This window comes from Pseudonaja textilis, chromosome 2 (assembly GCF_049901715.1).
Source record: "Pseudonaja textilis isolate UNSWEBS1 chromosome 2, rPseTex1.2, whole genome shotgun sequence".
In the NCBI taxonomy this organism is placed as follows: Eukaryota; Metazoa; Chordata; class Lepidosauria; order Squamata; family Elapidae; genus Pseudonaja; species Pseudonaja textilis.
Genome location: NC_141991.1, coordinates 108,574,821 through 109,120,383, shown reverse-complemented (window position 1 = coordinate 109,120,383; position 545,563 = coordinate 108,574,821). Strand labels below are relative to the sequence as shown.

The following is a 545,563-nucleotide window of genomic DNA, read 5'->3' as shown; positions in this document are numbered from 1 at the left end:
TCACCATCCCTCCAGAGCATCCTCCCATCACAGCGGTGCATCTAAGGTCTCCAAAGCAGCTAGTTACGCTGACCAAGCTGTAGAAGCTCAAATTGAAGCTGCTGTAGCAGAGGCAGATTTATGTATTATGACAGAGGTGATACGGCAGAAGGCAAAAATGGCCCAAGCTCAGGCCCAAGCTCAGGCCCAAGTGGAGTTGTTCGAATGTCAAAGAGACACAGCAGCAAAAACAGCATGAGCCGCAGCGTTGCGGAAGGCGGCTGACAACACCTCCTTCAACTTCGACCTTGAAGAGTTGGGAGAAGAGAGCCCAGATAACAGATCAAGGGCCTACGTGGATGATCAGCACTCGCTACAAAATGAGCAGATGGAACTGCCTCAGTTGCCTACCAGTCTCCCACAACCAGGGGAGTACAGGGAAAAATCTCAACCACAGACTTGAAACGTCAGTTGCACAACTGACGTTGTAAGACCTAAAATACGAAATTCACTTCCCACCAACAGCAAACCTTCCCCAACTGATGTTGTACAACCTAAAGTCTGAAATTCTCTTCCCAGAATCAGCAACTCTACCCCAACATCTTACTGCCTGCTGAGCAAGCAACTTAACCCACCAGTGATCACAACGATTTCTCAACAAGTTGACATGCAACCAACCACAATTGCTACACTCAATCCACAGACAAAAGAGTTCTCGCCCAAACCGCAAGACAACTCTAATGAACAGCGTGGAATCTACACCCGACCAGAAGCGGTACTACCTACATATGTGGGGATGGATTACAACCTCCTCATAAATACTCTGAGGTGAACCACGTACCATCCACAACACATGCCCTCGAGCCAGAACGCTACGCCTATGAGGATGTCATGAGAAGCCCTCACAGAGAAGTAACAGAGAACCACCACTAAGGTGTGGAAGGTTAGACTTAGAAGCTACTAGTGTGTACAAATTCAGTGACAAGCCAGGCTACTGTGGAAGAACATTTTAACAAGTACCATTCAATGTGAACAGCTGCTTCCTGGTGAAGAACTTAAATTTCTGTTGGCATGGCTAGGACCACGGTCTAGTTACATGGTGAAACACATTTACACAGGCATACTTAACAACCCAGGCACTGCTCTAAAATGAGCGTGGGATGCTTTGGACCGGAAATATGGCGAGGACACATTGTGGAATACTCGCTCCTAGAATGACTTAACAGTTTCCCGTGTATCACCATCCACGAAACCCAAAGGCTAGAGGAATTTTCCAACATCCTTACAGAGCTGCGAACAGCCAAAGAATGTTTTGACTTACCAGGACTGGCTTGCCTTGATCTCTTCATAACGCAAGAAGCAATCATCGCCAAACTCCCAAAAGAAATATTAGAACAATGGATTGTTTTGTCTGATGCCTTTCTGGCCACAAACCGCAAAAGAGAACCACCCTTTGCCCTTCTCCAAGAATCTGTTCTCCGGCAAACAGAGTCCTGCAACAGCTTTAGAAACCTTCACCTCAGACGCAGATTTTACTCAACTAACAGTGACCACAACCGAAACTCTGCAGCTCTCCAGATTCTACTACACATCTGTACAGATCATCACCACATGACAACACATAGCACAGGGGTCGTGACCTCCTCCATAAGGACTTCAGGAGAGGACTCACCAGAAGCAACCCAACTTGAGTCTCCTACAACAAAAAGAGTTGAATTTTGTCCTTTACACAACACTCGACACTCACTGAACAATTGTTGAGCATTTGCGACAAAATCCCTGGAACAAAGGAAAGATTTGTTATGGCAGTTCAGATTCTTCTACAAGTGCTGTGAATCTTCTAAACATGTGCCCAAAGACTGCACAGCCAAGGTGCAATGCCATCTGTGCAACAGCAACGAGCACCCAACCGCTCTGCATCCAGACTCTGAACCACCACAGCAGACAACTCCTCACCCTCCTTTGAACAAGGACCCTCCTTTGAACAAGGAACCTCAGCGTGCTGTGGAAGTACACTATATGCCTCAGCGTACCACGAAAGCACAATCAGAGCCAATGGTGAGTGTCAATTGCATGACAGTGTGCAATAACACACCAGCCCCTCACTCGTGTCATCAGATCTGCTTAGCCAAAATCTATCCCAATGGACACCCAGAAGAAGCAGTGAAGGGGTATGTAATACTGGATCCTCAGAGCGATCGCTCACTAGCCAGGTCTGCATTCTTTGACCTCTTTGATGTTCAGAAGGAAGAAGTGCACTTCACGATATCAATGTGCACCACACCAAGATGCACAATGGGGAGGGAAGCTACTGGACTCTGTATAGAGTCATTAGATGAAAGTTTCAAGTTCCTACTGCCGCCCGTGTTGGAATGGGATGGGATACCAGATGAACACAGCCACATTGCAACACTAGAGGTAGCTAGCAACATACCTCACCTGAAGCATATGGTTCATCAATTTCCCGCCCTAAATCCTGAAGCCAAGATTTCGCTCTTGCTGGGACCACATGCCCCTGATGCTTTAGCGTACACTGAAGTAGTAAGAGGCCCGAAATACTCACCCTATGCCTTCAAAACAGACCTGGGTTGGGGAATTTCAGGAATTGTCTGTGTCGATTGGATGCAGGCCCCAACCCAGGCAGATGCCTTCACACCATCCATTCTGACAGCCTTCCGACGCCCTTTAGCACGATCGAAAACAAGAATGCAAGTCCATCCTAAAAGGATGCTGGTGACCAGGAGACTTTCACACAGAAACCCTAAATGGCCACCAGAGACCACCGACTTTCACGAATATGCTCTGCAAGGGCAGATGTCTTCGCAACATCCAGTTCAACTGCTTGTCAACCCCCCTTTGAACAGATGGAAGCAAGAGTACCTGTCCACCCTAAATGGCCACCAAAGGCGACCAGCAGACTTTTACCAAGAAGCTCTACACCAGACTGGTCACTGACCTAGTGCTACTGCGGAGAGAGGCTGAACTTGAAGATTGAACCTCAAGCTTTGCATGCTTTGCTTTGTTTGATGCTATATTACTATTTACTGTTTCTCTTAGTTATATAGCTAACTGTTCATTTTAGTTATATAGTTATCTGTTATTCAGTTAGTATTACTCTTTACTGTTTATCTTAGTTATCCAGTTACTTTAGTTAGTGGAATTTACAATTCCAGGCGGGGATTGTGCTGTCCGGACAGTTTAGAGTTAATTAGGAATTGAGAGCTCTCCCCTTAAGGGAATGCATCATGGTAAATGTAGTTAAGGTATCCTGGGAAATGTAGTATATGTCATGTGGCCACATCTGTAATCCTGATTGGTCACTGAATTGATTCTTGGTGGGTTGGGCGAGGTTTCTTCACTCTTGCCTGAATCCTTTACCGTGTAGCCACTTCAATCATCATGGGGATGAGAGTTTATTATCTTTCTACACCATAATGCAGATATGTAAAGGATTGGACATTAAGAAGAACCTCATCATAACTGTGAGTTGATACAGATGCCTGATGAACCAATAAAAAAAGGCTTTGTATGGATGCTTTGTGGAGTTGTTCTGACTGCTTTATACCCATCCAGAGAGTAATAAGCAGAACAATAATCAAGAAACAGATCTGCACACAACTAGAAGCAAATAAAGTTATAAGTAGTAGCCAGCATGAGTTTGTTAAAAACAGATCATGCCAAACCAATCTTACCTCATTCTTTGATAAAGTGATGAAATTAGTAGGTCAGTGAAATGCTGTGTATATAGTATACTTAGATTTCAGTAAGGCATTCAATGAAGTAGACCATAACCTACTACTTGGTAAGCTAGAAAAATGTGAAATAGACAACATCACTACCATATGGATTTGTAGCTGGCTGACAAACCATACTCAATGAATAGTCCTTAATGGTATTACATTCACATGGAGAGAAGTAAGTATTGGGTATCACAAGGTTCCGTCTTAGGCCCAGTACTCTTCAATAACTTCATAAATGACTTAGATGAGGGAATAGAAGGGAAACTCATCAAATTTGCAGATGATACTAAACTGGTAGGAATAGACCCCAGAAGACAAGTTCAGGATCCCAAAAGATCTTGGCAAACTTGAACAATGAGCCCTAACCAACAAAATGATATTTAATGTGGAGAAAACTAAAGTTTTACATTTAGGCAGGAAAAATTAAAGGTATAAGTATAATTTGGCAAGACCTGGCTCAAAAACAGTAACTGTGAGAGTGACCTTGGAGTCCAAGTGGATGATCACTTGAATATGAGCCAGGAGTTTGTGGCAGCAGCCAAAAAAGCTAATGCAACCCTGGGTTGTATAAAGAGAGGCATAGAATCAAGATCATTTGAAGCATTAGTACTGCTTTGTAAAACCCTGCTTTGTAAGACCACACCTGAAATACTGCAATCAATTTTGGTCACTATACTACAAAAAAGATGTTGAGACATTGGAAAAAGTGCAGAGAAGAGCAATGAAGATAATCAAAGGCTGGAGACTAAAACATATGAAGGACAGCTGCAGGATTTGGGTTTGGCTAGTCTAAAGAAAAGAAGAATTAGGGGTGACATGATAGCACTATTCCAGTATTTGAGGGGCTGCCACCAAGAAGAGGGGTCAAATTATTCTACAAAGCACCAGAGGGCAGGACATGAAACAATGGTTGGAAACTATCCAAAGAGAGAAGCAACCTGGAATTAAGGAGAAACTTCCTAACAGTGAGGACAATTAACCAATGGACCAGCTTGCCTTCAGAAATTGTGGGCGCTCCATCACTGGAGGCTTTTAATAAGAAGAGACTGGATAGCCACTTAATTGAAATAGTATAGGTTCTCCTGCTTGACCAGGGGCTGGACGAGAAGACATCCAAGCTCTGTTCTATTCTAAGGACACAGAGACCTGATTGTCAAATGAAGATTCAAAATTAGTGGAATTGCAAGATTCTTCACATATGCAAGTTTTCCTCACCCCTCTGAAATACATACTTCCTCTTCATTTTTTGTACATTATTTGTTGTCACTACTGGTAATATCTGGGTATCAATACAGAAAACATGCTGGTTCTTATAGTGTTATAAATATACAATTTATTGGTAATACAATTATTTTATTTCAAATTATAGAGAATGTTAAATGCCCAGTGTGTGGTGGGTTTTTGTTTTCATTTTTCAAGTCCTTTAGTATTAGGCAGCAGAGACTGCCTTATCCATCTTCTCCAAGTAAAGAGTACCATCTGCTGGTAAATGGGTAATATTTCACCCAAGTCTCCAGTGATTCAACTAATTACATAGGGACTATTATTACCTTAATACTATGCAGACAATAGAAGATACTTCTGTAAACAACAAACAATTTGCCTACAATGCATGTGATTCCCCTGTTTTTAGAGTACAATTTATGTTATAAAATAGAACTTAAAATAGTAGGATTTCTTTAAACACTTTATTATGATATAACTCCTTACAGAAAGAATATTGAGGCTTTATTTATTTATTGATTTGATTTGATTTGTCAATTGCTTATAAGATAATAGGTATAGGTATAAACATGAGTTTATATAGGATATACAGGATATATACAAGATATATATGATATACAGAAAATAGGTACGAATAAATGGGGACAATAGGACATTAGGCACAATGGTGCACTTATGCATGCCCCTTACAGAACTCTTAGGAATGGGGTGAGGTCAATAGTGGATAATTTAAGGTTAAAGGAGTGGGGTTAGAGGGTGTAACAACAGAGTCAGGTAGTGCATTCCAGGCATTGACCACTCTGTTGCTGAAGTCGTACTTTCTGCAATCAAGTTTGGAGCAGTTTACCATTGAGTTTGTATCTGTTGTGTGCTCTTGTATTGTTGCGGTTGAAGCTGAAGTAGTCATTGACTTGTAGGACATTGTAGCAGATAATTTGTGTACTTTGGTAGGTAGTTGTTGTGGTTAGCCGGCAGCAAGTGTGGACAGCTGAGGAGAGCGAGGACTCAGATGAGGAGACAGGACCATTAGGGGGGCTTCTGTTAACCACCATCTTTTTATGAGTTTCTACTCAGTTTATACATTTATTTATTGGAATCCATGCACACACAAAAAAAGAAAGTCACTTGCATTTGCTATTTCCTTGATTCCCAGGCTGATTTTCTCACCCTCTTCAATAATTCCCCCTCCCCCTCTTAATGCATTGAATAATCCCCTTGATTTCATAGAAGAAAGTACAGATAGTTCTCGACTTGCAAGAGTTCACTTGGTGATCATTTGAAGTTATGACAGCACTGGGGGAAAAATGACTTATGAGCATTTTTCACACTTACGATCTTTGCAGCATCCCCATGTCACACGATCAAAGTTCAGTTGCTTGGCGGCTGATTGGTATTTATGGCCGTTGCAGTGTCCTGGAGTCATGTGATCCCTTTTCATGACCTTCTGACAAGCAAAGTCAACGGGGAAGCCATTTTTCACTTACCAACTGCATTATTAACTAAACAACTGCAGTGATACAATTAACCGTGGCAAGAAAGGTTATAACATGAGGTAAAATTCTCTTCATAAATGTCTCAACAACAGGAATTTGGTGCTAAATTGTGGTGTGTAACAGCGGTAGGATTCAAAAAAATTTACTACCAGTTCTGTGGGCGTGGCTTGGTGGGCGTGGCAGGGCAAGATACTGATAAAATCTCCAGTCAGAGGTGGTATGATGACTGAGAATTGCTACAGACTTCATCTGGATTGCTGTCTGCCTCTCCTCATCATGCCGACAACTGTGGGATTTCTAGGAATGAGATTTTCTGGATTTAGAAGGTATTGGGAGGGATAATCTGATGCTGTAAGTAATCCTTGACTTACATACCAGAGATGGTATTCAGCAGGTTCTGACCAGTTCTAGAGAACCGGTAGTGGAAATTTTGAGTAGTTTGGAGAACCGGCAAATACCATTTTTTTTTAAAAAAAATGCAGAGCTAACTATTCCAGGCATTTTTATCATTAAATTATAGTAAGGAATCTGCAAGTTCCAAGAAGCAGTTTTCTTTTTTCAAAAATAATATTTTATTAAATTTTTAAATACAAAGATAAAACCTACTACAGTACAAACTAATAAAAGTATTAAAAAGAAAAAGTAGAAAGTGGTAAAAGAAAAAAGGTAAAAAAGGGTGGAAAGGGGAGGAAAATATTATAAGGGAAGGATATAGAAAGAAATGACTTTCCCCCTTCACCGAGTACAAACATTTACAGCAATTTAACACTTCTCTAAAATTTCAGCCCAAAATCTTTTCATCCCATATACCTCATCTTTTCTTTATCTAGTAAACCTCAGCTTTTAATATTAGTCAGCAAAAGTCTATTAAGCGCTATCAAAATAATTATATGTGTTAACTTTAAACAAGTAAATCAAATTTTCCTTCACTATCTTGTTATTTTCACAAAAAATACAAAGAAAAAAAATCTTCTTCCCATGTCTTCTCTCTATATAAATAAATCTTTAAAATCTCATAATTAAAATCTAATCAAGAAAAATTCTATTACATGCTATTAGACAGAACAACTAATTTTCCAGGCATGTAGTAGAAAATCTTTTTTTCTGAGGCCTTTAGGCCCATCTTTCTCTCTCTTTAGAAAATAAGTTTATACTTTTCCTCTTGACTTCTTTTGAAAGAATTATTTAAACATATCATATGAATGGCATTTATCTTCAAAATTAATCATTGGTTAAATATGATTAATTATATTATAATTGTAATAATTAATTATAATAATACAATATGATTGTATTATATTAAAGAAAATATTTTATTTTTATACAGTTTAGCAAGAAAGGAGGGTGTTAATTAATTAAATTAATTGATTGATTAGATTTGGTGGAATATCACCTGGATTCCCAGGAGGGAAGGGCTGCTTCCCATGGACAAAGAAGCAACTGAGCTTGGGAAGTTTGGTCAGGAGAAAGAGAATTAAAATGGCTCCTCTCTAGCTTTTCCTAGAATATATGCAAACAATAGCTTGAGTCTGGCAAGTTTCTGGTGTTAACTTCCAACATTATCTAGAGGTGAGAAACAATAAAGGAAACTACTCTTGAGTAACTCCACATGCCATTCTGGTTTTCTTGACAATTAAAAATTATCACAAATGTTATTCTAATTAACTAATGCTGTAATTAATTATAATTAAGATTTATTTAATAGTCAAATAATATGATTAATTCTTAATTTTATACTAATCATAACATTTTATTTTTATTGTCATTGCCAGCTATGATGGTTACGCAATTCAGAGGGAAAGAGAGAATGCTAATTCAGTAGTTCTCAACCTTTTCTTCACCACGGACTCCCTTTAAATACCTTTTGTGGCCATGGATCATGGTCATGGACCCCTCGAGACTTAACTCATAACATTTTTCAAGCCTTCATGGACCCTCTGTAATGACATTGCAGGCCCCTCCAGTGGTCTGTGGAGAATCATTGTGCTAATTAATAATACTTTTAATTAATAATGAAATAATTTATATTATAAATGATGTTGTGAAAAAGTATAATAATTAATTCTTTTAAATGTAACATTTTACTTTTATTCTTCAGAGGGAATTGTATTTTTGCAGCTTGTAATCCCACAATAAACCTGAATGAGAAATTGGTTTCTTTCTTCTCTCAGAATTGTTTCTCTCCATTACTGTAACAACTGGTCATTCTAATGTATGTGTAAGAATTAGTACCCAAATTTACTTATATTTCTTTTCCCTCCAGATTTGCTTGTTCACAGTAGATGTCATAATTTGGACTTCTATTTTGCCTTGATTGCCTTGGTGGAAAAGCTTTATACAGAAAACAAATTAATTGATTAAAACAAGATTTAAAACTCAGGATCAATTCACCACATTGAGATGATATGCGTGGTAAATAAACGTGTCATGTCAAAATGAGGTGAGATGATTGTGCATCATTACTTTGCCACTTGAAGATCCACAACCTGACCGGATGTGTTATGCCACCACAAAGCCACAAATGGGCAATGCGGTAGACAATGTGCAGCATTAGTATATTGATTGGGATGAAACACTCATGGAATTGTTGGTATACACCACTAAATTGTGAAGTCTGAGCCAAGGGATCCATGGACATCCCATGAAATTGTAGCCATTGCTATCTGCATCAGAAGAAAAATATTAGGATAAACATAGGCCTCCATCACTTACAGAAGATATAAAAATATCTTTCAGTTTAACTTTTAAAAAATTAAATGAAAAGTCATGTTAGCTCCTTGATACTACACAAAAATATTGTGCATGAATAAATGAGATGATACCTCCTGCCTACCAGCCATTTGGAAACCCGCCCTCATTAACAAACAAGTACCTAACATGAAGAATGACACCAGACCCACACCCACGAGGGCCACACAAGATGCTACCACCACACTTCCATGTAGAAAGCAGACTCACACCCACACAGAAGATAAGACATGACCACAGACCAGAAGCTGTACCACAGCTGCATCACTACCCGCTTCAAACCCCTCCGACCCATACATGAAGCGAACTGACGCCCACTATGAAGATGTGGCACGACCACGAACGTGAAGCCAAATAACAGGATCACAGCTCACCAGCTCAAATCCCCCAGCAACTAAGACTAACCTGAGCACAACCAAGCCCCCACCTGAACAGAACACACCCCCAGCCAATCAGAACACAGCCAAACCCCCAACCAATGAGAACACACCCCCACCTAATCAGAACATAGCCAAGCCTCCACCCAATCAAGTCACACCCCCACTAGCAGTTAAAAGGAAGAAGCAGCTGCAAGCTCACATTACTCCGAGAAGCACAAAGCCGAAGACACAAGCCTGAAGATGATGAATGAGACTTCATCGAAACGTCGCCTAGATAATTCCAATTTTACGCAGGAGAAAACCCGAATAACTAAAGATCCACATACAAATACCCATGAAAACCTCAGAAAACAAATATATATATATATATGTTTTCTTAAGTTTTCGCAGGTATTTATATGTATGGTATTGAACAGACAAACAGACGAACACTATACAGAAGCCTGATGATGGCAGATGAGATTCTGCTGAAACGTTGCTACAACTTTAAAAGCACAACTATAATGACGTGGAAAAATACCCGAACAAAGATGAATACCATACATTAAATACCCATGAAAACTTAAGAAAACAAATATATATATATTGTTTTCTGAGGTTCTCACGGGTATTTGTATATGGATCTTTGGTTGTTCGGGTTTTCTCCGTGTAAGATTCGAAGTATCTAGGCAGCGTTGATGAAGTCTCATTCATCATCTTCAGGCTTCTGTCTCCGGCTCTGTGCTTCTCAGAGTGAGCACAGAGCCGGAGACAGAAGCCTGAAGATGATGAATGAGACTTCATCGAAACGTTTTCGCTGTTACTTACATGTATGGCATTCAGCTTTGTTCGGGTATTTTCCCACGTCATTGTAATTGTGCTTTTAAAGTTGTAGCAATGTTTCAGCAGAATCTCATCTGCCATCATCAGGCTTCTGTATAGTGTTCATCAACTACAAATACCCAAACAAAGCTGAATGCCATATATACATACATACATACATACATACATACATACATATAATTTATTGCATTTCTAGATCGTCTCATAGCTGTAGTTCTCTTCACCAAGTATAATTGAATTATATTTTAATTATAAAAAACATAAAGATAAACAAAAGACAGAACAAAAAAACAAATATCTGCAGCACCAATAATAATAGCAGCAATACAAGCAACATGCAGATTTGTAATATGCAGCAGTAAAACAGCACTAATCCAAGAACTCTAAAATAGATTTAAAATGCCTGGATAAGTAAAATATAGACAAATCTTCTTAATTTACTCATCACTCCACACAGTAATTGATATTAGTCTTAATGTTATGAAAACTATGGTAAGCCTTAGTTTCCTAGGACATTCTGTACTGGAATAATAGCCAGTCTATCAAGTTTTTTTGCAGTGAAGTTTATTTAATTCTTCCACCATGAATTATGTTTCATTCTATATTTTAAATTTAGTCCATTGCTTACAGGTAAATGTGCAAAGCAAGTATCTCAGTCATCCAGGTCAGGGTTGTCTCAACGTACTTTTTTTCAAAAGGCAACTGGACTTCCTTTGTTTTTTCTTGAAGATATTTCACTTCTTATCCAAGAAGATACTTCAATTTTGACTGAAGTGTGGGGGATGGAAGGATGGACTCTGATTTAGGTGACTCTGTGGATGCAAGCGGCCTCAACAAACTTTCAGAGAAAGTGCTAATGACCAGATGACTGCAAGGAATATAAATCCCTCCATTGCCCCATACTCCACCATTCAGTCAGAACTGAACAAGCTTCTCTTTCAAAAGTGGTCCTTTGTGCAAAGAAAATCTTTCTTGAAGATGAACAAAATGAACAAAATGTATAGACAAAAGTAGACAAAAAAGCATTCACTGATGCTCCAATTTCCTTGAAGTAAATCACTCTGTGCTTAAACTCCAACATCCAATTATTTCCATAGTTGAATTCATTCATATTTCCCCATATATAGGTTCTGGTGTAGATCAGCCACTCCTAAGCTACTAATATCCAACAATAGAGTGTTGTTTCTTTTCTTGTTGTAAGCTTCCCAGAGTCACTTATTAGCAAGATGTGTTGCATATAAATTTAATAAAATAAATAAAGGTAATGCCAACCACTAGCATTGCTTATTCTAGTTAAGTTGGCTAGGCTGAGAAATTTTTGTTTGGAGAAGGAACATAAAATCCACCCTCCTCAAGACCATTATTCTCAGGAAAATATGTGGAAACAGAACTGATTTTATGCCCATTTCTACTGCATTGGTTCCGCCCTGATCTTGAAATGCTAAATAAAATTCAATCTGATTAGTACATGGATGAAAAAGATTGAAAAAAAATTCAGGGTTGTAGGCTAGACTGAAAATAAGAACAGGTCTAACACCAACAAATGACATCTGCCTATCCCACAGCCTTGGGAAAGTGGATAAAAATGCCAAATGTAGTGTAAATTGTACAGCTGACTGTACGGCCAACCACAATTCTTCTAGAAGGTAGTTGTGGCAAACCATTTGCCTACTGTTGCTAAGAAGACTACCTGGAGGCATCCATGAAGTTCACGAGTTGAGCTCAGCTCAAAGAAATCTATCTTGATCTCCAGTGACAAAACTTCTTTCAGTATTATCTATAAAAGGAAATGCCTCTTCATTGATCATGGAGGTGTACAAGCAATCTAACTGAATGCTTTGCTTATCCATTGTATGTTCACTTGAATCAGAAAACCAGAGGAAGAACTTAATGAAGATACCAGTACCATTGTTCATGATGTTTGTATCCCATTGAATTCCAAAAGACAAAGCAATCAGTCATACCTACTGTATCATTCAATACATCTCAGAGCTGTGGTAGTTTTCTTATACAAATCTATGGTATCATATGTTTTAATCAACAATCTTTTCAGCTACTGCTAGGTCCTTGTTACTTTATCTGTTACATGTTGTCTATAGGCAAGATAAACATTTTAATGAGAAAATATAATATGATGAGTTCTAGTTTGGAGCAAAATATCAACTCATTTCATAAATCTTTGGTTTGGGCAAGATGAAGATTTTTGCCCATTGTTTCTCTAGAACCATGATAGTGAGTGAACCTATGGCACGCGAGCTACATGCAAACTTACCTCACTGCGCATATACATGCCTCACAGCTGATTTTTGGCCAGTTTGAGGCCTTCTTCGGCCTCCCAGAGGCTTGAGGAAGACTTCTGCAGGCTTCTGCAAGCTTTGCAGGCCGAAAACTAGGCCTGTTTTGTCACTTCCTGTTTTTCTGAAAATATTGGAAGTGATGAAACGGGCCTAGCTTTTGGCCTGCAAAGCCCGCAGAAGCCTTCCTCAAGCCTCTTGGAGGCCAAAAAAGGCCTCAAACTGTCCGAAAATCAGCTGTGAGGCTCAGTGCAGGTAAGGGGGCGGCAGGGTGGGTGGGCATTGCGCGCACATGCATATGGGGTGGGGGGTGGGGGCGTGCATTGCCTTCTGAGTGCTGGCACACAAGCACAAGTGTGCAAGCACATGCACAATTTTTGGCACAGGAGCCCAAAATGGTTAGCCACCACTGCTCTAGAATCTATCCATAAAATTAATGTTTCATTAATTTTGCTAGGTGCTCCAGCATTAATAGCATCCCCTCTCCCACTACTATTGAGATAGATTATGCCATGATTTTGACAGTATAGTTTTCAACAATATTTTAATCATTTTGATTTGCTAGACTATTATAATCACTATTGCATAAGTCAAGTTGACTTTTTAAAACAGGTTTTTTTAATCATTAGCTGATTCACATCATTTTAGGCAGAAGTTCTCCACGTTTTCCTTATCAGTCCAAACAATTACATAGTTTAATTATTGATTGTAAAATGTCAAATGGTAAATCATTTTATATTAACTGTGAAACCTATTACAAATTTGCAAGTGTGTGTTACAACAAAGATTAACTTCTGACATTTACTAAGAATAGATACAGTGGCTTATGAGTGCCTTTTTTCATATGTAACAAAATAAAGGCCTAGATTACTGACCTATAGAAATTATTAGTGCTTGCCAGATGATTTGAACTCCATAGGAGATAGAGCAGGACAAGCAGTCAAAGAATAAATCCTGCAACATATTTTAGACTAGCAGTAAGCCTTTTTTCACCCTATCAAAATATTTTATAGATCTTATAATATATAATATATTTATATATTATAAATATATAAATATTTCATATTTTAGACCAATTATCTCCCTCAAGAATAGTTATAATCAGTAGTTTGATTATAAAAAACTGGGGATATACATACATTGTACACTTTCTACTCTCCAATTTAAAGTCCTTCTGGCATTTGTCCTCATTCCAGTGGTGGGATTCAAATAGGTTTGCCACCTGTTCGGTGGGCGTGGCTTGGTGGACATGCTTTGTGTGCGTGTAGAGGCTTTCCTACTGACCTCCTCCTGCACTCCTGCACTCTTTCTGTCTCTTCAACAGCTGATGCGAGGCACTCTGATGTGCCACGCGATGCAGCTGAGTGTCAAAAGCAGGAAATAAAGGCCAGTATGGAGCCTGGGGTGGGTGGGTAGCCCAGCAGCTGATCGTTGGAGCGAACCTGTTCGCTCTCAGATGATCTTCAGAGCTACCGGTTCAGCCAAACCAGGCTGAACTGGAGAATCCCACCCCTGCCTCACTCCCACTAATCCCAGAATGCTGAGAACAAAGCATTCTGCAACACTGTGAGCCAATCAAAAAGAGAATGCAAAGTTTCTAGGGGAACCAACAATTCCGTTATCCCATATAGCACAGAAATGGGGGGGGGGAGATAAGTACAACACACACACACAATCTCTCAATTTTCAGTACAAACTGTGTACATTAGTCTGTTTTCCAAAATACCTTAGTTATTTGTACAAGGAGAAAAGTGATGGTTGCAAATATTTTCAGTGTCTAAATCCTATTGAAAGTTCTGGAGGTGGCATTACACCTTAGTTCTATATACCCAGTAGTTGTAGCCATAGATGTTGGTTTCTGAATAGAGCCTTTATATGTGTATGTGAAAAATGAAGAGAGTGATCATTTGTTTGAGGCCAGGCAATATGAGTAAAAAATACGTACTACTTACCTAAATAGGGAAATCAAGGTTTTATAGGAGTTGCAAAACTGATTAGACATACTACTTGGTTTGTTGTATCTTAATTATTAACTTTAGGGGATATATAGTTTTTATTTTTATTTTATACCTATTTTATTTTATACATATTAATGTATCAGATTTATCACCTGGGTAAATAACAGTATTGATAGAGTAATAGAGGAGTGTTATATTAGGTGATTTATTTTATTTTGCTAGTTGTTAGTATTTTATTGTATTTATTTATTTCATCCCATTTTGTTCTATTTTTAACATTTTTGCTAGCCTGACTGAGTAAACATTAATGATTGATTGATTGATTGATTGATTGATTGACTAGATATCGACTAGAATGGTTAAGATTTGGCTTATTGCTTATCAAATTTATTAGGAAACTCCAGGTTCAAATCATAGGAATTCGGAGGAATCAAGAGTTGCCATGTATTGAAAAACACTTAATTCTTAGTTTTACGTACATTCAGTGTCTCAGATCAGAAGCCAGAAATTTTGCCTTTATTTTTGCTGAGCTGCAGCAGAGTGGAAAAAAAATGAGTTATCCTGTCCAAGGAAGACCACTGAGAACAAGGGTAACTGGTGATGTAAGAGTGAAATAAATCCATACTACAAACATATCCTACATCAGAATCCTCTTAAAATCTGTTGATATCTAGATAATAATAACAATATTCCCAAACATTTGGAGCACCACTTGAACACCACTGGCATTGACAAAAGCACCATCAGTCAACTACAATGATACCTTTAACTAACATCATCGATAAATAACATCTGTTTATGCTAGGTCCTTGGGAGGGACTCCATAGATGGATAAAAATGCCAAATCCAGGACTTCTGGTTTGAAGGGCTTCGGTGACAGACAGAAATCCGCAATCGTGCACAGTTTCTGTCTGGGCTTGCCGCTGGAGCTCCCCAAGCCGGCTGGTTTCAGGGCTAAGCCACCCTGTAGATGTGGTGAAGATGGGGGAGACCGCCAGAAGGGTTGAGGAGAGCTGCATCTCTCCTCCTCAGCTGGCCATTACTCCCTTTCCCGAAGGCGGTTGCAGCGGTGGTCAGAAATGGCCACCACAAAGAAGAACTTGACTGGAAAAGAATGTGCAGCAGGAAGATAAGAAGTGAAAGTTTTGGCTGACCGGGTTAAATTGTAAAAGCAACAACTAAGGTACCCTGGAATTTAAACTTACAAAAAATAATATCACTCCCAAAGAAGAGTCAGAAGCAGCAAAGGAAAGTGAAAAGGGAAACGTCTGGCTTTTTTTCCCTTTTCTATCCCTCCCTGTACTGACAACTAAGAGACTTAAATAAGAAATCGGAAAAATTCGCTTTGACATCAATAGGCAATTAAGTTGAAAATAAAATAAAATGCCAAAGGGATAATAAAGATTTCTGGACATTAAAAATTTTCTTTTTCATAAGCAGGAAGGGAGAGAAAAAGAATAAGGGCAGGATCTGGAAGAGGGAGGAGATTGCCTGGAATTAAAAAGAATCTACAGTAAAACTTCAACAAGACTTCTAAAAGATACATTCTAACTGAAACTTTGCAACTAAATAGTAAACCCAGGAAGAGAAAGTGGAAAAAAAAGAGCAAAAAAGAAACAGCTTGTGTGTATTTGGATTATTTGGTGATCTTTGGATTCTTGGTTATTATATTTGAATGACTAAAATCAATCGGGTGGTTGTTTAAAAATTTATACAATGGCACCACTTCTGGATGAATTGAAAATGGTACTTAAAAAGTACAAAGAAGATGCACAAGAAGGGAAGGGTTCTTTTGGCTTCGTTTTTCAATACTTAGAAATGGAGATTTGGAACTATGAGAAACAACAAGAAACGACTGCAAAACAAGAAGACTGGGACAAAGAAGAAGCCATCTTTAATGAACAAGCAATTTTATGTGGGGAAGAAAAAGGAAAGGGGGGGAAAGAGAATGGAGAATTTAAGACTTAAAAAAACAACCAAAGAAAAGAAAAATAATTTGAAAAATAAGTATAATACTGGAAAGCAACAGAAAAGGGTAGAGAGACAAGGGCATAAAAAGGGGAGAGAGAAGAAGAGAGGGAAGAAGGAAAGGAAAAGAAGTTACAAAGGACCGGAGCAAGATATAGACAAACAGGACCTATTTAGAGATAATGGGTGAAAATCTAACTGAAAAAGGGATTCTGTAAAGGTACATAAGATTGTATTGTTATATTAGTAATAGAAATAACTTTAGAAAATTGGAAACAACATATGATTAAAATGAGGGATAAAATAGTGTAATTTAGTGAAATGTTTGTGAATAAAATAAGTGAAATAAAATAAATGAGAAAATTGAATTAGGAAGGAAAGGGAATATTTTAATTAGTTAATGTTTTATAAAATATAAGTGAAGGGGGGGGATTAACTATGGAAAGCTTATAATTGTTCCCATAGAAGTATGGTATTTAATTAAAAAAAGATGAAAAAAGATGTTAAGACTTTAATGAATATTAATATTAATGATAGAATTGAATTGGAATGGAATGTTGTTTTAATTATATACATTTATAATTTTTTCTTTTTTTAAGAATACAGCGTGTATTTTAAAAATGTACCAAGCAGAATCCGAATGGAAGTTATGTATTATATTGAATGTTACAACTTTAGGGAAAAGATATAAAGGCGTCATACTCAAATCAGTAACTAAAGGAGAAATTTTTTTTAATGAGAAAAGATAATAGATAATTGAAACAGGACAGACAAAAAATATAAATACAATGATTTGAATTGAGATGAGATAATTAAAATAAAATTGAGAAAATTAAAAGAGGGGAGAAGCTATGCAGAAAATATAAAATAGTAATAAGATATGGAATAGAATATAAAAATGAGCATGAACCTGAATTGTGTCTGTACGAAGAAATGTAACCCGGGATTACGCTACTTTCAAAAAAGATGTTTTATTTGTATTTTTTTTTCTCTTTGTGAAAACTCAAACAAAATTTACAAAAAAAAGCCAAATCCAGTCAAAACATCTGAATGAGTGTGCAACTAGCCATACTATATTAAATGTATATGCAGCCCAAATCTCAGTGACTCTGGGTGGTTTACAATTTGTAAAAAAATGTAAGAACCAAAATCAATATAAAAAAACCACAGATGCAAAAAACAGCACAAAATATAACAGCAATGATAAAAAAACAAAACAAAAGGAGGAGAACAAAAAGAAGAAAGGAGTATCAGTCATCCTTGCAAAAGGCCTGGGTGAAATCTTTTGAACCTGTATTTCTGACATAATGTGATTCCATTACAATTTAAAATGATTTTTCAAGTTAAGAAGAATTAAAAAAAAATCTATGGAGTTTCTTAATCATTCAGATCATGATTGTCCCAAATGTGTTTTTCAAAAGGCAACTGGACTTTATTGAGGTTTTTTCCCTTTGAAAATGTTTTACTTCTCATCCAAGAAGTTTTTTCAGTTCTGAAGGGCGGGGAAAGCAACTTATGGGGGTTTGGGAGATTTAGAAGACAAAGTGATATGGGCAGGAGCACCTACCCTTGGGTAAAAAACTTCCATTCCATGTGAGATCTTTTTAGTGGAATAAAGAAAAGGGAAAGACATGTGAACATAAATTGCAAAAATAATTTGTTTTGCAATGTTTAAATTGCAAAATACACTGTCTTCAAAGATAGCAATCAGACAGAGCATATTTAAAAATATAATAAATATTTTGTTGTTTTCATTCCCCAGTCTCAAGTTAAACGTCATTACAGGACAGGTAAAAAGGGCATCTCTGAGCATCTCAAAACAATCTCTTGCTGGGTTTTTCCAACCTACTTAGAAAAAAAGAATTAAGAACTAAGGGTATATACTCTATATACTGTCCTCTGTAAAGTTAGGATGCTCACAATGTCCTCTCTTACATGTCATAGTATTGATTCCAACCTAATACTTGTTTTTGGTGGAACACATTTCATGTTCAAAACATGGGGAGTATATACTCTCCTGCTTTTAATTACCTTTGGCTTTTATTCAGCTGCATTGCGCAGTCAAATCATTTTGTTCCAGAGAATTAAGGCAAAGGTTATTAACATCAATAGGTTGTTAAAGCTCATTAATGATGCACATGATTAAGTCTTATTCGTTTTCTTCATGCTTATTGTGCTGGTATATAGAGACCTACTGTATGTTAATAAGCCATATGTATACTTATTTCAAAAGCCCATTTATGAAAAAAAAGAAAAGGACAAAAATGAGTTCTAACCCGAGCATATTATTACAATGAGTTTCCTAGTAATAGACATATTATTATGTGATTAGTTATCTAGTTTTCAGTCATTTCTAATAATAACTGGAATCAACTGCATCTGGATAAATATATAATCTATTACATGATCTCTCTTCTATTGGCCTGATTGCTCTACTAGAAAGCATTAAGATTATTTGATTGGACTCTATGGGATTGCAAAGTCCAGTTAGGTCTGATGTATTGCAAAGCTGGAAGTTGGAAGAAGCTTAGGCTGCATAAAGGTCATCTCCCCAAAATGAGATCCAAGCTCTTTGTTAAAAATTGTTTTGTTGCTGAGGGGTAGATTCACAGAATAGTCAAAAGAATCCATAATTCGTGAACACCTGGAAATAGATGAACTTTGAAATATTCAGATGAGCATAAAAAAATTAATAGGTTAAGACGGAGAAGGAAGGAAGAAAGGGAGGGAGGGAGGGAGGAAGGAAGAGAGGAAGGAAGGAAGGAAGGAAGGAAGGAAGGAAGGAAGGAAGGAAGGAAGGAAGGAAGAAAGAAAGAAAGAAAGAAAGAAAGAAAGAAAGAAAGAAAGAAAGAAAGAAAGAAAGAAAGAAAGAAAGAAAGAAAGAAGAAAGCATCAAATCCAATGACTAGCACCAGGAAAAGATACATGATCAACGAATTAATCTGTTATATCTCTGCCCATCATGTGACAAACAGCATTCTCATACTCAGAGAATTATGACATTTTTAATGAACCATGATTTTTCTTGAAACCATCACAAGGTGAACTATCTCTGCAAATTGCATTGTAGTCTGTTCTTAAACATCCAAATTGCAGGAACCACAAAATCATTTTTAAAGGGAGCATATTCAGAAAATCCCTCTTCCTATTTCTGTAAAAATTGGCACATTTTTGTTAGCTCATAAAATGCCAGGCTTGCTTACAAATGTTATCCCATCCTGCTAAAAAAAGAAAATTTATAGCTATGTGGATTTTCCCCATGCTAGGCTACCAAAGAATAGAGTTTAGTGTTCGGTTGGTTTGGATTTTACATTTTGTTCCTGATTTGTCTATAAAACTGGAACATATGATCTCTGGGCTCATCTGAATCAAATCAACCTATTCTGAAGCTCCAAAATCCTCCCCTAATTTATAAGCTGGTCTTTTCAGTCTTCTAGGAGTATTCACTTCAAAATATTTCTTTGAATGAGGGAAGATGGGATGGATTCAAGGAAGGTACACAGCTTTTTTGAATTGCTCATTGATCCATCGAAGATGGCAGCAAGAACCCACCAAAGTCTCCATGAGAAGCCCTGTTGTTCTTGTCAAAGACCCTCTAGTGAGTTCACAGACAACTTAAGAAATGAACGGAGGCATTCCAGATAAGTTGCTCTGCCTTTTAGCCACCCTACCACTAGACTTAGAGCTGCATGAGCCACTTCCCATTCCATCTGTGATCTTGGAAAATCATGGTGATGTTATAATAGACATGCATCCTGCCAATTCACGTGATGTACTAACATAAAATGTAATGAGACATCCAATTTAACAGGCAACTACTCACTGCAAGTCACATTTTGTGAACTTGCTCCAGGGTATGTGTTATATGTAATTTGCTATTTTAATAAATCACTGCTTCAAATGCATGAATATCCCATGTACATAGTAGCTGAAGCATTCTTCTGTTGGAATAAATTTCCTGAGTTCGTTCCCAGCTGGGAAAAACCATGGACGCTGAAAAGAAATGAATTCCAAAGCAGTTGCCAGAAAGTGGGGTTCTTTAATGAAGGAAGGCAAAAAGCAGGTGTGACACAGCTCAAGAATTTCTGGATTGCAATGCAGCTTGGGGTGTGTGAATTTGAGCCTTTTATGCTTAATTCCCCCTTTCAAGTTCCTGCAGCTTGATGGGTTTATTTGGGTTCCTCTAGTTAAAGTGATTGTCCTGGATCCTGTCTTCCTGCCTTAATGAGTTAATCCTGTCCCAGGACCTTTGTCTTTCCAATCCTGGGGTTTGATCTTGTCAGGGAGCAGGAAAAAGAACTTTCGGTTCTGCCTTGGAGAGTTTATTTGTAGCCTGATTCCCCTTATCTTAATGGCTCTAATTAAATATTTCTGTGGTCAGCTTTTGTTAGCAGAGCTGCTGACTTTTTATTTCAGCTGGTGATTCTTGGTTTTCTTAAAGGGGAATGACTGGCTTGAATTTCTTGGCACTGTTTTCTGAGGTTTCTGGTGCTGTGAGGTTTCTGGCACTGTCCTTTTGGGGTATACTTCCCACACTTCCGAAAGCTACATGCTACTGTAGTGGTAAGAAAAACACTTTGTCATACTTAAAACCAGCAAGACGGCAGTTTATCTATCAAAAAGAAACTCACCATTAGGGGGAGACATCCACATACTGTATTTTTATCAAAGAGGAGATGGGGGGGGGAGATTGGGGTGGAGAGGGGGGGGAGAGAGAGATGTCAGACTCTACTAAAACATACCACATTTGATTTCCAAGAATATCTAGATATAAATATTATTTCACATAACTAATATCCAACTAAATTCTGAGCATGCTGTTGGCAAACTCATCAATGTCTTCTGGATAGCTTCTAAAACTATACAATTTCAATAAGAACTAGGATCAATTTTGCTGTATTTGTTTAACTGAGATGTTTTTTTTAAAAATCAAATTAGTAATAGAACATATTCCTGCTCCTCTAACATTAAATGATTCAAAAATTCATTGGGTCAACTGAAGTCTTACAAATTGGTTTCAAGTGTTCATGGAAACTTTTTGTGCTGTCCCAGCCAGTCTATGGGAATTGGATAGTTACTTAGGAATTATGAGCTGTCTCCTTAAGGGAATGCATAATGGTAAATGTAGTTAAAGGTATCCTGGGAAATCTAGTCCATGTCACGTGGCCACATCTGTAATCCCGATTGGTCACTAATTTGACCCTCGATGGATTGGGGGAATTTCCCTCACTTTTGCCTGAACGCTCTAACTCATGGCAGCTTCTTTCTATCGCTATGAGATGGGTTAGGAGATAAGCATCTTTCACTACAAGGCAGATATACAAAGGATTGGTCATTAAAGAAGAACTTCATCACAAACGTGAGTTATGAGGATACCTGATGAACCAATAAATGTAATTTGTTATGGACGTCTTGTTGAGTTATCGATCTGCATCTGTACAGTTTACAAATCCACCTCTGTGCAGAAGTCAGAAAACTTTTCATAAGGCAAAAAAATATTTAGATGCATAAAAAAATTTAAATTTGTCCATTTAGTAGAGTGATATGCATGATCTTTTTACTGAAGAGAGAAGGATGATTCATTCTATAATAGGGATGCCCCATACCAATTTTCTCTTTCCTATAGTCTTGTATCTCTTTAAGTGCAAATTGAAGAGAAGAAGGAACCTTTCTGTTAGCTGAATTTTGCACACATTGCATGGTGTGCCATGCCCTTATGTGCAAACCTGGCAGTTGTTGATCTGCACATGTGGAAACCTGTTTGCCTTCATTTTTGCATGTACAAACATGGTGTGGCAGCCGTTCTTATGCTGCATTCTCTAAAGTCAGATTTACATTACTCAGAATTTTTGCAACTCCAGGATGGAAAATATATACTTCTAATTTCTCATAATTGCAGAAATTGTATCTAAGGCCACATGCATCTATTAGCAATGAGTCAAAAGCATCAATTTCTAGGCATTGTTATATTATTTTCCCAATCAGTAGCACAGTCTCTCCCTTCTTTGCTCATTTGAACCTTTACAGCTTCCTATTTCTCTATCTTTCCTGCTTATTTTGTTTAACAGAAGTTTGGAACTTCTGAACCAACCATTTCATGACGTTACTTCAAGATCCTCTCTCTTGTAGAAGGGAAAAGGAAGCCTTGCCCTTTAAGGAAAAGGCAAAGCTCTTTCCTTTGTGAATTCAAATTTCCTGGCTGGGAGATTTTACTGCAAAATGATTGGTCAACTGCATTGGAAGTCAGAATCAGTTTATTAATAGAGTGAATCGTAAGTTCCGACACTCTCCGTCACCATATTTTATATGATGTTTGTGACATACTGTAGCAAATGTTTGATCTGCACTGTAAGAATCTGATGACACACAAAGATGATAGAAGAAACAAAAAGATGATTGAATCATTTATTAATTACCCTCTTAAAATAATCCACAATATAATAAAACACAAAACATCAAATCCTAATGTAAAACACAAGCCATGTAATTGTATAATGGCTTGAATCCAGAGTTAGTCAGTTTTAGGATAAAGAGTCTGAAATCAATGAAGGTTAACAGGTCTGCACTGATTTCAATATGTTAGCTCTAAGTTGTAGTAGGTGTAGTAGCAGGTGAAACAGAAATATTAAGTGATAGAACAAAGAGAGCCTGGATGTATCCTATTACTCTGTGAAATAAACCATGACCATGTATAGTTGATGGCCACTTACTGGAGTCCATTCAAAGTCCTGAAGAAATCATTACTCTAGTGCACAGACCACGATGAACTGTTCAGATAATGTGATTAATTCAGCTTCCATCATTGTTTCACTTGCTTCTGCAGGGTGTTAATCAATTTTCAGAAAACCATTTCACTTTGATGTCTTTTTCCACTTCGGTCTAACAACAGTCAAACATATATTCTAAGATTGTATCTTAATGAGATGAATAAAACTTGTGGTAACAATATAGAAATAAAGGGATAAGCTGTCCAATCTTGACCTTGAAAAGCCTAGATTCCCTGGAAGAGCTTTTAATCAATTGTTATCTTGTTTACATCTTGTTGTTGCGTTACAGATTTCTTCCTTTGATGTAAGAATATATGGGCCAGAATTTCCTTACTCCAAAAGGGGAAAAGAATAACAAAAAAAATAAAAAACCTTAGGCTTTATGAAGTTTGGTGAATACCACACCCTATCTGCACCTATGTTCTATTTTTAAACTATTTTAAAATGCCTCATAAATCCTGCAAAGTATGGGCCCTTTAGTCTTACTTCCTGAATTCTTATAGAACAACAATTAGGCTGCTGCAACTATGCTACACACAGCATGCATCAAGTCTGAAGACTTCAAGGACAATATTAATGTTCCACTAACTATGAGCTGGCTAAAACACAGCCTTCCCCAAAGACCCACAAAGCTACTAATTTATCTGGGGTGTAGGCTGGTTTTTAATCACCCAAATGAAGGAGTGAGATCACAGATTAAGAAAAATGAGATTTTTGGTTGATTCAAATGTTCACAACAATATTCTATTCACGGGCTTATCTTTCTTTTTTTTTTTTTTTAAGAAGGACACTTCCACATAACTGTTTTTATTTTGCTTCCATCCACAAGTAAAGCATGGCTAAGCTTTTGCAAACAGTTCAAATTCTGTAGCTGTCTTCATGTTGCAGAGTGCAATCTATGCATCTATAAACGTATAGGAGGGCTAAGTGTGGGAATAGAATCATGATGTCCACATTGGTCAACTCTGGAATTGCACAAGCAGAGATTTCACAAGCAGGATGGTGCATTTTCCTTATAGCTGCACCCCACCCACCCCCCAAAAAATCTAGCCGGGCATTTTTCACAGAGGTGCAATTGGTTCAGATCTGAGCACACTAGATTAAAATGAAGTTGGCTGCTGCAATTGCTTGCATTTCTTCCCTTGCATAGTTAAATCACAGCAAGTATCACCATGCAAGAGTCTGTTGGCATCCAGGACCCAGGAGGGATGATGGAGCAAGAGCAAATCCAAAACAAAAGCCAAATGGCCCAAAGCACCAGTATTGCAAAAAGAAAACCTGGCTTTCCTCTAGTTTCAGAAAAACCTGTACAAGGCCAGAGTCAATCTGACTCACTCCTCAAAACAAGCTGTCATCATATGAAGAAGCAGATCCAGTGGGGATCCAGGACCAGCATAGGGCATATGGAGAGATTCTGAGAGTCTGGAAGAGAAGTTGATCTAATATTTCCAAAATATGATTGTGTATTTTAGGTTCAAACATAACCTTCACTTTCCACATAGAGGTAGCCCAACTGGGCCCAAAATTTCTGTGGTTAAGTGAGTTTTGCCCCATTCGGCGACCTTTCTTGCCACTGTTGTTAAGTGAATCTGACTTCCCCATTGAATTTGCTCGTCAGAAGTTCACAAAAATTCGGGAATCTTTATGGTTGAACTGGGAGAAAATTAAGAGACAATGTTATTTGAAAATCCCAGTTTGGTTATCAACTATTGAAGCTTTTTGTTATCCTATAACATATAAGAAGGAACAAACAGATATGGGGAAATATTGGATGAAAAGGGTGAACTTAAAACGATGCAAAATCTAGAAGAACGAGGTATAAAGATGAATTGGTTTTCATATGCGCAAATACATTCAAGGTATCTTAAAGATTCTAAAACAGAGGGATTTTATGATAAATTGACTGACCTAGATAGGATTTTGACAGGTATTGATGAAAAAGTGATTAAAAAATTATATAGTTCTTCTTCTTCTTTTTCTTCAGCGTTTGTCTCGCGCTCGGACGAGGTCCGCTAATGTCCTTGAGAAAAAAAATTATATAGTTATTTGCTGGAAATTAAACTAGAAGAAGAAAAAGTTAAAGAAACGATGATTGCTTGGGGGAAGAATTTTGGATATGGGATTGATTTAGAGAAATGGCAAAAATTGTGGTCTCAAAATTACAAAATGACAATGTCAACAGCATATAAAGAAAATTTGTATAAGATGTTTTACAGGTGGCATTTCCCCCCAACAAGAATAGCAAGAACGTTCAAGAATAAATCTGAAAAGTGCTGGAAATGTCATCAGATACCTGGCTCATATTACCATATGTGGTGGACTTGTGAGGACGCTAGAAAATATTGGACTAGAATTTGCATATGGTTGGAAAAAATGACAAAGAAACATATAGATTTGAAACCAGAGATTTTTTTATTGGGAATCTTACCTGATACATATAATAAAAATTTGAAGTATTTGATTGTAAATGTATTAACAGCGGCTAGGATTGTATTTGCTAAAAATTGGAAGAGTGAGAAAATACCATCAGAGGAAGAAATTATTAAGAAAATATTGGAATGTGCTGAAATGAGTAGATTGACATTTGAAATTAGAGAACAGAGGATAAACAATTCTATGAAGTTTGGGACCTTTTCTATCAATGGCTAGATAATAAAATATAATAATAGAATATTTAGAAACTTAGGAAATAATGAATATATATTTCTTTTTTTCTCTTTTTTTTTGATACTATCCTTATAAAATTTTATTAAGATAGACTTGGCAAGACTTTATGATTTGTTATAAAATAAATTAAGTTAATTATAGTTATCTCGTTAAAGTATGAATTGATAAAATTATAGTCAAATAATTGTTTAAAAATGATAGCAGGCTATATAATTGTTGATTGATAATATGAGCTATTATGTAATATAACTACAATGGAGACTACGAAATGGATGCATAAAAAAAAGTGGTAAACCAACCGATACACTGTCTGTAAATTCATGAAGGAGGATGAGGTTTTTATGTTTTATGTGTTTTTGTTTGTTGTTAAAATCAATAAAACTTTAAAAAAAAAGAAGTTCACAAAAATTGATCACATGATCCTGGGACACTGCAAACCATCCTAAACGGGGTGGGATTCTACCAGTTTGCACCTATTCGGTAGAACCTGTTGTTAACATCCTAAGCAATTCGGAGAACTGGTTTTTAGAAGAAATTATTGCCCTAATCCTGTAAGGAAGGCAGGAAGGAAACATTGCTTACAGAAACTGCCTCTCCGTTAACCCTTATTACATTCTTGGCAGGACTAGACTTCCTGTCTCAGGAACTTCTCTGGAGTTTTTTTCCCCTCCTTTGCTGGTACTTTGCTTGTGTGGAGTGACCATTGAAAAAGTGACTTATGATCATTTTTCACACTTATGACTGTTGCAGCATCCCCATAGTCATGAGAGGCCAGGCGAGGAGATGCATGCCTCGATGTGAGTGATATTGAGTTGGCCACACCCAGCCAATAACAGGACCACCACGCCACGTCCACCCAATCACATGACCACCAAGCCACGTCCACCAACTAAGCCACGCCCACAGAACCGGTTGTTAAAATTTTGAATCCCACCCCGGCCCTAAATATGAGTCAATTGCCAAGTGCCTGAATTTTGATCACGTGACCATGCAATGGTCATAAGTGTGAAAAACAGCCACAAGTCACTTTTTCAGTGCTGTTGTAACTTCAAACTGTTGTAAGTTGAGGGCTACTGTACTCGTAGTGGGAGAAAAGGACCGTTAACTATATTGTGTGATGGCCGGTTCTTTATAAAATCTCCCATAAATGCAAATCAGTGAAATCTGATAGGTAGGTTTACAAGAACTTCTTTATCTGAAGTTTTAAATGTAAACTGAATTCAGGGAGTTGTAAAGAAAAAGCAAAATATATGGTAATGTGCAATTAAAATGCTTTATTAATAATAGTTGTATTATGCTTTTTATAGCTACAATAGTTTTTAAGAATCATTTGAATATTAAATGTTAATGTGATTTTTTTTTCCCATAAGGAAAAAAAACACAAAATACAGCATGGTAAGGTGCTAGAAAGGTTACATTATGCTTTTATATTCACAATATCTAACAACCACCACCACATGTACCTGCCTGCCTGGAGTTTAACCCCTCCTGTGGGAACAGGGAAACAATTATAGCCTGCTGCAGTAAAACCCTGAAAGATTGCTTTATCAAACTAAACAAGTCTTTTGGCACCACCTTTCATGTCCAGGCCAAACTTTGTCAAAGATACTATGGAGAAGTCTTTTCAATATGTGTATTTATACAGTTTGCTATGTACAGCATGCAGGGCACTGCAAAGTAGGTATTGTTGGAAGAAATATCCTTCTGGGTTCAGTTCCAAGTGGGGAAAAAGACACTGGAAACATGGAGGCTATTTGGGAGGCTTAACGGTGGACAGAACCACATGGCCTGGAGCTCCAGAGTGAAAAGAAAGGATGATCACATGCTTCATGGTGAAGGAAGAAAGGGAGTGATATGCTGAGAGTGCCTGGGTTTTATAACCTTTGTTGGGATTTGAATTGAAGCTTGTTTTTAATTGGTTGTCAGACTCCCATGAGGCTGTGCAGGGGCAAATCTGTAGGCTGTCCTGAGTTCCAGGCTTGGTTGAGCCTTGCTGGATGATAATACACTGAAAGGGCTTTGGCTAATTGCTATAGTTTTACCTGGAGATCTTTGTTATGTAAAGTATTCTGGCCCAGGGCTTAATGGCCCACCCATTAACAAAGGTGGGGGTGAGCTTCTACTTCTGAGGTGAGTTTCTGCTTCTGAGTTTCTACTCTTCTTTTTAGGGGAAATATTCTGCCTTTTTAATATTTCCTAGGATATTTCAATTTTCTAGGAGAGGGATGGGTGCTAACTTCCTACAGTATTGAATAAGCAGCTTACTCAGGACAAAGCCTCCGTGCTTTAACAAAATAAAACAAAACAAAACAAAAAGTATCCTACCACAATCCAAACCATCCCCAAAACTATCTGAATCATGGTAGCAACAGTAGAGAAATACGATCACAGAATCGTTTGATATCTTTACTCTTTTTTTTACTTCAAACATTGGCATTTGAAGAAAACAGATATTTCAAAGGAGATAGCAAAAGATCATTTCAAACTGAGGATGGGTTGCTTTCCCTCTGTTTGTCACTGTGTGGATATCAGAGGAATTTGCATTGCGAATGCTTGGGCAAGGAAGAGACACAAGTCAGTGACTGGCATCACAGCGTCCTTCACGAACACAAGTATTTGATCTGCTCAGTCAAAGAAATCAGATTGCCTCTAGATTTAGATTCACATCTCTGAAGTAGCCAAATTGCCTTTTGAAATCTGTACCTAATGGCAACAACTGAGTTTTTATGCAGTAGGATTTGGATAGAAATGCATAATGCTATCAGATGCTCTTGTTTACATTCATTAAATAGCACAAGGGTGTCGGAGGGATCAGGACTCGTGAAATGCAGCACAAAAGTTTAATGTTAAATTGCATGATATTTCCCACATCTAACTGCTCTACATATATCCACCCCTGATTTTTTCTAGCTCAAATTTATTTGAGAAATCAATTTGAAAGAGCAAAGTTTGCTTTTGTGCTCCAGATGTCTTGCATTAAAATAGGTTAGGGCTTGACCTGACCCAGCGATATGAATAAATCCCTTTAGATCTCATAGAACTACATAGCAGGGACAGGTTTTGACCCAGATCTTAGCATCATTCTGACTATGTGGGTTAAAGCCCATAAAGTTGCATCAGAGGCACTTAATACATAATCTGGCCCTATTGTGTCCTAATGCTTTGGACAACTCCTTATTTCAAGATGTTCAAAAAATATGGTCTTGTTTATCAGGAAGGGAGGGAGCGAGGGAAGGAAGGAAGGAAGATCTGCAGATACTGGCGTATGTATGTGTCCTTTAGAATAAATTGTTCTCTGCCATAACACTAGACCATATTCTGGAAAGGATAAACATGCAGATAACTGGAAAGTGCATGAAGGTGTATTGGAGATTTCAGAAATTTGATAGGATGGATAACACAGTAAATTCCCTTCTTTTTCATGACTTGCTGCACCTCCCTGAAATACAAGAACTTTGCAAAAATATTATATTATGTGTGAAATCGAAAAGGAACATACAATGCTGTCCTCAAAGCTACCTTAGCTAAAATGAATTCATTGCAACATTCATTTTACATATTCAGGAGGTGTTCATTTGATTCAGATATATCAATAATTGCCCAAGAGGACAGACAATTTTCATAAAATTACTGAGCTTGGTAGTCTCCATATATATTGGACTACAGCTCCTAGAATTCCAAACCCAACACATCTAGAAGGGATCAGGCTGAGAGAAGTTGCTGCATACAGGCTCATTGCACATCTAGTTTGAATTTGCTTTTTTTCCCCCCTTTACTGTAGAAATGAGTAACCTTCTGTGATTATGAGTTGCTCTGGCTTTTCTTCTTTTCATACCACCTGGTATGAAGACTGCAAGAGACAATAATGTAGGATAGTGTCTGAGAAATTGGAAATTAATAATTAGTAGAATAATAGGAATGATAACAAACTATGTTTGGAAGAAAGAAAAAGAAAGAGGGGAAAAGAAGTTGGTAGGTTAAGTTGGACTTGAAAGATAACCTTGGTGGTGCAGTGGTTGGAGTGCAGTACTGCAGGCTACTTCTGCTGACTGCCGACTGCCTGCAATTTGGCAGATTGAATCCCACCAGGCTCAAGGTTGACTCAGCCTTCCATCCTTCCGAGGTGGGTAAAATGAGGACCCAGATTGTTGGGGGCAAAAGACTGACTCTGTAAATCGCTAGGAGAGGGCTATAAAGCACTGTGAAGCGATGTATAAGTCTAAATGCTATCGCTATTGCTATTGATCAAAGCAAAGGAAGAAAAAGGAAGGGAAAGGAGTCAGGTTTTACATTGTGAAGTTTGTTTAAACAGTGACCTAAGATCCTACGTTTTACCAAGAAAACCAACAACAAAACTATAGTCTCATCTGGGCTCAAAGACTGATGCTGAGTGGTTGCTGAAGTTCACTTAAGGGAAAAGGTAGGAACTTCAGAATCCATGGCCTCCTGCACACCCCGTGCTAATGAGAGTATATGGAAAAACACCAACAGCTAGAGTAGCTATTTGCCAGATCTGGGCCCCAAAAGTGCGAAAAGAGGAAGAAAAAGAGAGAAAAGGATACTTGGAAGTGTCTTAGTATGAGCAAAAGTGGTGGGGTAGAGGGAGAATAAAAGATGGTGTGCAATAAACCTGTATCCCTGGTTTATGTTCTTATAAATAAGAACAAGGAACTTCTAGTTTATGGAAGATGTTTTGTAAATGTGAATGGATGAAGAATGCTGGCTTGATTCAGGATTGCCCAGAGTGAAATTTATAAAGCCATGAACAAGAGAGTGGGTAAACTCTTACTTTCTTAAAACATGAGAGTGGGTAAACAGTCACAGAAAATAAGATGCAATTAACTTTTATCCTTAATAAGGTACAGAAAATTGGAGAAAAGCCCCCCCCCCGAATTGAAAGAACAACTGGGCTGGGGGGGGGGATACTCTGCCCATGCTCACAGAGTCCCTAGATCAGGTGACAGCCCAAGGGGGAGCAGGAAGGAGAGAAAAGGGGGGTGCAGATGCAGGAAGGTTCAGAATGGGAAGGCTGGGTTTCGATTCGGTTTCAATGAATATGACTCTCAAAGGCAGGGATATTGCTGAAATCTGTGGTTGTCCAATAGGGAGAAGGAATCAGGGTGGCAGTGGGGATAATGCATGATGAAAAGAGGGAGGTATGTTGGTGAAGTAGGTGTTGGCTCCTTCTAGGAAAAGCAAGATTGGAAATCTGTGTCAGTCCTCTCATCCCACGCCATCGTAAGTTATTTTCAATGCCAGATCTGTCTCTTATAAATTCAACCTCATCCTCCATGAAATGAGGGCCGGAACCTCCAGGGAACACTGAAACCTGATTGGATAAGAAGCAGAGAGTATCTTTCCTTGAGATTTTTTTTCATCCAGTTTTTGGGTTTTGCATCAGTTACCAAGAGACCCGTTTTGTAGGTAGCTGGGTATGAGTTTGTAGTTGTGGGGTGAGGCCTGAGGTTGTGGATTCTTGCATTTTCCTCTCAGCTGTATTGCAGTAGCCCTTCCAAGCTATTTGATCTTATTGCAGGGGTGTTTCTATAGTCACTCAAGCTGTTAGTCTTTGATGATTTTAATCTTTCCCTCCAGGGTTGAGGTGGCTTAAGAATTTGTGGCCACCAGTCACCACGATTCCAATCTACAGAGCTGGCCATACATTGCCCATGGGGCAGGTACAGCATGCTCTGATAGAGAATATTTCCATCAATTCCTTTTCATAGACAAATCAGTTTCTTCTGATTTGATCATAGAACCACTGATAACCTTCAAAGGGCAGATAGACCAATTTGAATGGCCTGCAGCAGGCATACAACTTGGTAATTTTCTCAGTGAGCTACAGGGTAGTTCTGAACTCCTAATTATCATTTAGATTAGAATATACAGTATCTTCTCTGCACCCATTAATCCTGGGTGGTTCTGTGACAAGTTCCAGGAAAGGCAGTGGGTGAAGAAACACCAGGAATGACAAGAAGTACATATGATTGGATATGAGTATAGGATCAAATTCAAATCTACTCTGGGGCAATAAGGGTGGTGAAGAGGAATTATTTCTCCACCCTTGTTGCACCTGCAGACTGTCATTCAAGAGTATCGGTTAAAGTGATCTGTTCACTTCTTGGGAAAAGTAGAAGAGAAAATAAGTGTGATTGCCTGGCTGATCAAAATTGCTCACATTTGTTCTGAGTTTGAAGAGTGGACAGGTTCTGATGACATGACAGGGATAATGTCTCATGATGTATGTTAACTGGGAAGCTTTTGAGTCTCTGAAATGTATAGAATTCTCTGTATTTTTAGATTTACCACCTGTAGGTTTCATCTCTGTCCCTCCTGGTGATTACAATGGCCAGGGAAGGAGCAATCTAGGCAAGAGTCAATGCCTTGTTGTAGGAGAGGGTGATACCAGCAGGTTTGAAAACTGTAGAGGCTTGCTTTAGATCCACTTGTATTGGACAAAAGTCATCCTATACCAGTGGTGGAATTCAATTTTTTTTACTACCAATTCTGTGGGCGTGGCTTATTTAGTGGGTGTGGCTTAGGGTCACATGACTTGTGGGCACGGCTTATTTGGTGGGTGTGGCTTGTGGCCATGTGACTAGGGTGGTCATGTGACTGGGTGGGTGTGGCCAACTCAATGTCACTCATGTCAAGGGGTGCCTCGCCTGGCCCCTCTCCTCCCAGCCATTCCTTGTCACACCCAGCCTCAATGTATCTATAGTTCTGTAAAAATGTTGTTCATTTTTTTTAAACTTTATTATCTATCTATAGATGTACTTTCATGGACCACTGAAAGGAGGAAATGGCTCACATGCTTTGCCCAAGAGGATGATAGGCAACAGGCTTTTAAGGGGCTGCCAGAAAGAGGGGGGCAATGTATTTTGCAAAGCACCAGAAGGTTGGAAACTGAACAGGCATGGAAGGGCCCCGCACAGAGGGTGAGGGCCTAGCATGACTCGCAAGCTTACCTGTGAGCAGGGCAGGCAGATCAGGGCTGCTCAGTTGGGGGTAGGCGGGCAAGCTGCGTGAGTGGGTGGGTGGGGCAATTAAGCGACCAGCAACCAGAGAACCAGTTTGGGAGCGTGGCCAGTAAGAAATTACTAACGGTTCCATGACCCACACCTAATCACCGCTACAGGTTCTCCAGAACCGGTGAGAACTGGTTGAATACCACCTCTGTCCTATATCCAACCTCTCCTCTGTAGCAAGGTTGAGGAGAATGCAGTTACACGGGATGTTAAAGAAACAATTACCTGGATTCAGGGCAATCAGAAGTGGAATTGAAACTACCCTACTTGCCTCACAAATGACTTGCAGCAAGACTTAGTGGGAAGGAGCATAACCATCCTTATCCTATTTAGATGCCTGTTGACCCTAGCAATTTTCTAAGGCAATGATTAGGAATTGGTGGCACCTTAATACAAAGGTTCTGTTATTTTTTGAATGGGAGAATCCAGCTGGTGGTCACCCAAGGGAGGACAATTGGCCCTCAGGTGTTTCCTTACAGGGTGCCCAGGGCTCAGTCCTCTCCTGTTTAACTTCTATATGTCATCCATCCATTTAGGATAAAGTATCATCAATATACTCATGATACCTAGTTGTAAATTGAGGAAGAACTTGAAGTCCTAATCCAGTGTCTGGAGATTGCCAGGATCTGGATAGGGAGAAAAAGTCTGACATTCAAACTTAGCAAGACAGTAGTTGTTTCTTTGAAAGCCCTCTGATTCTGGATTTATACTTTGTTTGACATTTCATGGGCTGGGGTTCAGGCATGGAAAACAGGCTCACAATTTGGGAATCATAGCTCCTATTCAAATATCAGGTGAAAACTGTATCCTCTTCCTGGCTCTAGCTGGTACACCAATTATAGCCTTAACTAAAATACAAGGCAATGAAGTTGATCTCCCTCATCTAATACTGTATGGATTAAAATTTGTTCTTCGTAGAAGTGCCCTTGGAGACTATTTAGAAAGTGCCCCTTTACCAAAGTCTCTGGTTTGGGACTTCTTGCACCATAGAAAAAGTAATAGAAGGTAATCTCAGATATCAATCTTTTCTTCTTAACAATACAGTAGAATCTTGGGTCACAACCGTAATCCATTCCAGGACTATGGTCACAACCCGATTTGGTCATGACCGAAAGCACTGCGATCTGTGTATGCACGAACCCCCCCAAAAAAAAAATGGCAGCGAAGGGGAAATCACCACAGCAGGGAAAATCGCTGTGGTGATTTTTGGGTTTTCTTGGTCACCACCTGAAGATCTGTTTGCGACCGGAAGCAAAACTTCTGAAAATTCGCGACCTGAGGTTCCACTGTATTAGTTTTGGAATGGCTTGTTTGAACTTTTTTAGGAGAATATTATACTATCACCCTGCAAGAACAATAGATATGTGTGACAGGTCACCAAAATTTAATTTTTGATTGCCAGGACTTTTTGTTACTGACACTCAGAGCCAAAAGAGATTTGATATATAATAGCCGTGCTTGTTCATGCAGTTCTTTCGCCTCATATACAGCTGGAGGTAGAGAGATTTACCTTGCACACACTGAACTATGAAGTGCACGATCACCGAATCAGTTGTTATACCAGTGGAATCCCACCCCTGCTTAAGGACCATCATATATATCATTGTTTCTCATCTTGGCAACTTTAAGATGCATAGACTCCAATTCCCCAGGATATATAGCTATGATGCCACACATGCTGGAAGTGGCACGCAGAGCCATCTCTCTGGGCAAGCCAGCTGTCGCCTGTTGCTCTTCCAGGTCCAGCTGGTCTTTGTGTGCACAAGAGTGCTGGAAACCAAAAGACCAGCTCCCCAGAGCGCATATGCACACGGCCCAGCTGATCTTCACCAGTGCATGTGTGTTAGAAACTGGAAGACCAAGTGGCCAGCACGTGCATGCGCACCTGGAAAGCTAAGCTTCTAATTTCTGGCGCTCCCGCGCATCATGGACCTGCTCTTCTGGTTTCTGACATGCGGCAGATTTCAGTGCCGAAAAGGTTAGCACCACTGGTATATAGTATAGATAATTTGTGGTGTAAATAATTTGTACATCTACCAGTATTCCTGTCCTAATAAAACTAAGACTTTTCTAATGCCTTCTTCCTGGGTGTCATCACTTTCACTGAATAAAATTATTTTGGATGCTAAATAAAGTTCTACTGCTGTGATGCTACACATTGTTGTCTTTTTCAATGATCAACTCTCCTGTAAGCTTTTCACTTACCTCTGCATCTTACTCTGCTGATAATTTTGTTTTAAATGCAAAAAATGTCTGTTACAATTGTGTTACACCTAGTGTCTGTTTGAAATGCCAAACTGTTCGTAAAATGATTCTGTTCATTCTGTTCATGATTCTGTTCATTCTGAGCCCACAGATGTCATAAAGTGTGGCCACCACTCTTATCAACTGAGAAAAAAAACCAAGAAGAGAATTATGTCATATTATTGGTAATAACCAGAAAGAACAGATCCAACATCTCTTACCATCTTGTTGAAACAGCTTTGATTAAATACTGGCCCAAGGAGTCCTCCTTCTCTGAGGATATGTGCAACACGATTAAGTTTTCAAAACTACGCCCTCTTCCTTCAACAAAGCTGTTGCCTTCATCAATCTCCTTCATAAGCACTAGCTACATGTCCTTGGCAAGGATCCCAAATGTTTTTCAATCTTAACAATTTTAAGATGCGTGGTGTTGTAGAGCGATGGTAAGGAAGAGGCATGAGACCAGAGCGTACAACTAACAAGGCTTTATTGCAGAGAATAAAGGGTTGTCGCGTCTGCTTGCTAACTTGCAGACTAGCGGGCGACAACGAGCTGGCTCTGCTTGACAGCCGGCTTTTATAGCCGACTGTCAAACGGAGCCAACCAATGGGAGCGGTTGGTGTTCCTGCTCAAACAGCGGACCCGGTTGGGAACTCCAACCAGTTCCACAGACATAACACTCCTTTCCCCCAGCTGGGAACATGCGTAGTCCTGTAGGTAAATTGGTTGTCTGCGCTGGCGACCAGAACGTCACAGTTCGGGTGAACTGTTGGCTGGTGACAAGTCCAGGCTCTCGGGACATGCCTCGACGGTCGTTGGGACATGGGCTTGCCCTGGCGTGGTGTTCTGCGAAGTCGGCAAATCCCTTTGCTCGGGCTGACCGGGGCGAGTCTCGAGGTCCGGTTGGCAAACTGGAATGCTCGGCTGCTGAGTCGGTGATCCTAGCCGGAGATTCGGGTTCTCCAGTAGACCTTCCTGCTCGTCGGGGAAGACCGGGTTCCGCAGGGGGCTTCCGTCTGGCACCGGCAGGGAGACATTGGCGCTGGCAGGTCGGGTTGGGTTGGTATCCGCCGCACGTCGCCTTCTGAGTTGGTCCACGTGCCTCCGCCACAAGCGTCCATCTTCCAGGAGGACCCTGTAGGATCTTGGACCTGTGACTGACACGATTTGACCTGGTACCCACAAAGGATCCCCTGCATAGTTCCTGGCGTACACCAGGTCTTGCAAGGCAAAGTCTCTGACCAGACTGTCAGACCCTAAAGGGGTGTCTGGGCAGTAGTGGGGGTGTAGCCTGTCCAGGGTGGTTCTAAGGCGTCTCCCCATTAAAAGTTCAGCAGGAGATTTGTTAGTAGTGGTGCAAGGCGTCGTATGTTGGCTGAGCAGAAAACGAGACAGTTTAGAGTGCCAGTTTTCCTGGCCAAACCTGGCGAGTGCCTCCTTGGCTGACCTAACTTCTCTCTCTGCCATCCTGTTGCTAGCGGGGTGAAAGGGAGCTATAAGGACATGTCTGATGCCCAAATTAGCTACGTACATACTGAACTCACATGATGTGAACTGCGGGCCATTGTCAGACACCAGCGTGTCTGGAAGTCCATGGGTGACAAATAAACGGGTCAGGGCTTTGACTACTGCTTGGGTGGTGGTCGTGGGAAGCAAGGCCACATCAATCCACTTGGAGTAGGAGTCCACGACCACCAAGAAGGTCCTGCCATGCACTGGTCCAGCCAGGTCGATGTGCAGGGGAGACCAAGGGGCACTAGCACTTTCCCACCTGGTGGGTGTGGCAGCTGGCGGGGCAGCCCTGGTTTCTTGGCAAGGTTGGCAAGAGCTTACCCAGTTGGCGATTTGAGCATCCATGCCGGGCCACCAAACGTAGCTGCGGGCCAACGCCTTCATCCTTACGATGCCCGGATGGCCCTCGTGTAGCACCTTCAGGATGGGTACTCGAAGGGTGGCTGGGATGACTACTCTTGTACCCCACAATAGGCATCCCTGTAGCCTCAACAGTTCCTGCTGACGGGTTTTAAAGGGAACAAAGTCAACTGTACATTGAGTTTCTGGCCACCCCCTTCCCACCCAGTCCAGAACCTGGGCGATTATTTTGTCTTTCTTTGAGTGCGCCGCAATGTCTTCAGCTGTCACTGGAAGTTTGAGTTCGTTGACCTCGAAAATGGCGTGAATCATTGCTGGGTCCTCGACTGGGACTGGCAGGGGGCAGCGACTGAGGGCATCGGCATGACTCAAGTTCTTGCCTGGGCGATGCACCAACTTGAATGAGTAGGCGGCCAGAAACAAAGTCCATCTGGTCATTCTGGGTGAAAGTACCTGCGGGGTTTGCTTATCTCCAGATAAGAGTCCTAGGAGAGGTTTATGGTCAGTCACAAGTTCAAAATGGTGGCCAAATAAGAATTCGTGGAACTTTTTAACTGCAGCAACCACAGCCAGGGCCTCTTTATCGATTTGGCTGTAGTTCCTTTCTGCCGTGGAGAAGGTCCTAGAAAAGAAGGCAATTGGTGCCTCGGAGCCGTTGGGGAGTCTGTGGCTTAGGACAGCCCCAATTCCAAAAGGGGATGCGTCAGCAGCCAGGACTAGAGGAAGGCGTTGATCGAACTGGACTAAAACTGCTTCCGTGTCTACCTCCATCCTGCAGGGTTTACCTTCTAGGAAAACAGAAATTTTAATTTTATCAGGGGTTTGGGAGGTATGGTTAGCGTGGTAGCAGGTATAGCAGTCCTCCACTTGCCTTTGGGAAATAGAAGGTGGTGGAGGTCTTTGAGGCAAGGAGCGCCCTGCTTGGCAGACTCTAGCGAGGTGACCCTTCTTTTGGCAGTTCAGGCAGATGGCGTTTCTAAACCTGCAGGATGCCCTAGAGTGGGAGCCTCCGCAGGTTAGGCACAAGGGAGGTTGTTTGGGGGTGAAGCTGTTTCTCTGTCCCGCTCCTACCTGTGAAGGCTTTTGATGTTTAAGGCGGTTAATGTCTGATGAGTCTGTGGGGTCTTCTTCACTGAGCACTTCTTCAGAATGGACGGTTGGACTGCTGGGCTTTAATGGAGTGCCCTGAATCTCAGCTGCTGACTGGGCAGAGAGCTCAGCAGCCAGGGCTTCCTCCATGGCTAGGGACAGATTCAAGTCCTTTTTTGCCAGCAGACATCTCTGGAGTCTCAGGTCTCTAACCCCACAGACGATCTGGTCCAGCAGCATGTCTTCCAGATGGTCTTTGAAACCGCACTGTAAGGCAGCTGTCCTCAGGGCAGCCATGTACTCGTTGATCGACTCCCCCTCTGCCTGTTTTCTGATTCTGAAGGCATACCTTCTGGCAATCTGGGATGGTTTGGGCGCGTAGTGATTGGAGAGTATTTCTTGTAGTTCATCCCATGGGATGCTTCTGATAGCGCGTGGTGCGACTAACACTGTGGCGGTGTCAAAAACGGCGGCCCCACAATAGCTGAGGAAATAAGACTTCTTTCTATGTTCTGCGGCGTCAGCTAACCCGATGGCATCGAGGAAATGGCTGAAATGATTCTTGTAGGAATCCCACGTCTCCTCGTTTGGCTTGAATGGCGGAAATGCTGGATTAGCATTCATCGTGGGTAGCGCCGGGTTCGTCTTCTCCAATCGTTTCGAAATCGCGCTCTTAAAAGAGCGCCGGCTGTGACTGTCTCTCTGGGCTACGTAGCTCTTTTTGAATTTCGCGCTCTTGGTGAGCATTGGCGGCCGCGGCAACGGTGCCTGCGGCTCGCTTCAGTGACTATAGCTCGAGTAATGGCGGTTTGAATTTCGCGCTCTTTGTGAGCGTTGCGCGGCTGCGGCTACAGCGCTAGTGGCTTCACTCTCAGTGATTTACAGCTCTTTGAACAGACACGTCTGGTTAGCCTTCGACCATCCCACCTTCGTCGCCAGTGTTGTAGAGCGATGGTAAGGAAGAGGCATGAGACCAGAGCGTACAACTAACAAGGCTTTATTGCAGAGAATAAAGGGTTGTCGCATCTGCTTGCTAAGTTGCAGACTAGTGAGCGACAACGAGCTGGCTCTGCTCGACAGCCGGCTTTTATAGCCGACTGTCAAATGGAGCCAACCAATGGGAGCGGTTGGTGTTCCCGCTCAAACAGCAGACCTGGTTGGGAACTCCAACCAGTTCCACAGACATAACACGTGGACTTATGCTAGTTGAGGAATTCTGGGAGCTTAAAGTCCACACATCTTAAAATTGCTAAGTTTGAAAACATTATGTAAGCTTCCTAGGCATGGGGAACAGCAAAACCATCCTTGGAATAAATAAGAACAAGGAACTATGATAAACCCTTGACATTAGCAGCAGAGAAAATGTCAGGCTTCACAAAGTGAGATGAGGTGGGAAATTCCACCTGAGTAAAACCACTTGCCCTGAAGCTCCAGAGGGATTGCTGTAAAACTGGTTTGTGGTAGTTCCTGTAGCGCAGGACCTTTGTCTATAGTTAATTCTCTGGATTTCCTAAACCCTTGAAGGCCCATAATTTCATCAGGCTACCGAGGGTACCAAAGAATCTTTTCTCAAAGCCTTTAGTGAAGGCCTCAGGGATAGCTCCAAAGTTGATGAGAACTGTAACTGCAAAGGTGACAGAGTGGAACAATGATTAAAACCCTATTCAATAATCATATGGTCAATAAACAAGTAGTAATTGTCCTGAACTGAACCTCTTTTTGATGGGCCAATTCGATAGGCCTCTCAAAATTTAAGTGAGGCTCACTGCCTCTGTCAGAAAAGCATATTGAATTGGAAAAGCATATTCTTGTCTTTAGAGCAGGGCCGTCAAACTTGTGGCCCACGGGCCAGATGAGTCATGCACTGGCCATGCCCACGCCCAGTTTAGCGTAGGGAAACATAGTCATGTTACGTCACGTGACGCCACCATGACGACGCGAGTTTGATACCCCTGCTTTAGAGAATCCTCTAGGCCCCACCAAAAGGAGAGGGAAAAAAGAAACCAATTTGCAGAAAATATGACAGATGTTAAGTCATTGGCAGTAATTGGAATAAAGGCAAACTGAGAAATAGCTCTATCCATATTCAAGTAGACATATTCCTGATTTAATGACCAGCTAAGCAACCTTGATCTTGCTCTGGATGTTAATTCAGTGGCTTGCTTCTGAGGGGGAATTTCCAGGCCTAGGACTCTTCTTACTGTAGCTGTTTAGCTTTAAACAGGCAGGGCTGCAACACAAAAAAGAAGCCTCTGAAAAATAATATCCCCCCCCCCCATTTTTTTTTTTTTGAAGGAGTCTTTGGTGCTCTCTGAGCTTGCTTGTTTTCTTGCAGATGTTTTATTACCCAAACTAGATAACATCATCAGTGCTGGTAAGAAGTGGGGTTTGCTCTAGGGTTTATATTCTAGTGGCTTGCCCTGTCAATACTGGTGTGGATGGTCTTAGAGGTTCTTTGGGTGGGCTGTTTACTATTGGTTTGTTTAGCAGTTCCCTGACTGGGGTGTTGTTTACTTCTTGATTGTTGGTCTGATGTTAATCTCATAGTTAACCTATGCTCATCTGGGTGCTGATTGCTGATTGTTTATGTCTCTGTGTCTACTGATGGATAATTTGTCAGAGTGTCAGGCTTCTAGAAATTTCTTGGCATTTTTGGACTTGGTTCATGATAGTCACGGCTTCCCAATTGAAACTATTTTAAGTCTGTTCATGTGTTGTGAAATTAGAGAGTTTTCATCATGTCCGCTGACTCCTAGTTGGTGTTCATGGATGCATTCTGCCAGTCTTCTGCCTGTTTGTCCTATGTATGGTGGTTGTAGTCATTACACTTTATACTGTAGATGGCTCCTGTTGTTCTTTTTTCCCCTGGGGCTGCTGGGTCTTTCGGTTTATTTAGGAAACCAACATATTGAGTCTTTTGGTTTACTTAGCCCTTAGAAGCCCTTTACTTCTTAGAAAGCCTTTAGTTGGCTTGTGTGCTCTGCAGATTCCATGTGGTTGTAGTAATCTGTTGGTGGTTTTTAAGATGTTTTTAATGTATGGCAGTATTATTCTTTTTAGCGCTTGTTTGGTTGTACTGTATTGGGTGGAATAGTGAGGCACCTTTTGATAAAATTGCATCAATATCTATTTTGGTGGAATATGTTGTAGAGATGCTCTGTTTCCTTTTTTTGCTGTTCAGGGTTGCTGCAGTGAATTTGTGCTCATGTAAACAAAGTTCTTACACAACTTCTCTTGGGGAAGATTAGGTTATTGCTTTGGTAGTGGAGCACTTGGTTGGTGTGAGTGGTTTTTCTGTACACTTGTGTTTCTAGTTTGCTACTGTGGTCTCTGCTGACTAGGATATCCAGGAAGAGTAGTGAGCTGTTTTCTTCTTCTCTAGTAAACTGGATTCCTTTGAAGATGTTGTTGATGTTTCTGTGGGCATTCTCTAATTGGTCCTTTTTTATTATGGTGAAGGTTTCATCTACATATCTGATCCATAGTTTTGTTTGTATTTGTGGAAGTGCTATGGTTTTTAGACATTGCATAATAATCTCCGCTATAAGTCCAAAAAGTGATAACATGATAGGTGTGCCTTTAATTTGTTGGTAAGTTTGTCTATCAAATTGAAAGTATCTAGTCAGGCAATGGTTTATGACAAGCGTCTTCAAACTTGCCAAGTTTAAGACTTGTGGACTTCAACTCCCAAAATTCCTGAGCGAACATGACTGAAGGAGGAATTCTGGGAGTTGAAGTCCACAAGTCTTAAAGCTGTCAAGTTTGAAGACCCCTGGTTTATGAGATCCATAATCCTGGGTGTTTTCATCTTCATCTATTTGGTTAAGTCAAGGGTGCTTTGGAGCAACGTGGTCATAGATGCTTTGGCTAATTCCGGATCTATAGACATGAACAGGGCTGTGATATCAAATAAAACCATGATAGTGTCCTCATCTTTGATGAAAACTCTTTAATTTTACAACATATGGACACGTTTAACCATAGTTTCTTTTTTTTGAAAAAGTTTTTTATTTTTAAAACAAAAACAAACAAATAAAACCATCTTTCAGTTTTCCAGTGTGTCGGTCGGGTACATATATCTTGTGCACATAAAAGTATCATACATTTCTTACTTATTTATATTTGTAACCATTCTAATTGATATTTTATATCACATTGATCAATCATTGTATTATCATTTACATTATAATTATTATCTTTCAAAAGTATATTCCATCCTTACCTAAGTTATGTTCATTCTCTTATACAATCCTCAATCAGTTATAATATATTATTACTATTATCACATATTTAGTTTCTTCCTCTTCTATCTAGCCATTCATAGAATAAATTCCAAATCTTATAATAATCTTTTTCTTCCTGTTCTCTAATTTCCATTGTCAATCTACTCATTTCTGCACATTCCATTATTTTCTTAATTGTTTCCTCTTCTGTCAGAATTTTCTCATTTTTCCAATTTTGTGCAAATACAATTCTCGCTGCTGTGAATACATTGATAATTAAATATGTCATCTCTCTGTTATAACCTTCAGGCAAAATTCCCAATAAAAATATCTCTGGTTTTAAATCTATATGTTGTTTTGTCATTTTTTTTCCAACCACATGTGTATTCTGGTCCAATATTTTTTAGCATCAGTGCATGTCCACCACATATGATAGTGACATTTCCAACACTTCGCCAATTTGTCTGTGAACATCTTGGCTATTCTCACTGTTGGTAAGTGCCACCTCTAAAACATCTTATACAAATTCTCTTTGTAGGCCGTTGACATAGTTAACTTATAGTTTCTAATCCATAGTGTCTGCCATTTATCCAGATCTATCCCATATCCAAAATTCCACCCCCCATGCAATCATTGTTTCTTTAACTTGTTCTTCCTCTAAGCTCACTCCTAATAGATAACCATATAATTTTTTAATCATCTTTTCTTCAGTGCCTGTCTAATGCAGTCAATTCCTTGTAAAACCCAGCCATCTTAGTGTCTTTTTTCATACCTTTCATATTTGCAAATATGAATACCAACCTATATTTATCCCTTGTTCCTCTAGTTCCTGCTTTGTTTTGAGTTCACCCTTTCCATTTAAAATTTTCTCATATCTAATAATGTGTTTCCTTTTTAAAATGTGGATATGCAAATGCCTCTACTGTTGATGACCATACTGGTGTTTTCATTTTATCCCTTATTTTCTCCCATACTGTCAATAAAGCGTCCCTGATGTAATGTCTCCTAAAATATCCATGTGCCCTACTTTCTTTATACCATAGGAATGTGTGCCACCCCAACTGCAAATCATGCCCTTCCAATATTAACAATATAACATTTTTCAATACAATCCATTCTTTCATCCACATCAATATTGCTGCCTGATAATATAATTCCTAATTGGGTAGTCCAAAACCTCCTCTCACTCTTGCATCCTGCAACAATTTTATCTCAATTCTTGTCTTTTTCCCTTGCCAGATAAATTTCAACATCATTTTATTTAAGTCTTCAAAATATTTTTTCCTCAGTCTTATTGGAATCATCTGGAATAAATATAGTACATTTAACCATAGTTTCAATTGGGATGCTATGACCATTCTAGACCAAGTCAAGTCCAAAAGTGCTAGGGAATTAATGATTCCTTCATTTCCCAGAACATTCTTATATTTAAATGTAAATATACATTTACCTGGGACTCTGTTAACTTAGCCATCAATAGAAAGATAGACATAATGTCTATATATTATGTGAAAGAGACAATCAACAAGTCAAAAAGGGAATAAAAAGATCAAAACACCTCCCCACCAGCAATTGGAACCCAGATGAGCATAGATTAACACCAAGATTAACACCAGACCAACAATCAAGTAAACAATATCCCTATTAAGAAACTGACAAATAAGCCAACAGTAAATAGCCCAACCAAAGAACTTATAAGACCATCCCTACCAACGCTGACAGGGCAAGTCACTAGAGTAGAATATAAACTGACAGCAAACAGCACTCCTTACTAGCACTGAAGATGTTACCTAGTTTGGATAATGAAACATCTGCAAAAAAACAAGCAAGCTCAGAGAGCACCTAGGACCCCTTATTTCAATCCTTAGCTACAAATATTATCCTTTGTCGTTATTTTTTTTGACTATTTGCACAATACATTTCTATCTCAAAAAAAAAAAACCCTGCATGTGCGCAAAATTAAAATAAAAGAGAAGATGAATATTAAAATGCAAAAAGTACACGTGGCTTGCTCTGCTTAAGCTCTTCAGTTCCCCAACAGGATAAACATGAAGAGAGAGTTTTCCAAAAAGTTGAAGCAACTGATGGTGTCATTAGCTGGAGGCCATTTAGTTCTCTCTGTAAAAGTACAATCTTCTTAATCTCTGACTATTTTTATTTCTTTTTTTAAAGTTTGAAAAGCATTTCTTAAGAGTGACCAAATGTCACGTGACTTTCCAATCTTGTACTTTAAAAAGAAAAGCCTGGGAAAAAGATGAATGTTTTTCTTTCCAATAACCTCTAGTTCCTCTTAAAAGTGTGTTGTTGTCACTCTGGTAATTTTCCCTACCTAGTCTTACAGTTTGCCAATTATGCCATAGCCTCTAGGCTATCAAGATTTAAGCCATACAGGTAATGTACTTCCGCTTGGTATTAAAGCCAAGTCAGAAGATTCAGAATTTTTGTTAACTTTTTTCTTAAACAATCAGTTGATTGCCAGTAACTATGGATATCTACATTTAAATATAAGAATGTTCTAGGAAATTAAGGAATCATTAAACCATTCCCAAACACTGCTGAACAAGATTATTTAATGAACAAATTTTGCATTGCTTCCCCCCACCCCCGCAACTGAATTGAAGGGTACTTTCTAGAGTGTGTTTACCTTAACATTTTCAATATTTAAAATTGGCATAGTGCTTTTAATATTTGCTTTATGGATGTCTGTTCTCATTTTTTGAAGAAAAAAAAAATCCATGGGATTTGAGCACAATGCCTTGCAGATGCCTTGAGATCGCAACTTTTCAGATTTTCTAGGCAAGAAGGCTAAATGAATACTAGCCAGGAATTGGGGAAGTAGCAGTTCCACAACCCCCAAAGGTGATGGCTTGGAGAATGCTGTTCCAAAACATCGGTCTTTGTCACCTAATAAATCTGTTTCCAAACTAATTTTTGAGCAGTGTTCAGTCACTCATTCTCCCCCCTGATACACCTTTGCCTTCCCCCAGGCTTAGAGCACATACCTTCTGACAGGTTTGAAAAGGATTCCTATAAATTCATAGGTGGTCCAGTGCAGGGGTCTCCAACCTTGGCAACTTTAAGACTTGTGAACTTCAACTCCCAGAATTCCTCAGCCAGCTTTGAGTTGAAGTCCACAAGTCTTAAAGTTGCCAAGGTTGGAGACCCCTGGTCCTGTGGTTCATATCTGTGCTCGATGTGCCTTATTTCATGTCAATGTATTTAAAGTTACAGGGTGAAACCAGCCTCCAGGAAGAACATGCGATAAACTCTCTCGCTTCTCTTGACTCTTATATAACCAAATTATATAACCTGCCTTGGACCAAATACACCTTAACACTTAATGGTAATTATGAGTGCTGAATGATTGCTTGTGAAAGAGTCCTGGTGGGATGAATGCTCAAGTGATGATTGATGGTCTTTTGACCTACCTGTCATGAGTCACACTGAATCTTTAGAAAAGCTAAACTTTCCTATTCCAATGTGCTTTGAGCGATATGGCGATAGTTGTCCTTCTGGTGAAAGGTGTCAAAATGCCTTTCTTTCGAGGATTCGATTTTCCCACTGGGAGAGCTCCAGCGCAAGGATATGGACAACTGCTTGAAAGCTGGATCTTTTTATTTTTCAGGAAGGTGGGGAACAGCAAGAAGTCTGTGTTCCTGGGCTAGCTAGCTTCTTATGGTAAGTCCCTGGGTTTTTATACCCTATTCTCCCTTTGTAACTTGATTTTGTGTGAGTGTTTCAAATCCTGTTTGAGTTTGTCTTTATTCCCGCTGAAGGGCAAACTCTGTGGGGTGTGGAAGGCAAACTCCGCGGGGTGGCCAGATTGTATTATTGGTTTTCTGTAATCTCTTTTAGCTTTAAGATAGTTTTTCATATTTGTTCTGCGGCAATCTCCTGTCTGTCCCTTTTGTAATTTATATTTTGTGTCTTTTGTCTGTTTGTTTTGCTTATTTGGTATGTCCTGTGTTTGTAAAGGTTTTCTAAATTATCTTTTGTTTCCTTTTCCTATTTGTCTAGTTTTCTTAATTACTTAGGCTTTTGTCTATAGGGATTCTTTAATACTCTTTATTTGATTCCTTTTTCTATGTAAGTTTGTTTTTCTGGCTGACCTGATGTTCCCCTTGGGGTTTTCCTGGTTTGTTTGTTTTTTTGTGACACTACTGTCTTTGAAAAGTTCCCTTTCCACACTTCGAAACTTCAGAATTGGGTGTATCATAGCTGCAGCTCACACAATGTGATTGAATCCTGTTACACATATAATAATGACTTATAATCATTCATTTAGTGATCGTTCGAAGTTACAACAGCATTGAAAGAAGTGGCTTGTGATTGTTTTTCATACTTATGACTGTTTCAGCTTTCCTGTGCTGGCATGATCAAAATTTGGACATTTGGCAACTGGCTCATATTTATGATGATTCACCGTGTTCCTGTGGGGTCCTGTGATCCCCTTTTGTGACCTTGTGACAAGCAAAGTCAATGGGGAACCCAGATTCACTTAACAACTGGGTTACTAATTTAACAACTGCAGCGATTCACTTAACCATGGTAGAAAGAAAGGTTGCAAAATGGGGGTGGGGAAATCATTTAACAACTATCTCTCTTAGCAACCCTACCTGTAAGTGACTTGAGGTATACAGGTAGTCCTTGACTTACAACAGTTCATTTAGTGACCATTCAAAGTTACAACATAACTGAAAAAAGTGACTTAGGACCATTTTTCACTCTTACAATCATTGCAGTATCCCCATAGTCCTATGATCAAAATTCACAGAGTTGGAAACTGTCTCATATTTATCATGGTTGCAGTGTCCCAGGATCATGTGATCCCCTTTTGCAAACCTTCTGACAATCAAACTGTCAATGGGGAAGTCAGATTCACTTAATCGTGTCACTAACTTAACAACAGCAGCAAAAAAGGCATAAAATGGGGCAAAACTCACTTAACAAATGTCTTGGTTAGCAACATAAATTTTAGGCTCAATTGTTGTCATAAGTTGAGGACTTCCTGTAAAGACTCATCAATAAAATATATAAGTATAAGCAGAAAATTTCTTTACCCAAATTTAAATCTAGTGGCAATGAGATGGTGCCATTGTGGAAAATTACTGTAATGGTGAGGAAATCTAGATGGCATACCACATTTTCCTCTGTTCTTCCGTTGGGATTTTATTTCTTTATTAAATTTATATGCCACCCATCTCACTGTCAAGTAATTTGGACTGTATTACACATTTGCCAAAACAAACTCAGGGGAATGAAATGTTACTCTTGACTTTGGAAAGGATAGAATTTCTAACTGCAGAAAAAAGTGAGATTGTGTTTTGGATTTACCTTCTTCTACTGAATTTTAATGTCCTGTCTGTGACCATGTGTGTGGATTTTACTTCACTGTTAAGATCGTTGTTCTTCAGCTTCACTGCATTCAATCAACCTATTCGGCCTCTCCCTCGTTTGTGTGTTCACTGCCTTTGAATCTACAAAGTTACACACGGGCTTTGCTGTGGCAAAATGTTTGGCAAAATCAGCCAATCGAACAGGTATAGATGCTCGAGACGTTATGTGTGTTAGGTTGGAGAAGAGACAGTAGCCAAGTATGTTGACAAAGCTAGAGTCCTTTTAGATGAGCCCTCCTCCCAAGGCCTTTCCAAACCAGTGGAACAGGGGTGTCAAAATCATGGTGTCACGTTGTGGTGTCACTTTTTCCCCCCTTCACTGAACCAAACCCCACAGGCCACGAGTTTGATGCCTTTGCAGTGGAACAAAAACTACAGGAAGTCTTCCTGTGATGACCACTCATTCAGCTACCATTTAAAGTTACAATGACATTGAGCAAGGGGGGGATGCCCAGTTCTTGGAGTTCCATCCATCACTGCATCCCCACAGCCATGATTTAAACACTTGGCAACCAGCTTACAATGGCAACCGCTGCAGCATCACAATGTGACCACCAAATTTGACCTTCCCCAACTGTCTGCCCTTCAACATCCTCCACAGTGCTTGTGTGGCACCCACTGCCTGCATTCTGCAACACCCAACATTTGCACTTAGTAGTGTACTCACTTGTGGTACACCCTGTTCGTAGCAGTCAACCACAACCATGGTTGCCTGGATTCCTGCATCTTCTCACCAGTCTTTGCTTAATGATCCACATTCTTGCTTAACAAAAGCAATGAGAACTACAGAAATTGCCATCACTAAGCAATGCAGTAACGTAACATCAGACTGTACAACTCGGGAAATTACAGTCCCAATTGCCATCATCACACAAGGTCAACCTATAGATTGCAGAAAGTTCAGGATCCAGTCTGAGAATGTGCAAACTAGACAGAGGTGTTTTCAAATGTGCAATTCACTCATTCCTAAGAAGCTCACTGCTCTTTGTTTAAAAAACAACCAGCAGATGAAAGAATGAAATAACAGAGGCAGATGACTAAGATAGGAAGAGGAACAGTAAACTCTTTCCCCTTTTCCGTACAAATTCTCTACCCGAAAACCACAACTCATTCAGTAGCGGTTTCGAACCTAGTGTTATAAGCCATGATTCAGAGTCTGACTCTGACCTGGAATCTGACAATGTTGTTCCAGTTGAGCCTGTGCTTCAGGATGGTTCAGCCTCAAGAATCAAGAAACCAGGATTCAATGTAGGCTGATCAGCCACAAGCACACACATACCCTGATTCAGCTGGAGCAGTTAGATGAAGAGGTACAACACTAAAGCCCCAAGTCTAGGCAAATCCAGAGGTGAGCAGAGCAACGTTCCTCAATGAGACTCTTCACTACGCAAAAGAGGAGGCATGTGTAGTTGCAGCCAGCTGACTACAGAAAATTAGCCCTCTCTTGCTTGCAGTTTTTGCTAGAAACAACCAATTGACTTCTTAGCCCTTGCCTCTTGTTCATGATTCTTGGCCATTGGACCAGCTGACTACCCCGTTTACATCCTGCCACTCTTAGAATTTATTTGGACTACACTTTTGTTTGTTGGCCTGTATTTGACTCCCTTCTGGCAAGCTATCTTGCTAAGCATGTAACTCAAAACATGTCTGCTGTTATCTGCCTAAAACTGTAGTAAATCTGTCAGTTTTGAATACTTGTGTGTGGATCAGCAACCTTGAAACAAAACACCTAGGGCAAATAGTATCTTTGGGTAATAACTGTACGCATATAACTTTTTTTAAAATTTTAAGCAATAACTTCAGGTATATTTATTTATTGGAACATTAATCTCACTTTAATCAGATCAAATGTAATGTAAGAATGTAAGATGTATGATGTAAGATGTATAAAATGTAAGATATCAGGATTATACTGAACTAATCTCATAATCATGTTGTGATATTTATACATAAATACGTATTTACTCACCTTGCTATTCTCTTTTGGGGTAGGCAATGTTATAGAAACTACAGAAAAGAAGCAAGAAATAGCCAAAGAAATTAAAGGTAGAACATTTTAAAACTAAAATATTGTCATCTCCATTTCTCTTGCAACTTTGCCACCATCTCATTCTTGCCAAGTTACCACTGAAACAGAGAGAAGCTGGTCTAGACTAGAACATCACACAATGAAAGTAGCGTTTTCAGTGATAACGCAACTCAGGATGTTCTACATGGACCTTCTAGGCCAGCAATGGAAACCTACAGCATGAATGTCAAATGTGACACAGCAGAATCTTTGGGGTAACACATCAGCATTCACCAATACCCGGCAACAACTGTTCTCAAAAACATGCCTGGTTCTCACATGATTTTCAAAGACTGCAGAGGCCACACGTGAATGGAGTATGCTGTTGCATGGCCTCAGAGCCTTCAAAAATCATATGAGAATGGGGGCATGCTTTTGTGTGGCTTTCAGAGGCTGCAAAGATCAGGAAAGAGTATTCTTCAAAACTTCTTCAAGAAGAAAGACTTCACGCAACCCAGAGCTACCTTGGGTAGGCTGCAGAAGCCAGTCAACATAAGAAGAACATTGTAAGGGGCATGCAGCAAATCTTGGGATCACACACATGATTGGGCTGTATTTTTTTAAAAAATAAATGAACATAAGTTTTTGGGAGGGTTGTAGGAGGTGACACATCAACAAAGCCAAGTTAGGCATTTTTCAAATTTTTGATATGGTGAGGAGAAGCCTTCAAAAGTCAGGTGTCAACTGAATGCCAATTGGCCTTGTAGTTGAGGGACTAACCCTCCCATCTGGCTGCTGGGCTCTGTGCCTGATTGGCCACTTTAGCTATAGAGCTGGAGAGGAACAGATTCATTTACCTAATTTGTACAGTCTTTTGGATGTGGGTTGGAGATGGGAATATCAACCAATTGCAAGTCTAGGTGATGGGCAATATTCTCACTGCTAAACGGAAGGCAGAACTTCACCTAATAACCTTTTTCTCTCTCTTCTTCTATTCCTTTCACACATGAAATAGGGAAACAAAGGGTGGGAAGAAGCTGCAGAGCACAATCAACCACTTTTACCTTTGACAATCCATTTCTTTGGTCTTTGAGGAAGAGCTAACATTAATATTGGGTGCTTTTCCTTCAGTCCTCTTATGTGTCCTCTTATGTCTTCCTCTCCAAACCGATTAAGTCCCAAGGTATAAAGAACAGAATGGGAAAATTGCAGAGGTCATTACTCCCACAGCTAGATCTGTTCAAAAACATCTGTGATTCTGTATGTACTTGACCTTTTTTGCTATGATAAGCACACATGTAAGACAAAATATCTATGAAATAACAAAAAATAACAGCTCAGATTTTGAAAGCTGCCCTATGACAGTAGTTAGTTGCTGGATTTCCTACCAGATGACCCTGGTTAGATGGAAGAAAGATAGCTGGCATCTGTCAATCATCTTCCTGTATGTAACTATCACCACATCCAATTAGGGCAGCATCAATGTAGGCATCATTGTTTTTTTATTGGTTTTTTTATTTTTATTTTCAATCAAATATTAAATACATTAATATCATTATTAATCAATCATTTGACTATACTTTTATTCATTCATGTTTTACGAAATAATCATATTTTACTTAATTTGTTTTATGACAGTTCATATTATCATCCCAAATCTATCCTAGAATCATTTTGTAGATATAATAAAAAAAGAATACATCTTTATATATTTATTATTTTCTAAAAGTCTACATAATTCATTACTGTACTTTATTGTCTAACCATTGATAGAAAAGATCCCAAATTTTATAAAATTGTTTATCCTCTTGTTCTCTAATTTCAAATGTCAATCTACTCATTTCAGCACATTCCAGTATTTCCTTAATGATTCCCTCCTATGATGGGGTTTTCTCATTTTTCCAGTTTTTAACAATACAATCCTAGCCGCTGTTAATACATTTACAATCAGGTATTTCAAGTCTTTACTATATATTTCAGGTAAAATTCCCAATAAAAATATTTCTGGTTTCAAGTCTATATGCTTTTTGTTATTTTTTCCAACCATGTGTGGATTTTAGTCCAATATTTTTTGGCATCCGCACAAGTCCACCGCATATGGTAATATGACCCAGGTACCTGATGACATTTCCAACATTTTTCAGATGTGTTCTTGAACATTCTTGCTATTCTTGTTGGGGGAAAATGCCACCTGTAAAACATCTTATACAAATTTTCTTTATATGCTGTTGACAATGTCATTTTATAATTTTGAGACCACAATTTTTGCCATTTCTCTAGATCAATCCCATATCCAAAATTCTTCCCCCAAGCAATCATTGTTTCTTTAACTTGTTCTTCTAGTTTAATTTCTAATAGATATCCATATAATTTTTTAATCACCTTTTCATCAGTACCTGTCAAAATCTTATCTAAATTAGTCAATTTATCATAGAAACCTTCTGTTTTAGAATCTTTATTATACCTTGAATGTATTTGCGCATATGAAAACCAATTCATCTTTATACTTTGTTCCTCTAATTTTTGCATAGATTTAAGTTCACCCTTTTCATTCAATATTTCACCATATCTAACTGTTTGTTCCTTTTTGTATATTATAGAATAGGAAAAAGCTTCAATACTCGATAGCCAGACTGGAATTTTCAAATAACATTGCCATTTAGTCTTCTCCCAGTTTAACACAGAGACTCCCGTATATAATATCTTCTAAAATACCAGGGGGGGTTAGTTCCTTTATACCATAAAAAAGCATGTCACCCCAACAACAGATCATGTCCTTCTAATGTCAACAGTCTAGCATTTCTTAATGTTATCCATTCCTTAACCCACATCAGATTTGTAGCTTGGTAGTACAACTCCCAATTAAGCAAACCAAATCCTCCTCTTATTCTAGCATCTTGCAAAAGTTTAAACTTTATTCTTGCTTTCTTAACTTGCCATATATATTTCAACACAATTTTATTTAAATCTTCAAAATAATCTTTTCCAAGCCTAATTGGAATTGTTTGAAACAAATATAAAATTCTGGGTAATATATTTATCCTGATTGTTGATATTCTCCCTATTAATGACAGTTGTAAATTTTCCCATTTCGCCAAATCTAGCGCTATCTGCTGCTTAAGTTTAATATAGTTATTCTCTTTTAGTGTACTACATGTTGCTGTCAAATGTATCCCCAAGTACTTGATCTTATTTGTGACCAGGATTTTTAATACATCCTCCAGTTCTTCCTTTTGTCTTGATAACATATTCTTTGTCAAGATCTTTGTCTTATCTTTATTTATTTTCAAATCAGCCACCTTTCCATATGTCTCTATCTTTTCTATCAATTTTGATACTGTTTCTAGTGGGTCTTCTAAGATGAAAACCAGATCATCTGCAAATGCTTGCAACTTAAATTCTTCCTTTTTAATTTTTATCCCTTTTATATTCTTTTCATCTCTAATATTTCTATTTAGCACTTCCAAAGTTAACACAAACAACAGAGGTGATAGTGGGCACCCTTGTCTTGTTCCTTTTCTTATATCAATAGAGTCTGTCAGTTCTCCCTCTATCATTACCTCTGTCGTTTGCTTATGATATATAGCTTCTATTGCTTGAATAAATTTTCTAGCAAAGCCCATCTGTTCCAGCAGTAATAACATGAATCGCCAATTCACATTATCAAATGCCTTCTGTGCATCTAGAAATATCAGAGCCATTTGTTTTTCAGGATGTGCCTCGTAGTATTCCAAAGTGTCCAAGATTATTCTCATATTGTCTTTAATTTGTCTCTTTGGCAGAAATCCATTTTGATCAGGATGGATAAAATTATTTAAACATTTTTTAAGTCTTTCTGCCAATATTGAAGCAAACATTTTATAATCTGTGTTTGGTAGGGAAATAGGTCTATAGTTCTTGATTTGTAATGGGTCGGCCTCCTCTTTTAGGATAAGTGTAATATAAGCTTCTGACCATGATTTAGGTATCTTCTTCTTTGAGATAACTTCATTCATAACTTCTAGCAATGGAAGATTCTATGATTCTTGTAATGTTTTATAAAATTCTGCCGGAAGTCCTTGCAATATTTGCATTTTAATGGCTTTCTTTGTAAATCTGATGTGAACTTCTCTTGGTAAGCTATTTCTCATTGCATATCTTGTGAAGACTCGATAGACCTCATCTATTCCATCCATCATCTTCTCTTCAGTCATTTCCAAAGCTTCAGCCAATATTTCTATCATCTCAGCTAGAGTTTGTCCTTTTTCTTTCTCTATGTTTTGGAATCTAAGATAAAATTCTGATCTGTCCATCTCCCATCTAAGCATACCACTTTTATCTTGTTCAACCACAGTTAATCTGTTATCGATGTCTCCAATCTTCTTGTCTCTTTGGTTATCTTCTTCTTCAATTTTTTGGAGTCTCTCATCATACTTCATCATCATTTGTTGGATGTTCTCAACTTTTTCATCAGTTTTCCCTGTTCTTTGGCCAATGTTCTCTATTCTCTTTTCAATATTTTCTGATCTTGTTTGGATATTTTGAATTCCTTGCATAATCATCTGCAGGGTCACTTTTTCTTGTTCTTTTTCTTGCCATAACATTGTCTGTATTGAACGTTGTCCTCCAGATGGTGGAGAGGAAGAAGTAGAAGTTGAGGAACCAGGAGCTGTTAATTTCCTATTCATTTTGAGCAATTCAAAATCTTCAGGTTCTTCTAGACCTTAATCCAACTGTGAAATAACCAATTGCAGTTCCAAATAAAAATAGTAGGAAAAAAGAAGCCAAACAGTAATAATAATAAAAAAAGAAAAAAAATACTTCAGGTTCTTGTATACCTTAATCCAATCAATTGGTTAGATAACAGTAAAAATTCAAAAATGAAGGAAAAGACCATAAACACACACAAAAAAAAGTTCTCACCAAACCGGCACAATCTCTCTTTCCGTTCTCTTTCATTTCGGAGCTGTCCCAACTTAGGCAGCTTTAATGTCTGCCTCTTTGTCGCTGGCAAAAAGAGCTTCTCCTGGATCAACCAGGGACTTTGCGGTATTCCTGAGATCGACAGGATGCACTCTTTACATTCACCATCTCTTTGGGACGGTTTAGATCCACTTGGACCATCCAGGAGCAAAGATATCGGCAGCGATCTCAGACCTCCAAGATCGCATGCTGTATTGTCACGATGCCAGCTCCGCCCTCCCCAATGTAGGCATCATTGTTGAGGTAACACAAAAGATAGGCTGTGGAGCAGTGTTTTTCTTTCAACATATTTTTCTCCCATCCTTGCAATGTGTATGAACTTCATTCATATCTTTTGTCCTTGCAAACTGTCCTTGCTTCAATCATGTATACTGCCTTTAAAAAAAAAAAAAACCTCCTCTCCTGAGAGGAGAGGCCAAAAAGGCTGCTTTTGCCAGATACACCATGATGAAAAACTGCAGATAATTTTAACACTTTCTCTTCTTTCCCCTACTATCCTTTATCTGATCTTGCAAGTAATTAATGCCGCAGTTACTTCAATCCAGATGTTTTTGACAAAAGGTCAAGAAGAGTGACATTGAAAACTGATAGTCAAAGTACGTTCTTTATGTGGATATTTTAATTTGTCATGGGTTCAGACAAATGGAATGTTAGACAATCACAACACTAAATTGACTTGGCTGTATATGAAGAATTGGTATGAGTAGACCAATTAGAAGGAGAAACTCTTGAGATGATATTGCATTGTCAGATATCTTGAGCTTTAAAAAAAAATTATCCTTGAGCTTCACCGAATTTCCCCATTGTCTCCTTTCTCCCTCTAATTCTTTAGGATGCTAAATTTCATAATTATGCCTTGGGTTTAATCCATAATCATAATCTCCCATTTAACCAATTAAAAAGAGCTTAACTTAGTCTTAAAGGGATGTTCAGAATTTACTTGAAGAAACATTAACAGGGAAAAAAAAGACATGTTTTGCATAGTTGTAACTAGAGGTTTCATTAAGGATTCAGAGTTTTGTGTGAACCTGCTAATCCAATAAGTCCTGGAAAAAGTGATGAAAAGAAGGGTGCTTAGCCAAATTCTAATATGCTTGTGAGTCTATCCTTCCCCATAGGCTGTATTGTGTTAATCCTTACCCAACCTCAAATGTTGTACGGTGCCCTACAAGATAAGGAAAGGGAGAAGCAGAGTGGCTGAAAAAGCAAGGGTTTCTATTAAAAAAACAAGATTCAGAACACTGATAATCTGTGCAAAGTTTCTCAACCTCAGCAGTTTTAAGAAATATGGACTTTAACTCCCAGAATTCCCCAACGAAGCTTGAGAAACATTGATGTAAAGTACCCAAGGCACGCCTAATAGGGCTTAACTGACTGATAGGCCAATGGAGAAAGTGGCCATGATTGAAATGGGTGATTGTTATAAAGGCATGCATGATACCTGGGAGGAAATATTCCTGGAGTTAACAATTGATTGACAAGTCTAGCAGCTAAACACAAGTGGTAAAGGGGCAATCTCTGAGTGTAGTGCAGTAACAGACCTCAGTAGCAAATGTGGATAGGCCAAGTAGTGATCTCCAAATATAAAACTTTGGCAAATTGAATTACTTAAATGTAGGAAGGTGTTCCCAGAGCAAGACATTGGGGGTGGGGGGTGGGGGAATCATCAGTATTGGATTTCTGGGGGTAAAGCAACAGACGTTATCCCAGGATAAGGTCCTACAGGTGCTTTCTTTCAAAAGGCCTTTTAAAACAAAGCGCCTTTGGAAACTCAGTGACCTAGACAACTGAAAATCTCCATAGGCACAGGATAAGGCTGGAATAAGGAAAGTGAGATTGTGTGAAAAGACACATCTCACTCCTAGGTGGGGATAACAAAGTACATCACTCTAGTTTAGTGGTTCCCAAAGTGGGCAGTACTGCCCCCTGGGGGTGGTGGGATGCCTTAGGGGATGGTAAGAGGCATGGGGGGCGCTAAGACACAGCAGGTGGGCGTTCGAGGTGCCAGCCCCGCAGGCTCACTGACTGCAGGCCACACAGCCCATTGACTGTTTCATCGCTCCGTAGCCGGCACCTCGAATGCGGAACCCGCGCGTGGCGAGCCTTGCCAAGCCTGGTGGTGGGGAGAGGTGGGAGGTGGTGGAAAGGAGGCACCTTAGCTTGCAGGCTGCCCTCTCTGATGGAAAGGGCAGAGGCACGCCAGAAGGCCCAAAAGCAGAACCCTCCCAAGGCATGCAGTGGAAGGGGTGGTGGTCCGGCATTAAGACCCCTTCCCCAGAGGAGAACAAGGGAGCATACAGTGCCTGCCCTCCGCCTCTCCAGCCAGCTGGGCTTGCATGCAGGATGCCGGTGGGTGCAGCTGCAGCTCTCAGGCGGGTGGCTCGGTTCGGTTCAGTTCGGCTCTACTGGCTGGCCCGGACCTAGAACCTAGCCTCCCTCTGCAGCCCAGTTCTTCCAACCTTGCTTTCCAAGTGATCGTTCCCTCCACCTTCGCCGGTCTGGGCTGCTTCCACACGCCTTCCTCCTCCCAGGCAGAGCATTGCAAAATTGGATGCCAAAGAAAGAACTGGAGCAGGGGGCTGGAGAAGGGGCAGAGGGGCAGCTGCATTAAGGAGCAGGAAGATCTTAGCCATGGTTTATTGACAAAGCCGGAATCAAACAGCATGCTAAACTCTAACCCAAATGGCTGGGTTGATATATTCAGCCCATGTTTCTCAACCTTGGCAACTTGTGTGGACTTCAATTCCCACTCTGGCTTTGCTCTACTTTCCCAAAGTAATGCTGCTGTCGCATTCTGTCTGTCTGTCTGTCTGTATGTATGTATATCCATCCATCCATCCAAAAGGTCTGTCTGCCTGCCTGTCTGCCTTCCTGCCTATCTACCTACCTACCTGCCTGCCTGTCTTTCTGTCTACCTACCTACCTATCTACCTATCCATCTATCTATCTGCGTACCTACCTACCTAGCTCTCTCTCTCTCCATCCATCCACCCATCCATCCATCCATGTTTGAAGCGCCAGCCCCGCAGGCACATCAGGAAAGTAGAGCAAAGCCAGTCTGGGAAGGAGGAAGGGAGGGAGGGAGAGGGAGAGAGAGAAAGAGAGAGAGAGACCCCTGATGCATCAGATTGAAATGAGGCCTAGTTTAGACCCTTTTCCGCATTGAAATATCTTTGCCAGCACATTGAAACCTCTTTGGCTTCTATTAAAGGTTTTGTGGATGAAACATGGTCAAGACTATCAGGAAGCACTCACATTTTGTTGAGGCTTTAAACAGGATCTGTTGGACCAGTTCTCCACCCTAAAAATTACTTTTCCCCAATGTATTACAGTCAGGGGTGGGATTCAAATTTTTTAACAACCAGCTCTGTGGGTGTGGCTTAGTTGGTGGGTGTGGCTTGGTGGTCACGTGACTGGCTGGGCGTGGACAACTCAATATCACTCACATCGAGGCACGTATCTCCTCGCCTGGCTTCTCAAGACTATGGGAATGCTGCAACAGTCGTGTGAAAAATGGCCATAAGTCACTTTTTTCAGTGCCATTGTAACTTTATTTTTTTTAAACAAATTTTATTAATTTTCAAAAGACCAACAAAACATAAAACATAGAAACATAAAACCTCCTTTCTGAAAGCTACTTATAAGTTTTGAGAAAGCAAATAAACATTGTTTTATACAACATAGTTCCAAATTACCATTTAAACATATACATATCTTTTCCAAATTTCTCGTTGTTTCTCCCTTTAATGATATTCCTCCTAGGTTTTATTAATTCTCAGTTGAACATAAATACCCAAAACACAAAACATAAAACATCCTTTTGGAAAGTGGCTTAGCCCTGGGTTACATCTTTTTTTAACAGACCTAAATCAAATTCATGCTCACCTTATATACCATTACTTATCTTATTTACCATTCTATATTTTCTATATAGCTTCTCCCCTCTTTTCACTCTCTTAATTATATTTTGTTTATTTAATCTTAATTTAGATCATTATACTTATATCTTTTGTCCGTTCTTTTTCAATTATCCATTTATCTCTTCTCTTTAACAGAAAATTTCCCCTGTAATCACTAATTGAAGTATGACGCCTTTCTATCTTTCCCCTAAATTTGAGACTTTAAATAATGCATAATTTCCATTCTGATTCTGCTTAGTACATTCTACATATTACGTTTTAATATAAGAAAATAATAAGTTTATAATATAGTTAAGTATATAATTTCCATTCTAATTCTGCTTAATACATTATTTTAAAATAGGAAAATAAAGTAATAGATTTATAATAACATTTAAACAATAGCAAATTAAACTCTATAGCCAAACCTTAAATGTTTTACACATTCCCTTATATTTTATTAAATGTTAAAGTCTATCATTATTAAGCATTTTAATGTTTAAATATTTTTAAATCTTATAATATTCCAATTTACGATTTCAAATACAAATACTACAATACTATCTTGTGTACTTTTGCAGGATCTTTTTTTTTTTAATTGTACATTACCCTTTATCTCTGAAAAAACTCTGCTTTTTTGCATCTTGTTTCAAGCCTTTGTGGCCTTTTTTCCCTTTTTCCCTTCCTTTCTTCTCTGATCTGGCCTTTTTAACCCCCATCTCCTAACCTTCGCCTTTTTAGCTTCTCTTCTTTGTTGTATTCCTCTTTTCTGTTGCATTCTGACATTATATCGATTTTTCACCTTATTTTTCTCTTTCTTGGTTGTTTTCTTAAATTTTAAATTCTCCATTTTCCTTCCCCTCTTATTTTCTTTCTTAATTAAAACTTTTTGTCCATTAAAAATGTCTTCTTCTTCTTCTTCTTCCCCTTCCTTTTCCTCTTCCTCTTTCTCCCAAACCTCTTGTTGTTGTATTTGCTGGTAGGTAGAAATCGCCATTTCTAAAAAATGAAAAACAGCTCCCAGAGAGCCCTTGCCTTCTTGTTCTTCTTCCTTTAATTTTTCAAATTCCATTTTTAATTCATCCACAGATAATGCCATTTTTCTTTTTTTAAAAAAAACAACCCAAATGTTTTTAATCTTAGAATAATTTCCAAACGTCCCAAAGTCATCAAGCAATCCAAACAGACACGAAATATTTCATCTTCTTCCCTTTGCACTTTCTCCTCCTGGGGCAGTATCAATCACAAGTCTCAAAATGTATTTTAAAGCCTTATTACAATTAGTTTCTGATCTTATAATCTTCAAGGCGTCTCCTCCAACAAAGTCTTAATAAAAAAAAAATTTTTTTTAATCCTCTCTCTTCCCACTTATAACAAAGAGCTTTGGTTTTACCTTCTGTAGAAAAGCAGGTTTTTCAGTGTCCATTTGCTATCTCCGTAAGGAAGGAGAGTGAACTTTCCCTTTTAGAACTTTCATTCGCCACTTGACAGCCTCCTTTGGAAACAATGTATCATTGAAAAAGTCAGATTTCCAGGGTATTTAAATGAGTCTTAATGTCCCGGTTCAGCCAACAAACTTTCACTTTCTGGTTCTTCCTCCTGCACAAATCTTGTCCGGATGTAGATTTCTTTGTGGCGGCCATTACTGACCGCTGCTCCACCGCCTCTGGAAAAAGGAGTCTAGCCGGCTGGGGAAAGGGGTTGCGATGTCCCCAGACCCCTATCCGGATCTCCTCTATCTTCCGTTACCTCTCCGGGGTAACAACAACCCCCAAATCCAATCGGATCGGGGGTACTTTAGCAGCGAGCGCAGCAGGGACCCACAGAGTCACGGATTCCTGCCACCACCGAAGCCTTGCAACCGGAAGTCTGACAGTGCCATTTTTCACTTTTTGACAGTGCCAAGTCACTTTTTTCAGTGCCATTGTAACTTTAAATGGTTACTCCACACAAGCAAAGTACCAGCAAAGGAGGGGAAAAATACTCCAGAGATGTTCCTGAGACAGGAAGTCTAGTCCTGCCAAGAATGTAATAAAGGTTAACAGAGAGGCAGTTTCTGTAAGCAACACCAGAATGCTTCCTTCCTGCCTTCCTTACAGGATTAGGCCAGTCATTTCTTCTAACAACCAGTTCTCTGAACTGCTTAGAATATTAACAACTGGTTCTAGCGAATAGGTGTGAACCTGTAGAATCCCACCCCCGATTACAGTGCCAATTCTGAAGAAGGCAAAACCAAAATTACTGGTGAATTACAAGGAGAACACACACACACACTCCCTTCTAACCCTGTTGGAGCAGGTGATTGGACTAGAATAGATACCTCATTATCTTTCTCCTTCCTCCCTCCCTCCTTCTTTATTTCTTTTTCTTTCTGCCCCTTCCTTCCATTCCCCCCCTTTCTTTGTCCCCTTTTCTTTCTTTCCCTTTTCTCTTTCTTTTCTTCCTTCTCTCTTTCTCTCTCTCTCTCTTTCCCTCTCTCAGGCTCACCCCATTGACTTGACTTTCTTGGGCAGGTCCCTCCAGTGCAGTGGGCTCAATGGGGTGGACCTGCGGGGCCGGTACCTAGAATGCAGCAGTGGCAGCATGTTTGAAAAGTAGAGCAAAGCCAGAGGTCGGTAATTTTTGCTACAAAGAATCACAAAAGCTTCTGGATTGTGCACAAGAAGGGACACACATGTCAGTGCAATTCAGCAACATAAAATAAAGAGATACAAATAAAACAAATCAACAAGAATCGGCAAAGCATCTCTGATTAGATTTTATTCACTACTAGAATCTAATCAGAGATGCTTTGCCGATTCTAACCTGCTCCAGCAGGGTTAGAAGGGAGTGTGCATGGCTGTCAAAACTCCAAAAACAGGTCAATTATCTCTGGGGAGGCCAGTCATAAATTAGAACACTTGCTAAACAACCAGCCATTAAGTGAGGACCACTTGTTTGCCAGTCACCTGGCCATGCCCACCCAGTCACATGACCACCAAACCACACCTACCCGATCATGTGACCAGCAAGCCATGCCCAGCCAGCAAGCCATGCCAGCCAGTCACGTGACCAGAAAGCCACGCCCACCCAGTCACATGACCAGCAAGCCATGACTACCCAGTCACATGACCAAAAAGCCACATCCTCAAATTAGGCCATGCCCACAGAAATTTGAATCCCACCCTTGGGTGGGGGGCACCGAGGATGAGTTTGTAGCACCAAGGGGGCAGTGGACTGAAAAGGTTTGGGAACCACTGCTCTAGTTCTTTCAATTCACACTTATGAACTTGCTTTATCACACACATTTCAAGTATCCTCTTCCCACTGCCTTCATCTTAGCTTTCTGTTTCTCTTGATGTAGTCAACTCCCACTTCCATATAATAAAGTGGACATAAGCATATTTTTATACGCATCTATTTTTTAAAAAAAACATTAATTCCTTACAGTACATTACACACGACCAACAGCATTTGCAATATCTTAAAGTTACTCCCTCCGTATTCCTGTATTTCATAAATATCTTACCAAGGTATAAAGACTGAAGCTGCAAAGGTCAGAAGCAAAGAGTCCAATGCAAGACCGGACTCGCATCAGAAATGTAGTAACATCCACACCCAGGGCCAAAGGAGCAGCAGCAAGAAGTTGATTACCATATAAGAGCAGAAGAAAAAGTTAGTTATATCCACGCCTACCATTTAAGGTGTCGCTCTCCTGTGCTCAAGCCAAACTTGCCTTGAGGCCAATTTAAGAAAATCTCATCAAGACTGAGACACTTTGAGAACAGTTGAAAGATTTTCTATCTCAAGTGAAGGCTTTCATTGGAAATTTCTCTGTTGCTATGTCATCCTACCTTTTCGTTTCGAAAAAGTAGTTACTTTCCTTCTTGTGTATAGGTCTTTCTGGATATACAGTATATGCTTTTGTGTGTGTGTGTGTGTATGCATGTAAGTGCATCTATATATACATGCAGCCACAAGCAGATTTTAAACAATGCCTTGGTTCCAGCCTGTGTTCATATATTGCTTTACTTCTTTTGAATCAGGATTGCTGAAATAGCAGAGTAGTTAAGAACGTCGCTTAGCATGCAGAAGATCTTTAATTAGCATGGAGAAACACAACGGAAGGATTTCTTTAATTAGGATTTTTTCTTTGACTGTAGTAGGTAACTTTTTCCCTCTCTGTTTTTCCTTGTTTAAAAAGTCCAAGATTATGCCATTTCTTTAGTCAGTTGAGGTAGAAGACACTCCCAGTTCACAACTACTCCAAAGGAGTGGGAAGTGAAAGTCTTCTCATTTTCCCTTCCTTCTCTCTTACATCCTCGGAAGGGGGAAGCAGTCTGTCCCTCTTTTTAAAACTTTCCCTTCACCCTTGGTTCAAAGTATGATTAGGCACCTGTTGTTGTTAACGGTTTTTGGATAGGTTATCCCATAGCTTCCTACGCCTCAAGTAATAAGGGATAAAAAGAAAAACCTTGGACTGATTACCTATTCAGGAAAAGAAAAATCAATTTTTTTTTCTCTTTGATTTCAAACAAGAAACTATCTCTATGATAAATGAAGAACTTAATCACCATGTCATGTTAGTTGTGCTGGTAAAGGAGACAAACATTTGAAAGCATTAAGAGATGGTGGTACCTCTACAAAGTTTTCAATGACCTACTGAGGTTAGCCAATAGCAAATGAAAGCTTTCTAGCTCATGGAAACAAGAGCATTAGAGATGACATAAGAGGAAAATGGATCAAAGTAATATGCCTCGAGAAGATTGCTTTGAAAGTGAATGTGGGATTAATAGAGAAATATCATTCATTTCTGCTCTTTAGAAATGGTAGCCTGCTTGTTTTGATGACAGGGTAACCAGGTAGTGTAGACTAAGCCCTAGGATTTAAGCCTTGAGGCTGTTACTTACAGCAATCCAGACTGTTCATTTTTACGGTAATGTACACTCATGTGTACTGATGATGTAACTTAGCTTGGTAATGAAACATCTGCAAGAAAGCACCCAAGTTCATGTAGGAAGAATTATCCTTCTGGGTTCAGTTCCAAGAGGGGAAAAAGACACTGGGAACATGGAGGCTGTTTGGGAAGATGGTTTAATGGTGGACAGGGCCACATGGCTTGAAGCTCCAAAGTGAAAAAGATGATCACATGCTTCAAGGTGAAAGAGAGGATCAAGAAGGGCTGATATGCTGAGAGTGCCTGGGTTGTATAACCTTTGTTGGGATTTGTATTGAAGCTTGTTTCTAATTGATTGTCAGACTCCCATGGGGCCATGCAGGGGCAACTCTGTAGGCTGTCCTGAGTTCCAGGCTTGGTTGAGCCTTGCTGGATGATGATGCACTAAAAAGGGCTTTTCGCAATTGCTATAGTTTTACCTGGAGATCTTTGTTATGTAAAGTATTCTGGCCCAGGCCTTAATGGCCCACCCATTAACAAAGGTGGGGGTGAGATTCTGCTTCTGAGTTTCTGCTCTTGAGTTTCTATTCTTTTTAGGGGAAATATTCTGCCTTTTTAAATATTTCTTAGGATATTTCAATTTTCTAGAAGAGGGGTGGATGCTAACTTCATACACTCAGAGAGCAACAAGGACTCTACAGTTCAGTGGTGGAATTCAAATTTTTTTACTACCAGTTCTGTGGGCATGGCTTATTTTGTGGGTGTGGCTTGTGGTCATGTGACTGGGTGGGTGTGGCTTAGTGGTCATGTGACTGGGTGGGCATGCTTGGTGGCCATGTGATTGGGTGGGTGTGGCCAACTCAATGTCACTCACATCAAGGGGTGCCTCACCTGCCCCCCCCAGCCATTCCTTGTCACCCAGCCTCAACTTATCTATAGTTCTGTAAAAATGTTCACCTTTTTTGACTTTACTATCTGCATACTATAGATGTACTTTCATGGACCACTGAAAGGAGGAAATGGCTCACATGCTTTCCTCAAGAGTGTGATAGGCAACAAGCTTTTAAGGGGCTGCCACAAAGAAAGGAGGACAAAGTATTTTCCAAAGAAGCAGAATGTAAACAAGAAGCAATGGATGGAAACTGAACAGAGAAGCAACCTAAAACTAAGGAGAAACTTCCTGACAGAACAATTAACCAGTGGAACTGCCTGTCTCCAGAAGTTCTGGGTGCTCAATCACTGGAAGTTTTAAGAAAAGATTGGACAGCCATTTCTCTGAAATGGTTCACCCCAAGGTCCCTTCTAAGTGTTATTCTGACACCTTTCCCAGTATTTCTACTCAGAGTTTGGCATCCTCAGTTTTCTTGCCTGAGCTGGGGGTTGGACTAGAAGACCTCCAAGGTCCCTTTCAACTCTTGTTAAACACATGTGTATTTTATGCTCTGGACTATTGACATTGAATGCATGTAAACCCTGAAAAATATGTGGTAGTCCTGGGTAAAAAAAGGCAGAAAAATCACTCTAGGTGTAGGGACAGTGTAAAATATTAACACATGATAAATAATGGAACAATTAAAAATAATAGCACAGAGTTTTATCTCTCTCTTTTCCTATTTTTTTCTTTCTTTCTCTACCTTCCCCTTCCTTCCTTCCTTCCTTCCTTCCTTCCTTCCTTCCTTCCTTCCCTCCCTCCTTCCTTCCTTTCTTTCTCTCTCATACACACACACACACACACACACACACACACACACACACACAGCACTTAACAGACAAGCATTTGGGAAATAGCTCCTTTAAATTTCTCCAAGGCTCGATTCACCCCTACCCCGTCAGACTGCACTCCTTCTCACTCCAGCACTTTAACTCACAAGGGGAAAGCGATACTTGTAGCATCCATGGGGAATCCTTGGAGAAGTTTTTAAAAGACCTGCTTCCAAAATGCATTTCTTTTACGTTGCAAAAGTGCTCCAAGGCTCGATTCACCCCCACCCCCTCTGTCAGACAGCACTCTTTCTCACTCCAGACACTTTAACTCACAAGGGGAAAGCGATACTTGTAGCATCCATGGGGAATCCTTGGAGAAGTTTTTAAAAGACCTGCTTCCAAAATGCATTTCTTTTACGTTGCAAAAGTGCTCCAAGGCTCGATTCACCCCCACCCCCTCTGTCAGACAGCACTCTTTCTCACTCCAGACACTTTAACTCACACGGGGGAAAGCGATACTTGCACTTCTTTTATTGTTGTGCTTTAGTTGAAGCTCTGAAACAAATTACACCAGATGTGCTGTTTGTGATTGAAAACTGGATTGAAAACTGGAATATCAAAGTTGAAAATGTTAAGGATGAAAATGTAGTTGAACTAATATGACCAAGGAAATCAAAATGAAGCAAAATATAAAGAGTTAGTCAAATAATGTGTAAGAACTATTAGATAAGCAAAGAGAATGGCATCACTTTTTAAAGTCTGTGCAACAAAATAACACAAAGCGACTTAGGTAAACATCTCCATGATTCAATGTGGTCTAAGGAGGGCGAGGTGAATGATGATATACAGCACAATCCTATTTGCAAGATTCTGGTATTCTAGCCTATTTCAATAAAATGTAGGCCTATCAAGTCCTTCCCAAGGATCTGCGATAGTTCTTATTATCATTCTGTTCTGGTCCCCCTAGTGAGAATGATGCAGGAAAATAAGTTATCAGTTTGCACAGTCTTCCCATAATTAAAAATAATTAAAATTATCCACACACACGCATACACATTAATCAAGAATCACTTTGAAAACTACAGTCCATAGTCTCATTGATAGGGAATAAAAAAAATGAAATGAAATCAAACTGTTATGCATAAATATGATAATAGACTGCCAAAGAACAAGAAATAGAAGAAAGCATATTGGATGTCAGAAGAAATGGTAGACAAGTTAAAATGGAGTAGATGAATATATAGAGAAATAAGTTAATATTACAAAGATAATAGACATAAGAGATAATGGCTGTAAAGAAAATGTGATTATTGTTATATTGGTAAGAAAAGTATTAATAATTATTAGCATAAGACATATGTACCCAGTTGACACACTGTTGAAATGAAAGATGGGATTATTGTAAATATAAAATAAGAAACTTTACCAAAAGGAAAAAAAGAAATGGTAGAAATTGCCAAGAAGAGAAGAGGGAAAAAACAGAAATCAAAGCCAAGATCTCAGGAGGGAAATTCACACAGAATTTCTGAGAGAAGAAACATGAAGCAGCATTACAACATCTCTAAAGATATTGAACATGGAAAGAGATATGGAAAAACAATAAAATTTTTCAAAAAATTTCATGGACTCAGAAAAAAAAAGTCTTAACCTCGAATTATTATGCAAAAGGACACATAGCAATGTATTCCAAAGAAGATTAAACAACAATGGAGGAATGGAAGGAGTATGCTGAAATTCTGTATAGAACCTAGTCAGCATCCAAGATACTTAGATGCAGGAATTCATAAAATGTCTACAGAAATACGGCAAGCAACAGAAGAAACATCAGTGTAGATTTTAACCAAACTGTGCCAGCAAATCTGGCCAAATCATTTTTAGATACTCTCCTATCAAATCCCACCGATCTAGAATTATTTTATCCAGTGGATTGCATTCATTCAGTGCATCGTACAGCTTTTCTGAAAACTCTTCCTTGGTTTTTCTACTCTTACAATTTACTGGCATGCAATATGTAATTAACATCCATCTATAAATACATCTACCTTAAAAACATCACTGGCTTCAGCAAACCTCCTTCCCAGGCAGAAGGAAATCAACAACTAGCAGATGAGCTGAATGTGTTTTACTGAAGGTTTGAAAAGAAACTATAGTCACCTCTCTCCACAACCCACATCTCAAACACACCAACAACAGCCAAGCCTCCTACAACTGGCCCCAATCCATTGGGCTCACAACCTCTGGTGATCACAGAAAAAGAAGTGCAAGATCTATTACACAGACAAAAGCCAGGAAAAGCACCAGGGCCAGACAAGATATCTCCTTCTTGCTTAAAGGTCTGTGCTGACCAATTGGCCCCCATCTTCACCCAAATCTTCAGTAGATCACTAGAGATGTGCTATGTTCCTTCCTGCTTCAAACGTTCTATCATCATCCCAGTGCCAAAGAAGCCCTCCATCAAGAAACTGAATGACTACAGACCAGTTGCTCTAACATCTGTAATTATGAAAATCTTTGAAAGGCTTGCGCTGTCCCACCTGAAAACTATCACGAATCCGCTGTTAGATCCCATGCAGTTTGCATACCAAGCAAATAGATCGACAGATGATGCTGTTAACATGGCACTGCATTACATCCTACAACACCTTGAATCTCCCAATACCTACGCAAGGGTCCTCTTTGTAGACTTCAGTTTAACATTCAATACCATCATTCCAGACACTCTTCTAAGTAAATTAAACCAAGTAGCGGTACCTGAACACACTTGTAAGTGGATCATAAGCTTCCTAACAGACAGGAAGCAGCAGGTGAACCTCGGCAGAATCACATCCAATACCTGTACAATCAGCACAGCCCCCCCACCCCCAAGGCTGTGTGCTATCTTCATTTCTTTTCTCCCTATATATCGAAGACTGTATCTCAAACTGTTAAAATATTGAAGTTTGCTGATAACACAACAGTGATTGGTCTCATTCAAGACAACAATGAATCTGCATACAGACTGGAGGTTATCCAACTTGCCTCATGGTGTAACCAGAACAATCTGGAACTGAACACACTCAAAACCATAGAAATGGTGGTAGACTTTAGAAGAAACCCTCCCATACTACCACCTCTTACAATACTAGACAACACAGTATCAACAGTAGAGAGCTTCAAATTTCTAGATTCTACTATATCACATGACCTAAAATGGACACCTAACATCAAAAACGTCATCAAAAAAGCATAACAAAGAATGTTCTTTCTGCGCCAACTCAGAAAGCTCAGACTGCCCAAGGAGCTGCTGATACAGTTCTACAGAGAAATTACTGACTCTATCATCTGCACCTCTATAACTGTCTGGTTTGGTTCTGCAACCCAACAGGACAGACACAGACTTCAGAGGATAATTAGGACTGCAGAAAAAACAATGGCTACCAACCTGTCTTCAGTTGAGGACCTGTATACTGCACGAGTCAAAAAGAGGGTGTGAAAATATTTACAGACCCCTCACATCCTGGACATAAACTGTTTCAACTCCTTCCCTCAAAATGACGCTATAGAGCACTGCACACCAGAACAACTAGACAAAAGAACAGTTTTCTCCTGAAAGCTAAACAAATAATTGCTAAACAAATAATTCCCTCAACACTGTTCAACTATTTACAAAGTGTGCACTACTATTACTGTTAATCTTCTCATCACTCATTATCACCCATCCCCTCCCACTTGTGATTGTGGGACTGTAACTTTGTCGCTTGTATCCTTACGATTTATACTGACTGTTTCCTAGTATGATTTGATTATTGATTGTACCCTATAACTATCATTAAGTGTTGTACGTTATGATTCATGATTCTTAACAAATGTATCTTTTCTTTATATATACTGAAAGTATTTACACCAAGACAAATTCCTTGTGTGTCCAATCACACTTGGCCAATAAAAGTATTCTATTCTACCTTTAAATGAACCCACAAAAATCTTGATGACACAAATTGATATTTTCTGACATACATTTTATACATTCATAATTCATCCTTTACTTTCATCGCCCTTCATGCATTCATCACTTCCATTCCATATAGACAAACTCTCTTTATTCAGTCTATTACACCAGAAACATATTATATCCATTTTCCAATATGTCATTGCATGTGCTTTATTATTAATTTTTTGTACATTCCAGATCACAGTCTTCTTCTCAATATTATATTACCCTTACCAAATAGGCCCACAGACCTTTGCCATTCATCATGGCCTTGATCAATTAAGGCTTTGACCTAATAAATGTTAATAAAAGAGAAAATGATTATAGCAAGGCTGTCAAACTCCCAGCCGGTAGACCGGATGAGTCACACACTGGCCACGCCCATGCCTGGTTTAGTGAAGGGGGAAAAAGTCCTGATATGTCACATGATGATATGAGTTTGACACCCCTGGACTATAATAAGCTATCAGTCTTAGTAATAACCATTACACATGCAGTATTCCCACCATATTTTAACATAGACATTACTAATAAAGGAGAATATTTATAGCTTGGGGTTGAAATGAGTGATCCTTGGTGCTTTCTGAGCTTGCTTGTTTTCTTGCAAACGTTTCATTACCCTTACTAGGTAACATCATCAGTGCTAGTAAGGAGTGCTGCGTCTTGTCTGTCTGTGTGGGTGTGGGTGATCTTAGTGATACTTTGGTTGGGCTGTTTACTGATGGCTCTTTGGCAGTTTCTTGACTGGGGTATTGCTTACTTGATTTCTTTAGACACATAGACATTAACAATACCTATAGACTATGCAAAAGGGATAATCTATCAGCCTAAAAGAAAAAAGGCTATAAACTGACAGAATACAAACTGACCAAAGTTACTCCTCCAATGGTAAAGTTTAATTTTTTCCACACGAGGGATCCTTAGCAAAACCCAGAGTTTATTATGGTAGGACAAAAAGCATCAGAATAATGAATTCATGTCTTGAATCTTCTTTATAGAGAAAAGAGCAAATTGGGAACAGGGAGCAAAATTGGAATTGTTAGGCTATTTCAGTAAATAAATGATGAACATCCACCAAAGATCTATATGAAGCTGTACAATAAAGCCACCATGGTCCATATTCTAGTGTTTTAAAAGAAAGAGAAAACCTGTGTCCACATTAAGTATAATTAGGATAATATCATTTGATCATTTTCTCTATATACTTATCATTTTTCTAAGCTAGGGAACTCCTAGCTTTATACTCTTTTCTATGCTTATTTTACAGAGAGGTTTGTCAAGCACAAGAAATCAGAAGTCCAGGCAGTTCTATTGAATATATAGGGAATCTACAAGAATCTGAGCTACTAATGGTCAAAGCGAGTTGGTGGTCAATAGAATTCAAGGTGGGCAGGACTTAGATCTCTTGTGGACATGAAGGGACTCGAAATTGATGACATGTTTGACTCCTCCCTCAGGCTCAGCCTGGTCATCTCCTAAAAGTTTCTCTTGCTTCTTGCTCATCATGTTTGCTTTCATCTATTCTACATGCTTGTTTCTGGATAATGATGAACAGATGCAAAGGTTGTCACATGAAATATAGAGATAGTGACACACAAGCAACAGTGTGCGTAGGCAGCATCAGATCTGTTCATATTAATGAGTTTACACACCTCTTCCCTGACGGGTTTTCCTACACTATGAAGGTGGCTGGATGGAGTCACTGAAGCAGTCGGTATGAGCTTAAATGAACTCCAGGGGATGGTAGAGGACAGGAAGGCCTGGAGGAATGTTGTCCATGGGATCACAATGGGTTGGACACGACTTTGTGACTAATAACAACACCCTATGAAGGGAGTAAAAAAATCAAGATGGAGGCCCACAGCCATATAATCAAGTCCTCATGTTGACTGGTGACTGCAAGCGCAGAGAAAAATTCTTATGACATCTACAAATTTATTGTGGCAATAATGGCTACACTCTGCTTAAACTTTAGGGTTTATCTTGGACTTCTTCATGAAGTTTGCTGCATTGGCACACTGCCAATGGTTTATTATGTGAAAGACCTGCTTAATCCTTCATTCCTTTCCAGATATCTAGCCGAATAGCTTAGATGTTTGTTGGTTTACCCATCAATAAATACTATGATCAGCTTTGTCAGTTTGAGCCACCCCTGAAAAAAAAAAAACTTTAATCATTTGAACATGTAATTGTCACTACTAAATCAAGAGAGGTGGCATCACAGACTTTCTGGCTACATGTACATATTCCTCCTGCAGAAAGAAAAGAAAAGATCATTTCAGTAAAATGAATAAGTCATTAGGGAAGACATCCACTGAAGTGGATAATGACCCCTCTCCCAGTGTTTGATAATGCTAAGCAGAGACTGGATGGGTGGACCATTTCTCATTTGCTTATTTAGAACATTTATATCTTGCCTTCTCCTTCCTTTGTTTTTTCTAAAAGCTACAAACTTATCTAACAAATGTCCATGTAAAAAAGGTCTTCATCAACTTGCAAAAAGTTGCCAGTGAATAATATTTTGATTGATTGATTGATTGTGCTGATATATCCTCCTGTCTCACAATTGCAACTCTGGTTAGATAGATAGATAGATAGATAGATAGATAGATAGATAGATAGATAGATAGATAGATAGATAGATAGATAGATAGATAGATAGATAGATAGACGGACAGATAGACAGACAGACAGACAGACAGACAAATAAACAAACATAAATATAATCAGCAGTGGCACAGAAGGGAGTTTTGGTGTAGAAACCCAGCCATGGAAATGGCCTAATTTGAACCAAATCAATTTCAGAATCTATTGGTATGTGCAAGAAACCTCTGCACCTTGTTTCAGTAAAATGTGTAGGTTCTTGTAGAAGTCTTTTGTAGATCTATATCTTAAACTATTCAGGGCTTTTCAGATATAATAAGAGGAATTCTTAGCACCAAACTGATTGTTCAGTGAGAAGGTTAATACTGTATAGGGCTTCCTGGTTAATGGTGGCAACCTTACTCTCACGTGAGATGCTGGGTGACCATGTTGGAGCTGTAACATGTACAGCATGCACTGTGATCACTCCACAAAGCAGGTCCACATTTGACTCACAAGGATCCCCTGTCACCAAGCCTTTGATTTAATCTCCTTGGATCTTGTCTACACTTCAGTCTTTTGGCCCTTCCAAATCTGCAAAGGGTTTTATTTCCTTTTTGATGAATGTAAAAGAGGATCCAGGGAAGGACTGGAACCTTTTGAAGCTGGTTTTGAGCGTAGGAGGAGTTGGGCGGAAGAGTTTCTCCGTGCCTATATAATCAGCATGTATGGATGGTTATTGCACAGAAATGCACTATGTATAGCCCATGTAGCCCACACAGTATGTTGCACAGGGCAAGCTGTAAATATACTTGACCTTGCTAACACAGACTGGCAGCTCTCTTGCACATCCTCAAATGAAGCAAGAAGCCAGCTGTGTTTTAAAGTATCAAGTCACAAAGCTTTGGTATTCTCAGACACTCCTATCTTGAAAGGCTGGGCAAGCGCTTGATGGTACTTCCCAGTAAAGAGAAACCTGACCATATTCTGGTGCTTCCGTTTCCTTGACAAAAACAAGAGATCATGCATTTAAAATGGGTTTCTCTCAGATTACTCATCTCTCATATTTTCTAAATATACTTTTTTTAAAAAGTGCATGCAAATACATGATGTGTTTCCTTTGGAGAATGCCAGCTTCTTCTATGAGAAGTGGTAAGGATTTTTTTTTTCTGTTTTCTATTTCCTCCCAACTCCTCAGTTTTTCCTGGTATGTCCTTTTGAGATAGGAAGCTGTGGCAACTGTTTTAAACTGCAAACATACATCTGACAGCAGATGGCAGCAAAGGTATACAGAAAATCCTCACTCTCTGCTGCTATTTAGTGGTCAGATGGATATTTGCAATCTAGCTATCCTGCAGGTAGATCTGGTTGAGTGAGCACCTCATTCAGTGATCATTTGCAGTTACAGCGATGATGAAAAAGTAACTTTATGTTGCACCTAGGACTTCCGCAGGTGAATAAAGCAAAGGCAAGCTGATGTAGGTTCAAAAGCATACTTATGGTTTCAATTAGAAACCACCTAGCTTAATGACCAAGTTGCTGGTCCCAATTGTCACTAAATGAGAACTACCTGTAGCCCTCACAGGAGGTCACATGCCAGAAGATTTTCTCCATAATTCACATGCATAAAATGAGATAGAAAGAAGCTATGCTCTTACAGAATCCCAGCCCTTTTGTGATGGCAACCACATCTTACTTGCAACTTTGTTAGCTGGGCAAAGCCACTCAGAAAGCTTCTGTGGCTCTGATTGGGCTTGATTTGGCTTCAGGCTCCTTCTGTGAAACTGTGCCATTTGGTGAGTTCCAGGAAGCGTATCTTCCTTTTCATGGCCACAGTGGAATTGAACACTTTCTTCCTGGAGATTCAAATGGCCCTGAGCTTGTCAGTCTTCTGACAGGCTGTGAAGACCTAGCTTTTCCCCCAAGTACCTGAGTATAATCTAGTATATGTGCTGTGCTGGCTGGAGAATTCTGGGAGTTGAAGTCCACAAGTCTTAAAGTTGCCAAGTTTGGAGACCTCTGGTCTAGTACAAAACTATTAATGGAGCCCAGGAAAGTTGTCTGAGATATATGGACACAATTTTTGTTGTAATGTTTGATATTTTTAAATATGTATATATTCATTGCCCAGAGTCCATTGGTAAATGGGCAGCCGTTTACATTTGTCGAAGTGTAAATTGCCTTGGAATTATAATCCTGAGCACACTTCAGGACCCTCAAATTTCCCACTAGGCTTGCCAGTAATATGTTGGGATTTTTCTCTCCACTTTCTTTTGAGCTCCTCTCAGCAAGCCAACCTTTGGAGAAGAGTGACTGTTCTCTTGACCTCCTGCTTTGTCCTGGATTTGTTTCTGGGTGGTTGATGTTGAGCAAAATAAATAGCCAAAGTAGCACAAGCAGTAGGAGTTGGTGAGAGGGCAGACGGGAAGGGTGCTATTGAGCCTGGAGACGGCTTAGACACTATATTTGTGTCTCCCACACTGCCCTGCTTGCCTGATTCCAGCACAAGGGAGCCACAACAAGGCAAAGTGTAACAACCTTTTATCCAGGACACCCAGTGCTTGAAGTCTTCAGCTGAGACCGATAAAAGAAAAAAAAACAAGAAAGAAAAGAGGAGCATTTGGTACATTTCACTTGACTCAGTTCAAAATGGCCGAGCTGTTTTGTGAGATTTCCCAGACAGTGTTCAGAAATGGGGAGGAATGTGCCAGTGGGCCAAGAATTCTCTTCCAGCATGTAAAAATAGTGCATGGATGTAATGTTCTAAACATTTCCTAAAAATTATATTTTGTTTCGCTTCCCGTAGCTGGCAAATGCGGTAACCAGAGGTAGTATTCAGCAGGTTCTGACCAATTCTGGAGAACCAGTAGTGGAAATTTTGAGTAGTTCAGAGAATCGGTAAATACCACCTCTGGTATTTGTCATCCTCATCTATTCTCTGCCTCCCGAGTCCCAGCTGATCGGCTGGGTTTTCTTTTGTTGCCCTACAGAGGAGAACGGAGCTGGAAAGAAGGTTAGTGGGGTGGGGAGGGAAGGCGGATTATCCTTCCCCTGGAGTGGGGTGGAAATGGAGATTTTGCAATATCCTTCCCCTGCCACGCTCACCAAGCCATGCCCACCAAGCCCTACCACACCCACCAAGCCACACCAAGCCCACCAAGTCATGCCCACAGAACCAGTAGTAAAAAAAATTGAATACCACCATTGGCGGTCACCCCTACAAACAGCCAATTACAAGATGGAGGTTTATATATCAGTGGAACAATGGAACCATTATTATTATTTTTATAGACAATGCAAATTTTTCAATTAAATGCAGAAATCACCCAAAGAGGGGACGAAATGTTCCCCAATCAAAAAGTGGCTCTTTTCAATGTATTGGTCAGAAAATTCGTAGTGCTCAGTGAGAGTTGCATCAGGTAAAGGAGGAACGGGTAGCTCCTTCTCAAAACAGAACATTTAAACATGGCTTGACTGTGACAAGCAAAGAAACTGAATTAATGCCAGGACTTGGAGAAAGAGAGTAAGAATGCCATAAGGTGAGCAAACACCATGACCTCTAATGCTGAGCCCTATGAGGTCAATATCATGAATCAGTCAAATTCCTGTGTCCTCCTTCTGTCATAACCTCAGGCTCAATAAAGAAAAAGCAGATTAACATCAGAAAGGATTTATTTACAAGTTCTCTCTTATTCTTTGTCTTTGTATATCTGGTCTAAGCAATAAATGCTACTATTGGACTTTTCTCAGCTCTGTGTTTGAGGTGGGGATAGCATTGTCATTTCAGTATTGCGCCATTCTGCTCCTTCCATTAAACTTTAGAACAGGGGTCTTCAAACTTGACAGCTTTAAGACTTGTGGACTTCAACTCCCTGAATTCCTCCTCCAGTCATGTTAGCTCGGGAATTCTGGGAGATAAAGTCCACAAGTCTTAAAGCTGTCAAGTTTGAAGACCCTTGCTTTAGAAAGACAATAACAGACTGGAGGCTGACCAAAAATTGGAAAGCAGAGGAGTTCCAGTATCGAATAGTCAACAGTGGTCAACTGCTCTGATCCCATCCACTACTGGTTATGTCATTTCATGTATACTGAGTGACGTGAAACAGATTTTATACATCTTGTGACTGACTCAAACCTATGTGGTTTAAAAGGGAAAACACTCCCTTAATATCAATGTGGCTAAAACGTGGGCTGGGAATGTGTAGTTGTAGGCAAGCGACCCGGCAGAAAAAATGAGATGGCCAGATTATACTTGTTTTTTTTAAAAAAAAAATCAGAATAAATAATATCCACAAGGAATGGATAATTATCTGGCTAGGTAAGAGTAGGGAAAAATACTGTGTGAAATGTAATATCGGATTGCTATAGCAAGAAAGAGAAGAGAAGATAACCATGAGAAAGTGAATAAAGCGGTGGTAGAAATAAAATACTTCTAGGAAGACACTAGTAAAAAAAAACTAGATGAGGTCAAAAATAGAAACAAAATAAATCACATCTTGGCCCATAACAGCATTGGAAATAGTTGAACAGTTAACAGTAGAAACTGAACTGGAGACAAAGTTTTCTCTGAAACATAGATACCAGGCTCCCAGAGCAAATAAAAATATATTTATAGGTCTTCTGCTATCAAACAAGTTGGTATTTGGGACCAGAACATCAGAGTTAGATCATTATGACCAGGATTCTCAAACTCTGAGATTCTGAGCCAGTCATGTAGGCATGTGAGGTAATATCATCAGTGTTTCCATCCATGAATCTTGACAAAGCAGTTCAAACATGTCCTGCAGCCTCTTTATTCTTGGCTATCTCAAAATACAAACACCATGCGATCTACCATGAACCAACCCATATCCATCATTGGAAATTATAGAGGGGAAGGCCAACTATTGAAAAAAGAAGATGAAAGAAATCAGAAGTGGCCACTTGGAAGCTATCCCTCAGTTGTATTTTATAATTCCCGTGAAGGTGGAATACAGACAAATGTTGCAATTATGGCTTGACCATGTTGCCATGCGATAGAGTGGTATAACACTTGAGTGGTATAACGCAAGAATTTCTCTCATGGGAACAACAGCTGTACAAAATGTCTGTAGAGTCACTATGATTTAAATCAAATTTGAGCTTGGCTGCAATTCATTGTGGACCAGATCAGGATCAGAAATATATCAATTTAGCTCTAATCAATCCCTTTAAGATTACATACAATATGGTGCTGGCAAAGAAGATGCAAAAATATTCTTGTATGTCAAACAGTGCCCTAACTAGTAAGAAAAAACAAACAAACTGGTGTAACCTTCTCCAACAAAATTCTGGTTTAAAGACTCAATTTCCAAGGAGGTGTTTCTCAAAATGCCAATGGAAAGGAAGAATTGAAGGGATGCTGTATAAAGTGAATGTTTCCCTTCCAGGAAAATTGATTGCTAAATAACTAAATAGGCTGAATATTGTTTACTGGCTATTTTTATTCCAATTACTTCCTGCATGGTGCTTTCCCTCTTTAGGGCTTTCAAAAGATAATTGATAGGTGTGCCAAGCCTCTGAGTGGAGGGAGGGCACTGCAATTCATTTTAGTTAGTATGCTTATTGTTTTTCTGTCTTGGGTGACCAAGATTTTACTTAATAAGCTCTAAGATGCTCAATGGATGTTTTAAAAGAAACATCTCAAGGAATAATTAAAGTCATAGCAAGGGACATGGCCTTAGTAGTACAAAACAATTGTATATACCATCATCTTGCAACAGGGTATAGCTGGGTTCGTTGAATTTACCTCCACACTATAAGGAAGCTCTTGGCATGGTGCTATTTCTACTGCCTTTCCTCTCTAAAACTTATTGAAGTTGGAGATGTGATTGTCTTCACTCTTGTCAATCCAGAATGCCAAGAACAAACAGGAGTATTATGAGTAATTAGTGTTCTTCTAGATGACCAACAAAAGGGTGACGGAATTATAGCTCTGCCAGTACTGCCCCCCCCCCCCGCCTAATTTCAGCAAACTCCTAGAGTTAAAAATAAGTCAGCACTACCTGGCCTTTATACCTATTCTATTTAAAATTTTATGCCCTAATCTACCAGCTTTTGCCTATGGGCGTTTGTCTGAATGATGGAAAAGAGGGCAAAATTTCCTTACTGTCAAGACATTGTTATTCCTGCATACAAATTCCCACTGAAAGTTATGCTAATGACCCAATATTCTCATTTGGCAGCCGGTTGATTTTCCCAGTAGTAGCTGTAGGTCACACTATGGAATCTCTCAACTTCTCCTCCCCCACACCGCCCCCAGTTGAAGGAAAGCCATCTAACCACCCATTTTGAAGACAATCACTGATTGTTCTGACATGAAACATCCTAACTCCATGTGAATCATTATCCTTCTGCTACGGTTTAACTGAGTGCTGTTCAGATTTTGGACGTTCACCATGTGACAGATAAAGTCATTCACTGATTCTTCCAGTATTGCTGTCTTTCCTTTTCCCATCTTATTAGCTGGCAGGAAAAACATCCTCCATTCACAGCACCAAAGCCGGAATAAAACAGGTCTGCAACAGCATTCCATTCTTTGTCTCTAAGCTCTTCTTCTTACACCCTATTTTCTCTCAATAAACCTTTCAGAAGCCGACCCTGGCTTCCCCTTCAACATAATGGTAACACTTTCAACATTGGTACCCCTGAAGATTATTTAAACCCACCTCACTCAGAAGCTGGGAATGAGATGCAGGGACTATCATGGGATGCAGCAGGAAAAAAAATATATGTACCTCTTTGGACCATGGTTAAGTGCAGATGGTGAGAGGCTGTACATGGGATCGAAGCAAGTGGGGAGTGGGGGCGGTGAAAAGGCTTGCTTGAACCTGAGGATGGGGGCAGGAGTGGGTAAGGCAAGATTTTGCTACAGGTTGGTTATGTAAATGGGGAAACACAGTTGTTTTCCAGGATTGCGAATACGTAGAACCTGTCTAGAAGATTAAGATCTGGTTGGTTGATAAGACTGCCTATGAAATCTTCTGGAGGGCTCAGACTTCTGACCAGGAAGATAGAGTGAAGCAAGTGTTCCTAGGATAGTATAATGGCTTAAACTCACACCCCACAAAATGCCAGAATGACAAAATGCCAAATACTCATTTGCATTGGGTACACCCCAGCTCAAAGAAATCAGACTTCACTATACCGGGAGAACGGAGTGGTGGCAGTACTAGATTACTGTATTTCAGTTCCTTCTATGAAGGAATTAAAAAAAAATCTTTTGCTCTATTTCACTATCATCCAGCTCTTATGAGGCATCTGGCAATTTGTTTTAATAACCTGATTAAAAATTAATCTGGGGGGTTCTACATGTTGAAGGCAGACATCGTTTTATCTCAGAGGGTACAGGAAACATGTATTCCCCCTCTAGCCCCATCCTTATGGGTCTTGAAGCTCTCCATGATCACACCAGTGAAATTCAGTAGCCAATTTTCAGTGGAGGAACTTTGGTTCAATTTTTGGTTTTCTCTCTCGTCTGCTCTCTCTGTGCATTTTTCTGGGTGTGTGTCTGTGTCTGTGTGTAAATCATTAAGAAACTAAGCAGGTTATGCCTGTTTTACCCCGGACACCCCACTGCCCAATTACCCTGCTCATTCCAGCCATGTCATTGTGTGACTTTCCCCACTGCTGAACTGAGAGGCACTCAAATCTTATTTTTTTTAAACAATGGAAATGTATTGCTAATCTCTATTTGATTTCTGTTATCTGCCATTTCCACCACCTGACTTCCTTCCAAAAGTAATGGAGATAAAGCCTCACAGTATTTGCAGAGCTCAAGGCTCCCTCTAATATTGTTTCCTATAATTTCCTTACTTAATTAAAGTTTATGTCCAAGAAATCCATCAAAAGCCACGATACGTTGCCCCATTGTAATGGAGAAGTATGTTCCTGAGATGGATGAGCAAAACGTTCTGGGTGTGTATTGCAAGAATGTATACTTCCAGTAGATGAATGGGATCAACTGGGAGCATATACTAGCACGCAGTAAGTGTGAAAGCCATCCCAGCTGCCCAGCAGGCATCTATATCAAGCAGCAGTGCTATGGAGGCAAATGATCACTTTAGTAATAATGGCAATGGCAAGGAGTTGCCTTGCGGTGAGAGGGGTGGTAAACAAATTTAATAATAAATAAATATTTTATATTGAGTGGGAGAAGGCAGTGGGCAATTACTCCTCTGCTATAACAAACAGACAAACATGGATAGATAATATAAAGTGAGTCAGAATACGGTGTCAGATGATGGCTGCTCAGATCAGATGGAAACATGGTGTCAGATGGAAACATGCTACTGAAGAAGACCTAAGATCATGTGGTGTACAACTACTGTAATGGTGTTTATAAAGTGGCTAATTCAGAGGCTTCAAAACCTAGCACTGATGAAGTTACCTAGTCAGGTATTGAAATATCTGCAAGCAAACAACCAAGCTCAGAGAGCACCAAGGACCCCACAGTTCAAATCCAACCCTGGGCTACATATACTACATTAAATGGATTTCTTTAGTACTATGCACGACAGATTTATTTTACTTAGCTGCTTGTTAAGAGTTGTTGATTATTATTATAAATAAATAAATAACCCCACAAACCTCAAGAAGGACAGTATCCAAAAGACTGGAAGAAGGCAGTCTATATATCAGCAGCAAGGAAAGGAGAGTTGGTGCAAACAATTGGTACAATATCTTTAATTTCACACGCTAACAAAATAGTGCTTAGGAACATCCAGTGCAGATTAGGTCTTTCCACAGAAAAGGAGATTCCAGATGCTCAGCTGACTTTTAAAAAGGCTGAGGAACATGACACGTTATCACTGAAAAACACTGAATAGTTGAAAAAACCAAAGAATACCAAAAAAGAAGTGAGTTTGTGCTGAATTATAAAAAAGCCTTTGACTGTATCAAGCTGTAGGTGTGCTTATGAAAACTGGGAATTTCAGAACATCTCCTTGTCCTCATGTGAAACCGTACACAGGACAGAAAGCCAACGTTTGTAAGGAACATAGCAAAACACCCACTTTAGGATGGCAAGGCTGAATCTTTTTCCCCTATTTATTCAGCCTATATGCTAAATAAGTTCTAAGAGAAGCTAGACTAGAAGAGTGTAGTTTTAAAACTGTGGGAAGAAATAGCATAATCTCCACTATTAATTACACTGCTCTTTAAGCTGAAAAGACAGGTGATCTGTAGGTTTTAGTAATTAATAAAAGGAGCAGAATAAAAATGGGTCTAAAATTAAAGGACATCAAACTAATGGCAACAAGTCCAACAACCAGCATGAGAATCGACAATGGACAAGGAAGAAACATTACTTTAGCACTGATACAACTAAGGGTGAGTTAAGTCTTAAATGTGTCTTGGAGACCAGATGAAGGTGCCAGTTTAAAACAGATTCGTTACAGCTAAGCATTAGATCCTGTTGCTGCTGCTTTCCTCCACACTTGCAGGCAGTGATGGCTGCTACTGCTTATTCCACAGACATTACAGCATCCCTTGTCTTGGCCTCTTATGGAGGCTCAACAAACTCTTGGTTTCTCTCTGGCTTAAAAGCCAAACTGGAGGACTTTTTCCTTCAGGCTTAATCAGCTATGAGCTTTCTCTTCTTGTCTCGCTAAATATAATTATCACTCCTTGTTCTCAATCCTGCTTCTTCATTGTCCCTTTCCAGTGAAACCGTTCATCACAATTGCCTACCCACAACCCAAGATGATCAATAGAAATTCAGAAAGCCTATTACTCATCACCATGTGGACCTTTTGTGCACCACCAGTGGAGAAGAATTCCCATAACAGACCATCTTTTGAACCCTACTGAAACGATGGGGTCATGGAAGTGAGCTTAACGTCAAGTGAAACCTGGGCTGTTAGTAGAAGGAAAGTATCTGATGTATTATAGCCTCAGCCACTCCCTTTGCAGCAGTTTGGCTTCATTGTAATGGCACAGGATTTTATGTAGGGAAGTTGCCTTTTAATATAACCACTGTAAACAATAAGGCCACTCTGACTATGTTCATTATGCCCTCTTTGGCATTCCAGACAACCATTCTTATACTCTAGGACCTGCAAGAATGGGCTGTCAGCTTTAGTTGGGCATTATTTTGTTTGTGAGCAGCTGTAAAGGTATCTAAATATAACTTTAAGGAAGGAATGTGTAAGCCATTAGGAGAAGAAAAACAATTACGCAGTCCTGGGAAAGGGGAAAGTGTGAGAAGGAAACTCAATATAGTCCTGCCTTGATTCGGTTTAATATAAGATGAGGAAGAGAAACTCTGACAAGCTTGCAAGATGTTGTGTTCTACAATAATAAAATAGCATTCCTGGAATCCTTGTAGTGTCTATTTCCTGACCTAGCCTACCTCGAAGGGCTAAAAAGAGCAGGCTTATTAATATTTTCTCACTTGCTTTTGTGAGCCCTATTTTTTTTGTCTTTTTTATACTAGCCATTATGCATAATAAGGATGTACTAAGCCACTACTAAACAAAATATAACTTTGCAATCGTTGTATCTGACCAAATATGGCCAAGGAGTGGAGTCAGCTAACAGACTCCACTCATTGGCTCAACCACTGGCAGGAGAAATGAAGTCCCATCAGTGGCTGAAGCCTTGCCTGCTGCAACTGAGTGGCTTTTTGGATTAAGACTGATCCTGCTGTGTCCTGCTTCTCAATTACGCGCGGACCCATCTAACACTGGCAACGAGGATGGGATCCTGAACTGCAGAGAGAACAAAGGATACCTCGTGGGTTTCAGATGCCATTTCTACCCATCCGAGGAATGATTGTGACTGCCAACCGACATGGCACAATGCTCAATCAGCCTGGCTCACTGTCCGATGGCAATCCCTTACGACCTGGCATAGGGGAAATGGTCATCCTACATGGGCCACTTCAACCTGCACCTGGAAGTCAATGGACTTCAGGCAGCCCCCGATGCGCAGAAGAAAGCACTATTCTTAACATATTGTGACATCGAAATCTATGAAATGGCTGACGTCTTGGTCACGGACTATCTACAGACTGTGTCCTGGGATGAACTCCAGCATGGCCTCCGGGGACACTATGGCCCTTCTCCCTCCTACTTGGCCAGCTGCTACGATTTCTATACACAGAGCCAGAGAGAGGGAGAGACGATCAACTTGTTTGTGGCACACCTGAGGAGAATTGTGAAAAACTGCAGATTCCCAGATACCGAGGGGATGATCCGGGACCGGATCATCTTGGGGACCAAGGACCCTGTGTTGCAAAAGAAACTTCTGGCCCATGAGGACATTTTGTTCAAAGAAGCTGTCAATGAGTCAAGAGCCGCAGAGTCGTCTGACAATTTGGTGGCATGGATCCGAGGGACGGGAAAGGTCCAAGTAACTGTGACTGATTGCCACCTGCACCCAAGTGAATCCACCTCTGAGACCAATGACGACGATGACAGAGATGTGCATAAGCTGAAATCCGGTAAGCCAGATGGGAAACCGGGAAATAGAGAGTGCAACAGCTGCAGTGGAAACCACGACCACTCAGCATGCTGATTCAGAGACAGTGTGTGCCAGAGATTTGAGCGCAGAGGCCACATCACAGAAGTATGCCTCGCAGCACAACCGACCAGCAAGCAAGGCAGACGAGCAGCATCACCAGCGAAACAATATGGCCACCAAGGAGGAGGGAGGAAGAACCCTGGTGGGAAATTCAAAAAGAGGGAAGACGCCAGGGAAGAAGAAGCCCATTTCACGTTCGTGGGCTATGTGCAGACCAGGGTGAGATGCACCAATGTCTTTGAGTCCAACAAAATAATGGCTATGGTCACAATAGAGGGCAAGCCCTGCCACATGGAGATGGACTCAGGTTCCTATATTTCCATGATATCATGGGACACCCTTAAAAAACTCCAACCCAAGCAGCAGCGTGACCAGTTGTAACTGCAGACCATCACCTTGAGAGACTACCAGGGCTGCCGCATACTAGTCCTGGGAAAGAAGACAGACAATATGAAGTATGGCACAGTCCGGGGAGACCTGCCACTCACAATAGTAGACCAGAACCTGCCCAGTCTGCTTGGAAGAGAATGGTTCCAACCACTCCAAATAAACATCACCGGTATCCACGCGACAGAGAACACCCCCCCAGCCCAACAGCAGACATCGCGGAATTGGAGAGAGAATTCAGTGACATTTTCAACGACAAACTGGGCAAGTACGCAGGGACCCCCATATCATTTAACCTAGACCCCAATATTGCTCTGGTCCACCTCAAACCGCAGCTAGTCCCACTTGCCTTCCAACCAAAAGTCGAAGAGCAACTAGATAAATTGATAGCCCAAGGGGTTCTAGAACTGGTGGACCATGCCAAATGGGAGACCCCAATCATGATCCCAATTAAACCAGACAGGTCTATAAGAATCTGTGCTGACTATAAAACGACCCTGAACAAAGCCCTCCAACAAAGTGCCTACTCAGTGCCCGTAGTTCAGCACCTCCTGCACTTCCTGGGCTGAGGGACTATATTCGCCAAATTAGACTTGGCCCAGGCCTATCAACAACTGCCTGTCAATGAGGCAACCGCTGAGGTGCAAACCATCATCACACATCGGGGGGCATTCAGGTGCAAGAGACTCCAATTTGGAGTAAGCATAGCACCGGGCCTGTTCCAGAGCATCATGGAAAGGCTGCTGCACAATATCCCAGTTCGATGATGTAATCGTCTCGGCCAGTAGGAGGGGCCAACTAATGGAGCGGTTAAGGGCAGTTCTCATAAGATTCCAAGAAACGAGGTTGAAACTGAAGAGGAATAAATGCCACATAGCAGTCCCACAAGTGGAATTTTTGGGGTTCCCAATCAACACTGCAGGCATCTGACCCACAAACAGAAATCTTAAGGCAATACGGGAAGTCCCCACACCAACAAAACAAAACAGAACTGCAAGCGTTCCTAGGATTGATTAACTTTTACAATGTCTTTCTGCTACAGAAAGCAACCATCATGGAACCACTCCACAGGCTGCTCAATAAGTTGACGAGCTGGACTTGGGGACAACACGAGGCTGACACATTCACAAAAATAAAGAACATTTTAACATTGAACAGTGTCCTCATCCAATACAGAGAGACGCTGCCACTAACACTAACATGCAATGCCTCCCCCTACAGCATCGGAGTGGTCCTCAGCCACAGAAGCCCCCATCACATACTTCTCAAAGACACTATCAAAAATACAAAGAAATTACAGCCAGATCAACAAGGAAGTGCTTGCCACAGTCTCGGGGGTCAAGCGTTTCCACAAACACCTGTATGGCAGGTGATTCGACCTCATCATCGACCACAAACCCTTACTGGGAATCCTTGCCGGTGATAAACCCACACCGAACATCCTGTCACCCCGGATGTTAAGATGGACAGTATTCCTGGCAGCATACAGTTTCCGCATAATCCACAGGCCAGGAAAAGACATTGCCCATGCCAATGCTCTCAGCCGTTGCCCCCTCCCAGACCCAGCTGAAGACCTAGCACCATCCACAACAACACTACTCATAGAGAACATAATGCCTGGACTGAGGATGTCGTCAGAAATTGTGAGACTCACAGCCCACGACAAAATCATGGCACAGATTTCAAACTGGATGTGGAGGGGATGGCTGGAGAAAGCCCAAGGGGAGGAATACCAGCCATATAAAAATAGGCAAGCTGAACTGTCAGTGCTAAAGGGCTGTATACTGGGGGGGGGGGACAGGGAAGTTAAAGAATAAAATACTGGACATACTGCATGAGAGTCACCCCGGAATGGTCTGAATAAAAGCCCTGGCCAGAAGTTATGTGTGGTGGCCAGGGCTAGACAAGGAGATAGAAACCTGAGTCACCAAATGCACCCCCTGCCAAGAAACCAGACTGGCACCTCACCAGCGAGACCCTGGAAGTGGGAGTCACCTATAGCCCCATGGGCCAGAATACACATCGACTTCACAGGACCCTGCCAGGGACAGACATTCCTCATAGTTGTCAATATGTACTCCAAGTGTCTGGAAGTAACCCTAATGAAATCCACCACATTGGAGGCAACCATAAGGGCAATCCAATGGCTATTTGCCACCCACAAGTTACCAGACATCATCATCTCAGACAACAGGCCACAGTTCACCTCGCAGCCATTCGAAGCCTTCCTGGCCAGACTGGGGGTCAGACATGCACTGTCAGCACCTGCTCACCCGGCCGTGAACAGACAAGTGGAGATAATGGTCCAGTCAACCAAAGAGACACTACAGCGGATGGGCCGAGGGAACTGGCAGGAAAGGATCAACAAAATGCTCCTAGTCCAACACATCACACCCCATACAACAACACACCGCAGCCCAGCAGAACTATTAATGTGCCGGAGGCTATGGTCTATGCTTGACCGAGTCCACCCCAACTATAGCACAGAAACGCCCCCAGATTCCACGGGAAAGTGCAGGCAATTTGCTATAGGGGACCTGGTCTATGCACATAACTACACTGGGGGACCAACATGGGTGCCAGCCAGGGCCCAGGTCCTACAGAGTGGAGACAGAAGAAGGGAAACTATGGGAGCTGCACACTGATCAATTACGAGTCTGGGTCTTGAACTCAGAAAACCAGCCAGGCACCTGACATGCAATAGCAGAACAACCCAGGGTGCAGACACCAACCCCGGTATAACAACGGCGGAGACACTTGCGAAGAGGAAGACCCGTAGTGTCCTTCTGAGGTCTCAGGCTCCGGTCCCTGCTGTGCCACAAGTGGGCTTTGAGACTGTTCCACAAGCAGGAACCAGAGAGGCGGCAGACCTGTCCACTTGGGCCGCCGCCCCAGGAACTAGTGAGGTGCGCAGGTCCAGTCGCACCCATCGAAGCCCCACCTACCTATGCGATTACGTATGGTAGGCAAGTGCTGATTGGAGGAACACTAACTAGAAGGGGAGGGGTGTTGTATCGGACCAAATATGGCCAAGGAGTGGAGTCGTCTAACAGACTCCATTCATTGGCTTAGCCACTGGTGGGAGAAATGAAGTCCCATCAATGGCTGAAGCTTTGGACAGTACCAGCTTAAAAGCCGGCGCCTGTCACAACTGAGCGGCTTTTTGGATTAAGACTGAAATAAAGACTGCTTACCATTCCTGCTGTGTCCTGCCTCTCAATTACGTGTGGACCCATCTAACAGCAATTATGTTTCTAGTAATTGGTCCGAAAAATCAACGGATTAAAACATATGTCAGCTGTATTGGAAGAAGTACCAAATAACACAGAGCAAGAGGCTCCTTAACTTCAGAAACCTCAGTATTCAGGCAAATGTTTTTATAGAATAGGTCAGCCTTAGGTCACACTTCAGCAGCTAAAGGCGTTGCCTCTACAATAGGTGGAACAGAATGCTATATCTATATCCCTTAATCATGCCAAAGAAATTCAAACTATGCTTGCAAAAATTCCAAAATCTGTTGCAAAGCTATCTGGATTCTACGATTTCATGGAGAATATTTTCCTGGTTGGGAATTTTGGAAAAATATACTATAAATGGACAACTACTTTCAGTTTTCATTCATAATGTAGTTTGTTTTCTATTTTTGTAATACAGTGTGCTTTCAATTTTGCTTTAAAAATACTGAAGAAAGCATCGCAATTCCCCCTGGCAACAACTAATTATGGATCATGTTCAAAATAAAGAATTCCATGATTCAGGAATGTGGAATATGATTTAAGAGTAGAATGCAAAATAACAGAGTTGAAAGAGATCTTAGAGATCTTTTAGTACAATACCCTGCTCAAGCAGGAGACCCTATACCAGGGGTCTACAACCTTAAACACTCAAGGAGCCATTTGGACCCGTTTCCCACAGAAAAGAAAACACCGGGAGCCAATAATTTAACAACTGATGTGACTGGGTGGACGTGGCCAACTCAACATCACTCAACTCCCACTCAGCCACCTCCTGCTCAGGAATATGGAGCGAGTTTCCATCCCCTACCATCACCCTTTCCTTCACAGGCCAGGGGAGGAGTGATGGGAAGGGAGGGGAGGGCCCAGCTGGTGGTGGGATCAGCCAACAGGGAGCTGCAGCAGAGAGCCAAAAGAGCCACATGTGGCTCCAGAGCCGCAGATTGCAGACCCCTGCCCTAAACCATTTCAGACAAATGGCTGGCCAATCTCTTTTTTAAAACATCTAGTAATAAAGTACTCACAACCCTGGGATAAAGCTGTTCCATTGGTGAATTGTTTTCACTGTCAGGAAATTTCTCCTTAGTTCTAGATTAGATCTCTCCTTGATAAGTTTCCATCCAATACTTCTTGTTCTGCCCTCAAGTGCTTTGGAGAATAGGCTGAGCCCCCCCCCTTCTCTGTGAAAGACTCTTAAATATTGGAAGACTGCTATCAAGTCACCCCTAGTCCTTCTCTCCATTAGACTAGACACACCCAGTTCCTGCAACCATTCATCATGTTTTGGCCTGCCACCGCCAATTATCTTTGTTGCTTTCTTCTGCATTCTTTCTAGACTCTCAACATCCTTTTTGTATTGTAGTGACCAAAACTGGACACGGTATTCTAAGTGTGCTCTTACCAAAAAAGTATAAAATGGTCTAACAATTTACATAACCTCAATCATATCCTCTGTTGATGCAGCTTTCGACTGCATTGGCTCTTTTAGTGGCTAAAACAAACTGCTGGCTTATATTTAAATGGTTGTCCACTAGGATTCCTACATCCCTCTCACAATTGCTGTTGTTGAGTCACATACCTCCAATTCTATACCTGTGCATTTGGCTTTTCTTGACTAAGTGTAAACCTTATTTTTCTCACTATTAAATTGCATTTTATTGGAGAGGGCTCAAAGTTCAAGTCTATCAAGATCCTATCTTCTAAATTCCCCCCAGCTTGGTGTCATCTGAAAATTTGATGAATTTCCCCTCATCTAAATTGTTTAAAGGAGATGTTACAGAATATTGCTCCTGAGACAGAACCAATACAGTACAGTTGGTCAGCCAATTACAAATCCATCTAGTGGTGATGCTATCTATCCCATACTTTTCTATCTTACCAAGAAGTAGGTTATGGTGTACTTTGTCAAATGCCTTCAGTGTACTATGTTCACAGCATTTTGCTGGTCCACTAATTTAGTCACTTTGTCTAATAATACAAGGAAGGTTTGTTTGGCATGATCTGTTTTTGACAAATTCATGTTGGCTTCTAGTAATAGTTTTGCTTGTTCCTAGATATTCGCACATCTGTTATTTGATTTTTTTTCCAGGATCTTCCCAGGCATTGATGTCTATAGATTGATGTTAGGCTGATTGGTCTATAGTTTCCTGGATTCACTTTTTTCCCTTTTTTGAAGATGGGAACCACATCAACTCTTTTCCAGTTTTCTGGTACTTCCTTAGTACTCCAGCATTTTTGAAAGATATTGTTCAGTGGTTTCTGGATCATGTCTGCCAGCTCCTTCAAAAGTTCTTTCTGAGTCTTTGCTTTCCTAACTTCATCATCAAATGCTCATATTATGCTTTGGTTATATGCCTCTCTTTCCATTTTTTTTATACTTGCCCTTTTTGTCTTTCAGTTTATCAGAGTTATTTATGTAAACATCCTGGTTTCTTCTGGGATCTCTTATTTTTCTTTTTCAGTAGTATTGTTGTAAACTGAACTTCTATAATCTCATTTTTCAGAGTTTCCCAATCTCCTTGAATTGTTTTCCCTAAAATCTCCTAATAATCATCCTAACAATCATCCTAATAATTATCCTAGTAATCATCCTAGTAATATTCTAATTGTGTAAGAAGATTTAAACTTCTATATAAGGGGGAATAATTACGATGTATATCCTATGATTCTATGATGTTACTATATATTATTATTATATTTTATGGTACTGTAGCTTTAAGAAGGAAAGCCTTGTCTTTATTCCTTACTCATGGCCATCTTGGGTTTTGTCAGGTATAAACCTGCCTCCACATTTTCTTCCTTCCTGGCTTTTCTCTCATTATTCCAAAACATCCTCAGCATTACTGGATCTTCTCCCCATCACTGAAGCTCAGCTAAGTCTGACCTGTATCTGACCACAAACACATGTTCTTTAAAATTCATCCACTTTACTAAGACTTTAGTAGTTAGTGACTAAATATCTATTAGTGTTATAAGTCCTTGCATCTAAAACTGTTCCTAACTAGCTCAACAAACATTAAAACTCATCAGATTCTTCCCTTTGTCATTGTTCTGAGCTTCTGTTCTTTGCATTTTCTTATTGAATTAAAGTTTATGTCCAAGGCATTTATAAAAGCTGGCAGTAAAATACTGAAAGTGGAGAGAGAGAGGTCTGTCAGGCTCAAGCACCAGATTCACACTTGCAGAATTCAAGCTAGCTACTTTATTGAATTCTGTCTATAATACAAGAATCACCTACAATGCTTGTCTTCCCTTAGGAGTAGACAGATAAAGATTCATTCTGTTTAATAGGGATCAGCCCTGGAACTCTTGTGGCTGCATAGCAATTCATGGCTAATTCCCCCCTTAATTCTTCTCCCTGTCTGGCTAGGCAATTCCTAACAAATTCACACTTCGGTGAATCTATGGGTTATAAATCAGCAGTGATATCAAAGCTGAAAACATTATCTGAAGACAGAAAGTTGCAAGCTGCAGATATAATTGACCTTCTTGCTAGTTTTAACCAGATTAATTTAAGCTTTAAACTTACATGACTCTTCCCTGCAACAATCTGGGAAGGTTTCTTTTTTTTCCACATTTTAATCAGAAACAAGAAATAAAGGATGGAAACTAAACAAGGAGAAATTTTCTGACAGTGAGAACGATCAACCAATGGGACAGCTTGCCTTTAGAAGTTGTGGGAGCTTCATCACTGGAAGCTTTCAAGAAGACACTGGGCTTCCATCTGTCAGAAATAGTGTGGGGTCTGCTTGGGCAGGAGCGGGGTTGGACTAGATAATCTACAAGGTCCCTTCCAACTCTGTTAATCTGTATCAGATGTTATTGTTTAAATGTTCTTTAGAATGAGAGAACCAAAATCCATTCCCTACCAAGGAATTCACAGATTGATTGGTTTTATTTTATTTTATTTTATTTATTTATTTGATTTACCAATCACTTACAAGATAATAGGTATAAGTATAAACATGAATAAGAATACAGAAAATAGGTATGAATAAATGGGGACAATAGAACAGGGATGGGAGGCAAGATGATGCACTTATGCACGCCCCTTATTTTGAGCCACTGGTTCTCCCTCTATACAATCTGCCTCAAGGTGGTGGCTTGTTGTTTTAGGGGGTGGAAATCACAGGTAGGAGTGCTGCATTTGGTAACTAGGCAGACAGAAATGACAGAAATTAATTAACAGATGAAAATTTGTATTTGCTATCCACTTCAGAAGACTCAATGGCTGACAATACAAAAGAAACAAAATGCAATAATATGGTATAAGTTAAACAAAAATGCTAAAGCAGTCCTAGCCTTTGGAATAAACCCATATACCCTGTGGAATAAAAGGCTAATAAAAGACTAAACTGTTAGAGGCCCAAGAGACAAGTTACTCCAGAACAGGGGGACAACTACAGAGTGGGCCTATAATCACTTCCTCTAGCATAGGTTGTGACCCATGCATCTGCTTGCTGAAAAGATACACAAGAAGGGTTGAACTCTCTGGGGAAAGATAGCCTTACATGTACCCTCAAACCAATACATGCAGAGAATAATAGGTAATTGTCAATGCTATGACTGAGCTTGGGGGCAAATCAGTAGCCAGTGCAGCTATTGAAGGATCATGGTTATGCTGCTCAATGTTGTTTAGCAGACAGACCATTGCACATTTTAGACCAATTCAGACCAATTTAGACTAATTTGCTAAATCTTGGTTAGCGGACAGACTTGCACCAATTTTAGCTTTTAAGTCATCTTCAACGACAGCTGTACCACCTCTGACTGTGAGGGAGTGAGTCACTATCATTAGGGCCTCTAGATCCTCAAATATGCACAGTTGGCCAACCAACTTTAAGCAGGAAGTCTGAGTCCAGAAGCATTCCCAAATCATAGGTCTGCTCCTTCTGGTGGGGAGGAGCGGGGAGGCCCCACCCAGAGACAAAGATGGAACCACAATGGAGACAGTCACCAAATTCTGCTTCAGAGCCTGTTAGGAAAAGAACAGCAAGGGAAGGACTACGCTGCACTTCCCCTTCCTGTTCTTTGGTCTTGTCTTCTCCTCTTCTCCGAGGCTTTTCCTCTTGAGGGGAAAAGCAGGAATGGGTGGGCCTGAGCATATTAACAACAGAAAGAAAAGGCAGCCACACAATTTCCTGTTCCTGTCATCATTTCATTTCTCTGCTGCTATCTGCAAGGATATTTCAGATTAAAAGAAACCAAAACTTGTGAGGACAAACAGAAAGTCACATATGAAAGCATTTTGAACCTGCAGGCTGAAATTATTAAACAAGAAGAGAGGATTACCACAGTTGGAGCAGAACTCAGGAGCATGATATACAGATTATACAGTATAATACTATATCTTTGAAGGTGTTTACTTCAGTTCTATATCATTAGTATTTATCTCTTCATCCATCGTAATGACAAGAATAAAGCAACCATGATAAAATAATAAATAGATTTTATTATTTAAATAGCCATGGCCATAAACCTCAATGGGGCAGATAATAAATTGGCTGTTGGCTTTCTTTCAGTATCTTAAAAATAAATATAAATTATTTATTTATCATATTTATATGGGTAAAAGTTCTCTTCGCACATACATGCTAGTCATTTCTGGCTCTAGGGGCCGGTGCTCATCTCCTTTACAAAGCCGAAGAGCCAGCACTGTCCGAAGACATCTCCATGGTCATGTCGCCAGCATGACTAAACGCCGAAGGTGCACAGAACACTGCTACCTTCCCACCAAAGTGGTCCCTATTTTTCTACTTGCATTTTTACATGATTTCGAACTGCTAGGTTGGCAGAAGTTGGGACAAGTAACGGGAGCTTACTCCATTATGCGGTGCTAGGGATTTGAACCGCTGAACAAGCTTAGTGTTTTATCTACTGAGCCACCACTTCCCTCTTTATATTTATATAGCAGCCTCTATATAAGAAAATATATATATCTGGGTGTCATACAGCAACCATTATATGTAACATTACATGGATAATCTAAATTTAGATTCACAGAGACTGATAGAAACTTAATAATTCAAGGCCTAACCAAGTTTCTAAGAATTAAGCAGCATCTGAGCATATAGCAGTTCCATGCAGGGTATTTTTTGTGTGTAAAAAAAATAATTTTATTATATTATATTATACACAACCATGTGAGATCACAGGTGCCAGTTCTTTAGCTGGTGTTGGCCTTCATTTGCATCACATTCTTCCCCAAAGATGTTGTAATATATCAGTAAAGTATGTATGCAGATCCAAAATGTGTGGTCTTATATAATTGACAGATGGAAATTTTGTCAATGCACAGATAAGTGCTATCCAAGACTTTTTATTATGGCACCCACTGTTTCAATAATCACTGGAATTATTCAGTTTTCAGATCTTACCCATTTTCGCCTCAATCTTTCGTAGAAATTGACTGTATAACGCTTTTCCTTACCAGGAGTCTGTTTGTGTTTTGTATTACTTTATTTCGATATTCATGTTTTGTTTCCTGTACCTTCAGGAAGTTCCAATTTTTAATTTGTATGAATGCTTGTTCTTGACTGTCTTTTACATAATCAGCCAATTCATGCTTTTCTTTTTTGACAGTGAGTTTGACGTGAAGTCAAACTCTGCCTCCATTTCTATGGGACGAGGATAATCTATCAATATCGCTAAGGGAATACAGTAGAACCTCTACTGTACGCTTCTGACCATGATCAAATCGGGTTCCAACCAAAAAATTCACAATTTTTTCCCCCCTTCTACGCCATTTTTTTTGTAAGTGCCAAATTTCCAAAATTAGGTTCAGGTTATGACCAAATCAGGTTGTGACCAAAGTTATGGAATGAATTATGGTCGTGACCAGAGGTTCTACTGTATAATGCATAATAAATGCAGGTAGACCTCTCTTCATGACCAGTTGCTTATTGATTGTTCAAAGTTACAATGGTACTTACAACCTGGTTCCAGAGTTCTGACAACAGCAACCCCACCACAGTAACAAGACAGCATTTCAGGTGCTTGGCAACCGGCTCTCCTTTACAGTTGGTTGTGCTGTTCCACTGTCATGTGATGCAATTTGCAACACTTTTGCTGGAAATCAGCCTTTTGATTGATTTCCAGCAAAAAAAAAACTGCCCATAGTAATGTATTGACTCTCAGGTCAGTCATTTGACTTACAACCATCTTAGGATGGAAATTCTGAGCTATGCTACAGTTGTAAATTGGGGATTACCCAAAAATTGGAAACAAGGATTAATTGTTAAAGGAATAAAGAAGGGAAACTTTAGTGATTGAAACAAGTGGAGAGGCATAGCATTGCTATTAGTCCCTGAAAGAATTCTATGCCTTGTGTTGCTCAGGAGACAGCAGCATCAAGTGGACGCATACCTGTGGGAAGACCAAGTAGTCTTCTAATGTGAATGAGGTTGGACCGCCTATAATAGAATAGATATTTTTTATTGGCCAAGTGTGATTGGACACATAAGGAATTTGTCTTTGGTGCATATGCTTTCAGTGTACATTAAAAAAATACATACATCAGAAATCATAAAATACAACACTTAGTGATAGTCATAGGATACTAAATCAGCAATCAAACCATACTAGGAAACTAAATAAAAAAATATAAATCATAAAGATACAAGCAACAAGGTTAAGTTGTCTGTGTTGCAAGCATGAGTCCATCTGTTTCAGCTACACCATAAGCATGCCTTATGTGGCTCAGTAGGATGCTCTAGGCCAGGGGTGTCAAACTCAAGGTTCATGTGCCAGATCCAGCCCATTGGGTGCTTAGATCTGGCCCATGGGGCCACCCTGGAAACAGTGAAGGACCAGCCTTTGGTGCCTCTGACAGCAAAAACAGATCTCAGAGGGCCACATGGCATCCTGCAGCCCTCTACCAGTGAAAACAGAACTCGGAGGGGAGTGCAGTCCCCCCACAGGGCCCATTTTCACTGGCAGAGGTCTAGCAAAACAAACTAAAAGCAAAACAAATGGAGAAATGTTTCCCCTTTTACATTTGAGTATCCAAGGAAGGATAGGAAAGAAGAAAGGGAAAGAGGAAAGACAAAGAAAAAGATGGGATGATGGGAAGAGAGCAAAGAAGGAAAAGGAAGAAAAGGAAGAAAAGAAGGAAGGAAGGAAGGAAGGAAGGAAGGAAGGAAGGAAGGAAGGAAGGAAGGAAGGAAGGAAGGAAGGAAGGAAGGAAGATTATAATGAGATGGAGGGAGGGTCTGAGGGAAATCCTACCTTAGCACTTGGCCACCACAGGTACCCACACACAAGTGATGTTGAGCTGGCCACACCCACCCTGATCATGCCCCCCCCCCAGCCCCTCCCGGTCAAACACAGATCGAGCACAATCCTGATGTGGCCCTCAATGGAATCAAGTTTGACACTCCTGCTCAGTTTGCCCACTGCTAGAACCAATGACTGTTTCCTCTTCGCCATCTCCTTTTCCAGTAAATGCCCTTGAGGCATTAATTACAGGATATAGCAAGCCTTTGGCCCTAGCAGTTTTAAGGAAAGCATACATTTTGTGTACTTAAATTCTGACTTTGTAGCTATTCAGTTGATTTTATTTTATTGCTCTATGTGGCCCAGGATAATGGGGTGGGTTTTAGCTATTTTAAATAAAAAAAAATCAATGTCAGTGTGAATAGAAAGCTCCTAGATTCAAAAAAGGGTGCCACCCATTCACATCCAACAAACATTTGTTTGTGGAGGGATGAGATGGTCCTGTATGTTCTTTGAAAGTGCGAAAATGGTTCGTGTAAACTGTTGGAAGAGTTAATTACTGATAATTCTGGTGATCCATCCATCTGTTCTCAGTCTGTGATGCATTTCCCTTTGGCAATCATCCATTTTAATCTACGTAAGATTCTCTGTTCTAAATTGGATTATATTACTGTGATGTAATATCAACATCAATTACAATTATCAATCAATTCTTTAAGATGCCATCATATCCTTTCAGACTGGTTCCCATGAAAGAAATTGATTTGTTAAACCAAAGTTACAGCTGAGGAAATCTTCAAGCAACCAGTCATCCTCTCTTCTTTGCATAACATTTCCCTCTTTTTTCCCAACACATTTTTATGGGTACCAGAAAGAAAATTCCCCATTGAGGCTGTTATCTTTTCCTCATTCCATTTTTTTTTAAAACTCCCACACTTTCAGTAAAGTAAATCTGCATTTCTTTCCTTCTTTCCCTTTTAAACTTTTAATCTTTAGTTTAAGTGATTTCAGTGTTAATGTGTGAATACCTTGAGTTTATTACTCATTCTGGCTGGGCATTCTCAAAAACAAAAGAGATTCTTAGTCCAGACACTCCACATACAAAGAGGCAGAATGCTACAACAGAGACAGGATGGTAGCACTTCAGACTGTGAATTGGGCAGTTCTGCCCCTTTTAAGATCCATCTCGCAAATCAGACTGAAACATCACTCATTGCTATGCTGTCTAGTTTAAAAGGTGCTTTGTTTCCTTTGTTTTCTATTGATCCTTGTCTGTTATCTCTGTTTTTCAAGAAAGGGAATGTTTGAGGGGGCTCTTCCTATCCAAAACATCCATTCCAGGAAATCCTGTTTGTTTATTAGTTTAACAGCAGAGAAGGAAGAAATAAAACCCAAAGAACAATTTTCCATCTTGGTGTTTCTGCAGCCACCGCTATGCTAATATAGGTAGTAAGTGAGCTTTGCCCCATTTTATGATCTTTCATGCAACAGTTGTTAAGTGAATCATCGCAGTTATTAAATTAGTAACACAGTTGCTAAATGAATCTGGCATTTCCCATTGACTTTGCTTGACGGAAGGTCTCAAAAGGGGATCACAGGACCCCAGGACGTTGCAACCATCGTAAATATGAACCAGTTGCCAAGCAACTGAATTTTGATCACGTGACCAAAAGGGGATGCTGCAACGGTCATAAATATGACAAGCGGCCATAAGTCACTTTTTTCAGTGCCGTTGTATCTTTGAACAGTCGCTAAGCGAACTATTGTAGGTCAAGGACTCTCTGGGTGTGCTGTTCTTTTTCTGGCGTACCTTTGATTCAGTGTTGGCTGCTTGTGACTGCTCTGACGAGATCCCGGAGGATCTTTTTGACAAGATTTTGGAAGTCGTTTGCCATTGCCTCCTTCCTAGGGCTAAGTGAGAGGAACTGGCCCAAGATCACCCAGCTGGCTTTGCGCACAGGTGGGACTAGAACTCATGATCCCCTGCTTCCTGGCTTGGTGCCTTAACTACTACACAACACACTGACTTTCTTTCTTTCTCTTATTACAGGGTATGCAATGCAGCCATAGCAACAAAGTGAGTATCTAGCAGGTGAACAAGACGTGCACACCAGTAGTAGGATTCAAATTTTTTTACTACCAGTTCTGTGGGTGTGGCTTGGTGGGCTTGGCAGGGGAAGGATACTGTAAAATCCCCTTTTCCACCCCACCCCACTAACCTGCTTTCCAGCTCCGTTCTCCTGTGCAAGGCAACAAAAGGAGACCCAGCCAATCAGCTGGGATTCAGGAGGCAGAGCATAGATGAGTTACGAATACATAGATACATATTAGAAAAAAATTTAAAAAATAAAAGAAACAACAGGACAGGGATGGTAGGCATGTTGGTGCACTTATGCACGCCCCCTACAGACCTCTTAGGAAAGAGGTGAGGTCAATAGTAGACAGTCTAAGGTTAAAGTTTTTGGGGTTTGGGGAAGAAACCACAGAGTCAGGTAGAGTATTCCAGACATTGACCACTCTGTTGCTGAAGTTGTATTTCCTGCAATCAAGTTTGGTGCGATTAACCTTGAGTTTGAATCTATTGTTTGCTCTTGTGTTGTTATGGTTGAAGCTGAAGTATTCATTGACAGGTAGGACATTGCAATGTATGATTTTATATACTATGCTTAGATCGGACTGAAGACGGCGTAATTCAAGGTTTTCTAGGTCTAGAATTTCGAATCTGGTGGCATAAGGTATTCTGCAACGAGCAGAGGAGTGGAGAACTCTTCTTGTGAAATATTTCTGGACTTTCTCAACTGTGTTAATATCAGATATGTAATGTGGGTTCCAGACTGATGAGCTGTATTCGAGTATTGGTCTAGCAAATGTTTTGTACGCTCTAGTTTTTAGTGTGATATTACCAGAGAAAAAGCTATGTAAGATTAGGTTAACAACTCTTAACACCTTTTTGGCTATGTAGTTACAGTGGGCTCTAGCATTTAGGTCATTAGAGATGAGTACTCCAAGATCCTTGACAGAGTTTGGATCATCAACAAGGTCTTTACTATTCAGCCTGTATTTTATTTTCTGATTTTTTTTGCCAATATGTAGGACAGAGCATTTATTTGTTGAGATTTGAAGTTGCCATTTGTTTGACCATTCTGATACATAGTCATGGTCTTTTTGAAGGGTAGCAGTATTGTCTGTGGTGTTGAATAGCTTTACATCATCAGCGAAGAGAATGCAGTTGCTCTTGAGATGATCACAGAGGTCATTTATGTAGAGTATGAAAAGAGATAGTCCTAGAACACTGCCTTGGGGTGTTGATGCCCATATTCATTCTAAAATATGATTCTGCCTTTGTTGTTTAAAATGGTGCAATCAATATCACCAGGCCCAGTCTACTTGATAATGTGTTAGCATGAGAATGTAATGATGTGGCGGCTGACAAACAATTAAAAGCTATTTCTCACAAACCAGTCTGGGAATTGCATCAAGTCAAAATAAAAATGGAGACTCAAATGATTGACTGCTGGTCCACACTAAGACAGATACAATTCAGTTCAGATCTCCTAAATACCCACAGATTATATTGCCAAAATTCAATGGCAAATGCTGTAATTCTGAAGGGTGAGATAGATGGTATGTTGGATGGGAACTATTCCCACCCACCCAAAGTTTTCCACCCAATTTCCATTTACAATAAAACATAGGTTGGGGGGAGGGGATGGGCTGAAAAATTCACTCCTGGCAATATCCAGAATATTTCCTGCAACTCTTTTGACTTCAGATGGTCAAGTTACAACCCCCTGACTCCTCAAATATTGCCCATCTTGCTGTAAAGGAGGCATAGCAGCTTTATAGTTAAAAACCCACACAAAATAGCAAGGGAGTACTTTAAGGCTCTGCTCTTCCCAAGGCAAAATCAGCTCTAGATTTCTCATTTAAGAAGTGAATACATTGTGTGGTAAGCCCTATGAAATGTCAAAAGGGGTCAATTCACTCTCATCAAGCTCTCTACCTAAAACTTGGGAAGTGGTCACAATGTAAAATTTTCCCTCATCTTTATTTACCTACAGTGGGCCATCTTAGAAAATAAAATGGTGGATGGCTGCAGTCCAGTGCTATGAATAACGATACTGTCACATTATTCTGTTCCAGGATAATCAACCATAATGCAGAGTGCAGAAACTGATTAAGAAATGGTAAGCAAAGGAATCAAAAAGTATGAGATAAGAGAAAAGGAAACACAGATAAAACCATTTTATCCCAATACCATTCAGAACTGAAGAAGCTTCTTGGGTGAGAAGCAAAATGTTTTCAAGGAAATACAAAGCCTAATTGCCTTTTTAAAAAGCACCTTTGGGACAACTATGACCTGGATGACTGAGAATCTCCATAGACATTAAACATTCAATGGTCAACCAGTCTTGTTTCCTCCACATCCATACACCATTTCTGACAGATGGCAGTCCAATCTCTTCTTGAAAGTCTCAAGTGATGGCACTCTCACAACTTCCAAGTGCAATCTGTTCCATTGGTTGATTGTTCTCACTGTCAGAAAGTTTCTCCTTATTTCCAGGTTAAATCTTTCCTTACTCAGTTTCCATCCATTAATCCTTGTCTGGCCTACAGGCATTTTAGAAAATAGCTTGACCCCTTCCTCTCTGTAACAGCCCCTCAAATATTGGAAGACTGCTACCATGTCTGGTCCTTCTCTTCACTAAACTAGCCATGCCCAGTTCCTGTAACCTTTCTTCATATATTTTAGTCTCCAGTCCCCTCATCATCTTGGTTGCTCTTCTCTGTACTTCTTCTAGAGTCTCAACATCTTTTTTATAGTGTGGTGACCAAAACTGGATGCAGTACTCTAGGTGTGGTCTTACAATCGATCATTAAATGAATTGTTGTAAGTCGAGGACTACCTGTATTGTGATTTGTTCATTCTCTCTCTTTGACCAACCCATCTCAAAATGTTGCTTCCATCCTGATCAGTCACTTAGTTTGGAAATATATTCATGTCTCAAGAAGGAAAGCCAAACTTTAAACTAGGGTGAAATTTCAAATTTGTTCCTTGGACCAGAAAAGGTGAGAACCTGAATAAGGCATAGTAGTGTCACAGAAATCTTTGTCATCTCTCCCAGGCTGCTCCCTTAAAAATGAGAAATCAAGGATTTCTCATTGCCTATGTACAGATATCTCCTGCAATTTCAAATATGTATAAGTAGTCCTCAATGTATGACCATAATTGAGCCCACAATTACAATGGTAAATCATGATGGTCATTAAGCAGGTCATCACATGACCGTGACCAATTTTACAACCTTTTTTGTGGCGGTCGTTAAGGAAACTCACTGTTTACTATGGGATGTTTTTTGCTGGAAACAGGAAGTAAATGCCAGTTCCCACCAAAAATATCTTAAATTGCAGTGACATGACCACAGGATACCACAAACAGCTGTAAATGTAGGCAATTTGCCAAGCACCCAAAATGCAATCACACAACCAGGAGGGAGGGGCTGTCAGAATTTCAAATCCAGGTGATAAATACCTTTTTCAGGGTCCCTGAATGGTCACTAAACATATATGTAAATCTTTAGCTAAGCCAAGAACATGGGCTAGTTCCAAAAGTGAGCAAGGCTGAACATTAAAAATTAAATTAAAAAAGGCCTACCCTGACATGTTGTCTTTCTACAGAACATCCAGATCTTTAGAAACTGGCTTCATCAGTTCTTGTCTCTTTGGTTTCTCCCCACCTGCACCAACATGACCTGAATAAAAACTAAAAGGACAACCTTGCTGTCAAGCAAAACCAAGTATTTAATAGTGAGCACCATACCATGTGCACTAATCAAGCAGGTGGCAAGAAAATAGTCAGGCACAACACAGGTTATGTACACAGTAAACACAACATCAGACATAAAGATCTCAAGTGCCTACATACAAATGCACAAAGTCTTGGAAACATCAGGGTGAACTTGAACTACGAATACATGAAGGTAGATATGATTTAGTTGGAATAACAGAAACTTGGTGGGATGAAACCCATGATTGGAACATACTGGTAGTAGGATACAAACTGTTAAAAAAACCCAGACTCCATAAAAGAGGAGGTGGAGTTGCACTGTATGTAAAGGACCACTATATTGCTACAGAAATGCATGAAACCAAAGATGAAAACCTCCTAGAATGCATATGGGTCATAAAAGAAAAAAAGAATGACATGGCCATAGGTGTATATTATAGGCCACCCAACCAAGCAGAAAAAATAGATGACCTTTTTGCCAACCAACTAACAAACCTATACAGGAAACACACTACAATATTAATGGGGGACTGCAATTATCCTGATATCAATTAGAAAACTAATTCTTCACCAAGTGAGAAATCAAATAGGTTCCTAACCAACCTAGCTAAGAACTTTGTTGTCCAAAAGGTAGAGGATGGAACTGGAGGGACAGCCATACTGGAGTTAATTCTTACAAACAGAGAAAAAATGATAGAGGGAGTTGAAACTGCAAGAACCTTGAGTGAGAGTGACCATGTCATACTAGAATTCAACATAACACAGACACAAGCAACAGAACATAATGACACCAGAGTCTTGGATTTTAAAAGATCTGATTTCAATAAACTCAGAGAGAATTTGGGAAAGATTCCATGGATGAAAATCCTAAAGGGGAAAACAACTCAAGAATCTTGGGAAACTCTAAAAAGTATGATCATAGAAGCTCAGACCAGCACAATATCACTGAGAAAGAAAAACAAGAAATCCAAGAAGAAACCAGCATGGCTGCACAAAGATCTCTCTGGCAAATTGAAAGAAAAAAAGACAAGTACAAAAAATGGAAAGGACATACAACTAAGGCAGAATATCAGCAGATAGCCAGAATCTGCAAAGACAAAGTCAGGATAGCAAAGGCTCAGAACGAACAAAGACTTGCAACAAAAGTCAAAGATAATAAAAAAAAGTTTCTTCCATCATATAAAAAACAAGAAAAAAATCAAGGAAACAGTCAGTCCACTAAGGAGAGAAGACGGCAAGTGAGTAACAGGAAACAGAGAGAAAGCAGAACTGCTTAACTCATTCTTTGCATCTGTCTTCACGCAAAAACAAACTATAGCTCAACCCAACAAAAATATAACTGCAAAAGACAGAAATAAAAGTTAAAATAAGCAAAAAAATAGTAAGGGAACACCTGTCTGATCTTGATGAAAACAAATCACCGGGGCCTGATGGATTACATCCCAGAGTTTTAAAGGAGCTGGCCGAGGTCATCTCAGAACCACTGAACCACATCTTTCAAAAATTCTGGAGCACCGGGGAACTACCAGAGGACTGGAAAAGAGCTGATGTGGTTCCCATCTTCAAAAAGGAAAAAAAACAGATTCAGGAAACTACAAAGCAATCAGTCTAACATCAATACCCAGAAAGATACCAATCAGCCTAACATCAATACCCAGGAAGATACTGAAAAAGATAATTAAAAAACAGATCTGCCAACATCTAGAAACAAAGAAAGTAATAACTAATAGTCAGCACGGGTTTGTTAAAAACAGATCATGCCAAACCAATTTTATTTCATTCTTCAACATAGTGACTAAATTAGTAGACCAGCGAAATACTGTGGACATAATATACTTAGATTTCAGCAACACATTCGACAAAGTATACCATTACCTACTTTATTGTAAACTAGAAAAAAGTGGGATAGATAGCACCACCACCAGATGGATTTGCAACTGGCTGACAAACTGTACTCAATGAGTAGTCCTTAATGAGTCTAAGTCTACATGGAGGGAAGTAAGCAGTGGGGTGCCACAAGGTTCCGTCTTAGGCCCAGTACTCTTCAATATCTTCATTAACAACATAGATGAGGGAACAGAAAGGGAACTTACCAAATTTGCAGATGATACTAAGCTGGCAGGAATAGCTAACACCCAAGAAGATAGGCTCAAGATCCAGATAGATCTTGACAGAATAGAACACTGGGCCCTATTTAATAAAATGAAATTCAATGTAGAGAAAAGTAAAGTCCTACACTTAGGCAAGAAAAACCAAAAATACATATATAAACTGGGTGAAACCAGCTTTAATAGCAGTAACTGTGTGAGAGATCTTGAAGTTTTAGTGGACAACCAGCTAAATATGAGCCAGCAGTGTGCAGCAGCAGCCAAAAAAGCTAATGCAATCCTAAACTGCAGCAACAGAGGGATATAATCAAAATCAAGTGAGGTACTAATACCACTCTATAAAGCCTTAGTAAGGCCACACTATAAAAAAAGATGTTGAGACACTAGAAAAAGTACAGAGAAGAGCAACCAGGATGATTAGGGGACTGGAGACTAAAACATATGAAGAACAGTTACAGGAACTGGGCATGACTATCCAGTGAAGAGAAGGACCAGAGGAGACATGATAGGGTTAGGGTAAGGGTTAGGGTCTTCCAATATTTGAGGGGCTGCCACAGAGAGAAAGGGGTCAAGCTATTTTCTAAAGTACTCGAAGGCCAGACAAAAGTATAATGGATGGAAATTGAACAAGGAGAGATTTAACCTGGAAATAAAGAGAAACTTTCTGACAGTGAGAACAATCAACCAATGGAACAGCTTGCCCTCAGAAGTTGTGGGAGTGCTATCACTTGAGACTTTCAAGAAAAGATTGGGCCGCCATCTGTCAGAAATGGTGTAGGGTCTCCTGCTTGGGTAGGGGGTTAGACTAGATGACGTACAAGGTCCCTTCCAACTCTGTTACTGTATCTGTTATCTGACTTCCTGTGGGTTTTACTCTGCTAAGTCATAGCCAACTTTAGGCGATGATGCTCATCTCCATTTCTAGGCCATTGAGCCAGACATTTCCTCAGTCATGTGGCCAGTATGACACCATGCCACAGCACAGACTGTGCGGTGAAACATGAAGCGCTAAATTGGTATGTATTTATCTCCTCCTATTTACATGCTTTTGAATTGCTAGGCGGGCAGGAGCTAAGGCAAGTGACAGGAGCTCACTCCATCACACATGGTAGGGCTCCAACTGCCAGAGCCCAGACCTTCTCCAGTGTGTTATAAGCCACTGAGCCACCGGGCCTCTCAACATGACCTGATCACATTTATTTTTTCTGCTATGCCCTCATGAAATCACCTTCTTCTCATCCACCACCCTTGAGTGAGACTGGATCAAGTCCTTGGCTGCTCCAGTGTTAAAGCAGGTTTTGCCCCTTTATTCTGATACTGTCGGAGGAAGCCTCAAATTGTGTAAAATTTGTTAGGTTTTAAGATCTATTATCTTGGAGGGAAGAGGTAGGCATGGCTTTTTGCAAGGTGCAAAGGGGGCAAATGACATGTCAGTGATGGCGTGACATGCAGACTTGTGTGAGCCACAATGTCATTACACATAATCTGGCCGCTTGCATGCTGACATCATAATGCACATGTGTCATCGTTTTGAAATCCTCTCGGCTTCTTATGGGTACCATTGGAATCAGATGAGCGCAACGACTCGGAACAGAGGCAATAGAGACAGGATAAGGATCGGGAATGGAAGAGCCAATTACATGCTGGTGTTGTTTTCTCTTGAATTAAGGATGGGTGGAGAGGAGTTCAGCTCAGAAGTGGGAAAGGCCCTCCAGTGGCATGGTGCCTGAGGGCCCCCGTACCTATTCCAATAAACTGTTAAAACACAGAGAAGAAAGATACAGCATCCTGGCAGGTTTTTGTCTAATCATTATGTCCCATTTTATGGCTCCATTTTATTTTGATCTCATGAGCAGATTCAGTCTTACTACCCCTGAAAACTGTCAAAGTTCAGTCCCCCTACTGACCCCTAGTGGCACAATGCAAACCAAAAGGAATTTATTCCTAAGTGGTATTAAATGAGCACTTTGGAGAGAAAGTAAAGATTTAAGAGCAATGCGGCTTCTCCTGTACATTGTGAAGGCAGAGGACAAGACTGGGCAGATCTGTGGTTTGAGTTATATAGATATTTCAGATATGCAGCTTTTTATTTTGAGGTTTGCCTAGTTAAAAATTAAGAAAGGCTAGTTTGGTTCCTTATCAGCAATTGGTTCCTTATTTTCTCATAGTAGACAATCAGATTAATGAAGATATTGTTTTTCATCTACTGTATGTAGGCAATATTGAAGAGCCATCTCCCCAGCAAGCAAGTTCCCCTAAAACCATGGGAGCAGCAAATAATCCACATTGGATTTACTTACATGGAGCCCGACAATATAGCCTGCACCTTATGTGGCTGTTATTATTGAGCATGTTTTCTTGAAGAAGAGCTTAGTGTAGTTTAAAATTTATTGGGATGTTAAAATTTATTATACTTCATTTTTAAATGAAGCTTATATCCAAAATGGCTTAAAGGAAAAATTCGGCATATGTTTAGACCTCAAATATGTTCAAATGTTGCATGGTATGCATGTATGTGTATGCATACAAATATATGCACACTTATCATAAGTAGTCATTTTATATTGTAAGCAGCACAGTGAGTGGTAGCATTCCCACGATAAGGAAATGCTTTGCCCTCCATGACAAACAACCAGCTTTGCTTTCCTGTAATCCTGGAATACCTTATTTTCTTTTGAAGTGCTTCTTATTCTAAATTATCTGTATTTGAAAAGAGGAGGAGGAGGAGGAGGAGGAGGAGGAGGAGGAGGAGGAGGAGGAGGAGAAGAAGAAGAAGAAGAAGAAGAAGAAGAAGAAGAAGAAGAAGAAGAAGAAGAAGAAGAAGAAGAAGAAGAAGAAGAAGAAGAAGAAGAAGAAGAAGAAGAAGAAGAAGAAGAAGAAGAAGAAGAAGAAGAAGAAGAAGAAGAGACTGCAGCAAGTCTTGCCCAATTACTACGAAAATAATTGAGAGGCAGAGTTTAGGAGTGGAGCTTTAGGCGGATCTGACAAGGGGCGGGGCAGTAGCTGAGGAGGCAGGGAATCTAATGAGGACCAAGAGTGTATAGAAACACCTGTTGGAGTCACTGGCTTCTGAGTGTCTCTGCTTAACCTGCCAGGTGTTTCATCATCAAACAGAAGAACCTGGCTCTTCTAGTCAGCCTGGAATGAAGACAGTCACTTGGGCTTCCTTCTTCTTCTTCCCACTGAGAGCCTGAAACAAGCCTGCATCATTTCTCAGCATCCACACCTACCATCCACAAGAGAAACAAGTGATGGAGCAAGGTCAGTGAAACACGATGCTTCTTTGTGTTCTCCTTTCTCTTTATTCTTTTGAAAGCAATCTTCCGGAGGTTGATTTGGCTGAAAAGAGTGCTTTAATGTAACTGCTTGTGCTTCAGGAGCTTTTCCTGGTTTTACCTTTTCTGGTTGATGAGGACTGAGTATCAGTAAGAATCATGAGGGGCTGAGTTACATGCCACAGTTACAGCAGCCTTGCTGTCTGCTGGATGGCGCTACAGTAGGTTCCTCTTCCTAGCTGTAGCTCCTGTCTCATCTGAAGGCTCTCCTTGCCTTTTGCTTTGAACTGGATGATTCACATCACCTAAATTCTGCCTAACCACGCAGGAAGATTACTGAACATTAGTGGTGGCCCGAGCAAAGCAGAGTCATCCAGCTACTTCATCACATGGTCAAATCCTGCAATAATGGTTTTGAAGCATTTCTATCTGCAAGTTACAACTTGATAGAAGCCCACTGTAGAGCCTCTGGACTCACATCCTAAATGTTCTTTTTTTTTCTTTTTACTTAGAAACGATGAAATCAAATCCTTAGGCAGGCATTTATGTGGGGATGTACAGAGACTGGGTGGAGTGATAAGTATATCGTGGGTGACGTACATAGAAAGACCTCAGGAATTTGATCTTCTCAATCAGCATTCTAAGAAAATTCAGTATGAGCTCACCTGATTTGCATCTCTCAAACAAACAAAATTACAATATTCTTTCAATTTTATATCTCTGAATTTGCAATGTTATTGCAAAAGCCTGCTAATGTATATATTTAAAGAGGTGTATATTAGGATAATGTACAGTTAAAAATCCACTTATGTTGATGAAACAAGTTTATAAACCTACATTTCTTGTGAAAATATGTTCAACCATTTTATAGATGGCCAAATGTTAACTTTTGTGCAGATTTCACACAGAACTATAGAATCAGGATGGGATAGATTTGAACAAACCGTAACACTGGCATGGACAGAGTTTGAGTGATTTGTTCTTTCTGCAGTGCATGCATTCAAACGTATATTTAATGGCCTTTAAGTCTTCCCTGACAAGATATATTGCAGTTGAGTCCAAGTTGACTTAAGATGTAGATGTTGAGAAGAATGCGTTGGCACTGAAAGGGCGCAAGATAACGTTTGTGAAACTGCATTGCTTTGGGGTTGGAAGAAAACTTGAACAAAACTATTTTCAGTTGGCATCCCCATTCTTTTTCTCTCTGGGCCTCAAGTAGATACCTGCCCAAATGGTGAGAGAAAAACAAAGTGGCCTAACTCCTGGTACTAATTAAATAGTTGGACAAGGTATTTCAACAGCAGGAGACTGAAAGGTGGAGCAATAGAACCAGAATCTCCATGTGGTAGAAATGGGCTCTTTTAAAGAACTTTATAGGTTTTAACTATTCCAGCACTGACAGTTGCAGGGGAAAATGAAAAAGTTTGCAGCTTTATGATTAAAACTATTGATAGGTTTTATTGATCATCAGGAATGGGAAAGAGGGGAATCTCTTTGTTATCACCATTTCTGAAAGGGCCAGGATTCAATCGGAAAGAGTATGCTACTCCCGGAATCAATGATTTGGTCACTTGTGTTTCTGCCTCCACTCCAAATGATATGAAAGATGTCAGTTGGTATTTAGACATTAATTCTGTTCCACGTTGTTTGATGGGTCTTTCAGGCAGGAAGGCTTATTCCTTGTCCCTTTCACTGCCTTTTACAAACAGCATCACAATTGTTCTTTCATTCTGAAGAACTTCCATTCTGGAGACCGGTGGAGGACTCGTGTCAGCAGTACAGCCTGCTTAATCTAGTGTATGCATGTATCATGGATTTCTTTGTCTTGTTGCTAGTAAATATTAACATTTTAAATTACATGCTAGAACTGCAGTCAGTATGTATCTTATAGAGTTTCCTTTCATCTCCTATTTTGTCTTGTAAATCAGATGGCCAAGTAGCAAGGATCATTCTGGAAGAAGACTTTTTAATATAAAGGTCATACAATCCTTAAGTTCTACATAGGTGGTCTAGGATTGCAATCATAGTCGCTTCTAGTGAGGTTTATTTAAGAGCAGCATTTGCTGTGTATGCTATCTTATAGGTTTTAGCAGTAGTCTACTTAATGCAGAATTCTAGGAGTGGAAATCCATACAACTAGAAGTCACCCAGGTTTAGGAAAGCTGATGTAATGTACATTTTGTTCACATATGGTGTGCCCACAGGAAGATGAGAACTCAACAGTACCTTCTTGCTCATGCTCTTTAGCAACATGAGATAATTGGTTACTAATGATTCGTTGTCATTGTTAGCCCTATCCTCCATGAATTTTTCCAATCTCATTCTAATGCCTTGGAGGTTGGTGCCAATATTGTAGGCATGACGCTAAATTAAAATTAAACTACCTCATATTCACATGATGTGAGAACCCAGCAGTATGAAATTCAAAGCTGTTCTTCTAAGCAGAAAGCAGTTTACAGGCAGACATGGATGCGTGAACTCAATTATTTAGACTTAACCAATAAACAATAGATAAAATAAGTAAGTCTTGAAGTGATAACAGCTTAATAGAAGTGATGTATGAATCCAGCCATTAAGTCACCATCTAAATCAACCAGATCCATATTTTCTTTTCTTTTTTTTAAAGGCTTAAAACACCATGACAAGGTTTGTATTTTAGGCTATGGGCAAACCTTATGGTAAGGCTGAGAAACTAGTAGACTCATCAGTATATGAAGAATCCTGTTCTGGGAGCAGATTGATTGCTGAAACATGCAAATCTATCAGGACTTTGCAGTTTTACAGTAGGACGATGGGGATTAACAGCTGTTGGATTGAAAGAAGATGCTATAGTATAATTTTAGTCATAGAATATTTTATCAAAACCAGGTTATTTCTAAAGATATAGAAAAATTAAGGATGTAAGCAGCTATGTACCTGTCATGCCCCTGTTGGAATCTGATTCCGAGGGACAGGTGTAACAGTTGACAGGGAGTGCGAGTGTGGCTCCGGTGGCTGTGGAGGAAACTGGGGAAGGGCACAGTCCAGTTGGGCATTCAGAGGAAGACCCAGGCCCACCCCCTCATCATCCTAGGGCATGCAGGGAGGAACAGATAAGGGAGCAATGTGGGTTACGGGGGAGAAAAAGGCCTTGATTCCCTTAATTAGCTGCAGCTGGGAGAACAGAATAAAGGGGTGTTTGCACACAACTCCTTGTGGAAGCAAAGCATGAATTATTTTGGTTTGTCAAGTCTTATCTGAGTTCAGGCATCCTCCCAACTGTGTGTGTTTCGGTATCTTTTGAAGTCTTCAATTCCTTATCCTGCCCTGTCTCACTAATTGCTGCAGTGTGGTTTGTTTTGGTTTTTATTTATAATTTATATGTACTTTGGGTTCCAATGGAATTTCTTCCCTTTGGGAGAGTTTTTTCTGCAGCCAATAATAACTGGACATTGGGGGCCAAGTTAGAGGTATTAAAGGGACTTTACTTATTTTTGTGACTTTGTTGCTTTTGTGCCACGCCCAGGGTCATCACAGTACCTATGTATTTATCTTACAATCATGGCACACTGGTTTCATCATGTGTGTGTGTGTTTGTGTGTGTTTGCACAAGAAAAAAAACAAGTTCTATGCAAGAACAAGAAGAAATGTATCTTGCAAAGTGTCCATAATATATTTTCAGGTTCCAGCGTGGAACTATAACACCGACAAGAAGTTTGGGAGAATTATAATTTCCAGGGGTCAGCATTAATGTGGTTTGGCTTGTTTTCAGACCCAATTTATAATTTCTTACCATTCTCCGGTGCATGGGGAATCCCGGATTTAACTGTTATCTGTGGTTTAACTGGCTATTAAAGAGTCGGGTAAAGGACAGACGAATGAACTCCACTGCCATTTCTAGATGACCGAAAGATCTCTTGCAGCATCGCCAGCGTGCTGCAGATACTTTTTGTGGTAATGTGTGTAATTAATTTAGTAGTGCTCTCTGTTGCTAGATCTCTTTGAGGGCTGAGTCAGAGGGAGGGAACATTGAAATGACTAGAGAAGCACATGGAGTGACACTCACTGGGATGCCAAGAACATTTTACAGTACACTTCTTTGAAGAGCAAAAGAACACAATTTTGGCATACTTCTACCCCTTCATGCTATATAATTCCTTGTTTGTGGCTAGGTTTTACATGTTTATTATCTATGCCAGTGGCCCCCAACCTTTTTTTGTGCCACGGCCCAGTACCGGCATCACAAAATGATCCACGGCCCGGTACCGGCATCAGCATGCGTGGCAAGGCGAGCCGAGTGACCGGCCAGCCAGCCGTCCCCCACTTCTCCCTGCCACCTTCAACTCCTCCTTTGTACCTTTGTCGATGGGCTTTGGGACGGTCGCTCAGCTCGCCTTGCCTTGGGTGCTGAAAGAATCCTTGCGCCTTAGTTTTGTTTGAAGCCGCCCCCCACCTTCGATGAAACTAAGGCGCGAGGATTCCTTCAGGACCCAAATGCCGCTTTCCAACCGGAAAAGCTCACCGGAAGCACTTTCTCATCAAAACAAGATGGCGGCACCCAGCAAACTGGCGGCCCAGTAGAAAATGTTCCACGGACTGGTACCGGTCCAGGGCCCGGTGGTTGGGGACCCCTGATCTATGCCATTCTACAGGAATAGGCAACATGGTATCTGTCAAGTCCATTACACAATCCTTAGGCCGAGATGTCAAAGCCAAATCCCATTAAATTCAGCAAGTCTTCCATCTGAATAAATGTCTGGCACTGCCCTGCACAAAGGCAAGACAAAAGCAATGGATAGATTTCCCAAACCCTTTCCATTTGTGTTGAGGGTGGTTTACAATCTGGAAGTATCTATTTGCTTTGTCCTTAATGTCAAAAATCTCCTCCCCAAAAATATTTCCATCCTTTGCCCAGAAAAAACTTATTCTTTCCTTGGCAGACATCACCAAGGTAGTGATGAGAGCATCAGAAAGATAAGAAATAAATGGGATATCACAAATAGAAAGGAGGAAAGGTGAACAGTCCTATTTAATCCTAGATCCCTTGTCTTAATCCCATGCATTCGTTGGCTCACAATCTCCAACAGCTAAGAATACAGCTGCAAAGGCTACCCATCTCTGCTGCAGTATTTATACCAGGGGCATCAAACTCACGCCGTCAAGCCAGCATCACGTGATGGGACTTTTTCCCCCTTCGCTAAATCAGGTGTGGGCATGGCCAGTGTGTGATGCATCCAGCCCACGGGCTGGGAGTTTGACAGCCCTGATTTATACAGAGCTGGATACAACAGTTTATACATTCTGACTTCAGCTGGTGGGCTAAAAACATCTGACCTCAAAGGACTTCTATGCTGCCACCATTTCCACTTCTTTGCAGTTGACTTCATGGTTGCTGATTTTGAAATGTAGATTGAGGTATGAGAGTATAGGGGGAATCCCATGGTCTTGAAACCCTGCAGAGCTGGAAAATGGGAAGACAGATTTTGCTGCCACAGATCTTAAAGGAGCTAGTGATACATTAATTCAGGTGACATGATGAGAATGGGCTGGCCCAAGCAGATGCCAAATTGCCACATAGATCCCCATGGAAATACCTTTCTCTCCAGATTTGGGCAATTTATTCCATTTTTTAAAAAATCTATGAAAAGTCCATTCCATAATCCAGATTTGGGGCTAGCAATATTTGGCAAGTGAAAAAGTCATCATAGGAGGCCAACCAAAACTGTGTCGAATATCCTGACTGATGCAATTGGATGTTCTTAACATGGTTTGATCTGCTTGTCACAGATAACTGGAAACTGGAAAGCAGGAGGAAAACAAGATTTTAAAATCTTCCAATTACATCAAATTCTGGGGTGCTTCTCTCCAAGACTGATATCGTATGAGATCCTAAAGCTTTATATTTGGCCTCTAAGCAATCTAATTCCCTTATCAAAGGATCTTTCGAATACTGTTGGCCCATAAACTGAATGTAACAATATCTAAGGCAAACTTTTTTTTACTATATATGAGGTTCATGATTATTTAGGTGAAAGGCAGTATTATGGAAGTATTTCACTCACCCTATTAGAAACAATTTCTTGTTTCATGCTCCCAAATTGCTCTCTTGTTTTAATGCATTTATTTACTCTTGAGTCTGTGATATTCCTTAATTCCACAGAACCGAGTAGCACATACGGTCAAACCCGATTTTATCATCTGTTCATTAAAAGAAGGAAAACAAAACAAAAAAAAATGCACAGCTTTTATGACTGCCAATAAAATCTAAAAATGAGGAAGTATAGATCTGGTGAAATTTCAGAAATCCCAGTGGAGTGAGCAAGATTTTCAGTGGCAAAATCTGATGCTTCTACTTAGGAGTGTCCATTGAGTAAAGCAAAGTAAGAAAATACACGCAAGCAATATAATTTGCATAAAATCATAGAGAAAGAGAGCACCATCTGTTGTCACACAAGATTATGACAGCATTTGGGAAGGTAGATGCCAAATCTCATAGAACTAACTATACACATCTGTTTAAACCCTTCCTTTCAGAAAGGAAATACCTTTTTCTCACTGAAAGCCAATTTTATAACCATTTCCCCAAAGATGTTGGCTTTTGTAGACTTTGGAGCCAATGGAATTCCATAGTTTTGATCGATTTCCAAAAACATAAAGTACTGTCCTTTCAACTGACCTATGAGATATGTCAGAGGTTGCAGGTGGAGGATAGAAAACATATAAGCCTCGGCTGATTTGTGTATTTAATAATAATGCCATAAGCCTTTTGGTATCCAAGGGATGGGCACTGGCTAATTGTTGCTCCACTACATACTAAGGCAACTGTGTCCTACTAACTGAGAAATGGTAGAGAATGTTTATGAACTGCCAAAGGCATGACATCACCTCCGTTGATTCCTTGGGAAGAGAAAAGCAAATGTCAACCTGCGCTGCTGGAATGTATAACTAACTGTATGGGAAAGGTGCATCCACTGAGACCCCAAACTAGTCTGTTAGGGCTACTCTAAACTCTTCACTCTTTGCTGCCATCTGGTGGTTATCCAGATTTTGGAGCCTATTTATGGTGCTCCAATTCTACAATGCTTCTCAAAGTTTTACTACACTTTCACAGACATTCCAAATGTTGCCACCACACTGGAGGTGTTTTGTTTTTTTTCATATGACAGAGAAAATCATTATGGGGAGTAGTTATATTCATTGTAGCATTTCATTCAATCTGTAATTCAGATCCAAATTTAGATTCTGTCTTGGCACTTAGGTTTGTTCTGGCCTTACCCACATTTTGTAGAATTTCTCTTGATGTGCTATTCAGAAGTGGAATTATAGTCCCACATTTTTAATTCTCATACCAACCAATCCTCCATATTATATTCTAGAAACAGCTGTAGTTCAAAAACAATATAGACTGAGGTGATTGGGTTCAAGCCCCATACCCTTTTGTTTTGAGTCGTATTCTCTGCCTAACTTCCTCTTTACTTTCTCTTAACTTCAAGTTGATAAGATAATAGCAGAGTTGCTACCACACCTTGTTGATGACAAGCAAATCATAAAGATGATATGAATTGTCATCTCAACATAGATCATGTTCTTCCCACACTTTCCTTCCAAAACAACCTAGATCCCTTCCAACTTAAGCATTAATCCTTCTATTGATATTTTAGATGGGGCACTTTTTTTTTTCTGTGCAAACCACTTTCCAATAGTTCACTGATGGTAACCACATTGATCTCATGACTGCAATATCTCAACCACGGATAGACACACCAGATAATTAATCATCAGCATTCCATCTCTGCAATTTTTCATTCTATAAGTGAGGAAACAACAAGAGGCAATTCAGTGCTTTGCCCAAAGTCACAAAGAAATTAATGCAGGGAGTTGAGAAATGCAGGCAAGCTCCCTGAGTTCCACTTCCATTTTGCTTGAGCCATCCAGCACTCAGACAAGTTGCAAGCTCCAAGGAAGTGGCACAATGTGCTAACTTTTCCAGTCTTTCTAAACAATATGCCTTGACTTAGGCTAGCTAAAGGATTAAAGGTGCATTGGGGGAGGGATTTTTTGCTGTAAGAAAGGCTTGCCATTCCAAAAACCAGCCCCTCCACACACACACACACACACACACAAAACCGTTTGGGCACCAGGGACCAGTTTGTGAGAGGTTTTTCCATGGACCAGAGGGGTTTGGATTCGTGTACTGCTAGCATCCTGTGGATGGGGTTTCGCTTGTTTGTGCAGACGGGTTTTTGGCATGCCACGTACCAGTGCCAGTCCACGGACCGGAGGTTGGGGACCTTGCCATAAACCTGACTTGTACTTTTGCTCTATATATATCTGATGCATTTGGCTTTTGGAAGGTATCGTGCTTCGTGCCAGACCCAGGCATGTGATTTCTCACTTACTAGTTATTACATAAAATGATTCATGGTATCACTAAACATGCAACCAGCTTTCAAGTCTGTCAGCTATGGCATTAGGGTTCAGCCATCTCTAGTTGGCTGGGCTCCAAAATGTACCGGGAAGGTAATTCTCAGGATCTGCTGCAAGAATGCTGGCTGGGATTTTATGGGATGTGCAACCACTTCCTATCTGGAGGGTTGTACATGGGGAGAGGCTAACTTCTGGCATGAATTGAACCACTCTATTTGCCACTTCCTCTATCCAATTCACAAAGAGCCAGGTTGGGTGAGATGTCAGGAAAAGGTGGGGGGGAGAGAATCTTCATAAATTCTTCTGGGATCTATAGTGATCAAAGTACAACCAACAACAAAAGAATGAAAGAAAGAACAAGGGCCATGTGTTCAGTAGATGAATCAGGCCTTCATTATCAATGATACCTATCAGAAACCTCTCAATCGATATAAAGTACTGCAGCTTAGGAAACTGATCTGATGAATTCTTCTCTGGCAAGCCCTGCCTCAGTATAATAGGCAGTAAAACATCATAGACTTCGCATCCCTAGGGCCACATGTATCTCCCCCATAAGTGCATTTTGGAAACATGGGGCCAGGACTGAAGAGAGAAGGAGGGTTGAAGGAGAACCTAACTTCAAAGGAAGAGATGCTCCAGATATCCTGGTTTCAGGACACGTTCTACCACTGGATGAAGTCTGAATGACCGGTCAGATGGCAGCTGCCAGGGACAGCATCAGTAAATCTTCAAATGGGAAGGCCCTGCCCCCCTAAAAAGTTGCCCCAATACAATACCAGTGAATGGTTAAGCCTTTGGCAAGCACTCTAGTTCTGTAAGTAGAACAAGTGGAGAGGATTTTGATTTTGTTATATTTATTTTTCTGCCACGGAGATCAACCTTCTTAGCCTGTCCTTACTGGCCTCCACCGATTCCATTGCATATGGCAGTCACCAGTGAAGTTGGAACAATAGGACTACTGGGTGCAGCCTATAAAAGGCTCCCATTACTTGCTGGCTGGATATTGAAGGCGATATCAAAGGTGCACATGCATGTGCGTGCCCACGCTCACCCACACAGGCTCAGAGGAGTGAACTGAAACTCATCCCGGCAGTCCTGTAGTTCAGACCAGCCTTCATCTGAGTGTTTCTGCTTCATTGATCTGAAAAGGTTCCTGTTAGAACAACAGTTATGCAACGAAGAGCTAAATGGCCCACTTAAAAAATGCATCTGTGTGTCTCCTAAGGAAGCTAATCCCCTGGATGAAATACTTGTTTTGACCCTCCCTTGTTGGAGATGCCCAAAGCCATTTTTCCTGACAATAAAAGTTATTCAAACAGCACAACTTTATGTAATGAAGCCAAAGATAAACAAAGTCAGGTGGGTCTTGAACTGATTGGATATGGGAAGAAAAGGAAAGATGCTTCTCAGCTGCTGCTGAATGTGAGGTGTGTGTAATAGTTGGTGTCACCTCCACTCAGCATCCAAGAGCGATCAAATGGAATAGAGAGGTGCGTGATTGTTCAGTTGGCAAGCTTATAGCATGTGTGCATACAGCATGTGTGGAGGAAGGATATGCAGGTAGGAAGAGGGAAGGACCAGCCCAGAGGATAACTTCCCCCCACCCATCACAGGTGTTGGTTTAGAGAAATGTTTCCCAAACTCAGCCACTCTCACTTGTGTGGAATTCAGCTCCCAGGCTGCACTGGGATTGCAGAAAACTTTGGGAGTTGAAATTTGTACCCTTGGAAATTTTCAGGTGAGAATTACTGGGCAGGTGTTGTATGACATATGGATACATTTTAATAGACCGTTTTTAACGGGTCATGGTTTCACATAATTTTCAGGCCGGCCAATTGAATGTAGGGAAATTCTGTATGGCAGATTTAAACCACTTATCTTTCCTGCTTGATGCCAGCTGAAAATGCCTTTTAAAAATTGCTGTCTGGATTTCTAGCTTTGACAATGATCCTGGCCAAGTGGGTATTTAGCTAGAAGTGAGTCTTGTGTAGTCTCCCTGGTTCTTGACCTCTACAAGCCATGTCGGGAAAACAAGTAACGACCATTTTCCTATGCAAGGGGAGTCTTTGAGATGTGTGGTTTTCATTTGCATCAAAGAATCATGTTATTGGAAGGTACATTAAAGGCCATCTAATCCAACCCTTTTGGTAAGTGCAGGAGTTGCTCATTCATGGGACCATTTCACAGTAGAGTACAGAGGCAGGTCCTCAACTTACAACCACAATTAAGCCCAAAATTTCCACTGCTAAGCAAGAGAGTTGTTAAGGGTCTTTTGCCCCATTTTATGACCTTCCTTGCCACAGCGGTTAAGTGAATCACCGCAGTTATTAATGACACAGTTGCTTCCCCATTGACTTTGCTTGTCAGAAGGTTGCAAAAGGGGATCACACTGGGGCCCTGCAACCATCATAAATATATATATATATATATACGCCAGTTGCCAAGGGTGGCCATGGGGATGCCACAATGGTCGTAGATGTGCAAAAAGGGTCATGAGGCTTTTTTTTTTCAGTGCAGTTGTAATCTGGAACATTCGCTAAATGGATAGTTGTAAAACAAGGACTGTACATCATCACTTCACTGATCCTGCAGTTCCTTGAGTTAGAAAGGCACCCTGGTATAACCTTGTCAATGTCACCCCAGCCTTTGCGAGAGATGTTTTCTCCTAAGCCTTGGCTTTACAAGCCCCTTGGGAAAAGTTCAACAGACCCAAAACATTCCTCAGGAGTTCTGGTCCAGGGGAACTGGAAGATCATCTGTACTCTTCCCAATTTTCCTGGAGGAAAAGGCGGAATTGGAGCGGGGTGTGTATGTTTCTCTTCTTTATAATTGTCAATTATAGGTTTAGGGGGGGGTCCTTTGCTTCACTCACCTGCAAGAGTGCACCTGCACACTCACACCCAAACACACATACACAGAAGCTTTTCCTTCCTCCTTGTTTCTGCCCTCCTACTGGCCAGCCTTACCTTCCTATCCCTCCACTCTTGTCCTGTTTTAATGGAATTTCTGCAAGAGGAGGAAAAGAAAGGAAAGGAAGGGAAGGAAAGGAAAGGAAGGGAAGGGAAGGGAAGGGAAGGGAAGGGAAGGGAAGGAAGGAAGGAAGGGAAAGGGAAGGGAAGGGAAGGGAAGGGAGAGGAGAGAACAGGGAAAGGGGAAAGGAAAGGGGAAAGGAAAGGGAGAGGAAAAGGAATGGATAAACTGACTAATAAGTTGATTTCCCATGTTACCCTAAGCAGCAACCATTGATCAAAATGCAAAGAGCAAAAACAGCACCTTCCCTGCCTCCCCAGTTGGGACAGAGGCCTTGCTTATTAGGAAGGAGAGCACGGGTTTGGGAGCAGGGAGATGGATAGCTCAACCCCACATGTGCTGGCAGAGCTTGGAGAACAGGCCTTTTGCAGAACAGCAAAGAGAGATGGGTGGTGGTTGCCTTTGTGACAGGCTAGGAGTGGGTTGAAGATGCCATTGGGTGTCATGTCCTCCAGAATCCAGCCACCTCCTGCTACCTTATGGGTTCAGGTGGTGCCTTATAGCAAAGTAGGTCAGGAAAAACAATCCCTTTATGGGTGATTGGGTTTCAAGAAAATTCAAAATAAGCAGATGCTAAAGAAAGACTTTCTCAAATGGAAGCATTTAGCCTACTTTCAGAGCCCAGGAATGTTTGTTATTTCTGCGCGTTTGTTTTTAAGCCTCTGTGGCCCACTTGGCCCCAGAGTGAACAAACCCAGCTTCCCTTACCCATGTTTGGGCTACCAATTGTCTGAATCCCAGCCAGCCACATCAGCCTTAGAGAAATACATGCAGTGTCCCATTTCTTTAACAAACATTTTATGACAGCCAGTACTAGGCGAGAAATCAGGAGGCACTGAGCTCCAGTCTTGCCTTGGGCATGAAAGCTTTTGGGTTGACTTTGGGCCAGTCACTCTCTTTCAGCCCTACCCACCTCACAAGGTTGATGTTGTGAGAAAAATAGGAGGAAGACGTATTAGATTTATTGCCACCTTGCACTATTTATAAAAAGAATAAAGGTGGGATATAAAATAACTTAGTTAATTTAAATGTGTTGTGTCGGTAGGGAGGATAATTGGTTTTACTTTATTATTATTATTATTATTATTATTATTATTATTATTATTATTATTATTATTATTATTATTATTATTATGTCTGACCAGAGAGCCATACCTCCCTTACATGTAAAGAGCCCTTGTGGAGGCAACAATGTTAGTGATGGCTATCAAGTCTATCATTCTAATTTAGCATCCTTAGTGGCAGCTGAACTGCCTCTAATTCAGAAACTCTAGTGAAGAGAGGATCTCATCCAAAGAATGAGAATTGGAATTTTTCAGGGCCTTTCCAAAATCCAGCACATATTTTTCCTTGGCTTACTTAGCATTATATCAAGGTGAGGCAAATTGAGAAGCTGCCAACATCGACGTTCCCATGTCCCTCCTAGAACTTGTTGGTCTGGTTTGGATGTGAAGAAAAAAAAAAAGTGAGCTGAAGCCATTCCTTTTACAGTTATTACACTTGCATTGCCTGGCACCATGTTTCTAACATCTGGCTATTTCTTCTTAAAGCTTTCGTGGGCTGCTCTTTCCTGACAGTGAAAATTAGTTGTAGAGATCATAAATGGATTTTCCTAGTGGGATTTTTATTTATTTATTTATGCGTCTACAGAGATCATGCAATTACTGATATACAACACTAATAAAGCACATTATATCCACAAACACAAATATAACTTTAAAGCATCAATACATACAATACATACACACACACACACACACGCACGCACACACACACACACACCCTATAGTACAATATATGAGTTGAAATATTAAATTAAGATACATCTATAATAAAATCACAATTCTTAGTAGGATGTCTGATCTCAGTCATTACAACTAGTTCAACAAACCATTGTTAAAACAAACCATGGCTTTATTTGATGAGATCTGTGCAGCTGAATTCTAAATCCAATGTCTCTCACGGCAGGGGTGTCTATTTTTTTCTACAGATTTTGCTGCCCATACATAATCCTTTCCCTAAGTGTTTCACAATGGCTATTCACTCCTCCTATCCAAGTCCCTAGTCTTAGTATAGTTGTGGTTGGGAAGTGGCTCAAAAATGTTTCATGTATTTTAGAGTTACTCTTGAATTGCAATAAGAATCCTCTGGGAGTGGATTCTCTGCAGTCTTGTTATACGCCTATAAAGTTGCACAATATTGGAGAAAGGAACAAATCATTTATTGAAGCTGCCGAGGCTTCCATGGTAAACCGAAATTGCTCAGTTTCAGAAAAGTATAGGTAGTCCTCCCCAACTTACAACAATTTAGTTTAGTGACTGTTTGACGCTACAACAGCACTGGGGAGGGGGGAAAGTGAGTTGTGACTATTTTCCACACTTCAGTTTAGTTTACTTTATTGTCATTGCACCTCGTTCAACGAAATCAAACACTGATGATGTAAAGCTATTCAACACCACAGACAATACTGCTACCCTTTAAAAAGACCTTGCCTATGTATCAGAATAGTCAAACAAATGGCAACTTCAAATCTCAACAAATAAATTCTCTGTCCTACGTATTGGCAAAAAAAATCAGAAAATAAACTACAGGCTGAATAGTCAAGACCTTGTTGATGATCCAAACTCTGTCAAGGATCTTGGAGTACTCATCTCTAATGATCTAAGTGCTGGAGCCCACTGTAACTACATAGCCAAAAAGGCATTAAGAATTGTTACCCTAACCTTACGTAGCTTTTTCTCTGGTAATATTACACTAATAACTAGAGCAAACAAAACATTTGCTAGACCAATACTCGAATACAGCTCATCAGTGTGGAACCCACATTACGTATCTGATATTAACACAGTTGAGAAAGTTCAGAAATATTTCACAAGAAGAGTTCTCCACTCCTCTACTCTCGTTGCAGAATACCTTATGCCACCAGATTCGAAATTCTAGACCTAGAAAAACTTGAATTACGCCGTCTTCGGTTTGATCTTAGTATATAAAATCATACATTGCAATGTCCTACCTGTCAATGAGTACTTCAGCTTCAACCATAAAAACACAAGAGCAAACAATAGATTCAAACTCAAGGTTAATCGCACCAAACTTGATTGCAGGAAATACGACTTCAGCAATGGAGTGATCAATGTCTGGAACACTCTACCTGACTCTGTGGTTTTTTTCCCAAACCCCCAAAACTTTAATCTTAGACTGTCTACTATTGACCTTTCCTAAGAGGTCTGTAGGGGGCGTGCATAAGTGCATCAACGTTCCTACCATCCCTGTCCTATTGTTTCTTTTATTTTTTTATTTTTCTTATACGTATCCATGTATTCATAACTATGTTTTTACTTATACTTATTATCTTGTAAGCAATTGACAAAAATAAATAAATAAACCATCTTCAGTGCATATCATGACCATGAAAGTAAACACAAACACACATTCTTCACACTCCACACATTGAACCGGAAATCACCACCACCAGACCAACACTGCACTATACAGCAGAATTCAAAACAGCTACTGTCCTGGGATAGAAGCTGTTTTTCAGCCTATTTGTCCTTGTTTTTATTATTCTGTACTGTCTGCCAGATGGTAATAGTTCAAATAAAGGGTTCCCAGGATGAGATGGATCTTTGAGAATATTTTGAGTTTTCTTAAGGCAGCGGGAGCTATAAAGCTCTTCCAAAGAGGGGAGAGGGCAACCAATGATCTTCTGGGCAATGGCATTAACCTTGCTGCAGCATCCCCATGGTCCTCTAATCATAATTCAGACTCTTGGCAACTGAGTCACATTCATGATGGCGGCAGTGTCATGTGGTCATTTTTTGAGACCTTCTGACAAATGAAGTCAATGCGGAAGCCAGATGCACTTAACAACCATGTTACTAACTTAACTATAGGGATTTACTTAACAAGGTTAAGAAAGGTCATAAAATGGGGCAAAGCACTCATTTAACAACTGTCTTACTTAGCAACAAGAATTTTGGGTTCAGTTGTGATCATAAGGACTACCTGTATAAGCGTCTTGAGTTGCCAGAATTGGGGTTTTTTCCCTTTATGATGTGGTTTCTTCCCAACTTGCTTGACATAGTACAGCAGGGGTGTCAAACTCACACCGTCATGGTGGTGTCATGTCAGGTATCAGGACTTTTTTTTCCCCTTTGCTAAACGGGGCGGCGGCCTGGCCAGCAAATGATACATCTGGGCCATGAGCCAGGAGTTTGACAGCCCCGTAATAGAGGATCTAGCAATTTTATACATGTTATTATTTAAAGAAGCCAGCAAGACTTGGGTTTAGCTAGCATGTCAATTTGATATAGAGCATTAATTTAATATACCAATCCTCACTCCAAGACCAACACATTACATATAGGTTTTCAACAGTTTTGGCAGGTATAAAGATTCATAATACTAAAATAGAAAGAATGTGGTTATTTATACCAGTGGTATGAATTAGCAAAAAAAGGGACTGTTTTTACTTATTAAAATCAAAAGCAGTCTGAAACAATTAAATAGGAAATGACAGTAGAAGGCTTATTTTCATGGAGCAAATTGCACTGCCAATAGAATAAAAATTCAGCTTCTTCATAGCACTTAGGCAAATATCTGATGTTGACATGAGTGGAAATAATGAATTGCTCTATTTGGGCACCCCTTGACATTGATCACGTTGTGTAACATTCTGATTTAAGAGAGGTGAAGGAAAGAAATGATCAAAGCAAAACTAATGGACACAAACAAATGATGGAAAAGCCACCATTCAAATTTTTGTTCCTGTATTTTGCAAATACTTCCTCTGAAAATTGAATCAGTATTTAAATGACGTTCTGGTGGAGTTTTCCCCATCTTATTCAACAGCTGTTCACACCAAACTAAGATAGAATGTCACTTTTTTATACATTCAAAAGTCCTTGAATGGAATACTTTCTTGAGGTTGTGCAACTGTTAAGAAATCTTCTGTGGAGTGGGCTGAAGAAAGTTGAAATCAAATAGCATATTCTTTTCTAAATCTAGGTATCAATTAGCCTGTCTGAAGAAAAAAAAAGATTGCAATGTTGAGAAACCTGGGAGTCAGCTAAGAATCGTGTTCCCGGTATTGCACTTTCTATCATTTACCTTCTGCTATGTCCATGCCCTGGAGTTATGCACTGGGGTTTCAGAAGGAAGCATCTATCAACTAACCTTCAAACACAATCAAAACTAGTTTTTTGGGTGAACCCAAATCTACTTACAGATGAAAGGCTTCTAAGACTATCCATGAAAAAGCCTTGTGGTCTTTACTTCTTAACGGCTGTTCTTTGATAAAGAAAGTGCCCTGAAGCAGCAGGTGAATTGCAACTAGAACACAATCACTTAAGTCCCTATGCAATCTATGAACAAAGCAAGACATTTTCATGATAAACGTCTTGTCTCAAAGCAGCACTTCAGCTGTCAAACCACATCAGAGAAGGGGAAGAGAATATAGGGATTGTAAAGCATACCCAACCATAGCCTTGGGTGCCCTCTTTTCCCTTTTCCAGTAAAATCAATCCGTCTGTTGAATAACCATTGTTGTCAAGATGAAGCTACAAGACAACTTTTTTTTTTAAGTGATCAGGATGAAAGAGAAGCAGACTTGCAAGACAAAAGAGCTATTTCCCAATGCTTAGAAGGAGAACTGAGGAAAAGAAGCTTTGCATCAGCTGCAGTAGTTTCTGCCCTAAGGGCTGAATATTGACAAACATTGGAAGGGGTAAAACCGGCAATGGTTTCACAACAGTCTTTCCCAAAGGAATCTCATCTGGCTATGAGGTCTAGGCATGTAATTAGTATAATCCAACTGATCCAATTCTGTTGAGTCAAGAGAAATTGTTGCTTTTAACAATCTAGTCCAAGAAATATAGAACATGGGGGCTCTCAACTATGCAGAATTTCGATCAAAGGTGCACCAGTTCCAACAAATCTCTTTCCACCAATAACAGCAAATGCCAACAGCTTCTCTCTGAGAGTCTTAAGAATGGCCTCCATGAGAAAAACCAGCCATTTTTGCCCCCAGAATCTTATCTACCATACTTACACATACACAAAATAAAAGTTCAAAATTTGTGGACAATTTTGAATATGTCTTGATTTGCAGTTTGTTTTTGGTTGATTGATGAATTGCTTTGATCAGTTTTGGTACCTACTTCTAAAATAAACTGAAGCTAATGTATTGCACATTCAATAATATAAGTGTTCTTGAGATCCCCTTTGGACTAAAATTAACACCTGATTTTACTGTATGACCTCTAAATTCTTCAGACAGAGGGCCTTTAACACTACAATCAAAAGTCTTTAATTTTTCGGTTGCATTGTGCTTCATATGAGGGTAGCAGTGGACAGAAAAGATATATTTACATCTTAACAATACCCGGTTGCCCAGGAAAATTCTACAAATAATATCACCAGGGCAATTGCAAGACAAGGGCCTCCTCTGAGTTAACCATAAAGAAAAGAAAGATAAAGGCAGAAAATACAAAAGAGCAATGGTATCATAAATTTTACTAACTAAAAGATTTCCCAGGTGATCTTAGTTTGCTGATTGTAGTAACAGTTTCACCCGAACATCAGATGGATGACCAAGCGGGCAGGGCTTTCATTAGTTCATCTGATTGAGTCAGGCCAGGAGGTTATCTTCTAAAATAAGAAATTCAAGAGGGCAGTCAAGACCTCCTGGAAAAATGACCACAAATATTCTGAACATGAGCTGCAACAGAAAGAAATTCTTCTGCGGCTTCAAAGCTCCTCAGCTGTGAAAATTAGGTCCCCTGGATGAAGGAGCTGAGCTGGCTTGTCAGTAGATGGTTGAAGAGGAGAACATTTCCACTTTTCTAGCATTGTGGTCTACCACACATGTGGACAATCCAGCTCATAGCACTGGAAACCTGTCCAAAGATGGTACAGACACATAGCAAAACAAAATAATACAATGGGCAAAGGATAAGGATCCTCCATTTTCTTCCTTTCTGAAAACAACCACATTTTTTCCCCATCAAGCAGATCAGTTTTCAGTTCTAGCCAACAGAGGTCAGCTTTTATTTGTTTATTTGTTCATTTATTCAATTCATACAGCATAAAGCACACAATGTAAAAATAAAAACACATATAGCAGCCAAGCATAATATAATCAATCATCCACACAACCAGGTGACAGGCTCAAACCAGAGCCACAGGCTCAGCTACAAAACAAGGTTTTCGAGGCCTTAGCCAAACAGGGAGGTGTGGGCCCTAATCCAATTAAAGGGAGAGAGGAAGAATGGCATTTTGCAATTGCTTTATTTATTTATTTCTCAAATTTATGTGCTGCCCATCCCTCAAATCCATTACTAGGGGGCCTTCACTTTCACCCAACCTAGAAAAAAAGCCATGGCTCTAACCTGCAAAAATCACAGGAGTTGTTCTGCATGTGTTTGTTGTTAACAACTTATGGGGTTTTTGTTTTTGAGATGTGTTGGGGGAACACATGGTTTAGCATGCCCTAGAGCAGGATCAGCACAAAAGAACAGTAGTTAGCAAGTTTTATGTTCTTGGTCCTCAAATATTGGTTAGCTCAAGCTGGAGACTGATTGACTGAGAGCTATAAGGGGAGGTACCTGCAGATCACATCCACAGATAGTAAGGTTGACAGTGATGGGAAAGAATTGGGGAGTGGACTAGAAGGTGTCCAATAAATGTGTACTATTCATGGACAAGACCTGGCCATAAACAGAACAAAATTCAGTTCACTGGAACTATATGAACTAATTATATGACCTAATAGCTCATCTTTTTAATTGCTGTTTTAAAATTATGTCCTCTTCTTCATGAACCTAAGCAAGCTATACCAAGAGAAGTGGGAAGAAAGAGCCCCGCTAAATGTCCTATATTTATGCAACTGTATCTGTTAATTGTGGAAGCTTTGAACCAAATCAGATGTTCAGATGTTCTTCAGTTATGGAGAAGAGAATCTATACCAGGTAGTCCTTTAGTCCTGCTAAGCAAGGCTATTATTGAGTGAGCCACAACCAATATTATGTCCTTTTTTTGCCATGGTTGTTAAGGAAATCTCTGTAGTTGTTAAGTGAATCACATGGTTGTTAAGAGAATCCAGCTTCCCCCATTGAGTTTGCTTGTCAGAAGCCAGCTGGGAAGCTGCAAATAGCAACCACAAGATACTAAGACATTGCGACTGTTGTAAATGCATGCCGGTGGCCAAGTACCTGAAATTTGATCACATGACTGTGGGGATGCTGCGACAGTCATAAGCGCAAAGGCCAGTTATGGGTCACTTTTTTTCAGTGCCATTGTAACTTTGGTCATTAAACGAACAGTTGCTAAGCTGAGGACTCTGTATCTATTTTCCAAAGCACCTGAAGGCCAGACAAGGAATAATGGATGGGAACTGAACAAGGAGAGATTCAACCTGGAAATAAGGAGAAATTTTCTGACAGTAGGAACAATCAACCAATGGAACAGCTTGCCCTCGGAAGTGGTGGGAGCGCCATCACTGGAGGCTTTCAAGAAGAGACACCTGTCAGAAATGGTATAGGGACTCCTGCTTGGAGAACGGGTGGACTAGATGACCTAAAAGGTCCCTTCCAACTCTGTTAATCTGTGTGTTATAATATCTTGATTCAGAATCACGTGCTCCAACACACAAATGCACAACCCTCTTTCCGGTGAATGTCAGGTAGACAGACCGTCAGATGACCAGATGAAGACCTCAAATATAAAATGTTAGCATGCTAATGTTGCTAGACTTTCCTCCTGGCAGGAGCGGTCTGGAAGCCACGGTTGATAAACTCCGCTCTTCTTTTTGAAATGTGCCATTACCAGGGGTGGGCTGCTGGGGGTTCGCAGGGTTTCAGAAGATCATCTAGCTAAGATTCTGCACAGTTTGGAAAACCCCCAAATCCCACTCCTGGCTGGCCCTGCCCATCCCATCCCACCCCTCCCAGGAGCCCCCACGTGGCCCGTTTTAGATGCGGGCAAGTGCAGGGTGCGCACAGAGGCTTGAGGACGGCAAAAACAAAAAAAAGGCCCTCCCACAAGTTTGGAAAGGTCGGAAACGGGCCTATTTCTGGCTTCCAGAGAGCCTCCGGAGCCTGGGGAGGCCGTTTTCAACCTCCTGGAGGCTTTTGCCTCAGGGAGGGCAAAAACGCCCCACTCCCCCGCCATGGTGCAGGAGGCCAACTAGGCCACGCCCACCCAGCAACCCGGCAAACAACCCCTTGCTAAGATTTTTGAAGCCCACCCTTGTCTATTATGGGTGGTCCGTCAGGTCCCAAGTAGCAGAGTTGCACATATTTTGAATTATGCAGGAATGCCTGCTTCCCTCAGGTGGCAAGAATTGACTCATGGTGCATGCATACACCTCCAAAGCTTTCTAAATGCTGCGTTTGATGGGCGCAGCTTCCTTTTGCATGACACCACGTCATTATGCTGTTTATTATCTTACCCTGTCAGATGAGATTTCAAATACTTCCTTAATTCAAGAGGATCCTGCTGGGTGGAAGTAACTGCTCAGTTTTGGTTTCAGCTCATTGTGTTTGGGAGGAAGGCACAGACGTCAGTCGTGTCACAGAATCAATTATGGAATGGCACAGAGAAAGCTCAACAGGAGGCTTCCATCAGTCATGTGACCTTCAGAGGCGATAATCCCACAAACCTTCAACCATAATTCTTTCTCTTTATGGTATCTGGGGAATATGAACATTGTAGTCCCAGCATTCCTGGAGGGTGCCAGCTATAGCTATACAGAAATAACCTTGAGCTTTCCCTTTTCTGAAAATGACCAGAATTTTGGGGAAATCTCATATCTTTTTTTTTAGTCATTACCAATATCATATTTTAATTCATCCAAATGTAACTATAGAATAGTAAGTTGCTCAATATGGCACAGGGAGGGAAAATATTTTCTTGATATATCTGTGGGGCTGACCAGTCTGGTGAGCAATTCTTCTGAAATAGCCAGGGAGTCAAAAATATTTTTGATGGAAGTCTTCTTGTACTTTGAGTATAGTTGGGGGTGGACTCACTTTCAACCTGGCACAAAGAAGATAAATTGCAGAAGAAGGAGAGGGAATGGGGATAGGGTTCTAGTCAGGAATTTTTTGCACGTCGCTGAAGTACAGGTAGCTCTTGATTTACAACAATTGAGCCCCAAATTTATGTTGTTAAGTGAGGCATTTGTTAAGCGAGTTTTGCCCCCATTTTACCACCTTTCTTGCCACAGTTGTTAAGTGAATCGCTGCAGTTGGTAAGTTTGATTGTTCCCCATTGACTTTGCTTGTCAGAAGATTGCAAAACTCCCGTTTCACATGATCACATGATCTTGGGACACTGGATTTATGACCATGGGGATGCTACAAAGGTTGTCAGTGTGCAAAACAGTCATAAGCACATATTTCAGTGCTGTTGTAATTTTGCATGGTCACTAAATGAACTGTTGGATGCAGCCCTAACCGGGATGTGGTCTCTTATTAGTCATTGCTTTACCAGTAGAGGGAGCAATTGCATCACTAATCCTAGCCCCTTAGTGAGGCTTGAAGACCAATGAAATTTATGCTATGCCAACAGAGCATGGGGATGAGAAGCACAGAGCTGCTGAGCCATAAACCGTGATTTAACTAAAGTTGCTGTCAGTATTTATATCTATTAAGCAAAAATAATAAACCATATTACGACATAGCAGAAGATGAATGCAATCATCCCGTGAGCCATGGGATAGAAAAACCAAGAACGAAAAACACTTTTGTGGTTTTAATACGCCTGATTACTTTACATGCATATTGCATTTTATGGCTATTTGATGCCAATGTTGTCATGCTATTCTCTAAATCTGTGCATTTACCAACTGAGAATCAGGGTTCAGGTAGTTGTTCATGCTAACTCTGTGAGCCTGGAAGTTTATGCTGTAAAGTTTCTCTGCAAGCATATCAAAAACTCTTGGTCACTTTTTCTTCTAAGGTATTAACTGAGATCAGAACTACTGCAGTGTTGAGGACATGCTCCTATACAGAAGATGGCTTTTCTCTCTCTTCTCAAAAAAGCTTCCCCAACTTGTCATTTTTAAGATGGGCAGCCTTTACAATGACACTGGGGACTGTGGGAATTGTCGTTCCCATCCTTCTAGATGGTGTCTAGTAGAGTGTAATTTGCACTAGGGTTTTAGGCTTTCATTTTCTCCCCACATATCTGCTGTGGCATTTATCCCATTGTCATATAAAAAGACCGTATATCCCATTTCCTTTACTATACCAATAGGAACATTCAGGAGCATTGTTGTATTTTGTATATTTTTTTTCTCTAAACTGACCATGCCATTTGAAATGAATTGAGAATGGATGGTTAGCTGCATCCAAAATTTCAGCAGCTGCCATCTTATGCCTTCATCGTCCTTTTAAAAAAATCCATAATTTTCACTTTAATATTATGCTGGGGAAGAGTAATTAACTTAGCAATGATTTAATGGAAATAATTGATTACAAAGCAGGTACAGTCATGAGATGGTCATTTGTGGGCACGTGGACTAACCTTGTGATTATACCTGCAGTGGCTAGACCCTATTACTGTAGCTATAATCACAAGGTTAATCCATGTGCCCACAAATGTCATTTCATGACTGTACCTGCTATATAATCAATTATTGGCCTTGCTACCATTTGGGAAATTTTTAGAATGGTACAGGTCAGCAGCAATGTCCAAACTTGAAAACGTTTGTAAGAACAAGTCCTGGGCTGCCAACATTGAATAGCTTTAGCACAAAACCCGGTATTACCACCACGTGACTACATAGATGGTTCAACAAAACCCAACCATATAGCAGGTAATTCATCTACAGGCCAGTCCTAAGCTAGGATAAATGGGGAGGAATGGAGAAAGTGTTGGCAACTTACTCAGTACTCAGTCAGAAAGCTCTAATGGAAAAGTTTGCAAAGAAAAGGTCAAAGACAATACCAGAAAGTGAACACGCAGGAAAGAAAATATTAAACATGCTAAAAGGGAGAGCAATGACCTGCTATAGATAGGCTAAGAAATTAAAATGTGGGAAAGAAAGAAACCCCATTGGAGATCCTGAAAACTGATGAAATATGTGAGAAAAGGAATGGGCTCCACTGGAAGAAATGGACGAGATTGGCATGTGAAAGGTAAGAAGAACAAATCATCTAGAACAGAGGTATCAAATTCAAGGCCCACAGGCCACATCCAGCCCGCAATGTGGTCAGATCTAGCTTGTGGGGTCATCCTAGAAAATGTAAGGGGTTACCCAATGCGAAAGAGGAAACAGGCCAGCAGTTTGGGGAGTGGCGTCAAGCTGGCCACCCCCACCCAGTCAGCCATGCGTGCCCAATCCCCCAAGATCAACCACAGCCCTGATGTGTAATTGAGTTTGGCACCCCTGATCTAGAAGGAAATGAGAAGAACAAAATAGATGAACTGGACTCGAGATGGCTACTTTCAATCAGATTAATTGACAACATGGCTAGGACAATATCAGAAAGAATGGACTAGAATTGATCACAGACAAGAAAGCCAGCAAATCAAGTGAAAGCTGCCATTATGACAGAATAATGGCTATTCAAATCCAAGTTCAACCTCTGAATGTCACAATTCTCCTAATGTATGCACCAATCACAGATCCATCTGAACGAGGAATGAAACTCTTTTACATTGCCATTTAAGAAAGGTTACAACAACCACCCAAAATGTAACAGCCATCATAGAAGGTTTGAAAGGCCAAATTGAAGACAAAGAAGAAGCAGGAATAACTGATAGATTTGGTTTGGAAGAAAGCTTGTTGTAGTTCTGTCAAGAAAATCAGCTGAGGATCACCAATGCGGGATTTATTTATCCTAAAAGACATTGTGGATATGACATCTCCAAATGGACTATGCAACAACCAAAGTAGCCAAAATCTGTTTTAGATTCAATTTCTGTAAGATCAAAAAAAAAAACATTGCTCCAAGGAAATAAAATATTGACAAAATTTTACCTCCACATGCAATCCTAGTGAAGAACATTCAGCTTATTTAATTTCACTAGAAAATATTTGGATGAACTATGGGAAGAAATGAAAAGCATGGTCAGCAAAAGAGACCAGAGTCACAGTTTGTGCAAAAAATATATGCATACAAATAAGCAAATGGCTATCAGAAGATCCATCCAAACTCTGGAGTAGAGAAAAGGAAGGGTAAAGCCTTGGTGACAGAGATGAAACAAGCCAGCTAAATGCAGAATTTCAACATAAATTTAAAAATGACAAAATTCTAGAATGAGCGTTGCAAAGAAATGGAGGAAAGAAACTGAAAAGAGGACACTAGGGGTGGATTTTTGTCTTCAGCAGGAAAACCCATAAACTATTCACTGCATGCAAAGGACCAATAGCAGCAGAGATGGGAAAGGAATGAAAGAAGCAGATGGCAGGAGGACACTGAGGAATTGTATACAACTAGTCTTTTTAAAAAACAATAACAACCATGTAACAAATAATAATCTGAAGAACTATATATATTAGAAAAGAACGTAGCACTGAAACTACTGCCCAAAGGAAAATCCTCTGGACCATCAGAACAATACTAACAGGAGCAATTATAAAGATATGTCAAAAAACATGGGACACCAATGAATGGCTAAAAGACTGAGAAAGATCAGGGTTCATCCCAATCAAAATGAAGAATGACTACTCCAAATATGGCTCTATAACCCTGATTCATATGCCAGCAAAATTTGGTTGGACTTCATATAACAATTGGAAAAAGAACTTGCTTGATATACAATACAGACTGGTTTTAGAAGAGGAAGACCAAGTGCCTTGCCACTGGATCATGGAATAATTATATTCAAATTTTATATGCCATGGCAAAGTTTTAAACTGCACTGAACATGACCATATTATGGAAGTACCCAAAGGAAATGTACCTTCCAAAGCATTTAAATTAACCCACTGCCAAACATTTTATGGAGATATGGACTAGTTCAGGACTGGAAAAGGTGTATAGCAGGACTGTATTTTAGAGCTTTTCTATTCAGTTTATACATAGAGACAATTTAGATTAATTGGCAATTGAAATAAAAAAGAGGGAGCAGAATCATTAACATGGCACCACTCTACTGGCAGAAAATAGTAAGCTATAGAAGTCCTTATCTTAAAACTCAAGGTAGAAAGTGGAAAAAACACAGATTGCATGGTGATATTAAGGTAAAAACTAGCAATGAAGAAACCGAATCAATTCACACACACTTATACACCATTTGATATATTTGGTGAAATGTGCATAAGGAAGTAAAATTATAAAAATTGAATGTGGCAAGTATTATTAGCTATTATGTATTTCCTACACATATGCTCCTAGCTAAACTATAATACTGTAATTTGCAAAGACACACACGGATGAATCGTCACTCATTGTTTCTGCATAATGGGTGAGGTTAAAGGGATTAGTTAAGAGGAATTATATCTGGGCAGCATGCCACTCTTCCCTCCCCTGAAGAAGGTTGGCATATATTCTCATGCTGTACATCTGTACTGTAGCATGTTCCCAACGCTATTGTTCATAAACACAGAAGAAACTCCTGCTGGTTTGGGTGTGTGGGTGGTTGAAAGAAATGACTTTGGCAAATAGGCAGGGCACCTATATGTTTGCTATTAATGTAGCACACCTATGTCATCATGTCTTCCAGAATGACATCTTACGTAAGAGTTAAGGGTGAGGGCTTATGTAGATCTCACATCAGGCATGTCCAACTCGTGATTCACAGGCCACATGCGACCCCAAAGATAATAAAAAATATTTTTTAAAAGGACATTTGTTATTTATATACATTAACTATATCATATATTTTACATGTGGATCAAGACAATTCCTCTTCGTTCAATGCATCTCAGGCAAACCAAAAGATTAGACAAAATGTCTTATTATATAATAGAAGACACAACTTGTAGCTTCTTAAAAAAGCTTTCCTCTGCCATTGCAGAACCCCTAAGCATTATATATGACATATCATTCAGAACCAGCTCCTTACCAAACCTATGGTCCTTAGCTACAGTCATCCCTATCTTCAAAAACAGTTACCCCAGCCTGGTTGAAAACTACAGACTAATTTCACTGTGTTGTGTCATGTGCAAAGTCATGGAATCAATCATTAACCAATTCATCACCCTCCACTTAGAGTCAAACAACCTACTCTCCAAAAAACAATTTGGTTTCAGGAAAAAATTGTCCTGTAACCTACAACTCCTACACTGCAAAAAACATACTCTACTCTACTGGACCGGGATAAAGCAATAGACACAATCTACATAGACTTCTGCAAAGTCTTTGATTCAGTGGTACATGACAAACTACTGTTGAAACTAAACTCTTAGAGCATTTCTGGATCCCTTCATAAGTGGATTATTGCATTCCTTTCAAACAGGCAACAAATAGTAAAAATAGGGAGCGCTATGTCAAACCCTGCTCCAGTTAACAGCAGTGTCCCCCAAGGCAGCGTTCTAAGACCTACACTCTTTATACTCTATATAAATGACCTTTGCGATCACCTTATAAGCAATCGCGTCCTCTTCACAGATGATGGAGAACTATTCAACACCACCGACAATGCTACTGTTCTTCAAAGTGACCTTCATTATGTGTCTGAATGGTCAAACAATTGGCAACTCCAAATTTTGACAAATAAATGCTCTGTCCTACACATTGGTAAAAAGAAAAATATCAGTACACCAAATACAAACTAGGCGGAAATGACCTCGTTGATGACCCTCACTCTGTCAAGGACCTGGGAGTACTCATATCCAATGATCTAAATGCCAGAGCTCACTGTAACAGCATTGCCAAAAAGGCATTAAGAGTTGTAAATCTAATCTTATGAAGCTTCTCTTCTGGAAATATTGAATTGCTAACTAGGGCATATAAAACCTTTGCTAGACCAATACTTGAATACAACTCATCTGTCTGGAATCCGCACTGTACATCAGACATTAATACAATTGAGCGAGTTCAGAAGGCCAGATCAACATTGTAGTTCTCTGCGGGCTGGCCAGGGGGGTAGACAGGACGGACGCCTCCTGCAACACCCGACCAGCTAAAATGGGGTGCAGGGCCAAGGGATGGGGGTTAGGGTTTTGGCTGGCAGGGTGTTTTCAGGAAGCCATCCAGACCCCCCTGTGCCCCCTTTTGGCTGCCAGAGGCACCAAGGACCAGTTCTTTGCTATTTCCAGGCCGGCCCTGTGGGCCAGATTTAAGCACCCCATGGGACGGATCTGGCCCACGGGCCTTGAGTTTGACACCTCTGATCTATATTGATGTCAAGGATTCCAGGGTGTGAGTAGTAATCATTAATTCTGGCTACTTTTGAACTTGGCAAACAGATGTAAACGGAGGAGTAATTATTTCTGTATTGCGCTAGTTGTGCTGGAAGAGCTTCAGAGATGTCCTTCTTCAAGTGTCATCACCGTGGGAAGACAATGCCCAAGAGAGAAGACAAGATAGCACCAATTTAGGGCGTCCTCCCAGGAAATAAAGTATGAGGTTAATGACAATCTTGCTTTCTGTTTGATGCAAATCACAATGTTTCCTTTTGCATGGCACTTTGAAATATAAAACATTATTGCTTTTATTGAACTGATGTATTATTAAGAAAGGGACCAGACAGCCTAAGGATCTTGCTAAATATAAAACAGCAAAATATGATGGTTGTAAAGGGGATTATCATGTGATTGACCTGATATTTTTATTATTATTATTATTTGACAATCTTAAGTCCAGCTTTATTTTATGCCTGTTTATTCCCAAAATATTTTAGTCCAATTTAATTAAATCTTTAGAGTACTGCAATGTTGATCTGGCCCTTCTGGACTCACTCAGTTGTATTAATGTCTGATATACAGTGCAGATTCCAGACAGATGAGTTGTATTCAAGCTTCTTCCTTTCCTGGTTCGAAGCAATGCTTAGCTGTCAAAAATATTTTCTTTTTTTTTTTCCTGTCCCTTTGTAATTTCGCTGCTCACTTTTCTTTTCTTAAAAATTCCATGTTACCTTAATCCCGGGGTACTTTTGTTTAGTTGTATTGCCCAGTTGTCCCGGTTCAGATGTTATCCACCTCTTTCTTCCTTCCTGCACAAATCTTAATCCAGCTGAGTCCTCCTTTTCAGGGTGGCCATTTTAAACCACCGCTGAAGTCGTCTTTGGGGGGAAAAAGACCAAGCCCAGGGGGGGAGATGCGGCTCCCCTCAACCTGGCTTGTGGCTTCCCCTTACTCCGCCACCCCTCCAAGGCAGCTTCAGCCCCTAATCGTAATGATCGGAGCTCTCCAAGGAAAGAGCACAGACCATAGCCACAGAAAGTCTGTCAGTGAGGAGGCTTCGCCTTCTTCCGTGATTGACCTGATTTTTTGATGTTTTATCTTGGAGTGGTCATTAAGAGAACCCATTGTTTGTTATGGGGCATTTTTGCCAAAAACTGGAAGTAAATACTAATTTTTAGAAAAAACATCACGAATCATGTTTCTGTTGTAAATTGCAGTCACGTGATCACAGGATGCTGCAAACAGCTGTAAAAGGTTAACAAGCATCTTAAATAAGGTCACATGATGGGGGCAGCTGTTGAAACCACGTTTTGAGGGAATCCATCATAAGTTGAGGATTACCAGTGTGCATTAATTGTTGCCTTTCCCATAAATCGTTTCTCTTCTCATTGCTTATTCTTCATACACCCGTGACTCAACTCCACAAAAACGTCTCGAATTTCTACCCTGCTAAGTTTCTACTATTTTACTAAGCACTTAGAACATATGCAATAAGAAATCATCTTTATTAGATCATCTTTACTTTGCACATTAGCTCTCCCAGTAGATTATATATTTTAGTGTAATGCAATTGCGTTCCTCCCCCCCTCACACTTTAAAAAAAAGCTCTTTAGCACCAGACATGCTTCTGCAGACAGTAAAGCAGAAAAAGGAAGCTGAGAAAGAATTGAGGCGTTTTGTTGTGGCATTCATGTTTCCTACTGATCAGATCTCTAGGAGATAAATTCTGGCAACTTAGAAGTGGTTTTCCCCTGCATTCATGGCTATCTGAAATGGAGAAAATAGATTTTGTTAATGAACAGTGATATTACTATTGCATTAATGAACAGAAACCAATCACTACGACAACAGCATAAAATGGTGGGGAAAGGAAACCATTGTAAAATCAACAGTTAACGCACCAACTGTATTTCAGGGCTGCCCTGGTAACTTGGCAGCCCTGCTTTATAACAATAGGGATGCTATGCTGTAGCAAAATGAGCAATTTGAAAACATAACCTGAGAATGAAATAAACATTCTTTTACGAAAGGCATTTGCTTTAAAGAAGAAAGAGATCATGCCAATAGCAAGCTTAATTGATAGCTCCTGGGTTGCCAGCATCTGCTAATAGAATAGAATAGAATAGAATAGAATAGAATAGAATAGAATAGAATAGAATAGAATAGAATAGAATAGAACAGAACAGAACAGAACAGAACAGAATAGAATTCTTTATTGGCCAAGTGTGATTGGACACACGAGAAATTTGTCTTGGTGCAAATTACTCAGTGGAGATTGGAAGCATTCCTCTTGGCAATTCCTCTAGATTTCCAAGCTGCTTAGATCTCCATACAAAAGTTCAAAGCTCTGGGCAGGCTTGGTAAAGAGGATGCAGGAGTAAATAAGTGATAGTGAATCATTTCATGCAAGGTGGGCAGCTGTATAAATGTAGGTGAGAAAGAGAAGAGAGAGAAAGAGAGAGAGAGATCATAGAGGGATAAAATAAGTTACATGGCCAGAGGGGAAGATGGGAGACGTGGGTTTTACTATCAAAAATAGGTAGTTAAAAAAAAAAAAGCTGGGGTAGAAAATGTGCCCATGATCTTATTATCCCCAGACAGGCGTGTGTTTACTGATGGCCACTTGTCTCCAGTATAGAAGCACCTAAAAGGTTCCATAAAAGCCACTGCACCCCTTCAACTCAAAATGGTTGTCCATTTAGAAGGGTAACCAATATATTTCCAATAGGTTTAGTGGGGAAAATAAAATAATACTGATTTGGGACAATAAAAATTCAGAACTGAGAAAGCTGCAGAATATTACATTACATTAATATAGTGAGCACCTCTATTCTTACTTATTCATCGCATAGCTACTGAAACATTTATACAGACTCCTTTTTATCATTCAAATTCTATCAATTAGGCTGGCAAGCTCCCATCAAGTTTTAGGCAGAGTTTCTTCTAACACCATGATCTACTAAAACATTCCAATACTTAGATGAGGTGCGTGTAACATCTCATCATATGTTGAAGACCTGAGGGCAATTAAACAGTTAAATTAAGTTAAGCAGTTCTATTGCTTACAGATCCGTGTCTTCTATGACATCGGGGTTGTCCAAAGTCTGTTTCCTTCTTTGAACAGCATCCAGAATCTTTTTCCTGGGCCCCAGCGGAATGTTGATACTTTTCAGATCATTGTCTGAACATAACATCAGAGCTTCCAGATCTATCTTCTCCTTCTTAAGGATAGAAATAAACTCAAACATGTTCAGAGAAGCCAGGAAGGTCTCCAGAGGGCTAGTGTCAGGTTCAATATCATCATCCAGACCCAGTTCCATTTCATCCCAGGGCAAGTCCTCCAGATTCCTCTCCTGCAGGCTGTTGGCACTGCCAATGCTGTCGTTAAGACTTGGCGAACGTTGAAGGTGGCTGTGAAGCTTAACATTCATCCTGTCTGTATTGCCTTCCCCCAAAATACTGGAATCACTTTGACCAATCCCAAATAGTCCACTACTGACATAGTTCCTCCGAAAAACCATGGTACCAAGTCCAGGCCGATTGAATAAAGAGTCATGGCCAGAATCGGTACTGACCTCAGACTGAGTGGAGTCCAGGTGCAAACCTGGGTCGCTTATGGCACGGGAGACAGTATCTTCGTCAGACAGAAACATATCCCTAACATTTCGCCGGGTCCATTCCTTTGGGCTAACATATGTGCCTTGTTTCACAAACATGATATCGTTGCCCAGCTGTAAACCAGACAAGGACCTCACACTTTTCCTCCCATCCTCATAAATTTTGAATGTCCCATCCACCTGTTTCTTTTTCTCTAGTTTCTTCTGGATCTTTGTCTTGCCCTTGGCTGTGCCCTGTATGGTAGCCTGAGAGTATGGCAAGGAATTCATCAGGGACATGTGTTGAAGTCTTCTGCTCAACGTGCTACTGGAGTAGCTGGAGAAACTCATTGTGTCTGAGCGGTCAGACATCTCTTTCTTGTACCGCTTCTCCATCCTTTCGTGGTGCTTTTTCTGCATCTTTACACAGTCCTTAATACGTTTCTCTGCATCCTTAAAGGCTTTGTCCTTCAACTTGCTCACCAGTTTAGGGTTGAGGCTGCTCTGCTTAGCAGCAATGGAGTCCAAGTAACGCACACACTCCATGTGACCCTTCATGGCTGCCATGTCCAGTGGTGTGTGGTAGTCATTGTCCAGACACCAGATATTGGCTCCAAAAGATACCAGGAAGGAGAGGCAATTCAGGTGACCGTTGGCTGCTGCCAGATGAAGAGGTGTGTTCCCCCATATATCACATTTGTCTGGATCACCCCTAAAATGGTGTGAAGAAACAGATAGTAAGTTCTCAAAGAGGTCCATAATCTCATTGGCAGATATTGTTTTAGACTTACAGAAATACAAAATCAATTTTCCATAAGTTGGTTAACTTTCCAGTTGCATGAACTTCAATTCCCATTCTCAACAAGAGAAGTTATGATGGCTGGAGAATTGGGGGAGTTAAAGTCCATAGCTCTAGAGAACACCCAGTTTGGGGAAGGCTGGCATAGACTAGCCTTTCCCTACTTCGTGCCATCTGAGTGCATTAGAATATCAGGTCTCAGAATATTTAACCAGCTGCCATCCTGGCAGGGAATTCTGAGTTTTTGTCCCATCTGAAGAACATGTTGAAGAAGGCTAACAAATACAAATAATTAGTACTATTTTTATCATATTTATGCTGTTAAACTGTTAAGAGTATTTTTCTAGCATTCTTTGAAGGAGGAAAGCCTAGCTTGTTTAAGTGGTGCCCAACAGTAACATTTGTAACATAGCTTTATAAGCTGAGAAGTATATACAGTATGTGAGAAAAGAGAAACACCTTATGTGTCTCACATTTAAATAGACAATTGAGCCCATATAGTATACATATCAAGCCTCATAGTTATGTATTCTGCCCTGCAAAAATAACACTTGACAATGTTCACATTTATTTCATTTATTTTATTTTATATTCTGCTCATTCAGAAGCTTAAGGAACATTCTTGGCCCATTTCAATTACCTATCTTATGCTCCTTCATTAAGATGAGAGAGATTAACTCCAAGGTCTCCTTCAACCTTAAATTAAACATCTTTTCCACACAGCCTGCCTGAAAAGATTGCTGTGCGGGTAAAATAGGAAAGAGAAAAAGAACTTAGATGCTTTTGTAGAAAAACATGGTAATAGTAGAGTCAGAACGAGACTTTTGCAATAGTTCTTAGCCTCTTTGAAATGTATAGGACAAGACAAGAGGCATAGTACTCTTTCTTAGCGTGGATATTTGGGCAGCTTCCCAATGTTAACAAGTGCTAAAGGAACCGTGCCATGAATTTTGACACAAATCTTGACATTTGAAACACATTTGTGACATTTCTGAGTTACAGATCATGTGAGGAAAGTAAAGACCCACAAGAAGTGAAGTTGCCAGACAACAGATTGTTGAAGCAGTTTCTTTTGGTTCCGGCTGCTCTGTTGAGCACTAAGGACATGCAAGAAATTCATTTAGGCTACTTGCTTAGCCCACCCTCCCTCTCTTGCCTTGATACTGACCTATCAGTAGTGGGAAATTGAGGGAAAATATCAATATTTGATGAATGGCAGGCCAAGAATAAATTATTGATGGTATGTGGTTAAAGAGACCGTGAAACTGAAAATGCCAGAGCTACTACACTTTGGATACAGGGCACACGAGGCTTTATGTTCTGAATAAATTACTGTGTATTAGAATGAGCATAAATGTCTCTGTTCAAGAAGAAAAACAGAATCAGATTATACTCATTTTTCTTCTCTCTTCCCTTTTCCTGTTGCACTGTAACCTTTAGTATATTTCTTAGAAATAATACATTGTACCACAATTATCCCAAATAGTGCTGGGTTGAAAAAACTTGTCTGTGTTTTCTTTAATGCTTCATATTCAGTTTGGTGGAAAATAAATGTTTTTCACGCTACTTATGGAGAATATTTTGATAAAAATCTTCCTGTGTGAGGTACTAGGTTACAAAGATGTGTGTGCGGGATAGTGGTCTGACTTGCTGTAGATTATTATCTTCCATTAATCTGCAGCCTCCATGATTTTCCAGCCATCAATTAACTCACAAGGAAAAGTCATGATGGAATTCTTCCTATGTTATTTTTTTTTCCCCCAGAAGCATAGGTGGTTAAAGGAAGTTGCAGACTTCTGGAGGAAAAGTAACCTACGCCAGCACTCACAACATCACAATAAGCACCACAAAACATGAAAGCACAGTAAGAATGAGATTGAAAAATAGAAGCTCCTTTTGAAGAAAAAGACAACTTTTGTTGGTTTTGGTAGCATTGATCCTTATAGTTTTGTTCTTCGATGTAGAAGGAAAAAAAGCAACAAAAATTATTGTTCCTCTGCAGCCTTTAGCATATTATATTAAGCATGTTATGTCATGATAGTCTTTTGAACTTGGGATTCACTATTATTAAGTAGGAAAATTATCAGCCACATGACCATTTAATTCATGCATCACTATTAGCTCACTAAGTGAGGTCATCTGTGCAGAGGAACAACTTGAGTTTACCATAGTCAGTGAAGTACAGGGCAGTTGTTTACTGACCTCTTGACCTGTCTGCTCAAATATCCTATGAGGTACCTTAGAGTCATGTGGTAGGCAATAAATGCAAATAAAATTAAAAGAAACACATATATATTTGTGCCATGTACCTGAAGTGATAGTGTTTGGATGCTGATTTTGTTTAGGTACCTCTTAATTCTAATCAATTCTTAAAACAAAAAAGGATTTGTTTTAAACCACGTTTTCCATATGTGGTGGCAATGTATAGTGATTAAAAAATATTGGAAGAAGATACAGAGATGGCTCTTTGAAATAACAAATTACAGATTGAAATTGGAACCAGAAACATAACTATTAGGCATGATTAAAGGGAATTTGAGTAAAGATAAAAGATACCTTATCATACACATCTTAACGGCAGCAAGAATTACCTTTGCACAAAGCTGGAAGAGCGGTAAAATACCACCAGATGAAGTTTTAATTAAAAAAATAATAGACTGTGCAGAACTAGACAAATTCACTATGGAATTAAAAGGCAAGGATGATTGAGATTATTATGCGATATGGGATAGGTGGTATGAATGGGTGAAGAATAAAGATAGAATTTGATGTATGGTTACAAAATGAGAAATATGTATATATAATGACACAAATACTGTTAATGGAAATGAGAGCTTTGTATTTTTGGTTTTTAAAAGAATAAGAATTATTTTTAAAAAAATTCTTAAACTTGCCAGTCTTGAAATGCTAAGAATAGGCTGGGAATACCCAGAGCCAATTAGTGTTCCCACAGTCCAAACCAGGAGGAAATGGAGAAACTATCATTCAGTCGGTGCCCCAAACCTTGAATTATGACAGTTCCTGGAGTTAGGAAAATTTTGTCATCCCTGCTGTGGCAGGATTTGGGCAGGGAAAAAATACAAATTGCTAACCAATCGTCACATCTACTGACTTCTGTATCTGCTGCATGCATTTGCCAACTCATTGTTTTTTTAAAAAATCTGATACTAGTACTAAGGAAAGCTGCCTGCCAAAAGGCATCATTTTTCCTAAGTAGAAATTCCCATGAAATCTGGGATAATGGCATAGCCTCGTTCTTCTGCAGTTAGATGCTTTTCCCAATAGCTAAAAACCTGGGCATAGGTTGCTATACAATGTCTACTGTATGTTTGTGGTGTAGATGAAGGGAGGCTTCAGCCAGGGAGCTAAGCATTATATAAATATACTGTACATTATAAATAGCTGGGTGCTCCTGGCCTAAAACAGCAGATAAATTCAAGCTGAGGATTTTTAAACAGTAGATTGACATATTTACCAGAAAGTAACTAGAGGAGTTCAGATAGGACTAGTCTAGACTTCACGGTAACCCTATCTCTGAAGCTGCTCTGAAGTCTATAGAGGGCTCTGGGGGCAGGATGAGAAAATGGCAGAACAGCCCAACTCCCCTTTGGACTCCAGCTGCTGAAAGAGAATGACACAGAGATTCAGTGATGGGCTGCCGGTGCTTCTTTTGCAAAAATACTGCATCTGGAGAGGCCCTTTCTTGAGATCATATTCTGTTCTGCATTACTTATTACTTAACTCTATGAAATCATGCAGTCAAAAATCATGCACTACAAAAGATTACACGTACAATGTCATTCCATATTACAGATGTAATATTCCTGTGGACCCCTCTCCCCTATTTTATGGGACTATAACTCGTTCCCCCCCCCATACTCCTTGCTACTGACCAATTGGTCAGAATCAGAATAACAAAGTTGGAAGGGACTTAGAAGGTCTTCTAGTCCAACCTCAAGCAGGAGGCCCAGGGGTGGGATTCTACCAGTTTGCAACTATTTGCTAGAACCGGTTGTTAACATTCTAAGCAGTTTGGAGAATCAGTTGTTAGAAGAAATTACTGGCCTAATCCTGTAAGGAAGGCAGGAAGGAAACATTCTGGTGTTGCTTACAGAAACTGCCTCTCCATTAACCCTTATTACATTCTTGGCAGGACTAGACTTCCTGTCTCAGGAACAGCTCTGGAGTTTTTTTCCTCTCCTTTGCTGGTACTTTGCTTGTGTGGAGTGACCAATGAAAAAAATGACATGACCATTTTTCACACTTATGACTGTTGCAGCATCCCCACAGTCACGAGAGGCCAGGCAAGGAGATGCATACCTCGATGTGAGTGATGTTGAGTTGGCCATGCCCAGCCAATAACATGATCACCAAGCCATGGCCACCCAGTCACATGACCACCAAGCCACGCCCCACCAACTAAGCCACACCCACAGAACCAGTTGTTAAAAATTTTGAATCCCACCCCTGAGGAGGCCCTATGCCAGGGGTGTCAAACTCGTGTCATCATGGCGGCATCACGTGACTATCAGGACTTCTTTCCTCTTCGCTAAACTGGGCAGGGGCGGGGCCAGCACGTGACATGAGTTTGACACCCCTGCCCTATACCATTTCAGATCAGAAATGGAGTTATAGTGCATTGATGACCTCTTGTGCTTCATAATCCACTCAGAGTTATCCAAACAACTGTAGCATTTATGCCAGAATATCCAAATAGCAACATATGTAAGTAGTATGAAAATGAAAGTATTTGCCACTCTTTAATAAAACCTCAACATCTAGTGCCTAAGCATGAAGACTACCTCACTTATTTGAAAAAAAAAAAAAAAAAGATTTTCTCTGCTTCTTTGAAATGTTGCCAAGCCCCTTAGACCCCTCAATCTTTGGGAGAAATCACACTTCAGTGAGCTCAGCAGAAAGTTAATTAATATTTGCTTTTGAATTAGAAGCTGAGGCTTGGAGTGATGAAGGAGAGAGAGCTTATTGGTTTCTTCCCATCCAAAGAATTTTCAAATGCGAGGCAACACACCATAAATGGGACAAGTTTCAGTGTTACAGGGCAGATCACAATATCTTCCATTCTGACCTAGGACAAGGTTGGTATCATCCACTTATACAACCTCCATTACTGTCTGGTATGATGATATGCAGCATTTAAACGTTGCCCCATATGCGTGGGCAAGGGGAATACGGAAAACAGAGAGGAAATTAGTCCCATACGGTTAAGGGAGTGGTAGAAGAAGCAACCTTCAGATCAACTTCCCACTTATTTCAGATGCTCATTTCTAGAGAATCTCTAATAGACTCAACTAGTACATCAGGTTAAGGAAAATATAATTATATGCAATTATTACATTGCAAAACAAACCGAAGCAGGAATCAAAAAGTATTGGGAAACAATGGGAAAATACTGTTGTAAGAAAGTCCTGTACTGTACTGGCTTATTGTATATTCCAGTCAATGAGAACATCTGTTTAATAGAATAATAAGAGTATTATAGCAATACAGTGTATGCTACTATGTTTAGGTCATTTCTTACCACAGATAATATGATACAATCCAATAAATTAGGCTGCGGTTATTTCTATAAATGGAATCTACATAGCAACATGTAAACAGATGACACAATTCCCCAATTTTCAAAGAAATGGGTTACACAGTTCTTCACATTCAATCACAAAAGTTACTTTGGAGTGTACATTGGTGAAAATATGGCACTTGTTACAATTTGGAAAGAATATGTACTGTATTTGAATCTCATTTGCTCTCTTTGTAGGAGGATACATAAACTTATGATGAAATCCGTTATATGTTTATATTGTAGGCAAAGGAAAAATAAACACCAATGGGAGGAAATGATTGAAAGGACAAAGGGATACCGGTGTATAGATAATATGACAGCCATCTTGTTTCCCAGGTGGCAGCAAAAAATAGTCAAGTCAACCTGAAAAAAGATGCAGCTGCTTCAAGGAGTTGCAAAGCAGGGTTATGTTCATATCCTCACAACCCCAAAGCATTTTCTCCAACTTATTTCTTAATTGCCACACAGTCCTAAAAAAAACCCCCAAATTCTTCTGTGATTCTCAGGTATCACTGTTTCCCTTTTTCCTTCTTACATAGAGGAAGTGGTACTCCAAATTTATTAACACCCACTCCTATCAGTATCAGGGTGTGTCCTACATCTGGATTGTCTATTCCATATTATTTATACATCAGTATCACTTTTGTCCTCTGAATCATTTCTTTCCATCCGTGTTTAATTTTCCTTTGCCTGCAATGTAAACATACCACAGATTTTATCATAAGTTTTTGCATCCTCCTACAAAGAGAGCAAATGAGACTCAAATCCAATACATATTCTTTCCTAATTGTGTCCCCTGCCAGGTTTGACAGATTATATCTGAAGCACTGAATGTTCCTACTTTCATTCAGGAATAACTCAAGAGGAGCTGAAGCGCTCTCTATCTAAGAGAGAATGAGGTTACCCACAAAGCAGGTTGTCTTTTCTCTGTCTCATCTCTTGAAGCTCTTCCTGGCTGACCTCCACTAATCATCATCTTTGGTATCTCCCATCACAAATACCCCACTGAAGAGGCTGTCAAAGGCCTACAGTGAAAAGCAGAGATCTTGCCCAGCAAATGCTGACTCACCTCCCTTTTACCAGCCATCTCATTAATTCTACTTTTGCCCCTAATTAGAGCACCGACAGGAGGAGGAGAAATGCTTTTTGTGAAGCTAATGAATTAGGTAGAATCCTGCCTCCCCTTTAGTGCCTGTGCTGGATGAAAAACAACTGTGGATCTTACCTATGCAAACCATCCATCTGTTATGTAATGTAGGGTAGGAATATTGCATCCTATTTCTTACCCATAGGGCAAGGGTTTTGAACATTCAATTCAGCCACCATGATTAATGTACAGAACAAGAGAGATACCAGCTGAGGCCCTGATGCACAGTTCACCGATTCCTGACAGGGTGTCTCCCAGCATGAAATTTGTTGCCCTTGTTGCCAGTCCCTATCCTCTCTACTACTTTGCTTCAGCTCACTGGTGAAGGGTAGTAAAACCTGGCATATTTTACACATCTTGTGGCTGCACTTGGATGGTGTCAGAGCAGAGGTGGTATTCAGCAGGTTCTGACCAGTTCTGGAGAACTTGTAGCAGAAATTTTGAGTAGTTTGGAGAACCGGCAAATACCACCTCTGACTGGCCCTGCCCCCATCTATTATCTGCCTCCCAAGTCCCAGTTGATCGGCTGGGTCTTCTTTTGTTGCCTTACACAGGAGAATGGAGCTGGAAAGCAGGTTAGTGGGGTGGGGAGAGAATGGGGATTTTGCAGTAACCTTCCCCCAGGAGTGAGTTGGGAATGGGGATTTTACACTATACTTCCCCTGCCATGCCCACCAAGCCATGCCCACAGAACTGGTAGTAAAAAAAATTGAATCCCACCACTGTGTCAGAGTACCAGTGAACACATTATTTCAATAATGCTAAAGTTAAAGATGACTTAAGTCTATCTCGCTTATAAGCTGGGTATGAAATAGAATCAAGATCATGGGAGCTATGGAAGAAAAATGATGTTGCCAGAATATATGTGTGCTATGGTTAGGTACAAGCGGAGACTGGGCCTTGGAGAAGAAACCAGATTGATAGATCCATGTAGTGTCTCGGTAGCTCTGTACCCTCAGTACAACAGCTGATTTTGACTCAGAAAAATCCCCAGAAATTTTGCAAAGTGCTAAAGCACTCTATAAACTATCTAGTCTATAGCTCTCTGAATGGCAGGCCATATTCTCTTCAAATTAATTAGAAAGGGGAACATTGAACTTTGGCTTTTCTTAAGATAGTAAAACTCTCTCTCCCTCTCTTTGCAAATTCTTTGCTTATTTCAACATAAATATTTATTTTCCCCCAATCAAACACAGCCAATGAGAGAAGTTTCTTTTAAAACATCAGGACTATCTATCATTTCCTAATAAGATTCTTCGCCAAAAGGGCAGGAGCATTTTTAGTACTATATTCTTCAACAGACAGCAAGCATTTTTTTTCAGTTCATTAAACACTAGCCAGGCATGAGGAAGATTCTTTGCTGGGAATATTTATTCCACTTTGTATGTTCTGAAGAAACCAACTTCTATGCCTTTAACATCAGAGCAGAATTATATGGATTTCTAGGTTTTCAACTCATCCTACGGCTTTTGGATGTGTTTTTAAAGCAAGAGATATGAATTCCAGCAAGAAAGGAAAACAATTACCCACTTGTGGCACTTAAAGAGAATTCACTTATCTGATTTGGTCCAGTACATGCATATTTAAAAACTAGGGGTTCTGAATCCAGCCAAATTTAGAAATACAAGAACACAAGAAAATGCATAAATGGAAAAACAAGGGAGGTGGGGCCTGCACATCAGAGATAGTTTCATACTTGGCAGTCAGGAGAACCATCAATTTCTTATAAGCATGTATGTTATAATATCAATCATGAAACTAATATTTTTTTAAAACCTCAGTGTGAGGATCCTTACAGTTTCCATTTATTATTTTATTTGTGAAATCATGAATTTGAAAGGCCTCGTGAAGATCTTATTTTGTCCCCCAAATCTGGGGGCCAGTGATGCCACTGCAATATATTTTAGACATGAAAGTCAGCGCAAAAAGATGCCACTACTCGCTGGTTTGCCTTAGGCAAGCCCTGATTTGTTACCACTAGTTCAACTACAAAATGGGAAGACAACCAGTTGTATCACACAGTGGTATTATAGGTGAACCTCAGGCTACAATGGCAGTTAGGACTGGGATTGCCATTGCTAAGCAAAGCAGTCATAAAATGCAACATCACATGTCTGCATCACTTAGCAACAGCAATTTTGGCAGTCCTGGTAACTGTTGTAACCCCAAGACATGTGGGTCATTAAGTGAGAGAAGTGGGAGCAGGGGTGGGATTCTACAGGCTCGCACCTATTCGCTAGAACCTGTTAACATTTTAAGCAGTTTGGAGAACCAGTTGTTAGAAGAAATTACTGGCCTAATCCTGTAAGGAAGGCAGGAAGGAAACATTCTGGTGTTGCTTATACAAACTGCCTCTCCGTTAACCCTTATTACATTCTTGGCAGGACTAGACTTCCTGTCTCAGGAACTTCTCTGGAGTTTTTTTCCCTTCCTTTGCTGGTACTTTGCTTGTGTGGAGTGACCATTCAAAGTTACAATGGCACTGAAAAAAGTGACTTATGACCATTTTTCACACTTACGACTGTTGCAGCATCCCCACAGTCACGAGAGGCCAGGCAAGGAGAAGCGTGCCTCGATGTGAGTGATGCTGAGTTGGCCACGCCCAGCCAGTCACATGACCATCAAGGCACGCCCACCAACTAAGCCATGCCCACAGAACCAGTTGTTAAAAAAAATGAATCCCACCCCTGAGTGGGGCTCCCAGATAAGGAGTCTGGATGTAATGCCGTGGGCGGGGACGCACTATGGAGGACAGGTGCTGCAGAATACAGGATTCCTGGGAATCTTTTATTCTGTACTGGGACTCCTTGGGGAAAATGCAGTGGAAGCAATTTACAGGAGCTACATGCGACCTTCCATGCCAGCTTCCTCACTCACTCTGCTTGTGGGAAGCCAGCAAGGAAGGTTGCAAAGGGTGATGCTGTGACTATGGCTTGCTCTGATTTGTAATTGCAAGCCAGGTGCCAAGCACCCAGATCACAATCATATGATCATGGGGATGCTGCAAAGACCATAACTTCAGACTGTTCATAAATCACCCTTATTCGGTTGCTGAAAAAGTGGCCATAACTCGAGGACTATCGATACCATAATAAGTAACCCAGTTCTTTTACCTCTTGTAAAGCTTAGCTTTTGGGTCCTACCTCAAGAAGAACAACCTAAGAAGTGCCTCCAATAATTCTGTACCTTTCTCAGAATTTTTCTCCTCCCTTCTTTACTCTTTCTATAGTTAATATAAATACTGATTATATCAAAGAAAATAAATGCATACAATACATTCAAAAAGTATTTAGACCTTCACTTTTGTCAAATTCATTATGCTGCAGCCTGATTCTATAGTTGTTGAAATTCATTTTTTCTCATTAATCTATACTCAGTGTACCCCATAATGACAAAGTGAAAACAGAATTTTAGAAATGTCTCAATTTATTAAAAAGAAAAAACTGAAATATCACATTGGTATGAGTATTCAAGACCCTTTGCAGCAACACTTGAAATTTAGCTTAGGTGCCTCCCATTTCTCTTGATTGTTGTTGACATGTTTTTACAGCTTGATTGGAGTACACCTGTGGTAAATTAAATAGATTGGACATGATTCTTCAGTGCAAAACACATGAAAGCCCACTTGGAGTTTGAAAAAAAAAACAAAAAAGCACCTGAAGGACTCTCAGACTGTGTGGAATAAGATTCTTTGGTCTGACGAAACCAAGATTGAACTGCTAGGCCTCAATTCTAAATGTTATGACTGTTATGACAGGCATCACTCGTCACCTGCCCAATATCATCCCAACAGTGAGGCATCATGCTGTGCGGGTGTTTTACAGACATTTCTCAAATTCTATTTTCACTTTATCATTATGGGGTACTGAGTGTAGATTAAAGAGAGAGAGAAATGAATTTCAACAACTGTAGAAAGGCTGCAGCAAAATTGACAAAAGTGAAGAGGTTCTGAATACTTTCAGATATGCACTGTATATGCAAACTGGCTTTGATCACAACTCTGTGACAATCCTAATCAGCCCACTTCAATGGATGTTAGAAAGGAGATGCTTAAGATGCTAAACAGAGTCCTGCATTGGGCACGGAATTGGAATAGATGCTGTTTAAAATCCTTTCCAGCCTTGACTTTCAGCTTATGAAAGATTTCTTCAGATTGTAATGAAAATGAAGGCTCAGAACAGTTTCTTCCCTTCAGTTAAGATATGCATCTCTTCAGCCAATCCATGAACAGCAAAAAAGAGTACCTCGTCCAAATTTTTAGTAAAACCCAAGGGAAGACTGGAGTTTATTGCAAAAAAAAAAATTGAGTGTTATGGAGACCATTCTAGACCAATGTAAGCAAAACATTCAGCTGTTTGATGGGTTGAGAAGGAGAAATAACGAAGAAACTGATATTAAGTCAGAGCTTTTCTGCTTTCCAAGAGTCTCGAGACACATACTGTCAATACATCTAGAACTTCATAGATGGGCACATCCTGAAGCCCTGCCCTTCCTGAACAACAATGAACTCAGGGCATCTCACCTGCCACCAGGTACAAATGAAAGCTGCTGTCACTTCAGTGGCCTGCAAAGTTCGGTGGATTTGATATCCAGAAAGAAGGGACAAAACTTTCCCCCAAGGCCTGGACGAAAACAAAAACAGAACGGTGCAAAACATCAGACTTACCCTCTGCTAACTATCAGCCTTAAGGCATCCAAGTTGCCATGGTAGGCAGCCCACAGGGTTGGGGTCATGCCATCTTCATCAGGAGAATTTAAGTCCTTCTTGGTGGCTTCTTTCAGCAGATCCAGATAGCCATCTCTGGCTGCACGGTGGTACTGGTCATTCATGGTGTAGCCTTAAAGCTTGCCCATGCCACTGGGAGGGTGAACAGCACACAGATGGCAACAGAGTTCTAGGAAAGCAGCTGTCAGAGAGGAGGGAGCTCCGTTGCCAAGATACCTGAGATTCCCTGCCCGGAGAGGGCAGGAACTCCTCACATTGAAGGCATATTATTTGCTGCGGATTCCCCTGGGTCCTAAAAATTCCCGTCTTTGCTTTAGCTAGCCCCTCTCAGAAGACACTTCTCCTTTGGGAATATCCTGGTGGGAATATCTGCTTGGGGATATGTTTTCGGAAACCTTGGCCTGCCAAATCTAAAGTGCAGTACGTCAGAATACTTAGACTCATCCAGGCTCAGGATTCAAGTTTTATTCCAGAGTTACTCTGCGCCACCAAAGATTTTTGGCGGAAAGAGTGAAAATGTTCAGAAATTATCTCCTTCTACATGGAACCTCCCCAGGCTTGTTCACCAATTCTTCCATTCTTTTTCCCCTTTTAAGGGGAATTCGTGAAAAGAGTGATATACAATTATTGCACAATCATTTTAGACTTTAAACTCTTATCCCTTATGGAGTACCCACTGCTGGCCGGTGGGGGAGTAGGTGCATGTACAGGCCTTCAAGTCAGTGTTGACTCCTGGTCAAATCCCTACAGTTTTCTTGGCAAGAATTTCCAGAAGTGTTTTTCCACTGCCTCATTTCTAGGCCTCAGAAAGAGGAACTGGCCCAAAGTCACCCAGTTGGTTTGGTGTCTAAGGCAAGACTAAAACTCAGAGTTGGCAGGTTTCTACTCTGATGCACCTTAACCACTATACTATACTGACTCTTTGCCCAGCAAAAGATTAATTATATGCCAGGCCAACGTTGTGAAGTCATTTAGAAAATGGATCCGGGTGACAGTCTGACACTGGGCACCCCGCTAGAACAGCAGGCATGAACTCATCTCCAACAGATGCATGGCAGGCCGCCATCTTTGCACACGGGTTATTAAAGGCAGTCTAATCTCTAGTAGCATGTCAGTGCATTGATGATAGAGTAGAAAAGAATGGGAACATTACACATACATCTGCATGGAGCTATAATTGATGTTTCATGTGTATGCTCAGAAATGCGAAAAGTAGATAAATAAACGTGTGGAACACAGATCCTTTATTGGTCACAGCTTTGTAGTGGGTTCAGATAAAGTAAGACACAAAAGTGTATCAGCTCTAAATTAACTAAATTTCTCTTCCCTTACGCCAATATAAATCAATCAGCCTATCAGATAGGTCATTTATTAAGCAATAACAAATCTGGACTTGGCATTAAAGGAAAAACATACTACTAAGCCAAATTTGACTCCTGTTGATCCTGTTGTTACCTTGGACTTCTGCCTTTTAAAGAACATGGCATGCAGATGTGTCACATGGGAGACTTTTTTTTTTTGGACTGACAGGTAGTTTCTAAATTAAGAACAATTTCCCATGTGGCTTTTTATAATTTTTGCACTTCTGCTTTTGTTGGCAGGATTTTTATGATGATTTCTTCCCATTTTCATATCAAGTAACCTTGATCCCCATATCTCTTACATGTTCTTTTTCTCCCCAAACCTAGTTCAGGCACAAAATGGGTCCTATAAGCCTTTCTGAGACATTTATGAAGCAGTCCTGTCAACTCAATAATGGTGTAAATCAAAAGACATCGGACAAATATAAATTTCAGGGCTGTTGTGAACTGGGGCAAAAAGGAAGCTTGTGCAAAAGTGGTGAGAACAACAAGCCGACTTGAAGGCAGAAAGGTTGGTGGAATAATGCTTGGCTAAAACCATGGTTCTTGTTCTGTCTGCCTAGTTATATAGATGCTGAACTTAATATTAGTAAAGGGTCTAACTTTTACACTTTTTATTTTCATTTTGTGTCCCTCTCATCCCATGGGGCTCATGTTTTATACAGCCCTAATTTTAAACATAGTGATTTGGCACTAGTAAGCCATGTGGCTGCAGTAGGATTTACTTCTGAATGGACATGCATCGACTGGTGATGTAAGAAGAGCAAATGAGTGGTTCAGACGTTTGAGTGGTTCCAGAGTAGAGGAAGATATTATCTACCTTTAAAGGGGAATATTTGTAGCTCAGGGTTGAAATGAGGGGTCCTTAGTGCTCTCTCAGCTTGTTTACTTGTAGGCGTTTCATTACCCTAACTAGGTAACATAATCAGTGCTAGTACAGATGATGTTACCTAGTTAGGATAATGAAATGTCTTCAAGCCAACAAGCTCAGAGAGCACCAAGGACCTCTTATTATCTAGCTTATTGGCTTGAATTGGAATTCATTTTTCCTCGATGCAAGGATGAGAAGTTTTGCTTTTGATTCAGAGTAAAGAAGTGTTTGCAATATGGCATTTTGTCTGTGGTGATTTCTGTTCTTCTGGGAGCCATAGTGTCCAGTACAAAACATCTTGCCCCAATTCTTGCAGACCAGAATTAAGGGAGTTTGCTGCCTAAGCACTTGGTGGATTTGTTCTGTGTTAATAATGAGCCCAACTGAACAGCTGAGAAATAATCCAGGCTTGGTCTACAAGCTGCGGAAGAGATTGTGGAAGCTCAGAGTTTGTTCCATCTTCTCACTGATGGATCATGATATGGTTTGAATCGGATTCAAAAACTGGAGACCTCAATTTCAAAAATTAATCTAGATTGTTGATCAACAAATAGGGTATCAAAAGGGAAATCGATTTGTAAAATATATTTAAAGAGAGAATGTCCACTCAGCAGGTAAGAAAACATATATGTTTGCAGGGTTTTTAAATGTATATATATTTAAAAGAAACCTCACCAAAATACCGTAAGTCATTACATCTATTATCATAACCAGATATGATTAACAAAATGGGCTTTCATTCAAATTGAAAGGGTTAAATAAGAAATTCTATCCAAATGTTATTGAGAAATCCTGCTCAAGTCATATTTAAAATACTGTAGACTTACATTTTGAAATTCAGTTTTTCGTTCCATCTACCCAATATCTAACCATTTTTATCACCATTAGCCTAAAGTTGAAGGAACTGGACTCTGGTATAAAAGAATATATTTTGTCATGAAGTGTTCTCACGTTCTCTCTTTCTCTGTTTTCCTTTATGCTGGCAGCTCTATATTAGTGTCGGTTAAACCATGACCAACGTGTCTGTGAGGAAAGACAGTGGTATCAAACGTGAAGATTCCATCATGGGCTCCGGCCAGAAAGATGACAAAAGCAGCTTTAGTTCTGATCATTTACCACCTGTTGGCCAACATATACATAGGTTCTCCTCTATCTCTTTGCCGCACAGCCCCAAAGAAGTTTGGAAAAAAGGCGGGCGTGTTTTCTCTGTCCTGCTAGCCATCAACCTGATCCTACTAGCATGCACTCTTGTCAGTGGTGGGGCATTCAAAAACGTCAAACTGCATGATTATGATGCCTTTTTCATGCTCACCGTTGTGATGTTGATTGCCATCATTTGGATGTTGTTCTATATCTTCAGTACCTCCAAGCGCCAGGCTGCCATCCCTTACAAAGACAATCATGCAGGACCTATCTGGCTAAGAGGTAAAGAGATGCTGATAAAAGCATACAGTTGATTTGATAAGAGAAGAGGTAAAGCAAAGCACAGCCAATATTTCATTGTTGGAGGAGTGCTGGGTTCATCAGGGCATCAGTCCTATCTGTGTTTAAAAAAAACATCTCAGTGCCCATCACATTTATAACATTCAAAATGAGTAAATGAGTACTGGGAGGGAAGCTGTGAATTGAATTGATCACAGCTCTGCAGAGTTAGGCCCTAATTAGAGCTTACTAATGTTCAGGCAGCTCCTAAGCTAAGTCTTGGATCTAGTTCAAGCTTGATTGTGTGTATCTAAGTTATGATTAAGTATGGTATTCTGGACAAGCATATGAAGAATGTGGATTGAAAATTATAAAAGTGAGTGGGCAGCTCAGATATCCTGTCCAAGCAAAATGATAAAAAGTGTACCTTAAATCTCTTGGGGCTCAGTGAAAACTTGGAAATGGTGCCACTACTACTTCTGGAATAAATTAGTCCTAAGGATTTGATAGACTTCTGCTGCTCCTAAACATTATTTGTAGAAAAGAAGGTTTAACCCTAGCATTGAAGTTGGACACTACACTTGCTCAAGGCAAGATTTATAGTTTAATCAATCGGCTTTACAAGTTTGATAGTGCAATAAAATAGGGCTCTGGTTTTGACAGAATTGGGACATCCCTTGTCTTCTTTCCTGGGCTGAGGAAGATTTGTCATGGCTGTGAGATCATAGAACTAAATTAAAGAGTTTGGATTGTGTATTTGTTATGGGAAGATAATGATATTTGTTTTCCAAAACAGGTGGCTTAGTCTTATTTGGAATCCTCACACTGGTCATGGATATATTCAAGACAGGCTACTTCAGTTACTACGAGTGCTTATCAGTCATCAAAATCATGTATCCAATTGTACAGGCTGTGTTTGTAATTGTCCAAGTGAGTTTATGTATTTAAACATATTTATATGCAACCAAGTGCCAATTGGTTTGGGAGGGGACATATAAAAGGGAGAAAATAAAAGCTAGATAAAGCTCTAATCATCTAAATGACAGGAAGCTGCTGTTCAGTTTAAGAGGGTAGCTTGAATTGCAGTAATATTTTGTTCCTTAGAAGAAGAATAGCAAAACAGTTGGTTTGTGTGCACCAGTATTTCAAATATAATTAAATGTCAGGCACAAATAACTAGACCCATATGTGCAGGATTTAAGCTAGCTACTTTATTAGATTCGGTATATAATAGAAATCTACCCAGTCTGGCAGCCTGTTCCTGGGAACAATTAGATAAGGCTTGAAGGATCTCGGAGGGTGGGAGGGCTTCAGTCACAACCCTTTTGCAGTTGCACAGTGACTTCAGGCTAGCTCCATGCTTAATCCCTCTCCCCTGCCAAGCTGAGTGCTTCCCAACATTAAATTATCTATAATCTGTTTGTGCATTGTGGGAGCTAACTAAAATGTAACAGATCTTGAAATATATCAAAACGGCTGTAATGCATGTTGTAATTAGTAGCAATAAGTGTTTTAGAACTTGAACAGCAAAATCTTGCAAAATGTGTACCAATAAGTCTAGGAAACTCTACCCTGCTCATACCCAGGACAACAAGATGCTATAGGAAGCAAATTTACAGTTGCATTTCTTTCTTTCTAGACTTATTTTCTGTGGGTCTCTGCCAAAGACTGTGTTCATGTACATTTGGATCTTACCAGGTGAGTATCAAGATCATTCAATAAAATGTCTTTCAGTCAGGTGTCACTGACTGAATGAAAAATAGGATGGGTTTGGGCAGACAGAATCCCAGTGCATTATTTGTAATAATATTAGTATTCAACAATGAAGGTCAAAGACCTTTTCCAAGGGTCATGTTGGATCTGGGAATGATTTCTGGAGGACTTGTCTTTATTCACTTTTCTGAAGCTTTTTACATTGGGTAGTATGATGTAAAAAGATTAAATATCAAAACAAGTGATAATTCTGAATAGAGTATTTTTGTCAGGGTTCCAGCAAACACTCTTAATGGAATCAAGACGCCAAGGCAGGCATATTCCTAAAAGTATAGATTTATTAGGCATATGTCATATTGGCACATCTGGGGAAAGCCCAACTCTGAAGGACCTGAGGTTTTCCTCACCCAAATCAAACTCCGAAGTTCTTTCCCCCTCCCAAGGTCACACGTCTGTCACATGGTCCAACCAGGTCACATCTGTTCTATATTAACATTCTTGAAACATCACATTCTGATTGGTCCACATGGACCGCTATGTGATTGACTAACTGAACTCCTGTGATTGGTGTGCTAAGAGTCTACCGCGATTGGCCGAGCCGATCGCGGGAGATACAAAGCGCTGCCATTGGCCACCGAGCTGCCGGCCGGCTGAATAAAGCCAAGCAGCTCACAGGTCTTGAACTGTTCTATACATGCAATAAAGAGCTGAATGTACACTTTGGAGTCTCGCCTCTCAATGCGACCCGATCTACCCAGAACCGATCTACCAGACATAACACTGGCGACGAGGGTGGGATAGTGAAGCGAAGAACCACCCAGCACATGGCAAACAGTGCGAAACGACCAGCAAGATGGCCAGCAGCACCCCGCCACCCGTTCCCTTCGACCCAACCGATCTACCAGACATAACAACATCCTCCGTCCTGTCTTGCATTGGTCCATGCCTCTCCCAACACCTGGCAAAATATCCTTGGCTCCCACTGGAAAGAATGTTGTTTTGGCTACACATCCCTAGCTATCTCTACCTCCTCCCTTATGTTCCCACAGCTCCAATGAGTTTTGCGGTGGCAGCCCTGAAGATGCTTCCAAAATGGCTTCTGCCCAAAATGGCTTCAGAGCTGACATTTTCTTGCTTTAGAGTAAAAGTGGACAAACTTGGAGAGCCAAGTTTACCAAATTTGAGAGCCCCCAAATCCTTAATCCATGGGATAGTCATTTCAAAACAGGATGGGCAGCAAATAATTTTAATAAATAAATAATAATAAATAATAACACAGCTAGGATTTTCCTTTTCATTTCTGGTAGTGAAATAGTTTTAAGATGGGTTTTTAAAATTATATCAAACCTACTTTATAGTTTAGTCTACTACGTTCGTTTACAACAATGAACAATCACTTGGCAATTGCTACTCTGTAATCTGTCATGGTGCACAGAGGCCCTAAGGATGCTATATTAGCCAACTGAAAAGAATTTCTATCAAAAGGAAAAAGCTGTATGAGAAATATCTGCAAGCAGAAGAGTTAGACTCATTTTGGAATGTACCATAATTAAATTACTCTTATCCTTAAAGTATTTCAGTTAAAGTTGATCACTACTGTTTATTTGCTCTGTCTCTGGAGGTGAGTTTGGGTGTTTGGAATGAACAGAGCTTATTCATTAAACCAAAATTCTCTATTCTTCTATGATAGATGTGGACTGATGCTCATCTTAACCACCAATCTAGCAGTGTGGATGTCAGCTGTAACAGATGAATCAGTGCATAAGGCTGAATCAAAAAAACCAGATGTAAATATGTCACACAGGATGGGTAAGTTGACTGGGAAACATAAGAAATATGATCAAATGAACCTAGAGGGCATTACTTTAAGGCAGAGCTCCACAACCTTTCCACCTTGTCAACCAGGCCCGGCATGTGAGTGGCAGGAGCACATGTGTACAACTCCATCCACAGCTCCATCCACACAGCATATGAGCACAATGGAATTTCGCACGCTGCTCACCACTCACCCACCACTTATGCAAGTGGAGCCTTGCTTGCGCATGCACATTCTCACTTGCCTATCACTCGTGCAGCCATTTGGCTCCAGAGTGGATGGCTAACATGTCAATAAATTCGTAACAGAATAAGATAAATATTATAAACTAATAAAATATAATCAGCTGGTCCAAATACACTTGAAGTCTCCAGACAATCTACATTACTGTACTAAAACTGTAAAACCACTTTCTTAAAAAAAAATGTTGTTCTGAAGAGAGGTGGGGGAATGTGTGGATCATACAGATTATTGATGGGGTAGAAAAGATCTATTTCCAGGTCCATTCCTCCTTGATCTATTAAAGAAAAAGAATGCAGGATATCTCTTTATGACTGAATTGAATCAGGCAGATAGATAACCTCTGTTTTGGTAAAAGATATAGTTGTGAGCATAATGCATATCACAAGAATAATATGGGAAGAAACATAGGTCAGGTTAATCCTCCTTGAAGGATAGGAGGTATTAAAAGGTAATTTAAAAATCTCCTTCCATTGAGTTTTGAAAGATCATAGAGTTGGCTCTGAGAGTAAACCTCTTATTTCAGTACCATTCAAACTTTTTGATCAATGTCAATCAAAAGTAAAAAAAGAAAAAGAAAAACTTCCTGAGCTAGTCTTGACCAGCTTTTCCTTCTCTCTCTGCAGCTGAACTAAAAGAAGACACCTCTGACAACTGTGGCTGCAAAAGTAATGTCTGCCAAATCTTCAAAAATGGTTATTTTTGGCTGTATCCTTTCAATATCGAGTACAGCCTTTTTGCTTCTGCCATGATCTATGTAATGTGGAAGAACGTTGGCCGCATCATGGACCACCATTCCCACCATATCCATCACCTCAAGTTTAAGCTTTTCAAGAGGACTTACTTTTTAGGTTTCATAATGGGACTCTTGATCATGGCGTCTGGCATAGCAATCCTGATCGTGTATGAAATCCAGATCAATTCGAAAAACAAGGCTAAAGTGAAGAATCAGGTGCTCACCATGTACTACACTTTCAATATTGTCTGCCTGAGCCTGATGTCCCTCATCTCTGTGGGTGGCTCCATTGTTTACAGATTTGACAAGAGAGACATGGACCGTGAGAAGAATCCAACTAGAACGCTTGACGTGGCCTTATTAATGGGTGCAGCCTTAGGGCAATATGCCATTTCCTATTATTCTATTGTGGCCACTGTGGCCAGTTCACCAAGGGATACTATCAATGCCCTCAACTTGACCTATTCCTTGCTGATGATTGCCCAACACACTTTCCAGAACATTTTCATAATTGAAGGCCTCCATCGACAGCCCTTAAAAAGGGAAAGCAAAGTGGACCATCAGGAGAAGGACATTTATGGCCTCACTTTTGTCAACTTGAATGCTGTATCGCTTCGCGTCCCTGAAAATGGAAACGCTTTATCACCAGTATCTCCAGGACTAGCTATCCAGGCTCCTCATGAAGTAACACGGTCCATCAGTATCTCCAAGAAAGTGAGCTGGCGGAGGAGATTCTTAAAAGAAAGCTCATTATTCCTGCTCCTGTGTAATGTAATTGTAAGTAGGATGGTTTTATTTGAGCCAAAATTGGATTAGTCGTCAGTAGTTAAGTATGTAAATAAGTAGGATTCCTTTGTTCTTATCAAATAGCGAAAGCTAGAGCTAGCTTCTGTTATTTAACCAAAATACCTTTACATCAAAATATGAAGTTTTGCTGATCTTGTTGAATTGTCTCAACTATAACTTCATCAAACATACACACGTCCAATTCCTAGCAAACATGCCCAAGAGTTGCAGCCAAGCTAGTTAGGGATGTTGGGGGTAGTAGTGTAAAAAAGCAAAAGGAGGACTAGACTGAAGAAAAACAAATTAGAAAATACAAAAGACATGGAGCTGCTATTGCTACTTGAGGTCTCTTTTTTTTCCTCTTGGAATCCATTTTTTTACTATGCTTCACATCACTGGCAGATAACAAAGAGGAAGAGAAGTATGAAACATAACATGTGTTAGGTGATGCCTATGTCCAAAAAAAGGCCAAGGATCAACTGAGCCATCCATTTCTTCCTGGACTTCTTAAAAGTAGCATTTTAAAGAGAGTAGCAGTTGTGAATAACTTGACCGATATGTTATAGTAAATTGATATTCTCTAGATTCTGTTTGATGGTGTTCAGTTTCCCAGAGTTTATTTTAAGAGAAACTTGTTCTCTGAGTGTTGGTGGAAAGCAGAGTAAGTGCAAAGCCATCTCCCTCTCCTTCTCAAGCTGTTTTTCAACCATTTCAAAGCTGTACAAATAAATATAAATGCGGCACCTTTTTAAAATAAAAAGAGCCGCAGAAGCAGCAAGAGGAAAGGCAGGACTGAGTAATAAACAACAGTTAGGTGTGTTATTCGGCACACATTGCAAAGGAAGGGGAAAGGTGAATTTGTCTTGTGGAAAATTGCCTTGCAATTCTTGCTGCTTTTCATACATATTTGACTGCACCAAAGTAGTTTGAATAAATTAATGATTTTTACATTTTGTGCGGTAGTATTCCACCTTTTCTCTAGAGAGCTCAAGACACGTTATAATGGATCACCCCTCATTTTTATCCTGACAGGATTGTAACACCTTTTCTGGGGATGGAAAAGGAACTGGAAATATGCACCTAACACACGTGAAAAATACTGGGAAACTGGCATGAAGGAGGGAGAACAGATTGTGGCACCGCACAAGAAGATTTATGGCTCTTGTCTGTTAGGCATAGATACTTGGGGTAAATCAAAATTAACAAAATTCTAGGGCAGTGCTTCTCAATCTTGCTGTTATTCTGAGCCACCCAAGGTTGCTCACGAATTCAGTTCCCAGAATTCCGGAACCAGCAGTCCATACATCTTAAAGCTGCCAAGGTTGAGAAACCCTGTTCTAGGGTACTCCACGTTTCTTTAGATCAGGGTCATTGCCTTAAAGAATTCGGTGATGCAGAGGCATGTTAGTTAAATGTTTATGCTTAAATGTCATAGTTTCTGGTGCTCTTAAAATCAGGCTGTCCTGTGTTCAATCTTGCATCAAGGTATCTTCTGCATCAAGAACCGTGCCTCGTTAGTCTCATTCTTCTTTGTTTTTACTTGCTGACGGTGCTATTATCTTTGTCTCTTTCCCAAACAGCTCTGGATTATGCCTGCATTTGGAGCCCGGCCGCAATTTGATAATACCACAGAGCTTGAATTCTATGGTTACCCCATGTGGGCTGCTATTGTGGACATCTGTCTACCCTTCGGCATCTTCTACCGGATGCATGCTGTTGCTAGCTTAATGGAGGTCTACGTCATGTCCTAATGGACAAATGAAGAACTTTTTAGAAGAGCCCACATTTTTCATACCACCCTGGACTTGAAAGCCTAAAGAGCTGCACTGAGGGGGTTGAGTTCCTTTGGGCCCCAGGCCCAGTGATTTGATGGGCATTATCAAGAGAAGTGAATAGCTGAAACCAAAATCCCCTTTTTCCTATTTAAATGACTCCTTTTCTCGATAATCATCTTCAGTTATTTTTTTTTCTACCAGATATGCAGACATCAAGGACCCTATATAGGCTCCTGGTCACTTTACCACCTTTACCTTATTCACTCCTGGTCACTTTAAAGGACATTTTGACTTCAGTAGAGCAGCCTGAGGAGTCACAGCTTGAAAGAAGAATTTAGTGAATGTTGAAGACTGTTGAAAGTAATTGTGCCTTCGTGTCATTTGGATGGCTTCATAAAATTCCTTCCTGACTCTTCAATCCCTTTTCCAGTGATTTATGAAGGCCTCAGGAGTAAGACCCTGTTAAAGCTCATACATGATAAGAAGAATCCTGGAGCCGTTCTGGGTTTCGATGGGACTTCCTTGCTGTCCTGAATCAGGGCCTGAAGACTGTATGAGTCCATCTAAAGGGTTATTCTGTCAAGAGCATAATAAGAAATGTTAGTTTTTAACAAGAATTTGATTTTTTTTAATGAGCCTATTTTTATAAAATGTACATATTTATTGATTCTCATTGTGATGATTTAAAGGGAAATGAAGCCCCAGAGAACCACTGTAAGGAAAACACTTCCCCGCATGCCCAATCTTAATCCTCTAGCAGTGCTTAACCAGCAGCCTGCCAAAGGTGGTAGTTCCTCTGCTGCTTCGGCTCAGAGTTTGGAGCAAGGGGGATATTGTTCTCCTTCATATCCCATTGGAGGATCTCTTTTAGGATGATGATATGAAGTATCTACATCTCTGTGTAGAGCTAGATTAGTTAGATAGTGCTTCCTTCACAAACTCTTACACACAAACACACACGCACCTTTTAGTATAGTTCACATCTTAGGATAATGGTCATAAAAATAATTAATAGGTATTCTGCATTGGCTTTAGATCATCATTGTGTTACTAAGCCCCCCAAGCACTAAAAAGAGAAAATGGCCATCAGTGAGAACCTATGGAGTATATTCCTTTATTAATTTAGTTGTCCCTTCACATGCATCAAAACTGTCACCTTCTATCTTCATGTTAAGAGTTTTGGGCATGTTGCTGGAACTATGGGAACTTTGGCAATCAGATTGGAGAGGATTGCTTTAGAAAATTCTCTCTTTTTTTGGCCACTGTTGAGGCATCTCTTTTAGGCTTGTATTTGGATGTACTGGTAGAGCAAATTCTCTTCATCTTTGTATTAAATTTAAATCATCTAGTGTAATTCTAGATGACCATCAACCGCAGCTGATAAGAGGAGAAATTAACAGAATACATGTTTCCATTCCAAAAAAGTAAATAAATTTTGTTGGTCCTAATTTTCAAGATTGGAGTTCCCTATTCCAGCTTCAATAACAGATTATGCAGATCTTATTTGATTAATGTGGTGATTAATTGAATAGGACTAGGAGACTCTCGCAATGTTAGACTTTCTGAATTCAGTCTTTGACATGCACAGCAAGATAATAGCACTATCTTTGTCTTTATGCATATATAAAGCCAATCTGGTGGAAAATCCTCCTTTGATACTGGATTCTATCTAGAAGTATTCTGACATGTTTTAATGATAGCCCAAAACTGAGCTTATCTAATTCTTTCCAGTGTACAAGGTAACAGCTGTGCTAATGATAGGAATTTTTGACATATTTCAAACTGGAAGAATTTGACAAGAGCTGTAGTTGATCATCACAATAGTTATTTAATTGCACTGTTTAAGGGTCCCATTTTTTTCTTATGAAATTGTATTTACAATGGAAAGAAATGTGATTTTGGAAAATGACTTGAGGGAGAGCAAAGATGACAGGCTCCGCAGAAGTTAAAATATCTCAGATGATAGAATAAAAGGAAATTGTTCCACTTTGTCCTACATATCTTATTTGCTTCTGAAAATTATTATTTGCCTGTTTCATTAACGTGCTTTCAATAATTTTTTTTCCACGGAGCAGCTTCGGAACTTTAAGAAAAAAAATCTTGCTGCAGTCAGTATGGCATAATGATGACAGAAGGTGGATATCAGAATAGGAAAGTCAAAAGAAAGGCAAAGGTAGTCCCTTAAACAGGACTAGAATCAGGTTATTTACTTGTGAATTCATGGTTTGCTTGATTTTCCTTCAAACATCCTGTTCAGGAACGGTGTTTGTGATTAACGGTGCTATTTCCACCATGGAGATTGGGAAAGGACTGATTTCAGAAATGAAGCTAAACAACGACAGACTTTATTGTGGTCATTAACCAGCACAGTCGGGGTGACATGGAATTCCAATACAGCCATGAATATATTTAAGTCCTGCCTAGTCCCTGAGCCAAAAAGTTCAAAAAACTGGATCAGAAAAGACAAGAGTGGGGCTGCATAATTAAGCAGAAGAGAGCCGAATGGCTTTTACTACTTGGTGAGTTTTTCAGGGTTTCTTTTGATCATAGATTTAGAGTTCTTCTGGGTCAGTGCTGAACCCATGTCAAAAAGGAGCATATCAACTGATTTCAGATGTTTTTGAACACATCCTCATGCAACACTTGCTCAAGGCCAGCTTAATCACCTGTCAAAACTAATTTCCTTTCCTCTCCATCCCACGTTAACAAGAGTGATTGGTGAATTTTTTCTTACTGGTTGGTGATGTTGATGGGAATGGAATGAAATAAAGTTGGAGGAATCTACCAATTCCTCTCCTTAATATACCATAAATAAAAGAGAATCATAAGGACCACTATAGCAATTTTTACACCAATCTTCTGCTGGTTCAAGGATTGGTAGGTAGCATTTTAATTCAGTATAAATAATGACAAAGATTTTTTTTTTTAATCTGTACGGTAACATCTTTTTAGATTACAGATCTGACTACCTGTTAACAGGAAGTGAATCATCTATTAATAGTTGGATGTTATATTATTAACAAATTCTCCACTTTGATCAATACTATTAACTTTCAGTCATTGAAATATAGCAAGATATTTTCCATTTTGAGCCAGGGAATGTGAGATTGATAATGAACTGCTTAAAACAAGCTGTGTAGATGAAAATTTCTAAACAGTCCCCTGAAAACACAGCAAGATAGCCATCTTAAAGTGTTTCACATCAGTCAGAAATGTGAAGAAAGCGGAAAGTCCTTTGCCCTGATTGTCACATGTTACCTTGTCACAGTAATGAAGCCAACAACCAGGCCTGCCTCTGCTGTTTTAGTTTGAGGCAAGTTAAAGTGATTGATCAATCCTTTTTCTCTTCTACCAAGTGATATCTCTGATTGAAAAATAACCTTCATTCTCCCTAATGAGGAGTGATGTGGGATTGGGTAAATGTTGGTGAGTTCAGCTTGCTTAACTACCAGATTGGTAGTTAACTACGAGTTAGGTTGTCCAACTAATAGGACAACTGATTGGATACAGATACAGATAAAGATAATCAGAGTTGGAAGGGACCTTGTACGTCATCTGGTCCAACTCCCTGCCCAAGCAGGAGATTCTACACCATTTCTGACAAATGGCAATCCAATCTCTTCTTGAAAGTCTCAAGTGATGGCACTCCCACAACTTCTGAGGGCAAGCTATTCCATTGGTTGATTGTTCTCACTGTCAGAAAGTTTCTCCTTGTTTCCAGGTTAAATCTCTCCTTGTTCAGTTTCCATCCATTATTTCTTGTCTGGCCTACAGGCACTTTAGAAAATAGCTTGACCCCTTCCTCCCTGTGGCAGCCCCTCAAATATTGGAAGACTGCTATCATGTCTCCCCTGGTCCTTCTCTTTACTAGACTAGCCAAGCCCAGTTCCTGCAATCGTTCATTGTATGTTTTAGCCTCCGGTCTCCTAATCATCCTGGTTGCTCTTCTCTGTACTTTTTCTAGAGTCTCAACATCTTTTTTATAATGTGGTGACCAAAACTGGTTGCAGTACTCTAGGTGTGGTCTTACTAAGGCTTTATAGAGTAGCATTAGTACTTCCCTTGATTTTGACTGTATCCCTCTGTTAACGCAATTTAGGATTGCATTAGCTTTTTTGGCTGCTGCTGCACACTGCTGGCTCATATTTAGCTGGTTGTCCACTAAGACTCCAAGATCCCTCTCACAGTTACTGCTATTGAGCCTGGTTTCACCCAGTCTATATGTGTACTTTTGGTTTTTCTTGTCTAAGTGTAGGACTTTACTTTTCTTCTTCCCTCTATCTAATCAAGTTCCAGTGTCCTTGAGAAAGGATTCCTTCACAGCTCTTTCAACTTCCAATAAAGTATCTTCAAGCCTCTAGTTGGCAGTGTTACAAAGTTTCTTTAATCCACTCCCCCTTCCTTCCCAAAAAAGCCTAATAAAAAAAAGGGAAATATACATGTATATATATGTATTTAAGAAAAAAAAATTACTAAAGGGAGCCTCTATTCTAAAAAAAAACTATTAACAGTCAAAAGGGGGAAAAAAGAAAGAAAAATTAGGTGAATATAAAAGGAAAAACCAGTCTAGTTACAGTTACTAGATCACAATGGAAGTTCAATGAAAGCAAAAGTAAAAGTAAAAAGCCAAGCCTCAATTTGACATTCTCTTTAAGAAATCGCCGCTAAATCAGTTTCATCAGTTTTTGTCCAAAGTCTTACAGGATTCTTCTCATTTTAGAGTGTCCTTGAGTCCCCGAGAAAAAAAAATTCTCACCAGCCGATGCACTCTCTTTCAGCCTCTTCCTTCCGGAGCTGTCACAGCTTCAGCAGCTTAAAGGCTGCCTCTCCGCCGATGGTAAAAGGGCTTCTTCTGGATCAGCCAGGGACTTTGCGATGTCCCTGGGATCAGCAGAACGCGCCCCTTACTATCACTGTCTCTACGGGACGGTTTAGGTCCATTAGGACCGACCAGGGGCGAAGATATCAGCTGCAATCTCAGAGCCCCAAGATTGCAGCTGTATCGCAGTGACGTGGCTCCGCCTTCTCCAGGACTTTACTTTTCTCTACATTGAATTTCATTTTTTTAGATATGGCCCAGTGTTCTAGTCTGTCAAGATCCATCTGGATCTTGAGCCTATCTTCTTGGGTGTTAGCTATTCCTGCCAGCTTAGTATCATCTGCAAATTTGGTAAGTTCCCATTCTATTCCCTCATCTAAGTCGTTAATGAAGATATTGAAGAGTACTGGGCCTAAGACGGAACCTTGTGGCACCCCACTGCTTACTTCCCTCCATGTAGACTTAGACCCATTAAGGACTACTCGTTGAGTATGGTTTGCCAGCCAGTTGCGAATCCTTCTAGTGGTGGTGCTATCTATTTCACTTTTTTCTAGTTTACTAAGAAGTAGGTTGTGGTCTACTTTGTAGTAGGTTGTGTCTACTTTGTAGTAGGTTGTGGTCTTCGTAGTAGGTTGTGGAATCTAACTCCAATCCTAATGGATTGCTCCAATCCTATGGCTATTAAGCTATTTCTAAGCATGGGCCTAATACTCTTTTCAAAGAATGCTAAACTCATGTTTTAAAATAATAGCCCAGCCAGGTAGCCGGTCACAGGTGCAGAGATGGGGTGTGCAGTGAAGAAAGAAGGGGTGGTTGATAATGAGCAAACACCAGCTTTGACAAATACTACTGGTACAAAGTAGTGCTGGCAATAAGCCACATTCCACCCTCAGGGCTGCCACATTCAGAAGCAGGCTGCAGACAGCCAAGAATCTGGAATGGAGGCAGGAGAATGGTGAGCCCTCCCCAAGTAATAAAATCAGTAAAAACAATAGCTACCTGACACTTCTTAGCAGAAGCCGTAGAGATCTAACCATGCACCCAGTGGTGGCTCTACCAGGAACACCTAGCTGGCAGAGCCCAGGTCTCTCTCCCAGTTTCAGTGGAATTTTGTGCAGCACAGGATGGTGCTTGAAAACCTGTCTGTAGAAGAAACCCACATGAAAACCTCAAAATGCTTGGAAAAGTGTCAGAGATTGCAGGGGCAGAGATCTCTGGGGAAGCCAGGTGTCTGGTTCAAACCCGTGATTCTCAACAACCGCAGGGGAGAGCTTGTGCCTACCGCAGCCCTAATAGATGCTGGCAGATCTTACTTCTAGTGGTAATGACCGCATTACCAACTACCTCACCAATAAAGCATGTTGTGGCAAATACTGTATCGGGAGGACAGGGGAAACGCCTCTTTAAAATTGAATGGTCTTTACGGGTTCTCAGTTGTAAGTGGGGGATGAGACAAAGGCAACATCAGGAGGATGCAACATGGAAACTGTTACCAGGTATCTTTATGGTAAAGTTATGGGAATGTGAGAATGAGCCCTAAATCTCTCGCTAAAGAAATCCTGTCTTGGTCATGTACACTGACAGGAGGAGCCTGGCCATTCCTTCAGATTTACCCATGACCAACAGTGTCAGCGTCAGGTGTGATGCCAAGGCGGTTCAGCTGGCTTAGACAGCAAGTAATGAGTCTGGGTGGAGTAATGACAGGGCATTCAGGAAAAAGCAGGCAGGACTAAGCAGGCTCAAGGGAAATCATAGGGTAGGGAGACTGAACAGATAGAATAGCACAAGAGAAGAAGAAAGACAGACCATCTGAGAAATACAGGGAAGAAATCAATAAGGGGTTTCAAATAAACGGCTGCTTCCATGTGACCTTCAAATCTAAGGCAACACAACCCATTAATTTTAATTGGCCAGACTGAGTGGTAGACAAAGGAGAAAGGGGAGATTTCAAACACTTTACAGCATCTTTGGAAATTCTCAGTCATCCTGGTCATGGTTGTCACAAGATGCTTTTTCAAGAGGAGAGAGGTTTTTCCATGGACCGGAAGGGGCATGGTTTTGTGTGCTGCCTGCAACCCACGGATGGGGCTTCGCTTATTTACATGGCCCTGTTTCTGGCATGCCACAGACCGGTGCCGGTCCATGGACCAGGGGATAGGGTGGGGTGGGGGACCCCTGCTTTACAACATTAGTATCCCTAATCCAAAGAAACACTTTCTGACTGGACATTTCTTAAGATGTGTTTCCTGCAGGAAGAAAAGAGTTAGCCAAATCTGTACAGCACTACAAAAAATTCCTGGGTGGGAGGACACAGAGAAAAAGAGAGAAAGATGGGGGAGCTGTACACCTCAAACATTTGATATTCCCAGCCTAAGGAAGAAGGACCACAGTACTTATGTGCAGTATTTGGAAATATCAGCCAGAAACTTTAAAGAAAAAATGACTTGAATCTGTTCATTTGTGGACCGAGGATAAATTCAGTAGCAACAATTGCTGAAGAGTATGGGTGGAATAGTATGCAGAATTTCCCTCAGGTTGCAACAACCTATTCCAGATTTGTTTTTTATGAGCAGAACATTCAAAATTGGCATTGCCTGAATTGCCCAATCATAATAAAATTTTAGCAAGTCATCATCAGGGCATAAAGCATGTCATCCTTGGTCCAGGAGTTGCAGGCAGCTCTGACTTTCTTATTAAAGTTAAAGATTTCCCTATTAGTTGTGTCTGACTCTAGGGCACAGAGTTCATCTCCGTTTCTTGGCCAGCATTGTCTGAAGGCAATCTTGATGGTCATGTGGCCAGCATGGTTATACACCAAAGTGTATACAACCATATCCACTGATATCTTCCCACCAAAATGGTATCTATTTATCTACTTTCATTTGCATGCTTTCAAACTGCTAGGTGGGCAGGAGCTGAGGCAAGTAACGGGAGCTCATCCCATCATGCAAAGCTCGGGTCTCAAACCTGGGTTATCAGCTCTCCAGCTGACAAGCTCAGTGTGAGCCATTGCAAACCCTTTATTAGCGACCCCTTCATTCCCTCTGAGAACAATTGATTCCACCCATGTGTCTTCATATCAGTACCCTGCCTCCTTGCAGTTGAAGAAAAGTAAAACTAAAATGTTTAAAGTGTGAGCTCTGCCACAGAGAAATTTTCGAGTTCTGTTGGCATCAGTAGGATTAATGTATATTCAGCTTGCAAGGAAGAAGGCAGGAGTTCCTTTCCCCCGGACATGCCTTTTATGATTTTGCACCATCAGGGTAGTAATTGTCCTTGTAGCAATTATGATCTGTTCAGTAAAACTACATGATTTCATTATCTTGCTTCCTCTTATCACCACACACCTTATGCTCACCAACTTCTTTGTCCTTGAAGCTGTTACAACTGGATGATTTATCATGTTCTCACATTCTTTCCCAGGAGTATCATGTAGATATGAGAAAATCAGACAATCCAGCATAGCTATTTTGATACATAGATCAAAATGGCTTTACTTAAACATAAGATAACTTCCTTCACACAACATTTTTACACCTGTGATCTTTGCGCAAGACAGGTGTGTGTTGGAGGAAAGCATTCAAGTATATAAGGAAGACTCTCTGATTAATTGCATTGCTTTGTGCAACTTCCTGTTCATTTACCTTTCTATTGACATTTAGCCTACTTATTAGCATGTTGAGAAATCCAGTTACATTCTTAGGTGAGAGCATGCAACCAGATATTCCTCCAAAGGCAGCTAATCAGCAGGAGGAACCGATGATGAATTGCAAGATTAATGCTCTTTCAGCCACCATACCCAATTTCTGTAAGAGGATTGCATCATGGTGAAATTGGAAAAAATAGCTGCTTCATTTCTATTTTTCCTTACTTGGAAAAATCTGGGTGACAGGATTTGCTAACTACTCAAAGCCAAAAATGACTGGATTTCATCTGAGGTATAACTAGGCTTGGCACCTAATATATTGCCAATCCCAGTCTGACATTGTAGGAGGACAGTCTTGTTAATCTTTGGTGGCAAGATCAGGAATCTAATAGTCTCAACGTTACTTTCTTTCTTTCTTTTTTTCCCAGAAGGCAACTGGACTGTTTTCTTCTTTGGGGAAAAAGAACAAAACACTTTGCTTCTCATCCAAGAAGCTTTATCCAGGAATCTGGTAGCATCTTTTCCAATTATCCAATTGATACAAGGCATAGATCCAGCTTTCAGATGTCTTATATCTACCTGCCATTAAGACTGGTTGTCGTCTTTCAACAAACAAAAAATGTTTATTATTATGCCTAACTCTGTAACAGCCAGATGAACATGCTGTTATTAGCACTGGGGGCGGGGGGGGATATAGATGATCCATCCAAAAACAGCTGAACCACAATCTTGAACTGGTAATAGACTGGAAGATGGACCCAAAATCAAAATTCAATTTTGACACATTAAAGGAGCTAATAGTCTGTGGTTTATCTATTTAAGGTGGCTAGAACAGCCTTCTTCTTCTTCTCCTTTCAGAAGAATTGGTTTCATGGGCTGGGACTGTTCCTGACACCAGCTTTGTCCAAGACTAATCGGCATGTGCAGAATAAGCTCCAGCACGGTGTTTCTTTTACTCAGCAAAGTGTGTGGACTTCAACTCCCAGAATTCCCCAGTGAGACATAAACACTGCTCTAGCATTGCTAGCTGAAGCTGCTACATCCGTTGCCTTCTTTTTAAATAAGGTAGCAGACAAAACCATGCTTTTTTGATGTCCAGAACTGACTGGTATATTGCAGAATATGTTATCTTTGGAAGCAACTTAGAAATTGTATCTGCTAAACTATTAATTGGCTCTTGGACATGATCTTGATATTCTAAAGTAGGGGTGTCAAACTCACTGTGGCATCACATGACATATTGGGACTTTTTTCCCCTTCACTAAACCGGGCGGAGGTGGGGCCAGCACGTGACGCATCTGGCCCACGGGCCATAGTTTGACACCCCTGTTCTAAAAGGAAGTTCATACTGCAAAGGTGACCCAAAAATTTGAGCTGGGGATGCTGGGAATTGTAGTTCAACATCTCTGCATAGTACTCAGGGAAAATTGCCTCAGACTTTTTACATTTTTTATGTTCCGAGTTTGAAATTGCTTCACTGTGTTAATTTGATGTTGGTGTTATAAGTGTTGTAATATACATTTCAAACTACATTTTTGGCCCTGAAATACCTCAAATGAAACAAAACAGTGTCTCCCAAATTTAATCTAGAACTTTAGTAAGCTCTGTTCTTACGGTATTATGTACCCAGAATCACCCTCATCTCCCAATCTCCATTCTTGGTGGGACTGAGAAAACTTCCACTATTTTGATCAATCTCTCTGGGTTTGGGGTTACAGAAAATGACATGCTGGAGAAATGAAGAAACTGACAAAAAGCAAGGAAACAGGTGTGTTGGAAGAAATATCCTTCTGGGTTCAGTTCCAAATGGGAAAAAGACACTGGATTCATGGAAGTTGCTTGAAAAGAAGGTTTAATGGTGGACAGGACCACATGCCTTGGAGCTCCTGAATGAAAAGGGGCAAGATGCTGAGGGACCCTTAGTGTTATACCCTCTGTTGGGGCCCATCTTAGTGTTTCCTGTTCCTGTGTAGGAAATGTATCCCATTGGCTGTCAGGCTCCCAGGGGCGGGGGTCTTAGCTAACTTTGTATACTTTGTCTGGACCACATGGCTTCACCTGGGTACTGGCTGATGCAATCTTCCCAGGCCAGGTGGTGAGATGAGTAGAGGGCTTTGTTATGTAGAATACTCTGTCCCAGGCCTTAATAGCCCGCCCATTAACAAAGATGGGGTTGAGCTTCTGCTTCTGAGGTGAGTTTCTGCTTCTGAGTTTCTATTTCTCTTTTTGGGGAAAAATTCTGTCTTTTTAGTATATCCTAAAATATTTCATTTTCCTAGGAGGGGTGGGTGCTAACTTCCTACAGGTGTGACAGGCCATAACAGGTTTAGAGTATTTTATCCAGTTTGCCAAAGTATGGCCATTTCTGGAGCCTTGGATGGCTATAAAATTGCAGCTTTGGCGCCTTTTGTCAAGAAAGCCTATGGCTTTGTGCTCAGCATGTTCTGAACTGTGTCCACAGCCTGTTGACCGGAATTGACCAGGAAGTGCAAAGGAAAGCACTTGATTCCCATTGGTTGGGCTCTCCCTGGCTAATGAATCTCTCCGCCTAGTAATTAATATAATGACAAGACTATCCCGTAAGTCAACAGACGGGGAAGAAAAATCAATGCAAACTACACTTTTCATTGGCAACTCTGCATGCCAGTGACAACTTCTCCATTCTTCTGAGAAGAGAAAACATTTCCAACCTATAGAAGAAATAGCATTTCAAAAAAGGGGGGAAATCCCTTTTGTTAATTCAGTTTCTCCGGAAGATTCATCTCTGGTCCCTTTTCCACAGAGGCTGCAGCTAAGCCACCAGTCCTGAGGTAAGAGGAGCAAATATAGAGTCCTTGCTTTTTCTGCTCTCCACCATTTGCTGAAGGCTGTAGACCCCACAAAATATGACAAATGGCAAAAAGAAAAATGCCTTGAAATGATTGTTTGGGACTTTGATCTGAGGATTTCTGATCAGTATATAGGAATCCTAAAAATCCTTCGACAGAACACTGAAACAAACGTGTACTCTAGCTACTCAGGCAATTTGGGATCTCTAGTGACTCTTGCAAGAAACAATAGCTTAAAGCAACCCAACACACATGAGTGTTGTTAGCAATGGAAATATACCTTAAATGGATCTGGGCCTTTGGCCAGAAGGTGTGGTTTAAGGTCTTAAACAAAAGGCTTAAAGCGGTGATCTGGATAGACTGCCTTATTTTTTAAATACTATTTATCTATTGCCTCAATCCTCATGGGCTCAAGGCCATGTGTATCCTCAGGCTAAGGCCATGTGTATCCTCAGGCTAAGTCTAGTCAAAGTTAAAATAACATATGCAGATTGTGATGAAACTTCAGCATGTAAAGTAACTCTGTGGTTGAAGTATGTTTAAAGATGCATAGATTTGGAAACAGAGGGGTCATTCATAGCTTCTTAAGTAAGTATGGCATGATGGGCTGTATAAGGTCAAAGCTGCCTGTGTCATTTTCTTTTTTCTTTTTTTGGTTTTTGGATTAGCTGGTTTACACCTCCATTTGTATGCAGTGTTAATGGTTATTAGATGGTTATTAATGGTTATTAAAGAAGAAAAACTGGCAGAGCTGCCATCTAACATTGATATTTTGATGGTGCCATTTGTTGCTTGTTTTTGTTGTTATTCAAGCGCAAAAACCAAACCCAGAATAGCTGGAGCCTATCCTCTGCATAATTACAATACTGTGGCTTCAGGAGCTCTCCCGTCTCTTATATGTCCTCATCAATCAGCCTACCCTGAGCAAAATGGAAGTAGAAGTGTTTTCTTTTTAAAGAGTAAATGTCATTTTACATGTTTGAATGACCTAAAAGATAGAAGAAAAACATGGAAGAGTCGTGATTCAGACTTCGCTAGCCATTCCTTCATTGTGCGTAGTGCCAAATCTTTCCATCTTTGTGCATACAATAATCTTGAAGCAGTTTATTCTCTTTTTTTCTATTTTTCTTTTACCTTTATCTTGAACCCTTAGCTTTTCTTTGACTGTTTTTCCTTTTCCTTTTCTTATTTTATAGCAATTTGTATTAGTTTTATCTTCCTTTAAAAATATTTAATGAAAGAAAGGTGAATCTGAACACATGATGGTGGTTATCATATCCAAATTGAAGTGTTTGGCAGCAGAGTTCTTTTAAAAAATTTTAAAAGTACAGCAACAAATTGCAAAATGTCTTTAATTAAAAAAAGAGTCTTTTTACAAAAAAAATTAGCATAGCAATTGTTGACCTTTATGTTGGCATTCAAAAATATCCTTTAATTTTAAAATACAAAGCAGTATATTAAGCTTTTAAAAATAGGTAGACTTTTGATTTAATGCGAATAGAAGATTATGGAGTGGACTGAGATGTCTTGGCACCAACTCTCATCTCAAGTAAAAGATCTTGAAAGATCTTGGAAGGAAGGAAGGAAGGAAGGAAGGAAGGAAGGAAGGAAGGAAGGAAGGAAGGAAGGAAGGAAGGAAGGAAGGAAGGAAGGAAGGAAATCAAAGAGCTAAAATGTTCCAAACAAATCACTTTGTTGTATTAATAAAGTCTGATTCAAATACCCCTGAAAAACTACCCCTCCAAAATGTGTCTGGCCTGTTTAATAATTATTTTTCTTTGTTGCCATTTAGGACTCTTTTCTGTCCCTTATTTTTAATTTGCCAAGATTTATGTTATGATAGCACACCAATGCATCAATTCTTAATCCTGGGAATCTGCAAATCATTTACCAGGGTGCTTTTCCTTTTATTGCCCCAGCCCTAATCCTCTGTATTTGCTTTCAGGCTTCGGTGACTTAGTCTGCAATCACATACCCCTTTTCCCCAGAAACAAGCTTCTCACAGAACCCAGTAGCATTTCAATTAATCAATCAATCAATCAGAATAGAGAGGAAGGGACCTTGGAAGCTTAAGCAGGAGACCTATGCCATTTCAGACAAGTGGCTGCCCAGTCTCTTCTTAAAAACCTCTGGTGATGGAGCACCCACAACTTCTAAAGGCAACTTCTGTTCCACTGGTTATTTCTCCTCACTGTTAGAAAGTTTCTCCTTAATTCCAGGTTGCTTCTCTCCTTGATTAGTTTCCATCTGTTGTTTCTTGTCTTGCCTTCTGGTGCTTTGGAAAGTAAGTTGATCCCCTCTTCTTTGTAGCAGCCCCTTAAATAGATAGATAGATAGATAGATAGATAGATAGATAGATAGATAGATAGATAGATAGATAGATAGATAGAATACTTTATTGGCCAAGTGTGATTGGACACACAAGGAATTTGTCTTGGTGTAAATATTCTCAGTATACATAAAACATACATTAGTCAAGAGTCAAGAATCATAAGGTACGACACTTAATGGTAGTCTTAGGGTACAATAAGCAATACTGGAATACTGCTATCATGTCATCCTTAGTCTTTCATTTCACTAGACTACTAGCCAAACCCAATTCTTGCTACCGTTCTTCATATGTTTTTGTCTTCAGGCCCTTAATCATCTTAGTTATTTAGCTGATTTACATCAGAGGAGGCCTCTAGCAGATTGCATGGACAGGCTACAATGCTACTGGCATTTTTATGGGGCCAGAGTGTTTGTCTGAATACATGTTACAGAGAGTGTTCAGGACTCTTTCGGAAGGCAAACCAAAGTATTATCATTCAGTGTTTTTTGTTCTGCTGCAACCACTTAACAAAGAGAGCAGAAAACAAATGAAAAGTTTGGAATGAAAAAAAGGGAACCTAAAGATGGTGGGAAATGGTTAAGGAGAAGTGGTAAGGCAAAATAGTCTGAAGGTAAAAGGCAACACTGGATGGCTGGATATTTATAACCGCTTTGCTCTATTGAGAAGCATTAAAGCAGTGTTTTTTCACTGCTGCTTGTAACTCTTTCCAACTACGTTGGCACTGCTTGCAATAAAAAGGAATATGATTCCTGCATTTGTCTAGGTACTTTCCAATCGATTATTGATAAAAGGATAAAATGTAAATGGGAATGGCTTTATATAAAGACTGGTTCAAAGACCAGATTATGTTTAGCCTTTAAAAAACGGCTATGGAGAGACACAGTAATAGACTTCCAATATTTGAAGGGCTCTCACAGAGAAGGTTCAGATTTATTCTTCATAGTACTGAAGGTAGGAGAGAGAGAGAGAGAGAGAGAGAGAGAGAGAGAGAGAGAGAGAGAGAGAGAGAGAATGAAAATAATGAATTTCCTGACCGTAAATGCTGTGAAGAAGTGGAACAACCTGTCTTCTCAACTCATGGAGGTTTTCAAGCATGACTGGAAGATTTCAAGCAAGGATGGATAGCTAGTTGTTTGGGAAGGTCTGAGGAGTCCTTCTTTGGACAAGAAATTGGCCTAGAAAAGTGATGGGCTGCAGCTGGTTTAACAACCGGTTCGGTGAGCATGCGCTTTGCGAACCAGTAGTTCCGGTGAGCAGTTGGCCCCACCCACCCACCCCTGTCCTTTCCTGTCCTATATTTCCCTGTTTTTTAGTTCAGCTGATTCACGTGGCATAGTGGATTGCCGTGCCTCAGCTGTTTTACTCACCAGCACTGACACAGAAGGTAAGATTTTGAAGTTTAAAATGGTTGGTTTTTTAACGCTGCACATGCACGCAATGCAAACATTTTATTTTATTTATTTTTATTTGCCAATTGCTTAGAAGATAATAGGTATAAGTAAAAACATAGTTATGAATACATGGATACATATAAGAAAAATAAAAAATATATAAAAGAAACAATAGGACAGGGACGGTAGGTTGTTGGTGCGCTTATGCATGCCCACTTTGCACATGTCTGTGCAAATTGCACAGTCACCAAACCGGTTGTCAAACCAATTGCAGCCCACCACTGCATTAATCTTATAATTTAGAATATGTTTATGGAACAGAAACGTTTTGATGTTTAAACAAAACAACAGGGGAACAGAGAAAACTAATACTTTAGCAAATGTATTAGACAGAGATAAAAGTTCTATCATTTGATAATCCTGTATTAAATGTTGTATTTTTTATTTACATTTTAATATGTTATTATAAATTATTGAGAATATGATATAAAAAGTTATAAAATATACTTAAGTAGTCAGTAGTGTAGCTAACGTGGGAAATGAAAAACTTCAAACCCTTTTTCTCTTTGATAGACTTAGTTCAGGGATTTTGCTAATTTATGGTCATTTTTTTTCATGATTTCTTGTTCAACAAGCAAAATAGAATCAAAAGTCATAATTCATATTGTTTGGGTTCATACACGTTGTTCACCGATAATGTGCAATTTATTTGTGTGCAATGAATAATATTTAGCTAGTGTGATCTATAGTTCAACCTGAGCTACACATACTGTCTTCTATTGGTATTAAATCATAGTTTGTGTTTAATATCATGTAGGAAGTCATCTGCTGTGACTTATTTAAAAACTACGGTTATAACAAATGATTTAATGATGTTTGAATTCAGCCTATCAAACTTTGACTGAGAAAGTTCTCACATATTCTATTTTTTACAAAGTCAAAAGTTCCAAAATTGGGCAAGCAGACGGGTCTGGAGGCAACTTTTTTCCTTCACATAAAGACACATAATAGCTTGAGGTGATTATGAAATGGTTGACCTTGTACACATTCAAGCATTCTTACTATTTCTTCACACGTATATGAGTAATTCAAGTTGTTGTTCCTGGGGGGGGGAAGCTTTTTGATCACAATGACCGTGACAGTGACTTCCTAATCCTGTCTCAGTGTGGGCACTTGAGGAAATTTGCAAACAGGTTTTGAACTCCCTTGAGGTTCATAGCTCGTTTCTACAAAACACCACCTTACTTGGAAACAAATTAGTGCTGTTGCTCTACAACCTGACATGTTGGAGTGCTATCTACCACTTCACCTTACCTGTATGTGTTTTCTAGACAGGTGGGCATAGAACTCTAAGCAGAGCTCTGGGGTTCACCTCCCTATCATGTCGATTTTCTCTCAGACTGCTGCCTTCCAATTAACCAGTCTGTCTAATTCTTTCTCACCCCACACCCTTCCAATTCCAGTTCAAAACATTCAGTGATCAATCAGTATTGTTTCAACCACTTCAACTTTACTATTCCCTCTTGGTTTTCTCCCTATAACACACATCTCTTCCCCATCTTAAAAAAATATTAGAATGTTTGTGTTCTCCATGTTTGCATTCCTCCTTTCCATTCCAAACTACTATTGACATGGCAGCTGTTTTGTATCCGGCCCTTTTTATGTAAAAATGTTGTGGTAACAGAAAAAAGGACCTGGAAGGCAGAACTGTCACCTCTAATGAGACGACATCAGAGACCACATGAAATGATTCAAATGATTCATACTGATTCAATGCTGCTTCTGCAGCAAAAGACAGAAATGATCCTCATTGGAGAATAGATCAAGATATTATACCAGGAATTACTAAAATGTTCAGTATGTATTTATTATCTAGCTAGCCAACTATGTAGATACAATGCCATCTTTTCAATGAAACACCTATTTGTTTTAATTAAACAAATTTACATATATCCCACCTCCCAAAAAATTGATGAAGGATCCTCACCAGTAGCAAGAGAGGTCCACTGATGCCATGTTGAGTATTCAGGACCTACACCTAAGTCTTCAGTAATCTTAACTTTGTTTAATACCATAGATTTTAAAAAATCCAGCAGCAGTTAATCAAGGAATTGTGATGGACAGCAAAAAGATAATGGGGGAGGAACACCAACTTCAAGAAGCTGGAAATGAATCGGTGACTACACAACCAGAGTCATGGAAGATCCATTATGAGAAGTCATGGCTCCACCAAAATTGCTCTTCATTGTTACACTGTGACAAGCAGGCCCAGAAAACTGGGCAGCTCTTCTCTGGACTTCTAGCCATGAATGTAGTGTTTCTTGGCAGTGCATTCATATGTAGTATGATTTTCAACAAAGTAGCCATTACCATGAGAGAAGTCTCGATTTTCCTATGCATCCTCAAGATCCTATCCTTGAGCTGGATAACATATTATGTATTGTTCACTAGAAGGAAACCATCTGCCATCTTGTATCAGGATGCCCATGCAGGGGCTATTTGGATTAGAGGTAAATATTGCGGGCCTATATTTTTTTCATAATACCGTATCTGATTAATTGTAAACATTCAGGCAATCTTTGAAGGCTACCCTTTATGGCCTCCAAACACTACCAGAAAGGTATCTGATGACACAGAAGCATGGTGTACATCACTTTTTGTATAGATACTGCAGACTCTGGAAAAACTGAAAAATTAATTTGCTTTATTTGATCTACTTCACTTTCTAAATATGCTGCACTCTCTGTGCATGTAATAAATATTGATAAATATAACTAGTTCTTTGTTAACAAAACCTTTGGGGGGCGTCTTTTATGTCTATATAGGGTCTTTAATATTGTTCGGAGCATGCAGCGTTGCCTTGCCTAGTTTCCTGATTGGGTATGACCTTGTCCATATTCAGAGCAAATCGCAAATGGAAATCTTGTTCCCATCCATAGAAATACTCTTCATCTGCATTCAGGTAATAGACCACCTTTACTATAGATTCTTAAATAGTATGTATAGAAAGGACAGCCATTGGGGAAAAGGCATCTACTCCAAACAGCAAACTAACTCAGAGATTAACTGAGCCTAATAGCTACTATGTGTATAGAGCATATGCTAGCATTGCCAGTAACTAGCTTCCCATGAGATTGCAATGCTTTCATTTATGCTTCCAGAACATATTTTCAAAGAAGGAAATGGGCAGCCCCTCAGGCATTGCTTCCTTAGTCCTTTTGCTTCCTGCTACTCTAAGAAAGATGCTCAATAGACATGGAGAGGAGGAGAAGTTAGGATAAGTTGGAGATAAAGGGTATAAAGCATATTTCTTAATAGTCAGAGTAACCAGTACAACTCTTGAGTACCCATATGTGTTGTAGCTCTGGCCTCAAAAGCTCTTTGGAGAACAAACGGAGAACAGGAGAAGTATCTTATTGCTTCAGCCATGGTTGTAGCAGACTGAGAAATAACTTTTCATCTCTGCAATGTTTTTTCTTGACCAAGCATGTAAGACACTGAACCCTTTCCCTTACAAACCACTGTATAAGTTGTTGCATAGATGTGTTTCCATGTTTTACACCCAAGTTTACTCTCTGCATTGCTTTTAGACCTACTTTATATGGTGTCATGCGAAAGACTGTATCCAGGTTCAGCACAACCTCACCAGGTAGGAAAATGGAAACAGCAAACAATACACTGCTTTTGAGCAGATGGAAGCAATGCCCCGTTATGTTATTTTTTGCAGCAACTAATAAAAATATATTTTATCTGTATTCATACAAATTTTCTGAAGAAGAATATATATATTGCAAAACCAGTTTCCAATGTTCAGTTCTGTTATCGTCTTCAGGATGCTTCTATTCTATCCTGACAATTTACCTTAAATGAATGAAAGGACTAAATAAATGTAACATAGATATAAAATTGATTAAAAATCTCAAAATTACATAAGAGAAAATTACAGGTGAAACAGAAATCCAGATAGAGCAAAAAATGATTCTTTGTGTTACTATAGATTTCCATTGCTTTGCATCATTTTTGATGTGGGGCTGTTGCTAATTTTCTGTCCTTTATCAAGATTACTGGGGCCGGGGAGTTTACAAGGTAACACATAATTCTTATACCTATTGGAACTGAAAGTGTCATTCTAACTTTTTAATGAAATCTGACATCTGAAAGTGTCATTCTAACTTTTTAATGAAATCTGACATAAGCCAAATATGTGTAGATCTGTGTTTTTCAAACTTGGAAACTTTTAAAGATGTACAGACTTCACTTCCCAGAATTCAACAGCCAACATGGGAATTCTGGGAGCTGAAGTCCACATATCTTAAACTAGTCAAGTTTGAAAAACACTGCTTTTGATTTTCTTCTTTTGCCGTTCATACTCGTACCTCAGTAGAACACATGAATTAAAACAGAAAAGAGATGTCTTTTTAGCTTGAGCACTGCCCTTCAAAATTTCTTCCATAACACAGTTTTAAATCTTTATATTCTTTCCAATGCAGCAAAATGTTGGAAAGAAATTATGTAAAGGGATCCAGGGACTCTGCCATCAGAATCTGAAAACTGAATTGTTTGGAGCCAATTTTTCCACGAGGGAGAAGTGGCAAAAATAGAACTGAATATGAATCAGATCAGGCCAGGGACTAAGGAGAATAAAATCCAGGGAAGAAAAATCCCCCCTCACTATCTGCGCCATTCTAAGACCCCTTCTCTCTGCCTTGTGACCCAGAGTGGAACTGCTCTTGAGGGATGACAAAAAATTCCATAAACCTGGCACAGACAAACACATAAACCCACACTGATTCTTCTTATCAAGATTACCTGCAGTTCTCAGGTGTGACTCCGTATTAAAAGGCCAATTTTTAGAATGGGATGGTATTTTTTTTAAGGTAAAACTGTATTTTCATTCTAACTCAGTTCCTTAATTCTTATATTGCTGTCATTTGGAAGTCTCCAATTCAATTACTGATGTGCTGATTTTCACACCGCACAAAGTGTTCTGGAAAAAGAGAATGTTCTTTAAAACAGTGCAACATGACTTGTTTCATAAAGATCAATGGCGAAGATTATTTAAAGAATGTGTTTTCCTTTTTTGACAGGTGTGGGCTAATGCTGACCTTGGCCACTAATCTCCTGCTATGGTTTTTAGCAGTGACCAATGATACAGTTCACAGACAAATTGAATCAGAATTTAACCAGTCTCTGCAAAAAGATGAAGGCAAGAGTCATTTTCTGTTTTAAATTAACTCCAATGAATTTGACATTTTCTTCCCATAAGTATCCTAGAGCAAAGAATTCCATCCCACATATTTCAATAACTGTCTTTATGTTTTAAGTCACAATATGGGTTGGTTTTCTCATAAGAGGCTCTTTCTATGGTTGATAAATCCTGGTGTTTTCCTTAGTGATGCATCAAGTTTAAGCAGGCTAACCTTTTTGTGGCTAATTATGTGCGTGTGAGAGAGTGGAGGGAGGGGGGGAGAGAGAGCCCAAATCAGGAAGATGAAGAATTGAGATAGAAGTTCCACCTCTTTTGAACATGAATGCATAATAAATCCAGCCATTAGTATGTAGAAAAAATAATAATCTAAAGCTTCCTGATACTGATTCAAATTGGTAGCACGATAAATCAATGGATTACCTGGTATATGCTGGACCTTCATGTTCAGCATTTCACTACTCAACAGAGAAGACAACATTCACTTGTTGGTTGAAACAAAATTCATAATCATTGCCAAGGATATATTCTTCTGTCTTCTATGGTAGTAGCACCAATGTCTGAGAAAATTTCTTGTTCAGCCTAGATGTTAACATATTAAACCTTCAGTATAATCCTTCATTTTCCCTATTTGCCCAGGTAATATGACGTATTCCTGCAAGGACTCAAACGCGACCATCTGCAAAATCTTCCAAAAAGGATATATTTTGTTATACCCCTTCAACACAGAATATTGTTTGATCTGTTGCGCCATGCTCTATGTCATGTGGAAGAATGTGGGCCGGCGCATAACTCAGAACCACACCTCTGGAACCCAGCCTAGATTCAAACTCCATGGCATCATTTGGGGACCTTTGCTTGGTATCGCTGCAATAATTATAGGTATTTGCATTTTCATGATCTATCAAATTCAAGTTACCAGTTCTTTCCCTAGTCGTATGTCATTCATACTTTATTATTCCTACTACATTTGTTTATTGCCTGTAATGACTGTGGGGGCTTTGGTTGGAACTGTTATCCATGCCTTAGAAGAAAGAGAGATGGATACTCTGAAAAATCCAACCAGAAGCCTTGATGTCATCTTGCTCATGGGAACAGCCTTAGGCCAAATTGCCATCTCATATTTTTCCATTGTAGCCATTGTGGCCAGCCATCCAATAAGCATGTTGAACAGTATCATTTTAGCCTATTCAATAAGCCTCATCATTCAATACATTTCCCAGAATATCTTCATCATTGAGGGGCTTCACAGGCAACCACTACTGATGAGTGAGGACTCTCAACTTGCTGCACATTCCACCCAAGGGCCTCCCTCCACCCAAATTCTGCCTAATGAAGATAGGGTTCTGTCTCATCTCTGTGAAGAGCCTGCCCCATCCCCTGCCAATCAGGAGACAAGCAAAAGTGAAAGAGAGAAATGTGAAGGCAGCTCCCCAAACATGGATAACCTAGAGACAAGACAGGAAAATCAGAGTGTTTCGTGGACTTACATCAAGGCCTACAGGCATCTGAACTGGAAAAGAAGAGCTCTGAAGGAGATCTCCAGCTTCCTGATCATGTGCAATATCATTGTAAGTACTAATATAAATAACATAATAATTGAAAGTATAGCCTGCTGTATACAAGGTACTAGAGATGTCCTACTAAGTATCTTCCAAGTGTTTTGAATTACTATTCTATTGAAATCTCTTGACCAAAGGCATTGTGACCAAGTTTGGTTAAAAAATTTAATCCAAAATATTTGGAGAACTCCAACTTTCTAATCCTGTCACATTTTCAAGTGCTATTGTCAACAAAGGACAAATGACTAGACACTAATATAAAGTGTGGGATCAGCATCCACCAAAAAATCAAATGACGATTTTTTTTAAAAATTGAGATAAAAATAACCTAGCACAGAAAGACTGCGAAAGACTTCTGGCATTATCAGTTTAAATTATGCAGGATTTCTAACTTTCTCTCCATAATGGATTTTCTGAGGCAACAAAAATGACTAAAGACACAGAACAAAAGTATGAGGAACAGGAAAATTGCTAAGGGAAATGCCTGAATCATGGATTAGACATGGAAATTGCAGAGTGAAAGCAAATGAATAAAAACTTGTTCAGATTTTGTGTAGTACAAAAACCAAGGTTGTGAAGATTTTCACTCATTGGAAATGGGGAAACAAGAAAATATTACCAAAAATTAAGATAAAATTACCATGGTGTTTTTATAGTAAATGCACATACCTACACCCCACCAATCAGAGTACCTGATCCTGCTCTACTTTTGTATCTCCTTTCCAGCTGTGGATTATGCCATCATTTGGAGCACATCCAGAGTTTGAGAATGGAATAGAGAAGTCATTTTATGGCTACTCCACCTGGTTTGCCATTGTCAACTTTGGGCTTCCATTGGGTGTGTTCTACAGAATGCATTCTGTTGGAGATCTTCTGGAGGTGTATCGCTCTGCCTGAAGCAAATCTAAGTTTTCTCATATTGCTGTTTTTATTCTGCTAGAAATGCAATGACGAAAAGTGCATTTTACGACCAGTAATAAAATGAGTAAAATTATGAAAATTTCACATTAGAGAAATTTGTGATATCATCTTGAATAATATTTTAATCAGAAAGAATAATCTGATCTTTTCAGTAAGTAGTCCATTAACCACTGAAAGGTCATTTCTCCATAATAGCTCTTAATAGGATTGACTTGTTCTGTACACATTACTTAGAAAACCTAATTACAGTGATGCTGAACAATTATTAACCTTAAGAATATATGACTAATGTCAAGTTTGAACGAGAGGTAAACTAGGTTTAGCATGGCAATCCCTTGGGTGAAACGGAAACTTTGTATGACTGCATCAATCCTTGGATGTGGCTGAATCATTGAGAAGAGTCTGAGAAATGGATCACTTTTAAGTGAAGGACATTTCTATCAATGCCTTTTGAAATGGCATGAAAACATCGCAGGGTGGCATCTATTTACATCTATAATCAAAACATAGAAGATTGTATCCGTCATGCATATGTGACAATACAAGGCCATTCAAGATATGTTTGTGACAATCAGTCTTATATTTTGCATCAATGGAGGAAATAAAGCACAAAAAGAGAAAATGTAATATTTAGAAAGACTGAAACATAATTTTGATATTAAGCAGATAATAAAATGTCTCAGAATGCTGATATACTTTGGAACAATTGAAATTTAATAATTTGATTTTTGATTAAATGATAAAAAGTGTGGAAAAGGACAAGGACCTCTTCTTATAAATCAACAAGCAACTTTGTTCAGGATACTACACTATGCCAGCAGACTCATCTACACTTGGATAATTGTACCCTGCATTGGACAGCCTTTCTCAGATGATCCCCACACACCATGATAAAATGATTGCTTCTTCCAAGGCTGCCTTGTTAGACCAGGATCATAAAAATTTTAAGTTAAGATAGATCAGACATAGTCCTGTTTTCATTATTTATCTTGCACACCAAATATCTAAATAATAAAAAACTGGAACAGGAATAAATATATTAAAGCAGAGTAAAATATCAAGTTCAGGATCTGATCAGAACTACTAATTATTGAAAAATGCAAAAACAGAACAGTGGGGAATTCTGAAAAGCTTCCAGTCTCTTAAAAATGATAAGTAGCTAAATTTCCTAAGTTTATTACGCATGCTCTAGTTGTTTTGCCCAGAGTTCAGGATACAAAAAAAAAAAGACTGCATTGAAGAACCGCCTGTAAGTTATTATACATATTTGATTATATAAGGAATTAAAACTGATCCAAGCTTTGTGATCAATCTACCTTTTAGTAATAACTAAACCGTTCTCTTTGATAAAGGGTAACAGGTGGAAGTGTAAACATTTCTTATTTTATTGCTCTCCTGCAAAATAAATCATTTAAGAATTACTGAGATAGAGTTGAGGGCTTGGCTTTCTCACAACTCTAACTTCAGAAAACCAAGTCAAAATAGGCTGCAAGAAGTTTATTCAGGTTCCATTCAGAAAACTTCTGCTCCAAAGAGGAACCTAGTCCAAACCCCAAAGAACAAACATTCTTAGCCATTGGAATGTTTCATTTTGACTAGTTTTATTCTGTTCTGTGTTAAAGTCACCAGAAGATATAAGAATTTAGTAAATTAGCCTTCTTAAAAATTGTCCCATTCTTCACAGGTTGAAACTCAAGGTCCTATCAAAGTAACTTACTGAAAGTTGGTGGTTTTTGAGGAAAAAGCAGGGAAAAGTTTAGAGCTCTGCAGTAAAGATTAGTGCAGTCTGGAGCAGATGCATGAACCACGGCCCTCAGACCAACTGGTTACCCAGAATCTAAATATATCTTTCGAATTCTGAAAAAAAAGAAGTCTGACATTCCTCAGTCACAACAGCTGGCAAATTAATGCTAATTTCCTTAAATTTCATGTTGCTTCGAAGGTATGTTTATTTTGTACATTTTAATTCTACAAAGTCATCTAAAATCTGAGGTACAGTCCACCTATCCCCTTCTCACCAGCAAATGTGCTAGTGTAAAATGTGCCACACCAATGTTCTTTCAGATACTGAACAGTAAAATATCGATCCAAGAGCTCCTCTGCAGCCATGCCTTTAATGGAAAGGTACATGTTGCAAAGAATGCCACAGCATCATAAATCAAACAGTAACACAAATAAGCTAATAAACCTCTTGTGATATAGATAAAGCCAGCTACAGCATTTAAGATAATTTTATCTCCATACGCAAAGTAAATAGTTTATAGTGCAATTTTGATTCTTCAGGGAACAAAGAGCAGAGATGCCATTCTAAAGAAAGAAAAAGTCAAGATAAATTCACAAAAAATCCCTACACATACAATAAAATGTCGGAGCATCACAGAAATGTGCATACATACATATATGAGAGTGTTTGTGTATATAGGTGAAAGACATGGATGAGTGTTTACTTACAAGAATCTTTACTCTGTAGTGAGATAGAAATATGGTGCAATTCATCAGAACCTTAATTGGGCAGGAAAATATAATCTTTCTATAGGCATGTAATAAGAATTAAATAGCAGGTTTTTGTTAATGAGGAGGACATGAAATGATAAATGTCAAAGGGAGAAATGTCAAAAAGGAATAACAATGATCTTCTTATTTATCCAGTCTAATCTCCAACTGAACCTACAATTTGCTCACTTTATTGTAATAAAAAAACCTGAAAAAAAAATTCTTGAGCAGAAAAAACGAACTGTATTTAGAATTAATTTTACAAGTTTAAGTTGCACTTTCCTATGCCACAAGGTGACAATATTTGTTTAACGTCAGGTATGAAAAAAGACAAGTTTTTATAAAAAGGGCTATGTCAAAACAGCCTCTCATATTTCAGATTTTCTGGCTAGGGCTCAAATAAAAACTGGCAAGGAGGAGATAACATACTTGCCATCCTTAGTATTGAGCAAAGCACACTTATATTAATATGATGCTATTGGATCCTGCAAAGCCATGCTGAAACTTTATAAGCAGGAGAATTTGTTTTACTTTAGATCAATTATAGTTTAATTAATCAACTTAGAATACAAGCCACACTATGTGACTTTTTAGAGAATAAAACTCCATTCCAGCAGTCTGACTGCTCGTTTCAATACATTAAAAAAAAAAAATCCCACACAATAATTTTTAAATCCCTGAAAATAGCATGTGCCCAAGCCGTTTCCTCATCTCTCAAGATGTCCAATAATATTTTTCCCAGAAACAATTCTTGCAATAAACAGCAATTTTAAAATGTGAAATATATTTAAGATACATATCCATACTTAAAAGGAGTTCCTACAAGGTTAGGAAAACAAACAAAAACGGAATTTGAATGTTCTGTAACAACATCAGGACAAAGAAATTAAGCACATTTTCATTGACAGGGGAGAGTGAACAAAACCAATTTGTTTCCCTGAAGTAACATAAATAAGTAGACTGTTGGGTCAACAGTCACTTCCTAAAGGAAACTCCTTTTTGTCCCTCATACGATACAATAAAACAGTTGGGGGGCCCTGGGAACAGAGGATTGGAAAAAGGGCTGAGAGCCTACATTCTTTGGAAAAGAACCACAAAGCTACTTCTTGCAGTTGAGCTTCCTTCACTGGTCCACTTTCTAATTCTTTACATTCACAGTCTTTCTACATAAAGGCTGAGTCTGACCAGGGAGGGAAAAGATGGTTTCTCTCGCTAGTCAGATTCAAAATTGCACCAAAAAGCATGGGGGAAGGTTTGATTAAACTCTTGTTTGGTTTTCAGTATGATTCTTAGCAATGACCATTCCTTCAACAACTTTCCATCACACCTTTTCTTGGGGGGGTGGGCAAAGTTAGGAAGGGCTACTGAATTTTAAAAGTGGAACGGAAATGGCTGTGATTGTCCTCTGGAACATGCACGAGGCAGTGAAATGAAGAAAGAGCTGTGATGAAACAAGCGCACAGCAAGATCCTTGTTTCCAGTGTTTCTACTCAACCGGAGGCAAGTTCCGTTCCTCAAACGCGCTGAATTTCAAACAGCTTTACATCCGTGTCATACCAGATAGGTGGATCCACATTCCTAAAGAGAAACAGATATTCATTCCCTTGTACATAACATAAACTTCAGGGTGGGACTAGGAAAACCAGTATGTTTCCAGCACTTTTCTACATGTGCAAACAAGCAAAATCAATAGACCCAGCAGTACAGAAAAGGAAGCTATTTTAACAGACAGCCATTTCTAATGACATTTTTAGGCTACATGAATTCTTCAAAATCATTTGTAATCTGTAAGTCTTAGCACTAATGTGGTCTTTAAAATGTATAATGTCCATGAAAGTAACCAGGCTTGAGTTCTAGTTCCGCCTTAGGCATAAAAGCCAGCTGGGTGACTATGGGTCAGTCATTCCCTCTCAACATAACCCACCTCACAGGGTGGTTGTTGTGGGGAAAATGGAAGGAAGTTTGTTGGGATATATTCACTTCTTTGAATTATTTGGATGTAAATATAAATATAAGACAAATGTCCTGGATCAGAAAAAGCCCACCTTAATCCAGCATTCTATTCTCACCCTCTCTTTCTTTCCAGGGCTATACAGATGGTTATGTAACCGTTCTTACAAGCCTTCTTCAAGTTTATCTCCATATTCCACCACAACAGGGGTTTCAAACTCATGTCATCACGTTGCTATCACATGACGTATCGTGACTTTCCCTCCCTTCACTAAAACGGGGTGGGCGTGGCCAGTGTGCCAGGCATCCGGGCTGCGGCCCACGAGTTTCACACCCCTACTCTACAACATGTAACTAATACTGTAAATATTATCCTCCCATTACCTGAATCTAATTTACACGGGAGTTGACGTTTAAGTTGGAAGAGAACAAAGATACCGTACATGATTTTATAACTAAGAAATCACATCTGATGGTATTCTAAAGTTCAATTTTGTTTTTCAATTTAAATTTTGTGCAGATTTCAGCAAATACTACAAAGGTAAATTAAATCAAAAACCAGATGGCAAAACAACCTAAGGTTCAGGTTGAAAGCCAGCTGAAATAAATTAAGAACAAGTTGCATATTAATTGAATAGCACACTTCTGCATTTCAATGAACATCCTCTAATTAAATTCCAGTATGGATTGAGACCTTAGCTCAGATGAGAGAGGAATTAACAAGCATATAATTTCTCTTTCAGTTTAAATGTAGCATTTAAATCTAATATTACAGGGCCTAGTGAAAAACGGTTACCCTTTTTTATTTTCACTATCTAATAGTAACTTTGAAACCTGCTTTTCATAGGTAGTTCTCAACTTGCAATCACTTCTTTAGTGACAGTTTGAAGCTACAACTGCACTGAAGAAAGTGACTTATGGCCATTTTTCACACTTACAACTGTTGCAGCATCCCCATGGTCACAAGATCAAAATTCAGCTGCTTGGCCACTAGCATGTATTTATGGCGGTTATAGTGTCTTGGGATCATGTGACCGTTTGCGGCCTTCTGACCAGCAAAGTCAATTGGGGAAGCCAGATGCACTTAACAACTGTGTTACTAACTTCATAACTGCAGTGATTCTCTTAACAACTGTGACAAGAAAGGTCATAAATGGAGGCAATACTTGTTTAACAACAATCTTGCTTAGCAATGGAAACTTTGGACTTAACTGTGGTCGTAAATTGAGCACTATTTTTATTTTATTTTTTTCAAGTGTTCAGACCCTAACTCATTACAGCACCAATTGCAACTTACTTTCAGTGAGTAAAAAAAGTTTGGTCCTTTTTTTATTAAACATCAAATAGTTGATTAAAAAATAAAATGTCCAGAGGTGGCATTCAGCAGGTTCTGACCAGTTCTGGAGAACCGGTAGCGGAAATTTTGAGTAGTTCGGAGAACCGACGAATACCACCTCTGACTGGAGATTTTACAGTATCCTTCCCCCGCCAGGCCCACCAAGCCACACCCACAGAACCGGTAGTAAAACAATTTGAATCCAACCACTGGAAATGTCATTCCGTATGTACAATCTGGAAACCTTAGAATCACAGAGTTTGAAGAAAGAGTAATGTATGTTGTATACTATATAAATCAGCAGCACAAAAGTAATGCAAATTACAGTCAGTGAACTAACTGCATCCTTCTAGATCAGTGGTAGTCAACCTGGTCCCTACCGCCCACTAGTGGGCATTCCAGCTTTCATGGTGGGCGGTAGGGGTTTTGTCTCCTACTTTATAAATCACCATTACTGTGGGCAGTTAGAGAAAATTTTACTACTAACAGATACAAAAGTGGGCGGTAGGTATAAAAAGGTTGACTACCCCTGTTCTAGATGATACTGTAAGGGTATTCTGTGATTCTAACCACTAAATTTAAAGACCATGCTAAATCTCCAGCTGATACTTCTAACTCCAATGATGTTCTCATTCAGCATGCTAATGATAAGTAAGAGGAAATTGGATAGTAGCTTCTAGCTTACCTCAGATATATAACTCCCCACATGTAAGTGCGGAACCACATAGCGGTGCCAGAATTAGCCTGGTATTTGCGGATCAGGATGGGATGAGGGACGGGAAGGAGCCCCACCAATGTCCCATGTTGCAAGAATTTCAGAATCTCGGATTCATCTGTAAGGCCCCTGCAGACAATGGGAACACATTTTTCTATGCAATGCACTGCATTCTCTCTAATACAAATTACAGATAATTGGACATGCAGGTTTATGGAAACATAGAAAACTGACATCAAACAAGACTTAGTGAGCCATCGAATCTACCCTTTTGACACTATTTTTTTATTATTATTTTACCTTAATTTTTGATAGACGTGTGTTTATCTCAAGTGTATTTAAACATAGCTACTGTTGTTACTGACCCACTATGTCCACTGAATGTTGGTTCAAAATGTCCACTACTCCGTCTGTGAAGTGATACCTTCCAAATCCTTCTAAACTTCCCTCTGTCAGTTTGAGGCTATGTCCCCCTGTTCTTATTTTTGCTTAATATTTATATTATATGATATTATATAATAAAATTTATTATAGTTTAGAAACTTAGATTAAATTAGAAGCGCTGTGGTGGGGCAGTGGTTAGAGTGCAGTACTGCAGGCTACTTCTGCTGACTGCCGGCTGCCAGCAGTTTGGCAGATCGAATCTCACCAGACTCAAGGATGACTCAGCCTTCCATCCCTCTGAGGTGGGTAAAATGAGGACCCAAATTGTTGGCAGCAATATGCTGACTCTGTAAACCGCTTAGAGAGGCTATAAAAGCACTGTGAAATGGTATATAAGTCTAAGTGCTATTGCTAGATTAAGTGTCCAACCTTGGCAACTTTAAAACTTGCGGACTTCAACTTCCCCAATCAGCCATACGATTAGATTCTTCCATAACAAATGCAAAGGATGATTATGAAAAAGCACAAATATTCTCTAGCATTTTCAGGAAATCTTATCAAAAGTTATCCATAAATATTCACCCATTCTTTCTCCCGAGCACTCAAAAGCATTATGGAGTCCTTGGCACTCTTAGATAACACCAACACAGGGAGAACCAAGGACTCCATAGTTCAACCCCAAGCTACATATATATTGTCTTCTATTCGTACAAGAGCATTAGTCTGATTTAGCAACTAATTGTTGATCCTTCTATATAACAATGGGGATGTCAAACTACATTTATTCATGTAAAACACATCACAGAATCCCCACTGTTTAGATCACAGGTATGGCACAGGAAAGGATGTTCCAACCTATTAAATGAAGCAAGGCTCCAATTCATTTAGGTTATAAATTTAAAAAAAAAACACGCTGCAATCATTCCAACTTCTGACTATTTCCAAAGAAATAAAAGAGCTTCCTCTCTCCAACTCACACACCCATGAAACATCCATATATACAGATTCCAAGCCTTCTGAAAATGTTACATCTGTTGTTTGCTTCCATGAACAATTTCGTTTTTCAGAATGCTTACTATTAGTCAGGGCAAAGTAAGCTTTTCCTATTTATTACTAAGATAACAGAGCTGTGTCCATTAGAAAATCAATTCAATATATAGTTTTAAATACCAAGGGGTCCATATAGCTCTTCTTTATTAGCTCATTTGTTTTGGTGATATATGATCTCCTTGGTTAAGAAATATTGCACTGTTACATTATGTAGTATGTGTAACAGGTGTCACCAGGAGATGTTTCCATCGATCTGTGTAATCATTAAATGTGTTTTACGCTGATCTCACTTAAGACATTATTTTAATCATCACCATGCTGGAAATGGTAAATGACTTTCACTGGGGCTTGAATGGGAGAAGTCTTTTTATGCCTCTCACTAGCATGCAATATCATCAACCGCAATATTCATCTAGACCACCTGCAAAGACATGAATCAGGATTATTCCTTGAGTGGGCATTTCTAGTCTACAGTCAAGGGAGAAATAGTTGAGCATATAGATGATCCAATAGGACCCAACGCCTTTTCTCCATGCCATTTAACTAACACACACATGCATACAATATATAGTATATAGTGTAAAGCATACAGTGTATAATGTATAGCATATGATAATCGGGTACAGTTGCCAGTTGGTTTGGGATGAGGTACCATGTTGATAATATTCAGCTGTATATTGCCTTCCAAGCTTGGCCAGCAATGTTATGGAGATCTGGATGTTATTAAGAGAAATATGTGTTCAAATTAACTACTAGCAAGATAGATGCACCATTATATAGATTTGGACTGTCCAGAAACAATGTTACCAGTAATAGTATGACTTGGAAGTTCTCTTCAATGTTTGAATCCTGCTAAAAGAGAAAAATGGTGTCCTCTTGCCAAGCTTAAGATGCAGCACCAGTTCCGATGGATAAGCAAGCCCCAACAACAAAAACTCATCCACTCATCACTGCATTTGTCAGCTGCGGCAATGTGCTCTCCACGAGATCCTTTGAAAATAAGTTTCAATTGTAAAGGATGGATCAGCCTGTACTGCAGAATGCTGATAGGTGACTCAACACTGCAGTATGCCTACTCTTGGCCCACTACACTGGTTACTGGCAACCTTCCAGGCATAATGTAGAGTGCTATAAAACCCTTTGCAGTATAACTCTGAGTTATATCAGGGACCAGGTTCTTCACATTGCTTTTGCCCATTCTGTGAGAACATCTAAAGAGGTCCTGCTCCAAGATCCACACTATCCAGAAATAAGGAAGCTATGGATTAGAAGTTACGTTAATCGATGATTTTGAAGACCCTACCTCCAATAAATCCTATTGGGGAGGGAATGCCTGGCCCTATTCTCTCCCGAATATGCACTGGATTTATATGCATTGAAATGTGATTTTAAAATACTAAGACAGGGTGGGCAACTATGGCCCTTTTATGAATTATGGACTTCAACTCCCAGAATTCCTGAGCAAGCCATGCTAGCTCAGGAATTTTGGGAGTTGAAGTCCACAAGTCATAAAGGGGCCATAGTTGCCCACCTCTGTACTAAGAGTACTAATCAAAAATATTGAGAATCAGAGTAATGTAGTGATTAAGATGCTGGATCCAAGTTCTAGGCCTTCACTGGGCACAGAACTGGCTGGACGATTTCAGATCAGTCCCTCTTTCTAAGCCATAGGCTGGAAAGAATCAGCCACCCATGCTGATTAATGGCCCTTAATCTTCAGCAAAGAAGACTTTATCTTACAGGTTGTTTGAGGTTGAGGAAGAGCACCAGGAGGAATGATTCTAAGTTGTTTGTTTCCTTTTTTTATTTCATTTGTTTTGCCTAGTACTATTATGGTTGGCAGTTGTCACTGGATGTCTTATTTTGAATCATGTTAATGGATTAAAAGAACAAGTACAAAGACGTCCTATGTAAAATCTTTGACTTGATTCCATTAGTCATTAAAGCTGCCTTGAGGTACCATAAAATTGTAGTGCCAGAATTTGGTAGCAAAATATCCAATTTTTAACTTAGTGGCAGTTGCAAACATTTTGTTGCTATCGCTTTGAGAATCTGGAAGATACTCTTAACATGAGAAAAGTTACATTTGTTCTCTGGAAAGAATGCTATCTAATGGTCAGAAATAATTATTCATCAAATACCAATAGCTGAAAGGTGTAATGGCCAAGATCTCAAGTAGATGCTGCCATCCAGTGGTCAGAAGCAGCAATGAACCAAATAGTCTGTCTAAAGTTTTAAAGATTTCCCCTGTCCAGTTGTGACCAACTCAAGGGAGCAGTGCTCATCTCCAATTCTTAGCCTAGGGAGCCTGCACTGTTTGAGAGATGTTTCCATCATCATGCAGCCATGGAAGGCTGTTACCTTCCCACTGAAGTGGTACCTATTTATCTACTAGCATTTGCATGCTTTCGAACTGATAGGTTGGCAGGAGCTGTGGTAAGTAACTAGAGCTCACCGTTCACACAGTGTTCAGGTCTTGAATCCAGGCTGCTGGCTTTACAATTGACAAGCTCAGTGTCTTAACCACTGAGCCATCCCACCCTTATCCTGTCCTATAATGGGGCATAATTTCACTAGGAATGTGAAGGAGCCAAGAATCAAGATTCTGGGTGGCACCTGTGGTGTATGTTCCCACCAGTGTATTTCCAAAGAGGGATCCTAAGGATAGAATTAATCTCTAAGCCTTTGTAGTTCTGCAACTGCCATTTTTATAGAGCTCAGAAACTTGGGCATTCTTCGACAGTCCTCCATGACAGGAAAGACTTGCAGGACAACTACAGTTGGGATATACAGGTCACACAAGGCAAGTAGAAGATATGGTTCCTAGGGCAGTTGCTGCAATCTCAGTTTCTATGGAAGATCATGATTTGCTAATGAAACCTTTAGGGCAAGCTACAGCTTCAAACCAAGAAATCATTTCCTCACTGTCGCTCTCATTAATCTGATAGTGTAGTGCGCTGAGCCTTCATATGTATGAAAGTCGTTCTTTTTCCAACAGAAAAACTGAGGAAAACAAAGTTTGGTGAAATAAAGAAATAATGAAGTAGAGAAATATTAGGCTGCATATAGTTAAGAAGTGTGATGGAATGTGCACCTGCCACAGCAACAGCAGGCGAAGGTTTTGTCCACTGAGAGTGTTCCCAGGAAGAGATCAAGATCAAAAGACGGAGAGGTTCCAAGGTGAAGGAGAAAACAATTCAGGGTAGCCACACCTTAGAATCTTCAAGATATATCTAGTAGCTTAGAAGTTATAGGCTTTAGTTTGGCAAGATTCTGTCTATTAGGTATAAGCAAACAAAGGATTGGATTCAATTAGATGTCACTGCCACATTTCTGGGCTTTGGGCTGACAAGAAGAGAGAGATGGCTCTGTTTGAGGTAAAGAAAGGGAATGGAAGTGGGTTGAATTAAAGGTCTTGGTTATATGATCCCCACTTTCCTGAATCAGCAGAGTGATTAATCTGTTATCTGAATGCTTTCTCACACTAAAACGGAAACAACACTGTTCCTAGCAAGCTGTTTAAAAATAAAACCTTGATGTTTGGGGGACTCCTGCTTGAACACCCATATTGTGCTTGTGCATATGCAGACAGCCATAAGGATAACAATCATAAAGAACATCAACCAGAGGTGGGATTCCAATTTCTTAACAACTGGTTCTGTGGGTGTGGCCTAATTTGTGGGTGTGGCTTGGTGGTCATGTGACTGGCTGGGCGTGGCTTGCTGACTGGGCGTGGCTTGGTGGTCGTGTGACTGGCTGGGCATGGCTTGTAGGTAAATATTATAAGTATTTATGTAAATATTGAATTTTTTATTAAAAAAGAGCAACTTTTACCCAAAATCAGGCAAAGTAGGCAGGCAGATTGAGTTGCTCACAGAATCACAGATTCATTCAGAGATCTATCTTTCTGCAATAGGCCACCTGAGTCTGTCACATAAAATTTGTTTGCTAGCAAACTCACAAAATTAACTCACAACACACTATGTATGTAAATATTGATTTCTTTATAAAAAAGAGCAACTTTTACCCAAAATCAGGCAGAGCAGGCAGGCTGATTGAGTTGCTCACAGAATCACAGATTCACTTGGAGATCTGTGTTTCTGCCGTCTGCTACCTGGGTCTGCACTGAATAATAGAATCTTCAGGTTCAGCTCTGCTTTTAGATTAGCTAGAAAGTAAGAAATCTGATGATTTTCTAATTTCTAGATAATCTAAATCTCCCGGCACAGCAGAACAGCTGATGGTCGGGGGGAAAAAGGGAAAAATAGCAACTTAGCAGGCAAGTTTGATGGCGCACATGCCAGGTAAGGAGTGAATGGGTGGCACGTTCTTTGCCTGTTCTCTGGCAGGTAAAATCCCAACCCTGGTGAGAGTGCATTTTCTAAAAACCTCAGCTGTGCCACCGGAGAGCTGAAAAGCACTGCGCACAGGTGCATAGCGTTTGAAAATCCTCTTCTTTCCAGCTTTTTCAACCTCAGCAGTGCCGCACAAAGCAGCTGAGGTTGAAAAAGCAGGAAATAAAGGACAGCCAAGAGCCCGGGAGGGTGGCTGGGCCAAACAGAGTAGCAGACACCGAACCCGTTCAGTGTCTGCTGCTCTTCAGAGCTACCAGTTCTATAGAACCAGGCTGAAATGGTAGCATTCCACCCCTGACATCAACTAATTTTAAGATCATATGTATGACCTATGATCCTAAGCCCTGAATGTCTTAATTGGCAGGATGTAAGCAACAGTATGTTAACTTGCAAGGTAGATACTGATTAGATATTATAGCTTGCTTTGAATAGCATAAGTGTCTTTGAAGTTCAAACTGGGTTTTGGTTTTGCTTGTAATACAATATCAAAATGTACCCAAACAAACCAACACTATCCTTAGAAATAGAATATAATTCTGCATGGAGGACAGGTGCAACAAAGCCTAGTAACGCAATCTGTATTTTTTCTATCTTACAAAAAAGCATTATGTGAAAGCGACAATTGACCAAAGCCATGATGGGCAGCATGTATGCCATATCCAGTGGTGTTTATGGCCCATGAAAATCATAACAAGTATTACATACTTGCCTGAAAGTATGAATTGGCATCATCAACGTAACTATGGGAAAGTATCAAAGTACAAGTCAATAGTTGGTGATAATTGGATGTTACACTCCAGTGAATGGTGACAATGGAACAACTAGAGATTAGTTTGGGGAACAATTTTGCAACCTTCCCAGTAAATTAGACCTAAAGGAAAAACATTCTGTTAGGTGGGAGAAAATCCAGAAAAGGTGAATGGGCCATTCAAAAAAAACCCATTAAAAATAAGAAAAATATCTGTGTGCTTTATGTACAAGGTTTAAGCACAAGTCTTCTCAGATTTGTACATGGCAAAGGAATGAATAGAAACCAACAAGTGTGATGCCTCCTGTGAAAGACTGAGAGAATTAGTGAAGAATGTAAATGTAAGGAGAGGTTTTGAATGTGGAACCATCTAGTTTTGGGATTAGGGTCACAGAAAGGGAAGGGCAGGATACTGACTATTGTGAGAAATGAGCATTTGTTTAAAAAAGGTAAAAATGGCTCCTTATAACAGCATGTTCCTGTCCACTTTTGTTGTGGTTAGCCAGCAGCAAGTATGGATGGCTGAGGAGAGCGAGGACTCAGATGAGGGACCAGGACCATTAGGGAGTGGACTGTTGCCTTCAGAGATTGTGGGGGCTGGCAGCAGCGATGAGGAGGTTCCCGAGGAGCCTGTGCCAATTGCACATGTACGCAGGGCTGCTCATCGGAAAGAACATCTACAGCAGCACGGGCAACTCAGGATAAGGCTGCAAAGTAACGGCCCCTCCTTCAAGAAGATAAAAGCCAGCTGTGAATCAGGCATTCTGTGTAGGAAGCAAAAACGTTTTGAAATTCCAGCCTCGTGTCTTAAGTTGGTATTTGAAGACTCTTGTGAAATATTTATCTGTGATTCTTGGCAGCCTCGCAGAGTTTTGGCGAGGCTTGTGTTTATCAAACTTAATTAGTTTGCAGCAGCCTTTTAACCGGGGATCCCTAAGAATCTTTAAAAGGTTTCTGTTCCCTTTGGTTCATGTTTGTTTTATTGGAAAAGAGTTTGGGTCAGAACAACTTTAGGGAAGTAAAGATACATACATATAAGTAGAATAAAGGAGATGAAGTACTTAAAATCTGTGGAGTAAAACAGGATATGATAGGATCAAGTTTGACTGATCAGGAAGATAAACGTTATCTTTAAACTCACTACAAAAGTTAGTGAGTGTAGAAACAATATTCATTAAGGGTGGTCATATGCAGAGTGAATGAGATCAAGGTGCAAAACAAACATGAAGGAAAAAAAATAAATGGATGGTGACAAAGGAAGAAAAGGTCAAGAGAATCATGTATAGACAGAGTTAATATCCGCAAAAAGAGTAATATGAAAAATTTAGAGAACAAAATACAATACGTAGCAGTATATACATAAAATGGAGGCCAGTACAGTTTACAAGGCTGGATAGGTATGGAGATGTATAGTGAATGGTATTAGTGTAAACTGTTTCATTTTATTTTTCTTATGCATTTAATGACTTTGGCTCATGAGTTCTTACTCCTTTTATGTGCTCTGCATAAAGTAGCTTATTATTATTAAAGGAGACAAATTCCAAATAAATTCTTACTCCTTTTATGTGCTCTGCATAAAGTAGCTTATTATTATTAAAGAAGACAAATGTCCAATCGCACTTAACCAATAAAGAATATTCTATTCTATTCTATTCTATTCTATTCTATTCTATTCTATTCTATTCTATTCTATTCTATTCCATTCCATTCCATTCCACTCCTTATCCCAAAATAGAATGCTGTGATTGGTATGTCCATATGCATGATTCAATCAACCCAATTCTATAATAATAGTCTTTGTTTAATTTATCTGTAGAAATGTGAAAAGAGGATAAGACTAATTTCATTATAGGAATTACGTTTAGTTCTCAATAAGAAAATTCATATCACTTTACAATCCCTGCCCCCCCAATAGCTTTATCTGCAAGATCTGTGGCACTTACTTGTCAATACAAATCTTCTCTACCTGGGGAACCAGGACCTGCAACAGCCTCATGATTGTCTGCAGGGGCAATTTTGATTTCCAAGACACCACCTGCAAAGGAAAAGGGTAGCAGTGAAGAGCTAAGAGTTTCAGCCAACTTAGCAAATCAATACTTGACAGGAATGCTTTCATTCAGTTGAAAAAATGCGTCCAAATCTGTCTTTGTTCACATAAAGCAGCATGTAGACTTATATACCGCTTCATAGTGCTCTACAACCCTTTCTAAGTGGTTTTACAGAGTCAGCACATTGCCCCCAACAATCTGGATCCTCATTTTACTGACCTCAGAAGGATGGAAGGTTGAGTCAACTCTGAGCTGGTGAGAATCGAACTGCTGACAATCAGCAGAATTAGCCTGGAATATTACATTCTAAGCACTGCAGCACCACGGCTCTACTTACTAACTAATTACTAACAATCCCAGAAATAGTTCTACAAATAGACAACCTTTCAATCTAAAAAGAAAGGCACCTACCAACAGTCTGAGTCTAAGACCACTTCTCTATCTCTGACCTTTCCTTTTACTTTTACAAGCATTTTTGTGCACATGAATGCATGAACTCATGGTTGCTACTTGAGCTTTAGAAGATGAAGAAAAAGGACAGAGAATGACCATTTAGAGAGCAAAAATTCGGTGCTTTTCTTTCAGATGAAAATAAACAATAACTACATAGGTGCAGTTGCATAACCTTCTGATTATTCTTAACATTGGGGAAGGAAAGGGTTTAGGGAAAGCAGTCTCCTATTTCAGGAGATGTTTCACTAATGGGTTCCCCTGCCACAGGGAGGCTAACTTATTAATATGCCCAGGCTTTTTAAAGAGTTCTTCATTTTTTTACAGGAAACCTCTACCTCAGAGCATACTTTACACACTTCAACCCTAAAGTTTTCTGAAAGAAAACAGCTATAGAAAATGAGAATGTTTGAGAAGTAGAGCAGCCTATTTATTATGCAGGGAAGAAAAGTTGTAGATGATAACAGGGATAACTATTCCATAATTTAAATTATTAATAGTGATCCTGCTATTCAGGAAGATAATCATCTGGGCTTTTATGAATAAGAGTTTCAACATTCCTCCTCTTTCTACTCTTAATAGTTCAATAGCAGCTGAGATGACCCGGTTTCTGGTCAGATAAAATTCAGCCCATAAATAAAGTGAAAATACTTCTGGGAAGATATATTCTCTAGCATTTTTTAAGCGTAAATGACAAAATGGGGTAAGGCATGTTCTAAATCAGAGGTGAGGAACTATGGCCATTTTATGACATGAGATGGTATTCAGCAGGTTCGACCAGTTCTGGAGAATCAGTAACACAAATTTTGAGCAGTTCAGAGAACCGGCAAATAGCACCTCTGACTGGAGATTTTACAGTATCCTCCCCCTGCCAGGCCCACCAAGCCATGCCCACAGAACCGGTAGTAAAAGAAATTGAATCCCAACTCCCAGAATTCCCGAGCCAGCCATGAAGTTGAAGTCCACAAAGTCATAAAAGGGCCACAGTTCCCCACCCCTGTTCTAAATGAAAGCAGCAGACCATTATCATGTTGACTAAAGAGAGAAGTACTCCAGAGACTAATAAACAGATACTGTTATCACCCTCTGTGGATGATTCAACTTTTCACATCATGAAATGTCGCTCATGTGATTAAAATGCAAGTTATATCTCTATATGACTTGTTAATAAGAGTTGCCAGCATCTCTCACCCATTCGGGAGTTGGATTCCACTGCCCAACTGAGGATGTGCTGGACAGACGTCTTCGATCCCGTCTGGACTCTGACGACTCCTAATGACAGAATGCAAATTGTTTTGTTTATCCAAGGGCTACGATTTCCTTCTGTTGTACACTGCTACACATAAAATCAAATATTATTTAGCAAGAATCTGCTTTTCAGCGTCCCAGTGCAAGAATGAGAGAGGGGGACTGACTCAAAGTCACCCAGCTCCCTTTCTGTGTCAAAAGAAGGATTCCCATTTCTAGTCCAGCACTTTAATCACCACGCCACGTACTGGATCATGTGTGCGTGTGTATGTGTGCATGTGTTTCACACATATAGTTCTCAGGATGGCCACTGGGACCAGAATTGCCACTGATAAGCAATACAATCACAAAGCGAAACCTCACATGACAGCATTGCTTAGTGACGGCAGTTCTAGCAGTTCCATCGTCAAGCAAGGATCATGCAGGTCCTTAAGTGAGGGTCTTCCAATTTGCCATCTTCTCCACTGACTTTGTGTGAAGCTGGCAGGGATACTGGAAATCACAGTCAAGTGACCGTGCCTGACTATGACTTTGTAATCACCAGCCAGTTGCAAAAGCATCCGGCTTGCAATCATGTGACTGCAGAGACACTGCAAAATCCAGTACTCCAGAACCGGTCCTAAATCCTCCTTGTTCAACATCATCACAAGTTTGAACAATCACTGAACAAGCAGTCATAAGCCAAGGATCACCTACATACATACAAACCCACATCCGTACCACATATTATTATTATTATTACTCATCCTTATGCTCATTAATTATCAGGAGCAAATATAGATACAATATGTCCAACAACAGCATTTGAGGCAGGAGAAAGCTATAGTATATTATCCCCAGCCAAATACTTCAAGCTGAGCAGAATCAGAATCCTTTAGAGATATAATTTATCTTCAGAGCTGATCTCTAAAACAAGCAAAGCGTAGGATGTCCTGAACTGTTAGCTTTGCTGTCTCTGGGATTTACAGTTGCATAAAACAATCCATCAAACCTTCATTATTTACAATTACTGTAACTTTGTTGTCATAGGCTCAGAGTTGGTATCACTTCCAATAAATTTTCTTTAAAATAAATTTATAAAAACACTTGCTTTGGGCACAACTTGTACTGTCCTGTTCCCCAATCATGAGAACCTATCCAATAGGTTAGGAGTTTATTGCAGGATAATTTGAGCAATGAGTCAAATAAATATACTCCCTAGATTGTTCCCATTGATAGGAAGGAATGAACTGAGTTTAACCACTATATCTGAAATTTCCTAGGCTTCCTGTAAAAAAAATGCAGGCATCAAATTGGAATAAATAAAATGTGCCCCAAACATTTTATTAAATTATTTTCTGCACAGAAAATATTTTCTTCAGTTTTGGGGGATCTACTGTCAAGGATAACGAAACCCTTGATTACCCATCTATAAAGCAGCACCAAACATTATATTAAGATGCTATTCTGAATTGCTCAATCGTTGTGTTGTTCAACTGCTAGCTACCCAAAAGCAGTTTGCAAACTTACCGCATTCCAAGTTTCAGTATCACTGGCCATGCCGGGTGGGCTTTCTTCTGCTGGAGACTGAGAGGACTCTGGCTCTAGGGAACGCATGGTCCCATCCTCTGACACCTGAGATTTCTCTGTGAGTTTGTCAATGCCTGGTTTTTGAGAGGCCACATTAAGAGAAGAAAAACAAAATGGGGCAAGACCTAGAGGGTTTAGCAACATACTCCATATTTCTAGTCAAGACCAGAATACAATTCTACCTACAGCAAGTTTCCCTAGCTCTTTGATAGGGAAACACACAAAAAATTTAAACCAAGTAGCTGGCAAAACAGACCATGTCAGATGATTTTTAACATTTTACAATAGTTTAAAATAATGTATTTTGCATTTTGATGACATGACTACTGTTTATTTTTACTTGTTCTAGACCAGGCCTGTCAAACTCATGTCATCACGGCAGCATCACATGACATATCAGGACTTTTTTCCCCTTCACTAAACTGGGCATGGGTGTGGCCATTGTGTGACGCGTCCGGCCCATGGGCCGGGAGTTTAACAGCCCTGTTCTAGACATCCAAATAGCTTTTAAGAAAGGAGAATCTTAAATTAACAAAATTAAAAGTTAAATTATATAAAAATGAAAGACAGAAATAAATAATAACGTCCTACAGATCACGGAATAAAAATTCTTTACTATCAGAAACCTACAGTAGATCCAAGTCTTAAAGCATCAAAGTCTACCTTCACCAGTCTACCAGTCTACCTTCTGGACTAAATAAAAATTTTCCATGAGCTTCAGTGTTCTCTGGACTGACCTGGGGTTGCTACTAGGCTGGCCTTTAGTGTTCCAGGTTCTGCAGGTGCAGCAGGTCGGGACCCTTCCATGGACATCCCCTCCTGGGAGTTGGTACGAGAGATGGGCTCAGGAGCTTTCTTTTTGCGTTGCAAAGCTTTCTGGATAGACTGCAAGTCAGTAGGTAGGTTGGCCAGCTGATGAAATACATTTCGCTTGCGAATAATGGCATATACCAAATTGGAATTGCCTAGGAAATCACAACAGGAGGAGGAGAAAAAATAACATCTTTAACTTTCCGTAATTGGGAAACACAAATTGAAAAGTATCATGGGGAGGTGAGCAAAAAAAAACAAGTAATCAATGGTTTCCTGCCATTTAATGGCTGTCTGAATTTTTGCAGCTTAGATCTGATAACCCTAATCATGAGGTGATGAACTATAGCTAGTAGAACTATATGCTCAGTTTCATGCTCAGGAAGTAGAGGATTAGCATTGTTCCATTCCCCCTACTTTAGCTCCTTTCTTCATGTTAGTCAAATTATAGCCTGAAGTTTTTGAACGGTTCCTTCAGATGGTGACTTCTACCTTTTAGCTCATCACTAGATTATTGTGCCACAAAAGAATAAACTGATGTGATTTATTACAAAACTGATAACTTATCTGCTACAGATAACTCCAGCAGTATCAGCATTGTATCAAGAAATGTTTCTAAACATTATCCCAGCTGATGTTTCCCAGAAATTATTTAACAACACAATGAAATAAAGTGATTGATTATGTTACATTGACCAGCATGGAAGATTTAGGATTTCAGGCATACTTGGCTTTCTAACTGGCTATCATATAATTGAATGTCTTTTTTATTCATGATCTCTCAGGCTTAATTATCAACTTATAAATGAAGTTTATATTACAGAAGTATATATTTGAAAAGATTTTACCAACAAATGAAAAATCAAAGGAGGGCTAAATCGCACTTTGTAGTTTAAAAATGCCATAAAGTAATGAGCGAGAAGTATTGAAGGCAAAAATATCATGTTGGTTATCATGTAAAAGGAACTTCCTTTTCTAATTAAAAATAACAATAAAGGAACAAACTTACATAATAATAAATACTAGTAGCCTCCAAAAACAAAACCATCACAAATAGTTCACCCCAAATGTGAGAATTATATTTTATTAATCAGAAATAGCACATCTAAGAAAGAAAGAAAGGAAGAAAAAGAAAGGATACTTGCACGTTTGATGAAGAAGCTTCGTACTTTAAACCTAGATGAATATTTATTCTTGGATTGATTAAGCTATCAGAGAGGGATTGATATATATTGACATATATATATTGTTCAGCCACTCACCATCAAACTGGTACTGGATGATATTGTTGAAGACTTCCAGCAAAAAGAAGACAAGGTGATGGTTTTGGACCATGGAGAAAAGGAACCAAGTAGTTGAAAATGCTTCCAATAGATGCAGCAATTTGTTAGCTGCTACCATGGAAAGAGACTTCAAGTATGGAGATACTAAGAGACAGAAAAATTTTAAAAGGAAGAAAAAGTCATTTGTGGGAGATCAAACATCCATTATAATTATGTGTTAGTGTACAATCAGTTAAGATCCCTATTAGTTAAGATCCAAGAGTAACATCCATATCTTAACACTTGCTATGGGAAGGCACTACAAATTAATGTTATAAAGGGAAATAGCAGTAGTGTACTCCTCTACTTGTTGCAGAATACCTTATGCCACTAGACTCAAAATTCTAGACCTAGAAAACCTACAACTACGCTGCCTTCGGTCCTATCTAAGTATAGTATATAAAATCATACATTGCAATGCCCTACCTGTCAATGAATACTTCAGCTTCAACCATAACAACACAAGAGCAAACAATAGATACAAACTCAAGGCTAATCGCACCAAACTTGATTGCAGGAAATACAACTTCAGCAACAGAGCAGTCAATGTCTAGAATGCTCTACCTGACTCTGTGGTTTCTTCCCCAAACCCCCAAAACTTTAACCTTAGACTGTCTACTATTGACCTCATCTCTTTCCTAAGAGGTCTGTAGGGGGCGTGCATAAGTGCACCAACATGCCTACTGTCCCTGTCCTATTGTTTCTTTTATTTTTATTTTTTATTTTTCTTATATGTATCTATGTGTTCATAACTATGTTTTTACTTATACCTATTATCTTGTAAGCAACTGACAAAAATAAATAAATAAATAAACTGAACTGACTGAACTCTTAAACAGCTATATCACAATGGTAAAAGAAAACAAACGCCATCTACTGAGAAGAAGCCAATATGACAGCAACTCTTCAACCATTTTTAAAATTATGTCCATTCTGAATGATAATATCCCTCAAATAAAACCAAGAGAGGTTCAAAGCTACACATATATCTCCTAATTTTTTCAACAGCTATCTCCAAAAAGAGTTTTGGGTACTAAAATTAAATTTGTAGACGTGGTAAGGCCTGCATGCATGATTATGCTGGTTTCAATTCTGAAGGGAAACCACACCACACTATTTGTTCCCAAGAATTTAAATTAAAAATATATTTTAGATATATATTAAGATTTTCAGTTTTGGCTGTCATTGTAGAGTAAGCAACTTACCATTCACTATGATGGTAAGGAGGCAGTCAAATAGGGGCTGCAACCGCTGATGTCCACTAGTGATGATTTTATGAAAAACCTGCAGGGTAGAATAGAAAGTAACAACATAAACGAAATATTGCAGAGTTGCTGTACTATTTTTATAGCAGCTAGATGCTCTGCTGTGAGCAAAGACTCTGCTAGCAAATTCTAGACTCACAATGATGAGAAGATCTGCATGTGTCCCCGTAAAGACAGGAATATCCATCGGTACTCGTACAGAATATGGCTTGTTGAGGCGGACACCAAAATTCCTTTCCCCGCTCAGCAGCAATAAGATGAAGACACCAATATGCATAAGACCAACTCGAGCTGTAAAAGTATGGTGCTAAAATTAAATCTGTCAGTGGCCGGTGGGAAAGCCAGCCATTAACAACAGCAGATCAAAAACAAAATGTAATGCTTCTTAACATAAATACCTCACTCTCATTCGGTAGTATTCTAATATATATATATATATATATATGAAATATATTTGTTTTTCTGAGGTTCTCGCGGTATTTGTATGTGGATCTTGTTGTTCTGGTTTTCTCCAGTAGATTGGTATCTGGCAACGCTGATGAAGTCTCATTCATCATCTTCAGGCTTCTGCCTCATCCTGTGCAAGCCAGAGTGATGGCAGATTGAGCTGCTTCTTCCTTTTAACTGCTAGTGAGGTGGGGATAGTCCACCCCCACTAGCACCCACTGAGGTGGGGATAGTCCACCCACTAGCAGTTAAATATAAGAAGCAGCTGCAATCTCACATCACTCTGAGAAGCATAGAGCCGAGACAGAAGCCTGAAGATGATGAATGAGACTTCATCGAAACGTATAGATATCAATGTTACGCGAGAAACTTTGAACAAAAGATCCACATTGAAATATATATATATATATATTTCAATGTCACCCATGCTGCTGTCCAGCAGACAGTTTAACATCAAGAAGCAGCAGGCATCCGATGTTATGCAATTTAAGCAGAACTCCAAATGTAACCCATATGACTCAATATATGGATAAATACATGTAGTTGCTTTTGGTTCCAACTCAGCACTGGCCCTTCTCCAACTAGAATCTCAGAAATCACTCCAATCTTAATCTGTCCCACAAAGTGACATGGAAATAGCTTGCTGAATTTATTCACTTGACCTTTAAAGCCTATAAACAAATATATTTCTCTGGCATGTTCTAATATTACCATCCAATATGGCTGGTTACACAGCCAGCCAAATGTTAGACTAGGTTTGGGGTATTTTATCCACCTTCCTTTATTATTATTAAGAGATACATGGAGGTGTGGAAGTGTGTGTGTGGGGGGGGGCAACATTTTAATGACAGAGAGCTACACTTTTGGATACTACGCTGTGAAGAAAGCTACAAGGGGACAGCATGATGCAAAATTGGTGAGTCACATTCTGTGCATCATAAACCAGACAGTTTCTTCAATTTCCTAGTGTTTCACAGTTAACCTCAGGCTTACATTACAGATTCTATTTTTTCCTATCTCTAAATTGTGGAAAAGATGAAATCTGTTGATGAAGCCAAGTTCTCAAGGTCACAAAAAAATGGAGCCACAGGATGCCCAATACTATCCCACCATGCCTATGGGATGACAAAGACCACAGACATCAGTTGGGAGCATTGGAATGGGGCCTATATTAAGGCAGGAACTAGAGAGGCTGTTTGCCTCTCTGGTTCCTGCCTTAATATATAGATTGTATTTTGCTATATAGATTAGAAATGCCGGATTTGTCATTCTATAAATAAGCACCAATCACCCAGGGTCTTGGATCCAAATACAATTATATTTATGGAATTAGTCTCAGGACTAGGGAATCAGTTGGAAAGATTCGGAATCAATTTTTTCCAGCATAAATTCTGAGAATAGATAAAACCAAACTTACATTGATCTGCTCTAGCATCATTAAGAAAGTAGAGGATTGGCACCAGGATATCTAAAACATCACTGCTTTTCAGAACAAAGAAGAGAAATTTCTGAAAAAGGAAACAAACAATTAAACACCAAGTTTGTGGGGGGAGTCTCTATAAGTGTTATGAAAATTGGACAAAATAAAACTGCATCAACCGGGGAGAGGAACTACAAGTTTCAGCATGTTTATTAATGTTTTCTAGCAGGCTTGTAAAAATATTGCATTTTGAAACGTTTTCCTTATTTGTTCATTTTCCAATGGCTTCAACTTTTAAAACTGGTTTAGGAAGGGCAAAACTTAAGATTTTGTGGAAGAAGAAAGTTCGGCTTACTCAAAGTGATTATTTCTCAGCAGACTTGAGAAAATTGTACTGTTGGCATTAAAAATGTCTTAAACAAAAATCATGCTTTTTCCCAATTTATTTTTGATTTGAAGGCATCAAAAGCAGGTAACGTCATAATTTTCCTATGCAGGTTGCTTTCAAGAAGAGGTTTCTCGGGAATACTGATTCAATAGGCCTGATATCTGAACACAAAGGCAGAGTTTGAGACTTATTAGGTATGCAGCATCAGCAATGGGTCATTGACTCCAAACAACTACCACTACTGTATCCTAACCCAATCTTTTAATCATTTGTTTCTCTTCTGATCCAAAATTGTTATTGTTGACCAGCTCACCATCACTAAGATTCTCCCATGTGTTCATTTAACAGGCCCTGATCCTGGTCTCCTACCCCAATTCTTTAATAATACCAGCTATAGAAGACAGAACCTTGTTGAAATCACAGAGTTTCCAGAAGAGAACCAGGAGCTCTTGATGGAACTGGATCTTTTTAGTAGAATTTGGCAGGTAAGTTTGGACCAGAGGGTTGGAGAGCAGACGAGCCACTCCTTTCAAAACAAACTGGAAATCCTGACAACATAAAAAAACATAAATATGTTGAGATATGGAAACCTAAGGTTAAGCCAAACAAAATAAACACAAATCTGATACTTTACCTCTTCTCTGTGTATCCTAGACAGGTAATTGACAAACAGGTTGTCTGGTCCTGGAGGCTACATTGAAAGAAATCAAGTAAATGTTTCTTAGATTTAAAACACCCTTGGGATGCATATGTTTGTCTCTGAATTCATTGGCAAATGACATTTTCATTAAATTAGTCAAATAATCCTGATACAATGTGAAGTATTAAACTACAACTATACCTGTGGTCCCAGATATTGGTGAATTAAAATTCCCAGGAGCCTCAATCAAGGTGATCAAGGGTAGGGTACTGGGAGTTATAATTCAGCAACATCTAGAGAGCCGTCCCTATGCTAAGCACTAGGATATAATGGTTGCTTATCATTTTATGAAATAAATGAAAAATTAGGCATAATATTTCATAGTTTAAAAATATACAGTGTAGAATAGATTAATTAGTTCATTTTCATCAGAAACCAAATGCCTAAAGAGCTCACGTCTCTATCCATTCAAGGGTATTATGAATACCTCTCCAGTATGCAGTACAGTGAGGAAAGACAAGAAAATGTATATATTTATGCTAGTAATGCAGTGAATGAAAAGATCTGAATTAATAAATCTGTTCGTGGAAAAAGAATTCAAATTAGTTAGTTTGGTATTAAGAAGGCAAATGTACATCTTTAAGCATTTAAAGAGACAATGTTTCAGATCCATCACGTTACTTTAAGATACAGATAGTCCTCAACTCGCAACAGATTGTTTAGTGACCAAAGTTAAAATGGCATTGAAAAAAGTGACTTATGACCATTTTTCACACTTACAATCATTGGAGTGTTCCTGAGGTCAAGTGGTCAAAATGCAGGCACTTGGCAACTGGTTTATATTTGTGATGGTTGCAGTGTCCCTGGGGTTATGCAAAAGGGATGATGTGGCCAACTTTTGCAACCTTCTGACAAGCAAAGTCAATGAGGAAGCCAGATTCACTTAACAACTCCGCCACTATCTTAACAACAGCAGTGATTCACTTAACTGAGGCAAGAAAGGTCATAAAATGGAGCAAAATTCACTTAGCAAATGTCTCCCTTAGCTACAGAAATGTTGGTCTCAGTTGGTTGTAAGTCGAGGACTATCTGTACCTGATAAAATGAAATCAGAAAGATGGTTAAAATCCATTTTCAGGTTTGAGCCCAAACATCTTCAAATATTTCAGGCCAATTAGGTGGATTCTTGGGTGCCACGGAAGGCTACCATTTCAGAGAAGAATTTAGCACTATCTTTCCAGGGTTGCTTATGTACTCTAAAAGCTTCCATTCAAAGCTGTTTTGCTTTAAGAAAGCCGGCTGAAGCTTTATATGCATATCTCTGCTCCTCCACATTATAAACACAGCTAAATTTGGGAGCAACTCACATCAGTATCATCCATGACTGTTCCAGTGGTAGTGCCATCTACTGTGGGACTGGAGCTGGTAGAAGTGTCATAGTCCAATGTGACTATAAGGACTTGAGCGGCCTGCTCCACCAGTGGTTCACGATAGTCGGAGAAGAGCAAGTGGTTATAGGGGATCCCATAACCCACTGGATCATAAGCACAGACGATATTCAAGAGGGAAGTAAAGAGTGGAAGGGCATGCCTAGAAGAAGATCCAACATGCTCAAAACAATGCATCAGAAACTTGAAGTGTTAAAAGCTTTTCCACAAAGAATAAGCTTTCATTTTATTATATAGTGATTAATAAATAGTGTTTTTATTCTCAGAAACATTCATTAGTGAAAAGAAAAAATGCATTGGAGGTCATTATTCTGAGTTATTTTAATAAATGAAGTAATATACTGTATGAATGACAATATAGATTAAAACATCCTGTTTTGCTCTCCAGTATGGCTGAGTGGCTGCAAAAGAATGTCACATGTTTAAAAAAAAAACCCAACTCTTTCTAAAAATTGTCTTCAATTTATAATAAAAAGAACCTATTCATGCTGCACAATTTGCTAATTATTGCAAACTGCTTATTTTACAGTGCCTCCTGTCTTAAGGGCAAATGTTTAGTATACGACTAGGGTGAGTTGGGGGCAGTAAAATCTGGGGTTGCATGCTTTCCTGCTGATTCTATGATGAGAGGGTTAGAAGTTGTGTGGATGTTGTCTAGTATTCCAAAACTATCTACTATTTGGATCAAGCATTGATTGGCTCCAATTAGGCAAACATAGCCCTAAAGACATATCTTCTTTTAACAACCCCATAATTCCTTACGGGGTGGAGTCTGGGAAACTGAATGGAGGGAGTGTTTTAATGGCCAGATGCCCTGCCTATCGCCAATGTGGTGTTTTGTCCAGAAGATATACTCTCAGTGTTCCCAGAGAGAGAAATAGCTGCCTCTACCTAGGATTGAACTCACATCCTCTTGGTTGTGAGGCAAGAGCTCCACTTCTAGGCCACCGTACCAGTCCATAACCCTAAGGATATATGCACTTAAGTAATAAGGAAAAAGAAATAACCCGAAGGCATAAGGTGGGGAGAAATGGATAACGCCTATCATATATACACAATCCTTTTAATAAAAGGTTTAGATTAAACAAAAGTGTTTCAAAGCATCCATCTCATGCAATTTGCTATCTCTCACCTGTTCTCTGTAGAACAGAAGAACTGGACCCAGGGATTAGTGTTGCTGCTATCAGAAGAGGGAGGCAAGTACATGACCTCTGAGAAACAGGTCAGCAGAAGTTTCAGTAGCTCTGTCCTGAAAAATGTATGAATAGCAAGTTTCGGTCAGAGGGAGTATTAATTATTATTCACAGAGTTTGTGTTACAGTTTTATTTGCACTATATTCGTTATTTTGTAGGAGCAAGTAAAACACTTTTTGTGAAAGTGTTTTAAAAGAATTGTTTTAAAACTACAACAAAGCTTTCCTACAGTAGGATTTCTTTAAAAAAAAATTGTATAATTCAAAACTTTTAAGCCATCAGGAGCCACAAAGACATTTCCTTATTCACTGCAAGCATGTTTACTACAATACTGTAGTATTGGAGAGGGACTGGCCAAGCAGCGGGTGGGGGAGAGGTAGGAGGTAGCGGGGGGAGTCAAAGAGGGAATTAGTCTGAAATTTCTCAGTGAGGAAAAAAGGCCATTGAAAGCCACTGAACCTTATCTAGTCTTAATCCAGGTGCAAACCACCAATCTGAGAAGATTCCTGTATATAGGCTTGAGTAATAAATAATTGAAGTCTTCACCTATGGAGCTAGCTGTTCAGACCTCACAGTAGAGGTGGTATTCAGCAGGTTCTGACCAGTTCTGGAGAACCAGCAAATACCACCTCTGACTGGAGATTTTACAGTATTCTTCCCCTGCCACACCCACCAAGCCACGCCCTGGTAGTAGAAAATTTTGAATCCCACCACTGCCTCACAGTCAGTTTATTCAACTGGATATTCTGCTTAGCGCCATCCAGAGTTTATGTACAGTGGCTACAGAAAACTAACAATGAAGATAATGAACTATGCAGTCATTTATAAGGCACTTTTAACAGTACTGGCAATTTCTGCACTTTAATAAATTAAGAGTGTCTCAGTTTTCATATTCTATGATGCTTATCCAGAAGATGGACTTTAAGCCTAGTGATTAAGGCACTAGGATAAATAGCAGGAGACCATGAGTTCTAGTCTAGCCTTAGGCATGAAAGCTGGCTGGGTGACCTTGGTCCAATCACTCTCTCTCATAGCCTGATCTGTAATTTGCTGATGTCCTCACCTATTTAAATCATGGCTGAAGTTAGGTGATGGTGAATGAGCAAATCCAACACCAGCCTCCCAGATGTATTCACAACTATCAATTGCATGGATATCCTCAGCCGTGTCCTGGAAAAGAAAAAGAAGTTAGCACATCAAATACACGGGCGAGATTCAACCTGTGTTACTACCGGTTCAGTGAGAGTGATTTGCTGTGCGCGCATGTACAGCTTTTCATAAAAACCATCAGCTGTGCCACCCAGACAGCTGACAAGTGCTGTGCATGGGTGCGCGGCGTTTGAAAATCCTCTTCTTTCCTGCTTTTTCAACCTCAGCTGTATCACGGAAAGCAGCTGTGGTTGAAAAAGCAGGAAATAAAGGGCAGCCAAGAGGCCAGGCAGGTGGGTGTACCAAATTGACAAGCAAAAGGTCGTAGCAGCGAACCGGTTTGGTGTCTGCTGCTCTTCAGAGCTACCGGTTCCATAGAACCGGGCTGAACCAGTAGCATCCCACCCGTGATCAAATAGTGCCAAACCTTCCAGGTAAAAGTATGATTAGGACTATGAAGATTTAGACAAAATCTCTCAATTCTCTTGCAGATGGAAAAAAACAATGACCAATGCCACAGAACTGGAGGGTACTTTCAGCATTACTAATTCAAATCATGTGAGGTGGCTTTTCCCACCTAATGGATTTTCTACAAGAAGAAGAAAGGTGGAAGAAATGCAGAAAGACATGAGAAGTTTACAGGGTTGTGTGAATGAGGCATACTGGTTGCACATTAAAAGTCGTATATGGAGAAACTCAGAGCATCATATTATATCACAGTAAATGTCAAAAATCCAAAATGATAGAGTGAGAATGACTCCACTAACAGCAGAGTGATGGAATACGGAGGTATATGGCTGTCAATCTCACAAAAAGTGACTCTGGACAGGGTACAAAAATTAAATAAATCAATAAACATATTAAAAACAGTTAAATGAAAATAGTTCAACAAACATCCACCTGTATTATTCATACTTCTGATGATGCAAACTTGCAAAAACTAAGCTATAATAAGTTTCCACTGGTCTTTTCAATATTTCTGGCTAATCTTAATGAAAACTGACATATTCAGGAAGGTCCTATCATCAAACGCAGCCCAAATATAAAGGTGGGGGTTGCTGTTTCAGAATTAGTCATAATGGGGCCTAGAGATATATGAGTCATTATTTTGCAGAGTCCAGTTCTACAGGCTTGCTAGAGGTCTGCTATAGAAGAGTTTTCTATACTTCTGAACAGAAATCTTACAAGTAAATTTCCTTGCAAAGACCAAGACATTAAGCACTGAACTCACAATCTTCTTATCCATAGGATACATAGACAGTAATAGCTATCCTTTTAAAAAAATCTTCCTTAGGATTGCATTTGCATGTAGGCAATGCAATGCAATGCAAAGAAGATTTTAAAAATCTATTCCATTGCATTAATATCTCTTCTAAAAACCCCTCAAGATTATTGACAAAATTCAGAGTAAGTCAGAATTTTGAAGAGTTCTGGTTTGTTGTTATTAAGTAATACGCTGTTCCACAGATTAACTGGTTTTTCTGTTATCAAATAGTTATTTCACTTGTGATTTGATTTTAGTGTTACATGCAAACCAGATTCCGATACTTGTTCTTGCTATGACAAGCAAGAAGTTCTACAAATCAATTCTTGATTTAAAATCCTAGGTGGTTAGAAAAGCAACATGAACCTAATTTCAGTGTGTTTAAAAAAAAAAATGAGCAATGATTCCCAGTCAGTATAGCAACCTCAGTTGAGAGATAGGCCATCAGGACTCCAGAATTCTCTCAGCCAGCCGTGCCCTGATCATCTCCCATGTGGACTACTGCAAAGTGATCTACATGGGGTTACCCTTAAAAGGTGCCTGCAGAATTCAGCAGCAAAACCAGTCTGGGGCTCTTCTAGTGGCACATATGAAAGATCTTTGCTGCATAAGCTTCATTGGGTGTTGGTTTACTTCGAGGTCTAATTTAACATGTTGATCATCTGAAAAACCTTTCATGGCATGGGACCAAGTTACCTTCGGAACAACCTCATCCCAATTGTATCAGCTTTTCCCACCAGGTCAGGCAGGAAGGGCAAGTTTCAAACCCTGACAGCTAAAGACTTGCAACTGGCAGGGACCAGGAAGAGCCTTCTCTACCACTGTCCCTGTCCTATGGAACATCCTGCCCACTGAGGCAAGTGTGGCTCCCATCTTTCTGGCCTTCTGGGAGAGAGTTAAAAACTAGCTCTGTCAGTTGTCAAGGGTATCCAAGAGCAGTGTGCAACCCTGGGATATCTGGTGGCTTGAAATCATTCAATTTTTTAAAAAAAAAAAACTCCTGTCTTTTTAGGTTTGATTTTTAACTCTTTAAACTTTGTCTTTTGTATGGATTTTATAGTTTTTTAATCTGTAAATTGCCCAGAAGACACTTTGATAATAGCAATAGCAGTTAGATTTTTATGCTGGTTCACGTTTTACAGCCCTCTCTGAGCGGTTTATAGAGTCGGCATATTGCCTGCAACAATCTGGGTTCTCGTTTTACCAACTTGAGCCGGTGAGACCCAAACTGCCAAACGTCAGCAGAATTATTTTGCAATACTGCAGTCTTAACATATACTGAATTTTAACCACTGCACCACCACGGCTCATAATGACACGAGGAGTATATAAATTTGAGGACTATATAAATAAAATAGCATTAAATGAATCAAGTGTCAGAATTCTCCATTCCTCCATTTTCCATAGTAGCTTGTTTCCATCTTTGACAAACATTGATAGCTCAGGGCAATCACTATTTCACTTACTGAAAGTCTGACTTACCACATTGTTTTTCCGATGGCTCTGGACAGTGAATTCTGGACAGAAGAGCAGATCTGCAACAGCTAGAAGCAGTGACTCAGCCAGTGGTCTAGCATTTTCATCATCTTCATCTCCCTATAAATCAGCAATAAGTTACAATATTTACAATACTTCATATCTGATCTTATACCATTGCCAACCCCAATGGAGCGGAGGGGGGGTTATGGAAATCTGGATGATAATTCTTCAGCCATTTATTGATACTTTATAATATACAGGTAGTCCTCGACTTACAACCACAATTGAGCCCAAAATTGTTGTTAGGTGAGACTCATCTGGCTTTTGTGCCTAAGGTGACACTAGAACTTAGTCTCCTGTTTAAGGGAGTTTTGCCCCATTTTATCTCCTTTTTTTGCCACCGTTGTTAAGTGAATCACTGCAGTTGATAAGTTAGTAACCCAGTTATTAAATGAATCTGGCTTCCCCACTGACGTTGTCTGTCAGAAGGTCTCAAAAGGTGACCACATGACTCTGGGGCACAGCTACAGTCACAAATAGGAATCAGTCGCCAGGCACCTCAATTTTAATCACATGATCATGGGGATGTTGCAAAGGTCAGAACTGTAAAAAAACGGCCATAAGTCACATTTTTCAGTGTCACTGTAACTTTGCACAGTCATTAAACTGTTATAAGTCAAGGACCACCTGTATTATTAGACATGGAGAAATGGCATTTACACAAGCCAGAAGTTTCATTTCAGTATAGATACTGTAAGATTTATCCCCATATGCACTACCCCAGGCAAAATTCAAGCAGACTGAACTACCATAACTATGAACTACTGTAGTCTGATACTTCCAAGTACAATTTAGATGGGCTTCAATTCATCATCTTTCGTATGAACAGAATTTCAGTGAGGGACATAACTTCATTTGCTGTGGTGCAGCCTGTGACCAATATAAAATAGAAGTAGAGATTACTTATAGAAGAGATGCTCTCGGCTTGCTGAGACCAAAATATCCTCCTACGGCACTCTCTGAGTGCTTCAAGGTTTTCAAATCAAGCTCTGTCTTTTTGTCTCAGTGCTGACGCTTCATTCCACATTTACAACAGTTTCCAAGGGAACCACAGATCCTCGTCAGCAGGTCTCTAGTTCATTTCCTCCCCCCTTCAATACTCATCCCGGATTCTCATATTCCTGCCCCTACCCCACGCTGGAAAAAAAAATGACAGGCTCTTATCTGTGACAGCCAGGGTGTATCAGCTTGTCCATGACATAGACACAAAGCCTTTCACTCACAGCAAGCAGACTGGATTATAATAATAACCTGTATTGATCTGACATTATCTAGTGCCACATCAGAACATCTAATAAAGTGTGTCAAATGCAGAAACAGTCGCAAGACATTAAAAAAAAAGTCAACTGCACATATTTTCATTTAGCTTTGAAATTAGAGAAGGAAAAAGGAGCCTTAGAATCTTAAAGGTTAAAAGCATGAATCAGTTAACTAAAGAGATAATTTTATGACTCCATCAAGCCCATAATAATGAGTTATTTAAAACAAAGCAATACCACACAAAAATAAACGCTATACAGCACTGATTAATTACTAGTTACAATTCTACATGAGATTCTCCAGCTCAGTAAAATGAACAGACAACACTACCATTTTTGCATACTTTTAACTTTTGCTCAGCTCAATAGAACTATTTATTTATTTGATTTGTCCATCACTTACAAGATAATAGATGCAAGTATAAACATGAGTAAGAATATAGAAAATAGGTACAAATAAATGGGGACAATAAGACAGGGACGGTAGGCACGATTGTGCACTTATACACACCGCTTACAGACCTCTTAGGAATGGGGTGAGGTCAACAGTGGATAGTTTGAGGTTAAAGGAGTGGGGGTTAGAGGATGTAACAACAGAGTCAGGTAGTGCATTCCAGGCATTGACCACTCTGTTGCTGAAGTCGTACTTTCTGCAATCAAGTTTGGAGCGGTTTACATTGAGTTTGTATCTGTTGTGTGCTCTTGTATTGTTGTGATTGAAGCTGAAGTAGTCATTGACTGGTAGGACACTGTAGCAGATAATTTTGTGTGCTACGCTTAAGTCCAACCATAGGTGGTGTAGTTTAAGGTTGTCCAAGCCCAAAATCTCAAACCTGGTGATGTAGGGTATTCTGTTGCGAGCAGAGGAGTGTAGTACTCTATACTCTTCTCATGAAATACTTCTGTATTCAATTAATATCCGATATACAGTGCAGATTCCAGACTGATGAGCTGTATTCGTGTATTGATCTAGCAAAAGTTTTGAATGCTCTAGTTGGAAATTCAATATTTCCGAAGGAGAAGCTTCGTAAGACATATGTACAACTCTTAATGCCTTTTTGGCAATGCTGTTACAGTGAGCTCTGGCACTTAGGTCATTTGATATGAGTACTCCAAGGTCCTTGACAGAGTGAGGAACGTCAACAAGGTCATATCTGCCTAGTTTGCATTTGGTGTACTGATTTTTTTTAACCAATGTGTAGGACAGAGCATTTGTTGGTCGAGATTTGGAGTTGCCAATTGTTTGACCATTCACACAATCAAGGTTGCTTTGAAACTAGAAGTACTGTATTTATAAAATTTACTGAGTAAAGATTAATCAGTTATTTTACAAATAAGGGGATGTCACAGAGAGGAGGAGGTCAACCTATTTTCCAAAGCACCTAAAGGCCAGACATGGAATAATGGGTGGAAAGTAAAGAGAGATTCAACCTGGAAATAAGGAGAAATTTTCTGACAGTGAGAGCAATTAACCAATGGAACAGCTTGCCTTCAGAAGTTGTGGGAGCTTCATCACTGGAAGCTTTCAAGAAGAGACTGGACTGCCATCTGTCAGAAATGGTTTAGGGTCTCCTGCTTGAGCAGCGGGTTGGAATAGAGGATCTACAAGGTCCATTCCAGGTCTGTTATTCTATTCTAAATATCAAGCATTTTCATGTGTTCCCAGAATTATAATATTTAGTAAAATAATAAAAATGCCCTCAAGTTGAACTTAGCATATTAATTGGATTTTCTATGCAAGAGGATATAATAGCATCATGGAAATGTTTTATCACTGTCATGGGGGTGGTGGTCATATTTTCCAAACTGTCTACAGTTCTGAGATTCCCAAGCTATCCCCTCTCTATCAAGGGTTTGATCTTGCTTAGCTTCTGAGATCAGCAAGGACAGCTGTAGGTTGCCATCTGGTAGATTGATTATTTAAAATGTTTTACAAAGTAACACACTTAAATCAGCTGCATAGGTTTGAGTGATTGCTAGGTAGAATAGTATGGAGGAAAAATCCAGTGAGCTGGTAGCCAATAAGGTACATAAGTCATAGCTGCAGTCAGGACCAATTGCCAGTGAACAAGGCACAATGTTCTGTTCTTCTTTTCAAATTAATTAATGATTGTTTGCTTTTTTTAAAAAAGACCTGGTCCCCTCACATTTTCTGTATCAATACAAAATTATGAAGATTAAGATAAGAACTTGTGTTACATCCTCATAAGGGGAATTTGACAAGAATGGCTGCTTTGATAAAACTATTTCAAAATTAAGAAAAAAATCTGAGAAATCATAGTACAAGTATAAATGGCTGTATGGCATATGCCTATCAGCACATATTGAACGTGTCTGAATGATTATATTTGAACCAAGATTTTAATTCTGGTCACATTCTTTGACAGGAACTGGGAGAAACATGGAACTCGGAGAAAAAAAAATCAAACAGGTGTTTCCAGATGATAGCAAAACATTTTTAGTATTACTATAGAACTAAAGCTGCTCAATCCTAATTGCACACTTAATTACTGCCAGGAACAATCAAAAGAGTATATATATTTGTGTTTATTTAGTAACTAAATGATCCAAAGATGAGTAAAAAAATGGATTAAAACATCTTTGAAAAATAATTAAATTATTGCTGGTGGGGAGCAGTGAAACAAGAATTCAGTCTTTTTGCATCTGACAAGAGCAGTTTTTGAAACAGTCCTCACTCCTCAGGCATATTCTTTTGGAGTTATAATAGCAATAGCACTCAGACTTACATACCACTTTATAGTGCATTACAGTTCTCTCTAAGCCTGTGATGGCGAACCTATGGCATGTATGCCGGAAGTGGCATGCAGAGCCACTTCTGCTGGCACACGAGAGGTTACCCGGAAGAGCCCCGCTGCACATGCATGTGCACTGCCCACTAGACAGCTGATTGTTGGGTATCTGGTGCACATGCTTGGGGAGCACGGGGAACGTGGGGGGCACAAACATGCACAGAGATGCAGGGGGCGTGAGGGGGGTCTCATGCGTAAGTGCAGAGACTCGTGGCACATGGGGGGATCGTGCACGCATGCGCAGGGGGCATGGAGGGGTGCACGCATTGCCTTCTGGGTGCTGGCATGGGAGCCCACAAAGGTTAGTCACCACAGCTCTACGTGGTTTAGAGAGTCAGCAATTTGCCCCCAACAATCTGGGTCCTCATTTTATCCACCTTGGAAGGATGGAAGGCTGAGTCAACCTAGAGCCTGGTAAAATTCGAACTGCCAAATTGCAGGCAATTGGCAGTCAGCAGAAGTACTTGCTATGTGAATGTGCATACCTTGTGTATTTTGTTCACAAAACTCTACACAGGCATTAATATCAGTGCTCACTCAATTCACACAAGATACTACTATGTGAATTTTAAGGATAGGACTCAGGATAGAAGGCAAGCAGAGAAATACAGTAGGGATACATAGCCACCACATAAAAACAATGCTTCCACATTAGAAAAGCCAATTATGGGATACATGCCAAGCCTGTACTGCAACTATGACCAAAGTTATTAAAATTCATGTATAGTAAAACAGCTCTTTCAATTGCTGCATTGGGAACAACAATTAAAGGCACTGGTTTAGAATGAATATATTCTGGACATTCAGGAATAAATATAAAAGCATGCAGTGAAACATACACAAAAGGTTAGTACATGTACACAATGTTAGACCTTGCTTCCACAAAATATCCCAGTTCCAGAGATAGGCAGAATCATGAAAGAATGAAGATCATACAGTTCAGTAAATGAACATATGATACAAATATTTTTATATACTGTGAAAAAAAAATTCATCTCACAGTATATGTAAATTGACTGAACCACTAGAACTGCTGACTCCTTGATTCTTTGGTCCTATATATGATTTAGAAAATATTAAAAGTATTGACTATTTGCCACTGTTACTGAAAATCAAAACAACTGAATAATTAAATGTTTGATTATATGTTTACACAGTTTTTCTAATGGAAAACCTATATTTGTTCATTTCACTTTCTTCCCTCTTAGTCCTGTTTGAAGAATTAACTTTAAAATAGTCCAGGCTTCATTTGAATTTTGGTTGCTTTTTGCTACTGTTCAAAACTTTCTCTTGAAATTCCCATAGGTGGAAATACAATTTTAATAATACTATCAAAATTCTGCAATAAAAATAGACTGTTCATTCATCAACCTTCCATTCATGAGTCTCAATCCATCTCCCAGGCAAGGATGTGACAGCATTTTTTCAAAAGACAGAAATCTAAAAGGATCAAGGCATGACAAATTACACAGTGCAAAATATGCCCAAGCCTGATAAGAGTTCCTTCACTGTGAATAAACATAATCCAGCAAGTAAGAAATTTAGATTCCCATTAACAGCCTCTGATTAAAGAACAGCTCTGGCTTCTGCATCTTTCTCTACTCTCCAGAAAAGGAATAATGCAATTGAATAAATACATACCCCTCCTCGTCCCGCCCCTGGAACAGTTGACCAGAAGAAACCTCTCCAATCGGGATCTTCAAATATATATGGTAGGATACGGGTCAAGAGGCGGCTGCAATTCAGGACAATCTGCTTTTCCTTCTCAGAGTGACAGCCACTCTCAGCTCCCTGCACTAGTTTTTCCACAGCCTGGAGTGAATCAGAATAAAGCAAAGGACATTGGTATGCAGGTAAAAATTTTAACCCAATGCCTCAGGTTTCTGAATTACCGACTAAAGACTTAATACCATTTTACATTACCGTTTTACATTGTTGCTAATGCCTTTTGGACATACTCTGGAAATCTATCATAAAAAGACAATCCTTCAGAATGTGATAACTCGATTCATGTGAGATTGCATATATGTTTCCTATAATGCTTAAATATGTGTGAGAGATAGAATTCTAAGATTTAAGCTATAACATCAAAACCTCTTTTTCTAGCCTGTTCTAGGAAAATTATTCTGAAGATTCTTTAAAGAGTTGAATCTCTATAACAGAGGAGCTCTTATGACTTTGTAGATGAAACACATTAGTCCACATATAATTTAAATATTGAAGAAAGAAGCAAAGTGGATCTTTTAGAAATTGGAGATACTCTTGTCAGCATACATATCTGTTTAGTGATATGTGACAGAGATGCTTTTAATGTCAGTGCTTTTCAGAAAGAAGGATTCTAAGTGCAATATCTTTCCCCCACAACTATTCAAAAATAATTTGTTCTCTAAGAAATACTGCTTCTGTAGAATGCAAAATGTTTGTAGGAATATAATTCTGCGGGTAGGTACAAAAACTCTAAATTTCCACCCAGGCATATAAAGTTAGTCCAATCAATTGATTCCCCAGTTCAATTTATGGTAAATATGAAAGAAAATATACTTTCCTGTAACATGCACTTTGTATACATTGTTTGGAAACTGTACTACCATGTTTGGTAGCTGAATATTGAAATATTATTGAAGCTAGTTACCTCTGAGAAATGCAAAAAATATGAAATATAAAATCTGAAGAAACTGAAGGCATATGTGAAGAAAAAAATACAGTTTAATCTAATTTACATTAACAACTATTAATTTTTAAATTCCCATTTTTTTTCTTAAGCAATCTGCATTAAATTAACTAAACGCTTAGGCCACTCAATCTGGATTTGAAACATGGCGCAAGAAAACGGAGATTAGCATTTTTCATTGTACTATTTTTCAACTGAAAATATACCCTCCTCCTTCTCCCAAATAAAAATAACAAGCTTCAGCAATAAAAAGGTTGGGAATGAGTTTCTACTGGAAAATAGCAATGGGGGACAAGAACTTAACAACTACTGTCCTTCATTGTGGTCCCAGTTGAAATCAGGAGCACTATATGGCTTCTGTGCATTGCTGAATAGGAAAGAAAAAATTCTAAGCATAGGATTTAGACATAAAATTGAAATTTAATTTGGTTAAAAGTGTACCAGGAATTTAATCTTGGTTGAATTTGTTTTTGCTAAATAAACCATACTGAATTAAGCAAGCAATTCTTATATCTCAGGTAAGGTGTAGGCAATTAATTTTTCCAAGGGACCAAATGTGAAACTGGGATTGTTGTGGAGGGCCGAACCAATGGGATCATCACCCTGATCCCTGCTGTCGCCACCACTGTGGTCTAGACAGGGACACCCACGGACCATAGAAGGCCCAGGGTTGCAATGGCTGAATTTCAACAGGAAAAAAAATATATGCTCAATCTTACCTTGTAACACAAAGTAGCCAAATTTGAAGGAGATTCTTCCCTCACAGCTCTGATTTCTGCAGCTGGAACTAGAGCAAAGACATCTTGGACTGAAGTAGCCGTATCTGCCCAGAACTGGTCCCAGAAGGCATCGTCTGTGGCCTCTACAGGCTGAAAAATAAATAAAAATCAATTTAGGAAGACAAAAGCTATAAAATATATTGATATTCATTTATTATCAATATTCATACTGTTTAATTTTTGATCTGATAAGTATGTCAAGATACCTCAAGATAACTTCTGCAAATCTCTACTAAAATATAAGGCTGAAAAATATTATACTGTAGCACGAAAGCAATCCAACATTCCAGACAGAATAAACATGAATGCATCATTAATACAATAAGCTACAATTGACCAGGAAAAAGTGGAAGAAAAATAATGCAAGGGTGTTAGTAAAAAACTAAAAACAAGACAAGTTAAAAATATCAGCTGTAATTTTTTTAAAGAATAGATTTTCTATTAAAATGGCCCCTTGGGAAAATTATTGGGATATAACTCTATATGCATAGTTAGAGCAATATACAACTTTCTGCAAATTCACACTCAACTATGACTCAGGGACCACAAAATACTTTCAATTACTTTACAATTATACAAAAGGTTGTCATTCTTTATCATAAAACTATGTAGAAGTCATTTTATTACATTGAACAGATCTAGCACTCTAGTCATTATGGTTTAATGGAATGCATCCAATAATCCAAAATATGAAACATATATTCTTCAGTTGATCTCTTTTCCCAGCATGACACTATAAACATGCAACAGCTCTTGACTAACTGCAGTTATTTGAAACAAGCATGTCTCTGAATTGCATTTAGGGAAGATAAGTGAGAAGGAAATATATTTGTTTAATTTCCTGGCTTACATTTTTCTGAAGTTACATTGCTATAAAGATGGAAGATTGTTTAAAAGGCAAAACTTGTTTAAGAATTGGCTCTGATAAAGGAAACTACTTTATCAAATAGGCAATATGTCATTAAAATAGAAATGGCAAAAGTAAAAGGAGGTAATCAAAGTATAAACTAGTTGAGCAGGTTTTGTTGCTCTACCAAGTCTGGACCTGGCCAAGAGGATAATTTTACATACTGAAAAGAAATATATCCTCCTGATTTTAAGGAGTGGATTCAAGATTTTTGATAAGTATTTAATACTAAAAATGGGGAAATGAAGCAATATATGATCTAGATTTAATCTAGACTCAATCCCATATTGATACTAAATAGTAATTAGATGTATATAACTCTTCATAGTGCCTTATAGCATGCTCTAAGAAGTTTACAGAGTCAGCATATTGCCCCCAACAATCTGGGTCCTCATTTTACCAAACTTGGAAGGATGGAAGGCTGAGTCAACCTTGAGTGGATTAGGATCAAACTCTTGGCAATGGGCAGAATTAGCCTGCAATACTTGAATTCTAACCAGTTGTTTCACTTTTCAATTACTTTTAACCTATTTTAATTACTGTAAATATGAGGGTTTTTCCCCCTTCTATAAGCCCCACTATTAATTTTTTTAGTTGGTATTACAGTTGCTTGCATTTCATGGCTCCCCTTACTTGCATTTAATGCCTCCTCTTCAAAAGTTTTAAAATAGAAAAGCAGGCTTGTGCTGCAATGGCTTTGTTTTTCTGCATATTTCCAGTCATTAAGCCAAGGACTGACTGCTCTGCCACCACCCTCAAACTATAAAATAAGTCCCTTTAAATTCCTTACCAGTAGACACTTAGTCACAGGTGATTGCTTTAATACAGGAAGTATTTGCACATTTAGCCAATGGATAACACAACAAATCTGCATTCAGTACTTCTCATGAAAAAGGAGAGGAAGGGTGAGACATTTGACATAAGTTAAGAACAAAAGCACACTTATAAACGGATCAAATATTTGTATAGAACATCTGTGAAAGCTACAGTATATGACGGTGCAGGAGAACAGAATGGAATCGAATTCCACAGAATTCAAATTAGTGGAAGTGGCTCTCAACTTGGCCAAAATAACCACCGTACAGTAAGTATTATTACTATAATTGGAGAAAACTATGCTGTTTAAATATATCCATTTCTTGACATACATATTAGCTAACACGTTTTCAAATGATTGTGTTCAGTACAACCTTGAACCAAATTGCAAATGATAATTTAGTAAGGACAATCTCAAATCATTTTTGAGATTGCAGTGATCTGTAAGTAACAAAATCATAAACTTTAGGTTTATCCAACTTTATTTTCCAAATCTCGATGCAGAAGAAATGGCTGATTAGTTTTTTGATCAAATTCAATTGGAAATCAACAAGATATGCTATTAGAAGGCCAAAATCTAAGAGTAAGAAAGAAAATGTAGTTGGATTATATGGCCTAGAAAACAGAAATGAAGCAGAAGAACAATTCATTAATTTCTGCCAATACAACAATTTCTTCATTGCTAACACAATCTTCAGATAACCAAATTGACACCTACTTACATCAACTATATTATTGGCAGGTGATGGGTGATGGAATAGCTCAGTTATAACAGCAAAAATATGGCTGGGGCCTGATTATACAATGGATTATAAGCTGATTTTGTGCAACTTCCAAGTTAAGCTAACCTGGAAGAACAAAAACAATAAATTTCCAGCAAGAATATCAGAAATAGTTTTGAAGTCCTGGACTATATTGACAAGGAACTAGAGGAACTACAGCATAGAATTTAACAAGTAGTTGTTGAAGGATGAATATGAAATGAGACTACCAAAAATCAAGAAACAGAAGAAACCAAACTGGATGTTAGAACAGATAACAGAGATTGAACAGGAGGAATAGAAAAGAATTAAAACTTTAGATAAGAACTTTTTAAAAGGCAGAAAGCTATTGGAAGAGATAAGCAGTACAATAACATCTGTCAAGGCAACAAAAATAGAAACAGACATGGAAAAATAAGCATATCTTCCAAAAGTTCTCCAAATTCAAGAGATTTCAATCAGAAATTGGTACAATAAGCTAAAACATCCCAAGGATCAGACATTAATTCATTCAAAGACACTACAGAAGTCAACACTCATTAAACCTTAGAAGATTATACCAAAAGTTGACTGAAATCATTATGAAGAACTTTTAATATTCTACTTTACATAGAAAACAATACCATAGTCTAAGAACTCTCAGGGAGACAATCAATCAAGCAGATAAACAATCAAACAGAAAATAATATCCTAATCAAGGAATTGCCAAGGAGAAAACCACATTGCTACCAATACTGGTAGGGAAAAGTACTGAATATAAATCTGTGGGAACAAATGCCACTTTCACTAGCACTAGTGGAAAGATATTCAGATATTCCCATAACTGCAAATATCAAAAACATGCAGAAAATTTATTGTGATGTTCTATGGAAATGAAAACTGGACATTGATTACGCAGGTTGGAAAAGATGCTTTTGAACTCTGGCTTGGAGAAGACCTCTAAGAATACCATTGATAATCAAAGAAACAAACAAACAAAAAAGAACCTTAGAACAAACCAATCCAGAGTGCTCAGAGGCACAAAAACCAAGTTCAAATTACCATGTCTGGAATAATTATGTGAAAACCACACCCAGAATGCTGGGAAAGATAGATGGAAAAAGATGTCAGCAGCAAGCTGAATGGACTCAGTTATAGTGCCAGTGAATGCACTGTTGGAAGGTCTGAAGGGTTAGGACAAATCATCCAGAAGTGTATGTTTCTGGTTGCTAGGATTCAATGCCAACCTAATGGCAGATAATCTCTCACCAAAGCCAGCTGAGCCAGGAACATATCTCTCACAGCTACAGCTGTTGGATCTAAAATCACCATTCAATGAAACTGGGGAAGATAAAGGAAACATACTTTATATCTGTGAACACTGAAAATGAAGAAATGATTTGGATTTCAGTTTAGATTCATATTAATTCTAGTGTCTCATTAAAGCAGACATGTTTTTTAAGCCGACCTGTGATTCTGAAAAAAAGGTCAATCTGCTTTCATGAATAGCAGATAGGTGTATTCTAAGTGAGGTAAAATGGTTCTTCAGAAACATTTTCAAAACATTAATAATGTATAGCATAATCTTATACATATCTACTCAGAGCCTAATGAAGTTATTTCTAGTTGAATAGATAGCAGTGACTTTTTGTGAAGAAAGGGCTAAAGTAAACAGGGTTACATGAAATTAAATACAGCAATCAAAGGTGGTTTTGGAAACTACCAAGGATTCTGTTTTTCAGATATTTTTAGGTAACCTTCACCTTGTTTACTCTGAGAATGTAGACAGAAACCCTGGAAAATCAATAATCAACCCTTTGTGTACCTGGTGCTTCTCTGGCCTCAAGAAAAACATCACTGTAGTTGCGTCTCCCCAGAAAGTAAGATAACTGCTCCATCAAACTGAAGCAGACAATTGGGATCATTAAAATTGTTTGAATCCTCTGAGTTGAATAACTGCAGTCTTGTTAAATGTGATATATGAGCAGGTATGATAGCGCAGCTCTAGGCTTTAAGAGGTCTAATAGCATTAGACATCTTCTGGATGACAAATGAGACACAGACTGAGAACCACAACTCTTTCATTCTACGGCCCCTTCAACAAATATAGTGTCAGCTCACAATATCAGGAGCTCTCAACATGGAGATGGTAAATATTTTTCATTTCTATCTGACAAAAATCATGCTGAACTCTGAACATAATTCAGGCTTCCAATAAGTGCTTTCAATAAGGTGCTTCCAATAATGGGATCATCTGAGTTTGGATTTGCTGCATTGTCTGGTTTGATATAATAATTTCCTAAAAGAGTAGGTCTAGAGCGAGAGGTATTCCGTCAAATGAACAACAATTAGTAGCAACAAGAATATTTATTCCGTAGATTCAGCTAGTTTGTCCACATTGCTTTTCCTGATGAAGTCAGATTCTTGCCCCAGTTATTAATGGACTAATCACTTCTGGATTGTTCTGCTATAATAGATTCTGCAGACACTCCCCTTGCAACAACTGCAATCAATGCATAACACTGCAGCCAAAGTAATGGTACTAATTCATGTCAGACATCCAGAATACGCGATAGCTATCTTGCTGGACGTGCACAGCCTGCCAGTTGGCTTGTGACCTCAATTTAACATTCTGGTTTAACCTCTAATGATCTTTTAAAGGTTTGTGTTAGGAGTAATTTATCTGTCTACTATTGCTTTTATATCTTGCTGCAATCATACGCAGACTCTTGGTGGCTCACAATATAGGAGTGGGGAAACAAAAATTAAAACACAAAAATGTACATCACAGATAGCATCCCAAAACTGGAGACAACTAGAGTCCAAAACATATGAACTACTCATAAAAGGGCTATTCCAGAGGACAGGGGAAAAAGTATCTTCAGCGTCCTTGAACATACAAAAATGAGGATAACTAGCTGCTTCTCCCAGCATAATCAAAGGGGTTGGACCTTTTCATCCTGAAAGTAACTTTGATCCAAGCCATAAAGGCTTTATTGAAGGATTTTAAAAAAAAATTCACCTGAAAGCTGATAGAAAGCCAGTGTAAAGTAGGAGTGACCTGGACCCAGCAGCAGGAATCTGGGAGCACCTAGGCTACTACATTGAAGAACTTCCAGGTAATTTTTAAAGGCAGCGTGTTGCAATAATCTATATGCGTGGCAATGACATGGGCTCTTATGAACTATCCTCTTCCCTATATTCACTTCATTTTACTGGAAGCCAATATTTGAATCTTATCCCAGCAAGTAACACCTCAAATTAGAATCTTTGTTGTATGCATTTGATTCATGGAATGCCTTCAGACATGTCTTCAATTTTGTTTTTAAAAACTGATAAGCAGGGATAACTCAGGTAAGATACTGCCTGACATTCATCTCTGTATAGTGGTTTATATCTTCTTTTTTTTAACAACAAGTTTTATTGATTTTTGAAGACAAACAAAACATAAAACATAAAAGTATAAAACCTCCTTTCTAAGAATTACTTATAAATTTTAACAAGGCAAATAAAGCATTATTTTTTAAAACATAGTTCCACATTATCACATTTCCATTTACACATATATCTTTTCCAAATTTCTCATTATTTCTCCCTTCACTTTTGTTCAATTATATTTCTTTCTATTAAAGTTTTAGTAATTCTCAATCAGTCATAAGCACACAAAATACATAACATAAAACAAGACATAAAAAAAAACCTCCTTAGTTGTCATTTATACATGTCTTTTCCAAATTTCTCTCCCTTTAGTTTCATTCCTCCAAGGTTTTATTAATTCGCAATCCAACATAACTAATTAAAACACAAAACATAAAACATAAAACTTCTTTTGAAAAGTGGCTTAGCCCCGCGTTACATCTTTTTTAACAGACCTAAATCAAATTCATGCTCACCTTATATACCATTTTATATTTTCTATATAACTTCTCCCATCTTTTCACTCTCTTAATTATGTTTTATTTATTTCATCTTATTTCAAAATCATTATGCTTATATCTTTTGTCCGTTCTTTTCCAATCATCTATTTATCTCTTCTCTTTAACAAAAAATTTCCCCTGTAATCACTTTTAAAGTATGACGCCTTCCCCAAAGTAAAACTTAAAATAATACATAATTTCCATCCTGATTCTGCATAGTACATTCTACATATTAGATCTTAAAAGAATAATAAACTTATAGTATAGTTAAATATATAATTTCCATTCTAATTCTAATTCTGATTAGTACATTATTTTAGAATAAGAAAATAAAATACTAAGTTTATAATAACATTAAGACAATAACAAATTAAACTATAACTAAACATTAATCATTTTACACATTCTCCTTAATATTTTATTAAATATTGAAATCTATCATTATTAAACATTAATATTTTATTAAGTATTCCAATAAACTATTTCAAATGCAAATACTACAATACTATCTTATGTACTCTTGCAGAATCTTTAATTATGCACTATCCATTATCCTTTATCTCTAAAAAAAATTTGCTTTTTGAGATCTTGTTCTAGCCTGTGGCTTTTTTTTTCTTTTTCCCTTCCTTTCTTCTCCAATCTGGTCTTTTTGCCCCCCCCCCCGCAGCCTCCCCCTTTTTAACTTCCCCTCTCTGTTGTAATTCTCTTTTCAATTGGTTTCTAACATTGTACCTTCTTTTCACCCTATTTTTCTTTTTCTTGGTTGTTTTATTAAATCTTAAATTCTCATTTTTCCTTCCCCTCTTCCCATTTTCTTTCTTAATCGAAATTTTTAGTCCATTAAAGATGGCTTCTTCCTTTTCTTATTCTTCTTCTTCTTCTTTTTTCTTCTTCTTCTTCTTCTCCTTCTCCTTCCTCAAGTATTTGCTGGTACGTAGAAACCGCCACTTCTAAAAAGTGGTTTATATCTTTATGACCTTGCTTTCTCAGAAATATTTTATTATCCATGTAATATTAATCTCTCATGGCTGCTTCAAAAAAAAAAAACCCTAACCAACTAACCTGGAGACTATTTTTGCTGTACATTTTATATTCTCCTTTCACTGTTATCTAAAGAATGGCAAAACATATATTTTTAAATAATTAAGAAATCAGTTGTAAGAAATAGGCTTAACTCAGCAATTATTGGTATTAAGAACTAAAAAAAATACTGCTGTTTCTAAATGCAATTCTTACAAACAAGGCACATTAGCAAGTGATCCGGGAATGCCATCCACTATGAATATATTATCTGAACGAGCACTTGCAGGTGTGCTAACTGCCTTGTTTATAAACATAAAATAAATTTTAAAAATGCCAATGTGGTTTTCAGTTGCTTTAATACTTTCCAGAAAAACAAACTAAGTGAAATCTATATGGGAACAGGATACATCTGTGATAAGAAGAGAAAAAGGACCTTCCTTTTTAAACAGGAAAGCAGGCTCTCCCAGTGCTGGATGTTCAGATAATGGGAAATTAAAAACAGGTCAATGAAGATGCTTTAGTTTGGATGTTGAAGTTCTGAGTTCAAATCCTTGCCAAGATAATTCAGCTCAATACATACTATTTTTCACAAATTGTCAGAAGTTATAATGTAGTTTGATTTGATTTGTTTTGGTTTAGCACACAATTTGCAAAACCAGCCAATTATTAGGCAACAAATCATTGTTAAACTATACTTAGCCTTAAATAATAGCATTATTTTGTGGCCTCTTCATAACAGTTTAGGGGTCTTTTAAAATAATGCTTTTCACATTAATTAGTTTTATTATGACAAAAACAATAGTTCAGCAGAAAAAAATAGCTAATTATTCATACGAGTATACATTGTGTCAAACAAAACAGTAAGTGTTATGGACTCACAAATTCAATAATGTTCACAAGACTAGAAAGCAAGTTTAGATTTGCAGTTGGATATTTTCAAACTAATTGTTTATTTTAATAGGTGAGGTTATACAAAAGGCAAATAGCCTGTGTACATATGTATACAGACTATTATATCCAATGGCTGGCATCTGTCAGCTAGTGTGACAGCAGGAAAGCATGATTTGATTTTTATTTTGGCCAAATAATCAAGAACAATGTCAAATTTATTATTTCACAAAATATTCCTAATTAGGAAACTAAATAATAACATATAGACTACAGAATTATAAACTAGAAATAATTAAATATTATATCATCACTAAATACCAGAAAGTTCCACATCATAGAGTAGATTACATCTGGAAACTGAGGAAAAATCCCTTAAGAGAAGACTCCCAAGAAATATTCCTCCAAGACTGAAGTGCCATTAAAATCACTGCTAAATTACATGGAATAAAATTACATGGAATATTACAGAGGATAATAACCAATCTAATGGACAGAAAAAAACCCAAAACTTATAGGCAAGTCTATTTCTAAGTCAAGTCCTATTCAGAAGCAAAAAATGAGATCTACTGATCTTCTTTAATAGAATTAATTAGCTTAATAAGCTACCTGTTCCTAGCTGGACCTGAACCTTGGATTTGGGTTGTATTTGGTTCCTGTTGACTGGGAAAAGTTTTAAGCTAAATCATAAATCTGTATTGTATCAGCTCACTTGCACTGATACTCTATGAAGGAAATGCCCTTTCTTTACAATTAGATTCAGACAATGTAGCCTGGTTCTGTGTCAATGAAATGTAAACAATTGACTGAAGTGATGCTGAGCCTTATCTGTGTGTGTGTGTGTGTGTGTGTGTGTGTGTGTGTGTGTGTAATTTATTTACTTATTTATTTATTTATTGAATTTATATTGCCGCCTATTCGTCCATGGTGCCTCAGCTTACAGAATATAAAACCACATTTAAAACAATAAAAACTAACAAAAAGAATCAAATAAATTAATAAAGTACAATATAACAAAATCACCCCCAACTCCCACTCTCAGACCAGACAACAGCAGATCACACAATTTTACCCTAGTTTCCATCCTCCCCCCCCTTCTTTTTTCCCTTTTAAATAAAAAATACCAATCTATGTTTTATTTTGCTATTTTTGTTGTTGTTGTAGTTGGTTGGATCATAACTGTCATAATTTCAACAAATCCTAATAGAGTTTCAGCAAGTATTAGACTCAATAAAAGTTAGTACAACTTTACCTTCTCATAGCATTCCACAAACCCAAGAACTTTTACTGCATAGTTATCTATTTTAGTTACATGTGGCATTTATACTATTGTCAAATTGCTTGTAGTTTTATAGGTCTCAACCAGATTTTAAACCCTGTACTTCATTCATTTTAAGTTAATAATTTTACTTTATTTTATTCTATTATTTTTGTTAATTTGTACTTTAGAAGGACTGTTATGTAAACAGTTTTATGCTGGCCTATAATCAAAGCAAACAATTAAATGAAATCAACTGAAATTATAATTAAAGAGTGTCATTCATAAGTTTAGTTCTATATCTTAACAGAGATCTTTTGGTGACTGACTCAAACAAAAATCTGCTAGGAGTGTCCTTCAAGTATGTACATATGTGTTTCTACCCACTTTTCCTCATGGTATTCTTCCCAACATTTTCCACACTTGTTCACTTCAAAATCAACAAAATATTTCAAATATTTTTGAAAGTCAGCAAACACAATCAGGGGCCAAGTTAAAAGTTTAAAACTAAATTTATATCAGAGTAGCAATTCTTAATTTACTAATCCATGGTAAAGTTTAACTGACCTCAGTAGGTTGTTCCTTTGGCCAGATTCGCCTACAATTATTTTTCACCTTTTACGATTTGGAGGCACATAATACAAAAATATATATTAGCAGGAGTAAAAAACAAACAAAATCTTTCTATCCTTATTTATATTCCACCTCTCATTCAGGAGCTCAACGTGGCACATATTTTACACTATTTTTTTTTCCATAGCAGTCCTCTGAGGTAGATTGGATTAAGACAATAGGACCCTGCCAAAGAACTCAAATTAACTTCCATGGCTGAGGGTGGACTAGAACCTGAATCTCTCCATTCCTAGACTGATGTTTTTAGTATTCCACACACTGGGTCTAAGGTTACATTATTAACTTCTACTCTTCCGTTATCTTTCCTCTCCATTCTTTGTTCAAACTCCAAGATATTTTAAAAATACATAACAGAAACAAAGAATTATGAGGGCTTCGGGATTCTTTACTGGGTTTTAGTTATGGACATATATTACCCTGTTTGTTTTCTCTAATATTGCAAGTTCTGCCCATGCATCTATTTAACTATGTATATTTATTCATTTTTCACTATACAGGTAATCCTCAACTTGCAACCATTTGTTTAGCAACTGTTTGGACTTACAACAGCACTGAAAAAATGATTTACAACCACTTCTTCCACTTACAACTCTATGTTCCCATGATCAAAATTTGGGTGTTCGGTAACCTGCATATATTTATGATGGTTGCAGCCTCCTGGGCAAAGGTGGTATTCAGCCAGTTTTGACAGGTTCTGGAGAACCGGTAATGGAAATTTTGAGTAGTTCGGAGAACCAGTAAATACCACATCTGGTTGGCCCCATCCCCATCTATTTGCTGCCTCCTGAGTCCCAGCTGGAGCCCAAGCTGGGTTTTCTTTTGTTGCCCTGCACAGGAAAATGGAGCTGAAAAGCAAGTTAGTGGGGTGGGGAGGGAATGGGGATTTTACAGTATCCTTCCCCTGCCACACCCAGTAAGCCACACCACACCCATGAAGCCGTACCCACAGAACCAGTAGTAAAAAAATTGAATACCACCCCTACTGTCCCGTAGTCATGGGATCACCATCTGTACTTTCCCAGTGGCTTCCAACAAGCAAAGTCAATGAGCCACATTTGCTTAATGACAGCTTGATTCACTCAACTATGTGATTGATTCACTTAACAGTAGCAAAAAAGGTCGTAAAATGGTCCATAACTCAATTAAGCCTTGCTTAGCAACAGAAATTCTGATCCAATTGTGGTCATAAGTGAAGGATTACTTATAAAGCTACTAGAAAGTCCTTTCAACAGAAAAGTATTCAATGTATTCAGCTGCAAGTAATTTTTTCCCAAGTATAGCCTCATTGAGGAAAATAGATTTAACAGCACTATGGAAAATGCTTTCATTTCCTCATCTATTGCTCAAGGTAAGCTCATGTTTGAAAATACACGGACCTATGTAAAAGTCAAAGTAGATATGAAATGCTTCTGGAAAACACAACCTGTTCTATGAGATTACAAGCATTACTTATTGCTTTTGCAACTGTTCTTAAACATAATGAAACCGGATCTTTAAAAAAAATTAGGGAAGAAGTGACCTGGCATCAGGTGCACAGGAGAAAGCTTTTTTTTTTTTTGCTGATCAACCATATTTCCTTAAGGAAAGGATATTCCTTTTTGCAATTGTGTTTTGTTCATTGGTAAAATACTATTTAAATACCACCCATAAATTTAAGATAGAATTACTCCAGTGCAGAGGAATTAGCATTGTTTTGAAATTAATAACACAGCCTCTCTGCATTACTTCACTATAACTGCCTCTCAGAATGGTAACTAAATTTAAGCATTTGTAAACTGTAGAGAATTACTTGTATTTTGAACCAAGAGTACCACAAGGTAGTTCTATATGTTCCAGATTGACATTTTAAACTTTTTAGACACAGAACTAGATGGGGTTTTTTTTAAGTGACCAGTTCTCATTCCTCAAATACAAAGTAAAGACCTTTAATAAGCAACCAGTACTTTAGACTTTCCAATCTGCTTCTATAGTGCGTGGGATGAAGTTGTAACAGCTGTTGTACTTGCCAGGACTGTTCTCGGTGATTCTGCTAGGCTTTGCCTGTAGGCTACTAGTTATTACTTGATAATATTTCTCCCTGATAATACCTCTGTGCACCTGACATCAGCCTGAGGCCCTAAGCAATTTTTATTCTCCAAGCTTCCAGGGAAAAAAATAGAAATTATTAGGTTAGGTTAAGAATAAATAATGGAACTCAAGGCAATTTACAATGGGAATATCATTAATCTACACTATGGAATAGATGAGGCTGAGAGATAGCAACTGGCCTAAAATCAACCAGTAAGTTTCTCTGGCTGAGGTGACTTGAGCCTGGATTTTCCCAATTCTAGAACATTTTAACCACTTTTCCAGTCTCTGAAAGATCCAATATAGCTCAACAAAATATAGATAAAATAGATGTCATCAACAGGGTTCCATGATTCAGAGAGATGCAGACTTCAGTTTCAATTCTACCCATGTTGTTGCCATTGTTATTTTGGTGAACACTGTTATTTTCTATCAATTGCACAGCATTACTAAAAGGTTATCTTACCGATTCTCACATTGTTTTCCTTGTATCTTATTCTAACCGGTTCTCCAGCTATAGCCAGGTGGATACTGTTCTTAGGCCTAAATCCTGAAAGCTCTGAATGAAAGCCAGCTTGCTTAAGGTCTGAACTTCAGGAAAGCCATAAGGGATGGAGGGCTCCAGCGATTTGTGGGGGTGCCACGTGAGGTAGCAGGTAGCAAACTGGAAGCCTATGGAGTGGAAACGTTGCAGGCAAAGGGTTGGTAACCCAGCACTGGTTGTGGATGCCCGGGTCCGTCAAGGCTTAGCCATCCTCTCTCATGAACCAAAGAAACAGGGTTTCTGAACCATCGCCAGCTCTTCTCCAATGCACCCCCGAAACCAATAAGCCCCAGAGAGGCGGGGAAAGAGATCCTGTTGCGACCCTAGCCGAAAATGTCCCCGCCGACGACACCCGGCGGCTCGCTTCTGATAAGATGTCCTGGCCGACCAGCCCTCCGCCAAAGCCCCCTCGAAGGCCTCCCCACCCCCGTCGCCACCTGCCCCGGGCGCCTCTGCTGTAAAGCAGAGACCTGGGCCGGGCTGCTTTTGCAAGCCGCTCACCTGGGTCTTAGTGGTGAGCTGGATCACCGCCTTCCTGAAGTTGAGCTTGGAGTCGGCGTTACCCATCCTCCAGCACCAGGATCCGGGTCCGCTTCCCTTCCCTGCTCCTGCCTTGCTCTCTCCCTCGCCGGCGGTCGCTCACTACGGCGGTAGCCTTGCCCTCCTTTTCCTCCTCTGCCGCCGCCCGTCCGGCTTAATCTCCGTCGTCCTCGCCCCCTCTGCCGGACGCGATGGGCTCCATCAGCGCTGCTCCGTCCACCTGCTCCCTGCAGGCTAGCTGGTCTCCTCCCGCTCGTCAAAGGCAGCTGAGGCTATTCCCGGCGCTGATCCCGCCTTTCCTGATCGTCAGAGGCGCGGCTCCGCCTCTCTTTCGCTCAGTTACACGACAGCCGTCTCCTTCCCCCGCCACGGCTCCAGGGAGCCACCGGCTGGTTACTCCCTGCTGGGTGCTCGGTGGGTCCAGCGCTGTTTCTCCTCCTCCTCCACTCTCTCCACCGGTGGAGGCGTCTTTTCGTCCCCCTCAACGCCGGGCGAGCAGCCTACAGTCGCCTCGTTTAAATCCGGCCCCCGCCCGTCTCTGATTCGGCCTGTCGCTTTTTCCCTCGCTGCCTGCCTCTCCGCAGCTCGTTAGTCGGAAATCCGTGTTTAGAAGCGAGTCAACTCAGGTCGGCAGGGAGGGAAATGCACTTCTACAAAGTCCCTTCTTCTCCCACATTTTTCTTGGCTGCTTGCCCTTGAAATAGACCCTTAAGTATTTCCTCCTTTTAAGCACACTTGCTTTGTACTTTTAACGATGCTTATTCATGGAGGGTTTTTTTCTTTTATGTATACTGAGAGTATTTGCACCAAGACAAATCCCTTGTGTGACCAACCACTTAGCCAATAAAGAATTCTATTCTATTCATATCCCATCTCTTGCCCTTCTCTCCTCCCATTCTTCCAACCACTACCACACCCTGCGAGGTAGGTAGAACTGGGCTGAGAGAAAGTTGTCTACCCACAAAGTGATCTTACAATGCTGGGTGTGGCTTTGAAGCTAGGTCTCTGCAGGGTCAGTGTAAATCCACATCTTTTTTTTAAATGATGCTACTTTTCTATTCACACTAACTCCATAAACTTTATCCAGAGTGGGTCTATAATAAGACCTCAGTAATTTACAGGAGAGTCTCTCACACACAAACAAGCATTTTTTGTATTTGACAATATGGCAATAAAATAACTCAGTTTCCCTGCCTTAATTATGCTCAAAATTTGCCAAGCGAGACAGCTTACCCACTGTACCTCGGGAAGTTAAGTCTGTAAAATGATCCCTCACTTCCTTTCATTAGCCTCTCTTTGACATCATTTATTTATTACTTCATGCCTTCTCCTTCCTTCCCAGCAGCACAATATTAGATGAGGACACTTTAAAACCTTATTCTCCTTTATAATTCTCTTTCCGTGTGCTTATGCATAATCTGGATTGTTAACATGAAGAAAGTTTTTCCCCTTTTAAATATTTAAATACTAATTATTAAAGGTCATAACTTTAACTGTAAACATATATTAGCAACTTGGTTCCAGTTCTTTCTAATTTCCTTAACAGAAGGAAGAACTATAAATGGGACTTTCTTGTATGTGTGTGTGGGGTCTCACTGCAGAATATAAAATTTAAAAATGGTAATTTATAACTTGCCTTTTCTCAACAAAAGTACTCAAAGTGGCTAATAATATGCAAATAAATTAACAATGTTATTAAATATTAAAACTCATCAATTAAAAATCTCATTTAATAAAATCTCATTAACCAGAAATGAATGGCAGTCCTTCTCAGGTTGAAATTTATATTAACAATAAGTTAGCCAAGTAGGACACTGAAATCTTGAATAAAAATTGTAACAAGAAAGACTATAGGAATGCCTTGGCTTCCTTGATGGTGACTTTAGCTTTCTTAGTCTTTGGCTTTGTGTAATGAGGAAAAAACTACCTTTCTATGAATATGGGTCAATGTGCACCTGGATCTTAGCTATTGAGTTACTAGCCAGTTTATCAGTATGAAAATTCTTTCTTACATTGGCACTGAGCATATGTACTCTAATCCCTGCCAGACAACTATAAGCACCCAACAAAATTTACTTCCTTCCTTGAACTATACAGCTAAAATCAGATGATTTCCCACCAACTAAGTTCATTAGGATTTATAGTTAGCTCTAGGGACTGTTGAAACTACAAACCGGATTTTGGCCATTATATGAATTTTGGGGGATGTACAATAAATATTTTTGAGGATTCTGTCAAGTAACAGTGTCAACTCATAAAATATTTCTCTGGTCTTTTTAGAGATGCCAAAAGAAAGGTGGGGGCGGGGGGAGCAGTATAGCGGCTTGCAAAACCGAAACTGCATTCCATAAATGTTTTCAAAGATAGTAACTAGGTGACCAAAGTTTCTGCCTCTCAAAATTCTAACTGGAGAACATGATTGATGACTCTTGGCTATGGATGTGTCCTATTGGAGAATATGAATTATGATATACCCAGGGGGTGAGGGGGAAACCAGGGTCAAGGGTGACCATGAATTATGTGTCTCAGAGTCGGCTACACCCTGGCAATGCCAGCATGTTACTTCCCAATAAATCCTTTGTAAGTTTTGGAAGTTTGGCTCAAGACTCATGATTTAAATGGGGGTAACTACCGGAATCCTGAAAAAAACAGACTGTTAACATGAGATTTGCTTCCTTTGTCAAGAAAAAAAAAAATGTGGGGATTTCAGCAATTAGCTTGGGATGAAAACTAACCAATTCAGAAAAACACTATCCAATAAAATCATAGATGAGCTAACTATACACAAGACACAATGATGCATTAATTCAAATCCGCTTGAACACACAGAGAACATGGTGATTATTTTGTCTCTTGATGGCTTTGTTGGATTGTATGGATAGGCATCACTAACCACTGTTATATTTTTCCTGCTTCCAGCTTCCAGGCAAGGTTTAAAACTTTAAATGATCAGAGACTTCAGAAACACCTTCACTGTTATGTAAAATACTACGGTAGCAAGACAATTGTACCTATGGCTGAATTCACTTCTACTCAGTTGGCAGCTAAAACTCCCAATAATATGCCTGTTATCCATATCTACTGCCAGTTGTGTATGGCTTTTTCCAATTACAAAATCTTTTATGTTTTCTCTAAGAATGTTAGACTGTCAGTACTTGCTGAAGGATCAGCTACCTCATGCAAGCCTTCCTCAGGTGTGGGATGCTACCGGTTCTGCCCGGCTCTATAGAATCGATAGCCCTGAAGAGCAGCAGACATAGAACTACTGTTTGGCCCATCCACCCACCTGGACTGTTACCTGACCTTTATTTCCTGCTTTTTCAACCTCAGCTGCTTTGCGCAGCACAGTTGAGGTTGAAAAAGCAGTAAATAAGTGCTTTTTCAAATGCTATGCACCCGCACGCTTTTATCAGCTGTCCGGGCAGCACAGCTTATGGTGTAATACACCCGCGCGCAGCATGTAGTAACACCGGTTGAATCCCACCCTTGGTCTTCCTACAAATGATCTTGTGATCATCACTGCCAGGATGACCAACATCAGTGATGCGTATTATACCTAGCTTTTCCCCAGAATTTCCCCTCCATGTGACCATCTCAGATAAATGCCTAGGTTGTTAGATCATTCTCTGTGACAGCATTAATCAGCTCTATGGCTTTTTATTTGCAATTTCCAGGCATATTGAAAATGCACCCTATTTTCCACCGATTCCTTCCAGTCCTAGAATGACCTCTTCTACTCATTCCCACATCTTGGTGAAGGGAAGGAAGCATTTGTAATATAGCGTGTTTTAGATTATTGAGTTCTTTTGGAAGGCCAGCTAAACATAAAACATTTTGGGAAGATAATATACAATCATCATGTAAATTGTCTCCTTTCACAGTTCCGTTCCAAGACTCTCACAGCTGCAAGCTGCCCAACTGGCTGTGCAATAAAGCTTCTGCACCTGCCAATAGTTCTGACTCTGAGCATTAAGCAATGAAGTGGAAGAAAAGAGAAGACTTATCTTTCCTTTATCTCAAGTCAGGGAGGGGGAGAAGTGGAAAGTTCTGAAATGGGGGAGTTTTTAAGAAAATAGCAGAGATGGAAACAGTGCCCCCATTCCTGCTGGCTTGACTGAGGAGGTCTGAAAGGGGCAAGATGGAACCTGGAGAAGGGAACAGAATGAAGGTTGATGCTGGAACCAGTGGTTCTTCAAGCAGAGGTGGCCATTATATCATGCATGCAACAACCGCTCTGCTTCAGAGCCAAGTATAATGCCAAGAATCCATTAATGGGAATAAGAGGGAAAAAAGCCACTATGTTTAGAACACTAAGGTACATTTCTCACCATTAAAGCTGTTTAGCCTAATCTGAGTTAGTTATACCCTATTCTCATTCACAGTTGTACTATCATGCGTGAATCCAAACTTTCTCTCATTCATGCAATGATTTTCTCATTTCACTCCCAACCCATGAACGAAGCAGCCTACAGCTATCCTTAGTCTTTTTCCCATTATGCCAATACTATTCCATAATAAGTGCAAGGTGTGAAAAAAGAAATCTGTTATGCTTTACAGTACAACCTGTTATCTTGAAGATGCTAAATTATCTATTTCAGATATGTTCATAGGCATATTTTTGGAGTTTTAGGAACCACAGATGTTCCTTTCTGGTCATTTATTGAGAAATAAACCACCTTTCTCAATGCTGTTGTAACTTTGAACAGTCACTAAATGAACTCTTGTAAATCAAGGACTACCTCTATTGCAGGCGGCTGTTGAGATTATAAAATGAAGAAAGATCCTATGAATTCTGTCATGAGTTCTTGGAGGGAAGGCAGGATATAAAATAAATTCAATAAGTAACAAATAATGAGAAGTGGATCCTCTCTTCAAGGCTAAGGACAAAAAAAAAGACACCAAAAAAATCATTTGACAGAAGAATGAAGAAGTAGATTAGTTTGATATTATAACAGTTAGAACAGGGGGGTCACACTTGATTTCTTCGAGGGCCAGATCACCATTCTCCTCCATGGGCCAGCTTGAGGGGTGGGGGAGATGGCCTGGACAGTCTCCTGAAGCACTTGTTCTGACCCAGGCTTTGTCTAAATTAAGAAAACACAAGCTGAGTGAAAAATCAAACCTTTTTAAATGTGGTGCTGGGAATTCATTGCATTCCCAGCCAAAACTAATTAGACACAATTCTCTGAGATAAGCTCATGCCTTCAGGGCTGTAGAAGGCTGCCAAGAAACAGTAGTCCATTTAATTAGAATATATACCAACAGAAGTTCCAGCAAAGACAAACCAGAGTTTGCTAGGCTTCCATGAGGAATCAGTATCCAATGAACTTCTTTGCTTCCTGCAAAGAGCAGGTCACCAAGGACTGACTTTTATCCCTGATGGGAGGGGCAATCACCTCCCAGCCTTATTCCCAAGTCGCCCCTGCTGCTTCAGCTCCTCTCTTCTAGAAGCCCTGCGCACCTGAGCACTGGGAACAGGCTTCCCAGGGTCCTCTGCTTCGCTAATGCCAGACTCCAAAGGCAGCACCCCCCTTTCAGATGGTCCTGGCCCCATCCCTGCATCAGATGCAGGACCCTCGTCCAAGTCCTCACCAGACTCCCTGACTGGTTCCCTTTCATCCTCACTGTCCAATACCTCTGTTGTCTACATCGGCTGCCAGCAAACTACAACAGCACTTTGCTGGCCAAAACAGCCCCCTTTTAGCCAGCAAAGTGCTTCAGGAAGCCGTCCAGGTGGGAAAACAGGCCACGTGGGGGCCGCATAAGGCCCCATCCCACCCCATTTTGGCTACCAGTGGCACCACGGGATGGTCCTGTTGTTTCCAGGCTGGCCGAATGGGCCAGATTTAAGCAACTTGCAGGCCACATCCAGCCCGCAGGCCTTGAGTTTGACACCCGAGTTAGAGGCATTCTGCAATCACAGTCCAACTGAAAGTAGCCAAGTCTCCCATTTGTAATTTATTGATGGTTTTTTTTTCCTCACAAAAAGGCTTTGAAATAGAAAAAAACATAAGATTTGCACAATGCCTTCTGTTTGATGGTGCTAGGATCCTCTGCCTGGCTCAGGCCAAACTAGGCTTTCCCATGCCAAGAGAGAAAGAGATGCCATTGTTCTTGTGACTAGTAGTAAAGGATAGAAAATTCCTTCCAGTTAAAATAGCTTTCTTCGTGTTAGTTTATAAGTGGGAGGGGTTTTATTGTTGTTTTTGGCCTCACAAGCAAAATGAAAAAAAGAAACCGAAAAAAAGCTTCTGTAATAAAAAGATGAAGAAATATGTTGCTCTACTTGTTAGGGTCATTTATAAAAGGCTAAGAGAGACTTAGCTTTTGCTAAATTTCAAGTAGATATGAGATTAAAAGCAAAGATATGAAGTTCCCAATTAAGAACACTTTCAAGCCAAATATTTGCGGTTTAGGTAGGTTGCTTGGCACAAATATGAAGCCAAATAAATCTCTGGGGATAATTCTGCTGATCCATAAGGAAAGCACGACAGTGTACTTGGCTGACCTGGCTGGACCCATAGCTTGTCTTTGATTTGTAAAAGAAAAGGAACTTCCTAGTTATTGAGTAAACGGGAGTTACCCCGGAGAATGAAGCTCTCTAGCCCTACATACAGTATTTATTCTACAATACTCGCAACGACGACACTCTTTTGTGTGAGTTGAAAAAAATACAAAAAAAGTCAGACGCTCACGCTCGGGCCCTCGACAAACGCGACACTCCCATCTTATTTGTTTATTCTGTGCCGCCATCTATTATTTGTCTTTTCAATTGCAAAAAAAATGTCCTTTCAATTTAGCCATTACCAAAACCATCGGGGCTGTTTTTTAGTCGGGCAGTTCTTTTACGGCGGTAGTAGTAACAGTGATGATTTCCCCAAGGAATAACAATGGCGAAGAAATCCACCAGCAAGCGGCCCAAGCGATCTCTGGAATGGCACCGCTTGCTCTTTCTCAGGTACGCGTCCTGTGCGTATAAAAGCAGCTTTCAACTAGTGGGCAAACGTCCCCCCGAGAAAAACGCTCCCCGCCTGGCACCGTTAGGGACTCCGCCCTTGCTCTTCGGATCCTGCCGGAATGCAAGCCACAAATCCACCTAGTGGCTAAAATGCGCCTAGAATTCCTCCGATGAAAGAACCGGAGTCGGGGGGGGCTGGGGGGATGGGGGGGTGGAGAGACAAGGAGGGAGGTCTGTCGTCCTCCCTTCCCGCCTCCTTCCCGCTCCCCTCCTGCTTCCACGTCTTTTGGCATGGATTTTCTTGCAGCAGTTCCGTGCTAGAGGTCCCCACCGAGCTGTACAAGTCGGAAAAGGCTGCATTAGGAAGCTTGCTCTTTCTTTTGTGCATCACTCAGTGAACTCGCTGCAAGAACCCTGCAGCATTCAGGTCCGGATTTCTATCCGTAACAAAGAGGCAGCACCTGCCCTCTCTTTTCAAGAAAACGAGGAGGACGAGAAAGGAGGAACGAAATCCGTGCGCCGCCTCCTTGCTCTCTTCCTTTCTCCTTGGCAGAAAGCAGACGAAAAGAGACGGAAGGTGATGCAGACAGAGAAGAAAAATTGGGGGGCTTTGAGGGTACCGCTACAGCAGCACTGATTACAACTGAACATCTGCATAGCCATTGTTTGGGCCTCAGGAATCCCGGGATCTGCCCCTGTGGTTCATCTTTGCCGATTCCCGCCTTGAAGTCTGGCGACCGATCGCTTCCTGCCTTCACCAGCGCCGTCGGTCTCTTGGAAAGGATCCTCTTGGTCTCCTCCTCCCTCCGTTTTCCTCCCATCCCTTGATTCTCTCTCACTCTGCAGTAGTCCATAGTATTATCTTTGGGAGGTCAGCCTTTCTTTGCTTGCAGCTCAATTTTGGATGTTTGCGGAGTAGAGTTCATGCTAAGCGCCGACAGGATGGATGATTTTCAGAGTGAGGAGGAGGAACCGTGGTATGACCAGCAAGACTTGGAACAAGGTAAGGAAATGTAAAAAGCATGAGCACCCCCAACTAGGGTGCGCTTCACGCAGGGGACGGCCTGAGTCATGACCCAGCAGATCCTGACAAGAGGAGAAGAAAGCTAGATTTTTTCAAAGCTTCTCATCTTTCTTTCTGGATGTCCTCTTTTGCAGTATCTCAGAGGAATTTAGTCATCAAATTGCATATGTAGCCATTCACACTGAGCCCTGGGACAACTTCAAATTAAAATACCTGTATAGACCCAGAGGAAGATTTGCTTTGCACTTGTTACTCTAATAGGCTAAAACTGATTTAGATGTTTAGGGCTCATAGGGTTTGTCCCATGCAAAAAGTCTTAAAACACCTGGCTGATTTATGTCCAATTAGCTTACTCATCCTGCTAAACTTAGTTGCTATGGTGTCAGTTGTGGACTGTTTTAATCAGAGACATCTAACCAGGAAGAATTAGGTTTTCAATTGCAAATAATCCAACAGTAAATGAGCCAAGGTTTTTTAAAAAGATAATTTGTAAAATGCAGCAAAACATTGTATTGCTTGTTTCCAGCAGTATTTTTCAATGAGTCACAGCAAATTCTGCATATCATTTTGCTGAGACATAAAAGTTTTGCCAACTTGGGTAATATCACACGGAATTTGAAAATTAATAAGTATTCAGACCATAACTTTTTGCAGCAATTACAAAATTCTGGCTTTGTATTTATCTAATTCGTATTAGATATCATCATTATTATGGTTGGATGTGCACTCAGCCAGATGTTTAAATTATTTGGCATTTTTATACACCTATCTAGTCATTCTTTAAGGGCCTAGGGATAGGCAGATGTTTGATGATAATAAAGCTATCATCTCAGGATTATTATTATTATTACATTTCCTAGAGGACTTTTTAGGAAAAATTGTTTAAAATATAAGAAATAAAATACATTTTAATTAAGTGCTGTATGCTACCCTTAGTTTCATGTGAGATGAGCATCTATATAAATACAATTAGGTTTATAATATAGGTTTAACTTTATATTAATTATTGGTCAGTTGTCTTTATTATAGAGAAAGTATCATAGTTTGAGACTTTTGTGTCACACTAATTTAAGCATATCCTAAACACTGAATCTTAAATCTAGTCAGATTATGATCTTATTCAAGGATTATCATTTGTTCCTTGTTGTTTGCATATATTCAAAATCCTAAAAGGAAAAACTTCATCCTCCAAGAAACTTGATTAAGGTAAGAACACATGAAATTATGCAAGTTGGCCTATTTCTTGAGTCAGCAGTAGTAAATTTGTTCTACAGCAGTGAGACAACCAAGAGATCTGCTTGATGACTATAAATGGAAACTTTTGCAGTACTGTGCTCTAATTTTGCATTATCATTTGAACAAGAAGTAAAATTGTGCAATATGAAGATACGTTCTTGTATGGTACTATTTGGAGAGCTAGCGCATCTTTAAATGTAAAAGTGAATATGTGCTGAAGTGGTTAAGTTGGTAATACGCCAACTGCAGCCTTAGTGGAAGGTCAGACACACAGGTTTGCACTGTATCTTGCAGGGGTATCATGGCAGCATATCAGGTTAATAAACTGTAAAAATAAATGACAAACAAGTTTTAAAAATGTAGTGTTCGTAGTAAGTACTAAAAACATAAATAATTTCCTTAAAGTCAATCTCAGTTTTGCTGACCATGGAAATATTCATAAACAGTATTGAAAACAAAAATGGAATTATTTTACACAGCTTTTTGCAGGATTTTCATTTTATGGTCTAATCCATGGGCTTGATATTTTCCGATGCTCTGCTAAGGCTAAGCAACTGTGAAGCAGGACCAATTTTGCTTAACTTTTTGACATCAGCCAAGAAACCAATGCAGAATAAATGTTGGGATTACATGGTAGGATTGCATGATGCACAAAGATGTCATGTATTAAGACTATTGTACTACATGGAGCTGCATTGAGCCTGGCTAAAACTGAAACATTGATACCCATTGTAGTGTTGTCATTTTTTGTGGGAAGTGTGGAGGCTGGTATGATGCAATATGGTTCTTAGTTATGCACTATAAAAGGAATCTAGATGCTTTCTCCATGAAGGAAAAGCAAAATTTGGCAGGGTCTCTGCTCTTCAAATTAAATGCTTTCACTTCTAAAAGCAAAATACTTTTAGAACAATGAATGTTTTGTGAACTCATCTGTAAAGAATATATTATTGCTGCTTTTCTAGTTCAGTTAATGATTTGTAAATATAAACACTTTCCATAAGTAATAGAAGCTAACCTAAAGGGTTACACAGACTAACTGCCTCTTATTGTACTGAACTATATCTGGTGGCAAAAGTATATAATATTTATAATACTTATTTGCATTTTCTTTGCTGGTTAAGCTATTGTAGTTTGAATACTCTTATGATTGTCCCAATGAACATGTAATACCAATTTTATGCTGCTTTTTATTTTTCTGGTTTCATAAATTATATTATTTTCCTAAAAACACTTATGTACACTTAGTTCCCTCTTCATCTTTCCTTGTAGCAGACTGGACAAATTAAAAATTTGATATGAATAAAATAAATTAACTTATAAAAATTTGATAGTTGATGCAAAAAACAGAACATTGCTGTTTCACCTTATAATTTCAGTGATGTCAGTCATAATAATGAAAACATTTCTGTCTCATATTTTTGACAGATTATATGGATGGTATTGTATTAAAAAAAACCTTTCCCAAATAGTTGACCTCTAGATTGTGTTGTAATGTGATTTGCATTATCTCCAACCAGCAGGAAATTCTATAGGCTCTAAGCTTGGGTGAAATTGACATTAAGAGGAATGCAATTCCAATACAGTTTTACAAAGCCTTTGGTATGGCCTCCAAAAGATACTGTTGAATTATCTTTAATACAAGAGGAAGGGGATAGTAAATAAGGAAAAATCCATGAACTGTCTAAATTTACTACAGTCAACAGCAAAATATTGTGGGAGATGAAAACATTTGGAATAAGAATGGTTTTCCGGGACTTCTTCCAGTTCTTCGGTTCTCTGGTTCTGCAGATGTGTTTTCCATAGATAATATTACTCGTTTATTTTTACGCAAGGGACATGTGAATTACTTCTTTGCATAGGATTAGATTCTTTTCAGATTTAAATCCAGTGAATATGGGTAATGAAGGATCAACAAAAATGGGCTTATTTTGTTTCTACTGGTAAATTCTCTCTTTTCTTTATACTGTACTTCTTTCATTGTTAAAAAAAAACAACAGCTGGAGATAGTGCTATAACAGCTGATTTAAACAGTACCAATAATTACCTTATTTTCTGAGTTTTGATTGAACAGTAATGCCTCCATTCAAACACAAACTACAGCCTGTAGAAAGAAATAGTTTGTTGAAATGTGTATTTTCATATATGTAATCATTCCTTCACATTCTTATTTGCTGAAGAAAGGCATTCTGGGATCAAAGTATTGCTCCTTGCTCATTTCAGGAAGTACTATGATTAGAATGCATGAACATGGGAAGAACTACGGAGGGAAGTGGCGACAGTGAGCTGTGTTTCTGACAGCTGGAAGATGATGATGTGGCTCTTTTGACATAATACAGCAGCTTTCCAAGGAATGCTTGCTAAGAGTTGTCAAGGGGGAAGAGAATTAGGAAATTTAACTGTGAAGAATCAAATAACATTTTCTAAACCTTTGCATCTTGCGAGGTTCACAATTAACTTTTCTTTAAAATGAATTGCAGTTGGAAGCCAAAACCACTTGGCTCTTGCTGGGATTTGATAGTTGCGTTCAAGAGCATGACACACACATCTCCTTTTATAATCTATTTCTATATATTGTAGCCCGCTCAGTGCCAGCCACCTTTGAAGACTTCGTGTGCTTTGTTCACTATTTCATTCTCACAGCAATCTTGTGAAATGGATTAGGCTGGCACAATACAATTGTTCCAGATTTACCAAGACAGCATATTTTAATTTCTTATACATAATTATACAGATTACTTAGCACAATCTTGATCAGATCTGCACAATATACAGCCCCACCAAGCAACTTTGTATAACCAAGCCAGCATTTCTTCAAAACTCAGTAAATCCATTGCCACCCCACCACTACGCCCCTCCCCCAAAAAACATGCTGCCAATCACTTCCAGGCCTCACTAATATCCCCCCCCCCGCTCCATCATCATTCTGCCACTAGTCATCCAGCAGTTAGGCGTGCCAGGTATTGTCGCCCATGAATATTTACAAATAAAAATGTTCACTGTTGCTCTTTTAAGTTGTCCGGGTCTGGTTTAGATCATATAAGTTCTGTTTCATCTAGCGATGAAAAAATTAGTTGCATTGCAGCAAAAATATGTGAAGGCTCTGAATTATTTTTCCTCAAGATGTTTTTATTTCATTTTCTGAAAATAGAAAATATTTTGAAATATTTTGAAAATGCCCTCCAATGAAATACTTATTTAGAATAATAAATACCATAAGACCAAATTTCATATGTGCTATCCTTTCTTTCTCCCAGGTATTTTTGGTTTGTTTGTACTAGGAAAAGATTTAACTGGCTATCCGGGTTCTCCTGTCCTGTACACGTAGGAGAAGCAGGGCAGTGCCCTTCTCCAGCGCAATAGTCAGGTGCATTTCTGTGCAACCAGCTTGGAGAAGGAAAATTCCAAAGAAAGAATGTAGTCATTGATTTGCTTGTAGCTTTGTCTAGCAATAGCATTTATACTTATATGTTTCACAGTGCTTTACAGCAGTGGCCCCCAACCTTTTTTGTGCCACGGCCCGGTACCGGCATCACAAAATGATCCGCAGCCCGGTACTGGCATCAGCACGCATGACAAGGCAAAGCGAGCCGAGCAACCGGCGAGCCAGCCGTCCCCCGCTTCTCCCCACCACCTTCAACTTCTCCTTTGTACCTTTGTCAATGGGCTTCGCTTTGGGACGGCTTTGGGATGGTCACTCGGCTCGCCTTGCCTTGGGTGCTGAAAGAATCCTCGCACCTTAGTTTCGTTCGAAGCCCCCCCTTCGATGAAACTAAGGCGCGAGGATTCTTTTAGCACCCAAAAGCTGCTTTCCAACCGGAAAAGGTCCCCAGAAGCACTTTCTCATCAAACAAGATGGCGGCGCCCAGCAAACTGGCGGCCCGGTAGGAAATGTTCCATGGACCAGTACCGGTCTGCGGCCCGGTGGTTGGGGACCCCTGTTTTACAGCCCTCCCTAAGCGGTTTATAGAGTCAGCGTATTGCCCCCAACAATCTGAGTCTAGTGCTTGTGCATATGCAAGGTCAGAGGTGGTATTCAGGTTCTGACAAGTTCTGGAGAACCGGTAACAGAAATTTTGAGTAGTTCGGAGAACTGGCAGATACCATCTCCAACTGGCCCTGGTCCCGTCCCCATCTATTCTCTGCCTCCCAGCTGATCGGCTGGGTCTTCTTTTGTTGCCCTGCACAGGAGAATGGAGCTGGAAAGCAGGTTAGTGGGGTGGGGAGGGAATGGAGATTTTACAGTATCTTTCCCCTGCCATGCCCACCAAGCCACACCCACAGAACCGGTAGTAAAAAAATAAATAAATCCCAGCACTGTGCAAGATCCAGAGTATTTCTTCTAAATAACTTTTTATGTGTGCCCATCCTGTTCACAAACTATCATTTTGGTTGTCTCCCAATTGATGTGATGGAGCAAGTTCAATGATTCCTAGCTGTGAAGTATGAATGTTGAATCCTTAATCTTTGGTGTACTATTTTCATTTTAAGTTATACAAAGCCACATTTCCTTTCATGAAACAACCGTTCAATGGGTGCAAAATCTTTCAAATGAAAAATGCTTCAAGCTTGAAATGGACTATTCTCCTATGAGCTGCTCAGAGCATCCAGTAGTGGGAGGTGCTTCAGTCTCTGCATTGTTAGGCTGAGCTTAAATTGAGGAACGCTCCTCCTCCACGTGACTCCTCCGTAGCGTTCCCCAGTTTTAGCTCAGCCTCGTGCGAAACAGGCAGTGCTTTAGCTTGCTCCTTGGCGGAACCACAACTTCATTTCAAAGACTCCTATTTGAATTTCTTTCAGGTTTGACTCGTTCCTTTCTCTCTTTAGCCTCTGCGCAATTGCTCAACTGGTCAATTAAACTAACTAGGGGAAGAGCCGTTTAGTCCCCCAGGAAGGCAGTGGGAGGCTCCGCAGCGCTTCGCGCGACCTCCCCATAGCCGGAAAATTGCCTCTGCCTATTTTAAAGCCGCTGTATTGTTTATTGCTTCCTCGTTACTTTAGCGGCTTGTTCTTGAGCTCTGAGAGTCGTATCGATCTTCCCCCACCCCCCCGAACGCCGATTGCATTTAATCAGTTTAATCTCTCCGTTCTCTCACCGTCTCCATATTTGGAGATTCGGTTTCGATTTCCCTGAAGGGAAGAGACCACTGAGTAATACAGAGCTGTATATTTACTGGCGGCCGCCATTTTGGATTGCGAAGAAACGTAGCGTAGGCCTGTTTTCTTCAATTTCCCTGCGCTGTGGGTGGGCCTGACTCTAAATAGAGGATTCCTCTAGATCCTCTTGAGTCGCTTAACCTCCTTTCCCTGGCAATTTGTTCTCGACGTTACCTCTTCTCACTAAATATTGTTGGCTTAATAAAGCCCCATAGTCTTACTCAGCGACACAGCAGCAGGCACCTAGGCCTTGCCCGCCTGTGCAAGCAAGCTGCTGCAGGCCCTATTTAATTTCTGCTCGGGCCTCAGGCATATCGAAATTTGGCTGATTGGTTGATATTTTTCTCAAAACCTGTATTGCAAGTATACTGTGGCTTCTGGAGCACTAGTGCAACAATTATAACAGCTTCATTGTTGTATCATTTTCAAGCATAACTTCATTATTAGTATTAATTTCACAATAGTAATACTAATAATTTTAATAATATAAGCAATAATTATAATAATAATAATAATATTATATTCTGTACAGTATAATATTGTAATTCATTACATTATTATCAATGAGATACGACTCCCTCTCTGTTTGGATATATACATATAGCCATTTAAAAGGGGGGGGCATTAAGAATTATCAGGGCAACCGTCTTGACTCAGATTGGACCCTGGGTGTGCCAACCACATCATATTGTCTTTTTCTACCCTATTACTATAATATATAATTTATAAGAATGGCAGATGGCAACACCTCTAAAGGCCCTTCATTGAAGGCAAAAGCCAAGACCCATCATTTGCGCAAGCAGGCTAAAGAGACCAAAGCCTCTCAAAGGGACATCTTAAGGCACCACAAGGCCCTACAAAAAGAAATTGATAAGCGCACCAGAGAAGCCCTCCCGGTGCCTCAGGCTTTACCATCCTCCAGTCCTTCTACCTCTGCTCAACCCCCCCCTCCTCTAGATCTTCCGCTCTCACCCAGGCGCAGCTTGCCCTCGCAAGGTCGACATGCTCAGACTCCCGGAACGCCAGCTAGAAGGGCGCCAGAAACCACCTTCACCCCCACAGCCCCTGGCCTTCGTCAAGAGGGTTCCCTCATTGAGGAGGTTCCAGAGAGACTAAGGACCTGGATAGAGTTGGTCATCTGCCAAGGGATTGCAGACGGAATCCAGCAAGTAACCAGGTCTAGTCATTATCCGGTGGCTCCTGACCTTGAGTCTCAGTCACTAAGATCCCTGCCCAGGTCGGACCACCACCAGGTATACTTGCAGAAGGAGACCCCCTTGCAAGGCCAGGAGGAGGAGGAGGACGAAGGGGAAATGTGCCAGTTCATGGAGGCAGATGAACCCGAAATGGGATCCATGCAGGATAGCGAGCCCCTATCAGAGGCAGACCCCCTGGAAGGGGAAATGTCTGAGGACGAGGGGCTTATCCCTGACCAGCCCGCCTTTGCGGGTTTATTCAGACCATACCTATTCAAATCTCTGTTATTCAAGGCCAAGAACATCTCAGGCCTAAGTACCCAATCACCAGGCGACACCCCCTCAACCTCAATGGAAGGTCCAGTGGACCTAATCTTTAACCAGCCTGTAGTTGAGGCTGAGGTTATACCGGTCCCACCCATTTTCTCTGATTTGGTGCAAAAGCAGCTGGCCTCTACAGCGGTACACCTGGCCCCATCTGGTCACGATAAAAAATTCTTTAACTTAGACTTAGGATTTTCAAAGTCGTTGAATACCCTGGAGGTAGACGAGCCCATAGTGGGCTTAGCATCCTCTTTAACTCCGACTGAGGCACTAGAGACTCTAAAGCCTGAGGAAAAGCAGTCCGAGTTAGCCCTGCGCAGGGCACACCAGTCAGACGCTTGGGCCATCAGATTGGCTACGGCCGCATCTTTTTTCACGAGAGCATCCATTTGTTGGCTTCGCCAACTGCAGCAACACGTACCCATGACTAACATCAGAGCACACCAGGACATCGCGAAGATTACGGCGGCTGCCGAGTTTTCAGCTGATGCCACCTACCACTCAGTTAAGTTTTCCTCTTGGGCAATCACATCACATGTCACCGCCCACCGCTTACTTTGGCTGAGACACTGGCAGGCAGATTTTAAAAATAAACCAAAGCTTGCCTCTTCCCCCTTTGTGGGAGATAAGATGTTTGGCCCCTCCCTGGACCCCTTACTTATGGAGACCCGCAACAAGAAAAAGTTTCTTCCCTCTCTGATCCGAAAATCAGATTTCAGAAACCCCCAGCCCTTTCGGAGGGGCTCCTTTCGGCCCTTCTATCAGGCCCCCATCTCCTCCAGGTATCAGACGCCCCCTTCATTTAGGTCTGGTCAATCCCAAGATAGAACTGATTCGGGGGACAGGACTAGAAGGGGCGGTCAATACAAGAGGCCTTTTCGAGGGACAGGAAGTAGGCCCTTCTGACGTCCAAGATAAGTCAAGAGAGTCTCTCCCCATTGGCGGTCGCCTTAAGTTGTTTGCGAGTCAATGGGACCATTCTACCTCTGACGCTTGGGTCAGAGACACCATTAGATTTGGTCTGACCCTTGAGTTTCACACCACTCCCCCAAATTTCTTTATGTCGTGCCCCCCTCCAAAGACCTGGTCAAGTGGAATCTAATGGATTCCGCTATCCAACACCTCCTAAATATAAAGGCCATCCAACCAGTTCCGCCTGAACAAAGAGGGTGGGGTTTTTACTCTCACCTCTTTGTTGTTCCAAAACACTCAGGGGGGTGGAGAGCAATTTTGGATTTAAAAAGGCTTAACCGTTTTTTAACTTATCGGAAATTCAAAATGCATACCTTACAATCGATATTGCTGAGTATTAGACATAGGGACGTGCTCACTTCCATTGACTTGACGGAGGCGTATTTACATATCGCTATTCGACCTTCCCATTTTAAATTTCTAAGGTTCTGTTACAACAATCACCACTTTGAATACGTGGCTCTTCCTTTCGGACTAGCCCCTGCCCCCTGAACTTTTACCAAGGTCCTCGCAGCTCTCACTGCCTATCTCAGGAATATCCCCGTTTGTCTTCAGTGTTACTTGGACGACATTTTAATTCTGTCCCCCTCCAATTCACAAGCAGCGAGGGACACCCAGGTTACCTTGGCTTCTCTCCAGGAGCACGGTTTTCTCATAAATTGGAAAAAGAGTCAAATATCTCCATTGACTCGAATAACTCATTTGGGGGCAGTTATCGACACATTGGAAGAAAAAGTCTTATCTGTCTCCAGATAGACTAATTAGCATCCAAAAATCTGTTCGGGAGATTAGGCGCTCCAGAAGGGTACCCTTACTAGATCTTTCTAAACTATTAGGAAAAATGATACCATGCATTTCTATTATTCCCTGGGCCCGTCTACACTCTAGATCCCTCCAGTGGTTCCTGCTTCGTACCAGAGATCCGGCAGAAGCAACTCCACACGCATGATCAGGGTACCTCCTAAGGTCCTCGTGTCTCTGCTTTTGTGGGCCAAACCGGTCATCAACAAGGGCTGCCTCTTCAAGGAGCCACAAAGGATTACTATCACCACAGACGCCAGCTTATTCGGATGGGGCACCCACCTGCTGTCACTCACATCCCAGGGCAGATGGTCCTCAATAGAACAGTCGTGCAGCATAAACTGGCTGGAGCTTCACGCTGTTTTCCTTGCTCTCCGCAGCTTCCTCCCCCAAGTACGAGGTCAACACATCCTCATCCTAACAGACAATGCGACAGCCAAAGCCCACATAAACAAGCAAGGGGGCACACAATCCATACAATTGATGAGAGAAGCCGAGCGCCTGTGTCACTGGGTGGAGAACAATCTTCTTTCTTTCAAGGCAGAGCACATTTCCGGCCTGTCAAACACACAAGCAGATTGGCTAAGCAGGGCCACCATAGACCAGTCAGAGTGGCACCTCCACCTGTCGCTGTTCAAAGAAGCAGCAAGGATATTCGGACAACCAGTGGTGGACCTATTTGCCTCCCCTCTCAATGCCCAGCTCCTGAGATTTTTCTCAAGATACCCATCCCATGGGGCGGAGAATTACAACGCCCTCCGCTGCCCATGGCCAAGGGGGCTCTTGTATGCATTCCACCCGCTAGCACTGGTGCCCAGGGTTATCCAGAAACTGTTACAGGAGAAAGCAGAATTACTCCTAGTGGCGCCTCACTGGCCCAGGCGACCATGGTCTGCAGACCTTTGGCAACCTTTCAGTAGCCACTCCTTGGAGGATTCCACCAGACAAGATCTCACTATCTCAGGGGCCCCTCCTACACCCAGACCCTCAATGGTTCCAATTGACCGTCTGGAGGTTGAGCGGAGCAGATTGAAGAGCGAGAAGCTCTCCAACAAAGTCATTAGCACTATTCTAGCTGCCAGTCGACCCTCAACCATCCGTATTTACAATGCCACTTGGTCCATTTTCTGCAGATGGTGTAGTAAATCCCAAATAGACCCTACTTCACCTTCTGTAGCTCAGGTTTTAGAATTTCTGCAGGAGGGACTTGATAAGTGGCTTTCCCCTAATACCCTGAAGAGGCAGGTAGCTGCACTAACATCAGTTATTTCCTGCCAAGGTTTAGCTCCCTCTCTCATCACCCTCACATACGCTCTTTCCTTAGAGGGGCTACCAATCTGAGTCCCCCAGCAGTACACCGTTACCCACCTGGGACCTTAACAAGGTCCTTCTTTCTCTCACCAAACAACCGTTTGAGCCACTGAGGGAGTCAAGTCTCCAATTTTTGACATATAAGGTAGTTTTCCTGGTAGCAATCAACTCCGCTCGTTGCATATCAGAAATCGCAGCCTTGTCTGTCAGACAAGACCTCTGCGTTTTTCATGCCAATCGGGTGGTTCTCCAATGCCTCTTTTATGCCCAAGGTCAACTCAGCTTTCCATAGAGCACAGGAGCTCATGCTCCCAAACTTCTGTCCCAGGCCTTCCCAGGAGAGGGAAAGGAAATGGCACAAGCTTAATGTTAGGCGCGCTCTGCAAACATACATCAAGCGCACTCAGTCCTTCAGAAAATCAGAAGCCTTATTTGTTTCCTTTCAGCCCAAGACACAGGGTCACAAAGTGTCTCCATCCACCATAGGCCGTTGGATAAGAGCAAAAATAGCTAGATCATATCAGGCTCAAGCCCTGCAGGTGGCATAACTGCTCACTCAACTAGGAGTGCGGCAACCTCAGTGGCTTGGGCCACTCAGACACCAATAACTGAAATCTGCCGAGCGGCAACTTGGGCCTCCCCATCACCCTTCATCAGACACTACAAAATTGATCTGTTTGCCTCCGCAGAGGCCTCATTTGGTAGACGGATTCTGCAACGGGTTCTTAGGGACCCTGAGAAGATTCCAAACCAGACGGAGTTCCTCCCGTAGGGCACGCCAAGCTTTGGTATGTCCCACTACTGTATGCTCTGAACAGCTCATAGGAGAAGGGGCATTGGTACTTACCTGATACGCCCGTTCTCTTTGAGCTGTGAAGAGCATCCAGCCCCACCCTTTTTTTCCGTCTGGTAGGCTCTTGTTTCGGCCAATGATCTTTTCTAGGTAGGTAGGGATGAGAGCACTTATTCCTCTCGCCTTCGCAAAATTGGGGAACGCTACATTCCTCAATTCAAGCTCAGCCTAAAAATGCGGAGACTGAAGCACCTCCCACTACTGGATGCTCTTCGCAGCTCAAAGAGAACGGGTGTATCAGGTAAGTACCAACGCCCCTTCTGACATCACAGGCACAATTCAGAAGTGGTTCCAACATTAGCAAACATGTTTCAGTCTTGAAATGGGCCAACATTAAAATTAAATGATTTGATTAATTTGCTATGGGCCTTAAGACTATTGAAATATTTGCAGGTTTAAAAAGTTTTGAAAAAAGCAAGAACTTAACACCTCTGGATTTTTCTGCATTTCAGTGATAAGAGTTCAGAGGAATGCTACTTAAAATACAGAAGGGCCATTTGGAAGCCTTAGCTTACCTTTCCTAAATATTTCTACTCTTCAAATGTATGGATCACATTGTCTGATTGTAAATAAAGGAAAGCAGCATGAAATATTGTTGACATAGTCTTACATCACAAATGTATTGGTGATTCTGGAAAATTAATGTTAGTCTATTGTTGCAAAGACAAGTGGAAATTTATTATGCATTCAAATCAGATTAAACATTTTTTTAATTGAAAAAGCTTCTATAATAAACCAGAAGCAGAAGTCAAAAAGCTAGCTACTTCACTTGAAAAAAATAGTCAGAAATATATTGGACATAAGGATTTCCTTACTCCTGGGTTAGTAAGGCCAAAATAAAGATTCTAATCTCTGTTTAAGGGGGTAGAAGGAGCTGAAGTATGAAAGATGGGAATCAGTATTGGATTATGTATCATCTCAGTTTTATGCTGGGAATCCTGCTCACTACACATGGTAGTTAGCAAAATAAACTTAATCAACACAAGGAAAATTACTAGTAATAGAAATTTCAAAGAAGGTGCTAAACAGTATTAGAAAATTTTCTTACTAGAGTTCAGCAATAAGGAAAATACTTATATGAAGATCCTTTTCTACATTTAATGATAAAGAATCGATTCTAAGGTGGAAAGCCTGCTAAAGCAAAAAGGCCACTGGGTTTCAATATTTTAAATTTTCTCTTTGGAAACTTAAGGACAAAATTATGAACACAGTTTAGGGTTACGAAGGCTTTTAAATTATGCATTGAACATGCAGTTTTTATACCCAATAGCAGGATCTAGGGAAAGTGATTTCCTAGGATTTGTTACCATTAATGGAAAATTTCACATGGTTGGATATACCTGATACTGATTAAACTGCAGAACCTATCATTAGCCTTGGAGGTGGATTAGGGCCTCTCAGCCAAATCAGTAACAGCATCATATACTATGAGAGGCAGTGATCATTAAATGTATAGTAACTGAATAAGTTATAGTAAAAGGTATGAAAGAAATCAGATTTGTTCTAGAGAGGAACAAAAGTGCTTAAAGATAATAATAAACAGTACAGAAAAAGAACCATATCTTTAAGTCATGAAAAGACAATATTTGATTTACGAAAGATAGAATAGTGCAATAATAAATTTGTAAAATAAATGTACATTATTTTAAATCTGAAAGGGAAGGAAAGTTATAAAATGTGTTATTCAGTAGTTTGACTTGATAACCCACTAGATATCATTTCTTTAATTTCCCTTTTAAAAATCTCTTGTCCTTCCCATTTGATTATTTTCCATAGAGCTGTCTCGAGTGTCCAGGTTGGGAGGAGCTCCAGTCTCGGCTCTCACAGGCTGAGCTTGAGATTGAGGCACGCCTCTCACCATCACGTGGTCCTCCGGGCGCGCCCCAGTTTTTTGCTCAGCCTCGTGGCAGTCAGGCTGGTTTTCCTTTGCTCCTGGTCGTTCTAGCACCTTGTGTTTTCATTTTTTTGATCAACTTGGACTCTCAGACAGCGCAGGAAACTGAGGTTTGAGCTCCCTAGGGAGCCTTTTTCTTCTAAGGGGAATTGTTTCACTATCCTTTTAAGGGAGAATCCAGCGCTTCGAGCGCTGCCCCCCTCCGATTGCTGCCTTTCGCTCCGTGCGAAGCTGCATCATTTCTTTCCTGCCTGGTTTTGTTCTTTGGCCGTTTCCCCCACGAACGCCCTCTAACCCAGGGAGATGCTTCCCTGCCTCTCCCAGGTACTTCTTTGTGGCCTCCGGGCCTTTTTAATTTCTCCTGGGTGATAGCCGCCGCTGGGGATTGCCTCATCATTGCGCCCTCCATTTTGGGCTCCCTGTGGCGTCAGCCATCTTGGGAGTGGCAGGAGTCGCCGCCATCTTGTGTGTGGCCGCATGGCCGGCGCCATTTTCAGAGGCCTATAACAGGGTTTTTCTTAATGTTTTATAGGCAGACTCCGGACTGCCTATATCCTTGCCTGTTTGCACTTAGTTTCTATCAGGCTAACCAGGGTTAGTTGGCTCTGTAGCCCTTCCCCCAGCAGGCGAGTTAGCAGCTCTGCCATCCCCCTTCCCCGGTCCGTCCGGCAGGGGTAGCTGCCTGGCGTTCAACTTTTGGCTAATTGGCTTCTGGGCTAGGCCTGCTGTGCAACAGCCTCCTATTTTAAATACAAAAAAAAAAAAAAAATTTTTTGATCAAAGGGGGTGCGAAACGTGCGCTAGGATCCCGGCCTCTACGTAGGCCGCATCCAAACGTGCAACTGTCCGAGGACCCATGATGGCACTTTACTTTAAAATTTTTGGTTGGTAGCCCCAGGGACGCCTGCCACTGCTCGAGGCCTACCTGCAGGCCGCATTGTGTTTGATTCCTGGGCAGATCCTTGGAATGTCCAAATCCCTGCTGGTACCTTGCAATCCTGCCTTGGTACTCCTCTAGATATAGGAGTCTACTGGCTACACAGTCTCTCCCCAGCAAGGGAGGTAGCAGCTCCGCCATCCCCTTCCCGGTCCGCCCGGCAGGGCGGTTTTTGGCGTCCATCTTTGGCAATTGGCTTCTGGGCTAGGCCCTACTTCTCAACAACGTGCAAAGCACCTCTGTTGCCCTTGACCTAGGGGGTGCGAAGCGAGTACTGGGTTTCCGGCCCCTGCTTAGGCTGTGTCCAGCCTTGTTAATCACCTCACGTTAATCAAGAACTTTTCCTCCTTTCTCCTCTCCAGATGGCAGACGACAATGCATCTCGTGGCACTTCCCTGAAGGCCACGGCTAAGTCTCACCACCTGCGCAAACAAGCACAGGAAACATCCAAAGCCTCTCAAAGGGATGCCCTTAGGCGACACAGGGCCCTTGAAAAGGAGATTGACAGACGCTCTAAGGAGTCAAGCTCTGTGCCTCTGGACCCTTCCAATCCCACTCCCTCTACCTCCACCCATCCTCCCTCCTCCCCTGCTCCTGCCTCTTCATCGCAGCCTGGACAGGCCCCTGAGGCCACCTTCCCCCGCTGCTGCAGGTCTGTGCCCGGAGGAGCCTCACCCACCCCCACGGTGGAAATCCCGAAAATCTCAAGCGAGTGATGGAGCTGGCCATCCGCACGGGATAGCACAACAGTTTCAGCAGCTGACCGGTCTGGCCCCTAGGCCTGAGGCCCCCGAGGCTCGAGGATCAGCAACTTCGCATGGTCAGGTAGCTCTCCACGGGGACTTGACCCTGCCCTTGGAGATGGAGGAGATGGAGGCCCAGGAACTCGGGGACCCTACCCTCTTTGGGGACGAGGAGGATCTCGAATGGGGTCTGTCGTAGACAGTGAACTCCTCTCGGGAGCAGGCCCCCAGAAGGGGACATGTCGGAGGACGAGGGCCTCTCTCCAGGCCAGCCCGCGTTTCTGGGGCTGTTTAAACCACATCTATTTAGGTCCCTCCTGTTCAAGGCCAGGAATACCTCGGGCCTGAACCCTCCCCCCACCCAACCCAGCGGCATCGGGGTTCCTCCCAATTCCATTTTCTCCCAGCCTGTGGTGGAAACCGAAGTGATTCCTGTCCCACCCATATTCTCTGACATGGTCTCAAGGCAGCTAGCCTCCTCGGGCCTCCTCCCCCTCCCAACGCCCAGGACAAGCGGTTTTTCAATCTTGAACCGCAGTTCTCTACCTTGCTCGATCCCCCGTGGGCGAGCCCGTAGTAGGTCTGGCCTCCCGCTCAACTCCCAGCGAGTCCTCGAAGCTCTCCAGCCCGAGGACAAGCGAGCTGAACTGGCCCTGCGCCGCGCTCATCCCTCTGATGCCTGGGCGGTCAGGGCCTCCACGGCCGCGTCTTTTTTCACCAGAACCTCCATCAAGTGGCTCCAGCAGCACGTCCCCGCAGCTAATCTCAGAGCGCACCAGGATATTGCCAAGATCCTGGCCGCAGGCGAGTTCTCTGCAGACGCCACCTTCCAGGCTGCAAAATTCTCCACCAGGGCCATCTCGTCCCAGGTCACTGCCCGTCGCCTTCTCTGGCTCCGCCACTGGCAGGCGGACGTAAAAACAAGGCTAAGCTAGCATCAGCCCCCATCTCTGGGGGAAGCTATTTGGACCGGTTCTCGACCCATTCCTGGCCGAGACTCGCAACAAGCGCAAATATCTCCCTTCTCTTGCTAGGAGGTCTGATTTCAGAGGTTCCTCTCCCTCTTCTTGCCAAGGTTCTTCCCGCTCTTCCTCCTTCCCCAGGTACTACTAATCATCTCCCTACAGGCCTCCCGACCGATCGGAACCAGACAGGTCCGGAGGCACCTCGTCCAGGAAGCCCTCCCGGGGATCCGGGAGAGGTTCGTTCCGTCGTTCCCGATAATGCAGTCGCCCCCAGGTGGCTGCCCCCCCCAAAAAAAAAAAAAAAAAAAGAAAGAAAGAAACAAGTATAAAAACGAGGAGAAGGAGAGCGAGAAAGCCAATCCTCTTCAGGCTTCTCGCCTAGTCTGGCTCCACTCTGACACTTAACTCCTACAAAATCTCTTTCTCTTCAGCCTTGCCCAAACTGTTGGGGAAGCCTAATCCTCATATCTGCCTTACCTCTCCATACCAAGACTCCCGGTAGACCATACGGCTCCCGGACGCAGGCTCATAGTCTGGAGCACCCTTGTCCTCCTCACCTTGCCCCAGGGCATCTGGCCGGCAACACATTTATCCCCACCCCATGTTAGCTGGGGTTCCTTCTCTGGGCCCCGGCCCACAGCCTCATAATCCAGATACACGGACCCCTTGCCCTGGTCCTCACTACTACCCTTAGTTCCCTCTGGGCGGTCCTCGGTCAGTTGGCTCTTGAGCAGGGCCGGCCGCCTCGCTCTGGGCGGAACCAAACTTGGTCCCCACTAGCACAGGTCACAGTTTGGGAACTCCTTCGTCTCCCTCCATCACTCTGACCTGGAGTTCTCTCAGGGGGTTCCCAACAGGGTCTATCCCATAACACCCTAGGGCGTCCCATCGCCACCCTCGCAACGGTGACCCTCCGGTTATTGAGGGCGCCTCCCCTCACTCTGGCTAGCTCTTCTCAGGGGAACTTCCATCCGGGGCTCCTCGTACTGGGTCCCTAACAAGGTTTTGGCCGCTCTACCTAGTCTCCTTGCCCCACGGTCTCAGTAAGCATCCGTGGCATCCCGGCAGGGCTACCTTTAGACAGCCCCGTCTCCTTCATCAGGCCCTCTCGTTGAGGCATTCCAACCTCCGAGGGGTTCTCCTGTTGGGCGTGCCCTCCAGCGGGTCATCAGGGTTCCAGGAGAGGTCCCATTCCAGACGGGAGCCCACCCGCAGGACTAGCCAAGCTTTGGTATGTCCCAACCTGGACACTCGAGACAGCTCTATGGAAAAGGGGCGTTGGTTCTTACCTGATACGCTTCTTTTCGTAGAGCTGTTGAGAGTGTCCAGCCCCACCCGTAGGCCGTCTGGTGGGAAACCCTGCTGTTCGACCGAGCAAACTAATATTTTTTTCCTGAGTAAGATGAGAACAGGACCTTCCTTCTCGTCTTCGCAAAACTGGGGCGCGCCCGGAGGACCACGTGATGGTGAGAGGCGTGCCTCAATCTCAAGCTCAGCCTGTGAGAGCCGAGACTGGAGCTCCTCCCAACCTGGACACTCTCAACAGCTCTACGAAAAGAAGCGTATCAGGTAAGAACCAACGCCCCTTCTCAGTTTATTTACATTACTTTTTTAGTTATCTGTCCTTACGGTCTGTGGAACTCAGTAGTTGGACAGTTTTCCCATGCCTCTGCTGTCTTATGCTTTTCAGCTTTCTTGTATTTTTAGTGTGTAATCCAGACAGCCATTTTGTTCCCTGTAGTTTCTTTCTGCATTTCAGTATATTTTTGCTTGTCTCCTTTTTAATGGTCATAGATTTCAATCTAACCATTAATTCTGTTCATTATCTTTGCCACCTCATCAAATGTGGTATCAAATGTGAGTTATATTTTGTAGCTTTGGTTATTATATTTGTCTTCTTAAGTTTGCTTTTTTTCCAAAACAAAGTTAATATTTAACCCTAGATCTTGGGTTTTGACCTGCATCTTTGCTTGCACAATTCTGCATCTTTGCTTGCACAATGCATGCTACATTTGATTTAGTTGTTATACATCCATTGATCTCCATGTGTAAAGCCATCAATTATTGTTGGAAGAAGGAATTTGCTGTAAACATTGATTTTTCTAGACAGTGCTATTAGTCTTTCATTTCATATACCAAGACCAAATCCAAATGTTGATTTACTTTCAATTTTGGCACTAATTCTTCTCTAATTAGCATATGCCTTTTAAAAATACCAATAGTGTTGTGTCACCAAGATGTAGAAATTGTCATAAAGATATTTTAACTTCCTGTTTTCCCCTATGTGAGTGGTGCATAGACTTAAATCCCTATAATATTGAATTGTTTACTTCAGACTAGAATAGAGAGATTCATTCTTTGTGGGGTGATAAATGATGACCTTAATTACACGTTGGAGACTGGTCATATAGAAAAATCATTATTAAAACTTTATTTAGTGTGCAGCTAAGCTATTAGGTAATGGTTAAAATAGATGGAATAAATGCACAGTTGCAAGCTTTATTAAGCACGATTAATTTATTTATGTTTTATTTAAGTTGCCTCAGAAATGAACTGAATATGACAAATGTATCAGGTCACCCAGAGCTATTTCAGTAACCATGACAACTTGGTTCCTGGACTGTTGCCATTTTGTTCCATTCTGAATTTATGAATTCTCAGTTCATGCTTTCTTATTGTGCTGCTGTCTGCCTTCCTCATTCTTCTGACATAATATTGTATGTCTCTTTTGTGAAAAGGCAAGCTGATAAAGTTCCTTTACCAGATTTTATAGGCTCTAGCAAGAATAAATATTTATTCTGAAAGTGCCTATATGATGTAGCAGTCCCTCATTCCTGTTCCACTTTTCTGTCTTCCTTTCTTTAAATCAAGAAGTCTTCAATTTTCCATTTCATCTGGCTCAAGGAACAATGGTCGCATGAAGTAAAGAATAAGCAGAACCTTATGCCTGAATTGACATAAAATCCTGGTTTATTCAGAAGTGATAATCCTGGTTTTCAAACTAGATGCAGTTGTGTTTGTCAGTGTCTTTATGGTAACTCCAAATAGGAGAAAATGGGGAAGACTATACAAGGCTTGTTCTATTTTGGCTTTTCCATATAATAATGAACATTGAAATTACCGTGGTAAAGAAGACAAGCTACAAATAAGAACCTAAAGAATTGCATTTTAGAAAATGTGGGGGAAGACTATTGTTGTCTCCATAACTTTATGTTGAACATATCCAATGAATGGGATGTAATAGCAGAAAGATTAATCTACTTTTTCATTTATTGTATTGTAATATTTTTGGTTTTCCACACTATATAACACAGTAACTTATATCGTTATTTGTAAGCATAGCCTGTGAACTCAGATTTTAAAAAACATGGTTAATGGCTTGGCAAGATTCACAGAACATAATCATATCAATTTCTTTAACGAACAATAACTAAAGCAAATCTAGTTTAGTGTGATGTTTGAACCTAGCCAATAATATGCATGCAAAATCTCTGGATATTAAAAAAAAACCTAATATATTAAAACAAACCTTCAATTATTCAGGACCTATGCAATTTCTAACCACCTAATTCTAATATGATCTAGTATTTATTTTGAGACCCATTCTTGAGTGATTGCCATAATCAGATATTCTTTTTTGGGTGGGGGGGTTGTTTTCTGTTGCCCCTTTTCCTTGTATTTCACCCAAGGTTAAGTCAGCACCAGCCCAATTGGATTTCAGGAGAACCACCAAGACTTGGTCCTGCAACAACTTCAGCAATAGATAGTATTTTTTTGCACAGTGGATGATTGTTGCTGATGCCATTGTTTGGTTTTTTTGCTTGGTGCATTAAAGGACAGAAAGATTTATTCTTACTGCTTTATGGATTTATTTATGTTTACTTTTTTATTTCTATTTTTATGTTTATATTATTTGTAAACCATATACAGTCTTTTTGAAAATGTTGATCCAGTAATAAATTAATAAACATTTAAATAGACATTTTAAAATGGAAACTTTACTTTGTCTTTCAGTGAAGTATTACTCAGTTATAGAAAAAAAAAATCTTAAATTATATTTCACCACAATTTGTCTATTTTTACCTCCTGTAACTCCTACAGTAACATTGCTGAATTGGTTTTAAAATCCTGATGCTAAAATCCTGGGTTTCCTAATCCACTTAATGTAACCCCAATCCCAGCAGATTAGATGCCATATGATGAATAGAGAGGGTTACGAGTAATGTAATCCTCAGAAATACAGGAAAAACTCTTTTCTACCTTACTGAATCAGCAACAATACTTCTATGTTGATACCTAGCAGTTACCAATCAAATTCCCACCCTATAACAACATCCTTATTTTATTCATTTGATTTTCTGCAAAGAACAAAGCAAAACATAACTACATCTATGCCTGTTAAAAATGTCAAGCTTTTTATCCTTGAAAGACCTGAAACCCAAGAGATGGAAGGCATTGTGAGAAGAAGGTTCTGCCAAGGGGAAATGGATCACAGGTTCCACAGTGCTGTTTTTTCTTGTAGTCTCAGTGCAATTTAATTCTGACTTTGCTCTTGTATATATTGGACATTGTGAGATTTCAGGTTGGTTTCAAACTAGTATAAAGGCTTTATGTGGAAAAGCTCCTAGTTTTATATTTCTGTTACCTTTTCAACTGAATTATTGCACTGTGTTATATATAGAATTACAGGTATAGGTAGTTCAAAAACTTCAGTTAATCCAAAGGAGAAGGTATTTCAAGAACCCTATCCTTTAATATATCTGCCTAGCTATTCTGTCTTCTTTGCAGATACAGTATTTTTCTACACGGACCACTAAAGAAGGGCTACTGTACAAGTTATTTGGCTCTGCTTTGGAATGCTCTCCCATAATCACATTAATATCAGGAAAGCTATTTTTCCTTCAGGGATTTCTGAATGTTTCTATCAGCTTAATTTTAAGTATCTAGCCTACCCTGGGATAGTTGAATTTAAATTTCCTGCGTAATTTATTTATTGTGTGTTATTCTTTTTCAAGACACAGGGGGTTAATGTTAGAAAATTCAAGTATTTTATGTAATGTTGTAATTTGGATAGAGACTTTGGTTATGGAATATAGCAGGAATATAAAACTAATTAATACTGTTTCTCTTTCCCTCTAACTCATGTTTGTTATGTTGGCAGTCTCCTGAGCACACTTAGAAAATTGGAAGTGCCTGTATATCTTTTTAGCAGTAATTATCACTCTGTTAATATGGCCCATTCAAATAATACAATTGGCAGCCAGAGTTTTCACATATTATTATTGCAATTAACATTAAATTGGCTCTTAACAATTCATTCTGTGCTATAGTACTCAAAACTGGAGATCAGATTTCTAGAGAATAACCAACAAATAAAAGTTCAAGAATACCAAACTCCTAAGACAGGCTTTGGAAATTATATGGTGCTTTCTGAGAAGTCTTTCCCTCTAAAGGAAAATCAAGCAAAACTGACCTTCTAATAATTTACTTTTGTTTTTATATACCATTGCCTCTTGTCTGCAATGTACATAAGTTTACCACAATTCACCTTTCCTTTTTAATACCTGCTCCGAATTTTCTAAAGTTGTTATCAATAGATTTATAAGTGTGTGTGTGTATGTGTAAAAGGAAAGGTATGTTAATTCTGAAATCTGAACCATATAAGTGTGGGGAATGAAGCAGATGGAAAGAAGTGGGGCACCTGTCTCCTTTTACTATAGCAACCGACTCCAAATAATAGCTACCCAACACCAGTAGCTTGTTAAATTCAGATATACCCAAGGAAGAGGCAGTGATTCAATTAGCACCTCAGTGGTAGCACTATCCCCTTCTGCTTCCCACCAGGGTGGGATAATTAAGACATTTCCCTGTAGCCATATTGCCCTGAGAGAGTTGTCATTTAAATGGGCAGCTGCATTTGAAAGTCTCTGTTCCACCTGAGACAGCCAATATTCCAATCTTCTCTCATTGCAATGACAAAATGATGATCAAACAGAAGTAAAGGCAGCTGGGAAGACTTGGTGATATTGCTGATGAGGGTAAGAAAGGGACAAAAAGGATTGGACAGTTGTTGTACAAAACTATAAACCCAACTTCTCGAAGTGTTTTATAAGCTACAAGGCATTCTGGGTTAATTAACCAATGTAGAAAGCAGTTGAGGAAGTTATAGGACAATATAAGAAAAAAAAGGATTAAAGCTTACTTTCTAGGCTGCACTTAGTGTTGTATGATATACCATCATACAACATCTTGTTATCAGTTTTTAGTTTTGTTGTCATAATAATCAGGACAGAATAGAATAACAATTATTTACAAAAACTACGTCTACGCATGAAGGATCTAAATTACTGATTTATTGCTAAAGCCTATGCACAGGAATCTTAGATACACCTGGACAGGATTTGATGTGGCTCAGTAGTGATCAAGAGGGAGTTGGACTTCATTCTTTTGTAGCTACATAAGGATTCTAAATGCTGCCTCATTTAACTCCTCCCCCTAACTCTGCCAGTCTATCCTACAACTATAAACTTAACACATAACAGTCAAAGTAAATAGAATGACTTTAAAATGAGTCAGTTTACATAACATTTGGCCTAGCAAGTTAAATGCTAACTAGAACAATTGCAGTTTGACTAAGTAGCAAGATTATGAGAAGGAAGTTGAATAAATCTCTTTAGAAATGGGATAACTATAGTTCGTCTGTGGCTACATGTCCATGTGTCAGCCACTTGACAAGAAGGAAGAATGGCAAGTTAATTTCCTAAAAGGATGGGCCAAAAGTTTATAACTATCAAAGACAATTGTTGGTTTTTTTACCATACATAATGAAGAATCTCACAAATACTATATTAACTGTCTGTGTTTTCAGGTTAAATCAAAGGAGCTCTCTTTTTAAAAACCCTTTAGGTTGGGCCTCTCACATCTTCAGCTTCTTCTTCATAAAGCTATGAAGTAATAGCAGATTGCCATGATCATACTCTATTCCAGATGGCTTAATATCAGCAAAGTAGGATCATTTTGGATCCCTTGAAGGCATTGGATGTATTTATTTATTTATAAAATGTATTAAATAAATTATATTTTTTTTATTTATAAAATTTATAGACTAGCCATCTTACCTCAGGGTAAACTTGAATGCTTTTCCTGATATTGTGTATCTTTCTGTAGAGGTCATAAGGTATGTTATAAAGCACATGTTGCTAGTTCTACTGTTCTAGTCATATCCTCCTCATTTTTCTTGTTACTATGGAATTTATATGCCACTCTTCAGGACATCTTCTCTGAGCGACTAAGAATTATAATATGAAATTAGGATAGCAGAAATACAATTAGCACTACTGACTTGTAATTTCCACCAGAGCAAGATAATTAGAACAATTTGCCCTTCAGCTGAGCTGTGAAATAAATAAATCATAAGTAACCTTAAATCACTCATAAATATGTATGCTGAACCAAACAAAATATTTCTATCAGGAAAAAAATCATATTGGAGAGAAATGATTCAGTTATATAAGAGGCTTAAAAACACTTCTAGTATGCAAGAATTAGAGAGAAAATAAGTCTGGCTTTTATCTTAAGATTCTTTGGAATTAAAAAAATTATTATAATTAAAGAAGTTACTTTTAATAATGTAATGTCAGATATTTACTGATTTTACTTTTGAAGTTTGGTACAGCTTTCAGTGGTAGCTTTGGATCTTGAGTAGCTGCTTTGGGTCTTGAAAAAATGGATTAAGAATATTTAAACAAAGTCAACCTTACCAGCATTGCATATGGTATATTCCAAATCATTTAAAATAAAAGCCCTTTTTGCATGTTTTGTCTGCTTTTCAGACTTGCACTTAGCAGCCGAATTAGGAAAGACACTTCTGGAGCGCAACAAAGAACTGGAAGATTCTCTGCAGCAAATGTATACCACTAATGAGGAACAAGTGCAAGAGATAGAGGTACTGTCAACAGGGACTGGGGAAGCAAATGTATAACTCAAATGACCCATTTATGCTTCAAGTGTACATTAAGCTCTGCTTTGAAAATATATGTAAATATTCGGGTAGGATTTAATTTAGGTTAACCAAATATCAGTATCCTCAAAGATGTATGATAAGAGAGAGGGTGAGATGAAAGTTGCTGAAGCAAAGCTGGATTAAGCTCTGGAAGAACAGAGCATAAGGGTTCCATGACAAAGTGTTTTGTCACTATCTATCAACACCCTCTGTCCCCCAGCTCATCCTAAACAGAAACTTTAATGTGGGTTGTTTTGAGCTAGCCAGGTTCTCTATTTTTTTCTTTTTTACCCAAGAAAATGTTAGAAAGAAATTGTATAAAATGATGCTTCTCAACCTCACCAACTTAAGATGTGCTGGCTGGAAAATTCTGGGAGGTGAACTCCATACATCTTAAGATTACTGAGATTGACAAGCACTGATAAAAGATTCATAACACTCTCTGTGGGATAATTCTCGATAAACAGGATAATTTGATCTGGGAAAACCCAAAAAGAGAAAAAATGTGTTGAAGTGACCAGCCCTGATTGGGGAAACGGAGTGGTGGAATCCCTCGTGTATCTCTCTTGGAGAGGAAGTTGAGAAGCATCTTGGAATACTTCTGACAGTTTCATCATAAGTCGCTCTTTTCTAGTCTCGTGATGCAGTGTAGTTTTTTAAAATGGTGGAAAGAATTCCAGAAGGCATTTTCTGCTGCTTTAAAGGGATTTAAATCGGTGTGTCTTATTTGATTATCTGTATGATTGTTCATAATTAAATGTAAGAGGTGGAGAAGGGAAGATACAATGAGGCTTTCAAGATGAGGTCAGCCCTTTGACACAGGTCAGTACAGGAAACAGATCCCTCAAGAAAGACTGAAGCTCAATTTTGTGGAGAAAAGCTAGAACACAAGAATCCTGACTGTATTTTCCCTTCCCTCTGTCTTATACCCCAGGGAGGGAGTTAAAGTAGAGTCAACTTGAGTTACTTTCTAATATTGTCTTCATTTTTCAGGCTTAAAGCATATTTTGTCTGTCGCCAACATACTTTCTCCTAAGTTGTCCCTCCACAGATTCTACTTTTTGTATGAAACAAAATATATTATTTTTTAGATAGATTGTCCCATTTGCTTATTTTTATAATTGCTTAGGCTATCCTAAAATGGATGTCCGATTAAAGACACGTTTTTAGACATTAAAAAAGTTGTAATTGATTTGTCTCCCATTTAATTATGCTATTCTTAAAGAGATTGGATTGGTTTGGCTGCACTTATTTTTGTTTTTCTTTCTAGTATTTGACAAAACAGCTGGAAATGTTGCGGCATATGAATGAACAGCATGCTAAAGTTTATGAACAGCTGGATTTAACAGCACGGGATCTAGAATTGACCAATCAGAAGCTTGTGCTAGAGAGTAAGGCATCCCAGCAGAAGATACAATGGTAATCATTTGTCTGATAGGTCTGATTGTCAGGTTTAAGTTTTGGTGTTTTTTGTTTTGCTATCCCCAAAAGATCAGATCTTTTTCATTCCTAGTCATGGATAGGAAAATACAACCCCCTCTTCCCAGAGTTTAATCATAAAGTAAAAAAGAATTTAAAGTCTATTAAAGACCAAATGATTGACAACTTTACACAGACATTGGCAATACCCCTCTTGTCCTTACAGCATGTCTTGCTGCGTTTCCTGAATTTTCATATAGCTAGTCAATCAGGAAAAAAATGCAAAAATGGCAGTCAATCAACACCCTTCCTCTGGATTTGCCATTTCTTCTGCGCATTTGCTTGGGGGTAAGCGGGGTGGTGGTGCTATAATGCCTTGGGTTCAAGTGAGAAGTGCACCTCTCAGGAATGAGTAAGTGGAAGGAAGTGGGGGTTCCCACTGCTTCAGAGCAGTTATCTTGCAGTTTTCTCTCTAGTGACAGCTGAACAAAGGTAATTTATTCGGCTCACAAAGACTTTGAAAAGCTCCATCATATCGTGGGGCCCACGGATATCATGTTTGTCTCGGGTACGTCAAAAATTGAAAGGTAGAGGTTGCATTGCTGGCAGATAGTGGAAAGAGTATTCAGATCTGAGTGAGGGGTTTTGTTTTCCAATCTTTAGAAAGATCAAGCTATTGTATTTTCCAGCTTCTAAATGATAAAAACTGCTGATTTCAGAAATAATAGGAGGAAGTTTTGTAGTCATATTCCCTCCTGAAAACAATGTATGCAAGGTAGCATTTGCCCCTAAGTATCGTGGCAGAGAGACACATAGACATGTTCTCTTGAGAGGACCTATTATAAATAAAAATATAGTTAGCCAACTTCCCTACAAGGAAAGAATTGGATTTGATGGACATGTGAATGAATATAGGTGACTTCTCTTACCCCATGTGGCTTTTTTTGGGGGGAGGGGCTTTTCACTACCACAGTGCTATTGTTCATTGTTTCCTGAAGGGTAGTTTAAAAGTGTTTCCAAATGAAAATGCTAACACATAAATTCCCAATGGAAAACAGTATTGATTGTGTCCTCTATACCATCTCATGTTTCCAGGGTAGGATTTATAGGATGGAAAAAGCAAGCGTTTGAAAATGTATTGTGAGGGGGAAGGGATGTGTGAGAAAGATCTATTCTGTTCATAACACAACATCAACTTCAATGATTTAGCACTTCTGACAAAAATAGGCAGATAGAAACATATTCTTTTTTTTAATGCTTCTTTAAATATTTGGGGGAAAGCATACATAATTAGTATTGAGAGAGAAAAGCAACAGAAAAGCTGACAGCATAGTTAACTGGTTCTAATACAGGCTTACCTCCCTGAGAATGTAATTGCAATTTACAGGCCAGAATTGCTGAAGTGTAAAAATTTAGTTGAAGGGCACATATACATATTCTCCAGAGATGGTACTGCATATAATTATAGCTTGGAGGAAAGCAAAGGTATATGAATAGTATAACCATTTCTTCATATTATGTCTATTTTATTCTATATAATTTAGGGCTCAGCTTTTTGTTTCATTTCTTTTCCATCAATCCTGAATTTATTTACAGCCTGACGGAAACTATTGAAGGACTACAAAATCAGGTTGACGAGCTACAAAAACAAGTGGAAGAACTGCAAAGCTTAGACCAGCTGCGTGTCCGCCGAGAAAAAAGAGAAAGGCGTCGAACAATCCACACATTTCCATGTCTCAAGGAACTATGCTCAAGTCCCAGGTATTTTGGACAGGGAAAATAGTACTTCATTTTTGTTAAATATCTCTACTTGACCATCTGTTAATTTTAACTTTGTGTGGACCTTTACCTCTGTCTTTTTCCTTCCCAGCCATTTGCGCAATAATTGTGGAGATAGTTGTTTCCCAATTTGGAGCCATTCAGAATGTTCTCAAATCTCCATTTGTTATATCAGAAATCAATGCATCACTGAACTGAACTCTAATTTGTTTTTTTTTTAAAGACTTCAATAATGAATTTTTTAAATTTAACAATTTGTTTTTATTCCCAGACTGTAAATGTTCGGGTAGCAGAAAACTGATACAAGAAAATACATATTTAAAAAGTGGGCTTAACAATTATTAAACTTCCTGTAGTGCCCTTTGAGAAGTTCTCATTAGGATTGTTTATATGTAGAAATCTCTGAGGCAACTGAACTTCAATTTCAGATGAAGCAAACCTGAAGTTCATTTCCCTCTCTGAAACAATTAAATCGGCATTTCAGATGAAAACAAGGGCACTTGCCATGTGCAGGGGCAACAGTGCAGAACAGAGGCTTTAGATTACTTTTTTTTAAAATAAGATCTCCCTAATTTATGCAAGTAGAAGAGGCTGCTTTGAAGTAGGCTACACTGTGCTCCAGTGATTGCTTCATCTGATGCCAGCAGGGCCAAATGGATGGAAATAATTACTTCAAGAAGTTACTATCCCTAGTATCAGTTTAAAACATTCCTCACTATCGCCTGAGTATTAGTTTCAGTGTGCATTGCACATACATAGAACCGACTGAGTTCCTCTCACACTTGGAAACTCCTCCATTTGGACACACAATTACAGAATAATAAGAATATACACATCTCTACATGCTTTACTTCATTACCAACTGAAGGTCAGAGATCTCTTTCATTGTCAACACTAATCGCAATTCAGTCACCTTTGAAAGATTTCTTCAGTGTCCCATCTGGTTCTACAGAAACAGTTGAACAATCAATGAACCAATCAATAAACATAATTCATGGAGTTCTGGCAAACATCTTTACTATTGTCATTAGGTTCTAAAATAATTATAGGCAAAATCATAATTATCCATATAAAAATACCCTTATCATACCTTTGATATGTTTTACCCAAGGTGTCCTCAGGCTACATATAACTTTATAAAATTTGAATTTTATAGATAACTGGTTTATAACAATTAAGGGGGGTTTCACTGCCCTCTTTCTCGTCCATATATGAATGAGAGATGGAAGAGTCTGGTATTGCTCACTCCTTTCCCATCTACAAGCTTTTTTCAATTAATGACTGTGCCACAAATTGTTTAAGAGTCAAGGAAGAATATATGCTGAATTAAACCAGATATGATTAATTCAGCACTTTTTTATATCTATCCTCCCACTAACTGGACAGATTCAAAGGCACCCAAAGATAAAATTTCTGAGGGAAATTGGCCGGTGCTCATAGTTACTTATTTTGTATCTCTCCATTGTCAGGTCATTGTACCAGTTTTTGGGAAGGCTGGACAGCACATCAGAAAATCAAAACAAGGTTCAAAAAGTATTGCCAGTATTGTTAGATTTGTGTATTTGATGTGAGACAGTTAAATATTGTACGGTGCCCAGAACACACAAGGGGCATAGTGTCCTTTTGGTTATAGATGATAGAAATAATTGTTCTTCCACTTAGTCTCTATCCAATTCTTTATGGAAATGAAACTTAAAATCCATAGCTTCCTATTTAAATCCAATAGCTTCCTGTTTAATTCCTCCTTTCTCCTTATCTTTTTCAACACAGTTCAAATTTATACTCAAGTGAAATTGTCATTAGTAGAGATGGCACCATATAAAGAAAAAGCAAGTAACATCCATGGGCATATTCCTGCAGCCTGTTACCAAATATACTATATTAATTTCCTTTAGGAATTAAATTAAATTGAACATTACCTGGTATAACTGAATCCTGGTTCAAGATTAAACTTCAGAGTGTTTCCAAGCATTAGATTCTTAATCAAAAGCCATTGTGCACTATTCTGTCTTCTGCTCATTATTCAATTTTTCTCAAGATTTAAAAATTCCACAAGAATTACTGAGAGAAAAGAGGGGAAGGCAACAAAAGGAGGATGGTTTTAATATGGTACAGGTGTTGGACTAGGACAATGGAGATCCACATTCAAGTCCAGCTTTCGCCATGGAAACTCCCCAGATCAATTTGAGCCAGTTCCTTTCTCCTCAATCCTACCTATCCCAGCAGTGTTGGTTGAGGGGGGCAAAATTAAGAGAAATCCTTGTATAAACTGCTCTGAACTCCTGCAGAAAAGTCAGATATAAATTTAACAGAAAAATAAAATATGGGCTTTCTCTTTGTCACATTTGTAGACCATCTGTAAAAATCTGGTCTGAAATTTCATGAATTGCTCAATAAGAACCCAGATTGTATGAATCTTAGGGATAATGGAGAAATTGAATAAGCAGGTTCTTTTCCTTCTTCGTTTTAGTTCTGTATTGGTAATGATCCACCTGCCCGTAAGGATCAGTGTAGTTCCATTGTAGTCACAATGAAATAGCAGCTCTTGTTACTACAGAAGCACACTGTATTAAGAACTACAGGGTCTCAGTCACTTCAGGGTATATCAGAATTCTCCTGTTTTAACACTAGGGGCTCTAGGCAACCCAGCTGGAAGAAAGATGTAGTTTTCTAGAAATAATTTTGTAGCCTTTCACTCTTCCTTTGCAAGTTAAAACTGGTGTTTGAATAAGAAACACATAAGATTTTAGACATCAGCTGCTGTCAGGGCTCATTTGTATGATTTCAGAAAGTATATTAATCCCACCCACCACCACCATCTCAAATGAGAACACTGGTATTCAGCATGTAAGAGAAGCATTATTTCTGATAATGTTATATACTGTAGGTAGTCCTTGACTTATCACCACAGTTGGGACTAGGATTTTTATTGCTAGTCAATAAAATTAACAATAGTTATTGGTTACTAAGTGGCTATTAAGTGAATCATGTCTGATTTCATGTCCTTTCAGCCATGGTTGTTAAGCAAATCACCGTGGTTGTTAAGTGAATCATGCAGTCATTAAATTAATCATATTGACTTTGCTTATTGGAAGCTAGCTGGGAAGGGTACAAATGGTGATTACATGGCCCTGGGATGCTGCAACAATCGTAAATATATGCTGGTTGCCAAGTGCCCATAAATCAAATTTTGATTATGTAACCATGAGATGCTATGATTGTAAATATGAGGACCACTGTAAATCACTTTTTTCAATGCTGTTGTAACTTAAAATGGTCACTTAACAAATGGTTGTAAGACAAGGACTACCTTCATACAGATTTACTTTCTGAATCTTGGATATATAATAAACAGAATTTTGGTGAGATTACATATTTGAATATCTTTTGTGAAAAATATGTAAGTACATATAGAAAGCTAGCAGCTCAGAAGTACATATCTATTGTATTGGGGTATGAAATGTGATAACCTTAAGGCCAACTATGTGGCTCTCCAGAAGTGTCTCACTAGACACTTCACTAGAATGTCTATCTACTGATGGATCCTGTGTTAACTTGCCAACCATATTGTCTTTTTAATATTAGATATGAGGATGCATTCCAGATCCACAGCTCTTCCATGGAGTTCAGCCAGATGCCCTTGGAACGAGAGAATGAGCGACTGCAAGCCATGGTAAATTCTCTCAGGTCCCAAGTTATCCAGGAGAAACAGCGAAAAGAAAGAGTGGAGAGAGAATATACATCAGTCATTCAGGAGTACTCAGATCTTGAGCAACGAGTTTGTGAGATGGAAAGTTGCAAATTGCGCATTAAAGAATTGGAAACTGAATTACTGGAACTCCAACAAATGAAACAAGTCAAGAAATATCTCCTCAGTAGAGAGGACAACCTATCAGAAACACTTCTGGAGCCATTAAACAATGCTCCTGAAGCTGACTACATAGACCTTTCTGAGGAAGATGGTAGGAAAAATCATGACTCCTCCATGGCAGCTTCTCCAAACCATCCTGTCCGGAAAAGCTGTAGCGACACAGCCCTTAATGCCATTGTAACCAAGGATGCTGTGAGCCGCCATGAAGGCAATTATACACTCCATGCCAACAATGTACGGAAAAGGGGAATGTCAATCCTGAGGGAAGTGGATGAACAATACCATGCCTTGCTGGAAAAGTATGAGGAGCTTCTCAGCAAGTGCCGTCAGCATAAGGACAGCGTACGTCATGCCGGTGTACAAACCTCTCGCCCCATCTCCCGTGACAGCTCCTTTAGAGACTTCCGGGGGGAGGGTTATGAACTGGAAGAGCTCAAAACAATGGAGAAGAGCCTTAGCAAACATGTGGAAGCTGTAGACAAACGACTAGAGCAAAGTCAGCCAGAATATAAAGCTCTGTTTAAGGAAATCTTCTCTCGAATCCAGAAGACAAAAGCAGATATCAATGCCACCAAGGTGAAAAAGAAGACTAGCAAGTGAATCTTCCCTCTTCACTTGCACCTTCAGCCCAATATTGTTTTTAGCCCAGGAAAAATTGCCTGGCTTTCTGCCTTTGTGCTCTGAAAGCTTCTTATATTGATAGCTTGCACAGAAAGGGAGCCTGTTTGGAGTGCCTGAAAATCAGCAAGAATCGAAGTCACATTCTTTAAGTTGGTACTCCAAGCTGTTCGGCTCCCTGAATCTGCTGCAAAATCTATATGTTGTAGTTGTAGTTGGTATCAAAAGATTTTATGAGGATTTCTTCACATCCTGCAGCAGCCAGAACGCCTAAATAGGAAATTGGGCCAACTAACCACAGCTTCACCTGTTGCCACAGCCGCTGTTCACTTTTCTGCATGGAACATGGCATCAAGATTAGATTCCTTATGATGACTTGGAGTGACTGAAATATAATTTTAAAAAATTAGTTTCCAAAAGCAACTCCTGAAATGCAACCTTTCCCTATACTATATTTCTGTTTTGTTTCTTTCAGTTAAGAACCCATGGAATCTGACCCATCACCAGTGAGACTTTTAAATGGACCGCTCCCTTTTCTGAAGGGAAATACGTTCTTCCTGTTTAAGCCATTATTTTATTGGTCACATTTTTTCAATATTTACAATGCAAGTTCATTGCAACTGGAAAAACTTGAAGAGAAGTGTCAGATTGATTAATGTCTTCATCAGGCATACCTAATTGTTCTGATCATCTAATGTGCAGAACAAAGTAAACATAGGATGTATATTTCCTCCAGTATTTATTTCAGTAAGTTGTCTTCACTCATTCTGGGATTTTCCAGAAGCCAAACAAATAAGTGCTATTACTGACTTGGGGAGAGAGCTCCATCTTTAGTTAGGTGTTGGTTTTTCAAGCTTTGTTGCTCAAATGATTACCCTTATTATCTTCTGTGACCTGCTCCTAAGATATAATTTGCATGCCTTGCAAAACGTGAATAGGGGTGATTTATACATTGCATATTTATACACAAAGCTTTCTCTCTCCAGTCTCAGGAATCATCACTATCCATTACATTGAAATTAAATATTGGGCTATTTTAGATACACCGTAATAAATGATAGGAATTCCTGCACATATGCTTAACAGTATTACATTTCAATAATGTTTAGGGTACACTTACATAAGATTATTAACTTAGCAAGCAGCACTATACTTGAAGAAATGTTGGATCCTTTTGGATATATCTGAATAAAATCCAAAGTTTTTGTTGTTTCTTTGGAATTATAACATAAAATGATATTTCAATGTGCTATATTATGTTCAGCATATTACCTTCTTGTTCTTTCATCTTTAAACACTGTTGTGTGATTTTTCTTACCATGATCCTTAGACAATATTCTTTAGTGGTCAACATTGCCAAGTTTCACCAAGGAGATGGAGGTTCACAGATTTTTCTAATCATTTGTGCCTCTTGTCATATGTCTGCATTTCATCCCGCTATATATGTCCAGTTTTTATATCCAATTTCATGAACCCAGTAAATAGAAGTTTAAGACGGTAGTTGTGTGGGAAGTCAACTGTGAAGTCAAAGAGAGTGAGCATCTCCAATCTTGTGTCACTGGATTGTCATTTCATTTGCTATATTCTTGCCATGAAAAACTTGGAGTCCTTGTGCTTAGCCAAGTGGAGTCACTTTTGAAATACATGGAAGTATTTTTTAGTTAGCCTATCCAGGGGCTATTCTTTTGAATTGGTTCTTCTACTAAATGCTCAGACCTCTTCTGTACCCTGGATATGGTCCAAACGAGCCATACCCATGATTGTGGCTACCACTTTGGTAACCATATACAAACCTTCATGCCTTACAATAAAAAAAATCAGTAATCTGTAAAAATAACAAAAGAAGTTGGTTCTCTCAAAACATTTACTTTGCTCTGTCGCCATCATAGCTGTGGCATTTTAATTTTCCTTTACTACCTTTTTACTAGGACTTCTGAATTTATATTTGTTCTAAAAAGTAAAGCTGTTTGTTGCATCAGTATTTTGGGTGGGAAAGGGCCATTGCAATCTTGGTTTTGAAAACTGTTAATGTGCAAACCAGCGTCTTGTTTGTGTAGCATACTTAAAATTAATATATTTAAAAATGCTTTATTCTGTTCTTAAATAAAAAAGAAATACCAGTACTATGAATGTTGAATTTTCCTGCACATTATATATATTTGTTAACATTTAACAAATAGGCTTGAATCTTTTACCTTCATTTAGACCATGAACATGTATTAGGCATAAAGAGGATGGGGGGAACACACCAGGAAATAGTACTGTTGCTGTTTTCATAATAGGTATTTCTTTCAGCTACTGAACAAAAAGAAAGCATTATCTTACATTGTGGACTTTCTGAATGCTCCAGTGATTTGAATTACGTATTTTTAATCTCTTTGCAAAAATCAGTTCTGAAAAAAGAAACAGCTGCAATATACTGTGAGATGAGCAAAATATTTATAACTTATCTTTGACCAAAAGGAATATTGGCATTAAGTGAAACTACTGAATAAGATACACATACACACACATAGAGAAAACTAATAGGTGGTTGGTTTTTTTGGTTTTCTATTTCCTTCAGTGGAGACACTTTGATTTTAGAAAAGGAAAGCTTACATATAAAGTTATAAATACCTTCAGCTAGTTCAGAAATGACAAAACAATGTTCTGCGTGTATATCATAAGCTTTTTATCTATATTCTTTAAAGTCCCCTCTTCACTATATATCTTTCTATTATAAATCTAATATATTTCTGATTTTTATATTTTTGTTGTCTTAACATATATTTCTGTTGTCATTCTAGAATTACGTGCTTTCTGAAGAGTTCAATCTGTCCTTTTAAATTTGTTTTCTATTTTTTATTGTCAATTTCTTACTTTTTCTTCATCTTTTCTACTTGGTTGTTTGTTTTTTTGGTTGGGTTTCTTAGTTCTCGAATCTTTGCTGCCTCTGAGGAACATGGCTAGAAGACCTTTAGCCCCACATCAGTTCTGAGGGAAGGAAAAATATGTATCTCTTGCAAAGATTTTGTAGGTCCTCCTTTCTTAATTGCCTCTTCTAATCAGGGCTATTTTGTCCTTTTTGTTTGCCTCTTTATTTGACTTATACTTTGACAGTATGTAACCTCAAAGCTTGTGAACATTTTGTCTCTTGTGTCCAGCAGCTGCTGTTTGATTGACAACTGGGTTGTCTTGACAACTGGCCAAGAAGGGAGGAAGGAGCACAGATACTTTTAGTCTGCTCAGTCTATCCATATATATATATATATACATACACACACACACACACAACATACATATATATATACACATACATACATACATACATACATACATACATACATATACATACATGACTTCTTATATTGGAATCCACAAAATGTCCAGTTTAACAATCCAATTCTAAGTATTGTATTTTATTGGATTTGTCAAGGCCTCCCAACTCCAGCATTTCTGGATGACATAAGAAACCCAGTACAGGTACTCTTTGTGTAGCTAAACAAAAACTAAACCCAAAAGAGTTGGGACCAGCAAGTTGGCCATTAAGTAAAGAAGTTACTCAACAAAATTGTGACTGCTTATGACCTTACTTCAGTTTTCTTTTGTTTACAAAGGTCATAAATGTGAAGATTACTCACAGTAGTTTTTTCATCACGCAACTTCAAATGGTCACTAAATGAGGCAATTGAGCTGTATGTGCATTACAAACAATTGAATACCACATGACTGCCTGGATTAAAACAATGCCAATATTTATGAAAAAAAGGCAGTGGGCTCAACAGCTACCCTATCCTTATGCCTGGGACCAGAGCCAGGTCTACTTCCAGAAACCAAAGAGACAGGGAGCCCTGCTTATCTACCAGAGATGCTGTTCTAGAGGGCAAGGGCTATGACAGAAGGGACACTTTTTCGGTCCCATAAAATGGAAACTTGATGGGACCTGAAGTGCATCCGCCCTGCCCAGACACTGGATGGGCAGAAACAATTGGAGACAAGTGTTACGTCAAGTAACCAGATCCTACACCATAAAAGACTTTAAGCATTTGATCATTCCAAACTACTTGCTAATACACCCGGTCAATAGCAGGAATTATAAATAACAGACCTGATGTAAGTACAGGTAGTCCTCGACATACAACAGTTCGTTTAGTGATTGTCCAAAGTTACAAAGGCACTGAACTTAATTGCTTAAGACCATTTTTCACACTTATGGCCGTTGCAGCATCCCTATGGTCATGTGATTTACATTGGGATGCTTGACAGCTGGTTCATATTTATGACGGTGGCAGTGTCCTGGGGTCATGTGATCCCATTTTGCAATTTTCTGACAAGCATATCAATGGGGAAGCTAGACTCACTTAACAACCGTGTTACTGACTTAACAACAACAGTGATTCACTTAACTGATGCCAGAAAGGTTGTAAAATGGAGGCAAAACCCAATGTTTCTGTTGTATTTCGAAAGGAAGGAGAGGCGTAGACCAGGGCATGCAATTAACAAGTTTATTGAAGGAACAGTGGTTGTCGTGTCTGCCAGCCAACGGGCAGACTAGCTAGCGAACAACGGCTGGCTTGGCTTGACAGCCGGCTTTATATAGCCGGCTGTCAAACGGCGCCAGCCAATAGGAACAGTTGTTGAACCTACTTAAAGAACAGACCCGGTTGGAGCCCCAACCGGTTCCCAAGACATAACACCCCTTCCCCCTAGATGGGAACACATATAGTCTTTGAGATACGCCGGTGGTCTGTGTTGGCGACCCGAGCGACGTAACTCAGGAGAGTCATTGGGCGAAGACAAGTTCGCGGACCCCTGGTCAGGGTACGCAGGGGGGCGAACAGGGCTCGGCGCAGGAACCGGAGCCAGGGAAAAGTCTCTGCCTTCGCTGGGGATAAACGGTGGTGCTCCCGGCTGGCAGTCCCAGTCTACTGCCTGCTCCCTCTGCTCCGTTGGTGAAGGGTGATCACTCTGGGGATCACTAGCTGGACCTTGGAGTGGCGCCCGCGACTCATCTGGTGGAGACGGGTCTGGGCCGGTCAGGCTGCTCCGTCGTCTCCGCAGCTGGTCCAGGTGTCTTCGCCACACACGACCGTCTTCAAGTTGGACCCGATAAGATCTCGGACCTGTGACAGCCACGACTTTCCCGGCCACCCACAGTGGGTCCCCCGCGTAGTTCCTTGCAAACACTAGGTCCTGAACTGCGAAATTCCTGGCCAGACTGTCAGACCCCAAAGGGGAGTCTGGACAGTAGTGGGGGTGCAGCCTGTCTAAGGTAGTCCTCAGGCGTCTCCCCATCAGCAGCTCAGCCGGGGATTTGTTCGTAACTGTGCACGGTGTGGTATGCTGGCTTAGGAGGAATTGAGACAGTTTAGAATGCCAATCCACTTGGCCGAACCTGGCTAACGCCTCCTTGGCTGATCTGACTGCCCGTTCAGCCAACCCGTTGCTGGCGGGGTGGAAGGGGGCCGTGAAGACGTGTCTGATGCCTAGATTGGTGACATACCTACTAAATTCGTTCGAGGTGAACTGGGGGCCATTATCGGAGACCAGTGTGTCAGGGAGTCCATGAGTTACGAAAAGGTGAGTCAGGGCTTTAACAACTGCCTGTGTGGTGGTCGTGGGAAGTAAGGCCACATCTATCCATTTTGAATAGGCGTCCACGACCACCAAGAAGGTCTTGCCGTGCATTGGCCCGGCCAGGTCGATGTGAAGCCGTGACCACGGGGCATTGGCACTTTCCCACTTTGTGGGTGTGGCGGTTGGCGGGGCTGCCCTAGATTCCTGACAGGGTCGACACGAGCTTACCCACTTGGCGATCTGATCGTCCATCCCGGGCCACCAGACGTAACTTCGAGCTAACGCCTTCATCCGCACAATTCCTGGATGGCCCTTGTGCAGCATCTTCAAGACGGGTATGCGAAGGGTGGTTGGTATGACCACTCTGGTACCCCACAATAGGCATCCCTGCAACTTAGAGAGCTCTAGCTGGCGAGTTTTAAATGGGGCGAAATCAACTGAATAGTTAGTTTCCGGCCACCCCCTCCCTACCCAGTCCAGAACCTGGGCGATTGTTCTGTCCTTCTTGGAATGTGATGCTATGTCGTCTGCAGTCACCGGCAGCTTGAGTTCGTTTACATCAAAAATGGCATGCACAGGAGCTGGGTCCTCGACTGGGGCTGGCAAGGGGCAGCAGCTGAGGGCATCAGCGTGGTTTAGATTTTTACTGGGACGATAGACCAGTTTGTACGAGTAAGCCGCCAGGAATAAGGTCCATCTGGTCATTCTAGGCGACAATATCTGCGGGGTTTGCTTTTCCCCTGATAATAATCCTAAAAGCGGCTTGTGATCAGTAATAAGTTCGAATTGGTGTCCGAATAGAAATTCGTGGAATTTTTTGACTGCTGCTACTGCAGCCAAGGCCTCCTTATCAACCTGGCTGTAATTACGCTCAGTCGCTGAAAGGGTTCTTGAAAAGAAGGCAATTGGTGCCTCGGAGCCATTGGGGAGCCTGTGACTTAAGACAGCTCCTATCCCAAAAGGGGATGCGTCTGCGGCTAGGACCAAAGGAAGGCGTTGGTCAAATTGTATTAAGACAGCCTCAGAGGTGAGTAGAGATTTGACTGCCACAAATGCTTGGTTTTCTTTGGGTCCCCAGTGCCATGGTGTGTTTCTGTCTAAGAGTCTGTGCAATGGCTCAGCAACTGACGCCTTGTGTGGGAGAAATGAAGCGTAGAAGTTCAATAACCCCAGGAAGGCTTGTAACTCGGTTTTGTTGGTAGGCGTGGGCGCCTCGTGGATGGCCTTGACTTTCGATTCCACCGGGTGGATGCCTGAGGCGTCTAGCCTGTAGCCTAGAAAGTCCACCTGTCTAGTGGCGATGGTACACTTCTCCCGTTTTAGTTTGAGGCCATGCTGCCTGAACTTCTCTAATACTGCCCTGACTCTCTGGATGAGTTGGGGTCTGTCCCTGGCTGTGACTAAGATGTCATCGAAATATGGCACTACGCCGGGGAGACCTTGGAGGATTCACTCCATCAGTGATTGGAAAATACCTGGGGCTACACTTACGCCAAACTGGAGATGCTTACATCTGAATGCCCCTCTGTGTGTAACTATGGTCTGTAAGTCAGCTGTTTGGTTATCCACGGGAACTGTTGGTATGCCTGTGACATGTCCAGTTTGGCGAAAATGGTGCCAGGTTCGAATGTGTGTAACAGGTGCTGAATGACTGGGACTGGATATGCGCTAACCTGTAGATAACGGTTGATTGACGTCTTGTAGTCAGCACAAATTCTTAGATTACCGTCTTTTTTTAGCGGGGTGACTATTGGGGTCTCCCACTTAGCGAAATCTGTGGGTTCTATCACCCCTTGTTTTAGTAGTTTGTCTAGTTCCGCATCCAATTTGGGGCGGATGGCGAAAGGTACTCTACGTGGTTTTAAGCGAACGGGGACTGCCTGTGGGTCTACTGAGAAGGAGATGGGAGTGCCCTTATAGCAGCCTAACTCACTACTAAAAACGTCAGAGTAGTCTGTAAATAAGGAGTCAACATCAGAAGTTGAGACAGCATGGACTCCTTTTATACTAAGGCCGAGAGAGGGGAACCAATCCAACCCCAAAAGACTAGGGAGGGCACCATTAACAACCACTAAAGGCAAATGGCCTTTAAAGGTTTGGAATTTCACGAGAAACTTGCCTTTCCCGAGGACGGGGATGTTCTTTCCTTGGTAGTCTCTCAAGGTGAGATGGCACTTTTGAAGCTGGTTCTTTGTCAGTCTGGGCTGGATCTTCTTAAGCGTGTCCCAAGATATGATTGAGAGCGCTGACCCCGTGTCTACCTCCATGCGGCAGGGATTACCTTCTAGTAAGACAGAAAGTGTAATTTTATTGGGGGTGTAAAGTGTGTGGTTGGCTTGGTAACAAGTATGGCATTTTTCTACTTGCCTTCGGGGAACAGGAGAGGAAAGAGATCTTTGTGGAGAGGTGCGCGCTGCCTGGCAGACTCTTGCGGGTGACCTTTCTTGTGGCAGTTGTGGCAGGTGGCGTTTCTGAACCTGCAAGATGCCCGGGAATGGGAACCTCCACAGGTCAGGCATAAAAGAGTTTGTTTTGGGCCACTGTTGTTTCTTGGCCTCGCTCCTACCTGCGGCTGTCTCGTTGGTTTGAGGCGATGCACATCAGAGTATTCTGCAGGGTCATCCTCACTAACCGCTTCTTCAGAGTGTACGGAGGAAGTGCTGGGTCTGGGAGCGGTGCCCTGGATCTCAGCTGCGGACTGTGCTGCAAGTTCTGCAGCTAAGGCTTCTTCAACTGCCTGGGGGAGGTTGAGGTCTCTTCTAGCCAGCAAACGCCTCTGGAGTTTTAGATCCCTCACCCCACAGACAAGTTGGTCGAGCAGCATGTCGTCCAAATAGTTTTTGAACTCACATTGTAGAGCTGCTGTCCTCAGGGCTGCCATATATTGATTTATGGATTCCCCCTCGGCTTGCTTCCTCATCCTAAAGGCGAAGCACCTAGCAATCTGAGACGGTTTTGGTGAGTAGTGGTTGGATAGCGTTTCCACCAACTCTGCCCATGGGACATTCCCGATTTCTCGTGGGGCCAGGAGTGCTGTGGCGGTGTCGTATACTACAGCCCCACAGTAGCTGAGGAAGTAGGATTTCTTCCTCTGCTCCGAAGCTTCAGCCAGTCCAATGGCATCGATAAAGTGGTTGAAGCGATTCTTATACGAATCCCACTTTTCCTCATCAGGTTTGAAAGGGGGGAATACTGAATTGACATTCATTTTGGACCCCTCAGTCTCTTTGTAGACTGGTCTACCTCACTGGGAGCTCGTTGTCTTGGATTGATGCTGCTTGAGGGCGTTGGCGGCTGTGGCTACAGTGCCCTATTCTCACTCAAGGACTTCGGCTTTTCTGAGGCGCTTGAATTTTCGTGCTCTTTTGCGAGCGTTAGGCGGCTGTGGCTGTGGTGCTTTACTGACAGCGCTTTAAAATTCGAGCCCTTTTTCTTATTATAATAATAATTATTATTATTATTATTATTATTATTATTTTTTGGCGAGGCGGCTGAGGCGCTCGCAATTTCACTTGGAGACTTCACTTAGTGACAGCTACTGTAATTAGTGCCCTTTTGTGATCGAGGCGGCTGAGGCTCTCAGCGCCGTAGCTTGCTCTAGAGGCTGCAGTTCAGTGACAGCCGTTAGAATTTTCGCGCCCTTTTTTTTTTCCGCGCGCGCGGGCGGCTGCAGCTTCAGCGCCCGACTTTCACTATCCGTGGTGCTCTAACCGTCGCGACTTTCACTGACAGCGCCCGGCCTTCTCTAACCGCGGCAGATCTAACCTGAGCGGCTCTAACACTTTCACTTCGCGATGACAGGCTGCTGAGTCCGAGGCTCAGTAAGCAAACGGCAAGCGGCTGCGGCTTCCGATGACAGGCTTCTGAGTCCGAGGCTCGGTAAGCAAAACGGCAAGCGGCTGCGGCTTCCGATGACAGGCTCCTGTTCCTTGGGAAAATGCTCCTGGCTAGCCTTCACATCCCACCTTCGTCGCCAGTGTTGTATTTCGAAAGGAAGGAGAGGCGTAGACCAGGGCATGCAATTAACAAGTTTATTGAAGGAACAGTGGTTGTCTCGTCTGCCAGCCAACGGGCAGACTAGCTAGCGAACAATGGCTGGCTTGGCTTGACAGCCGGCTTTATATAGCCGGCTGTCAAACGGCGCCAGCCAATAGGAACGGTTGTTGAACCTACTTAAAGAACGGACCCGGTTGGAGCCCCAACCGGTTCCCAAGACATAACAGTTTCATTTAGCAACAAAAAGCTTGGGCTCAATTGTGGTCATAAGTCGAGGGCTACCTGTACTTGGAAGAGCTAAATTCTCATAGGACAATCTGTAAAAGCAGCAAAAAAAAATTAAAAATCCAGCACCTTCAATTTGGTTGGGATCTGGAAAGATTGAATAGATTGATTGTTCAGAATATGCCTCAAAATTTTTGCAGTATGTCACTTTTTCACAATGTTGCTGCCAAAATCCTCAGCACACATGTTCTGTGCCCTCTGCCAAAGCAACCCCTATTTTTGTCCTCTTAAGAGCAGAATAATTCCTGCCTCATCCTACTACCTTTAAAAATGTATTATTTACTTTGTTCGAGGAGCCAAAGGCCACCATTGTTAATAGTATAGCTACTAGAACAATATTACAAGTTTAACAGAATTGGGAGGAAGGAAGATGCTATAGCACTCATTAAAAACCCTTTCCCTCTTTGCCCTATTTAAAGCCTCAGTGACCTATATGTCTCTGATCAATAAAGTATATGGTGCAGTGAAAACATAAGCTGCATGAAGCACTAGATAAGGGAGCTAGGCTGTAACACTGGCATATTCTATAAAGTAGGACTGGACAAAACATATTTGGAAAAATATGACATAAATCATTAGGCTTTTTGGTTGAATGTAGTCTTGTGCTAAACATGTTAAAATATGCATATCTCACATGATGTTTGCACTCTAGAAATCTCCATTCAAAAGGGAATATATAAAAGAACCATTAATCTTCATTGCTTTAGTGTACCTGGGAATATACTATTGAATTCAGTAGACCTAATTCTAAACTTCTAGCATATCTTTATTTATTTAGAACATCCTCTGAAATTGTACTATTAATACACAATTGCATAAATCTGGCTGGCTTCTATTTTAAAGCACTCAGTCTTATGATACTGATTTCGAATAACCCTTTCATTAATACATTGGAATATATTTTCTTTTACTGAAAAACACTGGTATAACATTATGTCAGGAGTGGGCAAGATGGATCAGTACCTTTAACTACTTTCTTTGATTTCTGTTCACCTCATTTCTTTTAAAGATTCTTTTAGCAAACAAAAAAAAAACGGGGAGGGAGAGGAGATTCTGATAACCTACACCAAAGTATAGCCTCTAGCGTTGCATTTATTTGCAGCAATGCCTTTGAATCCCACAAAGATCCCACTGAAATGATAAACCATTCTAGGTGTCTAGTCTGCTTTTAGAGAAATGGGAATTTAATGATCAACCAAACTCACTACGGCAGTGTTTTTAATTAATAAGCAAATATAATAAATTAAAACTCTACGCTGGCTCGTTAATTAATGTATTTATTTTTTTTTTGCTTGTGTATTACTCTCTTGTAAATCTTTTTGTAACCTTAATCCCGTGGCATCTGAAATCCGATCTAGATTCAGCCTCTTATGTTAATGTAATTTGCAGCTCGGTCCTCTGCTGTTTTGCTAAGAATTATGCTTACGTGGAAACATTATTAGGAACCAATACTTAAAAGCACAAAAATGCAGTCCCCCTCGTAAGCATTTCTACTGAGCCAAACATTTAATGGTTCTGAGCGAAAGTGTAAATATTCCTAAGCAAATAAGTAATACTCGTTGACCCCAATAACATCCCCACCCCGGAACAATATTTTCACGGAACGCCGGTGACAGGAAGCCGATTCCAGCGGGCTTCGTTATTGAAGCGACCGCTACACCTAAAGATGGCGGCACACTCGCTGTGCTGCTTTCGGCGAATGCCGGAGCCGTGGCTACTTTTCTGGGAGACATCTAGGAAAATTCCGCTTCGAGGTTTAGCTTCTGGTCGTCCGGCCTTCGGTTCCCAATTCCGAAGTGCATACAGTTTGGACCAACTCTATCAGCCACAGGAAAAGGAAGCCGACACCGCAAAGGTTGGGTTTCGGAAGTCCGAAGGGAAATGTTTATTTAACAGTCCAACATATTTGAGAGCTCCAGGTTGGCAGCAATTAACTTAGAATATAATCTGATCGTGTATGCATTGCTCTGGAATTTGGTGAGAGGAGCAAACATAGTAAATAAAAAATAGGAGAAATAAAATAATACATGTGGCTTAGGACTCTGGTGCTTATATGTATTCCATACAGGCTCTGCATGTGGTCTTATTTCAAATGTACTACTTTTGTATTACTTCTGTTTTAATAGGACGAATTTGTTACAAAATACTTGCAACTGTAATAATTTGAGGTACTCGACATATGCATTTCTGTGTTCCAGGATTTGGCAAGCCAGACAATTCCAGAGATTCCTGTGGGTGAGTCCAGAACATAAGCAAAATGCCTTGACTTTCCTAGAGAGATTTCCTTAATGTATTTTATCTATGTTTTATCTGCTTTATAGATAAGTGTAAATTTAGTCCCAAAAAATACCATTCAACTTAATGGAATTTATTTTTGATTACCAGTAAATGTATATTGGCATATACTGAAAATCAGAATATTTTTTTAGAAAGCATAGAAGGGTCAATGTTATTGCACAGAAGGGTCAATGCCTTGACTTGCCATGTGTGAGTAGATAGCAATATATTTTTTAAATAAATAATATAAAGATGAAACAACTTGACTCTACCCACAGTGGAGGAATGGATGGTGATAATAAAATTGATGATGATGATAATAATGATGATGTTGGAATTTGCTGAGATGGCTAAATTTACTTATTTGATCAGAGAAAAGACATGTTTATTGCTGGCTGGAAACCCCTAATGGACTTTCTTACTTTTACACTTGAACTCTTTTCTTTTTTTTTCTATTTCTTTTATTTAATCTATATTCATTTCTGTTAGTTTTTAATCTTTCAAAAATTCTTAATAAAATTATTTTTTAAAAAACAGTAACAAAAAAAATCCTTTAGTAAAAGAAGAACTATTTTTAATTGTGATATTCCTAAAATGGCTTTAGGGGCAATATTGTATTTTAAGAGACTCTATTCTTAATAGTTTTTTCCACGTGCTAATACAGGAACTCCTCAACTTACAACAGTTCACTTAGTGACTGTTCAAAATTACAAGTGACTTATGACCATTTTTCACACTTATGACTGTTATAGCATCCCCATGGTCACACAATTTACATTCAGGTGTAAATAAGCAAAATGCCTTGACTTTCCTTTGATTCACATTTATGATGGTTGCAGTATCCTAGGGTGATGTGGTCACCTTTTGCAACCTTCCAACAAGCAAAGTCAATGGGTAAACAAGATTCACTTAACAACTGTTACTAATTTAACAATTGCAGTGGTTCACTTAACAAATGTAGCAAGAAAAGTTGTAAAATGGGGCAAAACTGATTTAACCAATTTCTCATTTAGCAACATAAATTTTGGACTCAGATGTAGGCATAAATTGAAGATTACCTGTATTTGTTAACTCATTCTATTTCTACATTCTACTTAGAGCATAAATGGATATCTTTTCAATCCTTTTTTATGCTTTCATTTTTGGATTTCCAGATCGTTTGTCTGTTTCCTATTCACGGAGCAGTGGCCCAGGAGGCCAGAATGTGAATAAAGGTAAAAAAAAAAGAAAGTCTGACTACATATGCATGTATTACTTGAGAACAAATCCCATTGACATTAATGAGACTTCCTATAATAAATTAAGGTATGGGTTTTGGAGTTGGGCAGCCTAGAAATTTGACAAATAAAATCAAGTGTTCATGAGCAGCACACTTATCAATAAATTGGGAGGAAAAGGTAGGCCCTTCCAAGCTGCATAACTCTTTACCCTGCAGAGTAGTTATTTATTTCTTCTTTTCACACCCAGTGAATTCAAAAGCGGAAGTCCGATTCCATTTGGCATCAGCAGATTGGATCTCCGAAGAAGTGCGACAAAAAATGGCAGTGCTGGTAATTCTCAAAATTTATTTTCCCTTTTTGAGATAGATTTGTTAAAGTAGCATACACTTAGTTTACCAAGTTCCTGTAAAAAATATGGCACAAGATTTCCTACACAAAAAATATAGACCATCCAGAGGGACCCATTTAGGTTGTGTAACAAAATATAAGTCTATAAATATATAACATCAGAAGATGGATCTTAAAAATTGCTTTATACCATTATGAGATTTAAATTATTTTTTTTACAAGAACTCTGACATAATAAATAAAAGCCTGGTAAAAGACATGATGCTAGGGACCACTGAAAATAGGAGTCATTTACTAGGCCAATGGCTGATAATTCAGTCATATTCTTTATATGATTGTTTATTAGAAACATTTTACTTATTTCTTTAGTTCAAAAACTCAAGATTATGTAAAAATATGAGGTTATATGCAAAATTGTATTACATCTATTTCCTTTATCTCAAAGAATGAGTGGCTTCCTACAATTTAGCAGACAGGTCATCCCAATATCAGCTGCTTTAAGTGGTTTCAGGTACTGGGGCAAAAGATTTCTAAATAAGAAGGTCTAATCCCCAGTTTTCAAACGAGATGAATTATTTGTTACTAAGACAAAAATATATTTTGTCCACAAATATAGGAGTGCTTGATTTCATACTTTACTTTAACCCTTAATATGGTTTGCTTGATTTTGGCTTAGTGGGATCATAAAATCTTCATTATTGTGTAACATTATATAATTTTAACCACTACAGTTTACATGGTGACTTTAAAAATCATATTTTGATAATAGAAATCTGTTTTATTTTCCAGAGAATAGAAAATTATATAAATATGCTCCCTCTTTGAAGGAGATAGAGGTTTGGGAATGTGCAAAATAAATGCAATAAATAATAAAATGTTTTATTTCCCAGCAAAAACAGAAGATCAATAAATTGGGAGAGCTAATAATCACTTCTGAAGTGAGTCGCTATCAGATGAGGAATTTGGCAGAATGCTTACAAAAGATCAGGAACATGATTGCAGAATCCACTGTGAATCCTCATGTTATATCTGAAGAAACTGCTGAGATGATCAGAAAAAGGTAAATCTGAGACAAAACTAACAGGTGACTTAATTAGAATTCCTTTGGACACAACATGATGTATATACACCAGAATTCTCAGTTGATGCTCCCTTAGGCCAAGATGGAGCCATTTGTAATTAAGACAAGAACTACTACTCTCTCATTATTTAGTATAATTATCACATTAAACATTTTAAGAAAAGATTTGTGGTGTCACTGAGTACTTATAGTTTAATATATCATAATAAATAAGAGTCTAGTTTTTCACTTTTCTTAATTTCAGTTAGAGAAGCAAAGACAACATTTGTTAATTTTGGATGGCACATCATGGATTAACACGAACATTCTACCTTTAAAACACTGATTAACATAGATAGATATTGTTAAAACAAGCAAGTCTGCCAATTATATTCAGATTGTATAAATGTGATATTGTCCACACATCAAAATAAGCCATAAAGTGATTTGCCTTGTTTTAACTAAATATAAAAGTGAAATATGAAACAAAATATGAAAGCTTTTTTCATTTTGTAAACTTTTATATGTTAGCCTTATATGTGGGCCACATCCTGATAGCTTGTTCAACAAATGTGCCTTAACAGCTAGTTTTAGTATACTGACATAAACAACCCCGTTCATGAATAATCTCTATTTTCGATCTTGAGAAAAGAACACATACACAATTTCTGATAGAAATGAGAGATGTTTCTCCGAAAATCTTTTTTGGAAAGCTAGCCACAGTTAAAAGCTTTTTTGCATTTAAGATGATTTAATTTTAAAATACATTATAAAAATTGCAGAGTGATAAATATAAGCAAGTCACTGCTGCATCTTTTCCAGAATTGCCATTTGAATTTGAAGAATCTTCTTCACTAATGCCAGTAAAAAGTTCTCCCCAAATCAAACATAAAAATATATTCCCTTTGCTTTCTTCTGGTAATTTATACTTGTATAAAACATGGATGTGGCTCTTGCTGGGAGCAGGAGAATTCAAATTATTTTTGGGACTTTTAAAACCAATAAAACTTGACAACATAGCACTTCACTAAAGTTTTATAAAATTAGCCTTTGTAATGAATGGGCAAACATTTATTTCCACCATTCACTAACTTGCTCACTTCAGTTGAATCAAGATTAACAGTTAATTCAGCATCTCCCTCTTGCTTGATTTTGGCTTTCTTTCTTGAAGTTTAATTTACTTGTAAATTGTTATGTTCTTTTAATGTGTGTTTGTAACGACCAAGAAAAAGGTGGATTTTCCCTTATATGCCTCTAAAGTTCCTGCTTCTTGAAGGAATGTAGAGTTAAAGATTTTAGGTTTTTTACCACATATTTCTATGTGGTAAAACATATACTGATTGGTCAGTATAGGCCAGTGATGGCTAACCATTTTGTCGTCGCATGCTGCAAGTGTGTGTGTGAGCATGCGCACATGTGCCTGCACCCATAATGCAATGTGTGCATGACCCCCGTCCCCCTGCCCATGCGTGTGTGACCCCCCTCGGTGTGGACCCCCTGTGCACGCCCCCCCGTGGGTGCATGCACATCTCCCGTGTGTGCCCCGCTCACACACAGCAGATACCCAACAATCGGCTGGCGGGGGGCATGCACGTGTGCAATGGATCTGTTCTGGGCGACGGCTTGCGTGCCAGCAGAAATGGCTCTGCGTGCCACTTCCAGCACGTGCCATCGGTTAGCCATCATGGGTATAGGCTGTGGGATTTCTATATCTCATGCCCCACAGTTAGCAAAAATGGCATCCCCTACCCAAGTAAACAGTCACAGCCAAAGTGCTACAAAGTACTGTGCTAGAGGTTTCTGGGAAAAGGAGAGAAACTCTTCATAATCCATCTGATGGAATCAGCTCTGGCCATTACAATATTATTTTATGAACATTTCGTCTAGAAGAAGGGTAAGAATCCAGAATTAATTTACAACCACTTAAATGTCATTTTCTACATCTGTTTGGGTTTAGGGTGGAGAAGATGAATAGAGAACGCCTCCGACAAAAAAAAGCACGATCTTCTTTGAAGCAAAGTAGACAAGTGGACTATGACTGAACATCTCTAAATAATGCAAGAACATATTCCTTGGACTCTTTTATTTCCTAGATGGAAAAGAGAAACTACTTGTGTTCTTTACATTAAAATAAAAAAAACTGTATCATCAAAATTTGCCCTTGAAATAGGAACAAATGTTTAATTACCTCTATAATATTAGTAATGGTGGCAGAAGATACAGGTAGTCCTCGACTTACAACCACAATGGAGCCCAAAATTTCTGTTGCTAAGCAAAACAGTTGTTAAGTGAGTTTTTCCTCATTTTACAACCTTTCTTGCCACAATTGCTAAGTGAATCGCTATATTTGTTAAGAACACGGTTGTTAAGTGAACCTGACTTCCCCATGGACTTAACTTGTCAGGAGGTAGCAAAAGTTGATTACTCAACCCTGGGACACTGCAACTTGTGAGTCAATTGCCAAACACCTGAATTTTGATCATGTGACTGCAATGATCATGTGAAAAACTATCATAAGTCATTTTTTTCAGTGCCATTGCATTGAAAATTCGAATAATCTAAACATTGAATAATGTTTAGATAGCAACCGTAGACCTCTCAGGAACTCTACACCCACCAGAGATATCTGTCTTGTCTCTTCATTGGCAGCAGTTGTCTGTAGCATTTGTGGGTGATCTCAAGTCGTCTTGTCTGGGAAGGGAGGGAGGAAGTTCAGAAAACCAGCACTTGCTACCTTATACACTTGTTCTACCATGCCTAATTGGAAGAGCTATTCACATATCTATATATCACTAAAACTCTCCCGTTGGTCTGTTTGTAACCTTCAATTGGTGAAACGGCAATCATTTTTGAATCAACATACTTCAAATGGACTAACTTTAAAAAGTTAAAAATACAGGACCCATAACTTCTATGGGATTGAAATTTGGTAAGTTGTGTCTGCTTCAGCATTGCTCCATTGCAGAGGTGTCAAACTCAAGACCTGGTGGCCGCATCCAGCCCAGGTTGCTTAGAACTGGCCCCTGGGGCTGCCTTGGAAATAGCCAAGGACCAGCCCTGGGTGCCTCTGCCAGTGAAAACAGAGCTTGCGAGGGCTGTGCACAGCCTTCCCGAGCTCTGTTTTCACTGGCAGGGGGTTGCAGGAGACTGTCGCAACCAAAAATGGAGCTCAGGAGCCTGTTTTTGCTGGCACCACAGGTGTCCCCCCAACACAAGTGATGTCATGCTGAGCACGTCCACCCCACGAGGTCAAACAAATCTGAGGCCCTCAATGAAATCGAGTTTGACACCCTTGCTCCATTGCCATAGGCAGCTGCAGTCACATGACCAGTGGCGGATTAAGGTTTACTGGTGCCCTAAGCACTGACAAATGTTGGTGCCCGCCTCCTTTGTGCACACTGTACAAACGAAGCCATATTCTCAACTTTGTGGTGCCCCTTTGGGCACGTGCTTAGCCTGCTTAATGGTTAATACACCACTGCACATGGCCATCATTTTCAATCTACCTACCAGGTTCCCACAAGGAAAGTCAATGGGGAAGCAGGCAAGGAACCTCACAAGTCGTTCATGTAAGTCGCTCCTGCAGTTCTTTTCCTCCTGAGAAGCACTGTTACAGATATGAGAGCCCAGGGATTTTGTACTTCATAGCACTCCTTGCTTCCCCTCGCTCCATAGTGGCTCCTGCCAGCCCATCCATGTTAAGCAGTCCCTGCCTCTGGTGATCTGCTTGTATTCAGTAGTGCATGTGTGTGTGTTTTCTTTTTGCAAGATTACTGTGTTTCTCTGGTTAGGTAAGGAAATATTGCTGAAACTAGGACCCAATAAGGTTCTTCGGTTTCTCCTGATACTTTTTATTAATTAAAATCAATAATACAACTTGGCAAAGATTACATATTTCCTTTCCACAAATGCCCCATAGTAAGTTGAGGATAAATGGGGCAGTTCCTTAATATTTAATTTTTACATACAAATACTGACAAAATACTTTTTTATTTAGAAATTATCTTGAGGGGTCCAGAATGTTGAACAAAATATAATTGTAAAATGCAATAAAAGGAGTAAATTTGAATCTCCAGAATCTGCAAACAAAACTGAAATAGAGAAAATTGTAGTTTGACGTATTTCCACAGCAAAACGCAACAAAACATAAGTGAAAATAGCAGCACCCCTCAACAAAAGCCGTCATTTAAAAGTACGCAAAACACATAAATCTTTTGTAAAGATGTACTTGCAAGGGGCATTTATTAAATACGCCTATTTCTATTGTTTGTTAGAAAAAAATCATCCATTTCTAGAATAAAAAGAAAGAAGAAAAAAATCATCCAGTGATAAAGCATCTTTGAACTTACACAATTGCCACTAGGTGGGGCTAAAGAGCTCCATTTTTTTCCGATGAAAAATGACTCTGATCCAACAAGCCCGTATTTCATAAAGGCCGGGAAGCTTAGTCAATTCTGCTACGAAACTGATACGTTCAACCATCTGGAGCAAGTAACTAAATATTGTCAGGGTCAGATTTAAAGCCTGCGGCATGACAACGATGAGATGTTAGGCACGTTTTTCGGGTGTAGCGTCGAAGAACAGCCTTATACGTTAAGTCACAGTCGTGCTAACGTAAAGAAATCAGCAGAAATACTCGTAACAACGGAAGGAAAACTGAGCAATTTAAATGTTCATAGCAAGAGAAAACAGAAATTTTAAACCTGCAACACCACCCTAAAAAAAGTAAACCTTCCACCCCAGATGGGACTCGAACCCACAATCCCTGGCTTAGGAGGCCAGTGCCTTATCCATTAGGCCACTGGGGCTTCCGAGAAAAAGCTGCTTACGTTTATACTTAACTCTGTAATATCCGACTCTTCATTCTTCAGTTTTAGGTTAGGTATTTCTATTTCCTGTTTCATTCACACCAAGTGATAATTGGAGTCCAGGGTGGGTTTATTTCTTTTATATTATTATCTGAGGTTGTTGTTTTTTTACATTTAAATGTTGCCTGTATAATCTATTATAATCCTCATTTTTTCCCTTAGTTTAATGCTCTCCAAGCATGTGGGGTTTCAAGAATTCCTATCCTGCAGGCTGAATAGCCAAATTGGTTGCTCATGAGAATTGTACAGTACAACTCTAAATCTGTAGCTTGCTGGAAACTAGAGATGTGAGAGAGGATATCACAAGGAGTCTCAGACAATTCACTTTATAGAATTGGATGTCTTTAAGATGCAGATGGTCCACACATCTTAAAAGTTGCCAAGTTTGAAACTTATTATTATAAAATATCTTAAAGACGTCCAATTCTATAAACTTTGAAGGCATCTTAAAGGCCATCTAGCCCAACCCCCTGCTTTTTGCAGGATCCAACAGATCAAAGCTTTTCAAATTGGATTCCCTAGGTTCTGCAACAAATTAATATTTTCAGACTTATCATTACCTTGGTTACCCTTTTCTGAATATGCTCCAATTTGTCACTCTCCTTTTTTGAACAGTGTTGCCCAGAACCAAACACAGCTATGGCTCTAAATGGGGTAACCAGCCAGATTAAAGTGGAACAAATAATCCCTGTAATATGGATTCTACAACCCTGAATACGCACTGCAAGGTGGCATTTCTTATTTCAGCAGCTGCATCACAATGCTGGCTTATATATAATTTATATATAACATTCAGATTCTTTTGACAGGTTCTGCTGTGGAAACAGTTCCCAGAGCTTTACATTTAGCTATCAGGTCCAGCCAGCTGACCGGAACAGGAATCAAAATCTGTGTCACCTCTCCCTGAACTGTTTTTACTTAAAAAAAAAAATAGTTTAAAATAAATTTAAAAAAAACAAGCAAGCAAAAAAACCCTGAAAGAATAGACTCAGTGAACCACTGGATCTTTTTCTGCTGTCAGTTTTCTATGTTTCTATGAATACTTTTTTTAAAAAAGCTAGTCTACCACCCCTCGACATCATCGGCCTTATTAAATTTCTCTTACTTTTAGAAGTTTTTCCCCCAAACATTCAGCTAGAATCTACTTTCTTGAAATTTAAATCCATTGTCTTTCTACTCTTGGAGGAAAAAAAACACAAATTTTAACTTCTCCTGCGTGGTATTTTTTCAGATATTTGAAAAGTGCTATCATATTCAATGCTCATGTATTATCTGACCTGTCAACTGGTTCACTACAGTTACTGCTTAACATTTTACTCCATCCATTGAGCAGGTATGGAATGTTTGCTCTTTCTTTTCTTTTTGAAATATCTGAAGAAGTGAGATTCATTCTTATTATCTTTCACTAACCCTAGCATTTTAAACATCCACTTTGCTGACATCTGTTATAGAGTTGTTGGCTGTACTCTGCTCTCTTTCCATTTCCTGAATATGTCCTTTTTTAAGTCTTTAGTTCTTCATTGTTCTTCATTGGGGGTTGGGGGAGCAGCCATAATGGTTTTGCTGTCCTCCATTTTCCCTCAACAGGAATTGTTTAGAATTATGCTTTCTGTGGTGTTTGGAAAAGACTGAGCTGAAGTCTTCACTCTGGTCCGTGTTTCCAGCGGGAACACAGACCGTTCCTATTGGCTGATGCCGTTTGACAGCTCCCTTTTATAGCCGGCTGTCAAACGGCATCAGCCAATAGAAGTGGTCCGTGTTCCCTCTGGAAACACAGACCAGAGTGAAGACTTCAGCTCAGTCTTTTCCGAACACCACACTCCATTCCCCCAGAACAGAGCATGCATAGTCCTTGAAATAACTCGGGCGCTTGCACAGATCTTCTAAGTCCTGACGAAGCTGCTGCTGGAAGGAACTTTTCTGCTTGCTGGGCAACTTCTGGTGCCGACGAAGCTGGCGTCTCGGCTTCAGGCATTTTTGGGCGAGGGACAGATGGCTGTTCAGGTAGGCTTACATTCCTGTCGGATCCGAGGGACGTTTCTTTGGGCGCCGGCAGTTTCTCTGTTGCAGGAACATCTTGAGGGCCATCTGCAGATGCACTCCAACGCCTTCTAAGCTGATCGATATGGTGGCGCCAGATGCGCCCATCTTGCAGTTGGACCCTGTAAGACTTAGGACCAGTTACCGCCACAATTTGCCCAGGCATCCACAAAGGGTGCCCCGCATAGTTCCGGGCATAGACCTGGTCATTCTCAGCGAACTCCCTTGCCTGGCTTTTTGACCCTAGGGGTGTGACTGGGGCATAATGCAGATGGAGTCTGTCTAGGGTGGTCCTCAGATGTCTACCCATGAGGAGTTCAGCCAGAGACCTATTAGTGATGGCACAGGGAGTTGTGTGCTGGGTCAGGAGATACTTAGCGAGCCTAGAGTGCCAATCTATAGGCCCAAACCTTGCCAGGGCCTCCTTAACTGATCTGACTGCCCTTTCAGCCAGGCCATTACTGGCAGGATGAAAAGGAGCTGTAAGTGCGTGCCTTATTCCTAGGTTGGCTTGGAAGACCTCAAACTCACAGGAAGTAAACTGGGGGCCGTTATCAGACACGATGGTGTCAGGGAGGCCATGGGTAGCGAATATCCTTGATAGAGCCTCAGTGACAGCTTCTGAAGTTGTGGTGGTCATCAAGGTCAGTTCTACCCATTTAGAAAAAGAATCAACCATCACCAGGAATGTACGCCCATGAACGGGGCCAGCCAGATCAATACGCACCCGGGACCAAGGGGCCACAGAATCTTCCCACCTGCCTGGAGTGGATGTCGGTGGAGCAGGTCTGGTAGCTTGGCATGGCTGAGAAGCATTCACCCAACTTGTAATCTGAGCATCCATGCCTGGCCACCATACATAACTGCGAGCCAGGGCCTTCATCCTGACAAAGCCAGGATGGCCCTCATGCAGGACCTTTAAAACTGACTCTTGCAACTTGAAAGGGATAACTACCCTCATTCCCCAAAGTAAACAGCCTTGCAAAGAAGATAGTTCTTGCTGGCGAATTTTGAAAGGCATGAATTCGGGGGCATAAGGAATTGCTGGCCACCCCGTTCCCACCCAGTCAAGAACTTGGGCGATTACCTTGTCCTTGGAAGAGTGGGAAGCGATATCGAGGGCAGTGATGGGAAGTTTGAGATTGCTGATCTGGAAAACAGCATTAGTTGGTGCATGATCCTCCACAGGAACAGGCAGGGGGCAGCAACTAAGAGCATCACTGTGGCATAGACTCTTGCCAGGTCGATGAACCAGTGTATAGGAATAGGCAGCCAGAAATAAGGTCCACCTGGTCATTCTTGGAGACAAAATCTGAGGAGTTTGTCTTTCGCCAGACAGAAGGCCTAACAGAGGCTTGTGATCCGTGATCAACTCGAAATAGTATCCATATAGAAACTCATGGAATTTTTTGACAGAAGCAACTGCAGCCAAAGCCTCCTTGTCAATTTGGCTGTAGTTGTGCTCAGCTGGAGAAAAAGGCAATGGGTGCCTCAGAACCATTAGGCAGTCTACGACTTAAAACAGCACCTATGCCAAAAGGAGAAGCATCTGCTGCTAAAATTAAAGGTAAATGTTCATTAAATTGTATCAGGACAGCATTGGATGTAAGTAGTGATTTGACAGCATGAAAGGCATGGGCTTCCCTAGGTCCCCAGTGCCAGGGGGATTGCTTGTCCAAGAGTCTGTGCAGAGGCTCTTCAATAGAAGCTTTATGAGGCAAAAATGAAGCGTAAAAGTTAAGAAGTCCTAAAAAAGCCTGGAGCTCAGTTTTGTTAGTTGGCATGGGTGCCTCGTGAATAGCCCTTACTTTGGATTTGATTGGGTGAATACCAGAGGCGTCAATTCTGTATCCCAAAAATTCTTAACTGTGGGGTGGCAATAGTGCACTTGTCTTTCTTTAACTTAAGACCCTGCTGTCTGAAACGATCGAGGACTCCTCTGACTCTTTGCAGTAACTGAGGCTTGTCAGGGGCAGATATTAAAATGTCATCAAAATACGGAATTACGCCCGGTAATCCTTGAAGAAGTCTTTCCATTAAGGATTGGAAAATTCCTGGGGCTACACTTACGCCAAATTGGAGGCGCCTACATTTGAAAGCACCCCTGTGCGTTACAATAGTTTGTAGTTCAGTGGCTGTGTCATCAACAGGGAACTGTTGATAGGCCTGTGACATGTCTAATTTAGTGAAAATGGTTCCTGGCTCCAAAAGAATGTAGTAGGTGCTGGATAACAGGGACTGGATAGGCACTGATTTGTAAATATTTGTTCAATGACGTCTTGCAATCCGCGCAGATTCTTACGCTCCCGTCTTTCTTCAGGGGTGTCACTATTGGGGTTTCTCATTTTGCGAAGTCCACAGGCTCTAATACACCTTGTTTAATTAATTTGTCAAGCTCTATGTCTAATTTGGGGCGGATTGCAAAAGGTACCCTTCGAGGCTTTAAACAGATTGGTACTGCCTGAGGATCCAAGTTGAAAGATATTGTGGTTCCTAAATAATAGCCCAGCCCCTCGCTGAACACATCAGCATAGTCATTAAACAAGGTGTCCACTTCAGCATTTGTAATAGAGTGGATTCCGCTTATATGGAGGTCAAGGGCAGGTCTGTGTTTGCCTCAGGTTATTCCGCCACTCCACAACACTTTCAGTATCTCATTCTTTGGGTTCTTCTATCCATCTGGAACATCTTTTTAGTGCTCTTGTCCTCAGATCCTACAGGGTTTTTTTTGATTATTGGGACTTAATGCATAATCCACCGCTTTAGTCCAAGATATATTTGATTACACTTAATTTTCTTTCCCTTAAAATTAAGAACATTAGCATTACACGGTCACTTTCTCCCACTTCTCCTGCTACTTCTATTTCCCCAAATTATATTCAGTATTGATTAATATCGGGACAAGGATTCTCTGAATCTCTTGTGCCTTCTTCCACACTCTAAGGGAAGAAGTTGTCAGCACAATATGCCTGACATTTTCCTAGCCCAACTAGACATGGCAGAATCTCTTTCTCAGCATATAAAGGAGTTAAAGGACCTTCTGTCTAGGAGCATCAAAGTGTTGTTTTCCTGTGGAAGAGCAGCAGGGAAGTATGATGTGCTGCCTGCACCTCCAATCACTGTTCTGCTTCAGCCATAAGGTGTAGAATAAGGGTTCCGTCTGCGTGAGAAAAGTTGTAAGAAAAGGGCAGGTTGGAGAACGCCTCCACTGGTGCCAATTCTTGAGGATAGAAGAGAGCTCTGCTCTTGGTCCTCTGATCCCACCGAATGACCACTCCATGGGATCAGACAACAGGAACCAGAGGCCCCATGCCTGTATCTACTCTTTCCCTTCTGTTGCCAGAGAAGCAGAGCAGGAGAGAAGGAGGGGAAAGGGACCTTCTGCTCTTCCATCTCCACCCCACAGAATGGTGGCTCTGTAGATCAGGGGTGTTAAACTCTATTTCATTGATGGCCGCATCAGGATTGCATTTGATCTGGGAAGGGTATAGCCAGGGTAGGCGTGGCCAGCTTGACATCACTCCTGTCAGGGGCGCCTGTGGTGGCCTGAGAACTCTGCCAGTGAAAACGGGCTCCTGAGCTCTGTTTTTGGCTGTGACGGCCTCCTGCAACCCCCTTGCCAGCAAAAATGGAGCTCAAGAGGGGCACATGTTTTTGCTGAGCTCCGATTTTGCTGCGAGAGGCACCTTGGGCTGGTCCTTCACTGTTTCCAGGGCAGCTCCAGGCCCAGACCTAAGCACCCTGCAGGCCGGATCTGGCCCACGGACCTTGAGTTTGAGACCCCTGCTGTAGATGGAGAACAGTCAGCAGAAGAATTGGTCCCCCTTTTGTCTTGGTGGGCAGCATTACCATGAGATAAAAAGATAATTCTGCCTCACTTCTCTTTCCCCATAGAGTGGGGTGGGGCAGGAGAGGTCTTCAGCTAACAGAAAGAAGAAGAGGGGATGGGATGGGAAGAAAAGGGAAGGGTGGGGTGAGATGAGACAACAGATTGGGTTGGAGAAATGAGGGCAGAAAATCTATCAGTCTTCTCAAAACAGTATCTGGCACTGACAGCAGAAGACCCTTTTCTTATTTCTTGTACAGCTTCCAAAAGACCACTGGATAGGCATACAGAATTGCAGCCACCATCACCACTGATGGTGTTGCTGTAAGGTCAGCTATCAAGGCCAGATGTACAGATTTACCTGTATGGAGGGGTGGCTAAAAATCTCCAATTCCACAGAACACCTCAAAGGGATAACTCTCTGGCAAAGAGCCACCTTCCCCCCCCCGCCCCATCCACACCTGCTTCTCTCCCCCCCATCCTAGTAGGCAGAATTAGCAAGAGACGTTGAGGAGGTGTTTCTTTGGCCCTAAAATAGATAGCTGGTCCTGAAAAGTGACGCATGATGGAAATGTAGTCATAGCAATCTCCAGTAGCCAATAGGAATGGAGCAGGTCCTTGGCCCAACCTGATGTCAATAAAAGTTGCCAGAGAAGACATGAAAGAACCAGGAAAACCTCAAAAGTGGAACAAGTGATAAAAAAGACTGCAAGGGCAAGGGATGAACCATCCATCCATTTGTTCCTGGAATGGGTAACAAGGCATCTTCCTGCTGTGGATTTGATGTCATCTATTGATGTCCACTTAACTACTGATTTGCTTTCTGTTTTTAAACGTATCATATTTTGTAAAAATGAGTCCCATATTTCATTATATTTGTCCATACAAATATAGTAGTTTTTTAATTATGATATATATGTATTAGAATATGAATTAGAATACATATCTGTATTATTCATGTGTATGTTTGTGAATAAAAATTCATTAGATAACTATATAGATAGATAGATAGATAGATAGATAGATAGATAGATAGATAGATAGATATAGAAAGAGAGAGAGAGAATTGTAATTATTTATAGGTTACAATTTTGTTTAAATAATATATTATACTTTTCTTTGTTATATTTTTCACTTTAAAAAGCATTTTCTGTGCGATTTTTATTTCCTTGACAATGAATATATTGCTATTTTGCTGGTTTTTTATCATTATTTTAAAAATAAGTAACAAATGTTTTTAAAAAAATACCACTGAGGCCGTGAGCAGCTTATTAGGAGGTGATCAAAGAACAGCCCGCCCATCACTAAGAATTTCCGTCTCTTTGATAGATCTGCAATCTGTTTTGGGAAGCATTGTCTGTACATAACTTAGTAGATGTCCCATCATTTATGAATAAATTGTACATTCCCATGAAGGTATTTTCTAAAAAGAAAACGGTCGATTTGCGGGTCAAATTGCTCGAGAGTCTTGTTGATTGTTATTAATATTACCAGTGCTAGTATTGCTTCATACACTTTATGAGGAATGAAAACCAACAGCTCAGGATGCTTGGTCTGCAAAAAAAAGCTGCAGAAGTGCAAACAGTGTTTTAGAAGAATAAATATTCATCTTAAGCAGAAGTCAGCAAGAGTAAAATAATATTAATATCAGAATTAATTTCTTAACAGAATGACTGTAACCATCTATGCTATAACCTTCTGTTTACAACACAGGACTTTATCCATAGGTGACCGCGTGGCCTAATGGATAAGGCGTCTGACTTCGGATCAGAAGATTGAGGGTTCGAGTCCCTTCGTGGTCGTTTATTTTAGTTGTTGACAATAGATCTACAACTAAAGTTAAAAGATAGAATTGCTTTGCACCAGCTGAAACTCCCAACAATACGCGAAATAAAAAATCATTCCCCGTCTCAGCACTGTGTTTGGTTTTATGCAGCGAACAATATGTATCAAAAATATGGAACCGAATAGTGAACGAAGAACAAAATCATAACACACTATGTCATTTTATTTTTAGCCTATTTAAAGCTTATTTGTTTTTCTTGCAAAAGAAAATGGACGGGAAGCATCTGCAAAAAGCGACGACTAAGAAACTTACAAAGGGGTGTGGTACGAGGAAATAGTTACAGCTTTTCTGTAAGAGGGGAAAAGTGAAACACTTTCAATTCGCAAAGCCCCAGTGGCCTAATGGATAAGGCACTGGCCTCCTAAGCCAGGGATTGTGGGTTCGAGTCCCATCTGGGGTGCGAAAATTTTGTTTTGTTTAACTAAGCCTTGAAAACCCATTTATTTCCCTAAATTATTAAGTAAGAACAAACACTGTGTTGTAAAGCTTTCAGATTTTGATGAATGTAAGTTGATCCTGAAGGTTTCAGTATCTTTTCCCAATAACAATTCTTTAGATTCTCAGATGATACTTTTGCCAATAGTAATATATAGGTTATATGCAAACAAACATACTGGAATAAAACAGAGTGGTTATGAAAAATATAGGCACAAGTACAGGTATAATCTATTTATTACAACAAGACAGGGTTTGATCCCTAGCAGTTCTTTACACTTCCAATCAGACTACAATTGCAAAGAGTGCATAAAATGATCTGCTAAATCATGACCTCAGAGAACATCAATATTTCAAAAAGTAATAAGTAATGGACGCTAATGGGCAACAATTTATTAATTAACCAGAAGAGAAAGAAAACCTTTTTATGAGAACTGGCTAGGAAAATGCCAGTTCTGATGGATAGAGAGAATAATTTGTCAGCAAATATTTAGAACTGTTATAAAGGGCTTGAGATATTAAACACAGCTTTCCTACAGCCAGGAGATGTCTGACTCAAAGACAAAACGATTTCAATTTCTTGCCTCAGTAAATTCTGCAGTCTAGAAATTTCTCAGTTCTACCTTAAATATTCTCAAAACTTCAGAGAAAGAAGAATGTGGAGAGCTGTTAACATCATTTTTCTCTTCTGTTGGATATCAGGTAAATACTTTTTTCTTCTTCTCCCACCCAAATATATTCCTATTGTACACAAGCAGTGAAGAATAGCAATGATGGCATTAAGTGGCTTCCAAAATGATTATACACAACAAAACTAAAGAAAAACAAGTAGAGTGAGGAACTTATTCAGTTAATTTCTGCAGGGTAAATATTCCACCCTTGATGTGAGTGTGTGTGTGTGTGTGTGTGTATTTGAAATATATATATTTCATAAAGGAGATAACAAAAATGAGATTTGAATGTTTGAGAAAGCGAAATGTAAACAGCAAGAATGCTTCCTTCTAGATGTGTGCTCCTTGGTAGCTGTCTTCTTGACTCTTCTTTAACAATGATGTGGATATTGTTTATGTTATTGATTTTATTATAAGATTTCATCAAAGTTGAGAAATATACCCCTACATAGATAGAAGGGGTGAATGAGATATAAAGTTGGTAAAATGACGGTCCAGATATTTGGGGGCAATATTCTGACTCTGTAAACTGCATAGAGAGGCTATTGCTACAAAACATTTAAAGGTAGAGAATGCTGGAATGTTTTATCCACTCATAAAGGATAGTGTTGTGTGATTCCAATTAAAACAAAAAAAAACCAAATAACATGTTTGTTGATTTCCATATTGTTTGTTGATTTCCATATTGTACTTCCCAGATTCTAGCATGAGACAGATTTGTAAATATCATGATGTAGTCGAGTACCTGAACATCTCCTCCAAGAAGGATCTCCTTTTATATTCTATACCAAAGAAGAATTGGGAAGAGAATTTGGAAGTTGGCCTTGAATTCACTCTCATCTCCATTCTTTCAGTGGTAAGAGAGAATAATTGTCACGTTTGTTAGTCAGAAGCAAAAGTCAGTAGACCATCTACCGTGTTTCCCCCCAAATAAGACCCACCTTGAAAATAAGCCCTAATCTGATTTTTAGGTGGGTGGGCCGAACATTAAACCCTTCCTCAAAAATAAGCCAGTGGATGGGCGTGGCCAGTGCAAGAGGTGGTGTATACACACAGGGCTGGTGTTGTCTGGCCGCAGCTGCAGCCTGCCCACCCCTTGGCACAGCACAAGTACCGTTAATACAGGAAAGAGAGAGCGAAATCCTCTTGATTCTTGTGCTTTTCCATGTCATTTCACTTTTCAGTCAGTGTAAACGTGTGTGTGTATGTGCATGTGGTGGGGAGCAGAGCTCTTCCTGAGGGAGAAGAGTGCAATTTGAAGGATATTAGCAAATATACACACAACCAGTGAAAGATACGGTGATCACTGTGTATTTTCAAGGCAGAGAGAAGACTCAGGAAGAGTTCTGCTCCCTAACACGCACACACACACACGCGCACACACATATTTACACTTTTGTGAAAAGTAAATAGACACCCCCACCCCCACCCCCCTAGGGCAGCCACATCCCTTCACAGACCTGCTTTCCACCTCCATTCTCCGATGCCACATGCAGGGCAAAAAAAGAAATCTCTGGGACTACAGTAAAAAAATTAGTTCAGACCTTCCAATGTCTTCCCCCACACACACACAAAAAAAGATCTCGTGAAGTTGGAAGGTTAGCGAAGAATGGAGCTGGAAAGCAGGTTAGTGTTTGTGTGTGTGAGTGTGTTTGGGGGGGGGGAGGGAGGGAGGGAGGAGGAGAGAGAGAGAGATCCAACCTCAGAGAGTTATCCAGGGCAGGTAGCAACGTGTGCTCTCTCGCTCCCCCACCTCTCTCTCTCTCTCACACACACACACACACACACGTCCATCACTCTCTCCACCCCATCCCTTTACTAACTTGCTTTCCATGTCCATGCATGCAGGGCAAGAAAAGAAGTCTGTGGGTGGGAGTACCGTAAAAAAAAAAAAAAGTTCAGACCTTCCAACTTCTCACACACACACCCCAAAAAGACCTCACAAAGTTGGAAGGTCTTTTTTTTTTTTTTTTACTGTACGCCCACCCACAGACTTCTTTTCTTACACGCACAGCAGAGAACAGAGCTGGAAAGCAGATTAGTGAAGGGATGTGGCTGCCTTATGGGGATGAGGGACTTCTGTGTGTGTGTGTGAGAGAGAGAGAGAGAGAGAGAAGGAGATGAGGGGGAGCACATCGCTGCCAGATCTCAGTGGTTGGATCAGATTTGCTCTCTTGCTCTTGCTCTTGCTCTCGCTCTGCAGAGGCAGTGGTGGCTTTTCAATGTCTAGCAGGTGGGATGCTTCTCACCCACCCTGCCTGCTGGCCCAGCTTCTCGGCTGTGGAGGGCCCCATGTTAACCGCCAAGCAGCTGTCCCTATTGCTGCTGGCCTCACCGAGGCTGTTCACCCTCCTGGCAGCCCTTTTCTCAGCCACCTTGCTGGGCTACCAGCCTGCCAGGGCCCCTTTGCAAGCAGCCACCAGTGGAGCTGTGCTACCTATGTCACCTCGCTCACTGCCACTTTTGGGCTGCTGAGCGCTGGCCTGCACTCCTACTTGGTGCTGCAGGCTTACAGCTACGCTACCAACTGCGCTGAGCTCGGCACTCTTCGGGCCATGGCAAGCACTGCAGCTCTCTGGCTAACTCTGTGGAGGTAGCTCTAGCAAAAGGTAGTGGAGGCTGTGGGGAGCAGCTGGGCTTGCCGGTGGGCTGGATGGGTGGAAGGCGAGGCGGCTACAGAGCCGCTGCTCATCAGGCAGACACTGAAGGTGACTAGGGGCAGTCCCATGCTTGCCTCACACAGCTGGCAAGAGAGCTACAGAGCCTACCAGGGCCCAAGAGTGCCTGGCTCAGTGTAGCTGTATGCCCGATGCCTGCAGATTAAGGCTGCAAAAGCGGCCATGCTTCTTGGGGCCATGCTTCTTGGGCCGATGGCAGTACATGCCCACAGATCAGCTGTTCCACAGAGGCATGCGGGGGCTCCTGCTGCTTTTGCAGTCTCAATCGACTACAAAAGCGGCTGAACCAGAGGTGATATTCAGCCAGCTCTGACAGGTTCTAGAGAACCAGTAGTGGAAATTTTGAGTAGTTCGGAGAACCAGCAAAATACCACCTCTGACTGACCCCTTTGCCTCCCGAGTCCCAGCTGATTGGCTGGGTCTTCTTTTGTTGCCCTGCACAGGAGAATGGAGCTGGAAAGCAGGTTACCTGGGTGGGGCGGGCATGGGATTTTGTAGTATTCTTTCCTGCCATGCCCACCGAGCCACACCCACCAAACCAAGCCAAGCCCGCCAAGCCCACAGAACCTGTAGTAACAAATTTTGAATCGCACCACTGGGCTGAAATTCTTGGAGCTGGTGACAGAAGCATACCTGCAGATCAGCTGTTTTGCAGACCAAGCTGCTGGTAAGGCCATTAGGCAAAGAGATTTGATGCGTGAGGTGCAGCTCTCCCGCCCGCCTCCCAGTAATGGGGAGAAAAAAAATAAGACCTCCCAAAAAATAAGACTTGGTGCCTTTTTTGGTGCCCCCCAAAATATAAGATCTCCAATCTACAACACGGTCCTTTCAAAGTTCCAAGAAGGTTCTGCACCAATTTGCACCACTCAGGTGACCCTGATGACACAGATAAACCTCCAGGTGACCTTAATGATCTGCTAAAAGGATGCAAATGACCAGATGTCTGGAAGAAGTATAAATCCTTCCATTCCCCATTGGTCAGAGCTGAAGAAGATTCTTGGATGAGAAGCAAAATGTCTTTAAAATGAAGAAAAACTAGAAAGTCCAGTTGCCCCTTAGGAGAGAGAAAAAAAAGCACCTTTAGGTCAGTAGTTGTGTGTGATTATATGTATAAGTGTATGTAAATCATTTTTTCCACTCCATTCCCTTGCACAAATGAACTTGATTTGTGCACACAGACATACATAATCACACACTACTGACAGATCCATCAGGGCACCCCATAACAGTCTTGAAGGCATTCCCTGAGGTCAGAGAAATTCACTTACTGAGAAAAGATTTCCATTGGTGCAATTTGGCCTATGGCTGACTAGACCAGGGTCTCCAACCTTGGCAACTTTAAGCCTGTAGGATTTCAACAACTCCCAGAATCCCACAGCCAGCTTTTCTGGGAGTTAAAGTCCTCCAGGCTTAAAGTTGCCAAGGTTGGAGACCTCTGGACTAGACTGGATTATGACTGATTTCTGAAGTCTGGGAGAAAGGCTGTTCATGTTTTTCTTTTTTTTCTTTTTCTCCTTTGCAGGAGGAAAAATTACAAGTGGCCAAATTCTACTTCTGGCTAAATGTGGTAAGGGTACTCATTTTGCTCTTCTACAAAAATGTATTTGTGTTTTCTAGAATAGATCAGTGTTTTTTTTTAAAGATAATGTAGCACTTTTTGAATTATTCCTTTGTTCTTTACTAGATTTGGAAAAATGAATTTGTCAGCTGGGACCCTTTGGACTTTTGTAACATTACCAATATCACTCTTCCTGTGAACCTTTTCTGGACTCCTCACATTTTCATAGATGAACAGTATCTTTTCTATTTTTCTTACCTTTTAAATATGTTTTAAAACTTCATTCTTAGAGAAAAAAAATGCACTAATACAGTATTACAGTATTAACAATATTGACTGCTACATCTATACACATTGACTCAAAGTTTTGATTCATTCCCACATCTATATATTAGGAATACCATAAAGAAAAGAATGCAATTGTGGTACCAATTGCCAATATTTCAGAAGGATCCAGTAACTTTTGCACCCAATTGATAAAATTTAACATTCTTTAAAACAAGGTTTATTACAAATCTGATTACGTATAGATTATTGCAAAACAGCTGTAGAAAACAGATTAATTGTGATTCTTGTTTTTACTAGTTTATGGGGCAAGAATATTGAACAGAAGTAAGTTCTATTTTGATTAATGGGTCTGACGCCAATTCAGTATTATGGGTATTATAATATTACATTATAGTCTTAATTGTGATCAAAACCAAACCATTTCTAGCATCAGCCTGGGAAAACTGAAATTCTGTCTTTGTGTCATTTGGATTTTATGGCTGGTTAGTTGGTTGTTATACCAATTTTTTTATACAATAATTTTTTATACAATAATTTGTTTTTTATGCCATTAAAAGATATTTCCTTAGATATATTTTGCACATATTTGACAGCAATATTGTCTAATACGTGCAAAACACAAACTTTTATTAATTACAATATTTTCCTTTCAGGGCAGATGAAGATAAGCACACAGTTAGCCATTTTATTTACCTATCCTTTGATGGGTCCATTGTTTTATATCAAGCACATCAACTCACTTCCGCCTGCAACCTGGATGTCCACACATTTCCTTTTGATGAGCAAAAGTGCAACATAACTATGGTGCCATCATTATATAGAGGTATCTTAGTGGACCACTGTGCAATTATGCCTTATCATGAATTTTGCTTGCCCTTCCTTTCTATACAGGCTTCTGAAGCTATACTCATGCACACATTCTCCATATCTGTGGCTTCTGCACTTCTTCCTGCCATTGCTGCAGTCTGTAATGCATCTACTTTATATTTTCTTCTTTTGTTAACAATACAGAACTCACATTTTTGCTCTTTCTCCACATCATTGAGCCTCAGTGGTGCAGTAGTTAGAGTGCAGTAATGCAGGCTACTTCTGCTGACTGTCGGCTGCCTGCAATTTGGCAATTCAAATCCCACCAGGCTCAAGGTTGACTCAGCCTTCCACCCTTCCGAGGTGGGTAAAATGAGGACCCAGATTGTTGGGGGCAATATGCTGACTCTATAAACCATTTAGAGAGGGCTGCAAAACACTGTAAAGCAGTATATAAGTCTAAGAGCTATTGCTATCATCTATTAGAAGACGGGAAGTGTGCTTTCTCTAGCACAGTTCCTGTCCTTTCTATCAGCTGCTTCTTATTACCCCACCCACCCAGATTCTGATGGTTTTTCTAAGGTTTTGGGTCAGGTGGTGGATGAGCCCATTTGTAAGGGTTTGGGGTACTGAGTGGTGTTGTTCCAGGGCTGACAGATGTAGGTTAACTTTAATTTATGTTTTGTTTTATTTTTCTTGATTTTATACTTGTTTTGATCTTATATTAGCCCTCCAACCATTCAGTTGAAATTTGTGAGTTGGGCTGCCCTAAATATATATGTACAAATACATGTTTGTTGCCAAGCACCTGAATTTTGATCATGTGACTGTGAGGTTGCTGCAATGGTAGCGTGAGGGACCAGCTGTAAGTCACTTTTTTCAGTGCCCTTATAACTTTGAATAGTTGTTAAATGAATGGTTATAAGTCAAGGATTAGCTGGAAGGGGATGAACCTTCTATATATTCAGTATAGGACTGCCTTTCTTCAGACTGTCCTGAATTGGCAGTCCTCTGGATCATGGGACTTATATTCTTTCTAGAAAATGAAGTAAAGTTGAAAAACACTAAAACTTTCAAAAACACAAACCAAGACAGTCGCAAACGTTATTTAGCCGATGGAGAATGGAAGTTTCAGAAAGTGGAGATCATGGAGGTGACCGAAATTGAAGCTGACGGAAAATACAGTACAGTCATCTATCAGGTATAGTTATGAATGCATTTACTATACATTTTCTTGTCAGATGATGTGATGATATATGGGAGCAAGCTTGGGAGATGGGAAAGAGATGGCCAAGGGGATGGGGGAAGGGCTTGAGCCTGCCTATTTATTTGAACATCTCTGACGACATAAATGGCATATAAATTTATTTTTAATAAATTCTAATACTTCTAATACTCCTTCTGCTTCCTATTTCCACCAAACAACAACTTTGTTGGGCCTACGAGTTCTAGTCCCACTTTAGGCAAGAATGAATAACCTCAGGCCATGAGCTGGGCCCGAGAGAACTATCCAGCTGGCTTTCTTGCCTAAAGCGGGGCTAGAACTCATAGTCTCCTGCTTTCTAACCTGGTACTAGGCCAAACCACTAGGCCAAACTGGCTGCGTGTATCTACAGTACCTACTTTTCCCACGTTGGAATAATATATTAAATTCTACAATCCATCGCACTGTGTTTGCAAGTTCTAGCAGCTTCCTTTTCTGAAATCCATTGTTCACTGGCTGACTTTGGTTCATTCTCTCTTTCTCTGCCCAGCCAATGTCACAGGAGTACTAATTAGGTTTCTGAGAAACATAGAAAACTGACAGCAGAAAAAGACCTAGTGGTTCATCAAATCTGCCCCTTGAGTTTGTTTTTGTTTTCTTTTTAATGTATGGATTTATTTTTTATTTTTCATTATTATTGTACATTTATTTTTTTAATGATTATTTATTTTTATTTTTTGTCGTATGATGAGCATGTGTTTATTCCAAACTTATTTAAGCTCACTTAATGATGATTGACCCCTTACTTCCACTGGAAGTTCGTTTCAAGTTCCACTGCTCTTTCTGTGAAGTAATACTTTCTAAGATCTTTGTGGTCTTTTTAAGTAGTCCTATTCATTGTCTTTAGTTGTATATAAAACAGTAAAGGAGGTATATTAAATATATAAAGAAACAAAAAAATATGCACAGAAAAATAGGATGATGAAGCATTTTTTATACTGCCTCGAGTTCTTAATTTAAAGACAGGATCTGAAACCAAGAACTAAAGACAACAAATACAGTGCTGTCTTTCTATTCAGTCTTCCTCTAACTGCATTTATGAGGTTACTGCTTCATTTTCACAGCAGATACTACATTGCACTCTTCTTCACTGTGCTTTGGAAAAGATAATCCCTATGTCGCTTCATGTACAAAAAAAGCCTTATTGCAGACCATAACGGATATTTTGCCGCAAATTGGAGAGGCAGAACCAAACCATTAGATTCTGCCTAAGTTCTGAAAATATTTTGTTTTCAATAAAACCATAATTCCCTCTTTTATCCTGTTTTCATCTTGCTGAGCCTCCAAAGCTTTCTTTCTCCTAATGGATCTTTATAGTCTAAAATCTTAAAGATCCTTTTTTTCTCTCTATCAACAAGATAAAATGCTTGCTGGATCTTTGCCTGACAAACTGTTCAAAGAGAAAAAGCTCACAATTTTTTCAATCAGAAATTTGAGCAAGAAATGGCCCTAGCATTAGTGATCAATTTCAGAATCTCTCTAACTGCAGTTTGCATTAATTGAGGTCCCTGTTGTTGGCATTTCCCAGAGTATGAGAATATTAAATATTTCTGGAAAGGGAAAGATTGTGATCTCATCCATTTTTAAGTTGCTAAAAACAAGATTAACATTAGACTTTCTCATGTACCGTAACTTACTTATCCATGGACTGCCCAATGGCTAACTGAAAAAAGTGGTCTTCTATTATTTTCCCCAACTGAAACCGCACCTACCATGAAAGTTGAATGGCTGTTTGCCTGAGGTTAATCACTCTCCTATTGTTTTTGTTTAAGCTGCATTTGGGTACAGTTTGTGTTGGAATCAGAATGCAAATCATAGAAAAAGGCTGATTTCCTTCTCCCATCCAGTCCCTGAGCCATTTTTATCTTCAACAATTCTTCTTCTAAAATAAAACTTCAGAACAGTGGCAAGACTGATTCTGAGTAACAGCCACTCCAGCTGATCTCTTTTACATCTGGAATATTAGTTGTTATGATTTAACTCCACTTCACTATCTAGGTTTATTCAGCAGTGGAATAATTGCTGAGGTATACCACTTCACTGGTTGAGGGTTGAAGCTAAGACACTGTCAAAAAACCAAAATCATGGGCCCAGAAGCATCTGTGATGAACGAAGGAGGAGATAGCAGCAAATAAAGTCACAATGACAACTCTGGCATGTAATCAAAAAACGTTGAGGTGCATAACAGGTTTCTCTTGTACAGTTACAGCTGTCGTCTTGACCTTTTTAATTTCTTTCTTGACATCCTTGTTTGAACCTAGACTGGTTTAGACCAGGAAAATCCAACTTACGCCCCACGGGCCATGCAGCTTTGGACAACTAGTAATATGGCCTCAGAAGATCATACACGTTTTAACATTACAGTCTGTTATTTATACACATTGACTATGTTAGATGTTTTACTGTATATGCAGCCCAAAACAATTCTTCTTTACTCAATGTGGTCCAGGCAAGCTAAATGTTTGGACAACCATGATGTAGACAATCAGCTTAAGCCTAGCCTTGGAATGATTTAGTAGTTTGTATAACTTAAATTTGTGCTAGTCCTGGAAATGTTGTGTTACTTTACTACCTTTCTTTTTTTACAGATTTCTATGAAGAGGAGATCCATTCTTTATGAATTAATGGTGATTCTGCCAATGTTTATTCTCTTCTTGCTGGATATGGCTATTTCTTATGCTTTTGCCTCTCCTGCAGAAAAAATTGCCTACAAAGTGACCATGATCTTGCAGGTCTCATTTTTGTCTGTGATGCTTATTGACAAGTTACCACCCACATCAGATTATCCACCAGTAATAGGTAATTACCTAATCATGTGGAATATAATGTAGTAGACTCCTTGGAACAGTTAGGGCTATTCACTCATTATTGTTAGCATGTTGTGTGGATCATTCACATATCATGTGTCTTGGATACTGTATTAAAAGTTTATAACTTAATGAGGGATGGCCACATGGAATTAAAACCTAAAAGATTTATGTAGGACACATCAAAGTAACTCTGACATGGGACAGAATGTGTTGACATAAGAGCTCTGTGCTGCTACCTAAGTTGAAAAAAGGAAAAATGTAGTAATGTAATTGTTATAGGTGGTTGAAGGGGGCATTAATGAACCTGACTTTCTCAAAAAAGCTGATGGAGTTTGCAGAATGGAGACATCTTATGTAATTAAAGGATGGCTGTAAAGATATATTGGATCCCAATCTGTGGAAGATTTGTTGTACAAGTATTATGGAGATATTCTCAGTGGTAACTTTCTTTTTTCTGAGAGTGAGGAGTAGTTATTTAGAGATTCCATTCATAATTTTAAAGAAAAGCAAAGATGATAAACTGGAGGCTTTTTATTATCAAGAACTAATCAATGGTATTTGATGCTGGATGGACCAGAGACAATGGTCGTACTGGATTTATGAGAAAATAGAAGCTGTTTATGGACTTTATGTGAGTTCAGTGCAACAATAGATTGTTAACAGAGGGCTTTGAACTTTAGCTTCATGGTTGGGCGCTACCTTCTGCCTTCCAAAGGGTATTAAACTTGGTTTTGCTGGTTAGCTTAGGGCCACAATAGGTTGCTCACCCCTGGAGGTGGTTGACAGGGTAAAAAGACCATCCGTCCTCCTGATTCTGGTTTTCAGCATAGTTTTAAAATTTTAATGTGCAAAGGCCTACAATTTTAAATTGCTTTCTATCATCTTTTTACATTGTACAAGCTGTCCAGAGTTATTCTATTGGTGAAATGGGCAGCATATACATTTAACAAATAAATACAATTCCATCAGTTCTAGAGACCAGTTCCAAGTCCATACATAGTTTCATCCATGTATGGTTTGATCTCACAGACTACTCATCATCAGGGGTGGGATTCAAATTTTTTAACAACCGGTTCTGTGAGCGTGGCTTAGTTGGTGGGCATGGCTTGGTGGTCATGTTATTGGCTGGGCGTGGCCAACTCAATATCACTCACATCGAGGTACGCATCTCCTCACCTGGCCTCTCTTGACTGTGGGGATACTTCAACAGTTGTAAGTGTGAAAAATGGTCAAGTCAGTTTTTTCAGTGCCATTGTAACTTTAAATGGTCACTCCACACAAGCAAAGTACCAGCAAAGGAGGAAAAAACTCCAGAGAAGTTCCTGAGACAGGAAGTCCAGTCCTGCCAAGAATGTAATAAGGGTAAACTGAGAGGCAGTTTCTGTAAGCAACACCAGAATGTTTCCTTCCTGCCTTCCTTACAGGATTAGGCCAGTAATTTCTTCTAACAACCGGTTCTCCAAACTGCTTAGAATGTTAACAACCGGTTCTAATGAATAGGTGCAAACTGGTAGAATCCCACCCCTGCTCATCATCGGATTGTCCTGGTTCCCCAACATTTGACATGGACCTTGTTAATCAAGGTGACATTCAAGCTGGCATGACTCTCCTAGTTCATGTCACTTTCATATTTGATACAGGCAGGTGAAAGATTAATTAATCTTTGCCCAAGGATCCCTACTGCTAAGGTGGGTAACAACTAAGATTAGAAACTGCCGTTTCCCACATGAAAGGTGGCGCTCTAACCACTACACTCTCTAGCTGCTATGATTATATATATATGATTATATATATATGGATCTTTGGTTGTTCGGGTTTTCTCCCGCGTAAGATTCAAAGTATCTAGGCAACGTTTCGATGAAGTCTCATTCATCATCTTCAGGCTTCTGTCTTCGGCTCTTGCTTCTCAGACTGAGAAGCCGAAACAACCAAACAACCAAAACCCGAACAACCAAAGATCCACATACAAATACCCGCGAGAACCTCAGAAAACCCGTACAGACCCGTACCTGAAACCACTCTTGGCTCGTCAGGAAAACAGCGTAGACCTGACCTTAAGGAGGCCTTAGGTCTGGTACGTTTCACATCTAGGCCCCGCACTGAACCTGTTACAGATACTACAGTGGTTGGAATTTATGATTCACGATGGAAAAAGGGACGATTCCAGTACTTTGTGGGAAGAGTAGAAAATGAAACGGAGATCCGTTATTGGCAGGATGTGGCCAAGGTACATGCCCCAGACCTTGTTCGAAGATATCATGCAGAATTCCCTTCAAAACCACATCCTGAACATAAGACTCGGGGGACGGGCCCTGAGGTGGGGGATAGTGTTGTGATTGGAAGGTCCAATCCTGTTAGGAACGCTGGGTGGATGTCAGAAGCAGGCGTCTCCTGACGAGAAGAAACCAACGGGAGCACAGGAGGAGGGCAGATCAGTAATTAGACTAATTAGCTGCTGCTCTATAAAAGGAAGAGGGATGACTCTGCACGCTGTCGGGAACAAATTGTTTGCAAGGAGAACCGAAGACTTTGGCTTGGAGGATTTAAACCTGAAATATCTTGTTGGGACTTGGATTTATTGGAACTATTAACTTGGACTATCTTGTGGAGGCTAACGACAGCTATTATCAGTGAAGATTCCTGGTTGCTGCCTTTATTTGCGAGGACTGCTGCTTTCAGCCTTATCTGTTTATTTTTGAAGGTGGGACATAACACATGTATATATATATATATATATATATATATATATATGTATGTATGTATGTATGTATGTATGTATGTATATGTATATGTATATGTATATGTATATGTATATGTATATGTATATGTATATATATATATATATATATATATATATATATAGACTTACATACATACATACATACATACATACATATATATATGTAGGTAGGTCTAGGTGTGTTCGGGTCTTTCCCCCTGTAAGATTAAGAGTATCTTCGCGACGTTTCAGTGAGGTTCCACTTGCCATCCTCAGGCTGGTGCTTTCTGCTTCATGCCAGTGCAAGCAGTGTGTGATCGGAGCTGCCGTCTCTCTATAAATACTGGTGGTGGGGGCTGGTGTGCTGGGCTAGTTGGCTGCGCTGCTGCCTCTTGATTGGTTGATGGAGTTGATGTTGGTATAATGAGCTGTGTGATGGCCTTGTGAGTTTTGTTGTGGAGATATCCTGGATCTTGTGCTGTAATCTCCTGGGTCATTTGTTTTGTATTGATCTTTTTTCCATTAGCCTCTTGTGTTTTAACGGCTTGGATAATGGGTTGTATGAAGGGCTTGCGAGTTCTTTTGTTGTGGTACCCTGGGTCCTGCGTTGTAATCTCCTGGGTCATTTGTGTTTTGATCTCTTTTCCATTAGCCTCCTGTATAGTACCAGCTTGGGTAATGGGTTGTGTGATGACCTTGTGAGACTTATTGCTGTAGTATCCTTGGTCTTGTGCTGTGATATCCTGGGTCATTTACTGTGTTGCAACTTCTTGAGTCCTTGTGGTTTAATTTCCTGAGTTTTCTGATGTGATATCCTGAGCTGTGATGTAGCATTCTGGGTTTTAGTCTGGCTTCGAGTTTGGGGTCTGGGTCTGTGTTCTTGGCGCCACAACAATAGAACTCAGAAGGTCATCACATGAATTAGTTTGTTAGACTGATAATGCTTCCCTGCCTGTCTCTTGTTTTTTTTAGAAGGCTATAAGAGTGGGGACAACTAATCAGGGCTGTTTCTTCTTCTCCACAGCAATGTTTTTTATCGGAATCTTTGCATTTATGGTCCTTGGCATCCTAGAGAATGCCTGCATGGAATATTGCAGGGAGCAGAATTTCAAGTTACCATCCTTCAAGAACTTTACAAGAAAATTCTTGCGAAAGGAAAAAATAAAAGCAGAGGACTCTATCTCCGATGTAGGTGAGCTGTAGTCAACACACAAACAAGCGGCAGAATGAGAAAATACAAGGGGATGCAGAAAGGTCTATATGTCAGAGGGCCCATTTGGCCATGTAAGAATGAGCATTCTCAGAAGTGGATGCAAACTGAGAGAATGTATATGTAGTCTACAATCACCCCATGAGTTTTGTGGGTGGTCTTGAACCTCGATGTCCCTCTTCCTAATCCAATATCTTAAGCACTATTTCACTAATATTCAGAATAGAGACCATATTGGATATTTGCCAGATGGCAAGTTGCTGAGGTGGGAATGGGACAATTTGCCATAGCCAACTTGCAAATGTCAACTCGCCATGGCCAACTCACCATGGGACAACTTGCTGTGGGACAGTGTAACAATTCTTGTCAACGTTCCACTTAAACTTCGGGGCTGAGAATTGTATTTAATTATTTAAAATAAGTAAAAAATATTTTAATTTTTGCCATTCACATTTCATTCTGTCCCTGCTTCTGCATCCTTTCTTTAATGATTCTATTCCACCATTTCTTTGATATTAGTGTAACTCTTGCCCCGCAGCAAGTTGTTCCATGGCGAGATGGCCGTAGCAAGTTGTTCTGCAGCAAATTGGCTGTGGTGAGTTGGCTGTGGCGAGTTAGCCATGGTAAGTTAGCTGTGGCAAGTTGGTCATGGCGAGTTGGCTGTGACGAGTTGTCATAGACCCTGCTGAGGTTGCTCCCTCCACTACTTGAGTGCCTCCACCCAATTGCTTGCTACCTCCCATGTAAACCAGGGAATTAACGGTACAAAAGATACTTGGAGGTAATTGGAGAGCTTCCTTACTACATGACCTTGGTATCTTTTGTGATGGGCACACCCACCTCAGCATGTTTCTGGTGAATAGATCAGGGGTGTCAAACACAAGGCCCGCGGGCTGGATGTGGTTGGATCCGGCCCACAGGGTCACCCTGGAAAATGTAAGGGGCTAACCCCACTTCGGCCCAAGGCAGCTTTGGCCTGGTCTACCCAGTGTGAAGAGGAAACATGCCAGCAGTTTAGGGAGTGGTGTCAAGCTGATCATGCCCACCCAATTCACCACACTCACCCAGTTAGTCACACTCACTCGGCCCCTTAAGGTCAACCACAGCCCTAATGCAGCCCTTAATGAAATTAAGTTTGACAACCCTGGAATAGATCAAGTCTCTGGCATGTCAGCCATTTGTGTGATGCATAATTTGTTTTAAAAATGCCACTCCTTGGAAAAATCCACTGATTTTTTTTTAAACGCAATAATAACTTTATAGTTTCTCACTTTTTTCCATATAGGAGAAGAGATAGACATGGAGAACAAACAAACAAGGGAATTTCCCTTGGTGGAAAATGACAACGCAGACAGCCTTGTGTTTCTGAAACAGGTGACCCTGGAGCTGCAACAGATCAAGAAGCACCTGGCTCTGGAAGAAGGCAAGGAGGTTTCTGGCCCTGCCCTACAGGACAAATATGTCCGGTTGGAGAAGTACCTTTGTTATACCCGCTTGATCTTATCCCTTGGTTTTATAGCCTTCATTGTGGTGCAGTGGACAAGCTGAATTTGTTTGTAGCCTGGAACCAGCTTGCTATATTTTAATGGCCCCAGGTCATGGAATGTATGTAGGCAACACTATTGGGCTAATTCCTCCATCACATTATAACAAACAGCATCCAGTCTGTGTTCATATCACACGTAGGCTACTGTATTTTTAAAAATGAGCTTTCAAGCTTCTACTCCTGAAATTGAAATATGCCTTGCTATATGTGACACTTAGCTGCATTTTCAACATTTTACTGCCTGCATCAGTATATGCTCCCAATCCAGGGTGAGGGAAAGTGCTAGCCCAGCAATGCTTTAAAAATTGAAATCGGTCTAATCTGTAGATTCTGTTCAGGAATGTCTTGCTTTGTCTTCTGGAGAATGTTTGGCTCTGGTCCCAAGACTCTATTCAGCCACAGTCCTCAGCCAATAAACTCTTCTTTAAGAGTTCTTCCATCTCAAATGTTCATAACATAAAAAGCTACTGTGGAAATGAAATTAATGCACATAACAAATGAGCAGAGCTTTCATTGCTCCATCATGCCCACCATCTTGACTTTCTTTTCCCCCAGCCATATCTTGTGGATGCCCCTGACTTGATCTATTTTAAAATTTTTATCCCCCTACTTGATCTCAGTGGCAAGACATGAAGAAAGTATTATAAAGAAATAATTGAATCTTCTCACTGCAAAATGCTACAAGGGTTGATATCTGTAACTGATCATTGAGCAAAGTGTTTTGATAGTGGAGTTGAACTACCACTTTGTCCTTCAGGCAGGATCTGAAGATGGCTTTCTTGCTTCTTCTGACCATTTTTAGTGATGCTCCATTTTCTTTTTTCCTATTTCATTAGCTGCATCTGAATGTAAACCACATTATGAGGCATATGTGTGCATGCAGCTATTTAATGCATGATCAAGACAGTACTAATATAAAAGAACTTGTCAGTATCATGTACACATCTTTAAAAAATCTATTTGTTAATCTCAATGTCATCGTAGTTGTTTCAGGTGCATCACTGTTCTAGCTAAACCATAAAGCCTTCTGGATGAACTAGTATCTAAAATTTCCCAAGGGACGATTGAAAAAAAAACACAATTAAATGTCGGATAAAATATTGATACATATATAAGAAAACATATTTATAAGTCTTGTGCATATTTTCCCTCGGAACTTTATGAAATAAAAATTGTTCTTTAATACAGTGTTCCACATTTTGTCTTTCCAGATTGATGACAAATTGGTGAAAATAGTGGAAGATGGATGTAGATGTTTCTGTATCATAAGATCAGGGGTGGAATTCTACCGGTTCGGACCGATTCAGGTGAACCGAATGTTAAATTTGCATCTGGTTCACCGAACCAGTATTTGAACTTAATGGCTGGCCCCGCCCAGCCTGCCCACCCCTCCCAAGAGTCTCCACGCAGCCCACTTTCGATGCAGGTAAGTGCAGGGTCTGCATGGAGGCTCTGGGAGGATGAAAAACAGGCCTTCCAGAAGTACCAGAAGTCCAAAAAGAGGCCTGTTTCCGGTTTCTGGCGGGCCTGAAGAGCCCCAGCGAGGTTGTTTTCACCCTCCCAGAGGCCCGAGGGACACCTCCAGACCCTTGGGAAGGCAAAAAAGGCCCTCCTGGAAGTACCGGAAGTCCGGAAACAGGCGTGTTTCTGGCTTCTAGTGAGCCTCCAGAGCCCGTGGGAGGCCGTTTTTGCCCTCCCAGAGGCCCGAGGGAAGCCTCCAGACCCTTGGGAAGGTGAAAAATGAAGTTCTGATAGGCCACACCCACCCAGCAACTGGGCAGTGAACTGGTTGCTGGGATTTTTTGAATCCCACCCCTGCATAAGATGCTACATTTAAAGCATGTCCCGGAGCTCCTTGGGGATGTAGGGATAATGATCAAGACAGGATCTCTCAGCAGTAATAGCCATTTTCCATTAATGCTTGGTTGAAATTGCTTTTGTGTCCCTACCTGTCCTCTTTTCTCAGTAGTTGGAAGAGAAGGGATGTGTAAAAATCATTTCATTTCCCTCTACAATCACTGACTTTCATTCTGAAAGCAATTTAATTTTAGCATATTCTTCAGCCCTCCCTCTTGAACTACTTAAGACAGAAATCAGAGGAAAAAAACCTCCACTTCACCTAACCCTATGTAAGAGACAGAGTAAGAGACAGACAGAGAGGGAGGAAGTGCTGAGATACTCTTTTTAATATTTTTCCTTTCATCAGTTTTTCAATTCAAGCTGCACTAGTCTCTGTGCTGTTTTCTTAAGATATCCAAATGACCCATTCTATCTTGGGAGTTCTGAAGGCCCGGCACTTCAGCTGGGGAATGCTGAGAATTGCTCCTCTGCATTTGGGAAGTACATCTAGTAAAACACTTTTGTGATGAATGCTTGATACTCACTATGTTTTTAACTCTATGTGCTGGTTTACATCAGCCACTCAGACTCTTCAAGAATTGAGGAGCGTACAGCAGATATCATAGCAAGTAAAAAGTAAATTAATACATAATCTCTCATTGCATACAGGCTTGGTGCATTATGAACCCGACTCTAAAAATACACTGGAATTATTAGTCCTCGTTATTTTCTGCAATTAATAAACTAGGATTTTCAATGTTAGTTGAATACTGATTTGGGTCTTTTTGTTAGCAATGTGCCAGGATATTTCTAATAGCATGATATTTATAACAGCTATAGTATACATGCTCACAGATGTTAAATTCAGGGGAAATGATATAGAATAACATTTTTATTATATAAGCAATTTAGAGGTCCTGGGAGGTTAGTACTGAAGTAACAGCAATTTTTGCTATAAGAAAGCAAGCTTTCTTTCCAGTGGACTCTTCAAAAATTGGCAGTGACTAAACAGCAATGTGAAAGTTGAGGAAGCAAGTAAGCCATGTATTTCTGGAGCATGCTTCCATTATATCTAGCTTTTGGTCCCCTGATGGCAACAGCTGATGTATCAAACATTTGCCTTTTTTACAGATGAAATGGGAAAGCACCCAATTTGCCTTTCAGATAAACCATTCCCCCCCAAAGAAGGAAAAAAAACCAGTTCTCTTATCATGTCATCCTGCTAATCTTTCCTGGAAATCTCTGTGCAACATACTTTTATATTTAGGTGCATACATATGTCTGTATTCTGGGTAATGATGCAAAAAGGAAGAGGAAGAAGAAAGATTATTAATCTTCAACAAAACAGGCTAAGGGGACACAATATCGCCCTTGATTTTTTTCCATTGTCGTCTTTGAAAAAAAAGTGTACAGGCTCCAGAAACAGATATGGCTATCCATTTATGGTGATAGTTTTTACATGAAATTCCCAGTCTTCACTCTCCACAAAGTAAACCATTTAAATAGCATCTCCTTTCTCTAAATAATTTGCTTTCTTCTGAAAATGAGATGCTCTTTCCCTGCCCTGCAGGCATGCCAGCATAAACCAACTATAAAGCCATTTGCAACTTTATAGAGGAGTAAAAAGGTTCTCACATGTAAACAGACTGAGATTGATCGGTATGAGTCAAGGATCTGGGGGTGGGGGGAGAGAAAGAAATATTTAAAGAGCTAATAAATAATTACACTAGAAAATAATGGTACAAAACAGATGGGAACACGGACACAAAATTAATAGATTAAATAGAACAATAGAATAAGATAGGAGAGAAAAATAGAAACAAGCATAGAATAAGCATTTACTTCAGAAAGAGTAGGAATTTAATTATGTACAATAAAACATATTTTTGTAAGAAAAACAAATGCAGTCTCTGATCTATATCATACTTGAAAAAAGTTAATAGGGATATATTGCAAGGTAACTATTCAAAAGGTTAAAGCATCAATCCATAAAATGTTGACAGTTTTATATAAGCACATTGGCTTTTTAATCCATCATAATTCCTATTTGAACAAATCCAGTATTATTAATTCCAGGCTAACATTAAATCAAATCCAAACCAAACATTTAAATACTCCAACTTTTAGGACAGTATAATAAGAGGCAACAAGCCCATGCAATCTTAGTAGTAATTATGTGAATTTCAGGATTCTTAGAAAAAAAGAGGCAGATTTCGAGGGCTCATGTGCAATTACTTTATTTAATAGATTTATGAAGAAGAACTGATGTTGCACAATGCTTTTGAACAGCCAGTGTTTATACATCAGCAATAAGCTTGTGTGGCCAATGAGGATATTTTACTGGGTCCAGTGTAGGATCTCGAAATTTTTCAGGTAGATCTTCATATGTCATATTTTCAAAGGGTATCATGTTTCTCAATTGCTGAAGCTTAAGAGGAAAAAAAAAACACCATAATTACTAACACATGATGAAAGAAATGCTGAAAAATCAGCAAGACAGAAATTAGCAGGAGAAAATACAGTGCAATGACAAAAATCCTTTGGTATAATTAAAATTGCTAGCTTACCTCCTCCTCATATTCAGCAATGCGGGCTTTGGAAGCCTGTACGAAGTCAGCAGCATTCTTATCCTGAAAGAAGAGATAGCAACATTATGAGAAACTTTGATTCCAGGGAAGCTATCCAGGGATTTAAATGTTTACTTATGGGAGCAGGGAGGCCTGAATGGATCTGATCACAGGACCTGCCTCCCAATGCCTCTCAAAGCTTCTCCAGCCCATATTTCTTTGACAGCGAGGAGGGAATATGAATTAATGGGCAGGATTCACTACTTTAGCAAATATTTTGGACACATAGTATCAAAAAGATCCCTAGATATATTGGCAACATGAAATTCACAACAGGATGATATAGCAACCCTTTTCCTGTTTGTGAGAAAAAAAGAAATACAAGTAATACTCGACTTGCAACCATTCATTTAGTGACTATTCGAATGGTCCTGAAAAAAATGACTTACGGCTGTTTTTCACACTTATGACCATGGCAGCATCCCCATGGTCATCTGAACAAAATTTGAACACTTGGCAACCGGCATGTATTCATGACAGTTGTAGTGTCCAGGATCATGTTTTGCCACCATCTGACAAAGTCAAAAGAAGCTAGATTCACTTAATAACTGTGTTACTAACTTAACAACTGCACGGATTCACTTAACAATGGTGGGAAGAAAGGTCGTAAAATGGGGCAAAATTCACTTAAGAACTGTCATGCTTAGCAATGAAAAATTTTGGGCTCAATTATGGTTGTATGGTTGTAAGAAAAAAACCAGCAAAGGATGCATAACAGTAACCTAACTGTGCCTGATAACTGGCCTGCTTGTAGGAGCAAAAACAGGCTTTGGATGTAGGAGGGCGGTGGCTCACGAGGTTAGGACACTGGGATGACAATTGGCAGGCTCACATTCAAGACCTGGTTGCTGTCACAGGACAGGTTGAGCTTCCATCACATGTTGTAGTTCTTGCCAAACTAGAAGTTCAAAAGCGGATGACCATAAGTAGATAGATGGGTACCACAACAGCGGCCAACTTAATGGGGACATGAAAGGAGCTCCCAACTGGGCTTCCCCCAGGCAACAGTAATGTCACTATTCAATCCAGTAGTGCATTGGTGCTCCTGACACAAATGTAGTAGTAGTGGGCTTTGGATTTCTTGGATATTCAGCATGGAGTAAGTGAAAAGTCATCAGTACTTTTCACTTAGTCCATGCTGAGAAAGCATCAGGAACTTTGGTTTTGGTTGGTTTTGTAATTCATTAGAACTTATTTTTGTTATACATTTTGATCAGTTCATAAAGTAATAAGGAATGATAAAAATGCTGAATATATTTTAAAATTTGGAATATGTCTATAATAGGCCAGCAAAATATAACTGTTGAAAATACATTCCTAGAAAATTGAATAGGTAGGTTCATTCTCCTGTACCTGGCATAAGAACAGTGTGTGTTGTATAAAATATGGGCAGTATGAACTTTATAGCCAATAATAAAGTCAGTAATACCACAATTACAGTGGCACAGATTTATACGTGCCCTGCAAATAAATATCCACGTGTACATAAAATACCTATTGGATATAGCTAATTCTCATAATCCTTATCCTGCCTTGTTGAGATTGACAGATCAAAGTTACAAGATCTCTCAAATGGATGGTTCCATAATTGCTCCAAAAATCAACTAAGTCACTGCTATTTAGAATTGATATTTACATATAAAATACATGCAGAACAAGTGATCTTTATAGTATTTGCCAAGTAAGGAAATTGTTCCTCTCCCTCATTTTTGCATTCATATTCTAATTTTTTACTTTGTACCTCAACAAATGCTATTATTTCCAGCTTTTAATCTTAAAGAGGAAGAAATGGAAGGTTTTCAACTTATTCTTCCAGACAATGTAAAGCCTGCAACTTTTATACTTAAAATTGGCCATTGTCAGTGCCATGATTCTAGCAGAGAAATTAAAGGCAGAAATCCATAAGCAGGTGGAATGTGGGAAGCAGGGAATGACATTCTGTATAATTTAACTAATGTCCCCATGAGTAAAGATTAGGCCAGGAGCAATCTGCTAAAATGCCATACAGACACCTCTGCAAACACCATTTATGTGCAATGAAAAGAACAGTAATAGGATAGTGGAAAACTTACAGACTCCTTTTCTTGGGAGGTTATTTTAGCTGTTTCGGTATCCGCAGGCATAGGAATCTGCAATGCCTTAAACTGTGAAAATTGAGGAAATAATAAATGAAATGTGTAGCTTCTGGTTTCCAAATTTATGCATACCATATGTACCTTCCTCCTTCTATCTACATTTCTAATTCAATAGTAAAGTACATAGTTTCCAATATCTCTGGATTAGGCTCTTGTACATTTATTGTCCTGTTGTATAACAACTTTCAACCATAAGATCTAAATTCTCATTCCAATTATCTATTGCAGACTAACCTTAAATATCTGACAAAAGAACTGGACTCATTTACACATTATCTCCTAGGAAAAAAAGCACCACTTTATGAGATTTAATGTCTGGGCAACCAACCTTTTGGCTTTGCTTGGCTGTACTGAGTGAAGAGGAATTGTCTTGAGCCACATATAAAATATATAATATGGTTAATGTATACAAATATTGCTGAAATCACATAATAATGATAAGAGTTTAAGATCTTATGGGGCCAATTTACTTTGTTTCCAGGGTTGCATGTGGCCAAGGGGCCATGGATTGGGCAATTTATTCCATTAAAAAATCTCAAATCTCCTTATTCTAGTAGCTCACACCCTTCTTCTCCACATTAGTTCCCTGAACCACAGCCAGTTTCAAAGTTTAGGAGATATCCAGTGAGCAAAAAATCTGAAATAGTTGCCATTTTGCTGCGAGAGAAATTTTGCAGTTTTAAAATTTAGCTGATGTTGCCCAAGGACAGAAGTCAGTTTACAAGAAGAGGCAATAAGGCACTAGAGCTAATTTTAAAATCTTTTGATATCATAAGTCTTACAATAAATACGGTGTTCTCACACATTATTTTAAAAGAATCGTGCTTAAATTTCACCAGATTTATAGATTCAGAGTGGTTTTGGTAGTTTTTCCTCCCTTATTACGGTACATTGGGCAGCCTATCATCTGGATCCCAGGTCAGAGTAGACAATTCCTTTCTATGGAAGGAACTACAGCTGGATCTCCTGCCTGGCTGTGTGACCAATTAACCCAACACTTTGCGAATGAAATTGCTCCGATTTGCATAAATCTTGGCACTTCATAGGGAAAATTCCCTGAGATGACTGCAGCAATGTTGTGCCATGTTATCCAGACATTAACCAGTCATTAAGTGAGGACCTTACATGATCAGAATCCTAGGTAAGCAGGGTCTTCCCAGCTACTACTACGTGGGCAGGATGAAACCATGATCAGCCTAGCTTAAGCTGATACAACAGTTGCATACAAGTTCTTGCAATAGTGATTCATGCCCACATTCTCTCATCTGAAGAGCTGAATCCCACTTTACACACACATTTACTTCTGAGTATCCTTGAAAGCTTCAGTGGCTTGCTGCTGACAGTTCCTTGGTATCAGTTCAGTGTTTTGCTTTAGGCCCCGAACATGAGTGCAGTACTGTGTTTTAGGACCTGAACTAGCTTCCAATTAGCTCCTAAATACAATTCAAAGTGCTACATAACTTGGGATGAGAATACTTCTAGAAGCACTTTTTCCACCCAATTTTGAACTGCCAGACTTGAACATATCAGAAAAATCTGCGTGTGAATCCCAGCTTTTGCCAGGTAAGAAATATGAAGGCTCATAGCCACATCTCAGTTGAAGCATTTTGGAATAGCATCCTCCCAGAGATTTGATTTGCACTACCCCTACTCTACTTGTTTTCTCTAAATCAGGGGTGTCAGACTGGCAGCTTGAGGGCTGGAAGCATCACACGTAGGCCACAACCACCCCAGCTTCAGGGGAAAACGTTGCAAAACATCATGTGACGGCAACGTGATGCAGCAAGTTTGACACCCATGCTCTAAATTGTTAAAAAGGGGGGGGGGAGTATTTCAAATAAACTGAGAGGGATGAATTGGTGCTATCACATTTTTATTGGTGTTTATGAACTGCCAAGTCTCTTCTAAATGCAGTGGAATACAACTCAAACACCCCAAAATTTAAAAGTGCCTTACCTTCTTTTCAAATTCATCCACTAAAGTAGGGTTCATAACTGTAGTCTTGTAGAAAGTCCAGTCAATGGCTGGTGGTGTCTCTGGCAAAGACGCAAGCCTATTTAGATACATAAAAGTCATTTTTCATTCTTGAGCTTCACAACAAGAAAAGTCGAACAAATATCTGGATATTCTGTTACCAAAATAAAAACTTGATTAACAAAGAAATGTTATATTTAAAGATCTGTTGGATGGAAAGAATTACTACCTGTACCAAAATTTTCCCATACCTAGTGTAATCATATTTACTAACAATGACTGAGAGGCAATCAATATAGTCTTATTATTTAGCTATTTAACTCTTTATTTATATTTAATTTAATAGTAAAATCATAGGAACAGTTCTGTTTAAGGATTTCACTAGATCGGAAAGCATGTCCATGTCAATAATCAGTACACCTATGTCTTATGGTACTCTTTACAAACTAAGAAATATACTCACTTGGCTGCAATAGCATCACTACGTGATTTGAAAGCATTAAACATATGTTTCTGATCAGCTGACACTCGTTCAGCAAATGCTGCCCAATCTATTGCTTTCAGAGCAACCCTGCGGCCAGCCATTGTTATCACCTAGAAAATGGGAAGAGATAGAGAGTAAGGAATAAAGGAAATAGATAAGAAAATAACATAGCAAGTGTGGTATAAAGGAAGTGAACAATGGACATTTGTAAAAAAAACAAAAACAGAAATTTTCAACCAAATGCAAACAAGAACTAAAATGCATCATAGAGTTATTCAGAAGTAAATCTGGTGTTTGATGGTGTGGTTCAGGCACCAGGCTAGAAACCAGGAGACTATGAGTTCTAGTCCCACTTTTTAGGTCGGGGGTGGGGGATGTTTCAAAATCATGCAATTTCGATTTCATTAAAAAAAAGAAAGACAGATAGCTTTTTAAAAAGCTGATACTAGCAGGATCGTTTGCTCCGAGAGATCAAGCAATTCCCCCCCCCCTCATAATTATCCCAAACAAAACAGCAAGCGATTTTTTTTTCTATTTTAGCATCTGTTTTGCTAGCCAAGAGGAGACCACGCTGAAGAGCAAATGTCTGTCCCTGGAGGCGCCAACAAAGAACCCAGACCCGCACCATAACGAAACGAGAAGCATTACAGGCAAAAAGATTGCAGAGGAAAGCCGGTTAACACGCAGGGATTGTTGCCTCTTGCAGGGATTGTGACCCTCCCAAAGGACGTCGGGTTCCTCACCTTCACCCACCCCGGGAACTTCACCGCCGGAAAAGGCTCCCGGAACCAAAGACTGACGGGGAACAACGGGCCCAATCGGGACGACTCTCTCCTGAAAGAGGGCGGCCCTTGCCGTCTCATAGACAGCGCAAAAGGCGAGAGTGCAGCCTGCTCTTCTCCGAACGGCAAGCAGGGCCAAGGCAAACTACCTGCCTATGGAGATTCTCACTCATAACACTCATCACCCAGGTCGTGGTTGTCCCAAAGATGTTTTTTCAAGAGGCTTCTTCAGCTCTTCTTGGATGAGAAGCGAAACGTCTTCAAAGAAAAACCAAGAAAGTCCAGTTGCCTCTTGAAAAAGCATCTTTAGGACAAGGCAAACTACCGTAATGGAGTAGTCAAAAGCGAGGGGGGTGAGCTTGGCTTTGCATGGGCCCAGGGATGGTGGTGGCTTCTGGGGGCAAAGTGGTTGAACCTTGCTTCGAATTAAAGTTTTGGGCTCTCTCTTGGTGCTTGGGCAAGTAAACTTGTCATCCCCATGAGTTCCCTTAAAATATAGGTAATCCTCAATTTATACGACCACAACTGAGCCCCAAATTTCTATTGTTAGGTGAGACATTTGTTAAGTGAGTTTTGCCCTATTTTATGACCTTTTCTTATCAGAATTGCTAAGGTTCATAAGTTCATAAATTAGCCATCCAGTTGTTAAGTGAATCTGGTTTCCCCATTGACCTTGCTTGTCATAAGTCGCAATGACCTTGGGACACAGCAACAGTCATAAACATGAACCCAGTTGCCAAGTATCTGATTTATAATTGCATGATCATGGGGATGCTGCAAAGATTGTAAGTGTGAAAAATGGTCATGAAACATTTTTCAGTGCCATTGCCATTTTGAACAGGGACTAAATGAACTGTTGTAAGTCGAGGACTACTTGCACCTTCCATTTCTGTCCTTTGCAGAACTGTGTGCTTATATTACCTAAACTACAATCTCTAGCCACGACCGAGTCTCCATCTTCGGCTCTTAAGTTCTGCCACAAAATCGGGTCTCTCTGCCCCGTTACATTCAATCGATGATGACTAGTAAGCGATTGCTTTTAAGAAGCGTTTATTTAGAAGTGAAATCATAATATGAAAAGGTTGCGAATGCTATCGGCGGATGGGGGATAACCCAAACTTCTGTGGCTAAAAAGTCCATCTTTTTAGCCACCTCTATCCACCCCACCCATGCCGCCCCTGCGATTGCAAAGCAGGTATACAGTAAAGATCTCTTCTCCCGCTCGAAAGGACGGTGCAAATTGTATTTTTTCTGTCTTCTCTGTGAAGCAGACTCTAAAGATCGCCTCCGAAAGAGAACGGGCTTTTGGTTTCAAACAATGTTTGTTCCACTAAGAAATTAATTAGGAACGTCCACTACAAATCAAGAAGTACCGATCAAAACTCTAGGGGTTTATGGCACGGTTGCCTATATATTTCCTTCCGGTGTGTCTCCATCACCTTCCCGACTGTTATTTCCATCTCGACTGATCGAATTTACTTGTTCCGATTCCCTTTAAGGGTGGAACGTCTGGAACGAAGCCGGAACCAGGCGCAGTCATTCGAATCGGAGAGCGCTGGATGACCCGGAAGAGATTCTTCCTCCCGGAAGTCCAGCGTTCCCTGTCAGCGGCGACTGAGGGGATGGCTGCCGAGCCTCGACCAAAGCAGCTCCAGTCTTTCCGCCCGGGCCGCTGACTCAACAAAGGGACCACCACCCGCCCACCCAGGGGAAAAGCCGCAGCCGAGTATGGCGGAGTTAGTGGCTGGGGAGGGGCAGCCACGAGGCCGCACGCCCAGCCCGCTCCCAATCTCGGGGCCGCCGAGCCCTCGCCCAGCTGCGGCCCCCGCCTGTCCCGCGCGGAGTCTGGAGCCTCCGCCGCCCGAGAAAGCCGCGGCGGGGAGCGGCGGCGGCTCCAAGTGGGTCCGGCTCAACGTGGGCGGCACTTACTTCGTGAGCACCCGCCAGACCCTCTGCCGCGAGCCCAAGTCGTTCCTCTGCCGCCTCTGCTGCCAAGAAGGGCCGGAATTGGGCTCGGACAAGGTGAGCGGGCGCAGCGGCCGGGCCCTAAATCGCATCCCTCCCCCTTTCGCCTGTAGGCCGGCACACCCAGAATGACGGGCGTGGCATCTGCGGGCGCTATTGCAGGCAGTCCTCGACCTACGGCCACAAATGGGTCCTGGAGTTTGGGTTGTTACCCGAGAATCTTGTTAAGTGAGTTTTGCCCCACTTTTCTTGCCACCACAGTTGTTAAGTGAATCACTACAGTTGACAAGTTAGTAAAACCGGGTTGTTCAGTGAATCTGCCCCCTTAACTTTTGCTTGTCAGCAAGTCACAAAAATGAAAAACACATGACCTGTCATAATAAGTATGAACCAGTTGCCAAGTATCTAAATTTTGATCAAATGTCCATGGGGATGCAGCAAAGGTTGTAATTCTGAAAAAATGGCCATAAGTCACTTTTTTCAGTACTGTTATAACTTTGAATGGTCACTAAATGAACTATTGTAAGTTGAGGACTATGTAGTTTTCGCCCTTCTTTTCACCCTCCTAGCCACCTCTCCTGCATTTCTGGTGTAATAGGGTAGTCATATTTCTAGAAGCAAGCCAAGTTCCTTGCAGAACTCCAGTTTTAACCATAATCACAAATTTTAGACTTAATGAAAACACAGGAGAGGAGGACAAGGGGTGTACAGCTCAATATTACTTCTAGACTGCATCTAAAAATGGAGCATAAGTTCTTTGCACATATAGACATATAGACACACACACACACACACACACACACTTGATTTGCTGTGCTGTTCTTTTCTGTATTGATGGTGTTTACAGAAGATGCTGAGCCATTGTTAATAAGCAAAACTGATTTGTAGAACACAGTATGTTAATATGGTTGCACTCACAGCATCTAAGCTATGACATTGTAACGACTTGGTTTAATCACTATGGCTGTAAACCAGGATGTTTAGCATTCTATTTAAAGTTTTGGCTTAGCTTGAATATAGAAGGTTATTAAAAGCACTGCTTTTGTATAGCTTTCCTCTTGAGCAGTCTTATTTATCTTTATTGTGAATATCAGTCTGTAATCAAACACTTCAACAATGAAGGTATTGTCAGTAAATAACTTGAATTTAGTCACCATTTACCTTGGTGTAATGAGTGTAATTAGAAATGGTTTATTAAAAACATGCCTATTTATATTTATATATGCTATGTATTTATAACATGCATAAATAATTCTATATTCTATATCTTTCAGAATCAGGAGTATAATATCTTCATCTTTTGTAGCATTTCAGTACTTCAAATGCATTAAATTTGTATTCAGCCCATTGCTTCTAGAGGGAAGCTTTATTAAGAGCTCTCCAAAATCTCATTGGTTCCACTTGCTATAATTTTACCTTGTTTTTCTGGAAAGGTTGAAGTGAGGAGGTATTCTGATTGCCAATTCAATGCCTCCCCCATTCTACTTTTCCTATCCCATGTTACCTCTTAGCAAGTGCTTTTATTGCCAGTATAGCCATAATATTTGCTAAACCATAAAATTAATCTTAAGCATACATATGGAAAAGTAGCATAAACTCATTGAAAGGGTGACAAAAAGATACTCTAACCCAAAGTAGTAGAAAGGAGAACGCAACCTTATTTCCAACAACTGTTCTATAAGAAGATCCAGAGTATATTCAGTTCCTTGCCCACCGACCCGATAAATTATACACTGTACTTGAGATTAACTTTTTCTCTCATACAGTTTTTCAGTTTTATATCTATAATATAAATAATGGTTTTTAAAAAAATCAATATCTGTATACAAAACAACTTCTTTCTCCGGTACTTAAAGCTGTGTGCCAAAGTATAATTTAGAGTGGCTGCTTTAGCATAAAATCACTTACAATGTCAATGCAGAGGATTCTAAATATCCTTTTAAAAAAAACTTACATAATTGTGTTCCTTAGAATTTAATTTTAAATGCAATGCTTTAGATAATAGTGAAGTTATAATAGTTATAGAGGGATATCAAATTTGTGGCCTTTCCTTTCACTTCCAAGTGATACAGTCCTTGCATATTTACTTGATAAGTCCCATTGAGATCCAACTGTTTTCACAAGAAATAAGCTGTACAAATCCTTACAGATTTCACGTTTATGTTAATGGAGTTTTGAGATCAGCCTCTCCAAGATCATTAGCTAAGTAGGCCCACTGAATTCAGTAGGATACATTCCCAAGCATGTGTAGCTTTAGTGGGTTTTCTTAAATAAGTTTGAGCCAAAGGTGGTATTCAGCAGATTCTGACCAGTTCTGGAGAGCTGGTAGTGGAAGTTTTGAGTAGTTCAGAATACCACCTCTGACTGGCCCTGCCCCCATCTCTTATCTGCCTCTGCATCAGCTGGGTCTTCTTTTGTGGCCCTGCACAGGAGAATAGAGCTGGAAAGCAGGTTAGTGGGGTAGGGAGGGAATGGGATTTTACAGTATCCTTTCCCTGGAGTAGGGTGGGAATGGAGATTTTGCAGTACTCTTCCCCTTCCACGCACACCAAGCCACGCACACCAAGCCACACCATGCCCACCAAGCCCCGCCCACAGAACCGGTAGTAAAAAATTTTGAAGCCCACCATTGGTTTGAGCCAAAAAATAAAAAAAATTAAATGTTCTGGATTTATTTTTATGAAGAATATTTTTAGGCTACCAAAAATGTTGATGTAATTTATAGATTTATTAGATACACATATTTCAAGTGATAAAAAACTTTCCTAAGGATTTAGTAATAATAATCAGTGAAATATGTTTATTTTTTTGTGCATTAATTTAATTTTGGCAGGAAAGCTTGTGACATAATTAAGAGCAGATTATCCCAAATAGATAAACACATAATTTTCTAGTTAGATACTGCCAAGGTACATAGGCCACGGTCTGTCTTTTTAAAATTATGTCACAGAATCATCTAACATAAGCAAATGTAGAACAAGATATTCACTGATGCAAGAATTTGGCTCCTTTCTCAGAGAACCATATTCTCAGATTCATGACAGTTGGTTCCTTGTCCAAATGTCTGAATGCCATTAGAATATCTTCCTTTAGCAGCAGACTATAACAGCATTATATCTCCTTACAGGATGAAACAGGGGCATATCTCATTGATAGGGATCCCACATATTTTGGTCCAATCCTGAACTACCTCCGGCATGGAAAACTCATAATAAACAAGGAATTGGCAGAAGAAGGTAAGAAAAACACAACTTTGATAAATGTATAAATCTCTTTTGAAAGTTAGGGATGTTTAATTCCACCCAGAGTTGTTGAGAGTTGGGCAGCATACAAATTTAATTGTGGTAGTATTAATAGAGGTTGGTTTTGCCTGAGCCAGAATTAAGTGTATTTAAATTCATTGATTTCATGATCTGTGTATTTTTAAAATATATTAGAAAGTCTATGTTACTCAGATGCACTGTGGAAAATCAGTACAAAATCAACTTGTTCAAATAGGCGTGTATTTATGCCCATGCAGGGAGGTATCCTTGATAGTGCTTTCTTTAGAGCATTATTTTGGGACTATTATATTAGCATTTGCTTGCCAATGGAACATAGCCTATAAATACAAGCTTCTTTTCATAAAGAGAATCAAAAGAGAAAACCTTTCTTGAATCTCCATGTTATTACCATAAGGAGTTTTATTCACAAGATGTTTCTTGATTTTTATTCAGTTTTGTTTGGATTGTATCTAACAAAATATTTTGATATAATTTTGTTGAGTTTCATTTGGCTGCCAAATGGCATATTATTCAGCCTTCAGTGTTGGAGATTATGTCTTTAGAATTTGGCAGCAAGAATTATTTTGAGAAATTGGAAAAACAGTAATATTTTTGATATTAAGGATTTGTTTCAAGATAAATGTAATATCTATTTTTTAAAAGGCAATTTTATCTCCCAATTAAAAAACTAACTCAATAATTTATCCTTTGGTATAGATTTTATGACATTTTGCAATGTGAGATACCATGATATTTTAAAATACAAACCAGAAACTTATTAGACATTTAATGAATATGTGATATATATCTGTACAGTTTTCCCCTTGTTTTGGTTTTGCTGTTGTATTTCCTGTTGATTTTTTTTTTCATATAATTATCTTCCTCTTTTTTACACTTCTTGCTGTAAAACTTGTTAAGATAAAGCTAATAAAAAAAAGAACTTGGCACTAAGATAATCATATAACCATCAGTGCAGTTTTGCCTCTGGGATGCTTCTTGTCCCCATCCTTAAAATCTCTAAAGAGCTGAAAAGTATATTTTTCAATATTTTGGTAACTTAAGGATCTGCTTCTGAGAGGATTTGTGTTTCCATCCACATTCTTAGATTTTTAGAAACACAAGCTGAAAAAATTCAGCTGCATTCTTTACATTAGTGTCACAGCATCTCTGGGCATTCCTCGGTGTCCTTTCAGACAATAAAAAAGCTGAGTTGTGGCACCCAACTCTTCAAATACAGAATGTCCTGATTTAAATTATAAATTGTTTATATTCCCCAGTCCCAGACATGCAGCAAGATCAGATCTGAAAGTTTTCTGATCAAGAGATGTTGTAATTAACACAGATGTATAGTAACCTTTCCTTCTTACAAATGCTGAAGCCATGTTCTGCATCCTTATTCCTAGGCGTCCTGGAAGAAGCTGAATTTTACAACATTGCATCTCTAGTGAGGCTGGTGAAAGAGCGAATACGAGACAACGAAAGCAGAACTTCTCAAGTAATTCACGTTAGAAAGAAAATAAATATTGTGTCCCTCATATCCTAACATAGGTTACCATTTGATATGGTAGGTTTGTGTGTTTCCTGTGGCATAAGAGCCATGTCAAAGGAATGTGGTATTATTAGTGTCTGAAGGTATTCACTAAAACATTCTACTTTCCCTTTCTAGCTTTTAACAATTACGGTGGCTAAAAGCATGCTTTTAAACACTTTTACAAATGTTTGTTTTTATGAGCGTCTTCCATCTTAATATAATAGTAGTATTACCATCATTTCAATAATATACTATTATTTAGAAAACTTACAATCCTGATTTCTAACTTGTTGGTTTCTCCTTTTAACCCAGGGACCTGTCAAGCATGTTTACCGAGTTCTGCAGTGCCAAGAAGAAGAACTCACCCAGATGGTGTCTACTATGTCTGATGGATGGAAATTTGAACAGGTATCTGTTAAAAGATTCAGAAGTTGGGCTAATTCACTGGATATTTTATGTCATTTTGCTTGTTTATTTATTACATTTATATGCTGTTCATCTCACTAACAAATAAATTCAGGGTGCAAATATGCCTGATAAGTATATATCATATGAAAATTCTATATTGTAGCCTGATTATTAATCATAAAAAGGGTAAAGATTTCCCAGGTGCCTGAATTTAGGAGATGGTGCTTCTCCAATTCACAGCTGAAGAGCCAGCGTTGTCCGAAGACCCTTATGTGGTCATGTGGCAGGCATGACTACATGCTGAAGGCACATGAAACACTGTTACCTTCCCATCAAAGGGGTACTTATTTATATGCTTGTATTTACATGCTCTCGAAGTGCTAAATTGGCAGAGCTGGGGCAGGTAGCCAAAACTCCCTCCCTCATGCGGTACTTATGTTTAAAACTTGACAAACTTTTAGTTGACAAGCCCAGCGTCTTAACCACTTATTTGCTGCACCCCCTGCTTATTAGGCATAATTACTCTGTAATGAAACAGATATTTTTTTCCTGATTAGAACTAGTATAATAAATATCCTTATAGGATTTCATAGCACAAGAAAATGGTTCTTTCAAGATAGTAGTCTTCACTATTGCATTCAAGTACAGTGTGTCTTGTCATTGAGCAGTATCCTAGGAAGAGATAATGATCATTTCTCAACCCTCTGATACACCATTCTTAATTCAACCACCATACATTCAGTGATGGTCCCTATATTCTGTAAATTATTGAAAGCCAGATAATTTGAGTTGCAGAGTTGAATGGAGTTGCCTGTGGTAGAATTCAGAATACTGAAAAGGTTCATTTGGTTCTTGTCTTCTAAGTTACACTTTTATCTACTTACTTTGTGAAAAGACAAAATAAAAGTGTATTGACTCCTGTTTAATACATAGAGTCAAATTATTCTTTACCATTCTTGATAATGTGCAGATACTATTGAAAGTTCTGTCCCCTACAATCTAAAACATTCTCCTGATTTTGTTTCAATTTGCTATAGCAATAGCAATAAGATTTATATACCGCTTCACAGTGCTTTACAGCCCTCTGTAAGTGATTTGTAAAGTAAGTATATTTCCCCCAACAAACTGGGTCCTCATTTTACCAACCTCAGAAGGATGGAAGGCTGAGTCAATTTTGAACCATGCAGAATCAAACTCCTGGAGTGAGCAGTGAGTTAGCCTGTAGTATTGCATTATAACCACTGCGCCACGACGGCTCTCTCTTAACTATTGGATTTCTGTTTTGGGGATAGTTATTAGAGCTGCACAAAGATCTGAATTCAAGGAGCAAAATATGATTAAGAGCATAAAGAACATATGTAGCATCTGTCAGGAACTTCATAAAGCAGGCCTCCACAGGTGCTACATGATCTCAGGAAAAGATACATTTATTTATAAAAGATACATTTATTCATTTATTCGAAGGTATTCCTGACAGGTATTGCATGAATGGCTGGTCCTGCAGCTATGGCTAAATCTACAAAGCCTAGTTCTATATTTTTTTAATGCTAGGATACATGAATAGCTATTCACCCTACCAGCATGGAATAGTCCTAAAATTTGGTGTTTTATCCAGCTATCTCTGGAGCTCCTAGCCACATAATTATTTTCTTTATTTTAAATAATATTGATTTTATAGAATGATCCTATATTGCTTAAATAATAGTAGAAATAATGAGAGAGTAATTAATATGGAAGTGATTGGTGCTGTTTCTGCAAATAGAATCAACATGACAGGGTTACCACGTTGAGCTCTATAAATGGTTTATTATATGAATCACATTTGGTGATCATATTAGTTGCTATTTACTTCTAAACATGCTCTTTTAGATGCATGAGCTTTGAACATTCCTAAATACAGCAACACTTTCTCTGAAAATATATTAATAAAACATATTGAGATTCACCTATGACTCCTGATACCTGGTATACCTGTATATAGTTGCATAACAAAACAGAAGATCTGTTAGTATTTCGATCTGACGGAAGTCACATGGTACATCATACTGTTTTTAGAATTCAAAGGCATAATATGAGCATGCTTTTTCACCTTCTAAATGTTAAAGGAAATTAAAAAGTACTTTTCTTGCAAATTTGTAACTCAGTTGTTATAAGACTGATCTTATGTTCATCTTCTATTGCTATTTTTAACATCATTTCCTTTTTAACAGTTAATTAGTATTGGATCTTCATACAACTATGGAAATGAAGATCAGGCAGAATTTCTCTGTGTTGTATCGAGAGAGCTCAATAATTCTACCAACGGCATTGTCATAGAGCCTAGTGAGAAAGCAAAGGTGAGAACTTTTGTGATTGTAATCCTTCAATTTTCTTATTTATTAAATGGCCTAAAAATAGATAACAGGTGGATATTTTTATAATAATTGTTTTAAACATATTTAAACAGAAAACAAAAACTACAAATGATAAAAGAATAAAAATTAAAAATGGAGAATACAGGAAAATATATACATAGAAAAATTAAAAAAAACATATAGCAGAGGGGGAAAATATATAACAAAATAACTTTCCCCTTTGTTGCAACAAGTATAAACAGATGCAATAACTTTTCTTAAAATACAAAAAAAACACTTTATCCCATATCACATCTCATGTCTGTAACAGATCCTTACCACCATTTAATTCAGTCCTAGTCAGAAAAAGTCCAAAAAGAAATGCCAGAAATAACAACATATCTATTTTAACCTTGATCAAATAAATCCACTTTATATTCCTTTCTTTTACTTTTAACAATCATAATTTTTAATTTTGATAATGTCCTAGAGTTGGTTTGCTTTTCATTTCTTTCAGAATTTTAACATATGTCTTTTGCAAATCCAATATTAGAAAGTAATTGAAGACATTCTTTTGGCTTGCTGGTTGCACATCCTTTTCAATTATTAAAACATCAGCCAATTTCATTTGTATATTCAGTGTAACATTTTGTCCATATCAACTTGCAGGCTGTCATTTTGAAATGAACTTTCAGATCAATCCCAGTTCTATTTAACAAAACTTGTTCCTCTTCTGCAATGTTTCTTAAAAGTCCCCTATCTATAATAATAGATACTTTTAAGATTAACTTGTAGATCCCTTAATCACAAAAATCCTTGAATATGTCCAGTATTAAAAATATTTTGTCCCATCCCATGTTAGTAAGCCAAAATTAAATGCTATTTTCCTTTAATTGTAATCTATAATTCCCTCTTATTCCCTGTAGTTCCAGTGTTCAAATTCCCATCCTATTGTACTTTCTTTCAGAATTTAAAACAAGACTGTCTCATAGGAAGGATTTCCACAATCAATATCAAAATCTTATTTCAAATACCCTAATCCATTTATAACTTTCCAAAATCAATTTCTAATCACTGTTTTGCTGCTTCATTTAAAAAAAGATTTTTTAAAATGTCCTTAAACAGCTCTGTGTCCCTAAATTTGTTGATTAGAACTCTGCCATTGCTAGGAGCTGCTGCTTGAAACTGACCAGAGCTTAATAGTTTTACTCTGAAAGCTTTTGTTGTCCTAAATGCCCACATTAGTCAGAAAAGGAAAATTCTGCTAAGGATAATTTGCTAAACGAGGACTATCTGTATAAGTGGTTTAGGGTTCTAGTTTCCCCTCTTGACATATAGCTTATTTTAATTTAGAACATCAAATCTTGAAATATCAGCCTTTTTGGGGGGGGGGGGATTCCTGATTCCGATTAGGAGGTAATTTGGAGGCACTTTTATAGTGGCTTTGCTTATTTTTGGAGGAGCAGTTTTAGAAGCTGGTGCATAGTTGAAAACTGCTGTGAATTTTCTTCTGGTAGAATCCATGATTCTAAACTGATGACATATGCCCTTGTTAAACTATAGTATTCCTGATCATTTAAAAAGCAAACCAACTTGTGCTTTACAAGGTATGCTGCCCATAAAGGGTTGCATTCAAAACTCAGCTATCCTTCTGCATGCCCAAATTTTGACAGTAGGCTAGTATATTTGTATGGCTAAAATACCAGTACCAGGCTGCAATAATATATATATTTAACTATATCCTGGTTGGTATACTGTGACACACACTGTTGAATATTTGGGATTTCTTTTCACAATATGCTAGCTATGACATGCAAAGAAACCCTCTTGTGATGACTTGGAATCAGTGTATTAGAAATACGATAGATTCTTGAGAGGGAGGATGATTTCCAGCTCTCTTCTTTATTGTTGCAAGAAACGTTTCTCAAGTGAAATGCTTCTTTTTTTTCCAGATTCTTCAGGAGCGAGGATCACGGATGTAATCCAAGCATCTAACTTTAAAACTCCCAGATGTTAAAAGAGCAACTTAGCAGGGCAGAGCATTTCTCCTGCAGTCCAACCTTGCTTTTGTACAGTAATAAAACTAACACAAAGCAAAGCTGAGCCTGTCCTGCCAATGGAGAATTAAATCCTGGTAAAAACCAAAGGCTCATCCCACCCCAGTCACAGAAAGCTAAGAGAAAAGAAGAGAATCTTCCAGCTGGAGAGCGCCTTTGCTTTTTTTTTCCTTGCTGTCTTGGCATTGACACATGTTTGGGGGATATATATATATATTTATATTTATATCATCACAGGCCTGGATAAAGAGCAGACTTTTGGTTTCACACTGCTATTTCTAATGCTTCAGTTAGAAAAACTGTCCTAGTTAGAGTCATTCAGGTCCAGGGAAAATAGCTTTGAAAATGAATAATTAAATATTTTTTCTTCCATTTTCATTCACCGATCTTTTTTTAAAAAAATATGTTACTAGTTCAGAAAGTTGAGTCAGGGATGTGGTTTAGCCCAAGGTTTTTCTTCTGATAACACTACAAATCTAACTGTAGGCATTTCTTGCAGTACAGTTTGGTCAGCATTCTTCATGCTTTTAAGGTATCCAATTACCTGTGATATTTAGATTCTGTCGTATTGTTTCTTATTCTCTGTGAAAGGAGAGGAAAGAAGGAAGCTTATACCCCATTTCTCTCACCAAAGCAGAATGTGTCCTTTGGGTTATTTCAAACAGTTCATTGATATGGAAGATTTGTTCCTGCCAAGTTCAGCTTTGCCTTGTCTTGAATAAATAGCATGAAACTATTCCCCATGTTCTCTTGATGTCCTGCTTTAAAGCAGGTTTTCATTTGTACTCTGGTTATCAACTCTTACCTAATACATTCTGGAATAGAGAGTCTTTTATTTACACGTTATGATTCTGTGCTTTACATTTCTTATCCCTCCTTGTGTCCTCTCACCCAAAATGACTAAAGGCCATTGCACAGGTTGGGGAGGGTGGGTGGGGCAGGGAGGTGTAAAATGATGACAGTTGCCAAACTATTGTGATGTTTCTTGTCCAAAGTGATTCGTGAACTTCTGTATTTTTTTTCTGTTGGAATGCCTTGAATGGAAGTAACAATGTTGTGCCTCTCTGAATTCTAATCTTAGACAAGTGGGACTTGCTGATTTTGTCAATTAATTTGTGCCATCCCTAATCAGTGAAATGCCCCTTCTAGTTGTGGGTAAATGGAATTCCTGGCTTTGTTTCTTGTTAGTCAACTTTGGCTTCTTGGCCTTTGAATTAAGCTCTGAGCATAATGAGCCAAAGTATCAAAGAAACTGCAGTACTTTGGTTTTCCCCGGGCAATAATTGAAGCTCCCATGTTAGTCAGTAATCGGAGTAGGATCCTTTATATTCCGATTGGTTTGCTTGGAATTTGTCAGCAAAGAGTTGCACTCAGTATCTTTTTCATGTTTTATGGTGTGTGGTAATGAGGCTTCCCCTTTTATTTCTTTCCAGCAACAAAAGGAATGGTAACAAAGAGGATAGGGAATGGTTACCAAAAGCATGGAAGATATAATGCAGATGAAGCAAAAATATTTTAAAATGACATTTAACAGGGTATCAAATTATCCTGCTCCACATTCTCCATTAATCTTCAGTACTTGTGTACTTATATCACTGAGCTTCCCCACCATTTTGCCAACATACCTCCAGTGATGTTTTGATGGGTTAGAGCTTGAATAATGTGCTTTATTCAGTCCCTGTAGCAACAGACTGTACCAAAGGTCTTGAGGTCAGCTTCTGGCTGCTAAACTCAACCAGTTTCATACTCTGTGGAACTCAAACAACTTTCTTGTCCTTCTTCATCCTTCCTGTTTGTAACGTATTGGTATTGGCATGGTCAGACAGTGTATGTCATGGCTGGATTTAACTAACACTGTGATGTGTACATAAATCTATGAGTATCTTCAGCCGTTATCAGTGTATGTCCACAGCTGAGAAATAACCAGGTGTGTTTGTGTGTGTGTTGTGAGGAAGTATAAGAACCACAGGTGTATTCTCATAATCTCTTCTTCCAAGGAAGGGAGATTATCGGGGGCATGAACTAGTTGAAAGAAAAAAAAATCAAAGAATGCTGCCAAGAATAGCTGCCATTTCCAACTTGGCCTAACCCAACTCATTCCCCACCTTGCTGGGCACGTAGCAGTGTTAGGTTTGCTTGGAAGCAGATCTTAACTGTGTAGCTTTAGTAAACTAAAACAAATACCTCATTGATTTATGTTATGATCACCAGAAACACCATGCATGGGGAAGCCACATTAGAAGAGTGCCTGATGTCAAATTAATGAACTGGTAAAAGTAATTTTATTTTGTTGTACATATAGGTGCCATTAAAAACAGCTCCATTTAAATCTGGAATAAAATCAGATTTGAGATGAGGCTGCTCTGTTACAGCAAGATTTGAGCTAAATGTAGAAAAAACAGTGTTTCTGCTGAATAAATAGGTCCACCCTCTTGTTCACTTGCTGCTGACAGGTTGTGAGAGGTTTCCAGCAATTTTAGTTTTTTTGTTGGAACATGAGTACCTTCTCTTTTCCTTCCCTTGTTAAATATTTCTGGTTATGGTTTGTGGGACCCACCCTGAAATGATGAGCAGTTTAGTTGGAGACAGAAACAGTATTAAAGATTGGGAAAGCTCTTGGCTTTCTTAATATAAGGGCTTGAATTCCAGCTACAGCAAGACACTATTCTAGCTCACCCACCTGGGATGTTCTTTTCTCAAGATGAGAAGCCACCCCTAAATTCACGAACCGACTTTCACGTTTTCCACCAGTTGTAACTTTGCCTTCTTAGCAACAGGGCTCTTCCTTGCCTTTGCCTTTATGTGGTTGAGACTAAACTAAAGTTGGAGCATGAATACAGATACTATTTCCCGATGAAAGGCAGTAAATGGCAAAGGTAGCCAGTGGTAGAATGGCTTTTCATCTGAGTGATGTGCATCTCTTGAGGTTTTCTTTAAACCATTAGCTAGCCCCTGGGGACCAGTACCTGGTAGAGAAACCCAGCGGCCCAATTGTTCCGTTAGAGCAAGGTTGGAGCTAACCTTCTCTTAAAAGTGTCTTTGTTTCTGCACATTTTTAATCAATTTTTCTCAGGGGTGACTGAATGGTCCGAGGGGGATGGGGTTATCCACAAAGGGGTGGGGGTGGCTCCTCGGACCTTCACAACTGGGCCGTGGGCTCCTCACCCTCAGGTTTTGCTTGCAAGCCTAGAGGTTTTGTACAGTTTGTCACATGTCGGTGCCCTTTGCTACTGTTTCTCTTGGTTTATTAAATGTGTTTGAATAATAATGGAGATGCTGTGATTTCTTTTTCCAATAAAGATTCTGACATGACTTGTGCTTGGGAGTTTTTTTTCCTGATTTTATTTTGATCTTGGCTGCTTTGCTGGTACTAAAGATCGAGCGTCTTTTTCACAGTTCTTTAGATGCACTCATGTTCTGCATTTGTTTTTAATTAAAAATTCTTGCCATCAAAGTAAAGGCGGGTGAAGACTTAACAGCTTCCTTTCACTGAAAAGACATTATTTAATAGTAATCAAAACTGTAGGTTTCCCAAAAGTGTTGTTTGTAAGCGGGGTCTTAAATTTAAAAGCTTAAAAGTATGCGTCTGCATTTGGGGGTTTGTGTAGTTTTTAGAAAATATTTTTTATAAAGAGATTCTTCAGATACATTTGTCTGATGAATTTAATTTATTCCTTGGTAACATAATAAAAGCACTATTAGGTATTTTGTGGGATTAGGGATTCTGTTTCAGAACGGCCATCTGTGGTGGCAGAGATTCTGGTTCTACCAGCAATAGAGAAATATGTAATATGGCCAAGAAGACTGATACGCAGGGAAGCTACCCGAGATACAATAAAAATAACTTCTGAAGGCAGAATGATAAATCCATACAAAAAGGGCTTTTCCAATAGAAAATAAATGAATGAAACCATGGCTTATTTATCTCTTGTCTTTTTGAGACCAATGCAACAAGATGTTTGGGTCTTATGTGTGCTATATTAAAAATCATGTGTTTTTGGTTATCATGGATGCCTATAATCTTGAAAAGGCACAGCAGACAGGTCCTTAATATTTTTATTCAGATGAGCTTGCCAGTGACATCATAACCAAAGGGCTTTACTCCCTCCTCCTTTGTAGTTTGAACTATGATGTCACCTGGCACATTCAGACCCCCTGATTGGCTATAAACAGGTGGAAAGTCAAGTCAAGGAGTGGGACAAGACCTCAGCTGAAAACCTTTAATCCCTGGAGCTGTAGTAGAGCACCTCTTGCTAATTTACCAAGTGCAACTGACTTTTAACAGGTAAATGCAGATAATAGCACTCAGTGAAATCTACAGAATTATAGTATCACAACTTAATTATCTAGACACACCCATTGAATAGTCTTTTTTCCCCTATAATTTAATTGCCTTGAATGTTCTAGTGTCTGCTCATAACAATTCCTAAATGTTTGCTTAAGTAACTATTCTGAGCTTTTTCTTCTCACAAGGGTAGGTAGAAGCTAAGGCAGAAGCTTTGTTAGTTTTAAGAACAAAACATACTTTCCTACTGGGAAAGGCCATAGCAGTCAGGAGTGGGCTGCTGGGGGTTCGCAGGGGTTTGGGAGAGCCCCTAGCTGAGATTCTGTGCAGTTTGGAGAACCCCCAAATCCCTCCCCTCCCAGGCTGAGTCCCCACGCGGCCCGTTTTGGATGCAGGTAAGTGCAGCGCACATGTGGATGCTTGGGGAGGGCAAAAAACTGGCCTCCTGGAAGTTTGGGAAGGCTGGAAATGGGCCCATTTCCCGCTTCCAGAGAGCCTCCGGAGCCCAGGGAGGCCAAAAATGTCCCCCCACCCCCACCGGCCGTGGTGCAGGAGGCTGACTAGGCCACGCCCACCATGGCCATGCCCACCCAGCAACTGAGCAGAGAATCCTTCGCTAACATTTTTGAAGCCCACCCTTGCCATAGCTCCATGGTAGCATACATGATTAGAAAACTGCATGCCATGCAGATTTATAAAACCATTCTGGCTTTGCATTCTTGAGCAAGCTTTTGCATTCAGTTGATGACAACAGAGGCAGTGGCAATATGTTCTGGAGTTGGGGAGTGTTACCATCAATCCCTTGCCACGGACAGATAGCTGTTGACTTTGGAGACCAAGCCCTATGTGAATGGCCTGCCCAGGCATCTAATGTTGGGTTCCAACGAAGCCTGGGGGTTCTTTCTCGGACTCTGCTACAGGATTTGACTGAGGCTTCAGTGTTGCTTGAAATGAGTAACTTTTGCTTGGATTGGATCGCACCTATGTAACCTCTGTACATGTGGATCCTAGAAGGCCCCTTGGCTTTCAGAGGAGTTCTGGGTGACACAGCAACCTAAAACGCCACTGGGAAAAATGAAGAGCAGAATCAATTCAACATAGGTAAGAGCTTTTCAGAGGTACCACTTTGTGGCAAGGGCAGCAAAACAGTTGTCATAGAGTGCCAACTAGTGGCCCTGTTCAGAGGTTCAGTTTCTACCCCAGTAACATCAGTTTCTGGGCCAGGAGGCTTGGCTGGCAATGACACATGCCTTCCTAGTCACCTCTCTATTGGATTGCTGTTCTACTTGGGGCTGCCCTTGAAGAGCATTTAGAAGTTGCAATTGGTCCAGAATGCTGTGGCATAGGCATTTTTTTGTGTGCGTCTTCATCTGTGAGACCCTTTCCTAAAGCTCTGAAGACCTAGCTGTTTCCCTAGGGCCAGAAGGTTAGCCATGTACAGTTCTTGAATTTATTTTATTTATTTTGATTTGTCAATCTCTTACAAGATAATAGGTATAAGTATGTACTTAGTTATGAATACATGAAATGGGTACATATAAGAAAAATAAAAGAAACAATTGGACAGGGACGGTAGGCACGTTGGTGCGCTTATGCACGCCCCCTACAAACCTCTTAGGAAAGGGGTGAGGTCAATAGTAGACAGTCTAAAGTTTTTGGGGTTTGGGGAAGAAACCACAGTCAGGTAGAGTATTCCAGACATTGACTACTCTGTTGCTGAAATCGTATTTCCTGCAATCAAGTTTGGTGCGGTTAACCTTGAGTTTATATCTATTGTGTGCTCATGTTGTTATGGTTGAAGCTGAAGTATTCATTGACAGATAAGTCATTGCAATGTATGATTTTATATACCATACTCAGATCAGACCGAAGACGGCATAATTCAAGGTTTTCTAGGTCTAGAATTTCAATTCTGGTGGCATAAGGTATTCTACAACAAGTAGAGGAATGGAGAACTCTTCTTGTGAAATATTTCTGGACTTTCTCAACTGTGCTAATATCAGACACATAAAGTGGGTTCCAGACTGATGAGATGTATTCGAGTATTGGTCTAGCAAATGTTTTGTATGCTCTAGTTAGTAGTGTGATATTACCAGAGAAAAAGCTACGTAGGATTAGGTTAACAACTCTTAATGCCTTTTTGGCTATGTAGTTACAGTGGGCTCTAGCACTTAGATCATTAGAGATGAGTACTCCAAGGTCCTTTACAGAGCTTGGATCATCAACCAGGTCTTGACTATTCAGCTTGTATTTTATTTTCTGATTTTTTTGCCAATATGTAGTAAGACAGAGCATTTATTTGTTGAGATTTGAAGTTGCCATTTGTTTGACCATTCTGATACATAGTCATGATCTTTCTGAAGGGTAGCGGTATTGTCCGTGGTATTGAACAGCTTTATATCATCAGTGAAGAGAATGCAGTTGCTCTTACTATGATCACAGAGGTCATTTATGTAGAGTATGAAAAGAGTTGGTCTTAGAACACTGCCTTGGGGGACACCACTATTGACAGGTACAGAATTTGATAGGACACTCCCAATTTTGACCATTTGTTGTCTGTTTGACAGGAATGCTTCTATCCAGTTATGCAGGTGTCCAGAGGTACCATAAGATTTTAGTAGTTTGTCATGTACCACTGAATCAAAGGCTTTACAGAAGTCTATGTAGATTGCGTCTATTGTTTTGCCCTGATCGAGTTGTGTAGTCCGTATGATTTTGCAGTGTAAGAGTTGCAGATTACAGGATAGATTTTTTTTCTGAAGCCAAATTGTTTATTAGAGAGTAGGTTGTTTGTCTCTAAGTGGAGGATAATGGATTGGTTAATAATTGATTCCATGACTTTACAGGTGACGCATCATAAGGAGATTGGTCTGTAATTTTCAACTAGGCTGGGGTCTCCCTTTTTGAAGATGGGGATGACCGTGGCTTGTGACCATAGGTTCAGCAAGGAGCTGGTCCTGAAAGATTTTTCAGAGATTATGCTTAGAGGTTTGGCTATGGCAGTGGATAGCTTTTTTTAAGAAGTAGGCACATATTCTGTCCAGTCCAATAGATAGAGATGGTTTTAGATTGCGTAGTGCTTTTTCAACATTGTCTTCTGTAAAATCGATATATATTAGATCATTATAGTTTTCTGTGGTTCAGCTAGGAAATACTGGACATGATCCATTGCTGTTTACAAATACTGAGCCAAAGTATGTGTTAAAGATGTTGACTTTAATGGTGTCGTCATTGCAGTCTTTATCATTAGGTCCTATCAGGGGTGGGATGGACCTTGAGACTTTTCGTTTGTTGTTTACAAAATTGTAAAAAGCGTGGGTGAATTGGTGCATAGAAGGTTTTCCACTTGTTTAATGTGATAATTGGTGCATTCAGTCTTTATCTGGTGGCATAAATTTTTGTATCGGCTTTTGAAGTTGGCATTGTGACCAGATTTGTTTTTCTGCCAGAAAGATCTCTTTTTGCATTGAAGTTTCTTTATTGTTATGGGTAATCTCTTTTTTTGTTGTTGTTTTGGGAGTTGTTATTGGTACATATAGTTTGATGACTCTTTTGACTTCAAGTAAAAATATGTTGTAATGGTTTTCAACAGTATTGCATCCAGTGAATAGAGATTGCCAATCAAGGGATGAGAGATCGTTGTCTATAAGATCATAATTGCATTTTTTTTAAAGTTATAATTGGGAATTACATCATTGTGATGATTTTTGTGTGGGCGTGTGTTGAGACAAAAGTCAATCATATTGTGGTCACTGTTGGGAAAGGGTTTAGTTTGTATTCCATAAATTAAATTCAAACTATTGCAGAAGATGAGATTGAGGCAGTTGTTAAGTCTAGTATTGCTGGTTACTAGTTGTTCTAGTCCCACATTTGTAACAGCATTGTAGAGGGTTGCATGTATGGGTTAAGTTGTACATTCGTTTAGGGTCCAGTTAATGAGGTAGATTGAAGTCACCAAGAAAGATAAAAGTGTGTGGGCAGGATGTTGCCCATGTTAGTAGTGAATTTGGCTTGTTTACATGTTCGATGTCATAATCAGGTGCTCTGTAACATAATAAGAATCGAAATGTGATATTTAAGGATAGTTCACAGATGACGGTCTCAGGAAGAGCAAGCTCCTGGGTAACTTGGATGTTTTTTAGATGTAAGGACTTTTTACAGAAGATAGCAACACCACCTCCTCTATGAATTTCACGATCTGATTGGTAAACATGATAGTCTCTTACTGTGGTAATGGAGTCAGGGAGAGATGCGTTGAGCCATGTTTCACAGACAAATATGATGTCGAATTTAGCCATATTTAGTAAGAGGACAAATTCAGATATTTTATTCACAAGGCTTCTTACATTGAGTAGGTTGCATTTGAGGCCAGCTGTAGTTGGGATTGAGGTAGTTAGGGGCATGCGTGCCTAGTCTTGGGTGATGGTGGATTGGTTGAAGTAGGGTTGTGATTGAAGGTTAAAGCTGAGTTGCGGGTTGTGTGACTTTCTTTTGATACAGTCAGCACAGTAGTCAATGTACAGGTCCTTCTCTCCATTGTCTAGACGTTTTTTGAGTTCTGTGCAGAGTACACGGGAGCGTACTGCCTGAAGTCATTGTTGTGAAATGGGCAGGCATTCTTTAAAGAAAAATCAAAGCAATGAAGAAATCTATTGATTTAAATACTGTACTGCTTTAGCTGTTCAAATAGGCACAGCCATTTTAATGTTGAAGGAGTGTGGATTGTTAGAAGGTTGAGCATTCCCACATTATGGAAATTTATCACTTTTTAGTGACAAAAGCACAGGAAAGATAAGAGCTCACCTCTACCTAAATGAGATTATGGTGCTATTCCTAACATTGCCATTATGGGAGTGAATAGCACAAAAGTGCTCTGAGCAATAGGAGTGACCATTGCCAAATTCCCATTGAGAAAAAAAATCTGCCGTTTTATTTCCTTTACTGAAGACGTTCATAGGCAGATAATTATTAATTATATTTCAAGTGATTGATACTGCTGAGGATGGATAGCTAAGCCCATAGGTGTACATAAAAAGCAGGGCTTAAAATCTTCATTTTTAATATGTGTATTATATCCTTTTTAATGCACTTTTTTTAATGTTTTATGTTTTGTGTTTTTTTCCTTTTGTTCTTTTGGATTTTTTTAGTTCTGTATTTTGTATTTTAACTTTGTTTTGAATGAAATAAAAACAGGTTAAAAAATCTTTATTTTTAACACAACTTTCGAAAATAATCGATGGAGAGAATAAGTTATTTTTCAAGGTATTTATAAGGATTCAGCTGACCAAATTCATAGTCAGTTGATCCAGGCCAAGAGCTTTAGTTTGGATCCTGCTATTGACAGTACAACCTGATACAATTATACATACAGTGAGATTTACTTGTGAATGTTAAATAGTAGATTGTGGACTGAACCATTAATGTTGCACAAAAAAGTTACCAATAGGTGATTAAATTAGCAAGTAAAGTTTATTCAGATTTGTATTTGCTTTAGAAAATACATATTTTTATGATATGACTTTAAATTACATTTTATCAGTTCTTCAGATTGTGTTGAATCTATTTTCTGTAGCAGGGACATAGCTACATGAAGTTCTTAGCCATAACATATGGTCCACAGAGGTAACCAGTATCAAAGGGAAAAAGCTCAGGTACTTCTAGCAACCCTGTTCAAGGCTTACCTCAGTAACCAACCATCTACCTACACCACACGGTTGGTTAGGTAAGAAGGTTTATATGTTCACTCCGAACATACCATTGGAGGACTGAAAGTAATGATTATGTATGATCGGTATAAGATTGGAGAGCCACTTCGGTGCAGTGGTTAAGGCACTAGGCTAGGGAAGATAGTGATTTCCAATCCTGCTGTCAGGATCCCAGCAATCGCTCTAATTAAATCATGATTCTCCAGCCAAACTTCAAAAATCTTCCAAGGATTCATTAGAGGCGACATACTGGTACTGCCCTGTATGAAGCCAACTCTGGCATACGTAATTTACAGTCACCTGTGACCCTGTTTCCCCACCGCCCCCTCATAAACCAGATTCTCCAACTGAGCACTTCACAGGCTGGATGTCATCATTCACATTCTCCAATTAAATATATTCCCGGGCAAAAACTCTGGTGTTTTAGTTACAATCTTTTAAAGATAAGGATTGGAATGTACTTTCGCCTTTTTTTATGGCAACTACTAAAACAGGCATAGGAATGTTTTATGAGTTGACACCTGCTTTAGGCATGAAGCCTGTTGGTGATTTGGGGCCAATCACTTTATCTCAGCTCTAGGGCCTGAATCTGAAAATATTTCCAGGAAAACTGCAGGGATTAGTTTGCCACATGCAGAGTGAGTGAATGAGCGCAAGAGAGAGAATGCAAAGTAAAGGTTTGAGTGGTACCTGAATGCACAAGTATACATTTCTGAGTCATGGACTTAAAAATTATATGTATGTGGCCCTTGAGTGTCAAAAGTCCCTGTTTTACAGATTTCTTTTTTAATAGGTGACTGGCTTGGACATAGCTGAAAATCGTGTGAATCAAAGCCAAGAATAAAGTTTCCTGTTTCAATGCAGAAAATTGGCTTTCTTTTCCTTGAAGACAATATTGTGTGTCCAATATGCCTTGAGGTATTCAGAGACCCAGTCACCACAGACTGTGGGCACAACTTCTGTATGAATTGCTTGCAGGTTTATTGGGAACACCTAGCTCTGATTGGAGAACAACCGTACTGCCCTCAGTGCCGGGAACCCTTCAGTTCAGAACCTCAGCTCCACAAAAATGTAACCTTGGGAGAAATTGCAATGAGATTTTCACGGGAGGAAACTCAAGATCTACAGAAGGCGGCTAGTTTCAAGAATGTACCATGCGATTTTTGTTTCACGCGAAAGTTAAAAGCAGTTAAGTCTTGCTTGCAATGTATAGCTTCCCTGTGTGATAACCACATCCAGTCTCACTACACAGACAAGATTTTCAAGAACCACCAGCTGGTGGAACCTCTCAGTGACTTGAAAGGCAGCATGTGTGTAAAACATCGTAAGCTGCTAGAAATATTCTGCAAAGAGGAAGGCAAATTTATTTGCCAAATCTGTGTCCGGGAAGAGCATAAGAACCATGAAGTCATTTCTCTGAAGCAAGAACGAAGCAAGAAAGAAGTAAGTAGTTTTTGTACATGCCTTTGTGTGTCAGAGTGTACCCCTGTTTGCCTTTGTTTTTTATGGAAGGCAGCTTTGAGTAGTAGAAGTGAGTCAGGTTCTCATATCTCATCAGTTAACCTATAAAAGTACCCATCGCTACAGGTAGGAAGTTTTTTCATATGTGTTACACACCTTAGTTCAGGGTTGTCAAACTGGATTTCTTCAAGGGCTGGATCAGCATTGTAGTTCTCTGCAGGCCAGTTGGGGGTGGGGGGAAACAGGACCGGTATCTCCAGGAGCATTCTGCCAGCCGAAAACGGCCCATGTGGAGGCCCCATGAGGACCCTGTGTGGCCCATTTTTGCCTGGCAGAATGCTAGAGGAGGCCATGGGGTGTGTGTGTGAAAACAGGCTGAACGGAGTCCACAGGCAGCCCCCTGTAGCCTGTTTTGGCTGGCAGAAGCACGGCAGGCTGGTTCTTTGATATTTCCAGGCAGGCCCCGCAGGCCAGATTTAAGCACTTGGCAGGCTGAATCCGGCCTTGAGTTTGACACCCCTGCCTTAGTTGATATGGACTGGGGGTTGTAAAATAGATGTCATTCAATTGTTTGAGGTCCAGGTCAGGATCAGAATCCTAATTTACACACTGCTTTCATTGTTTCGCTTTCATGCTGACTATTTCTCCTCTTTTATGCAGCATTTCCTTGCTCCGTAAGGTTCTTTCATACGCCAAGATTCCTCCCACACTTTGTGGATTGAACATTAGTTTTTCTGTTTCTGCCATATATGTTCATCACCAGCCATTCTTACAAGTTGTTCAGACACATTGGGGAGTGTCAGAATCACTGAAATGTATTCTCTCTGTGGCACAAGTGCCAAACTTTCCGCATCACATTGCCGTCATGTGATATATTGTGACGTTTTTCTCTTTGCCGAGCTGGGATGGGCGTGGCCTGTACATGATGCACCCGGCCCATGGACCACTAGTTTGACACACCTGCATGGCATCAGCCATTTTTCCTTCCATCCTTAGGCCATGATTTCTGTAGCCTTATCATGTTTCTGTATCCAAACATGGAGGAGAGGAAGAAAAACAAAACTCAGGATAAAAAGTATTCCCTTAGCTTGTTCTATTGCTGCAGAAAAAGGGCTAGGTTCTGCAAAGAGTTGCTAGTTAATTTTCTTCTTCTTCTTTTCCTAACCTTGATGTCTTAATAAGCATAAAGAAGTCTTTATTAGCCTGGTGCTAGCTGATTCTGATTTATTTTATTTATTTGATTTGTCCATCATTTACAAGATGATAGGTATAGTATAAACATGAGTAAGAATACAGGAAATAGATACAGATAAATGGGAACAATAGGACAGGGGCGTTAGGCACGATTGTGAACTTATGATCTGGAAACCTATTTGAAGGACCCCAGACCAGGTAAATCAAACTAACAAACAAAATGCTGTGGTACTTTGAAATAAACAGCCCCCCTCCCCTTTAATAAACATTGTTAAAGTTAGCACACATCCCTCACGAGAGAAAGATCATCTGATTCATAACCAAAAAAAGGACAAAATTTATGCAGAAGCTGTATAAAGATGAGATTGAAAGTGTGGGCTTTGGCAGCAGGGACAATTGATCTAATGCAATTTTCCAGGAATATTTGCTTCTCTGAGAACATACCACGAACTCTAAAGGAAATTGGCTGCCACTAACCTCTTGCTCAGTCAAAAAAACTGCTTTAGAAAGTGGGGTTCTGAACTCATATTTACTGCTGGTAGATGAGGTTGTTCATTGCCATCTTCTCTCTTTTATCCTCTCCGTCACTCTATGGTAATACTAGCAGCCCCTTGATTAGTTTGCTCTTTTGAGTGGGCATATGGGATTTAAAACAAAAAACATTGAGCTCTGCAGAATCCATGGGTATTCTTGGAAATAATACTGTGTTCTGAAAACTGGTGCTAATCAAAATATGTATTTAACTTTTTTTTTTTTAAAAAAAAGACAAGGATGGAAAATTGTTCATGGGTATTAAGGAAAGTTCATGCAACCACACTGGGTTCACAGATAACAGGTTGGTGTGCTTGGTAATAAAGTGTGCTGTTTGTTTGTTTGTTTTGCAATAGAAACTTGAATTGAGACAGAAGGTTTATGAATGTTTGGTAAAAAGATATTTTTCTCAGCTGATACTTTAATATATAAGCACCCCGCATTCTGTGCATTTGGCATGAATTTTTATAGGAAAGAAGGCCTTTGGGCCGGAAAGCCTGCACACTAAAGAAACAGATTCTGCATATCTCTGATGGCTGTGTGATTACACAAATGTGTTGATTTTGATGGGGGCATTTCTTTCCCAGGTGGAGGTCCAGAGACTACATGCCAGTGTGGAAAACCAGGTCCTGATGTTGGCAGAAGACCATCAGAAACATAGGGCAAGAGTGAATTACCTTATGGTGAGCTGCACGTGAGAAAAATGGATGAAAGAAGTTTGGATCTTCTTAGTTGGGGGTGGGGCAAAACAACTTCCCCAACAGCAGTAAATTGGAAGATAGTAGCAGACAAGACTGGGATTAGCATCTATACCTGAACTGCATGTTCAACCATTAAGATGCCTACTACAATTTTCACAAGTCTAGTGGTGACAGGTGGGCCAACCATACATGGCAGTGTTTTCCAACCTTGGCAGCTTGAAGATGCGTAGACTTCAACTCCAAGAATTCATGCTGGCTGGGGATTTCTGGAGGTTGAAGTTCACACATATTCAAATTGCCAAGGTTGGAAAACACATATGTAGAGTATGACATGATGATTATTATGATGATATAAGTACTGCAACTTTTTAGAAGGCAATGGTGTTATTTCCAATCAAAGCCATTTAGCAGCTCAACCAGCATACTTTCTTTTGACAAGGTCTCCCCCGTCCCTTCCCCACCCCCCCCCCCCCAATATTAGGCAATATAGAATGATGGATTGGGAGAGGAAGAAAGAGTAGTGAATTTTCAACCTGAAGTCGGGAATATGGTTTATAAAAATGATTTTCATTAAATCACTCAGTTCTGGTTCTAAATCACCTAACTACTTAAATAAAAAATAATGTAGTATATCAAATAATTGTGATCCTTATTGACATTCACTATTGTCTCTTTCTCTGTAATGATATCTCCTTATGGATTCTGAAGTCATTAGCTTCATGTGTATCTTTGGATCCCATAGACAAGACTCTTAACTAGTGATCCTAAGACTAACAGCCCATGCTGAATATGTTCTACCTTGCTCTATCTATAACTCTGTGAAAGGTAAATTGATATTGCCCATATATTTTGGCCTTCAACCCACATGGCTAGTAGCAAAGAGAGAATTAGGGTTTTAATGTATACATGCACCTACTTTAACACTTGTTTTCCTCTTATACGAAGTACACCTGCATTTTGCAACTATTCTGAGAATTTCAGTTGCATGTATTGTGACAGTTGCTTTATATTGAATCAAAACTTTGATCCATCACTAGCTGGCAGCAATTGTTTTTCTTAAGATTCCAGGGTGAACCTTCTCCAATAACCCTGTAGATGGCATGGACTGAACCTGAGACATTTTTCATTCAGTGTTTTCCACCACTGAAAAAAAGCTGTCCCTTGTTAAGGGTTGTTTCAGATGGGCTAGAGATTTGGAACTAGCTAAACCTTCTTCTCCCTCCACTATCACACCATTGGGTGTATATGATCGTCCCTGTCTATCTATTGCTTCAATTTAGGCAGATGGAAGATATCAATTTCCCAAGAACCACAACAGAGGAAACCAGAATGTGATATTACCCCACAGATCTGATGATGAGTCATAGGTACACAAGAAAGCCAATCTCTTTTCTCAAATAGACCCATAGATTGTGTTTTTTTTCCCCTGGAAGAGCCTTAAATCAAGATAGATAATAGATGGACATATGCTATATTTTATTTTTTCCATTCTTTACAGAAAGTGGTGAAGAATGCCAGAGATGAAGTTAGTTGGGCCTTTACAGAGATATTAAAAGAATTAAAGCGACTGCAGACTAAGGTGATGGACTTCATTGATCAAGAGGAAAAATCAGCTTTACTTGATATGGGAAATTCTGTTCAGCGCAGACACAAGCAAATTGCAGATCTTAAGAAGCAGAAACTCTGGCTGACAAATCTGATGGACGATCCAAATGACTTTCAATTTTTGCAGGTAAAGTTAACTTTTCATACTGTAACTGTGACCACATACCCTGGTCAGCTACAAGTTGATTAACCATGATCCATTGAATGAAGCGTGATTGATTTAATACACCACAATAAGCAACTTGTCAATCAGTTTGGTGTAACGGTTAAGGCATCATGTTGGAAACCAGGAGACTCTGAGTTCTAGTCCCATCTTAAGCACAAACCAGCTGGGTGACCTTGGGCCACACATTCTCAGCCTAAGAGACGAGGGCAAACAACTTCTGAAAAACGTTTCCAAGAAAACTGCAATGACTAGTCAACACACACACACACACACACACACATCCAATAATGAATGATATGCAGTGTTCTTCTGATAATTATACTAAATATAAGCCTGATAACTGTATTAAGTCTTTAACATAGATTAGGATTCCCCAAAGCAGACAGGGTAAGTTAGAAAGATGAACCTAAAATGAAAATTAATATTTCATCCATCCAGAATTATAGAATTACTGTATAGAGTTGAATTATGGGATTGGAGATATTTAAGTACATGTAGTCCTTGACTTACGACCAGAACTGAGCCCAGAAGTAATTTTGCTAAGTGAAAGATTTGTTAAATTAGTTTTCCCCTGTTTTGTGACTTTTTTTTTGCTACACTTGTTAAGAGAATCACTGCAGTTGTTAAAATCAGTAACAGATTGTTAAGTGAATCCGGCTTCTCCATTGATTTTGCTTGTCAGAAGGTCACAAAAAGTTATTGCATGACCCCTGACACTGCAACCATCTTAAATATGAATCAATTGCCAAACATCTGAACATAAATCACGTGACCATGGGGATGCTGCAATGGTCACAAAGGTAAAAATGGTCATGTCCCTTTTTTTTAAGTGCAGTTGTAACTTTGAATAGTCACTAAACGAACTGTTGCAAGTTGAGGATTACCTGTACAGTTACCACATTCAACATCCTCCTCAATTTGATCCAGAGACCAAAGCATCCCCAACAGATGAGTGACTACCCTCAACTGGAACTTAAAACATTGAATGGAGGTCAAGCACCTCAAGTAACTGGTTTCCCAATTACTCATACTGTTAGGAAGTTTTTGCTAACATTCTTTTGGACTCTTCCAGTAACTGAAAACTATTATTCCTGAAAAACACTCTGGCCACTTTCTGTGCAACACCAAAAAGCTTGTCTATGTTGCCTCGTTGACCCGTCATCAGAATGGGCTGGCAACTATTTATGGATGGATAAAAAAGGGCGACATTACTTTCTCTTATATCTCCATACAGTATTAAAAGAATTCTAGGGCACATTTTTCTAGTTTTGACTTTTAATACAGGTTTCCCATCTCCTCAAGCCTCAGGTTTTCAGACAGTGCATCTCAGTTTGTTTGCAGGATAACCCCAATTGCTCATTGGCTAATTTGTAGAGGCAGCGATTTCCATTTGAGCAATTCAGTGCTTACCATTCTCTCTACCATTTAAATTTGTCTTTTATTTTTTATTTTGCCTTCAAAATAGAAGGTTGCTGGTCTAAAACCTGGTAAAGTCTGGGTTTGTCAGGCAGGATTGGACCGGCAGGCATTGCTTGGAGTGGATCTGGAGAGGAAGCCCCAAGAGGGGGGCCTCAGTGGTGCCTGATCCACCAGCCAGCCCTTCCTCCCTCCCACTCCTCTTTCAACTTCTGAGCACCTAGTGGGAGTAGCACTCTGCTGGCCAAAAACAGGCCTGGTTTTGGCCTTCTGGGACCTCCGTGCATCCCGTTTTTGGCCTTCCTGGCCCTCAGAAGCCTTCTCCCCCTGCCTCCAGTACCTCTCTGCCTTACCTTCCAGTTCCAACTTATGAAGGTAAATCCTGCACTTGGCCAAAGGTGGGGGCTAGCGGGTGGGTGGGCAGATGTGGGCAGGTCAGCTTCATGGATCTGCGTAGGCCACATTAATGGTTTTCGCAGGCCATATCCAGCCAGCGGACTGTAATTTGAGGACCCCTGCCTTAGATACAAGTTCCCAAGTATCCTATTAGTGTTTGGCAGGCTATGGAAGTACAGTTGTCTCATTTCTGACTCTGGGCAATAGAGAGTAGAAATAGTGTTATGTAGAAGGATCTTACACGAAGGAAGGAAAAAAGGCTAGTAGTCTCCATGCTCCTATATCCAAATAAGGTTTCGCCGAACTGTAAGCTCTCTTCAACACTGTTTGTTACCATAGGACTTCCCCAAAATAAAGGCCATAACTGATAGCTCACAAGCTTTGATTGGACTGAAATGTGAAGAACTCAGCAGTTTTGTGGGGATTAAACAGACACTGTGTGATTTGAAATCCCAAATCTCAATGATTGGACTCTGCTTCGTCAATAAAATCCTTCAGAAGGGTAAGTAAACTGAAACATGAAAGTGATTGCCTTGTTCAATTCAATTCATCCAATTCCTTCATTGTGCATTTTCAAATAAATTTATTTTCACCACATAATTCAATCACTACTGCCTCGAAAAACAGAAAATCCTTCCAAATGATGTTAGTGGGAAGACAGTGTTCGAATGAGGGGCTCTGTACTTTGGACACTTTGTTTAAAATAATGCATTTACACCAAAGGAAAACAACTCTGACATAGTTCCCAAGAAAGAAAAATGCAGAGAAAAATAAATAAAAAACACAGGCAAAAATTAAAGATAATATATGTAGCGCAGGATTGAACTATGGAGTCCTTGGTGCTCTCTTGAGCTTGGTTATTTGCTTGGTTCCTTGATTAGGATATCATTTTCTGTTTCATTTTTCCTGGTATTAATCACTGTTTATTTCGGTGTAGGCTGCTGAAGGTGTGGTTTGGTTTTTTCGTTTCCCTCATACTTTTTTTATTGTCTGTTTTGAATGGTATGTAAATGTGATTTATTCCAATGTATATCTCTTGATGGCTGGTTTATCCGAATGCCAAACTTTGCATTCAGAACTAGCATTTCTGGATTTAGCTTGGTCTAGAATGCTCAGTTTCCCAGTTGAAACTATGACTGTCTGCATCGGTCCATGAGTTGTGAGATTAAGGAGTTTTCACAAATGTGTTCTGATTGCTATTTGATGTTCATGGGTGTGCTCTGCTAATCTGTCTATCCTACCTATTAGCTGTTACACTCCTTATATGTTGAAGATGAATCCTGTTTTTTCTTGGACTACTGGGATTTTTGATCTACTTAAGATCTTCTGGAGGACTTTAATTGATTAGTCTGCTACAATATGCCATGTGGTTGAAATAGTATGCTTATAATTTCTGAGAAGTTTTGATATATGGTAATATTAACCTTTTTCATAGCTCATACTGATTGCATTGTAGTGGGTTCAGTGGTCAGGCATTTTTTTATAAAGTTCCATGTGTATTTATTTTGTTGGAAGATGTATAGGAGACCATTTCCTTTTTCTGATAGTCTGAATTAATTGCAGTAGTGTATTTAGACTCTTGTGGTCTAAATAATGTTCTTACACAGCTCTTCTTGAAGAATGTTGGATTGTTGTTTAGTAATGGAGCATTTGATTAGTATGGGTTGTATGTGCTTCAACATACTAGTGTTTTTAATTTGCTATCATTTCCGCTGCTGATAAGGATATTCAGGAAGGATTATGTATTGTTGTTTTCTTTTCTTGTGATTTTTTTTTGAAGATGTCGATTGTTTCATGTGTCTTCTGTAATTCCTTTTTTATTATGAAGTTGTTGTCTACATACCACCGCCTCCATACTTTGCATTGTGTATGTGGGAGTGCTAGTTTCTAGACACTAGACTTTGTTATGAATCCTGAGGGAGATTCATTAAAAAAAAACAGCTTTAGTCATTTCTTAGCAGGTTCACAAATATTATTGAACTTTGGCCTATTTAAAAAAAGCCAAGATTCAACGCTTTTGTAAAGCAGAGCAGGAATGGGGAATAGTATAGAGGAAAGACAAAAAGAGTAACAAAAAGGACATCACCCTGGGATGACAGGATATGGCATTGTTTATTTGAAGGTGCCCATAGCAGTCCCACAATTATGGGACAGGCAGAGACATTTGGAGAAAGATGGTACTATAAATAAGTGGGCCCTGAGCTATTTAAGACTCTATAGTTGACAGCAATCATCTTACCGTTCACCCAGAATCCTATTAGTAACAATTCTTCAAGCAAAGTTGATATCTAGGAGGACCCCAACATATTCTGAAGAATGCAATACCATCAAGAGATGCACAATTCCTAAGCAAGCAAATCCTTGGATTCAAGCCAATTTGCTAGCGTTGAGCTTGAGCTTATTCCTCCCCATCTAGATCTAAATAGTGTCCAAATATTGGGAAAACACCTCCATGACTGTGACTGGCCGCTTCCCCAAATCCCTCTCCAGATGTCAACTCTGAGGAAGATGAACCAGTTCCAGGTATGTCTGGAAGAGGTCAATGGCTCCGAGCAGCCATCTGAGAGGGATTTGGCTGAAGCTCAGCTGCAGCTGTGGCTTCTGGTGGGGAAACTGAACACAGCTGCAACCACTCAGTGATGAGGAAGAGGAACTGCCTTCTGTACCTGATCTGAGAACAGGTAGGGCAGGAGCAAGAAAAGGGCATCCTGATTACTATGAGGAGGCAACCTCACCCTTCTTGATGGGCTGCACCAGAAGCTGTCTATTTAGCACAGCAGACGGATGGAGGCAATGTTGGGAAGAACCTGTTTGTTTCTTAGTTGTTGTGATTCCTGCCTTGCTTTAGATTGACACCGTGCTTTGATTTGGACTGTATTTTGTGAACCATCTTGTAATTTTGCCTGGTGGATTTAGCCTGATTGGGAAATTTTCAAGTACCTTGTGGACTCATTAGCTTTAGCTCTGTGGATTAGCATTGGTCTACTTTTGGCTGGACTTAATTGGGACAGTTCTGGAGTTTTGGTGAAGGGATTTGCTGGGGAACATTAATAAATCAACTAAACCACTGTTATATGTGTGTGTGTGACTTCACTAGGACAACCAGAGATCAAAATAAGTCATTAGGTCTTGTGATAATACCTGACTCCATGTCATCTGATGACCTTCCTAAGTAGCCTCATGTAGATATGATAGGAGGAGAGACAGTTTTGAGGAATTCCACAGAGCAGTGATCTAGAGTTCAGTCTCCCCACCATAGTAGCAATGACTGACTTCAGAGAAAGGAGGCTATCCTCTAGAAACAAGTACTGTACCCCCTTCATGAAGGAAAGCTGTGGGCCTTTCCTTTAAAAGAAAAACAAAGAAGTTTGCTAGTGAAAACTATAAGAAGCTGGTCTTTTAGTTCTTTTACTTACAAACATCCTGTAAGGTTGGACTTTAAAAGAAACAAACAAAATTGATTTTGCCGCATTTCCCTTCTGTAGGAAGGAATAGGAAAACTGGGACTTCCTTTTGTTGTTTTAAAGATCAAGATGGGAAGGAGTCAAGAATGAGGAGAAATCAGTGAAGGGAGATTCATACAAAAAGATTAATGGAGATCACATGTTCTCAGACAGAGACAGGAACATGTTTTCCTGGCCCAGGCAGGAGACGTAAAGATGCCAGGAATCTATTAGTTGAGGGCCATGGGATGGCTAATCCAGACCATCACCATGCACAAAATGGAGGATGGGATTGATATACAGGAGGGATTTCTTAAGCCAGCTTCATTTGCAGCCGGTTTACCCATGGGAGAAAAAGCTTAAGCCTGCAGTGCAGAAAAAGCCCTTTATCTTAATTTCCAACTAATGAGACGTGATTATGTTTCTCCCGCTAAGTAGGCTACTTTTCAGGACTGACTCCTGGGAATTTAGCACTTTAATGAACACCATCTGTTCAGATAGCCTTTCCCACCCACCATAGCAACCCTTGGTGGATGCCAGCCTTTACTCTGTGAGGCCTCCTCCTGGGCCTCACTGCCTTCCTTCTCCTGTGTGTTTCGCTGCTGCGGATGTTGGGGGTGGGGGAGGTTGTGGTACTGAAAACAGCATCATTGAAAGATGGACATGAAAAATGGCCAGTGTTCAGAGAACAAGAGTATAAAATTGAAGTTGCGGCAGCTAGTTCATTCTCAACACGTCATAAGTAAGTCATGAAGGAAGGCTTTTTAAAAACGTTGTGGCTCTTGAGCTGAGCTTAGCTCCTAATGATCATATGGATATACAAATTAAGGAGACAACAACATATGTGATTAACCATTGTCACTTTCTGGTTGTTGGTTTGTTTTTTACACCCCAGTCTAATTTATAGCCTTGGTATTCCCTGCTGGTTTGCTCCGCCCCGCCCCCCGCCCCCTTTCAGTTGTATGCAGTTCTTGGACTGCCTAAACAGGTCCCTACCGTTTTCTTGGTGAGGTGTTTCAGAAGTAGTTTGCTATTGCCCCCTTCCTAGGACTAAAACAAAGTAATTGGTCCAAGGTCACCCAGTTGGCTTTGTGCCTAAGGTGGAACTAGAATTCATAGACTCCCAGTTTCTAACCTGATGCCTTAACCACGCTACCATAGCTCTTATCAAAGTATTGTTGGAAATTAAATCTGGTCCAGTTCTTATTTCAAGCGGGGGGAGAGACACAGGAGAAATGAATTGTAGGCAGGCTACACTTTGGGAAAAGAGGTCTCCGTTTATTTGGTAGCGAGAAACAACAGTGACAGCAGCGTGTTTCTAGCTGATGAATTGGAGTTGAGGGTAGGTGGGCTTTTATACAATTTTTAGGCCTTTATCATTGAGATGCCTGTTTCTGGGCAAGAATATGTCCTTTAATATTTTAATGGGGGTTGCCAGATTCCTATGGGGTCAATGACCGGCTGGCTGTATAGGCCAAAAGTCCCATTTTTGGAAATCCTAGATGTTTTGTTTGTCTGAGCTAATCTTGTCAGTTTAGTCTCCTTGCCTATTGTGCTGTTTATTCGGAGCTGCTAGCTGCCCTTTGGGTATTTATAGAGTGGCCTTGCTTTATGAATGGGTACAAAATATCCATTCATAAAGCCTAGCCTCTTCAGGATTCTGCTTGAGGCTGTTTTCCTATAGCAAAAGACTGGGGCTGCTTTAAAGAGATTTTTCTCTTCTCCTTTAGGGGAAATATTTTATTCTCTTTTGATATCCTGTAGAATATTTTATATTGGGGAGAGGGCTCCTCCCACAGTATTTAACCAGATCCAACTATGCTTATCTTTCAAGATTGCCAAGTCTGACTAAGGGCTGTCACCTGTTGGACTGAAAGATTGGAACAATTATTACCTCTTCTATGAGGGTTTCTGGTCACCTTCTTCCACCTTTCTACCAAGCTAGAAACAGATGGTTCTTATCCTAGTACTATTACATAAATGCTCATATTCAGCTTAGGGTCTCTCATTCACACATGCACAGCGCTGGAAAAGAACCACACTCAAATCACTTTCAATTGAACAATGAGGCACAACTGGGTTGTTGTTGGGTTTTTTTTGAATACATGGAATATATTTTTAGAATATATTTAGAATATAGAATACATAGTGGATTTAAAATAACATCAAAGCAAAACTTTACTGGACACAAAATACAAATTTGCTCTTTTTTACCACACATACACAAACATCCCTCTCAACTAGGCTGGAAAGCACTAGCTAGAGGGATAGAAATCACCAAATCTGGATCCAAAAATGATTTAAAGAGTGGGTGGGTTTCAAGTCCCCTTTTATCCCCCCAAGTCCTTGCTTTGCTGGTTCACAAATCTGGTAGCTGTTGATGGGACACACAGAGGGTTTGTGTATGTGTGCGTGCGTGCGTGTGTGTGTGTGTGTGTGTGTGTGCTGAGGTCCAATTTCTCTTATCTGACATTTTTTCCCCTAATGACTTGACTCTTTTTCTGAATCACTTCCCCTAGGGCAGGGGTGTCCAACTTGCCGCGTCAGTGACATATTGTGACTTTTTCTCCCTCCGCTAAACTGGGCGTATGCATGGCCTTTGGGCTGCGAGTTTGACAGCCCTACCCTAGGGGATCTTTTTCTGACCCTTTTCCCACCCTGCTCATGTGCTTGCTTCATCTTTTAGGTATGGTGGCTTCCTCCTGGTCTCACAGAACTAACCCTACTTAGTTTCCAGAACCAGCCAAAATTAGCTACATACTGTCATCTGCTGTAGTGAAGGCTCTTGGTTAAGAGTAGAAATGGTTCAAGAGCATGGCCATGGCTGGCGTTGAAGGCATTCTTGTTCTTTAATATCAAACAGAGATGATTCTGAATCCAGTCATTCAAGCAGTGTGTCAGCTGATGGGACCCAGGAGATGTGTCTTTTCAGATGCCACACACCTGCCCTATGGAATAGCATTCTTCCCAAGATCCCGAGGGCCCCACCCCTAGCTTCTCTCTGGAAGATAGGGGCTAAAAGCTAAACCTAGCTTTATAAGCCTCTCTTAATAGTTTTCGTTGTCTGAATTGGCTCATTATTCATTGCTTGTAGTTGCATACACCACCCTGAATCATGGGTCAATTATTGATGCATACATAGAATGAATAAATGAATACATTTTAAAAACAGACACTAAATAACTATCTCAAACACTCTTAATCTTTCAGGAATCACAATGGTGCCATATGAACTGTTACCCACATCCACAGATCGGAAGACTCTCCTAAAATGTAGGTGCTTTTAGTTGATTTGTTTCTCCAATATTACCCTCTGGAATGCTGCTGACTATCAGATCTTGGCCCGTAACCTACTTACAATAGTATCTCTTCAGATTACCAGAATGCCCAAGGCAGATGAATATTGTTCAAGGAGAGTCATGTTAGTCTATATGGCAACCAAAATTCAGGCTTATTAATTTTATTTTAAAAACGCAAGCTTCTGTAAGCTGTCTTATGCCTTTTAATAATATTTGTTTGTTTGAAAAGGTGCCTTCAGTCTTCTGAATTTAGGGTTGAAGGAATCTTCTGTGAGGGTAAAGAATGGGCTCCTTCACAGAATCTAATTTCAGGGTGCAAAAGATAAAAAATATAGAAAACGAGGGAAATCAGTTGGTCCTAGTTGATCATACCAGAAAGTTAAAATAATACTTACTGTTGGGAAACACGCTCATGCTTAGTGAAACCTGTTCTGATTTATACTGCTTCTATGACAAAGGAAGGGAAACGTCAGTGTGACTAATGCCCCCACAGGTGCTTTTAAAAAGGCAACTGGACTTTCTTGATTTTCCTTAAGATATTCACTTCCGACAAGTTGGTACAAGTACTCCTCAACCTACATCCACAATTGAGACCAGAATTTATGTTGCTAAATGAGAAATTTGTTAAGTGAGTTTTGCCCCACTTTAGAATTTTTCTTGCAACATTTGTTAAGGGAATCACTGCAGTTGTTAAAATTAGTAACACGGTTGTTAAGTTTCCCCATTGACTTTGCTTGTCAAAAGGTCTCAAGTGGGGATCACATGACCCTGGGACACTGCAACTGATGTAAATGTGAGTCAGTTGTCAAGCATCCGAATATAAATCATGTGACTGAGGGAATGCTGTAGTGGTCATAAGTGTGAAATGGAAAACTACCCATACTAACCAGGTGCTCCATTACCAAAGCAACAACCCAATCTCCCACAACAGAAGCTCTCTAAGGACCTTATTTAAATAAGCCCAAACACACGGCGGCAACTCAGAACAGCAGAAAAAGGACCATCTATACAACACATTCCAACAAAATGGATACCTACCCAACTATCAAAAAGTCCCTGACTACTTAACCCAATATAGTACAACCGACACAAACCCTAAAAAGAATTGCCATATATCAAGAATATCTCAGAAACCACGAACATTACTACAACCATATGGAATCAGCATAGCACACAAGCCAGCTAAAACCCTTCAAAACATCCTAAGCAAACCAAAAGACCCAGCAACCCCAGAAGAAAAAACAGGAATCATCTACAACATGCAATGTAAGAACTGCAACAACCACTATGTAAGACAAACAGGCAGAATACTGGTCAAACACATCCATGAATACCAACTGGCAGTCAGAAGACATGATGAAATTATTTTTAATTTCACAACATATAGTCAGATTTAACCCTAGCTTCAATTCAGAAAATTTGAGAATCCTAGACCAGACCAAGTCCAAAAACACTAAGGAATTTCTAGAATTTGGCATGCAATAGACATATAGACACTTGCAACATCAATAGACTATGAAAAAGACACAATCAACCATCCCAAAAGAGAAGAGGACTCCAGCACTTCTCCACCAGTAATTAGCACCCAGATCACCATAAATTAACTCTAAGGTTAACTTCAGACCAACAATCAAGTAAGCAATACCCAATCAAGAAACTGCCAAAGAGCCATCACTAAATAGCCCAACCAAAGAATCTCTAAGACCCCCCACACAGAGACACACAGATAGGCAAGGCACCAGATTATAAACTGACACCAAACTGCACTCCTTACAACGGTAGCACTGATGATGTTGCCTAATTAGGGTAATGAAATGTCTGCAAGAAAACAAGCAAGCTCAGAGAGCACCAAGGATCCCTCAAGGCAGGATTACTTAACAACTGTGTTACTAACCTAACAACTGCAATGATTCACTTAACTAATCTGGCAAGAAAGGCCACAAAATGGGGCAAAACTTACTTAACAAGTGTCTCACATAGCAACAGAAATTTTGGGCTAAATTGTGGTCATAAGTCATGGAGTACCTGTACATATAACCTGCCCAGCTGTATGTAGTATACTTTTACATAAGCATCTTCTGAACTTAGAGTCCTGCTGGAGCCTTCACTATATAGAGAGACAGGTGAAAGTATAACAATAATAATAATAGTTCTCAAGGAGAATAAGGTAGATTTCTATGTTGGGGGTAGAAGTATGTTGGGTACAAAAACAATATAGAAAATACTTTTTTTCCAGAAGTCCTCCATCTCTGTCTCTCTCTCTCTCCCCCTCCCTCTCCTGCATTTTCAAATACTGGCCAGGAGACAAAGTCAAATATAATATTGGTTTCTGGTCCTCTGGCTTCCTTCTCCTGCCTAAGTTGTCTTCCTAATCACCTGATGTGCTTGCTATTTTTCTCAGCAACAACTTTTTTGTTGTTTGTGTATGGCACACAATGTCTGTTGCAGTCCAAAATATGTTTACCGACAGCTTGCTTAAACTTGGTTTAAGCTGCTTGCCTTTAGTGGAGTGAAAGTCACCTCTGATTTATTGACAGTTAAAAGAGGCTATTTTTCTGTAGTCCTGGACAATGAACTTCCAGGAGAAGCTATGTCCTTAAATAGGACATCTTGTGCTCCCTCTCCCTGTCCCGTTAGGTGAGTCCTTTACCTTCCTCCAATTGCTAGGAGAATTTCTCAAGATTCAATGTCTTCTCAGAAGCGCTACTGAAATGGGTAAGAGTTTCAAATGTGAAGGGAATCCTTTCTCATCTTGGCGCCCTCTGAACCAGTTGGAATCACAGTTCACAGTCTTCCTAACCTCCATGAGGACACCAAGAGCCATACTGTCAACTGAAATTTTGTTTTGTTTTTCCTTCCCTCCTGCCAACTTTTAAAGGTTACTTGATTTATTATGTTGTATCACTAAACTTTAATATGGTATTTCGTTTGTAAATTGCTTTGAGGTGACTGCTGTGCTTAGGCAGTGGCATAAAAACCTATTTAATACCTTTGCATTTCCTGAACTTTAAGCTTCTGAAATGGTCTTTTATCAGGAATGGCTGGACAATATAATTCTGTATGGTCAAGGTTCAACTTGCTTTAAAATTGTGGCTTAGTAAGTGTAAGTGACATTTGTACTGCAGTACTCTAGAACATTTTGGATATTTTGCTCCTATTTACATTCAACTTACTTTTATCTTGTTTTTTATGAGTTTTTTTAACCATTTATATTTTGTTTTGTATGTACTTACATACTACAGATTTTAAAAGTTTGCTTATAGTTGTAGGCAAAGCAAGTTCCCTATTATTTTCACAAGTTTTGCTCATTCCATTTCTACGGATCTTATCTGCATTCAGGCAGACTAAACAAATGGCAAACCAAGGAACTAAAGGATGGAGGACATAAATGGCACGTCAGAATGCATTTTCTCATCCCCTTACATACATCAGTCCTTCACGAGCCCTACAGGATATGTGCAAACGGATCTTTAGATACTCTTTGCGAATAATCATGATGGCTAACATTAAGAGTACATTTCCTAACCATGAGTCCCTGAATGAATCATTATGGTATAGTTTGCATTTAACAGCCACAATGAGTGGGATCACAAATCATTGAATCACACCATCGCTTAGCACGACATGTAAACCACACCAGGATCTTTTTTTAAAAAAAAAAATTCTTTCTAGTACTCACTATCTATTTCCCTCCACACATACATAGATTTATATATACACAAGAGCCAGTATTGTGTATGGGTTAAGGTGCTGGACTGGGAATGGGAAAAGTGGTTCGAATTCAGGGCTCTCCAAACTTTTCAGCTCATTGACTGATTATTGAAATTTCTGATTGCTCATCAACTCACATATTTTAATATGTGCAAATAATAAATACTACATTACAATACTACTACTAAATGTAGAACTTTAGTACTTTAGTATTAATGTAGTACATTAATACTACATATGAATAATAAAAATAATATAATAAAATAATTTTAAAAACCCTTGCACAATTTCATTTAGGGTCAATATTGACCATTTTGGAGATCTCTATTCTAGTCCTTGTTTGGGCATAATAACTGGCTGGGTGACTTTGGCCAGGCGCTCTAGTCAGCCTAGAGTGGGAAGGTGAAAAACATCTACCTACCAAACAGCACTGGACTAATGTGCTAAACAACAGAGTCCTTCATCCTTGTAGTGCTTTGATTTAAGCCAATCATAATTATTATTCCTGCCTTTCTACTCAGCACAAGTTCAAGTTTTCATTTCTCAGTGAGGCTCTGGTCAAGTAGAAGCTTGCTCTTAGATTTTTTTCTTTCTTTCTGTGTACAGAATTCTAGTTGCTACATTGCACTAGCTGATGATAGCTGGCAAAAATATGGAATACAGTGTGACTGAAAACTGTTTCTAGGTCTTATTTCCCAGATACATCAGTACCTGAGGGTAGTATTTATTCAAGAAGAAATGGAGGTTCTCTGTGTTAGAATAAAACTACCCTTGTCTCCTGGTCTCTTACTCAAATCTTCCTGGCACTCTCATCCTTCTTGTGGGTTGATCTCGACTGACAACATTTAATGTTGCCCTCTTTTCTTTTCTTTTCTTTTCTTCCTTTTCATCAAACAGACTATTGTATCCTGAATTTTGATGCCACCACTGCCAACGAAGAGCTCTTCCTGTTCAAAGAGACGCACTCTGTGCTGAACATGGGGATTTTGTTGGAAACCTATTCAAAACCCACCCCTGGATTTAACCATTGGCCCCAGCTGCTTGGTACCCGCAGCCTCTGTGAGGGCTGCCATTATTGGGAGGCTGAGATTTCCAACGGCTGGCTGTGCCTGGGCGTTGCCTACAGCTACCGCCATAGGACGGAAAAATCATGCATGTTGTATCTGATTGGCAGGAATAATTATTCATGGTGCTTGGAGTGGGACTCAGTGAATTTCTCTGTCTGGCATAATAATATCCAGACTGTGCTGCGTGGTGACTACTACAAGACCATTGGGGTTCTCCTGGACTATGCTGCAGGCTCCCTGACCTTCTACGGCATCACCAGTACCATACACCTCATTTACCGTTTCTTAACCACATTCACTGAGCCATTGTATCCAGCTGCCATGGTAAGCAGTGGGACTTCTATTACTTTGAAACAACACCCTGAATAGAGGCCAAAAAGAGGAAAGTGAAGGGGGGGGGAGGGAAGAAATCCCATCCTAAAAGCTAAGAGAGCTTTTATGGTTGCTGATAAAAGTAACTTTTATCTCATGAGTGCTGCAGCAAGATTCCTTTTTTGGGGTGTTCTTCCCTAGAACATTCTGGGAATGGCTAGGCAAGTGTTGAGAATTATTTTCTTATGCTCTACTGTTCCATCTCAAGGATGAAGAAATTAAGCTAGTTATAGTTACAACCCTGGAAAGCATCCCTCAGATCCATAGAATGGATTAGATCTCCTGATCAAAGGGCAGGGGAGCCTTTAACTGCAAATGGGGAAATCCCAACCAAGCAGGTGCCGTTTCTCGGGCCCTGCCTATATCTGTGTTGCAAAAATACTGATAACCATTAGACAGAAGACTAAATCTTTTCTGCTCAGCTTTTTTTTTTTTTTCAGATCTATTAGCAATACCTATCTTTATTTTTTCCAACTCTGGAGTTCAAATTAAATTACTTTAATGTAACTAGTTTATACAGGTTGGCTTCCAGGTAGAACACTGGCGTAGCTGCAGAGAACATGCAAAATCTTAGCTCTTTTTCTTTCCTTTCACCTTCAAGTCAGACTTGATTCCTGATGACTACATGGACAAATCCAGGCAGTTTTCTAAGTAGCATTTTTGGAAGTATCGGTAATTTACCATTGTTTTTTTCCTAGAGTTGGGTAAAAGTTACTATAGGGCTCAATTTATGATCACAATTGAGTCTGGAATTACCAAAAGAAGTTGTGATGTGCCTGGGCCTTATTTTACCATCATTTTTCCCACAGTTGTTAAGCAAATCACCATGGTTAAGTGAATCACATGATTATTGAGTGAATCCTGTGATTGTTAAGCAAGTCCAGATTCCCCAATTGATTTGCTTGTTGGAAGCCGTCTGAAAAGATCATAAATCATGACCATCTGTCACAAAAGTCACTGCAACTTTTGTAAATGCATCAACAAGCATCCAAACTGCGATCACAGAGATAACTTCAAGATGGGTCACAAGTCATTTTTTTCTGAGGCCATTGTAACTTTGAACCATTGTTCAATGGTCATAAGTTGAGGACTACTTTTAGCCAAGGCCATCCAGCTGACCTTTATACCCAAAGTAAGACTAGAATCCAGGTTTTCCTAGTCTTAATCCACTAGATTTTGGAGGCTTCCCCAAATTTGTGGGCAACCAAACTCCTAAAGTGAATGGCTAGTCTGAAAAACCCTTATCAAAACAACAGCCAGTCATATATTATTTGTAGAGACGGGATCCTTCCCTTGGTTATGTAATTAATGCACTCCCTTGAGTAACTGGATGAACTTTACAGTCATTAGAACTTCTTGATGGGCTATTTGAAGTTAAATTTTAAAACTCTGTTATTGTTAAAGATTCTCTGCTGGCAATGACTTGTCCATAATTTGTCTTGGTTGACCACCCTGGTAACCACATAGAAATTCCTTCCTGCAGCATCAATTCCCTAACTTGCATGTGGCCTGCACCAGTGTTCCCACTCTTCCCCCAGCCTCCAATGCAACGTGTGCAAGGCCTCCACTGGCTTTTGTGCAGACTCCTCCCCCACCCCAACCCAGTCAACACCCCCACACTCCTTACCTGGGTCTCTAGCCCTCTTCCTGTTTAAATGTTGCCAATTTTGGGACTGCCTGGGATTGCTAATTGATGACCTCATGCTTTATATATCATTTAGCAACAGCAACCCCATCCCAATTGTTGTCATAACGCAACAGTTATGTGTAATATTTACACAGATGGTTTGTTTTTGATCCAGTAGCATATTTGGTGAAACCCGCCTGGAGACACACAAACACTTTTTAAAAAGACTTTACAATATTTATGGTCTATATCAGGGGTCCCCAAACTTGGCAACTTTAAGACTTGTGGACTAAAACTTCTGGGAGTTGAAATTGACAAGTTTGGAGACCTCTGGTCTATATGGCTTACACTTCGCACAAAGGCAAAACAGCAAGCCCCATTGTGACTTAAGTGTCAAGTGTGAATTAGGTGCCTAGTCCTAAATAAGAAAGGAACCTATGTTTTAGATATGAATGCCCAAGCCACAAACTCTTCTTTTCTCAAAGAAGTTTGCCAGACCTAGATGAATTACAATGCTAGCATTATGAATTGGTCACAGATATTAATTTATCAGTGGAGAAATCCACATGTAGGCAATTTAAATATTATTATTTGAGTGGGGGGGCTTTGAATCAGCGATGGCTGGACAAGTCCTTGCAGTTTTCTTAGCAAAATTTTTCAGAAGTGATTTGCTGCTGCTTCCTTCTTCCTAAGGTTAAAACAGTGGTTCTTAACCTTTTTGAAAGAATCGCCCCCTTGAGCCATTGAGGAAGTTATCATCGCCCCCCTCCCCCAACATAACCTCTCAATCACAACACAGGGAAATAATTCTTCAATTTATGCAAACATGTTTTTTGTTTTCTTTAAAATTGTCATCAGGACATATCGATGCAAATAATTTATTTCCAGTCTTTTTCCCATATCTCAACTGTGTGAAAAATTCTGATGCCACCCATCACTTTACTCCCAAACTTCATGATACATGTATTTCATTATTATCTTATTTATTCAAGACGCTTAAATGCAATGACCCCTGAAAACAAAATTCAATTGCAAGAAAATGAAATGCCCGAAAAAAACAGTAACATTTAATGATTTAATTACAAGTGAATTTTAAGACGCAAAAAGAAATAAAAAAGGGGCATAAGAACAAACCGCAATGCAGAAACTAAGAATTTCAAGATGAAAACTCTGAAACTAAATTAAGATTTGAGGAAAATATATATTCATGCACACTGTAAAAAGGGTTAAAAAGTCACAAAGAAAATTTTTACAAAAGCAAAGCAACAAAAATCAGAGCAGCAAATTTAATGGGTAGAATGATAGAGGCTGCTGCGCAACGCGCATGAAGATGAGCGATGCGTATTCACATATGTCTGGCGTTCTGTACTGAAGCTAGCTGGAGGAACATTTTAAAACACAGTTCAATCCACTAATAGCGAGCGATCTGATGTTTTTGTATGACAGATATACAGTGGTTCACTGTACGAAAAAAGTCTCAAAAGTGTCCCCAAAACTTCTCGCTCCTTCACCCCCATATCGCCCCCCCTTCCATTCCATCGCCCCCCCTGAAAAATGAATTCATCCCCTGGGGGGGCACTATCACCCAGGTTAAGAACCACTGAGTTAAAAGAAAGTGACTGGCTCAAGGTCACCCAACTGGCTTTGTGACTAACATGGGACAGAAACTCACTCTCTCCCAGTTTCTATCTGCACCTTAACCCCTACACCTGACTGATTCTGCTATACATCATTTACATGAGTTAAAAAAAATCACCTCATCCTAGTTCATTTCACACAAATCAGTGCAGACTTACTTCTTCTGTGTGACCTTATGTGGTTACAATATTGCTGTCTAATCCCTAACAAACCACAGGTAGTCCTCAAGTTACAACAAAGACGACAAAATGAGACCTTGAGCTTTGTTGCTAAGTGCCATAAACCATGTGACTATATCACTTCACGGTGGCGATTCCAGCAATCCCTGTTGTCATTAAACCAGGACTGTGCAGGTCATTAAATAAATACAACTCATTAAATGAATACAACTTCCAACTTCCTGCTGGCTTCCCTGTTGACCAGGGTTATCAAATTCATGGCGCGCGGGATGCATCACATGCTGGCCATACCCATGCCCGGTTTAGCAAAGGGGAAAAAATAGTGACACGTCATGTGATGACACCATGATGAGGCGAGTTTGACACCCCTGCTGTTGACTTTCTTGTGGGAAGCGGGTGGGGAATGTTGAAAATCGCTATCACACGACTGCGGGGATATCACAAGGGCAGAAATATTGGGTCCATCATAAATCCCCCTCATTCAGTACTGTTGTAATGTTGAACAGAGTTGCTGAGGAAATGGGTATAACCCAAGGACTACCTGTAGTTCTGAATTCTATGTCCCTGTAGTGACTTCCCTTAGATGAGATTAAGGGGTGGAGCAGCTAATTAGGAAATGGCCTGAGAGTTTGATACATTCTTGACTGCTGAAAATGCAGCAGAGATACAGGACTTTTAGTTGTTAGTCCAGATGCACCCAAGGGCATTATCAGTTGCATATCTAATTACTGTTCTTGGCTGCAAACAAACAAACAAACATGAGATCCACTGCCTGGGAAAGCAAAACCATCCTTTTTAAAACTGTTCTCTGAATAAAAAAGGACCTGTAGAAGAACTATCTAATTCTAAGTGGTCACTAAGATGGCACAGAATCAATCAGAACAAAAAAGGGGAGAAATATTAAACCCCAAATCTGTTTACAGTACTGGTTTCTGCCATCAGAACACCAGAATGGTTTTCTGAAATGCATTGATTGTTAATAATTTGTTTATAATAAGTAAGTGCAATTCGATTGAGGGGTTGGAGAGAAATAAAATCAATTAGCCATCTCACAACAGATCTGCTATATGCAGCAATATTCCTTAGTTCAATTGTACAATGGCACACTTTAAAAAAAGGAGCAACACACTTTAAGGAAGTTGTTTTAAAACCTGGAATCCAAATCATTCATTACCATCATGGAGTGAAAATAAATTAAAAGCCCGCCAGTGCACCCCTTCTTCCAAGAATTCCTAATAAAAGATATTGGCTAAAATAGACATTTGCTGTGTTTGCCCATAACAACATGGTACAGAAGGTAAAGGTTTGTGCTTGTGTGAAGTTTTGCACTGTTCAACTATCACAGCATTTCACATCTAAAGAAGTATGTTCAAATACACTAAATAATTCCCTTTTGTAACATACAATTCTATCACAGAATGTGATTTATTTCATTTTGGCTTAGTTTGGGAAGCCAGCTGTCATGTGTAAACTATGGCTAATGACTTATCACTTTTGGTGAATTCAATTAATTCAATAAATATCCTTATTGAAGAACCAATGGATTGGCTTGCATTGCAACCTTGATTACAGATGGGATGCTTCCTTGATTATAGATCAAGCTATTCTATAACATCCTTGGAATGAATAATCAATGAACCTACTGAGTATGGGGGGAGAGAATGAGAGAGAGGGAGAATGAGAGTGGGAGGGAAAGAAAAAAACAGGACTGTTTTTAAGCATCGCGTAATAGTTCAGTTATTGCTTCACTCCACCATGAGAAAAGGAGCCTATCACTTCCCTCAGTTATCAGATTTATACGGTAGTTGAACTCTTACAAAGTGAAACCAGACTCTGTCTTCCTATAACTATTCCTTTTGTGGAATTTGAAGTATAAAATTTCAGTAAAGATTTGGACAACTCTCTTCGTCTTCAGTTTTCAATCTCCTGTGACTGTAGTCTGAATCTTGTGAAATTACTGCTTGGATCAGCACTGGCCTTTCCCCTAAATTGCCTAATATAGAGTTGTTGATATGGATTTATCTTATTCTTGGAGCTGTCTTCTTGGTTGCCAAAAAAGTGGTTAGTGAATGCATATATAAAGGTAACACCTGATTTTTCTGCTGTTGATCATTCAGATAATTATTGGTAGCTGAAGAATGAATTACAAAACATTGTACTTGAAGACAATAACAAAGGTTACACTATATCCTTAATTCAGTGCCATTGTAACTTTGAACGGTCATTAAACAAACTGTTGAAAGTCCAGGACTATCTATACTTCTACAGCTTTTTCAGAGGGAAAAAAGTCAGTATCATTCACAGTTCAATGGATGATCCATAATTCACGTGTAGATGCAGACCTTATCAGCAATATATAGATGCCCACTGAGCCATGGATTAGAGTATCCTTTTTTTCTCACCAGCCAGATGACCCACTGGCTAATTAGCCAGTGGAATAAATAATTAACAATTATTTAAACTAGCTAGAGATAAAAGGAGTATTAAACTAAGGCTGAAAAGATCAGTATAGCAACCAATTATCTCTGGAGTTTGTTTTGGGGGGATATTAGATTTCTATATACTGTACATTGCAGAAATTATAGTAAACTCAAACTTCAGACCAACTGATTTTTAGCTTCTTACCTCCCATGACCTTAAGAAAGACATAAATCTTCAGGACATCCAAATGTACCCATAAGAACCCAATTTCCAGTCGTAACCCTGTGCCAAGAAACCTAATGATTGAGTAGCAAAGCAAGCCAAATGTATAATTTCCCTCCCTCTTTTAAAGAGGTATATGAAAGGAAGGGATTATAATATCATTTACTCTTCTAAAATTGAATATTCATCAAGGAATATTTATTTTGTATTTAGCAAGATATAATATTTGATGCTTTAAAAAGGTGATTTTTTTATTTAATGCTTCCTTGCCAAATAATTAGCATGGTTGTAAGTGGGAGGTATTGCCTGTTAGTTACCTTCCAAACTGCTTTCTTGATGTTATTTCTTTATCCACTTTATGATTGTTAATTTTTAAAATATTCAGTGATACTTAGTGCAAATTAATATGAATCATATTTTGTACACATACACAGTTACACACAGTGTGTATACACACTTATACACAGACTACATTTACATCCACTTCTCATTTAATAACTGCATGCCATTCCAACAACCAAATTGTTAGACAAAATAATTGCTAAGTGAGCATGTGACACAGAGAGAGAGAGACATTGCAAAGGTCAATAGTTACTGCCATTTCATTCAGATGAAGTTCTCTTGTAGCATTACTTTCACTCCAGTGTGTCTTGCAAGGCACATGAAATTTGGTCATAAATTTAAAATCACAATTTATTAGTGTCATATTTGCAAATAGTCGCTAATCAAAGGAAGATGCTAAACAAGAGGTGAATATAAAACCTGCCATGTTGTCAGTCAGAAAAACAGGAGGTAGTAATTATTCTGGATTTACTACAAAAGCATTTTCTTACTGAAGGATAAACAAGTCTAAGGCTAAAACCGAGTTTTTATAGAGCCTATTCTGCTTCAAGTTCCCAGGAAATGTTTTGGATGTTCACCATTGGAAATAATCTGTTTCTGTTTGCAGTGTAATCTACTATACATATACATTGTGTGGGAAAGCTATGATGCTATCTCGGATCACTCCTCATGCCATATGTACCACTATATACACATAAGGGCTGGAAAGCGGGTCAGACTTCTGGCCCAGTTTGAGTTCACACAGCAAAACCATCTGTGCATTCCCCATCAAATAAATACTTAACTACAATAAAACATGATGAATTTAACCAAGATTGTGAATATAATTTATAGCTGGAAGTTTAGGAGCAATACACAAAGTATTAGGTAATCCCAAAGCTATCAACTCAATATGTTTGCAATTCCTTTGGTAAGGATACAGGGATCTGCTCTCCATCCTTAGAAGGCACTGTAAAAAAAAAACACTAGACAACTAATTGAAAGAAATGTGTCTTAATGACATGGCCTCCTTTGACATTGTGTCAAAGTGGGTTGTTTGGGGCTTGTTATAATGCCCTGGTTCTTGCATTTAACATTTGAGGTGGCAAGTTAAGAATCCAAAATCAATTTGGAGTCAAGCAGCATTAAAGCCACATCAACCAATTAATCAATCTCTGGTTTTATGGTTACCACAAAGTGATAGTACAGGTAACTCAGGCTACAACTTTGAAAAACATTAAAACAAAAAAGTGGATTTTTTTCAGTTTTTACCACTAACTACAGAATTATATGTATCAATTCAAGCACAAAATATGGATATGTTGAATACAATTTTTTTTTAAAGATGCTAGGTGACTCTAATATGCACATCTATAGTTTTGTACTGATTTGGAAATCCAGGGTACACATGGGTTTAAAAGTGTCACCAACCACTTGGTCAACTAAATGGGCTTTGAGCCAATCATTCTATCTCAGGCTACCTAACTTTTATTGGTGAAGAAACTAGAGAGTGAGTAATAATAGTTCATCACCTCATCCTAAACGAAAGTGACAAAAGGCTCAGAAGAAAAATACAACCAACATATCCATTTACACCCACTTGGAGCCTGAAAAAAAAAAGTAAGTAACATCAATACATTTTTCGTCTCAGCAGCAACCAAGATCTTGGAAATAATAAAGCCGATCTCTGATACATCATGATCCAAGAAGATCCGAATCAAGGTGCCCAAGCGCACCTTTGCTCCTTGATCACGCGATCTTCGGGGGGGGAAAGCGTCAACCCTTCCCTCGCTTTCGACAAACAAGGCACCTTGGGAGCCAGGCAGAGACTCCTCTTTTGACCTCTGTTATCTTGGATTGGTCGAGCAAGCAGAGATAATCTGTGCTCTCCAAGCGCGAGTCTCCTCCTCCGCCGCCGCCTTCGCTATTGCCGCCGCCCCCGGCAGTCAAGGCGGCGAGAGTTAAAAGCTATTTCAACCCGGCGGCCCCGCTGGGAAGAGGAGCGGGGGAAGTGAAAGAAAGGTGCCCCGGAGATTCCCCGCCAGGGAGGGATCCGTCAGCCCCGTGCTTCTCTCTTTGCCCAGGTTAAACAGGTAAGAAACAGCCGATCGGCTGAGATCCTGAGCCGGAGTCACTTCGGCGAGATTTTTTTTTTTTTGGAGGGGGGGCGGAATCTTAAAGCTAAGGGATCCATCCCACCCTGGGTCTTTCTTTCCCTTCTTTTTTCGCTCTCCCATCAGTGGATCCGGCGGCGTGTAATCAGCGGAGGGGAGGAGGGATCCAGCAACACGTGTTTGGGATAGCAGCCTTCTCTTTCTTTTCAAAGAGCAGGCAGCGAGGTTTGGGCTTTTTCAGTTTTCACATGAGAAAGCAGCTTCTTCCGCTATGTTGCCTGGATCCCGGCCTGAAACCTAATCAGTCTCTGCAGTCAGGAAGTTGGCCGCTTGTCTAAGACCGTCGCTTCAGACGGAGATCGGAATTCGCAAGATATACCGTAGTTAGAATGTGACTAAATCAACCTCGGCCCCCGACCCTGTTTCCTAGAAAGAGGGGCTCCCACCCTGGCGCTAAAACAGGCCTGTTTCCGTCATGGCCCCGTGGTGGGCTCTGAAAACTAATGCACAAAGATCCAGACTAAACAGGAGTGATGATTGCCATTATATTTTAGGCAACACAGAGCTCTGTAACAACATGAAACTAGCGCTGTTTCTGCTCTTTGAAGAGGCAAAGTTGAGTTGCGAAATGCTGTCACGGGGAGAGTAGCTGAGAGATCTGTACACTTGATAACTGCATTCACCCAAATTGTATCTTACAGCGATGTGTTTCAAACTTCCTGGAATCCCTGGGAAACTTCATGGGATTCCATGAAGAAGTGTGTGTGTGTGTGGGGGGGGGGGTGTTCATTTGAATGCAGTCAGTATTCTCTGGCTCAAACTGTTGCTTCTGGATCAGGGGTTATGGGAATTCGTTTTAGTTCCAGGAATTGTTTCCTTAACAGCCTGAAGAAGTTTGAAAACCCCTACCTTATAGGATTACGATGCAGGGCAGATACTAAATGCTTCCAAATGAAAACTTGTGAAATCAATGCCAAATTATTGCACAATTTTATTCATTCAAGACATTTATTGAAAACCCTCATTTGTTTTTCCAGCATATTTTTGTCTTTTTTAAAAAAAACCAGTGGGGACCTCTTTTTAAATGATGGCATAATATGCCCTTCAGAAAGTTAAATCTTTTTGTGCTATTATGCTGACTCTTTAAAAGAAACTTTTTTAATTGTCGAAGAAATTTGTCATTGTTCAGTGCATATTTATTTTCCTTTGTAGATATCAACACTTTTTTCTCTTGGTTAGCAATTTTTTCCATTAAAACTACATTTTCTTAAATATTAAAGGAACAATTAAACATCAGTTAAATGAACATGTTATAGCATTATACTTGTATACATCTATAACACACTTTACAAATGTGAAAAAAAACATTATTATTTTGTTTTACTATAATAGAGTTAATGAACATGACCAAAAAGTTTAAACATTAGTATTAGAAAGGTGAGTACTTGCAAAAAAAATCATTTGTTGTGTTTTATATACTAATGATAATATTATAAAAGAAGCCAGACTGGGTGTTAGCGCTACTTTAAAAAAATGTGTTCGTTTAAATAAAGCGATAAAAGTTACTATGACAAAGGGCAAAGGCTGGAAATAAATCAATGCCTACAATATGTCAAAATGATACTCCTTTAAATAACTGGTTAAGGGTTGCGACATGGATAGGACACAGTGAAATGCATACTCAGAAAATGCACTCTGCTTCTAGATAGTATGGAAGTCAGTTACAATTCTCTCAGCTATTTAAGGGCAATTTTTTATATTAACTGTAGGGACTCTTTAGAAGCCCCTGGTGGTTTTTCCATTGTAATATTTAGAAAACTTCACTTAAGTTATATAAAATTACACGGAGTAAGAAAAATCCAACTGTAAATCAAGAAGAGAGAAATGTGCAGAGGGCAATAGCCTTTTAAAAGAAAGAAAGTAAGGCAGCTTCCTGGGATGACCCAAGAGATCTTATCAGCCGGCCTATAAAGGAGGTCCTCAGAGCACTAATTAAGGTATGGTGGCCATAGCAGCTACCTGTGCAGGCAAATGCCACAGACACCTTCTGCATGACATGCCCCTCTGTGCCTAATGAATAGTTGCTGAGGTAAATAATTGTGGAGGGGGTGACTGCAGGTGGGATTGGAGGGCCCCAGTTCTATTTGTACTGGATTAGTAGTTGGAGCAGCTGTTTCATTGAAAGGCCACCACTGCTTGAGTCTTGACAAGAGCGTTCTGAAGCCCTTGGATCACAGTTCCTTTTTAAAAACATATTACTTTATTCATTACATTAGCAGTCTGAAATGTTAGCGTCAGAATAAAATATGTGGGTATGTAGTTGCAGGTAGGCTGAGTAAGAAGTGATAAAATGCAGGAAGTGCTACTTACAAGGCTATTCATAAAATGCTGCTGATAGTAAAAACTTGCTGGTGATGATGAGCTAATGAACGCATGTAAAGGTGGTTTAAGAAACGTTTAATCCTGTTCAAGATGCCAGAGTCACAAGTAATGTTTTCCAGTTAATTTGGTAGCTTATTGCTCAACTTTCCTTTGAAGATTGATCAGGAGTGGCCGCTTGAAGGTCGATTACAGTACACCCTGGTATAGAGAAGGAACTGTTCCTCAACTGATTTCTTAATAATGTCCTTCCTGATATCAGATTAATGTCTGCTTAGTCATTGATTCTGCTTAATCAAAAAATGCTGAGCAGAAGAGGCAACCTTTGTGGGGCCTGGGGTAAACTTCAAAATACATTGAACAGCTATAGGTAGCTAGGCAATGTGATAATTATCCCACATTTATGTATAAGAATCATTTTGGGATGGGGTGGGGGAGATGAACTCCATTCTTGCTGATTGCATCCATACAATTTTGTGTAGTGAATGCCTTTTGTATTTTTTTCTGCCTTTTTTTTTAACTTCCTAGACTAGAAAACAGACTTAGAAATACTAATCAAGGCCAACTCTGCACAGCTCCTAAAAGATGTCTTTATACAGACTTTGTATACTTGGTGGGATTTTTTGGGGTCCAATCCAATCTGGTCTGGGCTCGGCTGTATAAAAAAGAAATTTGGAGACTGTGCATTTACAGACAGACTGGGGGTTTCAACCATTGTCTAGAGCAGGGGTCGCCAACCTTTTGGACCTCAGGGACCACCAAACTCATAATTTTAGATCCCAGGGACCACTAACCGGTTGTGTGGGCGTGGCCTAATTTGTGGGTGTGGCTTGGTGGTCATGTGACTGGCTGGGCATGGCTTGTGTGTAAATATTTTAAATATTTATATAAATATTGAATTTTTTTATAAAAAGAGAGTAACTTTTACCCAAAATCAGGCAAAGCAGGCAGATTGAGTTGCTCACAGAATCACAGATTCATTCAGAGCTCTATCTATCTGCCATTGGCTAGCTCAGTCTGTCACATAAAATTTGCTTGCAAGCAAACTCACAAAATTACCTCACAACACACCATGCATGTAAATATTGGTTTTTTTATAAAAAAAGAGCAACTTTTACCCCAAATCAGGCAAAGCAGGCAGATTGAGTTGCTCACAGAATCATTCAGTGATCTATTTATCTGCCATCGGCTAGCTCAGTCTCTCAAATTTGCTTGCCAGTCTGCACTGAATTTGCTTGCAAGCAAAACTTCAGTCCTAAGAGGTTCGGCTGTGCTGAGCTGAAGATCTAAAGACTAGCTAGAAAGCAAGAAATCCAATCATTTCCTGCTTACTAGCTAATCTAAATCTCCGGCACAGCAGAACAGATGATGGTTGGAAAAAGGAAAAATAGCAATTTAGCAGGTAAGTTTACCGGGTAAGGAGTGAGTGGGCGGGGAGAGTTCCCGCGGGTCATGTGGATGGTGCAACCTTGTGTTTCTGCACAGCCTGGATTAATTGCTTTGTGGGGGTGCCCTGAGGGTGAGATTTCTCTGCGACTCACCAAAATTTTCTCACGGCACACCGGTTGGCAACCGCTGGTCTAAAGATAGTATCCTTTGTCTTATGTTGAACATTGAATAGCCTTGTTGGCATATATGGAAGATGTCCAGATGTATAAACTGGTATTCTGAGTGACATAAGTTTCATAGTAGTATTGTGAGAGTAAAGGACAGTATCTGGATTTTAGTTTTCAGTCTGGATCAAGTGCTTATACCAGTTATTCACTGCTTTTGCTAGTGGTTTATTTTGAATGTCTGTGAGCAAGTACCAGATTATAATCCAAAGAAAATAGTTTTTCTTTTCCATTAATAAAACAGACTATTTCCCATTATGATATTTTTATTAGTTTATCAAAAAATAAAATACAGATAATTTACAAAAATGAAAATAATGGAAAAATAAGAAAGGCAAAGGAGAAGAGGAAAAAGTGTAGGGTAAAGGGGAAGGAGAAAAAAATCATTGGTGATTCCTTTTGGCACTGTAGAATAAGATAATAATATACAATCCTTACTTTTATATAGTAATATATACTGACCATTTATATATCAACAAACTTATCTAATCAGCAAAACCCAATATCAAAGTTTCATTTGTTTCCACCTCAAGCACAAATTCCAAAAGTGGTTTCCAAGTAGAAACATCTGACTGTTTCTCAAATAAGCTACTTAAATAAAAAATGACTTATACTAACCTTCCTGTTGTATTGTAAAATTGTAGATCACTAATTTTGCATGTGCATTCTTGCATGCATTTAGGATAATTCTAAAATAAATTTAGGGTCAATATATTAAGTATGACTATAGTACTTAAACCCTATTGCCATTATGATCCACTCTTGTAATAATGAGATTGTCCCGGGAGTCTTCCATTTTGTGTATAATTCTAGACTGTGATTACAAAGGTTACCTAAGAAACCAGTTGCACGAATACCTTTTATGAAGAGCCCATGACACATAATTCTCCAATCAGTTTGCTCAATGAATCTGGAGTGGAAAGTGATTTGCTGGACGTGTACAGATCCAAAAGAGTTGCTTTTGGTCCTCATGTTGAAACTTGGATCCTGCAGTTTCATATTCTTTGTTCAGCATTAATCTGAACAAAGGTTATGCAGCAATATGGAACGTATATTTCAAGGAGCAAATTTGGTATGGGATTTTATACCAAAGTACAAAGGAAAGATATAAAGATCAGCACAGTCTTTACTAAAGGAATTCTCTTCCAGATCCAGTAGGTCAGTCAAAAGAGACACATGTACTACTACTGCTTTTGATAGGATTTATGGGTTTGAAAACGGACTATTGCCAGCATGACCCCCACTTAGCCCTAATTGCCTAACGGAAGAGGCATTGTGGATTCCCATCTCAACTGGCGTGGTGGCAATGGCATTTGCATCAAAGATACTTGGGAATGGGAGCAGAGTCACATCACCCCTGTTTAATTCCAAACTAGCCTCCATCTGACTTTCCATTCCCTGTATGCAGCTTAATTATACAAGAATGGTTAATTATTTAATTAATTATTTAATTCTAAGAAAGAATATTAAAGTTTGCTAATCCTCCCTCCCTCCCTTTCTCCCTCCCCCACTCCTACTCCTCTCTCTTTTCCTGTCAGTTTTTTAAAGTAGCAAGTTTGTTGTCAGGAACTGTTTAAAAACCTGTTGATTCCTACCCTAAAAGTAGGATTTTTTTTAAAAAAAATCCCTTAATTAAATAACAAAATAAAGAAATGTCTATAAGAGAGCTATATAGGCTGATTTATCTTGCTTGAGAAAGAAAATTGGAGGAAGGCATACTGACATTTCCTTGAAACAGTGAAGTATTTCCTTTCTTTAGAAAAAGGCACGTGGTGTTTTTCAAGTAGACCCATGCAATCCTGTTCCGGACAATACGTATATTTGCTTTTCTTGGCTATTGGTAGCTGGCTAAGATGAATGCCCTACATATTTCTCCCTGCACAATAATATCTTATTCCTTCAAGCAGATTATTTCTTTGTCTTTTATTGCACATAAAATAAACGTATGGTGCTTTGGTCTTATGCATTCCTGTAGCCTGACAAATTACATGTGCCCTTTATGAAATCTTAAGTTTCTCTTTAGATATCTTCACAAGTAACACCCCAAAACATTGGGAAGGAGGATTTTCTTATATATATTTTTAATACCATAGATAGACAATAGAAGACATCAATAACATTTTCAAACCGTTACAGATATTTTGGATACATGTGTGAATATATCCTTAAAATGCATAATGGCATAGTGGAAGGGATTTGAAATTTAAGTCCTGCTATCCTAATATCTGAAATTATACCCAAGAGGAGCTGCAGAACTTGTGCAAGAGCATTCACTGTAAGTCTGGTTGTGAAAAACAAACAGATTTACAAACTTTGCCTCTTCCTGACACAAAACATTTACAATACTTGGTTGAGACAGGGAAATGTCATAACAGAAGGGATGTGGGATTTAAAGCCTGCTATCCAAACACCTAACATTACACCCAGAAGCAGCAGAATTTCTGCAAGAACATTCACTGCAACAGTAGTTATGTAAAACAAATAATTGAGTTTTACAAACATTGCCTCTTCCTGATACAAAACATTTAGGATACTCAGTTGAGACAACGAAGTGACATAATAGAAGGGATATTAAATTTAAAGCCTCCTATCCAAACACCTAAAATTACACCCAAGAGAAGCATGAATTGTGGAAGAGCATTTGTTACATGACTGGTTGTAAAAAAACAAATAATTGAGATTTACAAACTCTGCTTTTTCCGGGCACAAAACATGATATTCAGTTGAGAGAATGAGGAAACTCCATGGGCCAAAAGCAGGTGAAAAGTAAAAGCAGTGAGAACAGAGTACTAAATGTTGGTTATTGGCCACTGGAGGTGTACCTAACCTATTACCTACAGGCGTTTACAATCTTGTGACATAAAGCAAAACATACAAAATAAAATGGGTTGGTGTGATTCCAAGAAGTTGTGACTGGGACGCTCTGTATTAAAACTGAAATGAACTACTCTCTGCTGTCACCTTAGCACTGATCCGATTGTGGTTTGTCTCCTCATTTGCCTGCTGTCTTCCCATTAGGTATTCTGTGAAAAGACACTTTGCAAAGATGCTCCAGGAAGGAGAAGCATCCCCAAGAATCATCAAAGATCAGGATCGAGGATGGGCTTGGATAGTCTTAATAGCCACAGTGCTGGTTCAAGGTCTAACACTGGGTTTTCCTTCATGCATTGGAGTTTTCTTCAAAGATCTGCAGCATGATTTCCACGCTACCAATAGTGAGACATCATGGTTCCCCTCCATCATGACAGCTGTCCTCCATGCAGGTGGTAAGTATTTTGTTTTTATTCATAAACTTTTTTCTGAAATGTCATCGAGATCCCATGAAAAGAGAACAAGAAGATCAATTGCTAAGTGGCAGACAATGTTCTAACAAAGAGATCTACCAAAGGTATATTTTCCCTTCAAGCTTTGCTATATGGTTCTACTTCTAGACACAAAAATAAATCTTCCTCCCTAATCTCCAACAATATCTTCCTCATCCCCCCCCAAAATAGGGGTGGGATCCTACCAGTTCGGTCTGGTTCTATAGAACCAGTAGCTCTGAAGAGCAGCTGACACTGAACCAGTTTGCTGGGATGAAGTTTTGGTCTGCTGTTTGGCCCATCCGTCTGCCCGGGCTCTAGGTTGTCCTTTAGTGGCTGTGTTTTCCTCCTCAGCTGCTTTGCGCAGCACAGCTGAGTGCTGCTCATCAGCTGGAGAAGGTAAATGCTTGCCGGAGATGGTAGTGCACACACATGTGCAGTGTGCGTTTGATGTGCATGCGCGCACTCCCCAAACCGGTTGTTATTCCGGTCGGATCCCACCCCTGCTCCAAAAACACTTTCTATCTGACAACTACAATATCATGAACAATGGAAAGGATTTCCTGATAGTTTGTGGGTTTTGACTGAATTCCATATACTAGCTGGCTATCTGGCTGTCTATGTAACTATGTTTGCCCTTTCTTTATTATTTTTATAAATATTTCAAGGTGGCGAACACACGTAAATGCTCTTTCCTTCTCCTATATTCCCAGCAACAATCTTGTGAGGTGGATTGGACTGAGAAAGTCCCTGGCTCAAAATCACCCACCCAGCTAGCTAGCCAGCTTTCATGCCTAGGATGGGCTTAGAACTCACGGATTGCTGATGCCATGACCACTATCCATACTAGCTCCTTTTTAAACAGATTTTTAACAGATAAACAGAGTTGGAAGGGACCTTGTAGGTCATCTAGTCCAACCTCCCGCCCAAGCGGGAGACCCTACACCATTTCTGACAGATGACAGTCCAATCTCTTCTTGAAAGTCTCAAGTGATGGCACTCCCACAACTTCTGAGGGCAAGCTGTTCCATTGGTTGATTGTTCTCACTGTCAGAAAGTTTCTCCTTATTTCCAGGTTAAATCTCTCCTTACTCAGTTTCCATCCATTATTCCTTGTCTGGCCTACAGGCGCTTTAGAAAATAGCTTGACCCCTTCCTCTCTGTGGCAGCCCCTCAAATATTGGAAGACCTCTATCATGTCTCCCCTGGTCCTTCTCTTCACTAGACTAGCCATGCCCAGTTCCTATAACCGTTCTTCATATGTTTTAGCTTCCAGTCCCCTAATTATCCTGGTTGCTCTTCTTTACTTTTTCTAGAGACTCAACATCTTTTTTGTAATGTGATGAACAAAACTGGATGCAGTACTCTAGGTGTGGTCTTACTAAGGCTTTATAGAGTGGTATTAGTACCTCCCTTGATCTTGATTGTATCCCTCTTTTAATGCAATTTAGGATTACATTAGCTTTTTTGGCTGCTGCTGCACACTGCTGGCTCATATTTAGCTGGTTATCCACTAAAATTCCAAGATCCCTCTCACAGTTACTGCTATTGAGCCTGGTTTCACCCAGTCTATATGTGTACTTTTGGTTTTTCTTGCCTAAGTGTAGGACTTTATTTTTCTCTACATTGAATTTCATTTTGTTAGATACGGCCCAGTGTTCTAGTCTGTCAAGATCCATCTGGATCTTGAGCCTATCTTCTTGGGTGTTAGCTATTCCTGCCAGTTTAGTATCATCTGCAAATTTGGTACGTTCCCCTTCTATTCCCTCATCTAAGTCGTTAATGAAGATATTGAAGAGTACTGGGCCCAAGACGGAACCTTGTGGCACCCCACTGCTTACTTCCCTCCATGTAGACTTAGACCCATTAAGGACTACTTGTTGAGTACGGTTTGCCAGCCAGTTGCGAGTCCATCTAGTAGTGGTGCTATTTATTCCACTTTTTTCTGCCTTACTAAGAAGTAAGTTGTGGTCTACTTTGTCGAATGCCTTGCTGAAATCTAAATATATTATGTCCATAGTATTTTGCTGGTCTACTAATTTAGTCACTATGTTGAAGAATGAAATAAGATTGGTTTGGCATGATCTGTTCTTAACAAACCCATGCTGACTGCTAGTTATTACTTTTTATTATCTTTCCCAGTATCTTCCCGGGTATTGATGTTCAGCTGATTGGTCTATAGTTTTCTGGGTCTGTTTCCCCCCCGCCTTTTTTTTTAAAGGTGGGAACCACATCAGCTTTTTTCCAGTCCTCTGGTAGTTCTCCGATGCTCCAGGATTTTTGAAAGATATGGCGCAGTGGTCCTGAGATGACCTCTGCCAGCTCCTTTAAAACTCTGGGATGTAATCCATCAGGCCCTGTTGATTTGTGTTCATCAAGATCAGACAGGTGTTCTCTTACTATTTTTTTTTTGCTTATTTTAACTTTTATTTCTGGTCTGTCTTTTACAGTTGTGTTTTTGGTGGGTTGAGCTATAGTTTCTTTTTGCATGAAGAACTATGCAAAGAATGCTTAATTTTAATTAAAATTGATTTTAATTGCTATTTTCTTTGCTGCTTTTTAAAATAAGGTCAGAAGGCTGATTAATTTTAATTGCTTAATTTTTTTAATTGCTAGTTTTTCAAGTAAAGTCATTCCCAGAAAGCTGAGAATTCATAGTAATTGAATTAATATGTGCATATTTTATCATATAATTGAGAAGCAGTTTAGTGTACAGATTAAGGCATTAGAAATTGCACTGTGAACTCTAGCTGCCACTTTAGATACAAAACCAGCTAGGTGACTTTGGATCACTCAGCTCGCACAGTCTCAGCCCTAAGAAGACAGTGGCTACGCATACACACACATACTCTTTCTCAGTCATATCTCTTCCTCACATATATACTTAAAGTTCTTTTAAACAAATATGTGTGTTGGCTTTCTTTTCAAGGCCACTCTGTGCTCTGAGCCTGTGAGAGAAGTACTACAATTTCAGCCAACAGACACCACCCTTTACATGCCCTTGAATTAAAGAGGAAAGCATTAAGCCAAATAAAACTTTCTGAGCATCCCCTATCAGACAAATCTTTGTTACAGTCATTGACCAATTCAAAATAAGAAACAAACCAAGGCAGGGAAAAACATTTAACACAAAAATCCATTGACAAGATCCAAATAAAACTCAAGAGACCGAATCACTAAACCAATTCTTAAAGATTCAGTTAACGCGCTCAACTGGCTGCATCATAAAATTGGGCCACATTGAGGACTCATTCATACAACCATTTTGATGAATTCTTCTTGCATGTTAGAGATGGGAGAAAAATCATGTCAGTTTAGTCTTTGTGGTTCCCACAGTTTGCCTTTCTTTCATGTGCACTCAGAACAGCGCTGTGCTCTGCTATTGTGTCACAGCATATCTAGTGGGTCAGTTGAACAGAGCCAAGCTTCTCTGCATGATTCCAGGGCTCTTCTAAGCATCTTAGATTGTGCTCTTGGGGACTTTTGTTTCAGGATAATGGGGAAAACACTACTTGCATTTCCAAACATCTGAAATAAGTCAAGACTGCCTCAGCAGTTGGCTAACAATGAGATGGACGTAATGTTACGAAGAAAGTCCTCTGTGAATAGTTAGTGTGATATCCTTGTGCTGTGGCAAGCAGGATATGTGGTTGAGCCTTAAAGAGTAATGTTTACCTGACAATAAGGTACATCTGGTTTGTTAGTCAAAAACAGAATTCTAGGAATGATATAAACACCTTAACAGAATGAGCAATACGATAAATGATAATACAGCAGAATATCCCCCGTGCCACAAAAGCAGATCCCATCTTCCAAATTATGAAATTTATTCTCTAAGATTGCCAAGGAGAAAACATTAAGACAAATTGAGGGAAAGGTCCTACATTACCTCAAAGTGGGTTGATGTAAAACTTAACTGATAGGTTGGAAAATATCCATTTCCCTCCCCACAGAACCACTGAGCAGACTATGAGTAGTTCATAGACATCATTGTTCTATAGATCTAGCTTTATATTGCAAGCACTGAAAAGGTATTTAAAATAACTCCAGGAAAGCATGTTAAATTTTAAAAGATGAAAGGGTTGCATTTTTATTGAGTGTGTACAGTTGGAGAAAAAATGACCATTATCTCAGGCAAGCAGTGTTAGTGGTAGCAACAAAATTAGTGAGAAGATAGGATAGAGAAAGGCAGGAACAGAACTTTAGCTGTGTCAGAATGGATTTCCTATCCATCAATGGGTTGGAACCTAGGGAGATCCATATATGCACCCCTCAAAAAAGCAGTAGACTTGCTAGAATATAGATAGTCAACTGCAGTTCTTGCTGTAGCTTGTTATTATTGAAATTATTAGGGTTGATTGCACAGTCAGCCACATGTTTTTATGGCTGGTCCATAGTCACCCAAACATTTAGATTGGATTTGGCATTTTTATCCACCTATTGAGTTCTTCCCAAGAATCTGGGATAGGCAGGTGTTTTTGTTTGATGATGTTAAAAATATTATTACAGGATTATGACTTGTATGCCATCCAACTCTCAATGACTGTGGGGCAATCAAAAAAATTAACATAAAATAAGAAACATTTAAAAATAAAATGGTAGTGCTTATTAATGTTCTATCTAGGAGCTAAGCCTGAATAGTTTAACAGTGTATTTTGCACACCTGCAAGATTTCATTAGCTATTTATTCCATTGGGTAGCAGGAACACCTGGTTATTATCTCTTTTATAAGTGGACCCGTGATAATATTGCATCAGATCTTTAATCACCGCTGTTGTTGTGCTGGCAAGGAAAGGATTATGTTCTCTACTGAGTTGGGAAACTTAGTGAAATATTTCATTTGGAAATGATTTCTTTTTATATCTCATAATAGGCTTTGGTTGCTCTTATATAACGCATGTATTATATCATTATTAAACAATTGCTAAGACTTCTAATAGTACAATATGAGCTGTTTCTATTGACATTGCTCATTAGCACAGTGCTCTTGATGAATTTGACTGTTTAATTTATATACTCTTGATCTATAAATAATATTCAAACATTAATATTTATGGCAGCTTAAGTTACTGAATGGGGTGTACAGGCAGTTAGCAGTTAATTTAATGACCTTCAAAGTTACAAGAGCACTGAAAAAGTGACATATGACCATTTTTCACACTTATGACCATTGCAACAGCCTTATGAACTTGTGTTCAAAAATCAGATGCTTGGCAACTGACTCACATATTGCAGTGTCCTGAGATCATGTGATCACCTTTTGCAGCCCTTTGACAAGCAAAGTCAAAGGGGAAGCTAGATTCATTTAACAGTTATATTTACTCACTTAACAACTGAAGTGATTCACTTAACTGTGGTGTGGCAAGAAAGGTTGTAAAATGGGGGAAAACTCACTTAACAACTGTCTCACTGAGCAACAGAAATTTTGGGCCCAGTTGTCATAGGTTGAGGACTAGCTGCAAATCAGGAGTGTCAAACTCAAGGCCCACAGGGTAAATACGGCCCACAGGGCTGGCCTGGAAATAGCAAAGGACCAGCCTGTGGTGCAGCCAAAACTTCCATTTTTGGCCTGGATAGCCTCCTGCAGCATCCTGTCAGCCAAAATGGAGTGGGGGGGGGCTGCACGTGGCTCCTTCACGTCCCATTTTGGCCAGCAGGCTGCTGCAGGAGGCGTCCGTCCTGTCTCCCTCCTACTGGCTGGCGTGCAGAGGAGAAGTACAATGCTGATCCAGCCCTTAAAGAAATCCATTTTGACATCTCTGCTGTAAATGATAAAATCTGTATGAAATCTCCACCACACAAAATTTCTTTTTTGTGCCAACCCTATTTTCTAGCCTGCTGCTCAAATAGAGCTAGGTAATCCTACCTAGGACTCCTCCTCCAACTCTATCTTATGCATAGGTATAGGTGGAGCAGCAGCCCCCAGATCTTCTATCTTAGACTACTTCTCCAGATCTTTCTCTCTCCTGGCTTTCATGTTCTCACTGTTTATTTTGACAGGTTCAAAGGTTCTGGGGAGTAGGCTTACGCTGGTCATTCCAAAACTAACATTTGATGCTTTATCTTGAAGTCCACCAATATCCCAAATTTCACCTTGCTTTTATCATGAATTTTTGGAAGCTTTATAGCTGACCAGATTCTTTTTTGCAGTTTAGTAAGATGGACTAGAAAGAAAATAGGCTTTTTCTAAATAGAAACTACCCAGAATTTCTGGAAGTTGGGCAACAAATGCTTTTAAATAGTTATAATAAAAAAAATTTTGACAAGAAAGACAAACATGTCTGGATAGTGAACATTGCAATACCTGGAGATAGCAGAATAGAAGAGAAAGATCCGAAAAATCACAAAATATAAAGACCTGAAAGTAGAAGTATAATGACTTTGGCAAAAGAAAGCAAAGATAGTACCAATAGTAATTGGCACCTTCGGTGCAAATCTAAAACATCTGGAGTACCGCTTGAACACCATCAGCTTTGACAAAATCACCACTAATCAATTGCAAAAGGCAGCTTTACTGGGAACAGCTTACATCCTGTGATGGTATCTATAATATCATCAAACAATATCTCCTTATCCTAGTCCTTGGGACAGACTCAATAGATGGACAGAAATATCAGATCCAGTCTAAATATCTTGCTGACTATGTGACCAACCATAATAATAATTATTCTTTAAAATGTAAAATAAAACAGGTAATGCAGGTAATAACAAGACCTGGCAACAGCTAAGAGCAGGAATGTTGAAGAAAGAGATAAAGGAGCTAACTCTGGATACACAAGATCAAGTCTTAAGAACAAATGCATACAAAGGCAATATTAAGAAGTCAGCAACAGATAGCAAGTGCCACCTCTGCAAAGAAGGTGAAGAAACAGTGGATTACCTGGTTAGCTGCTGTAAGATGATCACACAGACTACTGCAAACAATGGCATGACAAATTAGTAACAATGGTGCACCATTTGCCTGCAAGCAAAAACTGATGGGACCATAAAACAGAGAAAGTCATAGAAAATGAAGAACCTAAAGTACTCTTGGGCTTCGGAATTCAAGCAGACAGGCGCTTGGCACAATACACATCAGACTTAATAATTGTTGACAAGAAAGACAAAAAAGTCTGCATAGTGGATGTGGCAGTACCTGGAAACAACGGACCAAAAGCGAGGGAAGTGGAGTAGATAACAAAATACAAAGATGTGCAAATAGAAATAGAACAACTGTGGCAAAAGATAGCAAAGTTAGAACCAATAGTACTGTAATAGGTGCCTTGCTTACAATCTCAAAACAACTGGAGCAGCACTTAAACACTATTAGCATTGACAAATTCACCACCAGTCAGTTGCAAAAGGCAGCTTTAATCAGAATAGCTTACATTCTGTGGCAATATCTCTTAACATCATAAAACATCAACATCTGCATATCCCAGGTTCTTGGGAAAGACTTGATAGGTGGATAAAAATGCCAAATCCAGTCTGAATATCTGCCTGACTGTGCAGCGAATAAAAAAATATAAAGCAGCAATATAATGAAGAATAGGATATGAATATTAATAATCAACCTTACAGGCCCAGTCTTTCTAAGTTTGAATCACAATGGATCAGCCTTGACTTTGGTTGATCTCTAACTCACAATCAATACATCTTGTCTTATGCATGTGCATCCAAAGCTCACATGAATGACTTGATTATATATATTATTGAGAAGAAGGAAGAAATATTTAAGCTCCACATTGATTAATCGCGCAATTTTGCCTTCTGATGCTTTGGGAAATAAGTTGACTCCCTCTTTTTTATGGGAGCCCCTCAAATACTGGAATACTGTTATCATGTCAACCCTAGTCCGTCTTTTCTCTAGACTGGCCATATCCAATTCTTGCAACCGTTCTTCATATGTTTTTGTCTCCAGACCATTAATCATCTTAGTTGCTCTTCTTTCTACATTTTCAAAAGTCTCAACATTTTTTTTGTAATGTGGTGATCAAAACTGGATCTAGTATTCCAGATGTGGTCTTCCTAAGGATTTATAAAACGGTACTAACCAAAGATTATATTAGCTTTTTTGGCTGCTGCCAGACACCGCTGCCCCATATTCAAGAGATCATCCGCTAGGACTCCAAAGTCCCTCTCATAATTACTATTTTTGAGCCAGGTTTCCCCTAATCTGTACTTGTACCTTTGGTTTTTCCTGCCTAGGTATAAAACCTTACGTTTCTCCACATTAAATTTCATGCTGTTGGATAGGGCTCATTGTTCAAGTCTGTCAAGATCTTTGGGGATCGTGAGCTTGTCTTCTAGGGTGTTGGCTATTCCTGCAGTGTACTGTCATCTGAAATTCGATTAGTTACCCTTCCATCCCTTCATCTAAGTCATTTATAAAGATATTAAAGAGTACTGAACCTAAGATGGAACCTTGTGGTACCCCACTGCTTACTTCCCTCCATATAGATGTAGTACCATTAAGGACTACTCATTGAGTATGGTTTGTCAGCCAGTTACTAATCCATCTGGTGGTGATGCTATCCCACATTTTTCTAGTTTACCAAGAAGTAAGTTGTGGTTTACTTTGTCAAATGCCTTGCTGAAATCTAAGTATACTATGTCCACAGCATTTCGCTGGTTTACTAATTTAACCACTTTATCAAAGAATGAAATAAGATTGTTTTGGCATGATCTGTTTTTAACAAACTTGTGCTGGGTACTAGTTATAACTTTATTTGTTTCTATATGTTCATAGATCTGTTTTTTTATTATTTTTTCCAGTATCTTCCTAGGTATTGATGTTAGGCTTTACTGATGTTCACTCTTAAACAACCTGAAAATAGGGGAAAGGAGCAGGATATCATCTTGGGCTGAATTAAACAACCACACTACTGATTAAGTAATATGAGTAGTTAGGAAATTTTCCATCATGTTATTCTCAAGGACACACAAGAAGAAGCAGGCTGAACTTGATTTGCCCCACATAAGGCCTACAGCTGAGTTGATAAATGTATGAGAGTGACAGGATAGAAATGACATGGGGAATGACAGAAACCTCTACACTGTAGTAGCTCCACCTCATGAAAAATATAATCTGTCCCAGTTTTCTTCAAGGCAAATCTACCCGTAGCACTGTAAATAAGGAGGACTTTTGAGATTTCATTTGCATGTTTTAAAAGTTGCCAACATTCATTTAGGAGAGCTCACATATCTTTAAGAAGCACATATTCATGGAAGGAAACAATTCTTCTCCATTGCAAGAACTTTCCAGGTACAGGGTATTTGTTGCTGTCTCCTATCTGATCCAACAGGAAAACAAAAAGATCTGAACTTTTGAGGACTTGGGCCTTTCATCTAAATTTCAAAGTTCAAGAGTAGAGCTGGCTACCAGGTTGTTTTTCATGGTTATGGCTGCCATGTTGCCGCTCCTTCATCTGACATCTGCAAGTCTGAAGTTTCAGATGCCCCAAATTCTACCCTTTCCACAGAGTAGTAACTCAAGTTCAGCCTTGTCTGATGAAACAGAGAGACTCCAAGAAGGCTGCTTAGGAAAAACAGATCAAGCACTACTGTCACATCCTCTTGTACTAGAAGCTGCTAAAATGTCAGGTGACCTTAGCTGTCATGCCCTTATGATCTCCAGGTGGAATGGTAGTTCTTTTTCAGAGAGACACCTTGTTCTTTTGGGGTACAAAAATCATTCATTTCAGCCTATTACAAATTATGATAACATTTCACTTCCCATTCACCCCTCCTACTTTCTGATGGTAATTCCTAAGACAATCATACACAGAAGGAAAACTAGATGTAATTAAAGTACATTTGGGGGGGTGGGGAGTATCCTTGGCATACTTATAAAAAATTAACTATGATGTCTTTGTATGCTGCTGTGTGTGCTGCTGGATATGTGCCTAGATAGTTCACAGCTTGGTTATATTAATAATAAGTTACGCAATAGAGAGCCAATTTGGAGTTGTGGTTAAGGCACCAACTGGGAGATAGTGACTTCTAGTCTTGCCTTAGCCATGAAATCTGGTTGGATGATTTCAGGCCAGTCACTCTCTCTCAGTCCTAGGAAAGAGGCAATGGCAAAGCACTTTTGAAAAACTTTGGCAAGAAAAAAAAACTGTAGGGCCTTATCCAAACACTTTCTAAGAATTAAGACAAAATTAGACAGAAGAAAAACAATTACTCAGTAGTAAATATTAGTAGTAAGAATGTCTCTACAACAAATTACTGTTCATACTGTTCTTCCATCTCAGGATCACATTTTTCCTAATTTTACATACTTGTTTAAACAAAATGTTTTTATTCAAATTATTGTCCTCCTTCATCTCAAGTGTTTTATGTCAGTTATATTGATCTTGTTCCTTATTTGGCACAGTATATTCAGATTGATATTATATTCAGATCCCCTCACATGCTCTCAGATTATTTCTTGCATTTTAAAAAACATGGGAATCATCCAGTTTGTCTTTTGAACTTTTATCTGAAACTGGCATCCACACCCTTCTTCTTTCCTCTCTGTATGTGGCCACATTTTCAAGTTCAGATTCCCAAATACCCTTAACAAGATTGGCTAAATGTGGGTTGAGAATAGACATGCTTATAAGGCAATTTTGTTTTTTCCAAACACAAGATTATTTTATCTTTCTTCAGAATTCTTTCTTTATGTAACGCAGCAGCAGCAGAAACAACATGTGTGCAGGGAGGAGAATAGAACATAATGTGGAGGTGTTGAATGAGGAAGGGAAGATTCAGGTTTGTGCTTGTCCTTCATTATGGAAACTCACTGAGTAATTTGACTAGTCATGTTTTCTCAGCTCAGCCTATCCTCCAGGTTATAATTGTTGAGATAAACTGAAAAGAAATTCCTATAGGACAGGAGTATCAAACTTGCATTGTCATGTCATCATCATGTGATATATCATAACTTTCCCCCTCTTCGCTAAACCGGGCATGGGTATGGCCAGCGCATGATGCATCCGGCCTGAAGGCCATGAGTTTGATAGCCTTGCCATAGGATATACATCTAACAAATGCAACTATTTGACTGTGCTGATCGCTGTACTTTTTTGAAATTTGAATCTGAACTTTCTGCTTAATGTTCCCTTCTCAGGCCCTCTTTGTAGCATTTTGGTGGAGCGATTTGGCTGCAGGATAACAATCATGGTGGGAGGCCTGCTCAGTGGAGTGGGCATGGTTGCCAGTGCTTTCTCCAACTCACTTGGTGAGCTTTACCTAACAGCTGGATTCATCACTGGTGAGTAGACTAAAAGTACAATGAGATGGTTTGTATGATTTCCTGTTCACTTCCTTTTCAGAGATTATATTCCTACATAACATGAATCCAAGTTGCAAATGGTGATAGACACTATTCAGATTTTCAGTAGCCTTAATAACATTAAAAAAGCTCATCTCAGTTATCTGCAATGTAATGATTATCCACGGTTGCTACTTCAAATGTCATCAAAGGAGTAGTGTTTTGAGTAGGAGGTGGGTAAGATCTTCTAATCAGACACATTCTTACTGGAATTAATACTAACTAATGTAGATTAAGAATATTGTTCATATCCCACCTTTGTTCTATGTGGTACCCCAAAATAATTCATTTAATATACTTCAAGCAAAGTGGTAGGTGAATTCTGGTATCATAAGCCTACATACACAGAAATGAATAAAACAAATGTTATGACTGCAGATTCATATTTTTCTTTCTTTCTTTTTTGATTTAAAGGCCTGGGATCATCTTTTAGCTTCCAAGCAGGTATCACTGTACTTGGTTATTATTTTATGCAACGGCGAGCATTAGCTAATGCCCTGGCCTCTACTGGGGTTTCCATTGGTATGACACTGTGGCCACTAATTTCCCAATACCTGCTTGATGAGATGGGCTGGAGAAACTCATTTCTAATCTTTGGGGGAGTGTTGCTGAATTGCTGCGTGTGTGGGGCTGTGATGAGGCCAGTCCCTGTTAAGCTGACTGCCCTTTCACCGAAATCTTGTTCTGAACAATCAGCTGGAGGAATGCCTAATGGTAACACTTCGCATCATAAAGAACAATGTCAGTCAAGATTTACTGTATGTTCCCAGATCCTGAAGAAGTACTTAGCGTTTGATATCTTCTGCAAGAACAAAGGCTACCAAATCTACACCCTTGGAGTTACCTGGATGGTGATGGGTTTTGTGCTGCCTCTCGTTTACTTGGTGCCCTATGCCATCTTGAATGGAGTGGAGGAACAGAAAGCAGCCTTCCTAATTTCCATTATCGGATTCATCAACATATTTATGCGCCCAATGGCAGGCCTTCTCTCAGGCCTTAGTGTCTTTACTGGCAAGAGGATCTACCTCTTTAGCGCAGCTGTGATGCTCAATGGCCTGAGCAACCTCATCTGTGCTGCTTCATCCAAGTATAGTATTCTTGTTGTCTATTGCTCAGTCTATAGTGTCTCCATGAGTGTCATCGGTGCACTTCTGTTCCAAGTGTTAATGGACGTAGTGGAAATGGACAGGTTCTCTAGTGCCTTGGGTCTTTTCACCATCTTGGAAAGTATCACCATTCTTATTGGACCCCCTCTTGCAGGTAAGAGGTATACAGGAATTGGTCCCAGTGGTACTGCTGGCACAGATTTTGCATGTAATCGGAATTCACTGTACTGTAAGACTTAAGAGGCCATTTTATGCCATCAGTTAGATGACTATCTAGCCTCCACTTGAAATCATCCAGTGAAATGAAGGCTATTGCTTAGTTCCATGCTCCCTTTAGCATTTGCGGTACAATTCTCTGCAGAATGATTACTACCGCTTTAAATGGCAAATATTAAGGTTTTAGAGATTTAAGATTACAGCAGTCAGCATTAAAAAAGGATTATATAGGAGTAGCAATCCAGTAATTAACAAACAACTTCCTTGATAGAACATCTAGTCTTTCGCTTTTAGCTCTGCTATCTATCTACTTGTTCTTCATAGCCCTTGCCACAGCCAAATTCTAGTCCAGTAAATCTCTTATTCATCTTTCAGTTGTTGCTAAATAATCTAAATCCCACAGTGATCCAAGTTTGGCATAAATGTGAGGAAAACAAGACGAACATGGCAGAAAAAAGTTAAATTCCCTCCTTGCTGCTTCTCTTATCTCAATGACTTGCTTTTTTGAAAAATTAGGAAATATTTTAGCTAAAATGCAGGCCTAAGTAATTAATGTGTGTGTGTGTGTGTGTGTGTGTATGGTATTCAGCTTTGTTTGGGTATTTTCCCACATCATTATAGTTGTGCTTTTAAAGTTGTAGTGACGTTTCGGCAGAATCTCATCTGCCATCATCAGGCTTGGGTATTGTGTTGGTCAGACGAACACAATACACAAGCCTGATGATGGCAGATGAGATTCTGCCGAAACGTCGCTACAACTTTAAAAGCACAACTATAATGATGTGGGAAAATACCTGAACAAAGCTGAATACCATACATATAAATACCCGCGAAAACTTAAGAAAACATACATATAGAGTATATATATATATATGCTGCCCATATATAGAGAGTATGTATGTTTGTGTGTGTGTTGTTGTTTTTTTGCTATATTGATCATGTGAATTTCAACAAGATGATATATCCTTACATTTTTCAGGGAGTCTCAGTTGTGGCACTCTGGTCTACATCCATTTTTTCAATAAAAACAAGGGGATCATATGTATTGAAGTTACAAAATATTGCTTTAATTCTTAGAATTAACATAGCGTATTCTAATGTAAAAATAAAATTCTGATTACCATGGAATAAGTCACCAAATACCAGTTACTTAGATTTATATATCGCTTCACAGTACTTTATATCCCTTTCTGAGTAGTTTACAGAGTCAACATATTGCCCCCAACAGTCTGAGTCCTCATTTTACCCACCTCTGAAGGATGGAAGGTTGAGCCAACCTTGAGCCTGGTGACAGTCAAACTGCCAAACTGCTGGCATCTAGCAGTCAGCAGAAATAGCGTGCAGTACTGCATTCTAACCACTGCACCACCTTGGCCTTTCTTCCCTTCCTCCCTTTGCAATTGTATCCTTTGGCTCACCAAAAAAATCATCTAAACGTTTTTTTGAAAATTTTAAGCATTTTTACTCACAAGTGGGTCTTGAGGAATTCAGTCTTTCTTGTTGGTGAGCATGCTGATACTTATAAAATACACTACAATGCTTAGACAAAAATATATATTAATTAAATAAGCAGAGATTAAAATTAAAGAACAAATGAAATACAGTAGTTTCCTTTCTATCTGTACAGATTAACTCTTTTTTTATAAAAATTGTATTGATTTTTAAAAACAAGCATAAACAAACAAAACATAAAACATAAAACATCTTTTTTGAAAGCAGCTTGATCCCGGGTTACATCTCTTTGTACAGACACAAATTCAAATTCATGTTCATTTTATATACCATTCCATATCTTATTATTACCATTCTGCATTTTCTATATAGCTTCTCCCCTCTTTTAACTTTCTTAATTTTATTTTATTTATTTCATCTTAATTCAGATCATCATACTTATATTCTTTGTCTGTCCTGTTTCCAGCTGTCTATTATCTTTTCTCATTAAACAAAATTTCTCCTGTAATCACTGATTGGAGTATGACGCCTTTATATCTTTCCCCCAAATTTATAACACTTAATATAATACATAACTTCCATTCCGATTCTGCTTAGTGCATTCAAAAGTTACACACTATATTTTAAAAAGAGAAAAAATTATAAATATATAATATAATTAAAACAACAATCCATACCAATTCAAATCTATTGTTAATATTAATATTCATTTAAATCTTAAACATTTTACACATTATTTTCAAATAAGTATCATACTTCTATGGGAACACTTATAAACTTTCCATAGTTACTTCCCCCCCACTTCAGTCATTTTAAAACATTATATCATTAAAATGTTCCCATTCCTTCCTAGTTCAATTCTCTCATTTATTTCATTTCATTTATTTTGTTCACAAAAGTTTCACTAAATTACACTGAGTATTTTATCCCACTTTTTAATCATATGTTGTTTCCAATTTTCTAACATTATTTCTAATACAAATATAACAATACAATCTTATGTACCTTTGCAGAATCACTTTTTCAGTTAAATTTTTACCCATTATCTCTAAATAAGTCCTGCTTCTTTACATCTTGCTCCACACCTTTGTAGCTTCTCTTCCCTTCCTCCCTCCCTTGCTTCTTCCCACTGCCCTTTTTACCCACTTGTCTCTCCACCTCCATTTCCCTCTTCTGTGTTCCCATTTTCTGTTGCTTTCTAACATTATATCCACTTTTCACCTTATTTTTCCCTTTTTTGGTTGTTTTTTGGGGTCTTAAAGTCTCCATTCTCTTTCTCCCCTTTCCCCATCTTCCCTAAGTAAAGTTACTTGTTCGTCAAAGATGGCTTCTTCTTTGTCCCAATTTTCTTGTTGTGCAGTCTTTTCTTGTAGTTTCTCATAGGTACAAATCGCCATTTCTAAGAATTGAAAAACGGAGCCAAGAGAGCCCTTCCCTTCTTGTTCTTCTTCTTTATATTTTTTAAATTCCATTTTCAGTTCATCCACAAGTGATGCCATTGTAAAAAAAATTTCAAACAACCACCCAAGTGTTTTTAATCATTCAAATATAATTTCCAAAAGTCCCAAAGTCACCAAGCAATCCAAATACACACAAGCTGTTTCTTTTTACACTTTCTTCTTTTTTTACTTTCTCTTCCTTACTATTTAGTTACAAAGTTCCAGTCAAGATGTATCTTTTAGAAGTCTTGTTAGAATTTAATCAGATTCTTTTAAATTCCAGGCAGTCTCCTCCTTCCAAATCCTACTCTTATTCTTTTCCTCTCCCTTCCCACTTACAGCAAAAAAAATTTTTTTTATCTATTCAGAAATCCTTATTGTCCCCTTAACATTTAATTATCCAATTTAATTACCTCTTGATGCCAAAGCGGGTTTTTCCGATTTCTCATTCATCTCTGTTCGCTGTCAACATAAGGAAGGAGAGTGAAAGAAAAAAAAACTTTCCCTTTTCACTTTCATTCGCTGCTTCCGAATCTTCTTTGGGAGCGATGTATCTTTTTTAAAATTTAAATTCCAGGATACCTTGAGGTTGTTGCTTCTTATCCCGGTCAGCCAAAACTTTCACTTCTTAACTTCCTCCTACACTTTCTTTTCCGGATGAGTGCTTCTTTGAGGCGGCCATTTCTGACCGCCGCTCGTTCACCTTCAGGAAAGGGAGTTTAGCCAGCTGGGGAGGAAAGATGCAGCTTTCCTCGACCCTGCTGGGATCTCCCCCCTCTTTGCCACCTCTACAGGGTGGCTTAGCCCCAAAGCCAGACTGGCTCGGGACGCTCCAGCGGCGAGCCCAGGCAGAAACCGCACATAATCACGGATTCCTGCTTGCCACCGAAGCCCTGCAAACCAGAAGTCCCTGTACAGATTAACTCTTAAACATATTTGGTCGTTTAAGTTAGTTTAAATGTCTTCTAACATGTTTAATTTTTAAATGAATAAAATATTTTATATAATTTAAGGGCTTTTATACAGTATTTCACAAAATGGTAGAGATACATTGATCCATTATAATTAATCAGCTGGATCCAAAGGGATTTTAATTCTCTTTAGTGTGTCTGTTAATAGAAGGGGCAGTCATTTTTCATCATTTTTTCCTACTTGTACTATCTCCAACATATTTCAGGAGTCTATCCAAACTCTCTGGAAAAGATTATGATATTTCTTATAGTGTACTATTCAATTCTGAGAAACACTTCTTTTAATATCCAGGTAATTTCAATATCTGAAAACTTTGGGAAAGCAACATGTTAAATTCATATGCTGCAAGCCATTTTTTTCATTCTTAAAATACAGTTCCTGTGTAATTAGCAAATGATGATACTCTATGCTTTGTATTAAAATATACTGGAAATGATGGGAAGCAATACAAGAGTTAGAGATAGAGATGGCAAAAAGAATGTCAAAGTAGGGGAGAGCAAAGATAATTAGAATAACAATTCTGGGTCAATAGTTATATTTCTTATCTTCATTGATGGTCCTCTACCAAATGTAGGAAACCTGTTACTGACTTCATGGGTTTGGCTAGCTCTAGACCATATTTCATAGACCATTTAGGTATTGGGGGCTGAATATTTAGATATCCTGATTCTGCATTTGATCACCAAATATAGTGTATGCTTTCATAATCATGTATCTTTTCTGTTTCAGGTCTTCTTGTGGATGTTACAGGACACTTTAGTTATGTCTTCTATGCTTCCAGCTTCTTCATGGTATCAGCTGCTCTGTTCATGGGTCTTAGCTTTTGCACAATGGAAGCCAACAACAAATTGAAAGAAATGAATAAGCCATCCCCTGAAGATTCCGCCAAAGGAAAATACACAGAAGTACCAACTGAATTTGTGCCTATGAAAAGCAGTCCTCCTGAAATAATGTATATAACAAGCATCTGAATGCAAAGGAGCTGAAAGAATGTATTATTCAAAAATGTAAACGCTGAGGGAAGGGACATCGTACATTGAGAAATGCCTCTTTTTCATGTTCACCTCCTTCCTGATACCACTGTCTACACAACTGGGTTCAGTTCAGATTTATAGAGAAATTATCCAGATAAGAAGATACGCAAGCACTAAGGAGCACTTTAAACAAAATGTACAAGAAGCAAGTTTTATGACAGCATCTGATATTACTTGAAGCATAATGAATTGCTGGTATAAGGTTTTCTTACAGACTCTTAGTAAAAACAGGACATTCATCCTTTTGATTATTATCTTGTTCTCTAAAACAAGCAAACTGAGCATAATATTGCTTATATAGGGCATTTGGTTTTGGAGAAGTCTATTGATTACAGTTAAGCTTATTTTGAAGTCAACTGGTGGACTTCTTTCCCAGTATGAGTGCAGAATTCTTATTTATTGATCTTTACTGTTAGTTTCTTAAGTGTTAAGCAGAATTGTCCATCCCTGTTTTATAATTTGAGGGCATTTTCTATATAGAGGAATGTATCATGCCACTTAAAGCAACCTGAGTGGAATTATATGCACTGCTGTAACCAAAGTGAATATTTTCTGCATTTCAAGGCCTTTTTATGGAGACAATAAAGTCTCAATCCTGAAACTGCAAGTTAAAGTGGACAGCTCCAAAGTGCCTATGCATTAACCAATAGTGTCTTAATGTTTTCTTTCTCTTTGAATATATGTTGCTGCAAAGAAAGTGTCATGACACTTTCTAGAGCTGTGGTGGCGCAGTGACTAGAAAGCAGTATTGCAGGCTGGCTAATTCTGCTGACTGCCAGCAGTTCGATTCTTACTGGCTCAAGGTTGACTCAGCCTTTCAACCTTCCGAAGGTCAATAAAATGAGGACTCAGATTTTAGGGGCAATATGCTGACTCTGAAAAGGTCTGAAAAGCATTATGAAGTGGTATGTAAGTCTAAATGCTAAGTCATGACCATACAGTGAGGTGGACAGCTGATTTTTTGAGTGGACCAGTAGATCCTGTTACTTTCAAAATGTCAGTACAGCACAGGAAGTCATTTTTGTTCTTGTCTTCACTGACATATAGTAGGATTCCATGGTCTCTGTAGAGCCAAATCTTTACATACATAAAGATACATATGGGTGTAAAAAGGTAATCGTGTAGGTTTAAAGGAAATTAGGTATTAGAAATGCTGCTTGTCTCAGGCAACAGGTTGAAATAAAGATAATTCTTGTTCTGGATTGGAATTATCAACAAAATTATACAGTTAAGAGGATGGTATTTCTCTTAAATCTTTTCTGTTTTACTCTGAACGTGATTTCCTTTGCCTATTTTTTTTTAAACAGCAGTATTTATATGGAACATGAGTATGTTTCAACCCAGGCTGGCTTACTTGCTTTTGACAGTTCAGATCTTCATTTCATATTCTACTCTTCTATTTCTAACCTCTCTGTAAACTTTCACCTAATTTAAATCTTCTGAAGTCCATACTGGTTTTTAATGAAAGAAAATATTCGCTAGAAACTCAAGCACTTTAAGACATATAGATTCAAAAGAGCAAATGTTGAAATGAAGTAAGAGGGAAGTCACAGCCCTACTGATCAATCTAAAAGTTGACCTTAATCTATATGAATTGAAATGACAGGAATGCAGGATTGGCCCAAAGCATATTGGTGTCCAGAAGCATTAAAATTAGCCCAAGATTACTTTGTGCTTTGAATAACTGGGGGAGAGTGTGGGTGGGAGAAAGGGAAAAGTAATTTACTAGAATTGGATGAATGAAGCTGAACATGCAGGTGGCATGTCCACAAACATGATTTGGAAATATCCTACTCTGAAAGTCAGATCTCCAACCTTTTTAAAGTCCAAACATGGGTTTTTTTCAGCACGATACAATGAAAATAATCTTGCGCATGTGAATCTCTGTGAACATAGTGTATACAGAGTAGAAAGAGAGAAAAATCTATCTGCATAGGACAAACAAAATGTATTTTCAATCTTAAACACACTTCAGTTATTAAAATGCTGCTACCAAGGTTAGAGTGTTACAAGTCATGAAGAATACTTTGATCTATCAATAGCCTGTCTATAATACTAAGTGGAAATTTAAAAATCAGTAGCAGGAAGGGATTGCTGCTACCTTTATGCCCTACTTTTTAAGATGGCTTGGTGTCATCTGGCTGGCTAGTGTAGTGGAAAGAGAAAATTAGTTAAATTTTAGTCTAAATTCTTAGATTTCTTACTTTATACAAATTTAAATATCCCAAAGCTCTAATGCAAGAATGTAATAACATTTATTCAATATTAAATACTCCTCACCCACTGAATGGAACCTTTTTTTAAAAGTTATGTTATTTCATAGGAAGGTTGATTAGATGGTTTTGAAACAGAAAAATGATACCTAGGTAGACTTCTATCTTAAAGTAATTTGCAATGCCTTAGTTTCAGAATTGTGGTCAGTTTATTATTAGATAACTGCATTATTTACTGGAAATTTTATGGGAAGCCTTTCAAATATCTATGTCAGTTAAATGCACTCAGTAACACTTGTAAACTTGGAAGCACTAAAGTGTATCAGTAGAGAAGTTTTTAAAATGCAACGAAGGGAACAAAGAACCATTGTGCTTGTTTCAGGATTAAGAGACATCTTATTATTTCTTTTTTCTGAATACATCATTTGAAAAGAGTCCAAGTCTGCTTTTTCTGTTCTTTTTGAATAAAGCCTCTCTACATAAAGATTTTTCAAGACTCTCTTTTAGTTTTGCATTTGATCACTAATATATAGTGGTGATTGTCTATTGTTTACTTTCTACTGAAATTTCAAACAAAAGTTGATAATGTTCTGGGAAAGCACATGCTGGTAAAAAACAGCTTTTATTGGAATAAGTCCAAAACCCTTGTAAGACTTTTGTATTTCCTTGTCAATCATATGTTATTTTTATCGTATCAAAAATGGGCTCTTTATTTTCTTCACTAATGGTCTCATGGCATTTTTAATGATGTTAATCATTCAATAAATTAAAATTGAGAGTTGGAAGATGATACCTAAGGCCAAATTTAGCCCTTCAGAAATATGTCTTTCTCTTCCCTTACAACCATCTTGTAGCTAGTTGGAATATTATCCCAGAAATACTATGCAGAGCTCTGCATTAATTTACAAATTCCTACTTATATTTTGCAGTATCATTAGTCTTTTTTGTCCATACCTCACTTCTACCTTTACCACCATGTTGTTTTTAGCACGCACTCAAGCTCATTGTACAAGTCTTCATTTCTACTTGATCACCCAGTTCTAAAACAGAACTAGTTTCTTCTGGCTTTGGAAGCTGGAGACAGAAATACTCTGCTTTAATTCAATTCCTAAGCTACAGAATTCAACGCAACTAGTTTTATTATACAAGACAGAAACTTGGCAAAATTGAAGGAACAACCCCTCCAAGACATTATTTGTGTGCACCTTGATCTTTCATCGCTATTTCATAATCCTAACTAGCAGTTAGATTGCTTTTTGAGAAAATACTTATTAAATGACAGAACTAAAGTTAGTTTCAAATAGAATATGTGAATCACTCTGTATTGAAGAACAGGGTGCCAAACTCACCCTCCTCATCTCTTAAGTTGCTGGTCTGCAGAGGAAGAGGATTGATATATAACCAATTTTTCTATCTACTTTATTGCCAGACTAAGCCTGTTCTCATAACTGTTCCTTTGGCACAAAAGTTGCTTATTCTAAAAATTCCTATAGTTATTCCATAGAAACATGACACAATAAATCTTCCAATTATTTATCTGTTCCTAAGTCACCAAGTACTTTTTATTCTATAAATAACTTGCAAGCTATAGCAAGAGTTTAAAATCACCAGAAGGTAACACATTTATGCCAGTCCTATAATGCTTCAATTTTCAGCAAGGAAGTTCAGAAGAAAATTCCTAGTTATATATCTATTTTTCCATGGTCATGGTAAATATTTCAATGCTTTCCATAGTCAAATGTGTACTCTTAATTTCTCCTGCAGTTCCAAAGGTGCTTTTTCCCCCAAAAGGCAATGACTTCCTTGATTTTTTCTTTGAAAATGTTTCACTTATCAAAATGGAATGTGACCTGCATTCCATTTATTTCAGAAAAGAGATTGAAATAGTAAAACAACACATAGCAAATGAAATAAATAAAAAACTATTTGTTCCTCAGTTACCATAAACAGAATCCAGGATGTGGATTCTCAGCTTATTCCATTTCCGTGCTTTTATGGCTTGCCTAAAAGTTCATGGGCTGTCATTGCAGCAATAAATTTTAAAGGAGAAAGGAAAAATACAGGTAAGAACTTCTTAACCCATAACTAAATGATTTAAAGTAACTATATGGTGCAATTTCTAGCATGACTAACCTTATGTGAAAATCTAAGAAATGTTTTTTTTTTTTTCAAAAAATTATAAGATTAGCTGTCATCCAAACATTAGTTATTTCTTGGACTAGCTCCCACCACCATCACAAATAATTACTGATGCCCCTGCAGTGTACCTTCTAGTGTTTCTCCTCGTATTTGTATTCTGGATTTAGGAAAAAAAACTCCATGGGCTAAAACTGCTGCCAAGAAAAGTACAGGTATATTAAGTTCCCAGAAGCTTAAGCTCTTATGATTTTGGACCTCCTCCCAGTGCCATTCTATGTCCCTTCAGTCCTTTCTGCTACACCCAAGGGTTCATTTCCAAACACGCACATTGGAAGGACACCTTGATGTGGACCCTTGCCTAATTGGGCTTGGAATAAGAGTCTCCCAGGAGTAGCCTTTTATTCCGATAGCCTCCTAATGAATTTGTCCCAAAGGTGCTTTTTTTCAAGGGGCAACTGGACTTTCTTGGTTCTTTTTTGAAGACGTTTCACTTCTCATCCAAGAAGCTTCTTCAGCTCCGACTGGATGGTGGGGAAATGGAAGGATTTATACTCCTTGCGGACAGCTGGTCATTTGCATTCTTTTAGAGAGTAGCTGAGGCCACCTGGAGGTTTATCTGTGTTGTCAGAGTCACCTGAGTGGTGCAAATGGGTGTGGAGCGTTTAAAGGACTGCGTTGTAGACTGGAGATAGATGTTTTATTTTCTCCCCCTCTGTTGAGAGAGGGCTGTTCAAACACAGTCCTTTCAACTATTCCAAGAAGGCTCCACATCCATTTGCACCACTCAGGTAACCCTGACTACACAGCTAAACCTCCAGGTGGCCCTAACGACTGGCTAAAAAGAACGCAAATGACCAGCTGTCTGCAAGGAATATAAATCCTTCCATTCCCCACAATCCAGTCAGACCTGAAGAAGCGAAACGTCTTCAAAGAAAAACCAAGAAAGTCCAGTTGCCTCTTGAAAAAGCACCTTTGGGACAACCGCAACCTGGATGATGATTAGAGAATCTCCACAGGCATCCCGGTCAATTTCCAGCGAAAGTTGAGCTTTTTACTCCGATCCGTCCATGAGGTTTTTACTCCTAAACAAAGTATGAAACTTTATTTTGGAAACATCACGGGTCCACAACTTCTTCCCACGGGGGCGGGGCGTCCCTTGCAAGAAAGCGATCACCCCGAGCTTCCCGCAGCATTCATCATCGAGAGACCAGCAACCGCCGGGGACTCCCCCTCCCAAGAGAAGAGGCGGCGCCCGCGGCAGCTGCAGAGGCTCCGCCTACAGAATCTTTCAGAGGGATTCCCGCACCAAACACGGAACTACAGCACGTGGGGAAGAAGCCGTTGGGGACGACCTTTCCCCTTGTCCCTAAACGTAACTTCCGGCTTCCTGTTTAGCTTTAACTTAACTTTGCAGGTCTTCTCTGGGATGTTGTTTTGATTTCTTGTCTCCTCCCCTCTTCCCCCACCAGAATTGATGGAATTTGAGGCGCCTAGTTGGAGAATCCGGGAAATCCAGCAGGTGGAAGAAACGGTGGCTCCGTTTCCTTTTCGGGACTTTTACGTGACGCCATTTGGACCAACAAGAAGACCCTGGTATATTACACTCACGAATGTAGTATTGATGATTACTGTAGTTCCTTTTTATATGCGAAAAATATGCAAACGAAGATACTTTTATTATCAAGTTGCCTATATGAAGAAATAAGATCCTTAGGTCTTATAGTTAGGTTATAACCGAATCCATTTTTGGAGCTAACATTTTAACAAGTTAACAATTGGTTAACAAACAGCTAGAAAACTGGAGAGGCCTTGAGTTCAAATTCTGCCTTAGCCATGAAAACAGGCTGGGTGATTTTGCATCACTCCTTTTTCTTTTAGCCCAACCCACTTCACTGGGATGTTGTTGTAGGGAAATTACAAGGAAGATGTGTTGGATATGTTCACCACCTTGAGTTGCTGTATTGTAAAAAAAATAAAGATGGGATACAAATAAATAAAATATGTGGCAATGCTTGCATTTTAAATGGGGTATTGTTAAAGGAAACATTCATCAGTGGCTATTCCCAGAACAAGTTAATAGATCCTCCTGAAGTGACCCTACATCCTTGTAAGTAACTTTAACGCCAGTACTATAATCAAATGCTTGACACATGGCTTTGTGATTTGTTGGAATATCAGCATACATTTACAATCATATTTTGAAACAGTGATGGAGCAGAATTAGTCTTCTTTATATTACAACAGTGCAACTAGTTTAGGAGAAATGTGCTATATGCTAAGATTTGGCAAATTCAACTTTGCTGTAATCCACGTGGAAGGAAGATTTAATTAAGATATTAAATAAACCTTCTAAATCTGAAGATATTAATTAAATTTAGATCCTAAACAAAAGCAAAAAGAATTGGAAACTCTACTCTAAAAATCAAATCAAATCAAACAAGCGCCATCAGTCACATTTAACCTGCTGGAAGAGAAGATATAATATTTGTTAAAATTATTACTAAGTGTTATTGTGCATGGTTACCTAGCAATGTTTTTATATACCACTCTGGTATTTTTGAAGATGGTATTGAATAACATACACTGGGACAATTGAAATGCATACATTTATAATAAGTATTGATACAAGCCATAACACCAACTGATGTTCTTAATACTGTTTAGTCTTCTATTTATCTAGCATCTATGTCCCAAAATCAGAAGGAAGTAGGCCTGGGTCGGCTTGAATACTTGCAAGCCTTAGTCACTGAATTCCAAGTGACAGATAGCTCAGGTGAGTATAATTTATTGGACAGTTTGTACTTCCACATTGACTTTTACAGGTGCTTTTTAAATATTGAATTCTTTTATTTATGTTGCAGATGCCAAAGAGCAAGTGTTGGCTAATCTGGCCAATTTTGCTTATGATCCCCAAAATTATGAATATCTGCGGCAGCTCAGGGTCTTGGATTTGTTTCTGGACATGCTCACTGAGGACAATGAAAATCTTGTGGAATTTGCACTTGGTAAGGCCTGGATTTCAACATTTTCCATGAAATAGAACCATTTCTCAATAGTTATAGGACATAGGAGAAGCTAGGATGTTAGCCTTTTCCATTGCAGTGTTCAACTGTCTTCAGTTTAAGCTGTGAAGAACCTGTAATTATGTAATTTACTGCTAAACTAAATGTTTCAGAAGCCTTTCCCTGCATAAGCAATGATCAGAGAAGTAGAAGGGCTAGTTTCCTCATCTTTGCTTTACTAACTCTCTGGCAAAGGTATGGAAGTAGGTTGAACAGATTTTGAAAATAACAGCAAGAGGACGCTACCAAAATACACCAGCAAACATAACCCAGAGTACAGCTGAGAGCAGTAATATAAAGCAGTGATCGCCAACCACTGGTGGTCGGTGAGAAAATTTTGGTGGTCTGCAGAGAAATGTCACCCCAGAACACCCCCCCAAAGCAATTAATCCAGGCTGCACAGGAACACAAGGCTGTGCCGCCCACATAACCCTCCCTCCCCGCTCATTCACTCCTTACCCGGCAAACTTTCCTGCTAAATTGCTATTTTTCCTTTTTCCGACCATCTACTGTTGTGCTATGCCAGGAGATTTAGATTAGCTAGAAAGCAGGAAATCATTAGATTTCTTGCTTTCTAGCTAATTTTTAGATCTTCGGCTCTGCTTAAAAGCAGAGCTGAACCTTCCTTAGGACTGAAGCAGGGCAGGCTCAGCTAGCTGATGGCAGAAACACAGATCTCTAAGTGAATCTGTGATTTTGTGAGCAATGCAACCTGCCTGCCTGCTTTGCCTATTTTGGGTAAAAGTTGCTCTTTTTTTAAAAAAAACCCAATATTTACATACATGGTGTGTTGTGAGTTAATTTTGTGAGTTCGCTTGCTAGCAATTGCTATGAGTTTGCTTGCAAGCAAATTTTATGTGACAGACTCAGCTAGCCAATGGCAGATAGATCTCTGAATGATCTGTGATTCTGTGAGCAACTCAATCTACCTGCCTGCTTTGCCTGATTTTGGGTAAAAGTTGCTCTCTTTTTATAAAAAATTCAATATTTATATAAATATTTATAATATTTACATACAAGCCATGACCACCAAGCCACGCCCACAGAACCAGCTATTAATAAATTTGAATCCCACCCCTGCCTCTATGTGTTTGTGTGTGTATGTGTGAAAGAGAGAGAGGTTAGATTAAATCATCAACTCTCTCTACCTCCCCCTCCCTCTCTCTCTCGATTACCTTCACCAGTTTATTTGCAAGAAAAGGTTTTCATAACAAAATCGAGTGCAATTGAAACTAATTATGTAGATTACTTAATTTTTTAATAAAACATTTGCATGTTATAAAATTCCAACTTTAGAAAAATAAGTAGGATTTTTAAAAGGGGAAACTATTCAGTAGTTTTTTGCATAGAGGAACTTTTGCCAATGTCAAAATAGTTAAACATAAACTATATTGGCTCTTAGAGGGTGCTTGTCAACTCTACATCATTTCTCTTACCTGCCTTTCCTCCTTTTGGCCAAAAAAATCCAAATGTACATATTTATAAATGTATTATAAAATAGCGTACACATTTGGAAAAACTTGTATTTACAAACTAGATTGCAAATACAAGTTTTTCCAAATGTGGACACTATGTTATAATTCTGATGTTATAAATTCCAAATTCAGGAGGTGTACTGTTTTGTTCTTCCTCACAAACATTTGCACAAACTCATAATCTGTATATAAAATCTACAAGCAGTATTTTATGACTTTTAAGATTCTGAATGTATCTTTGTTATAAGTTGGTCATTTGAACTGAGGAAATTTGGTCCTTCTCTGCTGTGTCTTCCCATTTGACAGGGCAGTATTTATGACTGATTCTACTGGTAGGTATGACCATATGTGACTGGTGAGTAATGGTTGTCTCAGTTTAGATCTCAGCATGCTCATTCAAGCTTCCCAATGTAAGGATTCTGTGGATGCAGATGTTTTTACACCCCCTGAAAGCTTTTTTTGATGGATATCATTCATATAAATAGCTTGCAAGTTTGCTTATACTATATATTGTAGGTAAACCTCGGATACCAACTGCAATTACGACTGACAACTGTTGCTAAACCACACAGTCGTAAAGTGAAACATCACATGAATACATCAACTTACAACATCAGTTCCGACTGCAGCTGTTAAGTGAACTACCCATGGTTGTTTAGATATATGAATATCATGTGACCAGGGCTTGTGACTTCCTGCCAGCTTCCCCATTGACTTTGGCTGCAAATGGTGATCACACATTTTAAACTAAATGTATGATGGTTGTCTAGGGCCTGAATTGTGACCACATGACTGCAGGATTCTGTGATGGCTGCAACTTCCAAGGATCAGTCACAATACTGCTTTTTACAGTCATTGTAAGTTCAAATGGTCACCAAATGAGCAGTTCAGTACTGTACTTGTATCAGATTTAGCCCCAAACCATTTACAGACAGAAACAAGAGACCAAGTTGTCTTGGAACTACTGAACTGTACATTGTTATTAAAATGAAATGAACCAAACCACCCTGTTACTATCTTTATCACCTCATTCTCTTATTTTTCAGGAGGACTCTGTAATCTCTGCCTGGACAAAATCAACAAAGACTATATACTAGAGGCTGGTGGAGTGTCAGCTGTTGTCAACTGTCTGGCAAGTACCAATGAAGAGACAGTCCTGTCTGCAGTTACAACTCTGATGTACTTGTTCACACCCCAGTCCCGCCAAGATATCACCACCCTCCCTGTGATCGAGTGCATGCTGCGCTTCTCCCTCTCAAACAACAGAAGGCTGAAAAACCTGGCCACTATTTTCCTCGAGGATTATTGCAGCCCCTTTCAGGTGGAGCAGGCCAGGAGCCTAACCAGGCACTCAGCAGTTGGGATTCCACTGCCCAAGGATGAATGCAGCCCAGGAGGCAGCCAGCAAGATCCTCCCTGAATGAGGAGGAGCAAGGTTCTTTCCTGTCACACATCCCAGAGGAAAAGAGAAAGAATTCTCTATAGGTATTCTGTTTTAAAAATGACTGTAAATAATCCTGAGAGTTTCCTTGGGAAACATACAGTGGACTTTTAGAATGGATGGGTTCCTTTGTGCTTTTCAGTTCATATTTATTTAGAAATATGAACCAGTTGCTATAATCCTGTTGTTAAAGGGCCTTGGTAACTATTGTAGACTGTAGAGGAGAGCTGAAAGAATAGAAATACATGGTCTTGAGATTTATTTTTCAGTAAGTAGCAGGGGGAAAAAGATAATGAATCAAAGAGTTGTCTTACATTTTTAGAGCTCTTTTGTTCATTTAATTAATTGGCAAACATAACAATCATTCCATCCAAGGGTTTAACATTTTAATAACTCAGATCATTCAAGCGCATTTAGAATTAAAATATAATCCTATTTCCATATGGATCATTTGACTTGAAGGGCATGTCTCTGTTTCCAGTTGGGATTGGTGATCAGCAAATACTTCCCAGAGCCTTTGAGAAATAAAATGTTCTTTTCTTTATGCTTCACTTGGAACGTTTGCTCTTCAGTATTGCCTTCCAGTCATCAGTCCAAGATTCAAGTCTCCTCCGTGGCGGCTGTAGCTTTAGATGTTTGTTGTGACAGCAGGAGAACAAGATGTGTTCCCAGCTTGGATTTGGCTCTACCCCTGAGAAGAATTGGAAAGGATATTAAAAATATAACCAAATGATACAGCACTGTGAGGTAAAGTTGAAGTGGTAGCACAGATCCTCTTACCTTTAATGGTGTCCTTGTCATCAATGAGCAGATCAGCTGAAACAACTGTTTTATCTCGAGTCAGAATTAGTCGCTCCACAAATTTAGGACCCAAGTGTTGCGCGACCCATATATACTGCCAAGTGTTGATAAAGCAGTTATTAGAAGAAAGGTACTTACAGCTTTCAAGAAAGCTTTTTTTTTACTATAAGACATTAGGAGACTTATCCTATGTAGCTTTAAGTCACAATGCTTGGACTATATCTCAAGCTGCTGATACTCTCCAAACATTCAAAGGTCTTTGCTCATTTTGCAAAGCACTACATTATAAATCTTTACACATTTACCAGTCTCTAAGTTTTCTATATCACTTCCACTTTTCAAAGTTCTTTTTTCCCCTTTTTTTCAATCCAATTCCGTCCTTAATTTGGTTATAGCTCTTTTGTAGTCCAGTTTTTTATTTACCTTATATTGTCCTCTTGTTTTCTATTCACCGCTATTGTACTCTCAAGTGAGGAGTCTTTCTGCTTTTCGGGGTTATTAAAACAAAAGGTTCAGCTTCTCTTGTCTGGATACATGCCACTCACCAGTTCACCTCTCCAGCACACACTTAGGTCCTGGTAGCTTCCCCTCTTCAGGGCAACCATTAAAACTGCCGCTTCTCTCTGTCTTCCAGGGGAGTATATCAAGCCAGGGAGGGGAGATGCAACTCCCCTCAACCCAGCTGGGGGTCTTCCCCTCTTCCCCCACCCCTCCAAGGTGGGTCTGATGGTTCCGGTTCCGTAGGGACCCCTCCAACAGGGTAAGCCTGGATCAAAGCTGCGCACAATTGCGGTTTCTGTCCGTCCTCGACGGAAGTGTCACCAGAAGTCCCCCGGCATAAAACTCTTAATAAATTGATAAATATTGTGGATGGAAGAAAATAAAACAAGTCTTTCATAACTAGGTGGCAGTGACAAACTTAGGAAATTACTACATGAATCAAGTAACATAGGCCTTTAAGTTTCAGCATCTTAACTATGCATATTTCATAAGATGCATATGTATAAACATATGTATAAACTATTGGACAATACAATCCTTTCTCAAGTACCACTTACAAGTTTTAAAATCAGATAGCAGCAGCCTGTGCAGATGACCTGTGTTGTTTTGAAACAGCCACCCTTTCTGATTAGTACCATATTAATGTTTTGATGAATGGAGTATATTTTGTTTATTAAGGAGTAAATATACTTGATATTTTTTTTCTTCAAAAGGATGTATCTCTTTAGCGGCTTTGTAATGGCAAGATTTCAGTTTGTATAGGGCAATAGAGGATTTGGATTTTAATGGCTAGTAATCTTCTTAAGAGTTTAGTACCCTGGACTAAGACAGAACTTTTCTGTAATCTCAGAAGAACTAAAGCCGAGGCATGGTATGAAAGCCACCCAAACCTGTTCTGACATTGTCTTGTTATTAACCACTGACCAGGGATGAGGCAAGGAAAGAAAACCAAAGAAAGAAAAGAGTTTTAAACACACAGAATCCTTCATCTTGATTGATAGGTGCTTTGCATGGTAAGAGTTTAAGAGGGAAGAATTGCCAACCTTTTCTGAAACGCAGTAGTCGTATTTTCGTATAGGACTTGTGCAAATAAAAACTTCAGTGCTGAAAAGACAAGATAATCCCCATTACAAGAAGAAAATGTATGCTTTGACATGTTCTTAATGTCAAATGGTCCTTACTTGGGCATTTGAATCATCTCGTGCATCGCTTCAATAGCTCCTGGGATGGGCTGCAGACTCAGAAAAAAGCCAGGTGACTCATAGATACTGGCTATTTTGTCCTAAAAAAATAGCATATTTAGAATTATGGTTAAGACAATTTAATTGTTTAAAATCCAGGTAGCTTTAAAAATCATATAAAGAAACTAGATGTCATGTTTTAAGTTCATTTCAAACCATGTTCCAAGGTGTCAGGTAAGTAGTACTAAAGGCCAAGCTGTTTTTTAAAGCAAGAAATTAAGAATGGGTCATTGGTGCAAGATATTTAAAGCAGCTAGCGTGACTGTCATGATTATATTTCTATCTCGTTCTTTTTCAAATAAAACTAAGTTTATACTCTTGAATCTGTTCCTTACTCAAAAACTTAGAAAAGTGAAGAACACTGTTGTAATTGAGGGATGACACTAAAATGATTCTCAAACTTTGCAAAATACAGCTTAGGTAAATAGCTATAACTGCTTTGTAATTATTAGAATGAATAAGCAGTAGAAGGATTACTAGGCATACATAGATAACCTGTTAGTGCAGTGTTTCTTAAACTTGGTGGCTTGAAGATCTGTAGACTTCAGCTCCCAGAATTGAAGCTGGGGAATTCTGGAAGCTGAAGTCCACACATCTTCAAGTCACCAAGATTGAGAACACTCATCTTTTTAGTAACAAATGTATGGGTTGCATCAAGCTGCATTCACACACCAAACTATGATGTGGAAGGGAATTCCTCACACTTTCCTTGCTGTCTGGGTAATGCCACTTATGCCCCGAAATGCAGAGGCTTGGTTCCTGCCAGCCAGCTGTTGAACTAATTGCTGATGCCACTTCTCAAGATTGCAGAGTATCAGAGATCTGATCCAAGGTATAGGTGAGAAAAGAGACAGTTTCCTTCCTTTGACTTCCTCTGAGAAAACAGCCTAGGACTGCTGGAAGGGAGAGGGCAAATATTATAAAGAGGGGTACCATAGGCAATTTGTGTGGTTCCTGTATCAAAGGGATGCCCAACTAAGAACAAAAAACAGGCATATTTCTCTCCTCTCAAAAGTTTTTGTGTCAATTTGGACAAAATTGACTGTGAGAGAGATTGCCACTTGTCCTTCAGGATATGATTTCAAACTCCTTTACTTTGTGGTCTTGAAAGCTTCAGGAAGGAAGTTTACTACAAACCTGTTCTGATTTTTCTTCCTGTTTCAGTATAAAGGCAAATGTTGCACCTCCTAGCAGAAATGAAGATATGGGAGAGCACCTAAGAACCCAGGGTTGACTTCCCAGTCTAGTTACAGCCATGGGAGCCCCTGATTTAAATCCTAAGCAGATGACACTGCTCAGCTTTCAAACCCAGAGAAGGAGAGCCAGAGGCTGCCACCTGCTGAAGTTAGAAGGGAAGGTTTACAGCAGACTAACGCTAGCAGTGAAGCAACAGCTTTTATCAGTTCTCAAACAAAAGTGCAGAATTTTATATATCCAATACTGTGCTTTTAAAAATGATATGATTGTACTCTTAAGCACTCCACCAATTAAAAGCTCACAATATGAAGCAAATTTACAATGCTTCAGCTAAAACTTTATTTTAAAACTTTAAAGCTGCCGATTTTACCTGTACAGTACTGCAGAAATGCTCTTCCCTGCCTCTTAATACTATAATAGTTGTACACTACTCATTTAGAGGCAAAACTGCTTTGGGCCTTGCATATTGCAATAATTTGGTGCTCAATAGAGCAGCTCAAATTTTGCAGTCTTTTGCTAGCTTCAAAAAAAAAAGCTACTTCTTTAAGAGGTGGATTGATGAATGATTCCTTAAAACAACAACAACAAAAAGATGTGGAAACCTGACAAAGTTGGGGTGGCGTTAAGAAACACCAGATCTGTGTTTGCTTTGCTTAGGAAATCTTCCAAAATATTTTCAAAGCAGATTTTTTGTAAAAGCCCCTTAAATGTTCTGATGTTTATCTCGGTATGAACAGAAACTACGATTTTAAAAAATGCTAGAGAGAAAACCTGAGACCTGCTCTCTATCACAGTATTTCTGCCGGTTCTCCTTCAGATGCAGGAATAACCGAGCGGAGGGGAAAGGAGATCCAGAGTTCCTCCTACCCCGGGATCTAGCTAGCAGAAGCTCACCCCTAGGTCTTCCCGCAGGCGACGGTACTGATCCTGCGCTGAAAAGCCCTTTCGTTGCGCCGGTTCCACGTGAGGCTCCCCGGGGTAGGAAGCGACAAAGTCGCGGAGCAGCCCGCCCTCGAAGTCGCTCAAAACCCCGTCCATGTCTACCAGCACACGGAGCGAGGGAGCCACGCCGCCGGCCATGTCTTCCAAGCGGCAAAAAGATTGCGGCGACGCCCCCAAGTCCTCAATTCAGGCCAGCAAGAGGATCGAGGAAGAACCGATTTTTTTTTTCTGGCGCAATGGAATCGCGGTACTGAAGGGCGAAGGAACTTTTCAAACGCGGGGTCGCAAATGAAGGCGGGAAGAGCTGGAAGAAGCAGAATTGGAAGGGGCCTTGGAGGTTTTCTAGTCCAACCCTCTGCTCGGGCGGGAAACGACCAAGAACCTCGTGGGAAGGAGTAAATCCGAACCCTTTCATCGATGACAGAAGGAATTGGCCTCGACTGGAGTCCCGTTTGAGATTAATTTACCGAGCCTTTAAAGAACGCATTATTCCACGAGACGACTTTATATAACATATATATAAGACCTTGATTAGTTTCAAGGGAACGCAAGTATACTTTGTGTAAATAGCAGCATCAAAAGGTAAAGATTTCCCAGTTTTAATCCTAAAATTTTGTTTAAGTATTTCTTACCTAAAAAAATCAGCCGGTATCAACCGATAAATAATTGGACAAAGCAGATAAACATTTATTTTGTGATATTGCAGTTTTGATTTTGCTAAGGTCTGGGTTTCATCTTTAAAGTCAAACGTGTCTTCCTGATTTTGTATGACTTTTAGATGGTTTCCATCCGAAACTACGGTTATCTGAGTTAACACAAAATCTGATGCAAAAGTCAGAGTTAAGTTGGCCAATTAATCAACCACATGTGTAAGAATGAGTCATGGAAAGAATCCCTATACAGCAAAGTTTCTCAACCTTGGCAACTTGAAAAAGTGTGGAGTTCAACTCCCAGAATTCCTCAGCTAGCCAGACTAACTAGGGAATTCTGGGAGTTGGTCCAAGTATCTTCAAATTATCAAGATTGAGAAACACCGCTATACTGTACAGAATAGTGCACTATTTTACCCTAATCTGTATACTGTACAACTTCACATTGGTCTGTACCTGTTTTACAAAGTTGGTAATTTGAAGATGTGTGGACTTCAAATTCCAGAATTTGCCCTGAGGAATTCTGAGGAGTTGAAGTTCCACACTAAAGTTGCCATGTTTTTTGGGGGGGAAAGTCTATATAATACAATTTTGTCATATCCAAAATACAGCCATTGCATAATCCAAATATTCAGAGTTCAGACATTCTGTGATGGATGCTGTAGTAGTGAATTAATATTTGCAACACCTGCATTAACGGACACTATGAAGATCAATGGAAGTGATACTACTATTCTATACTGCACTGGTGAAGCCACTTTTGAAATACTGTATTGCATCCATTTCTGAACACAGTATAAAAATGATGAGGCCCTGGAAAGAGCATAAAGAGCAATAAAAACAAGGGATCTGGAGGCTATATTCTATAAAAACAGCTAAAGGAATTAGGCATGTTTAACCTAACAAAGAGAAAACAGAAGCAGGCAACTATTGACTGCCAGCTACTACTCGGTCTCATACAGCTTATGTTGCTTGTTTTTACCCTCCAGTTATTCAGCTGTACAATACTTTTGTTGCCACAGCTTATTATAGCCTTTTTAGATAGCACAGAACATGTTTTATGGTCTTGTTATCTCAGTCTTGTAAATCCATAGTCATTGTCCTTACAAATTTAGCCAGATTGCTTTAATGTTATAACTGTTAATTTCATAGCTATTTTTATATCACATGAATCAAAGACCAAAATAAAGATTTTTTTGCAGTGTAAAAAAATATATATATCCGAGCCAGGAGTTCCAGAATATAGTGGACTGTTCATTGAATTTATTGAACTCCGAAGATTCTGGACATCTCCCCAAGTTAAATGAAACAATGTTAAAAAAAAACCCAGTGTGCAATCCCCAACCATATCAACCCCTATCCCATAGCTTGGGAGATGGTTAATTGATGGGCCCAAAGCAAACCAATGCAGTCAAAACAAAGTACTGAGAAATTGTGATGTTTTTCTGCTTCAAAACAGCTTGGCAATTGTGGCTGGGATATAGAAAAAGAAATTTCTGAATTGTGGAACTTTCATCCTTTTTTCTGGTTTCTCTTCTTTTACAAAGTTAGTAATTTGAAGATATGTGGACTTCAAATTCCAGAATTTGCCCTGAGGTACCCTTACACACTGGATTTTTCATATAGTAATAAGAACATATATGTTAGGCTTATGTAATGTTTAAAAATATTTGAGAAAAATTATCATAAAACCCCTCTATTTTCAAGAAATATGTGTCCTCCACTCCTGTATGCAGAGATATTTTAGTACAAAATATAGACACATTATTTTGACCATGCCAATAGTGAGAAGGGCTCAAACTGCACACCAGTGTTACTTCCATTGATAAAACATCTGTCTGTATTATAAAACTATTTTAAAAGCCCATGCATTTTCTCTTTTGGATTTTCATTTCAGAAATTATTCAAGCAGCAAACCAAGTAAATTTGAAAATAAGGCTCTGACACAGATTCAAAATTTCTATATCTTTTATTTTTTAGCAACAATCCAGCTTTCAAGGTACAATACACATTTAGAAGGCTGAGTTTCTCCACCTTCTGTTTAAGCACCAGCATAATCATGCATAGTACTGGAGTCATTTAGGCGGGGAATGTGTCCCCAAAATTTTATCCAACTAATACTTACGTTTGTAAGATGCATTCTATCATCATTTACAGTGGGACCTGATATTCAGAGAACAGTCAAAATCTCACATCTTTAGGTTTATCTTCAGCATCCACCTTATCTTGGTTATGTCTGAACCAAGATCCCACTTGTTGAAGGGAGGATAGTTAATTTCTAGCATCACAACTTGATAATTCAGTGCACAATAGGGTTTCAATCATTTACCAATTATTGAATGGTACCTTGGAAAAATAAGTTGCAGTTGTGTACAGAAAGAGTACATTTGTCACCCATCCACTACCTGTACAATCCCAATTTCCAACCCTTCTAAGTCAACTAAGACTGTTCTACAAATTTTAGGACAAAAATGCCACTTAGCACACTCAGAATTAATCCAGCCTAGTTTCAGACACTACTATATAACGCAGAAATCTTTTTTTCAGCCATGGGCTGTGTAGCAAATACCACTGTATACCATTACAAGAGAAAAAAATTACACATGTCACTTCTGTTAGACTCGAGAGACAAGAGAAGAAGTTTGAGGAAAGATTGGCTGAAAACAAAACAAAACAAAAAAATATGAAGTACATAAAGTGCTCCTTTAATGGTAGTTTTAGAAATACAGTCAAGCTCAAGTTGTGCAGTTCACAAGCATGGAAGAAAAACAAAGATGACAGACACGGGTTCCAAGTATTAAGGAGTGAAGGAAAATTGGGCTTAACCGAGCACTAGACTAGACTTTCCCCCTGGTGGATTTCTCCTGGATGGTGCAGGTGCTGGAGCTACTGGGCTAGGTAGAGGCGCAGCTGGCAGGGGTTTTTCTTCACTTAAGCCTGAAGCAGTTTCTTCTGTGTTTTCTGAGAGAAAAAAAAGAACAAGAGATTGGCTGTATAGAAATAAAGAAAACATTCACTCACTAATCTGAATATGTTTCACTTTTGGCAAGAAATAAGGAAACCCTCAGAACTCCTAAAGTAAGTAGGAATCACAGTCTACTGTACTTAACCTACATATGCTATATGCATGCCTGTCTTCTTCAAAATGCAAGGTATCAGAACTATTCTCTTAAAATAATAATTCTTATAGGAATAGGAACATTAATTGAAATCTTTATCTTGCAGATACACACTAGCTCAAGGGTGTCAAACTCAGGGCCTGCGGGCCAGCTTAAATCTGACCCACAGGGCCAGCCTGGAAATATCAAAGGACAGCCGCGGGGCCTCTGCTGGTCAAAATGGGCCATGGGGGACTGCATGCAGTGCCCCATTTTCAGCCTCCACAGCCTCTTGCAGCACTCTGCTGGCCAAAAATGGGCTGTGGAGATGCCTTGCAAAGCCTCCGCGTGGCCAGTTTTTGGCCAGCAGGATGCTGCTAGAAGCCAGGAAGGCCGAAAATGGGCCTCACAGGGACTTCATGCGGGCTTGTTTTTGGCTGGGAGAATGCTGCAGGAGGCCATGGAGGGCAAAAACAAGATTCGGGGGTGGGGGGGTGGGGGGAGGCACACATGCCTGACACCCCTGCACTAGTTTAACTACAATGGGAGCCATGGAGCAGTGGCTGAAATGCAGTATTATAGGCTAACCGCCCGCTGCCAGGAATTTGATCAAGGTTCGGCTTTTTATCCTTTCCAAGATTGGTAAAATGAAGACCCAGATTGTTAGGGGCAACAGGTTGACTCTGTAAACTACTTAGAAAAGTTTGCTACTACTGCTACCATATCTTCTGCAAGACTAATTTGTGCAGACACAGTCTGAAAGAAAGCAATGCTGAACTTCTGTCTCCATTTGTGAATAGGTTCACCTTGTCACAGCACGTTTTGTAAAAGAGCCACTTTGGGGCAGATTTTTTTTTATTTCACAGCTATCTAATATTAACCAAGCAAGCATATGTGAATGTGTGACATTAACCCAAGAAACCTTTTTTCCAACATTTACTTGATTCAAGAAGCTGTAAAAATACACTCATCAAACAGAACATTTTATGTAGCAGAGATTAGTACTGTCTTATAAAACTGAATGCAACCAGCAAGTCTAACACTGGCAAAAAATACCTGAAGGAGTGAAGGAGGGAGAAGATTGTGGCAACAAATGACTACATCTAGTCTTATAAGCTGAATTCTAAAAAAAAAAAAAAAACCCAGAGATTACAGCTGTATGTTTTTCATCATAACAAACTTTTGAAGCTGTACTTGACCTCAGGCAATTTTGGACAGATTTTTGCTCATTAAGATGGGGTGAATGGCCCACCACCTATTAAAATCTCTACTGAATTGTGGCACCAATGCAATTCCAGTTGCAGGTATGATGTAGAGAGATCTACATCATTGTGGGGGATATAGAAAGTATATGATATCATCAAGAAAGTAGAAGTATTGAAATGGAAATGGGCTGGTGACATAGCAAGAAGTAGTGATAGCAGGTAGACCAAGGCAGTCATGGAATAGACCCCCCCCCCTGATAAAAAGCAAGAGATCTAAAACAAGATGGATCTACAACAGCAGCAAGAAAGCTCAGGACCATATTTGATTGAAAATATTCAGAAGAGGCGTTCACCCTGCAGTGGATAGTGGCTAAAATAATGAATAAGCAATTCTTAAACTTTTAAGTAATGGGTAGCCTCAATCAAGTCTTATTTCTCTTCATATAAACTGGGTATGGATTAGATGCTGCTTTGCTCCACAGCTAGCAAAATGGGACAATGTGGTTAGCTTGTTGAAGTTTTTTCCATTCTGCTAGTAAATGTGAAGGAGCACAGTGAAAAAAATGGGACTAAATTTAAATATAAAGAATACCAAGCTAATGACAACAGATAGAGCTATCAGCCTTAGAAAAAAAAATGAAGACACTGAAGCGGTTGATAGCTTCCGCTTTTTGGGATCAACCAACTATAGTAAAAGGACAAGAAGTGAAGAAACCTGTATCAGATTAGCACATAGTAGAGTGGCCGTAAGCGCCTTGGAAAAGGTTTTCAGATGCAGGACTTCCAAGTGAGGTAAGACATTTCAGGAAAAAGACTTCCAATAGATCTGGTTCAATGGAACCTCTTTCACTTTTCCAGATGCCTGCTCCTTGCAAGGAGCACAGGATAGCAGCATGTCTGAGTACTTGCAGATGAGATCAAGCTCTCAATTGTGGAGGAGCATTGATGGACACTGAGCTCACTTTCTAAACACTTTTAGATACAGCCAATTTGGTCTAGTAGTCAAGGCACCAGGCTAGAAATTAGAAGGTGATGAGTCCCAGACCCACCTTAGACATGAAAGCTGGCTGGGTAATTTTGGGAACAGTCATCTCAGCCCAACCTGCCTCACAGGTTCTTGTGGGAAAAATAGGAGGAGGAAGGCATGTTAGGTATGTTCAACTCCTTGAGGTATTTATATAATTATAAAAATAAATAAAATATGTGTAATCTTATAGGGATGGTGAAATAATAAATGCCTATACTTGTTGCAACATTGGAGATCACTTAAATATTTTTTCTTTTCCTTTTTGCATTTTGTATTTCTTTTCTATTTTGTTTCTGATTTCAGTTGTATTATCTTTTAGCACTCTTCAATAAATAAGTATTCTTTAAAAAAATGGAAAAGTTATTCAGATATCATGTTTCTACATATCTATAAAGATCAGATTAGTACAAGCAACATTATTCCCTACAACATTCTACGGAAGCTAAAGTTACTCTGAAGAACTTTTGTGTTGGAAAAGACTCCTGTGAATGGCCAAGAAAACAAACAAATGGATCACTGAAGATTTCAATCCAGAGATCTCTCATAAGATATAAATTGTCCTATTTTAGATACAACATGTGAAAACCTAACTCTTTGGAAAGATTCTGATGTTGGGGAAAGCAGAATAAAGAAGTTGACAACCAGCACCAAACTAGATGGACTCAGTTACAATGGTGATGAGAGCTGTTGGAAGACTTGGAAGGGCAGATCACCATGGAGAAAACCTGCCTTAAGAATTGGCATCAACTTGACGGCACATAATCCCGCCATTTAAGGAATCTAAGCAGACTATAAAAAGAAGCATTAATATTACACATTAAAGAATTCTGTAATTAAGATGATAATTTCACTTTTTTGTTAAGCAGCCTAATCAGACACCAAACCAGATAATGTGTTGGATAACTGGAACTAAATTTGGTCAAATCTCCCTCATACTATGCTTTGAAGAAGAAGCAGGCTTTTTTCCTGTCTAAAGAAGCTTCAGGAACATGTGAAGAAAAATTACGCCTTTTTCCAGCCCAGTTTGCTAGGAGGCTCAAGGAAATCAAAAAGACAAGGAGATACAAATAGCAAACTTTGATATTTATGGATAAATTAGTAAAACAAAAATCACCACAGTAAGTGGATGAATGTTTAAGGTAATAAACAATCTTCCATTAGATGGAGGTGTTGTGAATTGCAAGTTCCAGAAGCTCAGAACATACCGGTAGTATTTTTGAGCTACAATAATGGTAAGCCACATTTACCATTATGTTATTCACATAAAACATTCAATTGTTTACATCCTCATCGTATTTTTTGCCTTTCAATTTAAAAACAATTTTACCTTTCCACAATGGAATACGGGGAGAGTATGTATAATTCTTCATAGCAAAGAATTTTTTCAAAAGTAGTAATCTCTTCTGGAATCTAGCACACATTACAATACTATTCCTTTCCGGTTAAGCAGATTGGCAGTCCATCTTCCTAGCACTTCCCTGACCATATATTGACTGAAAAAACGTTCTTCAAATGTTCTCCATTCTACCATCAGTCTTAATAGCTTAGTAGTCAATGATATAGAACTATCCTCCCTATAGCACTTAAAATCACATTCTTGAATTGTAACTGTCTATGAAATTAATATTGAGATGAAGTATTTCATACAATGAATTTAATCCTACACATTTATAACCAAGTGAGGTTGCCCTTTTAACCTTGATTTAAAAAATGATCAATATGCCAGGTTATATACAGCTTTGGAAGAAATATTTTGACTTCCGATCATAAAAACTATGTCAAGTGTGTTTGGTTTGAATGAGACAAGAGAAACTGGCCAAATCTCTCTGCTGGAATTTTGAAGATCAGTCATTTTGGAAAGGCATTCATACATATAAAAACTAACTAAGATTAGGCCTGTAGGGGGACTAAGTGAGTAATGATAACTGCAGGGCGGAGGAAAGGTGTGCTATTTCACATCTGATAAAGCTCCCAAGTGCCTAAGTCATTACACTTCATAAATAGATGTTCTGCTTGATAGAAAACTGGGCTAATTCCATTCTATCTACTTTGTCATAAAAATGGCTGTGCTGCTTTGCATTTAGTATAGCCTACCATCCTTTCCCACTGTGATCAGACTATATATTCTGCTATTCTACTACTGGAAGCATTGCAGGATTAATCTAAACATAGTTTATTAAACTCCCCAATGGTTCCTTTTTGTAAGAAGGATTCCAAAACTTAGTACATTTTAAAATATGCAAATAACCTATTGTATTTCTCCAAATCTTTTATTTCTACCTAGTAAAAGACCAAGAGGCCACAGAGCTGACAGGCAGCACTGCAACGTGGCAACACCAATCTTTTAGCATTCTTTCCAGACTGTTAATAAATTTATTCTTTCAGCCTCCCCTACAGTTCTTGCATTCAGTTAGTGATACTTCTTCAAGCTGGGAAGAACGTTTAAAAAGCTTGGGGGGTGGGGTGGGGTGGGGTGGGGGGAGAGATACTTACCAGGAGCCTCACTTTCCACACCCTGCAAACAAAACAAATTATTTCTTAAATTTTGTGACTATTAATTATCAAAGAGACTGTTTACAGTTGAATGCCTTAATTTTTAACACAGCACCAAAAGCAGTTAGAGGTTCTATAGATACAACCTAAAATGAACATATATTTTTCAATCTTAAGATGACTAATTCTAAAATTTGCACCAGACAGGAAAACTGCTTATATTTACAGAATAAGTATTTCTGAATGCTGACGCTTAGATAACTTGTTGTCCTTTGGGCTTTGGTACAATTTACGCTTTGGTCTTCTTAGCAGTCAATTGTTTGAGGGCAACCAAAGCTATTCAGAATCAGTGGATCATTCAATCACTCCCTAAGTGCATTACAGGTCATCCTCATTTAGTGACAATCATTTAGGGATTGGTAATTTGGTTGTTAAGCAGTCACTCAGTAAAACTGCAACTGTAATTATGATCTTACTTCAGTTTTCCTTTGCTTTATAACCTCTCATTTATAAATGAGAGGATTAATTGTAAAGTTATTTTTTCACTATCACAACTATAAATGGTTGCTAAACAAAACACTAAAGAGGACTACTTGTACTATATTCAAAGATATGCTCATCATAGCTATGCAACCACCATCACCACTACTGGTAGCAGGAAAGGATTTCCTGAAGGGAGTTCTTCTGCCCTTACAAATTTTTTCAAGTGTATTGCCTGAAAATTACAAGAGATACAGTACTAGACTTTTGCTGCTTATAGGATTAGTATAGCAAAATTCTAGGTCAGGCCATTCAAGTAACTATACTCAAGGAATCTTAATGTATTGCCCTCAAGCTGGAATAGCAAATGTCTCATTTAACATCAATAATTTAATATTTATAACTTAAGGAATAGAGAGAAATCTATATATTACATTTTCATAATGTGTTGCTGAAAGTTCGAATTAGCATATAAAACCATTTTCATAGGATTTAAATAAAACATACACAGACTTGATTTAATCAACATTTAAAACTGAACTGGAAAGAGGATAAAGTCTAAATGTATAAATACGAATATATTATGTACAGTTTCAGTTTAGATAATATTCACTCTCTCTCCAGCAACTACCCTTCAGTTTCTGGATGAGTGCATCAGAATAGTGGAGAGAATTATGGCATTTTTTTAAACTTTTATGTTAGATGATTCATTAAAGAATTGAAGAGTTTACAGAAATACTAAAATGTATAAATTGTAACAACTGGAAATTGCTATAACCAAAGGAACACTAGTTTCAGAAAAGCTATAGTATCGGACAACAGACCCATGTTCAGATAGCAATCCTAAATCTAATTCTTAATTACATACTCTAATTTGAGGAACATTAAACAAGTTGCCAATTGTAATGAGTTTATCAATTTAGGTTGCTAAACGTACACTATAGAGGCATGTTGTACAATAGCATTATCAAAAATTAATGGTTTTAGAAGAATACAAAGAAATGTTTAACTGACCAATATACCGCTTCTACTTTTTGTTCCCCACAGTCAGGTCCTAATAAGTCCCAAAACACAACCAATTTTTTTTCCTTCTTGCTAATGTTTAGCTATTCGTTTATTTAAAGCAAAATATAGCAAGCATTAAAAAGTGCAAGGAGTGATAAATGACTTCATAGATTATGGGGATATTATTGTATAAATGGTCACCTGTATTAATGGGAGAGAGTCCTAGATTAAAACCATTTTTTCACAAATTGAAAAGTGTGTATCATTTTAGTTATGCTGCATAGTACATGTAGAACACAGATTTCTTGTTTTACTTCCCCACCTAAACTGATGTAAAAAAAGGATGGACCAACTTGTGGCTTCCAGATTTTACAGAACTACAGTTCCCAGCAGTAAAGCCAGTATGGTCAATGGGAAGCACTGCTTACAGTTGTAGTTCAGCAACATCTGATGACCAAAGATTCTCCATTCCTCATCATGTTGATAATAGTATTAAAACTCAAGTCATAGTAAAAACATACATTAATTCAAGACAGATCAAGGGATTTTCTACCAGGCACAATAATTAGCCACTGCAATATATTCATGATTAAAAGGAAAGCAATGCTTACCTTTGGAATTACATAGTCACCACAGCTTGCATCAGAAGAATCTCTCCTTTCAGATCCAACTGCTTCAGAATTATCCTCGACTTCGGTGGGCTTGGCTGCAAGTTATTGGATGAGATTGGCCACTTATCAATTAACAGTGTATGTGAACACATTTTAACAAGGGCAAGCATTCTAATAAGGGGAAAAATTAGCTTATAACATCTGAAATGCCCCAGGAAATTGAAGAAAGGAGTGATAAATTAGCAACTACAATGCTGGGGATGGTGATGCTACTATGGACAGACTGTGGTCAAAAAATATTGATGAAGGAGTGACAGATGTGAAACAAATTTTGTCTGATGTAGAAATATTACAACCAGAATCAGTGAATAATAAAAACCAAGCTTTTTGCACAAAGAAAGTTGCTGAAGTGGAAACACAAATGACAGCTAAGAGAAGGATACAAATAAAGACTCTGCTGAATATAGGAAAGATAGTTAAAGTTTTGAAAATTAATGTGGAAATACAAATCATAAACTAAGAGAATAACCTGATTAATGACTTCATTAGATTTACCAAAGCCTCAAAGCAGCTTTTGGGATGGAAGAAAGCAAAACTGAAAAAAGAGCAAATTCTACCACAATATCTGATTGAATTAAATATCAAGATTGTTAGGAATAAAAGGGAGGAATATAAATCCTCTGAACTAGTTCAAGTTGTTTAAACCCATCTCATCTGCAATATTGTGTCTATTTTTAAGAGCTAAATCCAAATTTAGGTGTTTAAGTATCCACAATCTACCTTAAGAAAGGAGCCTTTTACCTGTTGGCTTAGCCCAAGATGGTGGATTTTCTTCTGGAGTCCCAAAGATGGAAGATGCCATCCTGTTCCTTTTTCCTCCTTGCTGGTCTTTTGGCAAATCAAAGCCTACGCTGAAATTAGAACCACCACCTGGGGGCCGAAGAACCCTAGAAAAAGATTAAAGCATTTTAGTTGTATTAAGAAATAATAGTACCAGAGAGAACTTACATATGTATTACAAAATATAGTGTATTCGTTTACCACTCATTTTAAACTTAGATTGCTTATCAATGTATTAGAAAGATATGGCCAGAAACCATAAATTCCATTTTGCTCCAACCAAATGACTGAAATACTGATGTACAATCATTTGTGAAGGAAAAAGCCTATGACCCTAACTTTTTTCAGAGAAAACTGAAAAAAAAAATCAATAAATAAACTTTCCGAAGTGAATTACTGTTTAAAATGTATGGTTACAAACACTAAGGAGAAAGAAAAAATGAAAAGGGAGAAACAGATTGCTGCTGGTCCTAGATGGAGCAGGGTGAGCTGGATGGACAAGTGGACCAGGTGTAGAGGGCAGCTTCCTACATTCTTTCTGAGGCATTGAGCTATAAGGTAATTCCAACAAACACAGGGCTATACAGACATTGCCTACATTGCTAATTATTTTCAGATGATATGATAAGCCAAGATCCAATAGATAAGGCTTGGTTAAAAACAAATAAGTGTTTTCAGAATTATTTCTGTTGTGAAGCTTATGAGGCAACTTACAAAGAGACAATGAATCCCAGACATCTCCTTGGTATTTAATAGACAGTCAATATCAACTTACATCTTAATTTTTTCCTCTTTAAACAGAGAAGTTGGCATGATGTAAAGCAAAGCTCTACATCGAGTACGAAAATTATGTCCAAGAATGGCTTTGGGCCCGACAATGGCTTTAGTGGATGATGGAGACCATCTTGAGAGATAGGGTTAATACAACTTCTGAAATGTGGATGTTTGTGAGTGGACATGCCTATTATGTCAGTCCTTTTGTGAACAGCCAATGGTAGCCATTTGTCAATTCACCCTCACATGCTTTCAACGTTCTAGATGCATGCACCAGCATTTTATATTCACTTTTAACAGCAATCTCTAGCCATTGGGATAACAACAATATCCAATTCCTTCTTGCAGATGAGGCTGTTTATACAATCACAAAGTTTTTAATTTAAAAACTATAGCATGGGATCTACAGAAAAAATAAACTGAATCCCTACATTGGGGATGGAATGGCCCTCTTGATGCTATAAGACTTCCTTCAATTCCCATGACCTCCAGAACATTGTATGTCTGGGATCATACAAAAACCTGCATCATTATGGTAAGAGGTATGTGGGTTTTTTTTTCCATTGCATAGATTGTAGTCTATAGTAAGGCTCAAACAGGTGTATATGCTGGAAACAGCTGCTTTAACACTCAATATCACCACGGTTGTTTGTAATTAATTTTTTAACCATAAGAATCTTTTTAAAATAATTTACTAATTCTTTGAGTACAAAGACAGGAAAACTGGAGTAGTCATTTTCCGTATGGTAACATTTGAGTAACAAAAAGCATGATAGCAAACATAAATCTTTTAGATTGATCATGAGCTGCACTATTACAAACCAAGCTTATTCTAACATTTAAGAAGGCAGGAACTGGCTGGATACAGTCAGAAGATATATATGGAATAGGAAGGCTTATTCCTTATGCTCTATTACTCTAGAGGCAATACAAACTTGGTATATATCAACTGCAAGTTGTAAAAAGGTTGTGAATTATATATTTTAATAGATTTGATTAGCTTAATAATGATCACCAGACTCAGAAAGCATTTATGGACTGAATTTTACTAAATAACAATTCAGTCTTGCAAATGTTTCCGTAGAACTTTCTACTTTATAGCATTAATTATAAGAATGGAATGGAATGTTTCTATCAGCAGAAAGAGATCTTAATCAGAGAACAAAGAATGGACAATTCTCACCCTATCCAGTTGTAGATACATGGTAAAATTGGATTTTATCATATATCTACAACTGATGTGTGTGCCTATTTGCTCACATTATATCCCTATGTTCACATATGTGAAAATGTAGGAAAGCATAGTAGAAATAAAATATTTTCTGACTTTGTCTAGAGCTGTTTTTATCCTATTTGTCACCCAGTTTCTTTTCACCCAATTATTGCTTCGCTTAGCTCCAATATGATAGCACAATAGATAAGAGGCCTATCATTTTTTCAAAAACCAAGTACGACCATAAATATTTGAACACACAATTTACAAGATCCTATTTATGAGAACATTTATTACAATTTTCTAGATTCATTTCAATGTAATCTTAATACCAACCATATTGGGGTATGCTTGGCATCACACAATAGCTTGATTCACTACCCAAAATACCTAAAAACAAATGCTTCCGATTTCTGGCAGTGTCTGAAGACTGCAGACTTTGGGAAAAGTGCAAAAAGAGAAACTAGGATGATTAAGGGTCCGGAGACAAAAACATATGAGTACCAGTTGCAAGAATTGCAAGAATTGGGTATGGCCAGTCTGGAGAAAAGAAGGACTAGGGGTGACATGATAGCAGTATTCCAGTATCTGAGGGGCTGCCACAAAGAAGATGGGGTCATTTTATTTTCTAAAGCACCAGAAGGCAAGATAAGAAACGATGGGAACTAATCAAGGAAAGAAGCAATCTGGAATTAAGGAAGAACTTCCTAACAGTGAGGACAATTAACCAGTGGGACAGCTTGTGTTCAGAAGCTTTAGGTGCTTCATCACAGGAGGTTTTAATGAAAAGGCTGGAGAGCCAGTCTGAAAGGTATAGGGTCTCCTGCATGAGCAGGGGGTTGGACTACTAGAAGACCTTCAAGGTCTCTTCCAGCTCCATATTCTGATTGCCATTGGACATGGACAGCCCTACCAATACATATGGGAAATTTGAACAAACATTCCTCCCTACTCAGGAATCAATATGGGAAAATCTCTAATATCTAGTTATCCCTCAGACTTCAATTCTCACCATTTCTGACCACTTTCCATGCCAATTATAATTGTTACTGCTCCACATCTGGACAAAGGTTCTTCACCTTTGTAATATAATTATGACCTTTGGGACAGTATAATAACAGGGGGAGCCAATTTCAAGGCAATTCTTTATGAAAATTTGATGTGTCATTTCTTCAGGCTACAGCCACTTGGTAGAGTTACGCTTACTATTATATCCATGATTCTTTGTTGCACACTACTGTAACAGGGAACTCAAACATATTTCAACCTTTCTTTGTTCCAGAACAAGTCATTCATTGGCTAACTAAAAAAACCCCAAACCCACAAATTGAAACATTCGCACAACTCTCCCACAATCCCAAGGGCAACCATTGCAACACGTGTACGCTGCATGAAGAGAGTACAAACACCACTGCCCCCCACCATTGTATTTCAACTCCAATCCCTTTAGAGTAATAATACACAATAAGCTTAGTTCACCTCCCCCACCTCCCTTCTACTCCTACTAACCGGCCTTGCTTGAAGTACCTATCCCTGTTCTGACTGGCAGAAGTTGGAGCCGAGGAGGAAGCAGCTTTTCAAAGAATGCTTGGAAGTTGCTAATCCCGGCCCCGAAGGCTTGAGTTAACAGGTAGAGAGAGGCCGCGATAGATGCAAGACAAAAGAAGTGTGGCTAGCCCCACCCAGCGAGAAGAACCACTTAGTAGAGGAAGCCTAGCCAGACTAAGCCACTGAACTGCAAGACAAAAAAGGATAAGCCGATAACCGTGCCGGGGCTGAGAGAGAGAAAAGGGTCGAAAGCCTCTAATTCAACTACCAGGAGTAAGAGTCTCCTTTGTTCCGACCGGAGCCGAAGGGCGCTCCGTGCTGAGGAACATCGCTTAGACTTGCCATGACCCCGCAGTCGTGCCGCTAAGCTGAAGGAAAGCCAGAAAGATGTGACGCAGGCACAACCAGCCCTCCCGAGAGCCCCAGAGCAGGCGGCGGAAAAGGCGAAGTCCGCTGCTACAGGTTTCTTTCTTTCCCCGCCAGGCCCCGCTCCCGAAACCCACAAAGGGGCGAGAAAGCCACCGGATCGGCGGAGTGCCAAGGCCTTAGACGGCAGCGGAGCGGAGCCGACACCTCGCCTGCCCGGCTTCCAGGCGGATAACAAGGAGACACGGCTGCTCCCGTCTCGCCGACTCAACAGATGGAGGCGCCGGGCGTGTGCCGGCAAGGCGGGAGCGCCGGGGTGACAATAGCACCCACCCACCCACCCACCCACCCCGGCCTTTCGCCTCCTCTCCGCCGACCAGTGGAGCAGAGGCGGGCGGTGGGAAATGTTATCCGCAGGCCCCCGATCCCAAGAAAGGGAGCCCTTCCCTGCAGGAGAAGAAATCCCACCCAGGGTTGGCGGGAGGTGGATTTCTTCTCCGCGTCTCTCCCGGTGTCGAGCCGGGAATCCGTGGAGCCAGCACGGCGCGCCACCCCGAAAACCGGGGCGTTTCGCCGCACGGTCCCTTCCCGGAGAAAACGGGGCATCTCGGGCGAAGGCAGCCCCGCCGTCAGGAACAGCGAACGGACAAGCAACTTCTTGCGGACAAGACACTTTCCCACCCACGAACCTGGAGCTACTTCGGCCACTGGGGTCCATCCCCGTGTAAGTGGTGGTGGTGGTCATGATGGGGAAGAACTTGGAGGAAATCGCCCGGATACGAGGCCAGCGGAAGGTGATATTTCCGCGCACAACTCCTGCCGGCTACGACTGCAATAGCCACTCGGCGCTGGCGGCTTCTTTTATAGGGTTCGTTCCTTCGATCGTTTCATTGGATAGTTCAAACGCCCTTTCCTGACGTGATTAAGAGAGCCTCGTGCCACTCCGGACGTTGCTCCGCCCCCGAGCCCAGCAACATTTACTCGCCACCCTCGTTGGGAGCCGATTGGCCGAGAGCGGCTGTTACTTCGCGCCCATTGGTCGTTGCTCCCTGTCCCGCTTCTGGGCATGCGATTTAACGACGAAGCTGTCATTTAAATAAAAATGGTTTAGCATTGGCTAGACTGCACATGAGGCAGCAACAACTTCCTCAGTCTTTCCTTATGGAGTAGCAGTTGGAAGAGATCCGGTCAAAGGGAGTGGCATAGCTTAGCGAGACCCGGCCGGCGAGGGATCTTCAATCCCTCTTGGGATGCGGGTGGAATCGAATGAAAATTAACGCCAATGCAGTAAAATACAAAGTGTGTATCAAAATACGTATCATCTAACATACCTCCACCAAATCGCTGCTTCAGCAGGCACCTTAAATCATTATTTTCTAGAGAATGATACCCTCAGCCCCATACTTAACTATGATATATATACTGTACACCATGAACGGGAAAAATGAACAAGTATCTTGTACTGGTGCGTGGATCAATCTGGATGTGATATGGGAGAAAAAACCCTAGGTAGATGGCAGGAGACCCATGAAACAAAATCAATTTTTCAGAAAGATTAGAAATGGCACTTTCTACCAGAGAAAACTGTTCTACATATTAAGCTGTTTTACAAGTCTCTTTTTTAAAATGAGGCTGTTTAAAAAAAAAACCCTGCTTAAATATTTTAAGTATACATTCTACTAGTTGCCCCATAATCCAAACATATTTACCAGGGAATAATTCTCAATTACTTCAGCAGGACTTAGTTCTGATTAGAAATGTGAATGTGTGTGCAAAGCTATCCAAATATTCTATTTTGCTGAAGGAGAAATTATTTTTTCTATATCTTTTACTTGAAAATTTATGTATACAAACATGTTATGTATGCTTTATACCCGAGAACTGATGAGTGTTTAAATAGAAAAGCATCATAGATATGTGTCTATGTAGAATAAAACAATATATTAACAAAAACTGAAAACATGTGCATTACTTTACTGCTTCAAAGTCCTGTTACTCCATGTTCTACCACCACACTCAGTGAAACTGAACAATAAGCTGTTACATGATGGTCTCAAGCTTATAAAAAGTGTTCAGTGATATCGATTGCAATAAAAGGCAAAGATATTAAGATAAAAATCTTCACATTCATGGACTATCCTTACAATCTTTTCTGTTGCCCTTTTAGGTAAATTTCTATTTACAAGAATCATAAAGGGGAAAAAGAGTTGGTAGATGAGAAAGGCAAAATTGATTCATATATTATGCTAAATCATGGTTTTCATGTTAAACAGTAATCTTTACAAGTTACAATAGCCAGATCCACAGAAAGATGCAAACATTAAGGCAAAAGATGAATTCAGTGATACAATCATCTTGAATCATGGATGTTTCCAAAAAGGAGAAAATAATTGAAATTGCTTAATTTATTCTACATTCCTTGAATGTTCTCTTTTTTCCATGTACCATATCTTGAGATAATTACACTTTGGCATTCTGGACCTTGAAATGTGGTTCACTGTAACTTGGTATTTTTGCAACATACAATCCCTACATTATAATTTATTCTTTTCCTTCTGTGCTCAAGAGAAGAGAACTGAAAACTCAGCAGTGCAGGTGGCTTAGTTGCAAATTATAAACATAATAAAAGTCACTTGATTAATTATCCAGCATGTCCTTTACTTTGAAGTTATGTTGCATAAACTAATATATTTCTGAAACTTGCTAGAACAGATACTGACAATAGATACTTAAAGATTATAAACAGTATGAATTTGCTTCCAAGTTCTGAAAACCTGGACTGCACACACGCAGAGTAGGATATGCAGCACCATTTTTGGAACAAAATATTACTTTATTATTATATTGCAACAAGGAAAGTACACAATTTCATAACGTAGCCATTGCCTCTTATTTGAAGCAAGTCAGTAAACTCCTTAAGACTGAGGTATTTTTAAAATATACTGAATGAATTCCTAGATCCCACCAGGGAAATTTAGAAAATTGTTTAAGATTAAACTATCCCCTCAAATTCTGAAATTGTGTTACAGAAGTTAACAATTGATGTATATTAGAGGGCATTACCATACATAATGGGGAAGGGTTGTAAAAAAATTATTTTGTAGATTATGTGTTCCAAATACAATCATGGCATTATGTATCTAGCCGGACAGTTTCTTCTGTTTAAAAGTATAATAGAAGGACACATATAACCTGATGTCTAACTATCAGTATATTACAGAAGATTGCTCTAATCTATTGACTAAATGGCATGTCTCATCTCTGCGACCTTGGCAATGTACTTACGGAAGTCCTTCAAAATCAAAAGGAACAAAGCAATTTAATCATAAAGTGCAGCAGACCTGCACCATGAGTAAGGGGCTTCTGGTAACTTTCAAACTCTCAAGTATTAACATAAAATGAATGGGCCTTTCACATTACTGCTAGAGTTCTAGACCAGTACTGGGCCTACATTACTAATTCTAAGCTTGACAAAAAACAACAATATCTCAATTAGGTATTAAAAAAACACATCCTAATAGATGTGAAGTAATGCTATACGCTTAATGAGAAATATAATGCATGATAGCCAAGAACTGAAAATTTTCAAATGTATCTTTTTATCCTATTGTTAATATAGCAATTTTACTTCATCAGTAGTTAACCAAGTTCCTCTACTATAACAAATAGTATTTGTTTTCCACATTGCTTTCTATTATGATATCTAAAGAGCTATTTGATGTGCCAAACTAGGTAGGATATATATTGATTTTACAGTTCTATATTGCCGGTTTGAAAACTTAACAAAAGTCAAATATTTCTCATACCATTTCCCTTAATCCCTTAAGATTATTAGCTCCATCTACAACCACAGTACCTTATGCCTCTCTCATCCCAATATTAAAACAAGCAGGGATAGGGTTTCCATTTGCACTCCCCTTCTTCGGTCCTCAAGTCATGTGAATCAGATAACTTATCTATACCCGAGCACAAGCATCTGACTGCAGATCAGCTGCACTGGGCACAGTATCATCTTGTCTTTCCAAATATTTTACATTTACAAAGGAAGAACATGCTGCTTTCAATCCCAAAATTTCCACTAAAAAAGAAACACAGCATTTCAATCTAGCAATTTACATTAGAACCCTCATTTCTTGCCAATATTTTCATGCAAGAAGTGATGGTTACTGTGCCCTTCACATCCAGCCAGCCTCCCTGTAACTGGTACTTTAAAACTTGTCTGGACTGTCAGCAGAAATATAAAAACTAAAATTAAAATCTGATGAAGCAGCAAGAAAGTTTCTATCTCTTTTTACTAGGTGATTGGTTCTAGGCTGAGCATGATTGCAGCACAGAAAAATAAGCTGTTTTATTTTAAACAAGAAGTTTATTTAAACAACAAGACGGAAGGGAAAACTATCCAAGATCAAACTTTTGTTTTAGAGTAATTTACCCCTACTTAAAGACAGATTGCTCTACATGTAACAGCTACGTACAAAAAAGTTATAAAATTGTCCTTGGTTGTACAACGATAAAAGAAAAACAATGAAATTGTCCAATCAAACAAAGTATGTAAGGTTTTTTGTTTTTTCCAACAATGAGAGCAAAAATAACTTACTGGAATATAAAGATAAAAGTTAGAGGAGCATGCCACTAGTGGAGAAATGGGATGTTTTCACAGACCAGATTGTTTTTACCACCCTTTCTCCATATGATGTTGATCAAAACATACAATTGGCTATTTAGTTAAAAAAAATATGCATGTCTGTGCACATACACCAGTTACTTTATGTACAATAGAAGGAATAAGAAAAGAAATCAAAGAAGAGAGAAAGCTATACTGCAGTAGTCAAGATGTGGCTGAATCAGGTCTCTTTTTTTCTAACTGTGAATATGTTGCCTGTTGGAAAGGAAGTTTGGTTCTTTATTTTAGTTCATGCCTCCTGTCTGCTGCTGGAACACATCAATTGTATCTTCATCCTCCATTTCCAACTGTATTGAAAAATATACATAAGTCAGTTCAAAGTATAAGTGATATAATCATGTTATCACATGACAAGTGAAGTAAGTGACATAAGTATAACAAGTTTTCTTTAGTTTTTCATACACTCCCAAGAGTATAAAAAACAAAAAAGCATAACTAGAAATCAACTTGTAGTTGGATTGCTAAGTAATGCAAATCTAATACTCCATTTTCTTCTGTTTATTTATTACCCCCCACCCCCACTTCAACTCTATTTGGAAAGAGACATTTTATTATGCAATAAGATTTTGGTCAGCTTGTCCCTTAGAAGGCTGAATTCAAGAAAGGATAGGTGTTCAGCCAATAGGGCTTTCTTGAATCTTACTTTAACTGAAGCCTTGTTTCAGTTGTAACTGAAAGCTGTTCCTTTCAGTTAAAAGTCTCCCTGGAATAACCAAAAATGATACCTCTACTATAAGCAGGGCAGAGGAACTGACAGAATTCAGAGCAGACTTCTTTCCTCGAATAAAAGCATGTTTGGATACAAATCAATAATTTTTATTATACAGTTATTTTTAGTACTTCATTTGGTAGATATTATAAACATTTAATATTACTTTTTAGGTCTAAACTAATTGGGATCTTCAGTTGTTAATAGGAAGAAATATCCATTCCCAACCTGAAAGCCATGTTGCAAGAGGAAACCTGTTCAAACTGTTTTTAAAGGCATTGAAATATTGCTGTTTTTTAACTGCTGCATCAAGTCTTTAGTGGTACAATTTTTTCATTTGTACTTCGGTATCTTTCAGACATAAGCAATGTTTAGGTACAAAGACATATGTAAGGATTACTTTAAAAACATTTCTTGGGATTTATACTCTTAATCAAATTTTATTTTTTCATACCAGCAAGTACTTCAATGAACCTTTTTTTACCTGTGCAGGTGTATCTGTTTCATTGATTGGTTGCCCATCAAACCGGAATCTGATTTGCCTCATTGACAAACCCTACATAAATTCAAAAATAAGTAAAATATGCAGTTGAAATAGCAAACAACCAGAATTCTTCTAAGACTGCACACTGCTTCCTATTTAAATTATTAAATATTGATTAGATGTTCAGTTTATTCAGCATTAATGTTCATCAGTGATCTCAGAATCAACAGAGACCCAAGATTAAAGCACTTCAGGACCAACTTTCAAAAATTATAGCAGACACATTATAAGTGTTTATAATCATCAAACAACATTTCCTAAACTAAGGAAACTGCTGCATGGATATAGCACTACACTTTAGTAGTGCTATATTTATAAATTGAAAATGACCCTTAATACCAAAAAACCAAAAATTTTTGTACAATATTCTGTATAATAAGTTCACATTGTTTAAATTCATGTGACCTTTTGTTTTTAATTAAATATTTAACAATGTTTACAGGCATACTTCACACTTCGTAGCAAACTATGTTATGGGAAACCATCTACTGTAACTTAACTAATAACCCATGAACAAAAGAAATGCATAGTGGAATGCATAAAGCCAATTGTAGCAAATTCCCATATTTAATTTATGAATGGGAATGGGGAAAGACCAATAAAAGTGAATGTCCACCGTGGGTTTACCCTTGCCCTAACCCTAATAGTGAGTAAAGCAAGACTGTTAAGCAAAGCAAGGCTGGTGTGTACCTATGGCAGCTCCCATAGTAGCATAACCCATTGTCCCACATCTTCCTAGCTTCCCCCAGAGTCGCTACCAATATCCTAGCACAATAAATCACTTTCAGTAGATTTTGTCCATTAATTACAGTGTCTGCTAAACTGTATTTTTGCAATATTGTTTAGTATTTCATAATCTATAATCTGATTTTAAATGATTTCTGGTAACTGAAAAATAGAAAGGTAAATTTTGTGCAAGTATTGCACAGCAGCTCAGCCAAAGTGCACTCATATTCAATGACTATCTTGTAGGCCAGCCAGGTTAGTCTATAGTAGCATAAAGTATGTGGCAGCTCCTTTTCCAACTAACAAACGTTATTAAAAGATATAAAACCTTTCTGAGCTGCAGCTCATTTCATGTAGAATGGCTAGATTACATCAGTTTCCATCCTGCATCAGTCTAGTCATACAATGCATTTGATAAAGTAAGCTGCAGCACACATTATGCCTTTTAATAACCTTTTAGTTGGAAAAAGTTTTACCAGATGCATAGTTAGACCAACAAAACTTGAAATAAATGTAGCATTTAAAATATCTGTATCAAAAGACAGTTAAAAATCCTTCCTGGATCCACTGCAGTCAGAATTTGTACAAGGCAGGACCAGACTCAACAAGATACAAGTTGGCCGTTTCTGCCCCCACACCTAATTTTGTTGTACATTAACAATCAAGAACCATCCTCTGATTTATTCTTACAGCACAAAGCACAGCAAAATACAGATTTGTGTCATCTGTCCTCCCAAACTCAGAGGGGGGGGGGATTTTTTTTTATCAACTTTCATGCTAACAGATATGGTTCAGTAGAGACTTTCTTTATACCAAGCTGCTTTATGTGAGTACTTGGTCCCAAGAGACTCTATTCCTAATAAATATCTTTTTCTAATACAGAAGCTAGGAATCTGCTAATTAAATATCAAGCAATGCCATTCATCAAAGTAACTATGTTGGAATTGTAGTTTAGCAACATCAAACCCACTGAATAGAATTTTAATGTTTAGGAAAGTTCAAATATATAAAGTCTTCAAAACTGTTATAGTAAATGGTCCCGTATTTCTTGATAATACTATGACTAATACTATTACTAGATAATTCTATGACATTTCTTTATACCATGATTAAAAGGTAACGTTTCTCTCAAATCCTGGTAACTGCTGGAAACAACACGGAAGAGGCGCTATGTTTTTCCAAATTATGTTTAAGGTACCATTTGCTTGGGATCCATAATCACATTTTCTTTTATCCAATAATTATAAAAGAAAATACATACTACTGAGAAAACCTGCACTAAAAAAAGAGATAATTTCTTTTCCACCTTTGGTTAGTTACATGGGAAAGCAAAAGACAGAAGATACCGTTACTATCTGGTGGTCATCTAGATAGTTAACTCATATAAGGTATCTTTATTAAATTATGCCTCTAGATGGCATAATCACAGTACATTCAACCAAGATAACAAGATTTTGTTTTGCCATTTTTTTCTTGAACACCAAGATGTATAACCAAATGTGCTTTAATACAATGCTAAACTCTATATTTATTGTAATGTATTGTAAAAGAGCTTTAATTTCCTACAAATCACTTTAAAAATCATTCAAAATATGTTTTATATGGTTTCTCACCTGTCGTTCACAATAAGCTTTCATTAGTTTGCTAAGTGGTGTATGCCTTTTAATCTTAAATTGCACCACAGATCCATCTTGCCCTGCAACCTTCAGATTAATATGATCGTTATTTTCAGTCTTCACTCCTTCCTGTAAATGGGGGAAGAGACAAAATATTAAAAGCAATTTATTTCACCTAGTAAATGTCATCAAGTTCAATATTCATATTACATCTTGTAGTTGTAGGACTGCTGAAGGACTAACCATTATAATTCTCAAATTCAGAAATAAAATTAGCTAGTTATCAACTTGTAAACAAAATTCAGCCAGAACAAAAGGTCATGGCAGATAATTACAATAAATCCCATGCTTTATGTTTTAAACAATATAAGTTAATTTGATAAACATACTACTATGGATATACAGCAATGCTAAATTAACAAGATTCATTACAGTTACACAAACTTACATGGGAATAAATTCCACTGAATTCATCAAACAAATTAATGATGGACATGCATAGAGCTGTTTTGGAAACCAGAGTGACATTGTTAATATAGTAAAATGAATTATTTCCCCTTTTAAGGGGAACATCTATGTAGATTCTCAATCATCCAGGTTATGGTTATCCCAAAGGTGCTTTTTCCAAAAGGCATCTGGAGGTTCTTGGTTTTGTTCTGAGTTAAAACTGAAGAAGCTTCATGGATGAGAAGTGAAACTGTTTCAGAGAAAAAAACAAGGAAGTCCACCACTGCCGCCTAGAAAAAGCACCTTTGGGACATTTTCAAAGGGAATTTTTAAAGATAGAAACTTTGACCTTTAAAGAATTAAAGTAGTATTTCTTGGAAAGCTATAACTATTCATTGGATTTTAAGTTTAGAGCACTGGTTGCCAATATCATTTTTAATTAAGCTAAAAATTAAGTTATTATTCTAATATATCTAATTTAATGTACACAATTCTCAAACACAACTTATAAATGTTATGCTTCTTAACAAGGGAAGCATATAAAACTAGCCCAGTTTTTGTTTTTAACCAACTGCTTTATATTACTACCTCTTAAAATAAGCCTAATTTATTAATTCTGGTAAGATTTAAGATAGAGAATAAATTAACATTCTAACAAGATTCAAATAAAGCCCGAACACCTTCTACTAAGTGATTCTTAAACTCTGAAGCTTTCCTTAGACAAGGCACCATGGAAAGGAAACAATACCAAATAATTGGACTAGCATAAAGAAACTGCAAATAAGTCTTCATGCAAAAATGTTTTACACCTTTTTTTTTTTAAAAAAAAGCACTTTTCTAGCAAACTGCAATGCTACCCCACGGGGAAGTGGAAGATACACTGTAATTTCAGTTTAAAAGGTACCGTTTTAACCTAAGTACAGCCCTTCTTTAAAACAAGACTGTGCAGAGAACTTTAAGAGGCATCCCGTGCCTGGGGAGATCGATGACTGTGACCCTGTTTGTCTCTATTCACAGCATGCAGAACTCTACATCAAGCAATCTGATGGCTTTCCTCCAATGGACTTTAAAAATCCCCTCCCCCTCGCAGACACGCGTTCAACCCACTCCTGTTCGGAAACCCCACTCGCTTCCACGGCGGAGCACTTCTCCCCTCTCCCAGAAAACACGCACCAAGCCCCCCGCCGCCCCCATCTCGCCTCCCTAACGCACCACACACTGCAATGCACAAAGCCAGCCTCCTAACATCCCGTCTCCTTCGGAAAGGACTCCTTTCTCCCACCTCCTTCAGCGAAAAAGCCTTTTTTCTCCCCGACCTTTCCGCGAGTCCCAGAGAGAGAGCGCGCTCTCCGAAGCCATCGCAATTTTGGCGCCTCCAAAGTCGTATTTAAAACGAGGAGGAGGAGGAGGAGGAGAAGCTGATCATCGGTTATCGCTGGCATGAAAGGAGGAGGGGGGGAGGTTGGGGGAGGGATTACCTGCTACTGGACGGCTCCCGAAGCGCGTAGAGCGGATGCGAAAGAAGCAAAACACAAAAGAGGCCTACGCGCTCCCAGTCCGCAAGCCGCTGCACGGCGCCCGGCACAAGAGGGACTAGCGCCTATTTTTTTTTTTTTTTTTTGAAGGAAGGCGTGGGAAGGGAAGAGAGCTTATCCCAACGAAAGGCGGCGCGGCCTTAGGGCTTCGCAAAGTCAAGAGCGCTCCCGATTCCCACAATCGGGGGAAAGGAGGACCCCCTTTTTTCTCGAAAGAGCGCCCTTATTCCTCCCTCGCCCTCCGGAAAGAGCCCGGACCGAGACAGGGAGGGGGAGGGGAGGAAAATGGCGCGCAAGACCGGCGCGGCAGAGCCTGCGCTGCGCTCTCCCCCTTCTCCTCCTCCTCCTCCTCTTCCCTCCCCCTCCTCCTCCGTACCGGCCCGCAGCCCTTTTTTCTCTCTCTCTCCCTCGCTCACCTTGGGCTTCTCGTCAGCCATGGCGAGTCGGCGGGGTCCGCTCCGCTCCAAGCACCTCAGAGTAAGTGGGGAGGCGGAAAGATGAAAAAGAGACCGCAACGGCCGAGACAGAAAGACTGGGGGAGGGGGCGAATGAACGCGCACGCAATGCCGCGGGGTCGCGCCTTGGCTTGCGAGAGCGCGCACGCTCTGCTTTCCCCTCCCCCTTAAGCCGCTTCCCCATTGGGCTTCGGCTTACGAGAGCGCGCAGCTCCGTTACATAACTCAGAAGAGAATGGCGGAGCGAGGATAAAGCCGGAGTGCGTGCGCGCACCCAGGGGTATCGTCCGCGCCCCTGTTTAACGTGCGCGCACCCTGCTGGGCGCAGGGAGTTTTACTCGCTCGCGAAGAGGGCATTGTCTTTTCAAAATGGCCGCCGGGCCTGTGAGGTTGGAGAAGTCACCCTTTATGGTCTTCTAAATAACTTTGCGTTATTTGTAAATTACAGATAATGTGTTTGCCTTGTAATTGGCTTTAATTGGTTAATGGACTAAGTATGTTTATTCTCACTGTCTCCGTTTTATGTCCCCCATTTAAAACCACACAAAAGTTAACTACTGATTCTCCCAAGTAACACAAGGTATAGATACCAACTCACATAGCCTAGATTTTGTTGCAGGGGCTTATGTCCCAAAATAACTCATTATGTGAATAGTAAACTTGTCAGGTCATACTATTTAACCTGTAATGCTACAAAAGTACATCATGTTATTTAGCATATGGCATATCACATATGGACTAGCAATATGTATTAACATTTCACCCAGATTAGTAAAACACAATAAAATATAAATGTCACAAAGTTCAAAATGTTCAATTACCAATATCTAGGCCAATTGAAGTGCAACATTTGAATGAAAAAAATCATGCTGGACTGGTATATGCCCTCAGCTTACATCCAGTCACGATGTGATCTACAGTTTGATGTGGGACTCCACAAGTCACACTGAAGGGAGGATACTAAGCCCCATGTAAACAGTGAGTCCCAGCAGACATCGTGTGAGGTGCAAATCCTATTCAGGATTGTCCATTGCTGATGTGGTAGTTCAAAGCCTGGTGTTTTTTTTTGTGGGGTCATTTATATGTCTTCCTATGTCTCAGCATTCAGTGATCCATTGGTTTCCATTGGGAATCTATGTTAAAGTTATTGGACAGATATTGTGCAAGTTCCTGGATCTGAGTCTGGCTGATAAATGAGGAAGGTTGGCATTCATCAGTAGGAGTGAGTTGTTCATAATTTTGCTCTATTCTCTCACTAATGCATCTTGCCTTCGTAAAAGCTGGCAGCACTATAAGGCTCAGAACAGGGAGCCAGCAAGTCGAAGTGGTTTTAGTACATACACGTAGAATCTTCATGATGTTGTTGAGACTGGATTTTAACTTAACTAGTATGGCAGTTTTTAAACCATACAGGGCACAGTATTATGCTGCATAGTAGACCAGCCCTAGTGCTAATCACCTGAGGCTGGCAGCTGAAGCTCCCCATTTAATTCCACATAATTTCTGGAGTATGTTGTTCCTAGTATTGATTTTTGCCACCGTATTCTCTAGATCAGGGATATCAAACTTGTGTCATCATGGTGATGTCATGTGATTATCGTGACTTTTTCCCCTTCACTAAACGGGGCATGGTAAGCGCATGATGCATCTGGCCCGTGGGTTGCGAGTTTGATAGCCATGCTCTAGGTGTATTTTAGAGGAGAAAGTCCAGTCCAGTGTTACTCTAAGGTACTTTGGATGGGGATTGTAGAAGAGTAAGTTGTTGTTTAAGTAGACCGTCAAGGCTTCATATGCTAGTTTGTTATTAAGTGGCAGCACATAGGTACCATTTTACTGGTGCTAGGAGTAAGTCTCCAGCCAGTGAAGAATCTCCCAAGATTTTAAGATCTTTGGAAAGGAGGCTGTCTAAACACACCTCCATGTGTTTTTCTTGTACTGCTATGGCAAATCTTCAGCTAATCCAAATTTGCATTCCCTTAACACCAGCATATCTTGATACGTATAAGTTGAATAGTGTAGGTGCCATAACAGAACCTTGATGGGAGGCTGTTAGATTAATCTTCTTACCTTATGTTGTGATTATATTCCCCCAACATGCTAAACTTCACATTAACCATCTGTGCTTAAACTTGGATTGCTATGTAAACTCAGTATACATGAAAAACTTGCAGGACATCATGCAAATTCAGGAAATTAATTTGTATAAACCACAAGCTCACTAAGATAGTTCTTGATTTCGAACTATAACTGAGACCTGGATTTCTCTTGTTTAGCAAGATGGTGGTTAAGTGAATCATGTCAAATTTTACATTTTTCTTATGGTTGTTAAGCAAATCACTGCAGTTGTTAAGTGAATCGTGGTGTTTAGGTAAACTTGGGTTCCACATTGACTTTGCTTGTCAAAAGCCAACTTGGAAGGTTGCAAATGGCAATTATATGATTCCAGGATGCTACAACCATTGTAAATATGTGCTCGTTGCCAAGCACCCACATTTTGATCACATAACTATGGAGATGCTGCATCAGTTGTGTGAGGACCAGTTTTAAATCAGGTTTTTTTTAGTGCTGTTATAACTTTGAAAGTCAATAAATGAATGATTGTTGGGTAGTCAAGGACTACCTGTATACATATGTTGAGCAAAGAGGCAGGATCTCATTGCTTCATAATCACATCTAAAAACCGAACAATTAAATTTTGATAGCACTTGTTAAAGGAGATTTAAGAACATAATAGCCTGTAAATAAAACAATCAATCTTGAAAACAATAAAACAAAAACCCTGCACTGTAATCATGCCCCTTGGCATGCCCCACAGCAGGCACAGCCAACCTCCCTCCATATTTTCTACCCACACACTCTCACAGCCTCAGGAAAAAGCCAGGTTTTCAGATACTTCCAAAAGACTAAAGGATAGGAGCCTGTCGAATCTTGGACAGGCCTCCACCCTTTCACAAGATAGAAGGCAGGGACAGCCATGGCAAAGAGACACTTCCAGGTACTATTATATGGCAAAATCTCAGGGAGAGGATCTGGAACAGGCCCACCCTATCTGATCTAGTGGGATAGACAGATGGATAGGGAAATATAGTCCCACAAATCATCAGGTTTCATGTAAGTAGGCTTTAAAGATAATAACCAGCAACTTGAACTCTACCCAGAAAAAAACTGGGAGCCAGTGCAGCTCACACAATAAAGGTGTAACATGGGTGCCCAATACTGTGTCCGTTACTGCTTTCTGGATCAGTTATACACTCTGAGTGGTCTTCAAGGGGAGCCTGGTACATTGCCGTAATCCAGCCAGGGGAGGGTGACTAAAATCTGAATGACTGTGAGCAAGGCCTCCCAAACAAGAGCACAACTGACACACAAGATGAATCTCGGCAAAGGATCCCTAGCCATGGTTGCCGCTTCTCATCAAGCAGAGCCATGAGTCCAAAAGGAGCTGCAAATTGCATACCAGCTTGGTCAAGGGAAATGCAGCCCTCCTCAGAGTCAGAGTTGAGAACTCATCCGACCCAGGAGGGTTCCAAAACCCCAAACTACTCCATCTTGCCAGAGTTGAGCTGAGGTTAGTTCATCTCCCTCCACAAACTGATAGCTTCCAGGTCAGCCCTGCAACAGCATCATTTGCCTGGCACAGGATGTATAACTGAGTACCACCAGCATACTGACAATTCTGTACCCAGTGCCATTGGGTGACCCAACCATTGCTTTCATATGGACCTTAAAGTGAGGGAGAGACCTCATCCCTGAGGCATCCCAAGCTGTGGAGACCTAGGGTGTGACCACCCACCAGTTACAGTTAGCCATGGAGAAAAGAGAACCACCAGAAAACCATGCTTTGCAGTTCATTCCAGAATGATATCATGGTTTATGGTATCAAAAGCTGCTGAGAAATTCAGAACTGTTGTACCACCCCAATTCCAGACACTCCAAAAGTCATCAGGAAGCATGATCAATGCCATCTTGGTGCTATAACCCAGCCTGAACCCCAACTGAGAAGGGTCCAGACAATCTGCTTTACCCAAGGCCCTCTGAAGCTACATGCCAGCTACCTTCACAACAACCTTTCTCCAGAATGGAAGATTGGAGACTGTATGAGTTATCTACAATGATTGGATCCAAAGATGGCCTCTTGACACGGGACTGTACCATTGTCTCCTTCAAAGCAGAAGGGAAGTACATCAAACAATCAATAAAAGCAGGTGGTAGTACCCCAATTCGTAAAGAGGAATTAACTCCCAATTGGACTCAGCCATATGGTACCTTTCAGAAGGCTTTAACCAACTTGTACCTGAGCAGTGTTTAATCACGGTTAATTTCACCATCTTAGCCCAATTTTCTAAAATCAAATTCTCTGAATTTTAATTGCATCATCTGATTTACAAATTTTAGATTTGCTTGTGTGTTGGTTAAGCAAGGAAGTTTTATATCCCGGGTGTCAAACTCGCCATCATGTGATGTTTCGTGACGCTTTTCCCATTCGCTGGAGAGCTGGGGAGGGCATGGCCTGCATGTGATGCATCCAACCCATGGACCGCCAGTTTGACACCCCTGTTTTACATGGTAACAGTTGAACTTGCTAAAGAATTAACCAAGCAAATGAAAATAATAAAGGCAAATAAAGATAAAAATGCAGGTATTTGGTTTAGTTTTCAATCAATAGAACTCTACAAACTCTTATAATCATGAACAAGGGATACTGTAACCTCATTTATCAGACATTTAATTATTAAACTATTTAAGTACCTATTTGAAGTTTCATGTTAGTTACTTAGTTATACATTACATATATCAGCAGGAGCTCAAATCAATAAAATCAGAATGAAGTTGTCTTCAGTTGCTTTGCAGTCCCTTAAATATGCCACAAATCATTTCCAAATAATATTTACAATGTATATACAACTTATAACTATGAACAACATGTTAGCTAGAAGGTAACATAGTCTTTATGTGGCATGTGAAGGGTTGCTTTCTGAAAGTAAGTAGGGAAGAACCCATTTATATTTATTGCTTTCAATTTTAAAAAGGCAAGTTAGGTATCTTAAGAACATGTAAGTTATATTACCTTTTGGCCCTTTAAAAGTAGCACATCAAATCCCAACAAGCAAAAAAAAAAGCTAGATTTTTGACCTTATCTTTATGATGAATGAAAGATGTTGGTGATCCAATTTTTACAGATCTTAGCATAGCATTATAGAGAAATCCAGCACTGGCTTTAAAATTTTGTCCTTACAATTATTGATTTTGTTTGCACTATGATTAACCATGGTTTACTTCATTTCTTGGGTTTGCAGAATTAATCAAACCACTATGTCATGTGAATCATACATAATTAAGCTACACAGAAGCCAAAAAAATTAACATGAGTTACCTAACACCTCCCAGTTGTGCAGTGTGTATTATATCAGCGATTTGTAATTATCTTAATTATGAATTATTGATGTCAATAATGATATGTTTCATTATTGTTTTATGTTTACTAGAACTTCAATAATAAAAATTAGAAAAGAATGCTATGTGTTCCTGGGAAGATTGTGAAGGTTACAAAATATGAATACTGAATATAAGTATACATTTATATATTTCAGTGCAAAATAACACAAAATATAATGTAAGTTTTTATACTTGAACATTCTTGAATATCCTGATGGTACAGCACTGAATGTACAACTGCATCCAGAAATGAGTTCCTTTTTCACTCATTGTGCTTTAATGTCACCAATCTTAACAATGCAGACTGTGCTGTCATCCAACAGCTTCTGTTTTAATCTTCCATGCCCATTTTCACTGCACTTCAGCAGATCAAAGAAACATGTTAACTAAAATAAAAATGGCAAAAAGGGAAGAACAAAAGCACACAAGCCTTATACAGTTTGCTTAGTGACAATTCGAAGCTGCAACACACTGAAAAAGGTGACATGACCGTTTTTCATACTTATGACTCTTGCAACATCCCCTGGTCACATGATTAAAATTTGGACACTTAGCAACTGGGTCAGATTTGTAATGGTTGCAGTGGCTCAAGATCATGTGATCACTTTCTGCAGCCTTTCTGACAAACAAAGTCAATGGGGAAGCCAGTTTCACTTAACAACCATGTTACTATCTTAACAACTGCAGTAGTTAACAACTCTAGCAAGAAAAGGTGTAAAATACAGTAATTCGCTTAACAAATGTCTCTGTTAGCAACATAAATGTTGGGCTCAATTGTGGTCGTACGTCGAGGACTACCTGTACAGGTATTATGTGTACGTTCCATTTTTATCATGTGGATGTAATCAACCACTTTTGAAATACCTTAGAAGTTACCGGGAATTTTATAATACTTATTTCATGTACAGACATATAGGCTATGTTTAAATAAATGTACAACTTAAACATTCCAGGAGAAACTCAAGTATCTCTCTCTTTTAATTGAGCCCAATTCATTGTGACTATATGGATGCTTTTATGCAGGGTTGTTGTTTTTTTGGCCAAAACAGATGTGGTCTTCTCTGATTTAAAAAAATAACCTTTGCAAGGTTATCTACTTTCTTGGAAGTTCGTGGTTTCCCTTACAAGTGCTAAGAAGGCCACTCTTGCTGCTGAACATAGAGGAGTGTAAGTGTAATTTTGTACTTCAAGCAGTATCATGTGGTTTGCTGGCTTTGAGTTAACAATGTATAAACCCAGCCAACCAAATTCAGCAAACCATGTCATAGCATGATTTGGAATGATCTCTCAATCCAAATATATTTTTTCCAAAGGCCAATATCTTAATTACATTATTCCCGGCTGGGAAATAAGGGAAACACCTCCCCCTTCAGATATTTGAGAAGTCAATTGAATTCAATTAGCAAAATTAGTTTCCATAGCAACTTTCTAACCATCAATTTGCCTAACAAATAAATGTAGAGGGTAGAGCTGCCCAACTGGTTTGACCACTTGACAGACCCTTTTCTTGGAAGAGACCTAAGACTGAGTGTATCTAGTCCAAGTCCATTTGTAGTAAGCATTCCCTTTTAGGAAATGGGTTGTTCTATGAACCAGTTAAAATCTCAGCTTATATCTTACTTATCATAAAATAAGGGACTAATAACAATGAATAAATAGAGCAATGGAAAACATGTTATATTAAATGAATAATACCGTATATACATATGTTTTCAAATGGACATTCTTATGAAATAGGATTTGTCTTTTTTTTTTGCCCTTATAGTGTACATGCACAATCCTTCACAAAACAAGTTATATATAGTAGTTAATCCTGAATACTCAGTTTAGATCAGAAAACTGATAGTCTGCTACAGCAAGAACAGAACTTTTAAGATGAACACATAAGCAAAAATATTTTATGGGTTATGGCTGATTTGATCAGATACATAGTATATTGAAAGATTATTTCATACATCTCTGTATGATTATTTCATACATCTATGAATTAGAGACTGGGGACAATAATGATCACAGGCAAACGTATAATAGAAAACAAAAACAAAAGCCTATCAAACAATTCTCAAATATACTAATGACCATCTTCTATGAACCAAACAACTCTCAAGCATATCTCCAAATTGGTATTTTTCTGAATGAGGAGGCTTTGAGTCAATGTTGATTTTTTGGCAATTTCTTGGACAAGTCTCCGCAATCTTCTTAGTAAGGTTTTTCAGAAGTGGCTTGCCATTGCATGTTTTATAGGGCTGAGAGAGACTGGCACAAGTCACCCAGCTGGTTTTGTTCTAAAGTGGGACTAGAACTTATGGTCTCCCAGTTTGTACTCTGATGCCTTAATGACTAGTGCACCAAACTGGCTCTTATTTTCTCATACTTATTATTTGAAACTTCCAAATCTGCATAAACTTTGGAGCCACAGACAAGATTGTAAGGATATCATACTTCCAATAACAAACTGGAGACATCTTCAAAGCACTCTGATCCTTTCCTTCCATAAACCTACTCATGTCTTTAGAGACATAAAAAAAACTTTTGAAGAACTGGATAAATCTGTTCAGAAGGGTTACAAGGGGTCTGTTATCAGTTTTCCTCTGACTTCTATAAAGATTCAAATTAGAGTACTTCTAAATTTATTTAAATCATAATACAGACCTCAAGTTTTTTCCTGTGTCTGACATAACTATTGTGCGCTGATCCATCCACTGAAGGTGTGTACCCCTCCCCACAATATGTTTTATAATCACATAACCTTTTTTCAGAAGAAATAAGACATGCTAAGTCTCATCTGCAGGATTATTATAGCACCCCTAAAATGTCCCCACAATTCCTAATTCCTCCTCAAAGGAAATGGCAACCCATTCATTTGGTTGATGTAAAGATATCATTATTTCATGTTTTCTCCAAAAAGTTATCTGGACTTCCTAGATACCTGAACACCACACACACACACACATCAATTTTCACATGCTGACTTCTGGTATATAGTACATATCTACTGCTGTTCACCCTTAGATGCACATAAGGTAAAGACATGTATCATAATTTGTCGAACATATTTTGATTAAATGTCACGATTTGAAAAATATTGTGTCTAGAATGTGAAATTTGTATTGCTACAAGTTAAAGCTACAGCAAACTAAAGTTAACTGCTAACAGCTCAACTTCTATTCCTGTATACCTGAGTCTCCGAGTATACAGTCAACAGAGCTAACTTTATTGATAGTGTGTACGAACATTTCTCTCCGAAATAAAATGTTTTGTCTGAAATAAAAATTTTTGTTCACCTGACAAAAAATGAGCAAAATGCTGCCTATCCAAAATGAACCTGTGCATGTTTAGTCAGAGGTTGTGGCTTTTCACTTCCTGCCTCCTGGCGACGACAGGGTCTGAACTCAGAGCCCTGGGCCTCTCATGGTAAATAAATAAACACACGGACACAGTGTTTACTCGGGATGAAAAGGCACTTTAATAATGGTGGGTACTCCTTTTATAGGCTACTTGCACACGTCATAGCAGAAACAAAGAAGCTTTCTACATAATTATGCTAATGCAAAAACTATGCCATAGCTGGTGTCTTATCGCCCCTACTTCTTAGCCCCGCCCAGTTACTTTTATCTCCCATATAACTTTCGTTTCCTCAGCCACTTACTTTTATCTCCCATATAACTTTCGTTTCCTCAGCCAGTACTTTTATCTCCCATATAACTTTCGTTTCCTCAGCCAGTATTTTTATCTCCCATATAACTTTCGTTTCTTCAGCCAGTTACTTTTCCACACAGTCAGCACTTTATCACATGGCAACATTAGATTGTCCATCCATCACTTTTACAAGGTTGACCATTGCAACATTTAGCGTAACAGTACATTGCAACAAGAGGTGTTAGATAATATAATAAAATTTGCTCCTAATTATATGTGTAGTAAGCCATATCTCTAATTTTTGAAAGTGACACAAGTACAATTTCAGCTTTGCTCAGAAATGAATATTACAGTATTATGAACCAAGGTGCTCCTAATGAACCAGGGTTTGCAGTGAAATTTTTAACAAAAATTAGATTTATATCCACTCATTTTTCTGATTTGTTTATTTCAATTTGCCTGAGCTCTCCCAATCATGTACTTTTGACAGTGAATCACTATCTGAACAAAAGCTGAAGCAATTAAAATACAAGCACTGCATTCCAACAATAATCTAGATTCTTGGGCAGCAGGATACTTACAGGTCTATCGTACAGATTAACATCACTTCATAATTCGATATGAATTTAATATCTTCCTTCCTGAGCCAGCTGAGATTGTTCCCTACTCTTCACATATCAGAAGGAAACACAATGCAAAGTTGTTCTCCAGGAAACTGAACAGGAAATCTTGCCAATTTTTATTATACCATTAAAAAGCACAATAGTTTGTCTGTAGACGGAACCAGCACAATGCAAAAACTCTTTGCATGCAATTGAAATTCAAAATACCTCAGAAGAATGGCAGGAATAAAACATAATTAATTCCTAATAAGTTTTACAGGCTTTCTAAAGTCAAAACCAATCAGGCTTTGCGGTCACAAATTCTTTCAATTTGCTTTTTCCTCCTCCCTCGGTAGCGAGGCTCTTAGTGTTTTTGCTTCAGGAAAACTATCAGCCATCATGATGGAAAAGATCTCCCCTCCCCAATTCATCGGCAAGTACTTGAGAAAACCCACTCGCAATGGTGCAGCATCAACACCCCACAGTTTGCCACTAAGTCAATTTAACTTAGGGAATAAAAGCCTTTACCCTCGATGTGCAATGGAGCGCCAGTCTCCCATGCGTAGTTCCGCGCCTCGATCTAAATCCGAATCCTATCAAGCACAAACTTTTTATGAAAGAGGCACTGAGAATCACCGCAAGAAATTGACATTGAGCGCGGTACCGGTAGCTTCACATAACCCGTCAGGCACTCTGATATCCACAAAGGCGGGGAAAGAAACGTGAACGATGGGCTCACTTGTACATAATAATACATTTGTATTGAAGCTCGGGTGGAAGTGTCAGTCGCACAGAAAACAATCCTAGGATTCCGACATTGCTGGGATGGGACAAAGTGGCTCAATTAATTAACTTGAAAGCAAAGAAACTCCTGCGGTAAACTCTTCCAGCCTATGAAAAATGTGGGAGAGAGAAAGAGAGAGATTTCAAATGTCTTCTTGCAAGCAAGTATTAGCTTTGGGTTGTGAGAAGGTAATTTAGATGAACTATTATTCATTGTAGTGTGGAAAGGAAACTTCACGAGGACAGTGGTGTCACCCAAGCAGGAAAAGCCCAAAGGGAGCATCAAGCCAGACATAAAATAAACTTGCATAGGAAAAGGTATTAAAGAAGCCCCTTAGACAAAAGCCCAAATAATTAAGAAAACTAGGGAAACAAGAAAACATGCCAAATCAGCAAAACAAACAGACAAAAGACACAAAATATATTGCAAAGGAGACAGACAGGAGATTGCCACAAAACAAATATAAGAAAACATTAGGACGAAACTGATAATCCAATCAAACCACTCCGGCGGAAATGAAGACAACCTCTGACAGGATTTAAAACATTAAGAAATACAAACACAAGCACTCACACACAAAAGGAGGAAAAAAAGTATAAAAATCAGGGGCTTATCATACAAAGCTAGCTAGCCCCAGGAACGCAGACTTCTTGCTATCTCTCGCGTTCCTGAAAAATAAAAAGATCCAACTTTCAAGCAGTTGTCTGTATCCTTGCACCAGAGCTCTCCCAGCAGGAAAACCGAATCCTCAGAAGAAAGGCATTTTCTTTTCTTTTTTTATAAATTTTATTGAATTTTGTTAGTGTTTGGGGATAAACCCCCGAGCAGAGTGCACAGCAGTAGTCTAACCAGACAGCCAAATGAGAGAGAGAGGCTGGGCCCAAGAGTATACACACACTAGAGACAAAAACACTGTTTGTGGTTTTAAATAGATATTTAATTCACACAGAGATTAAGAATAGTCATTCAGTCCATATGTCAGTATCCAGTATATCCATCCAGTTACCTAGTCTATAAACAGTAAATACAATGTCTTTATCTGCTTGTAAATCTTCTTCTTCTGATAACTCTCTCTCAAAGACAATGCTGAGTATGAACAGCTCACCAAATAAACACAGTCCTTTTGTTCAGTAGAGAGAAGTATCTTGCACAGTAGACATCTCATACAGGAGTAAAGCAGTAGTAGGCAAAAACAGCAGATAGACCAGAGACTAGTAACACCAGGAACCAGGAATCAGGACAGGAACTCGAAAACAGGATCAGAAACCAAGAAAGTGTTACGTCTCTCTCACTGCCTCTTATTGCAGCTTACAACTGCACCCATAATTATCCAATGACATTGCAGTTTTGAGCTTAAAGCTGCAAACACTTAAACCTAGGTTTTATATATTCATTCACCCAAACCAGTTGGTGTATCCATATACCCAACAATTTACAATTAAAAATAACATAACAACATTACATATGCAACAGAGAGAAAAAAAAAGAAAGAAAGAAGAGAAAGAGAGAGAAAAGAAAAAGAAAAAACGCTCGGTCTTGCCACCGAGAAAGGAGAAAAAGAAGTATAAAAGAGAAAAAAACAAAGAGACGGAAGAAAAAAGAAAATACGTTAAAACCAAACAGATATTCTTTTTGACAGTCTGCAAGATCCAATTCTCCTACCTTACTTTAAATATACACATCTTATTACTATTTATGCTTAAATTACCCATTATTCCTTGAACAGTTTATCTCTGATATAACCAATTATACCACGCATTCCAATTATTATCAAATGCTGAAGACTCTTTATTTTTAAGAGCTATGGTTAAATTGTCCATTTCTGCGCAGTCACATATTTTCTGAATGACCAATTGATCTGTAGGTAAACAGGATGATTTCCAGCACTGGGCAAATGCTAATCTGGCGCAGTTAGAATATGAATTATTATATATTTCGTCTTTTTAGGAAAATGTTTATCAGAGATCCCTAGTAGGAAGAACTCTGGTTTGTATTCGATTTGTTCTTTGGTTATCTCCTCCAGCCATTTTCTAATTTTTGCCAGTATTTCTGGGCTTCTTTACAGGTCCACCACATATGAAAGTAGGTTCCCTCTATGTTTTTACATTTCCAACATTTTGGACTAGAGTTTGGGTTCATTTTCGCTAACCTCGAAGGGGATAAGTGCCATCTATATAACATTTTATACATATTTTCTTTGTACGCCGCAGATTTCGTAATCTTAATGATTCTATTCCAGATCTTTTCCCATTCTGTTAATGTAATGCTTCTTCCAATATTCCTACTCCACATTATCATGTTCCCTTTCACTATCTCTTGCTCTAATTCTACCTCCAATAAATATTTATAAAATTTAGAGATATTCTTTTTATTTGATCCTAATAAGATTTTATCTAAGTGTTGTAATTTGCTATAGATTCCAAACTCTTTGATATCTTGTTTGTATCTACTATGGATTTGTATATATAACCACTGATCAATTTTAAATCCCTGTTCCTGTAAGTCCTGTCGAGTTCTTAATTTCCCTAAAAGGTCTAATAAATCTTTATATTTAGTCGTTTTTGTTATATCCAAATTGTTGGGATGAACCATTGCCTCCATTGTTGAAAGCCAAATCGAATTTTTAAATAATGTTTTTTACATATTTTTTTCCAATTAGTTAATAGTGAATCTCTAATAAGATGTCTATGAAAGTACGCCTGTTTAGTTTTCCCCACATCCCATAGAAATGCGTGCCATCCTCTCTGAAGGTCGTGCCCTTCCAAGACTAGAGTTCTTTTGTTCCGTAAATTGACCCAGTCTTTTAACCATAATAAGTTGGCTGCCCAATAATATAATTCCTGGTTTGGAAGCGCTAGCCCACCTCTACTTTTTGCATCTTGTAAGGCCTTAATACTGATTCTAGCTTTTTCCCTTGCCAAATAAATTTAAGAGTTACCTTATTTATATCATCAAAAAAAATTTTTTGGTAATTTTATTGGGATTGTCTGGAATAAGTAAAGGAGTTTTGGTAAGATGTTCATTTTGATTGTGGCAATCCTGCCCAGTAGAGAAAGCTGCAACTTATTCCAAGATTCTAAATCTTTCTTAATTTGCTGTAACAGTTTATCATAATTATTCTCTTTGAGTGATTTACTATGTGGTGTTAACCATATGCCTAAATATTTGACCTTTTTGTTGCCTGTATCCCCATGGTTTTTTCTAATTCTTTCCTCTGGTTCTCTGTTAGATTTTTAGTCAGTAATTTCGTCTTATTTCTGTTAATCTTTAATCCTGCTACTGAGCCGTATTGTTCTAGTTCTTTTATTAGATTATGTCCTTTTTCCATGGGATCCTCTAGGAAGAAAACCATATCGTCTGCAAACGCCTGTAATTTATATTCCTCTGCTTTGACCCTAACTCCTTGGATTTCAGAATTTTGTCTTATCCACGTTAACAATGATTCTAAAGCAAATATAAATAAGAGGGGTGAGAGAGGGCAACCCTGTCTAACGCCCTTTTCAATGCTTAGTGGGCCTGTTTGTTCACCATTAATTAGTATATTGGCTTGTTGGGTATTGTAAATTGTTGTGATAATATTCTCGAATTTAGTGCCCAGATTCATGTTATAGATTTTTTGTATTAAAAAGTGCCAATGTAAGTTATCGAATGCTTTCTCCGCATCTAGAAACATGAGTGTAAATTGTTTTTCTCTGGATGAGCTTCATAATATTCTAAGACGTCAATAACGGTTCTTAAATTGTTTTTAATTTGGCGGAATGGAAGGAAACCATTTTGGTCTTCATGAATGTATAAATTTAAAACTTGTTTTACTCTATTCGCTATAATTGAGGTAAATAATTTATAATCGGCGTTTAAAAGTGAGATTGGTCTATAATTGTTGATATATCTGGCATCCACATCCTCCTTCGGAATTAACGCAATCAACGCCTCCCTCCATGAGTCTGGCATTTTGGCAGCCAAAAGTACTTCGTTAAACACTTCCAGCATCAGAGGCCCTACTAAATCTATTGTGGCTTTATACAATTCTACTGGAATCCCATCTGGACCAGGGGATTTATTATTACATTGATTTTCCATTGCAGATTTTAACTCAGACCATGTAATATCCTTATTTAGTAATTCTTTGTCTCCTTCCCCTATTGTTTTATCATTCGTATTCTCCAGATAAGTTCTTATTTTATCCTCATTGATTTCTTCTTTTTTATATAATCTTTGAAAATAGTTTAATATAATATCCTTTTTCTTCTCAATCTCATGTTGTGGGATGCCTTGAAGAAAGGCATTTTCAAAGCCTTACAACAGTAGGTTGAAGGAGATTAAAGGGGATGGAACGGAAAACGAATCCTCTGCGTTAGAAAGTTGATTCGTGGTAACAGTGTCCTTTGAGACTGAGCTCCGCTTTTCACAAGCGTACAGCGGATGTCATGGATCTGAGAGAGGAAGATGGGAGAAGTTATAGTTTCTGTTTCTTGCTGCTGTTTTTTTTTCCGCAGGAATCGAAAGTGACGCAATACAACTGAACTGTGCTATTCTGCTTTTCCTATCTCTAGCGTCGGATAAAGGGAAAATGGGGTCCTTCGGCTCGGGCGCGCGCGCGCGGCACCTGCATCGGCCGGTGATTGGCTGAGAGCGCCGCCGCCGAGGCGCGGAGGACAAGAAGAAATCGAGGGAGGTCGGAGCGCGGCCTTTCCCCGCTGGACGGCATGGAGGAGTTGGACGTGGAGCCGTCGGTCACGGTGAGTTTCAGGGGGGCCCTTCTGTGCCCGGGACCGGGCGCATGGCACTCGGGGAACCGTCGTAGAGGAGCACTGAGGGAAGAATTAAGAGACGGCAGGAAGGCGACCTCCACCATCGGAAGGGAAAGCTTCGCTTGTGGCGGTTTCCCCGTTAGGGAGGGAAAGCCACTGCATGGCCATCGCGGAAGGAATCGAAAGCCTGCTTATTGGTATTGTTGCTTTTGACGCAGTCGTGGATGGACAATCCTACCGTAGGAGATGCCGTAATTAAGCAATGCCAGGCAGGACCGGCTGCTGAACAAAACTTTTTGGAAAAGCAAAGCTGATAATAGAGAACCTTATGGGAACCAGAAAGAAGATGTCAATGTCCTATCAAAAAATTGCATTGTAAAGATTTATTCAGTATTTCACATATGGAATATTAGGTGTAAGCAGTTTTTAACTATATGAATTGTTTCTGTTATGCAATGTATGGGTGCCTATGTAAAGAGACTGTTCTGTTGCAACTCCTATATCATGGTGTTACTGTTAAACTTCAAGAAAATAAAGGTGGGATGGAATAAAAATGAATAAAAACTTTTGAGTGACCGGCTGTCTAACCAAGGTTTTAGTTTTACACAGAAAGCTGACTTAATACCTAAGTAGCAACTCTTTAAGCTGTGGATAAACACAAATGTGGTTCATTCTGTGTGGAATTGATAAAAAAAAAACTTTAGATATACTGTTAATGATGTATTGCATTGTCATCAGATTTCTTATGTGTAGATACAGACATAAAAGATTTTGTCCTAATGTTTGCAGTTTGTGCATGTCAGGATAGTTTAGCTGTCCCGATATCTGGATGAAATTCCTTGACACAGCTTTACTCAAGTTACGGAATGTTCTTCTGAAATGGGTTACAGGTAGTCCTTGCTTAATGACCATAATTGGGACCAGAGTCTCCCCCATTGAGTGACATGGCTGATAAGCGAGATGCTGTGTGATCACTTTGACTCTGATCCCAACACTTCACATTGGGGCTGCTAAGTGATCTCATGGATCATAACCTAACAGAACCCTGTATGCTTACCATATATAGCTATACTGTAGCTTGTCTTGGATATCATGGATGACAGATCATCTGTACATGTTCCTTTCGGTTACAGCAATGTATATAGCGATACTTTCAGCTGTAGTTATTGCTTTTAAAGTGTTTGATGATTTAAATAGCTTTTGATTGCATTAATATCAACATGATTGTCCAATTCTTTATTTTCTTTCTATTAAACAGCTTATTCCAGGAGTGAACTCTGACCAGAAACAGTTATGCTTTACATGGGGACCCACAGAGATGTTGGTGTGCGAAACCTTGTTTAGGCCAACAGGTTGGCAACATCTTTTATTAAATGCAGTTGTTTTGTTTGTTTAATATGCTCATAATATGAATAAACTAAATCAAGATGTTGGAGTAGATTAGCTGTTGGAACTAGTTTGAATTGAAGCTCCAGTTTTCTCAGCTTTGAGCAAATGGTTTTCAGTGACCTCTTTTTATCCTTTCTTTTGCTAACTACATTCCTTTTTTTAACGTTTTCTCTAACCCTAACCATTCTGTCTGTAAAAGGAAATAAATATTAGAAAAATAAAATGGGAACCTTATCACACAAGTGATTGTTAAAACATATGAAGCAAAAAGTTTACTAAAAATAAATTTAAAATTTTAGTGCTTACATGGTATTTGTATTAATGATGCCCCTTTTCTTACTTTTTCTTATTTCCATTCAGATTGTTTCTGCTGTCTTTGTTCTTTTTAAAAAAAATTGTATTATTACTTACTTTTAAATATCTTTAACAATTTATAAACTACTCAGAATCCCTGGGAGTTGGATAGCATATAAATTAGTAGTAATATTAATCAATAAAAGTGTGGTCTGGTGTATCTTGGGAAGATGTAACAATGAAGATCGCAATTTTAAAGGTATTATTCGTATATTAAGCCATCTGAGAATATGGGAGCTTGACTTGCTTAATCGTGTATATGAAGTAATGAAATTAGCTTAAGTTTGGTTACTGGAGATGCAATTAACGACAATTTCATAACTCTCTTAACCACATCTTTCTAGGACTACATAAAATTTTTGAATGTGGTATTTGCAAGGCACCTTAAAACTTCTCTCTTTAATATACTAAAACAATGATACCCTTTGCAAGGTTCATTTGACTGCTTCAAAAGCTATCCATAGTTGTATGCGTTCTCTTGGACTTTCTCTTTCCAAGAAATTCCTCTATTATGCCCACAATTGACAAAACATAAAAAACCAAAGCAGTTCCTGATGGAAGTGGAGGGTTGCTTCCTCATCAAGCATGCCTCCATATTACCATAGACAGTTAAAGGGTCAGTGTTGGACTATTCTGAGGCATAGACCACCATTTTGCTGCCACTAGTGCTGTCTCTAATTTTTGACTATTTCTGATTGGAAGATACAAAAGCATTCGGGGCATAGAAGAGAGGTTTTTTAAAAAGTAAAATTAGAAAGAAAGGGAAGACATAAAAATAGATAGTCTTCCATTATTAGTAATCCCCAAATTTATTATTGTGTTATGAACTGATTGTAAGGATCATTGTTTATGTTAGATCATAATTTTCATTTTGCACTACACAGATTTTATTAGAAAGTCCTACATGATGTAATAGTAGGCTTTAAAACCTTTGATTATTTGTTTCTCCTATGGAATATATTGTAAAGTTATTGTAATATGAGCTTTATAGAATATTGTTAATAATTAAAGTTACATGTTTATTTTATTTGGTTATATAAATATTTTGAATATGCCATGATATATTCACGATTTTGGTGATTTACAATACAGTATATAAAAACACAAAAAATATAAATAACAATAAGAACATAGATATGAAACTGTGAATGTAACTATGACTATTCCCTAAAGGCCCTATAGAATTACTGTCCCTTTAACAGCCAACAATGAGGATACCAACTCTATGTATTATATTCCTCAAATTTGGCTTTGACATATATCCATTTGCAATATATTTAGAATTCCAATTTTAAATAATAGTATTTACTGTACAATTAAAATAGAAACTTATACATCATTTGTTTCAGAGGCTATAGAGAAGACTCCAGGTTGTCCTTTTGTCTATGTGGTACGCAAAGATCAAGATGTTTATTCTCAGACTTTGCGGAAGCTTTTCAATGAATCACACGGGATCTTTGTTGGACTCCAGAAGAATGAGAAAGAAAAGGCTGGAAAGTCAAGAACTGCACAGTAATTATCTAAAGTATTGTTGAGTTTTAAAAAGTCTTCTGCAGTGCTTTCTGTATTTTGGTGCATAGAGTTGGTTAAGAGTTTGGGAATACTTTTGAATTTTCAATATTTCTCCATCATTCAGAGTGACCTAAAGGTTGATCTATTTCTCTACCCAAATCCTAAAATTAGATAAAACAAATCCAGTTAAATGAGTCAAAAACATACTTGTTCATTCATTGAGGAAAATAATCCAAAGCTATATATTTGTGCGTGGCAAAAATACGTGAAGCTTTCCTTCCAGGAACTGGTATGCCCCTCTTAGGCAGCAATATGTTTCCAATAACTGTAGATGAGGGGTGTCCCCTGACCGGCTTAGTGAAGGGGGAAAAAGTCCCGATAAGTCATGTAATGCTGCCATGACACGAGTTTGACTCAGCTGCTCTAGATCATTCCTGCCAGTTGACTTGGAGGACTTTAATTCAGAACACATTTTTAAGTCATATTTTTGCAGAAATATTGAAAATTCAAAAGAGTTCAGAAACATTTAAGTCCTACTCAATGTAATTATTCGCTAGCATAAAATTGAAACATTCATATAATGTTTCAGAATATAGATAGCCTTTGAGCAATTAGGACTGGAATTTACATTGCTAAGCAGTGTGGTCATAAAGCGTAACTGAATCCTACTCTCATTAGGCAAAGCAACTTCCTGCCAACTTCCCACAACCAAATCACTGTGGGAGCTAGCAGAAAGTTGCAAGGCCCAAATGGTTTGCAAGTAGGCCAGCAGGCATTTAAGAGGCTGCTGCAAGGTGTAGGAGGGTGCTATGGCTCTGTGAAGCAAGACAGGTGAGCACCAATTAGGGATGGTGTACAAGGAAGGGTGAGTAGGTGTATGAGGGTGAGGGTGATGCAGCAAGAGCCAGGACATGAAAGAGGCGGGCAAGAATTGGGAAGAGGATGTGGAAAATGCAAGGTACACCAGAGTATAAGGGAGGCAAGCAGTGGTGGGTTTTCAATTTTTTTCCCTACCGGTGCTATGCACAGTTCTAAGCATGCGCGCAGGACTCAAAGACCGACCTCTGTCAACGCTGGTGAGCTGACCTGTTTTTTTAGTTCAGCTGGAGTGCAGTAATCTGCTCTGCCGCGCAAATCAGCTGAGCTAAAAAACAAGGGAATATAGGAGAGGTAACGGCGGGGGTGGGTGGGAGGGGCCAGCCAGAGATGGTATTTGCCAGTTCTCCGAACTACTCAAAATTTCCACTACCGGTATGCCAGAGCCGGTCCGAACCGGCTGAATACCACCTCTGGAGGCAAGGCTTGGGAAGAGTGTGTGAGAGGCACAGCAACTGTTGGGGAGGAGGCTCATGGTGCATGAGTGCACAAGGGAAGTAGGCATGACATGGGTCAGTGAGGGTGCAAAGGGTGTCGGATAGATGCAAAGCTCAGCGAGGGTGCTCAAGGGTACAAGGGAGGGTCCATGGAGATGTGCAAGGAAGGCAGAGTGATCATTTGAGATGGTGTGCGTATGGCCGGTGCAGCAAAAGTTCTAAGGGTCTGAGGAGGGTGTGTGAATGAGGGAGACATACTCCAGTGACTTGCAACTTTTCCTTATTGAGTTTCTGGGGAAGCTGGCAGAGAAGTTTGCAAATGGTGATCACATAATTGTGGGGTATTACAATCAGTTGTAAGCACAAGTGGATTGCAAAGCACTCAGATTGCTATCATATTGATGCTGTGGAGGCTGGAACTCTCAGGACAGGTTGTAACCACCATTTGTTCAACATCATTGCAACAGAATACATTGAGGACTACCTGTACAGTTGTAGCAACTGACACCCACCCAAACCATTTGAATGATGCCATGATATCCTGTCCCAGTGTCTGGAGGCTATTGGGATCTGATATTATCGCTTATTTTTACTAAAGAACCTGGCACTTGTTGACATGATGCTTAAAACAAAATCAAACTATTCTCCTTTTTTGGATAGATTGGTTGGAGTAAGCAAAAGCTATCGATCGGTTATAAGAGCCTGCATGGAAGATTCACATCAGATGGCTAGTAAGTTTTCTACTTTTTATTAAACAGAAGCTTCTGGAACTGAGTCTACAACAGACTGTTTTAAAACAAATCAGAATGATTCATAGTCTGAACAGATACTTGCAAACTGCTTGTGAAATTTGGCTGTAGATTTGGTTCCAAAAATGAACAGTCAACCAACCCACTAAGATTTATGTATTTCCTATAATAATTACTTGGACCTCTAAAGAAAAGTTACAGTGTTTTGAATGTAACTAGTAAAAATGGAAAATGAACAATGTACAAATCTTTCTCCAATGTATTATAAGACCTGAAATAAACAATGGTTGTGGTTTGGTGAAGCTGAATAATAACAATGTATAAATATTGATTTCTGTATTTTTCTTTGATTTAGTATCTGCACGGGATTCTGCAATGCATGTGCACTACAGCACTCAGGTAACGTGCATATTTTTATTTTGATAGGGTGTTGGAGAATAATTTATTACTAGTATTTTCCATTATTTTAGTTTCAATGCAAACCATTACATTTATTTTAGAATCTGGTAAAGTATTTGCTATCTATAGTAGCAGGCACAATGCCACAATCTACTTAGAATTAAATTGTGCTTGTTCAGCAATGTGTCTACTTCTTTACTTCTTAGTTGTAGTTCTAAATTTATATCATCTCTTTTATTTTGTCCAACAATATTTAGTCCTTTTGTTCTGCATATCTATAGATTCCACTGATGTGTCTTTTATAATATCATCAACCAATTTTGAAAATTGAATGTCCAGGATCTAACTATAAATGCTAATATAACTTTGGATAGCTAGTCAATTGTGTTTATATTACAAAGATAATGGAGAAGTAGTAAAACATGTTAAAGGCTTAATTATTACCCAAATTGTCATTTTTCTGAATTCTGTCTCCAGATTATTTGCCCACTTGTGTTTGTGCATGTATTTGCCAACCTGTGTTTACTCTTTTCAAAATGTTTCTGCTGTCCTGTGGGAATGAATATGCTTCTTGCAGGTGATATTGGAGTGATGGCAGTGAAGTAAAAGGCTACATAATCCTTTCATACTGCTCCTATTCTTATTCCTGAAAGTTACTTTCATTTGGAAAAGCAGCTGTTTTTCTTATAGATGTGTTTCTTCCATTGATTTTAACTCTAAACTTAACTGCACCCAAAAGAACAGGTGTTATTCCTACAACTAAGAGAATAAATGTTTTATTTAAAACATTTTCTGGTCTTAAAAGTTTTGTTCAAAAAGTTTTGGAAACAAAGAATATGCTATGGGAAAAATTGATGTCATATTCTATTATTATGGTTTTACCATTACAGTATGGTAGGTGCCGTTTTCAAAGATTCATAGATTTGTATGCTCTCAGCCGATTCAATTTCTTATGTGAAGGAGATGGGAATTTTGCTTAATGCTGAATTTCTAAACCACTTCCAAATAAGATAATCCCTCTTTTCTGCTCCAGGTTATGGAAAAATATAAATACATAGAAGTTCATACTCATCAGTCTGAAAAGTTTAAACGTTGAGCTTGAACATTCTGAGCCTGCTGTTGTTTTTGGAGGGGTGTGCCTTTGTGTCACTGTTGACTAGTCACTGCAGTTTTCTTGGCAATATTATGGAAGTAATTTCCCATTGTCTCTTTTCTGGAGCTGAGTGGGTGACTCGCCTGAGGTTTTGTGCCTAAAGAGGGCTAGAATGTACAGTCTTCTAACCCAGTGCCTTAACCATTACACCAAAATGGCTCTTCAGCTAGTAGATAATAGAATCTAAAAGACTTGCTTTAATAATATCCTCTCTATTTGCAGCAAATTCAATTTAAGCAGTGTTCACTTTTTTTATTCTTATTTTTCATGTTAGGAAGAGTTAAAGCTTTATAATGGAAATCTCTAGTAAATTGATGTTTATCGTCCTTAGGTCTCTATTTTGTCTGCAATGGAGTTGATCTGGAATCTCTGTGAAATCATGTTTATTGAAGCTGCTCCAGGTGAATGTTGAATTATAATGAAAACAAGATTACTTTTACATTGTTCACATATTCTCTTAGAATTTCATGCGCTGCTTTTCTAATTAGGTATCTTCATAATATCTTTCTGAGCTGAGGAAGAAATACCTCCCTGCCATCATATTTATCATATTGAAGACAATGGCTTTTTCCTCTATTATTTAAGGACAAAATTTTTGGCAACAGTTGTAAGAAAAGGTTGTTGCTGATGACAGACCATACTGTTACTTGGGTGGAGGCATTATTAATTTCTGATGCTTGCTTTTCATTTTGGTTGCTGGCCTACTGCAACAAAATACTCTGATTTGTACTGTGAGAACTGAAAGTTACAATGCATAGCAAAAAGGATACATGATGCATTGAGCTGTTATTTGGCTGAGCCCACCCAGGTTGTTGCAGCTCACAGGCTTGGTTTTCTGGGTCTGGCCCTTGCCACTAACAAACTGAGGAGCCCTCCCCCACCAGCATGCAAGAGAGTAAGGAAACGGGAGCCGCACTGCATCGACCCAGGAGACTTTTGTCTTGAACTACTTCCTGTCACACTCTGATTGAGCAGCTAGTTTCTAGGTGCTGTAGATTCTAATCGTCAGATAAATCAGTATGACATCATCCACTGTATAACTACATCTTTACTATGATATGATATCCTCAGTATAGGAAATAACATTTTGATGTTGCCTGCAGTGCACCAGCGCAAGGCATATTGAAGTTGGATTATATTTTCTAAAAGTAGTATCTCAAGACAGTTCTTTGGGCTCATAGGCATGTATCTTTATTTTTTCCAGCGGGTTTGGTGTTATGTCACCTGCTTGATTGGGTCCGTCTTCATGTGTGTGAAATAGACAACATGGTTTGTGAAGTTCTGAGGAGTGAGAATCCAGCAAAACATGAAAATTTCTGGAATGTGGTAAGGAATGTTTTCATCCAGGAAGCAGTAGCGCCTGACTGCTGTGCTTCATTTTTGCTCAGAAAATTGTTTAATTGAATCCAATGTAAAGTGTAAGTTTTATTCAACTTATTACACTGAATCAATGATGACAGAGAGCTTATAGTGTTTGAGCCACCTAGAAATGTGAAATAGTAGCTGTGGTTTGCAAGAAACTCTCACATCAAAATCAGTTTAAAAGTCTGACCGTAAGGCTGCCTTATGTAACTTCATATTTACAATTTATACAGACCTAGAATGGAGCTTAATGTACTAGTGCTTAGCTCTGTGTAATAACAATCTAGTTTTTTGGTGAATAGGAAAAATGGCCTCTGAGCCATTATATTTCTGTCAGAACACTTTAAACCTGTTTTACTTAAGTTGCAGTTTTATATCTCTTATAAGGTAGTATATGTCAGTGTGACCATACATGCATGGTGTGGATGTTAGTATTAATGTGTAAAATCATTTTTATATTTTTCAGGTAACTGGTTATGTGCTTCAGGGTAGAATGGATGAGGCCCGGCAATTACTTTCTAAAGAAGCTAGTACCAAACCCACTTCAGTGCACATGTGCAAAGTTTTAGATGAGCTGATGAAGAAGATGCCTGTTCTCAGTGTATGTTTGCAGTTTTATCTGTAATATTACAGATCTTAATGATATAATAAAAATATATTTTCAAAAACATAAAGCTTGCTTAATTCTAAGTCTGATCATAGGTTTGTACTACCCAGTTTTCAGGACTTTTGTTTTGAGTGGTTGAAGGTCTCCAGGAGAGATCTTTCCACGTGGATTAATTCCAATTTTTTTTCATACTACTATGAAGATAAGTGTCTTGCCTCAGCCAAATAATGTTACAAAATCATTGATAGTGCATTAAAAAAGAATGCTATTTCTGCAGCTTAGCTATACTCCTGAGCCAATATATTTGGAAATAATTTCCATTTAAATAGTGAAAATTAATTTCCTATAAGTTATACCTTATAGATAGATACTATCTAGATAGTATCTATAATGTATAACACAGGAAATAAATTTTCTATAGATAGGTAGGTAAGTAGATAGATAGATACTTGTCACCAGTATGTTATCCTGCTCTACTGTAGAAATTTCTATCACATCATGTATTCTTTCAAGTTCCAATTTAAATACCTCATTCCTTGGATAAACTTTATCTTCTATTCTGCACAAATCGCTTGAAACTCTTAATATTCTGCCTCCCATTGAATAAAACAAACACCAAAGCTGTTTGTTTTTATGGAAAATTATTAAGAGAAATACTGCAATAAGGATTTCAAAAACCTTTTTATTATGTATCCCTTTGCAGCCTAGCAGTAACCAGACTTTGACAGAGATGGAGTTGAAATGGCAGCACTGGCATGAGGAATGTGAGAGGTTTCTGAAAGATGGAACATTTGCTTCTAATTCTCACATGGAAGACCTTTGTAAGGTGCGTGTGTGTGTGTGTGTGTGTGTGTGTGTGTATATATATGAATGAGATTATCTGGTCATCTAATGATGGGATTTGGAATATAATATCTTTATGTATGCAGTTTAGCTGTGGGCCAAGCGGTTACCAAGCACCCAAATTTTCATCATGTGATTCTGGGGTGCTAAAGGCAGGAACTTCAAGGATCAGTTGTAACTGCCATTTGTTCACTGCAATAACTTAGAATGGTCACTGAACGAATAGTTGTTAAATGAGGACTACTTATCATACAAATGCTTAGTAAGCACATGAATTACATTTATTCAGCTGTTAGATAACAGAGGCATGGATGATCATTTTCAGCCTAATAAGGTCACATTTGGCATACTATATATTAAAACCCTGAGCTGATGGGAGCTTTTTTTAAAGTCAAAACTGAATCCTTAAGAACTCTTGTTCATTTTTTTAGATCCTACTTGGAGATGAGAATGCTATTTTGGAAAAGAAAGAGCTAATGACAACCTGGTACCACTTTCTTGTGACCCGGCTATTATATTGTCATCCTACCGTGAAGCACGTGGAACTCCATCTTTATGCCCAGGTGACATATTCTGCCATTTGAGCATGGTTGCGTCTCTCCTTTTGCTGTCCAATAGGAAGGCAAGTGATCATACCTTGTACAGGAAAAAGATGCTGCTGCTGCTTTCAGGGCCTGTCTTGAGTAGTGCCTTTTTATGTAACAAAGAGAAGGTGGATAGTTGATAGTAGCATGACATTTACAAAGTAGCAAATCCTGGAAAACCTCTAGAATGGAACACCCATTGTATTGAACTAAGTTTAGTCTTATCAAAACAAGACTATCAGAACATTGTATCAATACGCTAGCTTTGATTTGGGAAATGCTAATACTGCTCTGACTTTCCCAGTGATTGAAAATAGCCAATTCCAATTAAAAAAGGCAGTTGAGTGTGCATTTTAAATAATCTGTTTGTTATTTTTGAGAAATCTTGGTGGTCTTTTACTGAGAGAGAACATATCTAGTATAGCTAGACACAACTTCAGTGTTTTACATCTTTGTGTATTCCACAGTCCAGCCTGGACATGTTTCTGGGAGGAGAAAGCAGTCCGGAACCATTAGACAGCATCTTATTGGCAGCTTTTGAATTTGATATCCACCAAGTGATTAAAGAATGCAGGTGAGTTTTGTCATCTTTGTATTTTGAATTCTTGATTTGTATATGATTGATGTCATGATTTGAAACAAAGCAGCATACAAACCAAAAAGCCAGAAAACTTTTAAAAATAAAAAGTGGCAAAAGTATTTAGTGAACAAATAAGATGCTGTAATAAAGTATGGATTGTTGTTTTCCTGAACATGTAAATATATTTTATATCGTGTGTTATACTGCAGTCTTAGATTCCTTGTGATTTTGTACTTGCAGCATTGCCTTGAGCAACTGGTGGTTTGTAGCTCATCTGACAGACCTCTTGGACCATTGCAATCTACTCCAGTCCCACAATCTTTAGTAAGTTTCCCTTTCTGCTCATTATCAGGCTCTGTTTTAAAACTGCCTTAATTTTAAATTCCTTTTTTAGAATAATTTATGTATCCTTCAAACTGTCCAAAGGGATTCCATATACATAATTGTGGTAATTCCTGAAAGAGAAGTAGTGACAGTATTATTGCCATTTTACAGAAGCAAGACTGAGGTTGAATGAATCTCATTTAATGTATGTGTGACCAAACTGAAAAGAATTCTATTTCTGATTATATTATTCCACTAATTTCTGTTCTAATTTTTCTTTTTTACTGGGGCTTAAAATATTTGATATTGAAGGAAATTATGTCAGAAATATTATATGTCAGTTAGAAAATTGATATACTATGTTATTCCTTAGCTTTGGTTCCAATATGCGTGAATACCTCCTGTTAGAATATGCTTCGGGACTCTTTGCCCATCATAGGTAAGAGTTTTTGTTTATATTTGTACACACTCACACATCTATAGACAGTATTGTGTTTTCAGTAATGAAAAGGCAAGGGAAAAACCATATGATTTACAAAGAGTTATTGCTCTTAATAAGAGTGGGAGCCCTACAATTCTAGTCTTTGGGAAAGTATCACAAGCACCTTTCGATGTATCAGATTTCCTCTTCTGAAGTTGGATATGGGCTCTGACTTCAGATAAAGAAAGCTGATATGTATACTGGAAAATGTATCTACCTGTCCCCTGAAAAAGTGCATAAAGTGGGATCATGGATATCCTAAATCTACTGGTTCCACTTGCACTTCCAAACTGGCATAGAATCTTGTAAACCTTAGAACAGGCAGTGATACATCCTCTCCCATTGATTTAAAAGTGAGGGAAATACATTAATAAATAGAGTGGAAGAGAACAATGAAGAATGTCTAATCTAGAAGATCTGCACCTGCTTGTTTTAAATGATGCATATGGTAAATCTGTAATGCATGCTAGGCAGTATTTAGATAGTTTTCCCAAATGGCTTCAAGATAAAGGACATTTAATCTCTATTCTAATTTACTAAAGGTTCTCTGCTGAATGGAATTGAAATAATATACAGTATTAACATTTCGTATCACTTCAACATCGAAGTATTTTATGTGCAAATGCTTTTTATTTACTAGCTTCTCTATTTATTAATTGATTGAAGATTTTCAGGTTTATTTGAATTCCTAATGTTTCATGCTTAAGGGCTAATTGATATCCTTAACAACCATCCAAAAGAAAATGGATTGTTAGTTTTAGTGCTAATTAGAATCTCACGTATACTAAAGAATAGATAAACATTTCTAATTCTCAATTAGGTGGAATGATAAAGCAATCAATTTCATTAAGTATATGGGATAAGTGAACATAATGGTTCTGATTCAGTAAGTTAAGTCTAATAATCTCATTTGTACAGAGAGACATAATCTTATTTAGCTGAAGCATTGAGATTGTGATCCCTAGGAAAATACCTTGCATAGCAGCACAGGTTAAATTTGAAACACTCTCCCACTTCCAGCCTATTGTAGAAAGTTCATTTCTCTGATATTAGGGCTGGTTAAAAGAGAGTAAAGTGGCAATCTTAAATGAGTGGGTCATATTCCAGACCTTCGCCATGTTCCCAGAATGAGTAAAATAAAAATACAGTATATACCAACATTGGACAAAAGAACAAAACCCTCCCACAAAGAATGCCTTTTTTTTTTACTTCTGTCCCCTCTGTAGGAGCCTGGTAGGCTGCTGGTGTCTGTAGTGCTTCCACACTGATGTCTGACTTCTCTGAATATTTTAGGGAAAGCAGTGTTATGAAGTTCATCATTTCTTTAACCAATATGAATATTAAGTGATTTTTCACAAAAGTCCCTGGGCCAAAAAATTTATCATAGGTCAATCACTATGCTCAAGTAGTATATTCATATACTGTACATATGTCCCTTTTTCTCAGATTTATAGATGTTACTCTCAGACTCTGGCTGTTTTATTTAATCTGTTGAGTTAAAAAGAGAAAAAATAAGATTGTTTAAGCAAAATGTTCATGCATTATATTGATTTAATTTCTCAATTTTAAAAGGCTTTTCCAACAAATGTCTTACTGATCTTAGGCTTCTCTAAAAGCAGTTAGGTAGAGGGGAACTCTAAAGTGAATGTACAAAACTAATAGGAGATTCACTGTTTTAGTGTTTGTTGTGTAGGCTAGTGGCTGAAGCAGTTACTCTGTGCCGAAGAGGCAATTCAATATTTATGGGTTCCATCTTTGCAGCTTATGGCAACTTGCAGTTGACTATTTTGACTATTGTCCAGAATATGGTAAAGCATACCTAGAGCATCATATTGAACGGATTTCCTTGGATACAGAGCGTAAAGCCCTGAAAGTACTGAGGATTTGTGAACAGAGATCAATGACTGAACAAGGTGACTCTCTTTAAAACTTTTTTTTCAATGTAATTATTTCTAAAGAATCACTTACCAAGTATGCTTCCATCATTTCCCATCCCAGTTCGTAGCATCTGTAAAATCATGTCCATGAAGGCTGTCCGGAACAATCGTCTTGGCTCAGCGCTATCCTGGAGCATCCGAGCCAAAGATGCTGCTTTTGCTACCCTTATATCAGACAGGTAGGATTTGGGGAAGCAGAATTCTTATTAAGTTGCAGAAACAGCAAATTACTACAGCTATCTAAAGGTTTAGGGTAATATAATTGCTAGAGACAATGCTTCCTTTGAATTTGGCAATCCTAATAAAGGATCATATTGCAATTGTTAGTGTTGGATTGTTTGTGCTATAAGTACATTCTAAACAGTAGAATGATGAAACAGAATAGGTAAAAAGTTGATGTCATTTAATATGTCAATTTTCATCAATGATCTGTAGTATTTAATATACAGTATAAGAGAAGCCATTTTACATTTCAGAGAATTGCTGCTGCTGTTTTTATTAAAATGTTTTGCAGCTAATTCTCACTTAGTTGGGACTGGTAACTGCATCGCTAATGTTATTGCTCCTATAAAGTCTGCTTCGCTTCTTTTTCACACTCCTGTTCTTTGGAATACTCACTCTGGCCCTGGACTTAGGAACAAGAAGGGAATTAATGTTTGTATTTATATATATTAGAGAGGAAAATATTACAAGAGGGTAAGCAGGTATCTACTGGGGAATACACATTGGAAGCAATTACCATTGTGTGCCTTATTCTCTTGTAATCCCTTTTCTTCGCTCTGTGAGAAAAATAGATTAGGTACATGAAAGATTACCTACATAAATCCCTTGTGGGTTTTCTTCCCCCTAAAATATAATTAGGAATTTGAGCTGTGTTTCTTTAATTTTTTTTCAATTTTTTTGGTACTCATTGACTATAGTTATATAACATTTGGGGAAATGTTTTGTAACTTCATGCAGATAAAAACAGATTACTTGATTAGAACTTCTCATGGTTCTCATCTAAATCCTTATAATCATTGCTTATAAGGAAGTCACTTTTATAATTAATAGTATATACAGTACATACCAATGGCTGTATGTGCTAACCTGCCGTTTTATCCATATTGTTATCTAGATTTTTGAGAGAATATTGTGAAAGAGGTACTTTCTCAGACTTGGACCTCATTGACAACTTGGGTCCATCCATGTTGCTTAGCGATCGACTAACATTTCTTGGTGAGTGATTCCATCTTTTTTGACAGTAGGGTTCCATTTTGTTTGCTTGGGAGTCACTTTTTTTGTCCTGACTGGAAGCTGTTTTATGCTGTGATGCTGTGAAGCCACTGAAGTGAGTGGAAGTAGAATTTGAAAAATCCTTTATTTTTGAAGCATTTGCTCAAACTTTGAAGGTTGTCACTTCCCACTTAAAACTTCCAAAACTGAAAAACACCATGCTCACAAATATCCCTCCTGTTTTCCTGAACTGGAGGGTTTCAAAGCCTCAGATATTATGCTGGGCAGGGAAAGTATGTTGCCCATATGATTGAGAATCTTTGATCTAAACATTTTACTTTGATTATATCAATGTCTTTTTCTTGCCTTTTCAAAGGCTACTGCGTTAGTAAGCTATATTTTAGTTTCCAAATAAAAGCTAAACTTATTTCAAAACTGTTTTAGTTAGCACAAAGCATACTTTTAAACACCACTCAGTAATGGTTTATCAGTTTGTTTCTTTGATATGAATGGGATTTGGGCTATTGATTTAAACGGATCTTAGTTACAAATGTCTTTTCTGTCTTTTGCTGCCACCCAGAACAATTTTGTAGCATAAAATTGCTACACAAAGAAACAAAAAAACAAATAATACAGGACAACTTTTTTGCAAATGTGTAGGATCAAAGTTTGAGAATTGATGGGTGTTCTAAATATGAGAGGACTGCCTTAACATCTTTTATAGGAAAGTACCGGGAATTTCATCGCATGTATGGGGAGAAGAAGTTCTTTGCAGCAGCCAAACTGCTACTGATGCTGATGACAGCTCGTATCGCTCCTTGCTCCTTCTGGATGACTTTGTTGACCGATGCACTTCCTCTCCTAGAACATAAAGAGGCAAGTATGGTATTTGTGTGGATTATATATATATATATATATATATTTTAACTGATGGGAATTGGTGTTGAAATACAGTACAGGTAGTCCTCAACTTGCAGCAGTTCATTTAGTGACCATTTGAAGTTACAACAGCACTGAAAAAGTGACATATGAGCATTTTTCATATTACAAACATTGCAGCATCCCCACAATTGTGATCAAAATTCAGATGCTTGGCAACTGGTTCATACACATGCCATTGCAGCATCTACGGTTCATGTGATCCCCTTTGTGACCTACTGACAAGCAAAGTCAGTGGGAAAGTTACTAATTTAACAACCGCAATGATTCACTTAACAACTGCGGCAAGAAAAGTGGTAAAATGGGGCAAAATTCACTTAACAAATTTTGGGCTCAATTGTGGTCATAAGTCGTGGACTGCCTGTATACAACATGAATTGATTGATACCAGCTAGGCAGTGGTATTAATCTAAACCAAGAAAGACAACGTTGCGCCAGAAGTTGCATGATCCTGACCAGCTTCAGTGCTATATTGTTACCAAAAGTCAAGTAATGATGCTAGAGTGCAAGTCTCAGTAATCATAAGAATGTTGGTCTAAAGAGAGAGGGAAGTGTGTATATTGCATTCAGATTGTTTCCTCCTTCAAAAAGAGGGGCTTGTAAGTAGAAGAGCTTAGCCTTGCTGCAGAGGGGTTGATGCCTGCTCTAAAAAGAAGTTCATGATTTGATTCAAGTTTAATTTGTATGTGCCTGTTTCTCAATTGAGTCTTTTCCAGCAACATTGTTCAATGAAATCTTTTTCAAGAGTAGACAAATAACGTAAGTAATGATCTTCATCTGGTCCTGCCTTGCCATATTTACAGCAGCCACAAAAGTATTAACAATCCTCAAGTTCATACATACTACACTGAACTGTTCTTAAAGCTGTAAACACAGACCAAAAAAGATGAAAAAGATTGCTGTTTCAGGATTCTCTCTGTTAATAGGATAACCATACATGCTTAGGGTTCAAACCTGCCAGAGCATCAAATTTAAAATCCCACTTCCAAAATTAAATGGGGGGTGGGTGGGAGAGAGAAAATGCCATTAAATCAAGTTTACAATCCATTTTTTGCAGGTGATATTTTCTGCTGATCAGACATACGAATTGATGAAATGCTTAGAAGATGTGATGGCAGCAGAGCCAAAAAAAGAGAAGCTCCAGGTAATCTGGCTAAGTACGCTGTTTTAAGGGCCTAATACATTACAATTTCAGGATGTGAGGACAGAGCATGATTTAGCCCCACCAAAATTAAGAGAAGTGATTGTTTTTGTTTGAGATCAGTGCATTGGGGGAGAACATTAACTCACAAATGAAGGCAAATATACATGTCCCAGGATAATGTTGCAGGATCCAATCTGGGTTGGTCATCGGGATCACAGGTTTTGTCTTTCAAGCTTTCAGACTGGAGCCCATCCTTTGTGCTCTGGTCTGGCCTGTGTGTGGTATTTATATGGTAACACACCCATCAACAACAGTGCTGATGTACCTCCAGCTTATCAAGTACTTACGGTTAGGAGGCAGGGGCTTGGCAGCACAAGGAAATTACAGCCAATGACTTAATAGCCAGCCATCAACAACCCAACCTGCATCTAAAAAGCTACACACAAGAGCCATCATATAAATACCACACACGGAACAGCCCAGAGTGTACCGAGAAGTTCCCTGAGGATGGGCTCCAGCATAAGTCTGAAAGCTCGGAAGACAAAACCTCTGGTCCCGGTGCCTGACCCAGATTGAAACCCTGCAACATCAACTCAATTGTGAGTTTTAATATCTTTGTCTATTTTCCTTATGTATGTTTATGCATACTCATAAGGATACACTGAACTTAATTGTAACTTCTTTGATCAAGTGTTAACTTGACTAAATTGCTTTTACAAATGTGCATTTTAGTGAAAGCTAAAACTGGGGAAAGGTATGTTGTGTGTTTAAAGAACAGATTACCCATGAGAATTAGTGGTGTATCAGACAGAAAATTTGTCCTTTGAATCAAGGGGACAATCTTTCCCATTTCAGAGTTTGATTCTAATGCCTGCTTTTCCTGGTTGTGTTTCATTCACTGATTCCCTGAAACCTATGGAAAGGAGCATAAGATATTGTTTCTAATGGTATGAAAGTGTTACCAAAAGTTCCTCCCAGCACTGCTTCCCTACATTTCAGGATGCTAATGGGGAGGGGTGTATGCTTTTTCATTGTTCTGACCAAGCAATAAAACATAGCTGCAGGTGCTCTCTGGGAATGGCAGAGAATTACTGAAGTCTACTAGAAATGTGCAGAATATTCCACAGTTGACTGAGAAGGACTAATCTAGATAAGTTTAATGCATTTCTGGAAGTGGCTTGTGATATTTTGGATATGTTCTGAATGAATACATTTTGGGTTCTTCTTCCAAGACGGATGAGCAGTTTTGTTCTAAATTCTTTTTAATTCCATCCTGAATATGTATTACATCATGCTAAATTAATATTTAAGATGGAACTGTTTTCCCAGTCATGGAGGAAGAACTCTGAAAAATTCAGTAGTCTTTAGGCTTATCTTTTTAAGGACGCCACGGAGTTACATACTAAATATGAGAAGTAACGTAACCATGACCCATGTAGCTATGCTGTAACTTATAAAATATATTTCTAAAATTGATTTCAGCTTGTTGTTCAATTCTTGCCCCCCCCCTTTTTTTTTTCTTGTTTCTAGGATGATGCAGAGATAATGAAGGTGGAAATGTTAAGGCTTGCTCTGGCACGAAACTTAGCAAGAGCTATCATTAAAGAGGGCACACTGGAAGAATCATGAGCAGCAAATTAAAATGGTTCTTAAACTTTACTTTGTTAACTTAGTGTACATACCAGGGTTATTATTTTGATAAAAATAAATTTCATATTTTGCATTTCTTTTATCATTCTTTTTGTGGTAAATTTCAAGAAACTCAAGTTTTTGCAAACTTACAATCTTATAAGATGGAAAACCCATCTTGTAATTAAAATAACCCAAATTGTTTTATTCATGCAAGTTGAAACAAATCATTTCATTTGCTTATTTTAACTTTAAACCCAGGGGCCATCTGATCTCCTTGCAATAAATCTTGAGTTCTCTTTACTCAAGAGTTTAAAAACAAACCAGAAGATACTTGGGTACATATAGTAGTTGATATTTAGCCATAGAGCTTTGTTTACATCACAGTTACTGTAAAGAAACATGTAGGACAGGTTGTTAACTCCAATAATTTTCAGACAAAAATACAATTTAGTAGGAAGTGGCTGCAAGGTAGCTAAAGCAGAGTAGAGAAAGTATTTTTATTGAGCGTGCAGAAAAACAAATGCGTCCAATATATATTTACAATCTTAGTGTTTGATAGAAAGCTGCAACTTCAGCCTGTGAACAGGAACATTCATAAATAATTTCTAAAGCTTGTAGTACATTTCCACACAGTGAGACTATGAAATCTTTCTGTTGGATTATACAGCATGGACAGAGTGGCACTGCTGATAGCATGAAAGAATTTGGCAGAAAGCCCTTGTGCTTTGTGTGTGTGTGTGTGTGTGGTTTCCTCAATCAGAGTGATTTGCAGACCATCTCTTAACAGTGAAATCTGCTCTGTACAAGTAAGTATGGCACTGGGGCAGACTTAGAAGCTGAAGTAAAATGCTGATAATCAGATTATAATATTAGAGAGGACGAGATCAAGAGCAAAAAAAAATACTGCTGGGCTCAGCTTTACATAATGCGGCCCTGATACCACGAGTTTGGCTAATCGGACGATCTCCTCACAGATTTGAAATTGGATCCCTTCAAAAGCCAATGAGGTTCTTTCTGTTGTGTGGTTAACTGTATCTTGTCTACAGAAGCTTAACGCAAAGAAGTCACAGCCATTGTAACGGAGGTCTGATCGTCTCACGATCTCTTTAATACCAAAATGTTGCAAAATTTAAAACTCCCACACACAAAAAGTCCTCAGTTACAGTGTAGCATAGATTAGATTTTCAGGGCCTTCTCGTCACTAGGGTACAAAATGATTTGTTCCAGGTGAGCACATAGTTAAACCAAAACTGTTACACAGGAGAAAGTAATTACTCAAAGCAGTGACTTCCCTCTATGGCTTTTGAACCGTATCGTGTGTATCACTATTTAGGAAAGCCTGCCTGTCTCAACATAAAAGATTTCCTATAGACAATTGCACTTACCCACCTATTATCTAAAAAGAATAAAACTGGAGTGTATCATCCCTGCACATGCGTGGCCATGGCTCCTCTTTTCCCTGGTCTGCAGATCTGGTACATTCCTACAGCTTAATATACTTATACTTTTAACTAACAATAGTGCCTTCAGGAGAAGCCTCAGATCCTTAGCTCCATCACTTCCTCCTTTGAGCTCAATGAGCAACTCCACCTGAATGGATGCTCCTTCTCAATACTATTTGTATTTCCATTGCTCCATGCTTCCCACTTGAGCAGTGTATAAACTATATATGGATCTTTATTGTAGCTAACTCACAAAAATGAGACAATTGTGTACGCAGAAGAAAAACAGCTGTGTGCATACAAAACTCAGCAGCTACTGGGAAAAGCACACAAGCAAATCAGCTGCAGGTATAAAATTAGAAGGCAGCAACTTTAGACCTGGGTGTTGATGATGTTCTCAAGTGGCATATCTGTATGGGCTCTACTGGCTCTTGGAACAGATATTCTGTCAATGGAGTGCTTGATCATGGCAAAACTCTCCATTTCTTGAAGTGTTATCTTATTGCTCAGCAAGCCTAACGGTTATCCTAGTTCTGATCCCACAGAGGTAAAAAGAATCGGGTATAGGAAGGTCATTTGGACTCTACCCCCAAAGAATTTACAAAGGCATCATAGCCCTTGGTAGACCGCTAGCCTAACCGAAAGAATGTTCCAGCGTATTCAATTTCCGCTCATCAAATTCTCCAGAACATTTATATTTCAAGTTTCAATGAAGTGGAAGATAGAATTGGATTGGCCAAGGTAAAGAAACCAACCAGGTCTCTGTTCCTGGCTGCTCCCACAAGTTTACACTTGGCATTTACTATCGTCTCAGAGTGCGGGAAACATTCTGGACTACAGCTACAAGTGGAGTGGACGGGACATGTAAACGAAGTTAAATATCACCAACTGATACTGCCGGTGCCTTTGTCATGTCATTCATTCCAGTCCCCATGAAATAGCTCTGGGTCATAGCTTTCCCCAATTATCAACTGGAGGAAACTGGTCTACTTCCCCCACTTCGGTGCTGGGCGTGTCTCCCAATGTGAAAGTCAGTCGATACCTCAGCCTCACTTTCTCCTGCAACGAAAAAGGAAAACCAAATATAACAGCCAGCCACAGAATACAGAGTAAAAGAGCACTTAAATGAGAATATATGATGCATGCCATTGATCAGCCTTTAAGTTGGGAGTTGGGAGTCCTTGGGTAACCTAGTACTGTGGGATTTTTTTTCTTCCACTCAATTGGGTCCGATTCTCAGATAAAAGGACTGATTTTTGGCGGGATAATTTCCCCACCTTCAAATCAGCTGCCCACTCCCTTCCCAAATGGTCCATAGCTGTGCTGATGAAAACTCTTGTCATTTGGGCAGCAGAAACCAATAGCATGGCTTTGGCCTTTTCTCTGGAGGAGATGTAAAGAACTATTACTTTCTAGGGACTTTCTGTTTAAAGCCAACCACCCCACCCCTTTCAGCCTAACATAATTACTGTGACATTAACAGTTCCAATGATGCTACAGAAAATTGAGAGGTTGAGGTACGTCCCCTAATTTCACAGATATACACAGAAGTTGTCCTAGTGAAGCACAGGGGGAAAGAAAAACAAGGCCTACCAGAATTCAATAACACATCATGCTCCATATTTCTTATTTATTCTAACCCTGAAAAGTATTGAAGTCTGTTTGCTACCCATCACATCAGTCCAAGAAAACAGTGATGAGACATACAAAACGTGACCCAGTATAAGGAAAACGACTATATCTTTAAGAAGAGGAGGAGAATCTGGAACACAAGCCTTCCCACCTTTCTAGGATTTGCAAGCAACATGACCTGGGTAATAGCAGCTGGTGGCTTGATGGGATTGAATGGAACTAACTCTGTCCCTGAAGGTGGCTGCAATTTTACTTTCATGGACTGCAAAGAAAACATCAGAAAGAAAAGTTAAGGCAATGTCTGCTGTAGAAATAGTACTAGACATTTGATTGTAAGCGTATTGGGAAAAATGGGAATATTTTCTAAGAGAAGACCAAACCACTCCACTGTCTAGTGTAACTTCCTTCATAAAATTAATTTAGGGTCAGCTGAGGAAATCCCCAGTTATTCAGTGGAAATCAACATTATCCAAAGACATTCTAAGCAGTAACTGGGAACAAAAATCCTGCGAAATCGTAACACAATTCTCCTTAGAGCAGTGGTCCCCAACCTTTTTTGTGCCGCGGCCCGGTACCGGCATCACAAAATCATCCGCGGCCCGGTACCGGCATCAGCACGCATGGCAAGGCGAGCCGAGCGACCGGCCAGCCAGCCGTCCCCCGCTTCTCCCCGCCACCTTCAACTCCTCCTTTGTACCTGTGTCGATGGGCTTCGCAGCGGCTTTGGGACGGTCGCTCAGCTCGCCTTGCCATGCGTGCTGAAAGAATCCTCGCGCCTTAGTTTTGTTCGAAGCCACCACCCCCCCTCGATGAAACTAAGGCGCGAGGATTCTTTCAGCATCCAAACGCCGCTTTCTACCTGGAAAAGCTCACCGGAAGCACTTTTTCATCAAAACAAGATGGCGGTGCCCAGCAAACCGGCGGCCCGGTAGAAATTGTTCCACGGACCGGTACCAGTCCGGGGACCGGTGGTTGGGGACCCCTGCCTTAGAGTATCTATCTTTGATTTAGCCCCATGACCCAGAAGGATTCCTTGGCTTCTTCCTGCACCAATAAAAGAATTCTACATTCTTCCTCTGGTTGGTTCTTGGCCAGCTGTTCTCTTCTTTCCCCCACCTTTGGCACCGCAGCTTGTAGCACAATATTCTTGATAGGAAGAGGTGCTGTATTCAACATCGATACCACCACCACCAACACGTCAGGCCTCCCGGGAGGGCACTCCTTCGCAAAGTGCAGCAGAATACGTAAACCGTTCTTGTCGTAAGCAGTCACAGGAAGAACACTGCCTGCCAAGGTGAAGAAAGTGTTTACATGGTAGAAGAGCAACATGCCATCGACAGAACCAACAGCATGGACTTTAACTGGCATGTACCTATGACAGTGGTAATTTCCCGGGGTCATATGATCACCTTTTGCGACTTTCTCACAAGCAAAGTCAATGAGGAAGCCACATTCACTTAACAACTGCAGAGATTCACTTAACAACAATGGCAAGAAAGGTCATCAAATGGAGTAAAACTCACTTAACACCTGTCTTGCTTAGCAACAGAAATTCTGGGCTCAATTGTGGTCGTAAGTTGAGGACTATATGTAATACCGTTCTCCCTCCTTGGCCTGTCAACCCCACTACTATTGTTACAGCTTGGTGGGGGGTCATTTTCCATTCCTAAGTAAATAGAATCGTATGTAATCAGTCCAGCAGTATGTTAATCTCATACAGCCTTGAGCCCTGGTGGTGCAATGGTTAGTCCTGCAGTATTGCAGGCTAATTCTGCCAATTGCCAGCAATTCAATCCTCACCGGCTCAAGGTTGACTCAGCCTTCCATCCATCTGAGGTGGGTAAAATGAGGACCCAGATTGTGGGGGGGCAATATGCTGCCTCTGTAAACCGCTTAGAGAGGGCTGTAAAGCAAGCACTGTGAAGCGGTATATAAGTCTATGTGCTATTGCTATTTTATCCAACAGTCCAATACAGCAGCAGTGATCAGCCTGAATGCTGGGGGCCTAAACCAAAGAATAGGCATCAACAGATCAAAATATGACTCTAGAGGCATGCAGTTCAGTGCTGGGGGTGGGGTAGGGTGGGGCATCTCAAGAAGCTGCATGTGGTTTGAACCTGTGTCCTTAGGGCCACTATCTTTAAACCCTGAAAATAGGGTCCACTTATAGGATGGAGAAAGTTGGAAAAAATGATGGAGACAGGGAATAGTCTGCCTAACGGAGAAAGCACTAAGCCTTTTGCATAAAAAGGCAAGAAATAATTCTTCAGTTGAGTGTTAAGACTCAAGGAGTTAGAATGTCATGCTTAAAGAGCCCTTAATGTCACTACAAGAGAAAAGAGGCTGCCACAAAACCAAATTCAGCAGCTAATTCGGAGACACTGGCCAGTCTCCGTCCGTATGTGTCCACCCCACCATCCTCAATATATAGCTCTTATTGATTACAAATTTAAGGATAAATGTTGAAAAAAGGTTAGCATTTGTTTTTCTAATTTTCCCTAAATATTTCTCTAAAGGGATAGAACTACCTCAAAAATAGCATCACTTTACTATAAATTTCTTTCGCTTCCATTTGTTCCAGCAAAACATGTTTTTTTTTTAAAAAAAAAACTGTAACAGACATTTAGTGTCAAACATGAGAGTCATGAGAGCATATACAGGAATATTGCCAGCATTTGCTCCCATGATAAGAGGCTATGTTTTTGGAAACTAAAAGGATAAACCAGGTTAAAAAAAATCCATGCATTCATTATATGGAATGAAGAAGGGCTCTGTGTATATGTGAAGAACTACGTTATTTTTTTTTCTAAGAATAAAAATATGCATCCTTCACTTCACCATTAAACAGATAGTGGTCAGCAATGACCCCATACTTGGCTTAATTGATTCCAGTGGAACATGGACATTGGCTAAGGAAATCTCAGGTCCTTTCAAGGGACTTCCTTGTTGCTGGAACAGGGCTGATTGGAAGATGGGACTTCCTGGATATGGAACTGGAGGGACTCCTGGACCAGCAAGCGGCAATCCTGTAGCAGATGTCAGGAGTGCAGAAGTAGCAGCAGGGACTGTAGAGGCTGTTATGGCTGCTGGAGCTGAAGACCTGGAAGAAGGATTCCCCATAATTACCAAATTAACGCATAGGCTAATAGTAACACTGATTTATTTCATGTATAAGGCAAAACTGGACTCAAGGCAGCTTGGATCTAAATTTAAAATATAGACAGGACACCTATTGTCACTTTGTGTTCATATATTGTTTAATGGGGGGGGGGGGCACACACAAATACTTGGAAATGCTTATGGTTAGTATCAATTCCTGTAACAGAAAATGGCCCTTTGAAGATAAAACCCTACTCATGATTACTGTATTGTATCTCCATCAATGGTGCTCAGTGAAATATATTCTGAGCTGATGGGGAAGATGGATGGAGAATACACGCACACACACACACAATCTTCCCAGTAGCACAAGTGCTGAACCACAGCAGCAGGAAGAGTGAAAAGTAACAGCACTAGAATAAAGGCAATTATGTTATATGAGGGATCCCACCCCACTTATACAATCAAAATTTTGTCTTGTTTTGAAATTTTGTTTAAATATTAATTTATCTGGGCTAGTTTGACATGTTGTTAAATAATTATCATTTTACCCAAGTGCATGCTGTGAAATAGCAAAAGGGTTGATTTTGTCTAGACATGTTGTGTGCACATTACATTACATAATTGCCAGTTTCTATGCCTCTATTTTTGAAGTACAATCATGACTGTATAGTATGTCTTTTACGAGTTGCCTATAAGCCACCCAGAAATCCACTGTAGATAAACATCTGTTTGTCAGTGTCATTATTACAGGTAGTGCTTGCTTACCGATGGTTTTTGGGACCAGGAACCCCAACTCTGAATGAAGCAGTCATAAGGGACAAAGTCACAGGATAGCACTGACATGCAACAGCAGTTCTGACAATCCTGGTTGTCATTAGGGAAATGCGGCACGATCTCAGCATCCCACAGTTGCACAATCATCATTTGTGACCTCCTGTTGGCTTCCCCAATAATTTTGTTGGTCAGAAGTTGGCAGTAAAGGTTGCAGATGGTGCTCACATGGCCACAGAATGCTGTGATGTTGTAACCACCAGCCAGTTTCTAAGCACTTCACATGAGCATGGAGACACTGCAACAGGCACAACTATGAGGATCTATCAGCTCCATTGCTGATAGGGATCTATCAGTCCCTCTCATTCAGCACCACTGTTTAACTTCAAACAATCACTGATTGAGTGGATGTTACTGGTAGTCCTCCACTTAAGCATTTTGGGAACTTGGCAATCAGTTCACATTTCTGACTGGCTGCAGCCCCTTGTGGTCACATGTTCGCAATCTGCAACCTTCCCAGCCTGATTCCAACCAAAAAATATCACTTAACCATTACGTATTTCGCTTAACGACCATGGTAAAAATGGGTGCAAAATTGAGTCCAGGCATGGGATAACTCACTTTTGATTGCACCAACTTACAATAAAAATTCTGGTTCCAACAGAGGTTATAAGTCAAGTATGATATGTACTTGTACTTATGTGCCAATTTTAAGGAACCATTTAGTAAAATAGTTCCAAATATTGAAAATATTTACTATTTAGTATTTATTTGATTTGTCAATCGCTTGCAAGATACAGGTATAAGAATAAATCTAGTTTTAAATACATGAAATAGATACTTACAAGAAAAATAAAAAACAATAGGACAGGGATGGTAGGTACGATTGGTGAGCTTATGCATGCCCCCTACAGGCCTCTTAGGAAGGGGGTGAGGTCAATAGTAGACAGTCTAAGGTTAAAGTGACATTATTTAAATTGACATTAATTGTTTTTATTTAATTATTTTTATTGACATCATTATTTAATTATTTAATTTTATTATTATTTAATGTCATAAAATTGACATTATTTGAAGAAAATGCCCTCATTCCCCATTTTTAATTTAAAAGAGGGGAAGAGCCATTATCAAGCAGACAGAACAGGCCAAAAGAACAACAACCCTTACCCTTTGTTTTCCTCTAGAAGATGATTTAATGGATCTATCTTGTGCAATTCATTTGTTCCCATCGCTGAGCCAAAGTAGCCTGAAGCTACAGGCAATGTACTTAAAGAGCCAAGTGGAAGTCCGGTAGAGAAGATGAAAGAAGTTGAGGTAGGAGCAGAGATACTGGAAACAGGCTGGGGGGCTGTGAAGGTAGAAGGAAGAGGTACTGATGCTCCACATCCAGGCTGTGACACAGATGAGAGAAGCGGATTCACTGCAGAGTTGCAAGGAACAGAAACTGGCTTTGGATTCAAGAAGTCCAGATCTACTGGCTCATTCTGCAACACAGGAAAGAGATGTACCACTGCAATATTTCACCTCTCTTCTGTTATCACACTCTAGAATGGCCTTCATCAGGCGTGGCGTATTCCTCTATACCAGGGGGGTCAAACTCGATTTCATTGAGGCCCGCATCAGGGTTGTGTTTGACCTTGGGAACCGAGTGGGCATGGCCAGAGTGGGCGTGGCCAGTGCAACGTCACTCATGTCGGGGGCGCCTGTGGTAGCCTGAGCATTCTGCCAGCAAAAACGGAGGTCGGGAGGCTGTGACAACCTCCTGCAACCCTGTCAGTGAAAAGAGAGCTTGGGCCCTCCTGACTTCCATTTTCACTAGCAGACAATTGCAGGAGGCCATTGCAATCTCCCGTGCTCCGTTTTCGCTGGCAAAGCCACCACCGGCCAGCCCTTGTTTCCAGGGCAGCTCAGCGGGGCCAGATCTAACCACTCCACGGGGCTTCAGTTTGACAGCTCTGCTCTATAAGAGGTAAAGGGGGCCAAGGGCACAACAGGTTTTAAAAAGGCACTTCTCCATTTCAAACAGCTTGCCGCGTTATAGGAATCATTATGGAAAATAAATCTGATCTGCATCTCCTATGGAAAATAGGGTGCTCTTCATTACTGCATCCCCTAACAATAGAATAAGCCAGAAAAATAAAGGACAATTCTATTTAGAACAGATTCATTCTTGATAGCTTCCTAAAAATCTTCTGAAGTATAAACAGAGAAAGTTATGCAGCATTTCAAATTTAATTCAAAAATGTGCCTCTGAACACAAGAAGGAGCAAAGGGGGCATCTATATACTCTTTATAGCCACAAACTTCAGGAAAAGGTATGGTTGCTTTAAAGAACTGCAGATAAGTGTTATATTTTATTTATTTATTATGTAATATATTTGCTGTCCATCTCGTATCCAAGAACTCTATATTTACCTGCCTGCCAACTTCAGTGCATCTCTTTGGAACCGAATCTAAATGGCTGCACAGACCTGAAACCTAGTACAGTACAGAAAACAAAATACCTGGAGCAGATTCCACTGATTGCTTTCAGTTGATTCTTTTACTACACTTGGAGCAGGGTCATTGAGGCCTGAGTGGGGAGGAAAAACCAGTATTAGGAATTGGAAACAATACATGCAAGTCACATTTTAGTAGGGAAAAACTCGTTAAGTAAGCTGATGAGGTTCCCGTGAGAAGCAGCATGCAATATTTTGCATTTAGGTCGTGGAACCTAAGTACAAATCTAGGTTTAGCTACATTTTATCCTGTGGGGTCTTGAACAAACCCTCGTTCTCTAAGGCTGTACCTGAGAGTGCTGTGTTGTGAGATGAAGGACAGAGATGGGGGTGGAATGGGGAGTTAATTGCAATACCCCTCCCTCTCCCTGACAGATGTCATGCTTACATTTGGCTCAGCGACTCTTTGAAAACCTGTTAAAAAATAGACATTGGGCCAATTCACACAGCCATTTCTTAATTGTTTCTACTGATCTTTAGCTGCACAACTATTATTGTTTAGACTGCATTTGTTACTCAACAACCAGGAGCAAAAGCAAGCACGGCAATTTACAGATGTTCTTCTGAAAGCATGAGTAAGTTTACTGCTCCCAGCTCATTAAAACAAATAAATGCTATCACATGCTTTCTCAAAATACCTTCGTGTAATCTTCCTGTGCAGGGGAGGTATATTCCAGACCCTGTCTGGGAGAGAGCATCGTCTCGACCCAGCAGAAAAGCCTTTTCTGCCAGGGAGCTTGTCCTCAGAAACGTCACCGCCCCCCACACCCAAAATTAGACCCGCTCCAATCCTAACGCTAACCTGACTTTCTTCCAAGCCCAGGGCTTGGATAAAATGAGTGTGCTTGTTTCATGGCTAATTTGAGGGTTTATGAGTGTTCTCAGATGCCATTTTTACGATATTTTTGTTGTTGGTTGATTCTGCCTGTTTTGTTTTATATTCTGCTTTAATTATGAGCCGCCCAGAGTGGTATGTATGAGATGGGTACCCTACATACATTTATTAAATACATACATACATACACTATTCATGGACACTACCCCATTAATGTAGATATAGCAAGTTGGGAAAAGAGGAATCATAACATTTCCATTGAGCTTACGGTATTCCATCTCTCTCAGTCTTTCTTATCTCAATATGGTGGCAGCATTCAAAACAGATTACTATGTTGCCTATGCTGCCTTCCTTAGCTCTCAGGGACAATCTAGTCCAGAAAACAGGCTTATTTAATGGATTGTGACAAAAACCTTCCGTTTTCCAGATTGTGGAAAAAGTATCCACAGCAGCGGCTCCCTAGCTCCACATTAAACACCATCAAACTGCATCCAACTGACCTAAACATAGGAGTTCCTCATCAAGGAGAGAGAGGGAATTGGCTGTACTAGTTGACTGAGTAGCAATGGATTCAGCATGGCCAACTGAATGGCTCTGGAAGTGACCAGTTGCCGGAGGCGGGGGTGGGAGCATGGGGATTTCTGATAAGGCTGGAGCTGGAGTTAGGGTTGGTGCTGTGTTCAAGGCTGACGGAAGGAGTGGTGGTGGTGGCGGTTGCGATGGCACATTCGAAACCTCCAATCCCCCCAAATCAATGAGGGTATTGACGTTATCGGCAAAATTGCTTCCTGCAGGGAAAGGAGAGAATTGAAAAAGATGCCAAAGGATACAACAGCTTTCAGCAAATACATCACAATACTGGATAGTTACTTTTAAGCAACAAGGAGAATTCCTTTAATACGTGGATGCTTGTCCAAGAAATCAAGTCACCTCTCAAGGCAGATTTCCAGCCTTATCCATTTCTTCAACAGACAAGAGCTTCCTTGTTCCCTAATTCCAAAAAGGAACTAAAACTTCCATTCCAAGAGTATATGAGGTTGCATTACCTTCTGCCATGTTTGGGCCTGATCTGGGAATGAGTTCTTTCTCTTGTACCTCACGTCTATTCTTTGTCATTCAGCATTACTGAGAAATATGCTGTTGTTGTTATGAATATGGTTTTGAATATTCAAGTTCATAACAGCCAGCAAAACATGACAAACGTAACAAAAAGACTTAGGATACTTTGAAGGCTAATGGGTTTTAACGGTTTGAAGCTTCCATAGATTAAAATAACGGCAAGAGGAAAACAAATCAAAATCCAATGGTAATAATTTTCACACACATTTTTATGTACAACAGCACAGCCATAGATCAAAGATTACATAATTTGGTACCGTACCCATTACTATTTTGCAGGGATCTTTGGGTTCCAATAAAAACAAAAGAAATTCCAAAGCTTAAAATCTGGCTATCTCACAACTAAAATTCCCTTTATCAGTACAACAAAGTGTTATTTTAAATCAGCAGGAATATACACCTTGTGTTGTAAAAAGAGTGTAAGCACTAAGCTTAGCAGAGAGAGAACAAAAACAGGGAAATAAAAGCTGACCACACTGAAGGTTAAATTATCTAAAATAATTATGATTATTTATCAGTCTCAATAATAACTTATTATGGGAAAAATATATTACTGTAATTGAGGTCATTATGTAGAAGTAACTTACTTCATAAGCTTGTAGTTCACAGCTTTTAGGCTGGGATATTTCCCTTTGAAGTTCTCAGGTTTAAGACCAGCCATTATATGGGAAGTAATAATGTTATAGGAGCCTGAAATGTCCTCTTGCCAGTATTTCAGTATGACTGATTCTAATGTGTACTTATACTATGGATATAAAAACAAAACCTCCTTCCAAATTGCATACTATTTTAAAATTACATAAAAGAAGCAGAGTAATTAAAGGAACAAACTAAGTATCTTCTGAGAAATACAATTGACCTTCTGTTGTAGGCAGCATTGAAAGATCTACTTCACCATTGACGACTTGACCTTCAATAATTTTTTTGTAGGAATTTATTACTCGTGATAAGTTGTCACTAGCCTGAAGAATATCTCCTGTAAGGAAAAAACATATAGCATAGATATAAATCACTGAGTTTTCAAGAATGCTTGTTCTGTCTAGAAACATTATCAAGATATATTTGAGATAAATGTCATAGAGCTCCTGGTGCCATAATTCTTCCTATAATTTAATATTGCATGTAGGTGTATTATTAGATTTCCATTACTGCTATGACTGTTGTTTCTTTACACTGGTTAGGGTTGCTTGAAATGGTTCATGTATCATAAACAAATAAATAATCAGCCCTTCTGATTCATGTCATTCTGACCAGCTTCTTAGTTTAGGCTTTGAATATTCAGAAATGTGTTAAGAAGAACCGGTATATCAAAAACAACACTGCCAACTGAGTTTCATTTGAAGATTTTTTTCTGTTTAATTCTTATGGTTTAGGCACTTAAGGCAGCACCTTCCTGAAACTAATTATGGTTGAAAATAATTAGCCCCTGTAGCATTAGCTCTATCTTCTAATATTCATCTATGGCAGGGGTATCAAACTTACAAACTCTACGAAATGAAATTTATACCAGTGATCTTTTTCTCACCCTAATCACTTGGCATACTACCATTTTGTTCAATGCTTCCAACAGATATTGACTGCTCCCTCTTTTCCTTTTCACCAAGTGGAAAATGAGGCTGATAGAAGGCAATTTAAATTAGTTAAAATGGACCGTAAAATGCACGAGCCCATTGAGTAGTGAGTAACAAATGAAGGTATTCTTCCTTATCAATTGTAAGCAGTTCACTGAATTCGTAGTCCTGGCTAAGGCTTTTGTAAAAGAATTTAGTAATAGAAGAAGAGTACCCACCGTTTCATGACTTTTCATTCTATAATTCTGTTATCCCTTCAATGTTGACCAGGTAAGGAAACCAAAGTTATGAAGGCTAACTTTCTGGTTTTTGTAAGGTTGCAGTAACAGAACTTGCAAGTCTGAATTCCCACTTGGTCCTTACTGAGAACTAGGGAAGGTCCGGTCTGAGACCCTTACTTAAATTATGCTTCTGCCCCAACTCAGATTTTTTTTATTACTGTTTCAGTGGTGGCTCTTCCCTTAAGATTATTCCTTCCACCATTGCAATTTCCCTACATTAGAGAAAGCGTGAAAGTGTAAAGAAGGAGTGTTGCTATGGGTTTCCTGCTTTTTAATGTAAGGATCCTTCCAAAATGTTAATCCCTTATAAAGCTCAAGAGATGTTTAAAATGAAGGAGAAGTTTTCCAGTGGCCACGGAGCTGTTTTGGTCAGTTACTGGGGAGAAACACTGTCATTTCATTCCCTGCAAAGAAACAGTCCCAGTTACCCAAACTGCTGTCATTATCTTCTGTATCGCTGGCCAGCTTGAATAATGTCCGCCTCTTGGTTTCACATCTGTCATAGAGCTCCTATGTGCAGAAAGGACACGAGAAAAGAGGCAATTAAGCCAAAAGAAAAAGAAAATATATTCATATCTACCCATGGAGTGCTTAAAGTGTGGTCATCTGAGTAAAGCTGGCAACTCTCTTACATGACAAGAATTCTTGTATAAGGAAAAGATTTATACCAACCTTCATGAGCTCTTTATCGGCCTCAGAAGAGTATTCTTTGCTGTAGTGGACCAACATCTCATTCAACAATTTCACATTGTTGTTCACCTCCTCCAAAGTATGCATGCGCTTTGTTACTTTCTGTATCCGTGCCTCATCCTTCAGTTTTGAAACAAAACAGCTCAAATTAAGTTTATTCTTTTCATTTCACCTTGTGATTCAGGGCAGGCTGATTGAAGAGCTCAAGAGACCACATATTTCCCATGACTGTTTCTAGAATTCTGGCTACAAATCCCGCTATCTGACATGGTTCTAAAAAAGGCTATTAGGAATATTTTATGTAGACAGACAAATCATAGCAGAAAAAATAAGAATCACTCTGTCCGTAGCAGTATGTAAAACAGCAGAAAAGTTTAGTTTTTGACTGATCTGGCTAGATCACCTTTAGTTATTTAAGATAAGAGATTTAAGAAGGAAAGGATAAATACTACACTACACAATATGCAGGGGAAGAAAAACCACGGATAAAAGCAAGAAATTAGATGACATTAATCAAGAGAGAGTATCATAACAAAAAGGAAAAGGTTTGTGGGGGAAGATATTTTGGCAAGGAAAATTCCATGCTGGCTGGGAATGAGTGTTGTAGTCCAACATATTTGCAGGGTATCAAGTTATGGAATAATGGCATAAATCATCAACTGAACTGATGGAAGCACAGCTATCTTGTCACGTGATGGTGGGGCAGAGTTGCCACTGATGACTCCTGGTGACTACCTAGATTAGATATCAGTTTCCTTAGCAAGATTTTTGGAAGTAGTTTGAGTCCTTCCTGGAGCTGAGAGTGACTGGCTTACGGTCACCCAGCTGGCTTTGTGCAGAAATAGACCTCATAGTCTCCTAGCCTGGCACCTTAATCACGACACCAAACTGGCTCTCTGTCATATGATACAGACATCAGTAAACAAATGAGCCAGTGAACTGAAGATAATAGAACTTAACAATTCTCTAATTTAAGAGTTGGAAAGCTGAGTGGAGCTACAAATCATTGACTAGCTTGTCTTATTTGTTACACAACCTTCTGATATAGTTTCACACAGAGATAAGAACTTGGTGATAAGGAAAACAAAAATCTTATTACTAGAGGGTCAGCATATTTAATTTTCTGGTAACAGGTAAAAAGATTCTAAAATATGTGAATCTATAAAACAAATTCCAAGCAATCATCACCTCTACAGTATTATTAAGTGCTCAATCTCACCTCTTTCACCATAGATTTAATAAGCTTGTTTGCTTCTTGTAAATCATCTGGGTTTTTGCTTTTCAACAGTTTAGCTAAAAGCTGCAAAAAGGAAAAGATAAGTAAATAAAATCACTGGCTCATTTTTTCCCCCCCTTTTGCAAAAATTCACTAAAGAAATCCTAAAAATTTTATACCTGATGCATATTTGAAGCATCAAATGCTGACTTTTGGCATTCTGACCTCAACCTTCTGGAATACTGTTTAGGGTGAAATGTGGCCTATAAACACAACACTGAACTTGTTGGAATGTATCTAAGCTCATTAACAAAACAACCAACCAAGACTTCAGAGTCAGCCCTGGCATTGGCAAAGTCATTTCTGGGTTGCCATAATTTCTGGAGAATGCAGTGCTGCAGGCTAACTCACTGTTCACTCCAGGAGTTCTATTCTGACCAGCTCAAAATTGACTCAGACTTCCATCCTTTGGAAAAATGAGGTTGGTAAAATGAGGACCCAGATTGTTGGGGGCAATATTGACACTGTCAACCACTCAGAGAGTGCTGTAAAACTCTGTGAAGCAGTATACAAGCCTAAGTGCTATTGCTAATGTAATAAATTAACAGATTAGAGTAAGCTGTGTGGATGATCTTTTAATGACTCAACAGTCACTTCCTCATTTTCCTTCCTCAGAAGAAAAACGAATCATATTCATAGTATATAACAAGATGTGAATTACTATGATGCCAAACAACCTAAGCCTGTGATGGTGAACTTACGACACGTGTGCCAGAAGTGGCACGCAGAGCCATTTCTGCTGGCACGCAAGCCATTGGCCCAGCTGAGTTCCACTGTGCATGCGCGAATGCCTCCCACCAGCCAGCTGATTTTCGTGGGGTGTGTGTGTGTGCATGCGGAAGATAGGTGTGCATGTGCAGGGGGTGGGGGTAGCACAGGGGAACACATGCATGCGCAGGGAGCAGGGGTAGCGCGGGGGTAGCATGTACGCATGCGCAGGGGAGCGCGGGGGTGTTGCATGTGCACTGCATTTTTGCAAGGAAAAAAAGGTTAGCCATCACTGACCTAAGCCATTCAATTCAGCCCTAAATTCAGAGGATGACCAAAGTGAAACATTTTCTTCACCCACAAAGAAATAGGGAAATACCGCACTACCTTGTTCAGAACAAAAGTAAGATTTATATCACATAACAGGTCAGAATTTGTGAACACTTCACCTGACTGGGATTTCTTTACATTAAAAATGCAACCCTTAATGTTCCTATCTTCGGAACAAGCAAGATCAAGAAGCATGACATTTTGTAGTGCCCCCAGAAGTATCTGCAATTGCTTCCAAAATAGCAGAGTTGTGGTACTACAACATTCATGGGAAATAAGAAACATTCACTCTTGAACATTTTTAACGCTGCAGATGGAGAGGGAGCAGGAAAGCTACTAAATCCCAGTTTTACAATTTCTATTCCAGTGTTTCTTAACCTTGGCCACTTGAAAATGTGTGGACTTCAATTCCCAGAATACCCCAGCCATCCATTAAACGGCCAAAGTTGAAAAACACTGCTCTAGCTTATGAAAAGAAGCCCAATGGAACTTGCCTATTGCACATTATTATAGCGGAGGCTTCAGGTTTACCTTGGATTTCTCTTCATCATCAAACACGGGGTTCTTGGGACGAGGTGGCGGAGAGGGAATAAGGGTTTTCTCCACAGGAATAACAGGATCAGACAAGACAATGCCTGAAAGCAAAGAGAAAACAACAGGAATGTTATACCGAAGTATCCGAAAGGCTTGAGTCTGCTTCTCTCTTTCTACCTCCTGCTTTTGAATAACAATGGTCAGATCACCTTCAGAGGGACTAGTGCATTTGATTCTTTGCAACTCATCATCATGCAACATTTCTGCTTTAAGACAGTTTTTTTCTTTGTCCAGATCAATTTCCCCTAAACTAGCTTCTTGCCAGGTATATGAACTGCAACCCTCAGGACTGATTCCCCACTTTTATTATTTTTACAAAAAACCCGAGGTGGTGAACATATCCAACACACCTTCTTTCTCCTATTTTCCACACAACAACCACCCTGTGAGCTGGGTTGGGCTGAGAGAACATTACTAGCACAAAGTCACTCAGCTGGCTCTTATGGCTAAGGTAGGATTTCAACTCATGACTTCCTGCTTTCTAGCCTGGAGGGCCATGCTTGGCTAGGGGAGTTGAAATCTACACACTGGAAGATGCTCAGGTCGGGGAAATCTCATATAGGCCATCCTTTCTTAACCTCATGGGCTCTAATTGGTACAACTGGAACTTTTGTCATTTGACCCACAATGCTCAAGACAATGTTACTAGGGGATGATAAGAGCTGTAAATCTACGTATCCAAAGTATAGTAATTTGGGGAAGCCTGAATTAGATTAAGCATGCTTCATTTAACTTGGTTATTTTGTATATCACCTGATCTAAGACTCCAAAGAAGCTTTATATCTAAGTGCAAAAATTAGTATTAGTAATTAATAATTAGAATACTAATTAGTAATTAGTATTCAATATTGGCGGTTAATACTATCCAGAACTCCATGGATTATCCGGAATGGCAACATCAAGAACTCCATAGCATTTTGTGGAGGGAAGATTTTCTGTACTATTCTATAACATGTGGGTTCCTAACTACTGTATATAACGTATAACTGTATACTCCAGTTATTACAGTATTACAAAATTCTATCAAGCTACAAAGGAGAAAAAAAGGCAGTACAGGAAATAATTCTCTACCTTGTCTTTTCAACATATAGTAGGCATCTTTGATTTTGGATTCATCTGGCAAAGCAACCGTCCAGCTGTACAGCAGCTCGATTATTTTGGTTTTTACCTTTTCTGATACTCTTTCTCCCAAGTACTGCAAGAATGACCAAGAAGATTTTAGTTGTTCTGCCCTTAAATGAAATAATCATTTCTGTACTATAAGATTTCTCGAAGCTCAACTACATTACAAATGATTTTTTTGCTGGTTTCAGATGCAGCAGCTTAAGAAACTTACATCAAGAAATCATATACGTGTGCACACACACAATTTTAATGCATCATCAAAAGATTCAACGAGTCATCATTATCTAAACCTCATCAAGGCAATCCTGAGTATATCCACTCAGAAGTAAGCATCACTTAATTCAATGGAACTCAATCCCAGGTAAAAACACATAGAACTTCAGTGTAAAATTCTTTAATTATCTGAATTGCACATATCCTCCTTGAATGATTCCTATCTCTGCGTTATTCCTCTGCCTACCACGTTGTGCATTATGTTCTAAAAACAGTTCAAATAGGGTGAATACTTTTAAAGTGTAGATGCAATTCAGTTATTTACAGCCTGATTTATCTTTGAAGGATGTGCCTGAAAAAACTGTATTGGGGATATGAACAATCCACATACAAATGAAGCAAACAGAACTAATACCAACCTTGGGAGATACAACTTTTATTAGCTCATTTAAAAAACGAAACTTCCCTACTTCATTATGAAATCTGCGCCCACAGTTCTTCATACAAGCTTCTAGCACCTATAAGTCAAGCAAACAGACATGACATAAGTATCAAAAATCAGGACATGTCTACCTGAAAGAAGCCCTCCAACTTGTCTCCAAGAAGTCACAGATTGCCTATGAAATCACCCAATGGTATTTATACCATCAGGGTTTCACGTAAGACAAAAGTAGATATTTTTTTCTTCTTCTGAGAGTCCCATTCCTTCAAGGATAATCTGTTGGGGACCTCATTGTGAAGTGCTCTTGGAAATATATTCCCCTTGCTAATAGCTTTCAATAGCTTTTCCCACCTCTTCTAAATCTAACATTGACTTTTCCCCTCCAAGCAGCAGTTTGCAGAGAAGGCAGCATGAAATGATATTTTGATATGGCCATAATATAAGAACTGTGCGTGGATCTGTAAGAATTGAAGTGCCCAGATAAATCCCCTTTTTAGGAAGATCTTCTGTGACTGTCTCAGTTGTGGACACTAAAAGCGTTAATAATATGGATGGAGTAATATTAGAGAACTAGGTGGAAATAATCTAACTCCAAAGAATAGAGAAAGTAACCCAGTCAGAGTTAATTTATTGGGTCAGAAGACTACTTTTTGATATTACTATATAAACAGTGGCCTTCACTGGCATGTTATGGAACATAGCACAATTCAGCAAAATGAAATGAAGACACCAATTAGACATTATTAAATCATATTAATGCATTATATCTCAGGAAAACATGCAGTTTACATCTGGAAAAACTGACTTCTGACCCTCCAGGTTATGCATTGAACAAAGAAGACTGCATTCATATCAGCCCACAAAACTTAACAAATAATTGTTCAGGAATTAATATCCTTTCCTAGCTAATGCCAGCTAAGTCAATGACTTTAGACATAACCACAATTGTATATTCTTATACTTTACTTCAAAATCATAAAGAGTAAACACTTTTTGTAACAAGATGTTAAGGCAAATATAGGCCTATACATCTTCTCATATGTGAAGCTGGTATTTATATCTCTGTTCCAGAGGTGGTATTCAGCAGGTTCTGACCAGTTCTGGAGAACCGGTAGTGGAAATTTTGAGTAGTTTGGAGAACTGGCAAATACCACCTCTGACTGGAGATTTTACAGTATCCTTCCCCTGCCATGCCCACCAAGCCACACCCATAGAACCGGTAGTAAAAAAAATTGAATTCCACTACTGCTCTGTTCCATAGTTAAAAAGCTAGAGAGAAATAAGAAAAATGATGTAAAGTTTGCCACAGAAGAGGCTTAATATTCGATAAGACAATTTTCCTTAATTTAAATAACTCTTCATAGCACCATTGATAATTCTACTTCATGAAGATATTAATCTGCATGCAAATCCAGAATTTCAAAAGAGAGGTAAGGAAGACCTACTGTCAATGCCTGGACTGCTTCCCATTCCTGTGGTGATTGGATTTTATGAGCCAGCAATCTAACAGCAATCTGTGGACTGAAATAAATAGGTTACTTATTTAAATATCATTCCCCAAGTACCTGGTTGCCTACAGAGAAAGATAGGAGACCAGTGTTCTTTGTCCCTGAAAAAAAAACTATTATCTCAAATTCGAGAGAGAAGAAAAAGAGTGTTAAACAGGATAAATAATCTGTGATTTTTTTAGATACTTCTGCTTATTCACACTGTTTGGGAAATATAGAACAGTAGAAAATGTTTCATTTTCATAGCTGCCCCTGCAATATGCAGCAATCTCATTTTCAAAATACTGTTTTTAAATATAGACATTAAATCTAATTTCAGAGGGAGAAAAGAGAAAGCTGGAAAGATTTATGATGCAAAAATAACAGAGCGATCATTGGTCTGTCAACTTCTCAACCCAATGTAGTTTTATAAAATGACACAGGCAAGGATGCAGTCGAAACAAGACCTCCAAATTCTTTGTTTTGGCAGTGTTCTCGGGTATTGTGCAAAGAAAAGACAGCCATCTTGGACCAGCCCAAGGCAAACCTTTTAAGGACCGGAGAAACCTGTTTTAACGCCTTTCATTTTCCCAAAATTGGAAAGATAACATTTTCCAGTCATTCCAACTGCTACCATTTATTACATTTGTTGACAGAAATCTATTTTTCCCCTAAAAACATTTAAACCCCACATGCCCACTAATATGTAGAATCACTGCAGTATTTTGAGGAGGAAATGCTTGAAACGAGCAACTAATATCTCTCATATTCCCAAAGCTATCATAATTGGAAATGAAATAAAATGTTTTGAAGCTTATTCCTGGATTTAAAACCAACCCCCAGCCATATTCATTGGAGTGCTTTGTCATGCATCTTATAAAAAATATTTCTTGAAGTTTTCATGTTTGAGAGTACAAAATACAGGTGGTCCTCAACTTACAACCACAATTGGGACTATAATTTCTATCGTTAATAAGCAAAGTGACTATATGACTTGTGCCTGTTTTCACAACCATTTTTGCCATGGTTGTTAAGCAAATCATATCAGTTGTTAAGCAAATCTGGCTTCCCCCACTGACCCTGCTTGTCAGAAGCCAGCTGGGAAGGTCACAAATGGTGATCCCAGAATATTGCAACCATCATAAATGCATGCCAACTGCCACCTGCCCAAATTTTGATCATGTGACCATGGTGTGCTACGACAGCTTTAAGTACAAGGTCATAAGTCACATTTTTCAGTGCCGTTCTAGCTTTGAATGATTGCTAAACTAATGGCTGTAAGTCGATGATTACCTGTATCAATATCTATCAAAATCCAAGTATTACATTTCACATGAACTGTATTAAACTAAGGATCAAATCCTGCCGCTTTCTCCCCCCTGCAAAAGAATCTTTCTTCAATAAAACTTTGTGATACAGTCTGGATAGTTTTGGATACGAACCCTTCAAGTTCTTTGTTGATCTGATCACAGAAGCCAATAATATACTCCCAATCTTCCTGTCTATTCAAGGGGTTGGTGGCTTTGTCTGGTTAAAAAGAAAAAGCAAAGGTATTAATGGTTTTTTTAAAAAAAATCTCAAAACTTCCTTCTGATCTGAAGTAGTTGGTGAGTAATACGCTAGTACATTTATCTCCCTTTCTCCTTCAGAAAGGCCTTGGGATACTGGCTCCAAAACCATGATAATCATGAAAACTCACTGGGTGAACCTGTGCCTGTCTTTTAGTCCAAACTATCAATCACAAAAACTAGAAAGGTATGTTATGTATAGCCTCTTGAGCTTCTAGAGCAGGGGTCTAGAACCCATGGTCCATGGACTGGCACCAGTCTGCAGCATACCAGGAACTGGGCTGCGCAAAGAAGCATGGGATGCAGGCAGCATGTGAAACTATGCTCCTTCCAGTCCACAGAAAAACCCTTCTCCAGGGAACCAGTCCCTGGTGTCCAAAAGGTTGAAGGCCACTGTTCTAGAGGAAAGACAGGACATAAATATAACAAATAAAGGGAAATAATGAATCAGCTGCCTGAATCAGCTCACGCAGCTGATTTAGAAGTTGTTCCCCATTTTCCAAACACTTGTGGATGTGCAACTGATTGCTTCATTTTCTTCCCACCAGAGCAAACCGGTTAGGCATCAACATGCATGAAGAGACTGCCAGAACAGCACTCAAAGCAGCGATGCAAACCCTTCAGAGGATACCACTGCTTCAAATATTTGAAAATGAAGTGCTTCACATTTACTTCCTTGTGACTTGAAGCACTTTTCTTTCAGTGCTTTATACAATATTCAGCAGTATTTGCCACAACACACACATGCACCTGCCTACAAAAAATATTAGCAAGAAATCATTTCCCTAAAACACCTTTCTCTGAGATATAGAAAGCTAGTTGAAAGTTGTTTTGAGATAATTTTTTTAAAGGAGAGCTATATGTGTATAGAGGAAGAATAAAAACAATACTAGGTGCTTCCAGGATTTTTATTCTGTCATAGCTGGCATCTGAGAGGCATCACTATGCCAATTAAAATGTTTCCTGGAGACAATCAGCCTTTCTACCCTACCTCATGTTCTTTTTTCCCCCAGTAATTTTAATTTTAAAAAAATGAATGGCAAACTGGAATGTTGCAAGCAAAGCACTAGCCTCGAGCATAAACTGAATTTTCAATGACTCCAATCAAACCTCCAGAAGCACTTTTACAAAATAAAACTGTGGGTGGCTACAGCCCAGGATTTTGATAGAACTGCCATGGTAGGATCAATTTTGAGAGAATATGTGCATACACCACCATGAACCCTCAAAAATTAGGGGCACCTAATGTGTAGCATAATGAAAAATGGAATAGCAGAGGCAACACCAATAGATACAGGATATTCTACCTGAAAATAATTAATTCAATTGATGGTGACTGGCTGACCTTTTTTTTTAGTTATGTTATGTGAATGTCATACTGGCATTGAGTCAATCAATTCGGGCAAGATAAACATTTTGTAAAAAAAATAAATATACAAAGTAAAAAATCCTGGATCAAGATAATCAGCTGCCCGCTTAAATGGAAGCCTGGCTGAATGAACAGGCATAAGTTAGACATGTCACAGTACAATCATATGCTTAACATTTTTATCATCACCCAACCCAGCACATAATCTCAAGAAATCTCTGTGACGTGTGGATTTAAAAAGAGGCTCGGAAAACATCTGAAGCTATATAGCTGCAGGGCCCATTGGGGACAAAACATATCCAATGACTTTGGCAGCAAGTGAGATTTGCTAAAATCGAGAAAATCATATTGTTTTTAAACAGATTCCAGTCAGGAGGAATCTCTTGGAATATTCCAAGGTCCCTGTATCATAACAGTTTAGCTTTGGCCCGCAAAAACCTTATCTACTACTACTACTACTAGTATTTGACTTTTTCTATCCTGAATGATACCTATTACAGAATATAAACTTGCCCTATAAACCTTGAGAACTCATAGGACATAAGAAGTCCATTATGTCCCAAAAAGGGGAAAAGGCTACAATAATCACAAACCCTATCCTACTGTGGGTAACTAAGAATCTAAGCAAGAAATATTTAATATTATGAGCAAGCAAATTATAATGCAGATACCTGTGATTAAAAGGTGCCCTTCCAAATTACAAAAAGATGACTGAGCAGTAATCAGTCCTAAACTCAAAATATAATTGATGTTTCATGTTCAAATGCAGAAAATCCACAATAAACAAGAAACCAATTCTAAGTAACTGTGGTTTCAAAAGAGAATTGGCACTGAAAACAAGACCATAAATGCAGAACAGAGATGTACTGTATCAAGTCTGCAGAATGTGATCATTGGGTAGGAAAAATCCAGGATTTTATTCCAGAGGGAGATGGAAACAGAAGAGATGGATTTGGGAGCTGTGGGTGGAAGGACAGTGTCTGAGGAAAACTTCAAATCCAAGTCCTAGAAAATCTCCATCTGTCAAAGTGAGAGGTTTTTGAATATATATTTAATGCAGGTAAAGCAAGGATTTGAAGTCCAACAAATTATTTTGTGATATTAAGAGAATCTCATTATAAAGCATGTTAAGTGATTTAAATGGTTACATTTAGTTCAAGTCTTTGTTTAAATGTTAACAAAGTTATGTTGTTCTATAGCTTCCCTCAAATCCACCTATTTATATTGCCTTGTATATATTATGAAATACAGGAGAAAAAATAATTTAAACACCATGAAACAATTGGTGATGGCAGCAAAAGTCACACATCCTTTGGAGATTAATGGGATTAAATTTTAAGCATGATAAATAAGAAAATGATAAACAGAATGATAATAAGAAAAAAAAACAGCCACAAGGCCACCATATATAATCCAGGGCCTTTAAGAGAATAACTGTGGTTGATATTAGTATCAACTGGATGCACAAAAAGGCCAAGGAGATATCATGTCTATGCCAGAAAGATAATTTAAAGGGACCATAATTTTTTAACGTCTTTTTGCTCATTTGTTTCTTTATTTTGATATTAGAACATAGATGCAATGAATCTAAAAGTGTTTTTCATTTTAAAAATACCATAGTAATTCTGCACACTCCCTCCTCCACACAGTTTTAGTGGTCACAGCAACCGTTTTTTGAATGTGTAACAATGTCTACCATGTTTTCTGAACCAGAAATCAGGACAATACAACTATGTTCAGTTATACAGAGAAGATCCGGTACATAGGAAACAGTTCTGCTGAAAACACTGGACAGCTTTGAAGATGACTTGAGAAAGACTGTGTTTGGTGAATATAACTCTTTCGTAACACTAAAGCGTGACTTCTCTCTTCTTATTTCCTTCCCTGTCCGGTTACTTTTTTCTCCTTTCCCATCTCCGTCCAGTTCAGTTTCCCCTCCTCCCATCTTTCTCTTGCCTTCCAATGCAGCAACTGTTCACCCCATTTCCATCCTGCTTTTTTTCCTTCTTCTTCTTGGCTGCTTCTGCTGGAAGAGAGATGGAGAACGTGGGCATGTGTCTTATGTCACAGTGGTTTGTGGGAGAGAGGCAGAATATTTGATGTTAGGATATTTTATTATTTTTGTAAGTGAGGTAAATCGTTTGATAAGCAATTCATTTTAATCAAACTTTTTTTTTTTTTGTCACACCTATAGCTTTTTTAGAGTGTTGTATCCAACACAGAAAAAGTGTGAACCCGAATTCAAGATTGGTTTAAAAGGAACTGGCAACTCTGATTTAATAAGGCAGAGAAACTGGGGATCTTTATACATCTTTTCTTTTCCTTTCTCTTTCATCTTTGAAGTCAGTAATTATTTTCTAGTTAATAGTTTAAAAGTTAGATACAAGGAATAAACTGAAATGCCAACATAAATTATGTAATCATTTTTAGTTAACATAATTTAGTTATTGAAAATGAAGTTATGAGAATATGAAAAACACTAATTCGCTTTTTAATTTAGTGAATTCCTATTCTAATTACTATCCAAACTTATTTTCCAGTAATTAGAAATCCAAATAAAAGACACTTTTTTTAAAAAAAATGAAATATTTAAGGTAAGCAACACAAACTAGCAGCAGTAAAAGAACGATTAATACTTGATGTCAGAGCCCAATACTGATGAACAGATTAGAATTTTCTTAAGAAAATATGAACAATCTATTTGTAATCTTTATTTGTGATAATTGACTTACACATATACATTATAATACTTATTAGATTATGCAAAGCATTAACACCTATTTCTATGCTTGACTTCAAATAAAAAAGACTTGCAATCTGCTATTTTAAGTCCCACCTTAGGCATGGAAGCCAGCTGAGTAACTGGGCCAGTTACACCCTCACAACCTAACTTACCTGACAGGATTGTTGTTGTGGGATAAATAGGGAGAAGTACCAGACATGTTTGATGCCTTATTTATAAAAACACAGGTAGTCCTTGACTTACAACTTGCAAAGTTGCAATGGCACTGAAAAAAGTGACTTATGACCGGTTTCGTTGCAGCACATAATCAAAATTCAGATGCTTAGCAACTGGTTCATATTTATGACGTTTGCAGTGTCTCAAGATCATGAGAACAGCTTTTGTGACCTTCTGAGAAGCAAAGTCCATGGGGAAGCCAGATTCACTTAACAAACATGGTAGCAGCTGCCATGATTTTCTTAACAACTGTGGCATGAAAGGTCATAAAATGGGGCAAAACTCATTTGACCAATGTCTCAATTAACAACATAAATTTTCGGCTCAATTGTGGTCATAAGCCTAAGACTACCTATGATAAAAGTGGGAAATAAAATAAAACAATCATAAGAGGAAAAAGAGGAACTGCTGTTGGAACTAAAAAGGTTTTTTTTAATCAAGTGAAGTTTTCTCAAATTTATTCTTTCTTCCTATAAAAATTCATGGAAGTAAATTCTATTTGTCACAGTAGCAATATATAATTCTGCAAAACCAACAAGTCTACATGACTACCTTTTTCAATTGTTACTCCCAGTGACTGATAGCCTTACTGTTATTAATCTTGGAGATAGTGGCGCTTGATAGATTTTGAAATGCATTGCCTGTGATATGTCCTTAGTTTGTTCTAAATGCTTCACATACATTATGTCAAAGTGAAAAAAAGATTAATGCTGTTATTCTCCTATAGCAGACAGAAGTCTGATGCCGAGAGATAATTGTTTGCCGGTTAGTACTTGAATGGAAGATCAGATCACCAGAGAATAACAAAGCTGTAGGTTAGACAATTCTGGGGAAAAAGCAATTGCAAACCAGTTTTGTATTGTTGCCAAGAAGAAACCCCTACATGGCTTTGTCCGGTATTCACCAAATTGGCATTCTTAACTCAAAAACCGCTTTATCATTTTTAAGGTTGGATAACAAATATACTGTAAAAATGGGGTGGAAGGCATGAATTTACATTGTTCAGCCTTAGACAATATTCCTTTGATGCACTGTGTCACGGGTAACTGGTAGAGTGGTAGAGTGATTAAGATGAAGTTCCTGTATTGGGTAGGCCTCAGGACCTAGGACTAGAACATCAGTATCATTTATAGGACCAGCTCTGACTTGCTTTGAGTTGGCATAGAAAATGCTGAACCAAACAATTTTGGTCAGACTAACCAAAGCTCTTCTTGGATTCTTAAACCTCTCATCCATTTGTTCCCCATCCTTATGCCATTTCTACAATTTAAAATATGTCTGGAAGAATGATATAATTCAAATACATGCTGAACAGGTAAAATAAAGGTTTCCCTGTCTAGTCATAGGTGACTCTAGAGTATGGTGCTCATCTCCATTTCTTGGCTGAGGGAGCTAGCATTGTCCAAAGACATTTTCCATGATCATGTGGCCAGCATGGCTATACATCAAAGGCACATGGAACATTGTTACCTTGCCACCAAAGTGGTACCTATTAATCTACTTGCATGCTTTTGAACTGCTAGGTGGGCAGGAGCTGGGGCAGGAATGGGAGCTCGCCCTGTTGTGTGGCACTCAGGTTTTGAATACAGGCTGTCAGTTTTCCAGCTGACAAGCTCGGTGTCTTTAACTGCTGAGCCATCGTGCCCTCTTCTATGCTGAACAATAAAACAGAATTTACTTAGAAAACTTGAAATGTAAACCCATAGAAAGCCCAAGAAAAATATTGTACTTATTTAACAGAAGAAAATGCACATGGAATATTTCACTTTCCTCCTCTTAGAAATGAATCATTGCTTAATGGAGCCAAACCGCAGGAGTCTTCAACTACTGCCAATGCAACTCAGAGTTTTTGTTTAACAGAGTGTATATTTATGTGTATTGAAGTGCAGAGTCTTCCTTATTTTATTGCAACAGGCAAAATATAACACCTCACTTGCAGTTCAATGCAGAAAGAGGCCAGTAGCATTTAAAAGCTGTCCAACAGACCTGAAAAGAGCTAGATAGGAAATTACAACTCTGGAAAATTGTGACAAGGCCAAAATCAGTACTAATGAGTAACTTACAAATAAGTGAATGGAAAGAAGAGATAAATAAGATAGTAGAAACAAAGTATCTATTTCAGGAAATGTTATCTTTTTATAACAAATAAAAGTGAAGGGAAAAAAGTGATTTGGGTATATTCTGAAGTAAACGAAGTAAAAACGGTACTGTAAAAATACAGGTAATCCTTGAATTACAACCATTCATTCCAGGGATCATTTGAAGTTATGATAGTGCTGAACAAAGGGACTTATGACTGGTTCACAAAGTTCCAGACATTGCAGTCACATGAACAAAACTGAAGAGCTTAGCAACTAGCTTGCACAGTTGACTGGTTGCAGAATCCTGCGGTCACATGACTGCCATTTGCAACCTCCCCTGCTGCCTTTTCTACAAGCAAAGTCAATGGGGGAAACTGGCAGGCAAGATCACAAGTCTCTCAGGCCTCTCCCACCCTTCTGCAAACATTCCTGCACAGGAACTTCCCACTTAATGACCCACACTACTGGAGTTATCACAAACAATCAGAACTGCCTAGATTGTCATCTCTAAGTCATGTGGTCACATGACAATCACATCACTTAGCAATGGCAATTCTGGTCCCAATTGCAGTCCTAATTTGAGGATTCCAGGTGTCTGTCCTGAAGGATAAGCTCCACTGGCCCAAATTACAAAGTCGACCCAATTTGTAACCCACAGAGCATTATAATAATTTGCATACTGCCAGAGAAGTAAATAACGCCTTGCCCCAGAGAAGGGGAAGTGTCCCATTTATTAAGGGCGTCCCTATAAGCTAGAAGGAGCAACGCACCAGCTCTGGATCAGAAGGAACCAAAAGGCTGGATTGCAAAACGCCCCTGGTCCAAAGCTTGGGAAGGTTAGAAGGGCGGAGGTAAATGACAACCAGCAGCATCCTCGAGCTCTCCGTGGGCTTCCTTTAGTCTTAAGAGCCCGGCTGTCCACCTGATGAATCCTTGGAGGCAACAGAACTGCCCCGCCACAGCTTTTCAACCGGGTCCCGCCGCTGTTTCCAGCCCCGGATCCCCGATGCTCAGCCGATCAGGGTCAAAGCCAGCCTTCCTCCACCCGCTCAGACTTCCACCTCCAGGGCTGGTCATGATCCCCCATTCGCCTTCCTCTCCAGCGGTGCAAACGCTTGCCCTGCCTTTCACCCGCCCGCCCCCCCATTCTTAACGCGCCTTCCTTCCCAGGCAAGGCGAGGCTCCTGCCACCTCGGCCACCGCCGCCCCCCCCACTTGCCCGGCGGCAGGAAAGAGGGCAAGGGTTACTCACTCAGCCAGGACTCCAAGCTTTCCCCTTCCGCCTCCGCCATGTTGCCGGCTGGCTCGGAGACTCCGCCCCACCTCCGATCAGGTTACACCACGGCTGCGCCGAGCCGATCAGGCGCCGCCTAACCCTCGGAAGGTGGGGGGGAGAAGGTCCGCGTCTCCTCCTTTCTCCTCGCCTCCTCTGGCGGCGGGCGTCGCTCACTACCTTTTTTTCTTGTGATCAGGTTGTCCTTGTTCTTGCTCGGATGGTCATTCCCGCATCTGCGCTTCGCTTGTGCAGTTGCCTTTTCAAATATGGCGGGTGTGGTTGGAAAAAAAAATATTCTACTTAAGAAAAAAACAAAGATTTTTCCTGAATCCCTGCTTCCGTCCTTGGCAAAATAGACCCAAAGCTGATAATAAAAATCAAGGTTGTATATCCTACTTATTGTAGGACCAAATTTGGATGATTATCTTAAATACTTTTTTAAAAAAATCCACCTGTATAATGTAACGATCCTAAAAGGCGACAATTTTTCTTCAAGATAGCAACCCAGCTTACATAACGCTGTCCCCCTATATAGAGACATTCTCGGGAAAATAAAATTGAATAAGTTGTAACCTAGAGGTTTGTTTGCCGATATACAGGTGCTTTGTGATTGGCTATACCTACCATGGCAACTATGTTGTGAGAATTTGCAGTCATACATTCTTAACATTCCAAATGTGCACTCTGATTCAAAAAATTGAGGTCCCAGGAATATGCACCACTGGCTCCCTTGCAGTAGCACAAGAGCTGTGACAACGAAAGATTTAATAGATCTTCATCTCTAGAAGGACTTAGAAGAACCTGCTTGGACCCATCCACTTGCATGAAATATTTTCTTAATCTTTTCTTAATCGGATACCTTCTGGAAGTTTTGCATTCAAGCTATTAAGACCATAACTTCATTGTCTACCTTTCCTGCCATTGGTATTTATTAGCATTTTTACAGGACACAAATTTCTATCCCACTTTAGTATCGCAAAGGTGCTTTTTTAAAGAAGCAATTGGACTTTTTTTTTTAAAAGCACCTTTGGGACAACCATGACCTCCTGCATGACTGGGACCTCCATAGATGTCCCACTTTAGTATTAAAAAAAAACTTTAGTTATTTTAAAAAGTTATAAAGTAATGGAAGGAAATGGTAGAACAAATACACTAAAAAGAGATAACAAAATAAAAAAGACTAAAATTTAGTAATATGATAAGACAAATGTTTATGAGAACAAGGTTTATCCATTGTTGTTTTACTGCCAATGCTACATCCTATTTGTAAGTTTGGTAGCTATGTTCAGTTATGACAGCCAATACTTACTTGTTCTTTTATTTGTGACAGCCTGTTTTTCCAGGTACAAATCTTTCCAATTCATATTAAAATAGTATTGTTCAATAAAAAACATTTTTAAAAAATAATCAGAATTGCTTCTATGGGACAAATAGCCCTAAGGGAAGAATGAAAGATGCTAGTTTGAACAGGCTCTGAGATGGTTTTCCACTGCCTTCCCTCAGTTTTCTTTTATACCAGACAATTGATAGTTTCCCATGACTAACTCATATTTAAAGCTATCCGAACTAAAGGATTGACACACCTTAGCTTGTACTGTAGCCATGAACTCCATAAATCTATTGTGTATTGTGTGAACAGTCTTTTCTTTTCCTGAATCTCCTTTCAAATTTATTAGATTGCTCCCAAATTCTTAATTTTAAGCAGAAAGTAACATTTTGTAATCCCTTTTTTTCCCTCCTAAAATTAAAAATAAGAACCAAGTTTTTCTGCATTCAATATTTTTCTCGGGCTGTTTGTAATTTTAGTCATCACTTTCATTTCCCCCTCTCTTTTCAACACTCTTTCCAGAGTCCTTCAATGATGGACAAAAATACACTGTTCTCATCAACTACACCAGCGTGGTTGATCCCAAACTGATAAAAGATGGCTTACAAAACACATTTTGCCGGACTGTAGTTTTCCCAGGCTTTTCGAGAGCGATCTCCCCCCCATACTCTCAACCATATGGAAAACTATGGCAAACTAGCAACGAGTCTATATATATATATAAAGACTATATATATATGCCGACTTGCTCAGTTGCGTTTTTCCTAGAACCATTCATAGATCGCATAGAATAAGAGTTGGAAGGGACTTTACGGGGTCATCTAGTCCAACCCCGTTTGAGCAGAAGAGTCTATGCCAAATATTAGCCTCTACCTAGGCTCGAACTCACAGCCTCCTGATTGTGAGGCGAGAGCTCCACCTCTAGGCTTCTTTAAACGATGAACATTTTTTGGAGGCAACCACTTATTGGCCCCAATTGTTATGTTGGCTTATTTATTGTGCCAACCAGCGTATTGTTTCTATCGCTTGAAAAAGCGAGGAGCACTTGCTCAGGATTGGAAGGAACCCCATATGTCCACTTACTAACTTAGCAAGAAATTGAGACTTGGCAAGAAATTGATTACACAAGCAAGTAAAACTTCTTGTTGTACTTTTTTACAGATACACCAAGAAGAGAACGTTAACATATCCAGCTGTCTCAGCAGGGATAATCTACTAAAGAAGGAAGCCCACCCGGTTGTTTTTTTTGCGGAACTTCCCTGCTGATGGCTACGTCACAAAGGATCATGGAATGGGGAAGCCCCTCCCCCGGAAGGCTGTTTCCAGAGCAACGGCGCTCCTCCCCCCTCATCCCAGGCGGTCCTTTGGACAGCCCTCGACGAGATCTTGAAGGAAGATGGCGTCCCCCGTGGTGGAGAAAGTGGGGCGCCTGGTCCGGCAGCTCCGTGTCTCTCGGAAGCTCTGGCTACCCGGGTAAGGAAGGGAGGAACAAAGAAAGAGAACGGCTTGAGACAATGCCACGTAATGGACAGAGGAGGGTTGGATTTAATCTTGGTTCCCTAAACCAGAATGACACCTTGAATTATGGCTCCTCCAAGCAGCATGCATGCCAGGCGGGAACGTGCATAGAAACGGTGGGAGGAAATCCTCAAATGCCTTCTGTGAAATAAAAATTAAATTACCCTCGCCACCATAATCATGCAATGTTTTGCAAGCGGTTTGCGTTTCTTCTTTCCCTTTTTAAGTTTTTCAAGGTCAGCCAAGTGGCATGCAGTGGCTAAACTCATCGGGACCAGCTGGGTTTTATTTTTGCTCGCTTTGTTCGGGTTAAGGTTGGGCTGAAGTGGTTGCACCCGAGAGACTTGCATGTGAGAAAAGGAGTTTACATGCAGCATTCTAAGTTTTCATGCCTTGGAGGTTGAAAATATTGGTGTTGACAACCGTTTTCTGCTCATCAAATCCTTTGTAGGCTGACTCAAGTCAGGTGGAGCCGATACAATCCTGCATATATTGATCCAGAAGTGAATAAAGAAATTTATCGTAAATCTCCAGAGGAAATGTCAGAGGAGGACAAAAAGAAACAGCAGTTGAAAACAATCCAGCCGGTAAAAGCTACCGAATCCAGCATCACCAGTTCTGTGTTTTATGATCCTGCGATCAGGTTTGGGTTTTTTATTATTTATTTTAATTTAATACTAATTTTATTAAAAATTATATTTATAGTGATAAAACTAATTGAAATTAAAAAATTGTGCAGAAAATAAATAAAAAAAGAATAAAAATAAATTATAGTTTAATGTATTCAAAAGATGCAAATACATAATTCAAAAGAAGAAATAGAGACAAAACTAAACAAGAACATTAAAAAGTGAAATAAGGTCAAAAAACAACATTATCCCTCCTAATTAAATGCTGACAAACTGTTTGCAACAATAATAGCTTTCTCACTGCCCCACCAGGTCCAAAATTTATAAGCTGCTACATCTGCAACCCAATTGACCTGTCATACTTTATATATTTCAAAGAAAAAATAGTTGACAGGTTAAGTAGCAGTAAGTTAGAATTCAGGGCCTTCTGTTAATAGTCTGTTTCCTGAAAATTACTTGTAGAAAGTTTACAACAGTTTTTTATTTACCACAAATTACATCAATCATTACCTCTGATTTGCCTAGGATCAAATATCCCTGTTTGATTTTTAATGAAACTTTTCCTTAGTTTTTTAATTGGAAACTTTCCCAATATTTGCATCTCATTTCCAAAGTTCATTAGTCTCTGTTGTAAATGTCTCTGCAGCATTCATTGTTGCAAAATTGAAGACTACTTATAAGACTGTCACATTTTTGTCATTACAGCAGATTCATTAACATGATGATGAAAGGAGGTGATAAACTTTTGGCACGTACCATCATGAATCAGGTACAATTTATGTTTCACATGCTTTTTCTTTATTATTGCCCATATGGGAAAGAAATAATAACCCTTTTAATGGTTTTTTATAAGTGCTTACCCTTCTTTTAACAATCTATTGCATATTCAGTTATTTCCTCGATTTACTTCTTACCAAATGTCAAATGAATCACAAATTATATGTAGGTCCGTGTTTATGCACCATATTTTTAAACCTGCCTTTCAGAATTATAGTGGAAGCAATATCGGAACTTTTCTAAGGCCTTTTTAATTTTCTTTTTTAAAAATAATTTTTATTGCTTTTAAAAAATAACAGGAAAACAAAAAGACAAAAACAAAGATATAGTACATTATCAAAAAAGCCATAACAAGTGCTTAAAAAGTAAAAATACAAAATATAGAATGTATTGTACAATTATACAGTATATATAATTATCTAAAGCACACATGCAAGTGTGCATGTGTGTCACTGTATAGTCATTCTAATTTATATGCTCTTTAAGGCTCTGCTGATAGACAGTATAATTTTAAAAGTCAATAGCTTTGAGAACTGAAAATCTTTGTTAAATTTAGTAGACAAGGAGAGGTTGAGGTTTTGATCTTTGAATCTTTCTCAAATGTCATGGATTTGTAAGTTGCATACCCTGTGTAAAACAAGATGTGATGTAACACTGATTAGTGACCATCTGTATATGGAAATCAGTTCCATGTTGAGTAAATCGTATTGCTGAGTGAGCCCTTCACAATCCTTCCTTTACCTTTGTTTGGAATTAAGACTTTAGAGGCCATTAAAAGGAAGCAACTTGCAAAATACCATGAAGCCAGTGAGGAAATGAAAGAAAAAATTGAGTGCAATCCTTACAAAATCTTCCATCAAGCAATCGAAAACTGCCAACCTGTAATTGGGCTTGTGGGTATCATAAGAGGAGGTAAAAAGTATCAGGTAAGATATAAATAGAGAATGCTGTGTTAATGGAATATACTGAGTTTTTAAAACTATTGTTTAATGACTGTGCCACAATGACCAACTTTGCACATAATATTTAGTGATAAATACCAGCTTATAAATCAAAATCACCTATCCAACCAAGCCAAGCCAAAATCGAACAATGTGATGGCTTATAAAATAGTTAATGAGTCCTTTAAAGAACTAGCACCCTGGTGTCAAGCATATCTAATTTTCTCCAACTCAAATCTAGTTGGATTTGCATTTTTTGTAACTTAAATATGAAATTATAATAGATGAATAGTATAAAAAAATCATTCCATTGGGATTCAAGATTCTTCTGTTTCCATCTATCGATTGGCAGGTTTACTGCTGTCCGAAAAAACATGCTACACTGAATTTGTGCTACATAAATTTTATTGAGACAAAAATTTACTTGCATTTTTTTCTTTTGAGTTGCCTTTAAATTGCATGGCATCATTTTCAGTGGACCCGGATGCTTGCATAAATTTCTGCATATTTATATATAAGGCAAGACATTTCTGAGAATTTCCTCTTGCATTTGGAAAAGTTCATAACATTGCGGAAAACAGTCTTCATCCACTTCAGTTTTAAGTTGAGATCCCAGAATTGTTGCACTAATTTATACGGCCACCCTGATGTTGGTTTGCATGTTTTGTAACTTAAACATGGAATTATCTGGATGGCATACACCAAAAGCAAACCATGACATGCAAAATATCCACATAACATTAAATAGTTTTTGTTACAGAAATCTTGAATTCAACATTTTTTTGAAGACAAATATGTAGTTTGATGTAAATTTAATTAGCATGCTAATGATAGTAAAGTATATTGAACCTCTTTTGCTTTTTTTCAGGTACCAACTCCTTTAAAGATTAGTCGGCGGAGATTCTTAGCCATGAAGTGGATGATCACAGAATGCAGAGAAAACAAGCACAGGCGAACATTAATGCCTGAAAAGCTCTCAAATGAGCTTCTGGAAGCCTTCAGCAACAGTGGCAACGTGATAAAAAAAAAGCATGAGTTGCACAAAATGGCAGAAGCTAACCGGGCCTTTGCTCATTATCGATGGGGGTAAAGAATGTGCTGTTGGATCAAGTGTATGATGACTTTTGCTACCAGAAAAGACAACTTTTCAGTGTTTTAATTCCATGTGCTATTCTTTGCGTATCACTAATCTGAGCAGAAAGTTGCCTGCTTCCCATTCAACTCTCATCAAAAGAATATGAGCTGAAAAAAAATCAGGGTCCCCCTTTTCAAGTTCACATCGGATGTGATTTTGAATATGTCACATCCCAAATGACATCATCAATACAAATAATTGTTTATTTCCCACTCTTGTGTTCATCAATTTCCATTCATGTTTTGGAAAACTAACAAGCAGGTGATTGAAGGTGATCAGAGCTGAAAAATAGTAAAAATGGAAACTACTTTCTGATTTGTTGCTTGTATATGTGGTGAAGAAAAACCTTTATATTATAGATTCTTTGCAGAAAATAACGTGAATGAGAGATCAGTAGAATGAATATTTGTCTCTGTTTACATATATGTTATTTCATGGGCAAAAATAAATGACACAGTTTTTATCCTTAAAATATAGTGAGTGTTGGAGGGGTTGCCAAAAGTCTTCTCTGTCTGCATCCAGTGAAATAATTACTATATAGCTTATTTTACCTAATTTTTATTTAAATAACATGTACTAATTTTAAATTATAAGCCCCTTATCTACAACACACAAATTCTACTTGATTGAAATGTTTCAGGCTTGCTGATACCTTCTGGAGGTAGCAAGAATGCCAAACATTTTAATGTTTCCATTTATTAATGAAATATATACAACACATAAGACCTGAAGCTGGTTTAGGAATTACAGCAATAATGAACTTCTTTAGAAGAAGATCATAAATTATTAGATTATAACCCTTTTTATTTTTAGGTAATATTAATTTGCTTGGCTGCATTTAGGAGTGATTGAATTTTTTTTGATCTGCATCTTGAGTGTTTTCAGTGGCATCAGCAATACCTAGAGATAAGTTATCAAACTGAATTTAAAGTATTGTTAGCAACAGACTTGGATAGATCGAACAAAAATAGTATTTGGGGGAAAATAATTAACCACTGGTAAAAATCGTCAGTCACCAGGTCCCAGAAATAAGTTTCTTATGCATTCAAAACCCCAGAAATCTCTCTCAGGATTGGACAGAACTTTGTTCCATGGTCAACCAGTGTAACAGGTAGCCTTCTGAAGTGGTAAACTTCCATTTCTGTAAAAGAAAATTCCAGCTCTTACCATAAAGTATATTGTTTTCATTGAATTAAAAATGGCAACCAGAAATGTGCCTTCATGAGCTATCTTGGTATTGTCGTATTTAGTCCTCCTAAAAAAATTGAAAGATGTTAAATTTCTTGTGGTTTTTTTAAGTGTAGAATCTTTCCATCTCTACTAGCTGCTAAGGATATAGCTATTCTGTTTTGGACCTTAATGATAAGTTAATTTGGGGAAAGGAGAACCAGGCTTAAAAATTTCAAAGCAATTCTTTTCTTGGAGAATCTAGGTGAAGTGTGGGTGAATCATTTAATAGGGCCAGATTGTCATCTGAGGAGTTGCATTGTGAGTATTCATTGTGGAAAAAGTATAACAATTACTTTTGTTAAAATAACTTCTGATCTCCAAATATGTGCTGATATCTTATGTATCTCAGAATCCATTCTAGCATTGTCATGGCATGTTCTTATAAAATAACTACCGTGTTTCTCATATAATAAGGCTGGGTCTTATTTTTTTTGAGCCCCGAAAAAATGGCTAGGCCATCTTTTCGGGGGTGGTGGTGACTTAATTCCCCCCCCCTTGCATCTTCAGGTGGGCGGCGATGGCTTGGATGTTGACCTCGGCATTAGTGGGGCACTTCGTATTGGGGTCAACGCAGGCAGCACCATATCCGGGTGTGCAACAAAAGTACTTCCTAATGGCAAGCCCCCCACCATTTCACATGTTTTAATATAGGCCTTAATTTGGGGGGAGGGGCTTAATTTCATTTCATGCCTATAAAACATGCTGGGACTTCCTAGTGGGGAAGGCCATATTGTTGGAGAAACAAGGTAGCATAGAAATTGTTACTATAAATGTTGCTTCCTTAACCTTTTTTCTGCAGGCTAGCATTTCATGTGTGATTGATTTAAGTGTGCCATCCAGTTAATGTCAATTCTTGTTGGCCACAAATTATCCCCATATTGATTTGTTCCTAACTTGATTCTGCAGGTTTTTCAGCAATGCATTCATTGTCACTGTAACTAAATGGACCTTGCTAAGTGGTGGCCATTTTCTCTGTCCTTCTATCTCCCAGCATTGGAACCTTCTCCAAAACTAGGTTTTTGCATAATTTGTCCACCTAGAATTATTTGATTGTGATCATGTGTGCTTCGTATGAGAACTCTGGATTTATTTATTCAGTGATCCATTGGTTTTTGGCTGTCTATGATATTCTCAAGAATCATTTCCAACATCAAACTTCGAAAGTGTCAATGTTCTGCTTCTTCAAGGTTCCCCTTTATCTTTCCTAAAGTCACAAGAAATAGCATTGTTTCACTATTCTGTAGGTATTGACACATCACAGCATCTGAATATTTTTTCCCAATATCTTTATGGCTGCTCTAGTCTACAACCTAAAAGGCAGAAGATACCTTCATTATGTCAGTCAATTCTAAGGTTGATTGCTCTACCTGTTGTCATTAACTTAGTATTCTTTATATTTTACTTCCAGATTCTTAAGTGTGTTCCTTGACCCTTATTTCTAGAGCTGATAGATCTTTTGCATGTTTACTAGAGTAGTAGTATAATGGGAGTTATGTCTCCTCCTTTAGTGTTAAAAACATGTTCACCATTTTCCAATCCAGCTTCCCTCAATATTCAGCATGTAGGTTGAATAAAGGGGGAATATACAGACTTACCACACTCTTTTGCCTACCTAGATCCAGTCTGTTTCACCGTGTTCTGACCATTTGATGGCTTATTGATCTGTCAACAGGTTTCTCATGAGGAAAATGAATTGTTCTGGGATTCCTATTTTTCTAAACTTTGCATAACTTGGCACGATCAACGCAATCAATGGGCTTTTTAAAAAAAATTGAAATACTAGTTGCCTTTCAGTATGCTTTGCCTTTCTCAATCATGCAAAGTACATGAGGAATAATGTATTCCTCATGTACTTGGCCTTTTCTAAAGCCAGCTTGAATATCTGGCATCTATTTTTCCATGTAGAACTCTAATCTACAGTATATTAGATGTTCTCAAGTGTTATTTTTGTAGCCTAAGTAATTAAGGATGTTGTATAATTGTACATTGTTAAATCCCCTTTATTTGGGACATTGCCATATGCTGGTTTTCAGATCTTCTGGTATAGTTTTAGAACCTTTATTCTTTTCTGGTTACTTCCCATATTTCTGTCACCATTTCATGTGTACACAACTCAATTCTCTTTGAAGATTAAAATACCCTCACAATTTTACACAGCCATTGTTCTTGATAGTGGTAAAGAGAGATATATTTGCGAAGTGACTATGCTGAACCCCTGATGTGCAAAAATACAGATGTCTCTCACTTGGGAATGGAGGATACCCATTTATCTTTGCAATGCAATTTGATTGTGCTTTTGACATGATTGAACTATACCATAATCCAGTTGCACCTATACACCAACCTACCATGTATTAATTAGATGCTTGCTGATCCTTTAATTTTTCCACATATAGAACTGGGTGAGGATGAGTTGTATGTTTTGAGAATGATAAAATATGATAAAACTAGTGAATTGATGTTTTGTTCTACATACTGATACACTTGTATCAAGTGTTTCCATGGCAAAACTACTGACTACTTTCCGAAGAATAGTAAGTAAGGTTGACATACCACTATATATGTGTTGTCAATTCAACTCTGTTAGTATTCTTGGAGAAACCTGGGTGAATAAACTCAGAGGCTAAAATCTTGAATAATAAGCACTTCAAGTACCAACGTTTTTTGTTGATTCCATATAGGATACCATTTATGGTTTCTGACTGATGAAAGGTCATCTCATGCCTCTAGCTGAATGATTACTCCCTGATTTAATTTAGTCTAGAAAAAAAAAAAGTGGAGGCAGAAGTGTAAAATATTTTATAAAAGTTCCAAACAGAATGAATTCTCTTAGGAGAAATTTACAGTACATTGGTTTAAAGTATTGTTGGCGAGAAACGTTATAAAATGTATTGTTACCTATTTCCCCAAAAGGGCTAATTCTGCTGTGGCTTTGGAAGTCTGTTGCTTTGCATCTTCTGGAGGCAGAAGGTGCCACCTTAGCTAAAATCTGACCTAGCTTAGAAGAAAGCTGAAGGCTGCAAGCGGAAAAACATTTGTATAACATTTTCCTATACTTGGAGAAAAACCAAAGTGCCCCATGGTAGCCTCCTTTTTCTTTCTTTTTAAAAAGTGCTGTTGCAGGGTCAGTTAAAAACCACAGATATCCTTCTGAAGCCTCAAGAATTGCTGGGTAGCAGCTTCTTAGGGCATACTATATACTATGATGGACTTTCACAATCTGGTGCCCACCAGATGCTTTGGATTTGAACTTCCATAGGGTTAAAATTCACACCTGAAAGGCATTATGTTGAAGAAACCCACATTAATAAAAAGATTTGTCTCTTTTTTTCAAAGAGAGAACTCTGTAGCCTTTAAGGAATCTAAAATACACGTTTAATTACTAGTTTTGTTTTGCTTAAGGGGGAAGTGGAAAAGGGAGAGAAAATGTCTCTTATCCTATTTTCATAAGATAAGCCTTTTTATTGTGATGAATTTTGCATCTAAGTAGGCAAGGATTAATTATCAAAGTAGCCCTTCTTGGATGATTCCATTGTATATGCTGGTTATGATAAGACTGTCCATCAAAATCTCCCTTATGCAATACTAGCCTCTCCCTGTCAGACTAGTTTCCTATAGTTGGGGAGAAAAGAAAAGAGTTTGATTTCAGACCAATCTAGTCTAGGCACCGTTTGGATTCCAGAGTGATTAATAGTTCCATTGGAGAAACCTTGGTTACAAAGAAGTAAATGACACTTGAGCTTTGATCATATCATGATTTTCCTTTTTTTAAAAAAAGAGTAAATTGAGGGTAGTAACCAAGTATTAAGTGAAACAAAGCCTTACCAATACAGACCAGAAAGAGCTGGTATTTTTTTGAAGTGTATGTAAAATGATTCCTAGGCTAGTTTTTAAAACCTGCCATTGATGTTGCTAAATTGAAAGTAAGGGAGAGAAAAACCTCCCTGCGTAAAATGCCAGCCTAGCCTGCAAAAGGACATAATACAAGCCAGTATTTAGTGCAATACAACAAGAGTAGCAATGGCCAAGCGTCTGCCACTTTTTTAAAAAAAATTTCTCAGCTCCTCAGTTTTGGGCAGCAGTTCCCTGGCACAAAGGAGCAGGGCACATGTTCTATAACAAAAGGGTTAGGAATTTTTTAAAAAAGCATACAAGTTGCAGCTTTGGTGTAAAGTTTGCTGGTGAAAATGGTGCGAATGCAGGCTTTGCTGGTGGTTCAAGTGTTCAGTCAGTGACCTCACTGTAATAATACTTCTGAGCTGCTTCTGTCATTTTCCAATCAGTGGCCCGGAACTCAATGATCTCCAGGAGTAGCAATTGGGAGAGGGAGCTGAGACCCTCCTGCAGAAGGAATCCATCACGCAGAAGGGAAAAGAGCTCATCCATCCTCTGACTGTTCATCTTTTCAAGCTGTTCGCCAATGCGGTGCAGCTGCAGCACCAGGCAGTCCACCTTAAGGCAAGAAAGCAATGGACTTCTTGAAGAATTGAGAGCATTACCACACACATCCTTGAGGCTTCTCTTCCAGCCCATTACCCACCCACAAAAATAAATGCAGCTCAAGGCCTACCTCACCTCTCCTCAAACTAGTACCATCCAGATACGGCCATTTTGCCAACAATTACGGCAATTGTTCCTTTTCCAGGTGCATATAGGAACAGTTTTATACTCAAAGTACATACTTTCTAAACATATTCTCATTAAACAATAGCCATTTGCATTCCTTCTTGGGACTTTGAATCATTCAATAACTTTTCCAATACTCTTGTTATATATTCAAAATATTCTACAATTTCATCCAAAAGTTCTGGTTCTTTTATTAGTATAATTCATTGGAATGTAACATGCATCTGACACTAACCAATGGATCCCTACTTTCATATGCACCCACAACAACCTACTTGACACTACTTAATATTTTCTAACACACACCATAATCCAGGTGTCAAACTCAATTTCATTGAGGGTTGCATTAGGGCTGTGGTTGGCCTTTGGTGGGGGTGGGGGGGTGGGGCAGACAGGCATGGCCAACTGGGTGGGCATATCCAACTTGACGCCATTCACTAAACTGCTGGCATGTTTCCTCTTCACACTGAGTAGACTGAGCTGAAGCCATGCTGGCCCAATGTTTCTTCTTTGCATCGGATAGACCAGGCCGAAGCGACGTGGGCCGTTCCCTTATATTTTCCAGGATGGCCCCACAGGCCAGATCCGGCCTTGTGTTTGACACCCCGGCCATAACTCCTTGATTCAGAACTCCCTTACACCTTGATTTCCTTGCATGTAATCCCCAAGTCCACTTCATAAGACAAGACTTTCTCCATTCAAGTTTATTCCACCTTTCCCTTTTCTTTTAGTTCTAATTATTCACCTGAGCTGTGATTTAACAGAATCCATGTTATCCGTGGCTTGTTCCAAGAAAACTCACCTCTTCCTCTTTCTGCAGACTATCGGGCTGTGCCAATCGGAAGAGGCAGTCATAAACAGGATTCACCAATGCCATCATGGGCATATTGTTGACCTGTTAACAAAGTGTGGACTTGTTATATTCATAAGCATTTTGAAATGTTTAACCCCCACCCACCCATCTTCAACTTATTACCACCACTTGGAGATTTAAAAAAAAAAAAAAAAACTAAGCAAGTAACTATATTGTTAACTAAAAGCAGTGCAGAAAAAAAGCTTGTATTTTTAACTTATTTGGATGTTTGCTTAATGACTACAACAAAAAGTGTTTTTTTAAAAAACGGCTCTGGTCGCATTATGCCTTGACTTATGGTTGCAACGACTTATGACTGAAATTCTGAGCTCATGGTCATAAGTTGTGGACTACTGTATACTGAAGTTACTTAAAATAAGCTTTGGGAAAAGAGAGGCATGAATCAACACCAAGTCAACTCTGAATGTTGATCTGAGGCATTTGGGTGTTCTCAATAAGGTCCAGAGGTGGTATTCAGCAGGTTCTGACCAGTTCTTGAGAACCCGTAGAAATTTTGATTAGTTCAGAGAACTGGCAAATACCACCTCTGACTGGCCCCGCCCCCATCTATTCTCTGCCTCCAGAGTCCCAGTTGATTGGCTGGGTCTTCTTTTGTTGCCCTGCGAAGGAGAATGGAGCTGGAAAGCAGGTTCATGAGGTGGGGAAGGAATGGGTATTTTACAGTATCCTTCCCCCAGGAGTGAGGAGGGAATGGTGATTTTGCAGTATCCTTCCCCTGCCACGCCTATCAAGCCAAGCCCACCAAGCTATGCCCACAGAATCGGTAGTAAAAATATTTAAATCCCACCACTGATAGAGTCCCCTTACCCGCAGGTAATCAAAGATGTTACAGATAAAAGTGACGTAGCAGATCCATGCTTGGAGGGAATGGGCTCGCAACTCATCACGGCCCTTATACTCTTGCTGCAGTCGGTTGAGAAGGCACCTCCGGAAGATACTTTGGCCTGTTTGTTTGCTTTCCACCTGTGATAAACATCAAGCTGTTAAGTCCAAGGGAAAGCTATATATATCGATAGATAGATAGATAGATAGATAGATAGATAGATAGATAGAGATATATAGATTAGATAGAGATATAGAGATATAGATATAGAGATATAGATATATGCAATCAAAAGAAATTGCAGTCCCTGTTCCCTTTATATTGCTCACATGTATAGCTTTGCAGCAGTTGTCTGACCCAGACAATCATTGTCTGAGCCAGACAATGAGCTCACACAAACAGAGACCAGGAAAGGGGTCAGTGAGGAAAAGGATGGTGAAGGGAACTAATGATCTTCAGCTGTCAACAGAGAGTGACATGCACCAGATGTATCTCCTATTGGAACTGAAATTCGAAAACACCAGACATGTAAAATGGGGGGCGCTCTGAAGTTTTTCTCTAGGCCCAGGCCTAGAGGAAGAACCCAGTATTTTTCCTTTGCCTGTAAGTCATGAAATTAGGAGTCTGGAAAGGAAGAACTAGGTTAAAGTTACTCCAGCAAGAATTCCTATAAACTGCCTCCCAGCCAGTAGATATCATGTCTTGCACATTTGCTTCCTGGTCTTGAGGGAACATTGGTGGTAGCAGCACTGGATTTTTATCTCAGCATTTGTACAGTGGTAAGGAAAAGCAAGTGACAAAACACGTATGATATTGTAATACAAGCCTGTCCCATGTACTTGAACACAATAGAAATCTGCCCGCTTTTTCGGTGCAACTGGGCTTGGAAAGGAGACCCGTGTTCTCCCTCCATTTTTCTCTCTTACACACACACTGCTCAAACCCCATCCATAAGAAGACAAAACGTGCCTAAAGAAGCAGGAGCCTCTAGGGGCACAAAATGTGGAGGGAGGCAAAACTGAAATGGGTTATTTAATGAGTTTTGCTCACCAAGTCAGGGGCTGCAGTTGAAGGGATAGATTCAGCTTCTATCCTCTCCTCTGGGCTGGATACCAAACATGTTCTGCAGGTCAGGCCAAGCCAAGCTCCATCTGTGGAAAGGAAGCATGGCTGCTGAATGACAGGCATGCCCGGAGCCCTGCTTTAATGCAGCCTACAGGCTCTTTCTTATTAATTACACTGTGTTGTGTTATATTATTATAGTTTATTACGCATATAGCATACTATATGCAATATGAGGGGAGGATAGCATTATTGCATTGTTATTACTATATTACATTATACAAGTCTATCTCAGACTAGAAATGGGGACATCATCCCACCAGGCATGATGAAGACAATGCTGAGTATCAACAAACAAAATCCAAGGTGTGCTGTAGTTGGATGTGGAAAATGGCATTAAACTTCTTACTGATTCTCAGGAGGACTATTCGGTCTCTCACCTGAGTGATGGCATAACAGATGCGCCCGGCCTCTTTACTGAACACACAGTCTTTTAAGGACTGGTCAACAATTATATTGGCCACTTTCTCCCGATCCACGCTGCTGGGATCTACAGAAAAAGAAGCAACACTCAATTCTAGATTAAAAGAAATGTAAATCCATTTGATAGAAATTACATCAGCAGTGCCACATCAAACACTATTCCAAGTGAATTTGGAGACATGTACCAAAAATTTTGGTGGGCAAAAACAGGAACTGGGATATGCCAGTTTTTCCTACTTGCATGCCCTACAAGTGTGCTGAAGTACACAGTGGCCAGTAGTTTGATAAAATAAATGCCAAGTGTGTATTTTGGATTAGGTTATCAACAATTGGGTGCAACTACAGAAAAAGTCTTACATATGTGTGTGTCCTCTTTAGCTCCTGAAGAAAAAGCCTCAGGGGCAGAGGTTAAGGAATCAGAAGATTTTCATGGCAGCAAACAATCTCTTAATTTGTTTTAAACTCTGAAGATTGTGTGTTTGAGGGCCAAGGCAGAAATGGAAAGGCAAAATTGGGGGTGGGGGGGAAGAGCTACCAACCTTTGAGTGCTGTTTTCAGTAACTGCTGAACTTCTGAATCAAATGAATATATTTTATAGTCCTCTTTGCTTGTCTCCTCCATCCCTTTCCCTTGTTCAAGTGCTGTTAGGTCAGGGAAGCTGCTGAGTTAGCAGGACCTGCGAAGAGAGGAGAGATCATAATGAACAATTTCTTTGGACCAGGGATAGATGTGCATTGGTTCTTCCCTAGATGAGGCTCTATAACCCACGCAAAGAGAAAAACAGAAGTTGATAAAAGGAAATAAAAGCCTTGGATAACAAATGAAAAAATAAACCTGGGGAAGATTCTTTTCCAACAAGGGCAGCTAGTATTCCAATTGAATAATTGCTATTTCCGTAAAGCTGTGTCTCCTTCCTCTATTATTTCAAAACAAGGTACTTTAGTGTGCAAAACAATCTAACATCATTGGCTCCCCTGTTCCAGTAAGCTGAATGCAGAGTTTCTGAATCCAGGGCCAAGCAGACTGCTCAGTCATCAAAATTCCTCAGTTTTTGCTCAGTCAGGCAAAGGTGAGTTGACACGACAGGAATCCATGGAAAACATTTTGGAGATCTGGAATCTACTCAAAGAATAGAGGTTGGAAGGTATGTTCAAAGAAGAAGAGCAATTGCGTTAATATTCTATTAGCTTCCCAGTTAACATGTGGCGCTGGGGGATCCTGAGCGTTCTACTTCTTGGTCCCTACACCTCTAAGCCCATTGTTACATCATCTCTGTTTCACTTTCCTTATTCAATTTCATCTGTTCATTTGTTCACCTTTCCTCCCCAAATGTTAACAATTCTTTGTAAAGTACCATTCCTGAAATGGCTCTCTTTTTTCCATCCATCAATATGTTCCCTTGTCTTGAATTCTCCTCCTTTAACTTAATGAAACCCTTGCTTGTATCTCTTCTGCTACCTAGCTGCTGCCTTTCCCATTTAAAATTTTTGAGTCAGAATATATCAGGAATTCCTGATCATTCTGGTATCATGACCCCCCCAAAATAAATAAATGTATCGATGTAATCCTTCAGAAGTTGCAAAATTGCAACTATCAGCAGTTCCAGCCTGTCTGGCTGAGAGAGAGGAACGCTGGGATCAGCACCCTCAAAAGGCTGACAGCCAATCTACCGCAGATAGACCATATTTCAAAGGGAAATTTCCATCTATATATTTCCACCACTGTCACACTAATTGAACATCTACATCTACATCTCTTTCTCCTCAAGACAAAAGTGGAACAACTGGAGGGTTCTTTGCCTTGCCCTGCTCCATGACTTTTTCCAGTTGGGCCAAGGGAAGAGAGAAAATGAAAGAAGGGTGAACCAGTATTTCCTCTTCTTCATACTCACCCCATACCCCACAAGTATTCTTCAAGGGAACAAAGCACTGAAAAAATGAAAGCCCTGCCATCTGCTGGAGATAGGGTGACATGTGCAAAACTGGAAGCCTTTCAGATCACACTTCTATTCTGTCTAGAGAAGCATTTTCTTACGCAAGTCTAAAAACGACAAAGCAATCTCCCCCAGATTCACCCAGGAGTTCACAGCTTCATAGTATGACATGCTCTGCCTGACCCCTCTTGATTTGCAGTAATGCGATAAGAAAATCCTGCATGAGGATTGCTACCTAGTGAACTCAGAAAAATAGGGAGATATTTTAGTCCAGGAAGACACACACCACGCTAAGTTTAGTTCTGGCTTGGTATGTTGCATGAACCTAGGTCCTAGGTAAATGGAACTTATTCATCAAAGGATGAATTAAACAAATTAAGATCCAAACGCATGTTTGAACTCCATTCCAGAAAAGAATAGTTGGAGGCAGCATTCAAAGGCCTGCTTTTGGAGAGCATTATGGTATCATCAAAACAACAATTATTTTTAAAAGCACTGTTGTTAATATTCTCTCGTTTTTATACTTTGTAGCAGCTATTATTACTAGTAAATAATTATACTGAATTACTGATAAACAAACCATTTTTCAAGTGGCTTCCAAAATAAAATAAAAAGTCCACAATTTTAAAAAGTCATCATTTGAAACAGGAGATGAAAAGCAGAATAAGAATTCCTTAGCAAAGGGAAGAGTTTTTAAAATCCAAAGGTTTGAGAAAATAAAATCTTCCTTAAGCAACAAGATAGAATCAAAGAGACACCAAGCCTTTCTGTCTCAAAAAGTTTTCTGTAACTGAGGCATTCTTATGGAGATCTCTATTTTTGAGAGTCCACAACGGGTCACTTGTAAATATATAAAGAAATACATAAGGAGACAGGCAGGTCTTCAAACCATGGAGATCTTTAAACTAGTGCCCTGAATTGAACTTCTGAGTAGATTGGGGGCTTGCCTCAATTTTTTACTTTATGGAATGCAGTCTCTTACAGGAATCTGTTGCTTTACTATTTTCTCTGCATGGAAAAATAGAGTTTAGGTATGTAGAGTCTAGTATAACACCTAGCTGTTAGTGTATTGCTTGAATAAAAAGGCAGACAATCAATGAAACAAAAGATAGAATAAAAAAATTACTTGTATAAAGTGAGGGAACTGGCCAGAGGTACAGCAGCCTTCATGTGCAGCAGGGGTGTCAAACCCGCAGCGTCAGAGCAGCGTCACATGACATATTGGGACTTTTTTCCCTTCGCTATCTGGCCCACAGCTGCAAGTTTGACAGCCCTGATGTACAATCAATACGCACTGCCATGAACTGACTAAGGGAATGACAACTCCTTTTTACAACAACTGCTGTCATTACACAGCAATCTTATTAATGGGAGAGCACAGCCAGTTTTGTTATTGCATGGAGAATTCCCAACTGATAAGTCAGTTTCAACACATACCAGAGCAGTCATACCAATCTTTCTCCTATTCAGAGCATGTGACCACTAGTTAGGTTTCAAGATCAGTTATTTCTTTGCATAGCAAGTCAGCAATCAGTATGTTCTGTGATTGTTCTGACATGTATAGAAACCAGAGCTACTGTTGCCTGATGCCAGACCTCTGGAACTGGCCCCAATCCTGCTGGCCTTTCGCAAAGCTTTTGAAGACCTGATTCTGTGCCTGCCTCCTCATCATGTTAATGTCTTTTTAATGACTTTCCCAGCTGTGTTATGGATATATTTGTATTCATTTTAACACTGTAAGTCACTCTTAGAGTCATGTATTTGAAATTGGTGCCTACGCAGATGAAATAAATGATAAATGGGGTTCTATTCCATTTCCAACTCCTGAAAGTAACTTTTGGGGTAAAGGAAAAAAGTAATGGCAAACTACTTCAATATTGTTAGCCAGGATATAACACAGATATGTTCACCAAGTCCCTGCAAAGGAGCAAAACTGGAAAGACTCATTTCTTTTATACACCTACCCATACAACATTGGCTGACACAGTCCAGCAAAACCACCACAAATACTTTTGACTGATGGCTCTACAGGTAGTCCTCAACTTACAACAGTTCATCTAGTGACCATTCAACATTACAATGGCACTGCAAAAAGTAACTTATGGCCATTTTTCACACTTACAAGCATCTCCATGGTCACATAATCAAAATTAAATTGCTTGGCAAGCGATTCATATTTAGGATGGTTGCCTATCCTGGAGTCACGTTTTGATCACTTTTTGAGACCTTCTGACCACCAGAGGAAGCCTGATTCACTTAACAATCATGTAAGTAACTTAACTGCAGGGATTCGCTTAACAAGTGTGGCAAGAAAGGTCGTAAAATGGGGCAAACCTCACTTAACAAAACTCACTTAGTAACATACCTTTTGGGCTCAATTGTGGTGGTTAAAGTCAAGGCCTACCTGTTCTTTAAAAACCAGGCTTCCCAAGAGGGAAGCCAACTTATCAAGGGGGGGGGCGGCCCGCCCCCTCCAAGAGACCCGCACCCCGACTTTCTCAGGCAGACCCCAAACAGCGAGAAGGGGAAGTCGGAAGGACACCCACCTGCTCTCTCGCCTTTCAGGCCTCCGATGTCAGCAGGGACGCGCCTGCATCTTGCCGCGGGAAAACGTCCCCCCCCGGGGGGGCGGGGGGCGGAGGGGCTAAACCTTTTTGGGGTCCGGCTCGGGTCGCTGGAGGTATATCAGAAAAAAGCCCACCACCAAAAAGAGCAGCAGCAGCAGCAAGAAAGGCAGCAGCTCAAGCATGGAGTGCAAGTGCAGAATGGGCATCCTTCGGGTATTGGCCCCGGCGGCCCCCCGACAATCCCGACAGAAGCGCCCAGCTGGGCTGACCCGAGCAGCCGTCGCGCGTCCCTCCGGCAGGCAGGCAGGCAGGCCGCTCTGGCTTTTCACTCACTTTGGGATCCGACGGCAACTCCTAAAACTCAGCTGCTGAGTGGGGTGCGTTTCCTCCCCCCTCCTCCTTCCCCCTTGTTTGCACAGCCGGAGGCTTCCTCTTAGGTCATTTCCTCGCCAGGATGTGTGGAAGGAAGGAGGAAGACGGTGACAGTTATACCGGCAAACAACGCCACCTGCCGGCAAACGCAGGCACACTCCTTTAAATCAAGGTTCTGAAGAGGCTGGGCAAGAGTTTACCTCCCTCACGAACGAAGGCAAAATACACGTGTCTCGGGATAACGTTGCAGGAATCAGGATCCAATCTGGGCCGGTCACCGGGACCAGAGGACTCCAGGATGAGCTCCAGCATGAATCCAAAGGCTCGGAAGAACTAACTATCAAGTCCCGGTGACCGATGGAGATTGGATCCTGCAAGAGTTAACCTGTCTGCTTGCCTTTCCATACTAGATTCTGCCATCCAGCAGCGAAAGCCTGAACCAGAAATAAGGAACATCAGTTAAATACACAAAGTCAGAGACAAAGTCAAGGATTTGGAGTGCTGGTCCAACAGCCAACTACTGATGTCTAATGAGTGATCACACACACACACACACACCCACACACACACACGCACACATTGTGCAGAAATATTATCCTGGGTATATTCATTACACGCACCATACTTTCGAAGTCCTTTTAAAAATCTTTTCATGTCTCCACTAATGCTATTGCTGCATACTCTCAAATGCTTTTCTTCAATCTACGCAGAGGCCAGGGACTGCATCCTCTACTACTGTTTTACATTACAGTACCTGAATTTAGAAGGGACACTACATTATACTGGTCATTGGATGTCAGAACTCCCTTCCTACAGAGATAATGTCCCGTTTTTTTAAAAAAATCTGCAAACTGAGAAGTCAGAAATGGGACAGGCTTTCCACAAACAAGTGGAATATGCCTGCCTGCCCTGCCTAAATGTTGAGTTGAAACTGTGGAAGAGAGATAGTCTTTTAGATAACCAGGTCACCAAGGCTTTATAAATCATAACCAACATCTTGAATTATCTCTGGAAACCTGCTAATATTCAGTGCAGCTATAGAGCAAAGATGCTACATGAGTAACATGTGGCATGTCCATAATTGCTTGCCACTGTATCCATATCCAGCTGTAGTTGAACAGCAACTCCATGTGCATCACACTGCAGCAGCCCTGGCGTAAGGTAACGAAAGCACGAATGGCTTCTTAAAAGAGAAGGGTACAATTGAGACACTGGTTGGATTTGTGAGAAGATTTTGCAGCCAGGAACAGAAGCTGTGTGTTCACGAAGGTATGCATAAACCCTGAAGGAGCAAGGGCAACCCAGTACAGGACTAAAAATAAAATATCCCTGACTCTGGAGGAGAAGCACAAAACCACACAGCCATCTAGTCTTATCAACGCTGAACTTGGAACCTACTCCTCCCCTCCAGGTTTTCACCACCTTTGCAAGCACTCAAATGAGACCTTTTTATTTTTAACAGACTCCCAAATACAATAATCAGACATTAAGGGCACTGTTTATAAAAAAGCAAGTTTATAAAAAGCCTTTCCCTGCCAAACATCCGCTGCCTTTCCCATAAGTCTTTCCTAGGTACTGCTTAGGTGCAGTAAAATGAAAAGGGATGTTTACATGCTGCTCCTCTGTTGGATTCTCAGAAGAGTGGCGATCGCAAAAAGAAAAAAAACAGTCCACAATTATGATAAATATAATTATATATTTATTTTTCTTTCAAGATAGACACATGTTCTGTGGACTAGAAAATTGGGTGGTCCAAACTGTCTCAGGCACAAAAAATAAATCTTTAAATGAAAAATACAGACACAGTGTTATAGATTAAGCATTCATGTTAAACACAGGGAGTGAACAAAAATTCAGTAATGGAATCTGAAACCTTGCACAACCCTAGATGTCTACAAAGATCATTTAGATTACAGTACTAGGAGTACAAGTTTGTCTGGGTTCTCATTGGCATAGGAGTCCAGCTAATAACCATCAACGGTTTTGGAGGTATGGCCAGAAACTGCAGACCTAACACTGAAGTATTAAAGTATACACTGATTTTGGCACTGTCATAAGGCACAATATCTTAACATTAACGTATTTGAGGAAGCAGATTGAAGGACGCACTAAAGGATAGAGGAGAACTGAAAGATAAGTGACCTGGCTTGTATTTGGAGACTACAAATGTCAAGTGTTCCTTCTTTCTTTGGATTGGTGAGACTTCATGCTTGCCTTTTAAGCTTGCTAGTTTGCATGCTTAAAAAGAAGGTAATTCTGACAGAAAGGCAGGTTTCATGAGCTAATGTACTGTATAGGTAGGGAAAAACACAAGAACCCTGGCAGGGTGTGTGGCATTCGGAAAAGACAGCTGAAGTTTTTACTCCAGACAAGGTAATTGCCCAAGTTCTTGACTGGGTGGGAAGTGGGTGGCCAGCAATTCCTTATGCCCCCGAATTCGTGCCTTTCAAAATTCGCCAGCAAGAACTATCTTCTTTGCAAGGCTGTTTACTTTGGGGAACCAGGGTAGTTATCTCTTCCAAGTTGCAAGACTCGGTTTTAAAGGTCCTGCATGAGAACATAGAACAAAGTTTGCACAAATCAGGGCCCTTCCAATGGTATGCAACGTAGCTGGAATGTGACTTTCACAGCTCTTATGAAAATAAATACAGATAAGAGTACAAAGAACAACCTGACCCCAGTAGGTAAGCAAAAGAAAGTAGCTTGAAACTTTCCTGCTTGCAGTCTCTGTACTTCTAAACAGCAACAGCTCTGATTCTACTGATTCAGCATGATTTGATACCAAAAGAATTAAAATCCTTCCTGCCAGTAGCGGAAGCTTCATAAAAAGAATTTGCAGATACTGCTGGAAACAAATCTCTTAATTTTTTTAAGCCTCTCTCTTTCCAGAAGCTTTGCTTATATCTTATCAGGTATATAGCAAACTGGAGTGTACTTGTGTATTACTTCAGTACCTTCAACTTAGCAGTGTATCTGAATGTGGATTGTCCTATGCTGAAAGGATGTCACGGAGTGGAAATCAACTTGATTGCTGTAAAAAAAATGGTGATTTCCCAACTCTTACTCTGTCAGGTTGCAGTCTCTGCTTTTTCCCCAGCTACTATGCAAAGGTTATAGAGTACAAAAATATCTACATAAATAAATATACACTATTTTTATGCTTTTACATTTCCATTTTACAGAAAAGTGCATAGAAAATGGGCAGGGAATAGAGAATCAGCTTCTTCCTGTGTATGAAACTGGGACTATGACAACTCATATTTTATGTCAGGCAAAACTGAATTAGTAGAAGAATATTCAGCTTGTGAGGACAAAACCTTAAAGCAAACTTACTTAACCAAATTGCTGTGAAATGTATTAATGTAAATACAGAGTATGTACCAGGAAACTGAGAAATCTATCTTTCCATGACTTGGAAAGTAAAGGCTGCAATTCTAAATGTGCATAGTGAGATTTATTTCTGAGTAAACTTCAACAAGATTGCACCAATTGTTTAATTTTCTTTATAGCTTCCATATATATATATAAAATTGGCCAAATTCAGCCAGGCAAACAATTCTTTTTTCACTAAATGTTAAGAGTTTGCTGCAAAAAAAATTCCGTTGTTATTCCAGAGCTGCTTCTTGGGGGAAAAGAAAGCTATCAGGGGATAAATATTGTTTTAAGAAAAATCATTACAATAATTTAAAAGATGTATCTTTTCACAAAATGAAACTGAATAATTGTGTAGTCAACACCATTTTTTCATCACTTTGATTCAAAATGTAAAAGTTTAAAACAAAAACTTCTTAAGCATTTAGATCCAGCATATGTGTTTTAGTAAGAAGGGAGAAGTTGATAGTGCAAAAATAGAAGTGTCGAATTTACAATCCCCTTGTATGCTTGCCCTCTATTTTGAATTTGGAGCAGTGGCAAAATATATTTATGTATGGGTAGGGCAAGAGGAACCATGAACTCTAATGGTCCTGCTAACACAGAAGGGAAAGAAAGGCAGATCTTCCTCTACTTCGTTTAGGATTTTGGCAACAGACAATTTCCACATACTCACTAATGAAACACTGTAAAATCACAGGGCCTGCAAGAACCTCAGCCAAGAGGCAAGCGAATGGGGGAATGACCTGACAGAACACCTGTAATATTTTTACTGTGGGGCTGAATGGCCAAGGCAGGTAGTTGTCTATTAAGCAAATGTCCCTAAATGCCAGGACATCCAGCTTATCACAGGCATTGCAAAATGGCCATGCTAGAGGAGTCTGGCCAGCCACTAGTCAATATACGGTTCGGTTTAAGGGTATAAAGTTTTCAGGGTCACAAAAGGGGATTTTGATATGTGACCCGGGGGTCTGATTGAAACCCTCTGTTATGAAACAGTAGAAAAAGTAGACACACCTTTGCAGCAAAGATCTTCAGAGGCCTTGATGATGAACCTCATCAAGACTCACAAACGCTGCAACTGCAGACTAAAGAGGCAACCTGAGCAGGTGTTGAGGTCAGCCACCGTTTCTGTTTTGAACCAAACCATTGAGTAATGTGCATCCTGGGCTTGGGCTGAGAGTCACTTGTCTCAAATCTCCAGTCCCATATGTCTTGCCTCACCCTTCAATCCCCAACGATGTTGGCTGCAGCTGCCAGAATTACACTCTAAGAACATCCACTGGAGGGGAAGGCAGGTAGCAGGTCTTGCTTGCATTAGCCTTCTTGCTTCTTGGAACCACCAGAGTCTTGCATTGTTAGCAGAAGACTGCAAAAGAGCTCATACCAGAAAAAGGTGAAGCCGGTGGAGAAAGCAGCCTTCAACATGCTTGGGGAGAAGCCCTTGAAGAATCCTCTGGGTCCCTCATCCAAGATTATCTGTCGGGCACAGTCCATGATGCTAGTGTAGGTTCGAACCTGCAGACACAAGAAGTGAGTGAGAAAGAGCAGAGATTCAGGCTGGGTACAAAGTCTTCTCTCCTAGATATAACAGGATGTTGGATTCAGTCTCATGTAATCATAGGGAAAAGTCATGGCAAGAAGTGCTATGTTAGTGCTCTCTCATGGATTCTGAAGCACCACATAGCCAGATTATGCATATTGGTCTCCAGACAGAAAATGACAAAAAGAATCAGGAATAGTATACTTAAGAGCTATGGATTGAGATTTAGGGGAAAAAAAGCCACCACAAACTGGCTAGTTGAACAAAAAAGAAACTCAGCCAAATATTTATAACACAGTTTTATTGTGAAAAGGTGTATGTTCAATACTTTGAAAGAAGAAGGTTGAATAAGGTGGCACCAACTAAGTTGTGCCTTATTATTACACAGACAAGATGTGAGAAGCCTTGAGTTCAGGTACTCCCACTTCCTCTTTTCTTCGCACACCATTTAAAACTACTAGGCTCTGTGTATAATAAAGCAATCTCTGTCAAAATACGGGCCATTGTGGCTTGCACAAACTGTAGTTTATTCAACTGCAAGCTGAGCAAAAACACAATGTGATGAACTGCCATCCTTCTGCATGAAACAGGATAAAAGGGCAGGAGGGAATGCACCAGCCCCAAGTTCTCATCTAGAAATAGCCGGGGTGAGGTGTGGGGGGGCAGCAATGGCTCCATTACAAGCAATGCATCCAATATACACTGAAAGGCTACAAGCATCAAAGCTACGAGATCTCAGTGGTGGGCAGAACATACTTCTAGTAATGTCTTCATCAAAGGCAGGGTTTCCCAACCATAGCAACTTCCTGGTGGGCGTACTTCAACTCCCAGAATCCCACAGCCCACATGGAGAATTCTGTGAGTGGAAATCCACCTACCTGGAAACACTAAAATAAGGGAACGAGAGCAGGTGAGGCAGAACTCCTATTTTAGATATTGCATAAAAGGGGAAAGTCTGGTTGTTTCAGCGGATGTACCCCGCTGCCTGATATATTTAGCATGGAAAAAGAGAGGAAAGGGAACAAGAAAGATCTCCACAAGTCAAATCCCCTTCTCACCTGCCCGAAGGCTGCCCTGGCTTGTTCAAAACCACCTACTTGCAGTCGCTTCTTGAACAGGTCAAAGGGATAGGTCAGGGTTTTGCTGAGGACACCAGCACAGCTGCCGCACACTAAGTTTCTAATATTACCTGAAAAACCAAGAAGTTAAACGTGGAAGGAAGCACTCCAAAGCTAACTCTGATCCTGCCCTTCAAAGCCCTGGACTGGTCAACATAGGAGAGTCATGAGCCACACGGGGGTAGGAATATCTTTATGAAAGGTTCTCAGTGGGTACCTATTTACTTACTGATATCACACTTACAAATTGGCCACCAGTTGATTTCCAACCTTGAGGTAGCAGACTTTCTAAGCCCAGCTTGGGGACAGACAGCCCACCCGGTATAACCGCGAGCTCACCTGCCCCCCTTTTCCCTGCCCCGCCATTAGCACCAACCTTTCTTCATCTCTTCGCTTGGAACAATCCAGTTGTACACTCTCTTCAGGAGACTGTAGAAGGAAAACTGGAAGCCGGCATAAGGAACAATGGCAATTATGGTTGGGCTGAGTCCCCTATAGAAAGTCAGGAGCCCTTCCTTCTGGTACATGCTGACCACAGCATGGCGGAGGTTCCTGTAAATCTAAAACAATTTAAGGAGGAACATGTTTCCTTGACCATGATGCAAATTTTGCTCTCAGTATGGAAGCTAGATTTCAGCTATGCTGTCAAAAAGCTCCATTACCTAAATGGGATATCTACACTATTTACACTTCTGGTCATCATTGTATGATGGTTGGTCGCACAGCCAGTCAGATGTTTACACTGGGTTTGGCATTTTTCTCCATCTATTGAATCCTTCCCCAAGACCTGAGATAGGCAGATGTTTGATGTTCTTAAAGGTGTTATTGTCATAGGCACAACGTGTGAAATCACAGCTACCAGTTCATTAGCTGCTGTTGGCCTACATACTCATTGAGTTCTTCCCAAGAATATAGGATGTTTTAATGTATTGGCAGATCCCAGCAGTGTGGCTATTATTTATTCGCTTTTCTGCTCTGAAGAGTACTCAAGTTGGAAATAATTTTTGTTTAAGGAATATAAAACTTCAAAAGCCCATCATGATAAAATCATTACTAAAAGCAAGTAACCAGTTAAAAACTCGATGAGAGAGAGAGAGAGAGAAAAAGAAATATCCCTATGGATTTCCTAAAGACTGATCTCAGGAAGCCTCTCCCCCATGTGCCAGGCAGAGATCTCTGGCAGCAGAGGCCCTGTGCCTTTTTGTCATGACCAGACAATCCCTGTGCTACCCTTTGCTCCTCCCACACAGCTGCCTTCTCAATGGGGTACTGAAAAGCAAAATGATCTATTATGCAAAGTACAGTTCCTATGATGCCTATCTGGACAATAAGATATAAACTTGCACAGCTAATATTCTGCAGGCATAATAATCCTTCTGTGGAAAAGAATTTCTGAGCACAGAATTTCAAATTTGTGTAAGAGAGGCAAAGACTGTTCCCACAGGAAACTTAACACCTGAAATTTAACATGTATTAGAATAAGGAGCTTCTGGAGATAAAACACATGTTTTCCTGGGTGAACAGTGATAGACCAGGAAAAGAAGCAACTTCTTTTACGGAGCTGCTGACAAGTAAAGAGACCCTGACCGTCTGGCTGTGAAGTACCTCTTCCACTTTGCACTTGAATACTTTGTACTAAAATGGCTGGATTCAAACATATTAAGCCAAAATAACTCTGCTTTAGTAAACAAGCCATATTGATCTAATTCCCACATACTGTAAACCTTGATGGATGGTGATTCCTATCTTTCAGGTTGCTTCCCTATCAGGTTTATAGCTTTTCTCAAGATGCAGGTGTTTATCAAAGTCTTCCCTTCACCCTTTGGGACTCTGCATACTTATTTCTTCATCAGCCCCAAGCACTCCTCCTAGCCTTGCCTGTCAGTTTCCTAACATATCAACCAAGAATCTTGTGACACATAAAGAGGACAGGCCCTCCTCTGTCATCCATGGAAGTCATAATCCATCCAAATAGATTAGACCTAAGGAAAATGGTAAGCTATGAGGAATTATTAGTCAAGGAAAATCAAATCAAGAACTAAAGGAAAATGGAATCATAATTGATGGTGGCCATATTTGCAAATCCAAAATATAAAAAAGACTTAAATTTTTTTGGTTTTGACAAAGGGCAGAATCAATTAGATAAAATCTTAATGGGACCGGAACAAAATTTTTTAACTAAAATATACAAATACTTATTAGACTTCAAAATGGAAGAAGAAACAGTCAAAGGCACAATGATTGCATAGGCACAGAATTTTGGACACACTATAGAATTAGAGGAATGGGAGAAAATATGGAACGTAAATTATAAGTTAATGGTATCCGCGGCATACAAAGAAAATAGGTACAAAATGTTTTATAAATGGTGTTTAGCTCCAAAGAGATTGGCAAAAATTTATCCCAACGTAAGTCCCAAATGTTGGAAATGTAAAAAAGTTGATGGTACATTTTATCACATGTGGTGGTTGTGCCCCAAGACCAGGACATACTAGATCCAAATCAAAAACTAGTTACAAGAGATTATTGGGTACCAGATTGAGCTCAGACCAGAAATCTTCCTCTTAGGAATCATCAAAGATAGATTACCAAAAGAAGTAAAATATTTATTGCTACACATTACAATAGCCACCAGAATAGCCTTTGCGCAGGTATGGAAAACTCCAAATACCCTTAACGAAGAATTAATAATACATAAAGTAATGGAAAGTGCTGAGATTTACATGTTAACATTGAAACTGAAAGAAAAAGATGACTCTGAATTCTCTTTTTAATTTGGAACAATTGGTATAAATGGTTAACAAACAGAACTAAGAAGTGAGACAAAAAACCTAACTGGAATAATCCTTAAGAAAGTAAAACATAATTTCATACATTATACAAAGATATAAGAATAGTAATCATAGTTAAAGCTATTATTAAATATTAAACAAATGTAATATAATGTATTAGGATATTTAAACTAAGAACCTGTATAGATGCCAAGAACGCTGTTGATACCATGATGTTTTATGATGTAATAAAAGAAACTCAATGACAGTCCCTCCTATGAAAGCTTATGCCATAATAAATGCATTAATCTCATAAATGGCCCTAAGACTCTAAGTAAATTGGAAACGAGTCAGAATGGCACCATTTCATTAAATAAATACTGTTGGTGTAAAGTAAGGTGCCAGAATATTCTCCAGGTAGCAAAAACAGAATTAATCTGGAAGCACTGGGGTGGGGGTGTGGGGAAATTTTTCATCCATCTCTTACCTTCGGTTCTCCTTGGGCAGCCAAGCGAGTGCGCAATGTGTCAAGAGGCTGAACTGTTATAGTAGCAGCACAAGCAGACAGACCGCCACAGATAAAGTGCACAGTGAAGTCACGAGCATCGTAAGATGTGCCATGGTGTGCCAGCTTCGTCAGAAATTCAAAGCTGACAAACTTGTAAAAGAAAACCAAAACAATCAGAAATGTACATATTTGATTTTAAGAGAGCCACCAATCACACAATGGTATTTTAAAAGAATAATTTCTGTTAATGCATGTGGTCCAAAAATTCAGGTTTTGCATCTCTGAAGTAATTAGATAAGTACTAATTACTATGCTGAATCTTTTTTCACTTATTTCATTTATAGGATTTAGGATGGTGGATGTCTCTGGAAGTCCATAAGTATCAGTAGAGCTGCATAGTTGGTTAATTTATGGCTCAATGGGTTGAGTGGATCCAGTTAACATAGTTAGTTTATGGTTTAATATGCTACAATATCTGAACCTTAATAATTAGGTAAATCCTTCCTCAATTTATACTGAGTTAGCATGTGAGCATACCCAACATCTGAGAAAGAACCATTTGGACTCCTCAGAATTACATCAGTTTACAAACTAGTATCCAAGATAGATTATCATTAAATAATCAAAACAAGAAGAGGCAGCTGAGGAACTTCCAGTTTGGGCTTTTTTGGCGACGGACCGAAATTGCGATCGTCTGCGGTTTTGATCCGTGCTCGTCGCTGGAGTGCCCCGAGCCGTGCAGATTCGGGGCTGAAGCCACCCCATAGAGGTGGTGAAGAGCGGGGAGCTGTCAGTGGGGTTGAGGAGAGCCGCATCTCTCCTCCTCGGCCGGCCATTACTCCCTTTCCCAAAGGCGGTTGCAGCGGTGGTCAGAAATGGCCACCTCAAAGAAGAACCTGACCAGACAAGATTGTGCAAGAGGAAATTTAAAGGAGAAAGTATGACTGACTGGGTTGAATGGAGAACATCTATTTAAGGTACCTGGAACCTGAATTTTAAAGACTAATACTATTCCTAAAAAAGATTTTAAGCTGAGAAAGAGAAAGGGAAAGGAAACGGAATTGGCTTTTTTCCCTCTAATATCAACAGTTTTAACTGACTTGGCACATTAAGAAGAAGAGATTCGAATAAGAAACTGATACTAATCCACTTTGACATTAATAGGCTACTTCTAGCTGAAAATAAAGTGTCAAAGGGATAAAGATTCTTGGATAATTTAAAAACTTTCTTTAAAAAAAGAAAGAAAGCAGGGGAGGGATAAAGGAAAAAAGAGGGTGGAATCTGGAAAATGGAGGAGACCACCTGGAACTTTAAAAAAAATATTGACAGTGGCATTTTAACAAGGTTTGCAAAAGATACATTGTAGGTAAAACTTTGTTATATGCAAAACAAAGCCCCTGGAAAGAGAAAGTGAGAAAAGAAGCAAGAAACAGTTTTGGATTATTGGATGATTCCTGGAACTTTGGATGGAGGATTCTAATGAAATAAAATAAAATCAATTGGGGGTTGTTTAAAAATTTTTTAAATGGCATCACTCCTTGAAGAGTTAAAAATGAGACTTAAAGAACAAAAAGAAGAAGCACAAGACGGAAGAGGATCTTTTGGCTTCGTATTTCAATTTTTAGAAATGGAGATCTTGAACTATGAATAACAACAAGAAACGCTGGCAGAAGAAGAAGGGCTTGACAATGAAGAAGCCATCTTTAATGACCAAGCAATTTTAAACAGGGTAAAAAAGGGAAAAGGGGGGAAAGGGAGTTAAAAACTTTAGCACTGAAGCAACAACCCCCCAAAAAGAGTAATTTAAAAAGTAATCATAATATCAGGAAGAAGCAGAAGGGAGGATCACAGAAGGGAGAATCAGATAGAAAAGGGAATAAAAAGGGGAGGGAGAAGAAGAGAGGGAAGAGGGAAAGGAAAAGAAGCTACAAAAGACAGAAACAAGATATAGAGGTACAGGAAAAACGTACAAGAATTAAAGGTATAAACCTATTTAAAAGACACAGAGACAATGGTTAAAATTTAACTTAAGGAGAGGATTCTGCAAGGGTGCATAGGATAGCATTGTTATATTAGAAATAGAAAAGGGTTAGAAAATATGTTAGATGATTAAAGTGATAGAAAACATTCTATTGATGTGTAATGGAATATTTGTTTGTAAAGAGAATAAGGCTCTCAATGATTTAAAAATAACGTTTAAAAAAAACTGAAAAGAAACATGGAAGATTTTTATCAGTTGACAAGATGAACTTGAATAAGAATAATAACTTTATTGACTACTGTTAATAATTGTTGTTTGGTTTTTTTATTTAAATATTTTTTTATTTAAAGATAGTAATAAGTAAAATATGAAATATAGATGATTAAAGTGAAAGACAACTGATATTACTAGGTAATGTTAAAAGAAATAGAAATGTAAAAGATTGTTATTAATATTAATGCGGAGCTGTACTTGAATAGAATAATTATTCCATTTAATATTGTTATACATATATACACAGATAAGAATTTTGTGTGTACTTTAAGGGAATGTACCAAGAAGAATTCGATTGAAAATAGGTATGTGTTACAAAATAGAGGTTAGAAAATGAATGTTATAACTGTAAAGATGTAACTTAAATTTTTAAATAAGATTTGAAAAAAGATACAAAGGTGTTACGCTCCAGTCTAGTAATTACAGGGGGAAATTTGTTTTATGTGAAAAGATAATATGAAATCATAAACAGGACAGACGAAAGTATAAAAACATTGATCAGAAAGATTTTAAAAATTAGAAAAAGATATGAATGAAGAAAGGAATGAGATAATTTAAAATAAGGCTATAGGAAGTAAAGAAAGGGAAAAGCTATTGAAAAAATTTGCGAAAATAGTTATAAGATATGGATTAGAATGTATAAGATAAATATGCATTGAGTTTATGTCTGCATGGAGAAGTGATAACCTGGGTCCACGCTGTTTTCAAAAAAAGATATTTTATTTGTATTTGTATATTTTGTGAAAACTTCAATAAAACTTTTATTAAAAAAAAAAAAGAAGCGGCAGCTGATGTGCTTCTCATCCTTTGGCAAAAATCAACAGATTTTATTTTGCATTTCAGGATCTGGGATGCAAAGTTGTAGCAAGAAAGTGAAATCAGAGAAAATAGAGCAAAGAGTTTTTTGGGCTCTAAGAGTGAGATTTACAGAGTACAAAGTCTGGACAAAAGAAAACAAGAGTATCACTCTTGTGCAAGCATGGAGGTTCTTAATTAACATTTAAAATTATTTAAATTAACTCATTACCAGAACAGAAAAAATGTGCAGAAAAGTTAATATGAAATCCCAAGTTTTGCTAAGAATAAATCTTTAGTCCCAGAATCATAACATTCCATGTTAACAACTCAATTGTGTCATATTAATTCTAAAAAAAATAAAATCAGTTTTTGAAAAGAAACACAAGAAGGCAGCTAAACAGATCTCTCTGGAAGTTATGAAAATTGTCAGTTTTCAGGTTGAATAGATAAAATATTATTTGATTCTCACCTGGACAGCCCCATATGTGATGGAAAGAAGTTGAGCAGGGACATGACCTTTCCAAAATGCAGTGACCCCCTCCTCCTGAAAAATCTTACCAGCAGCCTGCCAGATACCATGATACTTCGCATGTGGATTTTTGGAGGAAAGCTGCTCTATCTGAAGCTGAAAAATGATAGCATGAGTAAACTTTCTAATACTTATGTGGAAAATTTAAGACTCCAAAATATCTTAGGGCCATGATATTATCATCAGAAATGTCTTAGGCTATGGTATTTTCTGATATACACTTATTTATCTGGAAATAATCACTATTTACCCTGGCAAGAAATAAATAAATACAGGTAGTCCTCAACTTATAACAGTACATTTAGAGCAGTGGTGGTATTCAACTAAAGTTGCCACCGGTTTGGTGGGCGTGGCTTGGTGGCCGTGCTTTACACGCGTGCACACTTTGCATGCATGTGCACGCCAAACACGCACTTTGTGCAGGCACAGAGGCGTTCTAACTTGCCTCCTGCAAGCCTGCACGATGCTGGTTGCTGCAGCAGCTGCCATGTGGCGCTATTGTGCGCCACGCAAAACAGCTGTGCTTTAAATTCTGGCCATAAAAGTGAGTATGGGAGCCCGGGAGAGCAGGTGGGCCAAACACAGAGCAGTGAAGAGAACTGGTTCGGTCTCCACTGCTCATCGCCGCTACCGGCTCTCCAGAACCGGGCAGAACCGGTTGAATACCACCGATTTAGAAACTGTTTAAAGTTACAAGGGCAATGAAAAACAGTGACTTTTATTATTTACACTCGGATACTTTACAACTGGTTCATACTTATGAAGGTTGCAGTGTCCCGAGGACATGTGATCATCTTTTGTGACCTTCTGACAAGCAAAGTCAATGGGGAAGCCAGATTCACTTAACAGCCAGGTGACTAATTTAACAACTGCAGCGATTCACTTAACAAATGGGGCAAGAAAAGTCATAAAATGGGGCAAAACTCACTTAACAAATTTCTCAGCCACATAAATTCTGGCCTCAATTGTGGTCATAAGTCAAGGACTACCTCTATTTACTTTGCTACTTTAGAATAGGCATAGGCTTCCCTAGCCTTCCAGCAACTTTAATCACCTGGAAGGTCACACATACAACACTGGCCTGTAATTTCAGGAGGCTCATCCCAAACTTTGTGCAGAAAGTGAAAATATTAGACTACAAAATCTTCCCAAAAGTTTAGAATATGTAGAAGGGAAATTCAATTAATCATCTTTTCAAGGGGCCAAAATATTTTTTTAAAAAACCCTGGAGTAAACAAAGCAAATCTTTAAACATCCTTAGGTAATAATCATCAGGCTTCCTTGCCAAAGCAGTGCAACACCCAAGGAAAACCACTACACTGAGTTGCACAATACAAGCACAGGAACTACTATGCTAAATCAAGCGGGAAGGCTTTCTAGTTAGTACACTCTTCCCAAGGGGCTCCTCAGATGCTTGTGGAAGTCCATCTCACAAGCCAAGTATGTCAGGAAGATACCTGTCACCACCTGCCTCCGATTCCATACAACTATTGTAACTCTTGTAGTAGCTCTGAATAGCTGCATCAGTGCCTTCAACTAAAGAGCCACCTTCTGTTCCTTTAAACGGGGACCAACATCTTCAGGTGAAGGAACCGTCAGCTGCGTTTGTCTTGATGCAATTCTGTCATTATGCAAGCAGCTGAGGGGGAAAAAACAGCGGGCTCTGTCATTAAATTATACAACCTCTGGAAATGCAAAGCTAACGGCCAAATCAGCTCCTTAGAAGAACGTTAACCCTCCGTCCGTTATCCACCTTCCTCTTGATTGTCCGACGTCATAAAGATAATACCTGAAATCGAATCTTCAGCACATCAAAAGGGCCGATCATTGCCCGAGTGACCAATCCGGAAGCGGATCCTGCCGCCGCTACTTTCAGAGTCGAAAGGGAGCTACACTCGGAATCCGGATCATAGCCAACCATCCCTACAAGGTCTACGGACCTTGCTCTCCATGCACGACCCCACCCGGGCACCAACACTGGAAGCAAAGGGCAAAAAAAACAAAAAAAAGGAGTCGGATCGAGAGCGGATGCCGGAGAGCTTCAGCTACAGCTGAGACCCTGTGTGTGTGTGTGTGTGTGTTTACAAAGAGAAAACAGTGCATCTGAGCATGTTTAAAGTTCCATTCCCCCGCAGCACTGAAGAGCCGCACGCCGGCTTTGCGCGGCCGTGAACCGAGCACGTGTCGTCCTCAATCAGCCTGCCCGGCGGCTGATTTTGTGGCTGCCTTGAGAAATAGACGCGGCAGCACCAGCACCAGCACCAGCACCAGCACCACCACCAGCCCAGGTTTCCCCTCTGCGACCCTCCCCGGGCATCGCGACCCTCCTTCGGCTCCAGTGAGGCTCACCCAAGAGCGCGGCTTCCCACGGCAACGAAATGCGGCGACCAATCGGAGCCTTGGCAAGGAGTCAACCCGGCTCCACCCGAGGACCCGAAGGACGGGTCTTGAAGGACGACCTCACGCGGCTCTCGCTCGGGATGACAGCCGCCGGGCTCCCTGGGAAATGTAGTCTGCAGTGCTGTGGTGCCTGAGGAGCGAGGCGGGAGAAAAGTGGGAAGCGACGGCTTTCTTTTAAAAAGGCTCTGATGAACGGCCATAGGCGGACGCGTTTTAAGTGGTCTGGGACAGATTTCTTAAAAATTAGCCAAAGGAACCGCACAACCCGGAGAAGAAGTAAAATACAGATCCTTTCTGACTGCTGGACGCCACTCCCGTGACTCTCCGGTAATTTATTCTCGACGACGGCAGCACCAGGAGACTTCAGTAAAGAAGTCTCGTATTTCTCTGGAAACATCTGTACATGGGGACGGCACAGCAAACCTTTCCCATTTTCTAGTTGCAGGGATAGGAAAGAAGGGAGATGTGTCTCTGTTTCTTGTGGGCTTTTTATTAAGGCGTGGCAGCCATGCACAAGTTTTGAAGACGTTTTTTCCCTGCCACCACAAAGCGGTGTATAATATAGTTTGCGAGCATAATTTAGTCCCATATCTATCAAAGATAACATCTGTTCAGAGGATGAACCGAAACGAGTTTTCCTGTCGTTTCCACCGTTTGTATTACATGGTGAAGCTACTTCAACAAGCAGCCTTGATCTTACCCTATCAGAGTTTGAGTTTTTATTCCTAACTCCAGGTTGGGGTATCAAAGGGAAATAAAGACTATTTAGCTGTGCATAATTTGTGTAGTTGAACCTGGTACTCTTCAATTATGTTTGGTTTTAATAAGATCTGATGTTATAAGAAAGAGTTGAAATCCAATGCCATCTGAAGTTGCCAAGTTTGAGGGAAACTAATGCAAATCAAAATCACATGGCTGAATTCACACATGAACTAAGCTAGTACAAAATTATCAGTTTGTGGAGTAATGTAATGTTAAATGAATGTTAATACATTATTCAATAAGGTATAGTTAAACTAGCTTAGGATAATTAGAAATCCAGACTTTTGTGTCTCACTCAAACCATTATTGAAAGCATTTGCACCAAGACAAATTCCTTCCAAATCACACTTGGCCAATAAAGAATTATATTTTATTCTATTAAATAAATCAGGGTAATATATGAACTCAGCCTCTTTTACCAGGTAATGCTGGTGTGTCAGCTATATCCTTCATCTGGAATCAGTGAATTGGCAATCTAGCTAACAATGTACCATAGATTTCCTCTGAACATAATATAGAAATTGTACCGCTTTAAAGACATTGTGCAATCACATAGCAGGATTGACTGCTTTGAAGAAGGGGAAAGGGGGAAGCTGTGATTTGCCTATAAACCTCTGCCATATTGGGGCAGTCCCAAAGTACCATCACATCATGCCATTGAAATAAAATAGCAAACAGATTTGTGAGAGGAGATGAAATTTCTTTTCAAATACTGTATATACAATATCTGTAAACCATATCAATCAGAAAAAAACTGGACAATGCACAATAGGGAGAAAAAAACAAATCTGAAAATATTCATAATAAGCAATCAGGTTAATAAATAAACCATAGCATGCTCAGATGCCTGTCCCTAATCACATTATAAACCAAAGGTTCACTTTTAACCAAATGTTTTTAAGAGCCTTCCAGGATGCAAGGAGAGTAGAGCCTGGCATCTTACCTGAGGAAGCAAGTTCTCCCCACCAATTTGCCAAGGAGGCACAACCACTTTTGTCCCTGGTGTTCCTCCCACTGGACTCAGCTCCTGCGCCGCCCCAGAAGAGCAGCCACCACTGTCCAGCCACCGCAGTTGCTCAGACACTGGCAAGCCAGGGCCTCGGTGTCTCCATTCAGGCACCTCCTCCTCCAGCATCCCACGTGGAAGCGGCACTGCAACAGCCCGGAGAGGGGCAGAGCTGTGGGCCAGGACGGGCAGGCCAGGGCTTCCCTCCCTCTCCGCCTGAATGGGGTTCTTGTGTGGTTCCAGCCCATGGTGCATCTAGTGTGCGAGTGGCTGCATTAGCTGGCTAGTCACTCTGGCTTTCTTGCAGCAGCGGCAGCGGCTGCTCCTCTGAGGAGGCGCAGGAGCTGAGCCGGGTAGGAGGAACACCAGGGACAGAAGCGGTCACGCCTCCTTGGCAAATTGGACTGAAGGCTTGAACTGCTTGAATTAAAATACCCTGACCACAATTCAACTCAAAATTTCTGTTGCTAGGTGAGATAGTTGTTAAGTAAATTTTGCCTCATGACCTTTCTTGCCACAGTTGTTGATTGTCAGTAAAGTCAGTAACACAGTTATCAGGGGAATCTGGCTTTCCCAGTGACTTTGTCAGAAGGTTGCAAAAGGCAGTCACAACCCCAAAACACCACAACTGTCATAAATATGAGTCAATTACCAAGCATCTGAATTTTGATCACATGACGGCATGGGTGTCAAACTCGCGGCATCATGGTGCTGTCATATTTCACAATGTTTTTTCCCTTTGCGGAGCTGGGGTGGGCGTGGCCTATGCATCCAGCCTATGGGCCTCCAGTTTGACACCCCTGAGATACAATAATGGTCGTAACTCTGGAAAATGGTCATAAGTGTCTTTTTTCAGTGCCACTGTAACTTCGAACCATCACTAAATGAACTCTTGTAAGTTGAGGACTACCTCTATTGGCATCTTTGTGATTGGAGACCTCTGGATGCTGCATCAGAGAAGAAGGGCACTTATGCTGGATCAGTTCTATTAAATCTCCCCTTCAGAGCTCCAGCAGACTCTGAGAGCTGAGGATCCTAGTGTCTACTACACTTTGTTGCCATATCAAGGCCCTTCCTTCCATTCAACATGCC

General features: G+C 39.5%; 20 protein-coding genes, 4 long non-coding RNA genes and 3 other non-coding genes across 40 annotated transcripts; 15 read left to right on the top strand and 12 right to left on the bottom strand.

Moving 5' to 3' along the window:
• Window positions 1-106,236: 106,236 nt before the first annotated feature.
• On the top strand, window positions 106,237-162,739 carry OTOP2 (otopetrin 2). Its single transcript, XM_026701698.2, has 7 exons — window positions 106,237-106,426; window positions 153,241-153,679; window positions 154,473-154,606; window positions 155,316-155,374; window positions 157,080-157,198; window positions 158,072-158,958; window positions 160,548-162,739. The coding sequence occupies exons 2-7, from the start codon at window positions 153,265-153,267 to the stop codon at window positions 160,716-160,718; spliced, it is 1,785 nt and encodes a 594-aa protein (XP_026557483.1). The 5' UTR covers window positions 106,237-106,426; window positions 153,241-153,264; the 3' UTR covers window positions 160,719-162,739.
• On the bottom strand, window positions 135,681-150,482 carry USH1G (USH1 protein network component sans). 3 transcript variants are annotated; one of them, XM_087923082.1, is made up of 3 exons: window positions 149,963-150,482; window positions 137,240-138,481; window positions 135,681-135,940 (listed from the first exon to the last, which is right to left on the bottom strand). In XM_087923082.1, exons 1-3 carry the CDS (start codon window positions 150,124-150,126, stop codon window positions 135,937-135,939), a joined length of 1,410 nt encoding a protein of 469 aa, XP_087779208.1. In that variant the 5' UTR covers window positions 150,127-150,482; the 3' UTR covers window positions 135,681-135,936. The 3 variants fall into 3 exon arrangements, 2 of the variants coding, with proteins under 2 accessions (XP_087779208.1, XP_026557482.1); XM_026701697.2 differs by lacking the exon at window positions 135,681-135,940 and having other exon boundaries at window positions 137,236-138,481; XR_015741448.1 differs by lacking the exons at window positions 135,681-135,940; window positions 137,240-138,481 and adding an exon at window positions 148,786-148,862 and having other exon boundaries at window positions 149,963-150,078.
• Window positions 162,740-177,842: 15,103 nt separating the features above from the next.
• Window positions 177,843-184,068, top strand: OTOP3 (otopetrin 3). Its single transcript, XM_026701948.2, has 6 exons — window positions 177,843-178,268; window positions 178,584-178,720; window positions 179,349-179,407; window positions 180,846-180,964; window positions 181,604-182,535; window positions 183,253-184,068. The coding sequence occupies exons 1-6, from the start codon at window positions 177,875-177,877 to the stop codon at window positions 183,421-183,423; spliced, it is 1,812 nt and encodes a 603-aa protein (XP_026557733.1). The 5' UTR covers window positions 177,843-177,874; the 3' UTR covers window positions 183,424-184,068.
• A 72-nt stretch (window positions 184,069-184,140) lies between these two features.
• HID1 (HID1 domain containing) lies at window positions 184,141-235,780 on the bottom strand. The gene is made up of 19 exons (XM_026701947.2): window positions 235,493-235,780; window positions 222,139-222,288; window positions 220,390-220,560; window positions 214,623-214,736; window positions 211,791-211,897; window positions 210,666-210,782; window positions 209,453-209,675; window positions 208,080-208,136; window positions 207,853-207,993; window positions 207,055-207,145; window positions 205,330-205,481; window positions 205,131-205,209; window positions 203,866-204,030; window positions 202,531-202,758; window positions 201,734-201,867; window positions 200,168-200,248; window positions 198,422-198,513; window positions 189,912-190,070; window positions 184,141-187,518 (listed from the first exon to the last, which is right to left on the bottom strand). The coding sequence occupies exons 1-19, from the start codon at window positions 235,556-235,558 to the stop codon at window positions 187,455-187,457; spliced, it is 2,391 nt and encodes a 796-aa protein (XP_026557732.2). The 5' UTR covers window positions 235,559-235,780; the 3' UTR covers window positions 184,141-187,454.
• Window positions 235,781-242,782: 7,002 nt separating this feature from the next.
• Window positions 242,783-277,703, top strand: CDR2L (cerebellar degeneration related protein 2 like). The gene is made up of 5 exons (XM_026701949.2): window positions 242,783-243,492; window positions 267,732-267,844; window positions 269,172-269,320; window positions 270,917-271,081; window positions 274,685-277,703. The coding sequence occupies exons 1-5, from the start codon at window positions 243,414-243,416 to the stop codon at window positions 275,568-275,570; spliced, it is 1,392 nt and encodes a 463-aa protein (XP_026557734.1). The 5' UTR covers window positions 242,783-243,413; the 3' UTR covers window positions 275,571-277,703.
• Window positions 277,704-287,052: 9,349 nt separating this feature from the next.
• MRPL58 (mitochondrial ribosomal protein L58) lies at window positions 287,053-292,484 on the top strand. Its single transcript, XM_026701950.2, has 6 exons — window positions 287,053-287,280; window positions 287,624-287,660; window positions 288,857-288,916; window positions 289,170-289,252; window positions 290,161-290,330; window positions 292,288-292,484. Exons 1-6 carry the CDS (start codon window positions 287,092-287,094, stop codon window positions 292,370-292,372), a joined length of 624 nt encoding a protein of 207 aa, XP_026557735.1. The 5' UTR covers window positions 287,053-287,091; the 3' UTR covers window positions 292,373-292,484.
• A 2,581-nt stretch (window positions 292,485-295,065) lies between these two features.
• TRNAR-CCU (transfer RNA arginine (anticodon CCU)) lies at window positions 295,066-295,138 on the bottom strand. Its single transcript has one exon. It is a non-coding gene; the product is annotated as a tRNA-Arg (tRNA).
• Window positions 295,139-296,989: 1,851 nt separating this feature from the next.
• On the top strand, window positions 296,990-303,020 carry LOC148127005 (uncharacterized). The gene is made up of 2 exons (XR_015741810.1): window positions 296,990-297,202; window positions 302,778-303,020. It is a non-coding gene; the product is annotated as an uncharacterized LOC148127005 (long non-coding RNA).
• Window positions 302,794-302,866, top strand: TRNAR-UCG (transfer RNA arginine (anticodon UCG)). Its single transcript has one exon. It is a non-coding gene; the product is annotated as a tRNA-Arg (tRNA).
• A 217-nt stretch (window positions 303,021-303,237) lies between the features above and the next one.
• On the top strand, window positions 303,238-303,310 carry TRNAR-CCU (transfer RNA arginine (anticodon CCU)). Its single transcript has one exon. It is a non-coding gene; the product is annotated as a tRNA-Arg (tRNA).
• Window positions 303,266-319,231, top strand: LOC113437246 (5-hydroxytryptamine receptor 3A-like). The gene is made up of 9 exons (XM_026702164.2): window positions 303,266-304,047; window positions 304,715-304,872; window positions 308,217-308,261; window positions 308,379-308,488; window positions 309,194-309,363; window positions 310,388-310,548; window positions 313,200-313,410; window positions 317,165-317,332; window positions 318,636-319,231. The coding sequence occupies exons 1-9, from the start codon at window positions 304,002-304,004 to the stop codon at window positions 318,896-318,898; spliced, it is 1,332 nt and encodes a 443-aa protein (XP_026557949.2). The 5' UTR covers window positions 303,266-304,001; the 3' UTR covers window positions 318,899-319,231.
• A 3,725-nt stretch (window positions 319,232-322,956) lies between these two features.
• On the bottom strand, window positions 322,957-328,822 carry ATP5PD (ATP synthase peripheral stalk subunit d). 2 transcript variants are annotated; one of them, XM_026701951.2, is made up of 6 exons: window positions 328,699-328,822; window positions 327,935-328,065; window positions 327,454-327,550; window positions 325,435-325,506; window positions 323,303-323,365; window positions 322,957-323,163 (listed from the first exon to the last, which is right to left on the bottom strand). In XM_026701951.2, the coding sequence occupies exons 1-6, from the start codon at window positions 328,816-328,818 to the stop codon at window positions 323,032-323,034; spliced, it is 615 nt and encodes a 204-aa protein (XP_026557736.2). In that variant the 5' UTR covers window positions 328,819-328,822; the 3' UTR covers window positions 322,957-323,031. The 2 variants fall into 2 exon arrangements, with proteins under 2 accessions (XP_026557736.2, XP_087781009.1); XM_087924883.1 differs by having other exon boundaries at window positions 328,604-328,745.
• Window positions 328,823-329,776: 954 nt separating this feature from the next.
• On the top strand, window positions 329,777-343,606 carry KCTD2 (potassium channel tetramerization domain containing 2). The gene is made up of 6 exons (XM_026701954.2): window positions 329,777-330,759; window positions 333,830-333,938; window positions 335,369-335,460; window positions 335,809-335,904; window positions 338,115-338,240; window positions 340,190-343,606. Exons 1-6 carry the CDS (start codon window positions 330,466-330,468, stop codon window positions 340,217-340,219), a joined length of 747 nt encoding a protein of 248 aa, XP_026557739.1. The 5' UTR covers window positions 329,777-330,465; the 3' UTR covers window positions 340,220-343,606.
• A 7,013-nt stretch (window positions 343,607-350,619) lies between these two features.
• LOC113437125 (E3 ubiquitin/ISG15 ligase TRIM25-like) lies at window positions 350,620-369,743 on the top strand. 2 transcript variants are annotated; one of them, XM_026701956.2, is made up of 6 exons: window positions 350,620-351,727; window positions 354,058-354,153; window positions 355,670-355,903; window positions 358,094-358,256; window positions 364,408-364,470; window positions 369,105-369,743. In XM_026701956.2, the coding sequence occupies exons 1-6, from the start codon at window positions 351,143-351,145 to the stop codon at window positions 369,641-369,643; spliced, it is 1,680 nt and encodes a 559-aa protein (XP_026557741.1). In that variant the 5' UTR covers window positions 350,620-351,142; the 3' UTR covers window positions 369,644-369,743. The 2 variants fall into 2 exon arrangements, with proteins under 2 accessions (XP_026557741.1, XP_087781007.1); XM_087924881.1 differs by lacking the exon at window positions 364,408-364,470.
• Window positions 355,681-377,902, bottom strand: LOC148127004 (uncharacterized). The gene is made up of 2 exons (XR_015741809.1): window positions 377,791-377,902; window positions 355,681-356,135 (listed from the first exon to the last, which is right to left on the bottom strand). It is a non-coding gene; the product is annotated as an uncharacterized LOC148127004 (long non-coding RNA).
• On the top strand, window positions 377,545-405,676 carry SLC16A5 (solute carrier family 16 member 5). 2 transcript variants are annotated; one of them, XM_087924882.1, is made up of 6 exons: window positions 377,996-378,147; window positions 378,295-378,393; window positions 385,179-385,426; window positions 396,555-396,698; window positions 397,173-398,018; window positions 402,673-405,676. In XM_087924882.1, the coding sequence occupies exons 3-6, from the start codon at window positions 385,207-385,209 to the stop codon at window positions 402,912-402,914; spliced, it is 1,452 nt and encodes a 483-aa protein (XP_087781008.1). In that variant the 5' UTR covers window positions 377,996-378,147; window positions 378,295-378,393; window positions 385,179-385,206; the 3' UTR covers window positions 402,915-405,676. The 2 variants fall into 2 exon arrangements, with proteins under 2 accessions (XP_026557742.1, XP_087781008.1); XM_026701957.2 differs by lacking the exon at window positions 378,295-378,393 and having other exon boundaries at window positions 377,545-378,147.
• A 2,943-nt stretch (window positions 405,677-408,619) lies between these two features.
• ARMC7 (armadillo repeat containing 7) lies at window positions 408,620-417,967 on the top strand. Of its 7 annotated transcripts, XR_015741808.1 has the most exons (5): window positions 408,705-408,848; window positions 409,994-410,102; window positions 410,191-410,334; window positions 412,913-413,351; window positions 417,865-417,967. XR_015741808.1 is itself a non-coding variant. In XM_087924879.1 (4 exons), the coding sequence occupies exons 2-4, from the start codon at window positions 410,015-410,017 to the stop codon at window positions 413,284-413,286; spliced, it is 606 nt and encodes a 201-aa protein (XP_087781005.1). In that variant the 5' UTR covers window positions 408,620-409,436; window positions 409,994-410,014; the 3' UTR covers window positions 413,287-413,862. The 7 variants fall into 7 exon arrangements, 6 of the variants coding, with proteins under 6 accessions (XP_087781005.1, XP_087781006.1, XP_026557746.1 ...); XM_087924879.1 differs by lacking the exon at window positions 417,865-417,967 and having other exon boundaries at window positions 408,620-409,436; window positions 412,913-413,862; XM_087924880.1 differs by lacking the exon at window positions 417,865-417,967 and having other exon boundaries at window positions 408,621-409,436; window positions 410,010-410,102; window positions 412,913-413,862.
• NT5C (5', 3'-nucleotidase, cytosolic) lies at window positions 413,681-418,365 on the bottom strand. The gene is made up of 5 exons (XM_026701962.2): window positions 417,942-418,365; window positions 415,791-415,891; window positions 415,653-415,713; window positions 414,088-414,202; window positions 413,681-413,998 (listed from the first exon to the last, which is right to left on the bottom strand). Exons 1-5 carry the CDS (start codon window positions 418,125-418,127, stop codon window positions 413,856-413,858), a joined length of 606 nt encoding a protein of 201 aa, XP_026557747.1. The 5' UTR covers window positions 418,128-418,365; the 3' UTR covers window positions 413,681-413,855.
• Window positions 418,366-420,589: 2,224 nt separating this feature from the next.
• On the bottom strand, window positions 420,590-434,256 carry JPT1 (Jupiter microtubule associated homolog 1). The gene is made up of 5 exons (XM_026701963.2): window positions 433,989-434,256; window positions 429,360-429,505; window positions 428,559-428,653; window positions 426,463-426,484; window positions 420,590-421,600 (listed from the first exon to the last, which is right to left on the bottom strand). Exons 1-5 carry the CDS (start codon window positions 434,042-434,044, stop codon window positions 421,461-421,463), a joined length of 459 nt encoding a protein of 152 aa, XP_026557748.1. The 5' UTR covers window positions 434,045-434,256; the 3' UTR covers window positions 420,590-421,460.
• A 1,855-nt stretch (window positions 434,257-436,111) lies between these two features.
• On the bottom strand, window positions 436,112-444,306 carry SUMO2 (small ubiquitin like modifier 2). Its single transcript, XM_026701964.2, has 4 exons — window positions 443,977-444,306; window positions 441,576-441,707; window positions 439,177-439,248; window positions 436,112-438,270 (listed from the first exon to the last, which is right to left on the bottom strand). The coding sequence occupies exons 1-4, from the start codon at window positions 443,995-443,997 to the stop codon at window positions 438,208-438,210; spliced, it is 288 nt and encodes a 95-aa protein (XP_026557749.1). The 5' UTR covers window positions 443,998-444,306; the 3' UTR covers window positions 436,112-438,207.
• A 6,798-nt stretch (window positions 444,307-451,104) lies between these two features.
• On the top strand, window positions 451,105-453,654 carry LOC148127003 (uncharacterized). Its single transcript, XR_015741807.1, has 2 exons — window positions 451,105-452,796; window positions 453,329-453,654. It is a non-coding gene; the product is annotated as an uncharacterized LOC148127003 (long non-coding RNA).
• A 5,395-nt stretch (window positions 453,655-459,049) lies between these two features.
• NUP85 (nucleoporin 85) lies at window positions 459,050-477,835 on the top strand. The gene is made up of 19 exons (XM_026701969.2): window positions 459,050-459,215; window positions 460,486-460,579; window positions 462,320-462,482; window positions 464,456-464,526; window positions 464,900-464,943; window positions 466,428-466,497; window positions 467,301-467,422; window positions 467,925-468,059; window positions 468,769-468,891; window positions 469,340-469,471; window positions 469,960-470,066; window positions 470,313-470,396; window positions 470,770-470,835; window positions 472,639-472,790; window positions 472,876-472,993; window positions 473,932-474,032; window positions 474,754-474,905; window positions 476,026-476,112; window positions 477,643-477,835. The coding sequence occupies exons 1-19, from the start codon at window positions 459,183-459,185 to the stop codon at window positions 477,739-477,741; spliced, it is 1,953 nt and encodes a 650-aa protein (XP_026557754.1). The 5' UTR covers window positions 459,050-459,182; the 3' UTR covers window positions 477,742-477,835.
• On the bottom strand, window positions 469,170-474,901 carry LOC148127002 (uncharacterized). The gene is made up of 3 exons (XR_015741806.1): window positions 474,762-474,901; window positions 472,846-472,979; window positions 469,170-470,527 (listed from the first exon to the last, which is right to left on the bottom strand). It is a non-coding gene; the product is annotated as an uncharacterized LOC148127002 (long non-coding RNA).
• Window positions 477,836-478,217: 382 nt separating the features above from the next.
• Window positions 478,218-507,144, bottom strand: GGA3 (golgi associated, gamma adaptin ear containing, ARF binding protein 3). Its single transcript, XM_026701965.2, has 17 exons — window positions 507,090-507,144; window positions 499,303-499,387; window positions 497,819-497,894; window positions 496,351-496,449; window positions 495,665-495,788; window positions 494,531-494,634; window positions 492,905-492,985; window positions 491,668-491,805; window positions 491,424-491,505; window positions 490,003-490,119; window positions 488,525-488,812; window positions 487,196-487,263; window positions 485,859-486,175; window positions 483,692-483,918; window positions 481,935-482,104; window positions 480,970-481,080; window positions 478,218-480,245 (listed from the first exon to the last, which is right to left on the bottom strand). The coding sequence occupies exons 1-17, from the start codon at window positions 507,127-507,129 to the stop codon at window positions 480,135-480,137; spliced, it is 2,238 nt and encodes a 745-aa protein (XP_026557750.1). The 5' UTR covers window positions 507,130-507,144; the 3' UTR covers window positions 478,218-480,134.
• Window positions 507,145-509,806: 2,662 nt separating this feature from the next.
• On the top strand, window positions 509,807-514,668 carry MRPS7 (mitochondrial ribosomal protein S7). The gene is made up of 5 exons (XM_026701970.2): window positions 509,807-509,913; window positions 510,410-510,601; window positions 511,293-511,356; window positions 512,123-512,290; window positions 513,174-514,668. Exons 1-5 carry the CDS (start codon window positions 509,837-509,839, stop codon window positions 513,393-513,395), a joined length of 723 nt encoding a protein of 240 aa, XP_026557755.1. The 5' UTR covers window positions 509,807-509,836; the 3' UTR covers window positions 513,396-514,668.
• A 2,786-nt stretch (window positions 514,669-517,454) lies between these two features.
• MIF4GD (MIF4G domain containing) lies at window positions 517,455-527,509 on the bottom strand. 2 transcript variants are annotated; one of them, XM_087924878.1, is made up of 6 exons: window positions 527,372-527,509; window positions 523,078-523,214; window positions 522,496-522,605; window positions 520,978-521,133; window positions 520,099-520,191; window positions 517,455-519,122 (listed from the first exon to the last, which is right to left on the bottom strand). In XM_087924878.1, exons 2-6 carry the CDS (start codon window positions 523,157-523,159, stop codon window positions 518,895-518,897), a joined length of 669 nt encoding a protein of 222 aa, XP_087781004.1. In that variant the 5' UTR covers window positions 523,160-523,214; window positions 527,372-527,509; the 3' UTR covers window positions 517,455-518,894. The 2 variants fall into 2 exon arrangements, with proteins under 2 accessions (XP_087781004.1, XP_026557756.1); XM_026701971.2 differs by having other exon boundaries at window positions 527,018-527,498.
• A 1,577-nt stretch (window positions 527,510-529,086) lies between these two features.
• Window positions 529,087-542,803, bottom strand: SLC25A19 (solute carrier family 25 member 19). 2 transcript variants are annotated; one of them, XM_026701973.2, is made up of 7 exons: window positions 542,653-542,803; window positions 542,093-542,280; window positions 540,244-540,399; window positions 536,702-536,872; window positions 533,820-534,003; window positions 533,384-533,514; window positions 529,087-532,300 (listed from the first exon to the last, which is right to left on the bottom strand). In XM_026701973.2, the coding sequence occupies exons 2-7, from the start codon at window positions 542,222-542,224 to the stop codon at window positions 532,100-532,102; spliced, it is 975 nt and encodes a 324-aa protein (XP_026557758.1). In that variant the 5' UTR covers window positions 542,225-542,280; window positions 542,653-542,803; the 3' UTR covers window positions 529,087-532,099. The 2 variants fall into 2 exon arrangements, with proteins under 2 accessions (XP_026557758.1, XP_087781003.1); XM_087924877.1 differs by having other exon boundaries at window positions 530,894-532,300; window positions 533,423-533,514.
• Window positions 542,804-545,563: the final 2,760 nt, after the last annotated feature.

Excerpts from the sequence above, each read along its gene's own strand:
- USH1G (XM_087923082.1), bottom strand. The coding sequence starts at position 150,126 with ATGAATGACCAGTACCACCGTGCAGCCAGAGATGGCTATCTGGATCTG. Across the intron at positions 138,482-149,962 it reads AGGCTGATAGTTAGCAGAGG|GGGTGATCCAGACAAATGTG; the intron begins GTAAGTCTGATG and ends ACACCATTTTAG.
- OTOP2 (XM_026701698.2), top strand. The coding sequence starts at position 153,265 with ATGACCAACGTGTCTGTGAGGAAAGACAGTGGTATCAAACGTGAAGAT. Across the intron at positions 155,375-157,079 it reads GTACATTTGGATCTTACCAG|ATGTGGACTGATGCTCATCT; the intron begins GTGAGTATCAAG and ends CTTCTATGATAG. Across the intron at positions 157,199-158,071 it reads AAATATGTCACACAGGATGG|CTGAACTAAAAGAAGACACC; the intron begins GTAAGTTGACTG and ends CTCTCTCTGCAG.
- OTOP3 (XM_026701948.2), top strand. The coding sequence starts at position 177,875 with ATGGACAGCAAAAAGATAATGGGGGAGGAACACCAACTTCAAGAAGCT. Across the intron at positions 180,965-181,603 it reads GTCTCTGCAAAAAGATGAAG|GTAATATGACGTATTCCTGC; the intron begins GCAAGAGTCATT and ends CTATTTGCCCAG. Across the intron at positions 182,536-183,252 it reads TGATCATGTGCAATATCATT|CTGTGGATTATGCCATCATT; the intron begins GTAAGTACTAAT and ends TCTCCTTTCCAG.
- HID1 (XM_026701947.2), bottom strand. The coding sequence starts at position 235,558 with ATGGGTAACGCCGACTCCAAGCTCAACTTCAGGAAGGCGGTGATCCAG. Across the intron at positions 205,210-205,329 it reads ATGCAGATCTTCTCATCATT|GTTTTTCATAAAATCATCAC; the intron begins GTGAGTCTAGAA and ends TCTACCCTGCAG. Across the intron at positions 202,759-203,865 it reads CATCCAGTACCAGTTTGATG|GCAATTCCAATTTGGTATAT; the intron begins GTGAGTGGCTGA and ends GTGATTTCCTAG.
- CDR2L (XM_026701949.2), top strand. The coding sequence starts at position 243,414 with ATGCTAAGCGCCGACAGGATGGATGATTTTCAGAGTGAGGAGGAGGAA. Across the intron at positions 267,845-269,171 it reads AACAAGTGCAAGAGATAGAG|TATTTGACAAAACAGCTGGA; the intron begins GTACTGTCAACA and ends TTTTCTTTCTAG. Across the intron at positions 271,082-274,684 it reads GAACTATGCTCAAGTCCCAG|ATATGAGGATGCATTCCAGA; the intron begins GTATTTTGGACA and ends TTTTAATATTAG.
- MRPL58 (XM_026701950.2), top strand. The coding sequence starts at position 287,092 with ATGGCGGCACACTCGCTGTGCTGCTTTCGGCGAATGCCGGAGCCGTGG. Across the intron at positions 287,661-288,856 it reads AATTCCAGAGATTCCTGTGG|ATCGTTTGTCTGTTTCCTAT; the intron begins GTGAGTCCAGAA and ends TTGGATTTCCAG. Across the intron at positions 290,331-292,287 it reads GCTGAGATGATCAGAAAAAG|GGTGGAGAAGATGAATAGAG; the intron begins GTAAATCTGAGA and ends GTTTGGGTTTAG.
- LOC113437246 (XM_026702164.2), top strand. The coding sequence starts at position 304,002 with ATGTGGAGAGCTGTTAACATCATTTTTCTCTTCTGTTGGATATCAG. Across the intron at positions 304,048-304,714 it reads TCTCTTCTGTTGGATATCAG|ATTCTAGCATGAGACAGATT; the intron begins GTAAATACTTTT and ends TGTACTTCCCAG. Across the intron at positions 317,333-318,635 it reads GGACTCTATCTCCGATGTAG|GAGAAGAGATAGACATGGAG; the intron begins GTGAGCTGTAGT and ends TTTTCCATATAG.
- ATP5PD (XM_026701951.2), bottom strand. The coding sequence starts at position 328,818 with ATGAGACGGCAAGGGCCGCCCTCTTTCAGGAGAGAGTCGTCCCGATTG. Across the intron at positions 325,507-327,453 it reads TGGATGAATTTGAAAAGAAG|TTTAAGGCATTGCAGATTCC; the intron begins GTAAGGCACTTT and ends CAATTTTCACAG. Across the intron at positions 323,366-325,434 it reads CCTCCCAAGAAAAGGAGTCT|GATAAGAATGCTGCTGACTT; the intron begins GTAAGTTTTCCA and ends CTCTTCTTTCAG.
- KCTD2 (XM_026701954.2), top strand. The coding sequence starts at position 330,466 with ATGGCGGAGTTAGTGGCTGGGGAGGGGCAGCCACGAGGCCGCACGCCC. Across the intron at positions 333,939-335,368 it reads CAAGGAATTGGCAGAAGAAG|GCGTCCTGGAAGAAGCTGAA; the intron begins GTAAGAAAAACA and ends CCTTATTCCTAG. Across the intron at positions 335,461-335,808 it reads ACGAAAGCAGAACTTCTCAA|GGACCTGTCAAGCATGTTTA; the intron begins GTAATTCACGTT and ends CTTTTAACCCAG.
- LOC113437125 (XM_026701956.2), top strand. The coding sequence starts at position 351,143 with ATGCAGAAAATTGGCTTTCTTTTCCTTGAAGACAATATTGTGTGTCCA. Across the intron at positions 351,728-354,057 it reads AAGAACGAAGCAAGAAAGAA|GTGGAGGTCCAGAGACTACA; the intron begins GTAAGTAGTTTT and ends TTTCTTTCCCAG. Across the intron at positions 358,257-364,407 it reads CAATAAAATCCTTCAGAAGG|GAATCACAATGGTGCCATAT; the intron begins GTAAGTAAACTG and ends TTAATCTTTCAG.
- SLC16A5 (XM_026701957.2), top strand. The coding sequence starts at position 385,207 with ATGCTCCAGGAAGGAGAAGCATCCCCAAGAATCATCAAAGATCAGGAT. Across the intron at positions 385,427-396,554 it reads AGCTGTCCTCCATGCAGGTG|GCCCTCTTTGTAGCATTTTG; the intron begins GTAAGTATTTTG and ends TTCCCTTCTCAG. Across the intron at positions 396,699-397,172 it reads AACAGCTGGATTCATCACTG|GCCTGGGATCATCTTTTAGC; the intron begins GTGAGTAGACTA and ends TTTGATTTAAAG.
- ARMC7 (XM_026701958.2), top strand. The coding sequence starts at position 408,804 with ATGGAATTTGAGGCGCCTAGTTGGAGAATCCGGGAAATCCAGCAG. Across the intron at positions 408,849-409,993 it reads GAATCCGGGAAATCCAGCAG|TCTTCTATTTATCTAGCATC; the intron begins GTGGAAGAAACG and ends AATACTGTTTAG. Across the intron at positions 410,103-410,190 it reads CCAAGTGACAGATAGCTCAG|ATGCCAAAGAGCAAGTGTTG; the intron begins GTGAGTATAATT and ends TTTATGTTGCAG.
- NT5C (XM_026701962.2), bottom strand. The coding sequence starts at position 418,127 with ATGGCCGGCGGCGTGGCTCCCTCGCTCCGTGTGCTGGTAGACATGGAC. Across the intron at positions 414,203-415,652 it reads ACTACTGCGTTTCAGAAAAG|TATATATGGGTCGCGCAACA; the intron begins GTTGGCAATTCT and ends AACACTTGGCAG. Across the intron at positions 413,999-414,087 it reads TGACAAGGACACCATTAAAG|GGGTAGAGCCAAATCCAAGC; the intron begins GTAAGAGGATCT and ends AATTCTTCTCAG.
- JPT1 (XM_026701963.2), bottom strand. The coding sequence starts at position 434,044 with ATGACCACCACCACCACTTACACGGGGATGGACCCCAGTGGCCGAAGT. Across the intron at positions 429,506-433,988 it reads AGTGGCCGAAGTAGCTCCAG|GGTTCTTCGGCCCCCAGGTG; the intron begins GTTCGTGGGTGG and ends ATCTTTTTCTAG. Across the intron at positions 421,601-426,462 it reads TGTGGAAAGTGAGGCTCCTG|AAAACACAGAAGAAACTGCT; the intron begins GTAAGTATCTCT and ends TTTTTCTCTCAG.
- SUMO2 (XM_026701964.2), bottom strand. The coding sequence starts at position 443,997 with ATGGCTGACGAGAAGCCCAAG. Across the intron at positions 439,249-441,575 it reads AAGCTTATTGTGAACGACAG|GGTTTGTCAATGAGGCAAAT; the intron begins GTGAGAAACCAT and ends GAATTTATGTAG. Across the intron at positions 438,271-439,176 it reads AAACAGATACACCTGCACAG|TTGGAAATGGAGGATGAAGA; the intron begins GTAAAAAAAGGT and ends TTTTCAATACAG.
- NUP85 (XM_026701969.2), top strand. The coding sequence starts at position 459,183 with ATGGAGGAGTTGGACGTGGAGCCGTCGGTCACG. Across the intron at positions 459,216-460,485 it reads ACGTGGAGCCGTCGGTCACG|CTTATTCCAGGAGTGAACTC; the intron begins GTGAGTTTCAGG and ends TCTATTAAACAG. Across the intron at positions 469,472-469,959 it reads AACTCCATCTTTATGCCCAG|TCCAGCCTGGACATGTTTCT; the intron begins GTGACATATTCT and ends TGTATTCCACAG.
- GGA3 (XM_026701965.2), bottom strand. The coding sequence starts at position 507,129 with ATGGCGGAGGCGGAAGGGGAAAGCTTGGAGTCCTGGCTGA. Across the intron at positions 494,635-495,664 it reads CTATATGTTGAAAAGACAAG|GCATTGTCTTGTCTGATCCT; the intron begins GTAGAGAATTAT and ends CTTTGCTTTCAG. Across the intron at positions 483,919-485,858 it reads CTTCTAGAGGAAAACAAAGG|GTCTTCAGCTCCAGCAGCCA; the intron begins GTAAGGGTTGTT and ends TCCTTCTTCCAG.
- MRPS7 (XM_026701970.2), top strand. The coding sequence starts at position 509,837 with ATGGCGTCCCCCGTGGTGGAGAAAGTGGGGCGCCTGGTCCGGCAGCTC. Across the intron at positions 511,357-512,122 it reads CACGTACCATCATGAATCAG|ACTTTAGAGGCCATTAAAAG; the intron begins GTACAATTTATG and ends TTTGGAATTAAG. Across the intron at positions 512,291-513,173 it reads GAGGAGGTAAAAAGTATCAG|GTACCAACTCCTTTAAAGAT; the intron begins GTAAGATATAAA and ends GCTTTTTTTCAG.
- MIF4GD (XM_087924878.1), bottom strand. The coding sequence starts at position 523,159 with ATGGAGGAGACAAGCAAAGAGGACTATAAAATATATTCATTTGATTCA. Across the intron at positions 522,606-523,077 it reads ACTGAAAACAGCACTCAAAG|ATCCCAGCAGCGTGGATCGG; the intron begins GTTGGTAGCTCT and ends CTTTTTCTGTAG. Across the intron at positions 520,192-520,977 it reads ACATCTTTGATTACCTGCGG|GTCAACAATATGCCCATGAT; the intron begins GTAAGGGGACTC and ends CTTTGTTAACAG.
- SLC25A19 (XM_026701973.2), bottom strand. The coding sequence starts at position 542,224 with ATGGTTGGCTATGATCCGGATTCCGAGTGTAGCTCCCTTTCGACTCTG. Across the intron at positions 536,873-540,243 it reads TCACATATGGGGCTGTCCAG|TTTGTCAGCTTTGAATTTCT; the intron begins GTGAGAATCAAA and ends TTCTTTTACAAG. Across the intron at positions 532,301-533,383 it reads CCAGGGCAGCCTTCGGGCAG|GTTCGAACCTACACTAGCAT; the intron begins GTGAGAAGGGGA and ends TTGTGTCTGCAG.